The following is a 576716-nucleotide window of genomic DNA, read 5'->3' on the forward strand; positions in this document are numbered from 1 at the left end:
ATTTTATACAGAGAAATTAACAACGTATCGCGTAACAGGAAAAACTAATTTTTTTCAGTGTATATTTCACAATTTGTTTATTAAACAATTATTTTTAGATAAAATCCTACCCCGACGCTCAGCATCTAAGAATATTTTTATACAAAGATATTGACGACATACCTTTTAAGATGAATTATCAATTTAACGCAGTTTATTTTTTAAAATTTATTGCTACAATTAATATTACCAGACAGAAGCTTACCCCGACGTTGACTTCCTGAAAATTTTTTATACTGAGATATTAATGACATTGTAACATCGGTGTATCCACATTAATATTTTTTCCTCTTGCTTCAAATCTTTCAGTGCTGATTTTAAAATACAAAACTCAGGGGCAAATGTGCATCTGCAAAGAGGTGAATAACCTACAAGAATGCTCTTAGCTAAGGTACTACGACCATGCATGACTCACTTACATGCACGCTGGCCCACGCTGACCGGAAATGCAAAATAAAATATTTTTCTACAACCATAGATACAAAAGTTTAACTGGAAACAGTTAAACTGAAATATTAAATTCAGATATAATGCTAGATAAACATAAGGTTGAACATTAGGATAGCTTAGAATTAATTCATAGAAATAAGCGAAAATATTAGTACAAGCCAGATTCATCACAAACAACCAGTACGTACTACACTACTAGCAAACAACTACATTACATATTAACTATAACAAATTTGGTACACAACTTTAGTAACATTCATAGAACTATTCGATTTTTACCATTCAAGTTAGCAAACTCATAATTTACAGAGTAACCATTTTGTTCATCGAATTAATAATTTCATAAACGTACTGCAATAGTCTAATTTGTAATCTAGTTGATTGCTAACACCTTTTCCCGAATGTAAAGGAAAAACGGAAAATAACCCTTCCCTTTTTCTTGACTCGAAGAGAGAGTCCGTATGCCTGCCTCCAATAGGGGTAACATAGTCCTGATTCCCCAGGGTACCACGAGACGACTCCCTCTCCAACTACTAGCAGCAGAAAAACATGTTTACCAAAATTATACCCATATTCCGCATTATTTTCGTAACATTGTAAACGTTCAAACTACCGGTGAAACAAATTATGTTAACTCACAACAAGCAAAGCACTAGTATTCTAACAACTGCTATTCTTATTATCATCATTGTGATTATTATTATTATTATTATTATTTTTTTTTTATTATTATTATTATTATTATTATTATTATTATTATTGTTATTACTCTTATTATAAATACCACCGCTAATTATAAGTTAGTACGGCCGCAGCCACCGTTTTGGCGCTTAAGTAGTAGTATTAACTAACAACTCACCAATCGTTTGTTCACCCTAGCATCAACCGAATTGTTAAGCGATTTTCACCTTTCTTTTTGCAATGAACTTAGCTAAACGAACAACCAATGTGTAGCATTAGTAAATATTAACAATACCTGGTCGTAATGTTAAGATTTAAATATATTGAAATTCTGTCAACTTTTGATGTAAAAGAGAAAGGAAGGGCATGAGTAAGTGAATCACCTTGCCTTCTCTTGACGCACAGAGGAGAACAAGCCGGATGTGGGATGTGCCAATTCCTGAGGGGCTAAACTAGAGCAGTTCTAGCCAATTAGATTTTCGGCTATTGTCTTGTCTTCAAAATTTTTCCCCGGCAAGTTTTCCTGCGTTTTTGAGCCAGCGCGTGACCGAGGTCCGCTTCTCGCAATGAAAATGCCCGTAGGCCCAGAGGAAAATTAGTTTGCAGTTCGTAGTTCAGAGTTTGACTCAACTCAACTTGGCTCGAAGATAGCCCTTCAAAGTGGACTGAGTAGTAAGAGTTCGCCTCTGCTACAACCCAGTCTACTGCGAAGCGAGGACACAGTCGAATTTCGCTACCACCCTCGAACGATCAACTGGTTGCCAGAGTCCATCTCTACTGCCACTTGATCTTCTTTGAGAGCGACTTACATCCACGCTGGTTCAATGTCTGTATAGCAACTTTAACGTTTAAATAAAAGTAAGTGACCACATATCATATTCTTTTTTTTGACCAAGTGTTTCCTTTTGCGCGAATACCATTATTCGCCCTAGTATTGGTACCCGTGGATCACCGGGAAGTGTAAAGTGTTTTCGTTTGCGCGAACGCCATATTAATACCCGCGGATCACCGGGAAGTATAAAGTGTTTTTGTTTGTGCGAACGCCATTACTCGCCCTAGTATTGGCACCCGTGGATCACCAGGAAGTATAAAGTGTTTGTTTGCGCGAATGCCATATTAATACCCGCGGATCACCGGGAAGTATAAAGTGTTTCCGCGAACGCCACTACTCGCCACAGTATTGGCACCCTTCGGTCACTGGTAATAGCAAATTAATCTCCAGTATAAAGTGTTTTTCGCGAACGCCATTACTCGCCACAGTATTGGCATCCTCCAGTCACCGGTAATAGCAAACTAGCCACAGACAATCCGTTGCCTTCCGTGGTAATAATACTATTAGAATAACAACGAACGGTCGAGTTAAGGCAAATGTCTACCGTGATATTAGTGTGTCAAGGTCAAATGACACAAGATATCCTTACTTGTGACGGTGTTAACTGTTTTTAGATCGTAAACGAGGTATACACAGCTCTTGACAAAAGAAAACCACAGGCAAGTGCATCGGAATATAGTCAGTCTTAATCGCGTGAAAGCAATTGTACCCCTTTTTGAGTAACGCGTCTTGAAACTGAATTACTTTTTTAACCCCGCGTCCCACCTACGCGCCCAGTGTGAATCCCGAGCTATTGAGCGAAAGCTTAGGCTCAAATAATACGTTGCGCCGACGTAACAACAAACTTTGTAAGAGACATGATCAATATTTTTGTACTATATACTTTACAATTTTTTTAATCAAACAAATTTTCTCAGATAGAATTCTACCCTGCCGTTTACTATCTGGGAATATTTTGCACGAAGACTTTAACGACATACTTTGTTAGAGAAATGATTAATTTTTTGCAGCATATTGTTCGGAATTTTTTTATTGACTAAATATTTCAAAATGGAATCCTACCCCAACACTGACTACGTGGGACTTTTTCATACGAAGATGTTGACAACATGTCTTTTGAAAGAAGTAATTAATTTATTGCAGTACATTTTACACGATATCTTTATTAAATAAATATATTCTCCAATAAAATTCTCCCTTGACGTTCACTTCCTGGGAATATTTTATACTGAAACATTAACAACGTACCTTGTAAGAGAAATTATTAATTTTTTCATTGTATACTTAAAAATTTCTTAATTGAATAAGCGATATTAAAAAAAATCCTACCCTAACGATGACTACAAGGGACTTTTTCATGCGGAGATATTGACGACATACCTTTTTTGAGGAGGAAACTTTTTTTGTAGTATAGACCTTACAATTTCTTCATCGAATGGATATTTTTAGATCGAATCTCATCCTGACGTTAACTACCTGAAAATATTTTAAAACTTAGATGCTAAAGACATATCATTCAAGGAAAATAATTACATTTTTGCAGTATATTTCTTACCATTCTTTAACTAAATAAATATTTCCAGACAAAGTTCTACCTAAAAAGTAACTGCCTAGGAATATTTTATCCGAAGACATTAACGACATACTTTGTAAGAAGAATAATTAACTTTTTTGCAGTATATACTTCATAATTTTTCTATTAAATTAACATTTTCTGATAATATCATACCCTGACGTTAATTACCTGAAGACATTTTATACGGAGCATTAACGACATAGCTTCTGAGGAAATTTATTCATTTTTTGTAGTTTATACTTCACAATTTTTTTATTAAATAAATATTTTCAGATAAAATTCTACCTCGACGTTCACTATCTGGGAATATATTATACAGAGACATCAACGACATATCATGTAAAACGAATAATCAGTTTTTTGTAGTATATACTTAACAATTTTTTTTAATTAATAAATATTTTCAGACAGAATTTTTCTCCGACGTTCACTATGTGGGACTATTTTAAACGGAGATATTGACAACATGCCTTTCAAAAAAAGTAATTACTTTTCTGCAGTACATTTTTTACGATTTCTTCATAAATAAATAAATCTAGATAAAATCCTTCCCTGACGACGTACATTTCATAATAAAAAACTTTTTCCTTGTGGTATAGAGTTTACAATTTTTTTATTTTATAGACATTTTTTAATATAATCCTACCCTGACGTTGACTACCTGGAAATTTTTTGTACGGAGCCTTGACGATATACCTTCTAATGAAAATAATTAAATTTTTGTAGTATATACCTTAAGATTTCTACATTAAATAAACATTTTCAGATAGAATTCTACTTCGACGTTAACTATCTTAAAATATTTCATACGAAGAAATTGAAAACTTACCATGTAAGAGAAATGATTATTATTTAGCAATATATTCTTTTTATTTTCTTTATTAATTTAATATTTTTCAATAAAATATTATCCTGACGTTGACTACCTAGGAACATTTTATACGCAGACATTGACGACATACCTTATAAGAAAAATAATTACATTTTCACAGTAAATTTTTCACAATATCTTAATTAAATAGATATTTCCAAATAAAATTCTGCCCTAAAAATAACTACCTAGAAATATTTTATACGAAGACAATTACGACATACCATGTAAGAGGAATACTTTATTTTTTGCAGTATATTCTTAACAATTTATTGAATAAATCAATAAGGTAAATGTCCCTATCAAGGAATATTGTCCTTATGTTGGAACGATTTCTTATTTTTTGTACCAAAATTTTTATTGCTTATTTATAAGTTTACAAAAATTACGATAAATAGCTTAAAATATCTTTAAAACTTTTTTAAAAATTTTATCTGAATTCATTGATATAAGAAGTAAATAAAAAATAATTTAAGAACGTGCTTTTTCTGCATCTAAAATTTATGAGGATAAGTGACACTTACTATGAAGAGAGAGGATTTCTTTACCCATGCTGTAATAACTATAAAGCAGTATATGAGTTCGGAGTTAAATTTTTTTGCATGTATTGAAGCTATACTTTCGATTTATATGTATAGTTTGATGAAAAACTGAAAATTTTTATTTATTTTCGCATGTTCCGTTCCATGTTCATTGTCGGTCAAAATGTACATTAAAAGGAACAGCCAAAATAACGCGTTCCTCATTACCTGCGTAAACAAGACATCTTGTCCCCATCGTGAAGCGCACTTTACTGGTCGTTATTATAACGTATTAAACAATTTCGCAGTGTTGAAAGTACTATTTGTTTGTTTAATAAGATCAGATTTGTCATTGCTCATCTTAAATTAATTGGTAAGTAATGTAACATCACAATAACTTGGAAACATAAAACTTAACCTTAAAACTCTATTCAACATAAAGTATCACTTATTTATTTTAGATTTAAGTATACAAAAATGGCAAACATGGGTGTCAAAAGAACAAAAAAAAAATAAGCAGATCCTTTAAATTTAAACTCTCCTGAGATACAGTTGCATTTCGACGCCTCGTACAAAGACTAGCACAGTTTAGATTTTGCAATGTTATTTTAAACGAGAAAATCTGAACTGTACTGATCTTCGTGCAAGGCTTCAATATAATATTGCACCTTAACTTGGTATTTTAGACCCCTACAAATTATTTTGAATTATCACACAAGAATTTCAAAAAATATCTTTTTCTCTGTTTCTCTTACTTTGTTTCAAACACTTCAAAATAATCCAACATACACGAAAGCAATAAATCTTTGGAAATGCTTAACAACATTTTTACACTGCCTGAAAAGTGTTTGCCAAAAAAAAAGGAATAAATTAAAGGAAAAGTAAAATTTGTCACTGCATGCAAATCTGATCCGTGGTATAACATCCATAAACAAAAGGAAGATAAGGAAGCTGAATAAAAAAGATGCAAGAAAAGAAGAATAATTTAGTTGTTAAAGATGACATATAGAAATCAAAAAAATCGAAATCAAAATATTACAAAAAACAGGTGATGGGAAAAAAAATTGCAAGAAGAAAAAAAGTCTTAGAATGATACAAAGAAAGAGTTAGACTTGCAAATTAAAGCTGTTTTATCAAATATAAAACAAGAAAAACCGTAGATAGTTTATTATAAATCATTTAAATCTAAGATTTAATATTAAAATGTACTCAAACTGAAAAAATTTTGATAAAAAAAAATTTAACTAATGTAAAAAGAAAAAAAGAATAAACAATAATTTTAAGTAACAAAAAAAAATAAATACGAAATTTATAAAATAAAAAGTAAATCATATATTTTTTACCTTGTCTTACCCCCTCTCATTTATTATGACCTTTAAATTACTCATAATTAATTTGAAATTTTTATGTTTATTGATTTCAAGTCATGTTCCACGATAGGGACAATGACTGCGGAACAGTGCTGCCTAACTACTGCAGACGTTCCGTTTAATGTACATTTTAATCACCTTCTTATTTATCACATAAATTTTTTAATTCTGCTTAAATTTAAATATAAAACAGCAACTTACGTTCAAAAACAGATGACCCACCATTAATAATCGAAATTTCATGATCAAACATTAAAAAAAATTTTTTATCTGTAATAAATGTAAATCGGCACCCAAATTCGTTCCGTGGTAGGGACATTTACCTTATTTCGACATGAAACCCTACCCTGACGTTGACTTTCTAGGACGATCTTATACAGAGACATCGACGACATACCTTGTAAGAGAAATGATCTATTTTTGCAGTATATTTCTCACAATTTTTATTTTAAATTAATATTATCGAAAAGAATCTTATCCTGACATTGACTACCTAAAAATATTTTATACAGAAACATTAACGTCATACTTTGTAAGAGGAATGATTAATTTTTTGTATCTTATACTTCACAATTTTCTAAATTAAATAAATATTTCGAGAAAAAATTGTACCCTCTCGTTTACATTTGAGTAATATTTTATACGGATATATTGACAACATACCTTTTAAGATAAGTAATAATTTTTTTGCAGTATGTTCTTTTCAATTCATTTATTTAATGAATATTTTTCAATTGAATATTATTCTGACGTTAACTACCTGGAAACATTGTATACAAAGACATTGTCGACATACTGTATAAAAGGAGGAAAATATTTTATGTAGTATATACTTTACAATTTTTTCATTATAAAATTTTTTTAGATAGAATCCTAGCTCCACGTTCACTAACTAGGTATATTTTATACGAAGACATTGACAACATACCTTGTAAGAGAAATGATCAATTCATTGCAATACATTCTTCACAATTTTTTTATTAAATAAATATTATTAAATAGAATCTTATCATGCCGTTGATAACCTGGAAAAGTCTTATACGGAGACATTGATGACATACCTTGCTAGAAAAATAAATAATTTTTTCATACATATACGCTACAATTTCTTTATTAAATAAATATTTTAAAATAGAATTCTACTCTAACGTTGACTATCTGGGAAAATTTTATACGAAGGCAATGACAACACACATATAAATAGTAGAGTGGTTAATTTTTTGTAGTATATACTTGACAATTTCTTTATTAAATAAACATTTCTAGACAAAATCCAACCCTGACGTTCACTTTTGGGAAATATTTCATATAGAGATATTAACGACGTACCTTGTAAGAAAAATATTATTTTTTTGCCGTATATTCTTCACAATTTTTTCATCAAATAAATATTTTCCAATAGAATCTTACTGTGACGTTGATTACCTAATAATGTTTTATATGGATATATTGACGCCGAACGTTTTAAGAGAAATGATTCATTTTTTGCAGTATATTTTTTACAATTTTTTTATCAAGTAGTATCTTCAAATAGAATCCTACTATGACGTTGACTTTTTGAGATTATTTTATACGGAGACATTTACGACGTACCTTGTAAAAAAAATGTTAAATTTCTTGCTCTGTATTCTTAACAATTTTCTTATCAAATAAATTATTTTTAATAAAATCTTACTTCGACGTTGACTACCTGGAAATATTTTATATGAGTATATTAATGCTATACCTTTTAAAAGAAAAGAAAAATTTTTTGCAGTATATTCTTTACAATTTTTTTATTTAATAGTATTTTCAGAAGAAATCGTACTATGACGTTGACTTCTTGGAATTATTTTATACGGAGAAATTAAAGACATACCTTGTTAAACGAATGATTAATTTCTTGTAGTATGTACTTTATGATTTTTTTATTTCATAAATATTTTCGAATGAAAACCTTGCTCGACGTTGACTTCCTAGGAATATCTAATATAGAGACAACGATGACATATCTTTTAAGAAAAGTCATTAATTTTTTGCAGTGTATACTTTAAAACTTCGTAATTATAAAAGTTATTCTAGAGAGAATTCTACTCCGACGTTGACTTCCTGGAAAAATTTCGTTTTTCAGACATTGACGACATACCTTGCGAGAAAAATGACCAATTTTTTACAACATATTCTTTACAATTTTTTTATGAAATAGTATTTCCAGATAAATCCTACTATGACGTTGACTTTCTGGGATTATTGTATACGGAGACATTGATGACATACCTTGTGAGAAAAATGATTAATTTTTTGTAGTATGGACTTTACAATTTCTTAATTTCATAAATATTTTTAAATACCACCCTAGCTTGACGTTGACCCTCTAGGAATATTTAATATGGAGACATTGACGACATACCTTTTAAGAGGAGTCATTGAATTTTTTTAGTATATATCTTACGATTTCATTATCACATAAATATTCTTAGATAAAATCCTACCCTGACGTTGACTACCTAGAAACATTTTATACGAAAGTATTGACGACATACCTTAAAAAAGAAATTATGAATTGATTGCAGTATTTACTTTTAAATTTCTTTATTCAATAATTATTTCCCGAAAAAATCCCACCCTGACGTTGATTACCTAGAAATATTTTATACGGAGACATCAACGACATACTTTGTAAGAGGAATAATTTATTTCTTGTAGCTTGTACTTCACAATTTTTTTAATTAAACAAATATTTTTAGAAAAAAGTCTACCCTGACGTTTACTATCGGGTAATATTTTATACAGATATATTTACAACATACCTTTTAAGCAGAGTTATTATTTTTTTGCAGTATATTCTTTACGATTTGTTTATTTAATAAAGATTTTTATATAGAACTTAATTCTAACGTTAACCACCTTAAAACATTGCATGCAAAGACATTGACGACAAACATTATAATAGGAATAAAATATTTTATGTAGTATTTTTTACAATTCTTTTAATAATTAAATGTTTTTAGAGAGCATCATAGCTCGACAATAACTAAATAGGTATATTGAATACAAAGACGTTGACGACATACCTTGCAAGAGGAATAAATAATTTTTTGTAGTATGTACTTCACAGATTCTTTATTAAATAAATATTTTCAAATAGAATTTTACCCTGACAATAACTACCTGAAAAAATTTTATCCAAAGACATTGACGACATACTTAGTAAGAGTAATAATTAATTTTTTGTAGTAAATAATTTACAGTTTTTTTATTAAATAAACATTTTCGACAGAATCCTACCCCACGTTTACTTTCTGAAAATATTCAATACGAAGACATTGACGACGTACCTTGTAAGAAAAATATTAATTTTTTGCAGTATATTCTGTACAGTTTTTTTATTCAATAAATATTTTCAAATAGAATCTTACTCAGACATTGACTACCTGGGAAAATTTTAAACGGATACATTAACGCCATGCCTCATAAACGGAATGATTAATTTTTGGCAGTATATTCCTTACAATCTTTTTATTAAATAGTATTTCTAGATAGAATTCTGCTATGACGGTATTTTTCTGGGATCATTCCTTATGAAGACATCGATGACATACCTTGTAAGAGAAATAATAAATTTTTTGTAGTATATACTTCACAATTTCTTTATTTTATAAATATTTCCAAATAAAAACCTAGCGCGACGTTGACTACCTAGGGATATTTTATATGAAGACATTAACAACATACATTTTAAAAGGAGTCATCAATTTTTTGCTGGGTATACTTCAAAACTTCCTAATCAAATAAGTTATTTCACATAGAATTTTACCCCGACGTTAACTTCCTGGGAAAATTTTGTTTTTTAGACATTGACGACATACCTCACAAGAGAAATGATTTATTTTTTACAAAAAATTTTTCACAATTTCTTTAATAAATTAATAGTTTAAAATAGAATCTTACCCTGACGTTGACGACCTGGAAAAATTGTATATTTAGACATAGACGACATGCCTTGTTAGGGAAATGATTGATTTTTTGAAATACATACTACACAGTTTTTTTATTAAATAAATATTTTATAATAGAATTTTACCCTGACGTTAACTACCTGAAAAAATTTCATGGGAAGACAATGACGACATACCTTGTAAGAGAAAAAATTAATTTTTAGTAGTATATACATCACAATTTCTTTATTGAATAAAAATTTTCCGACAGATTTTTACCCTGACGTTCACTTTTTGAAAATATCTTATACGAAGACATTGATGACGTGGCTTGTTAAGAGAATGTAAAATTTTTTGCAGTATATTTTTTAGAATTTTATTATTAAATAAATATTTTTAAACAAAATCTTACTTTAACGATGACTACCTCGGAATATTTTTTACGAATATATTGACGCCATACCTTCTAAGAGGAATAATCAATAATTTGTAGTTTATAATTCACAAATTTTTTTTTATTATTTTCAGATAGAATTATCATTTTCAGATAGTATTCTACCCTGACGTTAACTCCCTGTGAAGATTTTATACAGAGATATTGATGATATAGCTTTAAAGCAAAATAATTTTTTTTTTGCAGTATATTCTTCACAACTTTTAATTTTACTAAATATTTACAAATAGAATCCTACCACGACGTTGACTACCTGAAAATGTCTTATACTATGACTCTGACGACATACCTTCTTAGATAAATCATAAAATCTGTGCAGTATATATTTTAAAATTCCTTCATAAAATAAGAATTTGCAGATAAAATTCTTCTGTGACGTTGACAACCTAAAAACAATTCATACGGAAACATTGACGACTTGCCGTGTTAAAGAAATAATTAATTTTTACACAATTTTCTTGTTAAGTTTTTATCTCTAAATAAGAATATACCTCAACGTTGACTACCTTAGAACATTTTAAACCAAGGCATTGACGACATACCTTATAAAAGAAATAATCAATTTTTTGTATCATATATTTCACAATTTTTTTAATTAAATAAATATTTTTAGACAAAATTTTACCCCAACGTTTACCATCTAGTAATATTATGTACAAAGACATCGACAACATACCTCGTGAAAAGAATGATCAATATTTTGCAGTACATTTTATACGATTGCTTCATGAAATAAGCATTTCCAAATAAAATTTTGTCCTGACGTTAACGACCTGAGAGTATTTTAAACGAAGACATCGACGACTAACGATGTAAGAGAAATTATCAATTTTTGTGTAGTATAAAATTTACAATTTTTTTATTTAAATTAATATTTACAGACAGAATCCTACCCCGACGTTCGCTATCTGGAAATATTTTATACAAAGACCTTGACGACATACCTTGTAAAAGAAATGATTATATTTTTGAAATTTAAAATTTGCAATTTCTTAATTAAATAAATATTTCTGGATAAAATTTCACCCTGACGATTACTACCTGGAAATACTTTATACAGAGTCATAAACGACATATCTTGTAAGAGAAATGATCAATTCATTACAGTATATATATCACAATTCTCTTATTAAATAAATATTTTCAGATCAAATTCTACCTCGACGTTAACTAACAGGAAATATTTTATACGGAAAAATTAACTTACTTACCTTTTAAAAAAAATAATCAATTTTTCGCAGTAAATTTTTCACAATTTCTTTGATAAATAAATATTTTTAGATAGAATCCTTCTTTGACGTTGACTACCCGTGAATATTTTATACGAAGACATTGACGATATACCTTAGAAAAAAACTGATCAATTTTCTGCAGTTTATTTTCTACAATTTCTTTATAAAATTAATATTTTCAAGTGAAACCGTTTTCGACGTTGACTGCCTAGGACTTTTCTATACGGACGTATTGACAACATACCTTTTAAAATGAATAATTCTTTGCAGTATATTCTTCATTATTTCTTTATTATAAAAATATTTTTAGATAGAACGCTACTCCGACGTTCACTATCCGTGAATATTATGTACGAAAACATTGACGACATCTTTTAAGAGGAATAATCAATACCTTGCAGTACATTCTTTACAATTTCGTTATTAAATAAATATTTCCTGATAGAATCCTATTTCGACGTTTACTACTCGGGAATATTTTATTCAGAGATATTGACGACATACTTTGTAACAGGAAAGATCAATTTTTTGTAGTATACACTTTACTCTTTGTTAACATAATAGTTATTTACTTATAGAATCCTACCCTGACGTTGACTTACTGCAAATATTTTATACGAGGATATCGACGACATACCTTCTCAAAGGAATCATTAATTTATCGCATCATAGTTTTAATAATTTATTTATTAAATAAATATTTCCAGATAGAATCCTTACTCGAAGTTGAATAACTGAAAATATTTTATACGGAACGATGACGACATAGCTTGTTGAAGAAAAAAGTAATTTATTGCTGTACATTTCTTACAATTTCTTTATTAAATAAATATTAAAAATAAGAAACCTTCCCTGACGTTGACAACCTAGAAATATTTTATTCAAAGACATTGACGACGTCCCTTGTAAAAGAAATAATAAATTTTTTACAATGTATTCATTACAATTTTTTTAGTAAATAAATTCTTTTAAATTGAATCCTTCCCCGACGTTGACTACCTGAGACTCTTATACCGAAATACTAAAGACAAACCTTTTAAAAAAAGTAATCAATTTTGGCAGTAAATTTCTTACAATTTTTTTATCAAATAAATATTTTTAGATCGAAGTCTACCCCAACTATGGAACCTAAAAACATTTTATTCGACAACATTGACGACATACCTTGTAAGAGAAATGAATAATTATTTGTAGTATATACTTTACAATTTTTTTACTATAGAAATATTTTTAGATAGTATCCTTTGCCGACGTTGACTACGTAGGAATTTTGTATACGGGAACATTGATGCCCTACTTTGTAGGAGAAATGATCAATTTTTTGTAGTACATACTTCACACTTTCTTGATTGAATAATTATCTACAGATAGAATCCTACACCAACGTTGACTTACTGGAAAAATTTTACACAAAGGTATTGACGACATCCCTTTCCATAGGAATGATCAATTTTTTGCAGAGCATTTATGACAATTTTTTTATTAAATTAATATTTGCAGATAGAATCTTTCCCCGACGTTGACTTCCCAAATATATTTTACACGAAGACACTGACGACATAGCTTGTAAGAGAAATAAATAATTAATGGTGGGACAATTTTTTCAACTTTTTTATTAAATAAATATTGCCAATTAAAAACCTACCCTGATGTTGTCAAACTGGGAATACTTTATAGAAATTCATTGACGACATACCTTGTAAGAGGAATGATCAATTTTTCGTAGTGTATTCTTAACAGCTTCTTTATTGAATAATTACTTCTACATAGAATCCTACTCTAACGTTAACTACCTGAGTATATTTCATTCGGAGATATTGACGACATACCTTTAAAAAGAAAAGATCAATTTTATGCAGTATATTTTTTAAAAATTCTCATTTGAATAAATATTTTCAGATAGAATTCTAACCTGACGTTGATTTTCTATAGATATTTTTACGGTAACATTAGAGAAAAACCTTGTAAGACAAATTATCAATCTTTTGCAGTATAAATTTCACAATTTCTTTATTTAATAGGTTGTTTTCAGATCGAATTCTACCTGGATGATGACTACCTGAGACTCTTCTATGCGGACATATTGACGACATACCTTTTGAGAGGGGTAATTCATTTTTTGCAGTATATTCTTCACTATTTCTTTATTACGTAAGTATTTTGGGATAGAATCCTACCCTAACAATGATCATCTGGGAATATTTTATACGGAGACATTGACGACATACCTTGTAAAAGGAATAATAAATTTTTTGCAGTGAATACTTTACAATTTACTTATTTTGAATACATCCAGATAGAATTCTACTTTAAAGTTGACTAACTGGAAATATTTTATACGGACATATTGACGACATACCTTTTAAGAGAAATGACTAATTTTTTGCACTATATTCTTAACAGTTTTTTTATTAAAGAAATTTTTTCAGAGAGAATCTTATCTCGTCGTCTGTTACCTGGGAATATTTTATACAGAGACCTGGCCGACGAACCTTGTAAGAAAAATGATCAATTTTGTAAAGTATATACTTCATAATTTCGTTATTAAATTAATAATTTTAAATAAAATCCTGCAACGACATTGACAACCTGGAAGTATTTTATACGGATACATTGACGACATCCCTAGAAAAAGTAATGATTAATTTTTTGCAGAATTTTTTTTATAATTTTTTTATTAAATAAATAGTCTATGATAGAATCCTACTTTGATGTTGACTTCCTGAAAATATTTTATACGGTTACATTAACGAGAAACCATGTAAGACAAATAATCAATCTTCTGCAGTATATATTTTACAATTTTCTTATTGAATAAATAGTTGCAGATAGAATTCTATTCCAACGTTGACTACCTGGAAATATTTTATACGGAGACATGGACGACATCTCTTGTAAGAAGAATGATCAATTTATTGCCTTATATATTTAACATTTCTTGTATTAAATAAATATTGCCAAATAGAATTCTACCTCGACGTTAATTACCTGGAAAAATTTTATATGAACACATTGACGACATACCTTGTTAGAGAAATGATGAATTTGTTACAGTATGTACTTCACAATTTCTTGATTAAATAAATATATTTAGATAAAATCGTACTTAGTCGTTGGGTATCTGGAAATATTTTATACAGAGATATTGACGACACACTTTGAAAGAAAACTATTGAATTTTTTTAGTATATACTTCACAATTTTCTATTATAATCAGTATTTCCAGATAGAATTAGACCCCAGCGTTGACAACCTTGGAATATTTCATTCAAATACATTGACGACATACTTCGAAAGAATAATAATCAATTTTTTGCAGTATAGTTTTTACAATTATTTTATTCAATGAATATTTTCAAGTTAAACCTTCTCTGACGTTGACTGCCTAGGACTTTTTTATACGGACATATTGACGACATACCTTTTAAAAGGAGTAATCAATTTTTTGCAGTATATTCTTTACGATTTCTTTATCACATAAATAATTTTAAATAGAATCCTACCCCGACGTTCACTACCCGGAAATGTCATGTACGAAGCCATTGACGACATATCTTGTGAAAGAGATCATTAATATATTGCAGTACATTCTTAACAATTCCTTTATTAAATAAATATTTTCACATATAATTCTTTCTTGAAGTTTACTACCCGGAAATATTTTATTCAGAGACATTGACAACATACTTTGTAAGTGGAGAGGATAATTTATTGTTGTACATACTTTATTCTTTGTTTACAAAATAATTATTCACTAATAAAATCCTAGCCTGACGTTGACTTACTGAGAACATTTTATACAGAGATATTGATGACATACCTTATAAGAGGAATAATCAATTTTTCGCAAAGTATTTATGACAATTCCTTAAATAAATAAATATTTTCAGATAGAATCCTCACTTGACGTTGACTATCCGAAAGTATTTTATACCGAGACGGTGATGACTTAGCTTATTAGAGAAATGATTTATAAATTGCAGTACATTTTTCACAAATTCTTTATTAAATAAAAATTACCAATTAGAAACCTTCTACGACATTGACTACCTAGAAATATTTTATTCAAAAACATAACGACGTCTCTAGTAAAAAAAAAATGAATTTTCCACAGTATATTTATTACAATTTTTTTAATTAATTAATATTTTGAGATTGAATCCGACCCTAAAATTGACTACCTGGGACTTTTTTATACAAAGATATTGACGACATACCTTTAAAGAAAAGTAATCACTTTTTGCAGTATATTTTTTACAATTTTTTCTGTACATAAATATTTTTGGATAGAATCCTTTCCCAACGTTGACTTCGTAGAGATTTTTTATATGGAGACATTGACGACATATTTTGTAGGAAAAATAATCAATTTTTCGTAGTATATACTTTACACTTTCTTGTATAAATAGTTATTTACATATAGAATCCTACCCGAACGTTGACTTACTGGAAAAATTTGATACGGAGATATTGACGATGTACCTTTGAATAGGAATGATTAATTTTTCGCAGAATATTTTTGACAATTTTTTAATTGAAAAAATATTTTTAGATAGAATCGTTCCCCGACGTTGACTCCCCGAAAATATTCTATACGAAGACATTGATGACATAGCTTGTTAATAAAATAATTAATTTATTGCAGTACATTTTTTACAATTTCTTTATTAAATAAATAGTGCCGATCAAAAACCTACCTGAATGTTGTCGACCTGGGAATACTTTGTACGAAGATATTGACGACATACCTTGTAAGAGAAATTATCATTTTTTCGTAGTGTATGTTTAACAGTTTTTTAATTGAATAATTACTTCTACATCGACCCCTACTCTGCCGTTGACTACCTGGGTACATTTTATTCGAAGATATTAACGACATACCTTTAAAAAGGAAAGATCAAATTTATGCAGGATATTTTTTTAATTTTCTTTATTAAATAAATATTTTCAGATAGAATCCTACCCCGACGTTGACTTTCTGGGAAAATTTTTGACAGTTAAATTGACGACAAACATTGTTAGACAAATGATCAATCTTTTGCATTATATTATTTACAATTTTCTTATTAACTAAATATTTGCTGATAAAATTCTACCCCGACGTTGACTACCTGGAAATATTTTATACGGAGACATGGACAACATACCTGGTAAAAGAAATGATAAATTATTTGTAGTATATACTTCAAAATTTATTATTTAAATAAGTTGTTTCAAGATAGAATTCTACTTCGACGATGACTACCTGAGACTTCTTTATACGGACATATTGACGACATACCTTATAAGAGAGGTAATTAATTTTTTGCAGTATATTTTTCACGATTTCTTTATTACATTAATATTTTTGGATAGAATCCTTTCCTAAAAACGATCACCTGGGAATATTTCATACAAAGACATTGACGACATACCTTATAAAAGGAATGATAAGTTTTTTGCAGTTAATACTTTCTATTTAATAAATATATCCATATAAAATGCTACTTTGATGTTGACTAACTGGAAATATTCTAAACGGAGACATTGACGACATACCTTGTAAGAAAAATGATAAATTTTTTGCTGCATTTTTTTTAGAATTTCTTCATAAGATAAATATTGCTAATTAGAAACCTACCTCGACGTTGACGATCTAGAAATACTTTATACAAAGATATTAAAGACATATCTTGTTAGAGAAATGTTAATGATTTTGTCCTGTATACTTTACAGTTTTTTTTATTAAGTTATTACTTCCAGATAGAATCCTACTTTGACGTCGGCTTTCTAGGAATATTTCATACTTAGACATTGACGACATACCTTGTAAGAGAAATGATTACTTTTTTGCAGTATATTTTCAACAATTTTTTTATTAAATAAATATTGCCAGTAGGAATCTTACCCCGACGTTAATGACTTAGAAATACTCTATGCAAAGACATTGACGACATACCTTGTGAGAGAAATGATTATGTTTTCGTTGTATGTACTTTACAATTTCCGTATAAAATAAATATTTTCAGATAAAATTCTACCCCGACGTTGACCATCCTAGAAATATTTCATTCAGAGACATTGACAACGTACCTTGTAAAAAAAATTATTAATTTTTTACAACATATTCTTTACAACTTAATTATTAAATAAATATTTTTAGATTGAATTCTACCCTGACGTTGACTACCTGGGACTATTTTATACAGAGATATTGATGACATACCTTTTACAAGGAATGATCAATTTTTTGCAGGACAAAATTGGTAATTTTTTTTATGAAATAAACGCTCTCAGATAGAATCCTTTCCTAACGTTGACTACTTAGAAGCATTTTCCACGGAGACACTGACGACATACCTTATAAGAAAAATAATAAATTTATTGCAGTATATATTTTACAATATATTCTTAACAATTTCGTTATTAAACAAATTTTTTCAGAGAGAATCTTATCTCGTCGTCTATTACCTAGGAATATTTTATACGAAGACCTTGCTGACGAACCTTGTAAGAAGAATAATCAATTTCTTAAAGTACATATTCTACAATTTAGTTATTAAATTTATATTTTTAAATCAAATCCTACAACGACATTGACAACCTAGGAGTATTTTATACGGATACATTGACGACATCTCTAGAAAAAGGAATGATCAATTTTTTGTAGTATTTTTTTTACAATTTCTTTGTTAAACAAATATTTTATGATAAAATCCTACCCTAATGTTGACTTCCTGAGAATATTTTATCAGTATTATTGACGACAAACCTTGTAAGACAAATAATCAATCTTCTGCAGTATATATTTTACAATTTTCTTATTGAATAAATATTTGCATATAGAATTCTATTCCGACGTTGACTACCTGGGAATATTTTACACGGGGACATAAACGACGTTTCTTGTAAGGAAAATGATCAATTTATTGCCGTTTATATTTTACATTTTTTGTATTAAATGAATATTTGCAGATAGAATTTTACCTCGACGTTGGCTACTTAGAATATTTTATACGAAGACATGGATGACACATCTTGTAAAAGGAATGATTGATTTTTTGTAGTATATACTTTACAATCCTTTATTGAATTTTTATTCACAGATATAATTTTACCCTAACGTTGACTACCTGGAAGTATTTTATACGGAGATATTAACGACAAACCTTGAAAGAGGAATGATTAATTCTACGCAGTATGTCCTTCACAATTTTTTTTGGAAATAAATATTCTTAGATAGAATCCTATCCTAAAGTCGACTCCCTGGGAATATCTTATACGGTAACATTGACGATATACCTTTTAAAAGAAATGATCAATTTTAGCAGTATATATTTCACAATTTTCTTATTAAATCAATATTTTCAGATAGAATTCTACCACGACGTTGACTACCTAGGAAGATTTTATACGGGGACATAGTTAACATATCTTGTAAGAGCAATGATTAATTTTTTGTAGTATTTACTTCACAATTTCTATATTATATACATATTACTAGATGAAAACATTCCCCGACATTGACTACCTGACTACCTAGAAAAATTTTATACAGAGATATTGACAACAAACTTTGTAAAAGGAATGATCAATTTTTTGTACTATACACTTTACAATTTCTTTATTAAATAAGTTTTCTCCGGATAGAATTCCACCCGGACAATGGATACCCAGGGCTTTCTTATAAGGAGATATTGACGACATACCTTTTAAGAGAAGTAATCATTTTTTCGCAGTATATTCTTCATGACTGCTTTATTACAGAAATATTTTCAGATAGAATCCTACTTTAACGTTGATTACCTGAAAATATTTTTAACGAAGACATTGACGTCATACCTTGTGAGAAGAATAATAAATTTTTCGCAGTATATACTTTACAGTTTCTTTATAAAATAAATTTATCTAGATAAAATCCTAATTCGACGTTGACTACCTGGGAATATTTCATACGGACATATTGACGAAATACTACTTAAGAGGAATGATTAATTTGCAGCATATTCTGAACAATTTTTTTATCAATTAAATATTCTTAGAAGGAATTTTACATCATCGTCTGTTTCCTGAAAATATTTTATAGGGAGCTATTGACGACATACCTTATTAGAGGAATTATTATCTTTTTGCAGTATATTCTTTACAATTTTTCTATTAAAAAAATTTAATTAGATAGACTTCTTCCTCGACGTTTACTACCTGGGAATATTTTATACGGAGACGGTGACGACGAACTTTGTAAGAGAAATTTGTAGTATACATTTTACAATTTATTCATTAAATTCATATTCTTAAATAGAATCCTGCTACGATGTTGACTATCTAGAAGTATTTTCTACGGATGCATTGACAATATCCTTAGAAAGCATAATGATCAATTTTTTGGTGTATTTTTTTTTACATTTCCTTTATTAAATAAATATTTCTACATAGAATCCTACCCCCATGTTAACTTCCTAGGAATATTTTACACGGGAACATTGACGACAAACCTTGTAAGAGGAATGATCAATCTTTGCAGTATATATTCTACAATTATCTTATTAAATAAATATTTGGAGATAGAATTGTACCCTGACGTTGACTACCTGGGAATATTTTATAGGGAGACATTGACGACATACGTAGTAAGAGGAATGATTAATTTTTTGCAGTATATTCTACACAATTTTTATATTAAATAAATAGTTTCAAATACAATTCTACCCTGACGTTGACTACCAGGGAATATTTTATATGGAGACATTGACGACATACCTTCCTAGAGAAATAAATAATTTATTAGCTTAATTTATTTAATATATTCATTCTTTAAAATTTATATCTATATAATGAATTGATATATTCTAATTTTTTATTAATTCTTAACAGTTTTATAAATAAAATTTAAAATTATTGTTTTTATTATTATTATTAATAAATTAATTTTATAATTTATCAATTAGTTTTAAGAATTAAATTTTAGTTATTTTGATGGATCTGAATAAATGTGCTATTTAAATAATTTATTAAAAATCTGATTTCATGTCTGTCATACGTTAAATAGTATATTTATATACATTTATAAATCAATCGATAATAATATTTTTATTTATTGAGAATATACATAGAAGTTCATATGAATATCTTAAAAATTTAAACTAACAACGATTAAATATCTATTTAAAAAAAAAAAATTGAATATAAAATACTGGTAATAAATAAAAATCTTTAATTTTATATACATATTTCTATTGTATATTAATTTATTAATTAAAAATTAAAAGATTTATAATTAATTTTATCATTATTATTACTATTATTATGAATACACACTTACACATACGCACACACACACACACACACACACACACACACACACACATATATATATATATATATATATATATATATATATATATATATATATTAATGTTTTCATCTATTTTTTTTTACGTAGATGAATTTGGAGTTTATATGTGTAAAGAACTCTTTATTATTAGGGTTTTTTTGATCATTGATGGCAAAAGATTGGTCTTCTTTTGTTTTAAGGATTATAAGTTCCAGAGGTTATGTTCTTATTATGATGTACCTACAAATATTATTTTTCTTCTTTGCTGTCAAGGCGAAGATTACGTCATCCATCTTAAACGAATATAAAATTTTTCTCGTGGGTTTTTCCATATTTTCTTATTGGTAAGTGATACCTTTAAATTAAACGTCGTAGAGTTTGAAGTTGCAAGAGGATCTTTGTAGTACATCCCAATAGGTGTAGCTACTGTCTTGGTTTCTACAGTTCCCAGCACTAAAAGGGAACTGAACTTCAAAGAGTAGAATTAATTTTTTTTAAGCAAATTTATGCGAGCATGAAACTCTTGTAATTTTACTTGGAGGGCTTAGCCTACGGTGACATCACTTAGTGACACTGTTTTGATCTATGCAGCGTGCTTTGCTGCATTTTCCTTCAGAGTTTACAGAACCTGCTAAGGTTACAGCATTGTTAATCTGTTGACTAAAACACTATTTACGATTAGAAGTTCACGCTAATATTTACCAGTATTGTACATTTGCATGCATTCATCACGATAAATATTATCAAAAAAATTGTCTTGACCTTTATGCACTATAGAGCTGTGTGAGTGCATGCCACAATAATTGATGGTTCATTGGATTGTTACATTGCATTGAACAACGTGTGTTACAGCAAAGTTATTTAGTTGTAACAATTGGATAAAACGTAAGGTTATATGAACGGTATCTAAAGAAATTTAGCAAGGCTTGACTTCTAGTAGCTGTAAGGTTGTAACGTTCACGCTTTAAGCTCCGCAATTAAAGCCCACTACGGTGTAAGCTACACGGGCTTTTATTAAATGTGATAAGCCAAAGATCATTATTTTAAAGATCTGAAATCATACGGTATGATATAAGTAAGAAAATAAAAAAAAGCAAGTATTAGTCGGAGGGTGGGTGATTCTTATACGTAAGAAATTAGCCCTTACTTGGTGATTTATTTATTGCTTGACTCACTAGAGTCCGCATTAATTTTCCTTTTGTTGGGAGTAAGCGTCTTAGATACTCTTAACCTATTTGCGGGAACTATTTTGTGCTCAGTTCCTACTTGTATTGTAACATTATATTTGTTTAATATTTCTAGAAAATTATAAGGCCCAGTGTAATAATCTCCAAATTTACCCTTTTTAACTTTTTTTAATAGGTAGACGTATTCGCCAACCCTAAAAAATTTTTCATTTCTATTTTTATCATAATATTCCTTAGATTTAATTTGCATTTTAACTGAGTTCTCATACGCTCATTTTTTAATATAATCAAGCTTGGTTACTAAATTAATAACGTAATCTTAATACATAAGCAGATACTCCTCATTCATCGATGGTACAGATGATGGTAACCTGGCACGTCTTCCAAACACAAATTAATATAGCGTATGTTTTGTGATTTTTTGTATGCAGGTATTGTAGTTAAGAATAGCCAGCTCTATCCATTTATCCCAATCACTTTTTCTGTCAACGTATTGCTTAAGGATATTCGCCCAGTGCATGGTGTGATCTCTTTAGTAATCCGTTTGATTGGAAGTAACAAGCTGTTGTTTTTATATTCTCAATTTTAAAGCATTTTGCAACAGTTTTTATTAGGTCGCTTAAAAATTGCTCCTTTGATTTGTCAAAATGACCTTGGGTGCTCCAAAAATGCAGATAAAACGTCGTATAAACGCGTGGGCAATCCTGGAAGATAATGCATCTTTTAACGGTACTACAATGCAAAACTCTAACAACTGATTTTGCATCAATAAGATATACTCATTTCCTTCTTTAGTTTCAGGTACACGTCCGACAATATCAAGTGCAACCTTCTTAAATACGGTACCAGGCGTGTCTGTTATTAGCATCGGCTGCTTAATTTTTAATCTTAATAATTCTTTTAATTGGCATTCTAGACACATCTTGACAATGGTGAATACTCCATTGTATATAATTCTTTGGTCCTTACCAGTAGTACCCTTGATGTATGTGGCCGAGAGTTTTAGAGAGACCTCTGTGTCCTTGATTTATGGAGGACATAAAAAATGTTATTTCTATCTTTATCTTCTACATATTTAAGGGAATTTTTACATACTATGATATTGAAAATACAATTATTAAATGTACCTTTGATATGCATTCTATATATTTCGGCCGAATCTATATTACATATGTTAATACTTTTAGATATACTTATGGTAGTTAAATTCATCTCTATCAAAAAAAGTCTCAATTTTTAGAGAGAATCTTGCATCTGGTTCCTTAATATAAATTGCGATACTTGCTCTTTATCTGTAATACTGAGAGCTAATTTATATTGTTTATTTAATAATTTCTTGATTTTAATGTTTCATACTTCTAATTATGACTAGCTCGTATTTAATGAGTTTAAAATAATCTACGTGCACCCTCGTTTAGCAGGGTGCCTGTCGTGTTGAAAAAATATATTACATTATTTAATCTATGCTCCAATAAATTCTTTGTTTCGACGATACTGTTAACACCATGTTTGGTGTTGCTTATTTCGTCAGCAGTGGAAGTAGAGTCCTTTATAGGTAGTGGCTTATCATCGTCAAGGTTAAGATCTTCAGCTTCACTTTCTCGATGGATATTATTGTTAGATGATTCTGAATCCATGGGATTGTTCAATTTTTTCTTGACTTTTTGAGGTGATCTTGCTGCTCGATATTGTGTGTTTTTACAAGCGGCTTGGGTCTTGCGTCTTGGGTAACTTTGCTTTCTTCTAAGAATTTTTTTTCAAGATTTTGCGAAGCTTTTTGTCCTCTGGTTAATACATTTACCTGCTTCGTCATTATTGGATTACGTTATAAAGAGTCTGCAGGCAGATTCAATGTACCTGGGCGGTAAATTATTTCGTAATCGTATTTGGATAATTTGAATCGCCATTACTGCACTCATATATCATGGTCCGCAGATTGAAACCATACAAGTGGTTGGTGATCCGTGACTACGGTCAACCTTCGGCAGTATATGTATGGGCAAAAAGCTTGCACAGAGTGTAAAATCGCTGGCGTTTCCTTCTCATATATGTCATTTCAAAGCTCGGGTCCTCTCAATACATGAGAACTATACGCAATGGGTAAGTCGTTTCCAATTTTCCCTTGCAATAGAACACCCCTTATAGCGTAGCCTGAGGCATCTGTTGTTATAATAAATGGCTGACTTATGTCGGGAAATTGTAAGAGCACTGCTGTGTACAATGCTTCTTTCTTTAGCTCCTGAAAGGCCGTTTCTTGATTATTTGTTAAATAAAAATTTTTATCACCCTGGAGCAATTTGATTAAGGGTTTAGCATTTTTTAGCAAAATCTTTAATAAAACACCGGTAATATCCTGCGAATCCTAGAAATTGCCGAAAATTTTTTATATTTTTTGGACAAGGGTGAATTGGGTTATTGGACGTGGGTAAATAACTTTACTACTTTATTTTTTTGCATCACGACTTAGCCTATTTTCGGTTATAAGATACCCTAAATAATTGACCTCTCATTGCACCAGTTTGCTTTTACTAAGAGTTCATGACATAGCCGACTGATATTCGACAGCGGCATTTCTGAAGCCAAAAGGCATTCTGACAAATTAATTATGTCCGTTTGGGGTAGAAAACGCTGTCTTATGTACGTCGTCAGGGTGTACTAAGATATGATGGGAGCCTAATTTGCAATCTATGACTGCGTTATATTTAGAGTTCTCTACTTGATCTAATATATCGGTTATGTTGGTAAGTGGAAAACTCATTTGTATGATTTTTGTATTCAAGGGCCTAAAATTAGAAACTACACACCATTAAGGCTGTTCATCAGAACTTTTCTTTGGAACGATCCAAAGAGCTGTATTATAGCCGGATCACGACCGTTGTATAATACCATTTTCAGGCAGTTCCTCTAATTGGCCCTTGAATTCGTCCTTCAAGGCATGAGGAAGCTGGTATTGCTTGGTAGTTACAGAAAGGTCATACATCGTTGGTATTCGATGTGTAGCTACATTAGTGGCCATGAGCTTGTCTCCTTCTAAGCAAAATCTTTTATTGTGTCGCTTAAGCAATTTATAGGGTTGTTCTCTTTCTAGTTCACTTAGGTTACTTAAATTCACTATTTTTTTTTAGTTGAGCTGTTTTTACCCCAGGTATGGTGTGTGCAGGTTTGCTATTATCTTCTCGTATAAAACACAAATTTACTGATTTGATTGGTATTTCGAGCTCATTAACGTTTCATCTATTAAGTTTATGTATGTCTCCCTTTAACCAAGATTTCAAAATTCGTTGACTATAGCTCCTTTACTGTAAAGGTCTTTAATATTATCGTCTTCTAGCTCTGAGAGCGATCCTGCTTGTGATTTGCACGTATCAATCTCATCACTCGTTGGCTCGCTCGAATCGCTGCATCCAAGCTCGTATGTTTGTTAGCTTTTTAATTCTACATGTGCGTCTCCTACAAAAAGGGGAATTTTTTCTTTATTTATTACCATTATTTTATTGAAAAAGTTAAGACTAGTCTTAAATTTAGTGAGGATATCTGCACCAAAAATCCCTTTGAACGGTAGGTTGGAGTCGTCATTGATTGTCGTCTAGTCGTTTTTTTATCATGCAGATTTCCAATCCGGTTTCTACTAATAGGTCTTCTTGATCTATATATATTAAAGTATAAAAATTCCTTACAAGTCTCATTAATATTCGAATGACATGTAGAGGTTGGAGTACACCTAAAATTTTGTTTAGAACAGTGTGATCTGTGTTTTTGCAATACGCGCGCACCTTACAGGTAGCGGCAGTGTGACCATTTTTATTGCAGAGTTGACAATGCAGCAAATTCTTTGCTTGCATTTTAAGTTGCGTGCAATTTCCAGCTACGTGGCTGGGTGTGTCACACATTTGACAAATTATTTTAGAAGATATTTGTTATCTTTATTATGCCCTTGCTTACTGTGAATATTGCAAAATAACGGTGTTCTAGCTATATTGGTGCAAATTTTGGCAGTATGATTTACGTTATTACACAATTGGCATACAGTTTGGGTGTTCTGAGTATCGGTTCTGAAACAATCTCTTGCCGTACGACCTACCTTCCTGCATATTTGACACTTTAATTGTTTGAATCTACATTGTTTTTCAATGTGATTATAACGTCGACAAATTCTGCACTTTTTGGTGGTATCTTGAAAAACTGCGTTTTACTTGTCTGTCGTATGGCCTCTCTTTTAACTCAATTGACAGATAATTTTCTAATATACAGTCGTCTCCGGCATGTTTGCCTGATTAGCATAGGTTGCAATGAAGAGTTTATCGTTTTTTCTCAATGCGAGGTTCTTGTTTTACTTCTTGATTGCGTAAAGCTCGTTATACTTAAAGTATCTTTCCGCTCTAACGTGTTTCTCCAACTAACTTGCTTCTCAACAGCATACTCAAATTGGCTTCGCCTGTGATGCTTACTATTTATTTTGGTTTGCCACAGCCTTCAAGAAATACACTCAATGGTATATTTTCTCCGTTGAATTCATGTACCATCTTTAAGGCGTCCTCCAATGTGACATTTCGAGCTGCCATATGTTTTTCTAAAGGATTTGCAGGTCTAGGTACAGAAGGCTCGACCGGTGGGGATGAGATCCATTTTTTTTTACTTTGATAGCAGTATTATCAAGAGTATCTTCACTGTCTTCTCTAGTGGTAGAGTGCTAAATATTCGCTTCACGTATTGTTTTATGTGACGCTTCACGTATTGTTGTCTAACTTACCGTTATCAATGTCCAATGATTAGAGGCTTGAACTTCGATCAAAAAGTAAATCTGAATTATTTAATGATTCGCTTTCGCTGGTATGTAAATTCAGGTAACAAAGCTGATATTGTGCAAAATTTATCGACTTTGCCTTGGAGTTTTTTTCTTTGCAAAGCTTGTTGCCGTATAACACGTTCGACGCTTATTACTTTACATGGTGATAAGAGTGCGTTAAGTGTAGCGTATTTCTAGCCTTAATTTTTTTTCCCAAGATGTTTCCAGCTTTTCTATACGAATATCAACTTTCCTAAATAAGGAAGTTAGATTGACAGTGAGCGTATGGCAATCCCAAAGTAGTTCGGTGTATTTTTGCAATAAATTGTTTTTAAAAAAGTAACATGGATTTCTATATAATGTTTCACGTTTACTCGCTATAAAGTCTGAAACAACCCAAGCAAAGATATAATAGCCAGAATACAGGTTGAATCAAAGATAATCATTATTGCTTAATAGTGATGCAGCGATTTTTAAATTATATTTAATATTTATGAGCAAGTCGCAGAAAGTGACCAGAATAACACTGGTCGCGTTAATTTTGTAATATTCCATAATGCGCTCTTTGTATGGAATGGTTTTCAAAATTCCTGATCTACATCCGTTTTTGTGGTAAAAATATACTCTCACGTCATACCCTATAATGTTAAATGCTTTCACTAAATTGATGGTTGCTAAATAGTGGTAACTGAAAGTGGCCTTCCCAAGTACTGTAAGGCTGGTGTTTATCCATGACATAATTCAGATACTGAGTGCTATTTACTCTATGTGCAGTTGTGCAAATAAATCACTCAAATCGTTGGAATCGGTATCTTTTTTATCACTTAGATTTTTCGCTCATACTCGGTGTAAGGTTTTAAAATAATTTTGCAGAGCTTTTACTGAATCACACAGTGAAGCGACAGTACCCAGCAGTATGTGCCAAAGGTGCTTAAAATGTTTATTTTTTTTCGAACTCGATAAGAATAATAATATATAAGTAATATAATATAAAAATAAAAATAATATATAAGTAATAATAATAAAAAAAAATCCATCATCTCAAAAAAGAGGTAATATTAGTCTTCATACTTGAATCTTAGAAATTTTTAATGAGGGTGAGGTGCTATTTGGATCGTACAAGTTTCCAACTTAAACTCCTGAGGGAGAGGTTGCGTAGAGTCAGCCAGCCCGTGCAATTGAATGCACAGGGACTTCGCTTACTTAATACGTCTGTGCGCAAATAAATGCACTAGAGTCGTGTCACTTCAGAGTCAAATCTAGTAGCTTGCTTGCACCGCTGATAGAAAGGAAAACAAAAATACGTTTTCGTTAAGCTCGTTGTTGTTAATTTTTTCTTTAATTTTTTTTTTTTTTTTTTTTTTCTTTTTTTATTATAAAAATGCACTTATGCGCTTCATTTATTTCTAACAGTTTTTTTGAGAGGACTTTTTACTGACAATTATAATTTTTTTTTAACTAAACTTGAATCACTTTGCAGGTTTGTTTTCACTTTGGTTAGTTTTTTTTATTATTTCTTACTTGCACTTGCACTTGTACTCAAGCTCACAGGGAGTTTTATTTATTTGTGAATGGGTACTGGCTTATATATCAGCTGCTGAAGATGGTCAGGTAGAGATGTTGGCTGATGTTGTGTCGCTACTTTTTGGCGATCAGCAGCTGTGACTTTCTCTGGATGGTCATGGTCGTGAGCGTTGGGATCGTGTGGCATCTCCGTTGACGATGCTGGATATATTGCTTTTATATGCAATGTTATGAGTAAAATAACGTCGCTGATAATTTTTGGCCAAGAAAGTCGTTCATTACGGCGACTATAACTCACCGCAACACTCTGTTTCTTTGGCCAAAGCAGCACCAGCAAACCCGAGTTCCTCTCGGATGGTTCCCGTGGTTTTCCTCTCTTTTAGTAGGCTCCGAGTAAGTTCCCCTTCCATTTATTAAGGTTCCACCTTTGCTGCTTCTTTATATAACGTATTAATCTTTTCTTATCTGCTTTTAACGGTGCCTGTTCAGTCCATCTTTTAGCAGCTTCATTAAGTTGAAGGCTCCCTTAATGAAGAAGAACAGAGAGAGAAAAATAAATTCGAATTCACATACATATAAACAATATTAAAATAGGTCAACTAATTAATTCTCTTTCGCCCTAATCCTTCATACAGATTTAAAAAAAAAAAAAAATTTTTTAGAAATTTTTTACTTGCTTTGTTGCATAAGTGCTCTACGTTATCGCCACTGTGACCATAAAACCATTAATCCCTCCGGAGCCTCCAAAAAATATTCTCTGTTCCATCAAAAACAGCATAAGAGTAATTTTTACATTTAGGCCTTAGCTTTTGGTCGATAGCCTGGGGACTTGACAGATAAAATTGAAGACGGAGCACTGGGGCGAGAACAGGGGAGATAATTGTGGAAAGGTTGGCTAGCTACTTGGCTATCAGCATTTACACCAACGGTACGTGACTGACCATTTATTTCGAAATGGTAACTTAATTTTCTTTTAAGGGGGCTACAGTCGTCTATGGACTATAGTTTCTAGCATTTTCACAAGTAACACACGACACATAGCTTTCAAAATTCGGTTTGATAACTAAGAGTAAGCTACTTGGCCATTTATACCAACTGGCACAAAACCTAGTAGTATTTAATTTTTTTAACTAAAGCCTAGTTGTCTAGCCATCAGCATTAACAACAACTAGCACACAACTAAGCGTTGTTTGATTTTGCATAAAGGCTTGTTGCCTGAACATTGGCATTTTTACTGACCGGTACACAACGTAGCAATACTTGCCACTGGAAAAAAGTTGGTCGCCGTGCGCCACCAAATACAGTCACGCCATGTACTCACTTTCTTGGTCGCGCCGCATGCCTGTTTTGGGCGTGCGGCACACCCAAAGTACCTGGCGCACGGGAAAACTAAAATTTAGATGCGTGGCAGCACCAGCTACACGTTCGGCAGTACGCCCAATGTTTAGGACTGCTGTCTGCCTGTTTTGTTTTAAAAGAGGTGATGTGGCTTAAATGCTGTGCAGTTAACTTTTGTTTATAATTTAATGTAGTTGTAAAAATTAGTGGCAGTGTTTTTGTTGTAAGTGTATGTGTATATCTCCCAGGTAATATACCAGTGTACCTCACGTATACGCGCTTTTTTCATTTACAAAAAAAATTAATATCGAATAATTGAACAGTCAGAGATACCTTACATATCGCCTTGTACTTAAAATACTAGATCTAACGGAGACTTGTTAGTTGTCGCTCCATATTATTTGTAATTAAGTTAGATTATAATTAAATTTATGTGATTGTAATGTACATAACTAAAGAATATTACTTATACTCTACTTACTTGACACTTATTATTTAAAGTAAATTCCTCATTTCATCGAAGCATACCTACTCCAGAGAAAACATTTTACTTAACTAACTATACGTTACGTCATTTGTAATTAATAAAACATTAAAAAACACATTTTAAATAGCAAGCAAACTGCAATCATTATATAATTATGGTAATACAAAACCGTATTACATAATTAAAAATACGTCTTACTAATAAAAAAAATTGTTTAATAATTTACTGTACGAATTAGAAAAGTGCTTAATGCTAGAAATTAATTTTATTAACATTATTACTAATCACGCAAGTGATTTTTCACAATGCTAAACTACACAAGCTAATAGCATTATATATTCATAAAACAGGCAGACAGCAGTCCTAAACATTGGGCGTACTGCCGAACGTGTAGCTGGTGCTGCTGCACATCTAAATTTTAGTTGTCCCGCGCGCCAGGTACTTTGGATGCGCCGCGCACCCAAAACAGGCATGCGGCGCGACCAACAAAGTGAGTACACGGCGTGACTGTATTCGGTGGCACAGGGCGACCAACTTCATATAAATATGAAGGCTAGTTGCCTGGCCATCGGCATTTACACCAACCGGCACACAACGTAGCGTTACTTAATAAAGGCTAGTTGCCTGGCCATTGGCGTTAACACCAACCAGCAGACAACTTAGCATTGCTTTATCTTAAATAAAGGCTAGTTGCTTGGCCACCGACATTAACACTAACTGGCACACAACTTAGCGTTTTTTGATTAAAATATATTTTCTTCATAAATTGATATTTTTCTTACACCACCTGCTTGGCCATGAATATTTGGATTAAACAACCCGTAATTATGCATTTCACGCAAAAAAAAACTATAGGGGATGTGTAAGAAATAACTTTGAAAGTATTTTTACTTACTTTTACTGTCTTAAAAAAAGGGAATTCAAAGTGGCTATCGAGGTAGAATCTGGGTGGCTGGAGATATTTGCAGTTCAAATAATGGACCAAATTTTCCAGGTCACAAATAGACTTCAACCGGATTCTCCAGGTCGTGTATACTAGTCTGGCTACTGCTCTGGGTATATTATTAAGCTGGCCTAACCATCAAATGTATCAGCCAGGTTCTCCAGGTTATACGTCTACAGTATAGCTACTGCTTTAGATGTACACCCAAGCTGGCCTGAGCATTGAACAAATTTTTTGGACTAAGCTGCTTGTGAAGGAGGCCATGGGCTTATGTAGCTGAAAATCTTCCCTTCTTATTATTGCCACTATGACCAGAGACGAGGAGACGTACATAGGTTATTAGAGTCTGCATTATCTCGTGGCAAAAAGAGAGAACGATTTTTTACATGATTTTTGTCTTCCTTGACATGTGCTGTTTTGGTTTTGGGGTTATGCTTACTTGCCAAAGAATATTGTATGTCAACGATACTGGTCTCAGTGTTCGCTTATCGAAAAATAGGTCGCATGACAGTTCACGTGATTTTTGGCTTGGTGGCCTTGAAGATTGTGAGTATTAAGGAAAAAAACTGTTAGAAGTGTAGCATGGTGTTGTCAAGTCTCGTTGCATGAACGCTGGCCAATGTATGAATATCAACATCCTGGCTTGTGCGGCCGCTTATTGACGAATGGTTAAGACATAGAAAAAAAAAGATAGAAAACAGTTATTGACTGTTATCGGACGATGCAAATAAGTCTGTCGGAGCATAAGGAGAGAAGAATATAAAGACTAGTTCTTGGGTCTTTCTTTTACTAATCCAGTAAATGAGCCCAAAAGGGTAGAAAAATCGGAAAACAACTGATTTAAATAGGACCTTCTGCATTATGTTTCTGGAACCTTTAGGAACATTTATTACCCTTTACCTATTCTGTCAAATAAAAAAAAAAGAGTTTTATAAAAATTTATAACGTAGACAGTTAAAACTTGTTACTTAGAAGTTTTTTTAGTAAATGAACACAAATTTAAGGTCCAAATTCTGAAGTCCCATCATGTACACTTATTTCTCTTCAAATTATTTCAAATGTTTTTAATTTTTTTTAATTTTGTGTTTGTGATTTTACAAAATAAATAAATTTGATGTTTCTTAACCAATCACGTATCGTTAAATTTAAAATTTCTTAAATATTTAATTTATTTAAGGGCAACGGGCTTACCTTTTTTTTACGTTTATGAATGATACCACTTTCCATAAAAATTGCGCGATAAAGACAAGTTATAATAGGAGACATTATTCACGTTCAATTTAGTTACTTTTTGAAGTACATAATAATTTTGAAAATTTTATTATTCTTTTAATAATAAGACATGGAATGTAGTTTATAATTTTGTGCGCTTTTATGAGGGTGCGCTTGCTAGACATTATCAACATCTTCTCTTGGAGTTTTATGGAAAAACGTAATTTTAACAGTTGAGACTTGTAACTCAGCGATTTTAAGGGTCGCTGAACCCGAGTATAAGGTCAAAATACAAAATTTTTTGTCCTTGTATTTATTATGAGACAGTTTTTTGTTAAAAATGCTCATATTCTGGGGTAGAATCGAATAATTAATGTTTTGCTGTGAAAATGGTATCTACGGAGTTTTTTTGGATCAAATGGAAAAATTTGTTACTGCAAAAAAACTTTGACAACTTTTAAAAGAAATTTTTAATAAAAATTTTAGAAAAACATGTAAGTAAAAGCTTTTTAATCTCTACAAAAAATAAAAAGTTATTAACAATATTTATGAAGTATTTAAATATATTACTGAATAATTAAATTAACACTTATCATAGTCTGATTAATGTTCTAGCACTGCCAACGGATATTCGAAACTATCTTTAGTCTAAAAATCAGAGCTATGTGCCAGTATTTTATAAAAATAAGTTTTTATACAGCAATCGCAGCTTCTGAAATATTTGGAAATAGTTACGTTTCATACATCTTAGATATACTTTAACTCTTTAAGTACAAAATAATCTGGCTAAAATTATTTATATTTCCTGGTTAGCATTCAAAGTTGGTTCTCTTTGAAGCTGCAGCAAGCCGATACTCTCAAAAGCGCACAAAATTATGAACTTCATTTTAAGTTTTATTGATGCAAGAATAATGAAATTAAGAAGTAGTATTATTTGCGACCGTAAAAAAACCATGAGCTCATTGCCCTCAAAATTTATTAGATCTTTTTAAAATAAAAATTTTTCGATACGTTATTGGTTAAAAAACGTATGATTTATTTATTTTGTAAAATTACAAACACCAAATTAAAAAATTCAAAAACATTTCAAATAATTTAAAGAACAATAAGTAAACATGATAGAACTTCGAAATTGTGACCTCATATTCACGTTTATTGACCCAAAAAACCCCCGAGTAACAATTTTCAACTGTCTACGAAATAAATTTTCATAAAACTCCAAGAGATGACGTTAAGCCCTTCCACCCTAGGCACCAGATACCTCAGAGATTATAGCCGTCGTCATAATCGTGTTCAGCGACGCTCAAAATCACCGAGTAACAAGTTTCAACTGTCTACGTTACGAATTTCTATAAAACTCTAAGAGATGGCGTTGATACTCTCCACTTATGGGGTAAGGTCCACAATGCCCAGGTAGACTCTGGGACTAGGACGGGCTCCCATAAGACCAGAAGTTTCGTCAAAAAGGAGAAATCAAGGAGCCAGTGAGTGACTAAATCAAAAGAAGCTTCATTGACGGAGCGACTTGTAAGGCGACTGCTGTGGCCAGCAGTCGTACAAAGAAGAAGGAATGTAGTGAGTGGGTAGGCCACTACAATGAAGAAGCGCTGCAATCGCAAGCAAGCGTGGAGGGTGGAGTCGGTACTGCAGAGCTCTGAGTACCTACACACCCTTGGCACCAGGTACCTCAAAGAGTATCGCCATCATCATAGTCATGATCAGTGACCCAAAAAACCTCTGAGAGATCATTTTGGAGGCTGGATATTAATTTAACGAAATTTTTTACCTCGTCACTTTTTTGGGGTGCCTATAGGGGGTGGAATCTATCCTAGTTTTTTAAATGTATATTGGCCAAAATAGGTTAAGGGTGCGTTTTCGTATTTTTCTACATATTACAGTTTTTTGCAGCTTATTTAATGGATTATACTCGGTCTCTCTTCATACGTGTGTCACGAAGAATAAGCTAGAGTGCTTGGTATATGTGTAAGTATGCAGCTGTAAGACTATATTAGCTTTTGTTCGTTGCTCTAAGAATTAAAGAATTATATCGCAGTGTCTATCAAATCTTAAGATGCAAATAGATCGTTATCAAATTATTATATTTATATTCTTGTGTGTAAAGTTATGGCAGACTTCTTAGACCTCAAGAAATTGTTTATACGTACAACAGATGCATTAGCCTACACTATAGAAGGGGAACTCTCACAAGGAAAAATGGAGAAAAATAAATACCATCGCCTTTATATTTTACTTCTTGACCAAAAGTAAAAGCAATGACTTCACCTTTTCCTAGCATAAGCTTTAATGTATTGTATAAAGTAACTAAACGTTGCCCCATATAGAAGAAAATTTAGTTGCTGATCCTTGGCCTCTTCTGTGACTAGACGACGGATACGTACTTCTCAAGTTTCGACGTTATTTGTACTTTGAGTACAGAGTAGATTTTAACTTTTTAAACTTATTTGGTTAGGAAATATTTAAAGTAATACTTTTGTAGGCGTGTAATGTGCCAAGCTAAATCAACGATTTGAGATTTTGACCTTGAGAAAAAGTAAGACGAAAGTAAATTTTGCTTGAGTTTCTCCCCTTTCCTCGTCCCCCGTGACATACTTCTGGCCTTCTGTACACCACATGACGCCATATAATATAACCACACCACACAATTTTGATTTTATCACTTTTTCTTTGACCAACTCTTAAAAAAAAAAAAAACAACCATTTTCTCAGAGACTTTAACCTCTGAATTTTTGCACACTAGTCAAGGCCTTTACGCACTCTGTTGCGAATAGTCTCAATATGGTGAATATGATTCCTGCATGTTATGGTGTAGTTTGTAACTTACTTCTTATGTTAATTATTATTTATTGTATATTCATTTATTTTGTTTGATTGAAAATTTAATTAATAAAGAATTCACTTAATAGAATAATTTTTTTCTTTAATATTTGTTTAAAAAATTCGGGAATTAGTATATTTTTGCAGAACACCTTTTTAATTTACTATTAAATATTTATTTGCATATACTTTATTTATTACTTTTATAGTAAATAAATAATTGTCGACACAACTTTTTATGTTTTGTCAAAATTTTCCAAAATTAAAAGAAAATTTTTTTTTCTGTGCAATTACAACAACTAATTTTTATTGTGTTTTATTTTTTTACAATCTTTTTGTTCGTAATGAAAGCGCTTTTTTTACTGAAAGACGTTCTTCATATACTTAGTGGGGAAAAACTTCAGAGAGGGGAGAGAACGCTAATGTGTGCAGTAAAGCTAGCAATTGTTTTTCTCATGTGGATGTACCCACATGCATGCATTTACGCAGATCTCATCCCCTTTTTCTAAATTCATTAAAAAACTAATGGGATTTATTTGAAAATTTGACAGATTTATCTAAAAGAAGTCTTTTGTACCCAGAAAAAGGGAGGTTCCTACGAATCATACAAATACCATTCAACGCGATTTTTTTATAAGCTTACATGTTAAATATGAAATTTTTTAAATGTAATAAATATAAAATACTGGTACAATCGAACGAGCTAAAATTTTTGTGAATATTTTTTATGCTATTTCAATACACATTTGGCGTTTGAATATTATTTGTCAAAAAAATCTATGTGTAATTAAAGTCTTGACGGGTCATTCACTAATATATTATAATACCCTGAGAAAGTGATACTGCGAAATGGTTTTTCTTAATTTAATGGATACAGTTATACTTTGAGTGTCAAATATGGACTAGAAATAAGTATGGGATCGTATATAATAGATTTGAGCGTGAAGTTATAGATGTAATAAGTGTATAGGCAGTAGGAATTTGTTTTGGAACCATCAGAAGATTCAACGAAAGTTCAGTCTTGTACTGTCCAGCCTAAATATTATTTTTATTGTATTTTGCCATAACACATTTTTTTTAATTGTCAACTTATTAAATATAAATTGAAATCATATTCAATTAACGTCAGTATACTTATTCCTACGATAATTGCACCACCTGCATATAAAATATTGTTCCAAACAAGGTATTTTTATACTTAAATTACATTGTTTGCCATATAATTTTATAAAAGTATAACTTTATACTTAGGTCCCTAAGCACTTACTGTCCTACCGTTTTGTTACGTTCTAAGTCAGAAGTTAAATTATTGATACGGTTTTATTTTACGATATCCTTAGTTCTTAAGTAGCATACGCAATGAAGCATACATCGTTAGGCACTGCACCTATTCTACAGCGTTATAAACATGAGAAACATATGCTTATATAACGATGTATGTATTTCATTTATAAGTAGAAAGCGATGTTCGTCACAAAAAATTATACAAATATATTTTTAAATGTAATGAGTTGCATTGGTTAAGTATTTAAAATGTTGTAACATAATTTTAAAAAACTTGTTGACACGTACAAAACATAATAAACTTATATATAAATTTATTGACAGATATATAGTCTCGTGAGAAGTGGTTCAAAGTTACGTACAAAGACTGAAGCCTAGCCTGATTAAAAAAAAATTTTCTAGGATCCAAACAACAAAAATACGTTGGAAAAATATGCAGAGTACTAAGAGTAATAATTTCTTGTTGTTAAAAATATTAATACTGTTTCTCTTTTAATAGTATTGGGCTCAAAGAGAAGTGAAAAAAAAAAAAACAGAGATAGATGCAACGTCCTTGAGTATTAAAGAAATCTTGCGGTCCTACCGTCCCAGATTTTCCAAAAACTCACTGGATTCGACCTTGTTGTGTGTAGACACGAAATGTCCTTAAGCCCTTTAAAATGTAAAGTGATCGGTTTAATAAATCTTAACGGTGTCTAATGAATTTTTTTTTCTTTTTTTTCTTTATTTTACTATCGATGCTAAAACTTACTTTTCAAGGAGCTACTTGAATTTTTTTAAATACATTTTTATATTTGTTTGAGTATAAATGATTTAAAACAATTTACACCTCTTTTAGGCAGATCGATGGTAATTTTTAAAGAAGGATAATGTTCCATGTAAGCGGAACCAGTGGCTATGGCGCAAGCTTAGACTACCCACAACACAACCAACAGACTCAACAGCAGCAACAGCATACGCCACAACTTCAAGCTCCCGTGTACGTACCTTCATCAAGGCCAATTGTGTCATCATCGTCATCAACCACTTCTACGCAGTACCACTCCTTTTCTAATACAGTGACTCAGGTTTGGTAAGCATGTACGAGTTACTTCAAACAAATTTGAACAGTATAATTAGTTACATTTTAGTAAGATCATTAACACAGACAAATAGATAATGTAATAGTCCAGCTTTTAAAACAAAGGTTTTTGTGTTCTGTACAATATTATAATTTAGTTTAAGATATTTCCATGAAAAGTTAACTACATGACTATATTTGTTACATTTTTTGAAGAATAACTTAAGAAACTTGTGTGCCACATCATGGCATACTTATAAGTGCAGCATATAAATTGTACAGAAGTACACAAATAATTTTAAATACCTATATATAATTCTTTTTCGTTCTTATATTAGTAAACAATTCCAAAACAATAGAATAATTCATTTACATTTACCTGCATAAGTAATAATTTGGTTCTAATGGAATAAAATTTTCCTTTAGAAAATACTTAAACATAACATATAATTACTTGTTAAATATTCTACAGCATAAAGTAAAAGCCAAAAAAACGAAGTTATTTATCAAAACTCTTTAAAAAAATTTTTTTTTAAGTACAAATCATTAAAATAAAAAAAACAGAGAAAAAAATTTTCTTGAAGCGATAGAAGTCACAAGATTTGTACAAACTATTAAAGTAATTTTTTTGATCTAGTTGAGTATGTAACTGTGCCTTTTAATATACATACTCACCCATATTCAATGCTTGTAAGAATTAACCAAAAGAATCCTAAGATGTGACTTATTGTATACATGGATACACATCTGTAATCGTACGTTGTCATGGTATGATACCGTGAGACTACTTCCAGTAATAGAGGTCAGTAGGGCGAAAAGGAAATTTTGTTAAGAAAACTAGTATAAAGGTGTAAGGGAAAAGAGGACAAAACAAGAAAAGGCCGAAAGAGCTTTAGATTAGCGTGGGACTGCAAGCGTGCGTGAGACTTTCATTTTTACGGCAAAAAACTTTTTTTTTTCCTTGATGTTCTCTGGCGTTTGCGCGACACACGTGTTTAAGCGGTGTTTTTTCTGGGGGTTAAAAAAGAGACCCGTGAGCTGCCTTGTCTATGAAGAGAGTCCAGTAAGAGGCAAGGGATCCGTTAATCCAAGGTCAACAAGCTCCAAGGGAAACGACGGCCTCAGAACATGGTCAGTGGAGACTCCTACTATTTTAAGGTCTAGGCCCTTTAACGATCCATGGAAATACGTGAGGACTGTGGCGTACAGTAAGTAATGGTCTCCAGATGACCGTTTTATTGTAAGGGGCAGTGGCCCTTGATTAGCCCACATGAGTCGTCCTGTGCCATGATTTTGCGTCGCGAGCTCATCCAGCAATTATGCTCGACGTGCGGTTATACCCCCTCCCACACACATACACACCTACATCTGCGAGTACTTCCATTGTATCTTGTATTTCTGTTTGAATTCCTTGTTTCATTTCAAAATACTACTCGTGAGTGCTAATTTCTTGGTGCGCCCTATCCCCTTTGTGTGCCATGTTAAAAGTAGAAGCAAGGAGCGACGACGACACTGGTCACCATGATACGTAGCCCCAGTGGTGTTTTAGTGTACAAGACTCATGCATATCATTTACAGGGATTGTCGCCCAGGATACCCGGGCCACAGAGGCTCGGTCAAAGTGAAGTGATTTTACCTTGTTTTTCCGCATCGTGCGCACACCCCGAAACACATAAGAACGGGCAGCTTTATAAGAGTGACGTTTATTGTTGTTGTGTAAAATAGTAATCAGTTGTTGTTTTTTAAAAAGGTTAATTAAATAAATAGACTTTGTGAAAAAAAGCGATCTTTTCTTTATAGAAAAATATATTTATTTAGTTGACCTGACATAGATCTTTATTAAATAAAGAAAAATAGGAACACTTTTTGTTAGACAACATACGTTTCATACATATTGTAACGTGGCAAACCAACGTCACGGTAAGAGTATGGGCTTAGCAATGAAAGACAGAAAAGGGGTGGTACAATGCATACGATCCCTACCCAATCTAGGGCTCCTGTACCTGAACCTATCCCTACTATGAGCAGCACAGCCAACACTCAACCATATATGAAGATTGATGTGTGTGTGTGTGTGCTAAGACATGCAGGTTGTTAGAACACCGAGGCAGCAGGAATTGGCAGACTGACAGGACAATCACTCTCGCTCTTGTCTGCTCACGGTCGTGACGCGCAATTCGAAGGCGACGTAATACTTAGTTGGCGTACGTTCATTTTTTCGTGTGTGCAGGAAGAAAATAAGGTGTATAGCACCAACTGTCAGCAGAAGACGCAGCAACAGCTATCTGCTGACGACCCAGACTGCTACGACAGCCTACACACTCAAGCTGCCAAGGACTAGTGTGCCCAAGTGCCGACGCCTGCCCATTGGATCTCCTGATGCCCGCAGCTAGTGCTATAGCGAATATCCCTACAGTGGTGAGAACGGTAGGCCCATTTTCTTGTATCCCGTCCCTACTGCGTAATCATCGTGCTGAGCAGCAACTGCCAAAGCGACACCGGCAGAGCTAAGACTACATTCATTAGGCTAGGTTGGATAGTTAGACAGTGCAAGTATTCATCTATTAATTGCAATGAGTTGATGAAAAATGTAAATAGTGACTGTATACGAAAACATTGGTGTCTTTCATTAGTATACATTCGAGCGCCAACCATTCATCCCATCCCTTCCATCCTATAGAAAACTAATTATATGCCAGGTCTTGCTGCTAACTGCAAAGCGAGAAAAGCATGACGTGTTACATGGCACTCGACAGTTGTACAGGCAGTTGCTTGGCACGGTGCGCTTAAGTGGCTATTTTTGTGTGCGTACCATGTGCTTTGGCAGGTAGGTTCCCTTACGCTGACTGCCTAGCCACTTCAATTACACATTTTAATATATATGAATTGGTTGCCTCTATCGTCCTGTTTTGCTTATTTTCGTAACTGCTAATATTTTGCACACATAAATATGACAGTCTCATCGATAAACTTATACTTTTTCTTCAGTGCGATCGCGACAGAGGAAGATACACTTCAAGCGTTAAGTTACGAAACGATAACAAGAGTGATCGCGTAAGCAGTTATGCAATACACAGATGGGGAAATACTCTAATATTTGATATTGTTGGGATTAAGAAGTAATAAGACCATTCCCAAAGCCAAGGATCAGTTGCAACGCTTCTTTAACAGAAAATATATCAAAACAACAGCTAGTGTATAAAATAAAGAAGCTAATGAAGTCACGCAATTAGAAAAAAAAAATTTAGCTATGGAGCTTTCAGACGTAAAATTGAGGCTGAAACACCGCAAATTCCAGTTCATACAAAATAAATCGTCAGAAACGAACATTAGCACCACAAGGGTGGATCGTGCCAACACCTCGTCACCCACAACTCAACAATACCTTGAGGTTGTGAGAGGGCAAGTGCGTCACGATCTCGACAATGTTGGGATGCTTTACAACCAAATAGAAATGTCATCGGTAGTTCACGATGCTCAAGAGATGCTAACGTACAGGTACTAGACTTCACAAACCTACAGGAGGACGTATAAGTGGCCATCATAGAAGATAATACGAGATCCTCCTTATAGACTGTCCAAAGTGTTAGCGGAAGGTCCTGTATGTAAATCAGTGGAAAACTTGGCAACCACACCAGAAGCAAGTAGGGCTGCCGCAGAAAACGTATGGACAGAGCACAGAGAACAAGAAGCAGGTATGAAGATAACTCAAGGGGCAAATCTGGCACTCAATGACAATAGCCACTGAATAGATTTGAGAGCTGAAAATGGGATACAAATGATGCAAACGGACGTTGGATAACATGGTCAGACGAAAACCTGATCGATTATCGCTGAGAAGTCTCGGCAGCTTGTGTACAGCATTATGACGCACAGTCGGGGTAGGGTAGTACAATTCGTCATGCAGATGGCAAGGTTGAATATACCTCCACGTTTACATCCTAAGCGCTCAACGTACCCCATCATACGTCGAGTAAACGCCAAGCGCACTCTACCATTCATTCGTACGATTCTGGCACAACACTGTGAGAGGCTCACGATATAACCCATTTACAAACCAAAAATGTAACCCGGCAATTACTAAGATATCCCACGAATATACAGTTACCGTTAACTGATATTATCAACCAACTGAAGGTGGATATACACAACTATAACTAGTGTAAATAAAGGTTATTACCTTTTGGTTCTGAATGGCGATTTCAGGCAAAGGGGTAAAGGTGGTTTTCGTACGGACGCTATGCATGGACCACTGGGTTCGTTAGTAAATGATTTGAAAATGTCATCACACCGATGAGAATCCCAGATAAGGTATGAGAGACACACGGTAAATATTTAAGCTCACTAGAACGTTCCATTTCTTAAGTGAGCTAAAGATGACCCGGAAGATTTTTTGCGTGGTTGTGGAAATGAGTGAAAACATACAACCTGTTATTAAAGGGATTGTTAAGAGTGTTACTGGCAGTGTTTGACTCGAAACCTAACAACTAGTTACGATGAGAAAAATACTACTGGCAATCTATAGGTGACTTTATCACTGCTTTCCAGTTGCAGTATGGGATTTACTATCTACAGGGTAGGGATAATAAGGTAGCTGAAAACTGCACACAAGCACCGCATTAGAAATTGCAAGTTATCCATCTTATCTGTGAATTCCATTGAATAAAATTTACTCTCCCCAGCAACTATACAAACAGATTAATCGGTCATTTAAAAATTCTCATCCTTATTATCACAGTGGAATTTCAAGGGTGGAGATTGACCATTTCAATCGTTTTCTGCTATTAGGCAAAAGTGTAGAATTAACCTAGCAACAGGATAAAGACTACTGCCCACCTCCACAACCCAAGGACTGTCTGTTTTTGTTGACATTTTTTATTCTCCAAAAGCAGACGGCATCAAGGAAAGTTGTGGCAGTATCAAGTATCCTCACCCCTAGCGTTAAAGATATAAAAGCATTGAATGCGACAGCTTATACTACACTGGTAAAAGAGGATAAAGCGGCAGAAAAACCAAAAAGTTCACAGTAGCAATTAGAGGAACTGCTAGCTCCATTAAGAGATATAATGCCAGGAAAACAAAAGGCCGCTGAATGACGTCAGGATGTACAAGCGTCGGATTCTAAGAAGATTGAGTCAACTGGACATAACAGAAAAAGTCCTAGTGATAACGTCTTTACGTAAAACAAGGACCGATGGTGCTTCTTTTTTTGCAACGGCGGACACTGGTGTAATAGTTTTCCCCACCGTAAGTACTGTATGAAGTGCAGTAAGATAGGGGACAAACGCTTTAAGTGCCCTTAGTGTAATATGAAGAAACCAGAAAACTCTAGAGGAGAGGGGCAGTAGGAGTCAATGCCACCTCATCGAAGCAGGTCAAGACTCCCAAAAAACCAAAGGTAACAGTAATTAATGTAGATGACAATAAGGAATAACAGGAAAGCTTAGAAATTTGCGATAAAACTTGTGGTACTGACAGTTTAATCATGGCTAGTAGGAAAACTATGCGATGTATAGAAAGCACCCACCAGATTTATGGGAAAAAGAATTATTGAAAAACTATGGATGGCAACGGCAAAAAATATTGCTGGACCAAAATGTCCATCGAAGAATGGACACCGATACCTATTGATTATTCAGGATCTATTCACTAAATACGTGAAGATAAAGGCACTCTAAAAGACAGACGGAAAAAGGATCCAGAAAATGTTAGAGGAAATAGTATTTAACAGATTAAAAAAACCGAAATCTTTTCTATCTGATAATGGCACGAAGTTTGTCTATCATAAATTGTGAGATGCACACTTGCAAGAGATTGCACTAGCATTGTACGCGATGGAGCAAGCATCCATGAAGCTAACTCCGGCTTTGCTAAACTTTGGCTAAAATTTGCCGCCAGTGGTATTTCCCAACCGTGACATCCTAGCTACGTCTTTAGACCTGACAAAGACTTCCTTGTCAGCCAGAAAGGTAAGCCACTTAGAAATTATATGGAAATTGTTTGTTAAATATCTTGAGTCAGCGCGAAAGAAGCAGGTAAAATACTATGGTCAAGGGTGAAGGGTAAAATCGTTGGCGTTACGGGGTAGTATAATGCTAAGAAACCATGTGTTATCCTTAGCAGTTCAAGGATTTACAGTGAAACTTAGCCCAAATTTTAAGGCTCCTATACTGCAACCCAGTTGCTTTCATATGTAGTAGTCAAAGTCAGTGACAACACAACAGGAAACTTAATAAAAACTCATATTAATGACCTCAAGCGATACACGAAACACACTGACAGTAAACGTAAAGTGAGCTATATTCCTACAGATTCCAACCAAGGAAATGTGAAGAATTACGCATAAACCAACTGGGCACGAGACTTGGGCAGCCTCGTCAAGATGAGTATGCGATCCCTTACTTGATGACCTGTACCTCAATCCAAGCGAGGCAGAACTGAGAGGATCTGGCGTAGTCGCCTACCTAGTACAGTAAGCTATCCAACAAATTCTAAAGGAAAAATCACTCTGGGACCTGTGAGCCACCTACGCGGGTAAGAAAATCTAGTTTTGTTCCCCTACCACGGTACTGCTTACCACCGCTGATCTCTACCAAGGCACCCACAAGTATTTTGCAACAGATTCACTCAGATCCTAAACTAGAAAGCCCGCGGGACCTTAAGACGTCGGACCAGCTATTGGGGATCGCCAGTACCCCAGTTAAAGGATGACGAGGAGAGGCTCTGGATGGTACTTCACTAGGTTTAACTGTCGCAAAGACGACACGTACCAGGGATGGAATCAGCGTTGTCGTGCCCACTACGTCAAGCTGTACCACTATCCCTACAGGTGCTAACAGAAATGGCAGAAATTTGGCGGCTCATGGACCTGGAGGTATCAGGGCCAAAGAGGCATTTCTGGGCCTCCATCACTTATTTCAGACGCTGATCTCCTAGAAGAGGAGCCAATTTAAATCCCAGAAGCCATTTCAGCTCTGAATCAGGGTTACTGGGAGTGGGGGGATCTAGATCACCGTTATGTGCTGTGGTTCAGTGGCAACCCAAGAAAGAAGTTTTGCCACAAGTTTGGCAAACAAAAGGTCAGTATCACAAACTGCCCACATTGTTGTAAATTGTGGGTGGCAGAGAAGCGGGTCTTTTTAACCAGAAAAGGGGGCAAGAATACATGCCACGCTGAGAAGTCATGCCTGATGAGACAACGGTGACCATTCCTACGGTTAGAGAAATAATTTTTTTTCTCCCTTTCTCTTCTTCTCTCCTCTCTAATTAAGAATTAACTTCGTTTTTCTATTTAATTTTGTCATTTCTTAAAACGTATATTCTTTTTATTTTATATAATGTATACTGGTATTGTAGTCTTTTGAAATATAGTCCTTCAATTTAACAATAAATGCTTCACAGTTTATTAACCTTCATTTGAAGCAAAAAAAAAAAAAGGAAGATCGAGTAAATGAGCAACTCAACCATTTTCTTAACGTAAATTGTAACGATATTTCTGGAAAAAAAAAAAAGCGTTACGTCAGGCAATAAATTTATAAATTTTTATTACAGTAGACGACGGCGTACGGTACGAACATATTTTACCCATACTCCTAAAGCATTTTTTAAATTTCCTTTCATTATGTTCCTTCAGTTTTTGCTGCAGCTTAGTCAAGAATTTCCTTTTTTCTCTCTTTTCTCCCTCTTTTATAGTGTTACCAGCCAAGACATTCACTAAATTTAAGCATGGGGAGGTAACGAGGGGCAGGTTAACAAAAGTGTATAGTATAAACAGCCCTAAGGTACCAGCAGTACGAGCAGGAAAGAGCCATTAGGGCTTTGATCAATCAAAAAGGACATAGTCATTTTTTTTTCGTTTTGTTAATTTAAATTTTCTTTATTTATTTATTATTAAGTTGTATCTACAGAAAGTCACAAAAAAATAATCCTACCCTTACTGGACAGGCCTTTCTAATTTTTTGTTGTTTTTTTTTTAATTGTGCATTATAACTGCGTCCTTATTTTTTTGTTTCTCTAAAAAAAAAAAGTAGTTTTTTTTGCAATTTTTTTTTATTTTTGCAAATCAGTTTTCCAATCAATCAAATCATTTTTTTCTAATCTAATAGTAAGACATTCAATGATACTGGTTATTATACATTACTCTTAAGTTACGGTTGTTAGCACAATCTAGGGTACCTGCATCATACTATCCAACAGAAGTGAGATACTAATAACTAGTATTCTACACTCACATAAAAATACACCGATAGTCACACTGACAAGGCTGCCAACTTGGGCCGACGAGTATTTTCCGCCGACTCCTAAAGAAGTAGATAGTCTGCAACACTAAACACAAACAGATACTCTAGAGAACCCTACACACTCCTTCTTATAGGGTATTTAACTAGAATTAAACGCTCACTTTCTAGGACATGCAAAAAAAAGTGCGGGTAAAGCCAAGATTTACGGGAAAGGATTTGTGACGTGAAAATCCAATGTTACGGTAATAGCATAAATTTAGCAATAGCAGACAAGAGAAGAGGCAACGTAATGCATACGAATCCTACCTGTATGTATCCGTACTGTACCTGTACCTATCCTTACTATAGGCAACATGGTCAACACTCAATCATGCACAGAGGTTGATGTGTGTGCGTAAGACATACAGATAGCTAGGGCACTGAGGCAGCACAAATCGGCGGACCGACAGTACGAGCACTCTTGCTCTTGTCTACTCACAGTTGTGACATGTGATTCTAAGGCGAAATAATACCAAGTAAGCGTACGTGCGTTTTCTCTTGTGTGCACAAAAAAAGGGGTATAGCACCAAGCGACAGCAGTAGATGCAGCAACGGCTACCTGCTGATGACTCAGACTGCTACGACAGCCTACACTCACGAGCTACCACTAACTAGTGTGCCCAAGTGCAGATGCCTGCCAATCGGATATGTTGGTGCCCGCATCTAGTGCTACAGTGAATCTTCCGACAGTAGTAAAAATGGTAGGCCTGTTTTCTTGTATTTTGTCCCTACAGCTTGAGCATTGTGTTTAGCAGCAACTGACGAACCTGCACCAGCAGGGCTAAGGCTTTACTGATTAGGCCAGATCAGATAGTTAGGCAGTATAGTTCTTTGTATAGTGATTACACTTGATTGTTCAAAATAAAGACAGTGACTGTATCTGAAAATGTTGGTGTCCTCCATTCATGTCTGTTTGAGTGCCAACTATCCGTCCCATTTTTTCAGTCTTATAAAACAATAATTATATGCCGTGTCTTGCTGTTGACTGCAAAGTAAGCAGGGCACGGCGCGTTACAATATACATATGAATTGTAATACACTATAAATTAAAAGACAATTTTCACATAATTACCACATTATCCTAATAAATTTTTTTATTTTACTAATGTATAAAACTAAGTTACTAAGACCGTTGTTACCGCTATTCAAGAAAACTACTAAACCAATAATGGTGTTAAAATTTTGCATACTTATTCTTGATGATTCCGAGATGGTTTTCGCATGGTTTTTTTCTTGAAAATGGTACTTACAATAGCAATAAACAATCTTAAAGTTTTGCTAAAATCAGCTATCCTTGTGGTGTAGTTTAGTAGGATCTGCTAGGTAGCGTCGAGATAAGTATAAAGCTACCCACAATTAAGGATATTAAATAGTGGTTAAAAGATGCCCCATCAAGTCATTGATAGTAGTCGTTCATCAGCAGTATACCAAGAACAGAGTTGTTAGTCGTGCATCTGGGCATTCTGGCTACTGATAACTCTCTTCTTTCATGGGTAAGCGAAATAAATCGGTTTTTATCCCATATCGGCCAGATAACTAAGTGCCACAAAAAAAAGGCGTTCGTAACATCAACGTCTCCAGGAAAAATACCAGGAGACGTGTCTGGCCAGAGCTCAACCTGCTTCATAACTTTAAAGTTTTGAAGTTGCTCAACCATCCATCCTGGTGCCGTCAGAGAAATTTCTACTTCAAATGCAACCTAGGTAAGATAGCCCTGAGAAGTACGGTCAGCCACAACTGTCTCCTTCTTAGTGGTCATCCCAACATTGTACCTACAGAGAAGGTATTCTCCAGACCCACTTTACCGACTAACAATGAGCGTTTGGTTATCTGGGTAACGACCAGAAGACGAGATATTTTCTGGTCAGTGGCGTACCTCTCTCCTGTACGGTCTTCGTTTACAGAGACTTAAAGGATAAGAGTTAAGATACTACCCGCAGCTAGCTCTCCATAATAAAGAATAATAATAAGGAATAACTGGAAATTTTACCACTAGCCTTTCTGGACCATGTGAAGTATTTACGTTCGCTACTTAACCATCAACCTTTTTGGTTCTTCTAAGGGCCACCTAAGTTCAAACTACTTTGCCAACAAATACATTTTTACTACCATTTCCGGAAACGATTCGTCAACTGAAAGACTACGTAAAGCCGGCCACTATTAAACTAAGTCAGTTATTCACTGATAGACGTCACGAGAGGAGTTGTTCGTCGCAAGGCTGGGAGTTTGCTTAACCAATGACTGTATATAACCCTCTTGACTCTGAGCATTGAACCAGGAATTGCGGATTTTCTCCTAGGTCTATGCTGGGACAACCGAACAGCTATGAAGAAAAAATAAACTTGAGCCAACAATCATGCACCATGAACTTATTTCCTAACCTAAGATCATCAAAACAACTAAGTCTGTAAAAAAATGATGCTTTGGACACCAACGTCTCTAACTTCGTACCAGGAGACGTTAGAAAAGAGCTCTCCAACTAGCTTCAAAGCTTCAAACGTTGTAGCTTCTCTTTCGATCAGTGTGATGCTATAATAATAGGGCAGAGAAGATCTTCCTGAGGTATAGATTCAATCACGTTTGCTGGAAACTTCACTCAAGAAACAGTTTACTTAAGAGGCTCGCTGGTCCTTTTCAGGGTCATTGGACTTCGGGCTACGTAGCCAACAAACATATATTACAACCTAATGAAGTTGAAAAAAATAGCCTTTAGGGCTCACAAAAGTCTTTACTATGCCAAAAGCCGCAAGAATTTGAATTGGACGGAAAACTTTGAATGCATCGAATGAATACAATTTTAGGCGTCAAGAAAATGACGCTAAACATTTATCGAGATTGAAACAGCAGCATCAAAATTGATGAATAAAAAATTAATCAGGTGAGAGGTAAGCTATCAACTATAACCCTCATAGTAATTACTTAAATCTTCCAGAATTTTAAATAGGTAGAATATTTATTTGTATTCTTGTAGCGGTAAAAAATTTAGAGATTATATGGAAAAAACTGCAAATCAATGGAATTTTAGGGCCAACGATTATTTTGAAACATAAGGAATGCACAGTCATTTTCAGCACAATTATTTTTTTTCACTTTTTACAGCTTCTTACTCACCCAAATAAACTGTATGGATTCGGAACAAATATGTTTTTAATAAGAAGATTTTGTTCTGAGAAGCGTCAGAAATAGTTGTAAAATTTCTAACTGAAAACGTTTCACATTACATGTTAACACACTACGGTGTTACATTTAGTGATTCTCGGGCGATGCCGAGATAGGGAGCTGCTAGTTTATTACACAAATATAAAAAAGCAAAAACATTGCTTTGAATAGATAATTTTACTTCAAAACAAACAGTCTTTGTGGAATAAGTTCTATAAAAAAATTCTTCTTTTGTTACATCATAAGCCTGAGTAACGAGAGTTTATGTATCACCTTATCTTACTACAAAACTAAGTGCTAAAGAATGAATAACATTGTTCAAGTTAATATTATATTAAATTAAGGAGGATCTTATGACAATTAAATGATATAACTTGAAATACAATTTGATAAGAAACATTTATAAGGCAGAGACTGACGTTTTTGCATAAGCAGTACCAATATAACTAGGTTGGTATTTAAAAATACATTTTTGCTACTTATTTCTGCTCTAAAATCATTCTGAAGTGCATTATTCAACAAAAATGAGTATTTAAGTGCAATGGTAGTTAATCTTAATTTAATGATAGTACCAAAAAACAACCAACCTCACACCTTTTCTTTCGATTGAACTTTTTTATTAGTTCATTTTGTTATAATTCTTTGTTGACAATTTTGTTTTATATATTTTCTCAAACTGCTAAAAATTATATAAGAATATTCAAATTGTTTCAATGTTACCAACTTTGTTTGTTTATACATGGAGGGACATAGTAAGCATGGAAACGAAAACAGCGTCAAACAGTAAAAAATTACTGGACAAAGACAGTTTCTCTAATAAGCAGTCTACTACCAGTAGAGACATGCCTCTTTTAAGTATGATTTGGTACAAGGAATTATCATACAAATAAGGACGCTTGTCCTATAGTGTGCGCTTACAACGTAATCAGTTGTGTAGGTGCATAGGTACAGCACTACTTGTATCAATCACATTTTCAATGAATATAATTATAAAAGTAATAAACATGGAACATTTTATAATTTTTTCCTACTATTTATTGGATTTTAAGCCCAAAAGTTTACCTTTTTTGTCTCTTAAAAATTAAAAAAACTCTTATGTCCACTAATTTTCATATGGTAACAACATACAGACTTTTCTGACTTTTTCTTTATCCACACTATCATGCTCAGCCAGTCTGGTTTTTAACTTACGTGATATTTTGCCTTTATAAGCATCACTGTAACTGTTACATTTTCTGTAAAAAATTAAGTAAGGATTTATTTAACATCCAGAAGATTTTTCCTCAGTTTAATAACTGATTAATGTTTCTCTTGGTAACTGTAAACTGACTAAAATTGGTATGATTGTTTCACTGATTAAGCATTATGTTTGATTACCTTAATACTACCAAAATATTGTCAACGTATCGCTTCTGCAACAAAACACTATTACTTAATTCCAGCAAAATTTTGCTTACCATCTATTCCAGCAGAACAATAAAAAATAGTAGGCTAATACATCTAAGGAATTTTATGTCTTGCTTGTAAGATTTCTTTCAAAACTAAGAACAGGCAGATTTTAAAAATATGGAAATGTTTTACCTGAATTAGTTTTCAGACATCCTGAGATAGTGATTGTCTAAGAATAAATGTACTTAGGACGGGGAAGCCCAACAGAGAAAGTATCCTCTAGATAATTATTGAAGGTTTTATATTCGTTATTATGTAAAATACAACAATTGTAGCAATGAGTCTGTAGGCCTTCTTTTACTAAGTATTTATTTAAACTGTTGGACGTTACTTATTTTTGATGCTAATTATGTGCACCTGTGTGCAAACAAACATAGTTGGTTGTCTTGATTTAAGGTTTTTGTTGCAAAGTAACAGGTATTCAGTGTAGTATTTATGATTTTTAAAATACAATATCTGCTAAAAGAATAAGATTGTCCTTGCAGAACAAAGTTTGAGTTCAAAGTAACGCAGGCCCCTAAAACGTCAGTGGACAGGAAATCTCAGAATAATGTTTACATTAATTATCGAATTATAAAAAATTTATTATTTTGCAAAATAAAAGTCCTGAATTTTTTTATTTATCAAATCTATAATTTAATTTGATGTTATTAACAATTATATTAATTTCTAACGTAATACCTACGAATTATTTTTTCTTGGCTAGAACGTCTAATTTTAACAAACTTTTGCTTTTATGCCCAAAAAATAGCCCTTACAAAACACGTTCCTAGGAATTCATGTAGCATGTCGTTTATTAAAGAAATGCACTTTGTATTAAAAATTAACAATTATAATTTGTGTTTATTATCAGCATTTGTAAATAACTAATACTTTAAAATCGATGACAACAGTGGAAAGTGTTGCATAAAATTCCTAATTAATCTAAAACTACATAAGTAAGAAGTATCCTGGGATTTGGATAACGGTTATCACTTCGATGATTTTATTTCTTCCCTGTTTGACGCAAAACGATGTGTTTTTTTTTAATTTTGTGCCTTTTAAAAATTTTATTTATAAATCATTTTTTTTTATAACTTCATAATTTTTATTATAATTTATTTAAAAAAAATCATAGTTGTATGAATAAAAATGCTATGAAAGTCAGAACAAAATCAAATTCAAAGCTTACAAACTTAGTTGGATTTCTTTACTACATTTATAGGAAAAGCTCGACATTAGGTAGTAAAAAAGGTTTTAAGTTTAAAATAACGCAAGGAAAAAAAACCAGTAATTCTACAATGTTGTACTGACACTTACGATAAAAAAGGTTTTAATAAAGATCCTGGTTTCAACGCCAAGATAATCGTATGCTAGGATCTTTTTAACTTACTTCTAATGATGTAGCTTATGTAATTTGAAAACTTATAAAAACAGTTCACATCTATCACTTTATATAAGGGAATTTTGTGGAGGTTTTTTAAATCTTTTTTTCTTAAATAACTATTACTGTTATTTAACCGTACCTTCAGTTTTGAACTGAATATTGTGGAATGTAGTCTCATGCTCTTTTACAGGCTGCAGGACCAGCAGACCAACCATCTATTTGTTTGTTTCGTGTTTGAAAAAGATATAAGAAAAAGGAAGAGAGAGACAATATGTGTGTGTAAGTATTGAGGAACATTAAATCGATTTACATTATTTTTTTTCTGCTTGTAGATTATGTCCCTCTTTAATACATTTATTTAAACTTTAATTTTTGTATGTACCTTTATTCAGACTTCACTGCAAATACTATTGGCCTACGTATAATGAGCTGGTTAGTGGTACCTCTGACAAAAAAACTAAAGACAATAATTTTATGTCAAAAGTATGACTTTCTTAATTATCTTAAAAATTTTTACTTTTTGTCCTCTTTTTCCTAATTATCTTATCTTTATCTAAAAAAGTTTACTGGTTATAATCTTAAATATTTATGTATGAGTAATTATACGAAATAATACAATAATTTTTTTCTGTTTTTTTTTTTGTTACATTAAATTATTACTGAAAAAAACAACAGATTGATATACACTCTCATAAGTGGTAGTTATTAAAAAAAACTGTAACAGTTTTTTGGGAATGTGCAAATTGGAAGGATAATAAGACTAATCATAATAAGCTATGGTTAATGTCTTTTCTTTTCTTTTTGTTCCTTGGGTTTTCTTTTGTTAATGAGAGATTTTGTAAGGGCATTAAGGTTCACTGTAACTCCTGTCCCAAGACATAGCTTGTAGTGCCAGTCATATTTAACTCGGCTGACATCTTCTAAACATGGGGGCAAGTCTTTTTTAAGATTTATTTACGTACTTTAACTCCCACAACGTAAATGTGTTATGGTGTGATGGTTTTTCTGACTATCCTTGTATCAATATTTTTTTACATACATTGAAAGTCTTTTGAGGGCTTTTGCTGACAATTCTTCGTTACAATAAGAAACGAAACTAAGACATAATTATCGTCCATTATCGAGCACGGCATCCAGCGGGTAATTCTTTATATGCCTTAGAGGGCTAAATGTCGTTAACAACCGGGTATACTTATCTTAATTCATTATGACTGACACCTTAGAAACTACTTTTTACTAAAATAGATCAAGTTCTTAAAAAAATTATCTCTATCGGTTGTGTTTTTGTTTTTCATATTTTCCTTTAATACATTTTTTGGCTCCTGGGTTATACAATATACTATTATGCGGCGTATGTCTTCTACCCACTCAGTGGTCTTATAAATTTTACGATTAAAAATAATATCTTCCCGTGTTTGTCATATAGTTAAAAAATAAGTATTTTTTAGTGCATACTTGTGTTGAAAAAAGTCGAAAATATAGTTGGTATTTCAGAGTTTTTATGTATGGACGCTTATTTCAGTTCCAGTACGAATCACTATCACAAGTCGTAATGTTGAAGCAGTTTTATCTTCATTATCATTTTTAGGAGTTTCTACTGTTATAGTTAGTTTTATAATCTTATTTAGCACCTGAACTCTGATATTATTTGAAACATGCTTTTTTTTACTGATGATCGATTTGCCGCTTCTACTTCGATGATTGGTACTGCAGTTAGGGTTGCTGCTATAACTGCTGCATCACATAAATAGTAGTATTTAGCATCATACTTGGTGTATGGTGCAATGCACAACTGTTTTTTTTTTAAGATAGCGTAGCATTAATCTAATTTAGGAATACCTTTATTCGATGTTTATCAATCAGCACTTTAATCATTTTGTACAACCAACGTCAATTCTCCGACTTATTATGGATCTTGATTAATTTTTTATTTATGAGAAACGTGGATGCCATTGATGCTGCTTGATTCCTTACGTTATCCGGTTAATGAGGTAGTTAATCAAATAGTTTCTGTAGTATTGGTGCTGCCTCTAAACTATTAGCCGCAACTTCTTCCCCCAGTGGTGAGCGAAACCTGATAAGTTGAATAACCCATAGCACAAGGTTTCCGTTATATAGACTGTACTATTCTAAAATTATTGAGTATTTTTTTTAGTGTAAGTCAACAACAATTTCCCTGTAATAGTATGTTAAGTCAGGGTCCACCAGTCGTTGCTTCAACGATTTAGGGGCTTCGTTTGTATATTGTAAATGTAGTTGTCTTACATGTATTTGATTAGGTATGTGTATATGTATATGTTGATATGCAAGATTATGCCGTTTAAGTTTCGATCGTACATGCATGTTGGTGTACAAAAATCATGCTTGCGTTAGTGCATAGAAGTACATTTTTTTGTGTGAAAAATTTCGTATCTTGTCTACTATAAACTTTACTTTAGCTTATTAATTTACATATTCAAAGTAATTTTGACAAAATGATTACTTTAAAATATTATAAATCTATTTATATAATCTTGAAATTTTTTTTTAATGCATGTACATTTCCAATAATTGTTCTAAACATAAATTCGCTCATTGTTCTTATAAGTCCTCATTAAATCTCAAAACTAAGTGAAGCATTCTCTCAACGTATGATGCAGCTCGTTAAATATAAGGGATTTATCATTATGTTCGTTTTCTCCTACTGTTTATTTTCTCTCGTAAATCGATTATTTTAATAAAGGTCGGTCTTATTTCTAAATTTTGTATACAACGTTATCTTCTGCATATTATGACATATATTGGATATGTCATGAACTCAACTTTTTTTTGACATAAAGGGTTAGTCAATTTCGGGCTCATTTTGTGTTATGCACTCTTTTTGATAAGTTTGGTGCACCTCGTGCAATACTTTGGCTCATCGTTCTGCAACGCTAGAATATCACATTGAGGATTAATACATTTTTCATATATGTATTTTACATGTAAATACAAAAACTTATTTCCTTTTTTGTTTCTCCTGTATTCTACTTTAGAAGACACATAAATATTTTTGGATCAAATTTTAGTACATCTTTGTCACTTTTTTACATTGTTGGTGTACAAATCTTTTCTGTTTGACAGATAGCAGATTTCGTCTTAAAGGTAAAAAGTGTCTGAACTTCTTTTTCTATATTTGGTGTTTCATCAAGTTTTTTAGTAAATATGTCACTCTTGTAAATGGCAATTATAGTTTAACATGTATAACCACGTAAATCTAAAAGTTCATGCATTTTCTTGATGTTTTCTTTATTTTCTAATTGCTTAACAATTTCATGCAAAAGATTATCCATCTTGTCTTTAGTCCTTATTGTTATTTGATAGACAAAATTAATCGTGAGCCCTAAAAGAAAAATAGTGTCAAATTACTATTTATTTATGAGTCTATTTTGAACTTTTAAAGTGTATGGTGTGGGAGTATTGAACTCTGTATTTTTCTTATGGCTCTTGCTTTGGATGATTTAAGTACTTTCTGTTTCTCTTTATTTTTAACATAAAGTTTAGTTGGTTCGTGCTCTTTTGGTTTTTGTTTCTCGAGTTTCTGTGTTCAGTGGATTTATGTTATGTTTTATGAGTTTTTCAAAGACACTATGTTTTATAGTTCTCTTCAAACAATTTTTTTGCTTTGCTGATAAGTATTACTATTATAATTATAATTATTAGAGCTTTAACGACATTACGTATTTAAATCTAGATAGAAATATGTTACTCCTCTAACTTACAGCTTCGTATTTTCTAAATTCAATTTATTATACTTCGTACATTTAATTCTTCATCTGCTCATGATTGTTCATAAATTTTTCGTTCCCAAATCAATCTTATAGCGTCAAAAAAGGCATTGGTATCATTTAAGGGCTTATTTCATGAAGTTAAGTTTATGCTCACTTTTACTTGATAGGTATATTGTATCTGAGTGATCATTTTATGTTTACTAGTTAAAGTAAGTTTGTGGGTTTTGCCGTACATCCATTATTCATTTGATAAGACCTATACGTTTTACTCTTTTATTTTGATTCATTTAATTAGGGCAGATAAATCGTGCAAAATGTTAGTCAGATCTTCATGGGAAAAAATAATATGATCTAACGTAGCGTCAATGCTTCTACGGTAAATTAAAATATGTATCAGGTACCTGATGAGCGTAAAACCTTGTCTTGAAATCCATATATCAGCAACTTGTTTTAGAATATGCTCATGGCATTTCAAAGTGTTATATAGCTCTTTGAATGCAGCTGCAAAAATATGGCTGCTTTGTCAATATAATTTAATATTTTTCTTTTGATCAGCATGCAAATTGTTAATGTTAGTGTTCAAAACGTTAATATTATTTGCTGTGACTGAGCCAAAAAATCTTCTAGTAAAGCTTCGAATAGTTCTAAAAGGTGTCAGTCTCTTTGTTTGTATGCTAGTGCGTTTAGTAACGTAATTATCCGCATGGGTTCCTACACTACTAATTATGGTTAATAATGTTGCGTACAGACTTTTCAATCACATTATCTTTGAATTTAAGAGGTCTATTTTTTATAAAAGTTAGTGCAATTAGAATAGACAAACTGTATAATGCAACATCCAAAGATTATATTTAATCTTTGAAAAGGTGTGTGTACCAATATGAGTTCATTAATATCAAGCTGTATCACTATCTTCCATTAAGGTCTTTCAAATTTTGTATTACTAATTCATTTATAGTATATTCCAGGGTTCATTTTAAAGGTAATCATGCTATAAATGCCATGATTACGATCGCTTAAATCTGTACAAATTTGAAACACTATTGTCATTAAGATGGCCAATGTAATAAGCAGCGTTTTTTTCTGGAGGACACGTGAGATTAAATTTTTACAAAGACATTATCATTAGCAAACTAGTTGTAATTTATTTGTGTGTTTTCGTTTCATTCCACCATCATTTTTTCCTAAATTATTCTTCTAATAATTCTTCTTTTAAACTGTATTTACTTTTAGTTTTATTATAATAGCAAATAAATGTATGGGAACGAACTGCTTTTTTACCCAAACGTAATCTTCTGGTGTACATTTATAGTTCTTAATTTTTTATCGTTTTTTGTATTTACTTTTATTTTTATTCTTATTTGTTAATTTTCTGCCATAATTTTTATTTTTTAAAGCCGCTTAATAAAATTCCGTAGATATAATGAATGGGTTCATAACCTTTAATCTTTAGGTATCTTTAAATGCAACCTTGATACTCTTACAAATACTAGTGCCTAGGGCATAAAATTTGTTGCTGTATGTACACTCGTGTTATACGTATAAAGTACAAATTTGAACCAATTTGTTCAGTCATCGTAAGTTTTAGAGTAAGTTTTTATTTCGTAAAAAAGTCAGCTAAGGCAGCATGACTTTGCTTTAGTTATCCGTTTGTTTGAGAATGATATGCTGATATCGTTAGATGATAGGTCTTTAGGCTTCTTATAAACTGCTGTTTATATTAATTATTTAAATTATTTTTTAAATTACTGCGAGGTTGTCCTTATTATCGTTTGTCCACGATTATAACATAATCTTATTTGACCCTCATATCTCTACGCACAATTCAAAACGTTGTCTAGAGAAGCAGGTTCTTTAACATTGATCTGCTGGCTTATCATACGTACTAGTCCTCTTGTCAACATGCCTAACATCATGTCTGTTATAGGGCTCATTCTATGCCCGTTGTACGTATTGCCCTTATCTTTTGTCAAAGCCTTTTCAACACCACTCAGCAGTAGGTGGACATAATCATTATTTTTACCAACCGATTGACCTTATCGTTGACGCATTTTTAGCAACTACATTTGATAGTGAGCATTGGTTTTTCTGTTGCATATTTTCTTTCATCTATATCATAAATGCCTGAAGGGTATGAATACATTCACCATTTACGTTTATACTTGTGGCTGGTCACAAAACTTGTAACACTGTCTTTATGTACAGATCCTTTTTATCTTCTTTAACCCAACTTTCGCTGTTTTTAACATCTTGAATATAGTCTTTGAGCGAAATATTTTTCTCACTTAATATAGGAATAAATTTGATCCCATATTAAAACGAGAAATTGGCATTAAGAGATTTTAATTCCATCTTTGTTAAGTTTTCAAGTAACTTCGGCATTCGCATGAACTAATGTATACTACCAGGGCACGATCAAATTCAAGCCCTAAAAAAAGGCTAGTTTCATACATGTCTTTTTAACATTTTTTCTTGATGTTGTTTTCAAACTCACGATTCATCGTAGCTGTTTCTAACTTTACGCCATTTTATGCTAGTTGTAGCTTCTAATAATAACAGTTTTACTGGATGTCATCACAAATCCATGATTCTTACTAATTTCTAGCACTAATTAAGCATTTTTAAATCTTTTATTTAGTTGTCTCAATGATCTAGGCATAACCCAAAAAGTCAGTTCCACAATTAACCCACACTGTTGTGAAGTAGGGTGGCATAGAGGCAGGCCTTTTTGACCCGGCAAGTGGACAATAGTACACGCCACGCTAAAAAGCGACACCTGATAAGACAACCGTGATCATCCCTACAGTTAGGAAAATATCTTTTTTTTCTTTTCTCTTTTCCTTTCCCCCTCTCTAAAAGAAGATGTACTTTATTTTTCTACCTGATTCCATCGTTTTTTAAAATTTATTTTATCTTTATTTTTGATAACGTAAAAAAAAAACAGCAGCACGTCAGGCAATGAATTCATATATTTTAATTACAGCGGATGGCGTACGGTATGAACGTTTTTTACTTGTGTCCCTAAAGTGTTTTTTAAAGTTTATTTAAGTGCGTGCCACGCCATATAGGTAGCTATGGCACCGAGGCAGCACGAATCGGTGGGCCGACAGAAGAAGCACTCTTGCTCTTTTCTGCTTATGGTCGTGACGTGCGATTTAAATGTGACTTAATGCCTAGTTGGCGTACGTGCGTTTTTTTGTGCGTGCAGAGAGAAATGAGGGGTATAGGGTATAGCACCGAGCGATAGCAGAAGACGCTGCAACGGCTACCTTTTGACAACCCGGACTGCTACGACAGTCTACACACACGAGCTGCCAAAGACTAGTGTGCCTCAGTGCCGATGCTCGACAATCGGATCTCCCAGTGCCCAAATTTTGTGCTACAGCGAATATCCTGACAGTAGTGAAAACGGTAGACCTGTTACCTTGTATCCTATCCTTACGGCATAAGCATTGTGCCGAGCAGCAGTTCTTATAGTTCTTTGTATAGTGATGACACTAGATTGTTTGAAATAAAGACAAAAACTGAATGTGAAAATATTGGTGTCTCCCATTAATATATGTTTGAGGGACACCTTTCCGTCCTATCCCTTTAGTCTATAGAGAAGTAATTATATGCCGTGTCTTGCTGCTGACTGCAAAGCGAGTGAGGCACGACATGTTACAAGGTGTATGTCTGCCAATAAAACAATAAGTATACTATTTGTAATGTCCAAAAACTAAAGTAAGAGAATGTAATTAAGCACGCATCTATGGTACATTCTGCTTTAAGCTAAGAAGAGAGTATGCGGTGCAGGGATTTTTAACGTAGCATGTGCGACTTTATATCTTAATTGCTACGTGAGCATCGTCTAGTATGCGATGTATGATTAAAGGCTTCATCTGCACAGAGAGAGAGAGAGAGAGAGAGAGAGAGAGAAAGAGAAAAAAAAGAAAGAGAAAAAGAGAGAAAGAGAGAGTATCCGACTTATAACTTGACATTTTTTCTGCTTTACATTAGGAGGGAGCATGATTGTTAACGCCTGATCACTGTATTAATAAATTTCACGTATATCTTTGTTTATAAGTAATCTTCTGCCTATAAGTTTATACGTTTTTCAGGACCTCCCAGAAACTTTCTTTTCATGAAAACAGTTACTTTATCTAATCGTGTATAAAGTTGAATTTCAAAAGTATTGCATATCTGTTCAACGTTAATTTCTGAATTGTAAGAATTATTTTTCTGACACATAAATATTACTTGTACTTCGGTCTTATTGTTTTCTGTTAGGTACGTAATGATAGTAATGATGTAATTGGTTATGAATAGAATCTTATTTTTTTTTAAGAAAATATTTCTCTGCTAACAGTTTTTGTAAGTAAAGGTTTTCGCTACTACTATTGTTTTTGTATTATCCGTCCACGTTAGAGAATTAATGTTCTGTTATAAATTGTACTTTAAATCTTTATTTACATACCTTTCTTATACACTTACTACTTTATTGTGTTTCTGTGAATTAAAAAAAACTCACTCCAGTAAGTAGCTTCTGGATAAGGATTATCCACTATTAAAGTAGGACTAAGGACTACACATCTCATAAACCTCTCGTTGATGTTATGTTTATACCAAGAGCAATAAGTTAAAGCTTCTGCAAACCTTTTATTTTTCAAGAGCTGTCTATACGCTGAGAAGAACAGGAAAGCACCCTAACGGACAAACAGTTAAGTGGCAAAGACACAGCAGCGCCAGTGAAAAAGGACAAGAATAATTCCAACGCAACTACCAGGACACACAGCAGCTGCTATGTCAAGAATGACTGCAAGGGAAAATACGTGACAGCAGCAGCGGGTGGTGGTGGCCATTTCTAAGCGAGAGATCGCAAGTTAGTCTCAAGGAGTGTCTTGAGCTGTGCACCTATGTGCAAGCAACGAGAGTTTCCGCGACTTGCGGATTTTTATGGTGAGAGAAGAGTGTGAAATAGAGAGGGAGAGTTTTGAGAGTTTTTGAGAAGGTGCGTAGGGTGTTAAGAGAAGAAAGGTGTGCGCGTGAGTCTAGCAGCTGCTGTGTTTTTCTAGAATGATGAGGTCTCCAGAACAAGGACTACGGAGACCGCTGAGACAAGAAGCGGGTAAGAGAGAGAGAGATAGAGAAAAGAAAAAGAGTAAAACCATAGGACATACGACCTGCTGGAGGACCCTGGACAACATTGCCCTGGGTTAGACTCACGGACGTTTGATCAGAAGCGAAGGCTAGAGAAAGAAAGGGGAAGTGTCGCATAGATAGTAAGAAAGAGAGAGAAAGAGCTGTAGTGTGTAGGTTGATGACACAAAGTGTACGAGAAACTGTGAGGTGTATACTCAGAAGTGCCACCATTGTTCGTGCGTTTCGCCAAGTGTGCAAGAATACGAGTGTTGAGAGAGAGAGAGAGAGAGAGAAAGAGAGACGTCGGGATGACGAGAGTTAAGTCGAGGACGAGATGGAGAGAGAAAGAGAGAGATGAAGCGAAAGCAGCTTCTTTGTTTTCAAGTCAAGGAGCAGTGTTACATGAGCTGATTCAGGTTAGAAAAAGATAGACCGCATTATTTAGCAGATATGATATTAAGGTGTGTATCTGTATATGTAGTAAAGGGGATCACTAATTTATGATTTTTCTACCATTTTTTAATGCACAATCTTATTTTGTTTTCTTATGCTTATGACGGTAAACTTTTTTTTTTTATTTTGTCATATATTCATTAATGTATTAAAATTTTTAGTATTTATTTATTTGCTATTTTGAATATAATAAGACAACATAAACTATGCTCTCCACTAAGGCACAGCATACACACCTCCACGCGTACTGGACTATATAGGGTGTTGCCCGTCATTCAGTAACATGCTTCTTTAAACGGCGCTTATTGTTTCTTTAAAAATAGTAATAAAAAAAAGTATGATAAGCAAAAAATAGTTCGAGACTTAACTACACTCTGATACCACTTTTTTAAATAACTATAACTGTCATTGAATCTTACCCTCAGTTAAGAACTAAAGATTGTTAAATGTAGCCTTACACTCCCTTACAGGCTGTCAGACCAGCAGATAGACCTACAATTTGTTTGCTTAGTATTAAAGAAAGATATAAGAGACAGAAAAAGAAGAACGATGTGTATGTGTGTGTCAGTATCGGAAAGTATCAAATTTATTTACCTTATTTTGTTTTTTGGCTTATAAATTATGTACCTATTTAATGACATATAAAAAAATTTTATTTAGATATAGATTTGTTTATTTCGATTTTACTGCAAACCCTTTTAGGCCACGTATAATAAACTGGTTGGTGACACCTCTGACAAAAAACTAAAGAAAACAGTGTGTCCACACTCAATGAGTGGCGGAAAGCTACTAACTGAAACGCCACACAAATAAATACACCTTGCGTAGAGCTTTAGTTAAAACCTTTTTTCTCTTACATCGTATGGGGTTAGTATCTGCTGACGTTATGTGTTGGGGCTTAGTGGCTCACTTCAGTTGTCACTTGACACCTCCAAGAGCCACGAAGTACACAGTCAGCTCTTTTAGGTAACGAGTTTTGTTAAGTATGACTGTTTTAAGAGTATTAAAGTTTTATCATTGAGAGAGTGAATAAATTTAGTATAAAATAGATTAAAATTAGAAATTTATCTATTTGCGCAAGAGATTACTTAACATTCCTCATTCAAACACCTAATTAGACTTCAAAAAGTCATTTGCACATATAAATATTTACTCTTTGCGAGCAATGTTACCACCTTAGTTTTATCTTATAACTAGTAAGTCCTTATAAGTCAAAAGAATAAAATTATTAATTTTTAGATATTATAGTTAAGTCCAACAGTAACCTTATTATAGATAAAACTTAGATCATTGATTTGAGGCTTGCAATTTTTAATAAAACTATATATTAGATACAGTTAGCTTACGGACAAAAATTCCTTGAACTTGAAATTTTTGGCAAATGAGAAAGAAAGATATTGCTGGCATTATGAGCCAAAAAATCACGGGTCTCTCAGAGATATGGAGCTCGTCCTCAATAAAAAAAGTCATAAGTATTTAAAAAATAAGAATTGTAAGAAAGTCAAGAAATACTATCTGTTTAAGAAAAATCAAAAGGTAATGTCGTGTTTGGAAGGCTGCATTTTAGTTTTGGAAAATGGTCAGTCTTAAACAAAATCTATAGACTTTTTTTGAAGAATATCCTTACGCTAAATAAGCAGTTTATGAAACACAGCATCGTCATAATTTTTTTTGTATTTACATTCTGTCAACAAAGACTACGATAATAAGTGTCATCTGGCTTCAAAGAGTATCATATCGTCTAAAATTTTTAGAAATAGCTAATGATAAGATTAAAATCTGGAGAATTCTGAAAAGAATTTTTCTAAAGAGGTACAAATTTCAATTATATAAGTCAAGATTAATTAAATTATATGTTTTGTAAGAGTCCACTCCCAATTTTTTTTCTTCAATGACGAAGAGAAGGGTTGAGTCTTGAAAGTTATAATTTATGGTTAAACTCTGAACTTTTTTAGGAAAATCTCAAAATTTTAAAAGCAGTTTGAAACCAAGAAGCTTAGATAAAGATAAAAAACTAGCAGTCTGCTTGAATCTTAGTAAAAGTTAAACGTGCTTTATTTAAAATGTAGTTAAATTGCACCACTGGGCCAGTGTTCTAGTAGCCCTACATTGGTACGTAGTTAAAAAAAAAAAAATTTGTAAAACCTTGAAAATTTTATTCTAGTTTCGGAGCACCTTTAATATTGTACTAATTAGGTATGTTTATTAATTTCCAAGACAATTATTGACTTAAAAAAATACATTGGTTTAAATAATATTTAACAGATTATCTTTTTAGACGAAGTGCAGTATCAGTACAGAAATTAGTTTTTTTGAATTATTTGTTAGAGTATTTTTTTGGCAACTACTGTTGCCTTTCTAGTTGTATTTATTCTAATTATTAAATTGTTTCATTTTTTAAAGTTATCTTACAAGCAAACCTACCCAAGTGCCAGTCACCGATTTTGATAGAACTTTGCATTGTGGTAGAGAGTCAAAAAATAAATGACACGTGTTTTTTTTATCGGCGGAAGATGGTTCTTATGGGGTAAAATCTAACCTTAAGTTTTCACCCTCAAAACAAAATTTCTGTTATATTTTCTTTTCAACTCAATACTTTAAAAAAAAGTTGTATGAAGATTGTTTCCCTTAAAAAGTACTTATAATCAAAAAAAATTTTACAGTCAGGTTTGCATCCCCAATGTTTTAGGAATTAAAGCTGTCTTGTACAGTAAGTTTTTTTCTGAAAATTCTGAAATTCATTGAAAATTAACCAAAAACTTGTTTTTGCATGTTACATCACGTGCACAGCAACCGAATATTTGTATTTTTTTTTCAACCAACCACTTTGGGGGGGGGGGTAAACTACTTCTATTAAAAATAAATTACTTGAGCCGTTTAGGACAACAAGTTAAGCATAAAAATTAATATACGGGAGTTTTTCGGGTCACTGATTTCGTATTCATTGTCAGACTTTGGAAATTAAAATTTTTTAAATCTAATATGGCAGAACAAATATAAGAATTTTACACATCAAGGACAGCAAGGGATTGGAAATTGAAATTTTTTACTGATAATTTTTACTTTAACGAACAATAAGTGAGGGATTAGCAAAAATAAGTATACGTATTGTATAACAATAGAAATATGTGATTTCTTTAGTTACCAGTGATGATTTCTTATCATTTCTTATACTGATTACAACAATGAGGTAGATATTTATTCACTTCTACTGCAAAGAAGTGCTGTATGCACAATGATACAGTACACCACAAGCATGTTATGATCGCGATTTCATCATACCACACACAGTTTGTACCAGTGTTTAAAAAAAAAAAAAACGAAATTAGTGTTTCAAAAGGACCAGACTTATCTGAAATGCAACCGCTTATTCACCATGCATATTTGAAGATGTTTATAAATCGAGGAGAAAAGAACTGATTGTGGATAAGCGACTGAATTTTCAAAATATTGTTCTTCAAGTGCAAGTCAATATTGTAATTATACAAAAGGATGAGATCTGCAAAAAACTTTATAAAGTTTTTCCAGGATCCGAAGGTTTACACATCAAGTGGTTATATAGAACCAGTTGTTCCAGCCGGTATAGTAAGAACTTTTATTTTTTTATCGTTTTTTTCAATGTTCATAAATATCTTCTCTTTTTGACCCCTCCAAGAGTCTAAACACATAACCGATCTCTTACTGGCTGTCACTATGAATATCTTTCTGAACCACTCCATCACTAGATCAGAGGTTCATTTTCCTGATTTAGAGGGGTTAATGACTATATTTTCAGATACATACATGTTTTTCTCGACCATTGGTCTGAACATACCATTTGTCTCTTGCAGAACAATGAGTAAAGGTGATTTCAACTTACCATCTGCATTTATTAAAGGTTGGATTGTTTAACTGTGTGTTAAAAACGTTAAAGATTATGCGACACATTTAATCTTTAAAGATCCTTTTACTAAAAAAAGTACCACCTGCATGGATTTCTAAATTAAAACCTGATTGATCAGTGTTGAACATATTTGCTGCTCCAACTCACGATATATCCAATTTCACATGTCCTACAAATTCATTAGCACTTTCTCGAAGTTTCGCTTTATTTGATAGTTGTTTTTGTGTCATAACTTAATTAATTTTTCTTGATACGATTTAATGGTACATTTTAAATTCATGCAACCATTTACATTATGCTTTAAATAAATCAGCAGATAACTAAACATCTTCTCTGGCTATCAAAGCCCATCGTCTTAAATCGATAACACGTTGAGTGACAGATTTATCAGATATTAAACTTTTTCAAAACATAGTCTGATACATGATATAATTCATCGATTCTTTCACCACCCTCGTAAAATTCTTTTTCCGATCCATAGTGTTCTCTAATTCAAAACTTTCTTAAATTTTCATTGTACTAACTTAAAACTTCTCGTCTTTCTTTTTCCTGAATGCCAAAATTTTATTGATTTTTTTAAAACTTGAGATTAATCTGTTCATCAGGTTTTCCGTTATAGGTCATGCAATCATTAACAGACTACTTGTCTTCATTATCTTTAACTTTAATAGTTTCAGGTACTGCACTACAATCGTTGCAGCATAAACCAGAGTAAGTATCAACAAATACTTGTTAATTGACCGCATCTTTTATCAAATTTTCTAGGTAAAGAGCAAATGATATTTCTTATTTTTTTGTAACGGATTTTACATCAAAAGTTGGGTCCTTAAGGTTTTGATTTAGTACTTACAAAAGATTTCTCGGATTCATGAACATAATATAAGTAGCTGTGAATTTAAAATTTGCAACTTGATTTAATATTGTTTAATTAATTGAACCATAATAAGGTAGATGTATACGAATATTTTTCTTGATTTTTTCAAACACATATAACTGTATGACAGGTAAGTTTAATCAAACCAAAAAAAAAGAACACTTAACATGAAATATGAGACAGAGGCTCTAAAGAACTCGTATTTATTCACAATTACTTAAGTGTATATAGAGGTACATCTTCATAAATTGAAAATAAATAAGTACAGAACGGTAATATAATAATTTATGAACGATACTATTTAATAGATAGCTACTAAAACCTTGGCACATGAATACATATGCATGCTATTATCGTGGTGTCAGTTTAGGTACATGGTTGTAGGAAAAGTAGTTTTTTTCAACACTAAAAATTATTTTCATCTAGTAAGTTTTGACAGTGCTAAATTGAATGTTATTATTTAATCTGTTGATGGCATCTAATAAAAGTATAAAAGTGATTATGAAAAAACGAAATTAATTTTTGTATGAACCATGTACCAAAACTAACGCCACGTTAATAGCATATATTTTAATCTATAAGCCAAGGTCGAATTGGTGGACAAAAGATCTTCCCAAAACTTTAAGTGTTACTATGTACATAGACAAATAATTTTTTGTATTCACCAACAGAATTTATACATAAATTATTGAAATGCATGAATATCAGATTAAAACTATAATTTATAATTCCTCACTGTCATTCATGAGTTAAATTTTTATCTTCGTGCCACCGTATTGGACTTACAATTTTTAATTTCCAAAATCTAACAACGAGTACACAATAAGTGACCCGGAGAACCCCCGTATATTCAATTTTACGCTTAACTTGTTGTCTTTAGCTGCTCAAATAATTTAGTTTTAATAGGGATATTTTAGTACGGGTTGTTTTAAGAAAAATATTGGCAATAAATATTGGCTTATAACACATATTATGTAACATGCAAAAACATTTTTTTGGTTAATTTTCAATAAATTTCAGAATTTTCAGAAAAAAAACTTACATAGTTTAAACCTTTAAAACATAGGGGATGCAACCCTGACTATCAAATTTTTCTTTGATTATAAGTACTTTTTAATGGGAACAATCTTCATATAACTTTTTTTTAAAGTATTTAGTTTAAAAAAAAATGTTACAGAAATTGTGTTTCAAGGGTGAAAACTTAAGGCTAGATTTCACCCCGTAAGAACCATCTTCTGCCGATAAAAAAAACACGTGCCATTTCTTTTTTGATTCCCTACCACTATGCGAAGTTTTATCAAAATCGGTGCGTGATACTTAGGTAAGTTTACTTTTAGTCCTTTATATCTTAATTTACTAAGTTACAACCGTTCTTCCAGTCATTACAATCAATACGCTTATAATTAGTATTTCAACTGCTATTATTTCTTTTATAATAAGATTTATCATAACATCTTGCCTGAAATTCTAAAGTCTGATGTATCGCTTATAGCAGTGTCACTTGCTATACGTTCTTTTGTATGAGGTAGTTTTAAATTATTTAGTTATGAAGTAAAGTCTATTACCTGTACATTCTGAAGTAAGACCGTCAAGCTTGAGATGCACGTGAACAAACATTTGAAAAAAGTAACATTAATCGTAATTTGTTATCTTACATGTATATTTATATAACTTTTAGCTGTCTAAATATCATTCCAGAAGCCAAATAATAAAACATGTATTATGTATGGTTATTCATTGAAATTTAGAAAAAAAAATTCTAATCAGTTAAAAACTTTGGTAAGACAGATGTGTAATAACTTTTAAAGGGATAAACCATCATCGTGGCAGCATGGAGTTGACACCTATGCTCACCATGCTTTGGCTGGACATACGGGTAGCTCACCAAGTGGTATGGGTCCACATGGAAGCCATGTGCATCCACATTCTAGTAATTCTCACATAACTCATTCTCATACTAACTTTGCTGGTGCAGCCTCTCCATTCTATGCTCAAAACGTTGCAATGATGTCTTCTTGGCGAACCTACGATAGCACTGGATTTCAGCGTGCTCCTCCATACGGTGAGTCAATGTATTATACGGCTTTTCATTTGGGATTAATATTTAACAAATCATCACATCACATTCAAATAACTATTGGATCAATATTAGTATCAAGTTTTTTTTTTCATTAAAGAAATGAGAAGTAAAATTATTAGAAAATTGAGTAACAAAAAGTATATATGATTACAAAAGTGCAGACTCATCATGTATAAGTAACCTTGTTAGAAATTGGGATGTAGAGCTTATTGCATAAGTAAAAAAGTTCTTTTTTTAAATTTTAATCAAAAATGGCACTTCTCTGCAAGAATTCAAAGAATACGAAAACATTTTCTAAAGACTTACTTTTACAAGGCATCTATAAAAAGGTATAATATCCTTCTTATTCATATATATCGTTACAGTGGCAAAAACCAATCTCACACTCTTCAGGCCATAGCTTGTTCTTTATAGCCAGAATTCTAAATAGGCAAAGGTGCTAAAATATACAATCATGATTGCTACACTGATTAGAAAGATAGGTATTAACGTGAATTTTTTTAAAGCACAACTAGTCTTATTATTTTATATAAATATATAATTATAATCATTCTTGTACTTTATGTGTTGTTTTGTGAGAAAACTTATTAATTATTTTGAATTCTCACTAGGGTATTTTTTTTTTTTAGTGCAATGACTTTTACTACCTCATTGTTACACAATTGTCATACATCTCATTAAAAATACTTATTTACCAAAGTCTTAGAAGCAATATTTTTTTTCTTTAATATTCAAGGTCTGGTAGGCCATCACTTATAAATTTTAAATATTTTGATATGTTCCTCAAAAGTGATTCTTACTATTTATTGACTAAGAGTACATCTCAGGTGGTGCTACCACTGCCAGAGCTAAGTACTGAACTCTCTAGTTTGAAAGTATTGGATTTTATCGGGACGTTTATATTTTTATTAAATGAAATTCTATTTTTACGTAGTAATTCATGGAATTCGTACTTCCTACACGATATTAGTATACAGTATCAAATTCAAATTATTTTGAAGTGATTACTACACTCTCTTTGTTTCATAGTCAAAATCAACTCCATGCTAGCAAGGCAAAGCTAGTTAGCTCACGAAATGTGTTATATAAATAGGTATAGATAATACGTGGTTCACGTCTCCACCTTATTTCGGCAACCTGGAGAGCCTTGAAAATTTCACGGCCTGTGGTATGGAATCAGGTGGCATTATCACTTTAGATCTCTGAGGGCCGATCACGCCTAACGCAGAATCTGGTAAAAGCCCCGACAAAAGACTCGGTAGAGAGATTGCAAACAAGCTCGAGAGGCACTACCTTGGTGGTCGTACAGACAAAGATCGTAACATAGCCCTTGCTTCTGTACATGCCTTAACCCTTAGCAGACAAAATGTTGAACAGGCTGGCGTAGTCAACTTTAGTGCAAGAGAAAGTACAAGCAAAAATGACCCGAGCGTCCAGTAAAAATGCCATGTGTTGAGTGGCAGACCACGCCTGCAGTCGTGCACAAACAACGCATCCCTGATAAACGCTTTTAATTTGCCGCCACTTACCAATAAACCAGGCCTTGCGATCTATATAGGCACTGGTGAGTTCGACTTCTCCGTGGAGAGTACGATCATGAGCCTATTGGATGATGAGCCAAGCATGGCTGCATCAACTGTCAAGGATGGGTGAATGCTTCTCGTCAAAGGCAAGGGCAGAATGTTGGAGACGACTGCTAACTCAAAGGATATCATCGGAGAAAATCGCGTCTGAAGGCAGCAGTGGACTGTTTGCAGGAACACGGCCGTTCTTTTGCAAGCTCGTAAGGTCTAGCTCCAAGAATTATTGCTGGCTAAGGTGGACACAGGCAAGGTTGGCATTACGCAGCTCTATCGTCGTAAGAGGGGTGAAAGGTGGGGGGGGGTGGAATCATGACACAGCCAAGACAACCAACAATGGATCCAGAGACGCAATCGAGCAAGGAAGCAAAGGAGAAGTCCGAGGTCTGAGAACTTCTCTGGCATATTTGGCGCAGTGCATTAAACAGCGTGGCAAAATTGTAGGGCGCCGTCAGTGACCAGGTAACCGAAGCTTCGCAACTTTGCGTTCTTGGATAGCCATAAATCAAGAGGGCCTGCGAGCCAGGAGAGGACTTTTTACCAAGCGAGCATTTGTCGAAACATGGACAGATTTGTGCCCTGGAAAGCCAAATCCGCTGGATAAGAGGCCGTCGGAACATATCTTCAAACATGGAATGGCAGAAGCTCCCGAATGTGAGCCACGTCATTATATACCAACGAGTTGTTTGTTGGTTCTGACGATCGGAGCCAGTGAAAAACGATCTGAGAAGCGCTTTAGGTGTGATAGTGCTCAATGCTTGGAACGTATTCCTTAGTGACCGTGCGTAGCAGCTTTGCCACGAGCAGTACCGCTCGTAGATTCAATCTAGAGATCGACATGCGTGTGGGACTAGTGGTATCTGGTTGCAAGCTCTTGACAAGGCTTAACTTGGTCCTGGACTTCAAGATACGCACGCAGATACCGTTGGCTGATCCCTCAGTGAGCAAATACACTATAGCAGCCATCGATTGTTGGCTCGCGTCTGCGAATGCGTGGAGTTGCAGACCAGTAAAGAGACTGCAGCCAATCCAGCGAAGAATGGCAATGTCGGAGAAATTCTGCAGTTATCCTAGGAATCTGCTCCAGCGTTGGGCCATGGCTGCAGGCATGGGCTCATTTTTTTTGAGTCATGCTCGCCATAGATCCTGAATTATCAATTTTGCAGTTAAAATGATGGGTGCGATTTATCCACAAGGATCGAATAGTTGTGCTAGAGTGGCAAGCATTGTACGCTTATCGACTGTTACTGTAAGGGAGGTGGCATAAGGTGTGAGTGATCATCAATCGGGTCTTAGCTTACACCAAGTTTGCTGACTAGACCGTCTACGCTGAGCTGCCGCCAGGTCGGCCTTAATCAGGCATCTGAAGAGAGGTCACTCAACAGCTTCAGATCATTAGATACCTTTTTCCTCTGAGGGAAGCCTCCGCTGACCAGCTAGTCACGGTGAATTCAAGCCATCTCAACGTTGTCAGCACCAGAGAGAATGTCATCAACATACCGATCTTGTTTGACAATAGGCACGGCTTCGGGCTGGGCATGGCCTTCATCGTCGCAAAACTGTGAAATTGTTCGTAGATTAGATTAGATTCGATTAGATTTATCTATTTAACAGGCTAAGGACTCCAGGACGTGCTGAGTGGTCCTGTATAGCCTAAGCCGTATATACATTAAAACATTAGAAAGAGGCTTCTGAATATCAGCGCCCAAGAATACTATCGCAATTAATACATTATTAAAATAAAATAATAAAGAAAACAAAAAGAAAAAAAACGAATAAAACAATAAAATAAATAAAAATGTTGTAAACAAGAAATAAAATCAGTAACAGTAGTAATGGAAAGCGTAATTAAATAAATAGTACAACACAATAAAATTTTGTTACAATTAACAATTACTGCGAGTTCTTAAACACAAGTTGGTAGTATTTATAAAATTTACTATTGAAACCCGGGTGCTGGTATAATTCACGTATAGCAACTGGCAAACCATTCCACACACTAGTGCTACCAACGAAGAGAGAGGTAGAGAGTACTAGCTTTGCTGTAAGTCACAGTGAGCAACTCATAGCGATTTAATAAGCTAGAGTCATCAGAGCTCCACAATATGTGCTTGAGGTCCACGTCATGATTGTCGATCCATTTCTGCCAAAACATTATTTTAATATCCACATAGAAGGCGATCCGATGCCTTTTTCAGTGGAGCATGACAGTCGGCAACTGGGATTAAAGCTTCGGTCCAGTGTGCAGGACATTGTTGAGGCTATAGCCAGTTGATGTTAATCACGAATCGTTAAATACGAAACACAGTTTCTTCCAGTGGTCGCATGCTTGCCAGATCCCATGGTGCAGGGCTTAATGTATGGGGACTGACGACGCTAAGAGCTTCGCGTTGATCAGTAACTGCATGAGCCCATACTTCAGATACTTGTCCATGAGTCATGCATATCCAGTTCCCATCTCCAGGCACCCCGCAATTTACGCTGAAGCAAATAAAGGGGTGCTCTGGCACCAGGTAAGCTCTTTCTAAGTCAGGTGATGGATGACACTGCACCATCAACCATCCGATAATGATTGGCAAAGATGACCTAGCATTTGATGTCATCAGGGGATCAACAAATTCCCTGTAGCAAGTTCTCTGATTCCCAAAATCATTGAATAAGTACGACTAGCTGATCGTGCCAAAGTGGAGCTAAGATTTATTGTGTTATCCTGCCAGTGGCTGGCCAGGACAATTTCGCTTAGCCCGATATGTGACCGGTGGCAGCGAGCCTCCAGCAAGCAACAGTGAGCTGTCTGGCAAGATCTCCATCAAGTAATTGCCCTCGCAGTAGTAGATGGGGGTACACGTTGGCTCGAAGAAGGACGTCAACGCCACCCATCATTCTAAAGAGGTTGGATCCAAGAGGTCTGAAAAACACTCCAGAGTTCGATGGCGGATGAGTATAACGGTCCAGAGGGGGTGCGGAGTCCCAGTTGGCGCAAGCAGTGCACTTTTAGTTGTAACGTCTACCTTGAGTTTTGGATTTGGAACTGCAAGCTTCAATCGTCGAAGAGTGCACAAAGACATCGCCTTCGACACCAGAGATGTTCGTAAAGGCTAGCTGGGATCTTTTGAGCCAGTGCAGTGAACAATTTAAATCTTCGAGCAAGCGTTGATGAGTGCTCTTGCTGTGACCTTCCGCACCCAGGGGCCCTTAAACAGAACCTTGAGCGTGGGCTGGACAGCTAGTCATGATAAAAGGTAGCCACCGCGTAAATGCCTCCCTTGGCGTACGAGATAAAGAGGAACTGCTTTACCTCAGCTGGTACTGGGTCACACTCCTTAAAGGCAGACAGTCACCATATGGCCCGGCTTCAGGCAGAGAAAGCACAGCTTGTGCTGAGTGGTGAAACCTTTTCGCCCAAACATATTCAGTTCTCGAAATGTACTGCAGTGGTGAAAGTCGTGTGGCGCGTGGCACGCAGGGCAGTCAATATCAATTGCGTGGGTTGCTAGAGATTGGTGTTTGCGGTTATGTAGTGTCGGCACTGGAGGGTGACTGTCAATCGAGCTTACAGGATCATTCGTCAATAAGCCTGGGCGCGAAGCTTTCATCGATGTTAATGAGCTGCCACGCCTCCACAGAAAGCTGGGTAAGGTGGCAAAAGTGGATACTTCCCCCTGTGCCCAGCTAGCTGCCACCAACTTCTCAAGCTTGTTTTCTCAGGCTCTTTGAGTCAAGGAGTTCATTGCAGTCAAGACAAACGAGATCATCCACTTGAGCATACACAGTTGATCACGGGGCTTCTCTAAGGTATTGAGCAAGCCTTGCGGACTAGCAGCTGACTCCTCGTGCAGAGGCTTAAGTGTTAGGAGTGCCTTGAGTGGAGTTATCCTGCACAAACAGGTGGCGGTGCTTGAACCGCAAGACAAAAAGGCTCTAGGCCTTGGAATAACAAGAGCCAACGAGCTGCAAGGTATTCAGAACTGCATTTTTCTCACTTTTCACGTTTGCTTTTAGGTAATAAAGTGTTTTAACTTTGGTAAGTCAGGGGTCTTAGCAAATGAGCTTCTGGAAAAGGTCACGGAATGACTGCCAATCCTCGTGACGGCCAGACAAGTGTGGGATATTGATGCTTGGAGGGCGGGGCCCAAGTGTGGTACGAAACGGGCTAGTAAGTCAACACCTTCTGGCATGGTCAAAAATACCGACTCCTAGTAGACCCTTCTGCAGAACTGTATAGGTCTCTCAAGTAGGCGACTTTGTCCACAGGTGAGCCCAGAATCAGATCTTTATGATTTGCTTAAAAGTCATCTCAATAGTTGACAAACAGCTCCAACCTAGCATCGACGAGGCCCATGTTCCATACTTCGACAGTCTTGGTGGACTTAGAGAAGTCCGCAAGAACCTCTAGCACGGCTCGCTGCGTTTTCAGAAATAGAAATAACGCCTGCGGTTTAACTATATGGTAGCCTGCAATTAAACAAAATACGTCAAGTGAGAAGCCCTTAAAAAGACTTGGTTGTCAATTTTTATGAAACGTTGATCCAACCAATGTCTATACCAATACTAAAAATAATTTTAAAGGGTTTTTCAAAATTTTAATTTTTATTGTTAATACGTATGATTTAATATCTTAACCACTTTTCATTAAAAAATTGTTTATTTGGACACTTTTTAATATAACTTCATGAAAATTTGATGAGAGTGACTTGAAACTTAGTATTTTTAAGTAAAATAGAAAAAAAATCGAAATTTGTTTTATTACCCCTTTATTAAAAAAATTTAATAAACAGTTCAATTTTCAACAACGTTCTCATGTTACAATTTTTCTGATTTTTGGCTCAAAATGTTCCTTGGACATTCAGTTTTAAATTTATATAAATTCATCTCCCTGACATTTTTTGTTATTCAATATCAACTTTTTTCGATTCAAATTTACTGTACGCTTGAGCTCCTGAGCAATTCTACAAACATCGAGAAATAAATGTACGTCTTTTTAGTTACACGGGTGATTGTAACTTTTTTATCTTCAGAATATATTTTAGAAGTTATATTACCTGAATCTTCAGGATAATAACTGTAAAACTGTCACGTATTCTTGACAATTTCAGCATCTGAAAAACGTTGGGCTTATCATCTTACATTTAAATCATGATCTGACTGTGAACAAAAGCTGAAGCTTACTTTTTTGATAAAATTACCAGCCTATTCGTATATTATTCTCACGTTCATTATGTGTCTGTCATTGACACGTTGCAAGTTCGCTTGAAACGCATGTCTTTTCACGCTTCCGCCCACACCATCGAACGCACCTTTACCGTGTGACGTTGACAATTGGTTCTATTCTGCATGAACTCCACAATCACTACTGTGTCAAATCAGATCTATGAGATTTTACTTATTTTTATATTGTGATCCTGCTCCGTCAGAAAAATAATATAGTTTCTTAACATTTTCTGCTTGATACTGTTTTTTTTTAAATTTAACTACCTTTGTATTAAATAAATAAATTGAACTACCATTGTGTGTAATTTTTTTCGATACTAAAACATGATTCATATGCTGTACTTTATCATCTTTATGAAAGTATGTCACATACGGATGCAAAGTTACTTAGTTGCTTGCCCAGTGGTATGGTTGTATTGCATGTTGTACGTAGCACGTATAGTTTTTAGAAAAATTTAAACAAACTACGATTTCACTATTACGTACAGATTTTTTTTTCTTGTTAAAATAAGCAGCTTGTGACTTGTCTAAGACATCAAGCTTCAACAAATTTGAACAATCTGTTTTGAAAGATTCAAAAAATTCGTTATTACTTACAACTTGTTTGGTTATGTCACATCTGAAACAAAAATTTCATCGTGATACATAAAAAATTCGAGAAACTGACATCAAACCAGCAGGAAATTAAGTGTTGTTTACCTGTCAGTTCTAGTTCACTAGGTGTAGGGAGTTGCCTGGATGTCTTAATTATTTAGTTGTTTTTTATCTAATCAATAATAACTTGTTTACCTGAACAAAAGCAACAAGTCGATAAAAGACACGCAGGTGTCAAAACTTCAAATACTGAATCTTTCATCAAATCATCACTATTTTCAACGAAAACAGTATAATGCTTTTTAAATTATTTTTTTAATCCGAATAACTTTAGTCTAATATTCTGATATATTTAACAAACACAGACGTTGTGACGACCACTTTGACTGGCTGCGATACATTCAGGTGGCTTAAGTTTTTGAAATCTTGTGAGACCTATCATAGCCTCTGAAAGTTTTTCTAGATATTGCTCAGAGATCTTTCAGATTAAATAATAACAATCTTTTTTGAACTCGAATTTTTTAGCAATCTTTGACAACGCAAATACAATCTTTCATGCCAAGCATAACGTGACAAGTATCGTCTAAAAGATAATAATTCACCACGCTTTCTCGCGTTGATACTAAAAATTTTTTTCTATTTTTCTTTGGAGGTTCTGAAGCAAATTCAGAATTTGCTGCCAAAGCCTTAGCTCGAGGCACCATACGACTTAAAATATTAAATTTTTACTCCTATCAGCTAGAAGAGTGGTAAGCATTCTAATTTTTTCAGATAGAGTTTCTTCTTTAAAAAGAGCTTCCTATACAGTGATTACAAAGGCCTAACTCAGATCTCCAGAAGCAGCAGTATTTTCTTGATCTGCGTGAAGTTCTTTTGTTCATTCTCAACTTCATAGTTCAGATCAAGAACTTCATCATGAGCGTTTGGAAATGTATCAAAATCGCTTAAAATCTCATTATCACAAAAAGCCATAATATGGTTTTTAGATTCTTTCATTTCTACTTTTTCTTTGGATATTAAACTTACTTTAATTTTACTGAGCTTATACACAACTTATTCACACGGCTTACACATGTAAAAATTGATGAATTTCTACAACTTAGCGTTTTCCTACTTCTGTATAAATATTAAATTCGATCTCACATAATTGTGCTTAGTTTTTTTAGCGACGTACAGCGAGCGGCAAGTTGCGTTTTAATGCGGCAGAAGTCTAGAAACTTTTCTTATCTATGTTTGTAAGCAAACGAGTGTCGGGGAGTTAAATTTCTTCTTTATATACACAGTGTATTAAAAATAAGTAAGAAAAACTATACTACGCGATAAATCTCGTCAAGACTAATAGAAAAGCTCTTTACAAACTTTTAATTTGATGCGCATTCTACAAGGTATTAAAAAATTAACATTTATAATTTCGGCCAATCACAAAGCGCTTAGCGTCGGGGGGCGGGTTCTCATTGCCGGGAGTGTGATCAACTCTTGATGAAGGGTGCGGTGGCGGTGGTGGGGAGGTGACTAGGGAAAAAGAAGGTTGCTACGCAGCGTGTAGCTTTATCGACTGCAGAAAATTAATGAGTCTTCGAACCAGGGGGTAATGCCAACACTGCCAAAATAAATAAGGATGTAGCAGTAATAAAAGGGATGATAAAAGAATGCTCTTGGTAGTAAAAATCTAAATTACCAATTGGTTTTTCTTCAAATTTTTAGCACATCACTAAAAATAAACTCTACAGGAAAAAAAAAAGAGACATTAAAGGACGCTGGCAAAGCGGTATAAACACTTCACTCAAATTGCCAGTCCTCAAGTATGGAGAGCCCAAATAATAATTTCTCACCTTTAAGCACACTCACTGGTGAGAGATCAGTAAACTCCAAAAACTAAGACTAACCAACAAGTTGGCTTATTACAAATCTGAAAGCCAATCAATGTATAGATTGGAGCCAGCGCATAACATTCAAGTGTTAGATAATGGTTCCACTAAGAGGAGCAGTCCATTTTATAACTTCTCTCTTCCTCACATACTCACTGGTAAAACATAAGTGAGATAACTCAACTAAGGCCAACTGACCAGTTAATCCATACATAAATTCTAAGTCCACAGAATGTTCTTGGTACTGGTGCTCTTAGTCGACAAATTCTAAGATATACATTCTCCTAATTTACAGGACATCTCTTAAAGTAATCTGTACTGAACGTAAAATATAATTAGATGCAGAGAGTAAAAAAGTACACTGACACAACTAGTATGAACACGTTACTGGAGTTGTCAGTCCTTGAGTATGAAGAGCCAAAATAAAAATTTCTCACCTTCGAGCACCCTTACTGGTAATAGCTCAGTAAACTCCAAAAATTAGGACTAACTGACCACTTGGCTTATGGCAAATCTGAATACCAATCAATGTATAAATTGGATCAAGCGCAAAATCTTCAAGTGTCAGATGATGGTTTTACTAAGAGGATCAGTCCATTTTATGACTTTCCACTTTCTCGCATACTCACAGGTGGAACATAAGTAAGATTACTCAACTAAGACCAACTGGCCAGTCAATCCATTCATAAATTCCAAGTCCACAGGATGTTCTTGGTACTGGTGCTCTTAGTCGACAAATCTACTTTCTCTAAATTCATAGGACATTTCTAAAAGTCATGTGTATAGAACGTAAAACATAATGATATGCAGAGAGTTAAAAAGTACACTGAAACAACCAGTGTGAACTCTTTACTGAAGTTGCCAGTCCTTGAGTATAAAGACCCAAAATAATAATTTATCAACTTTGAGCACACTCACTGGTGACAGGTCAATAAACTTAAAAAATTAAGACTAACTGACCATTTGGCTTATTGCAATTCTGATAACCAATTAATGTTTGGATTGGAGCAAGCGCATAATTTTTAAGTGCCAGATGATGGTTCCACTAAGAGGAGCAGTCCATTCTATGACTTTCCACTTTTTCGCATACTCACTGGTAAAACATAAGTAAGATTGATCAACTGAGACCAACTGACCATTTAATTCACTACACAACTAAAAACAAAGATAATTAGAGTTAATGCTGGGGCAAATACAAAAACTTTGAGTGTAACTGTAAGTTTTAATACTAATCCACTGGAAGGCTGTTTGATCTTTTACTGTTTTTTACTCCGTATACTAGCACAACTGTAACCTTTTTGCCAGTTAGTTCAGTGCATAACTAAAAAAAAATATAGGATTTCAAGCTAGAGCATGAACAAAAAGGACAAGGGTTGCAGAATGCTTTTGCAACCAGCAAAAGTGTACTTAGCGCAGGTGCTCTGCACTGTCAAACTAGAATACCTGGGGAGAATCACGTCAACTGTCCCAACGCTGCGGTGGACGGCCCGCGCGGGCGTCAAACACGACGTTTTCAACTCGTCGTTTTGGTGTCAAAACTTTGATAAAAAAATTATCTGAAAACATATTCTAACGTATTTTTTTCTCAGCTTTCCAGTTGTGGCATCAGTTTTCTGAAAATTTGCTCCCATAATCTCGGAAAATGCACTTGTTTGAAAAACACGTTTTATCTCCATGATCTTCAACTTTTGGAATTTTTTTAATAGTCTAGATCGGAAGATGAGACATTTTACGTAGATATTGACAATAAAAAAAGAGGGGTTTTTCGTTTTTATGACGTATTTAAACGACAAACGAGACGATGCAAGCCGCAGCAAAAGGAGAAATTTTTATCATCTAACGATAAGCGAGAGAGAATCACGTTTCTCACCCTCGCCCCGAAATTTTGGAACCGAAGAGAGCTTATGAAAGAATTTAGTTGCACAGATAGAGAAGCTAGGCAAGCTTTAAATTTAGTTGCAGAACGTGGCATACTCTCATGGCCCGATAAAAAAAAGAAAAGTTTTATCTGCTGATGTCGAGGTCTGCGTCAAAATTTTTTACGAGCGTGACAGTGTCAGCCGCTTGATGCCTAGATTAAAAGATTAGGTTTCTGTGAAACAGGATAATGGTCAACGTGTTTATGTACAAAAACGATTATTACTTGGAAATTTAAACGAACTATTTATTTTATATAAAGAAGAGCATGAAAATGTCAAAGTGGGTCTCACGAAATTCGTACAGCTCAGACCTCCTCACTGTATCTTAGCCGGAAGTAGTGGCACGCATAACGTTTGCGTATGCGTGCATCACGAAAACGTAAAACTGATGCTAGATGCACTTAATTTAGAAGAATTAACGAAACCCAAGGCAAGACCTCTTAAAAATTCCACGGACTGTTTGAACACCATTGTTTGCGATAATCCTACTAAAAATTGTTTTTTAGGAAAATGTTTGGATTGTCCTAATTTCGGGAAACTTCAAAGATTATTATTAGATTCGCTAGAAGCTGAAGGAATTTTAATACTTAATCAATATTAATAATTATTTATTTCTTTATTATAAAATTGTTGTATATGTAAATAAATTTTATCAAAACATTTATTATATATCCATTGTAAGCCCTGGTTAACTAAATTGTTGTTTACATCGCCACTACTACATTATATATATTATATAGCCAAACAGACTCAACGTAGCTGACGACACACGGCGGACGCGCTGCTGCCGTGCGTGGCCTGGCCGCCGCGGCTCGCATCGTCTCGTTCGTCGTTTAAATACGTTATAAAAAAGAAAAACCTCTCTTTCTTTATTGTCGATATCTACATAAAAATGTCTCATCTTTCGATCTAGACTATCAAAAAAATTACAAAAGTTGAAGATCATGGAGATAAAACGTGTTTTTCAAACAAGTGCATTTTTCGAGGTTATGGGAGCAAATTTTCGAAAAAATGATGCCACCACTGGAAAGCTGAAAAAAAATACGTAAGAATATGTTTTTAGATAATTTTTTTATCAAAGTTTTGACACCAAAACGACGAGTTGAAAACGTCGTGTTTGACGCCCGCGCGGACCGTCCACCACGGCGCTGGGACAGTTGACGTGATTCTCCCCACCTCTTTTTTTACAGAACATGTCTTAAAATTAACGTTTTAGGTTAACCACAAATACACAAAACTGTGAGCCAGGTATTGTTTAGGTAAAAATACTGTATTGCATATGCAGCATAATCTGAAATGAAGAAAACTACAAAGAACCACGCATTTTAAAAAATTAATGTAAATGTATGGGTATATGTTGTATACGTATCTGACGTCGCAAGATTTACATAAACGATGTTCGGTACCAAAACACATTACTTTTGATGATCAGCCCACATCATCACTTGCAGGCGTAAGCTGCTGTGACAGCGTAGCCGGTGTCTGGGTAGGTATCAGGCTTTTTTGGAGTCTCATCTTTGTTTACACGTCAAGCGTGCGCAAATTTTTTGAGATGCAAGGGGATATTCATTTAGAAAAAAAATTTCAGGCAGTTACAGCAGATACTTGTAGCTGCTTTTGTTTATAATTACAGTTAATGCATAGTACTGAAGTGCAATAGAACCCTAGCATTTTTTTTAGCCCTAAAAAAGGCTGATTGTTTAAGTTTCTAATTACAGGAGTTGCTCAATGTGTCCTTCGTTGACTCTAAGATCGAGGTTGGCATGACGAATGATGTTGTTTACAGCTCGTTGCACCATACTCCGTTTTCGCACAATGTTAAATGCATTGATGATTCTCTCACGACAGTCTCCTTACCCGAGAGTTTCAGTTTTGTATGTGATCTTTTATACGCAGCCCCACAAGAAGTTGTCAAGTGGGGTCAGATCTGGCGATCGTGTTGGCCATTTAATGGGACCACCTTGTCCAATCCATTGGTCAGGATAGCGCTTATCCAAGAGCCTCCTGACGTTGGTGGAAAAGTGTGCTGGAGCTCCGTCATGCTGGTAGATCATAGCAAAACGAATGTTCAGCAGGATATCTTCTAGCAAGGGTGGTTGTGTATCCCTCAGAAAATGCAAATAAGCTGCTGCGTTCAGTCTGGGTAGCAAGAATACTGGTTTAATCTGTGTTTAAATTGAACAAGTATTAAATTGGTTGTGCTAAAAACTAAGATTTTCAATTATTGACGTGTGGACTATACTTTGAGGCTCGATATGTTAAAATAATAATTATAAACTTACTACTTGATCACCGATGATTCCAGCCCAAACATTCACATTTCAACAGTATTGAAATATTGTAGGTCGTGTAGGCCATAGATTTTCTTTAGCCCAATAATGGTCATTATGCTGGTTCATCATACCATTTCTCGTAAACGTGCACTCGACACTCCAAAAATGTAGTTCACAAACTCAGCATTGACGCGCACCTAAGCTTACAAACCCGTACAAAAGTTGTCTCGCGGTTGCCAATCACGCTCTAGCAGTTCCTGCACACGACGGTAATAATAAGGATGCTTACCACTATCAGCCATTACCGCTTGGACTCGTCTTCGGAAAACTCCCATATGACCAGCAACTACACGTATCGATGACGTTTGGTCATCATCAAAAGCATCCAGGATCGCCTTTTCCATGTCAGGATTAGGAATCTCACGGGGGCGACCTCAACCAGCATCGTCACGAACAGATAAAACACTTCCTACTTCAAGGAATTTGCGATGAACAGCTCCAATGTTTCGAGCATCTGGATGCCGACGATTTCTCCAACGACCTCAATACAAACGAGCAGCTTTATCTAGGTTTCCCTGCGCCAGGTAATAGAAGTGCAACATTTGCGTGTAGTCCAAATTGTATAAAACTGTAGCACAATACTTTATAGAAAGTGATCGCAAACAAGTCAAATAGTTAGCAGACAAAATTCCAAAAAAAAACGAGTACAAAAAAAAATAAAAATACTACTACTGTAACTTCCTGAAGTAAAATGTGTATTAGCCGATTTGTGGTTCTACTTTTTTTTTAAAATTAATGTTCCTTGCATCTCTAAAAATTTGAATAAGTAGAGGTACATCGTCAGTGCTTTGTCGTCTGATCCTTTACCGTCGTGTTCGTGTTCATACTGGTTGTGTCAGTGTACTTTTTGACTCTCTGCATGTAATTATGTTTTACGTTCTGTACAGATTACTTTTAGAAATGTCCTGTTAATTAAGAGAAAGTAGATTTGGCGACTAAGAGCACCAGTACCAAGAACATCCTGTGGACTTTAAAATTATGTATGGATTGACTGGTTAGTTGGTCTCAGTTGATCAATCTTACTTATGTTTTACCAGTGAGTATGCAAGGAAGTGGAAAGTCATAAAAGAGACTGCTCCTCATAGTGGAACCATCATCTGGCACTTGAAAATTATGCGCTGGCTCCAATCCATACATTGATTGGCTTACAGATTGGAAATAAGCCAACTGGTCAGTTAGTCTTAATTTTTTGAGTTTACTGAGCTGTTACCAGTGAGTGTGCTCATAGGTTAGAAATTATTATTTTGGCTCTCCATACTCAAGGACTCGCAATTTGAGTAAAGTGTTTATACTGCTTTGCCAGTGTCCTTTTATGACTCCTTTTTCTTTCTGTAGAGTTTATTTACAGAGATGTGCTTAAAATTTAGAGAAAAGCGAGTTGGTTATTGAGATCATTACTACCAAGAGCATTCTTTTAGTATCTCTTTTATTATTGCTACATCCTTATTCATTTCAGCAGTGTTTGCATTACCCCGGGTTCGACGACTCATTGATTCTCTGCAGTCGATAAAGCTACACTCTGCGTACCAATTTCCTTTTCCCCTTGGCACCTCTCTACCACTGCATCCTTCATAAAGATTTGAGAACACTACCGGCACTGAGAGCCCGCCCCCCGACGCTAAACGCTCTGTGATTGGCCGAAATAATTAATGTTAATTTGTCAATACCTCGGAGAATGCGCATCAAATCAAAACTTTTTAAAGAGCTTTTCTTTTAGTCTTGACGAGCTTTATTGTGTAGTATAGTTTTTTTTACTAATTTTTGATACACGGTGTATATAGCTGAAGGTCCGAGGAACATTTTAAGTCAAAAATCAGAAAAATTAATGCATGGGAACATTGTTGAAAATTAAATTGTTTATTAAACCGTTATAAATAATTGGGTAATTAAATTAGTGTTCAGATTTTGTTTATTTTATTTGGAAACATTATGTTTTAAGTAACTTTCTTTAAATTCTTATAACATTTCATTAAAAAGGGTCAAAGTAATTAATTTTTATTTAAAAAAGAATAAAATATTAAAACATTTATATGAACAATAAGAACTGAGGTTTCGCAAAATCCTTTGGAAGTATCTGTAGGATTGGTATAGACATTTGTTTGATCAACGTTTTATAAAAACTGATGACCAACTGTTTTTTAGGGGTTCTCAATCTGCAACTCATACTTACTCGATAGCCTCACTCTCTGAGTAATCTTTATCGCTCACGAGGTTCACGACGTGGACACGGCAGTCATTGTTAATGTGTCTGAGCGTCTTTTACCTGTAACATCGCCTTAAGACTTTTATGACCTCACATCGCTCTGCCACGTGGCACGGCTCTGCATGATTGCATCACTTGCAACAGAGGCCTCAATGTCTTGATATCTTCTTAGCCGTAGAGAATGTCTTATCGCATGCTCACATCTTACATTTTCCTACTTTCATTATTTCTTCAAATAACGTCATGGGCCTAGCTGTCCTGGGCCCGATAAGATTCTGGTGGTTGTCTGTCCTGGTCACGCAATCCAGCTCGAAGGTCCAATGTTTGAACTACTTTGTACTATATTGGAGATGAAAATCGGCAGATCTGCGAGTACACATATTTGTGTAGGAAGTACAGTGACGTGGAAGTTCGATTCGTTAGTCTTTCAGCCAGAACGCAGCCTCACTTGGATCACACGTTTGTGGTCGTCGATAGTGTCTTCCTTTTTAGGCAGTAGCAGTGGTTAAGCCAGCCACAGCTCTCTCTCTCTCTCTTTGCAGTGTAGTAAGAGGAAGGGGGATGACATAAGCAACCAAGATAAATCTTACATAACTAATTTATGAGAAATCTACTTGTTTCGTAAAAGATCCTTATATCTGTCAAACTTGTTTCAAATTTTATAATATTTTCATGTTAGATACTTGATGTTTTTAAAAAGCCCTTTTTATTGACCACATACACGCACTGATCAAAAGTAACGGCTCCAATACTTTTTGGTATATTATAGCTTCTATTACTTTATTTCTGTACCATCAAGACCCTACATATAGTTTATGATTTTGTTGTCAAATTTAGGTTGACTGGTGCTTTTCTTGACACTGATGCAATGACTATCTGATGAAAAAATTGGAAACAATACTTAAATTACGAAATTAACTATTTTACAAAACCTATACAAGACCTTCAATAATCGAATATTATTATTAATTTTTAAGTTTTAACAACTTTTTTCTGTTAATTAAAAACATTGTTTTGAATTTTTATGTTTGTAATGGGCACACGAGGAATATTTGCATGACCATTTTACTTAGCAAATGACAGCAGTAGATAGACCATACATTGATATTCTGGTCTTGTATTGACTGGAATAAAAATAAAATGTTTGGTGAAATTAGTAATAAAATATTAAAAGCACTTAACAAAAAACTTACTAGATGTTTGCATGAATCTAATGTTTTTTTTGTATGTATTGGCATATTAGGACGATCTGATCTTTAATCTATCTCTTTAAATTGCGCAAAATATTTTCAATATTGCAACAAATTGCAAGAAGCATTAACATAATCTAGTAAGTTAAGGAACGTTAAATAAGTTGCTATTCCATAAGTGACTATAGTTTCTTCTGATAAAAACTTTAAGAAATACAATCAGATTGTTTTATTTAATTAAAATGCCTAAGTCTTATGTATTCGATAACACGTATTATTATGTGTTAGGCTAATCAGTGAGAGCTATATGTACTTTAACTTTTTTCTAGTTTTGTACAAAGTTTAGATCAATTCTTAGGCAAATTAGTGCCAGCATTGAAAAGCACAACTTTTTTTTGTATTACAATGAAATTAATTTTAGGCAACTAAGCGACAAGAATAAGTAACGCTACTGCTATCTATATTTGTACGTTGATTTAATTAATTTTGAATTTAAAACTTGTAATAGACAAGTAATATAACTATTTTTCACTTTTGCACGATGATTAAATTAATGATAAGATCAGCAAATATTGGTAGTGAGGATTAAACTATTTATTTTGTTACATGTAATTATTAAAACTTTCTTGAGTATGCAAGCAGAGATTTGGAGGAATACTGCTGACTGCAATGCTACGGAGAGTGTCCACGTTTTTTCACTGATTCAAGCACTTCGTCGTGGTCAAGCGGCCAAATAAGGTGCGCATTTTTTTGCTTAAAAAGTATGGTAGGGATATATAACGGTACTAACAAGAAGAAGAGTGGATTCGCGTGAAAAAGTGCACATAGAAGCCCATTTTGTAGACGTGTGTAAGGAGTATACCAATTGTGCGCTCCCAACGAAAGGAATAAGAATGTCAACTGTAACTGTATAGTTGAGCTCATAATGAAAGCAAGCAGTGACGACTGCAATGAGAATTTCTTGCGACTTTTACTTTAACTATATTAGTTTAAGTATACTGTGCTATTCGACTGGTTTTCTTTAATCTGATCATTAAACGTTTTAAAAATAAAGAGGGCATAGAAGATAAATACAAAGTTTCATTAGATGATTACAGAAGAAATAAATTTTTTTGTTCCAAAATTTTTTAAATCGTATGAAAATCAATGCTAGACTAGCCACATTTTTCCTGAAAATTAAGTCGTGAAATTAAATACTTATAACAATACGTACACGCTTTTAAGACTTCAAATGGTATACCCTGTGTCCTTGTGATAGCTAAAATGGTTAAGGCTTATGCCACTTTTCTAGCTATAGCACAATTTTTGGTTGATTTCACATCTTGGTATTTTTTTTTTTTTTTATCAACATTTTTATTTTTATTTTTATTTTTTTTACTAATTATTCGTTCAAAAACATATGTATCATAAGCATTTTTTTTGGATTCATTAAGATGAATGTATTTTTAATACTAATTCTATCAACTTACTTGTGACTTTAATATGTCTTGTCAGCCAAAACATTCCATGATTTAATAATACTAAAATAACTTAAATAGTACCAATGACTGTGTTTGTTTCCAGCTGCAAATCAACCTCTGGCGTTGGGATGGTTCAACAGGTGTAAGCTACTAACAAGCTTAGCGTATTACGAGTAAAAAATATTGGACCATGAACGAGTATTTCTTATTCGCGGATATTCTTTTTACCACTCGTCAACATTGAGGCGTCTCAGCGGAAATTTTTTTTTAAGAACAGACATATCGAGTTGTTGGGAAAAATTGTATACTCTTTCATTACAAACAGTGGACCACAAGTCCTTCTTCCATTTAACTGACCAACGTAGGCTTGCTGAACGCAGTACCTTGCCGAGTAATAAAGCTATTACTTCTCACCTACACAGATGCATGAGCCCTGACCGAGGGCTTTTTGTTTCTTATTTAGGGTTAAAAAATCAGCGCAATGCTTCCTATTCCCGAGTATAGGTATATCGGGGGAAGCGTGTGGTGGCTCAGTCGGCTAGGTCGTGGATTGGCACGCGGGAGACCGTAGATCAATTCCCGGCCAGTGCGACTTTTTCGGGCAAGTACCTCTGTGATTTTTCACATGTGCTTTTTCACCACGCAATGCTCCTCGAGGAGGGTTTTGGTGACCTCCTCGCAGCAATAATTGCCTAATTTCCCTCTACCCACCTCCCAGTAATGGGAAGCCTCCCATCCCTCTTCCCTTCCTTCTCCCAAGTGCTAAGTGCCCATAGTAGTGCCCTTATTAAAGGAGCCGGACGTAGAGCACTCTAATATAAAAAAAAAAAGGTATATCGGGTGATGCAAGATGTCGGAGAAAACATGTATACTATTCTATTACCAAAGCCGATTACGGATCTCTTTTAATTGCTTAACGCTTTCTGACTCATTTTTGACACAGTATATTGCCAACGAATGTATCTACAATTTCTTATCTAGATGCATGCATTACGTGAAATTGACAATTTATAGCTTCTTTCCTAAGCGTTTCGTGTACTCGAGCAATACTTTTTCTTCTTGAGAGTAGGCACATTGAGTGATGTGAGTTTCTAGTAAGAACATGTATCCTTTTTCATTACCGTAATCACATTCTAACGTTGCTTGACTTACTCGTCCTCAACGCAGTACCTCACTACCGAATAGAGCCAATTAATACAGTAAAGTTATTTTAATTAGTTTAATGATAAGGAGGTGTGAAGTCAGAAAATTAACATAGATTTATAAAAACTAATTTATTACATACGTATCATGTATTAGGTGTGCATAGAGTAAGGATTATCGTTTTGTCGTTGCTTTTCTTTTAAAATACATGTTTCTAAAGCTGTAGCATTTTTCACAGCACATTGAGCTGAATATAATTGGTAATGCAAATTATTTAAATCATTGAACCAGCGCAATATTTTTTTTTTTTTGTAAAGCAGATGCATCAAGTAATGCAAGTTACCAGAGAAAACATCTATACTATTCTATTACCAAAGGAGATCACGTCTCCCTTTAAACTGATCAAAGCTTTCTTACTCATTTTTGAATCAGTAACTTGCCAATAAGTGTAGCTTTGATTTCCTATCAATATGCATGTATAAGTAGAGACTGATGATTCTCCGCATCTTACTCAGGCATGTAATGTACCAGAATAATTTTTTCTCTTCTTAAAAGCAACCGTTTTGAGTGATATAAGTTTTCAAAGAAAACATGTAGACAATTTGATTAGTAAAAGCGTTTCTCAACGTTGCTTGGCTCACTCGTCTTCAATGCAGTATCTCACCAACGAATGAAGCCAGTTAATGCAACAGAGTAATTTAAATTAGTGCAATTATAAGGAGGCACGAGGTCAAAAAGTCAACATAGATACGTGAAGAACTAATTTATTGCGTTTACAAATATTGTCTTATCGTTGCTGCTCTTTAAGAATTAATTTAATTAAATCTGTAACATTTTTAACAGCACAGTGGGCTGAATAAAAGTGGTGGTTTGCGTATTCGATATCATCTATACTTAATGTTTAAAAGATTGGCATTGCTTCATATCATAAATGTACTTATAAACTATAGTATGCAAATATTAGGTAAAGCGTATGAATTATATTAAGCACAATATACCTATTAAATATCAAACGGCGCAACCATTTGATTTTTAAGACCTCTTACGTAAATTATATCGTCTTAAATCATAACTGAAAAAGTTGCAACTAGATCCTCGTAGCCACACGCACTACGTCATTATCTTCTAGATGTGCCTTAATAACCACATAAAATGAAGAAACATTGTTCAAATTAAAGTCAATTTTTGAAACAGCGTCCTGTTCATTAATAAGTGTCGTTACCAAAAAGTACGACGTATGACATCAATATTTTAAGTGCATGCAGACATCATGAAATTAAGGTGTATGTAAAGGTTATCTTGCGTGCGTACATCGATACTCTCGATGTTACAACACATACGCTAAGGTTTTTAGTGATCGCTCCAGCATACACCAAAATGTTCATATTACGTTGAAGCGTACACTGAAGTTGTCAGTGTACATTTTAGTGTACATCTAAAATTTCGAGGTACGGTAAAGCGAGCACTGTATTAACGTTGATAACGAGTTGCAGCATTTACTACACTTAACACATACGTGCTACAGGTTATAATTTCATAAGAAGCCAAAAAAAATAAAGTCATAAGTATACAATGCCTCTTTATGTAGGTTTTTATTTTTAAAACTTAGCCTTCTCAGATACAAAAAAATGATTAAAAAATTGACTTTTTGCCTAACCAAACCATAATTAGTTCAGTAAAATGTGTCACACCAGAGTTTACAAAATATTTTATTGCATCCTCACGCTTAACGTTTGCAGAGAATGAAGGTATATAAAAAAAAGAAGAAAATTTTCTATAATACATACTTATACACTAAACTTGTTAGAATATGAGTAAATTTGAAATTACAAACGCAACACGGGGATGCTGAGGCATTAAGCATGCGTAGAAGCTCTCGAGTTCTGTGATAGATATATATTCGATGATGATTCGTGTGTTTTGTACAGGTAACTGTTGCTGAGGAAACATGCCTCATGTAATACATGGAGTAATAATATTAATAGATTCAAGTCTATTATAGAACATGTTGTAAAATATCTAATCCCCCAGGCTCATTTATTTTTGACATGGTAGCAGTTCATGGTTTGAGTTGCCTATTTCATTTTTTCTTTGATTTTTCACATGTCTCTTTGAAAGCACGTGACAATCACTTATAAGTGAAAGTATAAAATCAAAAATAGATAAAATATGTGAAGTATCAAGAAGATTATTATTAAATGTGTGCAGTTATATGTTCCACATGTATTTCAGAAAAAAATTCATTGAGATGCAAAAGGATTGATAAGCGTAATCAGAGAGATCTTAAAAGAGATGAACAGTGCAAATTTTAAGTTCAAAAAGAAAGACAAAGACTACGTGAGAAAGAGTTTTCTTGAAACATTGAAAAACGTGCTATAATTATTAAAAGTAGTTGAAAGCGAAAAATAAAAAGACAAGATGGTGGATGATATTAAATTTATGTTACCAATTTTTGATGGTAGTAACTATAGTTTGTGAAAAAAATAAAATATCGATGTATTTAAGAGTGAGAAATTGTGAAGATGTTATTAATTAAGAAGCAAAAAAGAAAATCAAATAGAATCAGCTTGGAAAGAAAAAGATTTAAAAGCGATGAATTACATACGTAGTACATTAACTGTAAGAATTTTTGAATTCATACATGAGAAAACAAACTCGTATAAGATCATTAAAAAATGAGATAAGTTATACTTAAGAGAATCAACAGCTTTGCAGATATAATTGAGAAATAAATTAAATGAAATTAAGTTGAGTGATTTTAAAAAATCAGGCAATTTTTTTAGTGAATTTAAAAAGATAATAATAAAATTAAAATATACTGGAAAAATGGTTAGTAAAAAGAAAAAGGGTAATTATTTGTTAGAGCATTACTTCCCGCATCAGAACATATTGGGGATTAAATAGACGTTTTGAAAGAAGAGGAGCAAACAGTTAAATATGTTACAAAACAAAATTATATTATTCGAGATAAAAGATCAAACCTATGAAAATAAGTATAATAGTGAAAATTTGAGTATGTTCAAAGTGGAAAAGGCAAAAAAATAAGAACTGTTATAACTGTAGTAAGTCAGGATGTACTCAAAATCAATGTTATTAAAACAACCATAATCAACGACAAAACATATCAAGAAAATTGTGGATTGATTTTTAAATTTAAATAGAGAAAGAAGTAACTAACAGTAAGAAGGTAGACAAGGTTAGTTTGGCAACCAACAGCAGTAAAACTTACACATCAATAACAGTGGCCATGGCAGAATACAGCGTGATCGTGGTAGATATCAACAGTGGCATAATCGACATTGGCAATAACAACATTATCAAGATAACAGTGACAGTTATAGTAGAAGCGATAGCGAAAATCTAAATTTTAACAAAAACTTATTTTGTACGATTTAAGACAACAATGTCAGTATTAAGAAGAATTGAAATCTTGCAAATTGCGAAGCAAAGAATTGTTGTGAAAAAATGCAATAGATTTTAAATAGTGGTTGTACTGATCATATGATTAATAACTAAAATTTTTTTTTCGAATGTATAAAGCTACAAAATTCAATCAATATTAAAGTAGGCGATGGAAAAACTTTAAAGCTACAAGAATGGGAAATATAAATTTATTATTTTAACTAAGATAAGGTTAAAGAAGTCCATATGGAAAACGTTTACTATGTTAAAAAATTTATAAGAATTTAATGAGTGTTGGTAAAATAACAAATTATACTAAAATTATTATGAAAAATGATACTGCAAAAATATTTGATAAGAAAAATGAGTTTTTCACAACAGCATATATTATTTTAAGTAATGTATAAAAGATTCGCAGCATAGTAGATAAGGAGCTAACATACGATGTAACATGTAATATGAGTTAAAAAAAAATATCATAGAATGCTAGGCCATGTTGATTTTGATTATTTAAATATTTTGTGTGAAGAAAAGTTAGTTAAACGTCTGCCTACTAATTAAAAAAACGGTTTCTTAAAATGTGGCACTTGTATTTAAAATAAAATGCATAATATAAAATTTCATAACGATAGACGTGCAGCAAATTATATCTTAGAAATCTTACATATGGATCTTAATAGGCCTCATAGAGATGGTTAGGATGAAGATAAACAATTTTTTTATTATTATTGGCTGTAACAGTTTATTATTGAAGCAAAATCAGATATACAATTTTGGCCAGAAGTAGTAAAAACAGCAGTTTACTTAAAAAAGCAGAACAGTAGCAAATACTTTTGAAAGGAAAACTCCATATAAAATTATGATGGGAGTTCAGCCAAACTTGAATAATATAAAACTGTATGAAAGTAAAATATTCGTAAGAGTGCCAGAGTTTGAATGAAATAATAAATGGGATAAAAAGGCAGAAGTAGAAATATTAGTAGAACATAGAGATTTCATTAATAATAAAATTATAATTGCTAGATATGTTGATATTGTAGAGGATGTTAAATAAGTAGGTTCGGATGGTAAATAACATGAAAAATTTTACAGTAAGGAAAATGACAATAATGATAGTAGCGGTAATGGTTCGGTTTTTGATGAAAATATTAAAACTGTAAAAAGTCATGAAACTACAAATTAAAATAATAGTATAATAAGAATGTCTAGTAGAATGCGTAAAGAGCTAGAAAGGTACAACTAGAAAATTATGCAATATGTATTTACGTAATTTATGTTAGTTCGAACACTCCACAAAATTGTAATAAATCAATAAGCGATGAAGAGTGTATAAATTGGAAGGAAGCTATGGACAAGGAAATAAATTGCATCATCAAAAATGAAACTTCTGAATTAGTAGGTAGACCATAAAACAAGAAAGTTATCGATTTAAAATGGGTTTATACCGAGAAATCAGACAGTGTATATAAAGCTAGATTAGTGGTAAGAGGTTTTGAATAAAAAGAAAAAATTGATGACATATATTCACCTGTAGAAAAAACTCAAACTTTCGAAATTTCATTGGCCTATTGCTTAGAAAATCATCTTATTGTTAATTAAATGGATGTGGAATCAGCTTTTTTTAATAAAAATGTAAGATCTGTAGTGTACATTAAACAACCACAAGGTTATAATGATGAAACAGGCAGAGTATGCAGGTTAAAAAAGGCATTATATGGTTTGAGAGAGAGAACCCTAAATCGTAGTATGAGTGTCTGGATGAATATTAAAAAAGCTCAAATTTTGAAAGAAGCGAGGATGATTATTATTTGTCTTATGTACATTATGCATACAATTCTATTTTCCTAATTATCTTTGTGGATAATTTATTAATATGTCGTAAAAGTCAAAATAAATTAACAAAATTAAAAGGGTACCAACAAATAAATTTGATATGAAACACATAGGTGATATTAATGCATATCTTATTATAAATATTAATAACGATTGTAAAAGTAGTATCATGATATTAGATCAGGAAAAATATATTGAATTTCAAGCAGAAAAGTATGGTGTAGTAAACGCAAAATTATATGATCTCGAATGGAACAAAACTTAAAATCTGAGCCTGTACATTTAGCATCTGAATTTAAAAACTACAGAAATTTGATAAGAGCACTTTTATTTATAAGCTCAAGGACAAGACTAGATATCAGTTATAGCATAAACTATTAAAGCAGATCTTAAAACTATTCAAATCAAACTCATTAGAAATATGCAAAAAGAATCTGAAAATATTAATATTTAACAAACGATATGAGATTAACGTATGAAAGAATGTTTAAGAGTAGATTTCTTGACTTGTTCTGTGGACACAAACTAGGCAGGTGATGCAGTTGACAGGGAATCAACTACTTGTTACGTTATAAAGCTGTTTAATAATTTAATGTATTCGAAATCTATGAAACAAGAATGTGTAACAAAATCTTTATCAGCAAACTATATGGGGTTCTCTGAAAACGTAAGCAAAATCTTATGGATTAGAGAATTATTGATGGATTTCTTAATTATCCTTCAATAAACTAATAAATAATTTTTAAGATAACTCTGGTGCAATTTGTATTGCTAAATTTTGTAACTGTACGTAAAACTTGGAATATATCGAAACATATTTTCACTTGTAAACGAGAATTATTCAAGTGGTATATTGAATATAATTAAAGTAACCTCAGAAGATAATAAAGCAGACATTTTCACTAAGGCATTAGGGAAAAAAATTTATTAAGTTTAAAAAGGGTTTAAGATTGATTTGAAGTCAAAACGTATTTATTTGAAATTTGTAACATGATAAAATTTCAATTTTAAGGGCGCATGTTAGAATACGAATAAATTTGAAATTACGCACGCGATGCTGTGATGCTAAGGCATTAAGCATGCTTAGAAGCTCTCGAGTTTTGTGATTGATATATACTTGATGATGATACGTGTATTTTTTATGGATAACCGTTGCTGAGGAAAGATGCATTACGTTATACATGGAGTAATAATAATAATAAATTCAAGTCTATTATGAAAGATATTATAAAGTATTTATTTTTCCAAGATCATTTATTTTTAACTTTACTTATACAATATACATTCGCTGGATTACATGAATTAGAAGCAATATTGTACACTATTTAGTTTTAAAGGTGGAATGGGAAGGCAGTATAAATAATATTATCCTCGTATTTTATCTTCGTGCTTTCGAGGCTTTTTTTGATTAATAAAAATACTATTACATTTTTGTACACAAACGAAGGCAAAAAAAATGCATTAAGATACTACATACATAAACGTACGACTATTACACGGGCCACACAACCTGTAATATATTAGCTTATAAATACCCTACATAGAACCTTAGGTTCAACTACATTTTTGATGCATGCCGCGTCGTATATCAAAAATCTTAGAATATGCTACGTCGTACTTTAAGAACACAGCCCCACAAAAAAAAGGTTTCAGACCTGGGGGTCGTACAAGGCTTACTATATGTTTTCGGGGTCACTGAATCTGAATATAAGGTTTGTATAGCTCTATCGGGTCTAAGATTGGCCATAACCTCAAAAAATAAGCCTTAAAACCCCCGAAAACGTAAAATATGTAATATTTAAACATTTCAACCCAGGTAAGCATGTATACTCATAACCCAATCACTTCTTTAACCCATGAATACTAAAAATTCACAACCTATTAACACCAATAACTCAAACCAGATTAACAACAAAGATTGGTGTTTCTAAAGCAAGGAAGACATTTAAAAAAAAATCTCTGAATTCAGAGTTTTACTAGGCATACTATATATTTTTGGGGTCGCTGAATCCGAATTTGAGGTTTATATATCTCCATCGGCCTTAGATCTAGACATAACCTTAAAAATAGCTTGAAAGTTCTGCTGAAGTATGCCAGCTCCCCAAGCAAACAAAAGCAACGCATTAAGGGCCTCAAAATCCAGAATGACCTTGTTTGCTATTCATACATAGATCTACGCAACATGTAGATGCAATCCTTCTTCATGTGTTTGCTATCCAGGGCACCTCCACGTGGTTGACGGTGGGCAACGGAGTTATTCCGTGATCCAGCAGAGACCTTGGATAACGGCGCCTGAGCTGTCATGGCAAACACACGAAGTAAGATTACGATGCAGGGATTCGGTAACCCAGTGTCAGTGGCTGATCAGGGTGAGAAAGCGGGCCCACAGGCGTCATCATCATGCTACCGCAGCTTTGCAATAGTGGGTGACTTGGCTATTGCAGAGTATAATGCTACAAGAAAGAAGCAAAACAGACCATCCAATACTCATTTGTGTTAAAGCAATTGGAATTGTTTTTGTTAAATATGCAGTAAATTTGAAATTGTTTCTATGTGGAAAGAGATTGATGAGGACACAAAGAAATTATATGAGGAAGTATTCAGTTTGCCTATGGTTCAACGTATTAAGTGGGTCCCAACCATTATATGTAATGCTTGCAGAATAATTTTAAACAGGTGAAAAAAGACAAAAATACAGACTTTATAAAGTTTATCATTCCTGCAGAATGGAATGAACCTTCTCACAAAGAAGATTGTTATTTCTGTTGAAATCAAATAACAGGTTTTACTTCAAAGACTAAGACAAAAATAATTTATACAACCGTTAACTCCTTGACTCTTCCTGTATTACGTGACAGAAATAAGCAAAAAGTGGAGGAGACATCGATTGATATTACAATGATGGAAATGGAAGATTTTAGTGATGAAAAAAGTAGCATCACAAAAGATTACAGTGAAAGCGACAGTGAATACTCTCCTTCAAAGAAAAATACAGTCCCAACATTAGTTACACAACTAAAACTGAATGACCTTATTCGTGATTTAGGTCTGCCAAAAGATGGTGCAGAGTATTTTGCTTCTTACTTTAAGGAGAACAAACTTTTAGCGTCTGGTACCAAAGTTTCTACATATCGAAATCGAGATTTTTCTTTTCGCAAATTTTTTTTAACAGAAGATGATATCGTATTTTGTAATAAGGTAGAAGAACTCATCAATGAATTAAAACCTTATTTTAATAGAGCTGAAAACTAGAGACTTTTTATAGATTCTTTCAAAAGAAGTCTCAAGGCAGTAATACTTCATAATACTAACATTTACGCTCCTGTCCCTATCGCTCATTCAACTGTTTTGCAAGAAAAGTATAACAATATGCAAGTCCTTCTAAAAAAATAAGTTACAAGGATCATTGATGGCAAGTATGAGGAGATCTAAGAATCATTTCAATGTTAATGGTTTGCTAGTATATATCAGTGCCCTCCGGTGAATTTGGAAATTCAAAGTGATCAGTGATCCGTTGGGGGCGAAATGTAAGAAAATAAATAAATACAAGTAAAGTGTATTTAAATTTTCTGCGTTAATTTATTGATGCGCAACGTTTCGCTGACAATATGCGTCAGCCTCATCAGGCTACAAAATTAAAATTAAAAACACACAATGAGTGATCTGGAAGGCTCAAACACAAAAATTCAATAAATTTTTTTGTAAATTGTTACCGCAGGTACGCGAGAATTCGTAAGTTTGGTTGACTTACTCGTCACCTGTCGTGCTGTCGACTGACAATAAATTATTGACCAAATCTTAAATATTTTTAATTCATATCATCCCAAACTACAATTTACATATGAAATGGAGATTGACAAGAAACTTAACTTTTTAGACTTGACGATAATAAGAAATTCTAATTATTTTAATTTTGACTGGTTTGAAAAACCTACTTCTTCCGGACAAATCTTAAATTATTTTTCTGGTCATCCAGTTAGCTATAAGAGAAATATTGTATTTAATTTGGTTGATAGGGCGATCTTACTTGCCAGTACACGTTTTCACGGTGTGAATATTGCTAGGGTGAAAAACCTGTTGATAAAAAACAATTACCCTTTTAACTTAATTGATAAAAACATAAAGGTCAGATTAAAAAGACACAAATATAGTAATCATAACAGAAGCACTACAAACACCTACCCTTTCTGCAAAATTGGCATACCATATATTGACAATAATTTTGAAAAAATTTCAACCATGTTAAAACCCTACAATATTCACACTTACCCTCTTATAAACAATAAACTGCAGCATATCGTCCGCTTAGGAAAAGATACAACGAATAAACATAAACAGACAAATGTAGTATATAAGTTTTATTGTAAAAATTGTCCTGCGTCATATGTGGGTGAAACAAAGCGAGCGGCGGAGGTCCGCATCAGTAAACATATGAAAAGTAAAAACTCCGATTCCGTTGTTTGTGCACACCAAATCAATTTTGACCATGAATTCGATTGGGATAACTTTAAAATCCTTGACAAAGAATCCAATTATAAAAAAAGAATTATTTCTGAAATGCTTTATATAAAACTTGACAAACACAACATCAATAGAAAGGAGGATGTGCTTTCCTTTAATAGAGCATACCTTCCTTTACTACGAAAGTTTAAATGTCCCGATCGAGTTCATCGCCCTTTACCGTCTACCTTTGTGGCTCCGCCTATATAAGCGCTGGCTTGTGGTTGTAATTTATTGTCAGTCGACAGCACGACAGGTGAGGAGTAAGTCAACCAAACTTACGAATTCTCGCGTACCTGCGGTAACAATTTACAAAAAAATTTATTGTATTTTTGTGTTTGAGCCTTCCAGATCACTCATTGTGTGTTTTTAATTTCAATTTTGTAGCCTGATGAGGCTGACGCATATTGTCAGCGAAACGTTGCGCATCAATAAATCAACGCAGAAAATTCAAATACACTTTACTTGTATTTATTTATTTTCTTACATTTCTCCCCCAACGGATCACTGATCACTTTGAATTTCCATTTCAATGTTACTTGGGCAGCAGTCAGGATTCACTAAGTACTATTGTTATTTATGTTTAGGTGATAGTAGAGATCAACAGAGACATTATAAGGTAAATAAATGGCCAGTAAGAATGACATTATCGCCTGACTCATGTAATATTATCAATAATTCCCTTGTGGATCCATCAAAAATCCTTATTCCTCCACTTCATATTAAACTTGGTCTGATGAAGCAGTTTATCAGAGCTCTAGATAAAAATTGCCAGTGCTTCCAGTATTTGCAACAGAAACTCCCTAAGCTTTCAGAGGCTAAAATAAAAGAGGGAGTGTTCGATAGACCTCAAAATAGAAAAATGATCAAGGATAGTCTCTTCACCAGTCATATGAATGCATTAGAAAAAGCAGCATGGCTAAGTTTTCATTCAGTAGTACAAAATTTCCTTGGAAATAGAAAAAGTACAGCCTATAAAGTTATTGTTGCTAATTTAATAAGAAATTATAAAAAACTGGGCTGATTGATGAACTAAAAGCTTTTAGACTACCATATAGATGAATTCCCTAATAAGCTGGGACATTTCAGCGAGGAACAGGAAGAACGCTTCCATCAAGACCTTAAAACAGTGGAAACTCGTTATCAGGGTCGATGGGATGCGAACATGCAAAATTTCCATCTTAACCGAAAAACCACATGACTAGAGGCATATTTTTTATCTTTACACATACTTGACAAACCCGATTATTTTGAAATTTGATGCTACTCTTTAACTCTTTTGATGAAGATTTTTGTACCAGCTTATCCGTATCCTTAAGTTTTAGGAAATCTGTTTTATGAAACCACGTCGATCTGACCGCTTCATGACCGCATTTCCATTTGTCACGCAGTTCACCAGATTCATATGTGAGGGTACTCAAAACCATTTTGCTAAAGCTGTGAGATTATATATCTCACCAATCCTGTGAGCCACAAACGTTTGTTTTGAGTGAGGTCCTGTCTTCGTCTATCTCAGAAATCCTTGCAAGTCTGACCACAGGTATCACTTTTCGCATTTGAGTTCTAGCTTCTGTTTGACTAATTTTAGGAAACGTGCTGCCAGTAAATTAGCTTGCAGTTTGAAGCGTGGCATGGATAAAGGATTTGTTGGAGCAACCCTAGATTTTCTCATCACAAGGGACACGTGTACTGGAGAATTAGGTTCGGGTTACATGCAGCGGAAATAGCTGGTAAAAGGTCGTAGCATCTGAGACAAAAGTTTCCCTACCACCCGCTTTGTTAGTTACGCCATTGCGTTTTTTTACTGTAGAAAGGGTGCATCGTGCACATGGAGTGAAACATAAAGGCCACGTGATAACATAATCCAATAAGGGCATAGATTTCTAGCGGCAAATGTTCTATGTTATGCATTTAATATAAATTATTAACTCTTAACTTTGATACATTACGATAAAAACATCACTATCATAGCTATAAACATCCTCAGTCATCTAAAAGTTCTTAAATAAATCAAAGAAAAATGATTTATCGTTACTTAGTTCACTTCTGCTGTTATGTTTCATGTGCACAATGCAACCTTCCTACAGCAGAAAAACGCAATGGCGTAACAAATAGTTTTTATCTCTGGTGTTATAACGTACTGATGGCCATTTTTGCCAGATGTAGCCGCAGCCTTAGCGATGTCAAAACGTACGTACAATGCAGCCACGTACTCTTTAAGACGAGCGTTGCAGCATTCCGGAACGAGCGAGGATTAGACATCGTGCTACCCAAATGCCGTTTATCTTACGCAGTTTTTCAGCCACGCCAACAATATATTTAATACGCTTCTTGTTACGCAAAAGCTATTTCCGTTTAACACTGCTTCTCCACACGTCCTGCATGATGAGCTTTGTTTCGAGCTTGAAAGGACAAAATAGTCCTAGAGGATCGAACACGGACATCATAAGTTTAAAAATTCATGCTTTTAGTGGCGTGAGAGTTTTATTAGATACTTCTTAAGCTACACATTTCAGTCCCACGTTAAGCCCAAGGGTGACTGCCTCCACGTCCCGATATAACTCTAACGCTTGTTCTCGCTCTCTGTCGTAGAGAGATAAGCTCTCGATCATGCTCAGCTTGTTGGCGATAACCTCCTTAACGGCACACGCATCGTTGCTGGCCCAACTATACAGTGTTAAATGAGCCCGTGAATTGATTTCTACAACTTCCTTGATTAATTTTTTGTCTCTGACAAGCTAAGAAGTCATCTGCATACAAATTGTGCACAATGGCTCTTGCTGCGTCTGGTTTGATCGCGGCAAATGAGGCCAATATTTAACAAAGAGCACACTACATAGAAGAACTTAGCACCGAAAACGAGACAAGTCATTTCGTACGTGGATGAATGCTTCTTTTGACTAGTGCCTTGCCACATAAGTTGTTACGCTCCACGGTTTTCTTCATAGATGCAAACACGCATATTAATGTCCTTTATATTGCCCTTATAGGTCACTGCAAACTAAGGGGAGCAAATCAAAATTCATGGGAGAAACTGCAATGAGTCTGAACTCAAATTGAGTTAGTCATTTAGACTGAATCTTGATGACTTGGCTGCTGCATCGATGACTAACCTAAGTTTTCCTGGTGTATTAACCTTGCGTATGCTAAAGTCTAGCAATCACCACATTCTAATTTTTATGGCATAGCCGTTCCTAATAAGTCAGTTAATCTCGCTGTAGTACAAGATTGCATAATTTACATCTTTATCTTATTTTTTTCTAAGTGTCATTAATCGTTTTAATGCTGTCCGTTTAATAGATACCTCTAGAAGTTTGTGGCTCTTCCATAGAAGACCAGTTTCCTAAAATGCAACGGGGGACTTACAAGTGTCTTTAATAATTTTCAAGGCATGTTTATGTTGCAAATCAGGATGAACTACTTTGCAAGCCCCAAGGCTTTAGATTTAAACATAATGGTGCATGATTTTGTCAAGGGTGCTAATTTTGCAGCAATGACAGTTACCTTCCACGTCAACTAGATTTCATATACGATGCATGCGTATAGTAAATGCCCTTCTTGTGTTCATGCTACTCATGACAAGATGCACGGTACAGCTAATCTAAGCCAATTATTGCTACGTCAGTACCTTCTACTTCCCTCGAATTCTCTCAAAATGAGCAACCTTCAATTGTCTTGCCCAATAAAAATCTTGGCCCTCATATTGATATACGGTTAAACAAAGATACTGTGATGTTTTACTATGTGTCAAACTGATTCTCGAGATAATGTTTGAGACTTGAACTACTGAGGACTGCCTATTCAACTAAGCTTTTAATGAAGTGTTTGTTTTCAGTACCAGATAGCTTAAGATTAAATTTACCACAGAATGTGCCCGTTTCTACTTTTGAGCAAATCTCTGCAATGCTTATCGAGACAGGTTGTTTGCTCATTTCTAATCTCGTAGCTAAGTTTGTAGTAATTAAAGTTATAGTTAAAGCATTATCCTGCAGAGCGTGTGTATGGATATAGCAGTCTATGTCAGAGACAAACACTGACACTGTTTTCAGTAATGTGACGCTATCATTTAGTCAGGTGCTACTATCATGCGTAAGCGTCGAGTGAGCGCTTACATTGACAGACTCTCGTGCATCTCTCCACAGTATCGTTGGCTCACTTCGTTGATGCTTTATATTATGCTATAGTACATGATGCTTTGCAGGTCTCTTGAAAATTTCCAAGCTCGAGACACTTACAGAACAAACGAAAACGTTTCGCGTAAGATCAACGCCTCTCTAACGACTCACGCACAAAAGAGCTGCATGTAGTTAGAGTATGGTTGTTGCAATGGCATATAATAAACTAATTTTTGCACCCCTTCTGTTCACAATTTTTACCAACATTTCTCATCGTGTTATGTACAAGCAACGTTCTAGCAGTAGACGTCAGTCAGACTTAAGACACTGTCTTTAAATTAATAGTCAAAAAATTTGCGTTGAAAATCCCACCTGCTACTGCAAATTTAGCCTCACGAGATAAAAAGTTAGCTAATTTTTTTAAGTCAGTCTTTTCTCGCACATATACAGTCACGTATTAATTGAAGACATATTGCACTGCCCCTCGCATCTTGTTGCCAACGCATTAAACTATTTCTCGGCTGTGTAAATGACGAAATTACTTGAGAAATCTTAACACAGAGACCACATTTTTTAAACTTTGATTTAAATTACATGAGAATAATCTTACAGGAGTCTATCGATGACGGTGACATTATATCATTAACGAGTCTACGCATAAACACATTTTTGTTCCTTTAGTAGAGTTCCAATATTATTCCAATCTTATCCAATAAGTATCGTCTCGGCATCTTTACCTGCAGCCAGCAATCTACTAGCCACCTCTTGCGCTTCTCACTGAAAACTATATAGTCGCTCATTATTTTCTGCGTTGCTATCCCAATCACCTTAAGATGACAAATCATATGCGTTTTTAAAATGTTAGTATACTAACGGATTTCCCTAAATCGTCAGTGGTTCCGTTTTTGGATTTTTAACTGATTTAACTGCATGCTAAAGGGTCAGTCAAGAAAATTAACAAAAGAATTTTTATAAACACCTAATAATTCTTGATGGAAGATACCCGACTGTTCAATTTTTTATTGCCAAATACCATCAGCGACCCACCCTATCCAGCGCCTCTCCTTATGACCTGATTGGCTATAGCCCAAACCTTACCTTCTATCAGCGCTGGCTGCCTGGTCAGCCTCTTTCCCCACCACCGCCTTTCTTCCACCCACAGTTTGACTGTAGATAGAGCCTGTCTCCCTACCACCATTTTAGGAATGAGCTTGGAAAGGAGCTAGTACCTTAATGGTTTACCTACGGAGATACATACATGGAGTGAGAGAGAAAAAAGAACCATGAAAACATTAAATATGATTATTACTGGTAAAGTTCAACCTACATCTAACTATATGTGAATACTTGTCTACTCACGTATATTATATTGTTTTGATTATATTTACATATTTTATTATAAGCTTAAGGTTATAACATTAAAAATGTACTACACTATACACTTACACAAATGTTAACACAATTTCTGTAGTCTTTACAAATAATGTATATTTTAGGTTAGTGATTTTCATATACCGTGAATAAAATTTTTTTCCAATACAAAGAACTTTCAATCACTTATGCTTTAAAGTATCAATAAAAAAAAAGTTGTATTATAAAAAAATATCCTACACATTCTAATCTTGAACACGTTATTAATTAATTAATTTTTTTTTTTTGAAACAACAAACTGTTTCTAGCAAAAAAATCTCTATTTTATCGTGAAACAATAATGATTTTCTAATCAAATAAAACGTTTTCGAGCTATACAGTACAGATTTACAAAATACTGTTGAACAAGAATCACCGCTTCCAATAGCAGTTGGAGACAGAATTTTTTTTGGAGGCTGCAAGGTTTAAGTTAGTAGTATCTTTTATCTTGGATTCCAGCTCCCAAGTCCAAACCGGTAAAAAAAAAGCTAGTGCAAATTTAATAGAAGGGAGTCGCAGTATTTAGAAATTTATGGATAAATTTGTAAATTGTGAATATATGTATGTATTCCCCTATTTAATTAAAATACTTTAATCAAAAAAATTGTTTTATTATTTATAAGCTTACTGTTGTAGTATAAAACCACTATGTTGTCTCAAGTTACTATAATAGTAGTAAAAATAATAATAACAATGACCATAGAATCATCATCTATAACAATGATTATAATAATAATAATAGTGATGATAATAATAATAATAATAATAATAATAATAATAATAATAATAATAATAAATAGTTCTAATAATAATAATAATAATACTAACCTTATAAGTAGGAAGAGTAGTATAACAGTAACGATAACATCAAAAATAATATGATTGATATTATTAATCATTAAACTTATAAAGAGTAGCAATGCCTAAAAAGTAATTATCAATTTTTTCATACTTTTAATGTTGAAACTCAGATTAAAAAATGTAACTTTCTATAAAACTACATCCAAAAAACAATAAGATCACTGTGTGTGTAAAAACAATTTTTTTGTCAATTTTTAAACTTTTTCTCTCTTATTATAATAACTCTTACGCAAATTTAGCTAGAAAATAAATAAACATGGATTTGTCAGTGAATTTTTTCTTTATTTACGTATCTCGATAAAGTTATTCTACCAAAAGATTTAGTTCTGTTACCCTATACATAATTTCCTACACACAAAAAAATGTTTGCATTTATTTATTAAAATTTTTTTGCATTTAAAAAAGAAATCATAATATTACAACGACAACTATGCTAAGAATGCTATTAGGCTTTGTCTATTTTGTAACAATCATAATTTGCTGCGCCACATTTTTGTGGTACGTATTTTAATTTTTTACTTATTTATGCAAGTAACTTTGACCGTCTTATTTCTCGTTCTTAAGCAATGTTACTTAAAACTTTCTTTAAAAAAATGCATGCTACAAACACTACTAGAGATATATCTCAGTTCTTTCTGCAGTATAACGGCGTTACGTTTTTTCTGTGCTTACAGTAATGAGCGCGATTATATTGTTGGACGTAAAGAAGTAGCAAACTCGAATTTAGGTGATGAAATGTGTGTGTGTTATTACCGCTGTTACCAAATATTATTTAGTTATAGTCATTGTTCATAATAACTTTACTGTTTCTGCAAGCGTTGTCTCTGAAACTGTGACTGTTTTCATGTAAATAGGTTGGGTCTTATGGTTCAGGTCAGTAAGTGTTGTCTTAATAAATATGTAACAAAACTTATTTTTAAGCACTTCATCTTTTGCAAAATAAATAGTTAAGCATCTCAAGAATATCTAAACCACTTTGTTGCTCTTACATTTATGTTGACAGTTTTTTTTGCATTTAAACAGCGTCCTACATTTTCTGCTGGTATAGCAGTCCAATAAGTGCAAGTAATACAATGGCAATAGTACAAAAATTACTAGTAGTAGGGGTCGTAGTAGTGGAAGTAGTTGTAGGAAAAGTGAAAATGGTAATATAAATATACACAGTAAAGAAGTGCCAGTTAACACCAAGAAAAAGGTTGCTAAATACTCTAGTTCACGGAAAACGATTTGAAATTGAAACAGCCAAGGTGATGGAAGTATTTGAGTTAAGCCATTTCTTTTAGGTATAACAGTCCTGAGCTAAACTTCTTACTAGCAGAAGATTACACTGTATGCGTTCAATATAGCATTGAACACCGACGTATCGATCGTTAGCACCACTAACCTCTTACGGTAGGCTCTCTACAGTTTAGTGGTAGCACTTAACGTTTGGAAGCCAAAGAGGGGGACCGCCTGAGCTCAAGTCATGGGACCATTTCGAAACATTTGAAGGGCTCGGCTTCTTTGTAAACATATATATATATATACTAGCGGTTCCCCGTCTCAGCTTTGCCTGAGACTTACTAAATAGAACACCGAAATGTGTTGACATGTTATGTGAAATGTTTTTAGTTAAACATTTTACATATACCCCTGACACTTATCAGAACAAAAATTTTCTTTTTAAAAACATGTTTGTTTAGAATCAATACAGTTCATTTGGTAAAATAATAAACTGTAAAAATTAAAAAAGATGTAATTATGCTAAAAAGTACAGTGCGCTCCTTATGCCATAAAATAGTTGTTGGCCATAAAGAGCCGTTGATTTGTAGTTCCTCCCGTAAAATTTACCAAAAGGGCTACTTTTTACAGCTGTTAAGATTTTAATCTCCCTAAAAATATATATTAAACAAAATTTTTTTTTCTTTTGTCTCACAACTTTATTGCCAGAGCAACAAAGTCCTGGAGCTCAAATTTTACATTTTTTATTGCCTCAAAAACACAAATATATTTTCTACTTATTTAAAAAACTTAATTAAGATCTTTAAACATTTGAAAAATTACTGTCAGGGTACAATAAGTAGCTGATCTCTTACGTAATAGATTCTTTATATGTCGATTTTATTGCTGCTGTTTTCATCTCGATAAATTTTCTGCGTCAGTTTCTTGACGCCTTAATAAAAATGTATTTATTAGATACTTTTAAAGTTTTTCTTTCAATTCACTCTCTTGTAACTTTTGGCATGCTTTAGACTTGTGACCCCTAAAGGTTGTTTTCTGTCAACTTTGTTAAGTTCCTAATTAAAACTTCCAATGTATTTGTTGGCAAGCCCTAGACTGATCAGAAAAAAAATTACAAAGTCCGAAGCTTTAGAGCTAGCTGTAGAGATCTTTCTCAACGTCTCCCGGTATAACGTTGAAGACGTTGGTGTCTAAAGCACCTTTTTTTTGCAGACTTAGTTGTTTTGGGTAATTTAAGATGGGGAGATTGGTTCTTGATGCTTGCCCGTTGGAGGCTGTCCCGTTGGCTTCAGTTTTTTTTTCTTCATAGCTGTTATAGGATTGCCCAACGCAGACCTTAAAGAGGATCAGTGATTCCTGGTTGAATGTTTAGACTCAAAAGGGTAATATAGGGTCATCGGTCACCAGGTTTTCCAGCCTTGTGAAGAACAACTCCACAAGTGACGTCTGATAGTGACTGGCTGACTTGGTTTAATAGTGGCCGTCTTTAGTTGATATAGTCTTTTAGTCGACGAATCGCTTCCAGAAATAATAGTAAGAATGTATTTGTTGGCGAGGTAGTTTACACTTAGGTGGCCCCTAAAAAAACCGATGAAATTGATAGGTTAAGTAGAGAACGTAAATACGTATAATTGCCCTAAAAAATGCCAGTGGTGAAACTTCCAGGCTATTCTTTATTATTATTCCTGATGATAAAGAGCTGGCTATGGGTAGCTTAACTCTTACCCTTAAAGTCTCTATGTATGGAAACTGTGATGAAGGGAGGTACGCCGCTGACTAAAGATATCTCGTCTTGGGGTCGTTCCCCGGATAACCAACCGTTTATCGTTAGTGGGGTAAAAGTGGGTATGCCATTGGGGATACGATCACTGAGAAGGGAGCCGTTGTGGCTGCTTGTGCTCCCCAGGGCTGTCTTCCCTGGTTTACATTTGTAGCCAAAAATTCTCTGACGGTACCAGGTGGGATGGTGGTACGAACACATAACTTTAAAGTGTTCGAGCAGGTTATTTTCTAACTAGGTACGTCTCCTGGTATTCCGCCGGAGACTTTATTGGGTAGAATATTTTTTTGTTGGTCACACTCGTTAATCCTGAAGATTTAGGGTGGAAGTAGACCTGGGCCACTTGCCCTTCAGAGAAGAGTGTCATCGGCAACCAAGTTTTCCAGCTGCACGACTATCATCTACATTTTTGATGCAGCTCGATGAACTGCCAGTAGACAACTGCAGAAGTTTTGAAGACTCCCCGGCGTATTATAACCACACTTGTTTAATTTTGTTGCAGGCAGCCTCGATTTTATGTCGACGCCACCTAGCAGATCCTACTAAACTGAAATAAACAGCTGGCGTATTTTTGCAAAACTTTGAGCTTATTAATTGCTATCGTTATCAAATTTTTAAAGATAAAAACTATACTTAAACCATCTGGGAAGTGTCATGAATCAGTGTGCAAAATTTCAGCAAAATTGGTTCAGTAGCTCTCGTGGTTAGCGATTACAACGGTTTGAGCGACTTTGCTTTATGTATTAGTAATATATATATATACACTAGTGGGGCTCACGCCCCCCTGCACGCACTGCGCGCCAACCTCCCAACTTCCAAATTAAATACTGAAAATACATCATCATTTTCTCTTATTTTATATAGAAAACAATTCCCATTAGTTTGTAGCATTTGCTATGACTATAAATAAGTCTCAAGGTCAAAGTTTTGATAATGTGGGATTATACTTAAAAAAACCTCTATTTTCTCATGGTCAATTATACGTAGCTTTATCAAGATGCAAAAATAAAAATGAAATTTTTGTTCAAGTCGATAGAAAAAACAGTTTAGAGATTGAAAATATAGTTTGGAAAGAAATTTTTGAATATAAGAATGTATCTTATATTTAGACCATGATTTGATTATTATTGTTTTATGTATAGGTAAAATTTATTAATTAATGATACATATAATGAATGTTTATTGTGTTCATCTATTGTACCAATTTCAGCATTAATTTAAAACAAAATAAAGATGGACGTAAGTCTCCGTGGTTTCATAAGGCTTTTTAATATGACTTATTAAGTGATGCGAAACTTTTATTGTTTATATTAATGATACTCTAAATTTAACTTAAGTTTATGTACGTAAAAAGAAGAATTGTGTCATAAAGGACTATATAAGTGATAATAATATAATAATTATGTGCACCAATATATGTGTATATATTTTTTAATTTCAAAATATTGTTAACTCCATATAAATTGGTTATTAAACGTACTTAGTTGTATAAATAATGATGTTTTGAGCAACAACCCCCTATGAATCAATTTATGACTTTTAATTTTTTCTTGACAATGAAATAAATCATGGCAATAAGACAGTTTTGTTCAAAGATAGGTAAAGACGGTATGATCACGGTCAGGCTCCAAAAAAGTGGGAGGGGAGGCAGTGGGGGCGATGAAAAAATTCATGGGGGTCAGTGGGAGGGTCATAGGGGGTAGGTGGGGGAAAGTTGGATGTTTTGAGAAAAAATACTGTTCAATGTTTTTATGTAATTTGGTAGGAATGTGGTAATAGACTTTAACACATTGACAGGGCTGGCAAAATGCAACGTTACAAAATGCTAATAAAAAAAGTCAGCCCACCAAAAACTTTATGCTTACAAAGAAACCAAGGGATCCACTAATTAAAAATACAATTGATTGTATTTAAGTTTAGCTGATTATAGTGTTGTGCAGTAATCTGTAACTATTTAATTAAATATTAAAACATACATTGTTATTATCCCATAAAGCCATACATGGTTGATTCCCCATGCTTGAATAAAGACTTATACCAAACTTCTATACTATCGGGGGCAGTGCGGGGGCGTTGGGAGGCCATAATAAATGTGTGAAGGGTCGGTGGGGGGCTGTAGGGGTTGTTGGGGGGCTGGGGGGGTTTTGAAAAAAACTACAATATGTCAAAATAAGCAAGAAAATAACGGATTTTTATCTCATTTTGTGGGGGGTTGGTGAAGGGGCAGTGGGGGGAAAATGGGAGGCGGTGAGCAGGCGGTGGGGGGTTTGTGTAAAATGCCCTTTTGAGTTACCTATATAATATAGGAAGATATATTTAAATATATATATATCTTCTTATATTATATAGATAACTCAGTGTAGCATTCCACACAAGACCCCCACCGCCCCCCATTTGCCCCTCACCTCCCCCCCATCAACCCCCCACAAAATGAGGAAAAAATTTGTCATTTTCTTGCTTATTTTGACATTTTGTAGTTTTTCTCAAAACCCCCCACAGCCCCTCACCAATCCCCCACGCATTTTTTCATGGCCTTCCACCACTCTCCACAAAATATTGTATGTATAGAATAGAAGTATTCTATAAGTCTTTAGTTAACCCAGAGGGTTTAATCACGTATGGCTTCATAGTATATTAATAATGTATGCTTTACTATTTAATCAAATAGTAACAGATCAGTGCCCAATACTATAATCAGCTAAATTTAAATACGATTAATCATATTTCAACTTACTGGATGCCTTGGTTTTTTTGTAAGCATAAAGTGTTTGGTGGGCTGACTTTTTTTGTTAGCATTTTGTGACGTTGCATTTTGCTAGCCCTGTCAATCCGTTAAAGTCTATGACCACATTCCTACCAAATCACTCAGAAATATTGTATAATATTTTTTTTCACAACATCCCACATTCCCTCACCTACCCCCTACGGCCTTCCCACAGACCCCTATTAATTTTTTCATGGCATAGTTATTATATCATCATTACTTGTATAGTCCTTTGATACACAATTCTTTTTTTTACATACATAAACTAAAGTTAAATTTAGAGTATCATTAATATAAACAATGAAAGTTTTGCATCACTTTATGAGTCATCTTATGAAGCCTGATTAAACTGCGACGACTTACGTCCATTTCTATTTTGTTTTAGATTAATGCTAAAATTGGTACAATAGATAAACACGATATACATTTATGATATGTATAATTAATGAATAAATTTTACCGATACATAAAAGAATAATAATTAAATCATGTTACGAATATGAGATACATTATTATATTCAAGAATTTTTCTACAAACTATATTTTCAATCTCTAAACTGTTTTCTCTATCGACTTTAACAAAAATTCTATTTTTATTTTTGCATCTTGATAAAGCCACGTATAATTAACCATAAAAAAATAAAGGTTTTTTTTAAGTATAATCCCACAATATAAAAACTTTGACCTTGAGACTTATTAATAGTCATAGCAAATGCTACAACTAATTGTAATTGTTTTCTATATAAAATAAGAGAAAATGATGATGTATTTCCAGTATTTAATGTAATTCTTGGAATAAGAACTTTATTACCAATTTTTTCTCCCATTTCTATTTTGACTTCTATGTTATACTTTAGTGATTTAGTAATTCGCAATCGTGTTCCGTTACATAATCCATCTGATATACTTAAATTTCGAATTAACATTACTATTGTGTCTATTTTTTATCTATGTTCATGAGCTGGCAAGCCTTCACGAATGTTGTTGAACGTTTCTACAGAAAAATTTATATAAATATTATCATCTGATTTATCAACACCTTTATATGTTGCAGTATCGATGCTGTAATAAGTTTTAGTTTCCCCATGTCATTTACTTAAAATCTAATCGATTAAAAAAAAAGTATATTCATTATGTGGAGTTAGTATCACGTTATTGTTCAAGCAGTTGCTTTAATTACCAAATATTTTGGTACTGACATCGTCTGTTATTCAGGATTTAGGAATGTTAAATGTTTCTATGTCCCCTTTACCAATTCTTAACAATCATTTTAAATATTCGTTATTACTTAAACGGATTTTATTTTGTAATCTTAAAATTTTGAAGAAGTACCATAAAAATGATGATTTAATGATTTCTTCTATTATTATAGTTCTATAAACGTTTTTTATAACTGGAAGGATTTGTCGAAAATCTCCTTCTAATACTATTAATTTATTACCAAAGCAAAGTTTTGTATTACACAAGTCTCTCAACAATTTATTAACGATTTCTAGAGCTTTTCTTGAAATCATAGAAGCCTTGTCCCATATTATTAAATCAACTTCCTTTATTTTTTTTTTTTTTAGTTTTGAAGTTTTAAATTCCAAGAATACACTTTTAATATTATCTAAGTCTAGAGTTAAATGAAAAGTTCTATGACTGGCCATACCTTTTGGTAGTAATACCGATGCAATTCCTGTCCAAGCCATTGACAAAATATTTTTACCTTGAGAAATAAAATAATAAATTAGTGTCTCACATAAGTAGGTTTTTCCGGATTAACCAGGACCATCTATGAAATATACTTTTTCATCTTGTTCACAAAAAGTTTAAAAAATTTTTTTTTGATCTTCATTTAAATTTTTGTACATTATATCAAACATTTTTTTACTGAAAGATATTTCCTCAATATTGCAATTATGTTTATAGTTGCTAATGGTTGGTGTCGGTAAACTAAAAAACTCACATGATTTACCTTCCGATACCAAAATTCGATTAACATGTAGAAGAGCACAATTATTATTATCATTATCGAAGTCTTTCGTAAAATATTTTCTATATTAATATCATATTTTATCTCCTTCAATGTTTTCTGAAATCAAAAACCAAGCAAAAAATTGTTTTAACTGGTATGGAAACATAATTGTTATGGCCTCTTAAAAATTATTATCGATTTCGAAAGCATGTTCTATGAAACCCATTGCAATAGCAGTATCCCTGAAATTTTTATATGTGTTTCCATTATGTTTTTTAACGTCTTTAAACGATGTAGCCCCATGTAATTTATTTAAAATAAGTTTTTAAAATTTGAAAAATAAAAAAGTTAAGAACAAATAAGAATAAATACACAGAAATTGTAAAAATTTTTTTCTTATAAAATATTCAAAAGTTGGGTGATTGGCGCGCAGTGCGCGCAGAGGGGCGTGAGCCCCACTAGTATATATATAGGTATACTTTGAACTCAAGATCATATACCGTTTTTTCTATACCTATAGAGCTAGTTGTTGGCTCAGTTTGTTAGAGTGCTAGTCATTGAGACAACAAAGATTATAATAAGGGGTCGTGCGTTTGATTTCCAGTCGGGGCACTTAAATTTCTTCTGATCGTTTTAGTTGGGTACAGAAAAGGGCTTGATATTCTGAGGACTGGCACCTTTGTCTAGCACTTTTTTGTAGGCTGCTGTCTTACCTTTATTCCTAGATCACTACTGGCGGTCTACTCTGGGCCTCGCGCCTCTTACGCGGCAGCTCTTTTCTCTTTTTTCTTACGTCGAATGACAGTTCCGACGAAGCCATTAACTGCCCTCCATCCCTCTTCGGTGCATAGCATTTTAGAGATGATGATTTTAGGGGTAGGTGACACGCCAAGCCTGTAAATTAGCTGCTCGTGCTTACGGAGCCATCTCTCGCACACGAAAATCGTATGTTAGACGGTATCATCTAACGCAGGGCAGTTAGTGCATCCGGGGGATCCTATCACCGTCATGCGATGGAGATAGGCATTAAACTGACCATGCCTGGAGAGAAACTAGACGAAATAGTAATTAATTTCTCCGTGTCCTCTGTCCACTCATGGCCGCAGGTGCGGTATCAACTGGTAAGTCCACCTACCCACACCAGACTAACTCCAGTCCTGTTGCCACCTCGTCAACGTTTTCTCCCGCATGTCACTATCACTTTCGTCGCTGGAGCCCAGGAACTTCCTTCACCACTCCAGCACAAGCAACACAACGGGAATTGTTCGTGCTATCACCATAGCAGCAGTAGAGGATACTGTGCGGTAGGCCCACACAATCCTCAGCAATTCGATGCGCTGCAACGAGTTGAGGCGCTCCTGAATATTCCTTCTCACAAGCGCGTCCGCCCACACCTCCGCGCCGTACAGAAAGATCGAGTTAGAGACTGACGCATAAAGCCGTCTTTTGGCTTCTCACGGACCCCCAACGTTTGGCATTAACAGTGAAAGCGCCCCGGAAACCCTATAGTACTGCAGTGAGCTGTTTACTGGGCCATACACTCGTGGAGTGTTGTGCATGTAGAGATGCATCAACGTCAATGAATGTATATACGATTCACCAGACTATGTACATGTAATTTTCTGACCTTCATACTATTATTTTATGTATAATCAAGCATTACAAAAGGGATAAAGCGTGTTTAATAAAAATTAAAATTATTATATCTAATACAGCCTTAATTTTAAAGATTATTTTAAAAACATTTATTTAGGAAAAAATATGTAAATTAGTTATAGTTTATTGTAGATGTTCATTTTAATTTAACATTAGATAACTCAACTTTCTTATCTCAACTTTAGAGTAGTGTTGCAAAGTTGGCATAGGCATCGTCTTCAAAGGGAGAGCTTGCGTACTTTCAAAGATATGAGTTATTGTCGATGGGTCGATCAATATTAAATTTTGTCCTGATTGAGAGAACATAGCCCTACTATTAAATGCATTATAGTTTACTACAGATAATAACTATGGTGATAATACACCAGAAGTGCCAAGTCCTCGTTGTATCGTGGGTGGGACTTGTGTGTGCAAAGTTTGCCTAATTTAAGATATTGTATTTTGCGAATCTGAAGTTATCTGTGATAAAATTATGTAAAATAATTTTAAAAAACAAAAATAAAATTCAAGTGTGGGTATAAACAGTAAGTATCTATGTAAAATTAAACAAAAGTCAATTTTCCAAATGTCTAAATTTGTGATGTTAAATGTCAGTAATGTATTTAGTGTCATCCCTGAAAAGCTTTTTTAATACACTCGTTACTGTTGGCTTTAAAAATGATGATATTCTTTTTCAAAATGTGAATTTTACGATTTTGTTACTTTTTATAAAATGCTAAGAAACATAGTAAAATTACAAAACTAATTATTTACATTGCATCCAAAGCAAATACATCAGAAGTATGTAAAGCCTTATACGAAGAGGTGTAATAATTTTATGAGTTCAAAACGACCAGATATTTATAAACAGTAGACAATTTTTTAACACACACACATACATATATAAAACTAGTAAAATTTTATGAAATTACTTTCCACACTTACACAATCACAGAATACAATTTTATAAAGCAAACTTCAAGATTAGTCAAACTTAAAATTCAAATAAGCGGTGTTTTACCGCCAAAACTAATTTTTCCTCCCAACTATAATTTGTTTTCAAAACTGTCGTATTTATTTAGATAATAATAGAACAAGCAACTTTTCTTTCTTGGGTTTTTTACCAGAAAGCTTAGAAAAAAAGTTATGATGAAAACTCACTGTTTGCTTTGAATGTTTTGCTTCGACCAAAGTATACAAGTTCATGATTCAGATGTAACTTATTTCTTAGGCTTTTGTCAGACAAATCACATGAAATCAAAACTTTTCGCACAGTAGTTTTGGCAAAGAATATATATTTTCACTATTTCATATGATGTACAATAATAAATGCAATACTAGTTAATATAATAGCTTAATAAGTATAACTACAATTGATTACACTTGAATGTTTATTCATCAATACTAGTTTTCCTTCAAGACAAGTATACATGTACTACAGATGAATCTGTTCACCTACCATGGAAGAATTGTATTTAAGTTAGCATACTCAAAGCATGGCAATAGGAATGTAACGTATAATTTTATAAATACTGTTTTATACATGAGATTAAATGTTTTTCCCAATAATTCATTGAGATTTCTTACTAAACTTTAAACTTTAAATGAATCAGATTAACCACATATAAGCAAAGTCATCCACACTTGTTTTAAAAAAGAATATTAACTTTTTAAACTTCACATAAAACATAGTGAAGGTATAAGTACTATTTTTATGCAATTTTTCAACTGCACAAGAAAAGACTGAATTTGGCATATGACATTAAAGACATGGCTTCAAAAATATACTATTAAAAACATTGAATTAGACAAAAAAATTTTGTTATAAAATACATCTTAAGACACACTCAATCATATTTTGTACATCAACAACAAAGGCAATTTAAGTAAAGTTATGTGCATGTGTCACCAAATGCAAAAGCTACATCATATTTCATTAGTCATTCTCAATTTTTACAATATTTTAGTCTGCTTATCTTTTAAAGTTTCAATAATTCGAAGCCTGCTAAATAGACACACCAGATAACATTACATTTAGAAGTTTTTCAAGAAAGATGTTTGATTCAAAGACTCTTGCATTTTTGTATACAAATCACTCGTACATATTATAGGTTTTTATATATATATATATATATATATATATATGTAATTTGCGTAGGCATAAGTAAGTGGTGGTTTGTACCGTCCACTGTGAGGGTTAATACACCGCGCATGGTCATAAGGCTGATGCGACCGACCACTCGTGAGAGAGATTCTGGACTACGGTGGTCTTAAATTCGTACACATAAACTGTGGCCCTTACAGAAAGCCATAATTGGTGCTCAGTGCAATCCACACATTCATAGAGCGCGTTCGCTACCATTTGTGGTTGCTCCAACTGACCAAATTTTTTTCAGTGATGCTATCGAACTACGTTTTAGTGGAGAGATGCGCCAGCCACTCGTGGTCGAAATTCAGGACAACAGTGGTTAAATTCTTATACAACTGACTGTGGTGTCTGCTATACAACATCCGTGGCGCCACAAGTTAGCCATGTGTGAGAGAAAAAGCGAACGTTAAAAGTATGGTAGCTCTGACTGACCAAATTTTTTTCAGTGTAGTGGCTTTGTCAGCTGCTCTCCTGATGTGCTCCCAGAAGGTAAGTCGTAAATCGATTCCCGCTCCTAGGTAGCGCACCACCGGACTCGCGCAGATAACCTCACCCGCAACGTTCAGGCGGAAGTTCCCCCCAAACCATCTCTGCCTGGTAAGAACAGCCATCTCTGTCTTTTTAATTGCAAGTTTAAAACCGTGATCCCGCAGCCACTCCAACACTATCGCTACTGCCCACAGTGTCTTGCGCTCGACCTTTTCCCGGGATCTTGCTGTGATGTGCAGTGCTATGTCATTAGCGAAGCCTGTCAGCTTAATCCCCAGAGGCATTTTTAAGCGCAAAAGTTCGTCATAGACCAGATTTCAGAGGTTGGGTCCAAGGGCAGATCCCTGTGTGACTCCCAAGGTCAGACGCTTCTCTCTTGGTTCATATTTTGTGTCGTACCAGAGTACTCGGTCCTGGAGATAACTGTCCAAGATCTTTCTTTGGTAGTCTGGTACATTCTGGTGCCTAAGGCCGTCATTATGACGGACCATTTCGCCGAGTGAAAGGCATTTTTGACGTCAAGAGTTGCCTGGACACAGACGCTTCTCGTCTTATGAGAGGGTTTCCATGCCTCCTTAACCGACTAAAGAACCTTGGCTACAGCCATAACCGTTGAGCGCCCCTTTCGACACCCGTACTAATTTTCCGAGAGGCTGACTTTTCCTCTTAAGCGAGTTCTTATCAGCCTCTCGAGCATTTTTCCGCAACTGTCCAACATACCTAAGGGTGCGAACGACGACGGAACCAGGGAGGGTGGTTTGCCCTTGTACAAAAGAACAAGCCTTTGGATCTTCCAATGATCGCTGAACAGTCCAGCGCGTAGGCACGCATTGAACATGTCCAGAAAAATGTTTAGTTTCTCTACAGCTATGACCTTAAGGACTTCGGACGGCACCCCGTCCGGGCCAGGGGCCTTTTGCCCCAGCGTCTCCAATGCCACCAACCTCAATTCATCAAGGGAACAGAGAGGCACTTGGTCTGCACTTATGTCCTCCCGCCTCCTAACAGGATGGTCCCAGAAAAGGCAGGAGACCACCCATTCTGAAAAGGAAGGTTCCATCAATGGCGTCGGGTCCGACCCGCGCAGTCTTTTAAACGCGATCCAGTAGCCCAGGTCTCAAGTATCTTTATCTATCTCAGCAATGAGTTTGCGCCAGCATCGGTTCTTGCCCACCTGGATCGCCCTCACCAAGGCCTTTTTTGCGTTCTTGTACACGGCAACAGCTACCTCAGGGTCTTCGCGAGTTCTGTGTCTCTGTGCAAGTAGTCCGGGTCGTAATCTGGAATTCGTGGGAGAAATTATTTGGATAGGATTTTTTTGCATGATCTTATGCAAAATGATCACCTAAAAACGAATTTGCATGTTGCCAGGCTTCAAAGTTATAGGAAAAATGTTTAAACAAATTTTTTAAACAAATTAAAAATATTGTTTATTTTGCCCTGAAAAAAATTTTTCAAGCTTTTTTGGACAATTTAAAAAAAAAAAGATATCCTGCAAATTTTCTCTAAAATCAATACTTTTCGAGATATTAATTGTACAAAGTTTAAAAAACCGTGAAAATCGCCACTTTCAAGTATGAAAAACAGCAATAAAAATTAAAAATTTTAATGCTGCCAAAGTTGTCAAATATTCTTCGAACATCCCTTGACAAAATCCTAAGGCGTTTCCAGATGTTATTTTATTGCAAACCCGTCATTTTTAATTTACAATCAAGCGTATGCATCGTTACGTCGGCCACTGCTGGCCGCGGCTCTCATGCTCCGTCTCTCTCCCACTCACGAGGAGTACACGGAATTTACTGGCACTTATATTTGATTATAATGGTAAGTACATTATTCTTCCATAGTAATTATGGGAATAAAAATAATTATAAAATCTTTCATATTGACAAAAAATGAGGTTAACCTACCTGTTGCTATATAAACATACATGAATTTAAATAAAAAAAATTATTTTAAGTTAAGCCTCAGTTTGAACGGAATATGGTAACAGAATTTTATACCTTTACGTATACTAACTTTATTATTCTTCTTTGAAAAATTGTGTAAAACTAAAGCATGCCACTGTAAAATAAAGATTTGAATTGTATCGCTCTGTGCGGTTGTGATTTAAATGTTGGCGAAAATAAATGTGTCGTATGTGTAGAAGAAGATTGTTGATGAAGCGTTGTAACTTTTTGTCATTTGAATTCTTATTTTTTAAATAAAGAATTAAATAAATTACGTGATTTTGTTTTAAAAATCAAATTCAAACCTAATCCTGATCCTTGTACTTTTCAGCAATTCAATTTATTTTATCTGGCTAAAAAAAATCGGCATGGCACGACGCATGATACATTTTCAAGTTGAATTGGATTTTTGTAATTAAAAAAACATAACTGGATTTTTATTCCCACAATTACTATAGAAAAATAATGTACTTACCATTAAAATCAAATATGAGCGCCAGTAAATTCCATGTACTCCTCGTGAGTGAGAAAGAGACGGAACATGAGAGCCGCGGCCAGCAGCAGCCGACCGTAACGATGCACACGCTTGATTGTAAATTAAAAATGAAGGGTTTGCAATAAAATAACATCCGGAAACGCCTTAGGATTTTGTCAAGGGATGTTTGAAGAATATTTGAGAACTCTGGCAACATCAAAATTTTCAATTTTTATTGTTGTTTTTCATACTTGAAAGTGGCGATTTTCACGGTTTTTTAAACTTTGTACAATTAATATCTCGAAAAGTATTGATTTTAGAGAAAATGTGCAGGATATATTTTTTGTTCAAAATTGTCCAAAAAAGCTAAAAAATTTTTTTTCAGGGCAAAATAAAAAATATTTTTCATTTGTTTAAAAAATTTTGTTTAAACATTTTTCCTACAACTTTGAAGCCTGGCAACATGCAAATTCGTTTTTAGGTGATCATTTTGCGTAAGATCATGCAAAAAAATCCTATCCAAATAATTTCTTTCACGAATTCAAGATTACGACCCGGACTAAAGACGCCGAAGATGCTGCGCCTTCCAGTGCAAGTTTGCACTATCTCCAGTCCACCAGTAGCATGACCCTTGACCTTTTCTGGCACACCTTTTCGGCATACACGCATTGCACTATTTATTGACACGTCTCATAGAGCCAATCCCAAGTGCCTCAACCTCCGCTGCATTTGTGATCTTGTTCAAATCAACAGGAGGGTGCGCACTTACCATGGCTTTCCGCAACAGATCTTGATTAAGTTTTGCCACATTCCTCCCCGACATAATCCTTGTTTAACACGAAGCTGACATACTGGTGATAACTAGCCATGTAGTCCTCCAGGACTTGTCAGTCGGTCACCCACGCCGCCATTTGTGACAACACTAGTGTAAAGTCGATGATTGTGCCCCAGTTTCCAGGCTGCCTGAACGTTGCTGAACCACCTGAGTTCATGACGATGAGATCTAGTCTTGCGGCCATCTCTAGCACCACCCGTCCTCTGGGGTCAGTTCTCGGCTCCCCCCAAGCGATGGACTTGGAGTTGAAGCCGCTGGCCAGGACTATGGCACCATTTTCCCCACACACACGAACAGTATCTTTGAGATCGGCAAGTCATCCTCTAAAGACACCAATCGGGATGTTAGGGGATATGTAGCAACTTATAAAGGTCACGCGGTCACATCTGACCCATATGAATCCATATCCACCTCCAGTGTCAGACACTGAGAACTTGTCTTTGTGTATCAGGATGGACGCTCACCCAGTCCAGTCGCTGAACCAGCCACGCCCCGGTAGCATGCGGGATGGCTCGTTCAGGAAGAGCAAGCCCACACTCTGAGTACGTGCAAGCTGGTCCAGCAGATCGTAAGCGAGCACGGTCCTATCGAGGTTTACCTGCAGGATCAGCGCCATTTTTGCTGAGCTACCCATGCAGACGCCCGCAGCGCTTGACACCTGACGGTTCCAGTGACGTGTTTAGTATCTGGCGCCGTCGGGATCACGCTCTCGTACAGATAGCAGCTCAATTCTTTCTTTGAGCAGCTGCATGCTACGTGACCCCTTTTTCAACAAAACTCCCCAGCTTGACTAAAATCTGGTGCAAGTGGGTGAAGAGGGCCTCATTACTCAGGTTCTTCACTCCCACAGCATTGTAGTGGCCTCCATTCGTCTCACTGACCGTTATCCTCCTAAAAACCCTTTTTTTATTCGACTTCATTATTAATCCCACGAGAAGCTAGGGAAGTGAAGGTCCACCGGCACAAAGCCCTGCGTGTGTCGGTAAGGCTCGATACTCGTGGAGGTCGCCCGATATCCATAAGGCACCATTTGAGACCGCCAGTACCCCGATGGCCGACTAACCTGTCAGCACGGTGCGCTTGATACCTTCAGTTTAGGGGGTAGAAATTATCTGTCAAGGAAGCCACTATAACGAGACAAAAGGCTGATTCTTAGTGGCTGTGGACGGGGGATCGGCCCCTGCCAGCTCTCCAAGCCGACTGGACTTCATCCGGCGATCAAGATAACTCCCTTCAAGCTCCAATCCCTACACGCATAGAAACATTTATACTCTCAGACACTGTTTTAAGTTCCCCCTTTTTTGTTTTTTCTTTCGTTATCGGGGGAGCCCAGCCTCTCACACATTTAGACAGATGATCACTGCAATAACCGATAACCTATTTCTTTAGAGTCTACCCCATCCACTGCCAAGCACCCCCACCAACGACAAGATCTTGCATCCCCTAGAGGGTGAGAAGTAGTTGAAGTAGTAGTAGTAGTAGTAGTTTTTTTTGTGGAGGGAGGGGAAATGCATTGAGGCACACCGCAGGGACAGCGGTAGTGTGAGACTCGGTGAATTTTTTTCATTAGACCATCCATACCCACTAAAACCCCCCATGCCGCGTGGCTTTTGAACCACCCCAGAACCACGTTAGCATGACTTCAGGGTTGAGCCACCAGGGAGACCATCGCGTCTCACAGCATTAACTAGCTCACTCGCCACCAATTACTAGAGGTGCTGATGCTCTCAAGTCCTGAAAAGGACTCGGGGTCCCTGAGGACCAGCACCCTTCCTAGCACTCCATAGTAGGCTGCTAACCTAGCAAGCACCATCATAAGCTTAATGCTTTCCCTTGCTGATAGGTAAAAAGTCCCCAGTGCAGTGTGGGTCCACATTAGCCTGCCTTTCAATTCAAAGCCTTTTTGCCATATTTCCGTCCTGCTTAGGCCTTACCCCTGGCCTCTTCTAGCGCTTTTTTTAATAAAGGGCAGCTCCCACTGCCTGCTCCGTGCTTGTTGTCTGTCGTTAGGCAAATGAAGCACCGTGCTGGGCCTGGACACTCTTCCTTCCAGTAGTTTGAGCTTCCACACCGGAAGCAAAGCTTTGATCTGTCTTCTTTTCTACAGTTGCTTGAGACGTGTCCATATCCCAGGCATTTGTGCCTCTTGAAGGTGTTTAAGCGCGGCTTTTAGCCTATTCTGAACAGCGTTAGCTGTGTTGCCGTACTTATTGTTGATTAATTGTAGCGTCTCTGTAATATCTTTCGTTGCTGATTGGATTTTATCAGCCACTTGCTGTCGCTTTAATCTGAGCTTAGCACCATCTTCTTCCACGCTCTTCCTGGGTCTGGTGGCTAAATACCGACACGTTGCTGTCCTCGGTGTCGTTAGTGCCTATGCTCGACAGACTTCCTCTTCGTCCTTTGTCCGTTAGAAAGGGCCATGGAACATTAAGCAGTTCCTAATAGCCATGAGACACTTCTATGTGCTCCCCCCCCCCAGAATACGTGGGGCCTGCGACAGTCACCCGCGCTTTCACCGGATCGGAACTGCCAGCGGATTTCCTCGAAGAGGTTCCCGCCTGGGGTACAAGTTTAGCATCAACGTTTTTTATATTGGCATCTTTTTTAATGTCGTACTGACCCACAAAGGCTAGCACTACCCTTTTTTCTAGAAATGAGTATTTAGAAAGGGTTAAAACCAGGGCAGCAGCCCTCTCTGTTACCAGAGAGAACTGATACTTGCTCGGGCTGGCTGGGAGCCACTCTCCCTCAGTCCCACCCACGGAGACTGCCCTGGAGTTCAGTAACAAGTCTAAAAATGGTGTTCGTGTGTAATGTATGTATATGTTGGTATACAACGGTCATCCTAGCGGGACGAGTGGCAGGTGTACAGTCCCACGACCGTGCAGATAACTTAAAAAAACGGGCTGGTGTAAGGCACTAAGGTGCCGCCATATCGCCTTCTCAGTGGTAGTAAGCGTAGATTAGTCGGCCCACCACGTCTTTCTTGTTTATGAGGAGTACAGCCATATCAGATGTGGTTACCTAGACTTACCTGGGCCTCATCGCCCGGCTTCATCCACCACTAGGCCTCCAACGGAAGCCCAGGAAAGGACCCATCACACACAACCCGGAACAATCTGTAAGTATCCCTGTGTTTGTTTAGTGAGAGTGTGGTACATGTATCTTAGAAGAAGGTTTTAATCGCCGCTTGCCTCTATACACGACGGAAGCTAGTTTTTGTTGGCCTGCATTAAGCAATGGAGTGACACCTACGGCAGCAGCAGAAAGCAAAGAACAAGGAGCCCAAGCAGAGCTAGCCCATGCATCTACACCGATGAAGACATGGGGCACTAGTCCCCCATCCACACCGCTGCAGATACACATGCCAACGCCACACACGCCTCCCAATCTACGCCCCCGACCACCACCACTGAGAGCCACCCCAGTTGCCCATCGTCACCTCATATTTTAAATGGATGCCCCTATCCGTGACCCGGGGAAGCGCCCGGTATGGAGAAACTATCGAAAACCTCAGCCAGGAGTAGAAGTAGTAGTAGTAGTAGTAGTAGTAGTAGTAGTAGAAGTAGTAGTAGTAGTAGTAGTAGTTTTTTTTTTTTTTTTAAAGAACGAAGTTCTTTATGTCGCGTTACTCGGAGGGCTGGAATTTTAAAACCGACAGATTTTTTTTTTTTTGAATCTGAAATTTCTTCCTCTCAAGTTTTTCCCCTCACCCCGTCACCCTCACCAAGTGTTCTCTACACACTTCCCCTCTCCTCACTATATATGTATATCTGTCAACAGTGCCGTGTTACTCTTCTGCACCACACCTTTACCCACCATTCCCCCTCACACTTCCAAGCAATTAATTTTGTAACAAATTTTAATTTTATTTCCCCACAGTAATTTTTCTTTGACTATGAACTTTTTTTTCTTTTACAATTCTGAAAAAAAAAAAAAAAAAATAAAAAAAAAAAACATTTTCCAATAAAGAGACTTTAACCCTCGACCTTCTGCATGTGAGTCCTGTACCTTACCCACTCTGCTACGAGCGCTGCCGGCTATAGAAACTCGGTTTCTTGTACTTATCGTGTGGTTCGTAACTATAACATTCCATTTTTAAATGTATTCACTGATAATACATTTAATTATGAATTTGTTTTATAAATTGTGTATTTGTTTTCTAAATAATTCATCTATATAAAAAAAAAATTTAATTAGCATAAATATGGTTATGTAGATTAAATATAATAAGGCGCGTTATTACGCATTAAATATTTGTATTTTATGCATTTGATGCATAAAATACCGACTGATTGTCATTAAACCTTAGGTTTTTTTGGCATTACAGTAATGCTAATAATTACTGTTATAAATGAAAAAAAGTAATGAAATTAAATATGAAAAAAAAAGGAACGAAATATAAAAAAAAGAAATATGAAAAAAAAAAATAATGAAATTAAATAAAATTTGAACAAATAAAATAATATATTAAAAAATAATAAAATGAAATATGAAAAAAGAAATGAAATAAAGGAAATACAAAAAAATGAATACAAATAGAAGAACATAAAAAAAAAAAATAAAGGAAATACAAAAGAATGAAAAAAAAGTAATGAAATTAAATATGAAAAAAAATAATGATAAAAAAAAAAAGGGAATGAAAAAAAAAAGATTAAAGATGAAAATAAAAAAGAAATTAAATAAAGGAAATACAAAAAAATAAAAAAAATGTAATAAAATGAAATATGAAAAAAAATAAAACAAGAAATAAAAAAAAAATTAAAAAAACAAGAAATAAAGAAAAAAAATCAAAACAAAAAACAAGAAAAAAAAATAATACAAGAAGAAATAAAGAAAAAAAAAAAAAACAACAAACCAGGGGGGATGAATGGGTCCCATGACCCATTTATCCCTCCTGGTTTGTTGTTTTTTTTTTTTTTTTTGTGGAGGGAGGGTAAATGCATTGAGGCACACCGCAGGGATAGCGGTAGTGTGGAACTTGGTGGATTTTTTTTATTAGACCACCCATACCCACTAAAACCCCCCCCCATGCCACGTGGCTTTTGATCCACCCCGGAACCGCGTTAGCATTACTTCATGGTGGAGCCACCAGGGAGACCATCGCGTCTCACAGCAGTAACGAGCAAGCTCGCCACCAGTTGCTAGAGGTGCCAGTCCTCTCGAGTCCTGAAAAAGACTCGGGGTCCCTGAGGACCGGCACCCATCTTCTAGCGCTTTAATGATGCTTCAACCCACTGTTGAGTATAAATACTCATCGCAGCCTAAGTCCGAATCCTTTACTCAGGGGCCCCCGCTACCTGCACGGTGGCTCTCTCCTCTTCTTTTTTCTGCCGGAGGACTGACCCGACGAAGCTATCCACTGCCATCTACCCCTCTTCGCTGCTGAGCATCTTAGAGATGATGGTTTCGGGAGCGGGTGCCACGCCAATCTTGTCCACCAGCCGCTGGCGCTCACGGTGCCATCTCTCACACACGAAAAACGTATGTTCGACGGTATCATCCAACGCAGGGCAGTAAGAACATCTAGGAAATGCCTTCACCGCCATGCGGTGGAGATAGGCATCGAACTGACCATGCCCGAAGAGAAACTGGGTAAGGTGGTAGTTTACCTCTCCATGCCCTCTCCCCACCCATGGCCGCAGGTCCGGAATCAGGCGGTACGTCCATCCACCCACTACAGCCCGATCCTACTCCTGTTGCCACGTCGTCAACGTTTCCTCCCGTCTGTCGCTATCGCTTTGGTCGCTGGAGCCCAGGAATTTTCTTCGCCGCTTCCGCGCAAGCAACACAACGGGTATCGTTCGTGCTATCACCATAGCGGCAGCGGAGGAGACCGTGCGGTAGACACACGCGATTCTTAAGGATTCGATGCGCTGCACCGAGGTTAGGCGCTCTCGGAGATCCTTCCTTGCAAGTGCGTCCGCCCGCACCTCCGCACCGTACAGCAGGATCGAGTTGGAGACCGACGCAAGGAGCCGTCTTTTGGCTTTCCGCGGGCCCCCAACGTTCGGCATTATCCGTGAAAGCGCCCCAGATACCCCAGCGGCTTTATCGGCTGCTCTTCTGATGTGCTCCCCGAAGGTGAGTCGTGAATTGATCCAGACTCCCAGGTAGCGCACCACCGGGCTCGCGCCGATAACCTCACCCGCAACGCTCAGGCGAAAGTCACCCCCGAACCACCTTTACCTGGTGAGGACGACCATCTCCGTTTTTCCTACAGCTAGCTCAAAACCGTGATCCCGGAGCCACTCCGACACTATCGCGACCGCCCACCGTATTTTGCGCTCGGCCTCCTCTCGCGATCTCGCTGTGACGTGCAATGCTATGTCGTTAGCAAAGCCCGTCAGCTTGACCCCCGGAGGCATTTCAAGACGCAAAAGTTCGTCGTAGACCAGGTTCCACAGATCAGAGCCAAGGGCAGATCCCTAAGCGACTCCCGACGTCAGACGCCTCTCTTTTGGTCCATTCTTCGTGTCGTACCGGAGTACTCGATCCTGGAGGTAACTGTCCAGGATCTTTTTCAGGTAGTCCGGTACATTCTGGAGCTTCAAGGCCCTCATTATGTTGGACCATTTTGCCGAGTTAAAGGCATTCCTCACGTCAAGAGTCGCCAGGACACTGACGCTCCTCGTCTTATAAGAGGGTTTCCATGCCTCCTCGACCGACCCGAGGACCTCGGCCACAGCCATAACCGTCGATCGCCCCTTACAGAACCCATACTGATTTTCTGAGAGGCTAACTTCTTCTCTCAAGCGAGTTCTGATCAGCCTCTCTAGCATTTTTCCAGCATTGTTTAACATACCTCAGGGTCGGAATGACGACGGGACCAGGGGGGGTGATTTGCCCTTGTCCAGAAGAACGAGCCTTTGGATCTTCCAACGCCTGCTGAACAGTCCAACGCGCAGGCACGCATTGAACATGTCCAACAAGACGTGTGGCTTTTCCGCAGCTATTATCTTGAGGACTTTGGACGGCACCCCGTCCGGACCAGGGGCCTCTCGCCCTGGCGTCTCCGATGCCACCGACCTCAATTCTTCGAGAGTGAAGAGAGGTACCTGTCCTACACTTATGTCCTCCCCCCTCCTAGCGGGATGCTCGGGAAAGAGGCAAGAGACCACTCTCTCCAAGAAAGAAGGTTCCATCGGCGGCGCTGGGTCCGAACCGCGAAGTCTTTTTAACGCAATCTGGTAGCCCAGGCCCCACGTGTCCTTGTCCACGTCGGCGATGAGCTCGCACCAGCATTGGTTCTTGCTCACCTTGATCGCCCTCACCAGCGCTTTTTTTGCTTCCTTGTACGCGGCAGCAGCTGCCCCGGCGCCTTCGCAAGTTCTGTGTCGCTGTGCAAGACGCCGTAGATGCTGCGCCTCTCTGCGCAAGTCAGCAATGTCCTCTGTCCACCAGTAGCACGAACGTCGACCCCTCCCGGCAGACCTTTTGGGCATACACGCGTCGCACCATTCCTTGACCCGTCTCGTAGTGCCACTCACGAGTGCCTCAGCCTCCGCTTGATTATTGATCTTGTTTAAATCGGCTGGAGGCGGCGGGCCAACCATGGCTTTCAGTAGCAGATCTCGGTTGAGTTTTGCAACGTTCCACCCGTTAACGCGCCTTCGGCTTACATCTCGCGAAGTTGCACCACGATCCTCGTGTATCACAAAGCTGACGTACTGGTGATAACTGGCCGTGTAGTCCTCCAGGACTTGCCAGTCGGAGACCCGTGCCGCCATTTCTGACGACACCAGCGTGAGATCAATGATCGTTCCCCGGTTGCCAGTTCGCCTGAACGTTGCTAAACCACCAGAGTTCATGACGATGAGATCCAGCCTTGCAGCCATCTCTAACACCGCCCGTCCTCTGGGGTTGGTTCTCGGCTCCCCCCAAGCGATGGCCTTGGAGTTAAAGTCGCCGGCCAGGACTACATCACCACTTTCCCTGCACACTCGAACGGTATCGTCGAGTTCGGCAAGCCGATCTCTAAAGACACCATTTGAAATGTTAGGGGATGTGTAGCAACTCACATAGAAAGCACTCCCACACCTGATTCACACGAACCCGTCTCCACCTCCAGTGTCGGATACGGAGAACTTCTCGCTGCGAATCAGGATGGCTGCGCATTTTGTCCTGTCACAGTACCAGCCCCGGCCTGGTAGCGTGCAGGATGGCTCACTTATGAAGAGCATATCCACACCCCGGGCACGGGAAAACTGGTCCAGCAAATCGTGCGCGAGTACGGTCCTATCAAGATTCACCTGCAGGATCAGCGCCATTTCCTCGAAGCTATTTCTACAGCCGCCCGTAGGGCTCCACACCTGGCAGACCCAGCGACATGTCTGGTATCCGGCCTCGGGTTCACGTTCTCGCACAGGTAGCAGCTCGCTTCTTTTTGCGAGCAGCTCCTTGCCACGTGACCCTTTTTGCCACACCTGAAGCATGCCCCGGTTCTGTCAGGCCCGCCACACTGGTGAGAGATGTGGCCGTACCCAAGGCACCTGTAGCAACGCTCGGCCCTAGTCTTGGGCCAAATCCTGCAGTTGACCCAGCCAAGCCGCAGGTGGTCCATTTTGTGGAGGACCACCGCTGCAGACGCAGAGGCCTCAATATAGGCGACCCTGTTTTCTCTGGTCGTTCTCGACGAAAGCCGCACGACCATCTCTGGTAGAGCAGCCCCGTCGAGACGACCCTTCATCGCCGCCGTAACCTTCTCTTCGGTCACCGTCGGGTCCACATCTCGGATTTCCCAGACGAGACGCGGGACGAGGGTGCAAACGCTGCCAGCATCCGCCACAGCACTTTTTAACGCTGCCGCGAACGCATCGCGACGCTCGGCGTTGGCCTTTTGCAGTTCGACGAGGACTCCACCTGTCCTCGTCTCTCTGACCGATGCCACCCCCACCCCAAGCTCGTCCAGGCTCACCTTTTTCATCTGGGCCAGGACCTCGGCGTACTTTTTACCCTCAGCTGGCTTGATGAGGATTGCCTCTGGCCTGGCCCTCCAATGCGGCTTCCCAGCGTTGCCAGGAGGCAGGCACCTCTCCGAAATTTTTTTCGGATTAGCGCCCTCCTCTTTCTCCATCTCCTTCTTTTTTTTCTTTCATTTTTTGAAGACGATCTTCTACTTCTTTTAATCAGAAGGATCACCGTCTCCATTTCCTTCCTTTGCAGGCGGGATCCGTTCCTTCTCATCCGGACTGGACTCCAACCGCCACGTCTTTTTTTTCGGCAGTCGCGCCGGGAAAGTGGGACTCGGAGAGCTCCCTACATCCTTTCTCTTTTTCTTCCCTGAAGGAGTCGAAAACAAAGATGGGGACCCCGATCCCCCCTCCCCAGCCGCTACATTAGCCAACTTCCTTTGAAGGCTCTGAGCCGTGGACAGGGCATCCTCTACTCCAATTATTATGTCCCTCTGGGTGGTCCCGTATTTTTTAACAAGACCACCCAGCTTGACCAAAACCTGCAGCAAGTTGTAGAACATAGCCTCTTCTTGGTACTCCTCTCCCACTGCGTTGCCGTGGCCTTCACCACCCTCACGTATCGAACCCTTCCCCAAAACCCTTAAAATATTCACCTTCATTTTGTTCTCACGAGTAGCTAGGGAAATAAAAGTCCACCGATACAGAGCCCCGCGTGTGCCGGTAAGGCTAAGTACTCGTGGAGGTCGCCAGGTATCCACGAGGCACCGTTTGAGACCGCCAGTACCCCGGCGGCCAACTAACCTTTCGGCACGGTACGCATGACACCTTCGGCTTAGTGAGAGAAGCAGTCTGAGAATGGTGTTCGTGTGTTATGTATGTATTTGTTGGTACACAATGGTCATCCCAGCAAGACAAGCGGCAGGCGTAGAGTCCCGAGACCACGCAGACAACCCAACAAAACGGGCTGGCGTAAGGCACTAAGGTGCCGCCATATAGCCTCCTCAGTGGTAGTAAGCCTAGATTAGTCGGCCCACCACGTCTTTTTTATTTATGAGGCATACAGCCATATCAGATGTGGTTACCCAGACTTACCCGGGCCTCATCATCCGGCTTCACCCGTCGCCAGGCTCCCAACGCAAGCCCGGTAAAAGACCCGCCACACGCAACCCGGAACAATCCGTGAGTGTCTCTGTGTTTGTTTAGTAAGAGTGTGTGATGCATGTATCTGAGAAAAATGTTTTAGCCACCGCTTACTTCTATACACGACGGGTGCTAGTTTTTGTTGGCCCGCATCAAGCAATGGAGTGCCACCCACGGAAGCAGCAAAAAGCGAAGAACAAGGAGCCCAAGCAGAGCCGGCCCATGCATCCACACCGATGGAGGCATGGTGCACCAGTCTCCCGTCTACATCGCCGCAGATATACGCGCCAACGCCACACACGCCCCCTGATCCATGCCCCCGACCACCACCACAGAGAGCCACCCCAGCTGCCCATCGTCACCTCTTATTTTAAGAGGATGCCCCTATCCGCCACCCAGGGAAGCGCCCGGTATGGAGAAACTAGCGAAAACCCCACCCGGGAGTAGTAGTAGTAGTAGTAGTAGTAGTAGTAGTAGTAGTAGTAGTAGTAGTAGTAGTAGTAGTAGTAGTAGTAGTAGTAGTAGTAGTAGTAGTAGTAGTAGTAGTTTTTTTTTTTTTTTTTTTTTTTTTTGTGGAGGGAGGGGAAATGCATTGAGGCACACTGCAGGGACAGCGGTAGTGTGGGACTCGATGGATTTTTTTTATTAGACCACCCATACCCACTAAAAACCCCCCATGCCGCGTGGCTTTTGATCCACCCCGGAACCGCGTCAGCATTACTTCAGGGTGGAGCCACCAGGGAGACCATCGCGTCTCACAGCATTAACGAGCTAACTCGCCACCATTTGCTAGAGGTGCTGATGCTCTCGAGTCCTGAAAAGGACTCGGGGTCCCTGAGGACCAGCACCTTGTCTAGCGCTTTATAGCAGGCCGCTCACTCAGCCAGCACCACTACAAGCTTAATGCTTTTCCTTGCTGATAGGTAGAAAGTACCGAGCGCAGCGTGGGTCCACAAAGCCTGTCTTTCAACTCAAGGCCTTTTTGCCTTATTTTATTTCTGCTTGGGCCTTATCGCTAGCCTCTTTCAGGGCTCTTCTGAATAAAGGGCAGCTTCCGCTGCCTGCTTCGTGCTTGTTGTCCGTTGTTGGGCAAAGGAAGCACCGTGCTGGGCCTGTACACTCTTTCTTCCGGTGGTTTGAGCTTCCACACCGAAAGCACAGCTTGTATCTGTTTTCGTTCTCACAGTTGCCCGAGACGTGTCCATATCCTAGGCATTTAAAACATCTTGTTACTTCGATTCTTCTTCGTATTCGGCAGCTTACGAAGCCAACTCGTAACCTGCCTTCCTCTTCTACTTGTCTGGCAGTTGTTTCGTCCACCTTGATTAAAGCCAGCCTCTGTCCTCTGGCATTTGTCTTCAAGAGAGTAACTTCTGGCTCCTGGCTCTTAAGTCCAAAGGTCTTAGCGAAAGCCTTTTTGACCTCGTCTTCCTCAACAATGGCATCCAGGTCTCGGACCTCTAAAGTCAGTTTTCTGCTGCTTATTTTGACAGTACCTTGTCCGGCTACCGACTTTTCAATTTGCTGTGAGAATGCAGTAGCATTCTCTACACCTTTGGCCTTAATAAGTATGTCTCCTTTTTTTGTAGTGACAACACTTTGGATTGACACGTCAGTCTTATCGGGGTCAAAATTCGCCTTCATCGTCTTCAGCACCGTTGCAAACGTTTGTCCTTCAGCCATCTTTACTACTACTGTTGTTGTGGCGTCTTTTTTTTTCTTCTGGCTTGTTTTGTCATTCAGGGGAATTTCTTCTTGTTTGCCACTAACTGTTTTCTTTTTTTTTTAAGACATAATATGCTGGCGTTTCTCAGGGCTGTCCGATGGGCTCCTGTTTCTTTTACTACGTTCTATTTGTTTTAGGGCAGTGTTCAAGGTCTTTTTTTGAACATGCCGTCGAAAATTAACTCGCCTTTTTTCCCTCCACTGCAGCGATTCAAATGACGACTTCCAAGCGTGAACGTACGTTTCTTCTTCGTAAAAAAAGCCTTTTCTCAGCACCTCTGCCTCTTGGAGGTGTTCTAGCGCGGCTTTTAGCCCGTTCTAAACAGCGTTCGCTGTGTTGCCGTACTTATCGTTAATTAATTGTAGCGTTTCTGTTATATCTTTCGTTGCTGATTGAACTTTATCAGCCACTTGCTGTCGTTTAACTCTTAGCTTAGCACCATCTTCTTCAAAAGAGGCAAGCTCCTCCCTTGTCTGGTTGCTAAATACTGACATGTTGCTGTCCTCGGTGTCGTTAGTGCCTATACTCGACAGGCTTCCTCTTCGTCCTTTGTCCGTTAGAAAAGGCCATGGAACATTTAGCAGTCCCTGTTGGCCATGAGACACGTCTTTGTGGCCCCCCCCAGAATCCGTGGGGCCTGCGTCAGTCACCCGGGCTTTCACCGGATCGGAACTGACGGCGGATTCCCTCAGAGAGGTTACCGCCTGGGGTACCTGTTTTACATTGACGTTCTTCATTTTGGCATCTTTTTGGTTTCGTACTGACCCGCGAAGGCCAGCACTACCCTTTTTTTTCTAGAAATAAGCATTTAGAAAGGGTTAAAACCAGGGCAGCAGCCCTCTCTGTTACCAGAGAGAGATGCTACTTGCTCGGGCCGGCCGGGAGTCGCCACTCTCCCTCAGTCCCACCCGCGAAGACTGCCCTGGCGTTGAGTAACAAGTATAAGAAGAGTGTTCGTGTGTAATGTATGTATTTGTTTGTACACAACGGTCATCCCAGGGAGACGAGCGGCAGGCGTACAGTCCCGAGACCACGCAGACAACCCAACAAAACGGGCTGGCGTAAGGCACTAAGGTGCCGCCATATAGCCTCCTCAGTGGTAGTAAGCCTAGATTAGTCGGCCCACCACGTCTTTTTTGTTCATGAGGCGTACAGCCATATCAGATGTGGTTACCCAGACTTACTCGGGCCTCATCATCCGGCTTCACCCGTGGCCGGGCCCCCAACGCAAACTCGGAAAAGGACCCGCCACACGCAACCCAGAACAATCCGTTAGTGTTCCTATGTTTGTTTAGTAAGAGTGTGTGATGCATGTATCTGAGAAGAATGTTTTAACCGCCGCTTACTTCTATACACGACGGGTGCTAGTTTTTGTTGGCCCGCATCAAGCAATGAAGTGCCACCCACGGAAGCAGCAAAAAGCGAAGAACACGGAGCACAAGTAGAGCCGGCCCATACATCCACACCGATAGAAGCATGGGGCACTAGTCCCCCGTCCACATCGCCGCAGATACACACGCCAGGGCCACACACGCCCCCCGGTCCACGCCCCCGACAACCACCATAGAGAGCCACCCCAGCTGCCCATCGTCACCTCTTATTTCAAGAGGATGCCCCTATCCGCCACCCGGGGAAGCGCCCGGTATGGAGAAACTAGCGAAAACCCCACCCGGGAGTAGTAGTAGTAGTAGTAGTAGTAGTAGTAGTAGAAGTAGTAGAAGTTTTTTTTTTTTTTTTTTTTTTTTTGTGGAGGGAGGGGAAATGCATTGAGGCACACCGCAGGGACAGCGGTAGTGTGGGACTCGGTGGATTTTTTTTCTTATTAGACCACCCATACCCACTAAAACCCCCCCCATGCCGCGTGGCTTTTGATCCAACCCGGAACCACGTTAGCATTACTTCGGGGTGAAGCCACCAGGGAGACCATCGCGTCTCACAGCATTAACGAGCTAACTCGCCACCATTTGCTAGAGGTGCTGATGCTCTCGAGTCCTGAAAAGGACTCGGGGTCCCTGAGGACCAGCATCTTGTCTAGCGCTCCATAGTAGGCCGCCTACTCATCTAGCACCACTATTAGCTTAATGCTTTCCCTTGCTGATAGGTAAGAAGTACCCAGTGCAGCGTGGGTCCACATAAGCCTGTCTTTCAACTTAAGGCCTTTCTGCCTTATTTTGATCCTGCTTGGGCCTTACCCCTGGCCTCTTTCAGGGCTCTTCTGAATAAAGGGCAGCTTCCGCTGCCTGCTTCGTGCTTGTTGTCCGTTGTTGGGCAAAGGAAGCACCGTGCTGGGCCTGTACACTCTTTCTTTCGATGGTTTGAGCTTCCACACCGAAAGCAAAGCTTGGATCTGTTTTCGTTCTCACAGTTGCCCGAGACGTGTCCATATCCCAGGCACTTAAAACATCTTGTTACTTCAATTCTTCTTCGTATTCGGCAGCTTGCGAAGCCAACTCGTAACCTGCCTTCCTCTTCTACTTGTCTGGCAGTTGTTTCGTCCACCTTGATTAAAGCCAGCCTCTGTCCTCTGGCATTTGGCTTCAAGAGAGTAACTTCTGGCTCCTGGCTCTTAAGTCCAAAAGTCTTAGCGAAAGCCTTTTTGACCTCGTCTTCCTTAACAATGGCATCCAGGTCTCGGACCTCTAAAGTCACTTTTCTGCTGCTTATTTTGACAGTACCTTGTCCGGCTACCGACTTTTCAATTTGCTGTGAGAATGCAGTAGCATTCTCTACACCTTTGGCCTTCATAAGTATGTCTCCTTTTTTTGTAGTGACAACACTTTGGATTGACACGTCAGTCTTATCGGGGTCAAAATTCGCTTTCATCGTCTTCAGCACCGTTGCAAAGGTTTGTCCTCCAGCCATCTTCACTACTACTGTTGTTGTGGCGTCTACTTTTTTCTTCTGGCTTGTTTTGTCATTCAGTGGAATTTCTTCTTGTTTGCCACTAACTATTTTCTTTTTTTTTAAAGACATAATATGCTGGCGTTTCTCAGGGCTGTCCAATGGGCTCCTGTTTCTTTTACTACGTTCTATTTGTTTTAGGGCAGTGTTCAAGGTCTTCTTCTGAACATGCCGTCGAAAATTATCTCGCCTTTTTTCCCTCCACTGCAGCGATTTAAATGACGACTTCCAAGCGTTTACGTACGTTTCTTCTTCGTAAAGAAAGCCTTTTCTTAGCACCTCTGCCTCTTGAAGGTGTTCTAGCGCGGCTTTCAGCTCATTCTTAACAGCGTTCGCTGTGTTGCCGTACTTATCGTTAATTAATTGAAGCGTCTTTGTTATATCTTTCGTTGCTGATTGAACTCTATCAGCCCATTGCTGTCGCTTAACTCTAAGCTTAGCACCATCTTCTTTAAAAGAGGCAAGCTCCTCCCTTGTCTGGTTGCTGAATACTGACACGTTGCTGTCCTCGGTGTCGTTAGTGCCTATACTCGACAGGCTTCCTCTTCGTCCTTTGTCAGTTAGAAAAGGCCATGGAACATTTAGCAGTCCCTGTTGGCCATGAGACACGTCTTTGTGGCCCCCCCCAGAATCCGTGGGGCCTGCGTCAGTCACCCGGGTTTTCACCGGATCGGAACTGACGGCGGATTCCCTCAGAGAGGTTACCGCCTGGGGTACCTGTTTTACATTGACGTTCTTCATTTTGGCATCTTTTTAGTTTCGTACTGACCCGCGAAGGCCAGCACTACCCTTTTTTTCCTAGAAATAAGCATTTAGAAAGGGTTAAAACCAGGGCAGCAGCCCTCTCTGTTACCAGAGAGAGATGCTACTTGCTCGGGCCGGCCGGGAGTCGCCACTCTCCCTCAGTCCCACCCGCGGAGACTGCCCTGGCGTTGAGTAACAAGTGTAAGAAGGGTGTTCGTGTGTAATGTATGTATTTGTTGGTGCACAACGGTCATCCCAGAGAGACGAGCGGCAGGCGTACAGTCCCGAGACCACGCAGACAACCCAACAAAACGGGCTGGCGTAAGGCACTAAGGTGCCGCCATATAGCCTCCTCAGTGGTAGTAAGCCTAGATTAGTCGGCCCACCACGTCTTTTTTGTTCATGAGGCGTACAGCCATATCAGATGTGGTTACCCAGACTTACCCGGGCCTCATCATCCGGCTTCACCCGTGGCCGGGCCCCCAACGCAAACTCGGAAAAGGACCCGCCACACGCAACCCAGAACAATCCGTTAGTGTCCCTATGTTTGTTTAGTAAGAGTGTGTGATGCATGTATCTGAGAAGAATGTTTTAACCGCCGCTTACTTCTATACACGACGGGTGCTAGTTTTTGTTGGCCCGCATCAAGCAATGAAGTGCCACCCACGGAAGCAGCAAAAAGCGAAGAACACGGAGCACAAGTAGAGCCGGCCCATACATCCACACCGATAGAAGCATGGGGCACTAGTCCCCCGTCCACATCGCCGCAGATACACACGCCAGCGCCACACACGCCCCCCGGTCCACGCCCCCGACAACCACCATAGAGAGCCACCCCAGCTGCCCATCGTCACCTCTTATTTCAAGAGGATGCCCCTATCCGCCACCCGGGGAAGCGCCCGGTATGGAGAAACTAGCGAAAACCCCACCCGGGAGTAGTAGTAGTAGTAGTAGTAGTAGTAGTAGTAGTAGTAGTAGAAGTTTTTTTTTTTTTTTTTTTTTTTTGTGGAGGGAGGGGAAATGCATTGAGGCACACCGCAGGGACAGCGGTAGTGTGGGACTCGGTGGATTTTTTTTTTTATTAGACCACCCATACCCACTAAAACCCCCCCCATGCCGCGTGGCTTTTGATCCAACCCGGAACCGCGTTAGCATTACTTCGGGGTGAAGCCACCAGGGAGACCATCGCGTCTCACAGCATTAACGAGCTAACTTGCCACCATTTGCTAGAGGTGCTGATGCTCTCGAGTCCTGAAAAGGACTCGGGGCCCCTGAGGACCAGCACCTTGTCTAGCGCTCCATAGTAGGCCGCCTACTCAGCCAGCACCACTATTAGCTTAATGCTTTCCCTTGCTGATAGGTAAGAAGTACCCAGTGCAGCGTGGGTCCACATAAGCCTGTCTTTCAACTTAAGGCCTTTCTGCCTTATTTTGATCCTGCTTGGGCCTTACCCCTGGCCTCTTTCAGGGCTTTTCTGAATAAAGGGCAGCTTCCGCTGCCTGCTTCGTGCTTGTTGTCCGTTGTTGGGCAAAGGAAGCACCGTGCTGGGCCTGTACACTCTTTCTTTCGGTGGTTTGAGCTTCCACACCGAAAGCACAGCTTGGATCTGTTTTCGTTCTTACAGTTGCCCGAGACGTGTCCATATCCCAGGCACTTAAAACATCTTGTTACTTCGATTCTTCTTCGTATTCGGCAGCTTGCGAAGCCAACTCGTAACCTGCCTTCCACTTCTACTTGTCTGGCAGTTGTTTCGTCCACCTTGATTAAAGCCAGCCTCTGTCCTCTGGCATTTGGCTTCAAGAGAGTAACTTCTGGCTCCTGGCTCTTAAGTCCAAAAGTCTTAGCGAAAGCCTTTTTGACCTCGTCTTCCTCAACAATGGCATCCAGGTCTCGGACCTCTAAAGTCACTTTTCTGCTGCTTATTTTGACAGTACCTTGTCCGGCTACCGACTTTTCAATTTGCTGTGAGAATGCAGTAGCATTCTCTACACCTTTGGCCTTAATAAGTATGTCTCCTTTTTTTGTAGTGACAACACTCTGGATTGACACGTCAGTCTTATCGGGGTCAAAATTCGCTTTCATCGTCTTCAGCACCGTTGCAAAGGTTTGTCCTCCAGCCATCTTCACTACTACTGTTGTTGTGGCGTCTACTTTTTTCTTCTGGCTTGTTTTGTCATTCAGTGGAATTTCTTCTTGTTTGCCACTAACTATTTTCTTTTTTTTTAAAGACATAATATGCTGGCGTTTCTCAGGGCTGTCCAATGGGCTCCTGTTTCTTTTACTACGTTTTATTTGTTTTAGGGCAGTGTTCAAGGTCTTCTTCTGAACATGCCGTCGAAAATTATCTCGCCTTTTTTCCCTCCACTGCAGCGATTTAAATGACGACTTCCAAGCGTTTACGTACGCTTCTTCTTCGTAAAGAAAGCCTTTTCTTAGCACCTCTGCCTCTTGAAGGTGTTCTAGCGCGGCTTTCAGCTCATTCTTAACAGCGTTCGCTGTGTTGCCGTACTTATCGTTAATTAATTGTAGCGTCTCTGTTATATCTTTCGTTGCTGATTGAACTCTATCAGCCCATTGCTGTTGCTTAACTCTAAGCTTAGCACCATCTTCTTTAAAAGAGGCAAGCTTCTCCCTTGTCTGGTTGCTGAATACTGACACGTTGCTGTCCTCGGTGTCGTTAGTGCCTATACTCGACAGGCTTCCTCTTCGTCCTTTGTCCGTTAGAAAAGGCCATGGAACATTTAGCAGTCCCTGTTGGCCATGAGACACGTCTTTGTGGCCCCCCCCAGAATCCGTGGGGCCTGCGTCAGTCACCCGGGTTTTCACCGGATCGAAACTGACGGCAGATTCCCTCAGAGAGGTTACCGCCTGGGGTACCTGTTTTACATTGACGTTCTTCATTTTGGCATCTTTTTAGTTTCGTACTGACCCGCGAAGGCCAGCACTACCCTTTTTTTCCTAGAAATAAGCATTTGGAAAGGGTTAAAACCAGGGCAGCAGCCCTCTCTGTTACCAGAGAGAGATGCTACTTGCTCGGGCCGGCCGGGAGTCGCCACTCTCCCTCAGTCCCACCCGCGGAGACTGCCCTGGCGTTGAGTAACAAGTGTAAGAAGGGTGTTCGTGTGTAATGTATGTATTTGTTGGTGCACAACGGTCATCCCAGAGAGACGAGCGGCAGGCGTACAGTCCCGAGACCACGCAGACAACCCAACAAAACGGGCTGGCGTAAGGCACTAAGGTGCCGCCATATAGCCTCCTCAGTGGTAGTAAGCCTAGATTAGTCGGCCCACCACGTCTTTTTTATTCATGAGGCGTACAGCCATATCAGATGTGGTTACCCAGACTTACCCGGGCCTCATCATCCGGCTTCACCCGCGGCCGGGCCCCCAACGCAAGCCCGGAAACGGACCCGCCACACGCAACCCAGAACAATCCGTAAGTGTCTCTGTGTTTGTTTAGTAAGAGTGTGTGATGCATGTATCTAAAAAGAATTTTTTAACCGCCGCTTACTTCTATACACGACGGGTGCTAGTTTTTGTTGGCCCGCATCAAGCAATGGAGTGCCACCCACGGAAGCAGCAAAAAGCAAAGAACAAGGAGCACAAGCAGAGCCGGCCTATACATCCACACCGATGGAGGCATGGGGCACTAGTCCCCCGCCCACACCGCCGCAGATACACACGCCAGCGCCACACACGCCCCCCGATCCACGCTCCCGACCACCACCATAGAGAGCCACCCCAGCTGCCCATCGTCACCTCTTATTTCAAGAGGATGCCCCTATCCGCCACCCGGGGAAGCGCCCGGTATGGAGAAACTAGCGAAAACCCCACCCGGGAGTAGTAGTAGAAGTAGTAGTAGTAGTAGTAGTAGTAGTAGTAGTAGTAGTTTTTTTTTTTTTTTTTTTTTTTTTTTTTTTTTTGTGGAGGGAGGGGAAATGCATTGAGGCACACCGCAGGGACAGCGGTAGTGTGGGACTCGGTGGATTTTTTTTATTAGACCACCCATACCCACTAAAACCCCCCCCATGCCGCGTGGCTTTTGATCCACCCCGGAACCGCGTTAGCATTACTTCGGGGTGGAGCCACCAGGGAGACCATCGCGTCTCACAGCATTAACGAGCTAACTCGCCACCATTTGCTAGAGGTGCTGATGCTCTCGAGTCCTGAAAAGGACTCGGGGTCCCTGAGGACCAGCACCCTGTCTAGCGCTTCATAGTAGGCCGCCTACTCAGCCAGCACCACTATAAGCTTAATGCTTTCCCTTGCTGATAGGTAAAAAGTACCCAGCGCAACGTGGGTCCACATAAGCCTGTCTTTCCACTGAAGGCCTTTCTGCCTTATTTTGACTCTGCTTGGGCCTTATCCCTGGCCTCTTTCAGGGCTCTTCTAAATAAAGGGCAGCTTCCACTGCCTGCTTCGTGCTTGTTGTCCGTTGTTGGGCAAAGGAAGCACCGTGCTGGACCTAGGCACTCTTTCTTTCGGTGGTTTGAGCTTCCACACCGGAAGCAAAGCTTGGATCTGTTTTCTTCCCTACAGTTGCCCGAGACGTGTCCATATCCCAGGCATTTAAAACATCTTGTTACTTCGATTCTTCTTCGAATTTGGCAGCTTACAAAGCCAACTCGTAACCTGCCTTCCTTTTCTACTTGTCTGGCAGTTGTTTCGTCCACCTCGATTAAAGCCAGCCTCTGTCCTCTGGCATTTGGCTTTAAGAGAGCAACTTCTAGCTCCTGGCTCTGATGTCCAAAAGTCCTAGCGAAAGCCTCTTTGACCTCATCTTCCTCTACAATGGCATCCAGGTCTCGGACCTCTAATGTCACTTTTCTGTTGCTCATTTTCACGGTACCCTGTCCGGCTACCGACTTTTCAATTTGCTGTGAGAATGCAGTAGCATTCTCTACACCTTTGGCTTTAATAAGTATGTCTCCTTTTTTTGTAGTGACAACACTTTGGACTGCCACTTTAGCCTTATCGGGGTCAAAGTTCGCCTTCATAGTCTTCAGCACCGTTGCAAAGGTCTGCCCTTCAGCCATCTTTACTACTACTGTTGTTGTGGGGTCCACTTTTTTCTTCTGGCTTGTTTTGTCATTCAGGGGAATTTCCTCTTGTTTGCCACTATCTGTCTTCTTTTTCTTTAAAGACTTAGTATGCTGGCGTTTTTCAGGGCTGGCCGATGGGCTCCTGTTTCTCTTACTTCGTTCTATTTCCTTTAAGGCAATGTTTAGGGTTCGTTTCTGTACATGCCGACGGAAATTATCTCGCCTTTTTTCCCTCCACTGCAGGGATTCAAATGACGACTTCCAAGCGTTCATGTACAAATCTTCTTCAGTAAGACAGCGTTCTCTTAGCACCTCTGCCTCTTGAAGATGCTTAAGCGCCGCTTTGAGCCCATTTTTAACAGCGTTCGCTGTGTTGCCGTACTTATCATTAATCAGTTTTAGCGTCTCTGTAATGTCATTCGTTGCTGATTGGACTTTATCAGCAACTTGCTGTCGCTTTTTTCCGAGCCTAGTGGCACTTTCTTCTAAAGAGGCAAGCTCTTCCTGGGTCTGGTTGCTAAATACCGACACCTTGCTAACCTCGGTGTCGTTAGTGCCTATACTCGACAGGCTTCCTCGTCGTCCTTTGTCTGAAAAGAAAGGCCATGGAACATTTAGCAGTCCCTGTTGGCCATAAGACACGTCTTTGTGGCCCCCCCCAGAATCCGTGGGGCCCGCGTCAGTCACCCGGGCTTTCACCGGATCGGAACTGACGGCGGATTCCCTCAGAGAGGTTACCGCCTGGGGTACCTGTTTTACATCGACGTTTTTCATTTTGGCATCTTTTTAGTTTCGTACTGACCTGCGAAGGCCAGCACTACCCTTTTTTTCCTAAAAATAAGCATTTGGAAAGGATTAAAAACCAGGGCAGCAGCCCTCTCTGTTACCAGAGAGAGATGCTACTTGCTCGGGCCGGCCGGGAGTCGCCACTCTCCCTCAGTCCCACCCGTGGAGACTGCCCTGGCGTTGAGTAACCAGTGTAAGAAGGGTGTTCGTGTGTAATGTATGTATTTGTTGGTACACAACGATCATCCCAGCGAGACGAGCGGCAGGCGTACAGTCCCGAGACCACGCAGACAACCCAACAAAACGGGCTGGCGTAAGGCACTAAGGTGCCGCCATATAGCCTCCTCAGTGGTAGTAAGCCTAGATTAGTCGGCCCACCACGTCTTTTTTGTTCATGAGGCGTACAGCCATATCAGATGTGGTTACCCAGACTTACCCGGGCCTCATCATCCGGCTTCACCCGTGGCCGGGCCCCCAACGCAAGCCCGGAAAAGGACCCGCCACACGCAACCCAGAACAATCCGTAAGTGTCCCTGTGTTTGTTTAGTAAGAGTGTGTGATGCATGTATCTGAGAAGAATGTTTTAACCGCCGCTTACTTCTATACACGACGGGTGCTAGTTTTCGTTGGCCCGCATCAAGCAATGGAGTGCCACCCACGAAAGCAGCAAAAAGCGAAGAACAAGGAGCACAAGCAGAGCCGGCCCATACATCCACACCGATGGAGGCATGGGGCACTAGTCCCCCGCCCACACCGCCGCAGATACACACGCCAGCGCCACACACGCCCCCCGATCCACGCCCCCGACCACCACCATAGAGAGCCACCCCAGCTGCCCATCGTTACCTCTTATTTCAAGAGGATGCCCCTATCCGCCACCCGGGGAAGCGCCCGGTATGGAGAAACTAGCGAAAACCCCACCCGGGAGTAGTAGTAGTAGTAGAAGTAGTAGTAGTAGTAGTAGTAGTAGTAGTAGTAGTAGTAGTAGTAGTAGTAGTAGTAGTAGTAGTAGTAGTAGTAGTAGTAGTAGTAGTAGTAGTAGTAGTAGTAGTAGTAGTAGTAGTAGTTTTTTTTTTTTATTTTTTTTTTTTGTGGAGGGAGGGGAAATGCATTGAGGCACACCGCAGGGACAGCGGTAGTGTGGGACTCGGTGGATTTTTTTATTAGACCACCCATACCCACTAAAACCCCCTCCATGCCGCGTGGCTTTTGATCCACCCCGGAACCGCGTTAGCATTACTTCGGGGTGGAGCCACCAGGGAGACCATCGCGTCTCACAGCATTAACGAGCTAACTCGCCACCATTTGCTAGAGGTGCTGATGCTCTCGAGTCCTGAAAAGGACTCGGGGTTCCTGAGGACCAGCACCTTGTCTAGCGCTTCATAGTAGGCCGCCTACTCAGCCAGCTCCACTATTAGCTTAATGCTTTCCCTTGCTGATAGGTAAGAAGTACCCAGTGCAGCGTGGGTCCACATAAGCCTGTCTTTCAACTTAAGGCCTTTCTGCCTTATTTTGATCCTGCTTGGGCCTTATCCCTGGCCTCTTTCAGGGCTCTTCTGAATAAAGGGCAGCTTCCGCTGCCTGCTTCGTGCTTGTTGTCCGTTGTTGGGCAAAGGAAGCACCGTGCTGGGCCTGTACACTCTTTCTTCCGGTGGTTTGAGCTTCCACACCGAAAGCACAGCTTGGATCTGTTTTCGTTCTCACAGTTGCCCGAGACGTGTCCATATCCCAGGCATTTGTAACATCTTATTACTTCAATTCTTCTTCGTATTCGGCAGCTTACGAAGCCAACTCGTAACCTGCCTTCCTCTTCTACTTGTCTGGCAGTTGTTTCGTCCACCTTGATTAAAGCCAGCCTCTGTCCTCTGGCATTTGGCTTTAAGAGAGTAACTTCTGGCTCCTGGCTCTTAAGTCCAAAAGTCTTAGCGAAAGCCTTTTTGACCTCGTCTTCCTCACCAATGGCATCCAGGTCTCGGACCTCTAAAGTCACTTTTCTGCTGCTTATTTTGACAGTACCTTGTCCGGCTACCGACTTTTCAATTTGCTGTGAGAATGCAGTAGCATTCTCTACACCTTTGGCCTTAATAAGTATGTCTCCTTTTTTTTGTAGTGACAACACTTTGGATTGACACGTCAGTCTTATCGGGGTCAAAATTCGCATTCATCGTCTTCAGCACCGTTGCAAAGGTTTGTCCTCCAGCCATCTTCACTACTACTGTTGTTGTGGCGTCTACTTTTTTTTTCTGGTTTGTTTTGTCATTCAGGGGAATTTTTTCTTGTTTGCCACTAACTGTTTTCTTTTTTTTTAAAGACATAATATGCTGGCGTTTCTCAGGGCTGTCCGATGGGCTCCTGTTTCTTTTACTACGTTCTATTTGTTTTAGGGCAGTGTTCAAGGACTTTTTCTGAACATGCCGTCGAAAATTATCTCGCCTATTTTCCCTCCACTGCAGCGATTTAAATGACGACTTCCAAGCGTTAACGTACGTTTCTTCTTCGTAAAGAAAGCCTTTTCTTAGCACCTCTGCCTCTTGGAGGTGTTCTAGCGCGGCTTTTAGCCCGTTCTTAACAGCGTTCGCTGTGTTGCCGTACTTATCGTTAATTAATTGTAGCGTCTCTGTTATATCTTTTGTTGCTGTTTGAACTTTATCAGCCACCTGCTGTCGCTTAACTCTTAGCTCAGCACCATCTTCTTCAAAAGAAGCAAGCTCCTCCCTTGTCTGGTTGCTGAATACTGACACGTTGCTGTCCTCGGTGTCGTTAGTGCCTATACTCGACAGGCTTCCTCTTCGTCCTTTGTCCGTTAAGAAAGGCCATGGAACATTTAGCAGTCCCTGTTGGCCATGAGACACGTCTTTGTGGCCCCCCCCAGAATCCGTGGGGCCTGCGTCAGTCACCCGGGTTTTCACCGGATCGGAACTGACGGCAGATTCCCTCAGAGAGGTTACCGCCTGGGGTACCTGTTTTACATTGACGTTCTTCATTTTGGCATCTTTTTAGTTTCGTACTGACCCGCGAAGGCCAGCACTACCCTTTTTTTCCTAGAAATAAGCATTTGGAAAGGGTTAAAACCAGGGCAGCAGCCCTCTCTGTTACCAGAGAGAGATGCTACTTGCTCGGGCCGGCCGGGAGTCGCCACTCTCCCTCAGTCCCACCCGCGGAGACTGCCCTGGCGTTGAGTAACAAGTGTAAGAAGGGTGTTCGTGTGTAATGTATGTATTTGTTGGTGCACAACGGTCATCCCAGAGAGACGAGCGGCAGGCGTACAGTCCCGAGACCACGCAGACAACCCAACAAAACGGGCTGGCGTAAGGCACTAAGGTGCCGCCATATAGCCTCCTCAGTGGTAGTAAGCCTAGATTAGTCGGCCCACCACGTCTTTTTTGTTCATGAGGCGTACAGCCATATCAGATGTGGTTACCCAGACTTACCCGGGCCTCATCATCCGGCTTCACCCGCGGCCGGGCCCCCAACGCAAGCCCGGAAACGGACCCGCCACACGCAACCCAGAACAATCCGTAAGTGTCTCTGTGTTTGTTTAGTAAGAGTGTGTGATGCATGTATCTAAAAAGAATTTTTTAACCGCCGCTTACTTCTATACACGACGGGTGCTAGTTTTTGTTGGCCCGCATCAAGCAATGGAGTGCCACCCACGGAAGCAGCAAAAAGCAAAGAACAAGGAGCACAAGCAGAGCCGGCCTATACATCCACACCGATGGAGGCATGGGGCACTAGTCCCCCGCCCACACCGCCGCAGATACACACGCCAGCGCCACACACGCCCCCCGATCCACGCTCCCGACCACCACCATAGAGAGCCACCCCAGCTGCCCATCGTCACCTCTTATTTCAAGAGGATGCCCCTATCCGCCACCCGGGGAAGCGCCCGGTATGGAGAAACTAGCGAAAACCCCACCCGGGAGTAGTAGTAGAAGTAGTAGTAGTAGTAGTAGTAGTAGTAGTAGTAGTAGTTTTTTTTTTTTTTTTTTTTTTTTTTTTTTTTTTGTGGAGGGAGGGGAAATGCATTGAGGCACACCGCAGGGACAGCGGTAGTGTGGGACTCGGTGGATTTTTTTTATTAGACCACCCATACCCACTAAAACCCCCCCCATGCCGCGTGGCTTTTGATCCACCCCGGAACCGCGTTAGCATTACTTCGGGGTGGAGCCACCAGGGAGACCATCGCGTCTCACAGCATTAACGAGCTAACTCGCCACCATTTGCTAGAGGTGCTGATGCTCTCGAGTCCTGAAAAGGACTCGGGGTCCCTGAGGACCAGCACCCTGTCTAGCGCTTCATAGTAGGCCGCCTACTCAGCCAGCACCACTATAAGCTTAATGCTTTCCCTTGCTGATAGGTAAAAAGTACCCAGCGCAACGTGGGTCCACATAAGCCTGTCTTTCCACTGAAGGCCTTTCTGCCTTATTTTGACTCTGCTTGGGCCTTATCCCTGGCCTCTTTCAGGGCTCTTCTAAATAAAGGGCAGCTTCCACTGCCTGCTTCGTGCTTGTTGTCCGTTGTTGGGCAAAGGAAGCACCGTGCTGGACCTAGGCACTCTTTCTTTCGGTGGTTTGAGCTTCCACACCGGAAGCAAAGCTTGGATCTGTTTTCTTCCCTACAGTTGCCCGAGACGTGTCCATATCCCAGGCATTTAAAACATCTTGTTACTTCGATTCTTCTTCGAATTTGGCAGCTTACAAAGCCAACTCGTAACCTGCCTTCCTTTTCTACTTGTCTGGCAGTTGTTTCGTCCACCTCGATTAAAGCCAGCCTCTGTCCTCTGGCATTTGGCTTTAAGAGAGCAACTTCTAGCTCCTGGCTCTGATGTCCAAAAGTCCTAGCGAAAGCCTCTTTGACCTCATCTTCCTCTACAATGGCATCCAGGTCTCGGACCTCTAATGTCACTTTTCTGTTGCTCATTTTCACGGTACCCTGTCCGGCTACCGACTTTTCAATTTGCTGTGAGAATGCAGTAGCATTCTCTACACCTTTGGCTTTAATAAGTATGTCTCCTTTTTTTGTAGTGACAACACTTTGGACTGCCACTTTAGCCTTATCGGGGTCAAAGTTCGCCTTCATAGTCTTCAGCACCGTTGCAAAGGTCTGCCCTTCAGCCATCTTTACTACTACTGTTGTTGTGGGGTCCACTTTTTTCTTCTGGCTTGTTTTGTCATTCAGGGGAATTTCCTCTTGTTTGCCACTATCTGTCTTCTTTTTCTTTAAAGACTTAGTATGCTGGCGTTTTTCAGGGCTGGCCGATGGGCTCCTGTTTCTCTTACTTCGTTCTATTTCCTTTAAGGCAATGTTTAGGGTTCGTTTCTGTACATGCCGACGGAAATTATCTCGCCTTTTTTCCCTCCACTGCAGGGATTCAAATGACGACTTCCAAGCGTTCATGTACAAATCTTCTTCAGTAAGACAGCGTTCTCTTAGCACCTCTGCCTCTTGAAGATGCTTAAGCGCCGCTTTGAGCCCATTTTTAACAGCGTTCGCTGTGTTGCCGTACTTATCATTAATCAGTTTTAGCGTCTCTGTAATGTCATTCGTTGCTGATTGGACTTTATCAGCAACTTGCTGTCGCTTTTTTCCGAGCCTAGTGGCACTTTCTTCTAAAGAGGCAAGCTCTTCCTGGGTCTGGTTGCTAAATACCGACACCTTGCTAACCTCGGTGTCGTTAGTGCCTATACTCGACAGGCTTCCTCGTCGTCCTTTGTCTGAAAAGAAAGGCCATGGAACATTTAGCAGTCCCTGTTGGCCATAAGACACGTCTTTGTGGCCCCCCCCAGAATCCGTGGGGCCCGCGTCAGTCACCCGGGCTTTCACCGGATCGGAACTGACGGCGGATTCCCTCAGAGAGGTTACCGCCTGGGGTACCTGTTTTACATCGACGTTTTTCATTTTGGCATCTTTTTAGTTTCGTACTGACCTGCGAAGGCCAGCACTACCCTTTTTTTCCTAAAAATAAGCATTTGGAAAGGATTAAAAACCAGGGCAGCAGCCCTCTCTGTTACCAGAGAGAGATGCTACTTGCTCGGGCCGGCCGGGAGTCGCCACTCTCCCTCAGTCCCACCCGTGGAGACTGCCCTGGCGTTGAGTAACCAGTGTAAGAAGGGTGTTCGTGTGTAATGTATGTATTTGTTGGTACACAACGATCATCCCAGCGAGACGAGCGGCAGGCGTACAGTCCCGAGACCACGCAGACAACCCAACAAAACGGGCTGGCGTAAGGCACTAAGGTGCCGCCATATAGCCTCCTCAGTGGTAGTAAGCCTAGATTAGTCGGCCCACCACGTCTTTTTTGTTCATGAGGCGTACAGCCATATCAGATGTGGTTACCCAGACTTACCCGGGCCTCATCATCCGGCTTCACCCGTGGCCGGGCCCCCAACGCAAGCCCGGAAAAGGACCCGCCACACGCAACCCAGAACAATCCGTAAGTGTCCCTGTGTTTGTTTAGTAAGAGTGTGTGATGCATGTATCTGAGAAGAATGTTTTAACCGCCGCTTACTTCTATACACGACGGGTGCTAGTTTTCGTTGGCCCGCATCAAGCAATGGAGTGCCACCCACGAAAGCAGCAAAAAGCGAAGAACAAGGAGCACAAGCAGAGCCGGCCCATACATCCACACCGATGGAGGCATGGGGCACTAGTCCCCCGCCCACACCGCCGCAGATACACACGCCAGCGCCACACACGCCCCCCGATCCACGCCCCCGACCACCACCATAGAGAGCCACCCCAGCTGCCCATCGTTACCTCTTATTTCAAGAGGATGCCCCTATCCGCCACCCGGGGAAGCGCCCGGTATGGAGAAACTAGCGAAAACCCCACCCGGGAGTAGTAGTAGTAGTAGAAGTAGTAGTAGTAGTAGTAGTAGTAGTAGTAGTAGTAGTAGTAGTAGTAGTAGTAGTAGTAGTAGTAGTAGTAGTAGTAGTAGTAGTAGTAGTAGTAGTAGTAGTAGTAGTAGTAGTAGTAGTTTTTTTTTTTTATTTTTTTTTTTTGTGGAGGGAGGGGAAATGCATTGAGGCACACCGCAGGGACAGCGGTAGTGTGGGACTCGGTGGATTTTTTTATTAGACCACCCATACCCACTAAAACCCCCTCCATGCCGCGTGGCTTTTGATCCACCCCGGAACCGCGTTAGCATTACTTCGGGGTGGAGCCACCAGGGAGACCATCGCGTCTCACAGCATTAACGAGCTAACTCGCCACCATTTGCTAGAGGTGCTGATGCTCTCGAGTCCTGAAAAGGACTCGGGGTTCCTGAGGACCAGCACCTTGTCTAGCGCTTCATAGTAGGCCGCCTACTCAGCCAGCTCCACTATTAGCTTAATGCTTTCCCTTGCTGATAGGTAAGAAGTACCCAGTGCAGCGTGGGTCCACATAAGCCTGTCTTTCAACTTAAGGCCTTTCTGCCTTATTTTGATCCTGCTTGGGCCTTATCCCTGGCCTCTTTCAGGGCTCTTCTGAATAAAGGGCAGCTTCCGCTGCCTGCTTCGTGCTTGTTGTCCGTTGTTGGGCAAAGGAAGCACCGTGCTGGGCCTGTACACTCTTTCTTCCGGTGGTTTGAGCTTCCACACCGAAAGCACAGCTTGGATCTGTTTTCGTTCTCACAGTTGCCCGAGACGTGTCCATATCCCAGGCATTTGTAACATCTTATTACTTCAATTCTTCTTCGTATTCGGCAGCTTACGAAGCCAACTCGTAACCTGCCTTCCTCTTCTACTTGTCTGGCAGTTGTTTCGTCCACCTTGATTAAAGCCAGCCTCTGTCCTCTGGCATTTGGCTTTAAGAGAGTAACTTCTGGCTCCTGGCTCTTAAGTCCAAAAGTCTTAGCGAAAGCCTTTTTGACCTCGTCTTCCTCACCAATGGCATCCAGGTCTCGGACCTCTAAAGTCACTTTTCTGCTGCTTATTTTGACAGTACCTTGTCCGGCTACCGACTTTTCAATTTGCTGTGAGAATGCAGTAGCATTCTCTACACCTTTGGCCTTAATAAGTATGTCTCCTTTTTTTTGTAGTGACAACACTTTGGATTGACACGTCAGTCTTATCGGGGTCAAAATTCGCATTCATCGTCTTCAGCACCGTTGCAAAGGTTTGTCCTCCAGCCATCTTCACTACTACTGTTGTTGTGGCGTCTACTTTTTTTTTCTGGTTTGTTTTGTCATTCAGGGGAATTTTTTCTTGTTTGCCACTAACTGTTTTCTTTTTTTTTAAAGACATAATATGCTGGCGTTTCTCAGGGCTGTCCGATGGGCTCCTGTTTCTTTTACTACGTTCTATTTGTTTTAGGGCAGTGTTCAAGGACTTTTTCTGAACATGCCGTCGAAAATTATCTCGCCTATTTTCCCTCCACTGCAGCGATTTAAATGACGACTTCCAAGCGTTAACGTACGTTTCTTCTTCGTAAAGAAAGCCTTTTCTTAGCACCTCTGCCTCTTGGAGGTGTTCTAGCGCGGCTTTAAGCCCGTTCTTAACAGCGTTCGCTGTGTTGCCGTACTTATCGTTAATTAATTGTAGCGTCTCTGTTATATCTTTTGTTGCTGTTTGAACTTTATCAGCCACCTGCTGTCGCTTAACTCTTAGCTCAGCACCATCTTCTTCAAAAGAAGCAAGCTCCTCCCTTGTCTGGTTGCTGAATACTGACACGTTGCTGTCCTCGGTGTCGTTAGTGCCTATACTCGACAGGCTTCCTCTTCGTCCTTTGTCCGTTAAGAAAGGCCATGGAACATTTAGCAGTCCCTGTTGGCCATGAGACACGTCTTTGTGGCCCCCCTCAGAATCCGTGGGGCCTGCGTCAGTCACCCGGGCTTTTACCGGATCGGAACTGACGGCAGATTCCCTCAGAGAGGTTACCGACTGGGGTACCTGTTTTACATTGACGTTCTTCATTTTGGCATCTTTTTAGTTTCGTACTGACCCGCGAAGGCCAGCACTACCCTTTTTTTATAGAAATAAGCATTTGGAAAGGGTTAAAACCAGGGCAGCAGCCCTCTCTGTTATCAGAGAGAGATGCTACTTGCTCGGGCCGGCCGGGACTCGCCACTCTCCCACAGTCCCATCCGCGGAGACTGCCCTGGCGTTGAGTAACAAGTGTAAGAAGGGTGTTCGTGTGTAATGTATGTATTTGTTGGTACACAACGGTCATCCCAGGGAGACGAGCGGCAGGCGTACAGTCCCGAGACCACGCAGACAACCCAACAAAACGGGCTGGCGTAAGGCACTAAGGTGCCGCCATATAGCCTCCTCAGTGGTAGTAAGCCTAGATTAGTCGGCCCACCACGTCTTTTTTGTTTATGAGGCGTACAGCCATATCAGATGTGGTTACCCAGACTTACCCGGGCCTCATCATCCGGCTTTACCCGTGGCCGGGCCCCCAACGCAAGCTCGGAAAAGGACCCGCCACACGCAACCCAGAACAATCCGTAAGTGTCCCTGTGTTTGTTTAGTAAGAGTGTGTGATGCATGTATCTGAGAAGAATGTTTCAACCGCCGCTTACTTCTATACACGACGGGTGCTAGTTGTTGTTGGCCCGCATCAAGCAATGGAGTGCCACCCACGGAAGCAGCAAAAAGCGAAGAACACGGAGCACAAGTAGAGCCGGCCCATACATCCAAACCGATAGAGTCATGGGGCACTAGTCCCCCGTCCACATCGCCGCAGATACACACGCCAGCGCCACACACGCCCCCCGATCCACGCCCCCGACAACCACCATAGAGAGCCACCCCAGCTGCCCATCGTCACCTCTTATTTCAAGAGGATGCCCCTATCCGCCACCCGGGGAAGCGCCCGGTATGGAGAAACTAGCGAAAACCCCACCCGGGAGTAGTAGTAGTAGTAGTAGTAGTAGTACTAGTAGTAGTAGTAGTAGTAGTAGTAGTAGTAGTAGTAGTAGTAGTAGTAGTAGTAGTAGTAGTAGTAGTAGTAGTAGTAGTAGTAGTAGTAGTAGTAGTAGTAGTAGTAGTAATAGTAGTAAAAATGTGTTGGTCTCTTGACTTAGGGTTTCCTAGGTACAGATGAAATTGTTTGCCATTTTTTTTTAACAACCGCATACTAATTAGGGTTGTACTGAAAGGAATAAAGGTCGTAAGATATAGTGTTAAATGGAATAGGAGACTATATAATCAAAGTTGGGGCACAATTCACTTAACTATGATATTGTGTGATGAAAAATATATGTTGTAAAGAAACAATGCTTAAATGTTGTCACTAAACTGAAACACAATCGCGTTCATAGATTTTAAGAAAAAAAAGCTTATGAAGTTTCCCTTTTTCGTCATTTTTAACATGGGTTTAAATTTTACTTGTCCAAGAAAGTTGTATAAAAATACGTATTCCATTTGACATAGCTGTCAAAATGTTTTAAGAAACTGATTTATTAGTTGTTACAACTTTATTGATACACTTGCAAAGTTTCAACAAAATCGCATCTGCAGTTATGAAGATATTAGTACAACCGTAAATGAATTTGATTTCAGCTCGTATGCTACATAGATGCGGGAGACAAGGACGCACTGGGTACACTGTCTGCTATCAGCTTAATTTCTTACATAGCACGATGGCTTTTTACAAAATCACTTCTAGAAGACATTCTATTTTTAACTATGAACTCAAACTTGATATAGGCCTTAATGCCTATAGGCCTTAATATTAATGAGAGTTTGTACTTTAATGCTATTCGATTAAAGTCTCTTATTTTAAAAGTTAGTGGCATACTTTTGTTGATAGAAAATCAGATTAATTATGCCGTTTCCTCTTTATTTCTTGTCTCTCATACAAAAAGTACTTATGCTGTTGAATGTATATTATACGAAACAAGATAACTTAAAGTTTATTTAGTAATTTTTTTAAAGTGTATTTTTAGACATTAACGCATACTTGCGAGCTTACCACAAATGCATTTTCCGTAATCGAGAGAGCAGACTTTTTTGGGCTGGATGTAAACAAATTGTCAGTTATTTCACCTTTTATAAATACTCTAAATATTTTTATATTTTTATTTTCTATGTATTTTGCTCATCCTGCAAAACACGAGAAAAGATCTTCGAGGGTTATTTATTTTTTTTTTTTGTTTCTTTAGTAATCTAGCAGAAAACTAATTTGTTTTTATCAGTGATCGACATTACATCACCAACTTGTGGTTGTGTTTCATACAATTCAATTTTAAAATATAGTCATAACCTCGTAACAATTAATTGTTAATAGAATTAAGTATTAGGTTAGCTGTAATGCTGTATTTTGTGTAGGTTAAACATTTTTGTGTACACGATATTTGGAGATGATACATTTTTGTTCTCATCAAAAATTTTATTTAAAAGCTTTTTTGACTAGTAACTAGATCATCGCATTAAAAATTGTATAACTGATCCAAAATTTTAAATACGGCTGTGGGTTGAGTAGACCAATTACCTTGATAATACTGATACGTATTAGGTGACTGGATAGCCTCAGCAAAGGGTACCCCCTCCCCCCCCTATAAGAACGGTAAAATGCCACACTCTTTTTTAAAAATTTTTTCACACAATAAATGTGTTTATGGGGCCCATTATAAAATACAGACTAATTTTTAGCTTCAAAACAATTTTCGTCTCAGCTAGGTATGTCTGAAATCTGACAAAATTTATGAGTACTCTCAATATAATTAGTGTCACGTAAAATTTTTTTTTAAGTCATTTAGTACCATAAGAATCTCTGAAAATTTTTGGAACATTAAAAACCCCACAATTTTTAATTGAAAAAAGCTTTAGGCTTGAATTTGTAATATTGTGAATTCTGAAATTATTTTTATAAAGTTTTTCCAGAGTTTTTTTAATGGTACACTGTGCCCCAACATGCGAAACCCGGATTTTTCGGCCGTAAGTCGACTTTAAATCGTTGTTTTGTAATACTTCAATTTTTTTTCTCTTGTATTTGAGGCTCTATTATTATTCAAAGAAAGTAATGTACTTTTAAAAATTACCGATCTATGTTCATGACTTGTTCTTTTTATTTCATGTGAAAATAATGTGAAAAAAATATTATTACATATTTTCTTTTAATACAGGTTTTTATGAAAATTTGAAAAAGGCTTGATTCAGAAACTAGGAGATTTATGCAAGAATATACAATAATTAGTTTTTACAAACAAACTTTCAAAACTTTTTTTTATCTAGTATATAGCAGAAAAAACTGTCTTACGATTTTCTTGCAATTATCTACAAGTTTCGAGCCCTTAGGTTTTTTACAACAATACGGGAAAAAAGTTTAATAAAGTTATGTATGAAATTGTTTTTATTGAGTTCAGTCTAATCTCTCTCTTCACTGTTTTCTTTAATAGTTGGATAGACTACTTTAAAGTTCATTATTTGTGTTAATATCTCGGATGATCGAATAATTTTTGACGAGTATCTTGTATAATTTAAGAGATAAATAATTCAAGCCCCATGAGAACAGCATTTAACCGTTCAATTTTTGTGGGCACAGCTGTAACTGTAACCTTTAATACCACTCAACAAAATGAGAGTACCACATGTAGTGCATGCAAATTTTAAATGTCTTTGGGAACCTATACAAAGTAATTCAAGCGCTGTTTAACATAATGTATTACTAAGTATAGAAATCATAAGCAAGCGTAGCATTGATAACTTCTTGTCCAGATGTAGCAGGTATCAATGTTAACAGTAAGATGATGAAAATTATGCCACTTAATTTGTTATTTACCTCACAGACTCGCTATGGATCTCTAAGAGATGTAAGACAATCTAAGACTAATATAAAAATAACACACAGTTGAAAGCATTATTTTTAAATAGCTGCTACCTTGATATAGGAAAAAATAAAACTTAGGATCACTATTACTTTACAGAATTTTAGGTATCAGTAGTCTTATGTTAAATTATTTTGAGACAAGTACTTAAAAATTTTTTTTTTTTTTTTTTTTAAAGATATATGATAGATAGGATCTGTTCGTTGTAAAAATAGAAATAATGACCTCACAATCACACCAATCATGTCATTTATTCTCAGCAGAAATAAAGCATAACTATTCACATATAATTAGTCAAATATATATACACTAGTGGGGCTTCACCACTTTGCGCGCTCTGCACACCACCCCCGCCCCGTTTTAAATAAGGATGCATAGACTCTAACAAAACCCCTGGAGTTTTCCCTCAGGGTTGATTCGTTAAAGTCTATTATGACTTATTTTTTAGATTTTTATTATCATTATAATTGATTACGTCAATTATGACTCTTTACGTGTATGTATATTGTACGTTACGATTTTTACCACGCAGTATAAAGAAAGGCTATTTATATAGATATATAGAGCCAGAGCTGCTGTGGTGCACTTTCGTATGCGTGAGCAAAAAAAAAAGGACAAGCATAAATAGCAGCATGCATATATACATGCATACACACACACACACATACACACACACGCATATGCTATGTTATACGGTATTCATTTCGTGGCAGTGCAGTGGAAAGGTGAGGGAGAACAATGTTGTTGTTGTCCATTGGACGTTGTCGTTCTCCTTAGTATCACTAGCCTATTTGTTCACGATGGCTTTCTCTGCATTATCATGTACGTAGGGCAAATGTCAAAAGCTTTTTTAACAAAATTTCTAATGTTTTAATTAGAACACTACTCGATTATTTGTGAAAAATAAAAAAATCTGCTGTAAATTATAAAGTGTTTGTGCTTCTTTTTAAATCAAAAGTATATCTCAATTTTTGTAAAATTCTGGTAAAAACTTCGAACATTAAGAAATGTATCATTTTCTAAGAATTTTAGTGGAAAATTTTGACATTCGGCAAATTTCCATGGTTAAAATTATTAATATTATTATGTAAGTTTTTAGATACTGCATTTATTTTTATTATATCATAAAAGAATATGTTTCAAACATTAAAAATTACATATTACTAAAACAATACGAACAAACGAAAATTATAACGTGGCCTACACCTTACACTTATTGAATATATACTTTTAAGTCTTACAGTTCGTAAATGTGAATATATTTGTACGTATTCTACGTGTATGTATTTAATTTAATAAGTTGAGATAATTCATACGTTCAATTATAACTGATATAATTTGTTGCATACATATTTTTTAAGTGTAAAGTGTGTCTATTTGCCTTATGAGTGACCTGGAAACATATACTGATAATGATGCGTGGCACGTTATGAAGATCTTGAGGGGGCATTGGGGGACTGAAAATAGGACTACCGCATTTTTCTGCTTCGTCAAAATTTCGTCAAAAACGAACAACTTTAATCTTGTTTTGTGGGGGACCATTTGTAATAAACTCTTTTTTTTATGGGAGGACTGTGACAATTCATGTATTATATTAATAAGTATATATATACTCATAAAAATTCATGTTTCTTTTTTAAGTACAATCAATGACTCTGATTGATATTATTTATTTATTAGATAAGAAGTCTAGAAGGTAATTTGTTTGGATGTCCTTTTTAAGAGATCATTTATTAGTTATTATTTTAAACTCCTCAGTAATTTAATCATAAGTTTATTTATAAAATCATAAATTATTTAAATATTATATTCTGTTAACAAGTCTCCTGCTTTGACCCGATAAGTGATACAAGTTGAATTACGTTATTACAATGCTTAGAACAATCAGGTGCATGAATTTTATTCTTATCGTTGGTATGTAAAAATAGTATGGGGCTGTGGGGAGGCTGAAAAAACATGTGAGGGGCGTGGGGAGCTGAATACCGTGCTAGTACATTTTTAATTATTTAAAAATCACGTATAAACTGATCAAATTCTACCTTATTTTGTAAAGGGGGCTATTTATAACAAACTTTTTTTGTTGGAAGGCTGGGGGGGGGCCGTGGAAGGGCTTGGGGAGGAGAGAACTGCAAAGAAAACTATTTTATTCAAATAATAATAACATTTACTTAATGTTCTTTGACGTTAACAATTTAAATGGCTAGACAATGACACGATACATATCCCACATCGGATTCAAGAGGTTCAACAATATTGACACATTGCCACAAGATTCTTACAACGTGTCAGATGATTGTGAACAGGGATGCATCCTTAAAGTTACCTTACAGTATTTTAAATCACTGAACAATTAGCACAAGGACTTAAGATTCCTTCTTAAGCATTCAACACTTCCAGATTTTAAATAGCAGCAGCTGTTAATTATCCTTTATGATAAGGAAAAATACGTCATCAACTACAGAACTGTTAAACAAGCTTTGGAGCATGGTCTGAAGTTGACCAAAATACATTTGGCGCTCTAATTAAACGACAAATTGTAGCTTTAAATCTACAATAACTTAAACAGTATGAAACGCAAAACTGCTAAGAACGAGTTAAAGAAAATGCTGTACAGACTCTTCAATAACGTCATACATGGGTAAATAATAAAGAATAAAAGAAAACACGTTCAGGTTAAGATCAAGGACTACTATAATAGTTGTTGTAGTATTAGAGCTCTGATTATTCGTCCACCATATTTTCATACTTAAAATATTATAAATGAGTCAAGACAAAAAATGGCGCAAGACAAAAATGACAATTGTGAATCTCATTAGAGACAAATCCAATAATGACATAATGCTCAAGTTTACTAGACTTCAGAACAAGATATACAGCAGATAGATTTGTCCAAATCAGTAAGCCTTTAGAGAAAAAGAAGGTGTAAAAAACTCACGTGGAAAGGCAATCAAGTTCTTAGAAAACTATTGTGAAGTAAAACCATAGTTGTAAGTTTTGTGTTACCATCTATCACCCCGTTATGTTATTACGTTAAGTGAGTGCACCTAAAATGTACTCTTGTGTACACACGTACAATTTCAGTCTTACTGCCAATTGTCAGCATAGACGGTTGTGCTAATAAAGATAAGCTCGTATAGTAACGTGTATTGTTTTATTAATATAACGCCCTCACCCTAGAGCAATGTAACATGGCGTCAGGAAAAGATTGACTTTTAATCACTCAAGATGATGGGAAATGCTCCAAGCCCAGCAGCGCAGAATGATGTAGGGCTGGGAGTAAGGCCGCCAAATAATCTGACCACATTTACTGACAAAACAAAATGGAAGAAATTGTTTCAGCTGTAAGAGTGGTATGCAACTGCCATGCAGTTTATCAAGAAGCTCGCAGAGGTACAAGTAGTAACGTATATGTTGGCATTGGATCCTGAGGTGATCAAAATATATACAACAACTTTAATCTTACGGAGAAAGAGACAAAATATCTTAAAATAATAGAGGAAAAATTCCAAGCTTATTTCATTCCTAGAGTGAATGTGTCGTTTGAGAGATATCGTTTCTTCGAGATCATACAAAAAGTGGATGAACTGTTTGGCAAGTTCCTCTGCAGAATCAAAATAAGTGCTAGCACGTGCGAGTTTGGGGTACTCAACGATACGATGCTTACAAATTAAATTGTGTAGGGGGTCTGGTCAAGTCAAATTTACAAAGAACTTTTGACTGAGACCAACCTTACGTTAACGAAAGTAACAAGAATTTGCCAAGCCAGTGAGCAAGTAACAAATCAATTAGGCGAGTTCGAAACCAAAAAAAAGGAAAATGTGCACGTTATCAAAAACAAAAATAAAAACAAAAAATCAATGCAAGAAGCAGACAAGAAACAGTTTGACTGCAAGATATTTGGCACAAAGCACGAAAGCTGCCAGTGTCCAGCATACATGAAAGAATGCCAAAAGTGTCACAGGACTGGACATTTTACGGCTAAAAGCATCAAAGAAAAAAAGAAAGTAAGCACACTGACAAACAACAGCTCAGAGGAGTAAAGTGATCTCGATGTGTGCGCTGTAAGAAAAAGTGAGATGATGCTAAAAATCAACTCAGTAAAAGAGGACTGGTATAAAACCACTGAAGCTGGAAGCACAAAATTCCAGGTGAAGTGAGATACAGGTTCCCAGTGCAACGTACTTCCATGCAGCTTAGCTAAACAAACAGAAGCTCGTATGCAAAACTCAAGTACCAAGTATTTAATTAGTTATACTGTAGACGAAATAAAGATTATAGGTAAAATAAACCTCCAGTGCAAAGTAAAAAAGAAGACGACAAGCGCTTTATTCAAGGTAGTTGAAGAAAGAGTGATACTCTTGCTTGGTCGAAAATCATGCGAAAAGCTTGGTCTGAGTTCCAGAGTTAAAAGTTTGAAAGAAGTAAAGAAACACTCAAAAATATTTGAAGGGTTAGGATATCTAGAGGACTATAAATATGACATTGACTTAGTTGACAACCCTAAATCAAAAATACACTCAGCAAGGAAAGTGCCGTATACCAATAGGGATAAGGTGAAGCAAAAGCTTGAGAGAATATAAAACCAAGACATCATACGACCCATCACCGAGCCTACACTGGTAGTCAACCCAATGGTAGTTAGCATTAAAGATGGTAAAACAAGGATTGTATGGACTTAACTGATGTAAGTCAAAATATACTGAGGCATTATTATCTGCTCAGCACTGTTGAAGAAATTACAGCAGAGATGTCAGGGTCTTGTAATTTTACGGTGCTGGACTGTGTAAAATGATTCTGGCAGATCAAAGTGAGCAAAAGAACACAAAAATATCTCACCTTCGTGACGCTATGGGGAAGATTCGCATACAAGCGACTACCCTTTGGGATCCCCTAGGCACCTCAAGTGTTTCTGGAAATCACGTTTTTAAAACTTAGTCGAGTAAAAGATGCTCAAAGTCGTTATGGACGATACCTTCTGACATGCCAAAACGCTGGAAGAATTGAAACAGACGACAGATACAATCATTAGAATTATTAAAGAATCAGAATTCAAACTCAACAAAGAGAAATGTGCTTTTAATCAAACAAAGGTCAAGTTTCTAGGACATTTCGTATCCGCTAAGGGCGTAGAAGTTGATCCAACTAAGGTCACAGCAATAAAAGCGCTTAAGACTGCGACAAACAAGGAAAAGTTGCAGTGATTGCTGGGTATGGTGATCTATTTAGGAAAATTCACATTAAACTTTTCAGAGCTGACCAACCCGCTCAGCGAGCTCATAAAAAACAACATTACCTTCAGATGGAAAGCTCAAACTACAAAATGTTTTGAGAAAATAACACCAGTACTCTCCTCACCACTAGTATTGGCCTTGTACGACATTAGCAGGCTGGTGACTTTATCAGTGAATGCAAGCAACAGGAACCTTAGAGAAGCCCTCTTGCAGGATGGACAACCAGTGGTGTATAATTCAAGAGCACTTACTAAAGCAGACTTGAATTATCCGCAGATCGAGAAGAAAGCTCTTGTGGTACTCTTTGGGTACTAGAAGTTCCACGAGTTTGTCAATGGTAAGGAACTATATGCAGAATTGGATTAGAAGCCGTTGGAGACGATCTTCAAGAAAAACTTACAGTCTCTACCAGTCAAGCTCCGCAGTATCCTACTTGAATTACTCCAGTATTTACTTATAGTGACGTACAAGCCAGGTAAACGTTTACTGTTAGCAGATATATTTAGTCGTGACTGCGCCTAAGGAGAGAATAAGAAGGAGCCAAATAAACTACAGGTGTTAGTGGTCCTTCTTATAAGCAAAGGACGACCTGGTGATAGCCACAAAGACTGACTAAGAACTACACAAATTAAGCCAACTAATTAAACCTGGATTTCTTAACAAAACCAAAAACATGCCTGTTGAACTTAAACATTACTTCAGTTTCAAAGAAGAGCTTATCTACTGTAAACGACTAATTTTTAAATAAGATAAGGTAGTTGTACCAAGGTTCCAGATTCCAAGCATGCTTAAGTGCATACACCAGGGACCATTGGGTATAAAAAGCTGTGCTCGTAGAGCCAGAGAAGTTCTCTACTGGAAAGGACAATATCAAGACATAACCAATATGATCTCTAGCTGCACGATCTGTAAACAAACACACAAAGCTAATATAATAAGCAAAGTAGTCAGATGAAGCACCCAAGTTCCCGTGGCAGATAGTAGGATCAAACCTATTTAAATTCAAAGGTAAGCCCTACTTTCTCATATACGACAGCTATTCCGGTTATTTACACTTCAAGCTGCTAAAAGGTCAAATATCTCTGAAAGTCATAACCTACCTGAAGGAATGGTTTACCACCCACGGCATACCCGAGACGTTTGCAACTGATACTGGAATGCAGTAAATGTCTAGAGAGCTCAAGACATTTCAAAGAGTTTGGGGCTTCGAGCATGTCACTTCCAGCCCACACTATCACCAAGAAAATGGTCTAGCTGAGAGGGCAGTTCAAACAGCCAAAAATATCATGAAGAAATGTGACTTGGATCAATCAGATGTCCAATTGGCTTTACTTAACTGGAGCAACACTCCAAGAGACGGTTAACTAATTTCAGCTAACCAACGTCTATTTAACAGAAATACAAGGTCTCCAGTACCAATAGCTGAGTCTAAGCTATACCCCCAAGTAATCAAGAACGTGACGGCTGAGCTTCAAAATCTCAGGAAAAAACAAGCTGAATACAGCAATCGCAGCGCTCGAGATCCAAAATGCTTGAAAGCCAGCGAACAGGTTTGCTTACAAGTAGGACATCGACAATCAAGAGGAACAAAAGTGGTTGAAAAATACTCTCCAAGATCAGTAATCGTTAAAACTATAGATAACCAGCTCCTGAAAAGTAATATTGAGCGCCTCCATCCAAGAAGTGGCAACCTATCGCTTTCCTATCGCGCAGTATTGCCAAACGTCTAGCCCAACGACTAACCATGAGCTGATAACAGAGTACTAGCCACCCCAGCAACTTCTGAGATGGCCACTCACTCTACCACTAAGCCTAGTGCAGCCAACGCAAAACCAATCGAGCAGAGATCACCACAAGTAGATCAACTATCTACAGATACTGGATAACGAACGAAAGCAGGAAGACACATTGTTCCACCCTTTATAATAAATCCGTAGCAGAGCCAACAGGACCATCAACTTCATTTTTAATCAAGATTTTAGGATTGACTTTTGATTAATCAATGATATAGAAATTATGTAAGGTTGTATTTTATTGTTTTAAAAAGAAGAGAGATGTAAAGTTGAATCATAGTTGTAAGTATTTTATTGCTATCCATCGGCACCGTTATGTTATTACGTTATGTGCTCCATTTGTGACTTTGGCATAAACAGGCCTTATACCAATAGTCTGATGCTTCTAGGTATTACAAGCTGCAGTTTTATCAATTAAAATATTAAACAACGTATTATTTCAATGGAGACAGAACTTTCTCAGTATTCTGATTTTCAAGATACGACTAAATCCTTACCATGCGAATGTATTTAAGTTGCTTGAAGGAAAGAGACTGATCTTTAATATCCTAATAATGTCTCAAATATTTTCCTCATACGTTTCTTTACTTTTGCTGGTACGTATATTTTTTAATACTTGCCCATCTCAACTTTTTACTCTTACCCTCCACATATCCTATACACAAACAATCTCACATTGGTGCCACATAGAAATACCTCTCCCACACTGTCCCGCTAGTCGCTAACTTTACCTTGCATACGCTAAAATATCTCCAGACAATTCATATCCAGGATAGATATTGGCGTTATGTCTTCGTTGTGTCATCCAGTGCCCTCGAGCTTCTTGTAACTGCCCATTCTTTATCCAGAATGCAGATGATGCCTGTTGTAAGTCACCATGAGCTGGTAAGTGGACAAAAAATATATGACATCTTTATAGAGCACACAGTCTACATCTTTTCATCTTCAAGAATTTCTCTCAGTTTCGTTGCTCGTGACCTACTGTGTCAAAACTCACCGCATCTTTTCTTTTTCCTTACTTCTTTTACGCCACTTAGCTCGCACATGGCCCATGTTTCTCCCAACAACACGCATATACACACACATACTCCTTATTTTCGGCGCAACATAATGTACGAGAAAAGACACTGTAAAATATATGAATAATTTTGATTATCGCTATGGATTAATAACATTTGTATCCCTACTTTCCTACCGAATTACATTTAAATATACATTTATACTTGCATGCACATTTATAATACTGTCACTTGGAGTCCTTTACCCCCTCCCTCTCTCACTCTTTTCTCTCCTTGTATGGGTGAATGTATGTCTCCATTTTTTTCTCCTTTTTTTTACATAAAACATTATAAAGGGCAAACACGCGTACGTGGGCAGTAAGAACGGTCCTCATACATTAAAATTTGCATTGAGTCAAGTTTTGGTGTTTTTTGGCTCATGATAAGAAATGACCGCGTTATACTCCACATTTTGCAAGAATTCGAACAAACAACTTGAAATAAAATGAAACAAGGAGTCATGGTTGTGGTCCGTCTTGTGAAGCTAGAAATAAAGGCCAATAAAATAGAACTTACAAAAAAATAACAGATGTTCATATATAAGTATGATACATATTTTGTTTTCTACATTAATTATACTTGTTAAGTAAATATTTTGCTTATAATTTAAATAAGCTCGCAAATTTTAAGATGTATTTATTCTCTAAGAAAATTTTTTTCAATTAAGCAATTAAATTTTATAGTAGTTGAACATAACAAAACTTTTAGGAACACAGAAGGTGAATGATTTTGGTCACAGTTAGTACAACTCGTTTAAACTATGCTCAGAGGCGGTATATTATGAAAGTCTGCACACAACTGCTCCATTCCACAGGAAACGAAAGTTAACCTTCATTATTTAAATAGTCATTTTTAAAAACTGAAATATACAAACAAAAAATTCAATTTCAAAAATTTTCATAAAAGTACATACGCGATTTTGTAAGGTTTGTTATCTCGGCCCTTGGTATTAAACAATCTTAAATTACACATTATGTAATCATAGTCTACAGGTACGGAAAATTTTCAGTAAAAATTTTAAATTCTTAGTATTATTAAATTTAAAAGTTAAATTGACTGAATTGTATTATCTCTTTGCAATCGTAAATAAGAAAAATAATGTAAATGAAGTAAGATCAACTTATTATTCGCAAACGTAAAAAACCTTGTAGGTGATTTATCAGTTTTGCTGTTGATGATAATACTGGAGAACATAGTTGTATATTGTTATTAATTTTTTAAATCTTATTACTTTGTACGTCTTATTTGAATATCAAACTCCTCCAATGTGTATTTATGTAGTTGTTTTTTTATTAAATTTTTATGTAAGGCGTTAGGTTTTATAAGCCCCTTGTATAACATTTATTCTTCAAAAATATGGCTTTTTCATAGGCAATATTAATCTTTGACTACAGACTGTATCCTTGAACTGTTGGTATTAATGACAAACATTTTGTCAAGGATGATAAAACAAAATTTCTCTACAAAAATTGTGCTTAAAGACTAAAATTATGACCATTATTAAGTAATTGATAGAACCTGAAGCTGTACAACAAACACCTTGAGAAATTCGTCAACTGTGTTGAAGGGATTATGAAGCAGACCATCTTCTAGCTGTCAGGCCAAAATCGGAAAAATTTGTATAAAGCAGATATGCCTAAGGAAGGAATAAAAATTAATGGTGAAAAACAGCAAAAATTAAGGTAGTAGTATACCTTTAGGAATGCATGTAGAACAATGTCAGCAAAAACAATAAAACATTTATTGTTACAAAAAAATTCAATGATACGTTGCATCCTTTTAAAAAAGTAATTTTTCCCGATGTTAGTGGATTTTAAACTAGAATATTGGTTAATATTATTAAATAGACCAGAATAAAAATAGTAGCATGAAAGAAATAATAACCAATGAAGTTGAGCAAATGAAAAGGTATGCATGCATGAAAAGATATCCTACTAGAAATGTGTGAATAGAAAAAAACGTTTTGAATATGAAAGTTGCTTAGCCCTATGTGAACAGTTAACAAGATCTCTCCAGTGCTGGTTAACATTACTGTAAAAAAAATTAGAGTTTTTGATAAAACTAGAAAAATCTCTGATAGCAAAATGTTATCTTTAAACAATGTATTGATTTCAAAAATTCAGAGTGAACAGAAACTATTACGAATTTAATGAAAAACACAGATTTCAGTGAATCGTGATAACCTTTCATATAAATGCAATTTGAGCTAAAAGAAGGACAAGAAATTACACTTGACAAGCAAAATTTATGTTGATTAATGTTTTATTATTCAGCATCAGGGTACAATAAATTAATTAAATGAGAGATAAGATTAGCTGGGAAATTTACTGTTAGAAGTAAGACAGCCCAATGATGTGTCAAGTCAGGTTTGAACGATAATGTTTACAAGAAAAGTAATCTAAATTCAAGTAATTAACCACTAAATTAGCATTTTTTCGTACTGAAATTTGATGAGATGAGCATAAAGAGTATGAAAAAATATTCTACAATATAATATGAAATTATAGGTCTTAAAAATATCGGGAGCTGTCCTTTTCCGGTATCCAGGAGCTACCCTCCTGATAACATGCGTTGATGTTGTAAAAGCTGATCCATTTGTTGTGAATCAAAAGCTGATCGTTTTGGTTTTGAGTAGAGCTGTCCCCCTGAAAGTCTGCGTAACACATAAATTAGTAGGGTTGAAGGAGCTTTTCTTCAACTGTTCCCAAACAGAGGCTATTACCGTAAGAACCATTAAGGCATTTGTATCAAAATCATGCTACTCCTGCAAATCTGATGCCATTTTGGTGAGCGAACCAAGGCTAGTTATGCGCTTGGTGACAAGGCATTGCTGTTCTTGAAGCCACCTAGAGCTTTCCGCATGCATAGAGCATCTGCTAATTTTTTCGTAAGCATGATACTATACTTAACCTCTGCTCAACAGGTGCTACTCGATTAAGGCCCACGTTCGCATTTTCCTTTAAACGTGCATTTCTTACTATAAAAGAAGACTGATTTATTGTTTACTGCATCTACCACTATTTATTAAGGTACAGTAGAATGCAGTTCTTCGTATGTTTAACTATATTGATAAATTTTATGTAAGTCATAGTATTCACATACTACCCAATTTATTATCCTAAACACTCTGACCCATCTAAGCTTACAACTGTAACTCAACGTGGATTGTAAAATTTTGGTGCCTCCGATAAGAAACTGAGTCCTTTAGGACAAGCTGACTAATTAGGGTGTACTGGAAGCTGGCGCGTGCAATGGCATTTTACATTAACGACCTACGTTTACTGAAACAATGAAGCTCACTTTTTTCTTCCCCTGTCTAGACTACGCAACTTAAATTAAAGCTCAGTGCAAGACCAATAGTTGTCACGTTAAGCCATAATTAAAATATTCCCAGGACAATCCCCGATATTGACTTAATGGCGCCTTTCTTATCCTAAAGGCTGCTCGTACTACAGGACAAGGCAGTTGATCAAGCGTCATATAACAAAAGTATGATCTCTATGTGAGTTATGATCCTTGAGCGTATGTGAAACGAAGCTTGGTCAGCCTATGGGGACATTCATTCACGCCGACGTAGAATCAGACTCGCTTATCGTTGACAAGGTGCTCGCGTATCTGCAAATTTTGTATGAAGAGTTCCCCGACGACCTCTGGATCAAACGAACTGAGCTGGTAGCAGCTGAAGCTCATGTCCATCCTCCACTAAATAATTCATATGTATCAGTCAACATAGAGTACCAATTAGCAAAACGGCCCAAGTTAGCTTTCCAGGAAAACCCGATGATTGGGACAGTTTTTTGGGACTGCTTGTCATCTGTGTAACTAATGTTTCTTCTATACCTGATGTAAATCGACTTAGACGGCTTTGCAGAAACGATATTGTAACTATTACCTAACCATAAAAAATCTGTCAAATGCCTTATTTGCACTGTCACATTCGACTCATGAGTCTGCCACCAGCCCTTGTTTCTTCGTCAACGAAGCAAATGCACTGTAAGAGCATTGGAAAATTTAAAAGTGCCAGTCAAGCAATAGAATGTACTGTTAGTCCACCTTATTTCTAGTTGGTTAGATCAAGTTACGCGTTAAGCTTGAGGTCTAGAACCAGGCATCATGGACGAACTAAAGGGGTCTAGAAAAATTGGTAATTTGACAGTGGTCAACAATATAAGCAGATTTTCTACGTTCGCCAAGTTCATTGGTGTTGTGGAAAATAGAGCCCAAGGGCTGTTCGTGTTGAAACTGGAGTCAGGTCTACTTACGTAAAGTGAGCATCACTCAAAAGACAATCTAAAATTAAAGCTCAAATCGCCCTGTCTTCTCAAGCACTCACCAAATTTAAAAATGTTCCAAGTTCAAGGCAAAAATAGTCTACGAGCGGAAAAATTGCACCCGTCAACATGGTCTGTGCTTTAATTGTTTAGAAAATCATTGCTCCAAAGCACGTAAGTCTCTATTCAACTGCTTAACCTATAAAATAATGCATAATATTATTCTCTGCAAGGACCTGCGTTATAACTTTGACTCTAATCGATCACTACATAAAAGCAAGTATCTCAGTCTTGTCTCAGGTGCTTCCCGATTTAAGAGTAATTACCTTCAAGGTAAGACTACCAAGGTAGAATTCTCTTGTGATCCTTGCAACACATAAGGTCATTGTAATCAGTTCCTTAAGACATAGCTTGAGAGCTAGAGCCTTATTAGATCAAGAAGCTGAGAGCACTTTCATTTTGGAGTCCTTAGCTTAGTTGCTAAACTTATGGAAAACTCAGATTAAAGTTGCACTACAAGAGTTTGGATCCTCTTGAGCTGCAGTGGCTGAATTGCTAGTGACAATCAAGGTGAAGTTTACCTCTTTTTCCAGTTTTCAGATTGGGACCATAGCCTTCATCTTTTCTCACCCTTACTCTTATCTCCCAGAACGAGATCTTCCTGAACTTCCCCCACAGAGTTGGATCGGGCTGGATCAGGTGGACCCGGATTTAATGCATAGACAACCAACAAATCTTATTCTTAAAGCTCATGCCTACGGCCATTTGCTCGGATTGAATTTGAAGAGGCCCCTGCTCATAAATCTGGCAGCACAGAATACCGTTCTAGGATCGATTATTTTTGGACCTTTTAGTCTGAGTTGGCAAGGGGGGTGATATCCTCCACTTCTTTTCACACCTAAGCATTACAAGCCACTTTTAATGATTACCTTAAGGATCTGCTACAAAATTTCTTAAAAGTTAAAGGGATTGCAGAAACCTTATTCTTTTTGAAACCCGAGAACGAAGTGTGTGAATACCAATTACAAGCCACACATTCTCGAGACTGTGCTGATCGTTATGTAGTTAAAATACCGTTTTGGAAAGGAATTTTCATCCTTGGCAGGGTGACAAGGCAATCAGCGATTGCTGTCCTGGAATATACGTCGTCAACTGGCAAGAAACCTATGTTTGCTTACCAAATACAAGAAATTTATGGAATGCTACAAAGCCCGGGGTCATATGGCTCACCTACTACTTTCCGAGATCAACAGCTTAAAATCCTAATATCTATTTTACTAGGCTGGCACAAATGACAATCCAAAGGTTATGGTAGTATCTAATGCGTCAAGAAGGACACAAACCGACTGTCTGAATAATTTCTTTTTTACCAGGCCCCCTCTTCAAGCCAACTTCCTGCATTTGCTTCTCAAGTGACGGAAGTATCAATTTTTTTTTACAAACGATATAGTCAATATGTTCCAGCAAATCGGGGTAAAATAGTGTGTACACTAGGATTAGCAACGAATTGTGTAGTACTCTTATCCACGTACCCATTTTATCGACTACTTACTGATCACAGTAACGTACCTTATAAACTGTGCCCCGTTCCTGGTAATTTGCACGCTTCTCCAGCTTGCTGATGACAAAGACCACCAGGATTTCCTTAGAGCTCAGATCTCAGCATCATATGTAGAGAAAAAGAAGGTATGAAGAAAAGAAAAGGAGTTCTACATGAAAAATTAAGATTTATAAAATGCATTTTAACTGGATCTTTTCAGAGCCATCAATGTTTAAACGTAAGCTACATTGACACATTTAAAAATAAAAAAAAACCTTTCGAACATTAATATAGTGATAATCATCGACAAGACAGTGCGCAATTATCTTTTAACAATTTTTATTATTTAAAATTTACTTCGGTATTTATGCTTATAAAATTGAAAAAGATTCATAAACGCGTGCCTACTAAAATCTGATGGTTCAGATTAGGACAGTTGTATCAAGGTATTTAATCTAGTGAGGTCTTGTACCATAATAGGTATGAGAGAGCCTAATATTGTTTTCTCTAGATGAAACAAAAGCATGGGGTGAGCCAGAACCATTGCCTAATAGCACGAGGTGGGCTCTAAAGCTTTTTTTATAGCACGAAGTGAGCCAGAAGTTCTTTACGCAATAGCATGAGTTAAATCATTTGTGCAATAGCATGGGGTGACTTTGAAAACTTGCCCACTAGCCCGATAGGCCAGAATCATTATTCAATAACACGGGGTCTGCCACTGGTACTCATTAAATAAGATACAACTTGTCCAATGGCATGAGGTAAGCTAGAATGGCTACTCATCAACTAAAAATAAATGACATCTAGCGAGTAACCAGCTGCCAGAGAATACTTCTAATAAATAATTAATTTAATTAGTTAATGGTTTCTTCTTTAAACAGACTTTCGATAAACAAACTCGTGTTAGAAGGAAGACAAGAAGTGTAATAAAAAAGGCAATAAAAGCATAAAAAGCTTACAAGTAATTGAAATACTTTGCCAAAGCTTCACTATAGATCTTAAAACAAGTTAAATGCCAAGATTTAAGTGCAAATAAAGTTGCAAGTCAGTATAATGTACCTTAGAGAATCATAATTAAAAAGATACGTGAAAGTCAGTTCATTGTAAACAAAACAAGTTTAAGGCTTGCATTATCAGATACGGAGAAGAACAAGGTCAAACAACGAATTTCAGACAAAATTATAATTTCTTAAAAAGTAAAGTTAATAATGTCTTAGATGACGATTCTAGATAAAATCTGTTGAGAAATAACTTAACTGAAGAAAAGTAGCTTAAGCAATTTTTTAAGTAGCATCTTCAAATTATAAAGGAAAAAAAAAATATTGTCAATAAGCAAAGCTGTTGTTATCACAAATTAGATCACGCAACTTTTTACTAATTTACATATTTAGTTTACCAAATTTGATCAATAAAAGACTCTTAAGGTTTTAGATGATCCTTTTTGTGTATAGGGACACTTAAAATTTCTTTAATAGTGGCAACAAGCGTGTACAACAACATACTTGAAATGCAAACGCGTGAAAAAGATGTTTTTTGGTCATTTGTGTTCATCAAACGCTAAGTACCTGCTAAATTTTTGTCAAGTTCTTGCCAAGTATCCACCAAATTAACACTGAGTGCACATCAAGTGCCTGTCGAGTACCTGCTAAATCTATGTTAAAAGTCTGCTAAATAACTGCTGATACACCATTATGTACCTGGTAAGTATCCACTGATTACTTGATGAAAACCCATCAAGTGCTTGCAAAGTATCAGGCAAGTCTCTGGTTAGTTCCCGTCAAGCACCCACAAAATTTCTGCCAAGCTCCCTATAAATACCTGATAAGTACCCAATAAGTACCTCTCAAGTACTTGCCAAGTGCCCATCAAGTGTCGGTGAAATACCTAGCAAGTACGCGTCACGTGCTTGTTAAATTTAAACTAATTATCAAGGTAATATTTGCAACAGTTTTAGTAATGAATAATACACAGTTGCATAAGTTCAAGTGAGTTGAACATAACTGCTGGTGTGAATGGCTTATGCCCGCAGAAGATATGACTCTTAACGCTGGAGCCTGCTTTATAGCATTACTTTACTAAAACTTCTCTCTTTTAATATCAGGTTGTCTTGGTCTCATTACACAACGAATCGAAATCTATAACTAAAACACAACAATAAGACAAAATACTTAACTTATTAACAGTTAAAACACAAGTAATAAAAAAATCATAAATACAATTCAAGCAAATGTTGACATAAGGAAACTTATACACAAAATCTTACGGTAATTATTTTATTACTAAGTAAGACTCTCGAATGAAGTCTTCAACTTCTCAGAAGTGAGTGTTACCAAATGTTTTTTTAAATTAAATTATTATAAACTCTGTATTGGTTAAAGACTAATAATCTTATGTTATGTCAGTAGTATAAAATAACAAATACATTTTTTCCACACTCAATCATCTACTAGTTACTTGTACCTGAATATCAATAATGATTTATGTACATGCACACTGGTCTATGCTGACTGAAATTGAAAAACAAACAAAATGTTTTCGATCCATAAAAATGAAATAACTGAAAGTACGAAAGTTTAACTGAGAACAGTGTTAAACTGAGAGGTAATATTAAATCCGAATATTATTTTAGATTAGGATTAAAAGACATAAAGCCTAATGATTTCTTGAGGTTTTGTGCATAAGCACACGATCAGTAAGAGCTAATTTAGGAGTGAGAATAAAAACTCCAAAGTCAGGTGTTAGTTTGAGCAACGTTTCGTTGGTCTTAACGCCAACCTCATCAGGCTCAGTCTATATCGTTAAGACGATCGTTACAGTCTGTAACGATCGTCTTAACGATACAGACTGAGCCTGATGAGGTTGGCGTTAAGACCAACGAAACGTTGCTCAAACTAACACCTGACTTTGGAGTTTTTATTCTCACTCCTAAATTAGCTCTTACTGATCGTGTGCTTATGCACAAAACCTCAAGAAATCATGGAAACAATTGGGAGCAGAACGGCACGTTCAACAAACACCGTCATAAAGCCTAATATTAGAATAACTTTGAGTTAATACATGTAAATAAACGAAAATGATAGAAAATGCCAAAATTGTCACATATAATTAGAAACAACTCATACACACTATACTGGTAACAAGCAACAACACTAGATCTTAACTACGAAAAACTTAGTAAAGCTACATTGTTAACTTTTAAAGAACTATCCACTTTTTGCCATTTATGTTCCCAGGCTCATAAATTAGCAAATAAACCTTTTGTATCACATTAAAAGTTTTATAAACATACTGCAATAGTCTCATATGTAATTAAGTCAAATTCTATCACTTTTTTAAATGTAAAGAAGAACGGAAAAGTCAACGCTTTCCCCGTTCAGGACTCAGAGATGTCGAGAGAGAGTCAATATTTCTGCTCCCAATAGGGGTAACGGATTTTCCGATTCCCCAGGGTACCACAATATTACTACTTCTTCAACAACTAGCAGTGAAAAACATGTTAAATAACATTCTGACAAAGTTTTGTATGATTTTTGCGACATTGTTAATAGTCAAAAACTACCTGCAAATCTAATTATGTTAACTTGTGACGGGTAAAGTACTATTATTCTCATCATCAACCTTACTACTACAATCATCATTATTACTATTACTATTGTTAGTACTATTACTATTACTTTTACTATTACTTATTATTATTATTATAATTATTGTGATTATTATTATAATAATTATTATTATTTCTACTATTATTATTACTATTGTTAAAACTACTACCACTAAAAATATAATAATAAGTTATTATGGCAACAGCCACCGTTAGTACTGTTTAAGTATTAGCGTTAAATAATGTATCGTAATACATCGGTCACTTATTCATCCAAGCATTAATTGAATCGTTAAGCGATTTTCACAGCTCTTGCAACGAGCTTTTTTGCAACGAGTTCAGTTGAACAAACGAACGGTGTTTAACATTAGTAAAAAGCAGTTCTAGCCAATTGAATTTTCGGCTATTGTCATTTCTGCAAACTTTCCCCAACCCCCCCGGCAAGTTTTTCTGCGTCGGTATTGAATCAGCGTGAGATCAAGATCCACTACTCCTTGTGAAAAGGCCTGGAGGCCCGAAAAAATCAATTAATTTTTGTTTTCATTATCGAAGGGTCGACTGAATGGTGAGAGTCTAACTATACTATCACTCATCACTCGGTCTTTCACAACCACGGTATATTTTAATTCAGATGTCACTCAACTTTACTCACACTGGTTCACCGTGTTTTGATTTTAAAAACAAAGTAAGTGTTTAAGGTTTATACAACTATTTCCCCTTTTTTTTCTCTTTTTAGGCGCGTGCATAAAAACAAACGTTAACACCATTACTCGCCACAGAAGTGGTGCTTAGGGAATACTGGGTAGTAATTAAACAAGCGAGCACACCATTATTCGCAATAGTATTCGTACTCTAGAACACGCAGAAATTGAATAACATGTTGAAGTGTGCGTAAAAACTAGAACAAATAATATTACTCGTGGCGGTATTGGTAGATTTTAGTAGGGTCATGAGTTAAAATACCATCGGCTCCTTTTACGTAACCCCTATAAACGATACTTTTACCTGCAACGATGCTGGTAGCTTCTAGGTCACAAACACGACACCGTATGGTACACTGCCCCGTGCAAAGTTGACAAACCTTAGGCGTGCTGCAAGTAAGTGCATTGGGATACTGCACAGCAGTCACTTCGGATCGTGTTAAAACAGTCGTAGCCCCTTTGCAAGTATCGTATCGTTTGATTCAACTATCCTTACGCCCTGGGTCCCACTTGCGCGCCCAGCATGTGTCCCAAGTCGTTAAGCGAAAGCTTAGACTTAATTAAATCGTTGCACTGACGTAACATTAAACTACTTATTAAACAATAAGAAAATAAGTTTAATAGATTTGTTGTTGATACTATAAAAAGGGTTATTGGGTAATAGTTTTCTTATAAAAAAACATTCTAAGATAATGTTGAAAACAATTATTACAAGAAGTCATACGTTTAAAGAAATTAAAAAGTTATTTATGCCATTACACTAAAAAAATAGACTGAATATACATTTTTTTTTTTTAAACATCAACTTAAAGGAACATGATAGTTGCTGTCGTAATTTTTCCCAACAGTTGAGCTAAGATTGTAATAATACTGAAGTTATTATATTTATAAGATACTATTATATTTGACTAACAGCGTGTTTAATCAATTTTAAATGAACCTAGTTTTCTAATCATACATGTTACTTATAAGTCAAGACTTATATTAGGAAAAATACTATAATTTAATAAGAAACAAAAAAAACTTATAATTTGACTATTAACAAAATATTCTTAGAACATATTCATCTAAGAGATAATATAAAGAAGAATCAATAAGAAAAGACGTGCTAACTATTCTAAAATCCATGCTTATTTATTGAGGAATTTTATTTTATTTTTTATTATGTTTTTAATTTTATCTTATACTTTGGAAAATACTAATAATTAATGCTTCGATTTAGATTCTAAGTATCTTATTATGAGGTTAATTTTTGACATATTATGAAATGTTTGAGTAAAGAACAGTTACATAATAAAAAAAGCAAATTACCAAAAATTGAATGTGTATGTTAAAAGAGTGAGCATAAAATATTAGTTTACCCTTAACAACATGTGTTAATGGTGGCTGAAATTACAAATTTTCATTAATGCACGCTTTTTTAATTGTCTTCAGATACTAAGGCTGTTGTAGCTTTTTACATAGACAGAACTACGAGAAGAACAAACTTAAAATTCCACGAGCAAATGCACGGTAAAAATCCGTTTTCGTTAAACCCTGTGACAGCTGTAAAGAAAGAAAGAGGTGCAGACGCACAAACTCACATACATAGACACATGCTACATAAATGAAGTGCTTCAAATTTCTTTACTTGTGTATGTTTGTTCTTGTTGTAACTTTTTTTTTCTTGAGATTTTTCTCTTTGGAGTTTCCACCCTTAAGCCGTCACCTACATTTTCCTTGTGGCTCCTGAACTGTATGAATTTTCATTAATCTATCTTATTTTATCTTACTGTAAGTAAAGCAAGGGCTGCCAAAAAATTAATTGAATTCAGAACGGTTAAAGTAACTCCTTAATTTATTTATCGGTTGAACTGTTCTTCTTTCAAAATCAATAACGTATTATTGTGCTCACTTTCACGTATTTTCTTTTATTTTGCATCGTGATTCCCTTTTCTCCCGTAATTAATTAGTTTGCTCTGCCACTTGAAGACACAAAGCAATATGACAGAGAGCTTGTTTTGACATGCTAAGCAAAGTTAAGCCTTACAGGGATTAGCAGGTTAGCAGGCCAAAAGCATAAGGGGCATTTATCATTGTTTTATGTTTATCTTCTTATACTACGTATTTGCATCACGTAGGGCTGTCAGCTTTCAAGTCTATGCTTTCTGTCTGCTTTCCCACCTTACTCACGTTTGCTCACACTAACGAAAAGAATGACACAAATACTTGTATCAGTTATTTATACTCCACACTAGGAAAACTTTAAATGACATAATATCTGGTCGTCTAGCTTATAACTATGAAATTAATTTCTTTAGTTAGTAATTAAGTATAGTATTAATATTAGGTTATTAATTCATCAAATTTTTATAACCAATAAAAAAGTTTCAACAAACATATGACTTCTTGTTCTACTTGGAGACAGGAAGCAATGTGACAGAGAGCTTGTTTTGACATGCTAAGCAAAGTTAAGCCTTGCAGGGATTAGTAGGTTAGCAGGCCAAAAGCACAAGGGGCATTTACTACTGTTTTATGTTTATCTTCTTATACAACGTATTTGCATCACGTAGGGCTGTCAGCTTTCAAGTCTATGCTTTCTGTCTGCTTTCCCACCTTACTCACGTTTGCTCACACTAACGAAAAAAATGACACAAATACTTGTATCAGTTATTTATACTCAACACTAGGAAAACTTTAAATGACATAATATCTAGTCGTCTAGCTTATAACTATAAAATTAATTTTTTTAGTTAGTAATTAAGTATAGTATTAATATTAATTTATTTATTCATCAAATTTTTATAACCAATAAAAAAGTTTTAACAAACATAGGACTTCTTGTTCTTTCAGGATTTTATCAAATTTTTTTTTTTAAGTTATACTTTTATTGCCACGTTCTGTTAACGTACTTCTGGTCACCCTACACCACCCAACATCATCGCACCACACCACACACTTTCAATTTTACTTTTTCTTTTAACCAATTTTAACCGATAAACAGAAAAAAAAGAACTTCCCAAAGAGGATTTGAGCTCTGGACCTCTCGCACGTTGGGTGAACCCCTTACCTACTTTGCTATAAGTGGGCCCGACAATGGAAAACTGATTACCTAATTTTATCTTACAGTTCCTAACTTATTTTGAATGTAAATTTTAATTGATTGTGTATTTATACATTAAGTCTCATTTTACATTAAATAAATAAGTTATTTGATAAAATACATTTTTTTGTTACATGTTTTTTTTGAAAATTTAGAAATAAGTATATATATAATCAGAGCAGCTTGCATGTGTTTTATTAAGAATGCAACTATTGAGTACTTTTAAAATAAATAAATTGTTGTTCATACCGTTTTCTCATATTTTTTTCAGAATTATTATTTAAAAAAAAAGTTTGGTACTGTATAAATACAATAATTGATTAAAATTACGTTTTCTTCTTTCACAATTTTTACTTTGTGATTGAGAACAAAATTCAGAGAAGCGGGAGGAGCGCAACTATATGCAACAACGCTGGGGATGATTTTTGTCATACAGATGAACTTACACATAAGCTTTAATGCATACTTGACCCCTTGTTTTTTGTGTCATTGAAAGAAATAAAATGCAAAATTATAGATTTGTTTGGAAATAAAACACGTTTATCTAAAAATAATATTTTATATAAAAAAAAATTACGGGGCTTATACATATCTTATATTTGCAATTTCAAGTGATTTTTCCGTAAGGTTACATGTTGAACTAGAAATTTTTTAAATTAAACATGTAAAAGAGGGTACAATAAAATGAGCTGCGACCTTTGTTGAATTTTTTTTAATGGTATTATTAGAGTACTTTTGGTGCTTGAATAATATCTGTTAAAAAAACCTCTGTGGGATGAACGTCCTGAAGGGACATTCACTGGCATGTACTAGTGTGCTATTGAAAAATGTTATAAATATGTGATGAACGTTAGTGTTGGCGACGGACGCACATAGTGGAAGCGGCACCCGAGTGACCATGTACGTACGACGCGAAGTCGAGCCTTGAGCGTAGGAGAAGACTCGAGGGCTAGTGTTGTAAAGGGAGAAACGCTGAACAAGCCGTCGCGCGGGGGAGCAGGACTCACTCTGACACAAGAGTCACTTTTGTGGTCGACAAGCTAATGTTGTCATAGACCTCGTGGAGCCCGCTCCTATAGTGAGGGTCGCCAGAGAGCCCGGGCCTATGTTAGAGGTCCCGAGCCGTCAGGCTGCGAGACTGCTCCTAGTTGGCGCGCGGGCGCGGATGTGTAGTGTTTCTGCCTACATCGAGTTATTGTGTATGGAACCAAACATGTCATGTACGCGAGACCACGTTTGGTACGAGAGAGACTTCAAAGAGAAATTCATTGTTATTATCCAAATGCCGTGAATGTCAGCTATAGTGTCAATTGAAATCTCCCTCGTGACGAACTGATCTCCAATTAGTATGTAGAGTGAAATAAGCGGGATGCTCTGGAAGAGTCGCGACATGCACGGAGACATCTTTTGTACGCAACTAGAACTTAGAAAGTAGAAGGGGAAACCGGAACCGTAAGCACAGGGGGTGCGACGGCGTAGAGGCAGTTGCGAACCGACTATTGAGCAATAAGGTGCGTAGACGTCAATCTTAGCGAGAAGTACTTTGTAACCCTTTAAAACAGAATACAACCATTAATCTCAATCTCGTCTTTGTTTTCTTATCCTTTTATTGTCCCTTTCAATGGTGCTGAAACCCGGGATATCCTTCGGGAAGAAAGGAGAACGACCAGATGACGGGAACGAAGCGAGACAACAGGGTGCTTGGCGACGAAAGCGGCGGTGGCAAGAAGCCACGCGAGTCGAGCGACACGAGCCGTGATCGAGCGGGAGGAAGTAACCTCAACACCCATCATGAGGAGGGCGACGACCTCGACAGGCCGTTTCAGGGATTTTCACCGAATCCCGCAGCATCGTCTACGAGAAACAACGACTTACAGCAGGCTCCAGGTAACCTGGATGCGACATTTGCGCGACTGGCGAGTGTGTTTGAATCGTCCTTGCGTGCGGTGCAAAACACGTCTAGCAACGGCAGTGATTCGCGATTGTTATCCCGTCTGATCACCGCCAAAACTTTACCCGTGTTTACTGGCAATCCGTTAGACTGACGCCATTACAAGCAGTCATACGAAATGATCTCCGCGGCCGGTGAATACAACGACCGAAAAAATGTGGCCCGATTATACACAGCGGTGCAAGGAGAAGCGCGACGAACCGTAAACACTTTGCTCGCGACAGGCCGAGACGCAAACGCCATCATACGTACCCTCGAGCTTCATTACGGGAGTGCTCAGATCATTGCACGCGAACTGATTAATGAAATCCATGACTTTCCTCAATTCTCCTCCGGCAAAATTACTTTGACGCGCTTTGCATTAAATCTTAAGAACACGGTGTTAGCGTTTTATTCCATGAAAATGGCAGGATATTTACATAGTCCCGATTTGTTGCTAAGCGTAGAAGGCAAATTGCCGATGGCCCTGTAGTATGAATACAACCGATACGCGGCCACTGCCCGCGATGAAAAAACCGAGCTCGAGAGATTGGCGGATTTTTTGTATCGAGAAGCAGAGTTAGCTGTAAATAGCGGTATTTTTGAGTTGGACGTGGCGTCTGCGGGAGAGCAGCGTATCGCTGGGGGTGGAGAAGGAAAGCCCCCTCGTGCCACGAAGCAACACCGCGTGCTCGTGACGACTCGTGACGAAGATGACCCTCCTTGGCATAGCCTCTCTCCACTTAGCGCGTGCGCCGTATGTCAGCGCGACAACCACGCCATGGCAAATTGTCACGAGTTAGCGTGGGAGCCTATCAATAGGCGTTGGTTCTTCGTTAAGCGATTTAAGCGATGTTTCAAGTGTCTAGAAGAAGGACATTTACAAACGCAATGCATCGCGCCAAACTGCACTCACTGCTCCGGGCCCCATCATGTCATCTTGCACCGAACTGAGCGCTCTCGCACAGGTGGATATGCACCTAGAAAAGACGTGAATGCCGACAACGCCCAGAGCCAGCGGGCGAATCCTTCTAGAGAAGAGAGCCCGTGCTTGTGACTATCCAACCATTGTACGTTGTTAAAAATACTCCCAGTACAGGTTAAGGGACCAGCGGGTTCCCTTGATACTTACGCCTTATTAGATGATGGTTTAACCATCACGCTTATCGACGTTGGGTTAGCTACGAGTATCGGGTTACAGGGGGAAGAGATGCATGTGGGTATCCAGGGTATCCGAGATGGCGCAAGCATGTGCACCCCAAGTCGTAAAGTGAGCTTCAGCGTAGAGAGTAATGATGGCACATACAACGTACATAACGCTTTAGCAGTAGCAGGACTATCGCTTTCTCATCAAACTCTGCCCAACGAGGTAGTAAGGGAGATAGCCAGATCGGCGAGCGTAATTTTACAACCTTATTGCAACGTGAGCCCCAAAGTCTTAGTCGGGCAAGACAACTGGAGGCTGTAAGTCGGGCGAAAAACGCGACACGTAACTTCAGTAGACTTGGCCCTAACCAACACTTCCTTGGGGTGGGTCCCGCACGGGTTGTTTTACGGCGTCCGACGGCAACACAACAAACGTGTCAATTCGCGAGAAGTGGTGCTGACCTCTCGTGCGTCGTGTGACTGTTGTGTTACGGAAATGGGCCATCTGGACCGTGAGATTAGAGATTTCTTTTTGATAGAGAGTTCAGGCGTGCGAGAAACAACTAGAGTCAACCCGGCCCACGAGAGGGCAGAGACCCTTCTTCGCACTACTAGCCAGCTACGAGGATCGATTTGGGAGACTGGTTTGCTGTGGAAAAGTGATTTAGCACCCCCCGTTGACAGCCGGGCGATGGCGCTGAAGCGGTAACTCTCCCTTGAGAGGAAACTCGAAAGAGACACAGAATATGCTAAAACATACCGTGCAGAAATGCGCAGATTCATTAAACAAGGGTATGCTTCTCGCGTCAACGAAGAAAATGACTGAACCCGGGTATGGTACTTGCCGCACTTTGGCGTCGTTAGTGCCGCAAAACCCAGCCAGGTGCGACTTGTTTTCGATGCAGCGGCGAAAATTAACGGAATCAGTCTTAACGATCAGCTAGACACAGGGCCTAATCTGTTGCAATCGCTTCTTGGAGTTCTTATAAGATTCCGTCAGTTTGCTGTTGCTTTTAAGTCCGATAACAAAGACATGTCCCTGCACGTCAGCATGAGAGAACAAGATCGAGGTGCGTTACGGTTTTTCTGGCGCGGCTCTTCCAAAGCTAAACATCCCGACCTATACAAAATGACTCGCTTGGTTTTTGGCGCAAAGTCATCCCCTTGCAGCGCGCTGTACATTAAAGACACTAACGCAAAATCGTTTTTGAAGATCGAACCCGACGCGGCGCGTAGTGTAGTTTACAACTCTTATGTTGATGACTACCTGGTGAGCCGACCCACCGTAGATGAAATGATTCCACTCCTCCGCGATGTAGTAGCCATCAACCGACAAGCTAATTTTGAGATGCATGGGTGGGCGAGCAATGAGCCACAGGCTATTCGAGAGATGATGGGAGGGGGAAGTAGCGTCAAGGGAGTAACGAAATTGCATGACTCCGCATCAGAGCACGTGCTCGGTTTATTTTGGGACTCAGTCAAGGATACGCTGGAATTTAACGTCGGGATAAAACGGGTTTTGGATGAGTGGCTGTCTGGCACCGTTGTACTGACCAAGCGACAATACCTACAAATTATGATGTCCGTGTACGACCCGTTGGGCTTACTCGGGCCATACACGTTAAAGTCTAAGTCAATCTTGCAGGCGATTTGGCGTTGCAAGATCGGCTGGGATGACCCGTTGCGTGACGAGGAGAGTGACGAATGGCTAGAGTGTCTGAGCAGCTTACCGAAGCTGGAAACGCTGCGCGTGCCAAGATGTCTCACTCCTAAGGCAAGAAAAATAACGAATATGCAATTTCACGCGTTCTGCGACGTGAGTACAAAGGCGTATGCCATGTGCGTCTATCTTCGTTGCGTCTGCGATGAAGGAGACGCTCACGTAGCACTCATCGCTGCAAAGTCTAGAGTGATACTGGAAAAGCCGCTCTCAATCCCACGGTTGGAGTTGCAGGCAGCCGTGTTAGCTGCTCGCCTACTTGACACGGTAGCTCAAGAGTCCGATATACAAGCACAAGTCACTACGTACGGACAGACTCGCGAACGGTACTGCATTGGCTGAACAAGGACCCACGCACGCGACACCCGTTCGTGTTCCACCGATCAAGAGAGATAAGCGAGCATACACGGGACATGACGTGGAACTGGGTACCCACTAAATAAAACCCCGCAGATATTGCTACTCGTGGGACTCCAGGAGAGCCGGACTCTCAGAACGCATGGTTCACGGGGCCAGAGTTTTTAAAAAAAACGAAGAAGCGTGGCCAGTGCGAACACTGCTATCGTCGAATGAGGAACGCACAATAGACAGCTTAGAGAAACAATCCGAGCGAGTATGCGCAACAACTTTGAAGGTGTTTGATGTGCCTTTGACCGCCAGATGTTTGGGTTGGCACGGCCTATTGACTGTCGCTCGACGACTCCGAAAATGCTTATATCGATGATCCAAACGACCTTCAGCCGTAGAACCACTCGCCGAAAAGCATCTGGCGGAAGAGTATGTCATTCGCGTGACGCAAGCCGATAGCTTCGGGGAAGAGATAGAGGCCATCTGAGCCGAGAGGAAGTTGCGTCGTGACAGTAGACTAGGGCCTTTCTCACCATTTCTAGACGAGCAGGAAATGCTTTGGCTTCAGGGGCAAGTCACTAAGATCCGTGGTGCGGAGTACAATTTTATCCCAATCGTCCTCGATGGTAGGCACCCAATGATTCGGTTATTAATTCGTGACTATCACCAGCGATATCACCACGATAATCACGAGACGGTAGTCAACAAGCTCTTACAAAAATATCACATCCTAGGCGTGCGTCCCGCATTAAAGGCCATCTAAAGCCAGTGCCTTACGTGTAAAATCTGACGAGTGCAACCTAAAACACCCTTGATGTCTTCTTTGCCCGAAGCGCGCTTAGCCTTTCATAAGCGACCCTTCACCCATTGTGGTGTCGACTACTTTGGGCCGTTATACGTCAAAATAGGACGAAGTCGAGTCAAAAGATGGGGCGTGTTATTCACATGTCTCACCACGCGGGCAGTGCATCTTCAAGTCGCCCATAACTTAACGGCCGGGTCCACTATCATGGCGTTGCAACGCCTAGCGGCCCGCCGCGCCGCACTATGGGTCAAATGGTTTTTTTTTGTTTAAAACCTAATAACTTGAGAAGGAAAAAAGATTAATCAAAACTTGTTCTTGGAGCTTCAAGCTAAGATAATAGAAAATAGAGGAAAACTATAGAGAATGTCTCGTCGTTGAAACCTAACATCAAAATTAATGAGAAAACTCGAAAAAACAGTATTTTTAGCCGAAAAATCACTCAAATCACTTTATAACAACACTGTCACTTTTTTTCTTCAAACAATTCTAACTTTTATCACTAGAGTTTGAGTTTTATACTTCCAACATAACCTTAAAATTCGAGATTGCAGGTAACAGTGTCAGAAACCTGATATTATGTTAAGAATAAGGAATACTTCGAAAATTCTATTTAGAGCTTTTAAATAAAGTAATAGAGAATAGAGAAGTAGTATTAAAAAATATTATATTGTTGAACCCTAACCTCTTATTTAATTAAAATACAAGAAAAAAATATTCTGAGCCAATAAATCTTAAAAATGACTTAATTTTAACTTAATAACATTATTATTTTGAATGATCGTAACTACTATCATGAGATTTTAATTTTTGTACTTTTAATATAACTTTAATATTGGAGATTACAGGCTTGTAGTGTTAGAAATCTGACGTTATGAGGAGGAAAAAGAATAATTGGAGAATTATTTTTTGAGCTCCGAGATGAAACGATAAAGAATAGAAAAGAAATATTGAGAATCTCAGATCGTTAAGTACTATTCTTAAAAAAAAAATCTAAATAACGTTCTTACACGGAGAGAACTCTGACACTACGATAGTATAGAACTCTGTGTACTACATAAGTATTCATCAGCGCGCACTGCAGTAGACTCGTACTGCACTACTATAGCATCTTGCCGTGCTGCGTTTGCTCGAGATTCATACCAATTTGGTATGAATCCCGAGCAAACATAGCACGGCAAGATGCAACATGAGTACAGTATGAGCCTACTACAGTATGCGCTGCTGTATACGAACGCGGTACGCAGAATCCTATACTAATGTAGTGTCAGAGTTCTCTCCGTGTACTAAAAAATTTTCAGAATGACTTGATCAACTCTTTTTTTTTTTTTCAAACATTAATAGCTATTTCCACGGAATGTTCAATCGACTTCCCCTAACATTATCTTATATTATAAGATTTTGGGTTTGATGTTTCAGAAACCTAATATCTAAAGAAGGAAAAGAAATAATTCCAAAATACGTAAAAAGTATTAAGCTAAGATGATGGAAAATAGAGGAAAACTGTGTCGAAGATTCAAGTTGGAAATCTTACTCTCAGACTGGATGAAAAAGGTTGAAAGAACACAAAAATTAACAAATAAACATTGTTTTTATTATTTAAACAAGGTATTGCCCTGGGGGGAATAAAATAAGAAACACAAATAATATTTAAAAAAAATAAATCGTATAAAATTTCACTGAAATCTAAGAATGAATCGAATAAGCTTTTTTAATAGTCTATGGTTCAACTTCGTTTGTTTAACTTCTGTTAAACAACAAATAAATACTTAGCAAACCACGTCATGATTGCCTATGGCTTTGTTGTGCAATAAATTATGAGCTTATGTAGATATATTGACATCTACATAATGTTCATTACAAGTAACTGATGTCTCTGAATTTACGTTATTGAAATAACTTATAGTGAGTGTGTTTAATACTAAAACTTAATAAAAATGTTTGAAAAGCAGGATAAACATTTTATAGGTACACCAACGTAATCACAGATGTCTCTTGTTCGATAAACTAATGAAAAATGGTTGAATTTTTGTGAACATTCATTTTGCCACTATTCTTTATCACTACCACTAATTTGAGTTTTTGTTAACTCTCTGAAAGTATATACAATAATTTTAATTGTTAAATCACAAATAAATTTAAAAAACTAATGCTCTTTTCTAACCCGGACTTTAAAAATCGTTTAATTTCTGGAGCAATTTCTTTTTTTTTGTAAATTGCCATCCTTCTATCTAAATAAACAGTTGACAATACTGGATCTGACAGATAGACCGCTCTATTGAAAGTATCTAGAATAGTGTTATCACGACTGTTCCTCCTTGAATGCTCTCTAACAGTCTCTCTGTGAATTTTGTGCATGCTTTCTAGAGCGTCTTCAGCATAGTAAGCGATAGGAAGGGGGAATTGTCGTACAATAGCAGGACCGTGCTTCAAAAGCTTGTGCATTGAAGGATTCATACGTACCCATGGGTACTTTTGATAATGGAGCTTGTACGTTTTTTCACTTAACTGCTCAAGTTCGTCTAATTAAAGCTGTAATCCGGATCTGTAAACTTTCAAAATAGTTGCGAGATTGATAACTAAATTTTCACCCATTCCTAAGGCCCTCGCAAACTTCTCAGGTTCCTGAAGATATTTCCGAGCAAGATTACCAGTATTAGATGTTCCTTTTTCCTGAATAACTTGATCTGGTCTTACTTTAAACGTTTTATATATTCGATTTTGTACTTGCTTGGTGTGTAAATCAACTGATTCTGAAATTTGTAATACAGACATTAGTACTTAAGGTACATAGTTTTATACCTCCATAACCTAAAACCTCAGTAAAAAAAGGACTTAATAACCTTCTAGCCTAATAAGTTAACACTTCAAACAGTAGCCAAACAGTCTAAATTAATAGTTGCCAAATATGTTTATTTTATAATAAATATACGAAATAAGAGAAAAAAAGTAATGAATATAGAAAGATACCCTTCATATCTTTAGTTACATCCCATTCTCTTTTATCAATTTTGTAACCTATATGTAGTAAATGATCAAATGTTTTTATCTCGCAGTGTAAGAGACCCAATCTATGAGATAACGAGCCTTCGATAGGAGTGAAGCTTAAGTTTTCGTTGTTGAAATTGTGGGCTGTTACAAAACATACAGGGCACCTTTGGGTTGCTCTGTTGCCTAAAAAAGCATTAACACTTTTTCCGTCAAAAAGAGTTCTTGCAACTGAAAATTTGACGCTGACCTCATTTCCATTGTGCATGGTGAAGTTAAACGACTTGAGATGATTTATCTTGGCACTCAAGCGGTTGTATTCTCTAAGAGAAACTTCTTCATTCTCTTTTTCATGTGAAATCCTCAGAGGTCTCAAATATCTATCACTCTGAGGCAATGGATTATTCCATAAATATCTAGGATTAGACTGACTCAAAAGTTGTATAATTAGGGTACCAGATACAAAGAGTGATTGTTGTGGGCTTCGATCATCATTATCATCGTTGTCAAATTTTTGTTGAGGGTTAGCGTAACCAGAGGCACCATCAAATCCATTACATCAGATTTCTGACACTACACGCCTATAATCTCCAATTTTAAAGTTACGTTAGAAGTACAAAAATTGAATTCTAGTGATAGTAGTTAGGATCACGTGAAATAGAAATGTTATAGAGTTGAAATGAAATCATTTCAATGTTTTTTAGGCTCAGAAAATTTTTTTTATGTTTTCTAAATAATTCAGTGGTTAGGGTTTAACAATATAATATTTTTTATACTATCCCTTTATTCTCTATTACTTTAGTTTGAAGCTCTAAATGTGGTTCTTGAATTATTCCTCATTCTCATTATAATATTAAGTTTCTTACACGGTAAACTGTAATCTCGACTTTTGAGGTTATGTTAGGAGTACAAAAATATAATTCTAATAATAGTATTTACTATCCATGAAAGTAATAATGTTATAAAGTGAAAATTAAGTCATTTTTACGATTTTTTGACTCAGAATATTTTTTTCTTGTATTTTAATTAAATAAGAGGTTAGGGTCTAACAATATGATATTTTTTCATGCTACTTATTTATTCTCTATTACTTTATTTAAAAGCTCTAAATGGAATTTTCGAAGTATTCCTTATTCTTAACATAATATCAGGTTTCTGACACTGTTACATGCAATCCCAAATTTTAAGGTTATGTTGGAAGTATAAAACTCAAACTCTAGTAATAAAAGTTAGAATTGTTTGAAGAATAAAAGTGACAGTGTTGTTATTAAGTGATTTGAGTGATTTTTCGGCTAAAAATACTGTTTTTTCGAGTTTTCTCATTAATTTTGAGGTGAGGTTTCAACGACGAGACATTCTCTATAGTTTTTCTCTTTTTTCTATTATCTCAGTTTGAAGCTCCAAAAAAAAGTTTTGATTAATCTTTTTTCCTTCTCAAGTTAATAGGTTTTAAACAAAAAAAAACCATTTGACCCATAGTGCGCCGCGGGGCACCGTCATTCCTATATAGCGATAATGGTACGAATTTCCATGGGTCATGTTCTGAACTAACGAAAGAAGTGTCCCAAGACGACAAGACAAAACAACATGCCTACGCAATAGCGAACGGAATCACTTCGACATTTAACCCTCCAGATGCACCCCATATGGGCGGCGCTTGGGAAAGGCTCGTGCGATCCGCGAAAGCCGCCTTAGAAGCGATACTAGGCACAGAAGTTACGTCTGACGAGGTATTGTACACAGCGTTGACCGAGGCTGAGCACGTAATCAACTCGCGACCACTTACGCATGTTTTGGTTAATTCAAACGACTGCGAAGCTCTCACTTCCAACCATTTTCTTATCGGCTCGTCGTCCGGTGGAATGCTGCTTGGCATGCTCGACTCACAACAACTCTGCTCAAGGCGGGATTAGGAGCGCTCGCAGATTTTGGCCAATAATTTCTGGCAACGATGGTTACAAGAGTATGGACAGATTACACAGTGTCCATACGAGTTGGTGACGTAGTCATGATCGCGGATGCGCAAGCAGCTCGAAACTCCTGACGCCGCGGAACCGTAGTGGAAACCTTTTAAGGAAAGGACGACATAATCCGAGCCGCCTCAGTACGAACGAGCATGGGCGAGTACATGCGAGCGGTGCACAAATTGATTCCTTTGTATCGAGATGAAGTAAAAAATTAAGCGAATTTTGTACTGGGGGGGAGAGTTGTTGGCGACGGACGCGCATAGCGGATGCGGCACCCGAGTGACCATGTACGTACGACGTGAAGTCGAGCCTTGAGCGTAGGAGAAGACTTGAGGGCTAGTGTTGTAAAGGGAAAAACGCTGAACAAGCCGTCGCGCGGGGGAGCAGGACTCACTCTGACACAAGAGTCACTTTTGTGGTCGACAAGCCAATGTTGTCATAGACCTCGTGGAGCCCGCTCCTATAGTGAGGGTCGCCAGAGAGCCCGGGCCTATGTTGGAGGTCCCGAGCCGTCAGGCTGCAAAACTGCTCCTAGTTGGCGCGCGGGCGCGGATGTGTAGTGTTTCTGCCTACATCGAGTTATTGTGTATGGAACCAAACATGTCATGTACGCGAGACCACGTTTGGTACGAGAGAGACTTCAAAGAGAAATTCATTGTTACTATCCAAATGCCGTGAATGTCGGCTATAGTGTCAATTGAAATCTCCCTCGTGACGAACTGATCTCTAATTAGTATGTAGAGTGAAATAAGCGGGATGCTCTGGAAGAGTCGCGACATGCACGGAGACATCTATTGTACGCAACTAGAACTTAGAAAGTAGAAGGGGAAACCGGAACCGTAAGCACAGGGGGTGCGATGGCGTAGAGGCAGTTGCGAACCGACTATTGAGCAATAAGGTGCGTAGACGTCAATCTTAGCGATAAGTACTTTGTAACCCTTTAAAATAGAATACAACCATTATTCTCAATCTCGTCTTTGTTTTCTTATCCTTTCATTGTCCTTTTCAATGTGGTCCTTCGAGCCGGATCTGAACCAGCGACCTATGGATGTCTGCCCCATCTCGAACCAACTACAGTCCACCGCTCTACCAACTGAGCTATCGAAGGCGTGATGTCACGGATATAATCAGCGTAGGCATGAGGAAGTTGTTTTGAAACTATCGAAAGATTCGATGAAACTGCAGAGTCTTGTACTGGCCAGTCTCCATATCGTTTGTATTGTATTGTGTTATTATATATGTATTGTTCATAATTGTTTTGTTATTAAATATTAGAATATTTATTGAAAAAACACTTAACTAACGTAGATGTACTTATGCCAACAATAATTGCACCACCTTTGTACACAGTATTGTTTTATAGAAGGTATATTTATACGTATAACTATATTATCTGTCATATAGTTTTAGACAAGTATGACTACTCACCTGGGTACCTGAGCACTAACTGTCAACTAGTTTTTCTCATGTTTCTAATAGTAACATAACAAATAAATTGTCAACAAAAAATAAAAAAATACCTAATTTTGTTACCAAAAATAATAGTCGATGAGTCATTAATTTCATTATTTGTTTGGTAAAGACACTTTTATTGTTTTTTTTCACAACTGGTAGAATTTGAAAAAAATAATCTTCTAAAACTATAATTTTATTTCATTCAACTTGTTTCTCATTCATCAAATCCAAGTCCCATTCAAAGAGAAGACCTATATTATGTGAACCACTTCTCGACAGTCAAGCTGGCAATCTCTGCCTGGTGCCTGGCATAGGAACCACTAATCCCTTACTTTAGACAAAACACTGTTTTCCATTTACCCACTTTTTATTGGTGTAAGAATAATTATAAATATGGCTTTTGACGATAAATTTTGTCAGCTTTTCTATTAATATATTATTAATGCTTGAAAACTACAGCGAAACACTTATAAGCGCGTTGTTATCAAAAAATAGATTTTTCACCACTTACCTTAACTCTTTCTTTAAATAGACCCTACCATTTATTCTAGCGTCAAATTTTCCATAAATAACTGCAAAAAAAGGTTCTTTAAAAGTAAGGAAAATCGATTATTCTAATATTGCTTATAACAATTAATGTGATGATTTTCGGACTTTGGACCAACAAATGAAGATTCAGGAGACACAAATATTTCGAAACTGAAATAGGCAAATTTCTGTACAAACCAGTACCATGCAGTAGCGGTTGTGTAAGACGCGATCAAAAACTGTGAAAAAACACATTTTTTCAAACTTCAGGAATTTTTTACGCAAAATCAATGGGGTTTAGGTATATATATCTGCATTGGGTTTTTGTTTACAATGTGCTAACGATTCAGATTTTATTTTTTTTTTGTCAATAAACAACTTATTTTGTTATTGTCGATGTAGACTTTTTACAACAAAAAAACGGGCCATTTGTCGGACTTCAGACCAAAAAATTTACATTCAGGAGGGAAAAATATATCGGAATAGTTTTACAAAATTCGTGGACATACTTAAGGTTACGGGATAGACGCAGCCCTCTAATTACATCCACTCTTGCTTTAAATTGTGTCAATTTAAGTCCGAAAATGCTACACACTGACATTGCTCCTTTGATGTACGTGAATATGTACTGGCGTATTCATAAAACTTTTATGATTTTCACATTGCTTTTAATGTGTTTAGATACTCATGTACACGTATATTTACATTATGTATTGACGGATAAGGAAACGTACACCGATACAATAATAAAAACAGAACAAGGATAAACAACGAAAATCCTTCGACGTCAACAAGAAGAGCTAATTTTTCAGGTTGCTCTTCCTCTTGCTTTGACAGCACGTCCTGCACGTCTAACCTGCACGCTGATTTAAGTGTTAAAATATGCGTGCGTACACCACCACTCAGGTCTGTTACTTAATATACAAGTGCTATAGATAGGTTAACTTGTAACATATCAATATACGTGTAAATTTGTCTACGTCCATTTGAGTAGCATTATTCGGGTAGTTCATCGATAAATAAAAATACATAGGAAACTGACTCATGATATTTTTATTTTCAATAAAATAAAAACCGTGGTGATAAACATTTGGTGGAGGTGGAAAGAAAAAACTAAACGTACTACGGCCAGAAAATGGAGCTACTATTCATCGCACATTACCGGCCCTACCTTTGATTCAGCTGATAATATAGTACAGTCAGTTATTGCCCTACTTTCTGGCCTAGCTATGATATAGACTATTTTAATTGGAATTTATTTTAAATGTGCATAATATCAGATCATTTTTGTAATCACATCATTAGTGTTGTATATACATTCGGGTGCGTACGTGTGTGAGTGTATGTAGGTATGAGTGAATGTGTAATTACGATAACGTGGCTAGCATATTTTCTTGAGAACAGTAGGAGAGAAAATTAACGCACAAGGAGTTGCAAAGTGTTTCAAAATTGTAAAGATGATACCTATGCAGAGGTTGATAAGATGTTGAAATTCAAGATCCTGGAAGCCTCCACTTGCAGATAGGCTAGAACAGCAATGATTTATTTTGCAGAGAATGAACAGCAACGATTCATTAGAAGGATGGGACTTTTTTGGTCCATGTAGGTTATTGAAAAGGAAACCTTCATAGGCTACTAGGTCTACCCATTGTTTTACGTGGGCGTAATCCACGCAAGTTAAGGCGAGCTTAGGATATAAATCATTAACTAAAGCCGCTTCCATTACCAAATCCCTTGTTTGATAAGCCTAAATAGATAAAATCCTTTATACTTTACGGTATAAGTTTGATTTAGTTAACCCATTTATTAATCAGTATAACAAAATCATTTAGCTTCTATCAGTGGCTCATAAATTACGTTATTTGTCTAGAATTTAAGGTTACTTACCAAAAAATGTAAATACTTTAAGTATAAATAAAACTTTTAGAAATTACAAGTAAATGTCAACTGAATTATTTCAAAAAATTTTAGACAATATTAGTACGCAATTATTTCAAAACGAATAAATTGAAAAATTAATACTTAATATGCTTTCTTATTGAAGGCCATTTAATCTTATCAGATAAATAAGAATTAAATTATGAGCTTTTCAATGATATTAAAAAAAAATGTTGGCTTGCCTGGCAATATAAGATATCTTATCACTTAGGAGATTGTTTCTAAAAAGATATAGGTTACTGGAATTTTGGCCACTTCATCACCCGACAGTTTTTAGTGTGTTAGTCAATTGTTGTTACTGAGAAACCCAAGAAATACTCTAAGTGGCTGAAATATCGGCTAAGAATACAAAATGCCAAACCTTTCCTAAAACACGAAAAAAAGATTTCTGTGAAACTGAGATTAAATCCTAAGGTATGTTTGTTAAGGTTAATGGTCTTCACCTAGACTCCGAGATGATAAAACCGTTTGTGAAAGATTGGGCTCCAACAACTCTCAAGTAGTTACAATGATTTGTTGTGTAGAAAACATTTTATATGACTACTTAAGATTTGTAAAGCAAATCAATTAATTGTTAAAAAAGTATTAAACCATTAATATGACAAAACGATCAATGAATCTTATTTTACCTTACTGTCCAAAATTTTTTTAATGTCGTACGTTAATGTAAATGATAACTCTTGTAGCAATATACGTTAAAAAGTATTGAAAAAGCTTTTACCATAAAATTGAGGAAAAATGAGGCCTCCTTTTGTGATCTCTAGAGTAATAATAATTTATGTAATCGTACTTTCTTAATGATTAATTCGTTTATATGCTACGAGTGTAAATCATCAACTGCTTCGTAAGCAGAATCAAAGTTAAGTTCTGTTTAATTCGAAAGTTTAAGGTTAGTTCTTCCCTCAAACTTATTTTGCTCAAATACTAGTGTACGTAGCACCCCGTAAAAAATAAAAAAAAAAAAACAAAATGTAACTTTTTGCAAGCTTGAAAATTCATGTTTACGTGTCTGAGGGTATGAAAATAAGAAGTGAGACTTCATATGATAGTGTCAAGTAAGCAAATAAATAAAAAACTATAAGAATATTGTTCAATCGTAAGTACATTTTTTAATACTATATAATGTGTACATAAAGGTAATAAGATGTTCCATGAATCTACTGGTAGGATTAAAAAAAAGAACCTTGGGATTTCAATTTTGCGGGGTACGCCAAAAAATCGTTTTATGTAAACTTTTACTAAATGTTGCACTAATACTTTGATACAATTATGCCATACTGACTAAGTATCTTCTTAAATAAAAATAAACAATTTTTGTACATAAAGTAATAGTTTAAACATTAACATTAGTCACAGAATCTTCTAGTTCTATGTTAATAATCTTCCAAGTACTTTTGATTTCTTTTCAGATTCGACGATGGACTTTCAATTTAGTGAGGGTCGTGAGTGTGTAAATTGTGGAGCTATTTCTACTCCTTTATGGCGTCGAGATGGTACTGGTCATTATCTTTGTAATGCTTGTGGACTCTACCACAAAATTAATGGCATGAATCGACCTCTTATTAAGCCAACTAAGCGATTGGTAAGTTTAATATCTTACTTTCTATAAATTAGCTCATTCTTTTGACTAAGTAAAATGGACTTATTTATATACTAATCTTTGGAAATACTTAATTAAGTTTTTTTATTTAATTTGAGCAAGCCATAACTCACTACTTAAAAGATACGTTTGATTGATTCTCAAGATATAAATATTAATTCTCAAGATATAAAAATTCACCGTTGCATTAAAACAACTCCCAAGGAGGTTCACTAAAAATGTATCAAGGCTCTGGAAATGCTGTATAATGTGCTCTTCTGCTCACGTGACGTTATTATGAGTTTTGAAAATTTTTTTTCTGGGCAAACTGTCTTTTAAACCTCCTAGTAAATTGCATTATTAAATGTAGACTCTTATAAAAGAGAAACTTCTCACATGAATAACTCTTACAGAGTGAGTGTGTAAAGAAATTTGCCTAATATTAGAGTAACATTCTTTGAGTACTAAGAAAAATACTTGTACCAAGAGTTAACAAAAAAAATGATGTAAGAAGAAATATAGTAGCAAGACGATGTCATATCTAAGAACACGTGAAAGAGTCAAAGGATTCTGGCTGTTCATACATCTTCTTACAAAATATGAGACTAGCAAAATTTCTATTAGTACTAGTAAAACTGAAAATCATGATTTAAAATTTATCACATCTTCTCTAAAGATCTCCAACTTTGTCACTATGTACTGATTCTTAATTCTTAATGGTTCGTGAATACTTTTCTTTGCATAAGTTTAAATTTCTTAACTATAGTATTTTATAAAATTTTATAATTAATATTTTAAGTCTAAGAAGGGAGAACAAATGATAATCGTCTGCAATCAAGAAAGCGCTAATCCTTATTTTAATTTTTTATTAGAAATACGTGTAAGTAAATGGAACAGTTATCTGAATTTCAGACGGCGACACGGCGACTTGGGCTTTGCTGCACGAATTGTGGCACACGTACTACAACTCTTTGGAGACGTAACAATGAGGGTGAAACTGTCTGTAATGCCTGTGGTCTCTACTTTAAGCTGCACGGGGTGAATCGACCATTAGCAATGCGAAAAGATGGCATACAAACGCGCAAACGCAAACCTAAAAAGATTATTGAATTGAATGCTAAACCTTCGTCGTCAGAGCATGATAAATGTATTCAAACCACATCATCTTCTTCTAACGGTATTTAATTTTATTTTATTAATGGACATAACAAGAAAATTCTTACTAAATATCTTTTTAAGATCAGCAAAAGCAAGATAATGAGATAACTTACAATTTTTGAAAAATATGGAAGTCTAATAATCTTTGCATACGTGAAACACTCGTTTCAATCTACCTTTAGGTTGTGCCAAGCATATTAAAATTTTGTTGAGATTATACTAAAAAACAATTAATTTTAAGTAATAGGATTATATAATTGAGAGAGGTGTAACTAAATTTTATGTAGGAGTTAGAATATTTTTCTGTACAAGTAATGAACACAGTTTTGAAAACAACTAACAATTTTTCGTATCTGCAGCCTACGTTTAGGTCGTACTGCCTATAACTGCTTATATCTTTCGTCAACTTTTTTTTTAACGTTTCCGTTCATCTATGACTGTACCGTCACTAAAAGCTATTTTGTATAACGACATGTGTCACAACAAAACTCCAGCAATGGTGCTTACTATCTCTTCCTAACTTTTTCTTCATGCAAAGTAGGAGAACAGAAGGTGTTAGATATCTCTGCTTTAAATTTAATAATAAGTATTCTAAAGTTAACTATTAAGGCCTGAAAGTAAAACATAAGGCCTATAAAAGTAGAAGATACAAGAATACAGAGAATCTATAAATATGTTACGTGGGCACCAAGTTAAAACATTCAACGGTTATAGAAGTGTGACCTTAAAAAATATGTTTGAAAGTAATTTTTCTGTTTATATCACTCTCCAGCTACCTCACCTCGCTCCACTACACCAAGCCATGCCACGCGCCACTTCACCACCATAGCTTACATGTTAAGAAATGTTATTTAAAATTGAATGTCTTTTTCTTTTATCAATTGTGCTAAGAAAAAAAAAAAAAAAAAAAAAAAAAAAAAAAAAAAAAAAAAGGAATGGAACCGATGACCTACACACTAGCTAAGAGCCTTATGTCAGTTCTATTGTAAGTTTTCATAACTTAGATAAATTTCTCCGTTTGTCTTATAGGATGGTTAGTAACTTATTTTTAATTTAAATATTTATATACTTTTTCTTTTTTTTCATAATTTGGTTACGTAATATTTTGCAATACTCCACGATTTATTTAATTCAATAATTTTTAAAAAACATTCTGAATCATTCTTTTAAGTAGCTGCTACTTTAACATTAATAAATGCTTTTACTCATTCATTTATTCCTAGAATAAATAAGCCACAGACATAGATACAAATTCAAAAACAAAAGTATGTTGCCAAGTACAGCGCGTACAACAATTCTTACGAAGTTAAAGGCTCAAATTATTTATGGATAAACTAAGATAAAAGGTGATAAAACCTTGCACTTATCTTTAGGAACGAATAATCTGCTGTTAGAGCACCAAAAGTGCATATTTAAGAGATCGGACTAAAGAAATAGAGAATCTAAGTTTTAAGAAATACGCTTCAAATTTTTCATGTCATCCACGTAGATAAGACAAGATAATTTAGTTAATAATGCTGAAGAAAAGCTGTTTATGACCTATGTATATAACAGAAAACTAATGTGCAAGCCCTGTAGTACTTCAGAGTCGGCTACAAGGTCATTCAACAAGGTAACAAGAGGACTAACTCTTAAAGTTCTGCCTTTAAGAAACGTTAACTAGATGATCAAGTAGTTCTCGTATGGGACTCGGCATAACGATAGATCTTTAGTTATTAGCCAGATTTGGAGATAGAGAAAATAAACATACAAATATATCTCCCTATATTATGTAGTCATTTGTTTGGGACATTCCACATATCCCCCCACAGCCACCCACAACAGCCCCTCCCCCAACAGCCCCACCACATATAAGCTAAAATTTGACCATGTTTACTTTTAATTTAACATTTTTATTTTTTTCTGGACCCCCCCCCCTCCCACAGCCCCTTCACAGCCCCCAACGTCATTTTTTTTGTCCCCCCATAGTTCACCACACCATTTTTCTTGGAAAAAGTAATAACAATAGTTTTTATCTATTTTTTCAAACTACCAAGGAGGAAAATAGATGGACTTTATACATATTGATGATAAATATAACTCATGCTTAATAATGTAGTAATATTAATAAATAATATACTGTAATATAATAATTATGAAATAAGTTTATTTCATTAATAAGTATAATGTTGTCGGTGCATTAGTTTTTTTTTGTGTTACTATTGTTTTAGAACAACGTAACGTTCATTATTTCTTACATGGGGTGTTTCACGTGAAACGTCCCAGGCCTATCCTAAAAAACTGTTGCAAATATCATTTTTGATATATTTTTTAGTCAGCTTTTTAATTGTGTGGTTAGTTTTTCAAAGAATCTTTATTTTCACAAAAAGAAACACAACATATGCTATATCTCAAAAAAAGCATGAATTGTAAAGTACCTGGTAATAATTCTACTTTATCAAATTGAGATTTGAGTTTAATTTTACAATTTTCATACGACTCTTTACTAAAATAAAAAACTTTTGTTTCCTTGCAATTGTATGATGATGTAAGTTATCGGAAATAACAGCAATACTTTTAAGTTTAAGCTCATTTTTTTCATTTATAGTAAATTACAACTGTAAAAATAGAAGCTTGGTTATTGTTCCAATGAAAAGATTGAGTTAAGTTCTGTATAAAAAACGCATAGTTTTCCGAAAAATAACAAGTTAAAATAAATTCTCCACTTTTGAATTTTTTTTCCAATTAATTAATTAAAAAGTGATAGTTTCGTAGCAAAATCATGAGTTTTGAGTTTTTGAAATTTTTCTTCTAGTAAGTCAACGAAATCATGAGAATTCAAAGTTTGTGTAGCAATGGTACATCTGTCTGTTTAAGATCACGATTCATATTTGATTTCAAGAATCTTATATTTTTCATTTTCCTGCTTCACAGATGTAAAATCATTCATACCTGGCATTAATCGACTTATATCGTCTGTTTCATGAAAATTCTTAACTGAAACTATCAGTTCTTCTAAAAGACAGTTGCCTTCTCGTTAAGGTGGTATTTTTTTCTCCTAATATTCTCGTTGCTCGAGCTACTGCAACCAAACTCTCTCATCAAATTATTATGTCTCCAAAAATCAAGATCAAGAGTGAGTAGCCGCATTCTCTCTTGCTTCTATGTAAACTCTGTAAACTTTTTTTTCATTTTTTCAAAGATTACAACTGCTTCTTTGTTATAATTATTCCCAAATTCAAATTTTAAATTTTTTCCATCATTATTACCTGAACCAGATTTCCATTTATAAACTAAACGACGATATTTTACGTAAATCTTTTTAGTTTTCTAACACAAATGGATAAATATTCATCATAGAGTTCGGGAAAAAATCCAAATCTTTAGAAGATAAATGATTAATAAGTTTTAAAGGATTTGTACATCTTTAAGACATTGTGAATAAATGATTGTTACAGTCACTTAAAGTGTTAGATTGACCTTTTCAAAACAATCAAGTATGAATGCCTTTGTACGATGGCTTATTGAAGAAATCCTGCTTTCCAAGTTAAGAGTGAGTTTATGATTTTGTTTAGTACGTCATCTACAGCAAGTTGAATAAATTAAAGTATGTAAGGCAGTTCTAATGAATTAAGAACTAAAATACGCTTCATGCTCAGACGAATCTTTCAATTCTACCGGAAAATCATATAAAAAATCAAAGATTCTATTTTAATTATACAGTACCATATTAAGTTATAACGTAGAAGCATACTTTATTGTTAAATAAATAATTAAATGTTACAAAACTAATAATATTAGCTAACTTGAGCACGGCTAGGCCGCCCACTTGGCCTCAGCGCGCGTTCAGACGGCCGAACGTCCACTCTTTGGTATTTTTTTATTCGAGTTTTTCAGTGAGAGCACACTGTGAAAAAAGACGTTTTTGAAGTAAAAAAACCTCAACTTTCGATCTAGCCTATCAAAAAAGATATTAAAAATGCCTTTTTCGAGATAAAGCATATTATATGTTTCTTTTCAGTGAACATGCATTTTTTCTGAAAAACTAACCACACCATCGGAAAGCTGACTAAAAAATACATTAAAGGTTCTTTTTACAACATGTTTTTAGGATAGGAATAAGGCGGAGGAAATAAGATGAAAAAAGTGACTTTTATCACTCGCGCGGCGAGCCTGAGAGGTTTTGCGTGAATAGCCTCACATGTACATGTATGACATGATACAAATACATATACAATCTAAAACGTGACATAATTATTAAATAATAATAACTGTAAAAGTATCACCTTATTTGCAGAGCTTAAGTTAATAAATTATTGAATTCAGCCATATCATAACCACGAAGAAACAGAACTTCTGGTACCCAATTTCAAATTAGGAAAACAACTGACAATAATTATAAATTGATACATTTTTTAAATAAATATTCATTGTAATAAATGAGGATTTTTTCATTACATATTTACAAAGCTTTTACATTACGATAAATTTTGTTAAAAAATTATAGATTCCTTATTCTGAAAAATTAAAGATCAAACTTTTTTAACAAAAAACTATCATCATTAAAGAAGAATGCACTACGTCATGTATTATTGTTTAACGATAAAATATTTACAAATATAATAACTTTTTATTTATTGCCATACAGGACCTATATGTTATAGTTTATTATTTTGTAAACAAAAGTTACCATAGGCACAAGACCCAAAAATGGACAGTTTTAGAGAAAATAATTATTTGAGTCGCTAATTTTCAAAAAGGTTAGTTTGACAGATAATGCAGTTCAGTACAGATAATGAATATAGCTCACTCGAAGTACAAAGATATAATCGGAAAGGAATATGTCGAGTGCATCTACCATTCTTGACTATCAATGGACGCGACATAATATTTTTGCAGTTAAGTCAGTAGTAGCGTAGCTCATTGGCATGGTTGTCATGTATGGTAGATCTATATCTAGGTAACAAAAAAAACTGTAGTATGAGAAAGTGCTTATCGTAGGTAACTGATAAATAACTGGCTTTGTAATTTTTTAAGTACAGATAGCTGAAAAAATCATCAGGTTTATTAATATAAGCTGTCATCACAATTATCTATATTTAAATAGATAAACTTGGCGTACTTTGACATAGGCTTATAGCTAAACTTATCGAAGATATTAGCTGGGCACTGATGGAAATCTTATAAGACTGTTTTCTCGCAAAGAAAAAGTTTATCAATTAATTCCTGTTGTGTCAACTTTGATGTTGGTCCAAAAGTTAAGCCTACAGTTGATATTAGCTGAGCACTGCTGAAATACGTGATACAGTTTTCTAACCGTGTTTTTTCAAAGGAATACGCGATTGAAGAATCACAAACGGGAAACTTCGACGATAACCCTCGAGTGAAGCTTATGGAAGATTAAGTTGGGTACTGCTGAAAACATTATCAGACAGTGTTTTTTGCAAAAAAAAAAAAAAAAAAAAAAAAATATGCTATCAAAGATCACCGCGCTAAAAACTTGGACTTTAAACCACGAGTAGATCTTATCAGAGATGTAAGGTAGTTTTTTTTTTTTTTTTTTTTTTAGGCTTTATTGTAAACAAGTACATGTAACCTTGGTACAGTAAGGCGCATTGTTACATAATATTGTTACACATACAATATTTGATTACATGTTACAAATATCAGTTACATTTTAAAATTGTTGGATATTACAGTTGTGGATCATTGGTATGGTGATGATGTCCCTTAGACCACCTTGAGAGCAAAGGATTTAAGTGGTAGGCCATTATTGCTGTGAGCAGGTCACCCATCTCTTCACGAGGAGCATTGCGTGGTGAAAAAGCACATGTGAAAATTCACAGAGGTTCTTGCTCGGAAGTGTCGCACTGGCCAGGAATCGAACCCGCAGTCTCCCGCATGCCGTCCCACAAACTAGTCGACCAAGCTACCACGCGATCTATTTGATAGTTAATTCTGGAACTTATTCTATTTAGCAGTGATTATTTCAAAGTAAAACGTTATCAAATATCCTATTACATGAAACTTTGACGGTAGGCCTCGAGTGAAGCTTGTAAAATATATTAGGTAGACACAGCTAAAAATCTGCAAAAACTAGTTTAATTATACAGTAATTATCGCACGAAGTATGGTTTCTATCAGCCTAGCATGTGGCTGAATTTACGGATAAATGTATGGCCAAAATTATGGCTAAATGTCATTCAATAGTAAAAAATATGTAAATAAACACGATGCTGGACCCCAGACTTCAAACTTTGCCATTTTTTCTTTTTTTGTACAGGTTAAGAAACAGTTTTGTACAGTTGAATTGTATATAATGACGATATATGTATTTTTCGTAACCAAAAAAGACTTTCCATGCTGATTCACGTAAGTTTTCAGGCACTAAAAGCTGTCTCCGTGCGGAAACTTTGACTTTTAACAAAGAGTCAAACATACAGGGGTGTAGGCTAGATACTGCTGAGAATCAGCAAGAACTGGTTTTTATAAGACAGTGATTGTTGCGAAGAAAATATACTATCGAAGATATCTACGTGAAAAACTTTGACAATAGTCCTTGAGCTCTGCTGATGAAACAGATATTATCTGAAAATTTTTCCTGCAAAGAAGAAAAAATTTGAAAAGTTATTAAACGTTGCTGCACAGGAAACTTTTACGTTGGTCTTTGAGAAGAGCATATCGGAGACATAAGCTGTAGCTCTCCAAAAACTTTTCATGAAATAGAGTCGTCTTACTCTTATTGAAGATTACTGCATAGGAAACTTTGACTTTAAAACAGGAGTCAATCTTATGGGATATATTAGGTAGGTACTGCTAAAAATCTACAAGAAATAATTTTATTTAGCAGTGATTATTTGAAAGTAAAACGTTACTAAATATCCCCTTACTTAAAACTTTGGCGATGGGCCTCGAGTGAAGGTTATTAAATATATTAGGTAGACACATGGCTAAAAATCAGCAAGAACTGGTTCAACCAGACAGTTAATATTGCAAAGAAACACTTTATCGAATATCTTTGAGCGGAAAACTTTGACAATAGGCCTTGAGCTAAGCTTATAGAAGATATCAGCTTCCCAATTGAAGAACTCCACACCAGAGACTTTGACGATGAGCCTCGAGTAAAGCTTATCGGAGATATAAGCTATGCACTGTTGACAATTATATCAGACATCGCTTCTTGCTAAAAAACACGCTATCAAATATACTAGAGTGGGAAATTGTGATGATGGGAATTTTGTAAAGTTAGACGTAAAAAGCTTGGAGATATCGTCGGTTGATCTTGAGTTACCACAATGAGATTCCCACATTAAAATCAGAGACGTGTGCATACACTTTGGGTCTAAAATCTAGTCAAAAAGTAGTATACTGCTTATCACATTTGGAAAAAAAGACCAAGGGGCTAATGGTACCATGACTAGCAGGTGTACTAAAGCTTATATTAAGAGTTACTCAATCATAATGCTTAACACAATTGACACGCTCAAATATGTATGAAAGTTAAAAAATAAAATTGAATCATGAGCTACTAACATAAATTAAAGTTAATTAATGGGTTTAAGAATCAAACTGTAGGTCTTATTACATTATTATTTATTAAACCAAAGCAGTTGTTTTACTTGTGAATCTCAACAATGTTCTTGTAACATAAAGGTAACATATTTTCATTATTCTTTTAAAAATGAGTTGTAAGGATAAAGGTATTATGTGTCGCAAGAAATGAATATTTATCTTAAAAGAACTTGATCTTTTGTCTAGGAATCAGCAGTTATTGCCACAGGTAAAGGTTCTTGATAACGGAGAATCAACAAATAGTAGGTCTTGGAGACTGGACAAGGAAGTAATGGTAGAGTCGAGTTCCAAGTTCACTGTATCAGTAATCAATATCGTAAATAAAATGGAGTTTTGTAATATTAGTATAACATTATCATCGAACAACTATAGATATTAGAAAAAACGTAGAAACATACATCATTTAATATCCAATTTTTTGGAATGTTGAGAGATTTTATTTTCCTTTTTCTAATTTCTAACAATAATTTTAATAATTCTTTATCTTTAGGAGTAATACCGATTTCTAGTCTTAAAGTTTAAAATGAGGTCTGTAAGAAAAAACATTTAATAGTTTGTTCAATTATCACTTTTCTGTAACCATTTTTCATCACTGGGAGAATCTTAAAAAAATCACCTCCTAAAATAATTAATTTATTTTTAAAGTATTTTTCAGTATAACATAAATCTTTTAACGTTTTATCTACTATTTCCAATGCTTTTTTTGGAATCATTGAAGCCTCATCCCACATAATTAGATCAACTTGTCTTTTTTTTTTTTATCAGACTCTAATTCGAAAAAGGCACTTTCTATATTATTAAGATCTAGATTTAGCTGGGGTGTCTATGAAGATTTTCTCCTCCTTGCTTCATCAAACAAAAAAAACAACAGAAAGTCTTGAAGTTATATGGCTTGTCATCCCCTTTAAAAGCAAAATTAATGCTATGCAACTTCATGCCATAAACAGAATCTTTTTATTTTGAGAAATAAAAAAATTAATTAACGTTTGTTAGCAGTATATATGTGTGGGTATGTGATCGGGCAATAAAATGTACAACACTGTCACTTTTATTATAAAACACGGACACGTTTATTCTCATGTTCTTTAGTGTATGCTATCTTTAGTCTTTACAATCAAGGATACAATCGTAAGCTTAACTGAAATAAAGCAAGATCAAATCAAAAGGAAAATACGAAAAGCAGGAAGTGCGAATCGACAGACTGACTGACCGCCCGAGAGTGAGTAAACTATAGGTATTATAGTCGGCCACGGTAGCGCAGTGGTAAAGGCTGTAGTTCTTGTAACTCGTGGGCTTGGTAACACATGCTCACGAGTTTGAGACTCGGCCTTTACTCACTTGGCTCGCACTTCAGAGAAACTTATTTCTTAAGTGAGTATTACCAACTGTGGCCAAATGGTTCGGAAACCATGTAAAATAAGGTCCCCTTTGCTGTGTAAGTGATTGATGTAACAATTAAATCTGAGGTGGTTTTTTACTATGCCAATAATGATAGCATGTAAATGCATAGTAACACAGCATTGCAGAGCCTATAGGGCATAGTTCTCAAAAAATGGCTGTAAAATGTTTATAAAAAAAAACTCTAGGTATTAGATGCTGAAGTGTAGCGTCATGGCATCTCGTCTTCTTGCTATTGCGCATGAGTCAGAATTCAGTTACGAGCGCCAAATATACATGTAACAACGTTTAGTATAAACAAGTTTTTTCTGACCCTACAGGACTATCTATAAAAAAAATATTATTTTTTCGTCCGCAAATAATATGAAATATTTTTTTTGGTCATTATTTAAGCTTTTATGCATCAAGTTGAGCATTTGTTTACTGAAACGTATTTCTTTGTTCATGTCTTCTTTTTTATTCTGCATTCTTTTTGGTATACGTAAATCAAAGCATTTACATAGTTTACCTTTTGATTCCAAAATTTGTTCGATATGTCAAAAAGCTGTATTTTCTGTATTATCAGGCAAATTCTTCGTAAAAAGAACTATGTATTTATTCCATATTCTATCACCTTGAATTTTTTCAAACATTAAAAACCAAGCATTAAAAGCAAAACATTGTCTCAATTGATTGGGAGACACAACAGTGGTTGCTTGTTTAAAAATGCCATTTATTTTTCATCGTTGTCTATTAAATCGATTGAAATTGCAGTATCTTTAAATGTTTTATATGTTATTCCCTTATATGTTCTCATATCTTTGAACAATGTTGAACCAGTTAATTTATTTAATATAAATTAAAAAAAAATCGTACACGATCTTTTGGAGATACAATATTTAATCTACCTATTGCAGTATTTTTTATGATATTTTTTTTCCAAATTTTTAATTTAGTGTTAATAATGTACTATTCTGAAATGTTTACATACTCAATGGATTTCGCAAAGTGATCATGTTTATTTTATTTGAACCAAGCTGTTAACTGTGTTTTGTAGTTTTTTAAAACAGTTTCAATATTATATTCTTTGAATACAAGTTTTTGTTGGTTTTCAAGGTAAACAGCTCAATTCAAAACTGACACCAATTTTAAGTAAAATAGTCTAACAGTTATGTTTGGAATGTTATTTGGTGTTGTATTTTTAGGAAATTTGGATAAAATTAACTAAAATTTTTGCTATTCAGAATAACATGTAACTGTTACGAATAAGTCTGGTATACCACATTTTCTCATAACAGACACTGCATCTTGATAATGTATCTGCATACAATTTGGACTCCTGATGTATGTAGATGGAAGTCAAATAAGATTTCTAATTTTTTCCTTTGTCTGAAAATTTTTAGAAATGTTGAATGTGCTATTAACAATTTTGTCTACTAAACCTTGGTAACATTTCATTCTTAAGTTTTTTTGATTATATCTCAAATAATTTAAACGGTTTAACTCAATCATGATGTAAGAATAAATAAAAAATTGTTGTGTCAGCTGTCCCCCATATAATAATGGATTTAAATGTCATTCGTTTGGTCTGTAAGACATTTTGTAAGAATAATGTTGTAACATAGTTAGTTTTCCACTCTTATTCAAGTAATTTTCAAAATAACCAGTACTCTATCCGAAATCTCCTAAGGGAAAAAATAATGAAAACACCATGTGATTGATGAAATGAGTTAATTAAAAAAAGTTTCCTTAGGATAATTATCGGGTAATTCTTTTGGCTATACATAAACATCAAAACTGTCTGTAAGTCTAGAGTTTGAAGCATTATAGCACCACATTCAGCAGTTAATGGCTTATTGTATGTATGTTTTTGCTGGCTGGATCTCAAAAAAATAAATTTTATAATTTAGCAGTTTTTCTACGTTTGTGATTTGATGAGAATCTTTGTATTTTTTTGCGGTTGGATTTTCCTTTAGAATTTTTTGAAAGTTTCGATATGTTTTTTAATAATATTACTATTACTCAAAGATTTTTATTTTAGATCAATAGCAGTTTTACCATCATTATATGTATACAGTTAAAAATTTTTTGGTTTTTCATTAGGATAAGAATTTAAGGGGTTTTGCGGAACATGACACATTTGTCGTTAAATATTAAATATTTTCTTCACCTTTTCGTTTTTGTTCTATTTTTTTACTTATCAAAAATGCAAAACTTAACACATTATGGTAGTACCTGATAACTATTCTAAAATTGTCATTATAAACTAAAAGTTCTATCAATTTAAAACAATATTAACTCAACGGACTGAGACAAAGTTTCCCCTATGACAACACGTTGAATTTTTTCTTTCTTCTGGCCAAAAAACTGCTGAAAAATACATATATTCATAAATTATTTCACCATAAAATGCAGGATTTACTTATAAGTCATTTTTTTCATTTATAGTACTCTTTAAAATTTTATTTAAAAATTTCTTTGTTATTTGTATTGTTCTTTTTTTTGTATTTCATTTTTTTTTTTAAATTGAATAACTATAAGATTTTGTAGTTCTCTTTGAATACCAGTATTTTTATAGCACAATAACTTAATTATACCTGAATCCATAGGTCCTGAGAATGAACTATTCAATTTTGAATCATTTGAAAAATTACCGAAATATAACAAGTTCGTAGAATTTTAAACAATAATTGTAATATGTTAATTTATTACATCTAGAAAACTTTGTATTTTAACTGACGTACCATAAATTCTTGAGTTTAGCATTATTTCAGAATAATTATCGGAATTTTTGATATTTTTAGAATATGCATTTCGAACAATGAAATCGACATAAAAGTTTTTTTTTTACTATATTTTAAATTACCATTTATTTTGTTCTTATAAAAAAATGGTCTTTATTATAAAAAAAAAAAAGATTAATTTTTAACAATCCATTCCTATCTGTTTGATATTAACTATTACAATCTAGTAAATTTTTGAATGTTCAGTATGATAAACTATTGAGTTATCACGAAGCTTTCTTTTTTGTCTTGTGCTTGACGTTTTACTTATTGAATTGTTATCTTTAGTTAAAATATCATTTTTATTTTCTAAGAATTTGATTTTATTTTTTTTAAAAAGATTTTTTCCTTAATAGTGAACATTTACTGTATTACATCATTCATCAGAAGTTTAAACATCAAACTCGTGTCTGTAAAATGTAATATTTTTGAGCAACAAGTTTAAATTATTTTTTTATCAATACTTTGATTATTATATCGACAAATTTGTTTTCGTTTTTGCAATAATTTTGATAAACTATCGTCAATAAAATTTTTGCTAGATTTTTAAAATCTTATACATCATAATTACCAGAATCAATGTTTTCATGAAAAAAAAATTCAGTTTAAGAAAATATATAAATTTCCAAATGTTTAAATATCGTTATTTGAGAAATAAACTATAACGTGAGCATCAAATAAATCAAAGAAGCTTTTGACTTGAATACTTATTTTATAAGTATCATTTTTTGACATAATGTTAATATACTAATAATGACTTTTCACATTTTAATAATAATCGTTTCCTACTTTATATTTATAATAATTTTGCAATCTTTTCTACAAGATTATTTATCATTGAAAGCCAAGCTGTCTTGTGCAAATGATGTTTAGGGGGTTAGTGCGCAGAGTGCGCAGGGGGGCGAAGCCCTGCACACACATGTGTATATATATATATATCTTACCATATTATATAGTTATATTAACAAAAGTTAGTCTCAGCTCCCTCTCACTCCCTTTCAGCTCCCCCTCAGCTTCCCCACAGCTGCCCCTCGATTCACATAGTTATTTGCTTGTTTTAAAGTTATTTTTGATTAAATTATATTTAAGTCACCTCCCCTCTTTTCCCCCCACTCCTTTTTCACCTCTCCCTCTACCACCCCCCCAAAAGAAATTATTTATTTAATGTTTTTTTTAAAAAACGAATGTCGTTTAGTACCCAAAGTCATACCTCGTTTTAAGGGTTTTCTAAGTCACTGATCATAGATCTCCATCTGTCTATTTGCTACCCCTTACTTACTATATGTCTCTGGAGTACCGTACATATATATATAATAGTTGTTGTGAGTCTCAGCTTGACCCCACTCTCCCTCAGCTACTCCTCAGCTTCCCCAAAGCTGCCCTCGATTCAAATAGTTATTTGCTTGTTTTAGTGTTTTTCTTGATTTAATTATAATTGAGTAACCTCCTTTCCGCTCCCCCTTGCTCCCCTTCCACCTCTTTTTCTACCTTTCCCCCCAAAAAATACTTATTTATTTAATGTTTTATCATTAATGTTAGAAAATATATGTTATTTACCACCCAAGTCATACCTCGTTTTTAAGGTTTTCCAAGTCACTGATCATAGGTCTCCCTCTGTCTGTTCGCTTCTCCTTACTTACCATATGTCTCTGAAGTACCATTATTTGTTTAACTTAATTAAACTTTTACATTTTAAATCTTTTTCTGGTCCATGTGTTCTTTACCTAAATATAAAATTTTTAAATACCTGAGGACTTTATTTACAAAAAGACAGAACTCAAGACAAGGTATAACTAAATAGACAAACACAATTAAGCTTTTAAAACAATAATTTATTATGTTAGCCTAATTTTGTGACATTTAATGTGTCGTTTTAACCCATCTGTTCTTTTAAAACCCTTTCCACATTTCTTACATATTTGTTTTTCATGATTTTTATGAATTAACGTACGTCTGTTTAAATGCAACGATCTTCGAAGTTACATAATTTTGAATTACTGAAAAATTTCTTGCTAAACAATATTCTTAATTTCTGATAAATTCTTGGATTTAATCTGAATGAAAATTATTTTTATATTCTTACATCTTAATAGAGCAACGTATAATTTTCCGTAAGAGTATAAAAGTTTTTTAATATACAATCCTAAGGAATCAAAACTTAATTTTTCTGATTTGTTGATAAACATAGAACATGCTAATACAAAGGGAAACTTTATTCTAAAGAAGACAACAGGTAATGATGATGAAGTGTCAGTATTCAATGTTATTCTAGGAATGTAAGCTTTGCTTTCTTTTTTTCTCTCGTTAATATTTCTGCTTTTATATCAAACTTAAATAATTTTGTTATTTTTAATCTTGTGCCTTTACAGAGACCGTCTGATAAACTAAGAGTTCTTATTAACACTACTATAGAATTTACTTTTAATTTTAATTCGTGTAGTGGAAGACCTTCTCTGATATTATTTAAAAATTCTATTGAAAAATTAATACTTACGTTTTCATATGTTTTATTAACTCTTTTGTAAGTCACGTATTCTTCTGTTGTAAACCAATTATCAGCCTGCATTGATAAATACACGAGTAATGTCGGTATTTTGTCTACTCAATCTGTTAGTGGGGGTTTGGCGCGTGGAACACGCAGGAGGGCGTTAGATTCACGAGTAAACAAAGTGACCATTTTCATGTTGCCCTCCCCTTTAAAATTTTTGTTTATTGACGAAACAAGTTGTTGGACGCATCTAGTTGGTAAAAATTTACGAGGATTCTCGTGGTGTTATCATAATTAGGATGAGTTTCCTCGTTTTAGAGGTAAATTTTCAATTTCAACTAAAAAAAATTATAGGTTAGATTTGATGACATAATCGTAATCATTACTTTTTACGTTGATTAGTACTATCTCTCGATGAATTTATAATTACTTCATTAAGATAACTGTAATTGAAATTACTTATAATTCGAAAAGTACTCGAGTACTTGGACTTGGCGTTCTTTAATCTCAGTTGCCAACTTCGCTCGAAGATGTAGAACAATGTGTTTTCAGTATGTTTGTATGGGTATTTCTAAGGTTATGCCTTCTCCACAATTGCTTGCATTGTCGCCGCGTATAATTAATTTTAATATTAAGTTGAACTGTTAAAATAAAAAGAATTAAAAATGCAATTGCTTTTTTCAAGGCTTTGAGGGGGGTGCGAGAGAGAGAGGTGCGATGTTTTACGTTGTGTACACGTGGTATGTGCGCACACCCTACCTTTTTACATTGCGGTCTTAATTACTCTAGCAAACATTTATTAACATTCTTTTTCACAGTGAACCAGCTGACTTAAACTTTTTATATTACGATTCCTAAGTTACTATTTTATGATTGGTTCGAATTTCATTAAACATTGTCTGTTCATTCTAGTTAAGTTTTCAATTGTAAGAGTGATTTTTGACAATTCTCCGTAAGAGCTCATATTAAAGTACGAGAATTCGTTTTGTTTATAACTTATCTCTGAACCAACAAAAGGTCTTATATAAATTATGCTAATGCATTCGTAGAATTATACTTAATTTAATCAAAAACTGACTATTTATTCCTTATGGTAGTTAATATCTTACTAGGCATCTTAGTCGTGGAGAAAATTATCAAATTTTAAGAAAGGTACTCATCGGGAAATTTTCTTCCCGCTCTGCGTTTATTAAAAATAATGTTTTGTTTAATTCCTAGTGAACCCTTGTGGTTTATCTAGGAATAATTAATTAGATGTTCAACTACTTGAAAATTACAAGACAATTTACCGTAGGTCATATTACAGTTATGATTACTACTTATTAATCAGCATAATATATTGACACTAATTCTCTTTGAAATAATTAATATGAGAAGTAAAAAATAAAATAAATAAATGTTAGGTTAACCTTAATTTTATTCGTTGATAAAATCTTGACACAAATAAAAATTCGCATTTATCTTACAAATCTAAGTGTTGAACGTACGATCACTAATATCCTTTTTTTTTAACATATTGAGATGTCGAAAATAATTAAGGTGCAGATTAATAAGAATAAAGAGTAAATTTTTACCTGCAAGGACAAATGAATGATAATTGTGAGGATTAAGGTCCATTGCACAATTACTGATTGACCCTGTTGGGCTGATGCGTGTTACATTTGCATGTGCGAGCAAATGTCAATATCGTGTAGATTAGTGATTAATCTCAAATGTATAATGACCCTAATGGGTAAAAAATAGCCTCCTGACGGATTTTTCCTGACTAATGACATATGTCCCTGATTCAAATAATCCTTTATGATAGCTGTATATTCGTCGCAACAAACAGAGTCCATCTTAAATTTTCGTTTCAAAGCCTTAAAGCGTTGAAATGCCTGGGACTGGGAATTACCAAGATCCGTTTTTGGTTGTATGAATGGCAGTTTAACCACGTACCGTCCCTCGTTGTAACATCAAACATTTGCAACATAGTGTGCTTCACAGTCTATTTCTTTCTAAGATTTAATTTTTTTTTTACCCAATTTCCTCTAACTCCCAAAATTTAGTTAACTGCCCATTCAGATCCAATGAATTGCACGTTGCTGATTTCTGTACATTAGAATTAATGCCACAGTAGGTAAACCATGGCGGTTCTGGCACCCCCCCCAGCTCCCCCCCTGAGGTAGTGGTGGAGGGAGAGGCTCTAGCTATAGCTGTGGGTGAAGAAGAGGCGGTGGAGGAGAGGCGGTAGTGGGGGCTGATCGGGCGGTGGGAGGAGGGGCACGGGCGGTGGGTGGTGCGGACTACTCGGATGGTAACGTCAGGGGAAGGGGGCCTCTTCCAGATGCTGTGATGTCAAATGGTATTGACAGCTCCCTTCCTTTCCGACCACGAATCAAGCTCCGACGTCATCAGGATGGGTCCGAAAGGTGTAGGTGTGACAAGCCCAACGTACAGCGCGAGAGGAAGATGATCAAGCATGAACGTGTATTTCTTATCAGTGGATGTAGCAGATCGCGTATCCCGTTCAGCTGCGACCAACGTTGGCTTACTCAACGCAGTACCTTGCCAAGTAATGAAGCTATTATTTCTTATCTATACGGATGTGTTGGCCGTGGCCGATGACTTTTCGCTTCTTATTTATAGGCGTATAATGTTCCAGTGTAATATTTTTTTCTTAGCAAGAGCGGGTGCAACGAGTTATGCTAGGATACACGTATGTGTAAGCCGTGGCCGATAACTCTTCGATTTTTATTTAGGCGTATAATGTACCAGCATCATATTTTTTTCTCAAGAGCGGGCGTATCGAGTGATGCGTGTTGCCAGAGAACATGTATACCATTTCATAACCGAAAGCGTATCCCAACATTGCTTGGCTTACTCCTTTTCACCGCAGTACCTCACCAACAAATAGAGTCAGTTAATACGATAAAGTAATTTTAATCGGCGCAGTAATAAGGAGACGTAAATGAAACAAATCGCCATAGATTCATGAAGAACTTATCTATTGCATAAGTATTGTGTATCAGGTGTACATTGATTAAAAATATCGTTTTGTCGTTGCTGCTCTTTTTGAAACCATTTTTTAAAGCTGTAGCATTCTTCACAGTACAATGAGCTGAATCAAATTGGTGATTCATGCATTCCATATCATCCATACTAAATTATAGCAAGAGTGTTGCTGCTCTGTTGGCTGCGTCTATTTTGACGAAGTCAACTTATTTGTTACTTAACATTCAGAAGGGATCATGGCACAAAAAACTACGCAATTTACAAATGATCAATTAAAATCCTCCTCAAAAAAAAAAATTTTGCTGAATTTATCGGAACGGAGGATGGAAATAAACTATAGATGAAATAAATTCGAAATGCACTGATCATGAGCCACGAACAAAGATATACTTCGTGGCTCAAGGGAAAAACTCCAAACAGAAAAACCCAAGAGAAGAAAAATTAATAAAAAATACCAACGAGTGAGGTTGACATTAAATTTAAGATAAACTTTCTGCAATCAAGAAAGTGTACTTGTGTATTGCGTGTAGAAAACGTATACGTGCGCGTCCGCACGTGTCTCAAAAAACTCACGAATTAACAAACGTCGCACGGTCCGTGAAGCGGATTTTCACCGTGCTTTATTCGCAGCACGCCAAGCTTCTCGAAGATGATGCAGATGACGATAATGATAGAAAAAAAATAGCGTGAGAAAAATTAACCCCACGAAGGTGACTCCCAGATACACGTGTGCATGATGATGATAAGGAAAGATGTAGAAACCAGTAGGACGAATATAATACCCAACTATGCCAGATACTCGAAATCGCAGTTGACAACTATAGACCGCTTTGTATAGACAGATAGTTCGGAACTGACCCAGCGCGCCCACCCAAAGTAGTCGCAAGACCCCCCTTCCCTTTTGAATTCTCATACCCACTGCAGTCGTCAGGACCCATCAATCCCTTACACCTTATGTGAAAAGCCGGGAAAAGAGAGAGAGAGAATGATGTAAGCAATTAAGAGAGGGGGAGAGAGCTATGACCCGTGGACACTTAATGGGAGCAAAGAAAATGGAGATGTAGATGCATGATAGAGAAAGAGAGAAATGTTTAGCTAATGAAAGTATAGAGAGAGACTTAATGAGTTGGCGCGAGAGCGATTAATTGTACCAACTGACACAAAAGGAGAATAAGGGAAAAAGTAAGAAAGAAATTGACCGGCGCTTGCATATGTGAATATGTGATGAATTTTGTGTGAACTCGGTGTGTTGCCACCTTCAGCGTGCTGCGAGGTTGATCCTTTATCGCTCACGAAGTGGTCTACGAATTTTTGTCATTTCGACTGAACATGCTCCCCCCGTTGCGAGAAAAGGCGAGCAAATCAAAAACATCATATGTGTAGCGTATTCGAAAAAGTGCTTACTGTGCGAATCGTACGATGGTGCGAGAGTGTAGTGGTGTGTAAGAGTGTTTACAATTCAAACGATGTTAACACAAATTGGTTTAATATGAGACAGACAACACGATCGAAAATTGAGTCTTCTTGTGACGATGAGATCGGAAGTGGACACAACGATGTGACGTTGCGTTTGAAGCTCCCTTGCTCAGTTTTAACAATGACAACTCGTACAATGCCATCAGCGCCCGGGTGGATCTCGATAACAACCCCCAGCTGCCATTGCATGCAGGGTTGATTTCTATCGATAAGGAGGACGACGGAATCGATACCGATCTCATGATTAGACTTGCTCCACTTTTGTCAACGTTGAAGTTTGTGCAAATATTCCAGGTGCCATCGCTTCCAAAAATCTTGTCGTGCTCTCGTGATGGAACGCCATGCTGATAATCGGTTACCTGGATTACAAAAAAGGTCAGCTTCCGGAAAAAATTTCAACGGTCTTCCGATTAATAAATGTGCCGGCGTGATGGCCGCTATATCATTAGGATCACTCGATATACTATAAAGTGGTCTAGAATTAAGAATGGCTTCGATTTCGATAACAAGGGTATTAAGTACTTCAAAGGTTGAAAGTTGTTCGCTGATTACTCGCTTAAGATGGTGTTAAAACGATTTTACTGCCGACTCCCAAATCCCACCAAAGTGTGGTGAAAGCGGCGGATTGAAATGTCAGATGATGTTTCTCTGGACTGCGAAATGATCAACATCGTCACGAAACTGGTCGGAGTTAAACAAAGCAAAAATTTCTTGTAATTCATTACTTGCTCCGACGAAATTCGTGCCGTTGTCCGAAAACACGTGTTTGGGAATGCCGCGTCAGCAGCAAAAACGCTTAAACGCGCCTAAAAATCCTTCGGTGGTTAAATCGCTCACTATTTCGATATGCACTGCTTTCGATGCCATACATACAAACACACAACCATAAACCTTCACGCGATTACGATTCCGCAGTTTCTTCTCTTTGATGTACATCGGCCCAAAAAAATCTATTCCCACGTGAGTGAACGCGCCTGACTCGGTAACGCTTGCTGATGGCAAATTTCCCATTTTACTATGAATCGGATTAGAGCGATAACGCACCCAATCTACGCATTTTCGTATGATTTTTTGAACTTGTTATTTTCCGTCGAACAACCAAAAACGCTGTCTTATAGAGTGTAATGTAGTTTGGATTCCCGCATGCAAAGTACGATAGTGCGCATCTCGGATTATTAAATCGATACATGATGGTGCGATGGTAATAAAATTTGATACCTTTGATCAAAGGAAATTTTCGCGTTTCTTAAGCGTTCGCCAACTCGTAAAATATTATGCTTATCAACAAATAGATTACACGCTGCTAACCGTGCACTTTTTTTCTTTTTAGATGCAGATAAATGCGCAATTTCTTGAACCAATTGCTCTGCTTGAATTAATTTCAACACTCGACGCTCCGCTTCAAGATTTTCTTCAACGCTGATTGATTTCTCTTTGAACTTATTTGAACGACGCATACGAAGACAATACGCAATCACCTTAACTAACTTGGAATATGAGGATAATCGCAAAAAAAATTCTACCCCTGAATTAACTAAAAGACACGTTTTGCTCTTAAGACCTGGTAATTCACTTGGTGACGTTAACGCCATTCTCGACCACTCGCTTTCGAATTTTTCCAACCACTCAGGTTCATTCAGCCACATTCGATTTTTTTAAAACTCGGTAGATAATTGACCTCGGGACAGTGCATCAGCCGGATTATCTTTCGTTCGCACATGCATCCATTCGTGATCGACGTCCAGCGCTTGAATTTTGCTAACTCTGTTTGCTTCGAAAACTTTAAGAGTTTCCGGTGATTTTCTACGCCAATGCAATACGATTGTTGAATCCGACGAGAGTACTACTTTATGAATTTCAAATTCTAAAGATGGACGCATTTCACTGTACAATCCCACGAGGAGCAGGGCACTGCATAGTTCCAGTTGCGGGATCGTTTTCGACTTTACCAGAGCTACTCGAGACTTCGCACATACCAGACGCGCAACGCAATTTCCATACCGATCTACTGAACGCAAATAAAAACATGCACCATAACCTAATAGACTCGCATCGCAAAATCCATGTAACTCGATCTTCGTAGGCCTATCGTAAAGGATTTTCTGGTCTACTGCTAAATTGCGGATGAGAGACAGCTGGTTCGCAAACTCCACCCATCGCGAATACAACTCCTGCGGTACCGATTCGTCCCAATCACACTTTTGTTTCCAACACTCCTGAATAATTAATTTCGCGTACAGAACTATCGGCCCCCTTCCCGATAAACCCGGTGGATCAAAAATCTTTGCAATCTCGGAAAGTATATGGCGCTTCGTGATTTTATTTTGAATTGTAATTTCTTTGATGGTATAAATAAACGCATCTGCTCGGAAATCCTAAGTTACCCTGAGTGTTTTCGAAACTGCTTCCGTCTTTACCGCACAATCACTCTCAAAAATTTTCCGATCCAGCGTATCGAACGCGTTTTTATCGTTGGATGCTCATTGGCGAATATTGGATTTTCCATGCCCCAAGATACCGATAATTTTGTCGCAAAGTATCGCGAGTTCTTCGATCGAATTTGCACCTGTTAACAGGTCATCAACGTATCAGTCGCGTTACAAAATTTTTGCTGCTCGCAGAAAATCGCGCCCCTCATCATCCGCAAACTAGTGAAGCGTTCGTATCATGAGATAGGGAGCAAAGGCGACTCTAAACGTAAACGTGTTTAGCTTGTTTACCGCGATCTCTTTCCCATGATTCCAAAAAATACGCTGATATTGCCTGTCGTCGGGATGCACTAAGACCTGCCGATACATTTTTTTATGTCTGCGGTTAAGACGAATGCATAAGATCGAAATCGCATTATATGTTCGAAAAGTTTCGGTTGAATGGTGGGGCGTACAAGTAGTTTTTGATTCAACGAGACGCCTCTGTCAGTTTTCGTGGACGCGTCGAATACTACACGCACCTTTGTCGTACTGCTCGACGATTTTACGACCACATGATGTGGCATGTAGTATCCGTCTGGTGTTTCGTTTTGCAACAACGTCATATGTCCGAGTGCTATGTATTCGTCAAGTACCTTCGTATATTAACGATTGAGTTTATCGTCTGCTTGCACTTTCCGGCGCATCGCATGAAACCGACGAAGGGCTTGCGCGCGAGAGTTTCCTAAATCCGCTACTTAGTCGTTAACTGGAAGACGCGCAATATACCACCCGGTTCGATCGCGTGTTGTACTTTTTACATAATGCCGTTCGCATAGAGACTCCGGATCTGATACGCCCACTACGTTTTTAACCTCTTCGATTTCCCAAAATTTCGCTAATTGTTCGGTTACAGCACTTAAGTTACACGTCACTGCTGATTTTTCAAGGTTGTCATTCGCACAACCGCCCGCAATCACCCAACCTAGTTATGTTTTTTGCAACGTTAAATCGCTCCCGTTCGAAACGCGTATTTGACCGACTGATAGAAGTGATAACGTGGCTCTGGAGCCGATAAGCATATTCTCTGGACTCGGAATATGAAAACGAGGATCGGCAAGTTTCAAATTTGGTGGGATCGCTATTGACGACCGCGGAAAAGGCTCATCGGGTACGAAATTTGCTATTTTAAGGATGGTGAGAAAAGTTAAATTTTTCGCGAAATTGCTTGTACGTGACCGGAAATTAATCTTGACCTGATACTTTGTAGTCGTTTTTAATGCGTTAATCGCGTCCACAGGGATAGAACACGCATTTAACGGAAGTTTTAATTCACGCGCGAATTTGTTGCTTATAAAATGGGCCGTAGCACATGTGTCAAGAAGCGCGCGTGCTTTGACGAAATTACCCTGCGCATTTTTGACTCGAATAACTGCACTCATCATTAGCTGTGACTGTGCGGCTCGGGTGATCGTCTCTAGCTCGCCCACTACAAGTCACGCGCTTGGTTTCGCATTTTTCAAGTCGCAATGGAGAGACGTGTGATGCCGCTCGCCGCATGTTTTACAGGACCCTGCTTTACAGTGCTCTAAGTGTACTCCTTTGCAATTTTGGCACAATTTTTTCAGTTGAATAACTTTCCATCGCTCTTCGACGCTTAACTTGTTGTATTCCGGGCAAGAGTAGACGCGGTGTACCTCTCCACAGCTCAAACATTTAAATGCATTCGAATTAGTGACCATCGCAGTCGCCTGTCCCGTGCTATTCACCCTTTTGGCAGCTGTCTCAAATTCTCGGTCCTCTTGACGCTTTGCTCCCTTTTCCTGATTCACCCGCCTGATTTCGTCCTCCATCGTAGACGAATGGAAAGTTGTCGTGTGGATGAATTTGAAAAACTGGTCAAGCGTTGGAAGAACATTTAAATCCAACGACTCGTCCCATTTGTGTCTGATGGGGATTGGAATGGCCAGCGAGTGTCGATTTGTGCAAGCGAGAAATTCAGTGCGAACATCCAATTCGAATTTTGAGAATTTTTAGACAAATCAAGATTCGCAATTCTAATCTTTATCAGACACAAATGGGACGAGTCGTTAGATTTAAATGTTCTTCCAACGCTTGACCAGTTTTTCAAATTCATCCACACGACAACTTTCCATTCGTCTACGATGGAGGACGAAATCAGGCGGGTGAATCAGGAAAAGGGAGCAAAGCGTCAAGAGGACCGAGAATTTGAGACAGCTGCCAAAAGGGTGAATAGCACGGGACAGGCGACTGCGATGGTCACTAATTCGAATGCATTTAAATGTTTGAGCTGTGGAGAGGTACACCGCGTCTACTCTTGCCCGGAATACAACAAGTTAAGCGTCGAAGAGCGATGGAAAGTTATTCAACTGAAAAAATTGTGCCAAAATTGCAAAGGAGTACACTTAGAGCACTGTAAAGCAGGGTCCTGTAAAACATGCGGCGAGCGGCATCACACGTCTCTCCATTGCGACTTGAAAAATGCGAAACCAAGCGCGTGACTTGTAGTGGGCGAGCTAGAGACGATCACCCGAGCCGCACAGTCACAGCTAATGATGAGTGCAGTTATTCGAGTCAAAAATGCGCAGGGTAATTTCGTCAAAGCACGCGCGCTTCTTGACACATGTGCTACGGCCCATTTTATAAGCAACAAATTCGCGCGTGAATTAAAACTTCCGTTAAATGCGTGTTCTATCCCTGTGGACGCGATTAACGCATTAAAAACGACTACAAAGTATCAGGTCAAGATTAATTTCCGGTCACGTACAAGCAATTTCGCGAAAAATTTAACTTTTCTCACCATCCCTAAAATAGCAAATTTCGTACCCGATGAGCCTTTTCCGCGGTCGTCAATAGCGATCCCACCAAATTTGAAACTTGCCGATCCTCGTTTTCATATTCCGAGTCCAGTAGATATGCTTATCAGCTCCAGAGCCACGTTATCACTTCTATCAGTCGGTCAAATACGCGTTTCGAACGGGAGCGATTTAACGTTGCAAAAAACATAACTAGGTTGGGTGATTGCGGGCGGTTGTGCGAATGACAACCTTGAAAAATCAGCAGTGACGTGTAACTTAAGTGCTTTAACCGAACAATTAGCGAAATTTTGGGAAATCGAAGAGGCTAAAAACGTAGTGGGCGTATCAGATCCGGAGTCTCTATGCGAACGGCATTATGTAAAAAGTACAACACGCGATCGAACCGGGTGGTATATTGCGCGTCTTCCAGTTAACGACTGAGTAGCGGATTTAGGAAACTCTCGCGCGCAAGCCCTTCGTCGGTTTCATGCGATGCGCCGGAAAGTGCAAGCAGACGATGAACTCAATCGTTAATATACGAAGGTACTTGACGAATACATAGCACTCGGACGAATGACGTTGTTACAAAACGAAACACCAGACGGATACAACATGCCACATCATGCGGTCGTAAAATCTTCGAGCAGTACGACAAAGGTGCGTGTAGTATTCGACGCGTCCACGAAAACTGACAGAGGCGTCTCGTTGAATCAAAAACTACTTGTACGCCCCACCATTCAACCGAAACTTTTCGAACATATAATGTGATTTCGATCTTATGCATTCGTCTTAACCGCAGACATAAAAAAATGTATCGGCAGGTCTTAGTGCATCCCGACGACAGGCAATATCAGCGTATTTTTTGGAATTATGGGAAAGAGATCGCGGTATACAAGCTGAACACGTTTACGTTTAGAGTCGCCTTTGCTCCCTATCTCATGATACGAACGCTTCACTAGTTTGCGGATGATGAGGGGCGCGATTTTCTGCGAGCAGCAAAAATTTTGTAACGCGACTGATACGTTGATGACCTGTTAACAGGTGCAAATTCGATCGAAGAACTCGCGATACTTCGCGACAAAATTATTGGTATCTTGGGGCATGGAAAATCCAATATTCGCCAATGGGCATCCAACGATAAAAACGCGTTCGATACGCTGGATCGGAAAATTTTTGAGAGTGATTGTGCGGTAAAGACGGTAGCAGTTTCGAAAACACTCGGGGTAACTTAGGATTCGCGAGCATGATGCGTTTATTTATACCATCAAAGAAATATTAATTCAAAATAAAATCACGAAGCGCCATATACTTTCCGAGATTGCAAAGATTTTTGATCCACCGGGTTTATTGGGGCCGATAGTTCTGTACGCGAAATTAATTATTCAGGAGTGTTGGAAACAAAAGTGTGATTGGGACGAATTGGTACCGCAGGAGTTGTATTCGCGATGGGTGGAGTTTGCGAACCAGCTGTCTCTCATCCGCAATTTAGCAGTAGACCGGAAAATCCTTTACGATAGGCCTACGAAGATCGAGTTACATGAATTTTGCGATGCGAGTCTATTAGGTTATGGTGCATGTTTTTATTTGCGTTCAGTAGATCGGTATGGAAATTGCGTTGTGCGTCTGATATGTGCGAAGTCTTGAGTAGCTCTGGTAAAGTCGAAAACGATCCCACAACTGGAACTATGCAGTGCCCTGCTCCTCGTGGGATTGTACAGTGAAATGCGTCCATCTTTAGAATTTGAAATTCATAAAGTAGTACTCTCGTCGGATTCAACAATCGTATTGCATTGGCGTAGAAAATCACCGGAAACTCTTAAAGTTTTCGAAGCAAACAGAGTTAGCAAAATTCAAGCGCTGGACGTCGTTCACGAATGGATGCATGTGCGAACGAAAGATAATCCTATTGAAACAGTATGTATACGTGTAAAAGAAACTATACATTAGATGCCTGCATGTAATAATAATGCGAGTCGGCAAGCAGGGAGAGCGTTGGTGGCGCTGTAGTCACGCTATGATGTATGGGGTGGTTGCAAAAAGCGACTAAGAAGCAGTCGGTCTGACTCTCTTGTGACGACCGCATGCGATCTCCTTTTTCGATTTGCTTTATCGACTTATTCTTTGCATACGTGTTATTCCGTCAAGTGTATTTTACAATTGTCACTAATAAAGAGTTCAACATCATTCACCCGGGCATCTGCATATTCTTTTCCTTACCGAATAAGAATAATACTCTATTGATATTTTCAATAGGTTATGGGCCCAGACCACGTGTTGCGAGTGTTGTTGGGAAAATTCTTTTGTGTTTAGTGTTGTGTGAATGGCAAGTCAAGTCGAGATGGAATCAAATTCCAAAATCGAAAAATTAAGAGATCAGGACAATTGGAATCGGTGGCTCTTTGTGGTGCGTACGTATCTCGAAGATGATGACGACCAATTGGCGGTTTGTGAAGGGAGCTTGGTTATGCCTGCAGCTCTTACCCCGGAGGCCACTGCTACTCAGCAAACAACATATGAGGCTGCTGTAGCGAGATTCAAGAAAGCCGACAAAGCCGCGCGAAAGTTGATCGTTTCAACCGTTGAAAAGAAACCGATGGATCTTCTCATGAATTGTACAACTGCTCGTGAAATGTGGGCCAAGCTTAGTGCAGTATACGATATGAAGTCGGATGAGAATTTGTCCTTAGTACAAAAGCAATTTTTTGAGTTTCAATGGGATCAAAGCGAAGGCGTCGTGGCGAATTTGTCGAAATTAGAAAATTTCGCAGTTAAGATGAAAAATTTAGGCAGTGAAATCTCTGAATCAATGGTGCTATCCCGGATTTTGTGTAGTCTTCCAAAAGCATATGATCACTTTCATAGTGCGTGGGACTCCGAAGTTAGTGAGAAAAAGACTCTTGAAAATTTAACTGCACGTTTAATGAAAGAAGAGTCGAGGATACACCGCCATGAGAGTGATTCAGAGAGCCGTGCGATTGCCTTAGTTACCAAGAAATTTGAAAATTTGAATTCAACAAATGAGAATAAGAAAAAGGGAAACGAGAAGAAAAACAAAACTCAGAATTCAAGAAGAGGCAAATGTTATAAATGCCATTCTCCAGATCACTATATACGTGACTGTCCGAAGCGAGTTCTCGGAAGTAACGTAGAGACGAAATTGACAACAAACAACAGTGAGCAGAAAGTGGCGCTCGCTGGAATCAAGCTCGTGCAGAAAATGGCGCTTGCTGGTTTCACGTTGGAGCAGAAACAGACGGACGTGTGGATACTTGACTCTGGCTGCACGGACCACATGACTTGGCGTCGGGAGTATTTTCTGGGCTACACTGAGTTTGAAGAGCCGGTGTCTGTGATTTTTGGAGATGGGAGCATGAAGCCTGCGTATGGATTCGGTAATTTAGATGTAGAAACTATTGTTGCGAATAAGCGTATTAGTTGCATGCTTTACGATGTTTTGTTTGTGCCCGGACTTCATGTAAATTTGTTTTCTCTTAAAGCTAGTGCGAAAAAAGGTATCGATATTAGAGTCGAGGATAAAGGAAAATCTTGCACTTTGCTGAAAAATAACATTGTTATTGCGAACTGTTCTGAGCTAGGGAATTTGTATAAAGTAGATTTAGAGGTTATTGTACCTGGAAAAGCGAGTCTTTCGGCGAATAAAGTAAGTAGCATACAGCTTTGGCATGAGAGAATGTGTCATCAAAACAAACAGCATGTACGTAATGTTTTGAAGTCTGTAGGTACGAATTTCAGTTTAGACGACCAGTTTTGCGATGGTTGCGCACTCGGCAAGCAACATAGAAACTCTTTTCATAGTAGAATTGATCGTGCTAAAGAGCCGAGAGAAATTGTACACGCTGATTTATGCGGGCCGATGGAAGTAAATTCACTTGGTAAGAATCGATACTTTCTCCTTCTAAAAGATGATTTTTCTAGTTTTCGAATAATTTATTTGTTGCGTCAAAAATCAGAAACCTCAGAATGTTTACAAAAATTTTGTAATGAAGTTGAAAATCAATTTGATAGCAATGTGAAAGAGATTGTAAGTGACGGTGGCGGGGAGTTCGTCAACGAGAAAAACAAGAAGTTTTTCGAAAATAAAGGTATAAAACATACAACGACGATCCCGTATACACCGCAACAGAACGGTATTGTAGAACGCGAAAACCGAACGATTGTAGAAGCTATTCGATCTATGCTGTATTCGAATACAGAGGTGCCGCGTTTTCTGTGGGCAGAGGCCGCTAATACTGCCGTTTACGTTTTAAATAAAACGGGTCCGACTAAAGTACAGGGTAAAACTCCGTTTGAGTTGTGGACGGGTGAATCGGCAGATATTAATCATTTGAAAATTTTTGGCACGGAATGCTTCGTTCACATTCCTAAGGAAAAAAGGAAAAAGTTAGATAGTAAATCTTTGAAAGGTATTCTTGTAGGATATGTTGAGAAATACAGGGGTTACCGCGTGTATGTACCAGAGCTACGCGATGTTATCGTTAGCCGTGATGTTTTATTTAAACCAGAAAAATTAGCTTGTACGAACGTGGAGCTCGAAAACGCTAAAGCTCGAGACGACGAACAAGTATCTTCCAAAGCAGACGAAAGTAGCTCCGAGGATCGTGACGATCGGCGTGTTGATACGGATAAAGTCGATTTAGCTGAAGAAGCCGAAGCTCCGCCGGAGAATAACGTAAACAAAGACATTGTTGATGTTTCGAGTAACGTGCGGGAGAAACGCGTACGGCGACGAACAGATTTTTACGGGTGCGTGTTATCTCACTTTTCCAAAACTGTTCCTAAAAATTACCATGAGGCAGTAAATTCGATCGATAGCGACGAATGGAAACTCGCGATGAAAGACGAAATGCAGTCTGTTCTCGAGCATGGTACTTGGGTTTTAGCAGAAAAACCCGCGAACGCAAAAGTTGTAGGATGTAAATGGGTCTATTCACATAAACAGAACGACGACGGAAGCGTGCGTTTTAAAGCTCGTCTCGTCGGTCAAGGTTATTCGCAGATAGCCGGGGTAGACTATAACGAGATTTTTAGTCCTGTAGCCCGTTTTGACTCGTTTCGAATTCTCATCGCCAATGCTGCGCATGAGAATCTATGTCTCGGTCAATTCGATGTGAAAACTGCTCACTTGCACGGCGAATTAAAAGAAAATATCTATATGAAGCAGCCGGACGGCTTCAGTGATGGTACTAACCGTGTGTGTAAGCTGATAAAAAGTATATACGGGTTAAAACAAGCAGCTCGGTGCTGGTCTGATCTTTTCGATCAATTTCTCTTAGATTACGGTTTTAAGAAAAGCGTAGTTGACCCTTGTTTTTATACGTACATTCGAGGAGAGGAAAGGTTATTCTTGTTGCTATATGTTGACGATGGACTCCTCGCTGCTTCACACGAGTACTTAATAGATGTATTCTTTGTAAAATTAAATAAAAAATTTAAAGTAAAATTCACTAAAGATGTGAAGAAATTTCTGGGAGTGGATATTTTTAGATTTAATGACGGCTCAATGTTCATAAGCCAGGAGAGTTATGTAAAAAGGATTATAAGCGAACTCAATATGTCAAACGCGAATCCTGTAAGTACGCCAATCGAGACTAGTTGGCAGTCGAATGATTTTAGTAAGAAAACTTCGAACATACCATATCGCGAAGCTGTTGGTAAGCTCATATTTTTAAAGGTTAGCAGACCAGATATCTCGTTTGCTACGAGTATTGTATCGCGTTATTTAGAAAACCCTAGCGAAGGTCACTGGCTACTGGTAAAGAGAATAATACGCTATTTAAAAGGAACAGCTGACTATGGTTTGTGTTACAGAAAGGAAGGTAGCTTTATAGCTTACAGTGATGCAGATTTCGGTAGCGACAAAGAAACGCGAAAATCAATTTCGGGTACTGTCTGTTTATATGCCGGAGCTGCTATAGTATGGAAAAGCAAACGTCAGCCATGCGTTTCTCTGTCGACTACAGAATCTGAGTATATCAGTGCGGCTAGCGCAGCAAAAGATATCGTATGGATCAGGAGATTCTTGCGTGAGTGTAATGCTACTGTTTTATCAAATGTAACTAATGAGAAACACTCTGAATGTAAAAATAGCGAAACTACATTATTGGTAGATAATCAGAGCGCGATGAGATTGATAAAAAATCCAGAGTTCCACGAGAGAACGAAACACATAGACATTAAGTATCACTATGTACGAGATCTGTATAGAGATAATATAATCGATGTAAAATATGTAACTACAGATGAACAAATTGCCGATGTTCTTACGAAGGCCTTGGCAAAGCCAAAATTTATGTATTTAATGTCTAAGCTTGGTCTTGCATCAAAAGATGTTTTGATGAAACAAAATATAGATTAAACAAAAAGATATATATAGTTTCTTTAGGGAGAGTATTGAAACAGTATGTATACGTGTAAAAGAAACTATACATTAGATGCCTGCATGTAATAATAATGCGAGTCGGCAAGCAGGGAGAGCGTTGGTGGCGCTGTAGTCACGCTATGATGTATGGGGTGGTTGCAAAAAGCGACTAAGAAGCAGTCGGTCTGACTCTCTTGTGACGACCGCATGCGATCTCCTTTTTCGATTTGCTTTATCGACTTATTCTTTGCATACGTGTTATTCCGTCAAGTGTATTTTACAATTGTCACTAATAAAGAGTTCAACATCATTCACCCGGGCATCTGCATATTCTTTTCCTTACCGAATAAGAATAATACTCTATTGATATTTTCAATAAATCCGGCTGATGCACTGTCCCGAGGTCATTTATCTACCGAGTTTTAAAAAAATCGAATGTGGCTGAATGAACCTGAGTGGTTGGAAAAATTCGAAAGCGAGTGGTCGAGAATGGCGTTAACGTCACCAAGTGAATTACCAGGTCTTAAGAGCAAAACGTGTCTTTTAGTAAATTCAGGGGTAGAATTTTTTTTGCGATTATCCTCATATTCCAAGTTAGTTAACGTAATTGCGTATTGTCTTCGTATGCGTCGTTCAAATAAGTTCAAAGAGAAATCAATCAGCGTTGAAGAAAATCTTGAAGCGGAGCGTCGAGTGTTGAAATTAATTCAAGCAGAGCAATTGGTTCAAGAAATTGCGCATTTATCTGCATCTAAAAAGGTAAAAAGTGCACGGTTAGCAGCGTTCAATCTATTTGCTGATAAGCATAATATTTTACGAGTTGGCGAACGCTTAAGAAACGCGAAAATTTCCTTTGATCAAAGGTATCAAATTTTATTACCATCGCACCATCATGTATCGATTTAATAATCCGAGATGCGCACTATCGTACTTTGCATGCGGGAATCCAAACTACATTACACACTATAAGACAGCGTTTTTGGTTGTTCGACGGAAAATAACAAGTTCGAAAAATCGTACGAAAATGCGTAGATTGGGTGCGTTATTGCTCTAATCCGATTCATAGTAAAATGGGAAATTTGCCATCAGCAAGCGTTACCGAGTCAGGCGCGTTCACTCACGTGGGAATAGATTTTTTTGGGCCGATGTACATCAAAGAGAAGAAACTGCGGAATCGTAATCGCGTGAAGGTTTATGGTTGTGTGTTTGTATGTATGGCATCGAAAGCAGTGCATATCGAAATAGTGAGCGATTTAACCACCGAAGGATTTTTAGGCGCGTTTAAGCGTTTTTGCTGCTGACGCGGCATTCCCAAACACGTGTTTTCGGACAACGGCACGAATTTTGTCGGAGCAAGTAATGAATTACAAGAAATTTTTGCTTTGTTTAACTCCGACCAGTTTCGTGACGATGTTGATCATTTTGCAGTCCAGAGAAACATCATCTGACAATTCAATCCGCCGCTTTCACCACACTTTGGTGGGATTTGGGAGTCGGCAGTAAAATCGTTTTAACACCATCTTAAGCGAGTGATCAGCGAACAACTTTCAACCTTTGAAGTACTTAATACCCTTGTTATCGAAATCGAAGCCATTCTTAATTCTAGACCACTTTATAGTATATCGAGTGATCCTAATGATATAGCGGCCATCACGCCGGCACATTTATTAATCGGAAGACCGTTGAAATTTTTTCCGGAAGCTGACCTTTTTTGTAATCCAGGTAACCGATTGTCAGCATGGCGTTCCATCACGAGAGCACGACAAGATTTTTGGAAGCGATGGCACCTGGAATATTAGCACAAACTTTAACGTTGACAAAAGTGGAGCAAGTCTAATCATGAGATCGGTATCGATTCCGTCGTCCTCCTCATTGATAGAAATCAACCCTGCATGCAATGGCAGCTGGGGGTTGTTATCGAGATCCACCCGGGCGCTGATGGCATTGTACGAGTCGTCATTGTTAAAACTGAGCAAGGGAGCTTCAAACGCAATGTCACATCGTTGTGTCCACTTCCGATCTCATCGTCACAAGAAGACTAAATTTTCGATCGCGTTGTCTGTCTTATATTAAACCGATTTCTGTAAACATCGCTTGAATTGTAAACACACTTACACACCACTACACTCTCACACCATCGTACGATTCGCACAGTAATCACTTTTTCGAATACGCTACACATATGATGTTTTCGATTTGCTCGCCTTCTCTCGCAACGGGGGGAGCATGTTCAGTCGAAATGACAAAAATTCGTAGACCACTTCGTGAGCGATAAAGGATCAACCTCGCAGCACGCTGAAGGTGGCAACACACCGAGTTCACACAAAATTCATCTTATATTTACATATGCAAGCGCCGGTCAATTTCTTTCTTACTTTGTTCCTTTTTCTCCTTTTGTGTCAGTTAGTACAATTAATCGCTCTCGCGCCAACTCATTAAGTCTCTCTCTATACTCTTATTAGCTAAACATTTCTCTCTTTCTCTATCATGCATCTACATCTCCATCTCCTTTGCTTCCATTAAGTGTCCACGGGTCATAGGTCTCTCCCCCTCTCTTAATTGCTTACATCATTCTCTCTCTCTCTTTTCCCGGCTTTTCACATAAGGTGTAAGGGATTGATGGGTCCTGACGACTGCAGTGGGTATGAGAATTCAAAAGGGAAGGGGGGTCTTGCGACTACTTTGGGTGGGCGCGCTGGGTCAGTTTCGAACTATCTGTCTATACAAAGTGGTCTACAGTTGTCAACTGCGATCTCGAGTATCTGGCATAGTTGGGTATTTTATTCGTCCTACTGGTTTCTACATCTTTCCTCATCATCATAACGCCTTTACCCCCACCATTACCTCAAGGGGGGAGCTGGGGGGATGCCATAACTGCCATGGTTTACCTACTTGCCACCTGCGATTACCCACCCCTAATAATGTCTTCTACAAATATAGATCGCAATTTTCTATCGTCAAATTAATTTGACCTATTGAGAACAAGGATAAGGTAGTACCAGAGGCAATTAATAGATCTATGGGGCCTGGGCTGTGAAAAACGGGATCGGTTAACTAATCTTTGGGCAGATATGTAAGGTTTCACTTGGAAAAATCTCTTTTGGGACCCTGTCTGCGATGACATTGACCACCAACAAGGTTAGAACCCTTTGAAATTCATTAATCCTAGATTGCAGGGTTAATTTGATACTCCCCCTCAATTTCACTTGTACTCCTCCGATTGCGCTAATTGACATTTCGTGGCTTTTTATTGCTAAGCCGAGGCGCTGCACCAAGTTTTCTGTAACGAAGTTGGCAGTGGCGCAAGTATCTAATAACGCGAAAATAATATAAATAATTTCGTCAAAAACTGACTATTTATTTCTTATGGTAGTCAACATCTTAATAGGCATCTTAGTCTCGGAGAAAATTATGAAATTTCAAAAAAGGTACTCTACTTTTCTTTCCGCTCTGCGTTTAGGTATTTTCCATGCATATGCAGTTTGTAGCTGATTTACTTGACGGAATAAAGCAGCTCAGCACGCAATGAGCCTTGGGCTGGCGTGACAAAAAAGGTACTCGTCGGAAAATTCACTTCCTGCTCTAAACTTAGTTATTATCTACGCACAAAAAATAAAAATTTTTCTTAATGTAGGCCGCATTTCAAACTTATATTTAATCTTAAGATACGACTTATAATTATTCTTTATATTAGCTGGAACATAAGTCTCAAAAACGATGTTAAAATTGAATTGCATGTCTAAATTGCACAGCTTGGCGCGCTAGGACGCTCGGGCAGGCGTGACAAAAAAAGGTACTCTTAGACGATTAATATACATGAACTGCGTGGAGGCATTTTCCATAAGAACAGTGCGCATGCGAGATAAAAACTACGAAAAATGACATATCAAACTTCGAACAAGTCACAGAATAAATATAGAAGTCAGATTTAAATAAGTTGCAAAAATAAGTATTAAAATTATTTTTAATGTTAGTTACATTTCAAACTTCTATTAAATATAAGGATACGTCTAATAATTATAATTTAAAATAGCTGGAGCACAAGTCTTAAAAACGATGTTAAAATTGCATTGGATGTCAAAATTGCGCGGCTTGGCGCGCTAGGACCCTCGGGCAGGCGTGACAAAAAAGGTACTCTTAGACAAATTATATACAATAACTGCGCGTAGGCATTTTCCATGAAATCAGTGCGCATGCGAGATAAAAATTACGAAAAATAACATATTAAACTCAGAACAGGTCACGGAATAAGTACAGAAGTCAGCCTAAAAATAAGTTGCAAAAATAAGTATTAAACTTATTCTCAATGTCAGTCACATTTCAAACTAATATTTTGTCTCGAAATACGTCTTACAATTAGTCTCTAAATGAGTCGCAACACAAGTCTCAAAATCGACGTTAAAATTGCTCTGGAATTTAAAATTCCGCAGCTAATTATACTTTCTTACTTTGCTTATCGAGGCTGCATGGGATGCTTGATTAGGCATGTTTATATTTTTTTAAATGAAAAATTATTCTCAAAAGGCTACCTATGATTGCTTACTTTGATTTGTTTATTTGTCTTCATTTATAAATTAAGCAATCACAATCAATTTCACACTTTATACATTCACTAAGAAAAAGAGAAAAGAATAAAAAAAAAGATAAATTTTTTTCTAATTAACTGAAACCGAAAGAAAAGATTTATTTTTTAATATTTTTTAAAACGTTCATATTATATTTATGTATACTTCAAATAACTTGTATCTTCCTAGAGCTTATTGTACGATAATAATGTAGGAGGCTGATCCATTCTTATTCGGCAGACGGGATACACATACAAACATGCTGGTAGCTCCCAACACTCCTAATGACAAAAATCCTCTATATGTAGAACTTTTTGAGGTTCCTAAAAAAACAATACATATAATTACAATTAAACAACTTCACACACACACACACACACACACACACACACACACACATTAACACACACACATACACACACGTACAAAATTTGGTATACTACACTGATGCACGTACAATTTCACAAATACAATTACACATTCGTACAAGTATTTATACTTACTTAAGTGCAGTTACACAAGGATAGAGAGACAAACAGTAGGGACGTATCACCGCAAGTGGTGAAACTATAGAGACAGCTGTTGCAGGCACTTTCTAACTGACAAATCTTGAAATTCAAGTTGAAAATGAAAATTGTTTGATAATTGATAATACGACATTAAATAGCATAAAATGATAGTAAACTAAATTACAATTCACAAAACTGTTTTACAATAAGATATTCGTTGGGGATCAAATTTTTTTCTTATTACAGATAAATTCTCATTATAGATGATTTTTTTTTTGGTTTTATAATCATGAACATGATATAGTAAGTTTTTACACAATTTTTTGTTAGGCAATTAAAAAAATGAAGATGACAAATTCTATTGACTTTGGAATTTGCTTGTATCATAACATACCCAATGGGGATAAAAGTTTTTTTTTTGTATGGATTCATTTTCGTAGTACATGATTTTTGTTTTGTTTCTATCTACATGTAGATATTTGAATAAGGTCTTACACAAATTTTTTTTTACGTACTTTAAAAACATGCTAGTGACGAATTCTATTCAGTTAAAAAGAGCAACATTTATGATTTAGTTCTGTTACTGTACTTGTAATTTGTACAATACATATTCTTATTTAAATATTGTATTGGCTAAAATGTTTTACAACGTTGCTAAGGTAGTATGAAATAGCGGAGAGTAATGTAAGTCAGATATTTGTGAACATTGTCCACAGTTAACTGTTAAGTTGACAAAATCACACAAACAAAATTGAGTTTGTTTATTAGAGCTTAGTATATTTTAAAACTCATGCTCACAGAGGTAAGAAACTCCTATGTTTATACTGTGAGCTATTTATTTCATGATTTACAATGAACTATGCCATTTATTCATAAATGTGCATTCATTAATTTTGTTTTATTTTGTTTCACAATTTTTTGAGGGCTTACTTAAAACAGCTAATAAATTGTATGAAAGACAAAAAAAATAGCAACACCCTTCCACTACATTAAAAATATTTTGCAAGAACGTTACATTTTCACTTTCTTGCAGTGTACGAAATGGTTTCTCGTAGCTTTCAGAAAAGCCTCCCATGTGTGGAGACTCTCACTAGGTGGAATTGTTCCAAAAATAAAAGCCTTAGATTTGTGGTAAAATCGTGGACTACGTTGCGGAAATGGTGTTAAAAAGTGAAATTAAAGAAAAAAATCTAATATTTTATATTACTTTCGATGAAATAAATATGAAAAAATAGACTTTCTGCTGCACAAATTTAGGAGAGTGGAAAGGATTACTTCATTTGGGAGGCTAGCTCGGAGAAGTTAACAGCAACGATGAGAGAGAACAAGCAAGTAAAGCTCAGATTTTTATGCTTGTTAGTATCAATGGAAGCTCTAAAGTGCCTGTAGCTTATTATTTCACAAATTCTTTATTTGGAACAGATAAACGCGTCCTTTCAAAGGACTTGTTAGTAACATTTTATGATTAAAGCATAACAGTTGTTATTTAAAAATTTGATGGTGACGACTTGAATCAAAAAGCTTATTTACTTATGGGTGTGAATTTAAATATTTCGGATGAGAAAAATTTTAAATCATTTTTTTCACACCCATACAGTAAAGATAACGTGTACTTTTTCTTTGATCCATGTCATGATAAAATGAATACGCAATCACTTTGCATTAAGAGGTCTCATTACACAGCCATATAAAAAAAAATATGATTTGGGGGTCTCACTATGTTGACTATGTGTTTTTGGGGTCACTGAGTCAAAATCCAAAGTCCATTTAAATGTATTGGGTCTAGGTTTGGTAGGTTTGGCCATAACCTTAAAAAATTTACTACTATAGGGTCATCGTCATTAAATCACATCTACTATATATTTTTAGAGGCACTGAATTTGAGCTCGAAGTCCACTTGGCTTAATCAGTTAATCATAAACTCTTAAAACCCCCTTTCAGAGTCATCAACACTAAAGAAGGTTTTTTTTAGGTCTGGAGATAAAATTTCAGCAACTACAAGTTTTGTGGATGGCTGCATTAGAATTTAAAATTCATATAGCTTTGTCTATATCTTTTTAAAACCTCAAGAACTCACTATTAGAGGCTTGTTAGTGCTTTTAAATAAGTGTTTTTGGTATAGGAATTTCACTACGTTTACAGTTTTTGCAGAACCCATGCAGTTAATCAAATAAATTTAGATTCGTTTTCGGTGCCGACACGCTTGTGATCTAACCATCTCCATGGCATATAAGTTTATATTTTTGATCGAGAGGAAGAAATCCCTCATCCCCTTAAACAAAAAAGCAAAATTGTTATGTAGTACAGAGTATGAGAGGCAATGGTATAAGCCACTTTTGAGAAAAGGAAGCTTTATCATCCATATGTTTGACAGCTTTGGCTTCATTTCAGGTGTCAACCCATACATGAAAGAAAAAGCCGTTTCTTACGTAAGTCCGCATCCATGGCACCTCCTCGTGGTAACAGTGGGCAGTGAAGCTGTCCATTATTTGGCTGAGTCCCTAGATTGTGGCTTTTATACCATCATGGCAGGAAAACGTAAAAAGCGTTTTACGAGACAGGGATTAAGAAACCTAGAATTGGTAGTTAGTCAGGATAAAGAAGTGGGCCCACAGGCGTCGTCATCATGCGACCACAGCTCTGTTTTGATTGGTGACTCGGCTGCTGCAGAGTACAAAACTACAAGAAAAGATTACAATAGTCCTTCCAGAACTTATTTCTGTGAGAAAAATCGTGATAGTTTTTGTTACATATGTACCAAATTTGTACCAAAAACCGTACGGAGAAAAGTTTGGTCATGTTAGTGATAAATAAACAAACTAAGTTTTAACCATAATATGTAATTCATGCAGAATAACGTAATACCGATAAAAAACAGACATAAAGGAAGACTTGATTAAATTCAGTATTTTAGTAAAATGGAACGAGCCTCTTGAAAATAAATAATGCTATTCTTGTTCAAATGATAGGATAAGTGGTTGCAATTTAAGAGTCAAAAATAAAATTGTTTTTGCCACTATTATGTCCGTTACGCCTCTCATCTCAGCCGAAATAAGTGAACAAAAAATCCATAAATCATTTTTAGATAGGGTGATGAAAAGTACAGATGAATATGCAAATGATGAAGAGAATACTTACAGTGACAAAGAAACAACAAACAGTGAAAACGAAAGCAACTGTAAAAGCGACTGTGAAAACGACTGTGAAAATGACAGTGATTACTCTTCTACCAAGAATAATTAAAGTCCATCATTGGTCACAGATCCAGAACCAAGTGCTGTCATTCTTTATTTATATTGCCAAAAGAAAGTGCAGAGTATTTGGCTTCTTTCTTGAAACAAAAATACCTTTTAGCACCTGGTTCAAAAGCTTCTGCACATTGTGACTGAGATTCAATTTTTTAGCAATTTTTTACATCAGAAAATAATCTTGTATATTGTACTAATGTAAAAGAATTCATGAATTAATTAAAAGCAAATTGTTACACAGCAAAAAACTGCACACTCTTTATAGATTCCCGCAAGAGAAGTATTAAGGCAGTTTTGATCCATAATACAAATGTTTACGATCCAGTTCTTGTTGCTGATTTAACTATCATGCATAAAAATTATAATTATATTCAGACCCTTCTAAAAAAATCTATTTCGCAGGTCAGTAATGGCAAATATAAAGAGATTTAAGAATCATTACAATGTTACTTGGGCAGTAGTCAAGATACACCAAGTAACCATGTTACTAATGATTGTAGGATAGGACAGATCGGCAAAATCATTATAAAGTGAAAGACTGGCTAATTAGAATAACTCTTAACCCAGGGTCATGTAACATGATTCATGATTTACTTGTAGATCGATCAAATATTGTCATTCCTCCTTTTCACATTAAGCTTGGTCTAATGAAGCAGGTAATCAAGGCACTTGATAAAAATGTCCAATGTTTTCAATATTTACAAACGAAATTTCAAGAAAGTATTTTTGATGAACCACAAATTGGAGAAATATTGAGAGACAAAGAATTTACTAAGAAAATGAATGAACTTTAAAAAGCAGCATTTCTGAGTTTTCAATAGGTAGTTAAAAATATTTCAAAATATCGGAGAAGTTTGGATTAAAAAAGTACTGTTGCTAAGATGGTATAAGATTTTTAAAAATAAGGTTGTTTGAGAAGCTTGAAACTTTATTTTCAAGACTCTCATATAAATGAATTTTCCAACAGTCTTGGTTACTTTAGTGAATGACAAGGGGAACGTTTCCATTAAGATCTGAAAGTAATGGAAACTCGATGTCAGGGTCGATGCGATGTAAACATGGTAACAGATTTATGTTGGATGCTCCAAAGAAAAACGTGGATGAAGAGGTGTATGAAAAAACCCTTGTATCGCTCGTTTGAAGAAAAAAGAGCACGTTACAGCTTAAAAAAAGAAAATATGTAGAATAGCTTATTACCCAGAAATAAATATTAGCTCAAATCATATCAAACAGCCTCTAAGGGCTATATGATGTACAAATTTCGATCGCGCAACCTCCTTGTGGAGTATATTGGGCAGCGTAATGACGTTGGTATAACTTTTATTTTGAAAATAAATAGAGTGCTAAGAGATCTTACATTATTCAGTTTTTTTAAAGGTCATGGCTGAGGGCTGCTGTTAATTAACTCAACAGATCTCTTACTTGATTTCAGTCATATAGTAAGTGTGGTTTTACGACTAGACTAGAAAAAAGCTCTGTCTAGTTCTGACTACCCAATGCAAGTAATTTTTTGAGGTTATAGATAAACCTAAGCCCGATAAAGCTTAATAAACATATCATTTGGATTCAGTGCCCCCAAAAATAAACAGTTGATGTGATTTAATGACCAAATCTGAAAAAGAACTTTGTCAGTGCTAATGACCCTGAAAAAGTGGTTTTTTGTGGTAATGATCAACTGATGAAGTTGAGTGAACTTAAGATTCTGATTTAGCGACCCCAAAAACATATAGCAGATGTGGTTTTATGACCAGATCACGGAAAAAGATTACTGGGTAAGTCAACACTGAATATGTCTAAACTAATAAATTTTAAAAACAGAGGTGGTTTGACTGTTGTATCATATGATGTTTATACGCTTTGCCGATGCACTAAGAAAATTTAAGGACGTCAAAAACAAAAATTGTTGCGTAAAAGTATTAGTTTTTCTTAGTGTAAGTGAAGTACGTAAGACTGTACTGACTAATTCCTTTGAACATTGATAATAATTATTTAAAACAGGAACCACTTAGCAACAAGCTACGGCAGCTAATTTATATGATTATTCAAAATTACGTGGATGAAAGATTATAACATGAAAGTGCAAGACTCTGCAATATAAAATTTCGCATACAAATGCAGTATAATAAACTTACGATTTTCAAAGGTCAGTAACTAGATAAATATTATGTATTTGTCCAGTAATTAGCGTAAAAATATATGTATTATATGCTCTTAATCATGTTAACTTATTTTTCAAATTTTAAACCTGTATGAGTCGATTTCTGTGGATTTTTTTTGTAACATTTGAAGGTTAGTCGTATTAAACATTTATTTAACTATATCAAAACATCAGTTTCATGTCTTTATTCCTGTGTACTTTTGTATTTTTCATAAACTTATAATTTTAATACGCAAGTAACTAAAATATAATTTATTGTTTCATTGTAAGATCTACGATGTCAACTGCAAGCTAGATTAAGACTTTTTTTTCAATGAAATTTTTTTTACTGATACTGCAAAAATTACTACAATATGATTTTTAATTTGGTTGTTAATAATTGTAGCTTAAAAAAAATGCTGCCTTTAACTTTTCAGCTTATACACCGTTTCAAGAATCATTTAGAATAAGATAACGTAATTCTTGAAAAAACATAAAACTATCTTATTTAACTAGATTAGTTCTGAGAAAGAATATCAAAATAGAGAAAATATATTTAAAAATTACAATTAACTGATACACCAAGTGAGGATTTGAATCCAGATCAGAACCAAAATCTCATCATGAGTAGCTCCTATAAGATACCCTTATTTGGATTAGAAAATAGTATAAGTAAACCGTATGGCATTGTTTAAATATAAGTAAGGAGTTAAATTACTAGGACCTAGTAATTATAAAAGTGATACATAAAATCTCAAATTTTTAAATAAGAATGTTAATAGAAAAGTCATTACAATTGTGTAGGTTTAACAAGCCTTAATGACACGCAGAGAAATATAATAGTTTTATAACTGAAATTACTTTTAAATTTTGTTTGTACAAAAAAACAATAATACCGAAAGACTTTCTGTAAAAAAGTCTTTAAAAAATACGAAAAAAAGACATTTTAAATTAGTTTTTGGATACAAATCATGAGCACTTTGAGTTAAGACAATTTAGCAGTGGTAAAAAATTTAAAATATAACAAGTATCAATGGTACAGAAAAAAAAAATAAGATACAAAAACTATGGTATAAAACTATAGTACACATACATTTGAAAAAAACGTTTATTATGTACTTTAATTATGTACTTTCTATTTTTTATTTGAAGTCATCATTTTTTAATAAATATTATTTTATTTTAACATAGAGAAAAAAGTACTGTAGGTATAAAAATACACAAAAAAATAATTTTAAATAGTCTATTGAAGAACTATACCTTTTTAAAGACAATCACTATCAAAAATAAAAAACTTGAACCTAAAAAATATGAAATTAACAGTTTAAGTATATTATACATAGTAGACACATAAAAAAACAAAAAAAAACAATAGCGTAACACTTTGAAAGAGAAAAGTAAGTTAAAAGATGAAGATGTTAAAAAGAGCAATTATTATATGGAAAACGGCTCATGCAGTGGGTGGCTTTAAACGTGCTGGGAGAGCTGAAAATGGTTTGAATACTCTTAAGGAGTATACAAAAGAATAATTTCATGGTAGTTTGACCCATGCTACTGAATAGGTATCCTCTCAGTTTTGTATGCAGCTGGCACAAAACTGTTATAAAATCTTGAAGGGTGGGTGGTTACGTACATAGATCAAAGTGCTTCATAAATTGGACTAGACTGACGAGCCAAGTAGTGTACCTGTTGATACAAAGTATGGTAGCTTACCATTCTGGTATTTTTCTTCGACAAAAGATTATTCAACAACTGACACGTTTTTTTTTTCTATGCAATAGGCATTGTGACCCTACAGCAGTTGGGCTAGGAATTCTTTGATAGGAGCATTATGAGAGTAGCGTAATTAGTAAAACATTCTGACCAACTGTAAGTTCTACTAGGTGTATAAGTGCCCATGTAGATGTAGATAAATATCTTTGTTAATTTTCTAATGCAGACATTCTGTTGCGATTTCTTACATGCAGTAGATAGGTACTCCGTTGCGGAACTTCTTATGCTTTATATGCACAAGCGTCTGATGGTTGTACTGCATGATAAATTGTCGATTATTATCTGTAAAGATAGAACTGGAACTACCTCACTGCGAGACATCCTTATGTTTAATAACTTTTGTAAGCAATATTGTCTTTAATGAGCCTATAAAAAAAGTATTGATTTATTGGTTGAAGCGATCGGTGTTAACGAGTTGGAAGCTTTTTCCACTTAAGCTCTTAGAAAACTGGCCTGTCAATTGGGCAGCTATAATTTTTCAGAGCCATCTGAGCTTGTATGAGCTCAGAGTACCCCCTAGAGCAATGATGCACTTTTAATAAGCACAAAATACATAGTCTCTGATGTAGCATCTTTTTTTAAATTTTATTCCAGCCTCGTTATATTAGAGTTTTGAGTGATTTGGGACTTATTTTGTTGTAAAATGCCCAGCGTTATAGGAGCTATAATACTCACATAGTACACGGGGTATTACTACTTAGGATACATAGACCTTCCAGAATAGTCTTACTAGATCACTTTATGATTAATGTCACCGTAAACAAGAAATTGTACTTCTCATTAAGTAAAATCTACATATTCTGCTGAAGCTTGCAGTATTTCCTGGCTAAGCTCAAGATCATTTTAGTGTTGAAGCCAAGCGCCCAAGTCTCATTGAGCAGATGTGGTATGTCAGTGCTGCAATAGATGAGTGTGGATAGTGTTATATAAGGGCTTATAAGTATAAGTATCTGTTCTGCTACTTATTTGACCACATTGGATAAGATAAGGACAGCTAGTTGATTCTCCTGACTTGTGCAATTCTGAATGACGAAGTTGCATTTTTGGAATAGAGAGGACTATCACTTTAGTTTGTCTTGTGTTTTCTTAGCAGTTTGCAGCCATGTAAGTCTACTGTTCAAGGTATGTAAAGTACAAGGTTGATACTCTAAATGAACTCAACATTTTTCAATGGCTCAGATAATAACTAAGTACTCTTCTCCATTACCGTAATGATTGGAATAAACTTAGTATTAGCGTCTATGACGTACTGCACTGCTCGTTTGTACACAAGCACCTGAGCTTAACCTACCAAGCCACTAGAAAAGATATCTATTTATTCAGATAAATTCATACAGCTAGCCAGCCTGACTGTCAACAATAACCGCATATATCATACGCTAGAGTAACTAAAGGTGAACATTTATGATCACGAGTGGCAATAATACACAGCATCGTTGGTAGATATAATAGGTAAATTTACTTGTGTTCTTACATTTCTGTCTTTAATCTTACCTAAAGACTAAGTAGTACAACCAAACAAGTCATACAATAAATAATATCAGTAATAAGTAACTTTAGTAATAAAATATTACAGATAGCAATTTAACGACAAAAAAAAAAATTTATAAGACAGTTGCTCCTTTTGTAAGCTTCTGATATCATTTGCAATTTTTTATAATACGAAGATTACAAGTATAACTGAGTTTCAAGTTAAGTTTTTTGTAAAGTTTGATACAAAAAAGTTAATTTGGCTCAGTGTAGTTTAATCACTTGTGATAGGTACGCAGCTCATAAAGGGTACGACTGGGTAGAAAGTTTTAGCAGCTTCTTATAGAGGTTTAGCTAAATAAATCATTTTCATTGATTTTTCATTCATCAACCTGCCAGCTAGTTACCAACAAGTGCACCATGGTCGGTTTTTACACCCTGAAAAGAATTGACATATCTTACGTACGTAAAAAACAGCACTTTTTGATAGAACTATTACTGATTTCAGTTTTCCTTCAGTAAAAGCCAAGAGTACAACAGAGAACACAGGTTTTACAGCTCTCTAAAGAGGTCTAGCTGTTTAGAGATTGTTACTTCTTCTCTTCTTATTCAGCTGTCAGCTGTTTACTTGACAGTGCACAACATTTGATGTGTGAACCATGCGGAAAATTCCTTTGATACAAGATAACCGAGAGTCTATCAAGTGTGTGTTAGAATAACTGCTAATTATATTCTTCTCTATCGTTAGCCTTTATTTTAAATACCTGGCGTGATGTAATGCAACTGCTTTTTGAGCCGTGAAAGAATGTAAGTACATGGAAACGTTTTTGAGCAACTGTGAGATTACCAATAGTTATTTGTGTTGTGACCTTCATTTAAAATTTATTAAAGAACTGCTGTTGTATATTCTATTTTCCCATTTATAGACCTGGCATATTCAATACAAAGTAAATTTCAGTTTATTTAATAATATGTTCTATCTGCTTCAGCATCTAAACATTTTTGCCACAATGTACGGTTCTTGTTTAATTTCAAAAAAAACTGTTTGAGGTGTGGTTATGAATTTTTTGCTTTACAGATTTGTAACCGTGTTTTTATTATTTTTTTTGTATACATTTTTTTATAATATTTATCAGTTTATTTATCTGTTATCTGATAGATGGCGTTGGAGCGTAAAATTAAAATTCTAAAAACATAAGAACTGTAATTAAGATATAAACCTACTGTTTTCCAATTATACTGAGAATAATGATTTCTGAAAGCATAAAAAAAAAATGCCCTGTCACAGATTCAAGATCAGTTTTTTATAAATTTAACCCTGTTTCTCACGGTACTCACGCATAAATGAATTACAACCTTAAGTTTTTTTAACAAAAAATCTGATTGCTAATCATTATAAACACTAACATAAAGTTTTATATAAAAGAAATTTAATAAATACGAAGTGGTTTTTGCACAACACAACATTTAATTGAAACAAACGTTAAATAAATCACTTACAGTGAAGTGTAGTGCTATATATTTGTGCAAGCAGAACAATTGCACACAACATTCCTGTTACAGTTTTAAAATAAACTGCCTTTATCTGCAGCTGATGACGTCTAAAAGGAATTATCTTTTTTACAGCTTTATCTAGATTGCAATTTTAAATGCGTCTTATAAATTAAAATTATTGTTAGAGTAACATTATGCTTATTACTCCGTAACTATTGAATATATTACCACAATTAAGTTGTGGGACATTAACTGAAAATTCTATTATTAGACTTAGGTTAAACGTTTTAACAAAGACAGATAAATTTCGCAATTAAAAGTTCTGTTAATTTTTAGAACAGAAGCCCTACTTCACTTCTTTTATGGATAAAGTTAAAGCTCGTTGACAGTGTAATTTTTATGTTTGTCTAATTATACTTTTTGTTTGGTTCAAACAACAAAATATTTTTTATTAATCCTCTAGTGGTTTTTCATTAAAAATAAATAAATATACATCTTCGTACAAATACAGACTTCTTCGATTCACTGAGTGACACATTACTAATTATTGCCCCTCGTGCTGTACAAAAAGAAATGTTTTAAGGTTTCGGTTAGAGATTTATCAATAAAATATAAATTATTACTTCAAAGTTTGTTTGGGCGTGATCTTACAAAGCTATTACACTTCCTGGATTCTTTTAAGTAGAATATTCTACTAAGAAAATTAATTTCAACTGAGGTGCGGCTTGTTTCCTGCTACTAATGTCAAAGAATAAACGTTTATGATAAAGCATTTTGAATACTACAAACTAATTAAAATTTCTGCTTAGATGTTAAGATAGCAGTTTATAATTTTTAGTTCTAATAAGATATAGACTTCGTCAGTCTCGAATAAAAAAGTCACAAAATCAATTGAGTTAGTTAAATACCCATTTTTTGTTAAGTATTCTTTTAGTAAAGTATTTTTCAGTTTTTTGTCAGACATGTAAGTACAAACTTGTTTTTTTTTCCCTGTAGAATCCTCATTTTACGTTTTAAGGCAGCCTGTCATATAAAAGTTAGAGTAACAGATGAATAATGCAAAAAAGCAAGAAATATACATACAATACTAAAAATGGAGTCACAGTCACACATTTATGAAGCAAAAAGTTTATTATAAAACTTATTAGCCAAGTTGAAATAAAAAAAGTTAAGTTAAAAAGCTCTCACGAAGTAGATAAATTTTTCATTCACTTTAAAGATAAAAATAGAAGACTGAAAGCTGCTGGCAGCAAAATAACCAAAATGTATAAAAAAAAGATATTAAAAGTGCTGAATACAAACTGCAGTTATGTTATTGTACAGTTTTGATTTTATAGATAAAATTCTTTATTGACTGACAGGTGAATTCGTAGGAATAAAAATTAAAATAAAAAAAAAGTAAGCAAAGACAAGTATACAAATTAAAAGTTGGAATTGTTCTAGTTCATTTTGTACCAAAATAAAAGTGACAGTGTTATAAAAGCCAAAAATAAAAAATATGCAACAATGCAAGGAACTGTATGCAAGGTTAATGGACTTACCAACAGTACACACAAGCTAGATACTTACAACAATAATACAGCACAGATCAGTATAGAAGTCGCAGACAAAGCAGGGCCTATTCATAAACATCAGCAGAGGCAGAGGCCAATACACAGACAACAGCAAAGGCCAAGATAATAGCACAAGTAACGGTCACAGAGAAAACAAGGAGATTCAATAATAATGACAACATTAATAGCAATAACAAGGAGAGTCATCAGTTCAGAATTTGCAAATCAAGCACAAAAAGCAGTGTCTTACTGCGTAACTTGTAAACAAGTTATTTGTAGAGTACTGATTATATAATGAATACGAAAGAACTCTCCAGCATCAACACAACTTCGAAAAAACCTTGAGAAGTAACTGTTCTAAAGTGTTAAAAATGAGATGATTGAAGATAGGTCTTTTAAATTCTTATTTAATAAATTTTTTATATTAACTAAAATAAAAATTTACTAATATCTATTTTTTACTTAGAAATAAGATAAACATTTAAAGTTTTTAAAAAAATAGCAATAATAAGTAAAATCACAGGAGTCCATAGTGTAACAAAAATATATACAAATATTAACACACGTCCACAAATAAAGTGGTCTATGCTGATGGTTTGACAACACTTTTTTATCTTTTTATTTGGCTGAACATGACTCTTCACACGATTCTACAATAAAGAAAGGGGCTTTTTAACTAATTTTTGAATAGACTTGAAAAAAACTTTTTCGGAGTCTGGCACCACTTTTCTGACTGTTTTGCTAAACATTAATCTAAAATACGAAATATAGTTTCTCACCTAATTTTTTAGAAAACGTAGAAAAACCAGAAAAATTCCTATTTAACAGATAAGCTGCCACAAATCTCCATACCTAATTGTGCTCAGGGTTTAATTATTCTTTCTTAATTTCTTTACATCTGCGAAGCCTTAACTGTTTAGTAAACTTTTTTTTTTTGTTTTTTGCTTCAGATAATAAAGAAACCTGAAAAACAAATTTTTTAGATTAAAAAAAAGTTCCTTGCATTTTTTTCCTTCAATTTAAAAAAAGCTGGTAAATTTTTATTTCTGACATTTTAACTAAAAAAGAATTAAGCATGTTTGCCTTGTGTCTAACTTTTTTTTTTCTAAGCAATTTTTTTATTTGATTTGTATGATATTTTACAGTAACTCGTCAACATAGGTGAAATGGGGAAATAGTCTAATCAGCCTACGAAATCAAAGGAAAAGTTTTTATGAAAAAACAAAAAATGCCTTCACGTAGAAGAAAATAATCCAAGAAATGTATCGTCTCGTTTTAACAGCAAATCAATGTCTATGCTCACTGGAAAGGATTGAAAGTATCTAATGAAATTAAAAGTATAGCGTGTTTCAGAGGTCGACAATTATTACGATGACATCGGGAATGAAAAAAAAAAAAGGTTATCTTGCACCAGATGGTTGTTAAACGAATTGTTCTTCTAATTTGTGCTGTAAGTTTGATAAGTAATTTTTTCAAACCCACTGAAAAAATGGCAAGAAACCCAATTAAAAAAGACTTTTTTCGGTGGCTGATTTTGCGATAATAAATGAAAAAATTTCACTTTCAAAAAGTAATATGATAGCGAAAGAGCAGATAAAAAAATTAGGTTCTTAAAAATTTTCTTACGACAATTTTTTGATTAAAAGAAAAGTTCTTATGAAAAGTACTTTTCTTTAAAAAAATGTGATATTCCAAAACTTCTTTTTTTTTTTTTTTTTTTTTTTTTGCACAAGAGTTACTAAAGATTTGTTAACACGTTATTATATTTGTACTATATATTATCTTAAAATCAGTAAAGAAAAAAAGTTTCAATAAGTTAAAAACTAACAAATTTTGTTAATATTTTAAAATTTTCAAGCGCTAACTCATTTGAATTGAGTTTACCGGACGCAAATCAACATATTTCTTTTTAATTTGTAGACTTTACGATTATTTTTCTTGCATTAGAGATTAACTTTCTTTTATTGCAAAGAATCCTTTTTTTTTTCTTTTTTCAATTCATTCAGACATTGATTTACTATTGAAGTAAATTACTTTGTTTCTTTAATTATTATTTTTTTAACATTAACGTGTTTTTTTTCCCTGATAACAATTATGTACAATATAACATTAGGCCGTGTAGGCTGATTGGAGTAAGAGAGGTCATTGTTTGGAGATACAGTGTTAATGGATGAAAATCCAAGAATTCGTGAAGATATTGCTTATCGTCTGAATTATCTATGTTTATAAATGCTCGTGTTTATTTTCTATTTGGATGCTTTTGAACAAAAGTAAAGGCCTTTTAAGTACGGTTTTTTTTATCTTGTTCGACTTCTTTTCAAGCTAAATAATTTTGTAACGATTAAAAATTATAGCAGTATAAGTTTTCACATTTAATTTTATTAATGAATACAAAAAAATCTTCTCAAAATGCAGTGCAGGTTCTGGATCAACTTGAGGTAGTAACATATCTTATCTTTAAGAAAGACATTGCTTAAGAACTAAACAAAGTTCTGCATATAATTTACGTACTCTTATTTTATTTCTGGATTATTTTTACGTAATGTAGCAAACTTCTAATTAACTAATAACTTGCTTGTAAATTTTAACAACTGAGATCTCTTTTTATAAGTATATAACTTTTTTTTTTTAACTTAATAAACTTCACATTACGGCCAATTTAAAAATGTCCTTCTAAAAAAAAAGACAACTATTTGAAAAATTGAAAATTTTTTCCTATTTTATGATACAATGAAGAATTTCGTTCATGTAATATTAAAATCAAATATTTCTTACTCTCTAGAAAAAGGAAAAATACTATCTCAAGTTTGGAGGAATCAAGGTGATAAGTGAACAAAAAATAAGCAGACTTGCCTCCTGCACCTCACTTTTTTTTCTATGTCTTTACCAAAGTCAAGCAAATATAATCTTTACACATAATACTATTTTCTTGTAATAAATAGAAAAAAAATGTTTTTTATGTATTATTTTAAAATTAGTAAGATCGTATGAATAAAAAATTTAACTTTGAATTTGTAGTATTTGTGTCTACGAATTGCTTTTGGTATTGCTAATGCCAAGAAGATTTCTATTTTATCCTAATTTTTCCATGACTAACCCCTGGAAGATCATAAAACACATAAATAATGCATGAGGACCATCTTCTATGTATCATAGGATTTTTTTAAATGTTTAATATAATTATTTTACTGATATAAATAAACAGTCGAATCAAAAGCTTTTATAATATTATTATTCTTATATCCAACATTTTACGATCAACACATAGATATTGATCCATATTTCGGTAGCATACTGCAACAAGGCCAAGGCAGTTTAGGACCGAAAGGTGACGACTACCTTTTCTTCTAACTGCAAAACATCAGCTTTGACGTCAGGATGGCTCCAGAGCTGTACGCTACTGACAAGCTTAGCGTATTGCGAGAGGAAAACAATCAAGCATAAAGGCGAGTTTCTCATCAACGAACATTGATTCTTAATTTTATTATTAAGTCATCTTAGCGTAATCTATTCTTTCTTTTCAAATGTGGACGTTTAAGTTGTTGGAAAGGAGATGCTATGCTAAGCGTATGCTATTTAATTATGAAAAGTGGACCTTATATCTTTATGGGATACCTTTTAACTGACTATCGTTGACTTACTAAATGCAGTACATTGCTAAGTAATAAAACTATTAATTAATATTTACATGGGTGCGTTATTTGTGTCTTATGACTGTTCACTTCTTATTTCGACGCATAATGTACCTGCGTTATTTTTTTCCTTCTTTAGAGCGGGTGGATCAAGTAATGCAAGTTGTCAGAGAAAATATGTATGCTATTTTTTTACTTAAGTTACAATATATCGCGTATTACTTTGAATAGATAAGCGCTAGCTTACTCATTTTCCATGTAGTACTTTGCCAATGAATATGGGTATCATTTTTAATCTATATGCGTGCGTTAGTCATGACCGATTGCTTACCGTTTTTTACTTACGCGTTTAATGTACAAGTTATATGTTTTTTTCTCCTCGAAAGCAGGTGTATTAAATAGTGCGAATTGACAGAAACGACGTGTATACCATTTTATTACCAAAAAGGTATCCGAACCTTGCTTGGCTTAATCGTCTTCGATGCAGTACCTCGCCAACGGATGCAGTCAGTTAATGCAATTAAGTTATTCTAATTAATTCAATAATAAGAAGGCAAAAAGTCAAAAAATCTATATAAACATTTAAAAAACTAATTTATTGCATAAGTATTATGTATCAGGTGTACATTTAATGAAGAATGTCGTTTTGTCATTACTGCTCTTTTACAATTAATTTTTTTAAAGCTGTAGCACTTTTCATAGCCGAATGGAGTGTATTAAATAAGTGATTGATGCAATTAATACTATCCACACTCATTTTATAGATTAACATTGCTCCAAATAATCGATGAACACATACAAATCATTCTATTATGCAAACATGTGGTTAATCGTGTAAATCATACTATTATTATTATATCTATTGAATAGCTCACGGCAAAACCATCTGTTTTTTAAAGACTTTTTGCAATAATAAAAGTATCTTTTTTATAATGTCTAGAAAGGTTGTAGCTGAATCCTCGTTGATAACTTTTCTTGAGCTCCAACGAAAGCTATAGTACTGAAGCTGCATCCATTCTCAGATTTCTCTTTAGTCGAGAGCTGTCACCAAGAATACAGGGATTTAAAAATAAAAACTAACGGTGTAGCATTTTCTTGTATAGGAGTAGCAGCGATTTGTTCAAAAATAAATTTTCCATTTCTAGTTTCGAAGCTCTGAACATCAACCACATACTTTGTCATTTTGGCACTGTAAAGATTATTAGGCAACTAACCCCTTTATTGATTTCTTATCTCTTTATATACAACTACTTAACACATCTAATTATCATTTATATCACTTTCGCAGAAGAAAACCAGAATAAAAGAAAATTTGAAGCAGTGTGCCATTTATTTGAGAACGTTAACACAAGTTGTTAGCATGATGATATTAAGAAACAAGATCTTATTGATAACAGTAAAAAAGTGCTTCAAAATATTTCCGATCGTGAGCTGTCTGCAAAATTATCATCGCAAGTAAAAAGAAATTTGTCAAATCTTGAGTGTCTTTTATCAACGCTTGCAGTAGCATTTCATAAAAAGTTAGAAGTATGGCGGTTGGAGCTTGATGAAACGTTAGACAATTAGTACGTTGAGTCTGAGATATTGAAAGATCTTGATACTGCTCTTTAAAGTCGTATAAGAACTACTGATGTTGCAAGTAATAGGCATTTAAGTACTGTTAAATTCCCTAATTCTGCGGGAAAAATATCTGCAGGGACTGCTGACCCTAAATATGTTAATACTAAGGCTGATTATTTTTTGCTTACAACAGACCTACATGAATGATTCGAAACAAGTGTTAAGAAGCCCGTTTTCACAGATATAAAAGAGTTTCAGACGCACCATTCCAGATGGACTCTACGCTGAGTTTCAAATTTAAAGTAAATATAAATTGATAACATGCAATAAGTGGTAGCTATTACATAGGACTGTACTAGTTTTAAGAAAAAAAAAAAAAGCCGAACGTGAGGAATGCAGATAAGCAATGCTTTGAATAGGTCATTTTGTAATACTATATCCTTAATACGCAAATGCAAAACATTAATTAAATCATACATTATGAAAAAACAGTTATAATTTTATGGTGGTCATGTTCCTAGTTCTGCCATAGCTAGTTCAGAAATTAAAAAAAGAGAATAATGTGTCTGTTGATGAATATTTTTTTAGAAAAGAGAAAATAGAAAATTATTAATTTTTCATCTGACAGCTAAAAAAATGAGTAGGTAGAGTAACATAAATTTGCTGCTTATACAAAATGATTATATTGAAACGCATTGAGAAGAAAAATCAAAGAATCAAAAAAATGTTGACAAGGAACATGTTCATTTCCTTAATGTTGAGGCAATGGATAAGGATGAGGGAGAAGGACATAGAGAATATTTTCTTAATGCTAAAACAATGGACATAAATCAGGTGATAGGCAAAGATGAAGTAAAAAAAGATAGAGCAGTAAGCCAAGATGGTAATAATAGTACTAATTGTTAAAATATTAACTACCACTACGTATAGGTTGAGGACTTATAGAGATTGGTGAGCAGTTCTTTAACAAAACATTAACTGATTTATGAGATAACAACCCATGATATTTATAAAACGATGAAATCAGGCATTAAAGAATAAAGCACATTTAGTCATCCAGAAAATGATTTTTTTATGATGCCGTTAAAAAATAAGAAAATCGTCAGGCTCATAAAATCTGAGTGCAATGGAAATGTTATATCGAAATTTTTTAGGCTCAGAAGAAATATGATTGGTATTTTTCTTAAAAATAAAAATGTGATGAACAAGGCAAAGGATTTTAACAGTAACATTATAAAAGCAACAACTCATTTTAATAAGTATTCTGAACGCTTACGTAACCAAATTATAAATATTAATTTAGAGCAAATTCATATATGATCACGTCATCTTAAGCTCTTCGGTAAGAGGCGAAAAACAATTGCCATAAGTTCTCGAGATAATAAACGTAACATTTTATCAAGCAGTACAGGTGCGCTACCTTGGGGCCATTAAGAATTTAACTTAATATAAAAACAGCTTGAAAGTGTGAAGAAGATCATAGCTGACTAGCAGCGCATAAAAGGGTAGCTAATGTAAAAGAAAAATTTTCCCAGTAGTGGGAGAGTCTCTATATCGTCAGCAGCATTAACCATCATAGCTGAGTCAAAGCTATAGTGAGTAGCTAAAAGTATTGACTACTTTATCATATAAATCAAGCAGCTCAGATCAACAACAAGCTCTAGATAGATTAGGTATGGAGTTAAATAATTTCTACAGAAATCAACAGATTTGTTTGGCACAGCAAAGCTCAGATATTAAAGTTCGTGATGTGATTTCTCATTCATATGTATTTTCACTATTTTCAAAACTCACAAGATTTACTTGCTTTTCAGATAATCAATTTAGCAGCACTTCATTCACCAGCATGCAAAAGATTTCTTTCAAAAAAGAAAATAAAGAAAATCAACGAAATGTTCAAAGGGCAAAATCATGTGATGACGAAGCTGAGAAAAAATTGACACTAAAAATTGACTGAACTAGATGACTACTTTCAGATGTTTTTATATATTCTGATTTTCCATCCGGTACTTTCTAATTAACAGTAGATGGTGTGCAGCATTAGAAGCTCTCTTTCTTTTAATATTACCTTATCACTAGGTTATGATACAAATACACTACTGGTGCTATATGCATATACCAAGGCATCGGATATGCAGTTAATAGGGAGAAACAACGATGCCTCAGAAAAAGGGGGTGGTGGATATGACTTTCCTAGTAAAGCCGTCCCCTTAATAATCAATAACACAAATAATGAAATATTTGTGGCGAATCAAAGTCAAATGTGTATGTATGCACTGATTCTCATGTAAAATGTACCCAGCCATTTAAACAACGATAGACAAAATGTGGTGTTGCTAAGGTAGGATACCTACTTGGTGGCAAATTTCAAGTATCAATGAAAATTTAAGTATCTAGAATACTACAATATGCTCCTATCCTAACTCTGAATTTCGTGTGCCTTAAACATGAACACCCTAATTAATTTCAGTATCTAAATGAAAATTTGAGATAAATACATTCATAAGCAGCAACAAACTTTATTTTTTTTGAGTATACTTTTTTTAGCTCCTTAAAATAAATTTTGTAACAGAGCTGTTACAATATCAACAGAATCTGACCGATAAGATAGGAAACTCTAGATGTTTCTCAGAGTTCAGTGAAAAACAAGCCATAAACCTAAGCCTTGTTTAACTCAGTGTTTTGGGTGGTTAATAATCAATTTTCTAAGAAGCAGTAAGATAAAAAGTCATTGAATGAAGACAATTGTTTTAGTAACTTACATATGACTTTTACGATTTTCATATACATTTTCGTTAAAAATAATGTTCTTATTGTAAAAATTCCGTAGGTATCAAATACCTGTAATTTAAAATATTTAGATTAATTTTATACATAAAATAGACATAAGATAAAAGCTAGTTGAATTAATGATAAATTTAGGATGTTGTATGTGTATGATTACTAAGTCTTTTATCAAAAAATTTTGTTGAAAGAAATAATTAAATTTATGTCGTCAGCTGAAAGTAAAATTGCTAAAAATTATATGATAAAGTAGTTTAATAAAAGAAAAAAAAACCATCTTAGATAAAAATCCTGAAACAGTATTTTTTTAAACAACTTATTAAGTTTAGTGAATTTACGAACTGTTTGTACAGATTCCCCTCTGCCTTTATATGTACATTTAAAATATTTTTTAATGAGCAACTTTAAGTAGAAATTTAGTGGGAACGTCGTAAAACACTATAACTGTGTTGTAGGGACTTTATTTCTATGCAGTACTTTCTTACATGATGAAAAGTTATGACATCCCCTTAAGAATATCTTCTAACAAAACAAAAATGTTACGTAAGTTTGGTGTGTTGAGTTTATACTTTGCAAGAAATTAAAATCAAAATACAAAAAACAGTAAAGTTTTTTTTTTTGGGTGCAGCATACATTTTGTATGACATTTTGTTGTATTATACTGTTAAGTATCCGTACTTCGCAAAAATTAAAGAAAGTTATATTGACTTTTGACTGGTACTTCATGCAAACCTCACATCAAATACGTTCATGCCTTGCCATGTCAAAAGTACGTAAAAATAATAAGGCAAAAGTCAATATTACTTCGTTTGAATTTTTAAAGTACGAGTACTAAACAGTATTATACAACAAATGTCATAAAAATTGTGCACTGCACCAAAAATTAAAAAATAAGACTTTACCTTTTTCATACTTCGATTTTAGATCTTTTTAAAACTACAGATTTATAAGGAAAAAAACTATTTTAAAGTATTTAACTACTATTTTTAACATTTGAGTTTTGTTAAAAGATATGTTTAAGGGGGCTATGTTTAAGTCCAACAGCTTCTTCAGCTTTTTAAATTCGTCAAAGAACGTCTTTTACTTTACTAAAAATGTCCATGTTGTCCACTTAATGGCTTAGAAGAGATTAATTTATATTTAATAAGGATAAGTAATGTTTATAAATAATAACTTAAATTGTCTCTTATACCTCAAACTATCAGCTCTCTTTCTTTGTCTATTACAATTAATCCAATAAATACATGTTTCCTAATTCCCCAACTATTTACTCACAATTTTCTAAATTCAATTTACGTAATGTCAGTAAGAACATAATCATTAAGGTTGTGCATTAAATTAATATCATCTAGTCAGAATATCACAAAGAGGTTTAAATTACTTTTGTCTAACTACTTTGGAACTTGAGCATAGGATTGATGTACATAGAAGTCATATTACCTACAGAATGTTACCTATTGTTACCAATTGTCAACCTATTGTTATGTTACCTACAGAAAAAAAATTCACTTTATAATTTTTTTTTCAGGAAATGTTGTCTTATATTATCATGGAGTAAAGTAGTGCATTATTAAGAGATGTGATTTATTCGTAATTGCTAACTGAAAATTTTTTTACACTACATATGGCCTTAAAAGTCGCTATAGAATAGACAACAATGAACAGCTGTTATCATACTGGGTAGCAAATTACCATGGTGATAATCCTTTTGGTTCACTTGATAATTTCATCGAAGTTTATGACAGGAAGTTGGGAGATAACTTTACATTTTTGTTTTGCTTTGTCTTCGCACCTTTAGGCTAGATAAGAGAGACTTAAGTGGAGGTCATTGCTATGGGCGTGTCCTGTTGCTGCGAAATGATGCACGGTTAAGGAGTTGGAAAAATAAGTTCCCACTGCCACCACGGAAATAGAGGGGCTCGAGCGCTGAAAGCAGGAAAAGTGGAGAGGGCTCTGAAAGGCAAATGGAGTGGGCAGAGTTTAGCAGGAACTACTCCAGACAACAAACCCGACGGGACTTAAAGAGAGCGAGTGAGTACTTTCCCTATAGTCCTTCGTGGTGGCCCTCGTTTACAAGGGAAAGAGGGAAAGAGTGACCAAAGGCGTTAGCCCTTTTCTCATTATACGATTGAATTGGCAGACCTTGACTCGACCCCGCAAAGTTATTGGGAGTAAATTATCCAAAGTTTGAGCTTGTCTGATTCCCCTGCGTGTTTGTGATACTAATACTCGTATTTCTCTCCTTGGCCCCGAGGATACCCCTGTTTCCTTGGATCAGAGAATTGCATGCTGTCCCCACCGTTCACTTACTTTTAATATCTGATGTAATCGCATTTCGTGTAATAAAGTTGAACATCGTAGAATATCCCGAATTGAAGCGAATCTTGACGGAGTTTGAGACCTATATTTGTCTAATAATCAATAGGATAGGCATCTCCAAGACTGCTTTATACATCGGTGGCTCATTAAATTTACTTTTTGTCTGGATTAATTCAAAGCGTTTTTCTTGTTTTCTTACCTTATGATAAGTGGATACATTATTCAATGCTCTGAGCAAGTGGTAAATGGTATACAGAGTTCTTTTTTTTATTTCGTGATTAAGCTTGTCAATTAGTAGTTAAGAAGTTGAGTTTTTTATCAGCGTTAATTCAAATAAGCAGTGCCACTGCTCTAAAGCAGTTATAAAACTTTTGCTTTGTTTTATAGATATGTGATTGTGATAGAAAATAAAGAGAGTCCTTTTTTTTCATTTGTTATTAATCTTTAATTTAAGAAAAAAGAATAATCGTTTATTCATTAAATCATCGCACTGTAAAATATTCTTTATTTTAATGATCAATCTATTTAAATTCAATGAATATTTGAGTAAACACATTGAGACTTGATTTAACACGATATATTAAATCATACATAGTTTAAGTTGCATTGACACGCTAAAGTAATATTTCAAATATCTTTGGCTTGTCTTTTCACGACTCTTGTGACCCCAAAAAGTTCTTTACTGTTAACTTTGTTAAGTTCTAATATATTTGTTAGCAAGGTAGTTTGACGTCCAATGACCCTAAAAAAGATTCGTGAGCTTCTTAAGTAAGCGCTTTCTCGACTGAAGTTAACAGCAATTGTGACTGCCTGGATACCTCAGGGTGATGTTCTCTGGCCTGCTGTTAAAGTCCAGACTGATCGGAAGAAAAATTACAAAGCCCGAAGCTTTAAAGCTAGTTGTAGTGCTCTTTCCCTACGTCTTCTGGTATAACGTTGAAGACGTTGTTGTCTAAAGCACCTTTTTTTCGCAGACTCAGTTGTTTTGATGATTTAAGGTCGAGAGATTGGTTCGTGATGCTTGCCCGTTAGAGACTCCCGTTAACTCAAGTTCTTTTTCCTTCATAGCTGTAAGGTTCGCCCAGCGCAGATCTTGGAGAGGATCGGTAATTCCTGGTTACATGCTTAGAGTCAAGGGGGTAATATAGAGTCGTCGGTGGCCGGGGTTCCCAGGCTTGCAACGAACAAATCCGCTCATGACGTCTGCCAGTAAATAACTGACTTTGTTTAATAGTGGCCATCTTTGCATAGTCTTTCAATTGACAAATAACGCTTCCGGAAATGGTAGTAAAAATGTATTTTTTGGGAAGGTAGTTTAACTTAGGTGGCCCTTAAAAGAACCAATGAGATTGATGGTTAAGTAAGGAACGTAAATACTTTTACTGGTCCTGGAAAGGCCAGTAATAAAATTTTCAGTTATTCATTATTATTATTCTTGATAATCGAGAGCCAGCTGCAGGTAGCTTGACTCTTACCCTTGGAGTCTCTGTGTATGGAGACCGTACGTGAGGGAGGTATGCCGCTGACCAAGAAATATCTCGTCTTCAGGTCGTTCCCCAGATAACTAACTGCTCATAGTTAGTCGGGAGAGGAGGCCTGGAGAATACCTTCTCTGTAGGTATGCCATTGGAACGACCACTAAGAAGTTGGCCGTTGTGGCTGCCCGTACTCTTCAGGACTGTCTTCCCTGGCTTACATTTGTAGTGAAGTTCTCTGATTGCACCAGGCCAGATTGTGGTACGGCCTCATAACTCTTAGGTGTTGGAGCAGACTGTGCTCTGGCTATCCACGTCTCCTGGTGTTCCACTGGAGATAATATTGGTTAAAATAAATTTTTTATTGGTGGCACTCGTCAATCCTGGAAGTTCAGAAAGAAAGTAAACCTAGGTTACTTGCCTATTCAAGTAGAGCGTCATCAGTAACCAGGATACCCAGCTCCACGACTGTCACCTTTATTTTCGATGCAGCTCCATGACGTACCAGTAAACGACGGCAGAAGTTTCCGAGACGCTTTGGCCTATTATAACCATACTAATTTAATTCTGTTGCAGGTAGCTTTCATTTTATGTCACCGCCACCTAGTGGATCCTACTGAACTATCGTAAAAAGCTGAAGTATTCTTGCAAAACTTTGAGCTCACTCATTGCTACTGTTATTTAATTTTTAAGATAAAAACTATATTAAAACCATCTAGGAAGTGTCAAGGATCAATACGCAAAATTTTAGCAAAATCCGTTCAGTAGTTATCGTGGTTAGCGATTACAACGGTTTTGGCAACTTTGCTTTATATATTAGTAAGATGCCTATATTTTTCTCAGCTTCTTTATCGTCATACTTTCTAATCTTGTTTTTCAGTATGTTTGAATGTGTGACAAAAAGTAAAATATTCTGTTTTCCGGAGCTTGTATTGATTGCATGCTGAAATACAAAGCTACCAATAGTACTTTACTTGTAATTTTGAGCTCGTTCGTCGTTAAGCACTTAGAAAGCAATTATCATTTATCGTCATAAGAAGTGTAGAATTCTTAACACACTTATGAATAAACTACCTACAGAAATGCACGTACAAGCATATCAATGTTGTGGACTGTGCACTAAACTAGCCAAGAGATTAGCTCGTCAAGAACTGGGCACGATAGAGCCTATTTTTGAAATCCAGAAAAAATTGCAGCACAGAAGATGGCTGACAAACTTCTTCTCACTGAAAAGGTGTGGCAAAGTTTCAAACCCAAAGGTACTAGTTTAGAAGAAAAATTTCGCTGCATCACCAGGAACATAAAATAAAAATTTAAACTTAGCAAGGGATTATTCACCATCACAAATTGTAGTTTATTAAATGAAAAAACAATTAAGCCTACAAAAAATACTAAAAGGAGCTCAATTCAAAGTGCCACAAAGACTCCTGTTAATAGGGATCGAAAAGTTTCAAGTTTGACGTTGAAGAAAGCGCTGCAAGTTATAAAAAAACTAGTGGCACTTAAAATACTGTTATGCCTCAAGTATTGCTAGTATTACAGAAAACTCGAAGATTTTTAATATAACTTATTCTTAGATTTAGTGGTTCAAGTGGTATTGGCATAATCACTAAAGGTGTAACTGAGGTTGTCAAAACTAATAATGATGATAAAAATGCTTGAAAATAGCTAGTAGAGTAAGAGGCACAAAAAATAAGTACAAGTACAACTCTAATGAAGAAGGCTATATTTACCATATAAAAATGGATTATCCTTACACTTAAAACCTGGATGAAAAAAAACTTTCAATATAATACTACCTTATTAAGGTCTTACACACCAGGCCCTCATCAAATATGCACTTATTTTAAAAATACTGCTTTTCCATGAAGTTTTCATAAAAAAAGTCTTTTGCAGCCGATAGCCCACGTTGTTCCAAACCAGTGATTGTCAATCTAGATGATAAGGATGGCCCTGGTACTTGCTGGGTTGACTTAAAAAAGCGAGGCAATAACATTGGATATTTCAATAGTTTTAGTGACCTATCGCCATCAATTTTTAGACTGCTTTATTCTAGAGTTAGTTTTGTCAATTACAATGATGAAAGTTTTCAAGACTTTGATACATAAAACTGTGGCTATCTTTGCTTAAGCTTTCTCCGTCAAAAAGATCATTATCAGTCTACATAAATATATGCTCTCGTAGAACAATGTTTTACTCCTAATAAGTTGTTACTAGCACCTAACTGCATTTTTGATCTAGTAGAACAATAAACATTTTATTTAATTCTCAATACGGATAAGGGTAATACTTAATTTAACGTGGACGATCATCTGACTTTTTTATCAACCAGCAGCTACAAAACTGAAGATATTTAGTCATTTTCGATCAACGTACTGCAACCCAATGATACAGCTATTATCATCAAACTAAAAAATAATACTCTTTACAGTGTTATGACATGCAGTCATACTGTTGACTTTAGCCCAAAAGATTTTATAGACCATCTTCTAAGCTCTACTGAATGAGTTCTTAGAGATACTAGTACTAACGATTATTGTTACCTAATTATATTCTTAAGTTTAATACATTAATATCTAAGTGTAGTTATCCAAGTACTGCCCATCTAAACGTAGAAGAAGCTTATGCCATTCACGAAATCTCTCGCGCTTTATACCATCGGAAAACAAGATTGCTTAAGTTCTAAAGCAAATAATTTTTAACCTGTTGCTGTTTAAACTATAGATCACTCTTTAGTATGCATTATGAATCAGGAAGGTAACTTAATTAATTTTCTTATAACACCATACTACGCTGACATGTCAAAACTTACAATTCTTAAGAAATCTAGACCAAAAAGCAAGACCTCTTGGTAGTAAATAACTTAAGGACGCTTGGGTGGTCAGTAGTGAGGACGACGGGGACGACTCAAGCGGTAACGTCACGAGGTTCACGTCATGATGACGTAGAATGAGACAGTAAGCAGACATATTTTTTGGAAAATTTTCTCGTGCCTTAATATCCAAGCTCATGATAACTGGGGCGCTTTTTAAAACCTGATTTTGCTTAGAGTAGTGAATCACAATAAAAGGCATGTGATAAAATCGGTTTTATTCAACATCGGTTCTGGCTTTTTCCTGTATGCTAATGCTTTAAAATTTTCATACGAATCAAATAATAAAAAAGCGATTTCTATTTATATCAAAATTAAAATTTTCATAAGGATGGTACAATAAATTTAAAAAAAGATTTATGTTGCTGATAGTACTATGATCAAAGAGACTGACATTAAAATCAAAGTAATTTTTTGCTTTTTTTAGAGGCCAAAAATAACAAAACAACTATTTCCTAACTGATTAAAAGTTTTAGTAATCCACACATGTCTAGAAGTTTTTGGCAGTTTAGGATAATGTAGTTATGTAAGGCATAATCCACTCAACCGATGTCAATGCAAGCTTACACTTTTTTAAATTTTAGTCGTTAACTCTTTATGTGGTTGTACTTACATCATTTCTTGATCTCGTATAAATTAATTTATGTTTTGCATAAATCGCTGCTTTGTAATCGTCCTTAGTGAAACCAAGTATCATACTTAAAGGTGTTGATAGTTTTAAATAAGAATGACCCTTAGTAATCGATATCTTCTTTTTAATGTCTATCTAATCAGCATTTTTGAGTATTCAACTACTTACTGCGAAGAAAGAATATTCATCCTATTTCTTAAGTTGTCCATCCAACATTTTTACGCTTGTCAATTTTTATACCATTTAGTTCATATCGTATTTTTTTAAATAGATGGAAGAAGGCGTGAGCAACTAGTTCTGTTTTTTTAAGAGCATCATTATCTACAGTAGTTTTACGTCTGTAAATACGTAAGGAACTTTAAAAAAGTATGAGACATAATCCTTCGTATTGATGTAAAGAAAAGCACTACATTAGTATTATCGCTTTCCTTAACCATTTGAATTTGCCGCCTAAACCACAGAGTTTTATAGACGTCAAAAGGGACAGTGACATCTTCAGGACGGTCACTGTCATGGAGTGTCAATTCGTTAAAATAGCGGGAATGTGAGGTTATGTGGCATATGTCAAATAGAAGATTGAAAAGAGTTGATTTCCACTAAAATAAATATTCAGACCTGAGTAAAGGCTTTAAATGTTGTTTTTTTGTCTTTACAGGTTTGTAATTTCAGTAATAATTATATTATAATAAGGTAATGACTGTACATAGTTTGTTATTAATAAAATTTTTGTCTTTACAGAAAAACGCAATTTAGTCTTTATTTCACTCATTAGACTAGAATACTATTATAAAACAACATTTTCTGCAATATTATCAAGAAATATGGAGAAGTTGAGGTTTGATTTCACTGTGAAAACTTCGCCAGATGGAAAATCAAACATTATTTGCATAACCTCAATAGGTACGACTGATGAACAAAATTTTGATATACCGGTCGAATATCAACCTGCAAGTTTACATCAAGCAATTACAAAAACTCCTTACTATGCCAAGGTGAGGAAAACATTAATTAAAATTCATCAAACAAGGAAAATATGGATAACATTAACGGAGGACATAGCAAAAATATATTTGGACGAAGAACAAAATTTACAATCCAATGATATCTACCTAGAAGAGATTACGGAAAATACAAATGATTATAAAACTTCACCCAGTGAATCAAATCAAAATTTTGAAAAACTACTGGAAAATTTACTCGAAGAAAAACAGGTTAAATCTGAAACTCAGAATTTAGGGAAAATTTCAAAGGATTTTATGATCGAGAAATTCTCTGGTAGAAATGCAAATGCTCACCAATGGATCAAGGAATTCAACAAGGAGTGTCAACGTTTCCATATTGATGATGACAAAAAGAAAATTGAGATTTTAAAAAATTTCTTAGAATACTCCAGTTTAGATTGGTACAGCTGTATGATATTAAAATTTACAATTGAATCAGAGTGGAATAAATGGGAGAAAAATTTCTGTGATACATTTGGAAACAAAGGTTGGTCACCTATCAGATATGCGCTTGCTTTCAAATATCAAACAGGCTCGCTGCTTGAGTATGCACTAAAAAAAGAAAAATTATTATTAGAAGTGAGGAAGTCAATAGATACTGGAACACTTATAGACCTCATAGCATCAGGCCTACCTAATTATCTGACCGATAAGATTGACCGAGAAACATTACAAGAAACAGAAGATCTCTACAATGAGTTAGGAAAGTTGGAACATCTTGTTGTGAAGAATAAATATGAAAGAAAAACCTACACACATTCTGATACAAAGAACAAAAAAATTGAAGAAAAAAAACCATGCCAAATCTGTATGACAGAGAAAAAAGGGAAACGCTTCCATTCTGAGGAAAATTGCTGGTTTAAAGATAAAAATCAAAAAGCTGTAGTGAGAAGTATTAATAACTCTGAATTAGAAGTTGAATTAAATAATGAGAATCCAAAAAACTTGAAGTAGCACCATTAATACAAGTAAGATTGCTATTAAATGATACTTTACAAGTTTCTGGAATTTATGATTCAGGATCAAATGTGTCATTAATTAATGCAAAATTATTAAAAATCCAAGAAAAAGAGAAAATAAATGAGAAACAAACAGCAAAATTGAAAACTATAAATGGTGCGAAAAAAACAAAAGGTATGGTAACCCTAAAAATAAAAATATTTAATATTGAAAGAATGATGGATGTTTTCATTGTTGACAATGAGAATTTTCATTATGATTTTCTGATTGGCTTAGATTTAATTAAAAAATTCAAACTAATGCAGAATAAAGAATTGGAGATCCAACAATGTCACAATGCAGAAGAAGAGAAGTCCCTAAATGGTGACAAGAGAGAGAAATATGTTTCATCAAATAATTTTAACACATGTGAAGTGAACTTCAATGAACATATAAATTTAGATGAATTTGAAATAAAAAAAAACCACCTGGACAATGAACAAAGAATGGAAATAGATAAACTAATAGAAAAATACAACCCAGTTTTTGCTAAGGATAAATACGACGTCGGCACAGTACGAGACTATGAAGCCCACATAGACTTGATGGTGGATAAATATTGTTACAAACGTCCATACAGGTGTTCCGCTGAGGATAGAAAAGAAATAGAAAATCAGGTATCAAAATTATTGAAGAAAAATTTGATTGAAGAATCCTATAGCCCATTCGCTGCTCCGGTTACCCTGGCATATAAGAAGGAAGACGAGAGAAAAACAAGACTTTGTATCGATTTCAGAGAGTTGAACAAAATTGTTATACCACAATCGCAGCCATTTCCCTTAATTAAGGATTTAATGGTGAAAACTGTCAACTGCAAATACTTTTCTACATTTGATGTAAACTCAGCATTCTGGTCAATTCCTTTGAAAATTCAAGATAGGTGTAAAACTGCATTTGTTACACAGGAAGGACATTTTCAGTGGACTTGCCTTCCATTTGGCTTAAAGACAGCACCAGCTATCTTTCAAAGAATTTTGAGTAATATAATAAGAAAGTACAAACTCTCAGAATTTGCAGTAAATTTTATAGATGACATCCTGATTTTTTCCAGAACTTTTGATGAACACATGCAACATCTATCCAGACTGCTTGAAGCTATACTAATAGAAGGGTTTAGAATGAAATTTACGAAATGTATTTTTGCAAAGAATTACGCCAAATATTTAGGACACGTAATAGAAAATAATTCAGTTCGACCTCTCAAAGATTATTTAACAGCTGTTAAAGACTTCCCAGTTCCAGAAACAAGAAAAAACATACGCCAGTTCTTGGGAAAAGTCAACTTTCACCATAAGTTTGTACCACACAGTGCAATTATATTAGACCCGTTACACAACTTATTACGGAAAGATGTAAAGTTTACATGGTCCACAGAATGTCAAGAATCATTTAAGAAAATAAAAGAATTACTATGTTCGAAACCAATTCTAAGAATATTTGACCCTGAACAACCGATTTTAATCTACACAGACGCTAGTATTAAAGGAGTAGGAGCTGTCTTGAAACAAAAAGATAATAACGGAGTCTGTAAACCTGTAGCTTATTTCTCTAAAAAGTTGACAGAAACTCAAAAGAAAAAGAAGGCCATATACCTAGAATGTCTGGCGATAAAAGAAGCCGTGAAATACTGGCAACACTGGCTTATGGAAAAAAAATTTGTGGTATATTCAGATCATAAACCATTAGAAAATATGAACATCAAGGCTAGAACTGATGAAGAACTTGGCGATCTGACGTATTACTTATCCCAATACAATTTTAAGATAAAATATAATCCAGGACAATCGAATCAAGAAGCAGACTGCTTAAGCAGAAATCCAGTCCTAGAATCTGGTGATAATATGGATGATTTTTTAAAAGTTGTGAATCTAATATACCTAGAAGATATCAAAAATGACCAACACTCAAATTTAGATGTACAAAATGAAAAATCCAAATACCTACTGGAGAATGGAGTTTACTACAAAAAGAATAAGAAAAGAAATAAAATCATATTATCAGAAGAACTTAGCAAAACATTAATTAAGGATGTCCATGACACGTATAGTCATATTGGAAGAACCCAAATAATAAACAAAATTACACCATTCTACACAGCAAAGAATATCATCAAAAATATTAAGCAAATATGTGATGCATGTGAAATTTGTATAAAAAACAAATCAAGAAGAAAACCGAAGTTTGGCTTGATGTCACAATTGGGTCCAGCAACACGCCCATTTGAAATTATATCAATTGACACCATTGGAGGCTTTGGAGGTACCCGGTCAACAAAAAAATACTTGCATCTTCTGGTTGATCATTTCACAAGATATGCTTACATTCTGACATCAAGAAATCAAAGCTCAAATGACTTTATTAAGCTAGTAAAGAATGTTACACAGAGCTATGATATTGACATGATATTATCAGATTAATACCCTGGCATAAATTCCAAGGAATTTAAAGAATTTCTAAAACAGAATAACATTACAATAGTCTTCACAGCTGTGGATGCACCTTTTTCAAACGGACTTAATGAAAGGCTAAATCAAACATTAGTCAACAGGATAAGATGTAAAATAAATGAAGGAGACAAGAAGATAGCATGGACAACAGCTGCACAAAGATGTGTAGAAAAATATAACGAGACTGAACATACAGTTACAAAGTTTACTCCAAAATACCTTTTAGAAGGTGAATCCATGGATATTCTGCCACCTGAATTGAAATCAAGATGCACAAACGTGGATTTGGAACGAGATAGAAAATTAGCCCTCGAAAATTCAATAAAGTCACACAAATATAATAAAACAATTTATGATCAACATAGGGAGGAATATAAATTCAAAGTCGGAGATAGTGTTTATGTCAAAAATGGAAATCGATTAAATCGGAAGAAAATGGATGAACTAAGGATTGGACCGTATAAAATCTTAAAGAGGATTTCCACTTCAATTTATGAAGTTGAGGCCGGACACAAAAAGGCAGAATCTAATCTCTACCATGTCACGAAGCTATCTCCCGTATCTCCGAGTGTTAATGTATAATCGAACAACAGCTTGCAATTGTTCTCTCCAACGGTGGGAGATGTAAAGAAAAGCACAACATTAGTATTATCGCTTTCCTTAACCATTTGAATTTGCCGCCTAAACCACAGAGTTTTATAGACGTCAAAAGGGACAGTGACATCTTCAGGACGGTCACTGTCATGGAGTGTCAATTCGTTAAAATAGCGGGAATGTGAGGTTATGTGGCATATGTCAAATAGAAGATTGAAAAGAGTTGATTTCCACTAAAATAAATATTCAGACCTGAGTAAAGGCTTTAAATGTTGTTTTTTTGTCTTTACAGGTTTGTAATTTCAGTAATAATTATATTATAATAAGGTAATGACTGTACATAGTTTGTTATTAATAAAATTTTTGTCTTTACAGAAAAACGCAATTTAGTCTTTATTTCACTCATTAGAGTAGAATACTATTATATTGATATTAGATGCAAATGTCATTACTGCTATAAAAGTCTGATACAACAGCAGGTTGATTCGCATTAATTTTGAGGTGAGTAACCAACTTGTCAAATATAAGACCTAACTAAATCTCAATAATCTCTTTCATCATGACTTGACTGATCAGCCTCCGAATACATGTTCATTTTAAATTAAGATGTAATACGTTGTTTATAATTGTTTAGTTAGTAAGTATTTAAATATTTATTAAAACTACACCCAACTAACGTAGGTGTACTCATTTCAACGATAATTGGAGCACCATTGTACACAATATTGTTTTAAAAGAGGTAAGTTTATAATTATATTATCTGCCATACAATTATATAAAAGTATAATGTTCCAATTGAATACCCAATCACCCAGTGTCAACTGATTTTTTTTTTTTTACAGCTACTGTTTACATATGTTTATGAAAATAAATTTGAGCTTACAAAAACTGCATTGACAATTAATTTTTTCACATGGTGTGTAGATGACTGTGTTTCAAAAAGATTTTCGTATTGCTGTTTTTATACAATTCTTCAAAAATGTCTTTTAATACTATTTTATGATTAATTAATTAAGTCTTAAAGTTTAAACTGTAAGAAATAAATTAACTGTCTGACTGACGTGCTATCCTAGCACCCATACGGTTATTCCAATAATACAGATATTATTATCTATGTTATGAAATAAGGGATTTTGATTTTATAATACATCGCTCTTATGCTTTTCAGTGTATATATAACAAACGCCCACCCCCCATCCTGGTTTTACCAAAACTTGCTAGACAGAATAGCTTAGTGTATTAATATGTTATGCAAAACGTTTTTAGCTTAAAATTTTACATCTATTCCGAACACTTTTCAAAACAAAATTTTTCTTATTAAGAACATCCTTGTTTGGAATCCATACATTTTGTTTGGTAAAATCATAAGCTGTAAAAAGTAAGGAAAATATAATTATGCTAAAAAGTAACGTGCGTTCCTTATGCCATACAATAATCGTTGGCCCCAAAGAGCCGTTGATTCACAGGTTCGCCCCTGTCATCTACAAAAAGGCTTTTTTTAAGCTGTAAATATTTAAATTTTAAAAAATATTTATAGTTGAAAATTTTTTTTTTATCTGACAACTTCACTATCAGAGCAATAAAGTCCTGGAACTGAATTTCTACATTCTTTATTGCCGCAAAAATGAAATTACATATTTTTCCTACTTAAAAGTTTAAATAATTTGGGAAATTACTGTGAGGGTTTTAATGAAAAGCCGATCTCTTACCTAATAAATTATTTATTAGTCGATTTAGATGCTGCTGCTTTAATTTTGACAGGCATTCTCCGTCAGTTTTTTGAAGCCAAAAATTGTATACATTGTGACGTGGCGAGTTTGATGTACATCCAAACACGTCACGGAATCCTCGTCACCGATAATAAATGGTGAGAGTCTTAGAGGTAGCTCTTTCCCTCTGGCATGTGGCTTGCTGTAGCGGACGGAATTCCGGTATCAGGCCCGTATGCCGTAGCATTGAAACTGACTATAGGGCTCGGTCTGACTCTCCTTCCATCACCCTATACCAGTACCTTGGAGATGTGTGCGTGCACTACTGACGAAATGAATATGCGAATGGCAGCTATCGGTGTGTTGGTGTTCCGGAAGCAGGAATGTAATAGAGGTGGCCTATGTGTAGTGCGTTGTTGGCTGATAGTGTGTTCTGGGCCGCATAGCATACGGTGCGCCTGCGTGGCGAGACAAGGACAGACACTTGAGCTCGTTGCGAGGTTAGCACCCGAGCAGCTTGGTACGGCATCCGCAGACTCTCGCCTACTGAATTGCCGTGACGTTGCACAGCCGAGACCTCAGCGCCACACACTTACACACGAGCCAGCCCTCACACCGTCATCCCGGTGCCTTCGACGCTCATAGCATCGCCAGGAGCATCGTTAAGTGCTTCTCTGGAGCAGTAGTCCGGTAGGTAAATGTATACTGTGTAGGTGTAGTGCATTGAGTGCGTGAGAGTAGTCGTCCCTCATTACCCTTCTCTTGTATAATATTATAGAGTCAGCCTGAATCTCCTATCGCGAGTACTAGGTGAACGACACCTTGTTTACGAATCTGTGACGACAGTAAGCCACAGCATCGGAATCGTCGCCGTTGTGGTGTGCCGTGTGCTACAAGTGTAAATTCAATAACAGTTAAGATTCAATTATAATAAACGAGCATTTAGTCACTAAGTGAGATTTATTGTAGTGTCTCGGCTTAGGCAGCGTCAAGTGCAGCCATGATAGCGTCGTGCCCCAGTGTCAAGGTAGTGAGTGTTCACGATTAAAAAAAAGCTATTCAATCACGATAGCTGCACTGCACTACTCATTGCTGCACACAATTCTGCACAAGACTGGCAATATCCAGTTCCTCCCGAATCCCCTTTTATAAATCCCCGATAAAGTTATAAATTAAAATAAACACACGTTAGTCGTAATCCCCGGCTAACGTGTTACAACATCACGTTAAGCACAAATGCATTCGGAGTATTCCTTTTAATTTGACCTCTTAGGACGTTTATCATGGTTGATACTTTTGTAAGCCGTAAAGACTGTTTTTTTTTAGCTTTATTGAGTTCTTATTAATTTGTTGGCAAAGTAGTTTGACATTCATTTGCGTTTCAAAGAACAAGAAGTTTTTAAGGTAAACTCTTTCTTGACTAAGGTTTCGAGAACTCCATACTTCAGGGCAATTTTTTCTGGCATGTTTTTGTAGCACCAGATTAATCAGAAAAAAAACTCCAAGGTCTAAAGCGTTGGACCTAGTTGTAAAGCTGTTTACCAACGTCTCCTGGTATTATGCTAGAGTTGTTGGTGTCTAAGCACCTTTTTTTTGGTGGACTCAGTTGTCTTGGTGATTTAAGATGGGTTCGTGATGCTTGCTTATTAGAGACTGTCCCGTTTACTACAGTTATTTTTTTCTTTATAGTTGTAAGGTTGTAGCGAACGTTCATACTTATAATGTCCATAGAAAGAGCCAGTGGTAAGACTTATAGCTATTCTTTATTATTATTCTTGATGATGGAGAACTGGCTGTGGATAGGTTGACTTTTACCATCAGATTCTCTATGTACTAAGACCATGCTAAAGGTAGGGATGCTGCTGAAAAAAGGATACCTCGTCTTTGGGTTGTTTCTGAAATAACCCACCACTCATCATCGGAAAATAAGTTCAAGAGAATACCTTCTCTGTGGGTATGCCGTTAAGACGACCACTGATAATAAGGCCGTTATGGCTGCCCAAATATCTTAGGGTTGTTTTTCTTGCCTGGTTGTTAAAGTAAAATCTGCTTTGATAGCCCAAGGACAGTTGGAAGAATTGTTATTAAACCCCTATATGCAAGAGTAAATTATGATCTGGCTAGACACGTCTCCTAGTACTTCACTGGGGACATTAGCATTAGGAACAACTTTTTATTGGTGGCACTCGTTAATCTTGGTGGATCGGGATGGAGTTCGATATAAGTCACTTGTCTATTAGAGAGTAGCGTTGCTGGTAGCTGAGATACCAAGCTGCACGACTCCCAACTCTATGTTTTATGCACTACCAATAATTGGCTGTGGGTTTCGGTATTTTGCTTGGTGAGATAACAACTAGACTTAATTAATTCTTTTGTAGATAGCTTTAATTTTACTCTTACATCACCTGAAAAATTCTACTGAACTAAAGTTAAAAACAAGGGTATTTCTTCGAAACTTTGAGCTCACCTATTGGTATTGTTAATAATTTTTAGAACGAAGTTCTTTGTCACGTACTCGGGGGGCTGGAATTTTAAAACCGACAGATTTTTTGAAACGGAAGTGGTTTACCCGAAATCTCTTCCTCTCAAGTTTCCCCCGTCCCCCTCACCTACTGTTCTCTACACACCTTCCCTCCCCCCACTATATATGTATATCTGCCAACCGTGCCATGTTACTCTTCTGCACACCTTTGCCCACCATTCCCCCTCACACTCCCAAGCAATTAATTTTTAAACAAATTTTAATTTTATTTTCTCACAATAATTTTTCTTTAGCTTAAAAATTTTTTTTTTTACAATTCTTAAAAAAAAAAAAAAAATAAAAACACTTTTTACATCAGAAATTTGAGCCCTCGACCTCCTGCATATGAGTCTTGTACCTTACCTACTCTGCTACAAGCGCTGCCGACTATAGAAACTCGGTTTATTGTACTTATTGTGTGGTTCGTAACTATAATATTTCATTTTTATATGCATTTACTGATTAAACGTTTAATTTATGATAAATTATCTATTTATGTATTATGTATTTGTAAAAAAAAAGAAACATAAGATGAAAAAAAAATAACTATGAAATGAAATGAAATATAAACAAATAAAATGTAATATTAAAAAATAATGAAATGAAATATAAAAAAAATAATGAAAAATGACAAAAACAAAAAACGGAAATGAAAAATATAAGATTCAATAAGAAAATAAACAAAGAAATGAAATAAAGGAATTACAAAAGAATAAAAATAAATAGAAAAATGAGAAAAAAAAGTATTAAAATTAAATATGAACAAAAAAGAAATAAAATATGAGCAAAAAAAATGAAAAAAAAGTAAATTAAATGAAATAAAAGTAAAAAAGGAATAAAAACAAAAAATTAAATAAATTAAAAAAATATAAAGGCAATTAAAACAAAAAACCAGGAGCGATAAATGGGTCATGGGACCCATGGTAAGAACGAAGTTCTTTAAACATGACATGAGTATAAAAACACAATTTCTCAGGTAACAAGGGGGTCACCAGACCCGTAGGAAAAACGAAGCTCTTTAAAGGTTGGTACTGCATTCATGTAGTTCACTAATCAAAAACTTGAAGAGCGAGTAAAAAAAAAAAATAAAAAAAAAAGTAAAAAGACCAGCTTAGAATAATATTGCATGTGAAGATTCATAATAAAATATAAGGATAATGGCAAAAAAAGTGTAATGTGTCCCTGAAAGGAGAAGGTAATTGTGCAGCTAACGTAGTAATAATAACGTTTAGTTAAAGCTCAATGTAAAAAATGTTGATTTAGTAATTTTTAAGGCATTAATGAGAAAATTAGCTGAGAACAATATAGCGTATGAAGATTTATTTAAAAATTATAATGACAAAGGTGACAAAAATGTTAATGTGTACGTAAAAGGTGAAGTCAATAGTAAAGAAAACGTAATAATTATGATGTTTAATTCAAACTTCATACAAAAGTGAAATATTGATTTAGTTCTTAGATAGTTAAGAACTCCTCATTGTGCCAAATTATTATTTACATGTTATGACTAAAAGTTTTGTCAAATGTTAACATAATTCTTCAGTAGCAACTTTTCTGTTAATTCGTATAAGATGTGTCGAATAATTTTTATTCTTTGTTATTAAACAATCTTCTTCTGCTTGAAACAAAATTCTTATAGTTTTGTGCATCCATCTATTTCACAATATATCTGCAAACACTAAATCGTTTACAGTTCAAATTTGATAAGCATTAGTCATGCTCATAGAAGAACTTTGGTTACACGTTACGATTAAGAGTTAATTTGGAAGCAGTATTTTTGTATTCCGCAAAAAACTGCGTAGCAAACAATGCTCTACTTGAACTTTGTCATTTTATAATTGCTAAACTGCATGGTAATAAAATTTGAAAAGTTTTTACCTTTTTTATCTATCTTTTCATTCTTACTTTATTAAAATGGAGTAAATTCACAAAAAAGTTATATAGTTGTTTATGTAAAGAAGGAAATAATCGCATAACTAATTTTGCTTTCATATTGAAGTCAAAGCACAGTTTTGACTTACAGTATAGGTAAGACTTATAGATTAGTTAAAAAGGATTAGGATTGATAATATTTAAGAAAATTTAAATAATATTAATTGCAAACATAACTTTTTATAAAACTACGAAAATGCTTGCAGGATTCTAAACTGACATGCACTGTGCTTGAGCAACAGACGACAGAAAGAGTGCAACGCGTTATTTTACTCATTTTACTTTGTCATTATCACTCATAACATTACTGTTGTTGCAAATACTTGTATCAAATACAGGTACATCAACTTTTTATCTCTCAATCTACATTTTTCACTTATGTTACAGGTCAAAATAACACCAAGTTTTAAGATCTAGGCAAAAAAAGTTGATTTTGTTTCAGTATTGCTAATCGTCAAGTAAGATACATTGAACATTCTCAGAATGGCACTGATTTCTAATTTCTCAAGAGCAGAAAGTGAGTTTTATTAATCTTTAATACGATGCATTTGTAAGTTTATCCAATAATAAACTGTAATAGCAGACCACATTATTTGAGACCTATTTAAAGGTGGTTATAATGTCATCATGACAAGTTGTTGTTACTATGTTATGTCTTTTGGCGTAACCATGTGATACAGCTGCAACTCTTGATTAACGTTTTTATAGTTGTTTTGGATGCACCTTACGAATTTTTGGTTAATTTTGCCATTGCTGCATTATTTTCCTTAATTCATATAATTGTATAAGTTACATTTATAACGAGAGTAAAAACATTTTAAGCAACAGTTGGATGCAACATAAACTGCAACAGGTTCTCCGATGTTTGGTGTTTTTTTAATTGCATTTGTAATGGCAGAGCTGTTTTCTGACACAAAACAGTCTGATAAGTGCTTGATACGTTGCGGGCTAGTAATCATTGTTAGTTTAAATTTCTCTAAATGTCAAAGTTACGGTATATTATTGAATTATGCTGTAGTCCACGTAAACTGCATGCTATTTTACTTCCATACTCGATTAGTAACTCATCGTACTTTTTTGTAATGTGTACACTATAACTCTGAATACTTGGTAGAATTTGACATCGTGATATATCATTCTCTGATAATTGACCCGTAGATTTCATATTGTGACTCATTTTAATAAGGTTATGACTCTTCGCAGCATTTAATCATGAAAACGTTTGGACGTCATTTGTGTAGCTCTTAATTAAAATAAGTTTCTCACTCATAGCGCATGTTCAGTTGTCAGATGTATCTGTGTCAACTTCAGTTGGTGCTCCCCTCCCATAAAACGTCATCTAATTTATCATCGAAGACATCATTTGACATTTCAGCTAATATTTTAGGTCAGTATATCATGTGTCACATTACTGGAAACATTAAAATTGATATTAATCTGTTGAACTGTGCAACTTATGACTCTCAAATGTACAAATACAGCTTTAACTTCTAAATGGTGCATTGAAAAAAATACATTTAAATTCTTTTAAAATTTTATTTTTATTACTTAACATTCTAAGAACAATTGTAGATGACGCGTCAGGTGATATGAAAGTTAGCTTATACTCGTATATCAGGTGGCAAATGTCACTTGATATGTTTTCTGAACTTTCTTCAAAATGTTTAATAATAAAAATTAGAAGTTTATGCTTTGATAGGTGAGTTTTTCAATGCATCGTGTAAATGATAACGCCATATTTGCACCCTAGAAGGTCATAGGTTGCATAATTTACCAGTTTATCATAAATTACAAAGGTTTCAGTTAAGTTACAGATGACGTATCTACATGGCGTAGTAGCTAATATGTCAGATGACCTCTCAGATGACATTTTAGCTAAACTTTATTAGGAGTGTCTGGCAACGCAAACGTTATGTTTGTTTATATTGGCGTTAATTTTTTTAATGTAGTCACCTGCGAGCAAATTTTTTTCATACTTAAAGAAGGAGGACTCTTACTTAAAGAATTATTTTTACTTTTTCTAAGCATATCAATGACTTCTTGCTTATTTTTATGTTTTATTTCTAAATGGCTTTTGAAAATGAGTTAGTCTTTTATACCGGATAGGAGGTAGTGGTTTGACCTCACTTGTTCTCCGTTTTTTATTTTTTTTTTTAATATAATATTCTTATAATCAGGTGCTTGTACCTTTCCACAGTTTTCTTTTGCACATTGATCAAATATATGAGGCGCCTTTGATTCTTGTTTAATGTTAGTCGTATTAACTTTCTGAGGCTGACTCTTGGTGAAACAAAAAAAATTAAGTGAGTCAGGAAGTTTCCAGTAGAAATGAAGTTGTGGAGGTAAGTAATATCATTATATTTTCATCAAGATATACACAAAACAAAGAGAATTAGGCCCCTCTTATAACATTGACCAGTGCCCTAATATTTGTACCCATTTAATGTTGACTTTTATAACTTTTAAGCGTATCTTTTCCAAAAGTCATTTTGGAAGAGTTAGGAGTCTGTCTTTTCCAAGTACCTAATATAAAATGTGTTTCTATACTATATTTTTAGCATCTTCCATATCATAATATATTTTAAATCTTCAAGTTATACGACAAAGTTTAAATATGTATTTACATTACTATTCACATCAGAATTAGTGACTTCTTTTGTCGTGATTTAAATTCTTATTATGGCTGTTACAAAATTTTTTCCATTGACTATTCAGAACAGATTTTTGTAGTTGCAGGATATGTTCTTTTAAGAACAAAGTGATTACGTATTTAAAGAACCCAAAATGTTGTGTATTCCGTTACATTTGAAAATTTTCAATTAGTAGATAGAAAAAATATATGCTCATATAAAGCAAGTAAGACAAAGATCTTAGATATATAACAAATAAAAATTCAAATGAAACAAAGTATTTAACTTACAAAATTTTCATGAAGTTGTAGAACTTGTATAATGAAGTTTGCTTATGTAAACAAGGACATTTTGTTTATTTTTTCATTTTTAGGTATTTTCAAAAAAAAGATATCTCTGCATGATAAAAGTTACACTGATTTGATTTCTGTAAAAATAACAATAAGTATACTATCTGTAGTTGCTGTAATAAAAATGCATGACATCTTTATTGTTACAAATCTGTTTTTTAAGTTTAACATTATAAAACTTGTTTTAATGAATTTAAGAAATTGAAATTCAGAAGTTTTTTCGTGCATGTCTCTTAACCTTGTAAAAATTGTAAAAAAGTCAATGGAGTTTGCAGTAGATAAACTACACACAAAAAATTTGTACCGTGAGAGTATAGGGATTCAGCTTGAAAAAGTATAAACACGCATTAAACGCATTCAGTACAGCTGTCTGCTTGCATTTATCCCAACTTTAGACTCGTACAGTTCAAAGCAACGCTGTAGTGTAGAAATGTAGGGAGGGGGCAGTTTGAGCTAGCGCTTGGAACGTCTACGTTCCGACCTCCAAGCTTGAGCTGTAACTGCCCAATGTATGGTTACGGTATATATTTATATATATATTTATATATATATATACATATGTATGGAACATTCCACGTCAACGCGAGCGCTCAGAAAATAGATTTTGCTTTTATTAATTTATAAATTGCCATTTTCAAGTTTAAAATCAAAATTTCGAGAAGTATGCCATAATTTTTTTTATTTTTTATTTTTCATTTTTTAACTTTTTTGATCCCCTTTCAACTCGTCAAAGTCGCATAATGAGCATCTACCGTTAACTTGCCCAAAACAAAGGTTGAGGGCAAAACTCCATGAATTTACCATTATATCTTGTTGCATAACACAAAAATAATCGAGTTTGGTATGTATTTCTACGTTTTTGAGGTCGCTGATTACGAATTAAGGGTTAAGTTTTCAAAAAACAAAATGGCGGATCCAATATCATGGCTAATTTTTGTAAAATTCAAAAATTTTAAAATTTTAAAAATACTACTGTAATCAACATCAAATTCTTCGTAAAAAATGTATTTTTAATATTTTTTATTAAAGTCGCCATTACAGAGAAAAAAATTTATTAAATTTTCTTTAATAATAGTTAATGTATTCATGATTTACGATTTTGGTAATTTGTTCATGACAAGTAAGGATTCATTTTTATGACCGAATATTAACTTTGTCATTTTTGACACTAATTGCAAATTTAAAGTTTAATTTTTAAACCAAAAAATATCAGACTCTACATTCAAGCCATCTGTATTCTAAAATTTATTTAATATAATGTGGGTTTGTTTCGAAAATATATTTGTTGTATGTGTGCAAGAAAAATAAATGAGGAATGGTTAAATAAAAAATTAAAGATGTTTATTCTTTGTTTTATTCTTTTATTTCTTATTTACTAGTAATTGAAGATTTTTTTATTGTAGAATTAAACAAAAAAAAACTTAAGTGGCATCTTATAAGAAAAATTTGATCAACATTTTTATTTTGAATCACAAATAAAAAATGGTATTTCTTAAACCAAAAAACAAACTCAACAAAACTACAAAATTTTAAAATCTTCATAATGGCCTGACTCAGAGTGTGGTTTTGCACGCACGTTACCATTTTCTAAAACAATAAGACAGTGTTTTTTTTGGAGAGATTTAATCCTACAATTATTTGAAAATCTTTTGTTTAGTTTTTTTTTTATTTCATCGTAAACTTTTGAGTCTAAGAATTTCAAATGAAGATTTGGCAATCTGTTGTATTTTTTGTAGGAACACATGTATCTACTTTTTATGATGGAATTAATTTGTAAAGCCGTTTCCTCACTGATTGACTCCTGCCTTATGAAATGGTATTTCTAAATTCTCTAGTATTATTAAAGATTCAATTGACCGGTAATAATTTATGAATTATAAAAATAAAATTCTTATTAATTTTTTTCTCTGTAACGGCGACTTTAATAAAAAATATTTAAAATACATTCTTTATGTACAATTTGATGTAAATTACAGTAGTGTTTTAAGAATTTAAGAATTTTTGAATTTTACAAAAATTAGCCACCATATAAGATCCACCATTTTGTTTTTTGAAAATTTAACCCTTGATTCGTAATCAACGACCCTAAAAACGTAGGAATACATACCAAACTCAATTATTTTTGTGTTATGCAACAAGATATAATGGTAAATTCATGGAGTTTTGCCCTAAACCTTTGTTTTGGGCAAGTGAACGGGTGATGCCCATTATGCGACTTTGACGAGTTGAAAGGGGATCAAAAAAGTTAAAAAATAAAAAAAAATAAAAAAAAATAAAAAAAAATCATGGTATACTTTTCGAAATTTCGATTTTAAACTTGAAAATTGCAATTTAGGGGTGTAAACCAGCCCCAAACATTTTTTCAATATTTTTATCCTAATCTCCGCAAAAAAATATATTGAAAACCACCCCTATATTGTACTTTTTTTTGTTAATTTTCCAAAGAAAAAATAATGATTTTCGGTCTAGAGAGAAAAACTCCGATTTTGTGATCGTCACTGATGGTCATGAGGTGGGTCAATAAATCTGAAAAAATTAGGGGATTGTTTTCTTGATGAGTACTATCGATTGGGCAAGATAAAAGCAAAATCTATTTTTTAAGCGTTTGCGTTTACGTGGAATGTCCCATATATATATATATATATACATATATCTATACAGTGATTACAGACGTGCTGTCTGGCAGACATATGTACATATAGCAGGAGCTGACTATATACACCGTAACTATAATGCGGTAGTTACAGCTCGAGCTTCGTGTTTGAAACGTATACGTTCTAAGCGCTGGCTCAGACAGCCCCCTCCCTAGACCTCTACAGTATAGCGTTGCGTTGCTCTGAACTGTATGAGTCTAAAGTTGGGATAGCTGCGAGCAGACAGCTGTACTGTATGCGTTTAATACGTGTTTATACTCTCATCAGCTGGACCCCTGTACTCTCACGGTACACATTTTTTTTGCGTGTATATTAAGTTTCTAAACAACATTTGTAAAGGCTTATCACCAAAAAAGCTTAATTAATTAGTGGGAGCAATCGTTGTGTTGATACAGAATTAAAGTTAAGTTGATGGCTTATGTATCGTTCCAAGATTAAAAACTACAAAATTACTTAAATACAATATTATGGGGTTGTCGTGGTACAATACGCTCTAAAAATTTATTGCATCAAGATCCAAGCTGATTGTACAACCTTTGTTTTCCGTAACAATGAATTCTTGTAAGTAAATGTACTCGCGCTTGCGCAGTTAAAGTCTAGTTATCTGTTTGCTTCGTTTTCACTAAACTTTTCGCAAAATTTGCTACTTCACATTACAACATCTCATAAGCTACAGAGCTTGGCCTTCTGCAATTTGGGACAATGCTTCTTAACATAGTCAATTTCAGCATATAAGTTTTTTTTAGAAAATCTACAGAAAATTAAACGAGTTATACAAGAATAAGCATCTTTGGCAGTGATCTCACAATGACCTCTTCATGAGAGCCCGTGTATAACAGAAAAACTTTGAGATTTTTTTTTTCAAAAACTACAATGCTAGTTCCTTTAAAATTTTAATATGATATGTGTAGTGATAAAACAAGTGTCTCATAATTTTTTTTAAAAATTAAAAAAAAAATGAAATATTACGATAACCCCCTTAATGCAAAAATTACAACAGAAGAAAAATTGAAAAGAAAGTTTTTGTACCAAAAACAACTTATAATATAGAAAATACATCATTATAATCTTTTTATTTCATACATAAAATAATTTTCTTTTGTCTTAGAGTTTTTAATGACTGTCAACTAATCTCAAGGTCGTAATTCTTATAGTATTAGATAATATTTGAAAGAACCACTGTTTTTGCACGGTCAGTTATACGTCGCGTTATCAAGATGCAAAAAAAATGAGAGTTGTATTAAAAAAAAACGTGACAATAGTTTAGAAATAAAAAATATTGTTTAAAAATAAGTTTTTGACATTTATTTATGTAAAGTAAATAAAAAAAAATTTCTTTACATTAGCATGGTCATGAAGTTGCACGTAATATTTCTGCGTAGTGTACTCAAAAAATAAATAAACGTATTTAATAAGCAAAATTATTATTTAATTATTGTTTCATCACAATGGGCATTATTTAAAATATTTTAATAAATATGATTTTTATCTTTTTGGAGTAAATAGGGCTACAAACAAGATCTTAGGAAGTTAAAGAAAAAACAAAATCAGCGTGTCATAGTACTACCTGAAAGGTGGTGTAAAAATGTGCTAATGTGCTAGAAATTAGGGGCTTTCTTAACACTGTATGGATAGCTGAGACAAAAGATGCAAATAGTCATATAACTAGAAATGACATAAAAACCAATATAATCTTACCTCATTTTAAGATGCGGCTGAAAGATGACTATAGAAAGTTCTTTAAAATTGTGTTGAATTATATAGTTTTAAGGTTATAAAGTTATAAGGTGTGGGGGGATAGGATAGAAAAGGACTGAACAAACATATAACCCGACGAAAATAAGGTAAAAACTAACGATATGGAAATTTGCTGACAAATTTTAGTACAGCTGAAATAATTATCATAAATAAATTAGAAGTACGAATGAAAAAAAATTTTTTTTCAACTTTTAGGTAATGAATTATATTGAAACAAATTTTATAGATAAATCATTTCTTTTACCATTTATTTCTTTAAGAAACAAAAATATTCATTTTCATGTAATTCTTACAAAATTAAAATCTTATACAATAGTCAGACGTACTCTTTTTTTCTTCTTTTTTTTATTAATACCACTCTTTTTTTTTTTTTTGTTGACGGTTGTCGAGTTTTGAAGTTCAATTAGTAACGGCGGCATGTTGTCCTGCTGACTAAGGTTTTTAGTTGATAAATATAGAGGCTGCAATACCTCACTATTCGAGCCAACTATTGGTAATGTTACATCAGATATCACCGATTTTTCGACTGGTAAACTTTTAAAATTTATTATGGGTGGTGATGCAGGTGGCGGTGATGGTATCCAATAACTATTATGATGATCGCCGAACCTCTCCGTAAACAAAGAAGTGGGGTTTAATGGCAACATCAATAAAAGAGTCGTATTGGGTAATACAGGACCTACTTTTGATGACGTTGCTGTTGATACCGCTGGATGTTTAACCGATGACCACGTAAGGTTAATTATGGGTGACGATGCAGTAGATAGTGGTAATGGCTATCGTCTACTTATTTCATGCTGCTCGTTAAACTCGTCTGTAAACAAAGAAGTAATATTTAATGGTATTAGCGCTGAAAAAGATCCACCCAATAATTATTCCTAACAACTAAAGGTCCATAAATTTGGCACACCAAAGGTAAGAGTGCCTTTATCATCAAATCATAAAAATCTTTTTCTATTTTTGTCTTACAAAGTTGACCAAATCGGTATTTCTAAAGTAATTGCTACTTTTTCTCATACTCACTCGACTTAAACTATTTTTCTAAAAAGCTTTTCGTGTAAAATTTTTTTTTCTTTCTTATATTCGCTTGACTAAGACTATCTTTCTACAAACTTATGGTATTAAAATTATTCCTACTTGTTCTCATACTTGCTCGACTGAAACAATTCTCCTAAAAATACTTTTCGTATAAAAATATTTTTTTATTTTTGCTGGACGCATTTTACGTTGAAAACTAAAATTATCTTTTATCAAACTAAGAATTTTTTTCTTATTGTTAATTATATCTGTCTATATACGTTTGATACAAATTGCCCTTTATAAGTTATTTCTACTTTTCCTTACACGCTCTTGACTAAAACTATCATTCTGAAAAATTTCCCGGGTCAAAATATTTTTCCTTATAACATTTACCATCCACTTATATTTATTCTCAAACTACAAATTCTTATTCTCTAACGTCATTTATTCAATCTACTACATATACTCAATTCACATTGCCTTTCAAAATTTTTTTTTTCATTTTTGAAGACTTAGACCATTTTTTTCGTTCCTGCTTGACCAAAATTCTGATACCTGTAACAGCATTTAGAAAGACAGTAAGTTGGATTATTAGATTATTAAGATTAATTGCCACGACAATAAGCCACAGCAAGAAGTGTGCACTGAAAAAACTATGGTGCGTGAAAACTAAGTCGGGTGCACACGCTTCCTACATTGACGTAGTCATCTGAGAGTTCTACAGTGAGGGGCCCGTAGCACATCACGTAGCTAACTATAGTCGTCAACTAATGTAGAGTTTTGCAACTGACTACCGTGGGGCCAAATCACCCCCACACATAATTCGATTGTACGTGCAACATGAGGTTGTATGTATTAGTGACTACCATAGAGTCTGATCACGTTCATGCGTGACCGGTCTTATGACCACTAAATGTAATGTAAGGCAGACGCCACGTGTAGCTTATTAGTATCATATTTACATGTGGATATGTGCCTGATGCGCTGTGAGAGCGAAAGTTAATCCTACGAAAATATTTATGTTTGTTTGTGTGTGTGTGTGTGTCAGTATTCATATAAATCTGTGTAAACACACATGCACATATACATACAGTGATAGTATTGATAAAGACTTATGTTAGTAATTTATTTTAACATTTTTCATGTACAAGACACCTCACATTTAATGCAACCTAGTTATTACTATATATTAATTAAATCAACAGAAAAAATCACATTTACAAAGTCATTATAAACGTTCAGAATTCATTTCAAAATTATGGTAAGACAGCGTAACTTTATAAGAAAGGTCTCAGTTGACATTACAACATAACCTCAAATAAGTTATGAAATTGCAATATCCTTATCATTTTACTGTATAATATTTCGTACACATTCATAATATATTTAGAAAACTGTAATACATATTTAGAATGGATTCAGACAAAGTTACACGGAAACATAACTTCAAAAAATATTTAAAAACATAATATTTTAAGGAAAAAGCCAGATAGACCCTGTATAGCAATTTGTACTTGTCTCTAAAAAGTAATCAAATTTTGAAATTATAAGGATATTGTTTAACATTTTGGTATAACCTAGAAATAATTGAATTATTGTTAAATAAATACGAAATCAAAGTGAAAAATTGCCAAAGAAACCATAATACATTCAAAAAATAACTAGGCTTGCTTAGAATTGATTAAAAAAATACTATATAACGACATTGCCTAAAAAAATACAAAAAACGCAATATATCAAGGGAAAATGGGTAGAAAAACTATTGACGTACACAGATAAGTTTTGGTTGACATTGCAACATAACCTACAATTAGTTATTGTTAAATAAAAAAGGATTTGTATTTTTAATATTTTAATCTTTAAATTATGTAGATCAATATTTAACCCATTATTCAATATGTAATAAGCATTGTTTGGAATTCGAACTACATGGCATGCACATAAGAATTGTGGATTATTTCTATCCGTAAGTTTTTGTGTAACTTTTAATGAAAACTAAAAACAATGTGAAGAACATTGGTTCATACTGTCTTATTTGTGTGCTGGTTTCTTAAATGTATATTAAGCTATTAATTTTTTCAAATATAATTCATCTATGGTCTTATTATTAATATTAATATGTTATTAATATGATTATTAATAACAAGTTTAATCATAATAATAATAACAATCTGTTATTAATAATAATATGTAATTAATAATAATATTTTAGTATTAATATTGAAGCCAGAATTACAAATCATATCAGGCAAAAGTTAAATATTTCAATTATTCCATATTTAGTACGATTGTTGTTCCGTTTAAGAATTTGTTACAAAGTATTGGTATGGACTTGTAACTTCTAGAAATAATACTCTCCTTTATTTGGGGACTTATTTCTAAATTTCAACATTTGCATTTTTTTGCAACAGGACCTAGTTCATAATCTACAGAAACACTAACAACGAATTCTTTGGTATAACATAACTCAATCTAATTTCAAATACTGATTGTCATTAGTAGGTTCTTGGAAAATTTAGTGACTACAGCAACTTCTTTAAGATTACAATTTTTTCTCTTGTGAGGCAATCCCTAAAATTAAACAAGAGGTCTATTCCATGAGGAGATTTTGGGACGTTGTGTAACGAAGTGAAATCAAGTTCTAAGTTTTTTGTACAATTGTACGTACAAAAAATGATGTTTAGTGATAGTTTCTTTTAGAATGTAAGATTTACTTTTAACGATTCTTGGCGAAGTCGCAATACCAACAATTACCAAAATTATGCTGAAAGAGTAAGCCACTAAACCTTATAGTATGACGTACATTGTATCAACGCACTGCTTATGAGCTATCTTAAAGTTGAGAATTCTGCTGAATACACACTCCTCTACAACAGGTGTATCATTCATACGCCGTACTTCTCGTTTGTAGCTGTATTTATTTTGAATCTCACTCACTACTTTAGTTGTAAATATCTGACAACATTTTAAAGAGGCCGTACACAAGTGACAAAAGAAATTGGCCTTAAGTCTCTTGGAAAATTGACAAGTCTCGTTAATCCCTAAATTATTGCCAAGGATTAGAACGCACTCAAATTTAAGGAATTAAAAAGTTTTATTAACACAAATCTCTATGCTCCGTGTAAATAGAAAATAAAAGTCATCAACAACTTTGTGAAAAAATGAAAAATTTTTAAATATACTTCTATCTTTTGAATGAAAAATGGTTAACAAAAAAATGTGACAGACTTTTGATGCTATGTGTGGTGGAAAAAAGGGAGAAGCCACGTACCCCTCTCAAAACTTTTGGTCTCCTACAGGAGAACCTAGTGCGTTTTCACATTTAAAGTCATAAGAAAAAAAAAAAAAAAAAAAATGAAGTGGCCAGATATAATTGTCTAAAAATTTATTGTATTTTAACTTTCATAGAGTACCCTGCGTATTTTAAAAAATAATTTGATCTTCTTTTATAGTTAGAATAAATAATCTTTTATAACCTTAAACACTCCTAGAATTTCAAAAGTTTTTAAGGCATGAGATAATCTGATATAAGTAGCAAAAACTGTTTTTAGAGATGCTTGAGCGATGCTATTTTGCCTTATCATCACAGCAGCAGCTGAAACTTTCGTCTATTCAGGAAAAAGTACAACTGTAATGAAAAAAAGTTTAATAATGTGCATAACTTTTGTAATTTCTTAAGCATAGTAAGAATACATGTAAGAAAGTGACTAATATGAGGAAAAATAAGGTTTTTTTATTTTTATAACAAGTCTTTTACTTTGTCACAATGTAAAACTCATTTCTAGGTAAGAAAAACCTTTTATTTGCCTTACCCCACACACACACATGCACATACAAACATACACTGACGGGTGCATAGTTTTTCTGTATGGATGCGTCTCATCCTAATCGAAATTCAATCACGACTACCAAGCTCGCAAGATTCAGCCAAGGTAGACTGCCATATTCAGACCAACATTAAATTTTGAAAATATGTATACATATGTACGATCATAAGCATACCAAATATAAGTATATGACTGGTCACGGTGACGCAGTTCTTTTGATCTCCGAGATTAATCAACACCTGTTGTGGTGAGTATTTGGATAGGTGACCGTTTGAGTCTCACCGTTTTGGTTGTGCTAATGTGCTGTTAATTATTTTCAAGGGTCGGATATTAATAAAAGCCGAGCTTCAAAGTAAGTTACCTCAGCTGCAAGATAGGCCCAAGCTACCACCAAGCTTACATTTCTGATCGGAATTAATATTAAAGAGATCCTTACTCTTCTCTAGATCTCCAGTCAACTTTTTCTTACTCTCTTTTATACGTGCACACCCAATACGCGAGCGCACACATTTATCCCATCTACTATTTAAATTTGCTGTTTCAATGAACTTTGAAAATATTTAAGGAAGCTCACGTCAATAAAGCAGCTCATTTTAAACGACTCCTTTAATTTCTAAGCTTCCTTCTCGTGCAAGTCATGGCTACTGTACAGCATTTCTAGGATTTAGCAACCTGCCTATGGCAATTATACCAACAAGTTATTAAAAGTCAAGTGAATGCTGCCCAAATTCAAAAATTTCTGAGTTGCAGTCTCGTAATACTGAAAGATGCTCAAACTTTCAGTAAGGGATGTAAATTACCAACGTCTGAAAAACAAAAATTTTAGTCAGCTGTGGCTCTACTTAAAACTACCGTACAATTTCTTCATAATCATTTGGAAGTAGTAAAGGCAGAAAAAATATTAGTACAGCAGTTGAGAAATTCGAAAATAAACCTACAATTCTGACATCAGAAACTAAGCAAAAACCATGCCCTGCAACAAGCGTCCAAGAAGAGACAAAAGTGATAGCAGCTGAAGTTCCTCTAAATAAATAATCAATCACTTTCAATGACGTTAATAGTGCACTTAAAAATTGTATTAAAACATGCCAAGGACTGTTTTCCCGAGCTCCACCTCACAGATCCGTGTCCCCCCGACCTCATCGCTAAGCTTGTACTGATTACAAATAAAGATCTTCAATCAACAAACTAAGGGGATATAAACTATGAAAGATTGGTAGCTCTGTGTGGCAACTCTCTTTTTAACCTTCTCTCTACAAATATTGCCTTCACCCCTTGGTGCTATTACTTAACTATTGTCTAGCTATCGAGAAAAACAGACAAATCCTCTGGCAATGGATTTCCCTTGACAGCTGTGAGTCACTGCTCAACCACGTACCAGTGGCACCAGCTCCAACGGTAGTATCGGAATCTAGCAGAAGCACTGCCTGACCACACCTATAGAGCGTCTAATCCAACGTTCTCACCGTTGATTGATCTCTACAGCCAGTTCAACATCCTTGGAGAGGATTCTCACCCACCCCAACTACTTTTCTCTTTTCAAAGCTACTAACCCCAATAGGTCGCATTTAACAATTTGTGTGAATTTCCTTAATAATGTCCTAGCTTCGAGTTTAATTCAAGCCCGTATGATAAAATTTGTGTTTGTACATCACTTTGGTTTTATATTCTATTGCGCTATGAGATGGCATGAGCTTAATCGTTTTTAGTTTTTTAATATTATTCTAATTTCAAAATTTTTTTTTGTTTTTTACAACAAAACAATAGAACAACAACAAGTATATAACGAATAATATGTGTGATTATATCATGAAGTTTCTTATAATTTTTTCGTAATTAACAAAATTTGTATAGTATGTTGGCATAAAATGCTCATTGGCAAAATATGCGTCAAGTAATGAACTGTGTACCATGATGTAGGCAACGTAGTACGAAAGTTATGTTTTCTTTAGCTTTTTGTTCTTTTATTATAATGCAAAACTATAAGCTCTTTAAAAAATTTAAATGAATTCGCATTGTTGACTGTTCACATTGATGCTAGAAATAATTGCTTACAGTAACTGACCGTGTTTAGAAGATGCAATGTAAATTCTGATTAAAAATGAAACCAAAGTATTTAAAATATTATTTTATATAAATTCTATATTCTCTAATGTTATTAAATAAGTGAGCGTTCTTTTATTGTTCCATTCTAATATGATTACTCGACAACCAATTAAGTACTTAATTAAAGTAAATATCTGAATTCTTTTTAAAGTGCTTTGCCCGTAAAAGATGGCCCATCTAGCAGAATAGTTTCGTAGACGCTACTTTTATGATAAAGCAATTTAATCCATGTTAATCTCAGCAAGTGTAAAATGAAAACTCATTAGGATATATTTTTAATATAAAAGACTGCACATTTCAAGTATATTATCTAGGGGTTCTACCAAAAAAAATTTGTTGGCTCTCTACTCATATAAACAGGGTTCTACTAGATAATACTATCTCATATGATATATGAATGTTCTAGTTTTCATATAAGTTTTAGAGAATAGTTAAAGTTATAAGATTATAAAATTTTATGGCACTGGTGATTAAAATTGTTTGGACTATAAAGTAAGCATTAATAATGAATACCCTTTACAGTGGTCGATAAGAAGCATATGTTGAAGAGTTCATGAGCTGGACTTTGAGAACGTTTATCACAGTTAACGAAAAAAAACAAGAAAGTGGTAAGGGAGGAATGAGCATGCGGCAGCACCAGTAACTGTTTTGCATGAACAAGTATACTTATATAAATGCATCAAAATCCATTTTTTATTTTGTCGCAAAAAAAACTTATCCATCTCTGTAAATATTTAATCAAATATTATTTTCATGGTAGTTTACCATGCAAAATGAAATCTTACAAATTTTACAAATCATTTTCAAATAAATTTAATTTTAATGTCCGTGTTATTATTTAGTTGCATATTAAATTAAAGTTTTTTAGTATTTAATACCCAAAATACAGTGTCCCGTAACAAAATTTCTGCTCTATATCGTGGAAGATGTCCATCAAGATATCTCACAAGATTAACGACACGAAACTTTGTAGGATGTTGTAGGGAATTTAATGCACAATTTTTTGCATAATATCCTACATAATATCAAGCAACTTTTTTTTGTAACTAACATATGGATATGTTAAACTTTTGACCCACTGAATTTAAACCTTATCTCTGCCCAAAAGGTGTTACAAATGTTAATAGTAAAAACAATAAGTATTCCAAACATCCATACATCAACAAAGAGAATTTGTACATGCTCTGGAAGATCTCTGATCGAGTGTTCTACCCACTTAGCCAGAGCAAATTGAACACTCAAGAAAGAATTTACGTCCTTATAAAGTATATATAAAACTTATCCTAAATATTTTATTTAATGTGTATTATTCACCACCTTGCAAACCGGATTGGTTAGCTAACAGTTTTTAAATGTACATTTAACATTGTTGCGTGTCAGCGAATACGTTTGTCAGTGATAAATTAAGTAATTGATGTCACAGCTAATTTTTGTTTCAAAATCGATACGTACACTTTACATTAAATTTTTATTCTAAGAAAAAATAACTTGTTTCTGAAGGTTTTGAAAATATATTTTAATAACTATAACTAAGTTAATGACAACCTTTTTCGCTTGAACACTTTAATGAGGATATCAAATAACAGCCGGAAAAAGAAAGTCTTACTTATTTATACACTATTCCAAAAAGATGAATAAATTCTCAATACATCAGTTTATACGCATGGTTAAGTTTTGAAAAAACTACTCAATTAAAATAAAAATTGACAAAATCTTTTACTAACTTGTATCAGAGACTGTAAAAAGCGTCAACTTAAGGACATAATAACAGAATTAAATGTTATTCTATGAAGTGTTATTAAGTTAATTGTTTTTTTTACTATTTAAGGAATAATTAGTTTTTCATCGCTCAGTGAAAGTTACAAATCTCTGATTATAGTGGACACGCATCAAAACTGTTGTACATATATTGTTATGAATGCAATTAAATGAAAGTAGTAAGACAAAATAAATTTTGAAATAACTATTCGAACTTTATTTAGTTCTTTACTTTAAACGTATAATGTTACTTTTACAAAAAAATTACGTGCAACAAATTATACTACTTAATAATTTGTTACATTTCAATTATATAGGATGTCTTACATGAGTATCTAACACGTTATGGCATTAAAATTTTTGTTATTCTACTACACAAAGTATATACGTGCATATAATTACTAAATTTTGAATAGATTTCTTATGCAGGTTCAAGAATCATGAGAGGGACAATAATACTTTTCACGAAGCATCAGAGACTTTTGAATTCCTTAAAATTTATTGAATTTATTCAAAGATAGTTTAAACGTCACTTGTATGCTTTAAAAATGTAGTTAATATTGCTTGTAATATGAATAGAAATAAATATTTTAGTTTCCTTATACTTCTACATTCTTAAAAAGGTAATACTTCGATCTTATTGGAAACAACCGTACATAGAATAAAATATTGGCAGTTTGTCATATAAAATATTTTAAGAAATAGAAATGAACAATCAAATGAGTTAATTGATCAGAAGAAAAAAACGATTGTGAGTATATCTGTGTTCTAACTCTAACAAATTCGGGTCTACAATCAATGTTCTAGCTGACGGTGCTTCTGGCAGATTTTTATCTTATTGAAAGCATCAAAATTTCCGTATACTCTCCACATTTATGAATTATGTTATGCTATACATTTAAACTTGCAAAGAAAAGTATCATATTATAGGTAAAATTAACGCTTTTATTTAAGAAACATTACTTTAATATACAACAATTTAATCGTTAATGCACTAACAGAAAGAGTGTTAAAAAAAGTATCTTATGTAAAAAAAAAAATTTTCATGCTTTTTAAAAAAGCTGACACACACTTACTTTATAACAAAAATAACCACGCTCACAGTATTCATTATTATATTTTAAATTATTGTTAATACGTAGCAGCTCTACAAAAATTATTAAACAGCATAATCAAAGTTACTATGCTTAACATAATAAAAACCGTGATTCTATAATTTTTACTATACAACATATCACATGTTATTGTAATCGTTTTAAAATTCTTCGTATGTTTAAGTAGCATTTACCATGTAACATAGTTGTGTTACGTCGGGGTGATGAATTATTTGAGTCTGAGCTTGCACTTTATAACTTAGGAATCACATTGAGAGCGTAAGTGGGACGTGTGGCTAGAGAATAGTTGAGAAACGTGGTAGGGTATTCGGAAAGGAAGTACAAATGTTTCCAAGTAAAGAAAATCAATTTGCAATAATAGCAAAAGTGAACTCAAGCTACTCAGTCGCTTGGTCAAGGGTAAAAACGAGAACTAAGTATTTTTAGGGCCTCCTGGCCTATTTCACCAGACTATCAGACCTTGGCACGTGATGGCTGGAAAATGACGCAGAAAAACTTGCTGGGGAAAAATTAATTGTCAGTAAAACTTTTGCGTCTATTGGTTCTTATACTTATTTCTTTTCTCTGCATTAAAAAGTATTTCGTTTGTTTTTCATTTCCAGTCAGCATAAGCCAACGTGCACGTGCATAACTCAGAGTGGTCAGTGTGCTGCAGCTTCGAGCAAGCTTGCAGGTAATTCACTTCTTTCCAGATGAAAGTTGGCCCCTACTTTATTTATTCCTAAATCAGCACTGAAAATTCTGGAGGAATGAGCAGGAAAAAAGATCGTCAGTAATTCAAGTTTATCAACGTTACAGCTAAATTTTTAATTCCACTGCGTTGCTATTTAGTATGGTAAAATGACACAGAAAAACTTCCTGGGGAAAATTGTGAAGAAGTGACAATAGCTTAAATCTAGTTGGCTAGAGCTGAATTACTTTAGCTACTTAGGAATTGGCACTTTTCTTATCCGGCTCATTCTCCTCGGTGGGTTGAGAGAAGGGGAAGTGATCCACTTACTTAAGCCCTTCCTTTTCCCTTACGTAAAAATGTTACAGATTATTATCATAGCTTAATATTAACATTAGGATATTGTTTAATTATATTGTACTAATGCTTAATACTGTTCATTTATTTAATTAAACTTTTCACAAAAAGAAAAGTTAAAATCACTTTATATTTTGTTTGAGTTTTGATTGAACAACTGTTCGATGCGTTGTGGTATTAACAAAAGTTTTTTTAACTAAAATAGTTGCTAGATTGACCGTAATTAGACAAACTAATCAGAAAAATTAATATTAATATTCAAGTCTGAATATTGTTCGAGTATATTTAGGAACATAATTTTTATTGAAACAAAGTAGAGTTTCCCAATATGTTGACAAAATTATAGGTGCCATAGGTGTTCATGATGCTTCTTATCTTAGCATCTACACGATTCCTAATCCTGAAGAGGCTGTCAGCAAGACAGCAAAATATTTATGGATGTAAATAAATTATTAATGAATATGTAATAGTCTCGATCGTCACTTGATAAAGTTTCAAATTAATTTCAAACTGAATAAAGAACAAGTTTATAACTCAATTGTCACAATTTATACACTAATACGGATATTACAATTGTTTTGGTACACTGTACCTACCTCAGACATGGAGGTTTATAAACTGAACTACATTTGGCTTAACAAAAAATACCTATACACATTAGCAAATTGTCAAGTTATTCATACTCTATACAAACATACTTTTATTTCAAATTCAATATAGGTAAGTCAATTAAATCCAGCTGACAGTTAAGCAAATGTTCAGTGTCCCTCAAACTATTAATCTTAGCCACTTTCAAAGAACTTAAACATTCACCCTAATTAGCTATATGTAAAGCTTTGAATTCATAACTAAAATCGTAATTACATTTTAATGGATGAGATGCACAATTTGACCTTTTTGTACCATTAACAAAGGCCTTAACATGTTTTTTTAAGCGTTTAGCAAAAGTTCTACCAGTTTGTCCAATGTACTCTTTGTCACATAACCCATATTGCAAGGTGCATACGCCCAACTTGTCAGACAGTGCTGCTTTACTTTTATTATTCTTTATTAATGCTTTTAGACTTTTTTGCATTTTAAATTAAATGTTTTGTTCATACGACCTCAACTTTTTTTTCTAAAAATCAGATATCTTACCGAAGAATGTACAAACATGAAATAAATTTTTATCTTTGTTTATTATTGGGTGAACATTCTGTATTGCAACTTTATGTTGTACTTTAATAATGATTCCATCTATCAAATTTTCATCATACCCATTTTTTTAGCTAATTGTTTAATAGTACTTAATTTTTTTGTATAACTATTATGTGACATTAAAACTAAAAGCAATCTACGTACATAGCTATAAAATGCAGCTATTTTGTGCAAATACGGATAAAATCATTTATTATGAGTAAGAATGTCTGTGTGTATCAGTTTATAAAAAATACTTAACTCTAAGTGGCTATTAACTCTATTAATTTTAAAATCTAAAAAATTTATTAAACTTTTTTCTCTATCGCTATTGTGAATTAAATATTTTTGTTTAATTTATTAAGAAAATCAACAAATAACTACAATTGTCTCTGTGATCTTTAAAACACAAAGTACATTATCTACGTATCTGTACCGACATACAAGATTTACACTTAGCGGACTCGACATAATTAAATTTTCCAAATGATTCATAAAAATCTCGGCTAGTAAAGGGGTCAGTGAACTACTTATTATCAGCCCATCGTTGACCATATATGTATAAATTTTTGTTCAATTCAAAATAGTTCTAATTCAAGCAACACTTTAAAGTATTTCTTAATATTATATATTATATTGTTATCTATTTCCTTCTGCAGCATCAGATTTTCTACAATCTCCAGCAGTTCGTTGACAGGCATACATAGAAAAAAGTTCCTGACATCAAATGACACCATTCTATGATTGTTATGTACCTCTAAGTTATTAATTTTTAATGGTACATAATTAAACAAAGCCACTGGTCTAATAGGGCAGTAATTTTCTTTATGTAATTTTAAAAAAGAATATGATCAAGGGAGTTAAGAGCTCATGGAAACTACTGAACAATATTTTCGGTTACTAAAAATCAAGCTATATTCATGCACATTAATAATTTCTCTTTGATACTTTGTCGTTGGATCTCTTGGTAGCAGCATAAAATTATCTGTATTTCGAAATTCCAATATTTATGATATACATAACCAGTTGACTATGGCTGTTACCGTTCGTCCTTTATCTTTAGCTCTAGTTATGATTATATTGTTTGTTTTCATTTATTTTTTAATATCATAAGTTGTTCTCTTAGAAAACTCGAATTATGCATCTCATCCATTAAAATGTAATCACGATTTTAATGATGAATTTAAAGTCTTAGATATAGCTAATAAAAGCGAATTTTTAGATTTTTTTAAAGCGGCTGATATTAATAGTTTGAGGGACACTAAACGTTTAATTAACTGTCAGCTGGATTTTAATGACTCACCTACGTTAAATTTGAAAGAAAAGTATGTTTGTATATAGTATAAATAAGTTGACAATTTTCTGATGTGTATAGGTATAATATGTGAAGCCAAATGTAGTTCAGTTTATAAACCTCAGGGTCTGAGGAAGGTACAGTGTACCGAAACAATTATAACACCCGTATTCATTAATAAATTGTGAAGATTGACTTACAAACTTGCACTTTATTTAGTTCAATACTAATGAATAGTCATGCCATAATACAACCAAGTTAGATTATTAATATTATTTAATTCAAAGGAGCTAGTGCAAGAAGTTTATAGATGGACAGACAAATTAATAATCGTGAAAGATAAATCACCAACAGAGATGTCTCTGATTGAAACACATTATCTACAGGAACCGTAGTGGGGTGCTTGTTACAAGTGATTGATTACTAACTTATTTAGATTTACTAGTAATTTCAATTCATTGTTAGTTGAAAATAAACTTTAACATGTTAGTAGTATTTGGTCAACTTGTTTTTGCTGCTAGTAGTTGGAGAGTAAGTTGGCTAGTGATGCTCTGGGAAATTGGAAATTCCGTTACCTGTGTTAGAGGCAAAAGTGCAAACTTTCTCTTGATATCTCTGAGTCAGGAAAAGTAAAAAGGGCTATGAATTTTTCATTTTCCTTTACAATTAAAAAAATGATAAAATGTTACTAGATTATAAATTAAGCTATTGCAGATAATGTATGATATTGTTGAAGCGATAAAAAAGGGTTACTCGGTAAATTATGCACCTGCAAACATAAACGGTAAAAATCGGACGGTTCCTTGAAAGTTGATGAAGTTTTTTTGCTAGGATTTCCTTAGCTAACACTTCTATTGATTATGTTACGCTGTTGCTCTCGACCAGTTTATCATGTATGGGTTATTTGGTGTTTTAACTATATGTTGAAATTTTAGCATTGAGTATTACTTTGCTTGATATTAATCTACATGCATTAACCCTTAGATATTTTAGTATATAGTATAATGTCTTTTAATCTTTATCCACATGTATTAAAGTCATTCAACAACTTAATATAACGTCTTACTGCAGCTGTCCCCAGTTAAACTTTTGCATCTTTTGATTTTTACACTTATTTTATTTCTCTGCATTAAAAAGTACTTTGTTTGCTTTTTATTTCTAGTTAGCATAAGCCAACGTGCATGTGCATGAAGCATAGTTGGTCACTTTGCTGCAGATACGAGGAAACTGGCACGTTGGCCACTACTTGGCTTTTTTTTAAATTGAAATGAAAAATTTTAAAGGAGTGAGTGGGAAAAAAAGTATTCGTAATTTTAGTTTGCTAATATTATACTCCTCTCCTAAAATTGGTACTAAGGCCTTTGACGAATAGATCTGGCAACAGTTTGCTGAGTGTCAATAACTTATTCATCCAGTTTACAAAATGATCAATTGAATTTAATTACAATGGTTAGTAAATTTTTATTTATTTATGATTTATGTTTATTCATTAGCCTGCATTGACCCAGAGTGCCTTAAGGTATGGTAGAAAAAACAATGTGGGACTCTGTGGTGACGAAAAAACAGGTATTAAATTCTTTACTAAGACTAATTATCTAATAAGGGTTAGTAACGATTGTACATGTGATTGTGAAAAGGAAAAAACCAAGTACAAGTAATTTTCCGGGAGTGCAGGCAGAAGTGAAAACTTGAACTTATGGCGCGTTGGGCACTTTTTTGGGTGAGCATTTTTAGGTGCGCTCGCAACATGAGAAATTGTACATAAAAAAATAAAGTTAAAAAACTCTCAATCTCGTCTGTCGCGAGGGCACGAACGAATGCCCATGCAAAGACTGCGTATCAGCGTTGGTCTGAGCATTATTCCACGCTCACAGTTCATGCTTGATCGCACATAGCGCCGCTGACTGGATCCCACCGAGAACTACTTCGCGTGAGAATTTGAATTCAAAATCGTATGATTTTTTCAACAGACAGTAGGCGCAGAAATTCCAATTCGAAGGAATTCTTGGTATACTATTTATGTATGTTATCATGTGGCGTCTCACATCTCTTGCGCTTCAGGCTCTACTCGCCAGGTGGTCAAGCCCCTGATATTCGCTCCCGTCAAGCGGCGAAATTCTCGCACGATTTATATATAAGCGCGATCGAGTCACTCTAAGCCCACACCTCTTCTGTGTCTAAGGCAGGGAGTACGTCATCAGCCTTACGGATGAGTCCTGGCGTGCTCTCGGGACGAAATACGTTTTTTTCTCTCTTATAGACGACCTCTTGATCTCTATAATCATACAACATTATCCAATATTTTTAGGCATTAATTAGCCAATAAATACAAAGATTTTCTTCGAATTTGAATTTCTGTGCCTACTGTCTGCTGAAAAAATCATACGATTTTGAATTTGAATCCTCGCGCCAAGTAGTTCGCGGTGAGATCCAGGCAGCGGCGCTATGTGCGATCAAACATGAACTGTGAGTGTGGAATAATGCGCAGACCAAGAGACCAACACTGCTGCCTATAGCATGCAGCGCTCTCGCATACCTATACACTCTGAGTATACATATAGGTATGTAATCTTGTTTGTCGCGAGAGCACGAACGAATGCCCATGCAAAGAGCACGTATAGTATACACATGTATTATAAGAATACACGCGGAGTATATCTGTGTAAAATCTCGTCTGTCGCAAGAACGGCTGAAAATGCTCACCCACAAAAGTGCCCAACGCGCCATGAAAAGTTTTCACTTCAAAAATTTTTTGCCTTTGCGTATGTATGGGGTTATACTCTGCCTGTTATCACTCTGCTAAAACTGATGCTAGAATTTTTGACGAAAGGTCCTGGGAGCAGCTCACTGAGTACCTGTTCTGAAGAGAAGTGGAACATTGGGTTGAGCACTATGATTGTATGTGTTTATATAAAATGGCAGAAAGTGGGCCCTTTTTTAAGTTGATGTGTTAGGTTTGATAAGTAGTTGGGTACTTTTTAGGCTAATCCTGTCCCACGAAAAGCAACAGTTTAGTTAGTGTGTGCCAGAGTGCGCCAAGCATGCGTACTGACCACTCGTAGATTTCATGCAGAAAGTAGCTGTTGATTAACCCTTCTGCTATTATTTTACTTACATGAATCATGAGATAGATATCTGAAAATCTTGCGCTAATGCTACCAAAAGAAATGAGTTTTCTCTACACACGCTTCCAAGCATAATCAGCTAATTCCTACAGTGATGCTTTATTAAGGAGCCTGAAATTGGAGCTTTGATGGTCGATTGCTGGTTGTCTATGCATATTTTGGGCAATATTATTATGGAGTGCTAGCTACTGGATTAGGAACATTATTCGATTTTTCAGCCTCTTAAAATCACTTGGGGTATATATGCTGCTTGTTGTCAGGTTAGACGGTTCAGCACTGTGCCATGTGTTGTTTGTAATTGGTTTTAAAACTTTAGGGGTTTTAACCTGTGTTAGGCTGTGCAGTACTTGTTACCATCTGCTATTTATCCTGTATAGTGAAGGAAATAAGGGATTGCATGCGAATCATGTTTTGTACTTCTTCAGTACTATCGGTTTAGGTGGTAAGAGCATGGTAGTAACATTACTTTTTACTAGTGGTTCAGCGTAGCAGTCTTTTACTTTCACTAAAGTCACTTCTACGGGTATACACACTATGTAGTCAGATCCTTTCATTATAGTGTATGTGAACTGGTGCAGGGATGTGTTAGCTATGGCAAGAGTTTTCTCGCATGTCATGAGCTAAACTCTGCAGCGCTGCGCTTTAATATCACGGTAAAATGATTTTACTTGTGCTCTGACATGTCTTTCAACTAAAACAAATTTTGAGTTCATGTATACGAAGTAATCTCTATTTTAAGAATTTCTTGATCCTTTTAAGACAAAAGTACATCCTTTTTGTGTCTCAAATATAAGGATTTCAGGATACTTGGTCCAAAGCACGCTGTAACCGCAACATTAGTCGATTTTTTTCTCTGCTAAAACAAACATTGTACCCTCTGATTCGAAAGAGTTGATAACTTTGCCTTGTGGATTGACAAGGTCCACCAGGTGTACCAGAATTTAATATTATTTTATCGTTGAGTTAGTGGACTCTAGTATAATACTTTTGGACCTTTACTTGGGGTGGACCATATACTATTACATTACTCAAAAAGCCAGTGCAGTGGACTATTCTCCAGATTTTTACTCAAAATCTATTACCTCGAGAACAAAGATGAGTAAAAATTTCGTTTTTTTTTAATTATTTGGACTTACATACAGAATTAGATAAAAATATTAGATGGTGAAAAAAATTATAATATAATCTACAAATTCTACTTAAACCTTGAAATTTGTAATATCTTGAAAACGCAAACAGATAACAGGTCAATATCTTTCGTAACTTTTTTTTTATAAACAGAATGAAAGATTAATATTAAATAGGCCACGAATCGAAAACTTAACCTATGAGCTTTACGAAATCTTAAATTTTTATCTATCTTGAGACATTAGGCAATTACAAAGTAGATTTCCTTTGTAATTTTTTAACCTATTTTGACTTAAACTAAAATTTTTGAATATCTAAAAAACGCAAGCAGATAAAAGGTTAATTTTTTCTGTACTCTATTCGTTTTGTTAACAGAATTAAGGAAAAATAGTAACTAGACCATAAAATGAAAACCTCACTTATAAATTTAACCTTACCATGAATTTAATGTTATCTTGTGATCTTAAGCAGTTACAAAGTTAGATCTTTTTGTGTTTCTTTTTTTTTTTTTTTAAAATTGAAAAAAGAAAGCTCATTGTGCTGTAGAATGAAAACCTAACCTAAAAATTTTACCTAACCTTGAATTTTAAAATATTTTGAGAACGCAAGCACGTTAAAGGTTGATCATTTTTGTAATCTTTTTTTTTTGTAAAAAAAATTAAGACTTAATATTCACCATGGCAAGAAACGAAAACTTTGCCTGTAAATTTGATTTAACCTGTTATTTCAAATTATCTTGACACATTAAGTAGTAACAAAGTTAAATTTTTTTGTATTTTCATTTCATTCCAGAAATAAAGTGAGAAAAGATAACTTCTTATGCTGAAAAATGAGAACCCAACCTAAAAAATTTACCTAACCTTGAATTTTAAAATATCTGAAAAACGCAAGTAGATAAGAAGTGAACTTTTTCTATAATTTTTTTTTTTTTTTTGTTAACAGAACTAAGAAAAAATGTTAATCAGGCTAAAAAGTAAAGACCTTACCTGTCAATTAAACCAGACCTTAAATTTCTAATTATCTCGAGATGCTTCGCAGTAACGAAGTTAGATTTTTTTTTACTATTTTTTTTTTTTTTGTAACAGAATCAGAAAACATAAGTAATCATGATCAGAAGGGAAATCTAATGTATAAATTTTACTTAATCTTAAATTTCTGAATATTTTCAAAATGCAAGCACATTAAAGGTTGATTTTTTTTGTAATCTTTACATTTAGTAGAAAGAATTAAAAAATTAAAAATTGAATAGTAGTAGGAATCGAAACTCTTCCCATAATTTTATCCTGACTTGAAATTCTAAATAGTCTTGAGACCTTACGCAGTTACTAAGTCTCATTCCTCTGTATTTTCTTTTGATTTGAGAAACAGAATAAGGAAATATAAGTTATTATGCTAAAAAATGGAAACCTAAAATATAAGTTTCGGTTAACCTGAAATGTGTGAATAAATTAAATACTCAAGCAGGTGTTACGTACGATAGCATATAGCTATGCGTGCGTGCGCCTCTGCTGGCTTGGGCCTGAAAGGTAGGGGAATAGAGAAAAGAGGTGATAGGAAAGGTAAAGAGAAGGGACAGGGAGATCAGCTAGAGACGCGAGAGGGTAAAGACAAAGTTTGCGAAACGATAATACATGCACAACTTTCCTCAATGATAAGTAATTCTAATAAAGCATAAGTAACAACAAGTCACGCTTCTATTTATTTCCGCAACGAGAATCCCACGTAACAGCTGGTGTCAGAAGTGGGATACAGATAAAATTTTTTACGGTCTGTCGCGTGTGCAGAAATTACTTAGTCTCGCGGAACAAAAAAAAAAAAAAATTTTTTTAATTAATTTTTTCTTGTCTTAATTAACGTTATAAATAAAAACAAGAAGAATAATATATCTCTTGCCGCAAAGAAAAAAGTGTCAAAAGTGCCAGACGCCAAATTCAGTGTGTCAAGTGCCACAATATAAGGAAATTGGAAAATTAAAGGAGAACAGGAATATATAATCGTGAAAATCTTAGATACTGCAAGGATACCAGACAAGGAAAAACTGCATATCAAGCCAGTGGACCAACATACCAGGACACTAGAGGTAGCTACCATTCACTCAACCCGGAAACATACAGACAAAGAGAAGAAAGCACGGTACGCCAAGCCCAGACTACAGCCACAGAACACGGGATACACGGCACAGGAGAAGGGAACAACGAGCGAAGGCAGAAGCTGAGCAACTCCAGGAAGGATCAAAGAAGGAACCCATAAGTATGCACGGGATCATCGTCATGCTGACCATCGTCACGGCGATCTGGTAAGTAAATTTTTGTTACTTGTATATACTATACTCATAACCCCCGAGGGAAATACGCACCTAAAAGAAAAAACTCAAATATCGATATTATTTCTAAATCGCAATATCCTCAGACCTCAGCGGCAACCCATAATTGCATGCACAAGCATATAACCGATACAAACGACAAACACTCCATACAAAATTTTTTAAATTAGTTAATAAATACAAGGAGCCATTTGAAAACAAAAACGAAAAAAAAGACTATCAACTAACACTCGATAGAGCGCCCGTATCTATCAGGTTAACACAAAGTACACAGAAACGACAGCGTTTTACGATTAGAAAAATATAAATACGAATTACAAAAGCACAAGACAAACTACAAAAAAAAAGACTTAAGAGCAACAATATGAGTGACGTAGAAGCAAATGATACACTGGGAAGGGGAGTACAAGAAGCCGTGAGGTGCACAGATACACACGAAACAGGACCAATTGACACAGATGACGAAGTAATACAGATTAATTTAGAAGATGATCCGGAAACATGGACAGAGTGGCAGAAGGCCAGCAAAAAACAGAGGCTTTTTATGATGAAAATGTTAAGGAAACTAACGCAAAGCATCAAACGCGGACAGTTATCTTATAGACAGGACATAAGCGATAACGAAACTGATGCGCCATCCCACACAGAAACACATAGACCCCCCGTATTTGAAAATTTAACTTCATTTACCGAACGTGAAAACGCGACAACTGACATGAATCGACGAGTCACTAATCCACATATAGCAATAAAACAGAAGCCAAACACGACACTAATTTACACGATATAATAAGAGAAGCAGCGGCACAAGCGGTGCAACAATATACATATCGAATACCTACACCTACACAACCAAAACATCAATCATCACAACAGACGTACGGAGAAGTTACACGGCGTCAAACACAAGTACGAACCCCAGTAGCTCAAGGTGAGCCAGAAATCGGGAACTACGGCATCACCCACAATACAAACCACGACAATAATTATTATAGACAAAACACAGCGGCACCACTTTATCCTGCAGGAAAGGACGAGTTAGGTTGGGCAAATAGAAATTACTTAAACGCCCAAGACCGATTTACAGTACCCCCACATTACACAGGAAATCCTAATTACGAACGCCCAATTCAGAACACTCTGTCGTCACTAAGTCACCTAGCAGCAAACATACCAATATTTGACGGCGATTCCGTTAAACTACCCCTTTTCGAACAAATGGTAAGAGTGGTATCGTGGACGGTAAGCCCCGTATATGAAAAATTTTTTATAGGCTCACTAGCGAATAAGCTAAAAGAAGCAGCCGCCGAATTTATACCGCGCCTGGCACAGTTCTCATCTGTAGATGAATTTTTGGTAGAATTGAAAAATAGGTACAGCAGCATCGGAAGCGTTGACACGTTATTAGCAAAATTAAAAGTAGTGAAACAATACAGAGGAGAATTAGTAGAGGAATACAGCAGGCGCGTTCAAAAATTATACGATAGAATAATAACTTCATACGATTCGGACACGACACTATCACCCAGGCAACGACACGCATTAAAGGAGAGCGCTGAAAAAGAAGCTATAAAGCAATATACGTACGGGATACAATCACCTTACAACTACAGGGTAACATGCCTTAACCCGAAAACGTTAGGCGAAGCTATAGTAGCCGCGCTGAGAATGGAAAGCAACTTAAGCCTACGAGAAATAATGCCAACATGAATCGAAGCCCAAATATACCAAGCGAGAGCAGGAACAAGAGATACGGACGATCGTGCGAACAGCCACGAGCAGGCAGAAATACGCGACACAACAGATAAAAATAAAATAACAGGGGACTATCAATATTGCTCATATTGCAATGAATACGGGGAGCATGCTACAAAAGTATGTATGAAATTAGTAGCAGACGCATCGAATAAGAGAATTCAAAACCCAGACATAAAAACAAATGATCCACCAGTGCAAGTATCACAGAATGAACAAAACGTAAGAGATAAAAATTGCGCTTACTGCAAACGCAGGGGGCACTATACAAGCAAATGCTGCACACTAGTAAGAGACGCAGAGAATGGGAGAATAAATCGGAGCGACGGACGCGAACAATTTAACAATAATAACAGGAACAATACGGAAGGAAATTTTAACTACCAGAATAATTATAATTACCCCCCTAACACGTATAGCCAAAACTATAACAACGATTATAAAAGGAACCCCTTTACGAATACAGGCTACAACAGATATAATAACTACAACAGAAACGCTGATTACTCAAGGAATAATAATAACAATTACAACAACCAGTACGGTAACAACAATAATTATAGAGGAAATTATAATTATAACAGAAATTATAATAAGGATGAAAATTATCACGACAGAGGACCTCCGAATGGAACAAATGATGCACCTGATGAAAAAATATCCACGCGTAGCACGGAACATTTAAACTCGCAGGACGCTCGTCGTGCTCCCCAAGCGCCGAGCGGGCCCCGAGAATAGAGAAGGAGATAGAGTATGAAAATAAAACGGAGTCAGCTGAAGGAGAGGAGCAAACAGAGTCAAATAAAATACACATCAGAGGGAAAGATAGCGAGACATCACGCAATGAAAAGTATATAAAAAATCAAACAATTAAAGTATCGTTAGAAACAGACTCCGAACAGGCTCCTCAAAAGGCAGAGAATTCTCACAAAGAAGAAATCCATGAAAACATGAACCTACCTCTCCGCAGGGTCAATATATCGAATACTGGAAGCACACCACCATCAGTAATATTAAACAGCAATTAGCTGCAATATTATAGCACAAAATTTTACGCGGAAACTGGTGCCGAAGTATCAATTATAAAAGAATGCTGTCTCACTACAGACACGCATATAGAGAGCAGAGAAAAAGTCCTAATAACTGGCGTCACACACGGAGCACACTGCACGTTAGGGACGACTAAAATACCTCATAACGGTATAATAATGAATCTGCACGTAGTCCCTGATACCTTTCCGATAGAAATGGAAGGCATTATTGGCTGGGACGCTTTTAAGTTGTATAATGGCCTCATAAGTGACAAAGAAAATTATTTAGAATTAAAAGGCATTAGAATCCCATTACTAAAACCGGAATATTTTAAAATCCCCGTAAAATCGAGGAAAATAATGTTTGCGCGTATAAAAGATGAGAGCAGCCACGTACAAGTCGGCTGGGTCCCTCTACAAAATATAAAGGAGGGAATCTTATTCGGAAATTTTATAGGAGAAAATAAAAATTTAAATATATATGCGGAAATTATAAACATATTAGACAAATAAATTGACGTGCCAGTACCAGAAGTAAATGTTTTCGAATGTGAAACCAGACAAGGGGCGGAACCATTCAGCATCGCTGGGGACGACGCTGAAGGGTTAAACGAAGCCATGATTGGGCTTTTTAACGCTAAGAATTCAGACGGAAAGATAAAAAATAGGGAAATTATAAAAGAAAGAAGTGCCGTAAGCGGTTAAAATAATAAAGATATAAAAAACAACAGCGAAAATTTCAAAGATATTAAGAAATCGGATATAGCGGCTCGAGTAAGCAAAATAATGGAAATCGTCGATACATTCGTATTTAGCCTCGACGGCGAGCCACTAAAAGCTACAAACTTACTTAAGCATCGAATAACAACGGCAACAGAAAAGCCAATAGTCGCCAAAAGGGTACGCTATCCAATAAAACTAAAAGAACAGTTGCAAGTAGAAATAGATAAACTACTGCAGCAACAAATAATTGAGCCATCGACATCCCCATATAACTCAAATATATTGATTGTCCCGAAAAACGTGAGACCAAACGAAGAAAAACGCTGGAGGGTCGTAACAGATTTCCGGCTATTGAACGAAATAGCAGTTGGTACGTGCTATCCACTGCCATTCCAGAATGAAATTTTGGAAAATTTAGCGGCTGCAAAATATATAACCGTGGTAGATCTGAAGAACGGGTTTTTCCAAGTAGAGATTCACGAGGAGGACGCTCATAAAACTGCGTTCTCAGGACCAAACGGACATTACCAATATAAACGAATGCCGATGGGATGCATAGACTCGCCAAGTACATTCATGCGAGTAATAACACTGGCACTAGCAGGCTTACAAGGACGAAAGATAGAGGTATATATGGATGACATCATGGTATTCGCAGAAAACTTGGAACAACACGAGATAAGATTCAAAAAGCTCTTTAAACGGCTAGCCGATGCAAACCTCACAATAGAGCCAAGAAAATGCCAATTCCTTAAAAAAGAAGCGAAAGTGCTCGGTCATCAAAACAAATCCGGAAAAAATTAAAGCAGTAAAAAGTTTTCCTAAACCAACAAATGCGAGGAAAATGAAACAATTTCTTGGGTTGGCAAGGTACTATCGACGCTTCATCAAGGATTACGCAAAAATAGCCCAACCTTTCTCAAAGCTTACAAGAAAAACAGCCGAATTTAAATGGGAAGAGGAACAAGAACATGCATTTACAAAACTTAAGAACGCTCTGTGCAGTGAGCCAGTGCTGAGAGCTCCAGACATAAACGAACCCTTTATCGTAACAACCGACGCATCCGACTACGCTATTGAAGCAATTTTAAGCCAGGGAGAGATAGGCAAAGATCACCCTTGCGAATATGCATCCAGATGCTTGAAGGGCGGTGAATTACGATATCCGACATACGACAAGGAATTATTGGCGATAGTGTACGCCAAGGAGCAATTCAGGCCATATTTGTTCGGTCGTAAATTTACAGTCATAACTGACCATGAACCACTCAAACATTTCCACACATCAAAGAAACCGGACTTAAGATTCACAAGATTAAAGGCAGAACTCCGTGGATATGAGTTCGATATTGTTTATAGACCTGGACAGAAAAATAAAGCACCGGATGCTCTTTCTCGCAATCCAGTACTCAAAGAAGGGGAAGAAAACCCAGAACTACCACGCCGGGAGCTGTATGAGCTTGCGGAAAAACAGGAAAGGGACAATAACGAAGACATAAATGCACCACCAGCACGAATATACAAAATGCGTACAAAGAGACAGAGGAATCTAATACGAAAGAACAGGAAAGTAAAAATTGAAACGTCTGACTCAGACGAGTCAGACAAGAAGGCAATTAAAAAGAAGCCCAAGAAACTTAGAGAAAGCGAACAGGTATCAAGTACCCACAACTACAGTAGTACAGACACAGGATCAGAACGGGAAAGGACGGAAAAACTAAAAGATAAGGCAGATAAAAAACACCCTTACAGCGGTAAACGATGAAGAAAAAATTGTCGCAAGGATCAGCGGACGATAAACTGGCATACATGTGCAAAGAAAAAAATATGGAAAAAGGGGTAAAAACAACGAGCACACCATTTATCAACAAGAGTGTAACAGAGAAAACACAACACAGAACCCGTAAACGACAGTTAGTCACTCTACATAGGAAAATCGCAGATTTTTCTATCACCGCCGAGCAACCGCAGAATTAAAAGGAAATTATTATCGCACATTGTGATACACCGGCAACAACGCAGAGGAATTACGAGCAAGAAAAACATTGGGGTTACCAACTAGCGCGGAATAGTGAGGCAGCAGAAAGAGCGGTGAAAGAGAGAGAGAGCGGAAAGCTAGGAAAGCAATAGGGGAAGCAGCAAAAACACCTGACAGAGACAAAGAAAGCGAAGGAAAATCGGAAAATAAAGGAGAGGTACATGACCATAGAGATAGTAGAGCCAAAGGTAGACAGCAAGTAGATGAGCGGGGGACGGAAATGACCGAACGAAGCCGAACGGCACCGAACGAATACGAGAGCCAACAACCACCATATACACAGGTACCCAACGGCGGAAACGATAAGGATAATAATAACAAAGGTCAAATTACCAATTTAAGGTCAATATTTAATGAATCAACCAATCGATTCCGAGCAAAGGTCTCAATCGACGTTGAGAAGAAAGACATCAAAGGTAAAGAGGGCATAAGAATCGATGTATGGGAAAGCGATAGCACACCAACCGCAATAAACGAAGAAGAGGATGCGAAGATCCGAGTATCGGGGACCCAATGCGCAGAACCTTACAGACAGCTAATAATGATCGATGTCCCTAGAGACGGAAGTTGTTTGTTATATTGCCTCAAACTTCTATACGGATTGACAGAATCAACATACGAGCTCAGAAAAATTCTACGCGGGTCAGAATGGATAAATAAATGTAAGGACCCAAAAGGAACCAAACAAATATTAAACAGCAGCCATGAATTCGGCGACGGAGAATGTGCTTTTATATTTTCACAAGAATATGAAGCAAACATATGTATACACCTACAAGTATCACCCGATAAGATAGTATACCAACAATTCAGGGGGGGGAAAGACAAAGGATTTAAACACATGCATCTCAGAAACAAGCACTATCAAGCCCTCGTGGAAGGAACTAGCGGCGATCACTCACCCAAATATAATAATGAGAATCAAAACGACGATTCCGATACTCAGGAACCTCGAGATAACATAGAGGGAAATTTTGAAGGAGATAGCAACGACCACGCCGTAAACGAATAAGACGAAGAGAACGATAAAAAGGGTGTATGGAATACAGAGAGCGAGGAAAAGAGTGAGAGGGAGCAAGAAGGAGTGTGGGAGCCCAACGAAAAGCGCACAAGGCCCCCACCTGAACCACCACCCCCACCAGACCTTAAAGCGACTGTGAGCCATTAACTAAAGAGAATACAACGACGATAGTTATAACAATATCAATAATTTTAATAATAATAATAGTAATACAATAATTATAATAATGTCAGAAGCAATACTGAGTATAAGAGTAATAAAGATAGTATACCGATATAGTATATTGTATAGGAAGACAGGATACACAGAAACGTACATGTATAAATATATATAGGGAAACGCGTTGCTTTTCATTTATTCGCGGCCCTCGGACGAGCCGCAAAAGAAAGCAACAAATTATATGAAGAGAAAATATAAAATAACTAATAGCTACGTAACCAACGGACATTCAGACAATTAACACTCCCCTTATTTAAAGGAATAATATCGATAAAATACAAAGAAAAAAAAACTTTTTCTCGTTATGACCTTCGGATGGACGCGCAAAATAAAGGCGAAGAGAAAAAAAATGAAGAAAGAGAAGAGTATACTTATGTAAAATTTTTTTGGCTGTACAACATCCAACTTACAGAAAAATGAGTAATAGGATAAAAGATAGATTTATTGTATTTTTCAACCCTTAAAAAGAACAGGCATTGTCAAAAAAAAAACCAATATGAAATATTGTTTATAATAAAAATATTATATGTTTATACTCGAAACCATAGAAAAAAATATAATAAGAATAATAATGGATAGGTAAATAATATTAATTATCATCGTTTTCTATAAGAAAAAAAAAACAATCAAAAGTAAAACATTGTTAACAATACAAAAAAAAAAAAGGGATTTAATAACAAAGTAATTACAAGTGCAATTACGATTACATGTGACGCACTTTAAAACAGTGTTATAAGTAGATTTGAAAAAACGTGAGACATGCAAAGTTTAAAAAAAAAAAAAAAAAAAAAAAAAAAAAAAAAAAAAAAAAAAAAGATCTTATTTTCAAATGATTTTGATTTTAATTATTAAGAAATACAACAACTACTGGAAATTCTGAATATTTGGTTACATAACAAGGCTAAAATATAACTGAACAAGGGAAATAGTCACACACATTAAGTTGGAAGCAAGATAAGATAAGATTTTCGCCACTGTATAAGGGATCAAAATCACAATTTAATCTGAAACAGCATTTCACCATGACAATAACAGTGGCATCTACATGCATGGTCATACAACATAGCAGAGCCTACAGGGGATAGTTCTCAACAAAATAACAAAAAAAAAAAACAAATACGTACATTACATATGTATATACATACGTGTTACATGGGAAAAATCCTATAATACAAGTCATCAGTCTCATAAACGAAGCCAGAACATTCTAAGCGGACACCTGTGATGAAAATTCCTCAAAACACACAGTAAACATAAAACATAAATTGCCAGAACAATGGAGCAACCGTGCTACAGAAACACAACACAATACTATTAGTGAAGGCTAGTACTACCAGGGCAGAAGAGATATACACCAGAGAAAAAACAACTCGACTATGACAACGTAAAGGGAAGTCAAAAACCCTCGTATTGTCTGACCCAGACACATGTATCCAGAGAAAAAAAAAACCAAACATTCGCGAATCATACGAAAATAAAAAAAATAAAAAACCAACTAATTACCGCCAAAATACCAACGAGATTCCTATAAATTTCCCTTCCAACAACGTACATGGTCACCAATCAAAGAAAGAAACAAACATGTTTTATAGCTGAGAAATATGTTAAATTGACATTAGACGAAAAAAAAAAAACACATTTCATATATGATTGAATCGCGTATGCAATTAACACATCCTTCAGAGTCCACTAATGTAAGCGAAAAAAAAAAAAAAAAAAAAAACAATGTTATATTTTATAAGGAAATTATAATAAGCATTTGTAACGAAAAACATAAAAATAAGAATTTAACATGAGGCCAGAGAAATATAATGTGTAAAAGGGGCGATAAACAAATAAGTACCTAATAGCAAAATCTATTAGCATATAATAAATAATAAACAAATCGTTTTTATCCTGTTACGTTAGATGCAAAGATTCAGCATATTGACTCGGCTTGCCTTCTCTTTCTTATAGCAATAGTCGAATTTAAGTGCCATTCCCCCGAGAGGCCCCGCTATTTACTTGTTATAGAATGATTTTAGGTAACAAGCGAAAGAACACTAGTCAGAGAGCCAACGAAACGTCACTGGACAATAGTTTGGCATTGAAACCAGCAATAATTTTACAGGAAGGTATCAAGACAAACCTAAGTGTCATACTGATACAAGGGCAATAATTGTCCAAGCAACCAAAACGAAGAAAAAAATGTATTAATAATAAAATTAATGAACGCAGTAAGACCTTGACCCTCGACGTCCTTGACACAAAAAAAAAAAAAAAAAAAAAAAAAAAAAAATGTATATAAAACTGACAATTATATAAATTTTTATCCAATGCGAGAATACTGTTTAATAACCCTGTATGGTACATATGTACATAAATATTTAGCAAGGAAGCTGTAATTAAGCGATTATATAATATAAGTAACTAAGCGAATTCTAGAATAAATTTTTTGTACAAGGGAAGCGTGCAAACAATAAACAAAAAAATGTATACACATAAAATACAGCGAATGAAACCAATAGAGGAAAAAGGGATAGAGCGCTTCAAACCACTCTATTTCCTCTAACCGGAAAATGCTATACAACACAAACAACACAACACAGACATACACATCGAAAAGAAAAATTTCCGCCGAGGACGTCGGCGTCGCGGCCTTGGACGTGTTACGTACGATAGCATATAGCTATGCGTGCGTGCGCCTCTGCTGGCTTGGGCCTGAAAGGTAAGGGAATAGAGAAGAGAGGTGATAGGAAAGGTTAAGAGAAGGGACAGGGAGATCAGCTAGAGACGCGAGAGGGTAAGGACGAAGTCCGCGAAACGATAATACATGCACAACTTCCCTCAATGATAAGTAATTCTGATAAAGCATAAGTAACAACAAGTCACGCTTCTATTTATTCCCGCACCGAGAATCCCACGTAACACAGGCAAGAGTTTGATTTTTTCTTCTTTATTTTGTAAATGGAATTAAGAAAGAACAACAATCAGGCCTAAAAATGTAGACCTTATCTATAAATTTGACTTTACCATGAATTATGAATTATCACGAGACCTTTAGCAGTCTTGCATTTAGATTTTATTGTATTTTCTTTTTTTTTTTTTTTTAGAAACAAAATCAGAAACTATAACTCAGATAAAAAGTGGAAATCTAACCTATCAACTTCAATTAACCTCGAATTTTTTAATATTTTGAAAACGCTAGCAGATGCAAAGTTTTTTATTTATACCTTATTTCTTAGTTAAAATCAGGCTCAAAAATTTATGGGGTCAAGAAGTAAAGACCTAACTTTTAAATGTTACTTAACCTTACATCTTTAAATATCTTGAAAACTCAGGCACGTACAATGTTAGTTTTTCTTGTAATGCCTTCGTTTTTCTTACATATAAAATATTATGAGATCACAAGCAGATAAAATTGTTGTATCTTCTTCGGTCTTTTTTATTTAAGAAAACTATTATTTATTCTTATTTTTTACTTATGTATAGTGTTAGAATAACATTACTTAAGCTGATCTAGATGTAATTGCAATACTTCCAGTGAAGCATGGCACAGACTACTCAGACTAAACATAATATCTCATGCACGGTAGAACAGCAGATCACAAAGGTTTACATATGTTTTTGATTGAGCTGTATATTTCAGTGCTCCACAACTATCACCATTCAATATTGATAAACGCAGAAGAAGAGAGAATTGTAAAAAATTAGTCACTTAAGGAATTGAAAGACTACTCAAAGTGAAGTGAAAAGATACTTGTATTCTGGAAACTATTTCGCAAAATTACCTAAATCCCTTATTAAAATACTTTATATGTGTTAATCATATTAACAGTTAGTCTCATGCAGTCTCTGAAATAAAAGGTCAAACAGTTAGTTCATTAAAATTTATCTATAAAATACAAAACTCAAACTAAGGTAGTTGAGTAGAAATTCATTTATAACATTTATTAAGAAGCTTGTAATGTTTGGACATAAGTTATTTAGAAGGCTTTACAATGTTTATATATGAGCAAATGTGTATATGAGAAAAAAGTAAAATTTTTTTTCATACTGTGAGTAATAATGTCCATTAATATCTGACATCAATTATCATAGTTGTACTCATTTCAATACTTAATATCATAGAAAATCCCAAAACTACAGTTTTATGAAACATCCTTAGATACAGTATCAATTTCCGAAGACTTTTTATGATTTCTCTCAGTTTACACTTTAAGTTATCAGGAAAAGTTCAAGCCACATAGTTTTTTCAGTGTAGAGGTTCGTTTGGTACTTTAACAGGTAAGTTCATGCATGATATATTCTACAATCTTCCAGTTTACGCTGTTATCCTAACACTGTGGATAAGTGGAATAATGATAAGTTTCTATCAAACACAAAAGCCCACAAAAAATAAAACCATCTCATGTGCTCGCGATCTTAAAGATTTTGAAAAAAAACAAAAAAAAAAAACAAAAAAAACAAATGCAATGTAAGAAAAACCAACTTTGTACGTGTCTGAATTTTTGAGATGGTTCAAGATGTTAGGTTACGTAACATTTGCAGGTTAGGTTCTTATTTTTTGGCCTAATTAATATCTTAAGATGTTTTTAATGAGAAAATAAGTTATAAGAAAATTTCGCACCTGCTTACATTTTTAAGATTTAAAAAAATTTAAGGTTAAGTGAAATTTATAGGTTACGTCTTTATTTTTCAGCATAGTGAGTCATCTTTTTTGATTCTATTTCCAAAAAGAAAAAAATATACAGAAGACACTGACTTTGTTACTGCTTCAGGTCTCAAAACAGTTTAAAATTTAAGATTAGGTTAAATTTATAGTTAAGAATTCTATTTCTTAGCCTTATTTATAATTATTTTCAGTTCTGTTTATAAAAAGGAAAGATTTCAAAAGAATTTAACGTTTTATCTGCTTGCGTTTTCGAGATTTTCAAAAATTTGAAGCCTAAGTAAAATTTGTAGGTTATGTTATAATTTTCCACCTTCCTAATAAATATTTTTCCTTAATTCTGTTTTAAAAACCAAACGTGAAAAAAAGGAGACTTCTGTCTGTCTTTGTTCTCGAAATATTAGGTTTTTAGTAAAAATCTGAAAAAATGTTCAATATGATAGACGTAGCGATCTGCATAACAGCCTTCCTAGCAGCATCCATTAGACATAAGCGATTCTGTAGAGGTGGCTTATGTACTAGTAGTTTTGTTTATTTTAACTCCTTGCATGGCTAATAGATTTTTCTTGTACAGCTCTGAGTTGTGTATTCTCATGCACGTCTTTCTATTCTTTATGAATTTTGCATCTCCATTATGCACTGTGGAGCTATAAAAATGCAACACGATGACGAATGTAGAGTTTAATAACTACTTTATATTTCGTGCTATGTGTCTGCACGTAATAATTAATTATTAACAAGTGTATGGTACGCTTCATCAATATAACTGTGTCTGTTAAGATATCGAAAACGTCAGCTTCAGCAATTTTAGGGTTGTCACATTTATGGTTTGTGCGCTACAGTCGTATCCTACTTATTTAAATGCTACCAGAGCAATGAGGAATATCAATATACAGAGTAGCCTTATTTTTTTAGGCTGTAAGCAATGAAAGGTATGTTTACGTAATATTGAGGTTCATCAGATAAAAAAAAGAGAGATAGAGAGAGAGAGAGAGTAAGAGAGTAGAGTAGAGTAGAGTAGAGTAGAGTAGTTTTATTAGGCTAAGGACCAACGGTCGAAAGTAGACTTGCAATGTATACATAGCTGTTTCAGACAGCTTACAGAGGTTTAATAAGAAGCGAGTCCTATTACATTGTGTTCGCAAGTAATATCACATACAAATGAGTAAGTTGTTAGTTAGACAATAAATAATAATATTAATGGTACTTAATAATAAGATAAATATAATGCAAACCCTATGTCGTAAATGCTGAATTAATACTGAATATTAAAATTAGAGCTAGGCTTATAAATAATTGATGTGGATAAATTAAAACTAAAAGAAAGATAGTTAAGAATTCAAGTGGCTGTCATGTTCTTTAAGGAAAAGAGAGACAGAGAGAGAAATAAGAGAAAGAAAAATATGTAAGCTTCAGAGGTAAGCCCTTCCGTGCTCACTAACTCGCTGACTCAGAGCTCTCGCTATTGGATTTACTGGATTTATTGCATTTAGAGTCTATTTTGACAGTCATAATCGATTTGCATGCACTATTCTCTCTTAATTACCAAGAAAGATTCTTACATTTTGCTAACATAATATTTCTAAAACTTTGTGAGGGGCTCAAAAAGTAGTCTCCTACTTCACCAATTTTTATTTCTTTTAAAAAAAAAAAATTATTGTTTCCTTTTAATGTTTTTCATATACATTACTGTCTAAATATTTTTTAGATTAAAGTTTCAAGTTTACTAGTTTTCGTATACTACTTTTCTTATACTAGTTAACTTAGTTACTAAATTTATAATACAATCGTTATATGGTGGGAAGCCATCCTCTTCTTTGAACACTGTAGACGATAGTAGTCTAGCTAATCTTCCAAACATCACTTCGTTAGGAGTATGCTTAGTACTTTTCTGTTTGCAAATATTGTAATTAAGGATGGCTACATGTGCCTATTGATCCTAATTGTTGTCGCTATCGGTATTTTGCTTGAGAAATTCGCCAAGCGCGTGATGCAACTTTTTCAGAGATCCATTGAACAATGGGTAAAAAGCCGTAGTTCTTACCTTTTAAACTTTTAAGCGTTTGGCGACTTTTTGCATCAAATTACTCAGGAAGTTTTCCCCCAATCTTAGGCGTGCCAAGAGTGCAGATAAAATGTTTCACAAAGGCATCGGCAATTATTGCTGAACTAACATACTTTAACGGTAGTGCCAGGCAAAAATTTAAAAGTTAGTCTTGCATTGTCAGTATGAATTTAATTCCGTCTTTGATTTTGGGTAACCGGCCAACAACGTCTAGAGCTACTTTATCGAATACATTTCCAGATGTATTAGTTATCAACATAGGTAGTTTTATTTTTACCCGTGCAAATTTTTCTTTTAGTTGACATTCGAAACACTACTAGATGCGCCTCTAAATGTCTGGGAAACACCTCTGTAGCCGTTAATAGAGGACTTGTGAGATTCGTAAATTATTGTTTCTGTATCGTTGTTGTCTGCATACATCGAAGTATTTTTTTAAATTTGAAATTCAATGCCACTATCTGAGAATCGGCCCTTTAATGAGTTGACTACTGCCGATTAATCTAAGTTGCATATGGTCTGGCTCTTGGCTAAGATGCTCGTGCTTATATAATTTTTGCCTAATTTTGTCTTGAGAATGTCGTATAGCATTTTTAGTCTGCTTTTAGTTAACAACTGTGATTCTTCTTTCACTTTCGTGAGGCAGAGTGTGATTTGATATCTGTTGTTAGTTGTTTTTCTCGTAGTGATGATTCCTAATTCTGCAAGTAAAGTGAGGCAATCTTGTTGGCTTTGATTAGCCTATCTGCACCCTTATTAAAAGGTTGACCTGCCGCGTCTAAAAAATACACCACATTATCATGTCGACATCGTAAAAGTTCCTTTGTTTCAACGAAACGGCAATGCTGTAGGCTAATGGTTGGTTCTTGATTCAGGTCAGTATTCCTGTTTAACATAGATGTTTTATTACTATTTAACAGGTAAGTGTCAGCCTCATTTTCCGACTGTGTCTGCTGTGTCTTCTCTAGATAAAGGATCACTCAAGTCAGGCTTTGAAATAGTTGGGATCTTTTTGGAGTGCCCTCGTTTATTCTTTATCTTACCTTGTTTGATTGTTTGTTGATCTAAGGTGTTTACTTGCTCACTAAAGATTTTTTGTGGCATTTGCGGTCTTCCTAGGGTGCTCTAGTTTTCTAAGAGATTCATCTGCAAACTTCATTCTAATCGGGTAGTATGAGTGGCTTAAAGTCATCAGCTGACATGGAACTGTTCTTATTGTTATGTTGGGCCACTTGTTGCCTAGTCACAACGTTAACGTGAGCGAGAGATGCTAAGTTTATTGATGACGCATCAGTGGGTACACTTAACACACTGGGGTGATGAATTATTATACAATCATACTCAGAGAGCTTGAACCTTCACTTTTGCACTCTTGTCTTAAGATTTACGGCTCAGAAATATACTAAGAGCTGATGATCCGTTACTACTATGAATCTGTGGCAGTACACATAGGGACATAAGGAAGCTTTAGCAGTGTTACATCAGTGCAAACCATTTTTATAAGTGCCGTACCAGTGTTCTGGGCCGCGTAAGACATGTAGAGTATAAGCAATTAGTTGGTTACTATCGAGTTTTCCTTGCGAAAGGATACCACCTATGGTGTAACCAGACGTGTTGTAAGTTTCTTCTGGAATATCGAAATAGGGAGCAGTGCATAAAACGTTCTTAAGTCCTTGGAAAATGCTTTCTTTTTCGTCATTACAATGAGAGCTTTTATTGCTTTAAAGAATTTTGCTTAGTAGCTTGGTTTTCCTCGGAAAATTTTAAATAAAGCATCTATAATATCCCGTGAATCCTGAAAATTGTTTTATGTTCTTGAGATTTTTTGAGAGGGTATGATTTAACTGCTTCTGTTTTCATAGGGTCAGCATTTAGTCTTTCATTACTTTATATGTGTTCTTAGTAAACTTTTTTGATTTAAATTAATTTGTACATCTGGATTCTAATTTTTTATTAGCTTCACTTAGTCTTTCCACTATTTCGTCAAAGGAACGTTTGTGATCTTTAAGGGTTCTTGCGTAAATAACTATATCATCCGTGTGCACCAATAAACCATTGCCAGTAAATCCAACAAGAGTTCTTGTTATAGTGGCTTGGTACTCTACTGCGGCGTTATGGAGGCCAAAGTATATCTGGGTGAATTTGCAATGCCCGTTAAAAGTTAAGAACGTGATTTTGTAGGCGTCTATAGGGCGCAGCAGGATTCGGTGACAGCCTGATTTAGAATCGATTACTATACAAGGTTTAGTTCCTGACCTAATCAAATACGTCCATTTTATTAATAAGAGAGAAATTCATCGGTAAGGTTTTTAATTAAGTGATTTTAAATTAAGGACTTCTTTATATATAGGGGCGCCAACTGTGCTCTTTCTAGGTATGACCCATAGGACCATACTATAATCTCATCAAGATCATCTAACTATAGCATTTTCAAGTAATTCTTGCACGTGACACTATATTTCTGCCTTTAATACATAACGTAGTCTATATTGCTTCGTAATCACCAGTATATCACCAAATATATGGATACGGTGGGTTGCAATGTTGGTTGCCATCAGTTTAAATCCTTAATGATATTGCCACTCTATGAAACTTTTAGCTAACACCATTTTTCCGGCTTTTAGTGATCTCAAATCTATAAGACCTTCTACCAGTTCAATCTTGGACTAAAAATTGTTGGTGTTACTAAAAGTAGTTTCTTAAAAAAAGGAGATAGTGCCTAAGTTGTCATCCATGTTTGGAATATCTGATTCACGGTGTAGTTCGTTAGTTGATTTGAGGAATATCTCTTTTTCTTCAAAGTTCCAAAATTTGTCGTGTAGAATTTCGAAACTGAAGAAGCTGTCAGTTTCCTGCTCGTCAGGCACTGCATCGTCTATGATTGTTTTGCTGTTTGTGACTGGTTGCATCTTTTCATATCTTACACTAAGGGAAATCTTGACTTAGTAAAGTCAATAGTTTGTTGATAAATATTTTAAGCATTTGGTGGCTACGTGGCCTAATTTTCTGCATACTTGAAAAATGATAAGGGTTTTTTTTGGCTGCTAATTAGAAGGGTTGAGAATAGTCCTACTGCGGAGTGTTGTAAGAGGTAGTTTACATTTATTAGCAGTGTGGCCTATCTGCTTACATAACTGGCAAATGGTTCAAGATTTGCAGTCAGCATCTATGTGATTATTAGATTGGATATTATTACTTATAACTGGCAGTATAGGCTGTAGTTTTGCTTTTTCAGTTGTGAGTGCTTGCCTCATTTGTAGCTTTTTCTACTTTAATGGCTCTTTTAATTATGTCATTCAGGGTTTAACTGCCTGTAGTATTTAATTTGACCTTGATTTCAAGGTTAAGCCTATTTTTGAAGCACTATATTGCCCATAATTGTAAAGACGTGATTTATGTGGCTGGAACAGCTTTATTGTCTTTCAGCCTTTAAAACCGACTGGTTTCGGTGGTCAAGAAAAAAGAAATTCAAGGAGGCGAAGTTAAAGTTTTAAATATTTATTAATACAGAGGGTAAACAATAAAGCTCGTCTCTCAAGAGAATGAATTAAACAAAACTTCCGCTCGCTTCCTAGTCTTTGCTATTCCCGAATTTTATAACAAAATTCGTTGCCAAGGGCAACCGCGTTCGTTGTAAAAGAGAGAGGAAACCAGCCGTGTTCTTTTTTCCCTCTCTCTCCTTGTCCCACATTCAACTATTTTACCCGCGTGCGAACGTCTCTTGATCACGTCTGTGAGGGGCAAAATACCTCCTACCCCCTTTCCTCCCCTCACCCCGTGTTTTCGACATAAGAGTCGATACGCAGCCTTGACGGCACCACCTCTTCTCGCCGTCAAGCGTACGAACATCGTCACAACCATGTACAATATATGTTGTGTTGAGACGTCCCCACGTACCTCCTTTTCTGTAAAAACATACTTAAACGGAGCATGAACGGAAGACGAGCGTTTACAAAATACTAAGCACTATCGTCGCGAACAGCCTTTTTACTTCCAGTATTTGCTGTTGTAGATTACATACGTTGACATAGTTAAGCACTGCTTCCTCAGTCCTTTCAGTTTATTACTCATTTTACCAAGGGTTTAATGTATTATTTTGGTATACATAGCCTTGATGTAATTATTAAGTTCTTTGATGTTTCCAAAGGTTACACTCCGTATGGTAATTTGTACTTTTCCTATTAATTTCTACTTAATTAGCTTCATAAGTTTGACCTCGTCTGCTACATTTATCCTATTCTTCATTTCATAGCAGCTTTCCAACAACGTACTTTATGATATGTTGTTGCCACTTAACTCAGGGACTACTTTCAGAGCGTCCTTTAAGGGGATTGCTTGCACCATAACTGCTGGTTCATTTGTAGATAAGTTGCGCCGTCAATTTTATACATCATATTGATTTTGGTCACCTGCACCAGGAATGAAGGACCTAGGTTGGAGTGGCTTAACTAGGTCTTTCTGCTCATGTGTGTTTTCTAAAGCAATATTTATTGTATTGTTTGTACTGGCCGCAGTGGCATCTTCGGGTTCTGTGGGTTGTTCAAGGACGGCTTATTGTCAGGAGGGTGCTCTACTTAATTCTCCACCACGTTCTAAGCACTATCTCCTTGGTCTTCTTCGATTTTTACTGGTGTTCTTGGGAGATTACGTCGTGATGAGAAGAGATTGAGTAATTTTTAATGTTTGGGGGGCATTCTGAAACATTGTAAGGCTGCATGCCAGTCGACTTCCTCTCGTAACTTATTGCTGGACTGAGCCAGTTGGCAAGTAATGAGCCAATTGCTCATGGGGTGAACAAATTGTATCATTTAATCGCGCAAATTTAAGGTTGCAAGCTGTAAAGCCAACTCCTCTTCACGAACTTTATTTTCAACTCAAAGACGCTCGATGACTGTGTACAAAGTAGCGATGTAAGTACGAAGGCTATGAATTTTATCGTACAGTGACATGACTTTTGTCAAGTAATCTTTGAGAGACAGCGCCAGAGAATGAAGCCTATCGTTGATGTTATGGAATCTTACGGTGTGTTAATTAGGTATAGCTACATTATGTTGCATTTTGGCTTCGACTTGCTCTATGCCTAGTTCTACCTCATGGTTCGACCACTTCAAGCATGGTTATACTTGGTATGTTTGAGTGTGTTACTACTTTGTTTACCAACGCAGCTTCAAGGATTTAACCGTTCTCCGACTACCTTGGAAAAATTTGTTTATTAAAACCAAAAACATAACATTTATATAGTTGCACCTCATATTCTTGCCAAGTTCACGATTTGGAGCTTGACAATATCACTTCTGATTAATTTGTTTCAAATTAAGATAATAATGATGCTGCTCTCAACCGTTTTCTAAGCATTTTGGAAATGGTTTCGAAAGTTACCCGGGTAATACAGCCACAATCAAGTTTAAAGAACTGTAATGTTTAGCCGTGAAATAATATCAATGAATCTTTTTGTTCTATTAGATTCCCTATGCCAGAAATATCCTTTGGTACTGTTAAATTGTATTTCCAATGTTTGTGAAATTCGACTGGCGCGTGAAGTGTACATTTAGCATGATCTTTTCAAACTCATTAAATTGTAGCAGCAGCTTAATAAATCGGCTTTTTTCTTGCTTAAGGTTTTTAACTTGTGTCTGATATTTGCCAGTTTCTCGGTTATAGCGGGTTTCTCTGTGTTATATAAGGCTATGGTGAGAGTGGCCAGAGTGAGTCTTACTGGCTTCACTGCTACGTGGGCGGGTAGCAGAAATTTGCTGATGATGCAGGGTCTTGTCAGTAGCTTCTTGGTCGCTGTTGAAGCACATTTTGATTCTATGGTGTGATGGAGGTCCATGCTTCGGTGTCAAACACCAATTACAACTCTGTCTCTATGGTATCAAGTGTTTCTCTATGAGCTCGTCTTGCTTTGCTCTGTGCTCTTTGTTTACCACGTTTCACCAGACCTAAAGAAAAACAAAAAAAGTAGCTTAAAACTTTACTCACCAGCTGAAGGTCCAGAAGGAAGTAAAACTTGTAGCTACATTGCTTAGTTCCTCAAAGTAAAGGCCACGAATTATCTAAGAGCAGAGTCAAAGTGCTCTACTCTAGTTCTCTGACAACTGCTAAGCTCGTCGGTAAGGGTGACAGCTTTGTCCCTGGCTACCACTACTATGGGCTCTAAGTCATCCGTAAGGTCTATAAACAGTGATTTTTTGATGGGGACCACTGTTGTTTTTGTAGGTTGGACTACTTTGATAGGCCATTTGGGTGGTTTAAAATATTTCGAATAGCCCTTGCCCTTCTGTGCTTTTGAATTTCCTCAGCCCGATGACCTGCCACTGAAAAGCAAAAACAAGTAAAATAAAAAATAATTAGATATAGGAAATGACACTCAGTTACTTGACTATTCAGTTAACCCTCAACAAGATGATGCGCTAACAAGGGCACTGTGAAGCGCTCCAACGCACGTATTTAGCCAAAGCTGCCTAAATATAGTTATGTGTACCGTTTCCTATGGCAACATTGGATTCGAAAAAGGAAAAACTGATATAAATGTATCTACGTCACGCAGAAATCCATCGATATCTTGTGAATCCGTTACATTGAAGCACACGTCAGAACGTGTATATCACAATTGTAGTTGTTCGTTTGATATTTACACAATATTTTGGCAAGCTTAGCTCCGCGGGCCCTAAGACAAGAAGTTTCATGTTAACATTGTCAGTCATATCCGCATTGAATACCAAACCAGTAGAAATTAGACGAGAATCATATAATAACATTAAATGACACCATTTAAAGACTAAAATTATCAGAATATATGTAGGTATTTGCACCTGACATATGTTATAAGACCTTATATAACGAGAATACACCAAAATACTAAGAAAAAAATAAAATACATGAAGTTAAATGTATATGATACTATATAGTTTATGCATAGTTATTTGCTTGTAAGATATGATACAAATGTATAAAGAATTTTCTTGTACAAACTTATCAGAAGTGTATGAAGAAAAACCTATGTCATAAAGTTTGCGTCATTAAATAGGGATATGTTATTCTGGACGGGTAATACAAACAAGCTAAGAAATTGTAAATAAACATCAAGGTTAGCCATACGCAACCATCAGAAAATAACCTATATAAAATAATATGTACAACTATTTTGTTAATTATCATATGTATTTGCTATCCACATATAGGTATATTTCGTTCCAAATCATGGTAAATATTTTTACATCATATACACTGATACATTGGAAAGATAAAAAATTTACTGATAAAATATTATACCTCGCTATTTTATGTCCGGTATACTAAAACAAATTTATATGAGGTTTTATCATGTCGTACCGGAACCATTTAACAGGGTGAGGACCGAGAGGGTTTTAGGGTGGTCAAAAACTTAAACCAGCTGCAACTCTCACCACAACTGAAAAACTTTATGATTTTTAGAGATCCAAAAAACTTTTGTATTATTTCGTTCTAGTTAAGAACTACGTAGGTATTTCAGTTGCTTGATATGCTCAGTTCTATAAACCAGCTACAACTCAGAACAACGGATAGAGAATGAGAATGTATTTTTAACAGACGCCTCTGAAGGCAAGATTAGGAATCATCTTTTACCCAAAAATCGACCTTAAAAATAACATTACTCTTTCTATACACGAAACAGACTCCCTGTTATGCAGTTGAATTGTTTTTTACAACAATTAAATAAAAAAACCAAACTTGCGTCCATTTTTAAATTTAATAAAGAAGAGACATACATGACCTTCCCACTTGAGTTTGACGAACTTGAGTTTCAAAATTTTTTCTCTATGAAAGGTGTTAAAATAGCTTGTACACCCAAGGAACTTTATATTTGTTGGAACGATGAAAAATTACCTGTTAAGAAACAGTATGTCTTTGTTGTAATATAGGGTATAGAACATTATTGACCGTATGTAGACTAATGGTTCTGAAAGATATAAAGTGCCTTGCATGTACATTCAGGAAAATTAGAAAAAGCATCCCTTAACTTTATTAAAGGGATTTGACCAGAGCGGATTTGACGATTAGGAAAGAATTTACGTGCTTATAGGGTATGTCTTAAGCTAACTTTTGTTTTTTTATTTTGTGTATAACATTTTACTCATGTACCTATAACATTATTTTGTGACAGTTAATACGTTTATCAACAATAAATCTAGTCATTAACTTTATATTTAAACTTTGCTTACAGTTTTTTACTTCATCTTTAAATTTTTTTATTGTAAAGAAAAAAGAATTTATTTTAAAATGTGTAATATATTTTTCGTAATTACGAGAGCATTGTTAAGGAATTCCTACTCTTCTAAATTACTTTAATATGGGTATTGAGTACTATCAGAAAATAAAGTTTCTTCCTTAATCATACAGTACTCAAAAAAAATTACATGAATTTTCAAAACATAAGCTTATACGTACAATAAAGTTTATAAAAAATCTGAAGAATTAAAATAAAAATTAGAATAAGCACCTCTCTACTAGTATGAGACACTGAAAAACACAATAACTTAAAAATATAAAGACATAATGAAATGTTATTTCTTATAGTTTTGCTTTGTTTTGTTTGAATTTTCATTTCAAATTGTATGAAAGATTCAAATTAATCGTCTTTTGACTATTACTGAAGTCTTCAAAAAGCTTCTCTCGACGATTTCAAAGCTTTATTAAATGTTATTTTATGTCAAATTTAATTGCGGTTATAATATAATTTTTAAGTTAAACAATAATAATAATTCCATACACCTGGCTTTTTAAAAATAAATAATGATGATTAAGAAAAACGATCATGTTCATTCTGTTTAACGTTTTTATAAATGGAGATCAAGGTTGAGCAGTTTAACAAAAAAATTGTCTAAAAATCATTCAATCTGTATAGGATACTACAGTTTTGCTGCAATAAAAAGGGCCAACACTTCACAGCCTTAGTACTATCGACCCAATTTCAATGCGTTAAAAAAGGCCAATTTTACCAATAATACGATTTGGTGACCACAAAAGATAAAGAATTAGCACGAAATAATTTATAAATATGAAAACTACTTAAAACTTTTCATGCTTTCGCTAATATTAAAAGTCTTTTACTAGCAGCGTTGGCTAGACTATATAGGTTTTAGATCGAGATTTGTCAGGATTAAAACAGATACGCTAACAATCGTTTTTTTACTAATTGAATTTTTTAATTATTATTTTTTGTTCTTTTAAATCATTTTGTACATGAATAACAGACTGCAAATTGACTAAGTAACGTTTGATGGTAAAATAAGCATAGTCATGATTAAAATATTATTTTACTGCTTTTTTAAGGAAAATTCGTAAATGTACGATTTTTTAAATGAGACAGGAATTCTATTTCCTTGATGAAAAAAAAAGTAAAAACGTAATTTCATTTAAGTTTTTATTATTATAACAATTAGTTTTAACAACATCTCAAGAGAGCACCCCAATTAAAAATGTCTAATAAAAACTGAAAAAATTTTTTTCGTCTGTTTCTATTCAGTTTTTGCACTAGGAAAACCACATAAAAAATAATAACGTTCGAAGGTTAATTTTTGTCATACCTATTGTTTTACTACGATAAGGTTAAACATAAGTTAATTGTTTGATTCAGTCGTACCATCCAGATGGCAACACCAAAACAGGGAGTTCAAGTATTTTACATGGAATCTTAAAAAAAGTAAGAAAAAAACTTTTTATACGAAGAATTAATAAACTCCAAGGGCTTACTGTTCAGTCTTTTATTCAGTTGACAACGTTTCGACTGCACTTAAGGCAGTCCTTTTGAATTATTTATATTATATTGAGACAGCTTAAATTTATATTTTAATTTATTTATTAAATATTTTATACATTAATTATATATTTTAATAAAGAAATATATATATTATATTAAGACAGCTTAAAAGCCAGTCGGTTATATTAGAGCTGATATAGATATTATTTAATATTAAGTGGACGTTGCTCTACATAATTTAGACTTGAAAAGGACTGCCTTAAGTGCAGTCAAAACGTTGTCAACTGAATAAAAGACTGAACAGTAAGCCCTTGGAACTTATTAATTCTTCGTATTATTTTCACTGTTCTTGGAGTCCTCTTATTAAAAAAAACTTTTTATTACAATTCCACGTAAAACACATGAACCCCCCTGTTACGGTGTTGCCATCCAGATGGTAGTTCTTGATTATTCAATTTGCTTCTATTCAATCTTGTGCTGGTAAGAAAATAGATTTGAGAAGAATTAACTTTTGAACGTTATCGTTTTTTATGTGGTTTTCTTAGTGCAAAAACCGAATATAAACAGACAAACAAACATTTTATCAGTTCTTATTAGACATTTTCAATTGGGACTTGTCTGTTCAAATGATTTTTAATAAGTTCAAACGTCTCTAATGCTTCTTGAACAGTATTGTTGTCTCTGTAATGATTCTTAAATCTCTATGAAAAGTACTTTTAAAGTTGTCAAGTAATTGGATGTATGCATCTACTATGTATGGTAGCATTAAACAACACTTAAAACCTTTACATTTTAAATATTTACGTGAGTCATCTTACATAATTTAAATGATACAAGTCAGAAATTAGTCAAGACATTGCTCACACCAATGCTACCATGTAAGATGACTTTTTAGCACTGATCAGGGTGACCCACCACGGCCGGCCATCAAACCATGTGCGTATTTTTCGAGAGTGTAAGACTTGTACCGAAAAGCGTTCACCTACGAGAAAAAAAGTGAATTTGCGTGGAAATGAGCGTATAGACACACATTTTAAAAGAACATAAAAGGGGTGTGCCAAATGTGTGCCTACAAAAAGAGGAGTAAGAATGTTGACTAAGGCTACCAAGCTGAGTGCATAGCCAAAGCAAGTGACGACACAGGTTTTTCTGTGTTTTGACTGTAACCAAGGGTATGCAATATATTAAACTGACTCTTGCTCTCCCGCTTGCTTCAACGTTATGTATTAATCTTATTTAATAAGATCATTGAACTAAATGTTCGTAATTTTAAACACAGACTTTTAGTTTGTAAACATTTCTTTTTTAACTTTTCCCGTACGTTAACACTTATTGTAAAATCCAGTATTACTTGGAAAAAATATTTAGACTTTTCTTTAAGGAGGGCAGTTCAGCTATAACCATTAATTTATTATTTTTCCTTATTGTAATAGTTAAAAATTATTGGACAGGATCCAGAGATTATCAATAAATATATGTTACTTCAAGATCTATCTTGTCCAAAGTTCCGATCAATAAGAAAGTTAAAGTTTACGTTTCTGCTCCAATTGCTTTGCAATCTTTGAATCGATTACAACTATTGTAAGATTTTCTTTTTAAAGTTATACTTTTAAAAACGTGCTCTGCTTTACTGAGTAAATCAACGAGCTTAGGTTGGTGACCTTGAGAAAAAGTGTAATGGAAGTAGATTTTGTTTGATTTTCTCTCTTTACACTGCTCCCCTTGACGTACTTCCAGTTCCCTTACATAACCCAACATCATCATCCCACCACACTACACAACATCGTCGCACCACACTACAACAAACAATTTAAATATTACTTTTTTTTCTTTAAACCAATTTCTAAAATTAAAAAGAAAAGAACAGTTTTAAAAAAGATTAAGGCATACGTCCTCTTAAATGCTAGGCAAACCCTTTACCTACTCTGCTGTAAGTGAGTCTGACATAGAAAAACCAGTTACTTCATTTTATCGTACAGTTTGTAACTAAGTTTTTATGTAAATCTTAATTTATTGTAGATTTATTTATTCATTTGGTTTGATTTTACCTTAAATAAATGAGTTATTTAAAACAATACATTTTTTGGAACATGTTTTTTTCAAAAACTTAGAACACTTATTTATTTATCATTAATTTGTTACTTTTTAAATAAATAAGTTTATTGTTTAAACAACTTTCTTACATTTCTTAAGACCTTTTATGATGAAAAAAGAGCATTTCCGTACTGTATAAATAAAATAGTTTGTTTTTATTGCGTTTTCCTCTTTTACAATTTTTCCTTTGTAACTGAGAACAAAATTCAGAGAGGTGTGAGGAGAGTAAGAATATGCTGCAACTCTGGAAATTATTTTTCTCATGAGGATGAACTTACATACATGGTTTTACGCATACTTAGCACCCTTTTTTTCGTATTCATGAAAAAAAAGAAGAAAAAATGAAAGATTTACTTAGAAATGAAACAGGTTGATCTGATAGTAATTTTTCATATAAACCAAAAATGGGACCTTTATATGGATCTTATAAATCCGATTCAAAGTGATTTTTCTATAAGGTTACATTTTAAATTGAAAACTCTTTAAATTTAACATGTAAAAAAGGGGAAAACTAAACCATTTGCTGTTTCACAAGGGTATTTCTTATATTTTTATTACGAATTTTTTTTGGAACCATTGGAAGATTCAATAAAAGAGCACAGTCTTATACTGGCCAGCTGTCATATTGTTTATATTGTATTTTGCCATAAAATATTATTTATTATTGTTTTGTTAGTAAATGTAATAAAAATTTATTGAAACTACACCCATCTAACGTAGGTATACTTATTTCAACGATAATTTTACCACCTTTGTAGATAATATTGTTTTATACGATGTATACTTAGATTTATAATCAAATTATTTGCCATATAATTTTAAAGAAGTAAAACTTCTTACATGGGTACCCAAGCACCCACTTTTCACTGGTTTTTCCATGCAGTTCGTTGCTCTGGTTTGGGTTTTTTCGTTGATGTTTTAATTAGATTTTTAAATAATGTCGCAAGCATTCTTTTTCCGATGCGTTGAAATGAATATATTTTTAATACTAATTCCATTAAATGATTTAATAAGTTGTAACTTGTTGTTAGCAAGGTCACTTTCTAATTTAATAATAATAAAATATTATCTCAAGATATAAGTATAATTTTTACATTCAAAAACTTTCTAGAAATTAAAAAAATCTTATGTAAGAGAGGAAAAATCCGAAGGCACAAGAAAACTTTGGAAAACCTCTCAAAATCTTCATTTTCTTTTTTTTTGTTGTAAAAAATTTTTCAGATACAGTAGCTTTATGTACTGTATTAATGAAGTGTTCGATTTTGGCTTAAGTTATTAAGTGCTAATTCTAGAACGAAGTTTTAATTAGCGTAGAGATGAAAATTTGATACATTAGAAAATGAATACGATTTCAATGGACAACTTGAGAGAATGTCTATAATTTAAAGATTATGATGATTGTATTGTTAAATAAAAACATTATTTATCATAGCAGCTTAATCGTCAACAAAAAAAACACATGCAAACACTTTAAATTAATAGAAAACTATGTAGAAGCTTTAAACTAACAACAAAAGACGGAAAATAAACGTTTTGAAAGTTTTTGGTAAGTCTTCTGGTGCCTATATTAGATTTTTTTTCTCTTAGATTCAACGTTCATAATTTTTTAATAAAGAAGTAAAGAAATTATGTGATTATTGCGAAATTACGGAATGGCCTTGCAAACGAGAAAAAGTAACTAACCAGAATATTTAATAAAATTAGTATTAAGAATATGTTTAATTCAACGTATCGATAGAAAGTGTTTGCAGCATTATTTATACATTAGAATAAAACATAATTATAAAAATTTAAGCTATAATGATGAATTGCGTTAAAACTGAAAAATCTGCTAATTTTAGCAGTAGTATAAGCTTCAACCATTTTTGCTATCAGAACTTCGGACAAGATAGATCTTGAAGTCACATACGTTCATTGATAACCTCTAGAGCTTTTCCTACAGTTCATAATAATCATGGTAAAAATAATAAATAAATGAGTGGTTATAGTTGAACTGCCAACCATAAAAAAATATTAATATTTTTTAAAAATAATATTGGATTTTAAAATATGTATTAACGTAAGGGAAGAATAAAAAAAATGTTCTGAAATCAAATGCACATAATTCTGAGCATTTAGTTCCACGATTCATTTAAACACCATAAATAGATAACCTTGAAGCAAGAGTGAGTGCCAGAGTCAGTTAAATCTATAGCATATACTTGGTTATAGTCAAAAGAGAGACAAACTTGTGATACCACTTGCTTTGGCTGTGCGCTCAGCGATGTAGCCATGCTTAAAATTTTCACTGTTCTCCTTGTAGACACACATCCGGTACATCCCGTCTATGTGTCTCCAAAATGTGCGCTTGTATGATCAATTTCATGAGAATTTACTCCTCGCCTCGTAAGCCAACGTTTTTTGATACGAGTCTCGCACTTTAAAAAAATGTGCACCCAGTTTAACGGCTGGCTGTGATGGGTCGCTCTGATCAGTGCCAAAATGTCGTCTCACATCATAGCAGTGGCATTAGTTATCTCTTACACAAATAATTGAGAAGCCTTACTTGTTGACAGTATGGTTATTTAAACAGTTAATTAAATCGAGTGTAATACTTTTTTACTATATTTAACGATTGGTTTTTTCCACTTAGTAATAAAACCAGTGGACAGTGGGTGTTTGGGTATCCAAGTAGAAAGTTATACTTCTATCAAATTATATGGCAAATAATATAATTATAAATATAAGTATACCTCCTATAAACCGATATTATGTACAAAAGTGGTGCAATTACCGTTTTAATGTGTTCACCAGGGAAGGGGTTTTATGCTGCTCCCAATCCAGTTCAGTCGTGTAGAGGTGGAAGTGGTTTACGGCGGAAAATAAATGTAACGCAAATGTGCAATAAAAATTTATACAATATATTTACAGTGCTTAAATTATGAAAATGTGCTCAAGTGAAGGCAAGTGGAGAGAAGCTTTCTCTGCCGCTACGGCGCGCTAACTAACTTACTATGCTCGCAGAGCAATATTTATAGAGACAAAAGTTAAAGTAGAATCTTCTAGTACATTGATAAATAAAGGTACAAGAGTAAAGGTAAAACGGTCTCTTGGGCATTGCAAATGTACGCGATGATAAAGGCGTTTGATCGGAAAATTACTTCAACTTTAATATAAGGATAACGAACGTGACGCAATTTGAATTTAGAAAAGGTTTGTCGGCGAATATTCAGGTACAAAACTGAACAAATGAGTACACCTACGTAAGTTGGGTGGAGTTTCAATAAATTTTCTAATATTTAATAACAGAACAATTGTAAACAATATTTTATGGCACACTACAATACAAACAATATGGCAGCTGGCTGGTACAAGACTGAGCTCTTTCATCAAATCTTCCAATGGCTCTCAAACAACTTTCTAAGAAAATAAGAAATACCCTTGTAAAATAGCAGATCCTTTAACTGAACCCTTTTTCGAATGTTTAACTTCCATAATTTTCAATTCAAAATGTAACCTTATGGAAAAACTACTTTGAATTGGATTTATAAGATCCGTACAAGGCTCTTACTTTTGTGTTTTTAAGGAAGATTACTATTCACTCAACTTATTATATTTTCAAATAGATCCATAATTTCTTTCTTTCTTCTTTTTTTTTTTTTTTATCAATAACACAAAAAAAGGGGCCAAGTATGCGTAAAAGAGTGTATGTAAGTTTATCCTAATGAGAAAAATAGTTTCTAGCGTTGCAGCATATATTTGCGCTTCTCCAATCTCCCTAAATTTTGTTCTCCATTACAATGGAAGAATTGTGTAAGAAAAAAACGTAATAAAAATTAATTATCGTGTTCATATAGTACACAAATTATTTTTTCTTAATTTATGAAAGTTCTAAAAAAATGTAAGAAATTGTATAAACAATAATTTATTTATTTTGAAGCTATTAGGCTAATAATAATTAAAATCGATGTTTTAAATTTTTGAAAAAGTCATGTACCAAGAAAATTTATTTTATTGAATAACTTATTTATTTAATATAAAATAAGACAAAGTAAATAAATGAATCTACAATAAATGAAAATTAGCATCAAATATCAGTTACAAACTATACGATAATATGAAGTAACTGATTTTTCCATGTCGGGCTTGCTCATAGCAGAGCGGATAAACGGCTTGCCCAGCGTGCAAGAGAATGGGGTCCTAAATCTCTTTGAACACTGTTTTTTTTTTATTTTTTATTTTTATTTTTAGAAATTGGTTGAAAGATACAATAAGAAATATTAAAAATGTGTGGTCTGGTGTGGTGGAACAATGTTGTGTGGTGTGGTGCTATGACGTTGTGTGGTACAGTACTGGGGACTGAAAGTACATCAAAAGGGGTGGGTCGAAGAAGGGGAGAATCAAAGCAAAATCCATTTCCGTTAAACTTTTTCTCAAGATCACCAATTAAAAATCGTTGATTTACTACGTAAGGCAGAAGGCACCTATAGAAGTAAAACTTCAAAAATACTTACTTTCTAACTAAAAGAAATACAGTAAATTCAACAAATTTCATAAAATTATACGTAATAATGTCATTATTACTTTAAGTAACTGCTTTTTGCAGTCTGCAATAGTAGTTAAGGAGAGTTTTTTTAAACTTTTACTAACTTGAAATAGTGTCTGATTTAAACCTGAGTCTGTGTATGAACTTATGTTTTAAAAATTTATTAAAATTTTCTGAGTACTACATATATAACAGTGAAATTTGTTTCTTGCTAGTACTTGGTACTTATATTTTAGTATTAAAAAAGACAAGGTATGCATTAATATTGTTATCTTAATTACAATAGATTTATTGTTTTTTGAACAGGTACTTTTAGTTTCATAGAATAGGGAGTTAAATTGAAAAATATTGCGTTATCAACAAACAAAATTAAACATTTTTGTTTTCGTTAGTTACTACATATAGACAACAATTATTTTAACTTCTTAAAAATTTTAACTTTTTATTATATGCATCAAAACATTCATACCATAGTCTTGGACTTTCTTTTAAGCTATACAAGCCCTCATTTGATTTTGAAACTTTCTTGGTTTTTTCTTCACAACCTCTAGGTTGTTAAACATAAATCTCAGATTTTACTTTACCATCAAAAAAAGTCACTTATTTTTACAACAGTATATAAATAAAATCTTGAAAGTTTGCATTTTAGCCACGTGTGAATATATATCTTCAACTATTTTAGTTCGTTAAAATCTCCTAACAACTAACCTTGCTTTATAAACTTTATTATTTATTTTATATAGACCCCTTTCAAGCTTAAAACTTTCTTACTTGTCAATTTTTTAACTAATCTTCAAGTTTCATTTTTAATTAAACAAGATATTTCTCTGTCTATTGCATTTTTCTAACTTTTAAAATCATACGAATTAATCGCATCATCAAAAGTTACTGGACCTTTCGCATTAACATAGTAAACATAAACAATACCAATAAGAACAAAATCTTTATCTTTACATTTTGTAGGTTTTTTTACATTTCTTTTTGAACGTTTCAACTAAATATTTTTATTATTATTTCAATTCTGTCCATTTTCAGACTCTTGCTTATTTTTATTGTCATTATTTTTAATTTTACTTTCGAATCCATCGGCATAATTAAATTTATTGTTTTTATTGTTGTTCATTTTAAATCCAAACAATTTAATATCTTCCTCAACAATGTCAACATATCTAGCCACTTTCACATTGACATTTAATAAAACTCTGTTTCCCACTTTTTCGTAACCTAATAAGATTCCTACTACAGCTTTATTATCCTATTTAGATTGTCTCTTTTATTTTGGTATTCTTACATAAATCTTACTTTCATATAAACGTAAATTTTAAATACAAGGTTTCTCCTCAAACATTATTTTGTAAGGAGTTTTATTTTTTCTACTGAATCTGAAATGATCCTATTTTTCAAATATGCAACCGTTTCAATTACTTTGGACCAATTCATTCTTAGTACATTAGCGTCCACTAGCAGACATCATGATATGTTCATAATATCCCTGTTACATTTTTCTGCCATCCCATTTGACTTACGAACATACGGTAGGCCTGGTTTAATCACAGTTTCTTTTTCTCTCGTAAAATTATAAATATCTTCATTTACATATTCTTTACCATTATCGCACCTTAATGTTTTAACTCTATTTGCAGGCATATTTTCCGTTGTACTAATGTAATCAAGAAAACATTTATAAGCTATACTCTTTGATTTAATTAAAAAAAACTTTAATAATCTTGCTATAGTCATCAATAAAACTCAAAAAATATTTCTCTCCGTCATAACTTGTTGTACTATGAGGCCAAATCAAATCAGTATGAATTACTTCCAAAAATTTCTTTTGCCCTTTTTCTATTATCCTTAAAAGGCAAATTATGCAGTTAACTTTCAGTACAAATTTTACATTTAAAAAAGTCAGACTCACTATTTTCTGGTAATGCATCTAGTAGTTTTTTACCAGACATTGTTTCTAAATAATTAAAATTGACATGGTCCAATTTTCTGTAAGAATTTTCTTTTTCTGTGATTAATTTTTCAAACTTACTTTTCATATTTAATTCTTCTTCTATAACAGAACTATCTAAAAAATAAATATCGTTTTTCTTATATGTAGCTGTAATAAAATCTCCAAATTTATTATAAATTTAAGACTGCCAGCTGTTAAAAAAAGTTTATTATTCTTTGTCACTTTACCATAGCTTATCAAATTGCTTTTTATTTCTTTAATATATAAAACATTTTTTAACTTTATTTCTTGATTTACATCATGAAAAATTACAAAGATACTTTCTACTTTTGTTGCTTTCAAAAATTGATCATTCCTACTTTTACACTAACCGGTACTTTTAAATCAATACATTCATTAAAAACTTATCATTACTTACTGTGTCAGCGGAGCAATCGCTGTCTAGTAGCCATTCAATACTATTATCGAAAATGTTGTTGACTTCAATATTTAAATTTTTTTTGAAATTTTTTATTACTTAAGTACGAAAACTATTTTGCTGACCATAACCTGTATTTTTGTTGCGCTGATCCTGGCCTTAATGCCAGGGTCACTATCCCGATACTATTGCAACATAACAGTTATCGGCCGAGCTGGTATCTTTTTAATTTTTAAAAATAAAACATTATTTACAACTGCGTTTTTCAATCTAATAAATCATGAATGCCTTAACGTTGTTTTAATTAGACAATCTTGTTAATGTTTACTTTAAAGTAGTGGTATGGACAAAGGCCGGCGACTTTCCAAACAAAGCAAACTTATACCTCTTACGGAACGCCTGAAAGGGTCTTACGCTAACACGTATCGAGTCCGTCTTGTTTCAGAAAGAGTTCTTATCCGTTGTGCATGTACGCACCAGTATTGCCACGTGTGTGACCTCTTCCTTCAACGTTAACAAACGCTTAAATTCAAATCAAGCTTTTGTCTTTGCCCACTCCTTGGTCAACAGTTGGTTGGCGCGCATCTTATGAAGCATGGCAAGCTTCGCTAGAGTCGGAAATTTTCTCGTAGCAACGAGTATCAATATTAGTTTAAGGCCTTTTTGAAATCATTTTATCTCGCCTCATCTGAGTTTACCTGTATCTGTCTAGCCGCACAGAAAGTTCATAAGTATCATTTCGATTATATTTTCTTTAAGGTGGTTCTTTCATGACTCCTGAGTCAAATGTGCGACTAAAAGGTTGATACTTACTAATACTGTATATTGATAAACATACATATTTTAGAATGGTATTGTGTTAAGTATTGCGTAAGCTGGATTGTGTCTGTCTTTTTACTTAATTATGTTTAGTGAATAAATAAGTAGGCTACAACTTTCAATAAAGAAATGCTAAGTTGCCATAAAAGCGCATGTTTAGAACTAACTTTTTATTTATTATGTTCTTGCATTTATATTTGTTTGCCTACTCCAAAACTTTGAGGATTAGTGTATTGAACCTTGATAAATAATTTTTTGAAGTTTTTTGTTCATAATTATCTCATAAACGAACCACTTTAATTTTAGAAGTACACTCATCAAGCAAATTGAATTGTATATTCTGCGGTACAAAAGAGTACTACCTCGTTTTTGGTTCACGTTTGTTTGTTTTTTTTTTTTTTTTTTTCTTTTCTTATCGCCAATTGAATTATTATCGTGTCACAATTCTTCTTCGGGGAAGCAACTCATCTAATTGTGCGACTCTTCAACTGAGACAATCATTTATTTTGTTGATCAGAATAGTCATTGGAATGCTCTTTTATTTTGTTATTATTGTCTGAAAATTGTAAGAAAAAATCTTGTTGAACTTCCATGACGTCGATATATGGCAAACACAAGGGTATACATGCTTCCAAAGATGATTCAAGCCTTGGTTAGCTCCAGAGTCTCAGCTGATCGGAAAAATCATAGCAATACTAAAACTTAAGTTTTTTTAAAATAATTATGTAGTAAACTTCAACGCTCAGAAATTTGTACTGGAAAAAACGTTCAATGATATATTTATAAGATTAAAGAAAATCAGCATTGTATATGCAGAAACGCAAAGTCCTAGTAAAATGTTTCAAGTTATTATTAATGTAGTGCAGACTAAAAAGTATCATGTACCATTATTCATACGTAACATAACCAAATTTAAACATACGAATAAGAGAGTGCCACTGATATTTTGTAGATAGTTATTAGGAGCTAAAAGTATCTCTTTAACTAATCTTAAACTAAAAACGATATTGAGTCACCTACAGGGAACAGTTATATACATCTCTAATGATAAAGAAATTATCTTTATTGCTTTGAAACCCAATTTCTTTTTTATGCACAGCTTATATCATAACTGCCTACTGCTTTTTTGGGTACAACAGCGTTTGTAAAACATGACTGAATTTCAAGTATGCACATTCTGCTTAAAAGTCTGTTTCTATTGAAACATAGAAATTAAAGCTGATGAAGAACTGTTTGTTTTCATATTAAAGATTTTTTTCGTGATAACAATGAGCATTGTGAGTAGCAGACGTGTAAGCTTTTTTCAATACAAACTATTTCGAAAGCTGTTTTTATGTATTGCTTGGACTTCAATTTTTTTTAAACTACTTTTGTCTTGTTAAGTTTATTAATTAATAAAAGAACATAATTGTGTATGTTCTTAGTTTTTAAACATATTTTAGTTATATCAACACTTTCTTGTACATGATAAAATAAAATAATAATTTTTGTTATACAAGATTTGGATGATATTTGTAATTATTATTGAAGATGATTAATAAGTTGTTCAGATTTTGAGTTAGCGTATTTAGAACTTTCTAGAAATAATTTTTTTTTATAATGCGTTATTTATTAAAGGTATTATTCATAATTTAAATACATTTAACTATATAAAATGTCGAGTAACCTTGATCTCTTGTTTACCTTTATTATTTCTAATTTTAAATCACATACATACATACGTACTTATATATATATATATATATATACATTACACAGTTTCTGTGTAGATCACACCACATATCCTCCCCACAGTGCCTCTACAGTCCCTTACATCCCCCTTACGGACCCTTCACAGCCTTCACATAAATAAGCTGAAATTTGACCGTTTTCACCATTAAATTGACATTTCTCGTTTTTATTTCGGTGTTTGTTGAACGTGCCGTTCTGCTCACAATTGTTTCCATGATTTCTTGAGGTTTTGTGCATAAGCACACGATCAGTAAGAGCTAATTTAGAATAAAAACTCCAAAGTCAGGTGTTAGTTTGAGCAACGTTTCGTTGGTCTTAACGCCAACCTCATCAGGCTCAGTCTATATCGTTAAGACGATCGTTACAGACTATGGTCGAGCCTGATGAGGTTGGCGTTAAGACCAACGAAACGTTGCTCAAACTAACACCTGACTAGAGAGTTTTTATTTCTCGTTTTTTCCTAAGACCCCCCACAGCCCCCGACAGGTCCTCAACAGAATTATTCTTCCCCCTCACTAACCCCCACACCATTTTTCTTTTCCTCCTACAGCTTTTTCACACTACTTTTCTTGTCTTCTTACAGCCTTTTTATAAGGTATAAATAACCTCAATAAACCACATATTTCATTAAACTTAGTTTTGAAAATGATCATATTCATTTATTTTTTCACACTACCAAGAAGACAAATAGATAGACTTTATACGTAATAATATAATAAAGAATTTTTGTTTAATTTTTTAATAATAATGATAAATGATAAACTAAAAATTGTAATATAATGACCATGAAATTGTTGTAATTCACTTATAAGTATAAAGTTCTCGGTGCATTCAACTTTCTTTGTGTTATAATTTTTTTAAAACATTGTAACATTCATTATTTCTTACGTGTATATGTTTAATGTGATACAACTTCATACATGATCTCAAGTGTTACATAATTATTAAATAATAATAACCACGGAAGTATTGACTACTTTAAAAAAGTTGCGTTAACAACTGATTAAATTCACCTAGACAATAACCACAAAGAGACAAAACTTCCCATGGCTAATTTTAAGTCGGGATAGTATTCATAATATATTTATATATATATATGTATGTATGTTTTATGTATATAATACATGTATTCACTTCCGTAGTACATCAATAGTTTATGGGTATATTTAAATATAATATCTCGTTTTAGGAAACTGGTCTGTCTCTTATCTATCCCTTTAACATGTATGTGTTATAAAGTAATTATCCTTGTTTTTTTTAATTTTGTACATCAGACAATCAAAATTTAATTTCATAACTACAGTTAAAAATTGTAATGATGATGAAATTAATTAAATTTGTTAAAAACAGCTATTATAATTCTTTCATAACATGTTTACTAAGCTTTTATAGAACAATAAACTTTTTTTTAACTGAAGATTTTGCATTCTGAAAAATTTCAAACTTAAATTTTTTAACAAAAAAGTGTTATAAAAAAATGCATCATGTCATGAATACTTGTTAAATGATAGAGTTATAATAAATATAATAACTTTTAATTTATGTCCATTATTATTGCCAATTTGTCTATAAAAAATATTGAGTTAAGTCATTCATGTGAATATCCCTTTTCAAAAAATATTTTCTGTTTCTGTACTTTCTCCTCTTTCTACTTAAGTAAATAAATGATTTTTATTTTTGCATCTTAATGAAGCCTTGTATAATTGACCATCAAAAAAAAAGTTTTTTTAAATACAAACTTACAGTAAAAAAACTTTTACCTTGCGATTTGTTTATTGTTATAGCAAATACCACAACAATTAGAAATTGCGTACGATACAAAATGTGTATGTTTTTGCTGGCCAGTTTTTATTGAAAAAAAAAAAAAAGAATTTTATAATTTAATAATTTTTATACATTTGCGATTTAATGTTAATGTTTTTACTTTTTTGCTATTGGATTTCCTTTTATAATTTTCGTCAAAGTTTTGATGAGTTTTAAGGAAATCTTTATATTATTGATGGATTTCTACCTTCGATTAACATAAATTAAATTAGCGTCATATACACTTATAGTTAACTTATTTTTGGTTTCTTATTAGGATTATAATTGAATGTGTTTTGCGCAACATAAAAAATTGGTCCTTAAATTTTAATATTTTGTGTACTTTTTCTTTTCTGTTCTATTTCTTTACTTATCAAAAATACAAAACTAAGCACATTATTGTTAGACCTACTTTATTCTCTAATACATTTATTATAAAGTCAAAGTTCTTTCAATTCTAAATTTCAGTCACTCAACGTTCTAAGACGAACTTTTTCCTTACGATAACGCATTGAATTTTTTCTTTCTTCTGGTCAAAGTACTGCTGAACCATACATATATCATTGATTTCAATGTGTGTATCCCTTATTTTACCATGAAGCGCAGAATTTACTATTAATTTCTTATTTTCATTTAAAGTACTGTTTAAAATTTGATATATGTTTTGATTATCAAATGTATCATTTATTTTTTCTATATTCGTATTTTTTTCTCTTTATAGATTAAACATATACGAAATTTTATGGTATTATTCTAATATTACTTTTTTATTAACACAGTTACATAAGCATACCTAAGTCGATGGTTTCTGAGGATTGAATATTCAATTTAAAATCGTTTGAACAATCACCAAAATCTAACACGTTCATAAAATTTTGAGCAACAATTTGTAATGTGTAGATTAATTATATCCCCTAAACTTTGTATTTCAATTGATGCACTATGAGTTACTGAGTTATTCTTTATTTTTAAATAGTTTTTAGAATCTTAACATTCGTAAAATATTTATTCCCAACAATAAAATCGAGATAAAAGTCTTATTATTTTACGATATCTTTATCTATCATTAATCTTGTTCTACAATGAAAATAGTTTTTACTATCCAAAACAAAAGAATGATTTTTAATAATCCATTTACCTCTTTTTGATATAAACTTTAATCTTATAAGTTTTAGAATTGTTTAGGTTTCACATGATCAACTATTAAGTTATTATGAGGTCTTCTTTTTGTTAAATGTTTAACGTATTACTTATCAAATTGTCGACTTCTGTTAGAATATTGTTTTTATTTTTTCAGGATTTGAATTTTTATATTTCAAGAAAGATGGTTTTGTTAATAATAATCATTGATTATTTGTATTACATGATTTATTAAAAGTTTTTTTTAGAATTAATACGTGTCTTTGAAATGTAGTGTTGCTGAGCAATTAGCTCAAATTTTTTTTTTTATCCATACTTTTATCATTATTACAACAAACATCTTTTTGTTAATTAATTAATTTTTGTAAGTTATCATTAATTGAATTTTTCGTTAGATTTTCAGAATCTTATGTTTCATAATAACCAACAATACAACAAAAAATCAACAATAACGTGAACATCAAACAAATCTGAAAAGCTTTTCATTTTAATACTTGTCTCATAAGTCCGATTTCTCAAAATTACGTTGATGTGATTTATCTTAGAATGTTGATTGAAGTGTATTTTGAACAAAAATAATACTATGTGTGGATTTTACGAGATTTTATAAAATATATCAATAAAAATATAGTTAGTACGTAAGAATTTCTAATATTTGTTTTCATACACTTGTGTATATATATATATATATATATACATATATGTGTGTGTGTGTGTGTGTGTGTGTGTGTGTGTGTGTATTCTAGTGGGGCTTTACCCACCACGCACGCTCGACGTGCTAACCCATGCAATAACACCTCCGATAAAAACAAAATTTTGCAATGAGATTTTTGTGAAATGATCATGTCAGACAACTGTCATTATTTGCGTTACAAAAAAAAAAATAATAACACAGAGAAAAATGAAAATGTTTAAAATGTGATGGTTGTTTTAAAAGAAATAATCCACTACAAAGACGTATGAAGTATCATAAAAAAAGGTCTTAAAAAAAAAATTTGTCGAAATTGTGGTAAAGGTTTTGTACGAGCTGGACATCTTAAAAAACACTTAAAATTATATAACGAAAATAAAAAATAATGTTTATTTACATTTTTTTAATTTGAGAATAAAAACTGTTGGTTTTTTTTTTATTTCGTTTTATTTATGTGATAATAAGATTATTGAAAATAAAAAGAATTGTTGACTTTCAAAAAAGATGCAACTTTGCTGGTGTGTTACAAGGATAAACGTGACTGTTAAATAAAACACACTTAATAATAACCATAATAGTCCTCTATTATCCTAAGTAGGGTGAAGCGGAAGGAGTAAAACCTATGGCATAGAAAAATTTCGAGAGTTGATAGGAGTCTCAAAAGAGTGGGGAGAGGAGGTAGGGGGGGAGTCTGATGAGAAGTTGGGGAGAGCTGGTGAAAAGCGAGGAGGAGTGGGAAGGATCAGGGAGAAGTGGGGGGTGGGTTACAGGAATTCTGATAAGGTCAAATTTTACGATGAAAATAAAAGAAAAACTATGTTATTCGGGAGAGCTGGGGAAAAGCGGGTGAGAAGCAGGGTGGAGCGGGGTGGAGCGGGGAGAAGCGGGGTGGAGTGGGGAGGAGCTGGTACTCGCTCAAAACCATAAAACTAATTAAAATAGAAACACACACATATACATATCTATGTATACATCTTTTCCTTGCATTTGTGGGAGAGCTTTTCCTTTTAATATTTAAAGCAAAGTCGCAAAAACCATGGTAATCTCTAACCGTAAGAATTGAGAAACCTATTTTGCTGAAATCTTGCATTTTGATCCTTAACTCTTCCTACAGGATTGTTCAAACGTTTTAGCATCATTAATTTTGAAAACAATATTAATCAATAAGCTAGAAAATTTAAAAAATGCACTATTTTCTTACTTTTTTTAGTATGATCCGCAAGGTGGCATAGAAGTAAAATCAAAGCTTCCTGCAATGAAAGAAAAATTAACTAATTAAATTAAGGAGGGACTTCATATTTTCTGGAATATAACTAGAAAGGAGAAAAAGTGTGAACACAGGTCCATTTTAATAAAAGAAGCAAGAAACTAGCGTATCGTTGAAGTCAAATTTACTGCGTTAAAATATAAAATGCATGTTACTAAGTGCGTGCTGATAAGTACTGAGAAACTACACAAAACTGTAATCTTGTACCAGGCTTAAAGTTATTTAACATAGAAGATTTATCTTTGTTTTACATGCAGAAAAAGAGAAAAAGCAACGTGCATAAGAAAAACAAGTAATAACACTGTTTAATGGCTTGCTCACAATAACTAGTGAACCAATTATGAATATATGAGCTTCTCGCGCATGTATAATGCAAATTACTTTTCTACACTGGATTAGTAAAAATCTGTCAAAGTTCCACCTTATCGGCAATAGATTATAACTTTGTACATTTTATTGGTGGTTTTCGGTACATACTTAGTAAAATGCATTTCATTATAAAACGCAGTAAATTCAATTCTTACAATATACTGATTTTCTGCTTCTTTGTTAAAATACAACTGCCTACACACATCTCTCCCCTTCTTATTAGAGTCTTAAACATTTGCTGTCACAACTCAATCTAATATCACAGTCGTTCACCAGCAGTGCATCAAATATAGGGTTTTCAATCGTACAGCTGGGTATCCCAGTTACAAATAACACTTTTCTTTAACAGACAAGTGACTAACATCGAATTCCATTATGATCTACCAAGATGCACAAGTGCCACAAATAAAAGGCGTCCTGAACGCCAACGTCTCAAAAGCCCAATCTGCTGTAACTATTTGGGGTTGTGTGGCCGTTCTTCCAACCAACCTAGTACTAACAGAGCAGATTCTTCTACATTATTAAACAGGGAAATTAACCCTGAGAAGCTCAGGCAGCCACCGCCGTATTAGCTAGAAATTTTCTTATCCTCCTCCTCAGAAATTCATTCTAACATCATACATATCCACAGAGGAGGCTTATTCTCTACGCCCACTTCTCTGACCAATGGTAAACAGTTAGTTATCTGGCTCATGGCGCACCTCTCTTCAGCACGATTTCCATACAGAGAGAATCCGATGGTAAGAGTCATGCTACCCACAGCCAGCTTTCTATTATAGAGCGGAATAAGGAATGACTAAAAGTATTACCACTGGCCCTTTTCAGGGCTATTATCAATATTTACATTTTTTTATTAACCATCAATCTTATAGGTTCTATTTAGGGCCATATGACGTTAATTAACCTTACTAATGAAAACATTTTAATACTTTTTCCAGCCACTATTAAACCAAGTCAGTCATTTACTGGCAGATGACACGAGCAAAGTCCTTCGCTGCAAGACTAAATACTCCAACTACTGACAACCCAGAACTACTCTCTTCACTTTAAGCATTCAACTAGGAATCGCTGATCCTCTTTGAAGTCTGCTCTAGATAAGCCTAACAGTGAAGATATAGAGATTTTTAATGAGAATTTTAAAGAGAAGAAAAATTTTTAATGAAATAGATTTTATATTACTCATCAACACAATAAGGTGTTAAATTCAGTGAGTCTAGGGTGAAGCCAAGACAGGGGGCTGCTAGTAAAACATTTTTCTGAACATAGTAGGATACTTAATTTTGTAAAATATAGACAAGTAGCAAAATAACCTTTATGAAAAAAAACCATACTAGTTGAAAGTATCCCAAATAAGCTTGTGAAAAATCTTCCTATCAACTTCTAGTAGGCGGTGGCACTCATAAAATCAGATAAAAACAGACAAGTATATGCTAATTTCCTTTTTTTTATTACCAGGACATGATAAAAAGTAAGGTTAACAAAAATGTAGGTCCTATCATTCAGATGACAACACCACCCAGATAGGACTATTTTAGAGTATGTTACTTGCAATTAAAAAAAACTTAGTTAATAATTTTTATTAAAAATTTGTCGAAATTACTTTAGTCCCCCATGATTCACTGTTACTATCTCGATAGTAAGACCGAAATTTGTTGTCTCATATTTGTTTCGTCATGCCTGGTTATAATAAAAAAAATTTAACACTTTTTGTCAAATGTTATCAGTTTTTATGCATGCAAACGCCTATGAGATATAAATAAAAATGACTTTTACTGGTTTCTCTTGGACACCTCCAATAGAGATGATAGACAGCTGTAGCTTAGCTATATTATTACATAAAGTGTTGTATATCTTACTTACATCTTAATTCGCTAAGAATAACGTATTAAAAGTAATACTATTTCAAAGTTTTTATCGATAACATGTTGTTCCTGTTTTTATTTAGTGTAAGAGTACATCAAAATCGTGAGTGGATTTTCTATGAACAGCCGTTTTTCCTCTAGAATGAAGTAAATTTAATCATAAAACGACGTTTCTTCTTCATTTACCTTTATCTTTCGTTTTCCTTACGGAATCCGTGCGCATCATGCTGGCTAAACAAGCAGCCACTTGGCTCCCGGATACCAAGATACTCCAGGAGCTGCTCTACTCCAGTTCTTCTGAAAAAGTATCGAAAGCACGACATAACTTTCCCATGGGAAATCTTGTACAGACAAAGAAAACGGTTTCTAAGTAACGATGACTTTTTCACAATACTAGAAAGCACTTGGCGAAGATGGCGCTTTGTGCATGCAGAGTAGTGGTTATATCACCTTTTAACACATTTATATACGGTAACCATCTAAGAAAAGGCTCCACCCGAAGGCCTCAAGTTCTCACAAGGCTGCTGCAACACTGTCATAAGCTATCACTCTGCCACCACAAGTATTCTCCGCCTCTGGGTCATCTTAAACCTAACAGGATAGGAATACATACAGGTCTCGCAGAAAACTGATGACTCCTGTGGTAGTAAGTCTCCAAGACTCAGAACAAGATTAAGAACAAGATTGAATGAGGGTTGGTCAGGGGTGCTTTTCCTCTCCTCAGCAACTCAGGGAGTTGATAAGATGAGGAAAGCCATGGAATGTACAGGCATTAAAGGTTGAGCACAGACGTTCAGTCGAGATGCATCTCTTCTTTTTCTTTTGAATTAATTGAAAAGCGTCGTTGCCAAGGCAACGACATGACTCTTTTGGTTATTGTTCTTCTTTCGCTGTTTAAGAGCGAACGTCAGTTTCTGGCAGCAAGCTTTCTGTCAAGACGCAATCAATAAATTGGTTGATAAATCGTTTTCCTTGAAATCCATGCTTTTTTATCATAAGCAGTGGATATTAATTTTTGTTTATTCACTGGAAAGGTTCCAAGTTTCTATTCTTGCTCTTGTAATCTCGTAATCATGAAAATAAGTTTCAGCCCACTCCAAGGCTGACCACCAGCAAACTATTCTCGTCTCAACTAAGATCAAGAACCTCTGATCCAACCTCCAACGGATATTGAAAAGCCTCTGTGGCGTCCTTTTAATTTCTTACGATGTCCTTGCAAGGGCAATCCAGATGCTAATGGTACTCTTCTAGAGATAGCGAGCTTATAACGTCACGGCCCAGAAGAAGAAGAAAGAAAGTTGGAGCTTGAAATTTCTCTAGCAGCTCGTGATCAAGGTCGTGCTGCCCATCCACCAGCCCCAGAGATTGCGCCTAAAGTTTCCGTAGAAGCTAGCAACCACGTGCTACCTCGTCAACGTCGTGCTGCCACTCCACCAGATCCAGAGATTGCGCTTTCAGTTTTCGTGGAAGTTTGCAACCACGCACCCTTTATCAACGCCATGCTGCTATCCCGCAGCTCCAGAGCTTGAACTTGCAGTTCCCGTGGAAGATCATAACCAAGAGCCATCTCATCAACGTCGTGCTGCTATCCCACCAGCTTCAGAGTTTATGCCTGCAGTTTCCATGGTAGTTGTTATCTGCATGCTACCTTTTCAATGTCGTGCTGCCACTTTGCCAGCCCTGGAGTGCGCCTGCAGTTACCGTGAAAGCTCACAACTGCACACCATCTCGTCAACGTCATGCTACCACTTCGCTATCTCCAGAGATTGTACCCATGATCCCTGTGGAAGCTCACCTTCCAGTTCTTTGACAACATAAGCTTTTAAAAGAAGAGGATCTCTAATACTGGTTTTTGGAGGAAGAACTTAACAATAACGAAGAAGTGTCTTCCATTAATTCAGGTAGCAAATCAAGTAATACTGTCAAACAATATTTAAACCATTAATTACACAGTACGCGTAAAGCACCTGAATCAAGAGATTTCATTTTGAGATTAACAAATACGATTGAAAGCATTTTACATGCTATAAGAGAGGTTAGTTTGACTTTCAACAATTGGACGTTTATGAATAAAATGCCGTTAAAATTCTTACCTTTTTTTTCTGGAGATCCACTTAATTGGATAAAGTTTAACAAAGCTTATTTATTATCAACAGTACGAGGTCATTATAGTGATCAAAGAAATGTAATCAGGCTTTTAAAATCTTTACAGGGTGACGCTCGAGAAAACAAGTAGTACACTTTGTTGCCGGATTAAGTGCTAATGAAATGATAAGAACATTAAAGATGAGATTCAGAAATACTTAATTGATTTAAAGCTTAATTCTAAACATTATTCGAGATTTACCAAGAATTGATTCACGCAAAAGTAATTTAGTAGAATTTGCTACCCGTTTAAAAAATTTGGTGTCTGCAATCAAATCTCTCAACAATGTTGGTTACTTGCATAGTCTAGAATTATCATCTGATATGATTAAAAAAATGCCTGAATCCGTTTTTTAAGATAATGAAATGACTAAATTAAAAAAAATAGCTGGCTTCTTATTTGAAGAGGCATAAATAACTCTATCAGTGGGAGTACTTACGTTTCCTTTTAATAAGTCTTTAAAAACATCGCGTTAAAATTGTAGTAATAAAAACAAAAAAATGTGTTTTTGGCAAACTTTACTAAAAACAATGAAGAAACTAAGATAAAAAGTATGCAAGGCAATATATTGTGTTGGCAATTGTAAAAATAATGGTCATATCATTAATGATTGTAAATAATTTCATAAATTATCAATTGCTAAGCATTGGAACCCGGCTAAATCAAAAAGGTTTTAAAAAAAAGAGAAAATGACTAGATTCAAAAAGTTTAAATACTATTCTTCAAGAACGAAGTTCTTACTCCCAAGTTTTTCTCAAGGTAATTCCATTGACTATCAAAGGTACAAAAAAATCGAAAAGAATAATAGTTTTGTTGGATGATGGCCCTTAAACTTTTATTCTTTGGTCAGATACAATAGACAAAATTGTAGAGAAGGCCTCGGAAATGAGTTTAACTATAAATGATCTCGGTGGTTTTACTTTAATAAATAAAAAGGGTAATCTTGTTTTAAAAATTGTTGATAATATCCCTTTATAATCTGAAATCATAAGCGAGCACGTTATACGATTATGTGAAAAAACGACTGGGATCTTCTTAAAACCGCTCAATAAATTTCCTGCGATGCTTATTGGGCAAGATCACATGGACCTTATTCTACTGCGAGAAATCCAAGAATTACAAAGCAATACTCTTTTTCTGACTTAATGTTTACTTTGTTGGACGATTTATGATTATTATAATCCTGATTCCATAGGAAACAGTAAGAAATCTCAAGTGATTGTTGTTCAAATTTTACAGGATGGCGATTGTTCTTGCAAAATTAAAGAGCTTAATAAACTTATGAGATTTCACTTTGGTTTAGACTCTTTCGGGGCGAGCGATGATTGATCGATTTGAATCAAGGATGGAAGAGCTTTAAATATTTTGAATAAAACAATTTGATATGTAAATGGCTCTTAGAAGGTTGGTTTACTTTAAACAACAGACCAAGAAATTTGTTTATCTGGTAAACAAACTGCACTTTATAGACTGGCTTGACTGGAAACAAAATTTGGCAAACATGTAACTAACTCAAATTTATATTATAAAGAAATAGCCCGACATTTTAAAAGTAATTATTAAATTAAAGCTAATAAATATTCTTTTTAATAATAAGATTCGTTATTTACCTTATTTTGGAGTTTAGCATCTCACTAACCACAACTTAAACACGAACTGGGAAATGCACAGTTTGTCAAGTAATGATTTATCTTTGTTAACTGTTATAAAAAAAATTTAAAACTATTGTATGCTTTTAAAAATTGATTTCCCAGAAAATGGTGGAGAAAGAATTTTAGGCTTACAATGGTCGTTTAAGTCAGATAAACTTGGTTTGAACGTAAACCTTAATAAAATCGACAAAAAATTGATTAATCAAACTAAAATACCAACAAAAAGAGAATTTTTAAGCGAGATGATGTCAATTTTTTAACTTTCAGGCTTTCTTACTACTTTCACGATCTATCTTGGAATCTTGATGCAAAGTGTTCATTCAAGTGGCGTTAAGTTGGATGAAAAGATACGCGATTAGGAATTTTCTCAATGAAAGGAATGGCTAAATGTGATTTTGACTCAGAGATAATTTATTACACACTAGTATTATTGCAGTTAAAATGTATGTAGCAACAACTAAAACAACTATGATTTCACGTTTAGAACTTCAATCTGCTCTTTTGGCCACCCAACTCGTGAAATTTATTGTAAAGGAACACGATTACAAAAAATCACGATGTGTACTTTAATCAGATGCAGCTACGGTACTGACTTAGATTAAAAAAGAGCCAAGAGATCTTAAAATATTTGTAGCACTTCGCTTAATTAAGATTTGAGAAAATTCAAAAGAAAGCTAATGGTGCTGGGTCTCTTCCAAGGATAATCTCGTGGATAATGGAACTTGCTTTCCATATGAAACCTTTAATAAATGTAGTGGTTGGTTTACAGGTCCGTCATTTTTAAGAGAAAAAGAATCACAATGGCTGGCACAAAATATTGAAAATTACAGAAAAGTAAAATACAGTGACGAATCAAAAAAGAAAATTTTTTATTTCAGTGTCGTTCAGAATAGTGTGATTGATTTCAGTTGATTTTCGGAATTTCTTCGCCTTATTACTTGCATTAGTTTAAGTATATATGACTGTACATAAATGGAAAAAGAGAAAAAATTCCTCATTTATTTTTAGATTTAAAGCAGAAGAATATTGCATTTAAAACTCAACAAATATCTTTTTTTAATAAATACACTACTTCAACTAACAAAAAAGAGATTTCAAAAAAATGGTCACTTTGGAATATATAACCCTTGATTGATAACAATGGATTGACGAGAATTAATGGGAGATTAGTAAATTGTATAACAATTGAGAATGAATCTCCTTATCAATTAGTTATTTTAGATGCTGAAAAAACTTTTGTCAAACTCGTAATTAAATATAACCTTTAAAAATATTTTCATACCAGCAGTAACACTGTTCTGAATGAGCTAAAGCAGACTTTTTTGATATCAGGACTCAGACACACATTAAAAAGTTTAGTTTTTAATTGCGTGAAATTCAAATTACTTAAAGCAAAGCCAGTAAATCTGAAAATGGTCCCTCTTCCACCTGTTGGATTTAAGTATAAAATGAGGCCATTTCTACATAGTGAAGTAGATTATTTTGGCCCACTTCTAGTTAAGATCGGTTGACGACGTGAGAAAAGGTAGGAGGGTGTTAGTAAATTGATGACTTACATATCATCAAGAGCCATATATATAAAAGTTGCGCATAGTTTAGATGCTGATTCAACTATTTTAGCTTTAAAAAGATTAATTGCCTAAAGAGGTACTCCATTAGTTATTCATTCAAATAATGGAACTAATTTTATAGGTATGTGTAATGAACTAAGGAAAACTATCAAAAGTTTGAGCACAAATTGTAAAAAATTCAAAGAATTCGCAGTGCATGGTAAAATTTATTGGAGTTTCAATTCTCCTTCTGCTTCTCACATAGAAGGAGCATGTAAACGTTTCATAAAATCCGTAAAAGTCACGATTTCTGCATCACTGCAAGAGCAAGTTTCGAGAAACGAAACTTTATTCACAATTCTCGCTGAAATTAAACATTCAGTGAGCTCTTACCCTTTAACTCACGTATCCTTGGATTTTTGGGACAATGAAGCCTTGATCCGAAATGATTTTTTTAATTAGAACGTCATCTGGTGTTACAAAATTTGATTCGTATAATGTGTGACGAGGATTTTTCGGCCGAAAAACAGCCGTCCCGTATCCCCTCACAAAATTCTCACTTACGTCACTTACCGTATCCCTACTCACTGGATACCTCTCCTCCAGGAGGTCGGCCACAGGTGTCCGGCTCGGGAACGCTGGACACTCCCTAAAGGAAATTAAAAAGGGGAAAACTGAGGACACGAATTATTGACACTAACACTGATATATCTTTCACAGCGCGCGCGCGCTATTTATTCCTCCTCAATGCTCTCACACTATGCCCGCTCTCTCTCTCTCTCTCTCTCTCTCTTTTTCTATATCGAATTATGGTGCACTGCTCCCGTCGTGGATGTCTTGGTACAGACGCCTCCCGATCGTCCTCCGCTGGTCTTCACCTTGACCTTGGTGCGGACGCCTCCCGATCGTCCCCCGCTGGCCTTCACCTTGACCTCGCTGACGGTGGCCCGTACTCCGACCTCTCACCCATGCGCCTACACACACACACTCTCAAGCACGCCTTGCCTCTTATACACGATACTCACACGACCTCAGCCCTTGAGCCTCTACCCGCTCCTTTACCCGCGCCACTAACACAGGTTATTCTCCTACACTCACTCACTCTCGAATCGCCCTGATTCTCTGCCTAGTCTACCACCCGGTGCCCTAATACTATAACTTTACCTCCTGATTATCCTCGCTGTTGACTCAGCTGGTATCTCCCGGTCGACGGCTCCTCTGCTCTTCGCGGGTATTGTTCTCACCTCTCTCTGTCTCTTACTCGGCTAATCGCGGTGGAATTCCCTCGATAACGGTGCCTCGATCGGCTCCCTCAGCTCCTCCGTGCAATCTACTTCCTGGACCTGTCACTTTCCTATCCCTTGAAAACCCTTGCTCTCCGCTATCCTCTCTCTATGCTCATCCGTGCCGTACTGACTCGTTATGGCGGTGCACTTCGACAGATGCGCGCGCCCCTCCCGTCTATGCGAAAAATCTTCAACACGCCTAAAAACCGGTAAATTTTTGGAGGTTTCCAAAACTAGGGAATTGACGCGGCCGCTCGGTGCTCACACCTCTCTCTCGTATCGCGAGCCCTCGCCTCTCTCTCCTTCTCTACCTTGCACACATGCTCACCCAATCATACCTCACACACTTTCAATCCCTTCTCTGATCTTCGGTCCTTCTCTCTCCTCTGGCTCGTAGTCCGCGGCACCGAGAACACATATTAAGAATGTGTTGTAAAACGATACATATGTAAAATATATACTGTATCATAGGACTCGGTAGCTGCCAATGACTCGCCCAAAAATATAGGTATATAGTGACGTGATAGCTTCAGCTACCACGTCACAAACCCCCCTCCTAGGCTAGACATTCCTCCGAATGTCTAAAGCCGTCTATCATTGGCGACTACCTTATATGGTTAATGGAAAAATAAACGCTTACCTGGGGGTTTCTCCCCCGATGGTTCCTTAACTCGCCTCTCGTGGGTTCCTTGGTGTGCCTGAAACAAATAATCATTAGCCTGGCCCAGGGTTTCCTCTATTTATTATCTTTACTCCCTTTCTTCCTTTCCTGATCTTAGTTCCTGAAAAATAAAAATCCCTCTCCCTCACTCGCTTTCTATCCATACCGACTCTGTCCCTATGAACTCTCCCTTCTCTTTCTTTCTTGATCTTCCCTTTCTCTCTTGATATTCTCTTTCTCTCTTGATCTTCTCTTTCTCTCTTGATATTCCCCTCTCTCACCTGCCCTCGCGCCTCCGGTTATCTATCTCTCTACGGCGATGAGGACGACTTTCGGAAGGTACCATCCAATACCCGTTGTCTAGTGGAGGACGGTAAATCGTCGATGCGTTCGACTAGCTGTAGGGCCGCTTCTAATCGACCACTACGGGAATGGACGTCCCGCCTCCCCGAACGGGATCGGTGACTTCGATGGGTAGAGAATGCGTCCCTTCTTGACCCCGAAGAGTGAGATTCATTCTCCCGCCGCGATTGTCGTCGAGACCGCCTCGCGTCGCGTCGATCTTGTCTTTCCCTTTTCCTTCTTTCCTCATTCGCCTTTTCCTCTTTCTTACGACGCAGCTCTCGATCCCGGTCCTTCCTCATTTTGATATCTTCCAACCGCGTCTCCTCAATCCTTTGTTTTAGTTTCCTCTGATATTCTTCTACCTGTCTCAGTTCTTCGCACCGTTTCCTCTCTTCCTCCTTCCTTTTCTTCTTCTCTATCTCCTCCTGAGCCTTCCTCTCGTCCTCTTTTCTCCGGGTCTGTTCAGCCATGTGTTGATTCCATCGCTCCGTCCACCCTCCTTCCTGGCTCCCCCGTTTTCTCCTTTCCTTCGTTTCATCCGATTCCCTCGACATATTCCTTGGTTCCAGCCGCCTCTTCTCTCGTTCAACTACTTCTCCCTTCCTCCTTCTCTGTTCTTCTTCTCTCCTCTTCCGATCTTCTCTCCGTCTTCTCTCTTGCTCTTCTCTTTCTTTCTTCTCTCGTCTTTGCTCTTCTTCTTCTTTCATCTTTCTTTCATATTCCATCTGTCTTCGTTCTTGCTCTTCTCTTTCTTTCTTCTCTCTTCTTCGCTTTTCTTCTTCCCTCATCTTCCTTCCATATTCCATCTGTCTTCTTTCTTGCTCTTCTCTTTCTTTCTTCTCTCTTCTTTGCTTCTCTTCTTCCTTCATCTTTCTTTCATATTCCATCTGTCTTCTTTCTTGCTCTTCTCTTTCTTTCTTCTCTCTTCTTCGCTTTTCTTCTTGTTCTTCTCTCTCCTTTCGGCCACGCTCTTCCCTTCGCTCTGGCTCTCCTGGGAGGCCCCGACCACATACCTCCATTCTTCCTTTCTTGGCCCCTAGCTCATCCAATCGTTTTCGCAAATCCGGAAGTTGAAAGATCCGCCTTCCCTCTATTTCTTGGGTCTTCGCCTCCTCCCGTTCCCCTCTATTCACTCCGGCCTCTTTCGCCAAATACTTCCGACAGTGGTCTTGAAATCGGTGGGGGTACTCGCCCTGATGTAGGGGTGGTCTAGGCCTTCCTTCCCGGGTCAAGTCCAAACGGGCAGCTAGATCAGCGACCTCGCCCGGGTCCGTGGTGACCTCCTCTACTCTCCTCTTCCGTTCAAACCGTCGACGCTTCTCTTCTGGTCCACATCGAGGGCAATTGACTACGTCCACCTCCCGACGTCCACAATTACGGCAATGCTGGATGGGTGGCCGGGGACACTGGAGTGCGATGTGTCCAGGCTGCCAGCAGTGGAAACATCGGAACGGTGGAGGATCCCGAGTGGGGTCAGTTGGGATGGGCAGCAAGTTACCAAAGATGGTGCCCATGGTCTTGACCCTTGGAGGTCCACTCGACGGTTCCGTGACTGCTCGATTCGGAGGCGGGAATATTTGGGTCCTCTTGATAACGGGTCCCTTCCTCACTGGGGTTTCCTCGGGAATGGTCTCTAGTTTTCCCAGCCCTTTCGGCTTCGGGTGGACCGGGAAAGCTACATCCCAACTCTCTTCTTCCTTGGTAGGCCTTCGTTCGTGGGGTTGGATGGGGACGTATGTCCGAAAGGTTTCCGCCTTCGCCTCAGTCATAGTGGCGTCGTCGGGGCCCTGGGGATTATCCCTTACGCCTGCGATCTTCTGGGGAAACTCGTCGGTGTGTGGGAATTGAGAGTTGTCCCCCTGGTCATCCAGACTGGATCCTCCTTCTGGGGATTGGGTCGGGGCAACGTCTTTGCTTCCCTGGAAGCCTTGAGAGGGGGGCCACCAATATCTACCGTGGGTCCCCGAGGAGACTAACCATCCACACGAGGGCTTCGACACCGTAGTGGTCGAGGTGGTGTGAGTTGTCCACGTCCCCATCTGGCTCACCAAATTGTCAAACTCCCTTTCCGGGACCGGGGATCGTGAGGGCTGTTGGTGGAATTCCGGGGGAACCAGGAAAGTGGAGTGGGTTTCGGGATCGGAGTCCTCTTCTCCTTCACATGAGTCGGGAAGGGGTCTGTCCCGAGCTTCTTGTAAGATGGACCCTTCTTCGCCACCTTCCAAGGACCTGCCCAATTCCTCTTCAAGTCCCTCATCAAACAGCTCCACCAACCCATAATCCTCATCCTCCCACGCATCTTCTCGCCCCGTCTTTCCCTGCCTTCGTTCTTCCTTCGTTCCTGCCTCCTCCCTCTCCGGTTCTTTTTCCTCTTCTCTCTTCTCTTTTTTCTCTTCTCTCTTCCCTATCACTCTGGTGGTTCCCCCTTCTCCCTCCTGATTGGAGTTCAACAACTCTTTCTCCCTCTCCTCACTTATCTCTTGGGGGTCCCCTACTGGACCTGGAGACGAAAACTCTCTACGCTCCATGGCTTCAACTTCCTCGGGCTCGCTAGCTCCTGTCAATATCTCCCTGTACAAAAAAAAATTCAGAAGGTCTGATTAACCTATCCTCATCGCCCCTTCCATACTTTGGCCTCTCGGTGGCACGTATCTTTTAAGTTCCGACACGTGAGCTTCCTTGAGGCGGCGACTTTTTCCCTCCCCCTCTCCTAACACATAGACCGTCGGCGACTTAACCTCGATTATCTCATAGGGCCCTTCGAATTTAGGTGCGAGTTTCGCCACGAACTTTTTTGACGCGTCCGACAAGGGGTGGGTCCTACGCAGTACTAAAGTCCCTACCGGAAATCTAACATCTTTCTTGTTCTTATTAAATCGTTTCGCTTGGGTCTCCCTTGCCGTATCTATGTGCTTCGCTACCAGATCCCGCAACGCATCTAACCTCCTTACCCTATCTACCCATACCTCCGGTCCTGTCTTCCCAATCGCCTCCATGGCCTCTACGTCTCTCCGCAAACTCTTCACTGGTCGAGGGTGTCGGCCATAGTTTAAATACGCGGGTGACACCTTTGTGGTAGCTTGGGTTGCCGTATTTATAGCATGCCTAATTTCATGAAGATATTGATCCCAATTCCTATGATCCTGTCCCACGAAAATGGCAATGATAGTTTTTATCGTCCTATTACTGCGTTCCACCGGGTCCGCTTGTGGATGATACGGTGGCGTAAAAACGTGTTTGACCCCATACTTATCCAGCGTTTTTCGCATCAACTGATTATCGAATTCCTTCCCGTTGTCGGTGAGGAAGAAATCCGGAGTTTCCCACCTAAATAACACCAATTCTTCGAATGCTCTCGCTACCGACTTCCCGTCCGCCTTCCGTAGAGGTTTCACCTCAATCCATCTAGTAAAAAGATCTTGGAAAACCACCAAGTATTTATGTCCACTCTTGCTGGGTGGAAATTCCATAAGATCGGCCGCCACCACGGCCCAAGGCCTCTCCACTATTCGCTTCCCCATTAGACCCTGAGTACCGGTCTGGGGCACCTTATACATCTGACACTCGGGACACGCTCTGATAAAACTCCTCACGTCGTAATACATCCCTCTCCAATAATACTCTCGGGCTATACGGTCGTACGTTTTCTCTATTCCCAAATGTCCACTGGAGGGGAGGCAATGTGCCTCGTAAATCACCTTCTCCCGGAGCTCGGCTGGCACCACTAGTCTCCAGTTTTCTTCTGGGAATGCGATAGGGTCCAATAAGGGATCGTAACGGTGCCTATAAAGCCTATCCTCTTCCACTCGCCACCCTTGGAACTTGTGGGGGGCCTCCCCTATTTCCTTAACCAACCTTAAATACTCTGGGTCCACTATCTCCTCAAACGTACCAATCGCCATCTCCTCCTCTTCATATAGTCTGGATAGAGCGTCTGGTACATAATTAAGCGCCCCCTTTCGATGTATAATTTCGAAACTCCACTGCTGCATTTCAATAGCCCACCTAGCTAGTCTTCCCGTCGGTTCTCGCAAATTCCTTAACCACTTGAGAGCCGCATGATCGGTGATAACGGTGAAGTTGTATCCTTCTAAGTAGGGACGTAACTTCTTAACGGCCCAGATCACTGCTAAACACTCTTTCTCCGTGGTACTATAGTTCTTCTCCGCAGGTGACAGGACTCGACTCACATATATGATGGGGTGTTCCCCGTCCTCCCCCATTTGAGTGAGTACGGCCCCCAGGGCATATCCGCTAGCGTCTGTTTGTAGAACGAACGGCTTCGAGAAATCGGGCCTCGCCAACACGGGAGCGGTAGTGAGGGCCCTTTTTAATCCCTCAAAGGCTTCCTGTTGGTCTTGTTCCCAAACCCACTGTTGTCTCTTTCGAAGTAGCTTAACCAAGGGTACTTTGAGCTCTGAATCCCCCTCTATAAACCTCGAGTACCATCCCACCATTCCCAAAAATCGCCGCAATTGTTTGACATTTGTTGGTTCTGGATAATTAAGGACCGGCTCCACCTTCTCCTGATTTGGTCTTAACCCTTCGCTATCCAAAATAAATCCTAGATATGTCAACTGAGGCATACAAAACTCACACTTCTCTCGCTTCACTTGTAATTCCGCCTCTGCTAATCTCTCCAAAACTAACTTCACATAATACTTGTGTTTCTCGAACGTATCGGTAGCCACAATTATGTCATCCAGATATCCGAACACATGGGGTCGCAACTCCTCTCCAAATAATATATCTATCAGACGCTGGAAGGTCATAGGCGCATTACTTAGTCCGAAAGGCATTCGCTTGTATTGCCAAAGTCCAGACCCTTGCACTGCAAAAGCCGTAAACCTTCAACTAGTCCTTGCCATTGGTACCTGGTGATATGCCTGCTTTAAGTCCACTTTCGACAAATATCGAGCATCCCGTAACCTATCCAAAATAGTATCCATGCTGGGCATAGGGTATGCGTCCCGCTTGGTTACTTTATTCAGATCCCTAAAGTCGATACAGAACCGATATGTATCATCTGGCTTCTTGTGTAATACGGGAGCCTGGCAATAATCGCTTGCGGACCTCTCTATTATTCCTTCTCGGAACAACCGCTCCACCTCCTCGACGGCCACTTCGTGCATTTTTGGGGACATCCGTCGATACGCATGGCGTATGGGTTTGTCGACCGTAACTTCAATCACATGTTCTGTGAGAGGGGTCTTCCCCAGAGGTTTCTCGGTTGACCCTAAGATTTCCTCTACCATTCGTTCGATCTCTTCGCGCTCCTCTGTCGAAATTTCACTAATACCAGCGCATTCAGCATGAAGGGTGCCCTTGGGTGCGTCCCCCATATTTTTGAACGAGTGCCAGTCTCCTTCGAACACCCGAAATATCCCTCGACCCAATCGCAGATCCATATCAAACCTGTCCTGGAAATCCCGTCCCAAGATCATGTCTTGGTTGATATCGGTGAGTGCCCGGGCCTGTATCTCTCGTACATGACCGTCAATCTCACAGCTAATTTTCAAAGTCCCCAAGACTCGTGACAATGTGGCGTTCACACTAACAATGGTCGCATTAGTAGGCTCCAACCTATTACGGAATCGTTCAGCTAGTTTGGATCCCACCAGCGACGTTTGAGCCCCAGTGTCAAGGAGGGCACTATACTCCTGGCCCCCTAACATTACTGACAGATAAGGTCTATTTTCGCTATTGATACCCGCCACATCCTCTCGCTGGATCTCTTGGTTGTTATTTTCTCCATCCTGGTTCCTCTTGGAATGCTCGCCACTAACCTCGGGAAGGGTAGTCCGACTGCAGCCCGACGCTCCGTCCTTCTCCCGAAAAACTGCCTCTGAACTCGTTACCCGAAAATGTCGGTCCTCCAACTGGTCTCCAAAAGCCTTGTCGAAGAAGTCCTGGAGGTCTTCGACATCAATTTGTTGCGGTTCCCCTTCATCTCGGCCCAACACCAATCGCTCTCCCCTCTCTTGTCTCTTGATTTCCCAATCGGTCGTCGTCCGGACATTTTCAGAGTTCGGTTCGATGACTTCCTCGCTGTAACGAATTCTCTCGGTTTTCAAGTCTCGTTCCCTCTCGAAATTGTCCACAATAACGTCAAAGTCTTTGTCAGGACCTGACACTTCCTTGGTATACCAAATCGACTCACTTTTCTCATTCACTTTCCGCTTCCACTCTCTTTCCCGTGACTGCCATCTCGGATCATCATCTTTCCACGTTTGATTAACACTCTTTTCTCTTAGCCTTTCAAGGCTTTCACGAGAGAATTCGGCCGCGTCTTGAACGTTGGTAGCCACTTGCCCGCGCGCATCCTTTGACGGTGCCTTGGACCGTTTATCCTTACTCTTACTCGATGGTTCTTGGAGAGTCCTTCTAGGGACCAAGGCTAATTGGCCATCCCCTCCAATGATCCACGTTTTATCACTATCGATTCTCTTCCCTTCACTTTCCTTAAATGTCACGGAATCTCTTAACTCATTCTCAACCTCTCCTCTATGTCTCGTCTCAATTCTATTTTTCTCTAACTCTATCCTCGGGCGGAACGCGGGGGTTGCAGAAGTTAACTCGTTTAACTCTGGCCCCCGCACGCCCCGTTTCCCATCGTTTTCCGCCACAACGCACATTTGGGGCAGGACGAGAAGACTGCTCCTGGAGTACCGCAAACCTGACACTCGACTGTTGGCTTAGGCTTGGGATCCACTAGGGGCTTCCTTAGCAGGCAATTTCGGGCCAGATGTCCCTTGGTCCCACACGCGTAGCAGAGCACCTCTGGGCATTGCGCTGAGCAATGACCCACAGCCCGGCAGGTATAACACGTGGTATAAAACCCGTTTCCCCCTCCAGCTTCATCCTGGCCAGCTGTCCGCTTAGGGATGATCCCTGGTTGAACCCCGGTCACCGTGGTGCTGATCGGCTGACCCCCCTCCTTGACGTTAGTCAGGGTTTGGAAGGCCACCTGATTGTTCCAAGGCATCGGTCTCCCGTACTGGGCCCATGGTGGACGGTTTTGAGCTTGGTTGAAGCTCGCAATCAATTCCGAGGAAAGGTCAAAGAACGGAGATCCGCCCCCTTCTTTACCCACCGTCCCCTTTCTAACCTTACTATCTCCGCCATCTAGCTTATTTCCCTCTTTACCCTTCTTCTTTCCCTTGTTTCCTTCTTTATGGATAGAGGAATTCTCCTCCTTGAATTCCTCTTTATCACTTACTTCCGTTACGCTCGCAATCTTTGCCTTGACCGCTTAAGTTCCGGAAAATCCTGCCCCCGGCACGTGCATCTTGTCCGCGGGTGGTGGCGGGACATAGCGGCTATCCAGCTCCCTCTGCCTTTCCCACCACAAACCATAGGTCTCGATATCATCCAGACTCATGACCAATTTATCGGACATCGCCCGGCGATACTCTGGCAGCAAGTTCCGTCGTGCCAGTTCTACTATCGATCTCATAGAGGGCGGCACCGTGAATCTTGAAACGATGTATTTGAATTTCGATAAATACACCGCGATTTTCTCGGTTTTGGCTTGCGTGCGCCGGCGCAAGTCATCCCAGAGATCTTCCTCATCATATTCTCCGATATACTGTCTCTTAAAGGACACCTTAAATCCCTCCCAATCTCCTAACTCTCTCTCAATTGTACGGAACCAGCGGCTAGCCCCCTTTGACAAAACGCAAGGTAGCGCGTTTAGGAGCTCGCGGTCGCTGAATTCCGCACTTCCTCGACAATCCTCCAGTTGTTCTAAAAACTCTTCAGCATCCTCACCTCTATCCTCACCCGAAAACTTCACTCCCCAACCCTTGAGAAGTTTGACCGCCTGAGATCGGGGACCGTTTGTCCTATAACCTTCCGTGGGGCTGCTTCGCTCGCTTGGAGTCTCCTCGGCCCTGAGGCTTGGCCTGCGCTGTCCCTGCCCTTCGTTACGCCACTCATTTCCTCTGGGTTCGTGCCGATCCTCACGTTTCCCCTCGGGGGAGTTTACTCGTCTCCTCTGGTGAGCCTGTTGTTCGGGCCAAGATCTGGCGTTTCGGTGATCTGGGTGCTCCTTTCCCCCGAGAGAAATTGTGTCACCGGAGGTCCTCTCTGAACGCCTGTTCCTTCCCTTCTTGGGTTTTCTCGGCGCCAGTTTCTTTTGGGCGAGTGGTCATCCTCTGAACAGAGTTTCCTCCGTGCCTGACTCTTCGCTCGTAGATTTTCCACTCGGATTCTCACTGGGCCTAAAATACTCGCGCTTATTGGGGAAACCCTTCTTCAACTCTTCCTTACATCTCTTCTCTAAATCTCTTCTAATCTTCGCACATACTAACCTGTACTCTTCCTCTGCTTGTTGGCTCAGACCGTTAGCTTTCCCCTCACTATCGTAGCCGTCCTCCTCTGAATTTAAATCATCCGCGTCTACTATCGGTTCCGGGGTGAAATATTCACTTCGGTTTGTTTGATTCCGTAAGGAAAAATCCCGCGCGGGTTTCTTCATAACCGACGGTTGAGCTATTAATTTAATTTTCGGGGTCCTCCCATTTCCCTTAAGGGGTACCTGAGTATCAGTTAAGGCTGCCGGATTTGATTCTTCGATCCCTCTATTGCCCCCTATTTGACCCTGATTATGTCCTAACTTGGCCTGATGGGCCCTTTGGTGTCCCTGTGCCTCCAAGAGAGACCTATCCTCTGGCATCGACCTTGAAGAATTTGTCGCGAGATATTCTAACACCTCCTGGGATAACCCCTGCGGAGCGGAGGGGCATCCGCCAAGGGTGTAGGTAGTCGCACTAAAAGTCTGTTCTCTTTGAAGGCCTGCCATCAGAAACCTCTGCAGGCTAGGATCAATAGTGATGGTTCGCGTCTGTCCCTTCCCTGCTTTGGGTCTATTCTCTCCCCCTACTACTGACGTGGTGACCGGCGTCGTATACGTCGTAGTGTATGTTGTTGTCGTCACCGTTGGTACCCGAGAGTCCGTTAATGGCCTATACCCGTTAGCATCGCTTTCACTCAATCGCCGTGGTCCCGTCTCTATTCTGGACTCGCTCCCTTTCACATTTCCGCTCTCCAATCTCCATGACCCTGGCACGGGTGTCTCCCTCGTAGAACCCGTAGTAGTTGGCTCAGGCGGAGGTGCCAGACTCTCGCCCCTCTCGGAATTTGACCTATCCCCCCGTGATAACTCCTTATGTATTAACTCGCCAGCGGTACTGAGTTGGATCATCAGTGGAGTACTGTGCTCTAATTGCCCCTCCTCCGCTCTCGCCAGCACGTCTTCCCTGTACCACGGTACCCTTTCATTGTCCGGCTCCATCTCTAGCATCAACACTCGAAGAAACCTATCCCTCACGGTAGTTTCTGTTCCCTCTACGCTAAATCCTCTCAGAACTAATTCTCTCCGTAGCACCTCTAGCGGCATTCGCATGGTACTACGCCTGAGGGCACGCAGCTCTCGCGTATTTACCAGCGCCTGCATGGTATCCTCATGTGACGCCATTTTGCTGTCCCACGCTACAATACAAGAAAGCACTAGAAACACTAAACGACTCTACCTAACGAGGATACACTGTTTGTGTATCGTCGCCTACCCGCACTTGTCGCCGACGGTTTCACCCCCAAATCGCCAAAAAAAATATAATTAACTTATTTCTATAACCATATATATATATATGTACATATAAACAATGAAAACTTTTATCAATAAGAAATAATTTCTTAACTCTATTAATATTCCCTCAGATCCGGCAATCGCTCTCAATCCACACGTACTTTCACTCAAACACTGAAAATTTTATGCCCCGGTGGTCCCTTCCTAATTCTGTGACGTGCTCCCCACAAGGGATGCCATTTGTGACGAGGATTTTTCGGCCGAAAAACAGCCGTCCCGTATCCCCTCACAAAATTCTCACTTACGTCACTTACCGTATCCCTACTCACTGGATACCTCTCCTCCAGGAGGTCGGCCACAGGTGTCCGGCTCGGGAACGCTGGACACTCCCTAAAGGAAATTAAAAAGGGGAAAACTGAGGACACGAATTATTGACACTAACACTGATATATCTTTCACAGCGCGCGCGCGCTATTTATTCCTCCTCAATGCTCTCACACTATGCCCGCTCTCTCTCTCTCTCTCTCTCTCTCTCTTCTTCTATATCGAATTATGGTGCACTGCTCCCGTCGTGGATGTCTTGGTACAGACGCCTCCCGATCGTCCTCCGCTGGTCTTCACCTTGACCTTGGTGCGGACGCCTCCCGATCGTTCCCCGCTGGCCTTCACCTTGACCTCGCTGACGGTGGCCCGTACTCCGACCTCTCACCCATGCGCCTACACACACACACTCTCAAGCACGCCTTGCCTCTTATACACGATACTCACACGACCTCAGCCCTTGAGCCTCTACCCGCTCCTTTACCCGCGCCACTAACACAGGTTATTCTCCTACACTCACTCACTCTCGAATCGCCCTGATTCTCTGCCCAGTCTACCACCCGGTGCCCTAATACTATAACTTTACCTCCTGATTATCCTCGCTGTTGACTCAGCTGGTATCTCCCGGTCGACGGCTCCTCTGCTCTTCGCGGGTATTGTTCTCACCTCTCTCTGTCTCTTACTCGGCTAATCGCGGTGGAATTCCCTCGATAACGGTGCCTCGATCGGCTCCCTCAGCTCCTCCGTGCAATCTACTTCCTGGACCTGTCACTTTCCTATCCCTTGAAAACCCTTGCTCTCCGCTATCCTCTCTCTATGCTCATCCGTGCCGTACTGACTCGTTATGGCGGTGCACTTCGACAGATGCGCGCGCCCCTCCCGTCTATGCGAAAAATCTTCAACACGCCTAAAAACCGGTAAATTTTTGGAGGTTTCCAAAACTAGGGAATTGACGCGGCCGCTCGGTGCTCACACCTCTCTCTCGTATCGCGAGCCCTCGCCTCTCTCTCCTTCTCTACCTTGCACACATGCTCACCCAATCATACCTCACACACTTTCAATCCCTTCTCTGATCTTCGGTCCTTCTCTCTCCTCTGGCTCGTAGTCCGCGGCACCGAGAACACATATTAAGAATGTGTTGTAAAACGATACATATGTAAAATATATACTGTATCATAGGACTCGGTAGCTGCCAATGACTCGCCCAAAAATATAGGTATATAGTGACGTGATAGCTTCAGCTACCACGTCACAAATGTGCTAAATTTTTGTTCAAGAAAGCAATAAAAAATTTGTAAAATGACAACTGAATTGTTTTGGAGGAGATGGCTACGTGAGCACCTTCCTTTATTGATTTTAAGAAAGAAATGAAATGAAGAAGAAACCTCTTTAAAGAATGAAGATTTTGTCATAATTGCATGTAATAAAAAAGAACAAAATCAATGGGGAAAGGGGCTTATTACGTGAGTTTTACCTGTATCTAAAGTAAAAGGCGTATTATTACACAGGATACATAGAAAGTCTGTGTAAAAACTGCCTCATGGCTGATCAAATAAGGTTGATCAGGGGTACTTTTTCTCTCCTCAGTAACTTAGGGAGTTGATAAGATGAGGGGAGCCATGGAGTGTACAGGCATTAAGGTTTGTCCACAGACGTTCGATCAAGATGCGTCTCTTCTTTTTCTTTTGAAATTATTGAAAAGCGTCGTTGCGAAGGCAATGACGTGACTTTTTTTAAATATCGTTTTTCTTTTGCTGTTTTACAATGAACGTCAGTTTCTGGCAGCGAGCTTTCTGTCAAGATGCAATTAATAAATTGGTTAATAAGTCGTTTTCCTTAAAACCTTTTTTTTTTCATAAGGAAATGATAACAAACAGGAACAAGACAACCTACTCGGCTCAGACTTCTTCTCCCACCAGCTCCCTACCTGCACACCAAGATAGACGTAACACACAAGTATCGTGTGACAACCTCAAATAGTCATTATCAACGTTAACGTTGAAAAAGTCGAACGACGAAAGTTGAATAATCTATCGAAATACATAAGCCTACTTTGGCTATTAGGTCTGTTAAGTTATAAGGTAACTAATAAACTCGTTGCGTAACACGTTTGTCAATAACAGGATGGCTTATCAATATCCATATAGTGTTTGACTTTCATTGCACGACATCTATTCAATGTGAACGTTTATGATGACAACTTTAGTTTCTCGTGTGACAGTTGCTTGTCACGTCTTTGTAAAGAGCTTTGATGTTTAAAATAGAAAAATTATTTTTGGGCAAAAAAAATTATTCTAGTAGGACTCTAAAAAAAAGGAACATGGAAGCGTGCATGCATGGATAAGTTCTAGTATTTTGTTTAGCAAATCTGTAACAAAAAAATATCAATGGGATCACATTTTAGCATAAGCACCTGAACTTATAAATGTTAAAGATGATCTTATATAATAAAACTAAACGAATAGTATCATAGAAACTTTCATAAACTGAAAGTCTTATAAATGTACTGTACAAAATATACATCACAATCTTTGTAGAACCTAGTTTGTGTGCAAAATAAGACTTATGAGTGCTTATTTTATGGTTGGCATAAGCTTTTAGCAGGAATTATTATAATAAAATATAGTTTTTGAGTATATATTTTGCAACTTTATAATTAATAACAAGTTTATTGAGTATTAAAAAAAATTCAGTTTTGTACTAAAAAAATTTAAATTTATATTTTATCAATCAATGGTAATGAAAAGAATTACATACAAAAAAAAGTTTTTTCGTCTTTCTTGAAAACAGTTTGTTATCTTTTCGATGAATATGACTGTTTACATAAAAGTTACGAAAAATTGTGTTTATGTTTCTATAAAATTTATTAGTTTTATATTTTTTTTTTTACTTGTTTTTATTTTATTTATTTATTTTTTTTTTTCATTCATAATAGGTAAAACAGGCATGTACCTTCAAGTCTACGATACTTTTTCTTTTAGTATTTTTTTGTTTAAAGTGTCAGCAAGATAATAAGGATGAAAAGGTTCATTACAAGACCAGTAGACAGTGAGAGCTTAGGTACCCGAGTATATGGTAGACATTTCTACGAAATTCTATGGTAAACAATTTATAAATGTCAACATACTTTCTATAACACAATGTTGTGTACGGAGGTGGTGCAATGATCATTAAGATAAGTATATATACATTAGTTGGGTGTGATTTTCATAAATGTTTTTACATTTGTTAATTAATAAAAGTAAAAAAAACTATTTAAAACAGTGTAACGTAGGTAAAAAACATACCGAGTATAATTATGGCATGTACTCGCTTTCGTCGAATCTTCTGATTATTTGGAAACAAAAGTTTTCTGAGAATATCTTTTAAATACCGTGCTTGCATCTGTCACATACGCTTACTGACGCGTTCATTCTTAGAATTATTTACGAATACGACACCCACAAAAGTAATAGAAAGTAAGACTTTAAAAAAATTTTTAAACCAGTTTTATTTAACATTTTTATTGAGTTCAAAGTTTTATGCAATGAATTTTCAAAACTTTGTCGTTACAATATATTACAAACATCAAAATACTAGTAGGTTAACTATGCAGGTCCAAGCACGGGCAGTGCTTGTATCTATGTGGGAAGAGACATAATCCTATCCCTCCTGCATGTGCTCTTTCCTACGTGACTATGAGCACTGCTGTGCTCATGGCTTCCATAAGCACCCATGTCTTCTTATGCCCATAGCACCCATGGTTGCCGTAAGCGCCCCTCTCTTGTACGGGTGACAGCTAGATAAGTGCCAGTAGATAAACTGTGGCAGTTCTGGCACCCCCTGGGTTGGTGGTGAGAAAAAAGGCTCAGGCTGTGGGTAAAGAAAAGGCAATGGTGAGGGGAGAGGATCATGCTGTAGGTGAACTAAGAGCAATTTTATTTAGCCACTGAGTGTAAAGATTATAATGAAGTGATCTTATAATTATTTTCTCCTGATTGATGTTTATAATTTGTTCACGTCAGCATTTAGTGAAGCCACTGAAATTAATAGTTACATTTACGACGATACTATTAATACTTATCACTTTTTCAATCACATTTTTATTTTCAACGAGAATACTATACATCTTGCATTTCAGCCTAACAAGTTCCAGTATAATATTGCCATTGCTCTCGTCTTTCACGAGCTCAATGATTTTTGTATCTTTTAACGGCATCATAATATTATCATTCTCTGAATAATCTGGTGTGTCGAATTTAATAATACAAGATTTTATCATTATATGAATATTATAGTTTGTCATCTCATATATTAGACTGTCAGTATCACGGATGGCATTAAAATAATTAAAAACGCTTGAAAAAAAAATTAGATTAAGATGCAAATTACGTGATCTTATAATATATCAAGATTATCTTACTTATTAGGATTAACTATGCCATCTTGTTCCTCTCAGTAGTCTTTATTTACTCTCATCAGTTTGCAGTGGCCAATAAGATAGATATAAAGGACACGTACATGCATGTCTGCATCTGTGGAAAAGATCGTGGAGCGTAACAACTTCTGTGGCAAGGCGTGAGTCAAAAGAAGCGTCCGTCTACTTACAAAATGACTTAATGATGCAAAGTTCTCACTATGTAGTGCGTTTTTCGTCAAAGATTAGTCACATTTGCCGTAATCAAACCAGACGTAGTGAGAAGCATTGTGCAGAATACGTATGTGGATGACTTCTTGGCTAGCAGGCCCACAGTATAGGAAAAATAATATTTGATCAGAGATGTCGTGGAAATAAATTAAAAGGCTTATTTTACACTGTAAGATTAGGTCAGTAACGGTGCGTGCCCCGTTGAGGAGGTTATCGCCAACGAGCCGAGCGGGAACAGGGGTCTACCTTTCTGTAACAGAGAGCGAGAACAAGCGTTGAAACTATGTTGGGACACGAACACAGTCACCCTTGGGCTCAACGTGAGACTAAAATGTATAACTGAAGAATAAAAAAATAAAACTTGCACGCCAACAAGGCATATATTTTTTAAACTTATGATATCCACTCAAATGCAAGATGTATAGTATTCTCGTTGAACATAAAAATGTGATTAAAAAAGCGATGAGTATTTATAGTAAAGTCGTAAATGTAACTATTAATTTCAGTGACTACACTAAACGCTTACGTGAACAAATTATGAACATCAATCAGGAACAAATAATTATAAGATCACGTCATCATAAGCTTTACACTAAGTGGCAAAATAAAATTGCTCTTAGTTTTCGAGATGATAAACAATACCTTTTATCAAACACTCCAGATACACTACTTTAGGGCCTTCAAAGAATTAAAATAATAGAAAAATAAAAAGCTATAGTATGTATGAAAAATCATAGCAGACTAGCAAAAAATGAGAAAGTAGCCAATGTAGAGGAAGACCTTTCTCCAGTAGTGAGAGAAAGCTATATCAAGAGTAGCATCAACTAGCAGAGCTTAGTCAGAACTGTAGTGGGCAGATAAAAGTGTTGACGACTTTATCATTCAACGCAGTCAGCGCAGGTCAACAATAAGCTTTTAAAAGAACAGGTTTTGAGTTGAAAAATTTCTACAAAAATAAGCAGATTTGTATTAGACAGCAAATCTTAGATATAAGGATTAGTGATGTGCTTTCTTATTCATAATTTTTTTTTTTACGAATTAAGAGCTCATGTAAATTTCTCATGTTGGAGATGGCTGAGTTTGCAGCACTCAATCAACTGGCCTGTTAAAGATTTCCTTCAATAAAGAAAATCAACGGAATGGTTGAGGGGCAAAGTCATATAGTCACAAAGCTGAGACAAGCTAACACTAAATTCGGCACAAAAGCTATAGCCAAACTAGAAGACCACTTCTAGATATTTTTACCTAATCAAGTATCAGAGTATCTTGTTAGTGATGATCAACAATTGAGTAGTTTGTTGGAATCTAGCCATTAAAAGAAGCTGCCAGTTCGCTATAACAGTGATAGCGTTGAGTTTTTTCAACCTATAAACATTTAATCATACAAATACGAGAAAAACTTTCTCTATTAAACTAGTTCTACGTGAGAAGAATAAATGATACAATCCATTACATGTTTCGAGTTTTTATTTATCTCAATGAACCTTGTGTAAGATATAACATTTGCACGTATAGTAAAAAAAATTTCAGTTGCACACGTACTGGATAACATTAAAAGATTGTAACAAGTTTTAAACAATTCTTTTACAACTACGTGATTTTGAAAACTTAACAGTACGTATTATTTTAATTCTTTGTTATCATCAATTTACCTGTTATGGTTACTATGGAAGCAAAGCCACCTAACGAATATTTGATTTTCTTGTTGACAAAGAATGTTTTTAACAAGATAAATATCAGGATACTTGGTTTTTTGCAGTTTTTCCAGAAACTGGCGGATTTTGATAGTTCTTTACATTTTGGGCGTATATCTTGCATAAGAACAAATGTGAAAATCGATGATTGGACTTTAAGTACCACGATCTTTGCTGGAGCTCGGGAGATGTTTTCAACGAGGGTCTAGTTAGAACCTTTCGAGTCATTAATTAAGAAAATGGTGTTATTTACGTCAATGGTCTCAATACGCCCGCTCTCGAGACGAAAAAAGTATGACTCTGGTACATTATATGCCTAAATAAAAAGTAAAAAGTCATTGGTCACGACTAACACATCTGTGTAGATAAGAAATAACAGCTCCAATACTTGGCAAGGTACTCCATAAAGTAAGTCAGCGTTGGTTAGTTGAAAGGGCGTCTGCTATTCCCAATGTAAGAGTTTACGTTTTATCTCAAACAACTTGATACGCCCGCTTTAAAAAAAAAAATATTGCATCACTCGATGCCCCTGCTCTCGAGAAAAAAAAGTTTTGCGCTTTTACAGTATACGCGTAAGTAAGAAGCTGTGAGCCATCGATCACAGCTGATGCGTATATGTAGATAAGAAATCCTAGCTACATTCGTTGACAAAATACAGTTTCAAAAATGAGTGAGCATGCGTTAAGCAATTAAAAGGGATTTGCGATCTGCTTTGGTAATAGAATAGTATACAAGAGTTCTTTGACACCTCACATCACTTGATTCGCCGATACTTGAGAATGAAAGATATTGGACTAATTAATTAATTGCCTAAATAGCAAGCAAAAAGCCATCGGTTACAGCTAACGTATCCATGTGAATAAAAAATAATAGCTCTTTATGTACTGCATCGAGCGAACAAGCATTAGTCAGTTAAAAGAGCGTCTGTTTTTTCCAACCAAAGAGTATACACTCTCTCATAACTTGATACGCCTGCTTTCAAGACGAAAAGATTTTTCTGAGACACCTTAAAGAATTAGCGAAAGAAAGAAAAAAAAAACATCCGCTGATAAGATATACTCGTTTAAACTTGATCATCTTTTTCTCGTTATACGCTAAGCTTCTTAGTAGCCTTTTTAACCATCTCAATGCCAGACGTCGATTTGCAGATAGAAACAAAGGCAGTTTTTGATACTATCTAACGTCACCGCTAGCAGAATCCAGATCATAAGACCCTACGTTACCACCCAAGTAATCCTCACCACCCACCACCTTGTCGGTACCATCCAACGTCACAAGTTACCAGTATCCAGTTCACAAGGCCCAACATTAATACCGTCCGAGTAATCCTCGCCACCGGATGGTTCAATCTCCCCCACTACGAAGTGTCCCAATCCCACCCCACCCACTACCTCTTCCCTCGAGCTGGTCGTGCTATAGCTCAAACCTCTCATCCTCCCACCACTACCCCTCCTCCACCTACAGCATGATCCTCTTCCCTCACTACTGCCTCTTCTTTACCCACAGCCTGAGCCTTTCCACCACCACCAACAAAGGGGGGAGCTTGGGGGGGTGCCAGAACCACCACAATTTACCTACTAGTGCCTATAGCTGCTGGATTAGTGTCCGTTTTACTTTTTTTAATTCAGAGCATTTGAATAAGTGCGCGTTTAAAAATGTAGTTTATAATTTTTTTTCTGAGATTCTTATCAGCGTGGATAGTCAGAGAAATAAATTTTAAAATAAAATTGTTTAGCCCTCACTCGAATCTAAATTTCGGTATCCAGAGTAATAGATAGAAACGCTACCGACTGTGATATCAGAGAGGTGGAAAGCACCTGTACTAATAGAGATATGTCCCGAAGATGGTATCATTGTACTGCTCTATTTTATGGACATAAAGCTCAAATTTTTTGAGGATGTGTTAAATATGTCTGTATTCTTACGTAGATAACTTGAGAATAACTTAAAAAATGTCCAAAATAATTTCAAAATGTATTAAAGTTATCTCAGAGATATCTTTAGAAAATTCAAACATAACTCTTTTACTTTATACCGATAAGATGACTGAAAGAAATTTGTTAGTCCTCACCATCCAGTTGACTTGACTCTGCGCTCTTCCTAAGCTTATATTCACTGTCACCTTTGCTCATAGTACACTGTGCTCATAGCACCTCTTAACTTGTAACACTTTTCTCTCTATTTCTTCATACTCTGTGCTTGTAGCGCCTGAGGCTGCCGATCCACCTGTGTGCTCGTCCCACCGTGACAATGGTGGAAATAAGAAAAACGGAGAATACAGAAAGTATGTACTGTAAAGCTCAGTCTACGACAGATTAGTAAAGTGATCGGACCTCTGAATCATAGTACAGTAGCTTAAGTGCCTGCCCTGCTGTGTGCGTTTCGTGACAACCTTGAACGATCTTCATAGTCGCCTTTGTTGCTCACAGTTCACGTATGTGCTAAAGCGTTTTGACTCCGTAGCTTTTTTACTATTAGTACCATGGGCTTTTATGAAGTATTCATCATACAGCTGTACAGTTGTACAAAAGTACACATTTTTATCGTTCTTGTGTTTGTTGATACAATAGAAGTGTTGTAAGCAAAGACTTAGAAAACTCATGAGTCACATGAAACATCTCGCTGACACTTCTCTATCGTCATCATTTGCCTCTTAGTCGTCAACATTCACTACTACAAAGTCTGAGAAAGAAGATTGTACTGCTCCTGCAATACACCTAGCTCTAATTTGTATCAAAAATGATCTTTTGTTGATATCATCAAGTGAAAGCTTACCCAAAAAGAAAAATCATACAGAAACTGAGAAGGCAGTAGCTGCATTGAAATCAGAGTTGATTTCAGAACAATCTGATAGTGTTAAAAAACATTACAGTATCCTCGTTTTCTTAGGTCTAACAAACCAAGATATTTTGTCATTAGTTAAAGACTCAAATACAAAGTGTGCAGAGAAAGAATCAACAGATCACATAACTTATCAAACATTAGTTAATACTGATATTCAAAAATCTGTCAGTGCAGCTAATAAACAGTCTGTCAATACAGCGTTTTAAGAATCTATAAGTGCAGCTTATAAAAAATATGTCAGTACAGCTAACGAAAAGCCCACTGTTTGTAATACAAAACAAAAATAACCATTAATTATGTACGATTGATCTAACAGTAATCTACAAATGTGATACTATCGGTACTAAAGTACTATATCTTGGTAATAACGGTCAGCATTATATTATATTTCAGGTGATTTTATTATTTTTTATTATTTTGATTAACAAAATACTTTATAAATAGATAATATTAGAAAAATAGTGAATTTCAGAAATAATGGTAAGACTTTTAACAACAACAACAGCAGGTAACAAATGTGGCACATCAAGCAGTCAAATCAGCAAATTCATCAGAGACAATTTAGTCCAGTTCAGATGTCTTAAGACAACTACTCATGCTAAAGAAGCCAGTGGGTGAGATTATTGTTGAAAGTAAAACACTTTCTAAATATATTATACCATCTACGAATACAATTTAACTATTTTTTCGGTGGAACGTTACTTTAAAGATCCATGTTCTAAGGAGCTTAAGCTACCATTATTTTTATATGAGGTAATGATTTATTTTTAATATTAATTTTAACAAGGTCATCAAATATTTTTTTGTATTTAATTCTAAAGTTTCTTATGTGAATTGTCAGTAGAAAAAACAGAGTCTAATACTAGAGCAGCACCAGGCAGAAGCAAATCAGAATAAGTTTGCTCTAAAAATTTAAAACTATGGTTTTCATGATGAGAATGGTAACTTTTTTCTTTCAAAATTAATTTGAAGCATGCTACGACTCATTTATGCTTCATAAAAACTTATGGTACAGCATCAAAAACAGGATAAAGCCATACTGATGCAAGAAAGAGTATCAGGTCAACAAAAAGATATGTTACGCACCAAGAGAATTATGCTACTGTATTACGTAAAAAGCGTAGCCCTTCTAAAAAAATCACAAATGTTAGTTTTTGCTACTACAATAGATTAATTTTAATAAAGAATTTGTTGTAAATTAGATATTTTCATTTTAGGTTGAAAAAAAACTGTTCCTGTGTCAGTTCCAAAAAAGCTGTTACTGTGGCAGTTCCAAAAAAACGATTATGATAAGGGAACTGCTATTAGATCTACGTGTTCACCAAGTCACGTACAAGAAGTTTTCATTTAGGATTGGTTTCTATAAAAAACAAAAGTTACGATTTCTTACAACTTTTACTTTTCCTGTTAATTATGATTCCATATGTTTTATATTCTTTAGTAATGTTTTAACGTCAAGCTATAGCTATTTCTTTTATAGTATATCGTTTAAAACTTTGTAATTGCATATTTCTATCATATTTTATAAAATTACATTCCAATACGCTTATATGAATCATAAATATGATCTTTTAAGTAGAGATTGTTGCGTTTTTATGACGTGATTTTATTTCAGTCAAAAAAAACCTTATTAATTTATAGAAGCCTTAGTTAATACTACGTTAAATTAATAATTATGAGATTACTTGTACTTGTTATTAATAAAATTATGTAAGAAAATAATTATTGGAAAGTTATTAATGACTTAAGAAATACATATTTTTCAATTTTAATTCCATTATTTTAAGAATCAGAGCTTCGTCATCCATATTTTTGTTAAATAAAAATGAGTCACATAATTATAATTGTTTGTTAATTGTATGATTCTTTCAAAAACTATGAGGTTGAAAATCCATACTTGTAGATAACAAATTAAACTTCACTTAATTTTATGTATATTATACACACCTTTAATATTAAAATTTTCCGCAAAACAAGTGCTAAAATAAGTGTAAAATAACGTATTTCAATAAAAACTTAGAAGTGGTAAAAAAAGTGCCACACACTTGTTTGACTACCTTCAAATAAATATTCTGAAATATTCTATGCATTTTATTAGATATGTGCATTATTATCAAATAGAAAGGGGTTTTCCCTGCCCCTACTAGTGAGAAATAACAGTGTATTTTCTCCTTTTATTGTTTTTTTTTATTTTTTTTTACTTTAATATTAAATTCATATCAATACATTTATGCTACGAATCATCATTAGAATCAAGTGTATTTTCATCGACTACATCTAGTCTGTCCCTTGTGGTAAATAGCCAGTCCTTTAGAGCAGAAGCATTTTTAATGGTACCAACAGGTATTGCACGTAATACATGTGTGAAACATGACTTATACATTTTATTTATCTCACTTATGGTGGGACATACTAAGTCTTCAGGTCTTCAGCATTGTAAATGTGACTGAAACATAACAAGCAACATAAAAATTAATTTTATGTATAAATTAATTATTCATATTTATAACACTTGCTAATAGACAGTTTTTACTTCAACAATTTTTTTTCACACCTTCAACTTTAAGAACATTGGCATTCTTTAAAAAATACTACATCATTAAAATTTTTTTAGAATAAGATATCCTCCACGAACTCCAAGGTATACCATGGAAAAAAAGGTCAAAGATAGCCAAAACATGTTTTTCGCATCCAGCCAAAAACCGAATAATTATATGTCAAAATTGTTTGTTCAAAAAATCTGAAATTTTAAAACTAACAAAATTAGCTACATTAGGTTCAAATGAATTCAGCCGTTTTTTTTTTAAATCGCAAAAAACCGCCATTCTTTGCAATTGAATAACTCACATTCTATAAAATATTTAGAGCTAAGATTTTAATAAAAAATTAATGTCATAGCCTTTATCATGTACATAAAACTTCAGCTTGATCAGTTTTAAACTTTTTGGGAACCACAGCAAAAACTGAAAAAAGGTCCTCTCGAAAAATGGCCATAAAACAGTTGTTAGCCGACATAGATACATTTTTCAAACGTATTTAGCTTTGTCTATAATTACTCTTCAACTACCTGAAACAACATTCATTTTGACCAATTAAAAGTATCTTAAAAATTAATTACAAAAAACACCTGTTTGCTATCTGGTCAGTGGAACCGGTGGCTCGACTAGCCGCCACTGACTCGCCGACTTTCCACATGCATGTTTTCTTCAAGCGCGATTAAAATTTTATGTGCTGTTTTTGCAATAGATTTTTAAGATACTTCTAATTAGTAAAAATAAATGGAATTTTTGGTCCTTGTAGAGTAAATATAGATGAAGCAAAATACGGTTGAAAAATGTACCTATTATGGCTAACAACTCTTTTATGGTCATTTTTCGAGAGGACCTATTTTTGGTCTTTGCTGCTGTTACATCCCTAGTTGATACGATTTATATTATAACTAAAAGATATTCATCCATAAAATTTAGATAAGACGTATTGTGAATATGAAGCAAGCTCATATGACAAGAGGAGCTCGTACGTCGTTTATGTGTGCGCGTGTGTGTATTAGCTTTAAGGTAAATGCTTCATAATATGCTGACATAGAATACGGTCAGCCTTGTTGTAAAAATGCATGTATGTATGAATGAATAAATCGTATGGTATGTATGAATGAATAGTTACTTGCTCATTAATTGTTCAATTCTGGTAATTTATACTAATTTAAAATTTTGTAATTCACACATTCCTTCATTATATTCAAAATTGATTGTAAAATCCTCAGAAGGATTAATTTCAAAATTTGTAAGCTTACTATCACAATTGAATTTGTATTTGGCGTTCTTATATTGCTGATGTGAGCTTTCATCATCACTGACCCAAAAACTCAATTGCACTTGTCAGAAAAATGCGATTGGTACTGTTGTATTGTTGTTTTCTAATAATTGAAATCATGACGTGTAAAATCGTCGTGCAAGCCTCATGTTTTACTATCAATGTAGTCTGCAAAAACATCGCTCACTGGTTGACCTAATTCAATTAAAGGACGATTTTACTCGCTCTAATGCTATAAAAATGCACCATCAAGATGAAAAATCGCTCTCTTTACGCCTGTCACCTTTCCTCTAAAGTTTTCGTCAACTCTTGTCTCTCACGACTCATGAGTATCTTATACATGTAAGGCATAACGTGTTGGCTGAGGCAACTTGAGTGCGTACCGAGAACATTAATAGTATCGGACTACACTAAGAAGCAAGGTACACCAAAGGAGGCCCACTGAAGTAGTGAATTAACCAACAAAAAAATAAAGACGATTATTAGTTGTGTGACAGATGTTTACATTTTTTCTACAGTGAAGATAGGCTCAAGACACATGAACTTGATTGTGCTAACATTATTAGGTGTTATTTAAAGTTACCATGTGAAGAAAATGACATTTTCAAGTTTAATAACTTTAATTCAGTAAAAAAGTACCTTACGTCATCTATGTTAACTTTAAGTGTATACTTAAGCCTATGGAAAATGATGAACGTGGATTTCAGAAGCATCAAACCTGCAGTATAGGCCATTTAGTCAAATGTAGCTTTGACAACAACCAATCAGTTTAAAAGAGTTACCAAAGAAAAGATGATGATATAAAGACTTCAGGAGAGTGGCTTACTTAAGAAATGAGAACTATCGCAGAATTTAAGATTCATGCCAGTGATATCTCACAATCTTTCTGGCTACTACTCGCACTTTATTATTAAAGAGTTAACCAGCAGTAAAGACTTCGAAGGACGTATTAGTCTTAAGGCTGAAAACAAAAAGTAGTACATTTCATTCATAAAGTACATAAAGGGCAGTGACATAAACCTTTGTTTTATCGATTCATTTGAACTGATGCCCTCCTCTTTGGAAAAAATGAACATTACGCCTGGATAAGTGTAATATCACTAGCAGTGAATTTTAACAGTGAGGAACATACGATACTTTTGCTGAGACACAGTGTACTTCCTTACGAATATGTTACTTTTCTGGAAAAACTAAGAGAAAAAGTACTGCCATCGAAAGTGAAATGTTACAGCAAGTTGAACGGTAGTAAAATTTCTGATGCAGTCTATAAGCGTGCACAGAATGTTTGAAGAAAATTCTAAATTCAAAAACTGTCTTTGAGGACTTCCACTCAACATGCATGGTAGCATACAAGTTGGATCCTGTAAATCATACTATCCCACACCTGGTCTTACGTGGGATGCCATGATTAAGCTCACTCAAGTCAAATTAGATCTTCTTGCAGACCTAGATATGCTATTGTTTGTAGAAAAAGGCATCAGAGGAGGTGTGAGCCGGTGCTGCAACCGGTATGCCAGGGCTAACAATAAGTTAATAAAGGATTATAATCTCGTGGACGTAGACGAGTATTTTGTGTAATTTTATGTGAACAACTGTTATGGATAGGCATTACCGAGAGGATACTTTCAATGGGTCAACTACATTGCAGACTTAAATTTTTCCGATGAATCAGAAGATGGAGATATTTGATTGTAATGGCTATAAAATGAAAGTAGATCTGGATCATCTAGTAGCTATCCATGATAAATACAAAGATTTGTCTCTCTGTCCACAGCATATGGCTCCACCTTGCTTTAAGCATCAGATGCTAATGATGACTTTGTATGATAAAGAGCACTACGTCAAACATGACAAGGCATTAAAGTAGGCTCCCACACATGGACTAGTGCTCAAACAAGTTCATAGCGTCTTATGCATCAGAGAAAGTCCATACCTTAAGGCATATATTGATCTCAATACAGAGGAAATAAAGCAGAGTAAAAATAAGTTTGTAAAGGTTTTTTTAAACTCATTATTAACTTTGTGTATGGTGAGACCATGGAGAACGATCAAAAGCTAGTAAATGTTAAGCTCATAAATAAATCAGAAGGATGCTATAGCGCAGAACCACTTATAGTGACACCAAACTTTTATAGTCGCTTCATTTTTGCAAAAAAGCTTGTGGCTATTTAGCTGACACGTATAAATATCAGAGTAAGAAAACCAACATGTGTTGGTTTGAGGGTATTAGATGTATCAAAGATGCTCATATTTGATTTTCATAATTAGTACACAAAGGAGCAATTTAGCAAGTTTAAACTACTGTTTACCGATACTAACAGCTTGATATATAAGATCTCTGGTGAAAAGACCTACGAAATCATAAAAGAAGATATTGAAAGATTTGACACATCAAATGATACACCAAACAATCAGTTTGATCTGCCTCTGGTAAACAAGAAAGTTATTTGGCTGATAATCAATAAGTGTTGTGGTAACATTATGACTGAATTTACTGGACTACTGAGCAAGATGTATTGCATTTGAGTACGAAACGAGAAACTTATAGAAAAAGCTAAAGGTGTCAAAACAGCAGTAGTGATAACCAGAGTCAGCTTTGATGACTACTAGAACTACCTCTTCAACAACTCTACAGCCATGTGCCAGCAAAACAATATCTAATCCAGACTACGATCAGTCTGTTCAGAGTAATAGAGAAAAGCAGTCTGCTCAGTCCACAAGACAACAAACGTCAGTTACTTCCGGACAATACAGATATACTACCACGGAGCTACATCACTGCCGATAACGATGATCTCTAGCTACTAGATGATGAGGCATTAATATTAGAAGTAGTGGAGGGGTAAGTGGTGGAGAAAGAGTTGAAAAAAGAGCTTTATTTATTATCAGAGCTCATTCTGTCACTTGACGAGCTAAAGAGCTTACTCACTCCTGGAAAGTATACACCGCGAAGCAAGAAAGCTAGCATTTTAGATTCTAAAGATTAATTTAATGTTTTACTTTACATACTTCAAGCAACAAAAGTATGTTAACCATTTTTATATTTCAGGAAAATAAGCTTTGCTGCATTGTACCAAATTGCTAACAATAAATACCCCCCCCCATGTGTTTATCGCAGCTGGAAAAGGAGCCAAAATACATTGTGACCAAGCTGAGACTTATCAAATCACAGCCATTAAACATAAGCCACTGAACCACGATTTTTCAAAACTTGTTTCACCAGATGCATGTCTGGATACTTAGATTCTCAAAGCTGTTGTTCGTAAAAGCTACTTAAGATAGACTGATTTTTATAATCTTTCAAATGATTAGTAACGGAATTGGTTTTCAACCCCTTATGAACAGTAAATATCTCAGTTGGTCAGTTTATCATGTAGCCTTTTTCAAAGACATCGTTAGCTACACTCACTCGCACTTTATCATTAATTTAAAATTTTAGCCTTTTTATCATTTCATAATTAATCACATGTTTTGGTATTTGACCATCTCGTAATAACTTCATTACTGCTGTAACATCTTTTTTAATCTTTTTCTTTACAGGTACAGCCCATGCATACTTTGAAAATACATCTATTACAGTAAGCATGTACCCATAATCTTTATTCTCTCTAGCATAGAGTATCATTTCTACAAGATCAGCGTGCCATTTCTTATCTAAACCTAGAATATCACACTTTTGACGTGGATAGGTACGACAAGCTGGTTTATGGACCTCTTCCACAACTACTTCTTTTTTATGATACATTCTGATTGATAGCTAATGAGCAAATGAGACCCAAATTTTTAAATTATTGGTCTTACGTATTAGGTTTGATTATTTCCTGAAGTACGACCTCTTTTACTGTATTTATTTCCTGCTTCAAGCTTGCAATTTTTTTAATTAACACATACTTCAGTGTAAGTACTTAGCTTTATACATTGCTTATCTCTAATCAGTTTTATTTTTTTCTGTTAAGCATTAGGATTCGCTTTATTATTTTGGTGGACAGCTGCTGCAACATTAGATAGACTTTTACGTTACATATCATTTTATGCATCTGTAGTAAGTTAATTGCAAACACCTGAAGGATAAGGACGACCACGGCTATCACCTTCACACTTATGTCCGCACTCGTTGATTTTTGTGTTGCTACTCACGTGCTCACCAGCCTTAGTATATACAGCCTGCCTTACACAACTCTTTGATAATCGATTTTATTTCAGTGTCATGGCTAAGATTTCCTGGAGATCTTTCTGCTATTAGTAATTGAAGACAGTTGACCAGCTAATTAAGATCGTTCCAGTTTAAATAATTCACTTACTGCTGCATTGTTTTAGCAATTTTGTAATGAGGTAATAATGATCCTTCCCTTCCTGCTTAAAATAAGACCAAAAATTGGAACTCGAATAGCCTCATTCTTGTCAAACCACTTTAATGCCCACTTGAAGTTTGCAAAAGTAAATAATATTTTTTTAAATTATGTCCAGTTGGGTGAGTTGTATTAAGATATTTCATTACCAATAGCTCTATTGGTCCAACGCTTATAGGAAACTTAAATTCGTTCATTCTAATCTTATTATTGTCAAAATATATAGGCAAATTGTCAAATTTGTACATTTCACTCGTTTTTTGAAACCCATACACCAAATCCAGTTTTTTTTGTTTATTTTGATCAACTATTTGCAAATCTTTTTTTTTTTTTTAAGGATTCTTGTCAGTTCGATTGTAAATGGTAACATTAAGTTTATCATTACTTTGACTAACAGCAGATTCAAACATTAATTTTTTTTTTTATTTCGTTTATTTAATTGGTAGCAGCTTAGGCACATATAATTTATTATAATAATTATGAGTGACCAAATAGTTTTTTTGTTTGTGTTACCTCGTTTCTGTAACGACTTGCCAAAGAGGACCAGTAATTGGTTTGACAGTATCACTAAGTACTCTTTCAACCTTATCTTTTTGAAATTTTAGTAATTGACACTTCTTTTTGATGACTTTTCTGGCATTTACTATTGGATGATGTAGGGTTTTTTCTTATTTTTACATGTTGACGCTTTAACGTCTTAAAGTACACTGAATACAGTACACTATGTGTGACCTACATTAACAGTAAAATTGTTGAAACTTTTGTAGTTTCAACCACTGTATAACTGTCTATCCTCATTAATTACAACGAATCCATAATGATTATCATTTCAACAGGATGAGCAGAGATCCCTGAACTAAGTAAACAGCATGTGAGAGTTCTTGTGATCATCAGACACATGTTTCAAATTTAGCTATCTTGAAAAAAAAGTGCTGAATGATTAATGTTGTTTATTAGAAGATGTTTCGGAACTTGTGCGTATGACTGGCATAGATGGATAAAGTCCTTATTTCTATGCCTTTTCATTGAGTAGAAAGCTCTTACATTATCCTACTATTTACAAGCTATGTTATCAAAAATCATGATAGAGTTAAGTAGTGCATTATCTAAAGATACTACTGCTTCACGTTTACTGAATGTAAAAAATTGTACGTCATCTATGGGCTCCAACAGCTATTTCAAAACCTTTTACTTTGGCTGATTAAACGGCTTTAAGTTCAAACAAAGGTCTTCTCATCTGAGCACATTGGGGTCTTTAATAAGTGATAGTACACTGTTTATTTTACCACAGTTAGACGGGCCACCGAATATGGTTCGAATACTCTCTAGAAGTAATTTACGATGTCGATTCAAACGCTTTACCAGTTTACCTATTACACTTTGCTTTTTAAACTGCATATCTGCATAGTATAATGGCTGGATAATGATTAATGTGATAATTAGATGCACAGTGCTTTTCTACTCTATAAATACAATGCCTCTAGACGCAGGTAACCAGTCGTGGTTCAACCACTGAAGAGTGGGCTCATTTATAGCACAATAGGACGGGGTCTTCTAAATAGAAATACAAATACTTTACCTATGAAATCACACATATTAGGGTACTAGTACGACGGTCGTGGCACTAAACTTGTGAAACGTCTGGCTAGAGGTGATAAAGGAATACATCTATTAGACACAGTGTGCAAGGAACACAATGTACCCTATTCTCAGAATCGATATCTCACAATATCTTTTACCTTTCGAGTTATTATCTTAACATTATTAGGTTTTTGGCTTAGTAAAATTCCTTATATCAAATTCGATTCCAAATTTTGACGGAAGAAGTATTAAATTTTACGTGGCTAATCAATCGGTTATTTTCAACAGGTAGCTATGAAATTCGTAACATCAAGTCATTTTTTCTAGACGTATTACAGTCTAACGGTATATACGTGAACATTGATATCAAACCTTACAATAATACACTAGGTTGTGTAATCACTTGTAGTCATATAATTAATTTTAAAGTAGAAGGTTCTATAGGCCATCTCTTACGTTTCACTGAGCATGTTCTTGAAGATAGCACTACCCACCGAAGAAAACCATACCATTCACAAATTTTTTCCAGCTTTACCATCAGATTATAGAATCATCGTAGTACTATTACAAATTGTCCACTTTTCAATAATTAGACGCATCATTGATACATACAACTACGCATTGTTGATCAGGATGGTAATTTAGTCAATTATCCTAGAGAAGTCATAATCGTGAGGTTATACATAAAACCTTTGTTATGATGGGTATTTTTTACAACACTAAAAACGATATAAGTAGTTAAATATGCGCTTCAGCAGCTAGTCCACAACAAACAGTCAAACTGTCAACTTGTTACAGAAAACTTACACATCATAATATTCAGTTTCTTAAGAGCTTACGATAAAAAATTAAAGGCTGCAGTAAAAATCACATCCTCTTATTTTGTTGTACAAAAAATGGTACAAAATTCTAAGCATTTGGTATCCTGTTTACTTTGATGAGTCCATAGCGCACTATGAGATTAATGCTTATTAGCCATACGCATTTGCAACTTACTGTTACAGCGATGAAATCTATACATTAATTTTTCATCAGGACCTATGCCTGCTACCATATCGCATATCGTTATACATTTATGGAAAATTAGTTAAAGCTGATGAGAATGCAGCAACTATGAATACCCAGCTAATGTTTAACTCCATCTCTCCCCTATTTGAAGAAATTAGGTATGAGATGAACGCTGTTGAAGTAGGTTGGTGTTAAAATGTGGGTCTAACAACCTTCATTAGAAATTGGTTAATCTTTAGTCTTCATCAAGACATATTAAATCAGAATACAGGTTGGGAGGGATCTCATGATTTAAGTCTAACGTAGAGTAGTTGCACTGATGTCCTGATTCCTTTCAGCATGATGTTAGGGTTTAGTGAAGATTATCGAAAAATTGTGGTCAATGGAAAACACGAACTCATATTCGCTTGATCAAAAAATTATTGAAATTCCGTTGTTCAAAGTGCTAGTCCAACTATAAATGCTAATAAGCCATAAACTTAGGAAGAGTATGAAATAGTGATACTGAAGCTCAATGGCTTATACTGTATGTAGTGATGTCAGCTTCTCGTAAGATTTATTTGCTCAATTATTTGCAAAAGGACCAACTAAAATCTATGATTTTTCGTAACTGGAAGCTCTATGGATATTCTCTCTAGCCCATAATATCGAAATATATCTGAATAGTCAAGATGTCCAATCAGTTGGAAAAGCCACATTACGTTATACTGGCTTTTAAAACCCACCGTAAAAATGAGATAGCTACTAAGTTACTAGTGCTAGTAAGTTAGATTCTTGTAACATAAGGAATTTAAAAATCTATTTAAATTTACAATATTATTATTATGATAATCTCAATCTCGATATTAAGGCCAATCAGTATGCATTGTTGTACGATATGTAATATGCTTATTTTCAGAATTTATACTATAGGAAAGATGCCATACCTTTTCTAAGCAGATATGATTCTCTGAACGTCATGCCTTTGACTGTGATTTATTCCTTCAAGCAAAATAAGTCATTGAAAAATGCTCCAGTAGATGTACGTTTTGAGTTTAAATCCCATGCTATTTTTCTTGCCAATACATCAGCTTCCTGCTCTATTCTATTCGATCGGATTGTTTATTACAGTCCATTGAGTGAAAATGTTAGGAATCTTATGTTAAATTATACAAGCCAAGCGCATAGCTCTACCAACATTATTCATCTTTTAACTGTCTTAAAAAAAACTCAAAGCGGCAGCTTGGGCAGACAAGAGAATGAGCGGAGCAGGAAAAGTGCGATAAAAAATTTGGAAACAAATCTGAGTGGGTGGAAGCAAAGGAATCTGTTGAAAAAAGTCTATCTGGAAAGATAAAAAATACTGTCGTATTTCTTAATAATTATGTCACATAAGCTGACTGAAAGCAAATTTACCAGGGTCGTAATGTATCAAAAACTTTTTGCCAAGGATGATGACGAAAGAAGAGTCTTTGTTCAAGAATTAACGGAAAAGTTTTAAACTAACATTATCGGTATCTTTACGTAATGGTTATGAGCGATTGTAAATAACAGACTACATAATTTATTTCATAGTAATAGGGGGCAAAGCTATAAAGGCTAATTCATAATTTTGCTCATTTCGTTAATCTACTAAGCATCATGGGACCAGGTGAGAGTGTAGAGAAGGATGAGTGCGATAAACGATACAAAGAGTGTGAGAAGTTCATTTACAAGTTTGTCAAGTGGACTAAGAAGAAGAAAAAGCAATAAATAAGGAAGTAAAAAAGTTACAAACAATTAATTGATTTCAAAGTTAATGAGCTAGACTTTTAACAGCCTGTAAACGATTCAGTTACAAAGGAATTAGCTATATTACCACTCCATTCTCATATTAAGCCTATATTATCTCTTTTTTCCCATGGCAACAACTCTCAGACAAATACAGATTAAAAACTCATCGTTGAAATGCTGTTTTCAAGGCATACCGTGGGAGTCAGAAAATTTTCCATATACTACTGTAGGAAAAATTCTTCAAGAACGATAACACAATGCGATGAAAGTGCGCTGACGAACGACAATGCAACAAAGTATTTGGGTCACTGAGAAAACAATAGTTAAAAAGATTTCAATCTAAAATTCACGATATTACTAATTCCCCCTATCTTTTGACTAATAAGATAAAAGTGGCCACTGTTTACCCTCATTATGATGAGGCGTATAGAGCTAACTGTGCCTATCATAACGTTTATTTTTTGAGCAACAAGCAACCCTCCATAATATATAGATACTAGCAGCCCCCCGTCTCGGCTTCGCCCGAGACTTACTAAATAAAACACCGTAGTGTGTTGACATGTAATGTGAAACATTTTCAGTTAGAAATTTTACACGTATTCCTGATACATCTAAAAACAAAAATCTTTTTATTAAAAACATATTTTTTCAGAATGAATATAGTTTATTTGGTTAAATTATGAGGTGTAAAAATTCAAAAAAATTATTATGCTGAAAAGTACCGTGCGTTCTTTATGCCATAATATAATCAGTGGCCATAAGAAGCCGTTGATTTACAGCTTCTCTCGTGTAATTTACGAAAATGGCTATTTTTTAAAGCTGTTAAGATTTTAAACCCCCAAAAAATTTATTTGAAAAAAAAAAATTTTTTTTTCTCATATCTCACAACTTTATTACCAGAGCAACAGTCCTGGACCTTAAACCCTACATTTTTATTGCCACAAAAACACAAAAACGTTTTCTCCTTATTTAAAAATCTGAAGTAGGATCTTTAAAGATTTCAGAGATTGCTGTGAGGGTACAATGAAAAGCTGATCTTTAACGTTATGGACTCTTTAGTTGTTAATTTTGACGCTGCTGCTTCAATCTCGATAAATTTTCTGCGTTAGTTTCTTGACGCCTAAGTCAAATTTTATTTATTAGATACATTCAAAGTTCTTCTTCCGATTCACCCTCTTGCGACTTTTGGCATGCTTAAAATTTGTGTGACCCCTAAAGTGTGTTTTCTGTCAACTTTGTTAAGTTCTAATATATTTGTTGGCAAGGTAGTTCGACGTCCGATGGCCCTAAAAAAGATTGGTGAGCTTTTCAAGTTAACTCTTTTTTGACTGCAGTTAACAGCAATTGTGACGTGGATACCTCAGGGTGATCTTTTCTGGCTTGCTGTTAAAGATACAGACTAATTGGGAGAAAAATTACAAAGTATGAAGCTTTGGGGCTAGTTGTAGTGCTCTTTCCCAACGTCTCCCGGTATAACGTCGAAGACGTTGTTGTCTAAAAAACCTTTTTTATTTGTAGATTCAGTTGTTTTAGTGATCTTAGATGGGGAGATTGGTTAGTAATACTTGTCCAGTGGAGGCTGTCCCGTTGGCTCAAGTTTTTTTTCCTTCATAGCTGTTATAGGTTTGCCCAACGCAGACTTTAAAGAGGATCAGTGATTCCTGGTTAAATGCTTGGAGTCGAGAGGGTAGTATAGGATCGTCGGTCACCGGGTTTTCCAGCCTTGCGAAGAATAACTCCGCAGGTGACGTCTGCTAGTGAATGGCTGACTTGGTTTAATAGTGCCCGTCTTTAGTTAATATAGTCTTTTAGTCGGCGAATCGCTTCCGGAAATGGTAATAAAAATGTATTTGTTGGCAAGGTAGTTTACACTTAGGTGGATGCTAAGAAGAACCGATGAAATTGATGGTTAAGTAGGGAACGTAAATACTTATAATGGCCCTAAAAAGTGCCAGTGGTGAAACTTCCAGGCTATTCTTTATTATTATTCCTGATGATGAAGAGCTGGCTACGGTTGCTTGATTCTTACCCTAGGAGTCTCGATATACGGAGACTGTGATAAAGGGAGATACGCTGCTGACCAAAGAATATCTCGTCTCGGGTCGTTCCCCGGATAACCAACCACTCATCGTTAGACGGGAACATGTGGGTAAGCGCATTGGGGACGCGACGACTCAAGAAGGTGGCCGTTGTGGCTGCCCATGCCCCTTAGAGCTCAGAGCTGTTTTTTTCCCTTGCTTATATTTGTAGCCACAAATTCTGTATCTGCACCAAGTGGGATGGTGGAACTCCCTCACAACTCTGATGAGTTGGAGCAGATTGTGCTCTGGCTAGATATGTCACCTGGTATTGTGGCAGAGACGGCCTCGGTTGGGATTAATTTCTTTTTTTTTTGGATCGCACTCGTCGAGATTCAGGGTGAATGGACACTTAGGTCCCTTCCCCCTTAGAGAAGAGTGACGTCCGTAACCGGGATACCCAGCTGCAGGACTATCATCAGCATTCTCAATACAGCTCGTTGAGTTGCCGAAGATCGACTACAACACTGTGGAGACGCTCCAGCCTATTATAACCACACTTATTCAATTATGTTGCAGGTAGCTTCAATTTTATGTCGACGCCACCTAGCGGATTTTACTGAACTAAAGTGAAAAGCTGGCGTATTTTTGCAAAACTTTGAGCTCATTTATTGCTATTGTTATTAAATTTTTTAAGATAAAAACTATACTAAAACCATCTAGGAAGTATCATGAATCAGTGTGCAAAATTTCAACAAAATCGGTTCAGTAGTTTTCGCGGTTAGCGATTACAACGGTTTTAGCGCTTCTGCTTTATATATTAGTAAGATATAACCAATTTGAATTTAAGCTGATGCCCCTTAATACCGACTATCCTGCTTACTAGAATGTGAACAGCTTGAGATTATTAATGTGATTGCATTTGTAATATGGCTATATTACCTATTTTACATACTACTCTGGTTAAACGGGCGACGAAGAGGCTATAACAGTCTTTTTAGTTTCTCAACTACCAGCGACTTCTCTCTTGCATTCCTTGGGTAAAGAAGAGATCTCTGGTTCAATGTAGAACTATCCTCTAGGTAAGATAGCTAGTAAACTGGCGGATCTTCAGGGTAGTACAAACTGGAGCGACCCATGGCATTGGCAACTTGCCACACCTGACAGTAGCATAAACGAGTCCGTACATCAATACGCAGTCATATTATTGACCTCAAGACATTGTGTACCAGGAGTCAGGTGCGTTACGAATCTGACTACGTTCCTGCACACTCCCATCAAGGTATCTCGTAGTACGTGTTGGGGGAAATACGTGGGAACGAAGACAGGCGAGAGGGTGGGGTTTGTACTTTACCTATAGTTTATTTACCATCATGTATACATAATTAACGGTTTTGAATAAAGAAATAAAAATTTTTAAAAAAGGCTTACGTTATCGGCAAGGCTTGCAACCTTTTTATAACATTTATTCTAGTTATACCCTAAAAATAAAATCATTATTTTTAACAGCTCAAGTAAGTAATATAAACTTTGGATATGAACCTAAAAAAAAGTATCCTGACCCCTGCTTGATATTTGATCGTATGATGTAAGATGCTTATGAATGTAGCTTAAAACCTAGTTTGTTTATGAATGAAACAATTTTAATATAATAAGACGTTATTAAAATTAAATTTTTCATATTTAAATTCATTTTTTTTCATATTTTATTTTGTTGTTTTTTTATCTTTAACTCATACTTTATTTTATTTCATTTCATTACTTTTTTATATTTTATTTTATTAGTTTTTTTTAAATTTTTTTGTATAACTTTTATTTTGTTTCTTTTTTTATTTTTTTATTAAATTTTTTTTTTGCATGCCATTTTATTTCATTTTTTTTTTTCATTTTATTTTTCTTTAAATGTGTTTTTATCTTTATTTCTTGTTGTTTTTTTAATGCGTTTTTGTTTAAAATACGTTTTCATGTATTTAATATTTCGATAATATAACTATGCATAAGTGACAATATAAGTAATAACATGAATATAAGAAGAAAATAGAAATTAAAATTATTTTTGTAGCTCTTTATTTATTTTAACCATCACTACTACAATAACATTTTCAAAGTTATTGTTAAAAAGCAGAACTGTAAGCTCTTTAATAATAAATGCTTTTTTTTCAACGTTTTTACAAATTTTTGCAAAAAAATATTTTCAAGTGGAATGAGTCTTTTAGTGGCTGAACAAGTGCCACCATGCCACCACGATGATGTCATAATCTCAATTATTTTGCAGTTAATATTTACAGTACTTTTGCAGCATTTTATGCAATAAGACTTTATTGTATCGTAAAGTTACTTCAGACAAACTACAGTGCGATTGAGAAATTTAAGTACGTTGGCTAACAACTTTTTTTATAGCTGCATTACGGAAGTATTTTTTTTTGGTTTTTGCTCCGATTTGTAAAAAGCTTATTTATAATTAAGCTGAAATTAGGTGTAAGTGTTCCAAGCTGCAATACCTACCTTTAGTACAAATTTCTTCTCTTAATATTAATCAGAACGCAACTTATCAAATTTTAAAAATATGACAAATAAACAGGTTTTTCTGCGATTAGCGCAAAAACTACCGGACCGATCGAGATTGGAAAAAAAGCATTTTTTCGTCTTTTCATTGTGGTTTTCAATTGAGAAACAGTTTTTTCTGTCCGATTTTTTTCTCTGTCTTCTTGCTCTGTCAATTGCGACAAACCGTTTTTGACATGTTTTGACATTTTTTTACAGCCACGCTGACGCTTTAAATTTGTAGAAATTCAATATGTTATTACTAATGCAATTATCTAAAGAAATAAATTTTTGAACTACTGGTATCAATTTTTGGTTAGCACTATGCAAACATTAAATTATATACTGGCTATGAATACATATATAACGGAATCCCAAGGTGAACGGTAAAACTCTTATTGGATTACTTACTTACTTTTTTTAGCAAACCGATTCTCCTGGCACCTAATGTACTGATGCCTTTATTAATCTATCTATACATCGACGCAGCCCTGGTAGCACAGTCACTGTATTTCTTACGCAATTTCCTGCGTAAGGTTTCGGTCATAAGAAAAAGTGTGTAAGACGATGAGGTGGTCTGCTTTCGGAATGTTACGTAGTTCGGCTGCACGGCCAGAGCGTTGGACACTTGCACAAAAAGTGCACAAATCCTGAATAATATCAAGTGCATTATTTAGTTGAATTTTACAAATTTCCACTTGCAGCAAAAGAGCAAAAGACTTGCAGAAGGGCCGTTACATAAGACATCTTTCACAAGTCTTATGCGAATCTTATGATGCATCCTAATGACATATTTTTTGCAGGAGAAGTACAATCCCCAAATAAATTAAATTTTCCTATTAATTATAATCCAGCAAAAAGCATTGATTGCAAGATTTGCGTAAGACTTATGCAAGACGTCTTACGTAATGGACTTACTGCAAGTCTTGTGCACCCCTACTGCAAATGGAAATGCGTTACATCCAACTAAATAATGTACTTAACCTCACACAAAGATTTGTGCACTTTTTTGCAAGTATTTGACGCATTTGCCACGCAGCAGAATTACGTAAGATCCTGAAAGCGGACTGAGTATTGTATTTACGCACTGCTAGTGGGTAAGGCTGTGTTACCAAGGAGTTTTCTGCATATATATGAATCGTTTACTACCAATTTAAATAGGGCTATATTTACAGTTAAGCTAGTAATGCTATAGGAAATGAAGTAAATAGTGTACTTGGGCGCCATAGCAGACTTATAAAACTGGCCATTTGGTAATTCGGCTTTTATTTTTCAAACTCTCATTGCTCGATTGTTTCTCTTTTGATAAGGAACTTATTTTTGCATACTGCATAGCTTTTTTAAAAGAAATTTTTTTCTAAGATGGAAGATTACTAGGAATAATTGGTTGATAACATTGCACAGATGCATAATAATTTACTTTCTACTAGACTTTCTTATGATGAAAATAAAGTTTAGTTATTAAGACTTTGGATCAAATTAAAGTGTAAGAGCTTGGTTCTAATTTTTCTTAATTATTTAAGTTTTTTAAGTAAAAAAAAAAATTTGAGAATCATAAGATGAGCTGAGTCTCTAGGTTGAACTCTTTATAACTCTCTAACAATGTCTTTATTAGCTTTAGTAATGAACTTCACTACTTTAAGATATAATGTCAGCCTATCTATAAAGTACACTCTAACTTTGCAGCATCAAATACGAGATAAGTGTATTATGATTAAGTTTAGTTATATATTATTATAGACCTAGTTATATCCAGACATTTTTTTTTATAAAACATGCTAAGAACTGTACTTTCGTTGACGCATCAATATTCATTCGTAAAATTTTAAAATTATACATTTTCAGAACTCAAAAGTAGCAATCAACAGCATCATCTAATGCATCATCTTCATGCTGGCAAGTCATCGATCGTCAGTGCAACGTTTTCACCTTCAGAACGCTCAGTTTATCTGGGTCATACATCCCTTTTGCCAAGTTCTAATACCTTAAGTGCAACGACCAGCGGACCAACGGTAAAAGTAGAGCCCCATAGCTGTGATGGCAGTGTTCTAAGTCAGCCGTATACAGCTTATTATCAACATCAACAGCAGCTTGCAGCATCAACGAGTGAGCATGAGCAGAACAACTATTATACTGCTCAAGATGCATCGTGTCACCATCAGCACCATGTCACCGTAGCAGCAAAATTACTTGCTTCGACCTAAATGGTTATTTTATTATTATGTTCTTTATCTTGTTGCTCTATTTTTTATCCATGTATTTATACATTCTGTGTTTTTATTGCTACCTGGTAACAAATACTACAATACTTGGAATCTGACGAAATTGTCAAAGATAAATGACTGAGTTTTGTTTTGTACTTTAGCTTTTAAAACTTTTTGTTTACAACTGAAACAAAAAACTCTAGATCATTTTCTATAGGTAAAATAATTACTTCGTCGTTTGTTATGCGTCTGCTTATTGTCATTGTAGGGTCATAAGGTACTTGTACAAGAAAGATCGACTCAGCACTGGATTGTATCATAATTTATTTTTAGTTAACGTAATTTTTAATGTAAGTATTGAAGTAAAAAAGCTAATGAATATTTTAACTAATGTAATAGTTAAAATCAGCGTTTACTTAACATGCACGTGTTTGCAATAGTTATAATAAAATAACACGCCAGCAAGTTTAAAAAAAAATGTAAATATATAAAACATAACTACCGTTCTAGAAGAAGTACTTATAAGCATTTTTAATTCATACGAAAATATTAAAATGAACCAGCGTAATTTTTGTTTGATTTACATATTTTAACAACTATAACTCGTAGTTAACTTAGAAAAGTACTTAAAAAACGTAAAGAATGAGAGAGCAAGATGAAATTTGATATAAATAGTGATAAGTGCAATAAACACAATTTTATTTAGGTAACTCACATTAAATGGAAACATTAAGCTTTTTGTCAAAAAATTGCAAAAGTATAACTTGTGTAATACTTGTAACGAGAATGGTAATGCTCTATTATCTTTCATCATTTTTTTTATGATTGATGGGTACATTTCGGCAGCAAAAAACGTAATAATAAGTTACAAATATTTGGCGTTCATCATTTTTAATATTGGCAATACATTTTTCTACATAAGTGTATAACTACAGTCAAGACAGAATAACAAAATGTATGTAACTGTTTTGTTGTAGTTCAGATTCTTGCAATTTTTAAGCCAACTTTTACTACGTCTAATTATTAATAAACATTATTTGAATTGTATGATTACAAATCACTTAACGCTGATAAACTTCTTCTTCAAGAAATAACCACACTTTAATTGTGGTACAATGTTATGTCAATCTGCTTTCTGTCATAAAAACCAGTTGCAAACCTGCCATGAGACATTATTGTTATGATTAAAAAACATTATGAAAGAAGAAATCAGAAGAATATTTCTTAAACATAAAATGAAAAAAGTAAGTCTTGAATAAATGCTGTATAGTAACCCAAATATCTTTCAAGTAGAAATTTTGTAGATATCCTCTTCGAAAATACTATAGCAAAAAATGTATTCAGTAGGAGTAAATGACCCCATTATGGTGCGCTAAAATTTTCAACTGTGCTAAATTTCTCATTTCTCAATGTTTTTTGATAATAATTAGAGCAGTTTTACTTAATCTTTTTCAACAAGTTATGCGATTACAACGACAAACATTTTTCTGATATGTTATTTTTTTTTTTTAAACCATTCTTGTAGTGCTGAAATAACTTGCTGGTATTACTTCGCACGGTTATAAAATTGGCACCAGTCACTGCGGCTCCAACTACTGTGCGGGTACCTCCCGCAAGGTTCTCATGCTGAAGCCCCAGACCTAATTGCTGCGCACCGATTACTACGCGCGACTACAAAGTTTTGTAGGTTAGATTCGCTTAGAGTCACTCAGTGAAACGATTATAAATGTCATGATGTAAAGTATGATACTGGATTGAACGTTATTAATGTCCGTACGTCTAACAATATCTAAGCACCTGAATTTTCTAGTCTGTTCTTCGTATACTCTATTAACGTCAAGTGCGCAGTAATTTGTGCCTGCGCAGTAATAGGGTCATTTACCGCTAGATTTTGATAAAAAAACTTGTTTTCGAAAGATGTTAGGAAGCCAGATTTTATTAAAAATATGCAAAAAAAAGTTTTAGATGACTCTTGATTAAGTTTCTTAGAACAAAATTATGTTTAAATAATCATATGGAAACAAGCACAATGCATTTAATACCAAGCATTGAATGCAGATAACTAATTTGCACTGATTTTAAATGAGTAATAAAACATTTATTAAGGTGGCTCACATGGGATGATAGCTAACACCTTTTTAATAGCTAATACCAAAATATTATCTGGTGCACCCAAATTTTTTCGATATCATTGAGAAGCTCATGATTTCTACTTTCAATTTCTAATTTTATACAAAGGGTCAAGGTACGTTTTGATAGATACCGTAACATTTTTAATTAATATTGTATGGCCTTCCATAAAAGCCGATGTAAAACATAAATTTTTAAGACTATTGTTTTAAAAAAATAGCGTGGCAACACAGCTTAAAATTTTTAAAGGTGATTCGGTTTGTATTCAAGTAAAATGCCCTTAAGTTTCGTTAATACTTAAGGTATTTTAATTTCAGAATGAGCCACGTTAACAGGTTAACAAAGAAATACTAATTAAACTTAAAATTTGTGTTACCACTAGGAGACTATTGAAGCAAACGCAGTTAATATTTGGATCAAATAAATGTGTTTTAAAATGGCTTTAATAGTTTTAATGTTAATAAATACCCATAAAACCTCAAAAATTTTATCATTTTACTATAAATTTTAAATTAATTGTGTTAACCCTGTGTATTACCTGACACGTTTTTCCTTATGGTTTGTCAATGAGAAATTTTTTTTATACAAATTTAAAACTGAAGAACATAATATCTTGTAATCTTTTGGCAAAAAAAAAGTAAATTTATCTATTACGTACAAAATTAATACATTAGTTTTTTGTTTTTTCTAATTTTGAAAATTTATTCAATTTCATAAGATTGATTTCATTCAGAAGTAACTGCTAGGTCATACGTAACAAATAGTTGGCCGAAAGACCTCGTAGCTTATGTCAAAGAGATGAAAAAAATTATCATCTAAAACTGCTGTATTAGTTAGTCAATTGTTTTTAAGTAAGAAAACCAGTGAAACATCAATCAAAATCTAATAGTGTGCTCAAAATTAAACAAAAGTCTGGTAAAAATTATTATTCGGAGTTGTAACGGAATCCACGAAGTTTGTAGACATTTTATATGAATAAAAATAGTGATAGCAGGAAAAAGTTTTTAAAAGAAATTTATTTGTAACAATGAAATTCTCTTGTTTAATGATAGAGGAGTAAACAGGCTAACCTAACTTATTACGATTTCACAATCCAATGTATGTAAGACATTATTTTGTATTAGAATAAAATGTATTTTTAAAATATCATTATTTATCGCAATTTTGACTAACGTTTCATGTTACTACCATATTCCTATCATATTATAAGAAAAGCAAATAAAACTCATAGTTCTTATTGATAGGCCCATATATTACACGTCTGTAAATATAAAAACTACACTGAGCATTACCAGTTGTCCCGTAGTAGGATAAGATTCGAAATAAAGAAAAGAAGTACGTACTCTATCTTGTAGCATTAAAGTCCATGAACAGGATTTCTATAGAAAAGGATGTTCATTTAATTTGTACTTAATATAAAAGAGTGCAATTTGGTAGTCTATTGTAATCATCAGATTATCTTTCATAGCATTTTGAAATTAAAGGCGATTTTGTCAAACAAAATATGCTTGAAATAGTCTTGAGCAAAGAGCATGACATTTTAAATATGTTAATTGTGTTATAGATAACTTAAAACTTAGATCTTTTCAAAGCAAGCTGCAACTGCCCTTAGAAAGTTTCATTAATTTGTACTTAAAATTATACACTTATTTATATTCTAAGAAGGTTAACAGGTTATTTAGACAAAACTTTTAAATTATTATTTAATCAAATAAATACAGGGAATAATAACAGCCTACACTTTTTAATAGAGATTTTTTTATTTTAGCTTATGTTTTTGCTTTCCCGTACCTTTTTACTTTTTAAATTAAATGGTAATCGTTGTAATTAAATATCTTAATTCTACAGTCTTAGAATAATTCAATAGGGATCTTTATACCTCACTTTATTATTTAGTAATTTTGTGCAGAACTAAAGCAATACTTTTCTCATCTCATGACTTCACAACTCTCTCCACCTTTTCTGGATACACATATCAAACAAAAATTATAGGGTTATTTGGAAACCTTAAAACAAGTAACGAACTTGAATGACACGTGCTTAGAGATTCTGTGGAACCCAGGTGCTTTATTCACCGCAGTTTTCATATTTGTGATACCAATATATTTCGTACTAAAGGATGAATATGTAAAAAAGCTTTAGAGACAAGCGTATAGGAAGAGGTGCTGATTTTCTTGTATGTAACGATGCTTATATGATTCAAAATATTTTTAGTATTGTAAATAAAACTGTTTGTGAATCTTTAGTACATACATTTATTATATAAAAAATAATACTCTGCACAGCAGGATTAACATTTAATTATATGCCTTCAACAAAGTCAAGAAAATGAAAAAGGGAGAAATTATGAAAACGTCGTCTATTTCACTACTTTTGAAAGGTTAAAAAATATTGGGTGTTACTTATTTGACTTATGAATAAATTATGTAAGACTTGAAAATGAATGATGAATGTATAAAAATTTTTGTGCAAGTATATATAATTTAAAAATAATGTGCATCAAGCCCTAACTTGAAAATGTAATAATTTTTAAAATCATAAGACTGAAAATCATCTTTACACGGGATTCCATGCATTGTCGTCCAAAAAAAATTATGTAACATATAATATTAAAGATATCTTTGAGAATAAGATTAATACACACATTTCAATAAGAATAATTTAAAATATGCACTAAAGCCTATTACCCGAGTCATGCACTCACTGTTTTAAAAATTTTTTTTTTTTATTATTTAATGAATCAAAAGGCTGTTCTTAAACAACCATTGTTTTTTTTTAAATGACATATTATAATGTAGTTATTTTATAACTATTAACGCAAGGGCTGCAAAAAGGAGCGAGCACATAGATTATGTATACATCTTGTACATTCGTGACAGCAATTTCCTAATTTTTCTTTAGACTACGATCACAGTGACAAAATTTTCTGGCAACCGCAAATACTATGGAACCCTTGAACGCTAAGTAACCCTAGCACTGTCTAGTGGGATCACAAGTGTTTAAGAAATCCCTAACAACTTAAGTCAGCTATGCATATTCAAAATCAGTGACTATCTGCAGCCTCGGTAATCTTGTCTAGCGTTGGGTCCCATCATAAAAACAAGTTTATTATAGTTTACCTTGGGTTTGCCCAGAAGACTATGATATAGTAAACAATTCCTATTATTTAACTTTCTAAAGAATTAAGAATTTAAACTTGCTTAACCTGCGTATGTGCTCATGACGAACCTTACTTCTTATCAGGATAGTATGTTCTTACAACATTAAGCATATGAATACGCTACCGTAGCTTTTTTAATTAAAATCTCCTAATTATGCTTACATTTGGTGTGTTTTAGTACCGTCTGACGTACTCTTGTCTCTATGCTATGCGTACCGACGATGTCTCAGTGCCACCCATTATCCGTATACAATCTTTAATTCCAGCATAGCCTAGCCACCTTTGGTGATTACTTACTTGTCAGACATTCTCCAGTGGCATACAACTTTCCCGATGCATGGCCCCACGAATCAGACATACCTCAGCATAACTGAAAATATTTTCCAGTTATTCCAAGCATGTACAATGTTTAAGGAAGTAGCAACTAATTTTTTATTTTTAAATGCAGCCACCTTCAGGTTAGACAAGCCCTAAGGCTTCCTAATAAATCCCTGAGAGTTTGGCAGATTATAGCATCACCTGCAATGGTCTTTATACGTCCTTACGCATTTACTGTGCTTGAGTGCAACCTAGTTTGTCCCTCACAGAAATTTGTGAGTGTCATGCAAGACCTGGTAACAGTGTTTTCTACTATAAGACCTTTTACGCTCTGAAGCCAGCCGGACAGCTATCAGGTGTCTCTCACACTCCCGCGAATGCATCTAATGAATACTAGTGAACACAAACAATTGTTGTGGTATGCTAACTTACACAAGTTTGTCTAAGGAACACTAGCGTACGCCATAATATCTAAACAAGGCTGAGAAATACTAGCATGTAAAAGTGCACGTGAGTGCATCAAAGAAGAACTTAGTTACACGAGCATATCCAAAGAATACTAGCGTACGCAAGTGTGTCTTAGAAACACTTGCAGATGCGAGCGTACGCAAACGCATCCAAAAAAGTGTAGCGTACACAAGAGCACCCGAAGATACTTTAGCAATCTGAAAGCATTATAGTGCGTCCAAGGTCATGCAGGCACAATCAAACGAGCGCTGACGCAACTAAGAGCCCGCTGGTACTACCAGAAGCGCGCTGGCGCATCTAATAGGCACATGAAAATATCCAAAGATACGAAAGTGTTTGTAAATATGTGCTAACTAAAGAAAAATTGAGCTTGATTTTCTGTAAGATCTATACTTAGTGCGCGCCTTGTAAACGTGTACTATTTAGTTTTAGTTTTTGCTTTTAATGCCTTTACAATAGGCTGAACCGTGTTATATATATATATATATACATATGGGTTTACATACACATTTCCCACGCCCTCCTACAACCCCTCCCCTGCAGCTGCTCCACAGTCTCCCCACAAATCAAGGGAACATTTTCAACATTTTTCTGTAAATTAATGTGTGGAAGCCTCACACCCTCCACTACTTCTTTATAACCCCTTATAAAGGCGAACTCAGTTACCCCCGCACATCCTTCTTACGACCACACCCCCACAAAAACTTAAGGTATTTTCAGAAAACGCTATAATTATCTTGTTTTAACAAAAAAATGTTATAGAACTGTACATATGGGGTATTTTTCTACCTCACAGCCCTCCCCCAGATCCCCCTACAAAAACATCGAATGAATTGTAAGTGAGCGCATGGTGGTTCAGTCGGCTAGGTCATGGATCAGCACGTGAGACATCATGGTTTAAGTCCCAGCCAGTGAGACATTTTCAGGCCAGTAATTCTGTGAATATTGAAATCTGATTTGTCACCATGCGATACTATTTGAGGAGGAGCCACGCTGTGCTTACAAGTAGGACCCCTACTATAAGCTGGATGTATAGAACTATTATTAAAAAATGAATTAAAAAAAAAATATTTCAAGGATACTTTGTGGTAAAGTCAATATAGGTAACTCACCACAACAGCCCCTCTAACCCCACTCCCTTTAATTCACTTATAATTTTGTGATATTTCTTTAGGATAGGGATAAATGAGGCTAATTTTGCTACCCCCTTCATCATAAAATTGGAATATTTCTTAGATACCTACTACTTTCATACTTGTTGGTACCTTTTTTTGAAGAGGCAATAACGTTAATTGTGTATCTTTGGATTTACCTGTTTCTATTCAAATAACAATAAATTTTATAACAAATAATAACTTTTCAAACAACGGTTGCTTGTGAGGTTAATAATCTCAATGGTATATTGAATTACATTACGCTTAAATATTGCTGTATTTTATAATTATTTTCGTGGGTACGTCTACTTCTTATAAAAGTCTGTTTTTTCCAGAAATTTTACCGCAAATACTTTTTTTTAATTATTCGTTTGTATAGAACAAATAACGAATGTTTATCATTTTATAATAAATACGTATCTCTTAACCTTATAAAATAACTTTTTGTAACTTTTTTGGATACTGCTCTGTAATATTTATTTCATAATCAATAAGTATAAAGCATTTTGTATCTACTGTCTCGAATTTTTTATTGATTTTGATGGCATGCAGAGCACACAAAGACCAAAATACAATAAATAATAAATTTGTCAAAAGCATTGCAAAAATATTGAAAATTATTGTGCTTTGATATTCTACCTTTAAATTGAAGGTGTTAATATTTTAAATGAGATAAGGTTTTGATACAAAATTGTAAAAAAAAAAAAAAAAAAAAAAAACTTTTATTTTTAATACTCAATTTTAGACTTTAAAAAGGGGGTTGGCTCGCGGAGCTTATGAGGTGCAAAGTCCCACTAGTATACATACCAGTGGACCTCTACCCCCGGCACCCTTCGTGCGCTAGATCTCATGAATAAATTATAATCCTGTACATAGTCTATGAGGTAAGAGGATTTTTAATAATAAATAAAAAAATTTCTTGACATGAAAAGATAAACTGTATAAGTTTTAACAGTAATAACATAATAGGATATAATAAATACTTTTTACCTTAGTAAATAAGCGTTGTTTTCAATAAACCAGCTTCAGTTGTAATGTATTAGGCAGTTAAGAAAGGTTTATAATAAATGTAAATGGAACATCATTATTTATCGTTATGAAATAAAATCTAGAATGTACTTGAGATATTTCTACAATTAATATTCTAATTTATTAGTTTTACTATCTAATTTATTTTTTTTTTTTGAAATTAATTTTAATACATTAATTAATATGCATTAACACTTTATGTTCCCTCAAAAATAATTCAACCTGGATTCTGAAAAAAGTAAGAGAATTGCACATTAAACATTTCTACAATGGTTGATACTTACCCAATTGCTCGTGAAAAAAGAAACCTTCGTTTTCGAATAGTCAATTTTTTGTAGAATAATTAAGATGCAATAATAAAAAAGAGATATTTATTCGATTAGAAAGAAAGAATGTGTAAGCTATGACGAACATAGTTTGAAGAAACATTTTTGATAAATGTTTACCTCTGTTATACAATTCTTCTTAAATATGTTTAACTTTCTGATATATGTATACTTTAATTATTTTTTCATAACTATGAAAATGAGACACAGATAAGTAGACTAAAGGTTAAAGAAATAATATTTTAAATTTTTACTTTTTTCCTATACTATTTTTGTAATTGTACAAAGGGTACTAAAAAATAATTTCTTATGATGTTACAGAGCTGTACAACATAGTTTGCACAAGTAAGTCATATTTATAGGGTAAAACTTCTATAGTTTCTATCATTTGATAACTGCGAAAAATGCAGGCACACTATAATATTAGGTTATCAACAAAAAAAAAGATTAACGCACCAAGAACATTATACTTGCTAATAAAATTTTTCAACATTTTTTCATAAGACTTACTATATAAACAGTTATTAGAAGTAAAACTTCATATATTTCTATATATGTTATAAGTATATATAAGGTCCATCTATTTACCTACTGATTGGTGTGGAAAAATAGATGAACAAGTTTCTTATTTCGAAAGAACTTTTTTTAACTTAATAAAAAATATATATTAAAAACAAACTTTACTTTAAAAAGTATGTGAAAGTATTTTCTGAATAAATTTTTTTATGGCTTAAAATATAATATTTAACCATATTATGATATTCTTGTTATGTAAATTTATCCATGCTCTAGTAAAAATGTCACAATATTCATTATTTTAGCATGAAACAAACTTATACGCCATTATTTCTCACGTGTTTTGGTTTTCTTTTAAATCTATAACAATATTACGTGCAATTTTTTTTGTATTCTGAGGCATATCTTGCATCTATCAATAGACATACAACAGTGTTGTAGGATTTTTGTTATTCACAAACTTTACATACTTGTGACATGAAATAAAATTTTTAGCGGAGAAACTGTAGGAGCACATATTAATCGTTACTTCATTTGTCTTGTAGTATTTTAAGCATAGAGAATTGTAACATACAGTTAGTTTGTGTCATATGCACATTTGACAAGAACAGGGTTCATCGGTAATATTTATACATTTGTGATATATCAGCTTCTGTAAAAATTCAAGAGCTGAAAATGAATACTTAGATTTGATATCTAATTAAAAATCTGTAGCATGAGGTAAAACTCCCAAACAAAGTCTGCGTTGCAAAAAAGTTTTAAAGTATATCAACAAATAACCTCTTAAAAACTACTTTCACTCAGCATTCCACTTACAAAAAATATGAAAATGAATTAATTTGCTTTTCAATTAATAAAATTGATTATCAAATTTATCTGAAGCTATAGCTTCTTTGTGCTTTGGTCAGTGAAAGGTCATGAATTCATACAATTTTTTAACTGTATCATACAAAACTAAAATTGTAGTTGGTGTATAAGTCCTTACATGACTGTATTAAGCTTGTTTATAGGCAATAATTGTCTCTATATGATAAAATTTTAATTTTTAAACATACAATAAGACTTTAAGTTATTATGATGATATAGTTCTGTAACCTTAATGCTTGTCGGTAAATTAGAAATTCATACGACCAATAGTATACAAGTGAATGTTGATACATCTTAATTATAGTATCAAGAGGTGCATATGCATAGATGGCGGCACTTTCAATACAAGCACTCTATATCCTCCATACATGCCTTTTTTAAATATCCAATATACTTAAGACTCATATTAGTAAGCCACAAAGTTTCTTTTTCAAGAAAATTTTCTTAAGAAATAAATAAGATTGAGAAAAGTTTTCTCCCTGGGTGGGGATTGAAAACACAACCTAAAGTTAACTAGAGAGTCACCCTACCACTTGAGCTACCAAGGAGCTGTACATTAACTTGCAGCATAAGTTTAGATAAGTTTTCTCATTCTTAATTTTTAGAGCTGTCTTTCACCTAAGAAACTTTGCGGTTTAGTATTATGAGTCTTAAGTATATTGGATGTTGAAAAAAGGGCATGTTTAAAGGACATAGAGTGCTTGTATTGAAAGTGCTGCTATCTATGGATATAAACCTCTTAATACAATGATTTAGATGTATCAAAATTTGCTTGTATTCTATTGGTCGTATCGATTTCTAATTTACTGACAAGCATTAGAAATACATAACTACTTTATTAAGCTTAGGTGAAAGACAGCTCTGAAAATTAAGAATGAGAGACTTATCTAAACTTATGGCATGAGTGAATGTACGGCTCCTCGGTAGCTTAAGTGGTAAAGCAACTGTCTGGTAAACAGAAGGCTGTGTGTTCGATCCGCACCCGGGGAGAAAATTTTTCTCATTCTTATTTATTTTTAAAAAAAATTTTCTTGAAAAAGAAGCTTTGTGGCTTAGTATTATGAGTCTTAAGTATATTGGATATTAAAAAAAGGCATGTATGGAGGATATAGAGTGCTTGTATTGAAAGTGCCGCCATCTATGCATATGCACCTCTTGATATAATGACTCAGATGTATCAACATTCGCTTGTATACTATTGGTCGAATGAATGTCTTTTTATGATAATGGTGTATTTATCAACCATTTCCTCACATTTTTGAAATCCGTATGTTTATTACCACAGTATAATGGATTACTTCGAATTCGTCAATTACGAAAATACCCCATCTATATCGTCTTCACAACTTAATGTAAGTAACAATGAAGTTCTGAGTTCATTTGTAACGGATAGTTAGAAACTTTTGACAGATTTTCCCATTTGAATAACTGTATAAGTATCAATCGTCAAGTAGAAATTTGGTTTTAAAGTAAGTCATTCGCATTGAGATCTCAAATTTATTGACTATAGACAAACTACCAATAACAAGTTTTTGAATTATTACAAAATTGTGACATAAGTTATGACGCTTACATAAAGACTGTATTTCATATTTTACATCTTGTGTAATCAGATTCTGGGTCTATTTTCTTTTATCATAATAATATACGACTCAGATCGGCAATAACTAAAGATTTGTTTGAGAAAAAGTTTTCTTCAAAAATAGGTGTTTTTCAGTAAATCATATGATGTCTGACTAAATTAATATTTATCACATTGTTACAAAAGTTGCCGATGCCTTAACTGCAGTCTGTATGTCATTTAAATAGGAAGCTTTATAATTATTTTGTTGATTGTAGATGCATCTGATATTGATTCAAAGTCATGTACAAGTCAACGTGCTGCCGTTGAAGTATTTAACGTACCTTATTTTACTGATTATCCCTGGACTAGCATGTTCCCATCATTGGCTTTGGAAACCATTTCGATTAATCCTAAAAGGTTAGTCTTTAAAAGAACAAATTAAATTAATGCTGTGTTTTAAAATATGTATAATTACTTGAACTTTAACATAAATCGTAAATGATCAGAACGTTGCTGATGGTTTACTCAGCAAAAGTCTCTTTTCAAGTTTCCTAAAGTCCTGAAGAAAATTCTGTTTATCAACTTTTAGGAGATTATTGAGTTGGAGAATTTTTACTGCAGTACTATAATGTTAAGAGAGTGTATAAAAATCAAGAAGCTTGAAAGGTATGTTATATGCTTTTTTTTTAATACTTTCTTTTTATTTCATCGCTCTAAAAGTTTTTGTAAATGTTGCGTATGCGACGGTTTTAAACTCTGAAGTTTCTAAAAAAAGTAAGGCATTAAAAAATGATGAAATAAAATAATTGTGTGTATTTGCGTCACAAAGAGAGTAAGACCCCAGGGGCCAGGCGTCGCTCTCTTAATTGTCACTTACGTAATTAAAGTTCAAAAAACGCTTACGGCTATCGAGTCAATGAAAAACAGCGTGGACAGGAAAAAGCCTTTTGGCAAAAGAACCTGGCTTACTTGAGTAAAAGAAATTACATTACGATTATAAATAATAATAGTGATAAACTTTAATAGTATGCGATAAAAGAAAATAAGTAAAATGATGCGTAAGTTAGTAAAAATACCTTTTGGTTGGGTTGTAGACCAAATTCTTTTCCAAAGGGGAAGGTCGATCAAGGCGAGCCGTTGCTCTAAGTTGTAGATTTGCGGGCCAGGCAGATCCACGTTTTCGTCGTCACGAAAATGTTGTGTCTTTAGATAGACGTTTTTGAGGCGCCGTGGGCAACCAGAAAATCGACAAAATGTAAAGGTTACAAAAACCGAGCTTTTTGTGGGATAAAAGGGACAGATATGTCAGCTTGAACGTCTCAAAAAAAAGTGAATGAGATTGCACATACAAATTTTTAACTAACCTTTTTTTACAGTCTCCATGTAGTTTGTAACAAAAATCAATGCGTCCGACAAACTCAACTGTTTATACTGATCCACAAAACATATTATTTTACGTACACTTTCTTTCAACATCAATTTTCGTGAATCAATTCATACAGGCGTTCTGATTTAAAGCCCAGAAAACTATACCACGTGATTGGGCTCATCAAAAGCTCTCAAAAACCTTCTTACAAAATTTGGATTTGATGAATAATTAACGAGACATTAATAATTTAAACATCAACCGATCCCTCTATTTACAGAGCACATAGCCTCAGGGGGCGGGGCCCAAGCATCGTGCAGGGACAACTATGCATAGCTAGACTCTCTGTGGAGAAGATGGTAATAGGTATGCCAGAAAACAAGATTTCTGACTGCAAAGATCTGATAAGTTACCATACCAGCACAAAATTCAAAAAGCAAGGCCGAAGTATTATAACCCAAAATCTGAATTTAAGTATATTTTTTTTTCTCAGTAAATTTCATAAACAAACGATTTAATTCAATTTTTTTGAACATGCATCGCTTATTAAAAAAACTAGAATGTGACAGAGTCTCATGCGTTGAGATCGAATACTCAGTGAAACTCTTTATCTTTGATCATTTAAGTACTTAAAAATAGAATTTGAATTTCTTAGATACTAGAGTAACATACAAAAAAATTAAAAAAAAAAAAAAAAGGATTGTGCATTAAGCACGTCCATTCAACTCATCCCCTACATTTTAAGGTAATCAAACATTGAATTTGTATTATTTATGAAGTCCGAAGGAGTCATACTGATTTTAGTCAAAAAAAATAATATGGTAGCGCATGGAAAAAGTGTTGAATCAGCACATACCCTTTCTATCTATTTTTTTTGCTTTTAATACGTATAAGAATGAAAACTGAAATGAACTTGAAATAATGCCTTCATTCAGCAAAATCCTAAATATTTATGAAACTTACATTGACCTCAACAAAATTAATAATTTTTTTTCTCAGAAACTTTTTCTTCGAATTAAGAAAACAAAGGAAAAAAAAGATTAATAAAAAAAAACAAAATTAAGCACATCGAGTGTGATTACGTATCACTGGTATCAAGTATAAAAAAAACACCAACGTTTAATTGTGTTAAAAGGTTTCGCACTCTTGTCGCGATCACTCAGCGCCAAGTATCATGCTTTCTCTTACAGATGCAAGCTGATAGGTATTTATTGTCTTGGCACATGAAGAACCACATAACGAATTTAAAAATTAGACTGAGGAAATTTTGCGCTTTGAGCTTGTTAACTTATCGAAAAGCTCTTGTAATTGAAGTATGTTTATTTAATATTTGAATATAATTTCTCTTAACCCCTACAACGTCATAAATAATAAAAGTTGAAGTAGGCAAAAAGGTCTAGCATAAAAAGCGTGTATGATCAGCGAAAGTCCAAATTTTATCTTTTTTTACAATTTTTTTTATCAACTATAGAGAAAAAAAATAAAATTTTAAAACTGTTTTAAGAATCAAAAACAAAAAATGAATAAAAAAGAAGTAATGTGCATTACACGCATTTGCTTGCTGAAATTCCTTAATCTTGTTAAATTTGTCTGTCTGATATTTAAATACTTAAAAAAAAAAAAGATAAATTCATAAAAACGAAATTCAGCTTGACATATGCTTTTATGCAGCACAGCTCTATAAAGCTGTAGATTTTACGTAAACGGCTTTGTTTTACATTCATAAGAAAACTATACTACCTGAAAAAAAAATCCAACATTTAATCATGCGAGAAAGTCTAGCGCTCTAAGCGCAATTACTTCGTGCTAATTACGTTCACTCCTCTAAGAGTTCTTTAAATAAGTGCTCAATAGTTTTCTTAGCACTCTTTGAGTCCTCTCTGTCCTCTCGAGTCCGCATTTATGCACTTCAGTTGTGGTCACAATACATAATATATACAGATTGCCAGAGAACTAAAGAGAGTACCAACAGGACTTAAAGGAAACCAAGACTACCTCAGTGAGAATTTAAGAGGACCAAAGTAAATTGGAAAAAGCTACGATAACGATATGAATCGTAAAAGTGAGGTTACAAAGTAGATTAGTTACATAACAGTTTTCCAGTGGATTAATTAATAAAATAATCTCTTTGGTAAGCAAAAATCATCAATAAACACCCAACAGATTTTTAGTAAATTTAAATTCAAACTAACTTTTTTGGCCAGTAAGCTTTGGTGATTAGAAACCTAACAAATTTTTATAAAATTTATTTATGAAATAGAATTGTCGGCGAGTCAGCTTCTGCAAATAGAAACCGAACAAATTTTAAGCAGATTTATAATTCAAACAATTTCTTTGGCGAGTGAACTTGAGCAATTAAAAACCCAACAGACTTTTAGTAAATTTATAATTGAAACAATTTTTTTGGCCAGTAAGCTTTGGTGATTAAAAACCCAACAGATTTTTCGTAGATGTTTAATTCAAATAATTACTTTGGCGAGTAAGCCTCAGCGATTACAAACCTAACAGATTTTTATTAAATTTGTTAATAAAATAAGATCGTCAGCAAGAATGCTTCGGCGATTAAAAACCCAACAAATTTTTAGAAGATTTATCTTTTAAATAATTGTCTTTGGCAAATAAACTTCAGCGATGAGGAACCAAACAGATTTTTAGGGAATTTATAATTAAAATTATTTCTTTGGGGAGTAAGCTTCGGCGATCACAAGCCCAACAAATTTTCAGTAGATTTATATGTCATATAATTTCTTTGGCGAGTAAGCTTCAACGATTAGAAACCCAACATTTTATGTATAATTTCAAGTGGATTCAATAATTAAATAAAATCAATGGTGAGTAAGCTTCTGCAATTAAAAACCTAAAAAATTATTAACAAATTCATTAATGAAATAGAATCGTTGGTAAGTAAGATTCGGCGATGAGAAACTCAACAGATGGAAAGAAAAGTAAATTATAAAATAAACTCATAAGCAAATAAGCTTTGGCCATGTAAAACGGAACAGATTTTTAGCGCATTTATAGATAAAATCCTCTTTCTAGCAGTTTATTAATAAATATACTAAAAAATTGTAGGTTTTCTTATCACCGATGCCTAATCACTAAAAATATTATTTTATTAACAAATTTTCTGAATAGCTATTGGGTTTATTATTGCCAATGCTAAATCACCAGAAAGATTATCTTACTAATGTATAAAGCAAAGTTGCTAAAACCGTTGTAATCGCTAACCGCGAAAACTACTGAACCAATTTTGATGAAATTTTGCATTCCGATTCTTGACACTTCCTAGATGGTTTTAGTATCGTTTTCATCTTAAAAAATTCAATAACAATAGCAATAAATAAGTTAAAAGTTTTGCAAAAATATGCCAGCTTTTCACTTTAGTTTAGTACGATTCGCTAGGTGGCGTTGACTTAAAATCGAGGCTACCTGCAACAGAATTGAATAACTGTGGTTATAATAGGCCAGAGTGTCTCAATAACTTGTGTAGTCGTATGTCGGCAGTTCATCAAACTGCATGGAGAATTTAGATGATAGTTGTGCAGCTAGGTATCCCGGTTACCAATAACACTCTTCTCATATGGGCCAGTGACCTAGGTCATCTTAAATCCTGAACCTCCAGGATTCGTGAGTGCCACTAATACAAAATCATTCTAATCGATACCGTCTTTGGTGGAATACCAGAAGACGTACCTAGCCAAAGCACAACCTGCTCCAACACATCAAAGTTATGTGACCGTCACCATCCGGCTTGGTGCCGTCAGAGAATGTTATACTTCAAATGCAAGCCAGGGAAGACAGCCCCAAGGAGCACTGGCAGCCTTAACGGCTTTCATCTCAGTAGTCATCCCAACGGCACACCAACAGGGAAGGTATTCTCTAGACCCACCTTTCCGACTAACAATGGGCGGTTGGTTATCCGGGGAACGACCCGAAGACGATATAATCTTTAGTCAGCGGTGTACTTTTCTCCATCACGGTCTCTATACATAGAGACTTCAAGGGTTAGAGTCAAGCTACCCACGGCCAGTTCTTCATCATCAAGAATAATAAGGAATATATGGAACTTTTACCACTGACCCTTTTCAAGGCCCTTACAAGGATTTACCTTCCCTACTTAACCATCAATCTCATCGGTTTTTTTAAGGGCCACGTAAGTTTAGACTACCTTGCCAACAAATACATTTTTACTACGGTTTTCGGAAGCGATTTGTCAACTAAAAGATTATGACTCAAGACGGCTACTATTAAACCAAGTCAGTCATTTACTGGCAGTCGTCACGTGTGGAGTTGTTCTTCGCAAGACTGGGAACCCCAGTGACAGTCGACCCATATTACCCTCTCTAAGCACTCAACCAGGAATCACCGATTCTCTCTAAGGTCTGTGCTAGGCAAGCCTTACCACTATGAAGGAAAAAAAACTTGAGCCAACGGGACAATCTCCAACAGGCAAGCATTACGAACGAATCTCCTCATCTTAGATTACCAAAACAACTAAGTCTTCAAATAAAAAAGTGCTTTAGACACCAATGTCTTCAACGTTATACCAAGAGACGTTGGAAGAGATCGCTACAACTAGCTTCAAAGCTTTGGACTTTGTAATTTTTCTCCCAATCCATCTGGAGCTTTAATAGCAGGCCAGAGAAGATCATCCTGAGGTATCCAGGCAGTCACAATTGCCGAAAAGTTCAGTTAAAAAAGAGTTTACTTAAGAAGCTCCCCGGTCTTTGTTAGGGCCGTCAGACGTTAAACTACTTTACCAAAAATATATTAAAACTTAACAAAGTTGACAGAAATGTAGAAGTCACAAAAGTCTCAAGCATTCCAAAAGTCACAAGAGGGTAAATTGGAAGTAAAATTTTTAATGTGGCTAGTAAATACAATTTTAGGCGTCAAAAAACTGATATAGAAAATTTATGGAGGTTGGGACAGCAGCGTCAAAATCGACAAGAAGAGGATCCATTACGTGAAACATCAGCTTTTAATTGTACCCTTACAGTTCTCTTAAATATTTCAGCTTTTTTAATAAGTAGAAAATGTAATTGTATTTTTTTTGGCGATAAGAAATATAGAGATTTAGCTCCAGGACTTTGTTGTTCTGGATCTTAGTTTGTAAGATGAAGAAAGAAACAAGTTTTTTTCATAATTGATATTCTTCAGGGAAATTTAAATATCAAAAGCTTAACAAAAAGCTCTTTTTGTAAATTATACGGGAGAAGCTGCAAATCAACGGCCCCTTATGGCCAACGAATATTAAATGGCATAAATAACGCATGGTACTTTGCATCATAGTTGTATTTTTTATTTTTATTTTTAAAGCTTATTATTTGACCAAATAAATTGTATAAATTCCGGATGATATTTTTTCAATACAAAGATCTTTGTTTTTAGAAGTATCAGTAATAGATGTAAAGTTTCTAATTCAAAACGTTATAAATTACATGTGAACACACTATAGTGTTTAATTTAGTTAAGCCTCGGGTGAAGCCGAGACGGGGGGCAGCTAGTTGTAATAATGTATTCACTGATAAACTATAAGGTTTCTTATTAACGATGCATACCAACCAGAGAGATTAATATACTAATACATGCACTGATAAACTATAAGGTTTTTTATCGCCAATGCCCACTCACCAAAGATATAATTTTATTATACAATTTTCTGAAAAACTGTTGGGTTTCTAATCACCGATGCTAATTTGCCAAAAAGACTATTATATGAGTATATCCACTGATAAACTATTGGGCTTCTTTTCGATGATACCTAATCGCCAAAGAGATAACTTCATTATAAAATTTCCTGAAAAACTGTTGGGTTTTTTACCGCACATGCATGCTCACCGAAGAGATTATTTTATTATTTTATTTACTAAATATCTGTTGAGTTTTTCTAATTGCTGATAATATTTCGCAAAAATGACTATTTCAATAATGTGTCCATTATCAACGATAAGGTTTCCTATCACCAATGCCCGCACGCCAAAGATATTATTTTGTTATTAAATTTTGTAAAAAACTGTTGGAACTCTAATCACCAACACTAATTTGCCAAATAGATTAGTTTATTAATATATCGACTCATAATCTATTGGGTTTCTTATCGACGATGCCTACTCGCCAAAAAGATTATTTGATTAGTATATCCACTAATAAAACATTAGGCGTCTTATCACCGATGCCTACTGGACAAAGAAATTATTTTTTTATACAATTTCCTGAGAACCTGAAAGGTGTCTAATCACCAATGCCTACTCATCGAATAAATTATTTTATTTTGTGATTTTCTGAGAATCTGTTGGGTTTTTAAGCACTGATGCACATTCACCAAGAAAATGGATTAGTTAATATAACCACTGATACACTATTGGGTTTCTTATCAACGATGCCTACTCGCCAAACAGATTATCTTATTAGTACATCCACTTATAAACTGTGAGGTTTCTTATTAGCGATGCTTACTTGCCAAAGGAATGATTTTTATGTCAAATTTCCTGAAAAAGAGTTGGGTTTCTGAATCTCAATCCTACTCGATAATGAGATTATTTTATTATTTAATTTGCTGAAAAGTGGTTGGGTTTAAAATCACGGATGCTAATTTGCCAAAAACATTATTTTATTGATACATCTACTGGGAAACTATGGGGTTTCTTATCGACGATGCGTACTTGCCGAAAAGATTTTTTTATTGTCATATCCAGTGATAAACAATTAGGTTTTTTATTTACGATGCCTACTCTCTAAGAAGATGATTCTTTATAAAATTCCCTATGTTGAGTTTTTAATTGTCAATGCCTAGTCACCAAAGAGATTATCTTATTATTTTATTTCCTAGAAAGCTGTTAGGTATCTAATCACTTATGCTAATTTTCCAAAAAAAGTATTTTATTATTATATCCACTAATAAACTATTGGATTTCTTATCAACGATTCCAAAGAGATTAATTTATTATTTCATTTCCTAAATATTTGATAGGTTTCTAATTGCTAATGTTATTTCGCCAAAAAGACTATTTCAATAATATGTCCATTAATAAACTATAAGGTTTCTTATCACCAATGCCTACACACCAAAGATATTATTTTATTATAAAATTTTCTAAGAAACTGTTGGGACTCTAATCGCCTATGCTTATTTGCCAAAAAGATTATTTTATCAATTTATCCACTGATAAACTATTGGGTTTCTTGTCGACGATGCCTACTCGCCAAGAAGATTATTTATTAGTATATCCACTGATGGAATATTGGGTGTGTAATTGCCGATACCTACTTGCCAAAAAAATTTTTTTTTTATAAAATTTCGTGAGAATCTGTTATGTTTCTAATCGCCCATGCCTACTTACCTAATAAATTATTTTACTTTTTTTTTTTGCTGAAAAGCTGTTAGGTTCCTAATCACCTATGCTTATTTGCCACGAAAGAAAGTTTATTATTATATGGACTAATGAACTATTGGGTTTCTTATCAAAAATACCTACTCGCCAAAAAGATTATTTTATTATCATATCCACTCATAACCTGTTGGGTTTTTTTTTTCACGATGCCTATTTACCAAAGAGATAATTTTATCATAAAATTTTTTTAAATACGATTGGGTTTCTAGTTGCTGATGCTAATTCACCAAAAAAATCATTTTATTAGTATATATTTACTGATAAACTGTTAAGTTTCTGGTTAACCATGCCTATTTGCCAAAAAGATTATTTAAATAGTTTGTATACTGATAAACTTTTAGGTTTCTCATTGACAATGCCTACTCACAAAAAAGATACTTTTATTATGAAGTTTCCTAAAAAACTGTTGAAATTCTGATCATTGATGCCAGTTCGTCAGAAAATTAATCTTAATAATATTTCCACTCATAAACTATTGAGCTTTTTATTACCGATGCCCACTCGTTACAGATATTATTGTATTATAAAATATTCTAAACAATTATTCAGTCTCTTACCGCCTATACTAATTTGCCAAAGACATTATTAAATTGGTATATTCACTGATAAACTATTGGGCTTCTCTTTGCTGATGCCAACTTGCCAAAAACATGATTTCATTTCCTTATTTTATGAAAAGCTGTTGGGTTTCTAATTGCTGAAGCTAATACGCCAAGAAAAAATATTTTACTTATATATTGACTGAGAAACTATAAGGTTTCTTATCGAAAATGCCTACTCACCATAGACATTATTTTATTTGTATATTTACTGATAAAGTATTGGGTTTCTTATCGACGATGCCAACTTGCCTAAAAGATAATTTTATTATAAAATTTCCTAAAAAACTGTTCCTCAAATAATTTTACTCATTAATCCACTGATAAACTATTGGGTTTTTCATCGATGACGCCTACTTGCTAAAGAGATTCTTTGATTATCACGTCCACTGATGAGCCATTGGGTTTCTTATTGTTGATGGACAGTTGCCAAAGATATTGATTTATTATGAATTTTTATGAAAAACTGTCAGGTTTCTAATCACCGATGCTTATTTGCCCAAATGTTTATCATATTAATTTGTATCCACTTATAAACCATTGGATTTTTTATTAACGATACCTGGTCACCAAAAAGAATAATTTATTAGCATATTGACTGATAATACATTGAGTTTATTATAGACAATGCCTACTCGGGAAAGAGATAATCATATCATAAAATTATCTGTAAAAATGTTGGGTTTCCGTTCACTAATACTAATTCGTTTAAGAAGTTATCTTCTATATATTCATCCTCTTATAAACTATAAGGTTTATTATCGCTGATGCCTTCTTGCCAAAAATATTATTTAATACAAAATTTTCTGAAAAACTGTTGGGTTCTGAATTGCTAATGCTTATTCACCAAAGAGATTTTTTTTAGTATTGAAATTGCTGAAAAGCGGTTGGGTTTGTAATCACGGATGCTAATTTGCCAAAAAAATTATTATTTTAATACAACATCTACTAATAAACTATGGGGTCGTTTATCAACGATGCCTACTCGCCAAAGAAATTATTTTATTAGTATATTTTCTGAAAAACTGTTGGGTTTGTAATCGTCAATGCCTACGTGCCAAAAAGGTTATTTTATTATTTAATTTTATGAATAGCATTTGGGCTTCTTATCGCTGATGCTTATTAGCCAAAAAGATTATTTTATTAATACACACACTGATAGACTAGAAGGCTTTTTATTAAAGATACCTACTCGCCAAAGCGATTATGTTATTGTTATATCCACAGATAAACTTTTGGGTTTCTTAGCTATGATGTTTACTCGTCAAACCAATTATTTTATTATTTAATTTCCTGGAAAAGCATTGGGTTCCTATCGCTGATGGCTACGAGCCGAAGAGATTAGTCTATTATCGAATTTCTCGAAAATTTTTTGGGTTTTAAATCGCCGTTGCTAATTCGCGAAAAGGATTATTTTATTAATACATCCACTCATAAACTATTAGGTTACTTAGCGACGATGCTTACTTGTGAAAGAGATTATTGTATTATAAAATTTTCTTAAAAAGTATTGAGTTTCTTATCGCTGATGCCTCCTCTTCAAAGAGATTATTTTATTATAAAATTTTCTGAAAAACTGTAGGGATTCTAATGGCTAATGCGAATTCGCAAAGAAAATTATTTCATTAATATAGCCACTGATTAACTATTAGGTTTTTATTGCCAATGCCCACTCGCCAAAAATATGATTTTATTATAAAATTTTCTAAAAAACTGTTAGATTTTCAATCGCTAATGCTAATTTGTCACAGAGATTAGGTTATCAGTACATTTACTGATAAAATATCGGGTTTTTTATCGACGATGCCTACTTGCCAAAAAAATTCTTTATTATAAAATTTCCTGGAACACTGTTAGGTCTCTAATCGCTGATTTCTACTCGCTTATAAGATTATTTTATTGTTTAATTTTCTGAAAAGCTGTTGGGTTTCTAATTGCCAATGCTGATTTGCCAAAAAATTTATTTTATTAATATATCTACTGATAAACTATAGGGTTTTCTTATCGACGATGCCCCCTTGCTGAAGAGATTATTTTATTATCATGTCCACTGATAAACTATTGGGTTTTATATCACCGATGTCAAGTCGTTAAAAGTATTATTCCATTATTACATTAACTGATAAACCAATAGGTTTCTTTGTTGCTGTTTCATATTTATGTAAGAGATTGTTAGTCTTTACACTAGTACTCTCAGTCCTCCAGAGTCCCCACACTTGTAGGGACACTCATATAATTATACTTAAACCATAGGAGCTTTGCGATGAATAAATAAGCTTGACACGCATAATTTTTTTGATTTAATTCTTAAATTCGTAATGTGGCACTACAGTTACCAAGATGCTTAATACCTATCGATATGTAGTTGTAAGAAAATTTATAATGATTTGTGATGAGTAATTTCGCTTAGTGCGCGATACTTTCTCGCATGGTTAAATTTTGGATTTTTCTTACGAGTCGTATAATTTTTTTATGAATGTAAAACAAATCTGTTTCAGTAAAATCTTTAGCTCTGTAGAGCTGTGCTTCATAAGCGTACACGTTGTGCAGAATTCCGTTTGTATGAATTGATTTTTCTTACTTAATGTTGGTTAATCAGACAAGTTAATTTAACAAGATAAAGAAATTTTACTAAGCAAATGCGTGTACAGTGCGTTATTTTTTTTTGACATTTTTTCTTATTCTGTAAACAGTTTCCGAATTTAATTCTTTTTTTTTTACAGTTGACGAGAAAAAGTTAAAAAAAACTAGTAAAATAATCAAAACTTGGTCTTTCGCTGATCATACAGGCTTTCCATGCTTGACCTTTTTACCTGCTTTAACTTTTATTTTTTATGACGTTGTAGGAGTTAAGAATAATTATGTGTTAAGATTAGATAATGATGCTGTAATCATAAAAACTTTTGCGATAAGAGCTTTGGCGCTAAGTAATCACGCTGAGAGTGCAAGAACTTCTCACACAATTAAATGTTGGTGTTTTTTTGTGGGTAATAGCGATGCTACGAAATCGTACTTAATTCGCTTAATCTTGTGTTTTCGTGTTATTTTTTTTTTCCTTTATTTTTTTAATTCAACGAAAAAGTTTCTGGGAAAAAAAATTAATAAACTTGTTGTGTTGGATGTAACTGTGAAGACACTCAGAATTTCGCTAAATGAACGCATTATTTCTAGTTTCATTGTAATTTTATTTTTATACGAATTAATAACAAAAGAAAAGTAAAATAAAAAGAAGGGTTTGTGCTTATTCGATGCTTTTTCCATGTGCAACCATATTACCTTTTTTAACTATCATCGTTATGGCTCTTTAGAAGTTCATAAAAAATACAAATTCGATGATTGATTACCGTTCTTAGTATGTAGGGGATGTGTTGAATAAAAGTGCTTCAAGCGCAAGCTTTTTTACTTTTTTGAATAATTTTTTTGTATGTTACTCCATTATCTAAAAAATTCAAATTCTATCTTTAAGTACTAAAGCTGTAAAAGATTTAGAGTTTCACTGAGTATTCAAGCTCAACGCATGAGACCCTTTGACATTCTGATTTTTTTTAATGGGTAAGGGTTTCAAAAATCGAAAGAGAAGGAGAAAAGGACAAGGAGAGGCAGCGATCACGATCAGCCAGCCGTACCCGACCTTGCGCCCGACGACTGAGGAATCATCACCGTCGTCATTAGTTGTCAACTGTGAGGTCAAGGTTACCAGCCGATTCAGTCACTGAAGAAGAGAGTGAGATAATAACCCCGAGGTAAAGTAGCGTGTAGTGTTGTCGCGAGAAGTAATGCGGGGGAGCGTGTATGAGTGTGTATCGGCCACATGTAGCCAGGGTGAGCCGCGGGAGCCGGCCCCTGGGATCGTGCATTGAAGAGATCGTCAGAGCGAGAGCGTGTGAGAAAGAAGGGTGATTGACGGAATTTGTGCCGTGGCATAGCTCCAGATCGCGATGACATTTTCCGGGCCTAGACGCCTGCGTAATTGTAGTAACGAATAAACTTAATAATCTGAGAAATCCATCCTTCGTGTCGTTATTTGCAGGCCATTGCCAGACAGCATTTTCTTTCAGGTCGTGGGACTCGTTTCTCTCTAGGAGAGTAGCTTGCTTTCCGACGGACTATCCCTGGTGTACCTTTTGCTATTGTGCTTCTAACTTTTATTCCCGCAAGTTAAACAACAAATTGTTCTAGTTTACCTAGATCAGGTGAGAGTCTTCAGGAGCCAAGCTGAGTTTGGCCGAGCCACGAGCATCGTCAAGCAGTGGTATTTTTCGTTTTTCAGGTGCAGTGACATCCACGTCGTTTTCAGTGCAGCCATCTGTGAGAATTTGAGTGTGTTTGTGCGTTGCTTCGGGACCGCCCTGGCCATGACAACCAACGTGTCCCAAAGTGAGAAAACGCAACGTTACAGGACCTCTATTGAAAAAAAAGTTTGGGTGCATTTTTTATGAAAAACTAAAATTTTTGAAACTTTAAGATCGTACCTCTTCTTGCGTGATCCTCTTGCTTACGCTCTTGTTATGATTATTATACATATGCGTATTAAAAAAAAAGTAAAATGTGTTCTTTTTTCTAAACAAGATACCGTTCATTGTTGTGTAGCTGATTTTAAATTTGCCTTTAATATTTTATTGCAAAACACAATTAAAAATGGCAAGAAAATTTTCAAATTAATTGTTTAACATGCCCAAAGACGAATTATGGATCTGCTTCTTCTCTAACTTATCCCAAAATCTTTGGTTTTGGACAATGAAGGTTCGTACAACATATGTTCTGTAGAAATTTCTTCATAAATCATCAAAAAATGTTGTCTTCTTGCACTTCCGTATCTCATTTTCTAACAGTCTTGCTCAAGCACTTGTACTAAACGCACGCTTTCTGCGCACGGGCCTTTTTAGGGCTCCCTCTATTCTCTTTCAGTGAATGTGACTTAATCACGCCTCGCAACTGTGTTTCCACTGAATCCTACACCCGCATAAATGCTACCCTCAGGGGTGGCCCACATAGCTCGCCCTTCTCTAGGGCACATAACACAGTGGCAAATCCACTACTTATGGTCATTATGATCAATTCATTCAAAGAGCTGTTATCAGAAACAGACTTATCATCTTCCGAGATGCTCGTGATAAGTGCCAGTGTTAGTGCAAATAATAGTGAAAGTATCATTAGTGTTTTCCACTTTCCTTCGATGTCCAGCATTTTAGATGGCCGGCTCTTAGGCTCCCGAGCTCTCAAACCAAACAGCCAAGATCCTTGCATCACCTAAATTGACGATCAACGGAACTGTACCCCACGCTTTCGAGACGAAACACTAACCAAAATCGCCACTGAGCTTGCCAAACTTCGGCAACGGAACAAGTTTTTGGAACAAGTTTCCCAACCCCCACCTAGTTTTTTTCAAAAAGTAAAAGCGCTTTCGACGATTATCTTGAGGGCCAAAATCAACATGACACGGAGAAAGCTAGCAGCATGCCCAAAAAGAAAGCACTCCCACCGATCACAATCTTGGACCAGAAATTACGACCCAAGATTAACAAAATCCTCATCGTGGAGAATAATTCTGTCCACCGCATCATTACGACCTCTGAAGGAACACCCGTGTACCTCGACAACGTCAACAACTTTTGACGAATCGTCCACGACCTTGACGAAAAAAAGGTTGAGTTCACCACCCATCAGCTTGAGGATGACCGTGAAATAATAATCATCATCCGTGGAGTTAATATTGGCTACACGGAACTAGAAATCCTGATCATAATTCAGGGAAAATCACCTTCAGCCAATCATGTCTATCGCATGATGAAGGGTGATTGGACCTGCTCCCTGGTCACCAAATACCTTGATGCGTCAGATGCTGAATCTCACGACATTTACAACCACAGGTCCCTTAGTGGCACTTGTGTCCGAGTAAAACAGAAGCAAAAATCGAACGACATTCCACAATATTGCCATTGCCAAAAATTTAATCACACGGCAGCCTACTGACACGCTGCTTTTGTTTGTAGTTCTTGTAGCTTAAACCACGCCATTATAACCTGTCCAAAAAAGGACGAGGACCAAGTCACCCCTTGTTGTGGAAATTACAGTGGCGAGCACCACGCATTTTACCAGGGATATCCAAAAATCCCCCAAAAAGGAGCTCATGCTCCGAAGAAAGTAACTGCCCCTTCTCCCCTTTATGTGAAATCTACCCTTCGGACAACAGCCCAAGGCTCGAAAACTATTCACCCGGGGATGGCATGCGGAAATGTGGCATCCTCTCAACATCACCAATCAGGGGCTCAGCCCCTGACTTCTTTGCTCAACACACTCCCCACCACCGACACAATCCTCCACTATTAATGACCTTGCTGACTCGCCTCGACAAAAAAAGTGTCTGGTCTCAAGAACAACAGAACAGCAGTATGCTAAACAGAGACTTCACGCTACTCAACTAGAATGCGAACAGCATCAGACACAAAACGACTGAACTTATACACATACTCCAGACAAAAGACATTGACACTGCATGCATTACAGAAATACCCCTAGACAATACAAAAACACTCTACATACCAAATTATACCCTTCATCAAACACTTGCGTAACATTAACATCAACATTGAGGGTCTGAGTAAAATGACCCACTATCCTAGCTCACCAGACCAAGACCAAGACATCTTAGACATATTCCTGACACAAAACTTGACCATCCCAACGGAACCACGAACATTCCTTAACCTTCCTTGCAACCATTATCCAGTCTATATAAAGATTCCTATATCCCTCCTCACCATACCTATTATCACCAGCCACGTAGACAGGATCCACCTCACGTATAACCTCGAATCCTCCCCACTTAAATGTTGTCCCATCAGGTCCCAAACGAAACTTAACATAGCAGGTGACGAATTTACAGACAAACTCAACAGGTGCACACAAGACGCCACCACGACAACATCAGAAACTCTCACCAAAGCAGAGAACCCCTGAACTCAAAATACACCTTAACTTCCTCAAAAAAGAAGTCAAATTCCAAGTCTTCAAATTCCATGACAAGAAATTTAACAAATTCATAGCTGAGGCAGAAACCCACTCAAGAAATGCTAGGAAGGTAGTTAAAAAACTTCGTAACAAACGGACATCTTTCCACCATCCCCTTTAACACGAGAACAAACTCTACTTGCTAGATTTAGACAAAGAGAAGATGTTTGCAGGTTCGTTGCAAGATCAATTCTCCCTAAACCTTAGTCCTAAAAAACTAGCGCACAAACACGCGAAAATTAACCACGCGGTGCAACAACAGGTCCTTGAAAATCTAGAGTTTAAACACAGCACACCCTTTAAAATCAGAAGCATAACCCGCTTCTTAAGAACTCAAAAAGCCCTTGGCAGAGACGCTATTTTCAATAGCGTCCTGGAAATCCTCCTTCAAAAATTTATCCCAGCAATTTGCACCATCACCAACGCCATGATGCGCTTTTGTTACTTCCCCATTGCGTGGAAGGTGGAACTAGTCATCTGCCTCCCGAAACACGAAGACCCCTCAGAAGTCCCTCAAGCCACAGACCCATTAGCTCACTGTTGGTGCCTAGTAAAATCACCGAAAGCGTCATTTTTACCCTTCTCCTGGGTCCTGGGTATTCCATGGTACATCAGGAATTTCCAAATTATCAAAAAGCTAAACATCGTCCCTTCAATTCAAGCAGACGCTGTTCTTACGTCAAAAACTCGTGCCTCCATTATGGACCACCTAAACCCCACCATCGCCACACTCACGAACCTCAAACCCAGGCACTTCGACCTTATGATCTCTCTTCCAGGAGAGGAGACAGTTGACCCCAGGCCAACAGATAGATGATTGTATCACCCAGGGATATGCAGTAGTCACCTCCATAGAATTCCAACCAAGAAAGGCTACTCGGGACGTGGCTAATTCCCTGAAGACTTTTTTTAAGGTATAACCCTACCTTCCACCGGTCACACCAGGAGTGATCCCACTCAGAGGGTACGGACCACCCCTTTGAAGCCAAGCACCTTTGTTCCCTGACAGCCACCTCCACCCAGTACACCCTCTCCTGCTATGAGCCCAGAGGTGGTGGAGGCTCCCAAGCCACTCATCTGGAGTGTAGTCCAAGTATTACCCCTACTTCAAGTCTCCGAGACCTCTCGACATAGAGAAGATCACCAAGGCGAGACCAAGAGACCCCGGTGAGAGTAGGAGAGATGGTGTCTCTGACCTCTTCCAACCGTATTCCCTACTCAAGGTCGTCCAACCCTAACGGCCACTTTTAACAATTTGGCGCTTGACATAAACAGCGACCTCTATCCGGGTGAGCCTAGGTAGAGGTGGTGTAGTTTTGAGTCAGTCAGTTGTGCTTGTGAACCGAAGTATTTGAAGAGTTCGTTGACCTGGGTGGATAATGGCCTCTGCCTATTTCTTAAGGATGACCGTGCCCTTTGTCGACTCTCTGCTTCTTGAGAAAAGAAGTTGCCTTTCAACCTAAGTTGGGCCCGAGAGACTTCAGTGGCAATGTTACCACTGATTGCAAAGGCTGATACCCGTTTTCCATTTTCTACGGAGGCTCGTTGCAAGATGTAAGAACCTGCTGTGTAACTGGTGCTCACGGGTTTCTAAGTTGGTTGGTCCTTCAGGTCCATATCCTTCCCATGCTTGATTCTGGGGTTGTAGGTTAGGTGTGTCAAGCGCCACTAGGTGTTTCTCCCCACATAGAAGGAGTGTTGTTGGTTGATGATAGGCGTGTGTCAGTTGGCGGTGAAGATTAACTCTGAGGCAGATTCTTCCCTGCAGCAGCCGAAAATTCCTTAGAGGAGGCCCCACGTCAAGCGCCAAATTGTTAAAAGTGGCCGTTGGGGTTGGACGACCTTGAGTAGGAAAGTGCAGTTGGAAGAGGTCAGAGTCACTCTCGAATGACTCGATCTGTCCCTTCAAGTTAAACAACGATGGTGGCACTGCTTCCGAGGTTGTTGGCGTTGTGGCTCCGTTTGATTCCTCGGAATCCAGCTCCTCGGAGAGGTCTGGTGATTTAGCAGTAATTCGTAGAGGCCTTGACGAGTTGGTCGCCAGGTCGACCAGTGGGTGTTTGTTTTATTTGTTTGTTTGTTTGTTTTTTTTTTTTTTTTTTTTTTTATATTAAAAATTGACAATATTGCAAGACACCCTCTCTCCTACTCTCGCCGGGGTCTCTTGGTCTCGCCTTGGTGATCTTCTCTATGTCGAGAGGTGTCGGGGACTTAGAGTGGGGGTAATACTTGGACTACACTCCGGATGAGTGGCTTGGGAGCCTCCACCACCTCTGGGCTCATAGCAGGAGAGGGTGTACTGGGTGGAGGTGGCAGTCAGGGAACAAAGGTGCTTGGCTTCAAAGGGGTGGTCCGTACCCTCTGAGTGGGATCACTTCTGGTGTGACCGGTGAAAGGTAGGGTTATACCTTCAAAAAAGTCTTCAGGGAATTAGCCACGTCCCGAGTAGCATTTCTTGATTGTAATTCTATGGAGGTGACTACTGCATATCCCTGAGTGATACAATGGGATTAATCAGGGGGGGAGGTTATGAGCACCCAGAATCGAAGATAGGACTTAGGAAGAGGCTTGAGGAAAAAGAAACTATAGACAAGTGTCTTATATTGGTACAGTGATATTTATTGAATATGTACTTTTCTACTATTACTATTTCGTATATTTTGATTATACAAAGTTAGTGATTCATGCATTGCACGTATATGCATGATCTGAGGCGATCACGATGGTCGTCACGCAGTCCTTCTTATAAACTTCACGTTGCCTTTTTACTTGCGATGTTCACTAAAGACCAGTAGTTACCACCTGGCGAGCGGTAGACGGTACTATTAAGTGCAAAGTTTGAAGTCGGAGCTGTGCGTGATATTTCAAAACTCAAATTCATGTAAAATGGTCGAATTTAAAGAAAACTGGTTATTTAAATATATAATCATCATTAAAATAATACCCCAGACGAAAACATACGTAAGTACCCTTCTTTTATCCCTTTGAGATCGAGCTGGCCTCTAAAATTTTCCGTTATTTTTCTTCTTCCTTTTCATTTTATGCCCTTTTTTCTTTTAGAGGAATTGCTCTCACGGACCTTTCTCACGTGGGGAAGTTAGTTCTTAGCTGGTAGGCACACCAGGTGAATCCAATATTACCACCAGATTAGCTGGGGCGTCTATGAAGGTTTTCTTTATGCCACTCCATCAAACAAATAAAAAAACAAAAAAAAAGTTGTTAATTAAATCCCAAAATAGACAGCCAGATCACGGGCAAAAAAAGTTGGGACCCCAGTAAGGCATATACAGTCAAGTGTTTCGTACATCATATAAAGGTTATTATTACCTTAGGTTATTTATGTACGATTGTTTCCTTACTCGAACTGATTTTAATTTTTCATATACTCGTATTATGTACCCATATTAAAGTTGCAAGTGCATCGTACGTCTAGTAAATTTTTAAAGCTCGATTATAACGTGTTTGAAGCTTTTATAAACTTAGAAAATGCAAGCACTAATGCGCATCTTGAGGATACATCTTACTACATAGAGAAATAATAACGCACTTTTTTCATTTCAGGGCATTTAAAACGTATACGATTATCTGAAATAGTCAAGTATTGGAAATATGCCTGTATGACGTGACATGGCGAAATATATATATGATTGACAATAGGAGAAACAGTAGTACAGGCCTTATAAAAGAAATTCGGTTTTCATTTTTCTCCATGGTGAAAAAGGTGTTGAACACAAAAAGTTATTGCACTACATATTTTTTATTTGTTTTAGTTCGGTTCTAATTTTTTTTATATTATTAAATCGTTTATTAAGGCCAAAAACATTTTCTTAGAGGTAGGAAGTACACTTCAATCTTACATCAAGCTTCTTGTTTACCTCTGAGCAGGCACGACTGCGACAGCAGCAGCAGCAGAAACGAGTAGCTCAATGTAGGGAAAACTGTTCTTTGTACCTTTAAAACGCTGTTAACGTCCTTAACAAACCATTTCATTGTATAAAAAAAATAACAACCTAACTCTCATAATGTTCAAAATATGTTATTTAATGACTTATCTTGTTCAACACCTTTTCCACTACGAAAAATAATAAAAACTTAATTTCTCCCATAGAGCCTGTACTACTTTTCCTTTAGAAATATATATATATATATATATATATATATATATATATATATATATATATATCTATGTCACGTGGTACAGGCATTTTCCCAAAAGAGATTTTATCTTTTTATGCTGAGTCCTTACGAACATTTTTATATCCTTATGTTGTTTTGCAAGGTGAACGTCTGACGACAAATAAATACGCTTACGTTGTATTGCATAATGTCATGTATCAAATTGCATTCGTGACCGATGCTATAAACATATGTTTTGCAACAGGTACAGTTCTGAGATGTTCAATTCAATAATTGATAATTATGCGTGGATTCTGATTTAAAAAATTGTTTTTGAAATAAACGTGCCTGATAAAAATTTTACTGTTACAGCATTGCGTCAAGAGTTGACAGATTTGAAATGTGTTAAAAAGAAAAAGAAAAAATAAATAAAAAGCAAATTTTTTATTTAATTTAATTAAAGCTGTAATTATGTATTTTTTGTGAAATGGAACAAAGTTCTTTAAATATTTTACTGTACCGTTGCAATCATTAAAATAGAAAGATTTGTATGTAATCATAGTGATTAAAATAGAATATACATCAATCATCTTCTAATGTAGGTGCCACTATGGCCAGGTTGAAGTGAAAGCTTAGGCATCGTTTTTTAGTTCTTATCATTTTAATACTAACACTAAATTTTGAATAAAGTAAGAATCTCATAAATATGAACAGCACTTGTGCATATTTATCAATCTGATGATTGTCAAAAAACAATGATCTAATACGGCTTGTGCTTTTAGGAGGGGTCTGGAATATTGACAGTGCATTTAATTTCTTAGTAAACTTATAAATGTTTAATTAAGTGATATTCATTTTGACGACAGCAGTAGTTCAGGGCGACAACTATTTATTATCTTGACAGTCAATCACAAGGCAGTTCACTTTGACTTTTTGTCTATACTGCTCCATAATTGGCTGTCGAAATAATGAACAGTCGAAATACACGTCGCTGACGGAAACATCCATAGTTTTACTATAAAACTAAATTTTGTAAAATTAAATTATTGCATAATTATAAGCTTATAATTTTATTTTGAAGAAAATGCTGTAGCAATATTAGTGGAACCTTGAGCGGCTTGAAAGCAAATCGTTAATAATTATACGAACTATGATTGGATGTTTGAAACAAAATTATTTTTCATTGTTTTACTGCAATGTATTTTTAATCACTCCTGTAGCTGTTATTTTACTTGATGAAATATCACCATTGTTGTCATCCATGGTCAACGCAATATTAATTATGTAGCAAATGTAACAAGTACGTGCACAAATAAGACAGTTGTACCTATATGAATCACTATGTAGAGTTATACTCGAACCTGTAGGTCGAGTGTTGACACTATCAACATATCGACTGTCGATGGCTGCACTGCACTACATACTTGCATGTATACACACACATATACACACTTTTGCTCTCTTTCTCTGCTTCAAGATTTTTAAATGCCCAAATGGTAAGTCCAAATCTCGTGTAAAATGTTTTCTCATTAAAAAATTTGATTATGGCGAAGTGGAATTAAAAAATAAGCCTCAAGTAATTCATCTTGTAGATAACAATTAGGTTTAAAAAAAATAAAAATTAAACACTTTGCTTCTAAATTCCTTGGCTTAGTTACATATTTGACATTAAAAATAGGTGCTCTTATTCCAGCAAAAACCGAGCATTGCAAGTCCTATATTTATTTCAAACGAATTGTTGCTTTTTTGACGTCTCCCTCTTCGTTGAAAGGCTCATTAGAAATGGCTATAATACAAATTATAAAACATAACAATTTGTTTTAAAAGTTATATTGAATACTTTTTCCGAAAATACATTTATTATTGCATTAGGCAACAATAATGTTTATTAATAGTCTGCCAGTACATTACTCCACAACGGAGTTTATGAGACACTAATTGAAGTTTGGCTATGCTTGGGAACTCAAAAATAACAATGTCACCGAAACTTTATTCGGTACTATTTATCTGTACGACTTTTTACACCATATTATTCCTGATGTAGCAAAAAAAGTATTCGTCACAACATTAAAGATGATTTATTTGTGGCCAACCGTTAAAGCAAGATACTACTTTGATGTTTAATATTTCTGATTTCTGTCTGAATTTTAAAAACATAAAAAACATTTTTCAATGCAACAATCAAACTTATCTTAACTCTTTTAAACTAAAAATCTATTATTTTGATACTTAAGTTTTACCAAGAATCCTATTCTTACTTATGTCAGTGATATTTACCGGACTTCTTCCTGCTCACAAGTGACTAAAGATTACAGATAATTAATTGCAGTTTTATTTGACTTATAACAATCATTTTTTTAACATTATATAAATTACGATTCTCTTTATAATAAAAATATTTATAAATAATTAAAAAAATTTGCAAATAGAGAAATAAACTGTTAAATTCATTAAAACTTATAACATAATTTTCATATTCTATTATGAGAAGAGTTACATTTTAGCGTCGAAAACATTTTGAAAAAAATCAGGCATAAAAAAAAAACTTACTCTAGCAATTCTAAAAGAATTAAAAACTAATAACTAATAAAGCAAAAAAAACCAATAACTCTAACAGTAGTGGGGGCCTTTTTGGAATCGTAAGGATATATTTTGAGAAAGGAATTAATTTAACGTGTAAGTAGGGCAATCAAAGCCTTCAAAAGCAGATGGACTTATAATGCTTCTAAACCAATAACTCTAACAGTAGTGGGGGCCTTTTTGGAATCTTAAGGATATATTTTAAGAAAGGAATTATTTTAACGTGTAAGTAGGGCAATCAAAGCCTTTCAAAGAAGATGGACTTATAACGCTTCTACAGAAAGAAAAATAAGACTCAAACGTGTCACCCTTGAAACAAAGTCCCTTCTGTATACACACAGGGTTGGTATGATTGCTCATTAACGTGCCAGGCTCTCATTCTCTCTACACAGAGAGAAAAATCATGCATAACTCTCATGATGCATGTGCAAATAAACTACGATAATAGGACACTTGCGTTGAAGGCATCAAGCTATATGCTCTTATGTCAATGCAATCTATGATCCGTTTGCATGGACTGAAACCATGGATTACGGTCATAAAACTGATGATACGTTCTCATATTAGCTACAGCCCGTATCCATAATGTACTGTATCTCGAGCGCATGGACAGTAGCTGAGGATAAAACGCACAAGCCGGCAGGGTAAACTTACATGTTATGTACAGCCTTACTACATAACAGTCGATTCTCTAAACGCATAAGCTGCAACCATGGAGAAATCTTTTAAAGGCATGGGTTTTTTTTATGGCTCTCTTGCGTTTTGTAGCACTTTCTCTGTGTCTATATGTATATAGCATGATATGTAACGGTGGCATTTCCCGAGAACCACGTGTAGAGCGATTGTTTCTGATGCAAACCCCGATGGAATTAATTTTTTAGGGCAAATAGCTTTTAAATAAGAGCTAATTAAAAATACGTTCCAAACAACCCCTAAATGGGGTTGAAAAGCTATAACGCGCCCGCATAAACTCGCGACGTTGCCACATTGTTATTGGAGCTTAGTCGGTAAACAGTGTGAACTATATCCCTGTGCGCATGCAAGGGCGTCAGCAACTGCTGGTAACTTAAAGGTTGGATGTAAGAATTTTTACCTTATGGTAAATATTGTCTGCTCCTTATGTTGTCCGTTGTTTATCCATCACGCGCTTACTGTTTTTCTCACTCTCATGTTGAACAAAAACATCTTTAAATTTTTATACTTAAGTAATGTTACCTCGAATGAAAGTAAGTACCATATCAGTAGAGATTTTTCCACTCTACACGATAGTATTTTTGCAAAAATAGTTGAGCTCTCGGCCAAAAATATTGTTGTTGAGTATGTCTTGCTAACGTTCCCGGGTATGTCGTCTGTACACGATTAAGAACAAGTCCATTCATAAATTGCAATAATCTAGTACTTGGGAAGTACCCGAGAAGTACACTAGCGTCGAAACGGGTCTCAAAAGAAAAATGTCATAATTTCTAATAAGACTTATTAAGGCCTGAGTCTGTCCGCTATTTAATTCATGTGTAAGAAATTAAAGTCGAGATGTAGAGCTGAAAAGAGAACAAAGAACGTTGAGAGATGCAGAACCGTGTGTACATATATTTTAAAATTGTGATGTCTGAATATACTTACATAATTATGATATAGTGACATATTTGTAATTGCCACGCCTGTTGTGGTATGCCAAGTGTTGCTTGAATCAACGCCAAGTGTTCCTATGCCTGTATTTGTATGTGTCTAAATATGTGTAAGTGGACTCGTTGATGAAGTGTGCATATCGATGTAGTATCACGATACGCAAGGCCACACTAATTGTTAAGCCTGACGTATCACTTCTACAGAAGCCCACATGCAAATCAGAGCTTTTAAGTGACTCACTGTTAGCCGTAAGAGAGAAAGTAAGAAGAAAGACAGAAAAAAAGGCCGTTCGTATGACCTTTTTGTCAATTCGTTTCTGACCTCATGGCCACCATCGCGTTCCAGATCATCACCTGCGTCAGCCAGTGCCAGGACTCTGATCTACCAGCCATCCCATTGTGAGACGAGGACGTTCTAAAAGAGGAAGGCTCACCTTCAAAAAGGTCACTATCATTAAGGCTTGCCAAGAGATCGCACCAAGGCATCGAGGAAATATGGTGAATACTGAGGTAAAGTAGCTGAGTAGTATCGCAGTAAAAATTGTGTTACCAGGGTAAGCCACGAGAGTCAGCCCCAGAGATTATGAAAGTGAGAGAGCGAAAGAAGGAGAGAGGTATGATTGTTGCATGCCCTATTGCGTGCGTAGCACCATATCAGACTAAGATTTCTTGTCCTAAACGCCCGCGTAGATGTTTGTTGTGCCAAATAATAGTAATTTTCGTTAACTTAAATAATTCTGCCTTCTTCATGCGTGTTATTATATGCATGTCGCTCTTCAGACAGCGTCATTTTCAGGTTGAGTGCACCGTTTCTCCTGAAAAGAGTAGCTTGTTCCTGGTGGGCTATCACCGATGGGTTCTCCTGTGGGTGAGAGTCTTCAGCAGCCAAGCAGTAAGCGTCGCCAGCGATGGGGGGCGAGGGACTTGTTTCGCATTGAATGTGCAGTGTGAGCATCAGTAAGTTTATATAAGTGTTTATGTGCATTGCTTCGGGACCATCCTGGCCGTGACACCTTAAGTGTCTCGGGGTGAAAAGACGAAACGTTACATTCTACACAAAACACATCGACTCATACGGTCACACTGTGAATTTTAGATGTTTACAGTGTAAGATGAGTTGGAGTGAGTATACGATGTGATGCTAGCTTATAGCGTATAACCTTCATAGGTGTTGCTTGCAGAGTCTACGCGCAAAATATTTTTCGTGTACCCTTTTTGATTTTCTCTTCAAGCCATACTTGACAGATACAGACTTTTGGAATCCTACATGATTTGCCTCGTTAGAATTCTGAGTAATCTTGCAAAGTATATAATTTCAGTTTTAAAGTACCACCATCTTTAAGTTTGTTCGGCACTTTTTAAATAAGTAGAATATTGTCAACTTGCGATACTAAAAATAAGAAGATCAAAAGAAAAGTACCAAAAAAAATCGATAAAAAGAACTGAAAAAAAATTATAGCATAATTAGTGAATTACTGCATGGATTTGAAACTATTTTTAAGTAGCTTTGTGATAACATAAATTTTAAGACTAGAAAACGTTTTATCTGAAAGAAAAGGCAAGATCGCTAAAAAAAAAAAATTTGTTGTTCAAAGCTATCAAAACGATCACCAACATTATTTTTTGACATTGCAGATTAAAACAATTTTTTTAATACAAATCAATAAATTTTTCTACATACAAAATAAATAAATTCATTAGCATAGTTATTAATTGAAATAATAAGCAAAATTAGAGAGAAAGGTGGGTAGAAGGAGGAAAGAGTCATGCATATTTCTCATGGCCCATGTGCAAATAAACCAAGATAGTAGAACACTTGCGTTGAAGGCATCAAGCTGTATGCTCTTATATCAATTCAATCTATGATCCGATTTCATGGACTGAACCGTGGATTACGGTCATAAAACTGATGGTACGTTTTTATGTTAGCCACAGCCCATATCCATAGTGTACCGTATCTCGAGAAGATGAAACGCATGAACCAGCAGGGTACACTCACATGTTATATACAGCCTTACTACATAATAGTCGATTCTGTAAGCGCATGAGCTGCAACCAGAGAAAAATCTTATAAAGGCATGGGTTTTTTTCATCGCTCTCTTGCGTTTTGTCACGCTCTTCCTGTGTCTGTATATATTTATATGACTGAGTATGCTGCAATTTATTGTTTAAACGACGTCACCAGCCCTGATACACGTACTGAGGTTTAATGTATAAATGCCAAGATCATTATTTATGTAAAAAAGTACGTTATTTCTGTTAAAATCATAAAAACCAACGTTTGTAGTTGGTTTAAAAGTCACATTCGCAAAAAAAAGTTAAAAATGTCCTTTGCATGCACAGTCACTTTTTCTATTTTTTCGGTTTAATCGATAAAAAGATTTATACTTAACATTAAAATAACTGTTACCTGATCTTTTAACAAAAAAACATGTTTTACCAATTTGACTACCAAAACAACTATAAACGTTTTTTATAATATCAACTAAACGAAAGTAACTTGTCACATACATAATGACCTTGACATCAATACATTTAACCTCAGTACGTGCATCAGGAATGGGTAGGTCGATTAAACAGTAAGTTTTAGTATAGTCAGTCATATACAGCATGATATGTAACGGTGGCATTTCCCAAGAACCGCATGGAGAGCAATTTTTTTTAAGCAAACCCCGTAATCCACGGTTCAGTCCATGCAATCGGATCATAGATTGAATTGATATAAGAGCATACAGCTTGATGCCTTCAACGCAAGTGTTTTACTATCTTGGTTTATTTGCACATGGGCCATGAGAAATATGCATGACTCTTTCCTCCTTCTACCCACCTTTCTCTCTAATTTTGCTTATTATTTCAATTAATAACTATGCGAATGAATTTATTTATTTTGTATGTAGAAAAATTTATTGATTTGTATTAAAAAAATTGTTTTAATCTGCAATGTCAAAAAATAATGTTGGTGATCGTTTTGATAGCTTTGAACAACAAATTTTTTTTTTTAGCGATCTTGCCTTTTCTTTCAGATAAAACGTTTTCTAGTCTTAAAATTTATGTTATCACAAAGCTACTTAAAAATAGTTTCAAATCCATGCAGTAATTCACTAATTATGCTATAATTTTTTTTCAGTTCTTTTTATCGATTTTTTTTGGTACTTTTCTTTTGATCTTCTTATTTTTAGTATCGCAAGTTGACAATATTCTACTTATTTAAAAAGTGCCGAACAAACTTAAAAATGGTGGTACTTTAAAACTGAAATTATATACTTTGCAAGATTACTCAGAATTCTAACGAGGCAAATCATGTAGGATTCCTCAAAAGTCTGTATCTGTCAAGTATGGCTTGAAGAGAAAATCAAAAAGGGTACACGAAAAATATTTTGCGCGTAGACTCTGCAAGCAACACCTATGAAGATTATACGCTATAAGCTAGCATCACATCGTATACTCACTCCAACTCATCTTACACTGTAAACATCTAAAATTCACAGTGTGACCGTATGAGTCGATGTGTTTTGTGTAGAATGTAACGTTTCGTCTTTTCACCCCGAGACACTTAAGGTGTCACGGCCAGGGTGGTCCCGAAGCAATGCACATAAACATTTATATAAACTTACTGATGCGCACACTGCACATTCAATGTGAAACAAGTCCCTCGCCCCCCATCGCTGGCGACGCTTACTGCTAGGCTGCTGAAGACTCTCACCCACAGGAGGTCCCATCGGTGATAGCCCACCAGGAACAAGCTACTCTTTTCAGGAGAAATGGTGCACTCAACCTGAAAATGACGCTGTCTGAAGAGCGACATGCATATGATAACACGCATGAAGGAGGCAGAATTATTTAAGTTAACGAAAATTACTTTTATTTGGCACAACAAACATCTACGCGGGCGTTTAGGACAAGAAATCTTAGTCTGATATGGTGCTACGCACGCAATAGGGCATGCAACAATCATACTCCTCTCCTTCTTTCGCTCTCTCACTTTCATAATCTCTGGGGCTGACTCTCGTGGCTTACCCTGGTAACACAATTTTTACTGCGATACTACTCAGCTTCTTTATCAGCTACTGATCAGAGTCCTGGCACTGGCTGACGCAGGTGATGATCTGGAACGCGATGGTGGCCATGAGGTCAGAAACGAATTGACAAAAAGGTCATACGAACGGCCTTTTTTTCTGTCTTTCTTCTTACTTTCTCTCTTACGGCTAACAGTGAGTCACTCAGAAGCTCTGATTTGCATGTGGGCTTCTGTAGAAGTGATACGTCAGGCTTAACAATTAGTGTGGCCTTGCGTTTCGTAATACTACATCGATATGCACACTTCATCAACGAGTCTACTTACACATATTTAGACACATACAAATACAGGCATAGGAACACTTGGCGTTGATTCAAGCATCACTTGGCATACCACAACAGGCGTGGCAATTACAAATATGTCACTATACAATAATTATGTAAGTATATTCAGACGTCACAATTTTATAATATATGTACACACGGTTCTGCATCTCTCAACGTTCTTTGGTCTCTTTTCAGCTCTACATCTCCACTCCAATTTCTCACACATGAATTAAATAGCGGACAGACTCAGGCCTTAATAAGTCTTATTAGAAATTACGACATTTTTTTTTTTGAGACTCGTTTTGACGCTAGTGGCTGAGAGAAAAGAAAAAAGGACTTCGTGATAAGGATTTAACGCATACAATTAAATTATAAATGGTGTTCATGCTATATTTTTTGATTCTTTTTTTGTGTAGGGTAAACTTAAGGCACATTGTTCAAATCACGAGTTTATAACTACTAATAAATTATTTTATAAATTCATGAGCTGTTTGGAGTTAATTTTTTAAATTTCTTATTGTGAAGAAAAAAATACTAACAAAACGAAAAAAAAGCATTAAATCCTGTGTAAGCTTGTATTCCTCGGATGCACTCAGATGCAATTGCATACGCTAGTATTTCTCAGCTGTGTTGACGTACTCTTGCCTACACTAATGTTCCTTGGACACGCTTGTGAACACTCGCATACCCTCATAACTGTTCATGTACACTAGTATTCGTTGGATGCGCTTGGAGAATTGTAAAAGATACCTGATAGTTGTCTGGCTGGCTTTAAAGCACATAAGGTATTACGGTAAAAGATACTCTCACCATGTTTTGCTTGACATTTGCATTCTACTGTGAGAGACAAATTAAGTTGCACTTAAGCACAGTTAATACGTAAGGAAGTGTAGGAACAATTTAATGTGATGCTGTGACGTGCTCAAGACCCCAAGACGTGTTAGGTAGCTCTAGAGTTTGTCTAACATGAAAGCGGCCACACTGAACAAAAATAGATCCGTTAGTACTACCTCAACCTATGCACTCGTGAGAAATATTCGAAAGTATATTTTCTATATTGGGTGCCATCGAACAATATCTGACAAGTAAATAATGACCAAGAGTACCTAAATAATGCTGGAATCACTGGTCATACGCAAAAGAATGGTAGCGCTAAGACGTGCTCAGTACGCATAGTCTTTACACAGGGGCTTATAAGAGGTATCGAAAACACACTAGATGTGTGTATAATTTCGGAATTCAAATTCAAGGGGCTACGATAGCAAAATTGTAGGCTTAATGTAGCTAGAATGTACTATCTTAACAAGGAATTAAGTCGCCTACAAATATATACACAAGTTAAGCAAGGCATTGCCATAGGTTTACATCTTATAATCGAGCTACTTTTGGGGCTAACAGAAGGTCCGTTGACATATCCGTCTTGGTTGTATGGTTTTATCCAGGTGGTGATCGAGATGGTATGGGCGTAACCCAAGGATGAAAGAGTGTAACTTCTTAATCCTCGAGAAAATTAAATAATATGAATTGTCTACTTAATAGTAGTTTGCTGTGCAAAGCTACGATGTTGACCAATGCTTTTGCTTTCACGGTGGGATCTCATGCTAGTCAAAGATAGCTGAGGCTGCAAATAGTCACTGATTTTAAATATGCTTAGCTACCTAGAGTTTTAGGAATTTCCTTAATACATGAAATCACGGTGATCAGTGCTAGGACCAGATGGTGTTTAAGAGTACCAGTAGTCTCAGCTACCAGAAAATTTTGTAACAGTGAAAGCAGCTTCACTGATACATAGTTAAAAATGGTAACATGTCTTCTAATACAGGACTTGCGCTGCCTTGGTTACAGCAAGGGAATAATTTCACAGTTAGTGCTTGATGTCTCCCTCTGTGTCTATCGTTGAATAGGGGTAAGAAAGGGTACCAGGTGATTTTTTCTGAGTGGCTAGTTTTAAACGTTTATCTAAGAAATTCGTTTTGTCAAATCGTTGTAATTTTTTTTTTGTTTTTATTAATATTGAACTTGAAAACTACAAAATTCTACTTTTAGAAATGTATGAACGCATAAATGTTGATTGAAAAACAAATTTAAAAGTTTAGTTGCCAATGCTGGTATTATAGCGGGCCTGTATGTTTTATTGTAAACGTAGTATAAGGTCAATTTTAGTGATAAATCAACGGGGTATCCACAACAATACCATTATAGTCAAAGAGTTATTTGTGCACTTTTTATTGCAGACGTGATACTTTACTATGCAAATCTGAAGTTTTAATCGCTATTTTAAAGTTGAAGCCCAAATTATTAGATACTCTATAACTGGACTTAATAATTTGAAGTGTTTTCTCACTTTAACTTGTCAGTTCAATTAAAATATACGCATTATTTGAGAGTTCCATTACAATTGGAGCAACAGAAAGAATACCTTCTCCTACCACTAGTGTATTGGTGGTATCAAGACCAAAATTAAATTTTCTTGCTTTTTCTTATTTAGGCTATTCCTATGTCTGGGTGTACTTAATGTACATATTATTATCTTCTATTTTAAAACATTTTCTTTGACTTGTTTGATGCCTTTCAAACTAGAGTATTATAAGTCAAGACACTTCTTTTGGCTAATTTGTTGGTATTTTCAAGAATTTATAGCAATAAATTTTAGATTAATTGTTTTTTTTTTTTTTTTTTTTTTTTCCTATTGACTTTAAAACTTTGCAAATTTTCTTATGTTATAAAAGACTTTTACTTGACAAGAAAAGTTTTTAACTGATTCAGAATCTATTGAAAAATATCAATTTATGTTGTTGACATTTATAGAACAGTATAATTAGAAAGATATTACTTTAGTTAGATTACGAGATAATTTAGCAATTTTAGAAAAATTCTGTTTTTCTAGAATAGTACAGCATGGTAATTAAATTATACTACATAAAAATTCATAAGTTATAATGTATACAATTCCAATAAGTAAAGGGACAGTAAGTCATTTGTAATAAATGACACATACCCATACAAAATCTTACACCCTTATTTACACGTGCTTATGTGGGTGCTTCTGCAGTAACTGACTGAAAATGGCTTAAAAAAATGGGTTTAAAGTAGTTACCAAAAAATCTTTTACATAGTATTTTTAAATAATTAAACAGTTCTGCTTATAGCTAAATGATGGAGTGTAGTATACAAAATTGAATTATAATATGGTGGCATCGCCTGATTTATGATCGTTGTCAAATCCTAGTGTTCGATGCATTTTTTTGAACTTACCCTCCTGATAAATCTCACCCGAGATCTCATCTGATATCTCATGTGATCTCTTACCTGAGATCTCCAGTGAGATCTCATGCCCAATTCTAATCTGAGATCTCAAGTGAGATTTCTAAAAGAAAAATAAATAAATAAATTTTGTGCAACGATTATGATTTATGCATTAGTGAAATGATTACCTAAAATATCTACAGTTGCAGGAAAAAAAAAAATTCAGCAAACATCAGACACGAACTCGAGCCCCCCGTTTATCAGGCAAGCATCTTATTGCTTGGCCAGAGTGTATGAGATATTATCCCGCCAATTTACATCTATATAAAGTAAAAGTACCATGTGTTGTTATTTTTCTTATTTACTACTGAATCATACAATTATCAATTGATATAATTTTTCTCAATTTTAATTCTAATAGTTAACTAACTAGATAATATTTAGGAACATTATTATCTTCACAGACAATATTTTCTCTCTTACAGTTACTCTTGAGGGAGCTTTATATCAAAGTAAGGCAAAAGTTTTGAATTTTTATTATACATTTTTATTTAAATGTTCTGATAAAGAAAAACTACAATGTAAAACAGGGGAACTTGATGTGTTGTGAATAAATTATTTTAAAAAATCCAAATTGCTTGGGTGTATATTATCTTATTTTGAAAAAACACTTATAAAAATATGAATTTTTAAAGCTATTCATGTTATTCCAACTTTTCAAATGAATGACAGCGTATATGAGGAAATCTACAAAAAAAAACTTTATGTTTGTTCTCCATTTTGATAAAAATCAGAGTGTGGGACTTGGAGTCCCCCGATAAGAACGAAGGTCTAGTATGTATGGAGAAATTACATGTTTACTGTAAAATATAACGTTTGTAAATATATGTGAGCTCAATATGTATTTTTTTTCGTGGGTTACCGTGGTATGTTTATGTCTTCCCTGTCCATTTATCATGTATGAAGGGCTTGGAAACTTTTTAAAATAACTTTTGAGGCTTCTGTTGGGCATAAAACGAGAAATATATTCTACGTGTTCGTAATAATTTTGCAAATACGTTATAATTCTTTCACAAATTTTCCACTTTGATTTTATAGAAAAATATTATAAATACTAATGTTGAAGTTTATGTCTTCACATTACTTAACACCTTTTTTTTGTGTTCCACGATGTTTTTTACCCTGTAGGAAACCTGTAAAGCTTGCTATTTTTTCTGTATTCTGCTTTTTTTTAAAGATATAACATATTTTTTAATATTTGAAAGTTATGAGCACGCATGACCATGGAAAACCATTTTTGCATTATTATTACTTTGTACTAAGCGTAGAAGAGCTTTTTCCGTAATTTTTCCTCTTCATTCCGTAAAGGTACATCGAAAACATCAAATATTAAGATAATGTGTATTAAAAACTCAATACCTCTGTTTTTGTGTGTCACAATATATTTATCCACCTTAAAAAACCCGTGAAACTCGTTATTTTTGCTTTACCTTGTTCCCTTGTAAAGATATGGCGTATTTTGTAATATTTGGAGGTTATACCGAAGTATACAGGTTTAATTAATACTGGCTACTTGCATCAATCTGCCAAACATACAAAAGTAATTTGTTAATGTACTTTATTAAAATAATAATATTAACTAGAGTCTATAGTCTTAATATTGTTTATTTTATTAATTTTAATATTCCAATTTTCCACCAATTTCCTACTAGTTATGTGATTGTGGCACCTGAGATTAGATGGGTGTGAGAGTCGTGTGTGAGCTTGTCGACTAAAAAAGTGCTCTCATAAATATCATCTGTTTGCAAAAATTCTTGTTGCAATCGATTCATTAGCGAATTCTCTTCAATTTATTTATTTTTTTTTTTTTAACGAGTGAAAATAGGAGTGCACGCTTTTTTCTTACGTTTTCTGGCTGATGGGTCTCTGTGCTGGCTGGTTCTCTCCTTCTCCCTCACTCGCTACTACTACTTTTTCTTTCCCCTCCCTGCAAGTGCACGCTTTTTTTACACTGAATGGCTGATGGGCCCCCTTCCCAACCTTCCTCATGCATGGGAAATACACGAGGAGTATACTTACATCCCATCGTAACCCACGATAAAGAACTTAGTTTCTAAAATTTTTTCTAGGCATATCCTTGAAACCGAGCACATTTTACTTTTAGTGTAGGAAAATTCTTAACAGAAGTATTAGTAAAGGTGACACCCTTTTTCCGAGATTTACATGTTAAAATTATATCTACGTATATGATAGCTATAGATATGGTTTTAACAAGTTGATTATGAAAAAATGGTGTCATCCTCTTTCAGTCTCAAGCTCAAAATTTTTCTCTCGTAGTACATGAAATTACAAGCAAATCGAACCCTCTCTCGAAGGTGTGCCTCAAAATTTTTAGAACGAAGTTCTTTATGTCGCGTTACTTGGGGGGCTGGAATTTTAAAACCAACAGATTTTTTTTTTTTAATCAGAAATCTCTTCCTCTCCAGTTTCCCCCCTTACCCCGTCCCCCTCACCAACTGTTCACTACACACTTCCCCTCTCCTCACTATATATGTATATCTGTCAACCATGCCGTGTTACACTTCTGCACACCTTAACCCACCAATTCCCCTCACACTCCCAAGCAATTAATTTTTAAACAAATTTTAATTTTATTTTCATTTCACTTTAAATTTTTTTCTTTTACAATCCTAAAAAAAAAAAAAAAAAAAAAAAAAAAAAAAAAAAAAAAAAAAAAACATTTTCCAACAAAGAGATTTGAACCCTCGACCTTCTGCATGTGAGTCCTGTACCTTACCCACTCTGCTACGAGCGCTGCCGACTATAGAAATTCGGTTTCTTGTACTTATCCTGTGGTTCGTAACTATAACATTCCATTTTTAAATGTATTCACTGATAATACATTCAATTATGAATTCGTTTTATAAATTGTGTATTTGTTTTCTAAATAAAACATTAAATAATACAAAAAAAAATTTTAATTAGCATAAATATGGTTATGTAGATTAAATATAATAAGGCACGTTATTACGCATTAAATATTTGTATTTTATGCATTTGATGCATAAAATAGCAACCGATTTTCATTAAACCTGAGGTTTTTTTGGCATTTCAGGAATGCTAATAATTACTGTTATAAATGGAAAAAAGTAATAAAATTAAATTTAAAAAAAAAGAAACGAAATATGAAGAAATAAAATATGAAAAAAAATAATAATGAAATTAAATGAAATTTGAACAAATAAAACAATATATTAAAAAATAATGAAATGAAATATGAAAAAAGAAATGAAATAAAGGAAATACAAAAGAATAAAAAAAAATTAATGAAATTAAATATGAAAAAAAAGAATGATATATGAAAAAAAGGGAATGAAAAAAAAAAGATTAAATATGAAAATGAGAAAGAAATTAAATAAAGGAAATACAAAAAAATGAAAAAAATGTAATAAAATGAAATATGAAAAAAAAAAACAAGAAATAAAAATAATAAATAAAACAAGAAATAAAGAGAAAAAAAAAAAAACAACAAACCAGGGGGGATGAATGGGTCATGGGACCCACGGTAAAAACGAAGTTCTTTAAACATGACATGAGTGTAAAGCACAATTTCTCAGGTAAGAAGGGGGTCACCAGACCCGTAGAAAGAACGAAGCTCTATAAACGTTAGTACTGCATTCATTTAGTTCACCAAAGAAAAACTTGAAAAACGAATACAAAATAAAGATAAAAAAAATAGTTCAGTACTCACGATGGTTAAACTTCGTGAGTACTGTATTTATGCACGACGTTCTCACGAAGTTGAACCATCGTGAGTACTGAACTATTTTTTTTATTTTTTTTTTGTATTCGTTTTTCAAGTTTTTCTTTAGTGAACTACATGAATGCAGTACTAACGTTTATAGAGCTTCGTTCTTTCTACGGGTCTGGTGACCCCCTTGTTACCTGAGAAATTGTGCTTTACACTCATGTCATGTTTAAAGAACTTCGTTCTTACCGTGGGTCCCATGACCCATTCATCCCCCCTTGTATGTTTTTTTTTTTTTTTTTCTTTATTTCTTGTTTTATTAATTTTTTTTTTTTTTTATCGAAATGAGAGTCATAAAGGGGATATTTCTTGTGGATTTTTTTATACTTACAAATCACCCATATACATGTGGCACTATTTAGAGGTCAAAGCTTAACTTAAGCTTAACGCCACAAGCAGTATCTGATGCCAAGAGCGCAGTAATAGCGAGCTGTGTCGGGGACTTCCATTTGCCAGAGCGAGCCCCCGCTTACTTTGGTAGTGCTCATATTAAGGTGGCGTGAGCTACTTCTGACTGGTCTTGTATTTTGACCAACGAATACGAGTGACAGCACGAGTCTTGTTATGGTGGTACGAAACCAAGCACTTTTATATTATTCGCATGCAATAAATAGTTATTTTACTGTAAGGGATCGGCCTCTTTTTTCAGATACCCAGCCTATAACCTTTACATCCTCTAGCACTTGGAATTCGCTCACACGTGACATTACTTGATGCGGCGATCCTGCCAGGATATATCTATCTGTTTCGATATAATTAGTGCCAGTATAATGATGACCTTAAACAAAAAGCCACGGTGGCACCATACATAACTGGGCCACCCCTCTCTTTTTCTTGGGTCCTCATCGTCCTGTTGTCCACCACGTCCTTGACATCAGAGATGAAGAGTCATACGCAGGATACTTTTGCAGCATAAAAAAGACATGTGGCCACCAACCACGTGCTCACCACCTTTATTACTTAACAGGAGCCACGAGAGTGCTCAATTGACAGAGCTTTACTCTTTGTTTTCGCCACTATTAATAAAGCCATCGTCGCTATAAGTTGGCTATCCTAGCTCATGAAATACCACGGTAGATTTTTTGGCTCTCTTGTTTACATAAACGCACAGTGCAATAACGTTTCTCTAATTATTCTTTTTATGAGCGATTCACTGAGCTGAGGTAAGAGCCATAGCTAACACAGCCACCAAAAATAAAATTTTTTTTTACTTTAACGTGCATCCGTGCCCGTGCTGAAGGCAGCACGCAAGCTGACAGTGCACCTTTCTTCCTCTACCGTGTTATCTGTTACCAAGTGATACGTAGCTTGCAAAATAGGTGGTTCTGCGTTCACAACTCAGAAGCACTCTGACGAGAAGAAGGTATCAACGCGTGATGAGCATGCCCAACGTTGACAGCAGCAGAGAGAACAGGCCAAGCTATATCAAGTTTCTGCCACCGTGCAACAACAAGAACGGAAAGATAAAACAAAGGCACAAGCATTGTCAGCAACAGCCCTGGAGGCCCCCTCGTAACTGGACGTTATCAGCAGCGTTATGAGACCGTAATAGCTAATCCAGAAATTCCTTGCTTCTAGTTCGATGCACCTGCTGCTTGGATCACCCAAGAAGAGGTAGTTCTCGAAGCTTCTAATGTCACTGATGACTAGCAGTGATACATGATGCTGATCAGCCTTCTTACTAGAGATGTGGTTATGACGGAGTCATTTTTCTCTGACCCTATAGCATTAAGTGCCAAAATGCGTCATTAAGGTGGAGTCTATTTGTGTTTATAAAGAGCTAATAAAGGTCCGAGTCTGTGTGTTTCATGTACTAAGTGAATATAATCAGATACAAGAGTAGTGCCAAGGAGAGAGAAAGAGGACAAGAGAATTGCGGAAACACATGCATCAAGAGTTACGGTGTACAAAAACATACACTAACGTACTTAGTCAGTAAGGATTCATAATACCCCACCACTTATGTGTATATACTTATAATCACCGCGCCGCGTATATGTACCAAAGGTATCGCCATCTATTGTTATAAACAGCGCCGCGTCCAAGAGTATGTGTATGAGCGAAAGTACATGTATAGGCGTAGGAGTCGCTAGTATGACTGTCGATACCTATGTACAGAGATAAAGGGTGGTAATACGCGAGGCTGTACTAATTGGTGGGACTATTGCGTCACTCTTGTAGTAGCATTCGAGCGAACCAGAGCTTCCGAGTTTTTCGCGTCTTTTGTAGTAATTGAGAAAGAGAATCGAGAAAGAAAGAGAGATGGACAAGGGGAGCCAGCGACCACGATCAGCCAGCCGTACCCGACCTTGTGCCCAACGACCCAGGAACGACTACCACCGTCATCCGAGCACTATGAGGTCAAGGTCACTAGCTGAGGAGCCGTGGAAGCAGAGAGTACTATGGTAAACCCCGAGGTAAAGTAGCGTGTAGTGTCGTCGCGTGAAGTAGTGCGTGGGATCAAGTGTGGGCGTGTTTCGGCCGCGTGTAGCTAGGGCGAGCCGCAAGAACCGGCCCCCGGGTTAGAGATCGCAGAGCAAGCGCGGTTGAGAGAGAAGCGTGATTGCGGTATTCGTGCCGTTGCGTAGCGCCAGATCGTGACGAGATTTTCCGGGCCTAGACACTTACGTAATGTAATAACGAATAAATTGACTTAATAATCCGAGAAATCCGCATTTTGTGTCGTTATTTGAAGGCCATTGCCAGACAGCGTTCTTCTACAGGTCGGGGGACTCGTTTCTCCTTAGGAGAGTAGCAATTATATGGTTCACCCTTCATCAAGTTTGTATTGTTTTTTTGTATTTAATTAAATTAGCTGTTCACGTCAATACTATATTTTGTTGTTTGAAGTTTGTGCAATCATGAGTTGCTTCATTGTCAAAAACTGTTTAGTTTCCGTTTATTTTTAATAAACTGTGTTTTTTATGCTCAAAAGCTTTTTCACACAATTTAGTGTTTTATTCATAAATCTTCTTTTTTATAAATTTTATAACTACGAGATCTTGACACATTGACAAGGTTTTGGTTGAACATATAACTTTTTACTCGGTTACCCCAGCGCTTTCTGTTTACTGATTTTCACGCTGAATAAATAAGGAAGCTATCAAACAAAAAGAACAAAATAACTTATGCTTTAACGTAAAAAGTTGTTAAAACACAAATTTGACTTCATATTTTTAGATCCCTTCAGATTCTTCAGACAATGCTTCTTACCTTAACAGTTTTTAAAAACAAATAGATTCTATGGTTATTACTCCCATTCATATCAGCAGTTGAAAATTTACAAACTTACTACATCAGTGTTTCAAAGAAAAAATGAAAGTAAGCTGAAGTCACAATTTTTCCTGTGACTCCTACGACTACTTTAGGTCTAAAATAGGCTCTTAACCAAAGATTTTAAGGCCTTGCGCTCTGTCTCAATAGTATCTTTTGAAACTCATTGATGATGAATCAAGGCAATGAAAACCTTAAGCTGTTAGAGTATAGTTAGAATAAGGAGACAATTCATTTATTAAGTGAATTTAAATAAAATAGTTATGTAATTATTTTACTTACTCTTATGGTAGTAATTAATTATACCGTAAACTTGTTTTTTTTTAAATTTTTTTTACCTAATCATATTATACTTTTGACGTTAACAGCATTTTGACGCTCAAATTTTTATACCAACAATTCGCAGTTACTTTAGAGGCAAACGTACTTTGAACCCTAACTGATACAGATCTATTTACCGAAAGATTTTGTTTTGAAATACATACTTTTAAAATAGTAAATGGAATGTAAATAAACGCTTGAGGAAATTTTGAGTTATTAGGAGTTCAAATGCTTGATTTTTAAATATATGCCATATTCCATTTGGCTTTTGGACATTGGACGCATATTCAACTATTTCAGTGTCTTGCCAAATCGATCAAAAGATTAGAGTTTCTCTTATTGCAAATGACCTTTCAAATATTTTTTTTATTAATAGTTGCCAACATGAATCTTTTAATTTGATAATTATTTGTTAATAATAATATCAGTATAAACAACAGTAATAACCTGACCAATAAAATTTATTGCAATAAAATAAGAGGAAGAGAAAAAAACAACAACATTAATAGCAGAACGACCACAACTGTAACTTTAGCTATACCTACACTAATAATATCGAGAAAAATGCGAGTACAAAAAATCTTCTTTCGTAAAATTTATTCAACACAGACAATATTATTAGAGTTTTTCGATCAAACACACAAATATTAATTTATTAACTTAATTGATACACCATACAGACCCTTACTCAAACAGGGTAAAGTTCAAATACTACTAATCATTGATAATATTAAGAAATTATGTAACAGTTATTATCTGAAAGTAAAAACACAATAACAGTCACTATGATACAGATAATTACTGAGCACAGCTATAGTTATTTTTAGTGGTTATGCTTCTTATTTATTATTAAATACATAAAGCACTCAAATTTTGTGGTGTCTGAATTATGTTACGTCTAGTGTCCGTGGTCTATTGTATAATTTTACGTTGTTAAGCTCCATATGCTTAAACAGTGCGCCAAATACAAGGTTATTAAGAGCTAAGCACCACGTTTAAGATTTATACGCATCTACTGTGTTTTATAAAGTATTATAACTATAACTAAAACTGATATATTTATAAGGGAAGCTAAGACACATTCACAGTATTATAAAAATTACTATGCTACATAGTAAAACCAGATAACAAAAATTTGTTATTCAAAATAGTAATTTTGAGCTTGTTCTAAAATAATTTTTATATTTGAAAAAAGAGTAATAAATATTGATATTTTTTGTGCACAATAAATACATAACTTACAGAAGTTAAAGATATGGTTTTTATTTGTACGGATACTTTCTTTTCCTTAAGGTTATAGATATATATGCATTTTTAAAATACTTTTATTTTAGAACAGATCTGCACTAACTGGGAGTGAAACCTCCGTCCTTTGGCTTTCAAATTAGGCTCCGTAACCACTAGATCACGGTATATTATGTCTGTTCTAGCAATGATAAAGTATATGTGGTACATAAAGTATATGTGGATAAATGTTTGCTGTTCATAATATACACAATAAAGTTAAGATTCAAAAGGTGTCTTGTAGAACATGAAGTTGACCATAAATACTGAGTCAATTCGCAATTATTTGTCTGCACGTATTAATTTTTAATCCTTATGAGGCTCTTTTACAGTCAAGCTTGAATCAGATGGCGCCAGGGCACGTCACGGCTGTCATGGCCTTCGCACTTACACACCGTCAAATTTACAGTTGTGTATTGTGTCCGTGAGCCTATCTGTGTGATGATTAGAGCAGAAGACATAACCTATGTAAATGATTGCTGTTGTTTGCAGACAATTTTCGTTTGCATTTACGTTTAAAGATAGTAGGAAAAATGAAGTGCAGAGTAATATCCTGCGATAAGAAAGTGAAATTTAAATTTCCTTCTGATAGTGTGATAAAAAAAAAGTGGCTCGAAGCAATTGGGAGACCAATCATTAGTAAACAAATACATAAATAGCCTTGTAAATGTAACCTAAAATGTACACTTACCTGTCCACGAGTTCTGCTTTTCTTCCACTGACTCTTCCTCCTTTCCCTTTTAAAAGCTTTTTTAATTCTGAAACTTTTAAGCTCCCATAATATTCTTTCTTGTCTTCCTTATTCATTTCAAAATTTTAAATATTGCGCTTTACCACTACACTTTAATTTTCTGTATACATACAATACTGAAAAGTAATGTTGTGAGACGGCCATGACAGCCGCGACGTACGCTGGCACCATCTGATTCAAGCTTGACTGTAAAAGAGCCTCATAAATAAAAAAATGTGTTCATTGTAATAATTATATAAGTTTAACCTCAAATTTAAAGCTCAATAGGTGTGTTTACCTCTTAACGTCATATAAAATTACTTTTAAACATAGTTTTTCTTTACTGAATAGCAATGCAGAGGGATTAGGAACTTTATTGTGTTACATGGTGAGTTATACTTTAGAATGTGGAACATTTAAAAATGATTGTAATAAAACTAACTATGTTGCACGTGATACTGTACGCCACAATAGTAAAAATCATACTGTCATGATTTTTACTATTATAGATATAGTAATTTCTTTTATGCTGTGTAATTATTTTTGTGAGACTGCTGCATAATAATAATAATAATTATTTAAAATATAATACAAAATTACAATAAACGTCATGATTTGCGTCAGTAGTTGAGTATGCCCCAGCTTTTCTTAAAATATAGTAGTGTTAAGTATAGTAATAATACTTTTTTTAACACTACTTTTTTTGCTGTAGTACTAAACTCTACTGGCATGGCAAAACAGTAAACCAACAATAGTAAAACCTTGAGTCGTGAGGAAAATTCATTTATACGTAACTGTGGTACATGTTATTTGTTGTGTGATTGTGTACTGACACATTTTTTAGTCACAAAAATGTGTTCAATGGATATCGTAGTCAACATAATTATACGGTAGCAACTAAATTTTGAGACCTTCTGCGAATAATCAATAACTAAAACTTAAAACAAGACAGTAGCAGAATTATGGTTTTGGGCTGCACAATACAATTTCTTTTTTGTGTTGACAATATGAGATCCATAGGAAGAACGAAGCTTTATAAGAATATGTACTGCATTTATGTGGCTCAGTAAAACAAAAACTTGAAAAATGAATAACAAAAAAAATGCAGTACTTGTTCGTATAGAGCTGCGTTCTTCTTACAGATCTCACGACCCCCTTGTTACCTGAGCAATTGTGTTTCTTTATACTCATCTCATGTCCAAGGAACTTCGTTGTTATCGTTGGTCCCACGACCCATTTATATCCCTTGGTTGGTTTCTTTTCATTTTTCTCATTTTTAAAAATTTTCTTTATTTCTTTTTCTTCTTCTGGCATTTTTGAGAGGCTAGTATGCCCAGCATTAATAGGAAACATAGGATTTGCCACATAAGTGCCATCGTACTACAGCTTATTTACGTAGAGGGTACCCACAGTTATTAAAGTGCTATTTTCGAATTTATGAAAATCACAACGAATTCTTTGATGTGTTTGAAATAACTCACAAAGTAATTTGTTATTCATACTCGACATATTCAAGCTATGTAACCTCAAATGAACTGTTCATGAACTTTCTCTGCACTTTTTTTCTCATTTCGAATGTTAGAAATGTGAGGGCTGTAAAAAAACTAGTTTTAGACTTAAGACGAACGTATCATTAAGAGGTTACACAATTACTAAAGTAAGTAGTACGAATTAAGCACTAATATAATATGTATTCTTTTTTTTGACACTAACTTAATTCTAATACACTCCTGTATATAGAATGTATACGGTAACAGAGATAATATAGTAATTAATTATTTTAATTGAAGTGTTTTATTGTAATTTTAACTTCCTTTTAAACATTGATAATCAAATTCCCCTAACTTAATGCATGTTATCAACAAATCACGTCTACGAATACCTATACAATACATTACTTACATTTTTACATTGATACATTTAATGAACGAACAAAGCAGAAAATTTGAATTTCTAATTGCTACTCAATAAAATAATTGATGTTTTTTTTTTATTCATTGCAGTTGTAGTTACCTCCTTAACCTTACTTTGGACTTGTTGACTTTTACTATAATCAATCTTAAAGAGAAATTATTGTTGATAGACAAACATTTGTTAACTTTTCATACTTTATGATGTTAATCACATCATTTAAATATCTTACTATAACATGTAGCTTACATGAGATACGTTACTTATGATTTTGGAACTTTAATCATGAGTTCTTAGTCACAAATAAACTTATTTCTAATATTCATGGCATGAAATAATCTTTAAAGAATATACTTTATAAACACTCGTGAAGACACATCAATTTAAAAATTTTTTTTTTATTACGCACTTTAAAGCAATTTTATTAAAAAATCTGTTTGTTGGATCACTCTTTAATTAATTTTTTTTTTTTTTTTTCCAGTGTGCTGTTTTCACCACCTGTTTGGGCCCATGACAACGGTATGGCTAATAATGGATTTTGTAAACGTAGGCCATGCACCACTCATAGCATCTAGAAAAAATAGTTATTTATGATGCTATGAACAAGCGATTGACAGTCCATTTTAGCTTCACGCCTTATCATTACCATTTTTTGTAATTTTTCATTTTCAAAAAAAGACGTGCACTATAATTAAAACTTTCAAATAGTGTGCTAACAAAAGTTTCCTGCAATATTTTGCAAAAAAGCATCCATGTCACGATAAAATGAAACTTGACTTACCAAGTAACTGCTCATATATTTATATTTCTTACTAAAGCATTTTTTTTTGCTCTGGTCCAAGAATATTTTTAGTAAACAAGCTTATCATTAAAAACATGTCTGAATTCATTTCAAGTTAAGTCATTTTCACTATTGCCATCAAGCTTAATGATCATTTGGTTCTGTAAAATAAGGTGTGTATAAAGAATGAAGGATAAATTTTGCGTATTGTTTATTCATCGTAATATACAATTCTTACAAATTCAACTTCTGCCTAAATATTATCTTTAAGTAAGTGGCTTAGATGATCAGGTTCTCTGACTGTTTGTACTGGTAGCTTAGGCAAAATAGATTTCGTTTCATTAGCTGGTAACTAGTCTCTTGATAACACTATATTACTCATCGTAACCAAAACAGTATTCAATTTTCTCTTAATGTTTTTTTAGTTAATATCGTTGAAATGCTTTTTTGCTTAGATACACTGAAAGTATATTAAAACTAAAAGCTTTTATCAAAGTCCCTTGTTATAATACATTACTAAGTTCAATTCCACACAAAAAAAAAAACTTTACGTGTCTTATTTTATACTTTAACTTAATAAAATTTTGGTCCATGCCATAAGCTTTTGCTTTAAAGAAACAGTTCAGCTCAAATTCCATGCAACCCGTTTGCGAAGTAAAAGCGAAAAGTTACATCTAATGATTATGAAAGAGTGTCTTTTGATTGACCTACTCAACATGTGCCGATTCATACATAGGTTTTATTAGTGCCGTTCGAAGTAAAAATTAATTTCTGAACTCAAGAATTGTAAAACTATGAGAATAGTTGCGTTTGCCTTTTCACTTTGGAAGCCCTATGAAAATTTCAAGTAATTGAACACATTTCTTTTTGAAAAAACTTACGTTTCACATAATGCACACTTGAACACTCTTTTATCATCACAATCATAAGATGAATTTCTTTGTATGGAAAAATCGATAAAGAAGAAATATTATATGATATACTAAATGCGTGTACTTTGAATTCAATCGTTTTAACACAACACACTCATATATAAATATACGTATGAATAGTACTAGTAATATTTAGTATGCTTTTGGTTGAATGTACGTTAAAACAACCGAATAAATTGTAGATAGTACTTACATCTTTAACACCTTGAATTTTATTAAGAAAATCTTTTTTTATAAATATCAGGTGGTTGGTGTTCAGAGCGCAACATATGTTTCCCCACAAATAGAGTTAAATCAATATTTCTTTTATTTCTAAGGCTGTAAAATTAAAAAAAAAACTTGGACCAAAGAAGAAATTTTGGCTAATTTGTTAACAAAAATTTTTCAAACAATACTTGACCACATTTTGGTCTAGCAATATGCACTTCTAGGTAGGTTAAATGGCACATTTTAAGCAAGATGGCATAAAAATTTAATCAAAACTATTCTGCCCAATAAATGTCTGATCTGCCCCATACTATTAGGTCTATGCACGTTATTAGATTATTCAGTTACTACATCGTTCCTGCCATTCTTCATTGAACTGACACTTGAGCCTGTATAACTGTATTTGCTCCACGTTACACCTTTAACATAAGATCCAAGAGACGCATTATTTAAAATGCGATATGCATTTTTTATATAACAATTATAAAAAACTACATTCTGTACTTTGGTGAAATTTAGATTATTCTTAATTATCTCCGTTTGCAGTTTATACTTTTACATTAAATACTATTTTCGGCGTTTTTTTCCTTATCTACTTTTTCGTTGTTATTTTTAGATACAGGAATATCGTAACCAAAAAAAAAAAAAAATTGCAAAATAAGAATAACTTGTAATTACAAGAACGTAAAGGAATTAAAAAACTATCTTTTTAAATTTGCTGACTTGAAATGAAATAATTAACTTTTGTATGCAGACTACACATTATTTATTTTGTTCATAACATTTAAGGATCATTTTTAACAAAGCATAGATTGGCTCTTTTGGTTTTAACACTCGAAATGTCTAATGTATATTTATTCCATGTATTACAAAAGAAACTCGCCAATCAAACCACTCTTGATGTATGTTTAGAGCATTTTTAACCCATATTATATTACGATGTATACTGGCACTTTCTGCTTATGTCCTTCTAATGTTCTTTATGTAACAATAGTAATACGTAGTATTCATTTTCATGCATAAATAAGCAGGCTTTAGTCCTTATTTTATACGCAGAAAATATTTTTATATCTGATAACTTATTTACTTTACTGTCATTAAAAAAAATTAAACCTGTAGGATAGTTCTTCAGTTTCTTCTTTCCTACACTGGAAAAAAGTTGGTCGCCCTGTGCCACCGAATACAGTCACGCCATGCACTCACTTTCTTGGTCACGCTGCATGCCTGTTTTGGGCGCGCGGCGCACCCAAAGTACCTGGCGCGCGATTATGGTTGCATTTTTTCTACCTATACCTTTAATAATCACAATACTTTCACCATTTGAAACACAGCAGTTACCCAGCGCTTAATAGATCAATGTAAAATTCTTGTACACTTATTTTTTGTGAAAATTATAATATCCAAGTGGTAAAATTTTATTGATACGTCCTGGCAACTTCAGTACATTTGTGTCATTGCTAATTTTTTTTTTTTAGCTGCAATTTTTTAGCTATCCTTTGATAAATTTGTTGCAAATGATTTTCGTTTATTTTTACTATTTTTTTACCAAAATTGCATGTAGTTTTTCAATTCTAAAGAACTTATGTTGTCTAAGGGCCCATACATATCTGCATCGTTAGATACGTAGACATCGTGGACATTATATGTCATAAAATCCTTCCCATAATCATTTTTAAATTGACGTACAAAGTATTTTAATGGATCTGAAGCGTACATCTTGCATTTCTTACAATAATGTAAGTAACATAAAAGCCTAATAACGAAGCTTAAACAATTACAATGCAACAATTAATCGTTAGATAAAATACTATTAGGAACAAGAGGCCCTACATACATCAAAAAAATTTGTAAACTATTGGCCTTTCGTCTTTTAAAAGTTTCTAGAGATTCAATTTTTTGATTAAACACCAAAGGTTTGTACTTCTCTAGATCACATAGTTTTTCCATCAAATATTCAGTGTCTTGAAATGATTATCGAGGTGAGTACTTGAGCCATAAAGTAATCATTGTCTTTGTAATGGCTAAGCAGATGAAATGTTGGTAATCAAGAGAAAACTTTTTTATCATATCTATTAACAACGGTTCAAAAGAAAGTGTTTTAATATGATGTACCAAATGTTTCATCAATTCTCAAGATAGCATTTTCAGTAAGGAAAACTATTTAACCTAAATAGCTTTTTTCTTCGGAACATTTGTTATACCCAAAATAGTCTTTTAGCTGCTTAGTGCTGGTACAAAAACTTTGGGCCAAAGAATCACGTACAAAACATTTAAAAAAAACCTTATGAGCTGTATCATTACAAAAAACATTGTTAATTTAATTACAAATACTCTATTCAAAATAGCGTTTTATGTTCTGTGACAGATTTTGATTTAGCAGATCCACGTAAAATTCCTGTACAAAAGGATCAGTACTATGATTATTAACGATTTGTCCTTGTATGGGCAAGAGGCATCTATTAGTTGATCTTATCTTTGGCAACCCATCAATAATTATGTCAATAACAGTGTTATTATCATTTTTTTTATTTTTAATACATCTATTAAATTTTTTTTTCGTGAAAGTAGTCTCAGGATCCACAATTAACCACAATAGTTTGTCTTGATGTTTTAAGTAGTGAACGACAATTGGATGATAGTTCAGAACGACCTTTTTGCTAAAGAATTTTTGGTAAGGTAAAGGCACTAGTTACTGGCCGCGACCAGTACCTGGCCACTTTAAAAATAATTTTAAAAAAGTGGTGGCCTAGTACTAGAGCACTTGTACATAAAATGTGTACATAACCTCACTTCTGCGAGCACTAGTAGCCGACCACCTAGATTTATGTACATTAAGCATGGGGTGGCCAGTTACTGGCTCTTAAATTTGGGCCACTAAAGCAACCTTTTTTTTTCAGTGGCCATGTACTAAAGCATCTGACATACTCAGATTATCAAAAATTATTATTGTCTACGGTCGGATATACGACTTATATTTATCGTATAGTTTAAAATACATTCATAGCTTTCAAATGATACCTAACAGAAGTTGAAGTTTAAAAAGATGTTTAAAATATATGATGTTATTTTGATAACAGCTACTAGTACTTTAGGCCAGTAACTAGTACCTTTACCTTAGTTTAGTCACCGAGCAACGCATTACAGTTCCACAGTCTATGTGCCACTCTCTCAAAGCTTTTCGTGGAATATTTTTGACATCTTTAGTGTTTGTTGATCTACATCCAATGTTATTACCCTCGTATTTTCCTTGTAACTAATATACGTCTAAAGAATTATAACCTCCATCTGTAAAATTATTATGTAAATTTTTTTAAATTTAGGTTAGTAGAAATTCATTATGTGTTGACTTATTATTAAATATACATTTATTTTCTACTTTAGGGATAAGAGTTGGTTAGAAAGCACTTTTGTTCGTTGCAACGGTATTTAGAGGAATATCAGGGGCATTATTCTCACATTTGTCAGTATCTAACGCAGTTTCTAATGTAAATGTTGTTTCTTTTTAAGTATTAACTTCTAAAATAATTGATGAATTTTTTTTATTCACCAATAACATTGGTTATCGATTCACTGTTGTAAATACACTTATACTTATAGTGACATTCATACTCTCTGCCAGTCACTCATAGTTATGTAAATCATCCCTTCAATAGTATCATGTCTATTTCAGTAACTTCTTAATTTTGTCTTTTTTTTGTTTTTACGATAACTCTTTTAATGGCTATAATGTTCTATCTGCAATATATTTATGACAGTAGATTTCTTCGCTATTCATTGACAGCACAGTAAATGAAATAGTATACTACGCACTAAGACAGCGAAGTATGACATTTCTTCTAAAGCTGTTGCGGATAGAGACATGTAAATAGCAAGGACTAGCGTGAGCGAGCACTAGAAACGAGTGCTCATGTGTCATGCGTCACCTGCGTGGAACAAACTGAAGGGCTCGAAGCTTTAGTCCGTGAATATTTTAAAATCGAAAGCATGGGAGTGCGCGAAGTTGAACGCGTCGATCCCACACACTGGCCTACTGTGGAGGAGTAATACTGCCCCAACCCTTAACAGTCGCGCTACAGCCTTGAAGCGACTGCATAGCATCGAGAGGCGATTAGACCGCGACCAAGAGTACGCTCGCTTGTATTATCCTGAAATGGAGTGACTCATTGCACAGGGCTGTGGTATCTTCCCCATTTTAGATGGTAAACGCAGCTAAGCCGGGCAAAATTCGGATAGTTTTTGACGCCACAGCCGCAATGAAAGGCGTGAGTCTTAATGATCAGTTAGATGCAGGCCCCAACCTCCTGCAGTCGCTTCCCAGAGTGTTACTGAGATTTCGGCAATATGCGGTCGCGTGTAAGTCAGACATACGCGATATGTTCATGCGGGTATACATTTGGCCCGAGGATAGGAGTGCGTTGAGATTTTTGTGGAGAGGAGCATTGCAAGGTAAGAACCCTCACTCTTACGAAATGACTCGATTAGTGTTTGGCACTAAGTCATCTCCGTGTAGCGCACACTTCGTGAAAGACACAAACGCGCAGCGCTTCGAGACGAGCAAGCCAGAGGTGGCGAGTAGCATTATAAAAAACTCTTACAATGACGACTTCCTCGTGAGTAGACCGAGTGTAGAACAACTAGAAGCGCTTGTCGAGGACGTAGTGGGAATTAACCAGCAAGCTAATTTTAAAATGCACGGCTGGGCATGCAACAGGGTGATGAGGATAGGTGGGCCGCTGGGAACAACGTCGGCGCAACAGGAGCGAGCCATCGTATTGTGCAATAAAGCCGCGGAACGCGTACTCGGTATGTACTGGGAGCCGAAAGCAGACACGTTAGGGTTTAACGTAGGACTGACACATGTTCCTGCAAGTATTCTACAGGGATGTGTCCGACCTACGAAACGCGAATATCTTCGTTTTATGATGTTGGTGTACGACCCACTCGGTCTGCTTGGACCGTACACCATTAGTTCAAAATTAATCCTGCAAGCAATCTGGCGTAGTGGGACAGGATGGGATGAACCCCTTCGCGACGAAGAGGATGAGGCGTGGCGTGAGTGGCTAGACACGGTGAAAAAGTTAAACTCTTTGCGCGTATCAAGGTGTATAACCCCCAAGGGGCGAGATATTAAAGAAGCGCAGATACACGTGTTCTGCGACGCTAGCACGCGCGCTTTCGCGGCATGTGCTTATCTCTGATGCGAGACGATGAGAGGATGCATAAGTGTTACATTATTTATGGCAAAGTCCCGCGTCGCGCCGGACAAACCACATTCAGTGCCAAAGTTAGAGTTGCAGGCCGCAGTGCTGGCGTCACGGCTCTTAAACACTGTGAGTTCCGAGATAGAAATTCCCTATTCTTGTGCGTACCTCTGGTCCGACTCGCCTACGGTGCTGCACTGGATCCAGAGGGATCCACGGGTTAGACAGGCTTTCGTGGCTCATTGTTTAGGCGAAATCTCCGAAAGAACCGCCAACGCGAAGTGGAAGTGGGTACCTACTAGGGAAAACCCGGCAGACGCAGTTACGCGCGGGAAGCAGTTAAGTGAGAGCAAAGAGAAGCGATGGTTCCGAGGACCCGACTTTTTGGTACTACCTGAAACTCAGTGGCCGACCGCGCGAGAATTGACGCATAAAGAAAGGGAGGTATTAGAAGGGGCAGAGCGATGACCGGAGAGAGTTGCGCTAGTGGTAGGTAGTTTGAATTATGTGCCTTTTGTAGCTTGCGTTTTTGGCTGGGAGGGGCATTTACTCGCGACGCAAAGAGTGTGTAGGGCGTACATGCATTGGAAACAATTAAAGGCAGTGCGCGTAGCTTGAAACAAAGGACAAGAGCTATTGCAGCAAAGCAATCTCAGATGGAAAATCAAGATCTAGCGCGACAGTTAGACGAGGAGTACGTCCTACGAGCAGCACAAGGAGATAGTTTCGCACGGGAACGTCAGGCGCTTACAAAGGGGCAAAAGATTCCAGCTGGAAGTAAATTAATCCCATTTTTGCCGTTTTTAGATGACCGTGGTTTAATTAGAATCAAGGGTCGTGTGACTTGCGTGGCGGGCGCCGAGTTTAATCATACTCGAATAGTGTTGGATGGAAAGCAGAATACCGTTAGGACTATCGTGCGGAAGCTGCATTGCCACTGGCAACATGGTCATCACGAAACAGTCGTGAACGAGCTGTTGCAACGGTACGTCGTCTTCGGAGCAAGGCCCGCGCTGAGAGCCGTCTGCAACCAGTGTTTGATTTGCAAGGTGCGACGTGGTCGTCCACAGCTGCCACTAATGGCTGCTTTGCCTGAAGGAAGGCTGGCGTATCAGCAGCGCCCGTTCACTCACTGTGGGGTGAATTATTTTGGTCCCATGTTGGTAAAGATAGGACGCAGCCACATCAAACGCTGGGGAGTCCTTTTCACGTGTTTGACGACACGAGCGGTGCACTTGGAAATTGCGTGCAGTTTAGCCACAAGCTCGATGATTATGGCGTTACAGCAAATGGCAGCGCGGCGAGGCTGTCCGGCAGTGATTTATAGCAACAACGGGACCAACTTCCGTGGCGCGTGCACGGAGCTTCAGACGGAAGTAGCTCGCTTAGACAGACAGCGACAAAAGAAGTATGCGTTAAAAACGGCATACGCTGGGTCTTCAACCCACCCGAAGCGCCCCATATGGGCGGCTCCTGGGAAAGATTGGTTAGATCGGTGAAAGTTGCGCTTCACGCGACGCTTAAGGACGAGGTGCCTTCCGAGGAAGTTCTGTGCATGGTGCTCGCTGAAGTGGAACATGTAGTGAACTCGCGCCCTCTTACGCACGTGTCAGTGCATCCCGGGGACGAGGAAGCGCTTACTCCCAATCACTTCCTCATAAAAACAGCGAGCGGTTCGGTAAATTTGGCCGCCTATAGTTTACCTCATCAATGTACGCGTAAGGATTGGAAGTACGCGCGTGCCCTCGCAGACTTATACTGGCAGCGGTGGCTGCGTGAATACGCACACACCTTGTAAGCACAGCCAAAATGGCAAAATGTAACTGATACGGTCGCATGTGGCGACTTAGTGATGATTATCAATGAACAAGTGCCAAGAAATACGTAGCGAAAAGGCACCGTTGTCGAGATTCACCCCGGTAAGGATGGCACTGTGCGTGCGGCAAAGGTTTGGTCGAATGGAAGCGAGTATGTTCGCGCGACGCATAAACTCATTGTACTATTTCTAGAGAAAGTACAAGCAGGTGCGACTGCTTGTACGGTGGGGAGTGTTGCGCCGCTGTTCTGATGTGAGGAGTGGGAGATGCAGGCATGTGTCTGGTCCGATACGAAAAGAACTTAGTTTGTGACCACTGGATGTTCTGGTGTATTTTATTTACTATAGGTAAGCGACTGATTAGGACCGTTCGAGTGACCGTATGAGGTCGGTAATTATTTCACGGTGGCGGAGACACGGAGATCAGGGGCGGAGCTGTATCTCCGCTTGCCTTCACGCCCAAATTTGTAACCATGAGATCTCTGGGAGTTAATGAGATGTGGATCGAACTTTCAGGGAGGTAGTTAATGTGATCTACCTTAGACCTTCAGGCGAAAGGTACTCTGCCCCAGAATATACGGATTGACGAGTAGAGGATGTCAAGACTAAAACAGTCACAGTCGGTAGCTGACCGTCGCGAAATATTGCTCACGCGGCCTCGTTCATACTTATAAATTATATCGCTAAAATGTACAAATATATTTAAGCTTCATGTAAGCTGGATGTCAGTAATTGGCGCGCGCAGGTCGTCTAGTTTAAAGCGTAGAAAGGGCAGCGGGGAAGGGGAAGGATAGTGGAGGAGAGACGAGACAAACCGTCGTAGGATAAGGCAGTAGCCTTTGGAAAGCGATTGGCGTAGGTAATCGCTGGCGTCCGGCCATCATACACAGCTGTTTATTTGAAATAAGCTCATTTTTATTAACCTAATTCTATCTTTTCTTTTATGTATTCCTCGTTCATCTGACACACGGATTTTGTTGTCAGCAAGAGTGATTAAACAGGAGTTTGGCTGAAGATGCACTTCTGAAGTAAAGTAATAGTAGTTATTGCACTTGCAAAGGTGAAGTGTCACTAATTAGTAGTATCACTCCAAGTAGTAACTAATGGTATCCTATATCTCATTTATCTTCTTCGTCTTTTTTGCCATATAATACTATACATACGTTTTCACGGTTGTCACTGCCTCAACACACTGCTCCTTTAAAATAATGCTTATATTTCTCTTACCTTCCATTTATTTTTTACTTCTTAGTCGCACCTATAGTTAACGAGACAGAGCAGTATATACAGTAATGTACTTTTGCATGAGGCTGACGACGTAAAGACGAATTCACATGCATATTGTGCTTCTGCGTAGCAAAATGAGTTAATAAAGTGACTTATTTTGCTCCCCAAAACCAAAAAAACAAAACAAATTTTTAGTAGGGTTATGGAGAAAAGTTAATTTTTATAAGATGCTTGATAAAGACTTTAGTAGATCTACTTCATGTTTTTTAATAAAAAATCAATAAAAGAGCATGTGTAAGTAGACTCTGAGTTACTATAAATTCTAGCTGTGATATATATGGGCAATTCTGCCGTTAGTTGCGCAAAATGCCTTGAAAAATCGTTTAGAAAGAAATTGGTTAAAAATATTATTTCTTGTAGTACTTCTACCTTAAATGCCATCCACAACAAAGGTTTAAGCCGATTATACTAAAAAGTTTTTGGTCAAAAAGTTCACGTGATTTCGTGTAAGTCAATTTTAGTCAATTTTCGAAAAAATACGTCTGCTTTTGATACGTGTAGTTAAGCTGCGTGTAAAGTTCAAGTGTTCTAAGCCAATTAAAATAAAAGCTAGAATTAAACTATACTGATAGAAAAAATTTTGTTTTATTTAGTGCCAGCAATCAAAAGTTAAAGCTGTTTGAAGAGAAAGTATAAATATCACTAAAAATTAGATTTCGTAGATTTTTGCCAAAAATTTGTAATTTTCTAGAAAATCACTATGACTCTCGATTGGTGTTGAACAAAATTCAACAAATGTTTATTTTAATCAATAAAGCATTGTTTTAGCAAAACATTTAAGCCTATTTTGAATTACCTAAAATAGTGCACCCCTTCGCTGTTAGCGTTAGACGTGGAATTAAAATCCATCGATGTATTTTGCGGAAGAAGCCAATTAAACCAAACGCCAAAATATGTTTTGCCTGTTTTATTTAAACATTACAGGAGAAAAAGAGTTATCAAGTGATGCATAAAAGCTACAAAAAAAAAACACTTTTACCACTTAGGGAAACGGAACTGACATTTCAAGCTTTGAAGTATTATGGTGGTTCGTAGACTTATTATAACAAATTTCTGCTTATAAAATATATCGTTGATAAACAGTACAAGAAAAAAAAGTTTTACGTATATCTGTTCGTAACAGAGTGCTAGGGCCTGTAGTTGACTTAAGTGACCTAAGTTTCAATTAAAAAGTCATGTACGTTTGTCTTGTTATGATGTGAAATTAGAATAAACACCATTACAAAGTATCACGAAATACAGCAGAGTGATTTTTAAAGCAATTTCTCCTATCACTAACATTTTAATTCAAATCGTGGGACATTTGGTATTTGACAAAAACTTTTGCTTATAGATTAAAAGTGTATGTTATTGTGGTATAAATGTAACCTATGACATTCGTACTTAACAATGTATGTGCAAGCATATGGCAAAAAAGCTAAGTTTTTTCCAAGAAGAAGCTTTTAAATGTGAAATTGAGAATAAGATAAAAAACAGAAGTGATATTTTAACTGTAATTCTTTGATTATCTTATTGAGGAGTCAAGATATCAGCTTTAAGTTTCTTTCTACGAAAGACTAACACTTTTATCATAACTTTATATGATTTAAATATTTAGTTTCAGTTTCCAGGGCGCATATCCTACACACCATTTTTCTTGTCACCCCACAGACCCCCGACAATATGTTTCTTGTCTCCCAAGGCCGTTCCACACCAAGTTTTTGTCCCATAACATTTTTTTTTATTAGGTATAAGTTACCCCCTATTAACAAAGAATATAAATTTTACTTTGTTTTGAAAATAATTATTTTCATCTATTTGTCCACAATGCTGAGAAGGCGAATAGGTAGACCTTATACATATAGAGAAAACATAAAACCCATGTTTAATTAGGTAAAAGTGTTAATAAATAGTTTAATAAAAATCGTAATACAATAATTATTAAATTGTTAAAATTCATTGATAAGTATAAATTTCTCGGTGTATTCAACTTTTCTCGGATTACGTATATTTTAAACAGTATAACATTTATTATTTCTTATACGTACATACATGACATAAAACAACTACATATACAAATAAGAACGTTCTATAATTATTAAATGATAATAACCGTAGAAGTATCACCCGATTAAAAAAGGTTAAGAAAATGAGCTATTAAATTAAGCTCTATCATAACCACAAAGAGACAGAACTCTCTGCAGTCAGCCGTAGATTTGGATATTTATAATGATACACATGTATACTTGTTTCATGTTTACCTAAATTTAAACATGTTTTAAATAAATCAATGTTAAATACTTATATTTACATACATTATCTAAATTTAGACAACCCGACTGCCTCTTACCTATTGCTTCAACGTATACGTAACATAAATTAATTATTGTTCTATTTTACTTTTGTAAATCAATAAATAAAAATTTGACTGTATAACTACCTTTTAAGATGTTACCTGTAATCAAATTAAATAAATAGTTTAAAAACAACTATAACAATTTTCTTACAACATGTATACAAAAGGATTATATTGTTATAAATTTTGTTAAAAAAATAAGAGATTTTTTATGCTAAAAAATTCAAAATTAAATTCTTTTAACAAAAACTATCATCGTTAAAAAAAAAAATCATGTCATGTATACCTGTTTAATAAACAAGTATTGATAAATAACTTTTAATTTATTGCCATCAATACTGTCAGTTTATCTATAAAAATCATTAGGTAAAATTAATGAAGTATGTAAAAATCTCTTTCAAAATAATATTTTCTTTTTTTTGTATTTTTTGCCTTTCTATTTAAATAAAAAAAATTTTTTTTATACGTGTATCTTGATAAAGCCACATACAATTAACCATAAGACAATAAGAATTTATTTAAATACAAACCTACGTTATCGAAAGTTTGACCTTGGGATTCATTTGTTGACATAGCAAATGCCACAACGATTAAAAATAGTTTACCATACAAAATAAAAGGTTATGTTCAAAAGTTTCCTGTGTCTAAAACTATTCTTAAAATAAAGACTTTATTTCCAATTTTCTCTCCAGTTATTGTTTCTCCTTCTATATTATACTATAATAATTTTGTAATTCGTAAACGTGTTCCATTACAGAGTCCATCAGTTACAGAGCTCTCAGTAACATTACTATCATACCAATATTTAGATTTAGTTTATGGAGTGGTAATCCTTCACGAATATTGTTCAACATTTCCAGCAAAAATTTTCAATAACTATTAACGTCCGATTTATCAACCCCTTTATAAGTTGCATTATTCTGTCCTGTAGTAAGCTTTCATTTCTCCAGTTAATTTTTTTAGAGATGTTTTATTAAAATAAAAGGTATACTCGTTATGGGATGTAAGTATAACACTACTCATCAAACAAATGTAGATATAAGAAAGTATCTTAGAACATACATCATTCAAGATCCAATTTTTAGGAATGTTGAGAGTTTTTATTACCCTTTTTCCAATTTCGAATAATAATTTTAAAAATTCTTCATGGTTATAGCAAATATTAATTAAAATTTTTTAATTTGGAATGAGAGCCATAAAAATAAATATTCAATGGTTTGTGTAGTTGTAATATATCTATAACCATGTTTAATACTGGGAGAATCGAACAAAAATTACCTCATAAAACAATTGATTTATTTACAATATATTTTTCAGTATTATATAAATCTTTTATTGTTCCATCTACTATCTTACATGCTTTTTTTGGAATTATTAAAGCCTTATTCCAAGTAACTAAATCAACTTTTCCTACTTTTTTTTTATTCGAGTTAAATTCTCACAATGCACTCTCTATGTTATTAAAATCTAAAAGAAGTCTGAATGTTCTATGTTTGGTCATCCCCCTTCGAAAGCAAAATTAATGCTATGCTAGTCTATGCCATTGACATGATTTTTTTCATTCTTAAAAGTAAAAAAAGTCAATTCACGTTTTATAAGAATAAGTTTTTCTCGGCACTCCAGGACCATCTATAGAGAAAATGTTTTTTTTTGTTTGCAAATAATATGACTTACATTTTTCTGGTCATTATTTAAACTTTTATACATTGAGTTAAACATTTCTTTACTAAAACGTATTTCATCATCTATATCTTCTTTTTTACCCTTAGTTTTTTTCTGATGTAAGTTAATTAAAGCATTAATGTAATCGATTATTTGATTCTAAAATTTGGTTTATATGTAGTAAAGCTAAATTATCTTTCTTGTAAGGCAAACACTCTGTAAACAAATCTTTGTATTTATTTCATATTATATCACCCGGAACCTTTTCTAAAATTATAAACCAAGCAAAAAATGGTCTTAACTGATATAGAAACATAACAGCAATCACTTTTTTTTAAAATATCATTGACTTCTCTATCATTGTCTATTTAACTCATTGCAGTGGCAGTATCTTTAAAAGTTTAAATAGTTTTTTCTTTGTATGTTCTCATATTTGTAGACGATGTCAAACCAGATGATTTATTTAATGCAAGTTTTAAAAGAATCTATTGTGATCTTGTAAGCACACAATGTTCAGTTTACCTATTGCAATATTTGTTATTACATTTTTTCTCCTTCGCCAAAATTTCAATTAATGATTAAAAATGAAGTATTTTTGAATGCTTTCATACTTCTTGGATTTTGCAAAGTCGTTACATTTATTTATTTTTAGCAAAGCTGTTTACTGTTACGCGTAGTTTTTATTACAGTTTTACTATCATTTCCTTTAAATACCAGTTTTTGTTTGTTTTGGTGAGCAGTTAAATATACATCTGTATGACTTCTACCGCAAATAAAAAGCTCTTGTAATCTTCATGCTGCTTCTACTAGACCTACATATCTAGTATCAATGAACAATTAGTTTTATTGAATATTTTTTTATCTTGGTTTTTTAAAGTTTGAGTAATGTATGCTCTGTCACTACCTTCATATATATTGTCATTTACATATTTTATGGTTCGAATAGATGCACAGAACTCAACGTTTATATGACATTTCTAATTTATTATCAAAAGCTTACTATACGGTGCGACCATTGAATCATCTACTAAATTTTTTTATTTTCTTCAAATTTTATAACACATGTTGTTTAAAAGAATTTTTTCTTTTTCTATATTCAGGGTTACCATTTGTTGAGATTAAAGTTACGTCTGCAAGAGATTTGTAGAAATTTTTGTACATTTTTTATTAATTATACAAGGACTTTGTTCTGTATGAGGTCCATGAAGCATGTGTTCAATCACTAGTTTTTTTATCTTCGTATTACCAGAAGGAATTACAGATAAAATAATTGGATTAATTCTTACAAGTAAAACAATTTTTTTATCAGGATGCAAAGGTATTAAAATGTGTGCATGAGGTAGACCACGTTCTTGAAATTCGATAGTATAGATGTATGCTAATATTTTACTGAATACATCGTTTTTAATGATGTCATCCAAAAGTAACATTAGTTTCAAGTGAAATAGTCTAACAGTTGATTTCGGAAAGCATTTTGGTGTTGTATTTTTAGGAAATTTTGATAAAACTAACTTTAATTATTTCTATTTACGATTGCATGTTCTTGTTATAAATAAATCTGGTCTACCACATTACCTCATTGTAGACATTGCATTTTGATAATGTTTCTGCACATATCTTGAATGTTCAATGTATGTGGATGGTGGTATGAAAAGATTTTTAATTTCTTCCTTGTCTCGAAATTTTAAGAAATGTTGGATGCACTATTAACATGGTGTCTAAGAAACCTTAATTATGTTATATTCTGAAATATTTTTGATTATATCTCAAATAATTTCAACGGTTACATTTAATCATTATGTAAAAGTGCACAGAAAATTATTGTGTCAGCCGTCCCCCGTATAATAATAGATTAAAACTTATTTCATTTAGTCTGTAAGACAGCCTGTATGAATAATAGTTTAACATAGTTAGATTTTGCTCCTCTTTAAGTCATCTTAAAAATAACCGGTACTCCATCCTAAATCTTTCAAAGGAAAACATAATAAACATACTGGAGAATTGATAAAATATGACAGTTTATTTAAAAACATTTCTTTAGGATAATAATTGGATTATTCTTTCGGATGTACACTAAGATCGAGATTTTCTGGTTCTCTAGAGTCTAAAACTATAATAGCAGGGCATTCTGCTGTCAATGATTTATTGTATGTATGTTTTTGCTGGCCGGTTTTTCTTAAAAACATCATTTTATAATTTAGTAGGTTTTCTACATTTATGATTTGATGTAAATGTTTGTAATTTTTTTCTATTGGATTTTTTAAAATAATTTTTGACAAAGTGATAGTATATTTTTTTTTAATTTTAGTATCATTTATAAATTTTCACCTTAGATCACAATAATGTGTTTAGTTTTGCACCTTTGATAACTATGGAAAAAGAAAAAAAAGGAAGAGGTACATATAGAATTAAAATTTAACGACAAAATTTTTTTGTTGCAAAAAACTCATTGAATTCTGATTTTAATAAAAAACCAAAAAAAAGTCAGCTATATGGGGAGAATTTTCTCAACTGCCCCAGTGCCACCGCAGACAAGCCGCATGAACGCAAAAGACAACCTATTAATCTAGTCGTTGAGGCCTGAGAAAAGTGTTTTAAAAATTACAAAAGCATTAATTTCCATGCATTTTTTTCTCAGATTTCTGATAGTGCTATCAGTTTTTACAAATTTTCACTCTTTAATCTATAAAAGTGCAAATGTTGGTAGAAACGCGTCAAATCTCATGATGTACAGTTTTTAGAATTTTCTTGACCATCTAGATCGAAAAATAAGACAATTTTTCTAAAGTATAGTCAATTAAAAGTGAAGAATTTTTTAATATTTCTATGTATTAGACCGATGAATTTATAGATGTGAGTCACCGCATGGCACGGGCGGCTGCTACGTGCCCGTCGCTGCTCTTAACGCTGCCACACACTGCAAGATACTTTTATTTATTTATTTTGTAATGAAATAAATAAAAAATTATAAATATCGATAGAAATTTAGTAATTTATAGACATGTAAGTCACAACATGATATTCTATTATTAATAATCTGGAAAGAATGAGTTTACATTATTAAAAATAAGATTCAACCTTGTTTTCTGTACTTTTCAGCATATTAACCTTATTTCTTTTTTTTTTATCGACAGTAGTCATTTTCAAAGCCATCTTAAAAGCGTGATAGTTTCAACTTCCTTAAATTATTTTTGCGTTTGAAATTCGATGTTTTACTGTTTTGGCAGTTTCTTTGTAGTCAGTTTTACTACTGAAAAAACCGTCATTTCTTTGCAATATCTTTGAGCCCAGTTAAATAAATCTTCTACCATCAAAATATAATTTCCTGCCGGGAGCTGCAAACTCAATCATCGAGCACCACGTTTCAGATTTGCTCCTATTCCATCACGTGCTCCATTTCTATGGGCTGTGGCGTGAAAATGCCACTCTGCTGAAATGTTGAAATCATTTTCATGAGTTGAAAGAAGATGAAAATTCGATTCATTTTTGAAGTGTTGTGCTGTGCCGTTACTAACGTAGTAAATTTTTTTTGGATTAAAGCGTTTTTTCCAATAATCAATTATAGTCTTTTAATTGACGTGCACAGCTATCACATCATGGGATAAATTATCTGATATTATTGCCAAGTATTAACAAATTCTCAATGAATTTAAAGTTATTGTGCATCAGTCAGTTTGAGTCCATGTTGAATAATTTACCTCAAAAATATCTTCAGCTTCTAAGCTCTCTAGCAACATTGATCTAAGTCCTCTACAGTTTGGATGATCTAAACAGTTTCTTTAAAAAACAATTTTCAGAAGGATCGTGACTACATATTGATTCAGACAGTTTCAGTAAGTTTTAAGAGGTTATACTGTGTGTGTGTTTTAAGAGGAATACTGTGTGTTCTATCAATTCTTCTGATTTTATTGCATCCTATATGAGTTTGACTGTCTCATGGTGCACGCACACACAAAAATTGTAAGTACCGCCACTGCCTGCTAAAATGCAATGCGGTGGTCTTAGTTAAACAATCTTTGTAAGGCTTACTTCATTCCTTTCATTTTCATCTTTCAACAAAATGAGTAACTTGTTCAAGTTGCCAAGTAAAAGTCTTTTTTGAATGCTTATCGATCACCATTATCTTGCTTTAATGAAATGCAATATTTTAGACTTGGCATTAGATGACTTACGTTATATTGTTCGTAAAAATTTTGTATACGATTCTCACTATCGGCTGAAAATACCTTCCCTTTTTTTTTTATTAGGTGACGATAAAATTTCATACTTTGGAACTCAATCCAAGATTTTTCTAGCTTCTCTTTCGGTGTACCCAAATTCTTTTATCAGATCACGTCGATTCAAAAATTTTAGGGCAAGTGAGAGCAGCATGATTCTTTTCTTCTGATCATTTGACAATGCAAACTTTTCTTTGATTTGCTTTACACTGCGATACCTGCTTTAAGGTATTTATAGTCGTGGCGTTTTTCTTCATTTTTAAGTTGAGGAGCCGAAATTTTGCACTGTAAGCATATCATAGCCCTATCTTAAACGAATGGAAATTTTTTTTTAGCGATTGCGAAAGTTTCACTATACTTTTGTTAACGTGATGATTTTCTTCATTCAAGGAAGTACCGCAGACAAACATCTTAAATACTTATTGTAAAAAGTAACAATATAAAAATATAACAATCAAATAGCTGACTTTCAAGGATGCATTACCATAGCTCTGTTTCAGATCACTCTAATGATAATACGTATTATAGACAAATAACTTTCTGAAAAGACGGAATTAAACAAAAAGTGCAACTTACGACAAAAAATAAAAATGTCCTGATAATTATAATTAAAGAGTATCATCAAAATAAAAAGACAAAAATTTTCTGTAGCAATATTTAGAGTAGGCGCACTTGTTTACAATCAGAATGAATGAAACATAATGCCTCACGGTGTGTAGCAGCGTTAGGAGCGGCGGCGGGCGCGTAGCAGCAGTTCGTGCCACGCAGTGACTAGCACCTATACACTCATCGGTCCAATACATGAAAATATTTAAAAACCCTTTTTTTTTGTTGACTACACCTTAGTAAAATTGTCTCATCTTTCGATCTAGATGATTAAAAAAAATTTTTTTAATTGTATATCATGAGATTTACCGCACTTTTACTAACATTTGCATGTTAATAGGTTATAAAGTAAAAATTTGTAAAAACTGATAGCGCTATCAAAAAACTGAGAAAAAGCGCATAGTGATTGGTGCGTTTGTGATTTTTAGAGCATTTTTCTCAAGCCCCAACGACGAGATGAAAAAGTCGTCTTTTGCGCTCACATGGCCTGTTCGGGGTGGCACTGGGGAAGTTAAGAAAATTCTCCCCATACATATATGATGATGATAAAATTATTATTGATCCAAGGTTAAAATCTATTAATAATAATAAGATTCTTAAAAAACATATCGAAACTATGACAAAAACTAGGAATAATAATCAAATAGCAAAAAAATTACAGACATTTACATTAAATCACCAATGTAGAAAAACTACCAAATCATAAAATAATTTTTTTAAGAAAAACCAGCCATCAAAAACATACAACAAATCAGTAAAAGCAGAGTGCGGTGCTATTATAGTTTCAAAATACGGACTACCAAATAATTGGTTAATGTTACAACATTATTTATATAGACTGTCTTACAGACTAAATGAAATAAGTTTTACTCAATTATTAAACAAAAGACGGCTGACACAACAATTTTTTATTCATTTTTGCCTTATGATTAAATATAACCGTTTGAATCATGATATAATCAAAAAAATTTAAAAACAAAATGTTATCAAGGTTTATTAGAAGCAAATGTTAATAGTGCATCCAACATTCCTAAAAATTTTGAGACAAAGGAAAAACTATAAATCTTTTTATACTACCATCTACATACGTTGGAAGTCTAAGATACATGCAGGAAAATTATCAAGATGCAATGACTGTAATAAATAAATGTAAAAGACCAGATTTATTTATAACAGTAACGTGCAATTATGATGGAAAAAATTAAAGTTTATTTTATCCAAATTTCCTAAAAAATATAACACAAAAAATACTCCAAAACTAACTGTTAGACTATTTCACTTAAAATTAATGTCTGTTTTGGATGACATCATTAAAAACGATATATTTAATAAAGTATTAGCAAACGTCTTTACCATTGGAACATATTTTGATAACTTTACATCCTAATAAAAATATTATTTGACCTGAACAAATTGATGCAATTATTTTAGCTAAAATTTCTTCTGGTAATACAAAGCTAAAAAATTAGTGATTAAACACATGCTTCGTGGACCTTATACAAAACAAAATCTTTGCATGATTGTTAAAAAATGTACAAAAATTTCTCCAAATCTCTTGCAGACGTAACTTTAATCTCAACAAATGGTAACCCTGAATATAGAAAAAGAAAATACTTTTAAACAACATGTTTATAGAATTTGGAGGTAAGATAAAATTTTAGAAGATAAATCGATGGTCATATCATATAATAAATTTTTGTCAATGAATGATAAATGTCATATTAACGTCAAGTTCTGTGCATCAGTTTGAAGCATGAAATAAATTTATGACTATATACATAAAGGTAGTGACAGGGCAAACATCAAAATTAAAAAACTAAAAGACTAAGATAAAAAGATATTCAATAAAACTAATTGTTCATTGATACTAGATAAGTAGGTCTAGTAGAAGCAGCATGAAGATCACAAGAACTTCTTCTTTGCGGTAGAAGTCATACAGATGTATATTTAACTGCTCACCAAAACAAACAAAATCTGGTATTTAAAGGAAATGATAGTAAAACTGTAATAAAAAACTACGCGTAACAGTAAACAGCTTTGTTAAAAATAAATAAATGTAATGACTATACAAAATCCAAAAAGTATGTAAGCATTCAAGAATACTTCATTTTTAATAATTAATTGAAATTTTGGCAAAGGAGAAAAAATGTAATAACAAATATTGCAATAGGTGAACTAAGCATTGTGTCTTCACAAGATCACAATAGATTCTTTTAAAACTTAAATTAAACAAATCATCTGGTTTGACATCGTCTAAAGATATTAGAACATATAAGAAAAAAACTATTTAAACTTTTAAAGATACTGCAACTGCAATAAACTTTATAGACAATGACCTTTTAGACTTCTTTTGGACTCATTTTAGATTTTAATAACATAGAGAGTGCATTATGAAAATTTGACTCAGATAAAAAAAAATTTGAAAAAGTTGATTTAGTTACTTGAGATGAGGCTTTAATAATTCCAAAAAAAGCATTCAAGATAGTAGAAGGAACAATAAGAGATTTATGTAATACTGAAAAATATTTTGTAAATAAATCAATTGTTTTATGAGGTAATTTTCGTCAGATTCTCCCAGTAATAAACTCGGTTATAGATATATTATAATCAAACAAACCATTAAACTTTTATTTTCATGGCTTTCATTCTAAATTTTAACATTAGAAATTAATATATAACCATAGAGAATTTTTAAATTATTATTTGAAATTGGAAAAAGGGAAATAAAAACTTTTAATATTCCTAAAAATTGGTTCTTAAATGATGTATGTTCTTAAATACTTTCTAATATCTACATTCGTTTTATAAGTAGTGGTATACTTACATTTCATAATGAGAATACCTTTTATTTTAATAAAACATCTTTAAAAAATTAAATAGAGAAATTAAAACTTACTATAGTATAGAATAACGCAACTTATAAAGGGGTTGATAAATCGAACGTTAATATTTATTTAAATTTTTTTCTGAAAATGTTGAACAATATTTGTAAAGGATAACTACTCTATGAACTAAATCTAAAAATTAGTAAAATAGTAATGTTACTGAGAATTTTAAGTTTATTAGATGAACTCTGTAATGGAACACGTTGTTGAATTACACAATTGTTACAGTATAAAATAAGAGGAGAAATAAAAACTGGAAGAAAATTGGTAATAGAGTCTTTATTTCAAAAATATGTTTAGACACAGGAAATACCTTAACATTACCTTTTATTTAGTATGGGAAACAATTTTCAATCATTGTGGCATTTACTATGTCAATTAACAAATCCCAAGGTCAGAGTTTCAAGAATGAAGGTTCGTATTAAAAAAAATTCTTATTTTTTTATAGTCAATTATGTGTGGCTTTATTGAAATACAAAGATCAAAATAATTTTTTTTACTTACGTAAAGAGGCGAAAAAATACAAAAAAAGGAAAATACTGTTTGAGAAGAGATTTTTACATAATTCAATGATTTTACTTGATGATTTGTACAGATAAATCGGCAACATTTATAGCAATACATAAAAAATTGGTTATGAGAATTTCGAGAATTGGACTCAGATAAAAAAAAAATTAAAAAAAGTTAATTTAGTTACTTAAAATGAGGCTTTAATAATTACAATAAAAGCATTTAAGATAAGATATGGAACAATAAAAGATTTATGTAATACTGAAAATAATTTTGTGAATAAATCAATTGTTCTATGGGGTGATTTTCGTCAGATTATCCCAGTAATAAACACGGTTATAAATATATTATTTTTAAACAAACCATTAAAATTTCATTTTTATGGCTCTCATTCCAAATTTTAAAGTTAGATATGAATATATAACCATAAAGAATTTTTAAATTATTATTTAAAATTGGAAAAAGGGAAATAAAAACTTTTAATATTTTTAAAAATTAGATCTTAAATGATGTATATTCTTAAATACTTTCTAATATCTACATTTGTTTAATAAGTAGTATTATACCAACATCCCATAACAAGTGTACCTTTTATTTTAATAAAACATTTCTAAAAAAATAACTAGACAAATTAAAACTTACTATAGTATGAAATAACGCAACTAATAAAGGGGTTGATAAATCGAACGTTAATATTGATTTAAATTTTTAACTGAAAATGTTGAACAATACTTGTAAAGGATTACTACTCTCTGAACTAAATCTAAAAATTGGTAAAATAGTAATGTTACTGAAAATTTTAAGTTTATTAGATATACTCTGTATTGGAACACGTTTACAAATTACACAATTATTACAGTATAAAATACAAGGCGAAATAGTAACTGGAAAAAAATTGAAAATAAAATCTTTAATTCAAGAATAATTTTAGACACAGAAATTTCCTCAGCATTACCTTTTATTAAGTATGGAAAACAATTTCCATTTGTTGTGGCATTTTCTATGTCGATTAACAAATCCCAAGGTCAAAGTTCTATGAATGTACGTTCATATTAAAAAAATCCTCATTTTTTTATGGTCAATTATATGTGGCTTTAGTAAAATACAAAGATTGAAATAATTTTTTTACTGAAGTAAAAAGGCAAAAAAATACAAAAAAAAGGTAAATTTTGTTTGAAAACAGATTTTTACATAATTCAATGATTTTACTTGATGATTTATGTAGATAAATCAGCAATATTTATGGCAATAAATTGAAAGTTAATTGTAAGTATTGTGAGAATTCGACTCAGATAAAAAAAATTTTAAAAAGTTGATTTAGTAACTTGAGATGAGGCTTCAATAATTCCGAAAAAAGCATTTAAGATAGTTGACGAAACAATAAAAGATTTATGTAATACTGAAAAAAATTTTGTAAATCAATCAATCGTTTTATGAGGTAATTTTCGTCAGATTCTCCTAGTAATGAACACGGTTATAGATGTATTGTAATTAAACAAATCATTGAATTTTTATTTTAATGGCTCTTATTCTAAATTAAAAAATTGTAAATTAATATGTAACCATAAAGAATTTTTAAAATTGCTATTCGAAATGGGAAAAAGGGGAACAATACGCTTTTAATATTTCCAAAAATTGGATCTTAAATGTTGTATGTTCTTAACTACTTTTTAATATCTACATTTGTTTGATGAGTAGTGTTATACTTACATTTCGTAACGAGTATACCTTTTATTTTAATAAAACAATTCTAACAAATTAACTAGAGAAATTAAAACTTACTATAGTGTTGAATGCCGCAACTTATGAAAAGGGTTATAAATCGAACGTGAATATTTATTTAAATTTTTTTCTGAAAATGTTGTACAATATTTGTAAAGGATTACCTTTTCATGAACTTAATCTAAAAATTGGTAAAATAGTTATGTTACTGAGAATCTTAAGTTCATTAGATGAACTCTGTAATGGAACACGTTTTCGAATTACACAATTATTACAGTATAAAATTAAAGGAGAAATAATAACTGAAAGAAAACTGGAAATCAAATCTTTATTTTAAGAATAATCTTAGACACAGAAAATTCCTTAACATTACTTTTTATTTAGTATGGGAAACAATTTCCAATCATGGTGGCATTTGCTATGTCGATTAACAAATCCTAAGGTCAAAGCTTCGAGAATGTAGGTTCATATTAAAAAAAATCCTCATTTTTTTATGGTTTATTATATGGGGCTTTATGAAAATACAAAGATTAAAATAATTTTTTTACTGAAGTAAAAAGGCAAAAAAATACAAAAAAAAAAATGTTGTTAAAAAAGAGATTTTTACATAATTCAATGATTTATATATAGATAAATCGGCAATCTTTATGGCAATAAATTAAAAGTTAATTATAAGTATTTTATTATTGAACAGGCGTACATGACATAATATATATATTTCCTTAATGATGATAATTTTTGTTAAAAAAATTTAGTTTTGAATTTTTTGGCAAAAAAAATCTCTAATTTTAAACAAAATTTTTTTAAACATAATATCTTAGTGTACATTTTATAAGAAAATAATTTTAGCTTTTTCAAAACTATTTGTTCAATTTCATATCTAGTTATATTTTAGTAACTTATATCACGTAAACGTTGGAGCAATTAGTAAGAGACAGTCGGGTTATCTTAATTTAGATAATATATATAAATATACGTTTAAATTATAGATTTATCTAAAACATGTATGAATTTATAATATACATAAAACAAGTATACATGCGTATCATTATAAAACTATTCGAATCTACGACTGGTAGCGGAGGGTTCTGTCTCTTCATGGTTATGATAGAGCCTAATTCAATAGGTTATTCACTTAATCTTTAATAATTAGGCAATACTTCCACGGTTATTATTGTTCAATTCATTTTGTAACGTTCTAATTTGTATATGTAGTTGTATGAGAAATAATGAATTTTTTTTTATATGTATTACTTCTTAACATTAAGAAATGTTGTATTATTATAAAATTTTAGTAACACAAAAAAGTTGAATGCACCAAGAACTTTATACTTAACAATGAATTTCAACATTTTAATAAACATGATATTACGATTTCTAATAAATCATTTTGTAACGTTATTACATAATTTATTAGTGATTATATGTTTTATCTATACGTAGTAAGTTCATCTATTTGTTCTCTTGGCTGTGTGAAAAAAATACATGAAAATAATTATTTTTGAAACTAAGTCAAATATTAATTGTTAATAGGGGTAATCTATACTTAATAGAAATAGTTGTAAGAGGCAAGAATAATGGTGTGAAAAGGCTTTGGGAGACAAGAAAAATAGCGTGGGGGGTCTGTGGGAAGTCTATGGGGGGACAAGAAAAATGTGTGGGGGCTGTGGTGAGGCTGCGGGGGGTTTTAATAAGAAATGAGAAATCTCGATTTAAAGGTGAAAACTGTCAAATTTTTAGCTTATTTGTGGGGGGTATGTGGAGGGGATGTGGAGGGGCTGTCGTAGAGATATGTGGAATGCCCAACACAAATAACCATATAATATAGGAAAATACATATAGGTGAGCATTACATTAAAATGGAAGGAAAAACAAAAATAATAAAAGTTAATAAGCTAATAAATTTATTAAGTTCATACATGTATCCATATGAAGTATCACAAAAGTATTTACAACACATTTTCTGTAAGATCTTAAGTTTGGAAGCTTTACCACAAGAATTTTATTTCTTTTAATGAATGCAAAATTGGATAGGTCTGTTAAATCGTTGATATGATTCTTTTAACTATCATAAATTTTTTATTTTATTTTATTATTTTAATGATCATTACATAAAATGATTTTTATATACTACGTTAACACAAGAGTGTGAAGAAATGATACGCGTGAGACATACATATGTCCCACACTCAAGCGCAAAAATTAGTGCGTTAAGAGGTTAATCAGTCATTTGGTTTAAGGTGCTTGGCGCCGATCTGTACATTTTTTTTTTTTAAATTGAACATTGACAAGTAACAATACATGAAGAAAATAATTATTTTAACAGATTATCTGAAGAAAATACACGAGGAAATGACAGAATCAAGGTTCCACATGAAAGCAGTAGCGTTTTTATGCCAACATGACCTTAAATATTGTTACAGTCACATCTAAAAAATATGCTTGTAGAAATTTCACTTTATGTTTTCAAGCGTTTGTATCGTTAATGCTGTCGTGTTACATGTAGATGCAAAATTGAGCATTAATAGAGCCGAACATTTTCTAGGATAATATTTTTCATCGATTTAAATACCGACAAATATAAGTTCGTGTTTCTAAGCACGGAAATTGCTCACAATGTTGCGTGACATATATGTGAATAATGTAAAGGATCCATAGAACCACACATTTTTGTAGAATTTTAAGGATTGATATGATAATGAAAAAATCGCGGGTTTTTCTGTGTACATAGTTTTTTTTCAGAACGATTCAAGGATTTTTTTCGGCCCATGATAGATGCAGAGCAGTGTTAGGTCTATAGGTAGAGATTAGCAAATCCAATGTGCCATTCAGGGATCACGTGCCTCACCAGCGAGAAGTGGTTCCTGAAATTTGAAGCTTCTCCGGACACGCTAGTTAGCTTGCATCTAATTCTTTGGCAGAGAACACTGGCTTAACCAGTGAAAACTAGACATTCCAAACATGGAGTTTTTTCTGGGAAAGGCTACACAGTGGTGAGAAGATCTGATGCATCATTGCTGCAGAACTGCCAGCTAAGGTATTTTCCTGGAGATATTCCCACTGTTCCCATAGTATGATAAGTATGATATCACATTAAGGCGTTGATAAATAAGTGCCGCAATTCATTCCTATACATTGGTAGTAAACGGATGGACATGGTACCGAGGCTGCTTAGCTGTTGTGGTAGCCAAAAAAAAAAAAAAAATAGCGATTATAATACTAATAATCATAAGAAAAATAATAATAGAAATGACAGAATCACAATAACAATTAATGTTTTTCTTGCTAACAAATTAGTAATGCAATTTGCAATCAGCATGCAAACTGAGCATCAGTGATTAGCAATCTAACTTCTTTTTAGTATTATATAATAGATATGTGGGCCTTTAAGCGAGTAAACATCCTTGATTAAAAGCCTTACTGATTTCTAGTATCGATTGTTAAGAAAATTTTTTTTTAGTCAAGCAAGCATCAACGATTAGCGACCCAACAGTTTTTTTAACTATTTATTAGTAAAACAAGCCCTTAGGTGTGCAAGTATTGATAATTGATGACCTGACTGCTTTTTAGTATAATTAGTAAGAAAAATAAATCTTTGGGCAAGGAAACGTCACTAATTAGCAGCTAAACTGTTTTTTAGTATAGTTAGTTAAGAAAATATATCGTCTAGCAAACAAGCATACGCAGTTAGCTACCTGTATATTGTCAATTACTTTACAGAATCATAGTAAGATTACTGGTTGCCGTCACTTCCTTGATTAAGGGCACATTTTTTTGATAACTGAAACACAATTTTCGTGGGCTTCTAATCACTGATGCCTGCTCGTCTTAGGACACATTGTATCATTCAATAACACTAAAAAACAGTTAGCTTGTTAAAGACCAATGCTTGCTCGTCAAAAAACGAATTTTAACAGTTAATAATACTGAAAAATAGTTAGTTTCCTAATTATCAATGTTTACTTGCCTAAGAGCACACTTTGTTAACATAGAACAGTAATAAGCAATTGGACTTCTTATCGCCGATACTTAATCGCTTAAGGGCATATTTTAACAATAAATAATATGGAAAACGTCTTGGTTTGCTCATTACCAATGTTTACTCGACAAGAGGAGCATTTTATTATGAAGAAACATTCAAAGTTCGTTGGGTTTCTTAACGCTGACGCTACCTCACGAGAAGGCACATTAAATCAATAAATAATACTTTAAGAATTTTCAGGTGCTACTCGCCAATACTTGTATGACATCCTATATTAAATAATTAATATTCATTACTTTTAAACGCATACTTTGATTCAGAAATTATGAAAAGCAAATTCTCGGTGATCTCCAAACATTGAACTGTATAACTGTTTCTACAACTGTATTGCAAATAAGTTACTTCTTTTAAAACAAACTACCTTCGCAAATCTTGAACTAAGCGTGTAACCTCTAACTGATCTTATAAAGTGCTTATCTGACAACATCAATTATAACGTATATTTCTTCTTCCTCATGATGACTTACCGCTGGAGAGGAAATACCGTGATAGTTCACTCTCGTACGTCTTTACTCGATGATTTGGACTCTCAACTCTCCCTTCACTAGATCTATCTGAAAAGGGAATTCATAATTACTAGCAGCCTAATAAAAAGTAGCAGCCTAATTATTGTCATGACCGCGAGTACTCTCGTATGGAGTTAGAATCATCATTTTGGTCAATCTTGCACTGAGAGAAGGATTTGTAAGTAACTAACTATTTGTTAGTAACTATTATGTTAACCATTATCTTACGTATAATATGTACCGCACACGGTGCCATCTAATGTGGCGCAGGTTCAACGTAAAATATGGCATGTGTACCGTTGACATGCCGTCTGTATCAGTTAAAACTTAAAAAGTTATAAAGAACATGTAAGCTAATTTTCTGTTAACATACATGTATGTTGTCAGTAAACAAATCCTTTTTTCAGTGCGTATGATTTTCTTTTGATTTGCTTGGATTTGAATTGCCAACAAAAAATTCAATAAATAACGTACGACATAAATCCTTACAAGAACGTGAGATAAGAAGTTAAATAAATTATGCTAGTACAGCATTACATTAAATATGAATTTACACAGTAGGTCAACGCCAGCTTAGCGTACGACACACCAATTTCACTTCACACATCTTATTCGATGTTTTCCATCATTTAGTCAGACAATAACATGTCATTTACATCTGTCATAAATGTAATTTATATTGTGCATTATAATACAAAACGTATTTTTAATTTACTACAACTTTTCTTTTAATTGCGTGCATTGTATTAGTTATTTTATTTTTATTGTGCTGTAATAATATTTTGTGAAGTTAATTTATTCATGAGAAATTAATGCAAAAAAAGTTTCTTTAATCCTTTACTCTTTATAGCCTCGTTCGTGTTCTGTATACTCATAGCAGGAACAGGTAAAAAATAGGATCTGTATTTATTACAGAACACTTGTCATTTGTGTTATTTATCTCGTGAATATCACTAACAAATTTAAAATAGTTGAATAACTCAATTACACTATAAACAAAGATAACAAGCCTTCGCACTTAATTATATAAGTAACAAAGTATTAATTGATCTCTAAAATTCTCAAAAATTAACGAAATGACGTAAAAACGATTTTTATTCCTTAGTATGTTACAGTTGAATGCAAGTTGAAACTTCGTTTGATTTCGGAACCTTTTTACTCACTATAACTGTTATTATTACAATTATTATTTATTTTTTAATTTATTTATAATTTCTTTGTTGAATAATTTCTCATTTATAGATTAACTTCACAAAGTATTATTACAGTACGATAAAAATAAAATAACTATAATACAATGCAAGTAATTAAAAGAAAAGTTGTAGTAAATTAAAAATACGTGTTGTATTATAATGCACAATATTAATTACATTTATGACAGACATAAATGACACGTTATTGTCTGACTAAATGATGGAAAACACCAAATAGGATGTGTGAAGTGGTGTTGGTGTGTCATACGCTATGCTGGCGTTGACCTACTGTGTGAATTTATATCTTATGTAATGCTGTTGTAGCATAATTTATTCTTGTATCAAAAAAATCAAATCTAAACAAATCAAAAGAAAATCACACACTTTTAAAGAAGAATTTGTTTACTGACAACGTACAAGTATAATAACAGAAAATTAGCTTACATGTTCCTTATAACTTTTTAAGTTTTAACTGATACAGATGGCATGTTAATATTACACATGCCATATTTAACGTTTAACCTGCGCCACATTAGATGCCACGACGTGGGGTACATATTATACGTAAGTTAATGGTAAACATAATAAAGGTGCTTTTATAGTAGATGGAATTCAAAGGAAATGCTCGATACCTTGGCTCTAGCTGATGTAGTCTTAAATAATCTCTAGTAAGCGCCAGCGATACTAGTGCTACCTAGGGCAGTGCGTCCATATAGCATCTGCCAGCATATGCCAGCGACTGGTGACTTCTGACATGCCTCAGATCAATTCATCTAGTGATATGACGACAAATTTTATGTAAATAGTAGCAGCAATTAAAAATTTTACCAGCACAGACCTTTTTTTCACTTTTATACGCTGTTGGCGTGAGTACTGTTGGCACATGTAGTGTATACATGCTCACTGAGTATAACGCTTTGAAACTCGTTCAATCACATGTATACCAACGACCGGCTTCATTACGACGTGTAAGTCAAACATGCACTGTTAAAAACAAGTATGCCACCACGTGACCTGGTATCACTCCTCAAATATCTGTAGTAACACCTTAATTGCCTGATTTGGCTCAATACATGACGAGTTTGCCCTGAAATACGACGACCATGTCTCCGAAAACTTTCGTAGCGCTGGGTGTGCCATCTAACATGCAAGAGTTCGTTCCCGTTTTCTATTATATTTTTGACTAATGAGTCTTGCTCTCACAACTTGTTGTCTTGGGCAAGAGTATCTTACCCGCGTTTACCCGCGTTTACCCGCGTTTACCCGCGTTCACCCGCGTTTATTCACGTTATCCCGCGTTCACCAGTGTTCCCCCACATTCACTCGCGTTAACCGGGTTAACCCTCCCAATGGCACGTTAACACGCGTAAAGCTGTGTGCTGCTATACGTTACCGCTGTACACCGTGCCTCTACCCGCGCTCCCACGTCTTGCCACTCCCCTACCTGCGCTGCCCCACTGTATAACCTATACAGCAGCTACAAAGCCGTTTAGAGCCAGACAAAAAAAAAGCGAGTCACGGCCCTGTACATCGGCACACGTGCTTCGGGCTACAAGCTTTTTCGCGCCAGGAATTTTTTTTTCAACACTAATCTCATCGTTAACACACGATCTGGTAAGTTATCAGTTATTATTAAAGCCTGTCTACTTCAGGATAATTAAAAGAATTTATATTTATTTTGACATAGTTCAACGTGTTAATGACTATCTCAAAAAAATAATGCTGAAGTTTAGAAAGTGTTCCGGGAACAAAATTCAAAAATTGGTACGACTTCTTTAAGAGCATCTCAGTATGCTGAAAAATACCTGAAGATAGTATTGATAACTGCTAATAACACAATTAAGATGTAAACACGGTAATTATAACTGTCTAATCCCCCCACCCTTTAATTTCCATATGCGCATATGCTGCTTTTATAAAAATCAGTATAAATAAATCGTCTACTGTCAAGGCACTGCAAAAAAATACTGTACATTGTTTATTATGATATAAACAATGATTCAAAATAAAAAGAAGAAAGAAAAAACGAAGGAGTGGGTGCACTTTCCCCAAAAAATGAGATAGTTTTACAGTTTTTTTGTTGTTTTTATCGGCTGTGTTTGCATTAAGCTCAGCGCCGCAGGTGGCCAAGAGATGAAACGCTATAGGACAAACATAACTGATCTCTGTGCAGAATGCAATGTAATAGTAGTATTTTTATTATTTGTATCACAAGTAATTACATAGCGCACTACTGGATCAAGAAAATTATTTTTCTGCCCTCGGGTGGTTTTGGGAGGCTGGTACTTCCTCGGACGAAAAAGCAGTTTTCCGGAACTCGTTCGAAAAGTCTCCTTTACGAACCTCGTAACGTCCCTCACCTTTGGCTTGGGCCGCAAACCTCTCGGTTCGCAAACAGAGACTTTTCAAACTTGTAGGAAAATTACTGTTTTCGCCCTTGGATGGTTTTGGGAGGCTGGTACTTCCTCGGGCAAAAAAGCAGTTTTCTGATACTCGTTCGAAAAGTATCCTTTACGAACCTCGTTACAGACCTCGCCTTCAGCTTGGGCCAACCTCTTGGTTCGCTAACAGAAAATACGTGTTTTACGCGCTGATATTAGTGCGGAAAAGCGATTTTCACACATAGTGTGAGGAAAATATTTTCTGCATACTGTGCAGAAAAACCTTTGCCGCACACCGTTTCCTCACATTGTGCGGAAAATATTTTCTGCACACTATGTGTGAAAATCGGTGTTCCACACTAATATCAGTGCAGAAAACACGTATTTTTCGCACACTATTGCGAAATAGTAGTTTTCCTACAAGTTTAAAAAGTCTTTGTTTGCGAACCGAGAGGTTTGCGGCCCGAGCCGAAGGCGAGGTCCGTAACGAGGTTCGTAAAGGAGACTTTTCGAACGAGTATCGGAAAACTGCTGTTTTGCCTGAGGAAGTACCAGCCTCCCGAAACCAGCCGAGGGTGGAAAAATAATTTAATTGATCCAGTAGTGCGCAATGTAATTACTTGTGATACAAATAATAAAAATACTACTATTACACTGCATTCTACATAGCGATCAGTTGTGTTTGTCCAGCCTACAGCGTTTCGTCTCTTGGCCACGTGCGGCGTTGAGATTAATGCGAACATAGCCGATAACAACAACAAAAAAACTGTAAAACTATTTTATTTTTTAGGAAAAGTACACCCACTCCTTCGTTCTTTCTTTGTTCTTTTTATTTTGAATACTCGTGCTACGCACTCGTGTGCTCAACTGGCACTCGTTTCCGTTAACTCCAGCCACTCGTGCGAGTCAATCACGACTCGTGCGGGAAATTACAGATTGCCAGAGAACTAAAGAGAGTACCAAGAGGACTTAAGGTGGCTCCAGCGCCTGGTGCCGTATCAAAATGGGGAGACTAAAAATTAATCATTATTTTCTTCAAAATATGGTATAAAATTATCGTAGAGAGTGTTGTAAGCCATATTCTACATTTTATCTGTTACTTTAGTGAGTAAATATAAAAAAACAAAAAAGTTTTATGGTGCCCTAATTGATGAACTGTTACGGTACGCTTCTAAGTTCAAGAATGTGGCAACATTGCTCAGCTGTAGTCATACCTATATATATGTACTCTGCAGAATGCAGACAGTTGAGAGCTGACTTGCACATGCAACTGTATGCTTAGTCTCCGATTATTTAAAGATTTAGTTTGATAACAAGACACTTTTCTCATGTCATCGAAAGTATGTAATAATATATACAAGATAGTATATTTTTTACACCTTACGGGTTATTTATATAAGTGCAGCAGTAGGTTGTAAAAACTACGATTTTGTAAGCATTATTTCTTACAATTTTCATCGTCAACCTTAATTTTTTTTTTATACGAATAGAAAGATGGGAATTCAAAGAATATAATTCAATTTTATTAACCTCGGTTGGGTTATTTATAATTTTAACATTGAGGCTACTGAAGCCACCTTAAAGAGAACTATGAGTACCACAGTGAGAATTCAAGAGGACCAAAGTAAATTAGAGAAAACTGCGACAACGATATGAATCGTGAAAGTAAGGTTACGAAGTAGATTAGTGACTAAACATTTTTTCCATGGATTAATTGATAAAATAATCTCTTTGGTAAGCAAACATCATTAATAAAAACCTGACAAATTTTTAGTAAATTTGAATTAATATAACTTCTTTGGCGAGTAAGCTTCGGTGATTAGAAATCCAACAGATTTTTAGTGGATTTATAATTCAAATAATTTCTTTGGCGTGTAAGCTTCGGCGAGTAAAAATCAAACATATTTTCATTAAATTAACGCTTAAAAAAGAATTGTTGGCGAGTAAGCATCGGTGATTAGAAACCCAACAGATTTTTAGAACATTTGTAAATAAAATCATCCCTTAATATAATAAAAAATTATTGGTTTTCTTATCACCCATGCTTACTCACCATAGAGATTATTTTATTATTAAATTTCCTGGAAAGCTATTGGGTTTCTCATCGTCAATTTTCACTCGTTTAAGAAACTATCTTATAAATAAATTCATTGGAAACTATTAGGTATTGAATGGCCCATGCTTACTCGGCTAAAACCAGATTTTATTAATACATTCACTGATAAACTATTGGGTTGCTTATATCCGTTGCTTATTCTTCTAAGAGACTATCCTCACACTAGTCCTCTCAGTACTTCCAGAGTCCTCTATACACTTTTGATGAGAGTACTGGAGAGCATTGATAGACGTAAATGATAAATACTTTGCTGATAAATCTGTAGTTGTTTAGTTTTTGGCTGCTTATTTTTTTTTAATAATTATGTGTAAGTGTTATAATACTTGAATTTTGAGTCGTGTTAGTTAATAATGATTGTGTTATTGTTTTTGTAGTTGACTACGAGGCGTTAAAATAAATTCATTTGACTCGTTTCATTAATTATAAAAAAAACTCTTGTACTATTAAAAAAAATATACTAAAAACATACTCATATATACATTATTTCAATATCAGACATTTTTAAATACACTTACTGTGAAAAAAATAATTTACATTTTTAGTTAATGGGTTGTTAGTGTAAGGAGAAAAAAAGGAAGGGATCACGTATACAGGATCAAATTTTTGTTTTTCAGCTTACGGGCACCACTTGAGATTTTTGCAAGGTCCAAAATCACGCGTAATTATACAGAAGAAAGTCACCAATGGACAAGTTTTTTTTTCGTTTTCCGTTATTGTCTTAAATTTTTAACTGTTTTCATCAATAAAAATAAAAACTAAAAATACATAAGCATTTATTGTAAAAATAAAAAATTTAGCGCTTTTTAGAAATATAGCATTGCAAAAATAGAGTTTTTTTATAACCAAAAAAGACCTTCATCGATAGGACACTTTCTTACGAATAATTTTGCTTCCACAGTTTGTTTAATCAATATGAAAGAGGATAAAAGCTAAAATGTAAGAAAAATAGTTTTTATTTACAGTTTGTTTAAGGAGGTTTTGGAGACAAGTTGAAAATGTTGAATCATGCTAAAAAAATTAATGTTATATTTCAGCATAATAGAAGTACACAAACGTTTTTTCAGATTTTTACCAGGGACATTTTTGGTAAAAAAATTATTAAATATTGACAGCTTAACACGTTCTCTGATGATAGAACAAGGCTAGGTTGTCTTTTAATTGACATTAAGGTAAATTATAAATGTGTTAGAATAAAAAAACAAATTCTTATAAATAACTTAATACAAAAGGAAGATTTTTGACAAATAAATCAAGTTGTTTCAATCAACATTTTTCGTAAATATAATTGATTAGAGTCGTACAGTTTCAAGTTTGTTGGATGCAAGAGGGGGTGTGCCGTATGTAAATGGGGTGCATCGACGCGGGCCGGGAGAACTTCCCGTTCCTCATCTCTCTGAATGATACTCCCAAACCTTTTAAACAACTATTGATGCTGACGCCCTAATTGGACACAACTATTTTTCCTAATAATTAGAGTGAATTTTCAAGCAATTGAAATAATTTCGGTTTCGATGGCAAAAATTCCATTATTTATCATTTTTTGTGTTTCAACTACTGGTTGTTTCCAGTAGAATGGAAATTCGCTGAAAAATTACCCACTCCTTCGTTCATTCTTGGTCATTTTTATTCTGACACATTGTTTGTATGATAATAAAAAATAATAAAAAATGTGTATCATTTTCAGTGCAACCCTTACAGTACATTAGAATTTATTTATACTGATTTTTCTAAAAGCTAGTATATGCGCGTACGAGAATTGAAGGGGGGGGGGTGTAAACATTGTTCATTATTGTTGAAGAATGAGTCAAATGACAGTGAATAAAATGTAATACAAAAAGCGTCTGCACACAGACCATATAAAGTAGTGATCTCAGGCAATCGCAACTCCCTTCGAAATTTTGTCTTTTTAATTAGGTATATTTTGTATTGTAGATTATAGAGACTTGCATTCCAAATATTAACGGGAGGATATCATGTCTGAACTTGAGGACGACGTCATCATTTTAAAGTCTGATGACGTGTTGTCATCGAATCTGAAGTTTCGCGATTGGTTCAAGATGTTAACGAAAATATTGATTCCGTATTGCGTAAAATACGAAGTTGTCAAGCTAACGAAATGAACAAGGATAGAAAGGATAACGAATATGCACATTTATTTCCTCTACTGAAAAAAAACTAAGACAAATTTAAGCAATATTTAAGGATGAGTGGAAACTTTTCAATACATACTATCGAAAACGGAAAGTCACTTGACTAAAAATTGGTGCAATTTAATCTCTCAACCGATTCTCCCAGAGAAAAGACTAGTTTTAACGCTGAGGTAAGTATCGAAACTAAAAAATAATACTACTACGTAATTTATATTTACAGACATATTTTTTGCTAATTTATAAATAAAAAAAAAAAGTTTCATAGTTTCTAATATGATCAGTAAAAAAACGAATAAACTGTTATAAAACTTAAAAAATTGAAAAGCACCTTCGTAGGGAATCAGGTGTGTCGTAGAAAAATTTTTTTTTCAGCATAGAAACACTGAATTGATGAGAATCTTCTAGATTTAAGTAATTTTTGTAGTCACATATTTTGGGCTGGAAACCTTCTTTTCGTACGATGCATTTTTGTGTACGAAATGTGTGTGCAATTATGTACGAAAGATTTTTATGCAATGTAAGAAAATTTATTTTTTTTTAGATTTTTAATAATTTATGATATAATTTCTGGTAACTTATACGCATGTACAATGCATATATCACATTACTGACACATACCTGGAAGCAATAATGAAGTCTTAGAGTATCCATCCATCCAACATTGCAAAAAATCCTATGTGTCTACAATACGAAGTAACACATGCACATACATAGTGTTTTTAGTTTATACTTTCAATAAAATGTGTCCTAGATTTCTTGCAACTGGATCGTCGTACAGTAATTTAGCCTTCTCTTTTTGCATGGGAGTGGCAACTGTCAGTCAAATTGTCAACGAATGCATGAACGTTATCTGGATTGTTTTTGAACATGTGCACATGCCTATACCCAATGTGCATAAGTTTTTGGAAATTTCCCAGCAGTTTTTTGAGAAGTGGCAATTTCCTCATTGCTTGGGAGCTCTTAATGGTCAACAAGTGAGAATAAAAAAATCTGCTCACTCAGCGTCATTATACTATAATTATAACAAATTTTTTTCAATTGTTCTGCAGGCCGTTGTAGATGCTAAGTACAATTACATTTTCATTGATGTTGGAAATTACGGCCATCAAACTGACCCTGGTACTTTAAGAGCATTGAATTTGTACAGAGCTCTTATTTAAGGAAAATTAGAAATCCCCCCTGAAAGTCCTCTTCCTAATTCAAATATAATATCACCTTTTTTTTTGTCAGCGATGGTGCTTACGCTTTAATGCCTAACGTGATGAAGCCATATCCTGGTCAAAACTTGTCTAGAAAACAAATTTTGTTTAACTAAAGACTGTCACGAGCTCGAGTAGTTGTAGAGAATGCTTTTGGACATACGTGCCAAAAGTGCAAATATTTTATACTACTATTCAGCAATCGCCAGATGTTGCATCTCTGATCGTCAAGTGCACTTGCTTACTAAGTACACAACATTTTAATCCATGTAGAAAAAGAAAATTTTTTGAATGAATTATCATCGAGTAATCATGGGTTTGTTCATACTAGTACTACAGAAAATGAATCTGTTCAAGGATCTGCAGCTAAAGTGCGCAAAAATTTGAAAAATTATTTGGCTACATGTTAAGTAAATGCTAAGTTTTGTACAGCCATATAGATATATATTGTATTTGTGCATTATTCTTGTACGTGTATGCGCCATTCCACAAAATATGGAGCATTGTAAAAGCTAGAATATACAAACGCTTAAAATAGGCATTTATTTGTTATTTTCTTTTTATTGGCAAGATTATCGTTTTAAAGCTGAAAGATTGGCTTTTTTCAGTCAGAAAAATCGGAGAAAATTATTTATTTGTATTTAAAATTTTAGGAATACTTTTCGGTGATCTCAATTTTGTCATACCTTGAGCATAGAATGACTTTGATTATACATAGTATATTATCAGATCTAATTTCACGATAATATAATTGACAGGAATATGAAATAGACTATTTTCGGTGGAATGACCCATAGAAATATATATTTATCGTGCATGTACAGAATTAATTCTTACAAAAATGTATTGCTGATTCACAAGTACTGAGGTTTGTCTTTATTTTATCGAACTAGTCAATTAAAAATTAGATAGAACTAACATTTTTGAATTGTAGCATGGACAATCATGTAATAAAGTTTAAAAGTAGCTTCTAAAATTTAGTTTAAGACGTTTCTACTGTTGCTAAACATTCTGGGCATAAGAAATGTGCAATGATAAACAAAGGTACAATGAAGATGTTACAAATATGTTACAGTAAGCTCCAGTAAACACAGTACTTGACCAAAAAAGGCTAAAACGAGGGCTTATCACTCTAGTCATGATCATCCAATGACCCGGGGCGCTTACTGGCTACTCTATAAACTGATAAAATATTCATTGATAACACGAGCGCCTAACACCCAATGAACCGGGGCGCTTACTGGACACTTTATCAAATAATATAATGTTAATATTCTATTAGTTAATAGGTAAGCACCCCGGATCATTGGGTGATAGGTGCTTATGTTTTTATATAATATTTTACAATATTACAATGTGGGCAGTATGGGCCAGTAATGGGGCAGCGTAGCAACAACTTTTTATTAAAACGTATGTAGTCATGATTAAAGAATGTTTTTACTAATCAAAAGCAATACATTAAGGAATTGAAAAATATTAAGTAGGTTACAATCATTGTACTCGTACATAAAAGTGGTACTTATTAAAATTGGATTTCGTTAAATTCTTAAAAAAAGTTTGATAGCGAAAAGCAGCGATACTTTACCATGATTTTTTTTATCAATACAAATTTTTTTACAAATGTAACGTACAAGTTCATAATAGTAATGCAGGGCTTAAGTTCTACTTTAATTTACATAGCTGACATTGTTATAATAACTGCACAAATTAACAAAATATTTAACATTACAATAGATGTGCTAATATTAATAAATATTTTTATCATTTTCATTAAACTCTCCTTTTTCATTAAGAAAATCGTACCATAGTATTAACTTAACAGTAACAAGTACAGACTATATTAAAAATTAAACTTAAACTGTTTCATTGGACCTCTATACGTAAAATGATAAAAGTAAAAGTCAAATTTCAAAAAGAAGTTTTTTTTACTGAAATTGTCATTAGGAGTTTTACATATTTTACGTTGAAAACTAAATGACAAAGTAGTTAATACAAAAAGTAGCACTTTTAAAGTAGTTCTCATAACTAAAAAAACGTATCTGTAGTTGCCCTTCTACAAAACTCAGTTCTAATGCAAAGTTATGAAAAGAAAACAATGGTAAAACGAGCAAAGTTTCAAGATTTTCTTAAAAAACGCAACGCTCAAGAAATTTCAAGGAACTTTATAAAAACAAAACTTACGATGGTAAAAAAAGACTTAGGTCGTTGGACGTTATTAATATGTTTAACAATTCTTTTTAAATCTAAATCCAAATTGCACGTCAAAGTTTTAAGTCATGAATAATTAGAAAAACGTCAAAATAATGAGAAGTAAGGTATTTTTTATGAAAATCTTTAAAAGCTGTCTGTTTTTCCGAAAGTTTGGATGGATGGAGAAGAATCTTTCAGTACGCTTGCATTTGCATCTTCAAGGGACTCGTTCCTTGTAGATAAACTTTGTATCGGAATCAAGGATTGATCTTGAGATCTCGACTGTTCAGGCAGAATCGTATCCATAGAACTGTTTTTGCAAGAAGTTGTGGGGATATTAACTGTAGCGGAATTGTTTAACAGTCGTGATGGTGGTACAACTCTCAAAGAAGATCCAAAACTTGGTGGAGCCGCACAGTTAACATCTTGTTGAATAATATTCCCGTTGGGATGATTACTCATGCTTTCTGTTTGTGAGTCGTATGATACTCTTATATCACCTGTTTGATAAGTAGGTACTATCTGATCAGAATATTGACCAGTGGCCGAGTGTGAGTTTGAGCAGTTTGAGCAGAGTACACCAGCATGTTTTGATTTTGTTGGTACAGCTGTGGATTGTATTGTGGAATCTCATTTTGCTCAATACGCTGAAAATTAGACTGGTTGCTTGGCAATTCTATTTGTGTACCACCAGGTGAGGGTCCCAGTGGAGTGGCGTGGAACGGGTTTGACGCAACACTTGGCTGAATCGGTAGTTGAGGTTTTACTGAAACAAAAACATAAATGAAAGCCATAGTAAAATGTTACCGAACAACTAAATATCGTATCACTCCACCCAATGCAGAAGAAGCATGTAAATATTGAGACAATGAAAAAAAATTTACTATCGATGTAGTTTTGATTGTAAACGGGATTTGATTAATTTCCTATGTTCCAGTTAGATTCGGTCTTAACTGTCGTTTTATTAGCTTGTGAGCGTATAAGTTTGACGTCAATAACAAGAAAGTCTGGAACAAATAAAATGAATTGCACTGCAAATGTGCAGGAACAAAATGCATCAAAAGAGAAGCTTACCATCATCGTCAACTTTTTTTTTTCGTCTGGGAGGAGCACAATTTTCTGGTGCACGTGATGATGAAACGTTTCCTTCAATCCTGTCAGGAAGAGCATAATGCATGACGAGATCAGTCACCTAATTCCTAAAGATAAGAAGCTTATCTTCCAGTATTTTGTTCAAATAATGTAAGAATGTTGAGAAAAACGTCGTGTGAGCTGCGTCATCGTTTGGTGGAGAAATGATTGCTTGCCGTGACTTGTTTTCAGACATCGTGAAGGTAGAGTTACAGAAACTAAATGGTATGTGTGGTACAGTCTCGACTTTAATTGAGTTGGATGCCAACGGAGTTGAGGCTAAGTTGGAACAAAGATTTTCAACCAAGCTGACTTTTGGTTGGTAAGTTGTGGTTGCTCCTTGAAACAATTTGTCAAGGTTCCCAGTTGACTTTTTAGCTGTAACTTTATCGCCCAAAAAATGTAATAATTTGAAGTAACTCCACTTAGAAGAATAAGAGCTATCTAGCCCATCTCCAGACTTCGTTCCAATTTCCAAATTATACTCTTGTCTATACTTGGCCACAAAACTTTTCCATTTATTGTAGACAACGTTTTCTATTGAAAAACCAGAATTAAGTTATATATTTTTCTCAAATATATTAATAATTATGAGTATATAAAATGGAGCTTTAAAGTGGATCTTATGAAGGTGGTATATAGAAACTATGAAATATAAAAACCAATAATTTTAAAATGAAAATAAGATATGGATTCTCAAAACTCAAGATTAATGTTTTAATGACCAACTAACTCACCAGTAATGTAAGGACTAATTTGAAACTGTATTTTCAAAACTTAATATAGTATAACAGTAGTTATAGCACATTTTAGTTTCAAGACGTCAGGCTGCTTAAAACTATCAAAAGTGTTGACAAAAAAATAGAATGATGAATTTTCCTCTGAGAGAATAAGAAAACAGCTAACATGGTTTCATTCGTAATACTTAATAAGTAACAGAAAAAAGAAAATAAGTAGAATATTCAATGTTTCAATGTCAAGGGCTGATTGATGAACATGAACTTTTTGTCCAAAAATTTATAATTATCTATTGGCCTTTATCAATGTAAAAAAAAGAACAAAAAAAAAAAAAACAAAAAAAAACCTACAACTGTTAATGGTATGCATTTAAATAAGCAATTAACAAAAGTACAATTACCAAAGTTTGTCTACTTCACACTCATCCCAATTACAGTTTTGAAAGCTATCCATTATTTTTGTGAACACCGATATATAAGACTTAACAAAAGTTTTACTCTAACTCTTGAATAAATATATTTTAATAAGAAACTTGTGTGTAGTAAAAAAACGTGCTTGCTCTCTTTCTTCAGCTTTCCTGCAACAGCGTCCCACTGCTTTGCTTTTAGCCCTGAATTCAAATATTGGGGATGAGATTTGTCCCACAGAATTGGTCTTGCTTGTACTTCTTGAATAAGCTGCTCTTCTGTCGATTGATCCATTAGATTAACCCTAATATACGGTTTAACGATCAGAGAGGACAGGAAGGAAATACATTTACATCACTGGAAAACGCATATTCACACTTATTATATGATACAATAACATTGAATTAACAAATAAGTTTTAATCATGTGTTTGAAGCATCTATTCACATGAGAATAAATATAAGCCTGCGTACATCGTGCGCCATAAAAACTGTCCATGTACTCCTCGAAGAGCCTCAAGCTTTACAGTAATTTTATGTTCTGTTTGTATTCAATTAGAAATTAGCAACTACGCATATACGAACGTTAAATACTCGGGTTTCCGCGTAAATAGACCTATACTTATATTTAATAATAACTAATAACTTACAAGATCGTGTGTTAAAGATGAGTTAAGTGTTGAAAAAAGAATTCCTGGCGCGAAAAAGCTTGTAGCCCGAAGCACGAGTGCCGATGTACAGGGCCGTGACTCGCTTTTCTTTTCGCCTGGCTTTAAACGGCTTTGTAGCTGATGTATAGGTAATACAGCGGGGCAGCGCAGGTAGGGGAGTGGAAAAAAGTAGGAGCGTGGGGAGAGGCACGCTGGACACGAAGAAACTCCTTACCTCACGTTCTTGTAAGAATTTTTGTCGTTTGTTATAAATTGAATTTTTTGTCGGTAATTAACTTATTTATCGAATAAAAAACTATGTTTCTATCAGATGTAATTTAAAATCTTGAAATTCTTGTATCAAAAAAAAAAAATCTAAGCAAATCAAAAGAAAATCATACACACTGAAAAAAGGATTTGTTTACTGACAACATACAAGTATGTTAACAGAAAATTAGCTAACATGTTCTTTATAACTTTTTAAGTTTTAACTGATACAGAAGGCATGTTGATAGTTCTCACTCCCATATATTATGTTGAACCTGCGCCACTTTAGATGGTACCACGTGGGGTACATATTATGCGTAAGTTAAAGGTTAATATAATAGTTAGTTACTAATAGTTAATTACTAACAAATCCTTCTCTCAGTGCAAGATTGACCGCAACGATGATTCTAACTCCATACGAGAGTACTTGCGGTAATGACAATAATTAGGCTGCTACTTTTTTTTTGGCTGCTAGTAATTATGAATTCCCTTTTCAGATAGATCTAGTAAAGGAGAGTTAAGAGCACGAATCATCGAGTAAAGACGTACGAGAGTGAACTATCACGGTATTTCCTCTCCAGCGGTAAGTCTTCTTGAGGAAGAAAAAATATACGTTATTATTGATGTTGTCAGATGAGCGCTTTATAAGATTAGTTGGAGGTTACACGCGTAGTTCAAGTTTTGCGAAGATAGTTTGTTTTAAAAGAAGTAACTTATTTACAACGCAGTTGCAAAAACAGTTACAATGTTCGATGTTTGGAGATCGCTGAGAATTTGCTTTTCATCATTTTTGAATCAAAGTATTTGTTTAAAAGTAATTAATAATAATTATAAAATATAGAATGTCATAAAAGTATTGGTGAATAGCACCTGAACATTTTTTTAGTATTATTTGGAATAATAATTTATATATGTTAAGAATCTCTTTATTTATCGTTACATGAGCAAACGGTGTGCAGACACAAAAATAAATTTGGTGACACTGCACCATCTCACCACCGATCTCACTATAAATATATGTTTTCTGGCCGATAGGGTTAAGTGACGTGAATCAATTATAAAGGCTTTTTGCTTGTGGTTACATTTACAATCAAGTTATGTATACGACAACAGAAATGCCAAATGAAGTAAGAAATGTGAAAAACGGTGATTTTCAAAGAAGGAGCAATTAAAAATGTTGAAGCTTATTAAACTATGACAGAAACGAAGAAAAAAAAAGTCTAAGAGTCGGTGAAAGAAAAAAGTATCTTGATTTTAAGGGCATACGCATAATAGTTTTAGCAAGAAATGTAAAATGTTCCAAGTATCAAGGTATTTTAAGTTTACAGAGCATCCTTGCGAAATAGTTTATTTGAATCCAATCTGTGTTAACAATCGAATGTACGAAATGTGAAAACATTACAACAGTGCACACTACAAAATTGGCTAGTACCATTCCAAACATTATTACGTCATTGGTTCTTGGTAGCTTTTAAAATTAATTATTGTTCTAAATTAATATTAATACTAAGTTGGTAGACAATAAACATTAACGTTTTTTATGATTTTCCACACATTTATTTTAGGGGCTGTGCATTCAAGCATTAGTCGGACAGCTCTAAATAAAATTTTGGCTCGTTCAGAATGTCTAGTTGTAATTAATGATTTATATAAACACGAAAGTATCGTTATAAAGCTGTAGAAAAACGAGCTGAAAATTCCTGTAAAAGAGCAGTAATAAAAGAACGTAAGCTGGTAATATCTGAGATGAAGGAATTCTGTGAAGATTTTTTTCTTTATACGTTTTTTTTAATGCTGACTTTTTTGGTATTACTTTAATTTTATTTCATTGACAAGTGAGGATAGCTAATGAATTTCATTGTCACATGCATATTGCTTATTATATGAGCTGCAGTTATAATTGTTATTTCCAACTCAATTTTGTAAACCTATATACGATTATGTAATTCGTATTTTAATCCTGCTTGTAAAAATGAAATTCATATAATGTACTTAAAAATTTCCAGTCTCAATACGAAAAAAAATTGTTTATTATGACAGTATCTAAAATAAATCTCTTTCAAATTTTCCAGGCATTCTGAAATTTTTGTTATCATCTAGCCAAGCATGAACCTCCTTGATATCTCCTTATCTTTAAAGAGTGGGCCAAACCCAAAGAGTTGTCCTTTTAATTTAGCTTTGTCAAACATAATAAATATCATCAGTAGGTAAACCATGACGATTCTGGCACCCCCCAGCTCCCCCCCTGAGTCAGTAGTGGAGGAAGAGGCTCAAGCTAGAGCTGTGGGTGTAGAAGAGGCATTGGAAGAGAGGCGGTGGTGGGGGAGAGGCTGATCGGGCGGTGGGAGGAGGGGCATGGGCGGTATAGGTAGTAGGGCCGGTGGGTGGTGCGGACTGCTCGGATGGTAACGTCATGGAAAGAGGGCCTCTTCGGGATGCTGTGACGTTGGATGGTACTGACAGCTCTCTTCCTTTCCGACCGCAAATCAAGCTCCGACGTCATCAGGATGGGTCCGAAAGGTGTAGGTGACAAGCCCAACGTACAGCGCGAGAGGAAGATGATCAAGTACGAAAGTGTATTTCTTATCAGTGGATGTAGCGGATCACGTATCCCGTTTAGCTGCGACCAACGTTGGCTTACTCGAGGCAGTACCTTGCCAAGTGATGGAGCTATTATTTCTTATCCCTACGGATGTGTTAGCCATGGCCAATGACTTTTTGCTCCTTATTTAGGCGTATAATGTATTAGCATCATATTTTTTTCTCAAGAGCAGGCGTATTGAGTGATGCGTGTTGCCAGAGAACATGTATACCATTTCATAACCGAAAGCGTATTCCAACATTGCTTGGCTTACTTCTCTTCACAGCAGTACCTCGCCAACGAATAGAGTCAGTAAATACGATGAAGTAATTTTAATTGGCGCAGTAATAAGGAGGCGTGAATGAAAAAAATCGACATAGATTCATCAAGAACTAATTTATTGCATAAGTATTGTGTATCAGGTGAACATTGATTAAAAAATATCGTTTTGTCGTTGCTGCTCTTTTAAAATCCATTTTTTAAAGCTGTAGCATTCTTCACAGCAAAATGAGCTGAATTAAATTGGTGATTCATGCATTCGATATCATCCATACTAATTATTTTTAAAGCTGGGCATTGCTTTATATCATTAATGTATCTACAAAAATAATTATATTATGCAAATATTTAGTAAAACGTATAATCATACTATGAGTAATATACCTATTAAATGGCACACGGCGCAACCATTCAATTTTTTGAAGACCTCTTACGTAAATAACATCATCTTCTTTAATAATGACTCGAAAGGTTGTAGCTAGATCCTCGTAGGGAACTTCTCCTGAGCTTCAACGAAGACCGTGGTAATTAAACTCTAACCATCGATTTTTACATTTGTTCTTAGGTAAGAGCTGTGCCCAAGAATATGGGGGCTTAAAGACAAAAACTGACGGTGTAGCATTTTCTTGTAGAGGTATAATAGCGACCTCTTTAAAAATAAATTCGTTGTGCATGGTTTTAAAGCCTTGAACATCAACCACGTACTTCGTCATCTTAACGTTGTGACGATTATTAGTTAACTAACCCTTCTATCGATGTGTCAACTCGTATCGCTTTCGAAGAGGAAAATCAGTATAAAAGAAAAGTTTAAGCAGCTTGTCATTTATTTGAGTACGTTAACGCGAGCTGTAAGTATAATGGAGCAACTCCGCGAGAACTTTCGTAAAGCCAACGCCGTGGAGCGTTACGTGATTTTCTGTGAAATAGTGCGAATAGAATATCAACGCTTGCTGCATAGTGATAATTTGACCGAGATACGAGATTTTATTGATAATAGTGAAATAGTGCTTAAAAGTATTTCCGACTTTAAGCTGTCTAAAAAATTGTCATCGCCAGTGGAAAATAAGTTGTTAAATATTTAGTGTCTTTTATCAACGTTTTTAGCAGCATTTTATAAAATTCTAGAAGTGCAAGGGTCAGGGTTCGATGAAAAATTAGACAATCAAGATGATTATAATTTTGTGATATGGAAAGATCTTTATAGTGTTTTTAAAAATCGCATAAGAACGGCTACTTTAACAAATAGTAGGCATTGAAATATAATGAAATTTCTTAAGTCTGCGGAAATAGTATTCATTTTAAAAGTGCGAGAAATTGTCGACGAGCAAAATGCTTTAAAAATTAATACAGTTTTAGCAGCAGAGTTTTTGACAGTAAAAAATGATACAGAGACTGTTCAAGTTAAATATTTTAATACTAAATCTGATTCCATTTTTGATACGACAGACCTACATGCATGGTTTAAAACAAAAGTCCAGAAGCCTATTTCTACAGATATAGAAGAGTTTCAGGAGCGCGATTCTGGATGGACTTTACGCTCAATTTTAAATTTAGTAGTAAATGTAAATGAGTGCAGTGCAATGAGTGGTAGTTCTTACATAGAACTTTCTACTACTATCGAGAAAAAAAAAGCTTGCGTGAATTTACAGAACACAGATCAGCAATGCTTCAAATGGGCCATTTTGTCAGCTTTACATCCAGTGAATAAAAATGCACAACGAGTGTCAAATTATACTCAATACAAAAACAGTTATAGTTTCGAGGGGATCACCTTTCTAGTGCAGCCTAGGCAAGTTACAAAATTTAAAAAACAGAATAATGAGTTTATTAACGTGTATTTTTTGGAGAAAAGTAAAAATAGTTATAAAACTTTACCCCTTCACTTGACAGCAGAAAAAAGGATAAACACATTAATTTGCTGCTTATACAAATTTTTTATATTGATACGTAGAGTGAGGGAAAATCAAACAAACAAAAAAATATTGACGGAGAACGTGATGATCTCGTTAATGCTGAGGCAATGGATGAAGATGAGGTAGAAGAAGATAGAGAAGGTTTTTTTAATGCTGAGACAATGGACGAAGATAAGGTAGAAGAAAATAGAACAGAATATTAAGAAGCAATCCAAGATGGTGATAATAGTGCTAATAATGATATGAAATACCACTACGTATATATTAAAGACTTATCTAGGTTGGTTAGAAGTTCTTTAACAAAACATCAACATCAAATATATATTTGCGACCGCTGTCTTCATTACTTTACAACTGATGTAATGTTAAAAACACATACGGTGGAGTACGTTAAAGTGAATAAGTGTAAAATAAGCTTGCCGAGGTATGATAATAAAATTTTAAAATTTTAAAATCACATAAATAAAAATCGTGTACCATTTATAGTATACGCAGACTTTGAGTGTTTATTAAAACCTGTGCATAGTAGTGAGCGAGCAATACAACACCATGAAGCATTAAGTGTTGGGTATTATATAAAGTGCAGTTTTGATAACGCGAAATAACGATACATTTTCTACAGAAAAAAAACTGCAAGCAGTGAGAATACAGGTACCTGGTTTGTGAAAAAAATGCAAGATCTTGCCTTAGATTAACATAGAATGTACAACAATTCAGTGCCAATGAGATCATTAACTGAAGAAGAGGACTTTGATTTTTTCAATGCTGATATATGTCACATATGTGAAAAGTCTATTTAAAATGATGAAAAAGTTTACGATCATTGCCATTTTACTGGAGAGTAAGTATTATATTTATGAGTTTGTAATTGAGAGAATTTTTCCCTTTAAACTAAAATTCGCTTTTTTTTACTCAGACATCGAGGCCCAGCGCACAATGTATGTAATCTCAAGTATCATTAGGACTCGCGAGCAGTACCAATAATTTTTCATAATCTCAGCAATTATGATGCCCACTTATTTATACAAGAACTTGTAACTTGCTTTTCCGGAAGAGTACAAGTTATCCCTCAAACTAAAGAAAAAAACATTTCTTTTACGAAGTATATTAAAGGGACACGCATAAACTTACGCTTCATTAACTCGTATAGATTTTTGCCGTCGTCGCTTGATAAGTTGGGATCTTACTTAGAGCAGTATGATACTCTAGAAAAGGTTTTCAGTCAAGATGATAAATACTCTTTCGAGCAAATCAATATGCTGAAGAGGAAGGGTGTATTCCCATACAATTATACAGCATTATTCGAAAAACTTGAAGAAATCGGGCTCCCATCTAAAGATGATTTTTATAGTAAATTATATAATGCATACATAAGTAGTGAAGATTAAATACATGCTGAAACAGTATGGAAAACTCTTGATATTATAACTCTTGGACAGTATTCAGATCTTTACCTTAAAACTGATGTACATCTGTTAACAAAAGTATTTGAAAACTTTAGAAATAATTGCCTCAAGGTTTATAATATAGATCCTGCTCACTATTTCTTTACTCCAGGCTTTACTTGGGATGCCATGTTGAAAAAAAACAAAAGTAAGTATTTCGAATAAGAATATAATGTAAATTGTGCTTTAGTTATAAATTGAGAATTTTTTTCAGATTTCACTAGAACTCATTACTGATATAGATATGTTTATGTTCATTGAAAAAGGCATACGAAGTGGAATAAGCCAGTGCTGTAACAGATATGCAGAAGCTAATAATCACTATATGGAAAATTATAAAAAAGATGAAACTGAAAGATATATAGTATTATTTGTATGGTTGGGCAATGACTAAAAGACTTTCTTATGGCGGATTTCAGTGGGTCAAAAATGTTGAGCAACAGCCTCATGATTTTTATAATATTGGAAATGAAAGTGCTTACGGATATATTTTAGAAGTGGATTTGGAGTATCCAGAGGAGCTCCATGATTCTCATAAAGATTTGCCATTTCGTTCTAAACACATTTCATCACCAGGCTCGAAGCAGCTTAAATTAATGACAACATTAAGTAACAAGCATGAATATGTACTTCATTATGAAGCCCTCAAGCAAGCCACAAATCGTGGATTACGACTGACAAAAATATATCGAGCCTTAAAATTCTGGCAAAGTGCATGGCTTAAAGAATATATTGATCTCAATAGCATTAAGAGTAAAAAGGCTAAGAATGAGTTTAAAAAAATGCTTTTCAAACTGTTCAATAATGATATTTTTGGAAAAACGACGGAAAATTAGAGAAAGCGTATTGATGTCAAACTTCTCAACCATTAGAATGGACGCTATGGTGCATGCGTATATTGCAAAGCCAAATTTTCACAGCTGTGATATTTTTGATGAGAATTTTGTAGCCATACAGCTACAACGTGCAGAAGTGATGATGAAAAAGCCAATATACATTGGGCTTAGTGTCTTAGATTTATCTAAGACACTTGTGTATCATTTTCACTACGATTATATGCTCTCCAAACTGAAAAATAAAACTCTTATACACTGATACAGACAGTCTGATATATAAGGTAACACACCACAATATTTATAAAATGATGAAATTGGATATTAATGGATTTGACACATCAGATCATCCAAAAATAATCAATTTACGATGACGTTGAAAAATAAAAAAATTGTTGGGCTCATGAAAGATGAGTGCAATGAAAATATTATATTGAAATTTGTTCGGCTCAGAAGTAAGATGTATAGTATTCTTCTTGAAAATAAAAATGTGATTAAAAAGTAAAGGGTGTTAAGGTCGTAAAAGCAACGATCGATTTTAACGACTATACTGAGTACCTACGTGACCAAATTATAAACATTATTCGAGAGCAAACTAATATAAGATCACGTCATCATAAGCTCTACACTGAAAGGCAAAATAAAATTGCTCTTAGTTCCCGAGATGATAAATGATATATTTTATCAAACACTACAGATACGCTGCCTTGGGGCCATTAAAGGATAAAGGAACAAAGAGCTGGAGAGTGTGTAGAAAATCATAGCAGACCAGCAGCCAATAAAAAAGCAGCCAATATAGAGGGGGAGATTTTTCCAGTAGTGGGAGAGTTCCTATATCATCGGCAGCATCAACAAGCAGAGCTAAGTCAGAGCTGTAGTGAGCAAATAAAAGTATCGACTGCTTCATCATCCAACGCAAGCAGCTTAGGTCAACAACAAGCTCTCAAAAAAACAGGTTTGGAGTTGAAAAATTTCTACAGAGATAAGCAGATCTGTTTGGAACAGCAAAGCTCAGAAATAAAGGTTTGTAACGTTATTTCTTATTTATATATTTTTTTTTTACTATTTATAAAACTCATATAATTTTCTTATGTTTTAGATAACTGATTTAGCAGCACTTAGTTGGCTGGCCTGTGGAAGATTTCTTCCAACAGAGAAGATCAACGAAATGGTCAAGGGGCAAAGTCATGTAGTGTCGAAGCTGAGAAAAGCTAACACTTAATTCGGCACGAAAGCTATCGCTGAACTAGACGATCACTTCTAAATATTTTTACCTAATCAAGTATCTGAGTATCTTGTAAGTAACGAACTATTATTTAATAGTTTGTTGGAATCTATTGATAAAAAGAAGCTGTCAGCTCGCTTTAATGGTAATAGTGTTGAATTTTTTAACCAATACATGATTAATTATACAAATACAAGAAAAAGAAAGTTATTTTTGTGAAACTAGTTTAACGTGAAAAAAATAAAAATAATACAATCTATTACATGTTTAGAGTTTTTATTTATCTCGATAAATCTTATGTAAGATATAACATTACCATGTATGGTAAAAAAATTTCATTTGCAAACATAATTGATAACATTAAAAGACCACAACAAGTTTCATACAAATTTTTTTACAACTTCTGAATTTTAATAATTTTTTAAAAGTACATATCACTTTTATTCTTTGTTATTATCAATCCAACTGTTATGGGTATTGTCAAAGCCCAACCACTTGACGAATATTTGATTTCCTCATCGACGAAGAATTTTTTCAACAAGATAAGTATCAGGATACTTTGTTTTCTGCAGTTCCTGCTCGTAGAAGCCTCCAGAAATTGGCTGATTTTGGTAATCTTTCGAATGGTAAGTTGGTGGTAAATGGTAAGCTACTCGTGTTATAGTGAATACCTCAGTCGACCAGTTAGGTGTGTATCCTTTTTCAAATACTTGCTTAGCATTACTTATTGGCACTTTATCTCCCACTTTAAATTTTGGTTGTTTTCTCATTCCCATTGTTCTTGATGAAATTTTTTTCAAAATTTCATTTTCAGTAGCAGCTGACACATCCTTTGGTTTCATAGCTATTGTCCGATGTTTCCGATTATTATAGGCCGTCAGTAACTTAGGTAAGATGTCAATCCACTTACATCTGCCACGCAAGCTGAAATTTTTCCACATATCATGCTTTAGTGTACGATTAAATCGCTCACATATAGATGCTTTAAGGTTACTATAAGTTGAGTATAAGTTAATTTTGTTCTTTTGCATGAGACTTTAAAAATTCACATTGTAAAACCCTTTGCCATGATCTGTTTGCAAATTAGTGGGAACTCTTCCCTCTGTTAATATCGACTTTATAGCTTAAGTCACATCTTTACCGGTTTTATTTTTTACGGGCACAGCCCATGCATACTTGGAAAATACATCTATAACTGTAAGCAAATACCTATAACCTTTATTTTCATTAGCATAAGGTATCATCTCTACAAGATAAGCTTGCCATGTTTCATCCAAGCCTCAAATATCAAACGTTTGGCGACGGTAGTTGCGTATCGCAGATTTATGAAGCTCTTTCTCTACTGCTTCTATCTCTCTTAACTGTCTTCTGGAATTATACTTGATATATGTGCAACAATTTCCTTAAGTGTATTCATTTCACGTTGCAAATTTAGTATTGTTTCTGAGGATACATCACTTAAATTGCTCAATAGTAGATTTATTTTCTTTTGTTCATCCAAAATGAAACTTTTTTCTTTCTGTAAGATAGCAAGATTTACAGCATCGTAAGGTTAAATAGCTGGTGCAACATTGCACAACCTTTTATTTTCCAAGTCAAATTAACCATCCGTGGTGAGATTATATCCAATTCCTCGAGGACCTCGACTATCACCTTTCGACTTAGCTGATCCACGTCCGAACACGTCGATGCTCATTTTTACACTGAAGTACAATTGATAACGATGCTCAATATATGATATTAGCTTCACAAAGCTCCTCAACGATTGAATTCATTTCATTAGTGTGACTAGGATTACCGGCTGATTTTACTGCCACTAGTAATCTTAGCTGATTGACCAGCTCGTCAGGATCCTCCCAGTAAACGTAGTCCATTTGCATGTTCAGCCTAGTAATTTAAAATGAATGTATGGACCCACCTATCTTCTTAATTTGAGTAAGGTTAAATAATGGGGCAATAACATTATTGAATTTATTACTATTGTGTGGACAAATCGTCTCATTTTTGTCAAATTTTCTTTTATGCGCACTTGACGTTTTCAAGATTTGTATGTATTTAACTAAATTATCTGGTGTGATGTGCTTTTTATCAGGATGCTTTTTTATAAGTAACTCCATTAATCCATCAGTCATTGGATATCTCAGATCCTTTATTTGAATTTGATTATTCTTGAAATATATAGGCGAATCACCAAGTATAAGTTGTCCGTTTTTTTTCTTTCTTATCCCATAAATTCGATTCAGTTCTGACTCCTTTCTATCAAGTATTTGTAAGTATGGATTTATAGGTTCATTTTTATCGATGTCATGCGCTAAATCATCATCGTCACTTTTTTCAACAACGGTATCATAGTCTTCGATAGCATCATTCGACGAAAAAGTATCTTCTTCATCATCACTGTTACTATTAGCTGATTGGAACATTGATGCGTTGGTGTTATTAATTTTTGACTTAAAAGGCTTGAAGCGTTTTTTAAGTAAAGATTCAGAGCTAAGTGGCACGTTTTTGACTTTATTTGTGTCATCGATGATTTTAAAAAGTGGATCAGTAATAGGCTTAAAAGTCTCTCCAATCTGCTTTTCAAAATTTTCTCTTCCTGACTTTAACAATCGATGCTTATGTCGAACAGCTTTTCTAGCTGTTTCAACTTGCCGAAAAACGTTTTTTTCCTCATGAAAAGTGTCCATGTTGATCGCTTGATGGTTAACAAGAGACTAATACGTACTTAATAAGCATGAGTAATATTTATAGCAAGAGAATCAAATCCTTTCTTATATCTACCATTATCAACATCTCCTTCCTCGTCCATTACGACAAATCCATGTTTTCTAACTCTCCAACAGTTAACACATAAGTTTTTTAAATTTATTTTACGTCATATTAGTATTAACATGATCATTATAGATGTGCTTCAAAGTCATGTCATCTTGTCGAAATATTACTAAAAGGTTTAAATTATCTCTGACTAAGTGCTTTGGAACTTGAGCATAGGATTGGCATAGATAGAAGCATTCAACGCTTTTGTGACGTCCCATGCTGAAAAAGGCTTTCACATTATCTTGTTTTTCACAGGCAATGTCGTCAAATATCATTATGGAGTTGGGTAGTGCCTTATCCGGAGATATGACTGATTCATGATCGCTGCATGAAAAATATTTTACACTATCTATGGGCTTCAACAGTTGTTCTAGAAACTTATACTTTGGCTGATTCAGCAACTTTGAGTATAGATAAACATTCTCAAATCTCAATTCGTTGGAGTGAGTAATTAAAGCCAGCAAGCTGTTTATTTCCTCACAGTTTGACGGACCACAAAGAACAGCTCTAATCGTATCGGGTAGCAAATCACCATGGCGTTGGATTTTCTTATCTTGCTTAACGATTCCGTCGAAATTCACGACAGGAAGTTTTTTATTCTGATCTACGAAGCTTATGTTTACTACATGCTGACTTAACTGAGACTGAAACATGATAGTGTAAATGGTTTGCCTATATATTTTGAAACTCATCTGTCATCGAATTTCCTAATCTTGCTTATCAGTTTGTTGAAATTTATGACAGGAAGTTAAATATTCTGTTCCTCGGAGCCGGTGGTGACTGTATGCCGAAATATGAGACTATAAATAGTGTTCTACATATATTTTCGAGCTCATTTATCGTTTAGCACTTGGAAAGTAACGATCATTCATCATTTCAAAGGCTGTGGAATTATAAACAAACTTATCAATAAACTGCCTATAGAGCTGCACGTACCAGGATATCAATATTGTGGGCCAGGCACTAAACTAGCCAAGAGATAAGCTCGCGAAGATCCGGGTATCTATTCATTGGATCAGGCGTGCAAGCAACACGATATAGCCTATTCTCAGGATCGAAAAAATATTACAGAAAGAAACACCGCTGACAAAGTTCTCGCTGAAAAGGCATGGCAAAGATTCAAAGCCACAGACGCTAGTTTAGGGGAAAAAGCTGCTGCTTTTACTATTACCAGTGCCATAAAATTGAAATCCAAACTCGGCATAGGATAATTCCCTAGTACGAATTCTAGTAAAGAAAGTAAGAACAAAATGAAGCCGAAGAAAACTACTTTGAAAAGCTTGATTCGAAGTGCTTCAAAGTCCTTGATTCCTAATCGTTGTGCTCGAAAAGCTATAAGTTCGGCGTTAAAGGGAGCTCAGGATGCTGTGAAAAAGCTGGTGGTAGGAAAAATATTGTCATACCTCGAGTATTACCTATCCCGCAGAAAACTGGAGGATTCCTACCATACCTTATTCCTGCATTTGCTGGCCTAAGTGCTATAGGCACTATCACTAATGGTGTAACTGGAGTTGTCAAGGCTATTAATAATGCTTAAGTTGCTCAAAAAAAGCTAGAGGAGAGTGAGAGGCTGATTTTAAAACCATATAAGAACGGCTCAAGTCTACATTTAAGGCTCGGAAAAGGCTTAAAAGATGAAAAAAAAAAATTTCTACGTAAAACTGCCTTACCGAGCTCTCACAGACTATGACCTCATCAAGTATGCAAAAATTTTGAAAATACCGCATTTCTATGGAGTTTTCATGAGAAATGCTTTGCCAGCCAATGGACCAAGTTTTTCCGAATCAGCAATAGTTAATCTCGATGATAAGGATGGTCCTGGTACTCACTGGGTTGCCTATAGAAAGTGAGGAAATAACGTGACGTATTTCGACAGTTTTGGTGACCTACAGCCACCGATTGATCTACTGCTATATCTTGGTTTTAGATGTGTCAAATATAATTATAAAAGGTTCTAAGATTTTGGTACATACAACTGCGGGTATCTTTGCTTAAGCTTTCTTTGTAAAAAGCTCCATTATTAGCCAATATAAATGCATCCTAATACTCAAGTAACATTAGTCATTGACAAACTGTCATGGAAGAATCGTTGACATTAAATTTATCAGGAACATCATCTATTCTTACAGCACAATATTTTTCACCTATCTAGTTGTTACCAGCACATAACTACGTTATTGGTCTAGTAGAACTCCTAACTTTCAATTCAATTCCAAATATCGACGAAGGTAATAATAAATTTTACGTAGGCGATTAAGTGGTTGTTTTTCCAACTGGCAGCTACGAAATTCAAGATATTGAGTCATTTTTGATCGACGTGTTACAACCCAAAGATATAGCTATGAGCATCAAACCAAATAATAATACTCTTTGCAGTGTGATAACGTGTAGTCATACTATTGACTTCAGGCCAAAAGATTCTATAGGCCGTCTTTTAGGCTTTACTGAACGAATTCTTAGAGGTACCAGTACTCACATCTCAGATTTACCTGTTGCTATTCTCAAGGTTAACACATTGAGAGTTGAGTGTAATATCACTCGTGGAGCCTATATAAACGGAGAAAAAGTTCATACCATCCACGAGTTTTTCCCTGCTGTACCACCGGGATACAAGATTGTCGAAGTTCCATCGCAAATCATTCATTTACCCGTTGCTGTTAAAATTATAGATCATCTTCAAGTACGCATTGTTGATCAGGAAGGTAACTTTAAAAATTTTCGTGGAAAAGTTATAAATACAAGACTACACTTGAAACAACTCAACTGAAATGGGCATAGTGTACAACAATAGTAAAGTTGGACAAGGCTATGAAAACAAATTAACGAGGGTGACGACGAATAGTCATCCACGAGACAACAAAATTGGACGAAGCTATAAGAATGGACCAAAATGGATGAGACGGATCAGTCGTCGACGAACGCTCAAAGCGTTAACACGTCGCAATGTGCAGTTCTTAAAAAACCTAGGCCTTAAAGTAAGAGCTCTTGGTAGCAAATAACTTGTGCTTTTTTTTGCTGCCTGCGAACGAGAAAAAGTTGTGATGAAAGAGATTCTTGGGATTCAGTCAGGTGTCGTGTTTGATGAGTCAGTTGCACACTACGAAATTAATGCACATTGACCCCACATTGCATCAGCATTTAATAGCAGTGATGAAATTCGCATCTTAATTTAACATCAAGATTTATGTCTTTTACCCTCTTAAAGTTCCCTACGTATTTCTGAACGTATAATAACTGGAGATGATAAACCTCTTGAGAACACAAAACTAGTTAATAACGCCATCTGCCATCTGTTTGAAGAAATACGATATGAACTAAATGGTATAGAAATTGACAGGTGTAAGAATGTTGGATTAACAACTTTAACGGAAGGATGGATATCTTTCTCTCCCAGTCAGAGTTTAATGCTTGAAAATGGTGATTGGATAAACGTTGAAGAGAAAAAATTTATTATTAATGATCATTCTTATTTTGAAATGTCAATACCTTTAAGTATGATATTTGGTTTCGCTGAGGACTATTGCAAAGTTGTGGTTAATGCAAAACATGAATTAATTCTCACAAGATGAAGAGACGATGTTAGCGCCTTTATACAAGTACTTGAAAATCAAATTTTCGAAAAGTATAAGCTTAAATTCACTCAGATTGAGTGGCTTGCACCTTACATTACTGCATCAGACAGACGAAAAATTCGTTTGCTTGATGTTATTGCAAAAGACAAGCCTATTTCTATGAGATTCCGCAATTGGGAGTTGTATGAGTATCCTCTTTTGCCAAAAACTTATAGGCATGTGTGGACTGTCAAAACTTTAAATCAGTTGGAAAAGCCTCGTTTTGTTATTTTGGGCTTTCAGAATAAGCGAAAAAATGATCCTGCTTTAAAAGCCAGTCTCTTTGACCACTGTAATATCAGCAATGTAAAGCTTTTTTTAAACTCACAGTACTATCCTTATGGAAATCTTAATCTTGATATTAATAAAAATCAGTTTTTACCATTATATAATATGCATCAGAATTTTTAAGCCACCTATTACGGGAAAGAGCCAGAACCTATGCTGAATAAAAAAGATTTTATCACACACATTTCTCTTATTGTAATTGACTACTCTAAGCAGAATGAAGCCTTGAAAAGCGCGCCAGTGGACGTGCGCTTGGAGTTTGAAGCACGAGAGAATTTCCCGAAAAATGTATCTGCTTACTGTCTTATTCTACACAATCGCATCGTAGACTACAATCCCATTAGTGGTGACGTGAGAAAACTCGTTTAAGCACGTATATAAAATTAAAAAAAAAATACTAGCAGTGAAGTCAGTCTTTATCATGATGGAGTACATGGTGGACATGCAAGACTTTAAGAAGCCTGGCAACGATTATGTGCTTAAAGAGTTGGCGATTCTTTCACTCCATGGAGATGATGAGCCTCAAGTATTTCTCTTCAAGCCGCCATTTCCTTGGCGCAAACTAAATAATAAATACAAACGTGAAAATTCATGGCTTGAGCTATCCTATCATGTATTAGATTGGCAATCAGGTGTTATCGACTACACAGAAATTAGTAATGTTCTTTGGGAGAATCTCAAAGATGCTAAGAAGACTTATGTGATTGGTGAAGTGAAGAAAAGGTAGCTCGAAAGGTTTAATTTTTAAGTAAATGATATGGTTGATTACCCAGAGTTTGAACTCCCAATATTAGCTACTGCATGTCCTCACCATAATGGTGCGTATATATCTATGTGTGCCACCCACAATGTTAAACGAATGAAAAAATTCTACTTTTATATGGAATGGGAAGATGTTACTGATTCTGAAGAAAATGTATAATAAAAAAAACTCAATGAAACTGTATTTTTTTTGAAATAATGTCATAAATAAATGTATTGAATTATATTGTTGTTATTATTTATGTAGCCTTTTCCTCAAAACTAGTTTAAGATTAAAATATTAAGAACCAATGCTTCATTCTGATAAAACACACACTTGCACAGTGCCTACACTAACGTTTATATAAACTTATTTTGGTGCAGAGTGCTGCTTAGTTCATCACGCAGCATCAAACGCGACGGATACGCGTGTATATTGCAGTTAGTACGACGCTTTTGAGCTGCAAAATAAAGATGGAGTTATACGAGGGTAATGTTATTGCAATTAGAGGTTTTCTGGACGCTTCTCGACAGTTTTCACCAAAAGAAGTGGCTGTGGTGTCACTTATGAGACCAGCGATCAGTCATTGGATTGTGCAGCCCCCGTGTAATTTTTCCACCTTACCTATGGATGTGCGCCAAAACAACGACTTTCAGTCGAAGCGAGTGCATTTACTTCGCTGGTTTAAGGGTGATTGTTCCATTAGAAAGTTACAGCAACATTTGTACTCAGTAGCAAAAAATGCCCATCGAATTTACGTTTATGGAGATAATACAGCCACTTATTTGGAATCGACCATGGGGTGTACTGTGATTAACATTCAGAAGTATATGGTGCCATCGTGTCACATTCTTAATATGGGATATTTAACAAAGGCGTTAATGTGTGGTACTTATGATGTACAAAAAAGTCTACGTAGAAAGCAATATTGCGCACTTAGTAAAGCTCATCAAATAAAATTGTGGCTTTGCTCTTTGGTGGAAAGTAGCATTGAACCAGACTCAGAATATTTTTTAGACGCGCTTAATAGTTATAAGAAGAAATTTTCTAAAACGCTTCCAAGTTGGGATACTGTTGATGGAATTTATGCTAATGATACTAAAACTAATAGTGACTCTGAAACTGATACTCATGTTGGTGTCAAAAACGATGACCGTGTGTAGGAAAAAAAAAAAGAGTAAAGTAAGCATAAAATTAGAGCTCGAAAAATTAAAGCACATCTTGCCGTGTGGTAGTGCAGAGAAATTAGTGCCGTCTTATAAGCTGATGAGAATTTGCGTATTGCTTCAGTTATCCTGTGACGATTTATCAGGCAACATCAACAACATGGGTCCAATCATTAGCAAACCAAAATATGAGAGCCTCAGTAAGAAGGAGCAGGAGGAGGAAGATAAAAATAGCTGAAAACCTCTTTTAGAAAAGCACGTTGAGGCATCTCAACCAAAAGTGAAGGGAAATTATCATTTCGAAAAAATTCGCTCTTATCCAAATAAAGATGGATATGTTATATTAAAAAACAAATCAATAACCATGAAATTCTTGTGTAATTTTTTTTAAGCTACCAAAAATATATGTGTATTAAATTGAAAGTTTTGTTATTATTCAAACCCATTTACATACTATCCTAAAAATGTCAAACTTAAATTCATAAGCTGGCTGAATTCTTTGGCAAGGTACTGCGTCGAATAAGCCAACGTTGGTCGTAGCTAAACGGGATACGCGATCCGCTACATCCACTGATAAGAAATACACGTTCATGCTTGATCATCTTCCTCTTGCGCTGTACGTTGGACTTGTCACCTACACCTTTTGGACCTATCCTGATGACGTCGGAGCTCGATTCACGGTCGGAAAGGAAGGGAGCCGTCAGTACCATCCAACGTCACAGCATCTAGAAGAGGCCGCCTTCCCCTGACGTTACCATCTGAATAGTCCGCCTCAATCACAACCCCTACTACCTATACCGCCCGTCCCCCTCCTCCCACCGCCCGATCAGCCGCTCCCCCACCATCGCCTCTCCTCTACCGTGCGATCAGCCTCTCCCCCCACCATCGCCTCTCCTCCATCGCCTCTTCTTCACCCACAGCTATAGCTAGAGCCTCTCCCCCCACCACTACCTCAGGGGGGGGGAGCTGGGGGTTCCAGAACCTCCATAGTTTACCTAGTATCATCTTTTCTTATGATATTGCTATACCATTATCATTGGATTTCTTTCTGAAAAAACACTTGACTATGCTACAATGCTACAAGGAATAAAAAATGCATCCAATTTTAAAAACGCCACCAGAAGAGTACACACAGTTGTTACGTCAATTTTCAAAGTAGTGCCAAAGCCATAAAATCGGATGCTGGAGTGCAACCAACAAACCATAGTAAGATTTTACATGATGCTGGTCTGCAAGTTCAAGTCATCATTGGCAATGAAAATAGCTTGACGACAGGAACTGTAAAAAAAAGACGATCCAAACATAACATTCTATACACTCGCAAATTAAAATCATTTGTCCAAAAAATTTTAGTAACGAGTTACATAAAATTGGCAATTGATTTAGTCAATTAAACAGAAATAGAACTATACAAGTAGTTATTGCGATACAGTAGCCTGTCACAACATACATTTACAACCTGTTAAGAGTTTTCGAACGGGCAACTCTGCCGTCCAACGGATAAAAAGGTTTTCGTGACATTTTTGTCGAAAATGAGTTATTTATACTAATCGATTATTCAGAGAATTCTGCGTCTAATAGCATATCTACAAATTAAATATCTTATAACGTGATTTAGTAATTACTTAACAAAAACTTGAAAAATTGCTAACAGTCTTCGTCAGCAATCAAATAAAAAAGGTAAGGGACACAAAATGTGGAAATCGTACCAGGCAGACATGGAAAGTGTACTTACCCTTTTTTTACGTTGTAAAGTCGATGAGCACTGCCGTGGATGCTCAAGTAAAAAAAGGGTAGGCCCCATGGAATAAGTTGTATTTTTGCACTTACTCTTTTTTACGAGGAAAGTGCGTCAAGTTCTAAGGGTAAGAACAGTTTTTTATAGTTCCCATCAAAAAATGGTTTTTTTTTGGGGAGAATAGAATATTTGTATCATATTTATATAAAAAACAGTTTTTTCGCGGTCCAATATGTGATTTGGTCCATACTTCGATTTAGATACACTGGGTGTTATATCGATTAAAGCAACGGACGATGATAGGTGCGCGATGAAAATACTAGATCATACTTACAACTATAAAACTGGTGTCTGGACAGTCGGTTTATTATGAAAAGACGAAAACAAGCGCTACTCTGACAGACAAGGAATAGCACCATCTAGATAATATCTTTTAGAAAAAAAGCTTGATCGAGATTTAAATTACGTGTCAAAGTTGATTCGGGAAGTTAAAAGACTGTTTGAAAATGAATTTACTGAAAAAACAAGAGAATTTAAAAATAATTAAAGACTGTGATACTTATCTAAGTTTAAGGTTCAAAATAATTATAAGCCGGGAAAAGTGCGACGAATATTCGATGATACTGCAAAAACGTCGAGAAAATGTTTCAGCAACTTTTTTCTCACGGGTCCTGATTTATTAAGACCATTACTTAGTATTTTAATGCATTTTAGGCAGTACTACTCCACGATAAAAGCAGATTTACGGAATGTTTCTAAGAATCAAAATGAGAAAGGAACATCAAGATGCTCAAATGGTATTGTGGCCTGGGAAAAATAGATCGGGTAAACAAATAGAGTATGTAGTGACGTCGTTACTATTCGGAGCTAAATCATCTACTTACACAGCTTTATACGTAGAGAATAGAAACGTCAATGAATTGGTATTTAAATATCTGGATGCGGCTTATAGTACAATCAAAAATTACTGCATGAATGATTATTAGATAGTTGTACTTCCCAAGAAGAAGCATCACATCAGATTTCACAAGTAATAGGAATTAACACACACGCAAATTGCGTCATGCATGGATAGGTGAGTAATTATCCCCCTTTTCTACAAGGGTTGAAATCAAATACAAATAATCACTTAATTGCAACGGATAAAGAAATATTAGGCTTACATTAGCTAATTTGCACACGCAAGCGTTGAACCTCTATTGACAGATTTGTAGCACTATTCTTCTCTCAAACGTCTTTTATCCGTAGTAACTAGTGTTCTTAATGCTATACATTATCTGCAATAGTCTCAGCTACCTGTTTTACTATTTCGAGTTAAGACAAGGAATCGTCGTATAAAGTTAAGTCAATACATTTCATTTAATAAAAAAATTAGTACGTTGAAACAAAAAGTTCTGATATCAAAAAAAAGACAATCTTAATTTTTATCTTGTATCTCGATCAAAAAGGTATTTTGTGCGCAGATGGCTGTTTAGAAAACTTATCAAAATTTAATATTTAATTAAATCCAACAATTTTAGATGCAAAAGAACAATTGACTCATTTATTAATTGAATCTGACCATGAAAAATATTTTCATGCAAATCACGCGATTAATGAATTATGACAAAAATTTGGGATCGTCAACTTACGTCAGAGCTTACAAAGCCTAGTTGACAGCTGTATAAAGTGCAAAATACTACACGGAAAACCAGCAAATTCTTGGATGGTCAAATTACCGTCTACGCTATTAGGTACATGATGACAATTGTTCACTCATTGCTAAATATATTATTTCGGTTCGATACACGTAAAAGTAGAGAGACGTCAAAAAAAATGCCATGGGGTACTTTTTACTTGTATGACCACTCAAGCAATGCATATTGAGGTCACATATTTTTTGAGTAATGATTAAACCTTTCCAGGATCAGATACTCAAGTTTAAGTTTCTTAAGTACATACAATAAGCGGTGATTTCATCAGACCAACGCAAAAGCTTATTAAATTGGCAGAATAACAAAAGTCAGCATGTTCTTCGGTAAAAGAGAATGTTACCGATGGTCGAGTCTTAAAATTATACAGGAGAGTGTCCCGCCACAGTATGAAAAAGATATAATCACTGAGAGGTCATCGTGCACGGTGATATAGAGTGAGAAGGTTCAATATCGTCCGAGGCTGGAAGCTACCAGAAAGATTAAATACGAAGCGGGAAAAAAATACTTTTTTCACTGACGGTATGTCACAGAGACACTTGCGTGACAAAAAAAAACGTGGTCATGGTGACAGCAGCAAAAAAATTATGTTAAAATGAAAAAAGAAAACGAGGTCGCTTGTTCAGACCGAATCTATTCGTTGTCAACATCACACGTGCTAATTTTCTAATTAAAAATAAAAACTCTAAAAAGTCATACCTTTCTGTTTTACTCCTGCTTATAGTTAAAGCAAGCGCTTGCTCATTTACAAAATCGTTAAGTTTGCCACTTGATGATAATACACGTTATTACGTGAAAGAGATAATTGAAAAATATTTAAGCACACAAAAAAAGTCAAACCAAAATATTTCTAACTGCGAAGCATAAAATTGCGTAGAAAACAAAAAAATTTAACGAAAAATAAAGAAAAAGCAGAGGGTATTATGCACAAAATTAGATGTGGTCTTGCTACTCCTATCAAAACAATCTATGCTAGCAGAAAAGTCGGAAAATTATTTCGAAACGGCTGTGATATTATCTACTTTGATCTTGAAATGACTGGTTTACAAGGCAATGCGTTTATTTTTGCAAGTTGCTGCAAACGGCAAAAATAGTTTATTTAACGTCTACGTTCAATTATAACAAGAAATTTGTTCTTGTGCTTCCACGGCTACTGGTTTTCTTCACAGAAATAATGGTTTATGTTTATAAAATCAACGTCTTGAAACTGTGAAAATTAACAAGGCGTTGAGTTAATTTAGAGATTTTTTATTCTCGTAATCTCCCAACGTTAATGTCTTATCAGTAGCCCACAATGCGAGCTTTGATTCTCTTCGATTGCCAAGAGCTATTTACAATAACAATATGATTGCTAATTTTAAAATAATTCAAGGATTTTCTGACACACTAAAGTTACTCAAAAAAAGATTTCCTAAAAGAAAAGGGACAAGCCAATTCACTTTGGAGAAGTTAGCCAAGGATTTTTTTACAAGTAAAAGATGTCACCAATTTTTACGACGATACTTGTGATGTTACAGTATTGCAAGATCTCATGATTAAACTTGACAGTAAAAATCAATTGTTTGATAATTTAAAAACGATAAGAATGTGCCAGAACAAATTATTAAAATCTTATACAATTAATGACAATTTGCGGTACGCGTCTGCATTAAATAATGTGATTTCCACAGTAATGCTCAGAAAACTTGCGCTACGCAAAACTAGTTGAATATTTTTATTACAAGTTTACAGAAAAAAAGTAAATAAAAGAATAATCATTACTTTTTCTGAAATTCATGGCATTTAAAAAGTTAAAGTTACTAAAGATAAAAAAAATTATTAAGGGAGCCTGTAATTTTTTCGGAAAATCTGTGCAACTAATGTTCATTAGTAAGACTTTCTTGTACTCATAGAAATATTTATAATCGTATGTTAAGTCTCAGTTATTTGAATTTTCTTAACATTCACGCATAAATACAATGCTTAAACACATTATATGAAATAGTTTGTTTCTATCATCTTTGTTTTCCATTTTATTATTGAAAAGTCAAATAATTTTACCAAAATAATTTTAATAAATCTATCACATAAATGCTGTTTAACTAAATTATTTTATTTATTAAAAAAAAGAAAAAAATTATGTATACACAAATAAATTTACCAGATAAGTCGATGTCCACTACAAAGAAAATACGAACATGATTTTTTTGCCGTACAATTAATTATTTATTATCATATGTTTATTTACTTACTTATTTAGTTATAGAAGAGAATTTTCTCACGCGAATTTAAGTTAGGTTTTTTTTCGTGACTATTTTCTAACGGTTCTGTACTCAGTAAGTAAGAGGATGTCTAACTGTGGCCTAGTTACATGGGGCGTCTGCTTCTCTCTTGGTAGAGGCCAGATGAGAGGTTATTAAAATTATTGTTACTCAATAATTAATGTATAATGAGCTCTAAGACTTTCGTTTACTTTTTCCTTAGAAATTTGTTTACTACATAAAATACTACGACATAATTTTTAGGGAAAATACTACAACTCATTGAGTTATGCTCAAAAGTGTGCACTTTTTTTACCAAGGTATAGCTACAGATATACTGCACTGTCAAATTGACAATCCTTAAAACTGAGTATTTAACAGTTTAGTATGGAAACGCCTATTGAATTTTTGCACACGAGTGAATAACACTTTAATTCCACACATATTTCAATTTCAGAAAATTCTTGCGAAAAATACAAGACCCAAAGATCGTCCTTAAGTGTATACACGTACATATATCTTAGAAGTTTGGGACTGTACATCGTAAATCAATAATGTAGTCTGCTGATACAAGATGATGTTGAATAAATCAAATGAGAATTGAAGAATTTAGTAACATGCATAAATTGTGCACAAAATAATTAGTAGAAAAATATACAATATAAAGCTTGACGTCATTAAAATCAATTGCAATTTACTACATAGTCCAAATAAACTACAATTAAGTTCACGTGTACACTGAAAAAGATTTAGCGTGCTGGCTATACTCTTATATAAGTGACAGCAGCGCCCCTCTTTATGAGTGGATAATCCGCTGAAACGGAGTTACCGAGGCGCTTTTTACGCGTAGCGCTACTGTGTCGACAACTATGCATAATTACGATACGTATGATCGGAGTAGAGGCTACTCCGATTTGGAGTAATAGTTAGGCTGTTTTACACATGCTAAGGGTGCAGAACAGCGCCTGCTAAAGTATAAGAAACCGTGAGAGAGAAAGAGAGAGAGAGAGACAGAGGTCTGCCGAAAAGCAATTTTACAGACCTCTTTCTCACTCCCACGGTCTCTTATGCATTCGGCAGGCCTTATTCTGCACCATGTACTTAATTTAATTTTAATTTTTTTTTAACCTCACCAATAAATTGAAACAATATAATAACGGTAAAGTAGGCAGGTATATTTTTTTTATATGGATGTGAGTTGGTTAATAATTCAAGCGAAATAAAGATTTGATACCATTTTTAGTATGATTGCGATTAAATTTAATTTTTGACTCATTTTCAAGAACATTAAACACCTCGCACATTTTTAAAACTTGTTTTAATGCCATAGTTTGTAACAAATTTTTTTTGAACTAGTAGAGATTGCATTAGCTTTTAGTTCTCTATGTCTCGATTCAAATCGCATACTCCAAAAATGTATACAAGGACCAAAATATTCTAGAATTGAGATATAGTAAGTTAAAAAGTGAAATTTCGGTTTTAATTTACCATAAAACTTTTTATAAAGTGAATTTAATTCTTTCACGAAACTCTTGGAAATATGAAATCATATTTGAGAAAGAACGCATCGATTGTCAAATTAATTACAAAACTAAAAAACTAACAATGAACTAAAGTAATAAGTTCTCATGTTCATGATGGATGCCGAACAAAAAGAGTAACGGCTACTCAGTTGCAAGCATACTCAACAAACCCAATTGACTAATGTGGTCGATACACTTAGTCAGAGCGTAAATTACGTCGATCAGAGTAGCTGGTACTCCGATGAAAAGTATAGGTGCTGCCAGGTAAAATATAAGTAGCCTCTAAACTTGAAAAGTAGGGGGGGCGCCGAATCTTTTTCAGCCTAAAAGCTGATCTAAATTTTAATATTTTTCTTTGTTCGTAAATAATTCTGAATAAATACTTATCCAAGTAAATGAGTTCTTCATTATATAGTTATTGAGAATTAAATACGCCAAAAACTCAAAATTTATTTCTGAACCTAAAATATACCCATCAATAAGCTTAAAATAGAAACAACGAACTAACTTATGGTTCATCTGAATAATTAATGACTTCAAATTCTATAAACTCTCAAATTTTTCAAATAGTGAACACTTTTAGTTACTTAATAGGAGCTCGCTGTAAGTAAAACAGCCTAAATATCTTACGAACCTTAGAGAATATATACATGGAGGAAGCATTGTATGCTCCGGCCGCGAGACGAGATGAGAGAGACAAAAGACAAATAGCAGTACAACCTTTCTCTCTCTTACACGCCTCTGATTGGTTGGCCCCCTTCCGTATATATAGGTATAGTCGTATCCATGAGTGACGGTCATGGGGGAACAGAGCAGATATATGTAACCTAAACTCTGATGAAAAAGAACTTATACATTACCAGAGAATATAGAATATATCCTCTTTAAGTATAGAAGGCCAAAGCGGAATTTCAAGCAATACACACTAAAACAATAATCTTCCATTACAACATAATAAAAACAACAAAATTTAAATAAAAATTTTCAATTTTAATTGAAGCCCTCATACCTGGTCAAACAGTTCATGTGTGGCTAATGACTCAGTTGGAATGTTTGTCTTCGATAGCTGAGCGGTCAAGAATGCTCGATTAGCTTTTGCGCTCTGGGCTTCGAATCTGACCTATGGTTTTTTTTTTTTTTTTTTTTTTTTTTCAGGTAAACATTTTCATAATACTTGTTTTATTACGTTTCGTTTGTTTATAATTTTTATGTATTTTTATAAATAAATTTATTTTATAAGATTTCACACTTTAATAATAAGATTTAAAAAACTACTCTTGGCTAATTCCAGTAAAATACTAATGCAAAAATGGGTAAATACTTTTTGTATATTATTATTATTACAAGTGTAAATATTATTTGTTTAATTACTTACTGCATTGATCGATACGGATTTATTGGGGTTCTAATATCTAATATGCCCTTTATCCTGCATGTATCCTATCCTAATAAAACATACTGCCACCTTCCCGTTGGTTTCCATTGAGTAATGCCAATAAAAAATAAATCATACGACGTATTGTAATAGTATAATATTGAATTTATGCTCGCATTAGTATTTTGTTGGCATTAGCCAAGAGTAGTTTTTTAAATCTTATTATTTAAGTGTGAAATCTTATAAAATAAATTTATTTATAAAAATATATAAAAATTATAAACAAACGAAATGTAATAAAACAAGTATTATGAAAATGTATACGTGAAAAAAAAAAAAAAAATCATTGGTCAGATTCGAAGCCCAGAGCGCAAAAGCTAATCGAGCATTCTTGACCGCTCAGCTATCGAAGACAAACATTCCAACTGAGTTATTAGCCATACATGAACTGTTTAACCAGGTATGAGGGCTTCAATTAAAATTGGAAATTTTTATTCAAATTTTGTTGTTTTAATGATGTTTTAATGAAAGATTATTGTTTTAGTGTGTATTGCTCGGAATTCCGCTTTGGCCTTCTATACTTAAAGAGGATATATTCTATATTCTCTGGTAATGTATAAGTTCTTTTTCATCAGAGCTTAGGTTACATATATCTGCTCTGTTCCCCCATGACCGTCACTCATGGATACGACTATACTTATATATACGGAAGGGGGCCAACCAATCAGAGGCGTGTAAGAGAGAGAAAGGTTGTACTGCTATTTGTCTTTTGTCTCTCTCATCTCGTCTCGCGGCTGGAGCATACAATGCTTTCTCCATGTATATATTCTCTAAGTTACGAACTATAAGGAACTTACGAAAGACTAGTTTTTAAGTTATACAAAGTGACAATTTAACATTTTACACCCCTTTAAAACCTGTGATGAGGCATAAATCATACTAAAATTGGTACCTAGTAGGAAAAATTTAGCGGGGAATCTTTTGGTACTATCAGAACTTACGGATGATTAACAATATATAAGATAAGAATCAAATACCGAAGAAAAATAAATTGTTGGTTAGAATTAGTTGGGTATTCGAATTCCTCGATGCTTAAACGTATTAATCCACAATATTAGGTGAGTTATATTAGGATTACTTTTAATAAACTCATGTCTAAAATAGTAAATTATTGAATCTATCGGATTAACATTTCGAATCAGTGACACGGCATTCCATGACCACGGAAGCTAACTTCAGTCATGTAAATGGAATACCATGTATCCATACAGCTCTGTATGTCAAATCAGGTAAATACAACAGCCAGCCAATAATATAACAGAATGTAAAAAATGCATTTAATTTGTGAAATCTTCATAATTTCATTGGAAAGAAGCAACATCATTATAAACAGTGCTTTATCAGTCCCAACGATATGCCCCCAAAAGCTTGTTTCGGGCACTACGTAAATCCTATAGGCAAAGTGACTCTAACTAATGCAAAAATTCAACAGAACGACAATTAATATATTATAAAATTACGTCTTCCAACATTTGACGACAGACAATCGTTTGAAAGTCATTTTCTCGGTACAAACACTGGCAAATAAGAGTTTCGCCAATACCCTGCCAATATCTCTGGTAAGATTAACTCGTTGGCCAAGATCGAAGTTTTCCGCGCGGGAAACGTTGATAAGCTGCTTCTTTGTGAGAAATACCGCCTAATAATATGAGTTTCACCAGAGCATGGATAATATCTCTGGTATGCTTGACTTGTGGGCCAAGAGCGAGGTTTCCCGTGCGGGAAACGTTGATAAACTGCTCCATTGTGAGAGGTACTGCCGAATAATATGAGTTTCACCAGTGCATAGCTGATATCTTTGGTAAGCTCAACTTGTAGGCCAAGATCGAAGCTTCCCGCACGGAAAACGTTAATAAACTGCTCCTTTGTGAGTAATACTAACAAATAGTATAAGTTTCACTAGTGCATAGCTGATATCTGTAGTAAGCTTGACTCGTGGGCCAAGATCAAAGTTTCCTGCGCAGGAAACATTGATAACTGCTTAGTCTGTAAAGACCATGGTAACGTGACTAGTTGATGTGGAAATCGATTAGAACGGCTGCTAGTATAATCAATCGTAAAAGCTTGGTTTGAGGTAAAATGCCAAAACTTTCTGACCAGCAGCTACCGAGCTGATGTCAAAGTTTCTCGTGCAGGAATCTTAGATGATACCTCGTTTTTTTCTGTTTATTTGCAAGAAACACTGCAAGGCGACACTAGTTGTGTCATAAAGTTATCAAATCGGCAGGTGATACCTCGAAAAGCTCATTAAATCTCGACATGAGGGTTTTGCCACAATTTGACAAATGGAAGTTGCTCGATTGACTATTTTAATAGAAATAACACTGACAAAAAAGAGTTTCGCCAGTGCCCTGCCGGTATCTCTGGTAAGTTTAATTTGTAGGTTAAAGTTCCCCGTGTGGTAATCTTTAATAACATTTTACTTTTTATGGTACTTGGTTGGTGTATCTTATTTGGTAAGGTTTTTTTCAATCTCCACTTTTATAATTTACGGACGAGCAATCAATCAATATTTATCAGGAATAACATGTTTACAATATCTAATATTTTCGAGAAATATATTTTGCATAGACATTTTTTGCAATTAACCATTATTGTGTTGTCGCATATTTTAAATTTCTCACGATTTTGTATTGTATTGGTGTAGAATGTCATCATATCTTGCAGCTGTCTGTTACGTCAGTTTTTTTAAAAACAATGGCCTATCGGCAGAGGGGGCAGGCCGATGTTGCACCTATCTTATTTATTTATACAATGTCATGTTGTCATGTCATGTTGATCGTCGTTTGTTTAAAAAAAAAAGTTTGATCAGCAACGGGATCGGCCCAAAGTTGCATCTTACTGTTGTCACTTCTCGAGAAGCAGTAAGGCGAAACGATCTAGAGCTTTAACCCCCTTGCTTGCAATCTTTTAATACGATCTTGCGTGTTTGTAATCAGCGTGCTGTCATCAAAACTTTCTAGTCTTTGTAACAAAGTTTTATTTGTCTCTCTTGATCTAATACGTGGTTAGTTATTCGTTTAGAAATAGTTAATTCTGAGGTGACTTGGCTTGGGCTTTGCTCAGGATGGAACGCAGGAAAGTTAATCAAGCTACGACGTCACTCAATTAAGCGTGGTCGATCCATTGATATTTGGAACAGTGATACAGAAAGGGGGAGACAAGTCATGCGGTTAGCGTATGAAAAGTCAATTGCCCAGGTTAAAGGCGCTGGCGCATTAGCCTTGACTACTTTTAAAACTGTCGTCACACAGAATTTCGCTGACATTATTGTTGTAGCATTAGACCATTCGAATGCAAATATTCTGGCCTTAGCGTGGAGTTTTGCGTGAGTATAGTGTATAAGTAACGTATCAACTACATTATAAAGTAATTTAGATATAAGAAGTGCATAAGTGTCATCGCCACCCTTTTTGCTTCGCGGCTTAAGGGTCTGTAGGCTATAATCGGTTGGATGGCTCATATAAATCGAATAGTAATTTTTCTACCAAAAACATTACACGTTGAATGGATATTAAAGTACTTTTCGTTAAATAGTGATTTTTAAAATATTTTAGTGTTGTATTGCCAACTATACCGTTGTCATCGTGTGTAAATCCTAACCAGCATACGTCAGCAAAAATTTCCAACATTTTGTATGGCGTTGGAGAGCACCGGATACCCACCAATGAGGTGGAATGCATTCAAAAGCTGAGCTCTGTCAGCAATGAAAAAATTAAAGCTGTGAGACGATTGCTGATAGTTGCCAAGAAAAACAAGCAAATAGTCCTGAAATACGTTACAAAATATTATAAAGATGCTTCTAAAGAATGGAAAGAGAATGAAACTCGTCGATTAAAAAACATAATGTAAGTGTGCAGCTTCTGATTAAAATATCTTTTTTATATTATTTTGATGTGTATTGATTTTCCACATAGAAGAATACGCCCTCAGTGGTCGTTATATTGTTTCGTTATTTATGCGCTTTTTTGCCTTTTTATATTATTACTATTATTTTTATATTTTTACTATCATATTTTAGTGGATATGACGTCGAGCAAGGTGCAGATATTGAGAACATACCAGCTCCACGTATGACAGAAGGCCGTCAAGGAAGTGCACGTAATAGTTCAGAAATAAAAGTATCTGAAACGGACGATAGTTTAGACGAAGGAGAGTTATCAGAAAAAGAAAAATTAGAAAAGCTGGAAAATATCCCAGCGAAGGGCATTGCTGAAATACGGACAAGATGTTGTAGATGTGGATCATTGTGCCAGTCGTATAATTAAATAAAATGCTTAAATAACAAAGTGCAAACTTCAGGCTTTTCTCGACAATCGCACTAACGCACGCTGACCCGCTTCGACGACCAGGTGCCTCTAATTCGACCAGCCAGTCGCCAACACCAGCAAGCCAGTCCCATAGATCACCCACCTCCTCTGGCTCGTCTCGGAGATCACCAACACCCGCCGGCCCGTCTCGACGATCACGTGCCGCCTCTGGCTCGTCTCGAGGATCATCAATTCCCGCCGGGCCCTCTCTACGACCATGTGCCTCCTCTGGCTCGTCCCGAGGATCACCTTCACCCACCGGCCCGTCTCGACGATCATGCGCCACCTCTGACTCGTCCCGAGGATCACCTTCACCCACCGGCTCGTCTCAACGATCACGCGCTGCCTCTGACTCGTCTCGAGGGTTACAAGAACCCGTTGGCCCCACTCGACGATCACGCGCCTCCTCTTTCTCATCTCGGGGGTAACGAAAGCGCGCTGTCCCGTCACGCCCATCACACACTTTCATGTTGCCTCATGCATCAGTTTTCCGACCTGTCATGTCCCGTGCTAAATCTTGGCGTTTTCAATTTAGCACGGGTTCCTATGTTATGGCTACAAATGGAATATTTGCTTTTTGGCCGGCTATTATTACCCACGTATCAAAGAAATGTATCAAAGCGCGAGTTTTTCCTCTCAAAGAAAACGATGCCGGATTTGTGACAAAAGCTAAGAAGAACGTTCAAATTTATAACAATTGCAGCAAGTATGATTATTTAAAAAATGTTAAGCCTAAATATACGAAAAAGTTCATGCAGGCCTGTAATGCCTTTGAAAAACATAAAAAACTAATTACAAAATAACTTGTTAGAAAAATTGACCCGTTGTTGTAATTTGATAATGTTGAATTAAGAAAAAGTTATTTTCAAGCTTTTATTATTGTGGAATTAATAGAGTGAAATTAAATTTTCTCTATATTTTTTATAATTTATACTTCAAATTTCAGCTCTTAGACAAGCAAGCTTTGGTTGAAAAGGACCCAGCTGACTCAATTTTTAATTTATTTGTAAGAGTCGACTTTTAGTGAGCCCTTGCATTAACCGAACGAGCTCACAAAAATATTTTTATTTATTTTACAAGAGTACGCTCTTCGGCAAGCGAGTATCGGTGCTTAAGGACCTAGCTGTCTGGATTTTGTAAATTCGTCTTCAAAGATTACGTTTGTTGACGACGAAATTTAAACTTTCTTACGTTTATTTGAAGAAAGAGCTCACTTTTTGGCAAGCAAACTTTGACGCTGAAGGAGAAAGCTCGCCAAACGTCAAAATTATTCAGAGTAATATTCAAATACGCGGGAATCATTGATAACGTGTTTATTTACATCCATTTACATTTTCCTAGAGATTAGTTAAGTTTTAAAATAAGGGCCAACCACCAAATTGCTCGTAGAGGTAAATATAATTGCTGGGGAGTGGGTTCGGTTTGAATGCATCATTTGCCAATGAAGTTTAGGTCTTTATTTTATATGCGAGCATTGATTTGGCATAGGTACTTATAACAAAATGACCTTAGTAAGTATACTTTGAAAGCGTCAACTAATAAAAAAAAGGGGCGCTTTTTTTTATTTAAAAATAAGAATGTCAAAAACTAAAATACCGACCAGCAGTAGTTTAATACACGTGATAATAACCAAATTATCTGTACTGGTTTTTTTCCTTGTGAGTTGGTTTAAAACAAAAGTGCCAACTATAATAGCAAGCAGGGCAATTTTTTTTTATTATTTTTTTTTTATTTCTTTTATTAGGCAGGTAAAAAAATTAATTCTTCCACATTTGAAACAAACAAACAATGAACTTTTTTTATTACTGTTTTTTTATAACGTATTTACAAAAAATATGGCCAAAATTCATGAAAGTTTCTCGAAATTAAAGCCATCAACTTCAATTAAACAATCTAACCGTGGTACAATGGATCGCCGAGCATTTCTAATTCCTCGAGGAGTGATGGCAGCACATTCTCGTTCGATTCTCAACGTCATATTTTCTCTCGTGGTGGGAGGATCTCGGTAACACCTCTCCTTGAGCACACCCCATAACCAATAATCCAGAGGTGTTAGATCTGGTGATCGTGGTGGCCATAACCTGGGTCCTCGAGTACCTATCCAATTTTGGCCAAAAAACAGTCGGAGACATGCAGTGGCAGCAGCGCTGTTGTGTAGAGGTGCACCATCTTGCTGCCACCACATGTTTTGAAGATGTACTGGATTATCTCGTAATAATCGTGGCAAAACTCTTCTTAAAAATCCAGCATATGTTGCTCCGTCAAGGGTCCTTTTAAAAAATACTGAGCCAACAATCCTGTCGCCTACTATTCCGACCCACACGTTCACCTTCCAGCGACGTTGGCCTTCAACCTCGTGGATCATACGTGGATTCTCTCCTCGCCTGGACCAACTTCTTTTATTCTGGCTATTGAAGGTTCCTTTTTGCGTAAACGTTGATTCATCAGTAAAACATATTCGTCGTGTAAAATTTTCGTCGTTTCTGAGCCGTCTTCTTAACCATCTACCGTAGCGCAGTCTTCGTTCTCCATTGCCATCTTGTAGTTTTTGCACCTTTCTAAATTTGTACGGATATCGCGTCTCTTTCGCGATCTGCCTCACTGTCTCCTGATTACCTCCTGAGTATTGGAAATTAAATTATAGGCTGCATTGATAATTGCAAATAGAGATTTTTTTTTAGAACAATCGATACATAAATTTAGTAAATTTTTAAAAATGAAAATATTTACCCAATTGCCGTGCAAGAGCTCTTATACTCTGAACAGGATTCTCCTCGAGATTTCGCTCAACTTCCTCTCTTAAAGGGCCATCTCTAACAGGCCGTTGCCTCAACGCATTGGGCCTGTTTACCACGCCATGCTCTTGGTACGTAAGGAACGTACTTGCATGATAATTAATTTAAGGTGTTGATTGATTAAACAATAAATTAAAATTATCTTCGATTCCTATTAAAATACCCACAAAATCAAATACAAGCTCTAGTTAGCAAGTGGTTCTTACATCTATTGTTTTTACAGAAACAACATGTAAATTTTTTTTATATGTGTGAGAGCGCACGTTGGTTACATCGAGTAAGTTGAGGGTCAGTATACGAAATCCCGCGGCTTTAATTTTTGGAAAGGGCAAAGTTTTTTCGAAAAAATGCCTCTGTTAAATAAATTGATTAAATATGTGCATTATTACCGAGCAATATTCCTCGTAAAGGGGTTGGAAGACCTTCTTGAAACAAAATTACCTACTCACCCCTACCCTCTCCCTTCAAATGGTACGGCTAATTCTATAACTTCTAAGCCTATGTACTCATTTCAGCTTTTGTAGCTATAATTTGCCATTCGGGCAAATTGCCCTTGGCACTAATAAATTAGTTAAAATCAAATCCCTCTCCCAACGGCTCAATGCCCAGAAAAGAGCCCTTACTAGGAATCGGTCGTATAGGAAAAAAATAATATTTAAAAAGAATGTAGTTTTTAGGAAAATAGTGTAATAATGTATACTCCAAAATGTACATATTAATATACATTACTTCATAAACGTTTGGCGAGTCAGGCCACACTCGTTCGGAAACCTTGCTTGATACAATCTGACGGCTGCCATATAATTGCTTACGCCGTTTTCTCGGCTTTTAAAAATGCACTCCAACATTTGATTACGTCTTCGGTCTCGTTCCAGTCTCCGTGCATTCTCCATCTTATCCTCAACGTCTCAGCACAGAAGATAATCAATTTAACAAGACAAAATTAGTATCATGTTTGTGTGATGTTAAATTCGATAGGCTCATAGCTGGTAAAATGATAAATTAAATAAAAATGAAAAATCAGTTTAATACTAATATTAAAAGATACAAATGTAAAAATTAATTTACGAACCAAACAAATAAAATTAGACAAAGAAAAGTAAGAATTAATAATGACAAAAAGGTACGAGAAAAAAAATAAAGCATATTAGTAAATAATGTTCAAAGAGCTGTGATACTTACCACAATCAATTCTTGGCTCTAGTGGCACAATAAAAGGCTCTATGCTTGGTACGTGAGGTTGGGGAACGAGAAGTAGCACTATATGAAAAAAAGTAGTCTTTGATGCCAAGTGCTCGGGCATCAAACGAAGACTGCAATATCCCGTCAACACGCGTAATAACTCAAGAAAGACAAATCAAACTACGCTAACAACAGTTATAAACTTAACAATTCAAACTTTATAGGAAAGAGGAGAAAGGTTAAATGATGGCACGCTGATTACAAACACGCGAGATCGTATTAAAAAATTACAAGTAAGGGGGTTGAAGCTCTAGATCGTTTCGCCTTACTGCTTCTCGAGAAGTGACAACAGTAAGATGCAAATTTGGGCCGATCCCGTTGCTGATCAAACTTTTTTTTTTAAACAAACGACGATCAACATGACATGACAACATGACATTGTATAAATGAATGAGAAAGGTGCAACATCGGCCTGCCCCCTCTGCCGATACTCCATTATTTTGAAAAAACTGACGTAACAGACAGCTGCAAGATACAATGACATTCCACACCAATACAATACAAAATCGTGGGAAATTTAAAATATGCGACAAAAAAATAATGGTTGATTGCAAAAAATGTCAATGCAAAGTATATTTCTCGAAAATATAAGATATTGTAAACATGTTATTCTTAATAAATATCGATTGATTGCTCGTCCGTAAATTATAAAAGTGGAGATTGAAAAAAACCTCACCAAATAAGATACATCTACCAAGTACCATAAAAAGTAAAATGTTATTAAAGATTACCACACGGGGAACTTAAACCTACAAATTAAGCTTACCAGAGATACCGGCAGGGCACTTGCGAAACTCTTTTTTATCACTGTTATTTCTATCAAAATGGTCAATTGACCAACTTCCGTTTGTCCAAATGTGGCGAAACCCTAGAGTCAAGCTTTAATAAGCTTTTCGAGGTACCACCTGCCCATTTGATAACATTATGCAACAACTACTGTCGCCTTGCAGTGTTTCTTGCAAATAAACGAAAAAAAAAGAGTTATCCAAAATTCCCACACGGGAAAAATTGACATCGGCTCGGTAGTTAATATTACGGGAGATATCGGCAGGGCACTGCTAATACTACTTTTTAGCAGTATTTCTCACATAGAGAATCACTACCAAACGATTGCTGGTCGAAAATTTTTAGCATTTCACCTCAAATCAAGCTTTTACGATTAATAATACGAGCAGATATTCTAATCGATTTCCACATCAACTAGTCACGTCATCATAGTCTTCACAGACTTAGCAGTTATCAAAGTTTCCAGCGCGGGAGACTTCGGTCTTGGCCCGCAAGTCAGGCTTACAACAGATATCAGCTGGGCGCTGGTGAAACTCATATTATTTAGCAGTATCCCTCACAAAGTTATCACAAAGCAGCTTATCAACGTTTCTCGCGCGGAAAACTCCTACTTTGCTCCACAAGATAAGCTTACCAGGGATATCACCTATGCACTGGTGGAACTCATATTATTCGGCAGTATCCCTCACAAAGGAGCAGTTTATCAACGTTTCCCGCGCGGGAATCTTCGATCTTGTCCCACGAGTCAAGCTTACCACAGATATTACCTATGCACTGGTGAAACTCATATTATTCGGCAGTATCCCTTACAAAGGAGCAGTTTATCAACGCTTCCCGCGTGGAAAACTCCAATTTTGCCCTGCGAGTCAAGCTTACCACAGATTTAGCTATGCACTGGTAAAATTCCCATTATTTAGCAGTATCCCTCTTAAAGTAGCAGATTATCAACGTTTTCCGCGCGGGAAACTTTGATCTTGGCCCACAAGTTGAGCTTACTAGAGATATCAACTATACACTGATGAAATTCATATTATTTGGCAGATTTTCCTCACAAAGAAGCAGTTATTTAACGTTTTCTTTGTGGGGAACTTTAATCTTAGCCCGCAAGTCAAGCTTACCAGAGATATCAGCTATGCACTGTTGAAACTCATATTTAAGCAATATCCCTCTCAAATAAGCTGTTTAACAATGTTTTTCACGCGGGAAACTTTGATCTTGCCCCACGAGTCACGTTTGCCACAGATGTAATCTATGCACTGTTTAAACTCATATTGTAAGGCAATATCCCTCTCAAAAAAGCAGTTTATCAACGATTCCCGCGTAAGAAACCTCGATTTCGGCCCACGAGTCCAGCTTACCAGACATATCAGCTATGCACTGGTAAAATTTATATTATTTGGCAGTATCCCTTACAAAGGAGCAGTTATTTATTGTTTCCTTCACGAGAAACTTCGATTTTGGCCCAGAATTCAAGTTTACTAGAGATATCAGATATGCAATGTTAAAACTTATATTGTGAGGCATTATCCATTTTAAAGACGCAGTTTTTCAACGTTTCTCGCGCGGAAAACCTTGATCTTGGCCCACGAGTTAAGCTTACCACAGATGTTAGCTATGCACTGGTAAAATTAACATTATTCAGCAGTATCCCTCACAAAGGAGCAGTTTATCAACGGTTCGTGTGCGGGATTCTTTAATCTTGGCCCACAAGTTGAGATTACCAGAGATATTAGCTATGCACCACTAAAATTTATATTATTTGGCAGTATCCCTCTTAAAAAAGCAGTTTATCAATGTTTCCCGAGCGGGAATCTTTTATCTTGCATCATGAGTTAAGTTTACTACAGATATCAGCTATGCACTGGTGAAACTCATATTATTTGGCAGTATCCCTCACAAAAGAGCAGTTTATCAACGCTTCCTGCGTGGGAAACTTTGACCTTGGCCCGCGAGTCAAGTTTACCAGAGATATCAGGTATGCAATGTTGGAACTTATATTGTGAGGCAGTATCCCTCTCAAAAACGCAGTTTATCAACGTTTTCCACGTGAAAAACTTTGATCTTGCCCCACGAGTCAAGCTCACCACAGATATCAGCAATGCACTGGTAAAACTCATATTGTTAGGCAGTATCACTCTCAAAGAAGCAGTTTGTCAACGTTTCTCGCGCGGAAAACCTAGATCTTGACCCGCGAGTCAAGTTACCACAGATATTAGCTATGCACTGGTAAAATCAACATTGTTCAGCAGTATTCCTTACAAAGGAGCTGTTTATCAACAGTTCGTGCGTGGAATTCTTTAATCTTAGCCCACAAGTTGAGCTTACCAGAGATATTAGCTATGCACCGGTGAAATTCATATTATTTGGCAGTTTCCCTCTTAAAGAAGCAGTTTATCAATGTTTCCCGAGCGGGAATATTTTATCTTGCATCATGAGTCAAGCTTACCACAGATATCAGCTATGCACTAGTGAAACTTATATTATTTGGCAGTATCCCTCACAAAGGAGCAGTTTATCAACGCTTCCTGCGTGGAAAACTTTGATCTTGGCCCGCGAGTCAAGCTTACCAAAGATATTGGCTATGCACTGTTTAAAGTTATATTGTTAGGCAGTATCCCTATCAAAGAAGCAGTTAATCAACGCTTCCCGCGCGGGAAACTTTGATCTTGCATCATGAGTTAAGTTTACCACAGATATTAGCTATGCACTGGTGAAACTCATATTATTCGGCAGTATCTCTCACAAAGAAGCAGTTTATCAACGCTTCCCGCGTGGGAAACTTCGATCTTGGCCTGCGAGTCAAGCTCACCACTGATATTAGCTATGCACTGGTGAAATTTACATTATTTAACAGTATTCCTCACAAAAAAACAGTTTATTAACGTTTCCCGCGCGGGAAACTTCGATCTTGGCCCACAAGTTGAGTTTACCAGAGATATCAGCTATGCACTGTTAAAACTCATATTTAAGCAGTATCCCACTTAAATAAGCAGTTGATTAATGTTTTCAACGCGGGAAACTTTGATTTTGCCCCACGAGTCACGTTTGCCAGAGATTTAATCTATGCACTGTTAAAACTCATATTGTTAGGCAGTATTACTCTTAAAAAAGCAGTTTATCAACGTTTCTCGCGTGGGAAACCTCGATTTTGGCCTACGAGTCAAGCTTACCAGACATATCAGCTATGCACTGGTGAAATTTATATTTTTTTGCAGTATTCCTTACAAAGGAGCAGTTATTAAACGCTTTCTTCGCGGAAAACTTCGATCTTGGCCCACGAGTTAAGCTTACCAGAGATATCGGTGGGGTACTGGCGAAACTCTTATTTGCTAGTGTTTTTACCGAGGAAATAAGTACTAAACGATTGTCTGTCGTCAAATTTTTGAAGACGTTATTTAATAAGATATTTATTGTCATTCTGTTGAATTTCCGCATTTGTTAGAGTCGCTTTGCCTATAGGACTTACGTGGTGCCTGAAACAAGCTGTTGGGGGCATATTGTTGGGACTGATAAAGCATTGTTTATAATAATGTTGCTTCTTTCTAATGCAATAATACAGATTTTGCAAATTGAATGCATTTTTATATTCTGTTTCAACATTCGCTGACTATTGTATCAACCTGATTTGATATATGGAGCTGTATGGATACATGGTATTCTATTTACACGACTGACATGAAGTTAGCTTTCGTGGTCATGGAATGCCGTGTCACTGATTTGAAATGTAAATCCGATGGATTCAATAATTTACTATTTTAGACATGAGTTTAAAAAAAAAAAATCCTAATATGACTTACGTAATATTGTGGATTAACATGTTTCAAGCGTTGAGGAATTTGAATACTTAACTAATTCTAACCACCAATTTATTTTTCTTCGGTATTTGATTCTTATCTTATAAATTGTTGATCATACGTAAGTTTTGATAGTACCAATAGATTCCCCGCTAAATTTTACCTACTAGGTACTAGTTTTAGTATGATTTCTGCCTCAACAGAGTCTTAAAAGGGGTGTAAAATGTCAAATTGTCACTTTGTGTTAGAATGTTTTTTAAACACTCTTGTCACAAACTGGCTCATTTAACATTAGGATTAAATACTTATTTTAAACTTTCTTAGAAAACCTTAGTACAAATGACGAGCTCTTTAAAAGTACTTTTTATTTGTCTGTACCCTCTGGGTTACGTCCCTCGGTGTCACTTCCCAGATCCAAAATAGCTGCAAAATAGCCCCAAAGACGATAGCATTTATTTAACAAAAAATTATATTTCTTACTAAGAGAAAAAGTGCAATTGCTGCTTCAGGTTGAAAATGTTTTTTTGCCTTAAGGTCAAAATACCTTGCTGCCGTAGGATCAAAAGTAATTTAATAGGCTCGAAGCATGCTCACAGGCCCAAAATTGCACGTGGTACTAGCGATTTTAAAAGCAACAACCAATGTAGTGCACGCAATTCAAAGTGGCTCTAGTAATGAAAGTAGCTTGAAGCAAATTACCTAGCACTCTTCATTGTATTCTTTCTTGTTAAACAACATAAGCATTTTTAACCCGATGATCCAAGGCGTTAACTGTCTACTTTATTAACTAATAAAAAGTTCATCAATAACACAAGTGCCTAAAACCAGATAATCCAGGGGGCTGACTGGCCACTATATTACTTAATAAAAAGTCAATCAATAACGCAAGCGCCTATAACCAGATTATCTGGGGTCCTGACTGGTTATTTTATTAGTTGATAAAATATGAGTTATTAACACAAGTCATTACAACCAAACAAGCCAGTCTACTGACTGGCCACTTTATCAGTTAATAAAAAGTTAATCCATAACAGAAGTGCCTATAACCAGATGACCCGGGGCGCTGACTGGAGACTTTATTGATAGGCACTTGTGTTATTAATAACCTTTTTCTTAACTATTAAAGTGTCTAGTAAGCACCCTGGTTCATCTGGTGATAGGCACTTGTATTATTAATAACCTTCTTATTAATTAATAAAGTCGCTAGTAATCGCCCCTGGTTATTAGGTTGTAGTCACTTGTGTTGATAATTAATATTTTATCAATTAATAAAGTCACTAGTAAGCCGTAAAGTAATTAAATTTTGCCTCTAAAGTCTGATTAATTTTTTTGCTCCACTTAAATAACAAAATTTGATTATTTAATAAATAAGTTGTAACGATTATCTTTGATAAAATACTTATTTGTCAATTATTTATAATAAGTATATAATAAGTCCTTACCTTCTTTTAAGTTGTATATTATTAATAATTAATATATAATTGGTCTGTTTGACTTTACTGTTACAGCAAAGTTCCTTATGCCAGCTAGAGTGTGAAGATCTAGCCGAGAAAAAAAGAAATGTAACAAAAAAGGTTAAAAAAAACCGTAAGAGAACGAGAGATTTAAGGAGATTGATAATTACTCCCTTTCATGCTCTGCTTCTGATCCCCCCTTAGTGAGCACTGTCGTCACTTCTCTCTCTCAACCTACTGTCCTGCTGAGTCCTACTGTCGACCTCACCCACCGCTTTACCGAGTCAGAGACGACGCGACACTGCGAACTCGCACACACACACACTTCCTACTAAATCCTACTGCTATGGACAGGCGGCCCTTCGCCAACTACCGAGGCTTAAACGACTCTGGATATGCACGCACCTTTTTCGTCTTATTGCCACGGGCAGGTAGCCTCTCACCGACTGCTGAGCTAAGATGACTCTTTGAATCCGCACACACATGCACACACACTCTTGATCCACCTCTGTAACGCGTAGTGATACAGCTTTCCACCCAGATAACCTGACACCCGTCTTCCTTTCGAATAACCTGATCCTCGCTCTAACACCCACGTTTTTCTTTCTCCTTTACTCTCACTTCCTCTCACTCTCCTAACAATCTTGACCCCTCGCTTACACTTCTCACTCTTCTCCTCAATCACGAAGAGATCAACAGTACCTTCAACCACACTCACTCATCCACACGCCCGCTTTTTATCCTTATCCTCGAAACATCCCACAGCCGAACAACCTCACCTTGGCGCCACATACTATGTCCCTCTTCCTCACTTCCCCACTCGTCGCGTAACCTTACCTAGCACTATGCAAAAGACCTCCAGACCACCATTTCCAGAATAAATTTTTTTGTCGTGTCCTGACGATGTCGCTCACTGCCATCCAGCCTCTTATAACTGTGTAGTCTCCAACCAAGCTGCAGATGATGCCTCTCGTAGGTCACCATGAACTGGTGATCAGACAGAGGTTGGACGATGTCTCGATGGCGCAAATGGTTTACATCCTTTCCTATCGAAGGCCCGTCAAGGAGTCTCCTTAGTCCCACTGCTCACGTCCTACTACCGAAACCTACTCTATCTCTTCATTTCCCCTACTTCTCTCATAGGGCCTAGCTTGCACACGTATAGTCTTTCCCCCCAACTACACGTGTATAAACACACACACACTCCTTATTCGCGGTGCATTACAATGACAATTTTACAATGTTTGTCTCTGCTAAATCTTGCTGCTCTCTTTTTTTGAATAATTACGCTTTTTTACTCCTCAGTTGGTGAAAGACAGATAGCGTTTTATTTTATTAATTATTTTTATTTATTTTTCACTCACACTCGCTTTACATGCAAAGGGCTAACGAGTAAGTTTTCATAAACATACATGGTGCTCCAAAATGCGTACTCACTCAATCGGAGAGCTTAGTAGGCCAATTAATCTACGAAGGCTGAATGTTAAATTTGACGTTAGTGTTAGCAGAAAACAAAAAATACGTTGATATAAAAGAAAATGATTTGAGAAACATAGCGTTTTTTTTTCGGTCATTTAGTGGCTGAGATAACCTAAAAAATTCGTGAAAGTCCGAAAATCACTTTTTTCGCGTTTGAAGAAAAAATTGACCTCCAATGCCGATAAGTTAAATAACAAAGTTGTAGATCTTAAAAAAATCTATCGATTGACGTGCGTTAGATATAATTTGAATATGTTCTTACTGAGGAAACTTGAAAAAACCATCGAAAATCGTCTTTTTTAAATTTGTTAATACTTTTTTTTCTTTTGAGATTTTGAAGTTGGTATTAAGTCAAATTATAATTTTTTGGTTCACAAATCTTCAGTTGTTTTTTGAGCGAAAAATATTAGAAAGTTTTTCGAAATATCGCATTTTTTCGAAAAAAAACACCTTTCGTAAAAACTTCAATAGACGTCAGGAAATAATGCTGGAGCAATTTTTCAAATCTTAATCTCTTTGTCTAGACTTATTCTATCATGCGATGTTTGTAGTACGTAAAATTTTTTAATTTTTGATGCCAAAATTGGACTCCGAAAAAATTACTTTTTTTTCTATCGGTTTTTCGCATTTTTTTACGTATTTTGATAATTGCACGTATATAACTAACTGCAATGCATCGTACTTATTTTTTTACGAATTTAAAAAAAAAAAATTTCATGATACGACCATGTGGAGCCAAGTGAGGTTTTTTTTTTTTTAAATCCCTATGCGACGGTGAAATGCGTAGAACTCTGAAACTTGCACACTTTACTAACAAATACCCATTTTGCAGTAAAGAAATTATTCACAATTGTTAACTTTAGCGGAACGATGGGTATGACAACGTTACAGTTGAGTCTTTTTGCGCGTCACGCATCGACTGCCTGCTGGTATGAGGTGTGTCTGGCTGGTTGCTCTTACTCGGGCGCTCGAACAATGCTGCTTGGGGACGTCAAGTGTTGTAAATATTACCTTTATTATGGTTACCTGACTTTATTTGTAGATGTTATCACAGATTCATTAGAAATACGTAACGGGTTAGCGAAAAAAAGCAATGTATTTTAATTCAATTTTTTTATTCAATAATACAAATTCTTTTTAAAAAAGTAAAACTAATCCATATTATCCGTTCGCACCTTCTTAAAGGGTTGCCCATTAATGTCACCAAGCACATCCATGTTTTCTTCATGATCCATGGTACATTTCAGTACTGGATCATTAAAAGCCGGTATTTGAAAAGTGCAAAACATGTCTTCATTAATCGGAAATTGTCCAATACTAACATCACCAATATCCGTATTCTTCACGAAGGACTGCTCATGTGAGATAGCATGATCTTCTTCTTAAAAACTTGTGAACTGTGAGTACTGGCAGTGAGCACATACATTGGAAACCTTAGACCATGATTGAAACAACGACAATTTTTTGTTTTGCAAGTACCTTCACACTGACATGCAATTATTTTTAATATTTCCTCCGGTACTAGGGCTTCGTTGGTATAGTTGGGTAGAATTACGTTGTTCGATAACTTCCATCCCCAAAGGGTTGGTTCTAAGCCATTTCCCAACCACTTTTGTAGTTGCAGGTAAACTCGAAATACATGCTGTTTTGCTGCACCTTCGGTGGGCGGTATACTGGGCAACTGAAACGTATTACGGGCGGTGCACTTGCTGAATTGTTGGTAGCGAAGGTCATTTAATGATACATTTGTTCGTTTATCGTATAGCAAGGCAATTATTTTACATCCATTAGAGCAAATTTGGTTCTTGTCAGCATCAGTGCGATAAAACACATCCATCATCTGGCAATGCTTAGGTGTATCGTTAAATATTTTTATTAATTTGTTTTTTCCTTTTCTGTACAGACACGATACGGTTTCACAACTAGTTATGACGTGTAAAAAAGCTACATAATTTCGCAATCTTGAGTAAATTGGACTGTCATTTGTATACCAGCAATCAGGCTTATTGCCTTGGCTCTTTTTTATAAAGTATATAGTTTTTTCAACGGGCGATTTTTAAGTAAGGAGCACCAATAAATCAATATCTTCATTAACTAAGATGACATTATTTCTACTTGCAGCTAATTGGATTGAAGAATCAACAATGAGCAAATCGGCATCTTTATCTGCTATTTTATAAGTGCATCCCGCTTGCGTGAGACTGACCGTTAAGAAATCGATCAACTGTTATTTATTTTTACAATTCGATAAAAACTTGTCTGGAGGGACTGCATTTCTGTACTAATGTACTCCAGAGACTCTCAGTCCGAAGCAGCTGCATAAGGGGAGAACATCTTTCTCTCACCACTCCGACTCCATTTCGGAGCCATATCGGAACGCCCAAGTAAGAGCAACCAGCCAGACACACCTCATACCAGCAAGCAGTCGATGCGCGACGCGCAAAAAGACTCAACTGTAACGTTATAATACCCATTGTTCCGCTAAAGTTAACAATTGAGAATAATTTTTTTAATGCAAAATGGGTATTTGTTCGTAAAGTGTGCAAGTTTCAGAGTTCTACGCTTTTCACCGCCGCATAGGGATTTTAAAAAAAAAAAAACCTAACTTGGCTCCACATGGTCATAATATAAAGATTTTTTTTTTAATCGTAAAAAAATAATCGCAATGCATTGCAGTTAGTTATATACATGCAATTATCAAAATACATAAAAAAAATGCAAAAAACCGATAGAAAAAAAAAGTAATTTTTTCGGAGTCCGATTTCGGCATCAAAAATTAAAAAATCTTACTCACTACAAACATTGCATGATAGAATAAGTCTAGACGAAAAGATTAAGCCTTGAAAAATCGCTCCAGCATTATTACCTGACGTCTATTGAAGTTTTTACGAGAGGTGTTTTTTTTCGAAAAAATGCTATAATTCGAAAAATTTTTAATATTTTTCGCAAAAAAAAAACAACTGAAGGTTTGTTAACCAATAACTCATAATTTGACTAAATACCAATCTTAGAATCTCAAAAGAAAAAAAGTTATTAACAAATTTAAAAAAGACGATTTTCGATGGTTTTTTCTAGTTTCCTCAGCAAGTACACATTCAAATTATATCTAACGCGCGTCAATCGATAGGTTTTTTTAAATCTACAACTTTTTTATTCAACTTTTCGGCATTAGAGGTCAAATTTTTTTTCAAACACGAAAAAAAGGGATTTTTGGACTTTCACGAATTTTTTAGGTTAACTCAGCCACTGAATAACCGAAAAAAAACGCTATGTTTCTGGAATCATTTTCTTTTATATTAACGTATTTTTTGTTTTCTGCTAACACTAATGTCATCTTTTTCGTAGATTAATTGGTCTATAGGTGGGCATTAGGTCTGCCTTACCTTGGCTGCTGACTTACCCTACCTGCGGCCTAGCTAGGCACAACTGGGACTTTAGCAAAATAAATTAACAGGGTAAGCTTCCTAATTTAGTATATATATATTAACTGACTATGTATATACAAGTACTACCGGCCTCCTGTCTCGGCTTCGCCCGAGACTTACTTAATGGAACACCGTGTCGTGACTTTTAATGTCAAACGTTTTCAGTTATAAATTTTACATCTATTCCTGACGCTTCTCAGAACAACAATCTTCTCTTCAAAAACATATTTGTTCGGAATTCATACAGTTTATCTGGTCAAATAATACACTGTAAGAATTGATGAAAAAAATGTAATTATGCTGAAAAGTACCAAGTGGTTCTTATGCCATAAAATAATCGTTGGTCAGAAGGGGTCGTTCATTTGCAGTTTGTCCCGCATCATTTACGAAAAGGGCTTTTTTTTTTAAGCTGTAAAGATTTAAAATTCCTAAAAAGTATATAAAAAAAAAAAAAAATTTTCTTTTTTTCATCTTACGACTTTATTTTTAAAACACAAGAGGCCTAGAGATTTATCTCTACATTTTTTTTTGACCACAAAAATACAAATACATTTTTTACTCATTTTAAAATCTGAAAGATGTAAGAGATTACTATGAGGGTATAAAGAAAAGCTGATCTCACATGCAACGGATTCATTATAAATTTGTTGGTTTGGACGCTGCTGTTCCAATCTCAATAAATTGTATTCATTAGATAAATTTAAAGTTTTCAATCTAATTCTCCCTCTTGTGACTTTTAGCATGCTTAAGACTTTTGTAACCCCTAACAGCTGTTTTTTTTTCAACTTTGTGAAGTTCTAATACATTTGTTGGCACGGTAGTTCAAAACTTTGTTTTTATTAAAACTTTCAGCAACATGATTTGTTATCTTGACTAGCTGTTGCACAGTGCCATGGCCTGCTCTAAATCCAAACTGTTCACTAACTAGATTTTGTTCGAGTATTATTTGATCAATTAGTCTGTTAAATGAATCTGCAGAAGTTTTTGAGATGCTCAGGCCTATTATAAGCACACTTATTTAATTATATTGCAGGTAGCTTCAATCTCATGTTGACGCTACCTACCAGATCCTACTGAACTAGAGTGAAAAGCTAGTGTTTATTTACAAAACTTTACGCTTTTTTATCGCTGTTATCATTAAATTTATCAAAATAAAAACTATACTAAAACGATCTAGGAAATGTCAAGAATAGGTATGCAAGATTTCAGCAAAATCGTCTTAATAGTGTTCGTGGTTAGCGATATTAACGGCTTTAGCGACTTCACTTTATATATTAGTATGATAAGATAGATAGGCCATGCTGCGCAAAGTCAGTAGGAACCCTAGGTATATACCATCCGTACGTGGCATGATAACCTTAATACAATGTGATTAATAATATGTGTTTATCAAGCCATCAAGAAAATTAAGTAAAATACTAAGAAAATTATTATAACTATTTAGGATTAATTACAAAATCATCTCATGACGACATAACCTCAAAAAAATAAAAATACGAGGTATCTCAAAAGGAATACAAGATACGTAAAAAATAACAATTTTTACGGATTTTCTTAAGGAAAACGAAATTATCAAGGCGCACAGTAAGAGGGGTCTTGGATAACGTGATCACATTAAAGAGAGGGGTACATGGTAAGAAGCAGAGCCAGGCACGTTATTAATTAATTATACCAAGAACCCTACGTACTAAAAGGACCTTGTTCTAAACACGTATCCTGCAACAATTTCCACTGATTTTTTTCTTTTCTTTTATTGTGGCACTATTAGTATTCTGAGATCTAACTGATTACGCACACTCATGCATGCTCACATTGAGTAAAAGGTAGAAAGAGAGAGAGAGAGAGAGAGAGAGAGAGAGAGAAAGAACGAGAAAAAAAACACAATCTTATAAAGTGATAAAAACAACACAATAAAATTATTGTGCACAATATAGGTTGCTTTTTCATTCGCACTGTTAGATACACTATTCTTATACTTGTCAATTGAAAAACGCAGATAGTTATTTTACAATATTTGCCAACTATCGAATTATTATTAATAAATATAAGAGAAAAAAAAATTTTAAAACGAATAGGAGCTTTACTACTATGTGAATATTATATACATCAAAAAACTTTACTGGCTTAAAAAATTTTTAAAAGGTTTTTTTGTTTCTTTGCACATAAGACAGAAAAATTGTTGACAGTCAGTTTTTATAGTTGTACCTTTAAAAACAATCTCTCGTACGTATGTAACAGTAACTTTACAACGTACGAATTAAAATTATGTTAAAATAGTTAATGGTAAATCTAAAATTTTATGATATGCTTTTGTAAATTGTAACTTTTTTTTGCGTGTTTTTTTTAATACATAGTAAGAGCTCATATTTTTACAAAACCCCTATTATTTTTAAACCCAACATTGCCATATTCAAAATAAGAGCAATGATGATTATCTTCAGATAACAAATGTAAATAAAACTTATATTTTTTAAATAAACTGTTCGAGGTATAAGTTTTTAATATACATGTGCCTCAAATATTGTCTATGTACAGCCTCTGAATTTGAAAATACTTTCTATAAAAACTGAAACAATATTCCACTTAAATTACTTCGATGACTCGTGACATGTAACATTAAACAGTTAAAAGTATTCTCGTTTTTCTAAAACAAACTTCATTACTTACTATATTTCGTTTAGTTTTTTTTTTTTTTTCAAAGTTATGGTGCACTTCTTAATAAACTTCTTTCATTTATAAAAGTGACTGTAGAGCTTAATCTTTGGAATATAAGATTATTTTTTGTGCACAATGATTGAATGTATTTCTTCCACCTAAGTAAGAGTCAGTTAAGAAAAAAGCAAATACATAATTGTTCATAGGTCATGGATGAAGTATTTCACAGTGAGTATTAGAAGTTACAAAATAATATGGTTATAGTATCAAATGCATACATACATTAGCAATAACTGACGGCAACCTAACTGATAAAAAATACTCGTTGGTTATTTTTCTCCAAAACCTCGAAATATAATTGAAAAACTATTGACTATATGTACAATTCATACTTTTACTTATTTATTTCCATATTTCTATTATTACCACATATGATTTATTTAATTTTTTGTTACGAAACGACAGCTACTTAATACGAGTTATTTCTATCAATTCCCACGTATAGATAAACCTTATGTTTCATAAATTAAAAAAAAAACTCTCTAAAAATTTTTGTATTTAAAACTGTGCAATGTTTGCAAAATATAGATGGTGTAGTTGTAAGAAGTTTTAGAAATATTCAGAATACTTAATTTTGTCAAAATAAAGATAATTCTTAACAATATTATGCTTTTTTATTTATTTCGATAAAAGAAATACTGCAATAAGGTACCTAAGACTTCTACATCAGGGGCTCCTTTCAATATGGGATCTTAAAATCAGGCGTCAGCCAACAATCAAATGTATGCAAGAGAGGTCAGCTCATTTCTTTTAATTACTTAAAGTTTTTTGTATTGTGCTAAAAATGTTTTCTTTCTTGAAAATTTATACTTCGCACCGGTTTAATAGTTTAAAATACAAAATGTAACGAACGTTTCTAAAACATCTTTCGCATTTACGATACCAAAATCATAGCTCATAATTACCCCCTAATTGTAACTTAGCTATAGTTGAAAATTGTTTCTTTTACTTCTTGTGCATTTTTATAAAATGGTAACTTACTGCTATTTCTAGGGTACCCACCATCTTTGACATTTTGATACCTTTCTTTAAGAAATGTAACTTAATGTGTAAATGCTTATTTTACTGTCTATGAATAGAATGCATGCGGTAACCTTCATTTTACATTCCTCGAGCGACAGTATGGTGTTTTATTCTAGCAGTAAGATAGATAAAAAAAAGATCTATTTAAAATTGAAAAAGAAAGTCGGTATTAGTACAAAGATTGATAAAAAAGATTGTAGTCACTGTTAGAACATCGCCAAAACAAACATGTTGAATCTTCTTATTAAATTTAAATATCAAATTTATTTGAAGCACGCAAGTACATGATAGAATCAAGCATGCAAGTACGTGAAAACATGACGTGTTGAAAAAGATGGTGCAGAAAATAAAACTCTCTTTCTTATTTCATAAATTAACAGTGAGAAGAAACAATTAGTAAAGAAAATTCATTTTTAAGACTTTTGTCTTTAACATTATTGTTTACAAAATAAAGCAGTTGTAAATAACAGTTTTTGCATAGCATAACTTATCTATTTGATCTATAGTCAACATATATATTTAAAATAGCCGTAGTCAATGACTAGTAACGTTTTTCAATATTTAGCAGATGTGCCTTTTCAGAATATGTTTCAGAAATATTATTATGAAGAAACTCATCTTTCTTGTCGTAAAAATAATGGTTTTTCGAATATATAGCCATATGCTAGCTCATAAGGTCTGTTTAATGCAGGCACAACGTATAAGTGTAAGTAATTCTGAAATAAGCAATAACCTCTCATAGCTCAGGTACACGGGTATATATTTAACGTGCGTAACATAGCGATGTGAGAGCACAGTGCTAGGCAGGTAGAAAAAAAGTCATAAAAAACGAGCAGAGAAAAAAGAGAGAGAGAGAGTTCTAAGCATTTTGCGAGAAAGCTGCTCTCAAGCTTGCACTTTTGCTCAGGCATTCACAAGATATTTTTTATCTAAAGTTTGTCTTCTCATAAGCGTGCACTGTCTTTGCTATCCGAAATAATTGAGATGTAGTTTATTATTTTTATTATTCCTTTTTTTTTTTTTTAATGAATTCAAACAGAAATCTGCGATAAATATTACGTGAGTGAGTGGCTTAACTATTGCAGAGTACGCTAATTTTCTAGTAAAATAGGAATAAGAGCTTCAGCTTTAAATGGTAGAAGAATTGTAAGATCTAGAAGTGCTTTGATGTTGCCAAATCACATTTGTGAGTTAACAAATTTATAATTAAAGTTCTTTAAACCGAAATTCTGCTTTCAGTAGAAGGAACAAATGTTTTGGTAAGCGATCTCATGGATTTTTATAGCTTAATCAGAATGTTAATTATGTTAAAATGTGTATATGTAAGTAGATTATTTATTATTCGTTTTTAAAGTCCTTGACACATTAATTTACATAATTAGCTAACTCCTACATCATTTAGTGTGTTTGTGAATGAATCAGACCGAATCTAGTCATATCTAACTGTGTATGCCAAGAAAGGTATGAATAAATATTCCAGAAAAATACACATTTCATTAGCATTGAAAATGATAAGGTTCGACTGTGTCTGTAAATTAAACATAACAATGTAATTTTGTTAATCTAAGGTATGGTTTGTTCAACTTTGTGAGTTGAAAAATTTAACGATTGAAGGCAAATTCTTTAATAATTCATGTATCTTGTTGAATTAGTTATTTTATTTAAGTTTATCTATTGTGATGGATGGTAAAGAAATAAAAAATTAAAAGGGCTAAGTAATTTATTGTTAAGAGTAATACGCCAGCGGTTCTAATGCATATGGTTTCATCACATACAGTTTTGTAGTATTGATAAGCATATTTACAGCAAACCTGTAATAGCTTACGTATTTTACCATAGGTACTTTAAAACAAAACAAAGTGGGGAAGTTTTAATTAAACGAAAGTTTTGGTTACAAAGTAAACCATAAGTACTTAAAGAGATTAGATTCTAGAACAAATTCTAAGATTAACTACTTGTATAAAATGGTTGAGAAACAATGTGTAAGAAAGTATGTTTGTTGATCCAGTAATGGCTGCACAGGACGAGCTCCATCCATACTGTCTCTAAATTTAACCTTATAATCTTATTGTTCATGGTACTCAATTAATATTTATAGTATTTAAGTATCAAAGACATTTATTTATACTCGAATAAATTTGAAAGGTATCTTATTAAAATATATGAAACAATGTTTTGGATTAAAAGAACTGATGTAAAAAATGTTTCTTTGATAGATAGTTTCTTTAATCATTTACATTTTCTCAACTTCTACAAGAAAACAGTCAATCGTATTGGCATCTCAAAATAATTTCATGTGATTCGTAAGTTATCTATTAAGCACTATCAAAGTTTGCATCTTGTTTAATACTGTTTTATATCTTTGCTATTCATTTGGATATTACTTTTTGTTCTTGTTTGTTTACTTTCGATTGTTTTGATAAACAAGCTTAAATTGTACTCTATCTGGCTGACTACAGAATAAGTGTCATAAATAAAAATTGAGTTCTTGTTCTCAAGATGTATGTGTTTTTAAAATTAATCAGTGTTTTAACCGAGTCAACAGTATGCAACGTACCTAAAAAGTATTTCCGTTTTTATAAGCCGTTTATATAAAAGATACTTAAAAGATGAGTAAAGCTTTTTATATTAGCAGTTAGCATTCACTGGTCTTACTAATGAATCAAATCAATAATACAAGAAGATGTTTTGAAATAGAAATAAGTGTTGTCACACAAATCTATCATAGTGTGTGCCTGTGGGTATGTTAAATTATTAATAAGTTTAACGACATAGTCTAGAATTTAAAAAAAAAAGAGAAAAACAAAAAAGTCGATGAGTAAACCTTTGCCCGAGTCGCTTTTTTCTCACGATGTCTCGTTATTAGAAAACGAAAACATTAAATGCAATTTTTTAAATAAAATTTAGCAATTTAATTATAAACATGATAAATCATGTTTAACAGCTAAACTGCTAATATAATTAGATTTAATAGACAGAAGACTATTATTATTTTTCTTACTTCTCCTAAAAACAATCTATAAACCTATGACTTATGTGAACCAGCGGTCTACGTATTCAAATATTATATAGTTTTTAATAATTTTCTTAGTAATACTACTTTAAATATCATTTTATAACAGTAAAAGTGACTTAAATATTGTTTTGAAGATTTTCGTACGCAGAATATAAGAACTAGTGGTAAACACAAAATAATTATCAAATAACTGTAACTTTAAACATTTAATGATGTTAACATATGTATGAGCCACGACCTTTTTTCAATGTGACTGATCGCTAACAACCTAACAATGGTTAAGTTATAAGCTATGTTTTTTCCAAAATTTTTTATAATGGAAGATAATTCAAGAAAGTAGTTAAGGGGGCTTTTTTAAAAATTTATTCCAGTATACTGTAACATTTTTTATACATATTAAAATCAACTGAAGAAAATTCTGGCAGTATTTGTATTCAATATGAATTAAAATTTAGAAATTTGGGCTTAAAGATGCAATTGCTGGAACGAGTGAGTATTAGCTCAACTTTAACAGGGGTTCATCACAAATGCCATGCACTCAACTACTCCAAACTTTAAACACATGATTTGTCAATACGACACAGTTTCTGTTCTTTTTGCGTGTCTCTCCTTTGCTTTCCCGATGATGACTTCATACCTAGAGAAAGGGCACCACATACTGCTTGTTAAGAAGTGAACAGTTGCGGTGGAAAATGTCTACGATACAAATTTTAAATAAGTACAATAAATGGTACATAGATTTGAAACTGATTTTCTGAGATTACTGGTTAACTATTTTACGTAAGATAAAACAACAGAAAATCGTTGCAACCTTCAGCACTACCTCATAATACTCACAAATACATGCATTCATACTTACATCAGGTACACTACAAGGAATGGCTATCTCCGGCCCCTTGACTTGATCGCTTAAATATCCAACCACCATTCAACACTTTCAACTTGAACTATTAGTACGTAAACTATAAAAATTCTGATCCAGTAAGGAACATCGTCCGCGTAGTCTTCTTACTGGATAAAAATCTGTATAGAGATTTTCTGGCTTGGCAGCCGTATCACTACTGCCTTTTCATCTTTTTTTTACGGACTCTGCTTAGCTAAGATTAAAGGAAAAAATTCCACCAATGGTAAAGTAGATCTACATTCCCATCGATGGCATAAGTCTACTCAGTTAAAAGTTTCACTGAGTTGAAAGTCCCTACTACCTCTTCCCCAGCACCCCACTACTTCTACATTTTACTGCACAGTAACAGCAAGAAGCATATAAATAATATAGGTGTTGTCGTGGTTGGTGGATAGCTATTTTGCTGCTAATTTTGCTGCTGGTGTTATTGGTGCCGCGTTATCGTCGTCATGGTGCTATCAAGTGCAAGCATGTTGTTATACATCTACTGATGTCATCGACACCGCTCTTAGGAGTTGACATTATTTTGGATTGCTGCTGCTGTAGTCAAAGACTTCATCACCGTCGTCATAGTGCCATCAAATGCACGCATATGGTTATACCACTTCGCCTTCGTGCCGTCATCTTTCTGTCATCCTTGTATCTACATCTTCGTGTTATGCCACTTTCAAGGATGTAAATACTGTGTTGAATTTTCCAAAAACTCTGCAAGCATCAATCGCATACGTACTTTTATACGTATTTGCTTGCAGGATTTTTAAAGTCTCGTACGCGTTTCTCTCTTAGGTTTCTCTCTCTTAATTTTCCTCTATTCCTCCCTGATGTTGCTGTCTCTCTAATATCTTGAAAATTCTGCAAGCATAATAATTTGCGTGTGATTTTGCCTATGTAATAGCTTGAAAAATTCTTGACAAATTATGCACATTTCTCTCGCTCTCTCTCTCTCTCTCTCTCTCTCTCTCTCTGCTGCTAGGTGCGTAGTCGTACTGATGTGTTCTCCTTGCTTTTGTTTTTGTCAGCTATATCATATCGATCATACCTCTGGTTCGAGTGTTTTTTGTAGGTAAGCTTTCTTTGGAATCCAATTAGGGCTCACACTACCTATGCTTCAGTGGTTGGGCTTCCTGGGCCCCGGATCAATATTTTAAGTACCACGATTGGGTAAGATAACATCGGAGTGTGTTATTGTCATCGTCTGCCTGCTGTTTCCTGCTGTGCACCCTCGCTAACATTGCTGGGGGATCCATGAGCTATCCCTACGTCTTTACCTGGCTGTTTTCTATCCTCATAAGAGTTCAACTGCTGATACCAGGCTTAATATTCGGGTTGTGGAATCAGATGCATATGGTGGAGCAGAAAAGGCCATAACATCTCTACATGTTTCAGTGCCACTGCAGCGTGACATTGTGTGGATTGTGGAGGAATTTTTTATTCTGGCTGTATCTTTATGTGAACGAGAAAAAGAATACAAGAGATCGTGATTACTGCACGCGCAATTCTAGTAATTCATCATCGCAGCAGGATGATCCAACCCGAGCTGGGCTCCATTTATCTGTGTTATAAATTAGCGCTTATGATGCATGATCAATGATAGGTTGCTGAGAATTGAGAGACTGCATGGCCATAGTGGTTATGATGAACAGGCTCAGATGTGTAATACAGTGCCTCTTCCTGTTTATATGCAGCTTCTACCTGACCGTGGTTTGCATGATTTTTTGAGGGCCCGCTTGATGCCACCAGCGTGATACATCGCAAGCCGATTGTTGCCAGAAGGACCACAAATTCATGATGAGCCAAATCCATGAGTGCGTGAGGCCTTTCGTGTGACCAATTGAGAGTGGGACCGGTTGGCACATACCTGCCAATGGAATGGGAGAATTTTCATGACAATCAGCGGTTTGCAGCAATATTCCAGGTAATGATAGACAATAAGAGAACGCTGAGCAAACTTGTGGATCAACAGTAGGTTCAGAGTAGAGAGATTACTGAACTTAGATCAAATGTTGATGACTTAAAAAAGTGAAATAATATGGTGCCCAGATCTTAGTTTAAAGTGTCAGGTATCCCATCGAACACAACACATACACATACCAATATTTCCATTAATATCTTGTTAATCTTGAATCTGCTACGCTGAAAGGACGATATTGTAGGCAAAAAACTGGGGATGCTGAGCCTGAACCTAGAACTGGTGACGAGGCTAGTAATACGACTTCGCCAACGTCTTTTGTCATTCAGTTTACATCGCCACATGTCCAAGATTATGTTTTAAAAGCAGCACGTGACCTGGGTGAGACAAAGTTTAAGTCACACTTTCCGGACTCTCCTTTGGAATACACTGTGCGGCTAATCGACTTTTTACCCGATGCTACATTTCGTTTGTTTAAGTTGGTTGAAGATAGGGCCAGGCAGCATGGTTATGAATATGTGTGGTACCAAAATTTTAAAATGTATGCATGTAAGCAGGATTGTGCTTCTGAAATCACGATTACGTTGGAGTCCGTTCTTTCCAAGATGGTTTGACAATCCCAGTCTATGGTGTGCGATCCGAATCATGTAGGGCTTAGTCAGAGTATACGCATAGTACACATGAATGAAACTCAATGATTAAAAGACTCGTGCGATCTTGTTCACCTCAGTTCAGTATCATGTGCACATTGACAAGGAGAAACTGCCACAGGTGATGGTTAGAGGTTACGAGATACCTTTTTCCAGCAGCATTAGGACGCTTGGTGTTACTGTCTGTAATGACCTCTCCTGTAATGTACATGTTTCTGGCATTTGTTCAAGGGTGCACGGGCTTCTGCATCGCTTTTGGCTAGTGCCTTGGTCTTGCCCCACCTTGAGTACTGCTGCTCAGTATACATCGAGCTCTTGGGCTATCTGGATTTAAAACTAACCAAACTCAAAAACTCTGATGTGAGTTACATTTTTCGTTTGAGGCCTGATGTGGCGCTTCAACCCTATTACGATTAGCTGGGATGGCTTGATGTGCCTGTAGGAAGAAAGTATTGTTTGGGTTTTTCTACGCATCAAAATCCTACAGATGGGTGTCCCCGAATATTTGTCTGGCTGCTTTCCAGATATTGGTGATCTGTGGCGCTCAGTAAAAAAATACCTTATTGAGAATTTTCAGACCAGTCATCCAAACGGAGGAACACCTAAAGTTCTTCACAATAAAAGCTACATACTTTTGTCTAGATATGTTTAAAAGCTATGGTAATTGTTGCTCATTGTACATGCTGATCTGTTAAGAATGTTCACTATTTAATATTATTTAATTATTCAACATAAAAACTGTGCACAAATGGTATGTGAATACCACCACCGTAACTTGTAAATTAAATTGCATTTAACTGTTTATGTATCTTATTATCCAATTGTGCTTACTATGTATTAATCTTGCTATTGAGATACTCTATCCTCAGCATAAATAAATCAAATTAATCAATCAAATCTTTCTTTGCTAGTGATGTTTTTGTGGTGCTTCCTGTTTTTGATGATGACAGAGTGCTTTCTTTGCTGCAGCTGGTGATAGTAACACTATTTTCTCTGCTACAGCTAGCGACTATGACGCTGCTCTCTCTCTCTCTCTCTGTCTCTGCTACAGCCAATGACGCTACTCTCTGTTCTTGATAATAAAGTGGTGCTCTATATTGCTAGCAATGATAATGTAGTGCTCTCTACTGCAGCTGACAACAGTGACGCTGATTTCTCTGTTTTTAACAAAAACAACTAAGAAAAAAAAGGAAAATTTAAGACAAATAATTTGTTGTCTTTTGTACGTGAAGGCATTAGTCAGAGCCCTTGCTATTTAAAGGAAAATTTTTTTTAGACATGTTGGACGATTCTGTATGGGAAAAAACTCTTGGTTTTGCGTCAGATCGCTCTCGTTTAAAAACAAGGTGATCCCTGCAGAGAGTCGTGTGTGAGCACAAGAAAATAAAGTACAGGCGAGGGGGCGGGAGGAGAGGGGGAGCCCGCTCTGTGCATTGGCCAGCGGTAGAAAAGGAAAGAGCAGCTTGGAGGCACGGTGGGGTATGGTTGTGTGGGTATGCATATGGCCTAAGTACTCTCTCCTTATCTAACGGAAGCGCTGCGCAGTGTCCATTGTGCGCGTTCAAATTTCGATTCACACCGTATATGTATGGGTTAATGGTGTACGTAACTATCAAGTCATAGGTACTCAGGTACCAAGCTACTAAAATAACTTTTAACTGTATGTAACTTCATACTATATTGGTATATAACTGTTTGCCATGTATCAATGTGCATACTGTAAACTGTGTACAGTTCATGTTACTACAGTACTAATTTATTAGTATATAGTGTGTCACATGATGGCTCTGTTGGTAGCGTGTCTGCCTACAGATCTTAATGGCCGGAGTTCAAATGCCACTTTGGACAGAAATTTTTATTAATAAATGAGGTTTTTTCCTGCAGGGAATTAAAGCATCATTAAAACTTACCGATTTTCCTACCGTTTCACACCTACCGTTAATTAACCAACGTATGGCTAAAAACACTTTAGAGTGTCAAAATAGCCATGTCTGAGCCCCTTCGAGGGCGATGATGAATATTAAAAAAAAAAAAAGTATATAGTGTATATGTGTTAGCAGTATGGGATTAGGCAGGTGACTAAGCGAATAAAATACACTCGAATTATAGAATTAAACTTGGACTCGTTTATTTACACTATCTTAAGGTTTTAATCTTAACACTTTGCTATCTTAAATACAGTAGTTAATCGAACAGAAAAGGTAGAATAAACTGTAAAGGAAATGCGGAGACAGAGTATACGTGTGTTAACAGACTGGCTGACTGTGCGAGAGTGAACAAAAACCGTGGTTACTTGACGCTGAAGTGCAGCGTCACTGCGTCTCGTCTTCTTGCTGTTGCGCATGCGTAATAATTCAGTTACGAGCGCCAAAAATACATCTAACACTCCCTCCTATTCGTATCTGAATTTATTAAAAATTAAAAGAAAAGATATATTTGAACATTAACACTGAAGATGAATTAGGTTTAATCGGCCAATGATGTGGAGCACGTGGGCTTATGGGTCACTAATTGTGGTTGGTTCCGACGAACTAAAACATACACAGAAAATACATTAATCAGCATGTCTACCATCATTATCTATCTATTATCAATTTACTAATTTTACTATTTCAAGTTCAAATTTAATTATCATGCATTTTGCGCTCAATTCATTTTGAGCTCAAACATTCAAAACTTCTTTCGTTAGTCTTTCATGCAGTTCAAACGGCAGGGGTTTTGTAAAGATATTTGCTAGTTGTTTCTTGGATGGAATCCATTTAACAATTATTTTTTCTCTGGATACACATTCCTTAACGTAGTGAGCCTTTATCTCGGTCATGTGTCTCAGTCTTTTGCCACCATCTATCTTAGAACTTGCTCCGGCAGCTTTGTTGTCACACCATAGATCCGCGCGCAATAAAGTGCGAGACAATATAATATTTATAGAGTTCTTCTGTCCAATCAATTCTTGACTTACGTCGCACATTGCTAGATATTCTGCTTCGCAGGTTGAAATAGCAACATAATTCTGCTTTCTTGTTTTCCAAGCAACTGTATCCCCATACAGCCTTAGGAGATATCCGCCTGTTGTTATTGAGCCCTTACAGTCTACCAAACTCGCTTCTGAATAGGCTTCTTATTCATCTTTATGGCCTCTGTAAGTTAGTCCTAGGGTCCTTGTGTGTTCTAAATATCTAAATACCCGTTTGACCATTTTCCAATCATCTTCATTTGATGTCTACTCAGTACATTCACCGAGTATGAAATGTCTGGTCTAATTGTGTTGGCTAAATACAGCAGGCTACCGACTGCTTCTCTGTACGGCACATTTTGTCTCGTTATCGTTGTGCTTAACTCTCCAGCATCTTCAGACTCTTCTCTATCTTTTCTTTGCAGATTCAAAACTTAATTTGTCACCATTGGTGTTTTTTGGGGTTTTGACTCGTTAAATCTAAATTTCTCTAACATTTTATGTATGTATGGTGTTTGTGTTGGTAAAATTGTGTAAAGTTTTTTATCTCTTTCCACTTTGAGGCCTAGAAATGTGCCAACCACGCCAGGATCTGACATCTCAAACTCAGATTGCAGACCAGTCTTAATTTTATTTATTTTGCCGACACAATTGCTGGCTATTATCATATCATCCACGTATGGGATCAGGACTAGAAAGTTATCAGCTTCTCTTCATGTATATAGACAGCGCTCGCTCGTATGTGACCGCAGTCCTAATATAGATGCAGTCTCGCGAAACCACTCATTTCATCTTTTTGGGCTGATCTTGAGTCCACAAAGGGCTTTTTCCAATTCACAAACCTGAGCTTTTTTGAACCTGTCACCATCAAGCAGGTCTTCAGGAATCTTCATGTATATCTCTTCTTTGATAGATCTAATTAAGAAAGCTGTCTTGACATCAAGTTGGCAAGTCTCCAGATTGTATCTATTTATTATTGATATTACTGATCTTACAAGGGCTAGCCCAGACAACGGGGCATAGGTTTCTTGCAGATCGTACTTGTTCCTATCTTTAAAGCCACAAATCACCAACCTCGCTCTGAACTTCGTGTTTCCATCTTTATTTATTTTTCTTTTTTAAACCCACCTAGAGTCGATGATGTTGGGCTTGCCACCTTCAGCGTTCATGGTTGGTCTTTCTACAAGTTTCCACACTTGGTTTTTCCACATTAATTCCAGTTCTTCATTAATTGCTTGGAGCCATTTATCGCAATCCGGAGATGCGACAGCTTTTTTGTAGTGTGCGGGATCTCTGTTCAGTCCAGCAATCAGGGCATGTGACATTTTATCTTCGACTTTTGCGATTAAACAGTCAACATCGCCCTTCGATTAAAAAAGTTTATTCAACTTGTTTGTGTCGATGGCTCCTGCAAAACTCGTATTATTTATTTTAGTGAGTTGCTTAGGGCTTTCTTGGCCAAGTTCTCCAACTTCCTAGGGCCGACCGCGCTTTCTCTTGACTACTGGTTCTCCCTCCGTTTTCAATAACTCCTAAGGGCTAGTCTTGTCAAACTTAACGAACCATTCATCTTGTTCAATATCTGTCTTGTGGTTTCCCCAGTTTGCTATTTTATCCTTTCCCCAGATATCTCTGAACACCAGTCTTTCTTGGAATTTTACGTCTCGACTCTCATAAAGTTTTCCATTTTCAGGTCTTAAGAAATAATAGCCAGTGGGGGTATAACCAACCAGCACGGCTCTTTTCTTTTGTGGACCGAATTTGGTTCCAGTATTCCGTTGTATCTTGATAAAAGCGACGCAGCCAAATCTTCTGATTTGGGTTATGTCTATCTTCAAATTGGGCGCAAACTTTCCTAAAGGAGCTATCATATTGTTAGACCAGTAAGGTGTCCGATTGTAGGCATATACTGCACTGCCCAGGGCTAAGTCCCACATGTTCTCCCTGAGCCCGGAGTCGTACACGTAGGCTCGCACCTTGTTTTGCAAGGTACGATTGATCTGTTCTGAGACTCCATTGTGCTGAGGGGTGACTGGACAGGCCAACTGAAATTCTGCTCCCACCTTCTGGAGAACTTCTACCGTTTGACCTCCTTTAAACTCCGTGCCTTGATCGGTTCGAAGATAGCATATCTTTGCATCAAAACCTAACAGGTTTCGTGCGTTTGTCACAAAATTGTCCAAACAACGTCCTGCTTCACATTTTGTCTTCACTGGGTATGCCATAGTCAATCTTGAGTAGTCATCCGTCTAGACGATTATAAATTTATATCCTTTAGGATAAGTAGCTGGGCTGATCGGTCCCATTGTATCAGCATAAACTATCTCAAGTGGTTTGGGTACCCTATCTCTTTGAGTACTAAAAGGCAATCTCTTGATTTTAGCAACTTGGCACACTTCGCATGTTGTAATGAAGCTGTCGAAGACGGCCTTATTCAAATCTTTATCGTCCGTATATTTTTTTTTGTAGCACCTTGAGATATTCTGCTGAGGCATGTCCGAATCTTACATGCCAGAGCATGGCTCTGTTATTTCTTTCAAATGTTCTGTAATTTTCTGTAAACGGGCTTTGAGCTTCTGGAATCTCACCAATCATAAGGTCATCACAATTATTGATTTTTCTATCTTTAACTATTTTCATAAACTCACTTTGATGAGAGCTGTGTGAACCAGGTCTTCCCGATTAATGAATGTAATTAATTCCCGATGAAGTAATGACTTGAGATTCCAGGGCAGCTCTTATCATTAGTGCTGACTTGCTGAACCTTCTCAGTCTTTGCTTTCAGGGGATTTTCTACCATTAAGCAGTCTATAATTTCTTTGCACTTCTCATTATTACTTGTACTCTGTTCATCTTGCAGTAGTTCTACTATCCAGTAAGGGCTCTTGTAGACACCAGAAATTATAGTTTTATTAGAACGCGGATCAAAAATATCTAGCTTTGTGTTATCAAGGTATATACTCATGCCCCTTTCAGCAAAACGGCGAAGCGACAGCAAGTTTCCAGCGAGTGCCTTAGCATATACAACTCTATCTAGGACGTAGGACTATCTTGTTTTGGTTATTTTTACCCGAAACGCACCCTTTTCCCTTCGCAATCAAGTCTGCGGAGGTATCTTTGTTTGCGCATTCAATCAACTTATTTTTACATTCATTAAAATTTTTAAAATACAGTTTAGAATTAGCAAAATGTTCTGTGGTACCTGAATCTGCTACAAACTCAATTTTCTTGTAACCGTTATCTCGTGTTTCCTTCGTGTGCGTAGAGAGCAAAGTTTCGGGGTTGACAGCAAACAAACCACTGCATGAATTAGACCTAAGTATTTCTACATTATTTTTACCTTCTTCGCCTTGTTTCTTATGCTGTTTTTTAGGTTTTCGTTTATTACTATCTTTAAAATTATTCTTATTGTCACCACCACCAGTATTGCGTTTGAAATTTCAATCGTTACTTTTGTATGTGCTCTCGCAGGTTCTGCACGAACCGTTGGTAGGTGTAGCACCACCTGAGGTTCTGCCCTTTTTTTGGTCAGTCCCTTGAGTAGTGCCCATTGTCATTGCACTCGTAGCATAGAGTTCTAGCGGTGGCCGCGTTAGCAGCAGTTACGTTGGTGGCTGGTCGAGAGCCTGCCCAACCTTGGCTTTGCCCAGCACCGCACCCGGTCCCACCTCGACTCAGTCCAGCGTTTGCCCCACCTCAGCTTGTTCCAGCACCCGTTGTTGGTTGTGAAAGTGACCCTTTCGCCTCCTGTTTCAGGATATATTGTCTTAAGTACTTAAAAGATAAGCCATCCTCGCTTTCAAACAGCCTGTTAACATTGGCTATTTTTACGTCTAGTACACCACTGATAAGCGCATGATAAAAACTATCTCTTTTCTCATCTTCGGGGAAACTGTTAGTTTTACTAATTAATTTAAAATCTCTTACCAATCCATGAAAAAATTCACAAAATTTAGTAGCACTTTGCTTTTTGGGGTCAAATCTAACGGAATGCATTTTGTTACGTATTTGATATGCGCTCATTTTTATGTCACCCCTTTTCATATCTTCAATTTTCTGTATCATTGTTGATGGATCAGTAATGAGATATACTTTGTTTCGGTAATCTAGGAACAACCTACCTAGTATTACGTTTAGGGCCTGTTCTTTATCTCCTTCCATTTTTCCTTGTGTAATATTCATAGTGGCTTCCAGTTTTGAATCAATTGTGTAAAGCAATTTTTTACTTTTTAGTTCTGACTGCAATTGTTTTAACAATAATTTTAGTTTTGTTGCATTAGTGAGAAAATAATTAAAACACCCTTGGCTATTTTTACTAATGACTTCTATCTTTAGACTATCATTAGGCGCAGCGTGTTCAAACGTCAGCGAATCATCAATGGAGTTGGAGTTAAGATAAATCAGTTGTTTACATAGTTTAGGTCCTGGAGTAGATGTAGTAAAATCATTTACCTCTTGTATTTTACTTCTGGCCAGTTCTTGCTCAAGAGCCTCCATCTTTTTTTGTTGAGTGGCTAGATGCTGCTCAAACTCAGCTCGAATCGTCTCTTGAGCCCTCCTATTTTTTCTCTTTCCTTTTCCAGGGCCTTCTTATGTTGTGAGGCAACAACCTCAAACCTCATCGACATCTAGGAGCTCTGCTGATGTCTCTCTTGTTCTATCAGCTTCCTGATCCCCTCAATGTCTTTCTTTGAGGCTTCTGTAATTTTGTTTTGTGAGTTTATCATTTCTTTAAGTTTAATATTTTGACTGGTTCTTTTCATTAGTTTATTCTTAAGTTCATGATTTGCATGCGCCATTTCTTTATGTTAGCTATCTAGCTCTTTCTTGAGGTTATTTTTTCACTTTTGCAGGTCTTTAAATTGGCTATTAATCGAATCTAAGTTTTCGCTTTTTAAATCCTCAACCTTGTCATGAGTTGAAGTATCAGTAAAATTTTTCTTTTTTTCTCTCAAATATTTATTCTTATTTTTAGATTAGGTATCAATCAAATTTATTTTTTTAGCTGTCAAGTCTTTACTCTTATCTTTAGATGAGGTATAAATCAAATTTATTTCTCTATTTTTAGGGCCTTTCCTTTAAATGCGCTGTTTATGGACGAGTCAAATTTTCCCATTACATTTTTATATGAAGTTAAACAGCTCTAACATATCTTGATTGTGATGCGCATCTCCTCCCATGTATGCAACAGTTTAATTATTTACGGAAAATATGGCCTGGTTGCTTTTACGAGTTACAATCACCTCGTCTAGTTCCCCTAGATCGTCTTCAATCTTTTTATATGCATCATTTAGCATATTGAGGGCATTTCGACCTTAAATTGACGGGGAATAAATAGGTAAAAGTGTTTTATATTATGTTAGCGTGTGCGTTAGGCTATTAATTTTCTTGTTGAAGTAACATGGAGATCAAGCGTAAGCAAATGCGAGGGAAAATGGCACTAGCATTATGTGTGACATGCATAGAGAGAGAGAACTAAGATGGCTGATTAACAGCATTTACTACAACGCGCACCACCAGCCGCAGCGTGAGAAGACGCGCACACTCGGTTCAGCCGAACGCAAGCCATAACCAAGGCGCGCGTCCCCTCCTCTTCTCGAGGCATCCCCCTTGGCAGTGACTGGCAGGTTTATCAAGAAACGCGCTTTTTTTGTCACGATGCGGGCCTCTCCCTCACATAAACAAACGCGTGCCGGCTCTCTCCAGTTCCGCGAATCCCCGTAAAAACAAAGGAAAGCCTTGTAATTAAGGGAACCCCAATCATGCAATCTTAAGTGAGCTGTCTTGCTATATCTTAAGGCCAGACACCAATCTTTTAATGGAAACTGTAAACGAACGTGACTTAACGATAACAACACTTAGCGTAATTGCCGAGTCTTCAAAACAATATCTATTTCTAGTACTTACTACTGTTCACTCTTTTCTTAATTTCGACCTTCCTTATTGCTCCGCCCGAAGCCTCGAGAGTAGGGCCGACGTCCGCACCTCGAGGTGATTCGGCTGCTGAACCTCCATCCTGACTCTGCTCTGCTGCCTCCTGGGGCTGTCCCTCTGCCGCTTCGGTGGTCGGAGTGAGAGAACAGCCAGGCTCTTCCGTCTCACAGTGCTCGCTACCCGACACAGAGCTCCCGGTTGCTTCCGCCATAACGTTTTCACGTAAAAAGGATAAGAGGAAAGCACACAGGGAACGCGCGATAAGCTCAAGCGTGGAGCGGAAAGAAGAAGAAATAGTGAAAAACAAGACCCGATTGAGCAAATTCCACACCCACACTACCATTTAGGACCCATAACCTGTTAGCAGTATAGGATTAGGCAGGTGACTTGGCGAATAAAATACAATCGAATTATAGAATGAAACTTGGACACGTTTATTTACACTATCTTAAGGTTTATCTATCTTAACACTTTGCTATCTTAAATACAGTAGTTAATCGAACAGAAAAGGTAGGATAAGCTGTAAAGAAAATGCGAAGACAGAGTGTACGTGTGTTAATAGACTGGCTGACTGCGCGAGAGTAAACAAAAACCGTAGTTACTTGACACTGAAGTGCAGCGTCACTGCGTCTCGTCTTCTTGCTGTTGCGCATGTGTAATAATTCAGTTACGAGCGCCAGCAATACATCTAACAATATGCAATAGTATCTATTACCTATGCAAGTTCAACTGCGTATAGTTGCACACGGGCGTCGTGATTTGTGGTGTATATTCCTGACTAAAAAATCACTATAAGCTGTATTACCGTACACATACGCACACACATACATTTTTGCAATTAACTGTCGTCACGTTGTCACTCTTCGTTATTAATTGAATTATGCTTTATAATATCTCACATGATACTTAAATTATTTTAACTTACAAAGATATGATTTATTATTTAACTGCAAGTTCAATATCCTTATTCTCTTATTTAAACGAATAAATTAGTAAAGATAATGTTAAATGTATTGTTGGCGCTCGTAATTGAATTGTTACGCATGCGCAACAGCAAGAAGACAAGACGCTGAGACGCTGCACTTCAGCGTCAAGTAACTTCGGTTTTTGTTCACTCTCGCGCAGTCAGCCAGTTTGTACACACACGCACTCTCTGTCTTCGCTTTTCTTTTACCTTTTCTGTTCGTTTATTCATTGTACTCAAGATAGTAAAGTGTAAAGATAGTCAAACCTCAAGATAGTATAAATAAACGTTGTTAAGTTCAATTCGATATTTGCACTGTGTTTTATTCGCCAAGTCACCCGCCTAATTCCATACTTCTAACAGGTTATGGGCCCTAATTGGTAGTGTGGGTGTGAAATCTGTTCGATCGCGTCTTGTGTTCTTCTTCTCTTTTATTTTTTTCCGCTCCGCGCTTGAGCTTGTCGCGCGTTCTCTGTGTGCTTCCTTTTTCACCTGTTTTTTACGCGGGAAACGTAATGGTGGAAGCAACCGGGAGCTCTGTATCGGGCAGCGAGCACTGCGAGATGGAAGAGCTTGGCAGTCCCCTCACCCCGACTACCACCGAAGCGGCAGAAGAACAGCCCCAGGAGGCAGCGGATCGGGATCGAGATGGAGGAACAACGGCCGAATCGCCTCGAGATACGGACGTCGCTCCTACTATCGAGGCTTCGGGCAGAGCTGTAAGAAGAGAGGAAGTTAAGAAGAGAGTGAGCAGTAGTCAAAATGCCCTCAATATGCTAAATGACGCATATAAAAAGATTGAAGACGATCTAGGGAAACTAGACGAGGTGGTAGTAACTCGTAAAAACAACCAGGCCATATTTTCCGTAAATAATAAAACCGTTGCATATCTGGGAGGAGATGCACATCGCAATCAAGATATGTTAGACCTGTTTAATTTGATAGAAAAATGTGCTGGACAAATTCGACTCGTCCACAAACAGCGTATCCAACGCAAAGGTTCTAAAGATAGAAGAATAAATTTGATTGATACCTCATCTAAAGATAAGAATAAAGACTTGAAAGATAGTAAAATAAATTTGATTGATACCTCATCTAAAGATAAGAATAATGGCCCTAACGATAGAAAAATAAATTCGAGTAATACCTCATCAAAAGATAAGAATAAAGATTTAAGAGATAGAAGAAAAAATTTTACTGATAACTCAACTCCTAACGAGGTTAAAGATTTGAAAAGCAAAAATTTAGATTCAATTGATAGCCAATTTAAAGACCTGCAAAATAGGAAAGATTATCTAAAGAAAGAAATAGATAGCTTGCATAAAGAAATGGCGCATGCAAATTATGAACTTAAGAAAAAACTAATGAAAAGAACAGGTCAAAACATCAAACATAAAGAAATTATATACTCACGAAAAAAAATTACAGAAGCCTCAAAGAAAGACATCGAGGAGATTAAGAAACTGATACAACAAGAGAGGCATCAGCAAAGCTCCTGGATGTTGATGAGGTTTGAGGTTGTTGCTTCACAACATAAAAAGGCCCTGGAAAAGGAAAGAGAGGAAAATAGGAGGGCTCAAGAGGCAATTCGAGCTGAGTTTGAGCAGCGTATAGCCACTCAACAAAGAAAGATAGAGGCTCTTAAGCGAGAACTGGCCAGGAGTCAAATACAAGAGGTAAATAAATTTACTACATCTACTCCAGGACCTAAATTAAGTAAGCAATTAATTAATTTAAACTCCGACTCCATTGATAATTCGCTGACGTTTCAACGCACTGCACCTAATGATAGTCTAAAGATAGAAGTTATTAATAAAGATAGCCTAATGTGTTTCAATTATTCCCTCACTAATGCAACAAAACTAGAATTATTCTTAAAACAATTGCAGTCGGAACTAAAAAGTAAAAAATTGCTCCACACAATTGATTCAAATATGGAAGCAACTATGAACATTACTCAAGAAAAAATATAAGAAGATAAAGAACAGGCCCTAAACGTAATACAAGGTAGGTTGTCCCTAGATTACAAAAACAAAGTATACCACATTACTGATCCATCAACAATGATACAAATAATTAAAGATATGAAAAGGGGTGACATAAAGATGAGCGCATATCAAATACATAACAAAATACATTCCATTAGATTCGACCCCAAAAAGCAAAGTGCTACTAAATTTTGTGATTTTCTTTAAGGGATTGGTAAGAGATTTTAAATTTATTAGTAAAACTAACAGTTTCCCTGAAGATGAGAAAAGAGATAGTTTCTATCATGCAATTATCGATGGAGTACCGGATGTAAAAATAGCCGATTTTAACAGGCTGTTTAAAAGCGAGGATGGCTTGTCCTTTAAGTACTTAAGACAATATATCCTGAAACAGGAATCAGAAGGATCACTTCCACGACCAACAATGGGTGGAGCAAGCCGAGGAGGGGCGAATGCAGGGCCGAGTCGAGGTGGGACCGCGACCGGTGCTGGGCCAAGCCGAGGTGGGGCAGGCTCTCGACCAGCCACCGTAGCTGCTGCTAACGTGGCCACCGCCAGCACTCTGTGCTACGAGTGCAACGACAACGGGCACTACGCAAGGGACTGCCCGAAAAAAGGGCAGAACCTAAGGTGGTGCTACACCTGCCAACGGTTTGTACAGAACCTACGAGAGCACATAGGCAATTGCAAAGGTAATACTAATAAAAATAACAATTGGGATTTTAAACGCAATACTGGTGGTGGTAACAATAAGAATAATTTTAAAGATAGTAATAAACGGAAGCATAAAAAACAGCACACAAATCATAACAACAAGAAAGCCAAGGTCGATAACAAGAAACAAGGCGAAGAAGGTAATAATAATGTAGAAATACTTAGGTCTAATGCATGCAGAGGTTTGTTTGCTGTTAACCCCGAAATATTGCTCTCTACGCGCGCGGAGAAAACACGAGATAGTGGTTGCAAGAAAATTGAGTTCGTAGCAGATTCAGGTGCCACAGAACTTTTTGCTAATTCTAAACTCTATTTTAAAAATTTTAATGGATGTAAAAATAAATTGATTAAATGCGCGAACAAAGATTTCTCCGCGGACTTGAGAGCGGAGGGAGAAGGGTGCGTTTTAGGTAAAAATAACCAAAACAAGATAATCCTAGATAGAGTTGTATGCGCTAAGGCACTAGCTGGAAACTTGCTGTCGCTTCGCCGTTTTGCTGAAAGGGGCATGAGTATATACCTTGATAACACTAAGCTAGATATATTTGATCCGCGTTCTAATAAAACTATGATTTCTGGTGTCTACAAGAGCCCTTACTGGATAGTAGAACTACTGCAAGATGGCCAGAACACAAATAATAATGAGAAGTACAAAGAAATTATAGACTACTTAATGGTAGAAAATCCCCAAAAAGCAAAGACTGAGAAGGTTCAGCAAGTCAGCACTAATGATAGGAGCTGCCCTGGAATCTCAAGTAATGAATCAGAAAGAGCTGGTCCACACAGCTCTCATCAAAGTGAGTTTAAGGAAACAATTAGAGATAAAAAAATCAACAATTGTGATGATCTTGTGATTGGTGAGATTCCAGAAGCTCAAAGCCCGTTTACAGAAAAATACAGAACATTTGAGAGAAATAACAGAGCCATGCTCTGGCATGTAAGATTCGGACATGCCTCAGCAGAATATCTCAAGGCACTACAAAGAAAATACTCGGACAATAAAGATTTGAGTAAGGCCATCTTCGACAGCTTCATTACAACATGCAAGGTGTGCCAAGTCGCTAAAATCAAGAGATTGCCTTTCAATACTAAAAGAGAAAGGGCAACCAAACCACTTGAGATAGTTCATGCTGATACAATGGGACCGATTAGCCTAGCTACTTACCCTAAAGGATATAAATTTATAATCGTCTACACAGACGACTACTCAAGATTGCCTATGGCATACCCAGTGAAGACAAAATGCGAAGCAGGACGTTGTTTGGACAATTTTGTGACAAGCGCACGAAACCTGTTAGGTTTTGATGCAAAGATATGCTATCTTCGAACCGATCAAGGCACGGAGTTCACAGGAGGCCAAACGGTAGAAGTTCTCTAGAGGTTGGGAGCAGAACTTCAGTTGGCCTGTCCAGACACTCCTCAGCATAATGGAGTTTCGGAACGAGTTAATCGTACCTTGCAAAACAAGGTGCGAGCCTACATGAACGACTCCGGGCTCAGGGAGAACATGTGGGACTTAGCCCTGGGTAGTGCAGTATATGCCTACAATCGTAAACCTCACAGGTCTGATGATATGATAGCCCCTTTAGAAAAGTTTGCGCCCAATCTGAAGATAGACATAACCCAAATCAGAAGATTTGGCTGCGTCGCTTTTATCAAGATACAAAGGAATACTGGAACCAAATTCAGTCCACAAGGGATACGAGTCGTGCTGATTAGTTATACTCCCACTGGCTATTCTTTCTTAAGACCTGAAGATGAAAAAATTTATGAGAGTCGAGACGTAAAATTCCAAGAAAGACTGGTGTTCAGAGATATCTGGGGAAAGGACAAAATAGCAAACTGGGGAAACCACAAGACAGATATTAAACAAGATGAATGGTTCATTAAGTTTGATAAGGCTAGCCCTAAAGAGTCATTGGAAACGGAGGGAGAACTAGTAGTCAAGAGAAAGCGCGGTCGGCCCAAGAAAGTTGAAGATCTTGATCGAGAAAGCCATAAGCAACTCGCTAGAATAAATGATACCAGTTTTGCAGGAGCCATCGACAGAAACAAGTTAAATGAATTGCTCCAATCGAAGGGCGATGTTGACTGTTTGATCGCAGAAGTCCAAGATGAAATGTCACATGCCCTGATTGCTGGACTAAACAAAGATCCCGCACACTACAAAAAAGCTGTCGCATCTCCGGATTGCGATAAATGGCTCCAAGCAATTAATGAAGAACTGGAATCAATGTGGAAAAACCAAGTGTGGAAACTTGTAAAAAGACCAACCATGAACGCTGGAGGTGGCAAGTCCAACATCATCGACTCTAGGTGGGTCCTAAAGAAAAAGATAGATAAAGATGGAAACACGAAGTTCAAAGCGAGGTTGGTGATTCGTGGTTTCAAAGATAGGAACAAGTACGATCTGCAAGAAACCTATGCCCTGCTGTCTGGTTTGGTCCTGGTAAGATCAGTAATATCAATAATAAATAGATACAATCTGGAGACTTGCCAACTTGATGTCAAGATAGCTTTCTTAAATGGATCTATCAAAGAAGAGATATATATGGAAATTCCTGAAGGCCTGCTTGATGGTTACAGTTTCAAGAAAGCTCAGGTTTGTGAATTGGAGAAAGCCCTTTATGGACTTAAGATCAGCTCAAAAAGATGGAATGAGCGGTCTCGCGAGACTGCATCTAAATTAAGACTACGGTCACATACGAGCGAGCCCTGTCTTTACACATGGAGAGAAGCCGATAACTTTCTAGTCCTGATCCTATACGTGGATGATATGATGATAGCCAGCAATTGTGCAGGCAAAATGAATGAAATTAAGACGGGTCTGCAATCTGAGTTTGAGATGTCAGATCTTGGCGAGGTTGGCACATTTCTAGGCATCAAAGTGGAAAGAGATAGAAAACTTAACACAATTTCACTGACACAAACACCATATATAGATAAAATGTTAGAGAAATTTGGATTCAACGAGTCAAAACTCCAAAGAACACCAATGGAGACAAATCAAGTTTTCAATCAGCAAAGAAAAGATAGAGAAGATTGTGAAGATGCTGGAGAGTTAAGCACAACGATAACGAGAGTAAATAAGCCGTACAGAGAAGCAGTCGGTAGTCTGCTGTATTTAGCCAACACAATTAGACCAGACATTTCACACTCGGTGAATGTACTGAGTAGACATCAAATCAGCCCAACTGAAGATGATTGGAAAATGGTCAAACGAGTATTTCGATATTTACAACACACAAGGACTCTAGGATTAACTTACAGAGGCCGTAAAGATGGATTAGATGCCTATTCAGATGCGAGTTTGGCAGACTGTAAAGACTCAATAACAACAGGCGGATATCTCCTAAGGCTGTATGGGGATACAGTTGCTTGGAAAACAAGAAAGCAGAATTATGTTGCTATTTCAACCTGCAAAGCAGAATATGTGGCAATGTGCGACGCAAGTCAAGAATTGATTGGATTGGAACACTCTATAAGTATTATATTGTCTCGCACCTTGTTGCCCGCGGATTTATGGTGTGACAACAAAGCTGCCGGAGCAAGTGCTAAGATAGATGGTGGCAAAAGGCTGAGACACATGACCGAGATAAAGGCTCACTACGTTAAGGAATGTGTATCCAGAGGAAAAATAATTGTTAAATGGATTCCATCCAAGGAACAACTAGCAGATATCTTTACCAAACCCCTGCCGTTTGAACTGCATGAAAGACTAACGAAAGAAATTTTGAATGTTAATTAGCGTAAAATGCATGATAATTAAATTTTGATTTGAGATAGTAAAACTAGTAAATTAATAATAGATAGACAATGATGGTAGACATGCTGATTGATGTATTTTCTGTATATGTTTTAGCTCGTCGGAATCATTCACAATGAGTGATCCAGAAGCCCACGTGCTCCGCATTATTGGCTGATCTAAAACCTACTTATATTTAGTGTTTACGTTAAAATATATCCTTTTCTTTCATTTTTAATAAATTCAGATACGAACGGGAGGGAGTGTTAAATGTATTGTTGGCGCTCGTAACTAAATTATTACGCATGCGCAACAGCAAGAAGACGAGACGCTGAGACGCTGCACTTCAGCGTCAAGTAACTTCGGTTTTTTTCCACTCTCGCGCAGTCAGCCAGTCTGTACACACACGCACTTTCTTTCTTCGCTTTTCTTTTACCTTTTCTGTTCGTTTATTCATTGTACTCAAGATAGTAAAGTGTAAAGATAGTCAAACCTCAAGATAGTATAAATAAACGTTTTTAAGTTCAATTCGATATTTGCACTGTGTTTTATTCGCCAAGTCACCCGCCTAATCCCATACTGCTAACAGATAACCAATTATTCTACTAATTATTTGATAACTATCTCAGAAAACTCAAGTATTCATGAAAAAAAATTTGTGATAAAATTTTTTTTACGTAAGTATTTAAGGTTCCTGCTAAAAAATCAATTTGATTGTCTACAAATTGCATGTCGAGGACTCCACATGAATTTCTTAAAAAATGATAATAAGCCTACATCAGACGTAAATTTCCTAAGTTCTTTTAATGAATTTTTTCTCACTTTTTAGTATCTTATGTAGTAAAATTAAAGAAGAATATTTTCATAATAAATCGCATGATTTTCAGAATTTCCAGCTTAAGGAATACCTGTATTATCGTGTAATAATTTTGTAATTTATTATTCAAAAGATGTATTTTAAAGAGATATGCATGTTATTATATGTATTATCATGACTCACATAATAATATGAATGCGCTAATTTTAGATTACTTTTTCTATAAATAGTAAATAATTGGGATAGTTACTAGTTTATTTCAGAACTTTAATAAGAATATAATTCATAGTTTTGAGTTTTTACTTCTGTTGGCAGTCCCATAACTGCCTACTTGTTTTTTTTTTTGTCTCAATATCCTAATTTTCTTTTTTACTTACTACTTACCACATTAGATTATTTATTAATTTTGTCATGAGTAAACATGACTTATAGTATTAACTTTTGTCAGATGAAGATCAACTTTCTTGAATAACATTATCTTCACTAACGGCATTAAATTTTGCAGTACATCCAATTGAAACAATATGTGCGTTCTGGTCAAATACGATTCTAGAAACTGAGCTACCATCTTAAGAAACATTAGATTTATTTGAACAGAAACTTAAGAATAGAGCCTTCGAAGCAACGGATTTATTATAATAAAAACCTACTGCAGACAAGATTCTGAATTAATTCATTAATGAAATTTTTCCGAAATCTCTGTCACCACTTCCACTTAGATCATCGGTTTCAGATTTGCTACTCACTTATTGCCATCAATTGTTTGAGAGTAAGAAATCAGAAACAATTGAAAAGAAAAATTTAACGAAAAATAAGTCCTAAGTTATTAAGTTTGTAGTTTTTAATAAAATTTTAATGTTAAAAATAATAAATCAATAAAGAAAAAAGTAAAGAAAAAATTTATAAAGTAGTTGTATAGTACGATTGTGTAACACAGAAAGGGAGTGGTGGTTAGAACTCCCTTCCACTTTTTTTCTATTTATGTTATATTTATTAATATTATAAAAGCTGAAGGTCATACAATACATACTCAATACATTTAATTTATACCTTAGAAATGTGATTTAATAAATTTATTTATTTTATGTTAGCAATTTCTAGGAGTCACGTCAACTTATTTAATGATTAATGACAGACTTGCGATACTTTCAACGGACAAAAAAATGTTGCTGCAGTCATTAGATCATAAGGATAGTATAAATATAGATAATTCAACCTTTCGTAAATGGCTGCAATCATCTTCAGAGGCATGGCTACACTAAAACAGTTCCTCACTGCATCAAAAACGACCAAAGTAAAAAGGCAACCGTGTGTAACATGTAAAAATACTGTGCAGTAAAAGAATGTTGTGTTGGCTTTGGATAAATGTGTAAAATCAAGGAGTACTATGAATCTAGCACACTTACTCAGTAAATAATTTTTAGATGACGCAAAATTTTCATACAAAGAAAGTTTTGTAGCAGCTCTTCAAGAATACAGTACATCAAAGTTGAACGCTAAGCTCTCAAATAAATATATGATACATAAAGATGATACTGAGAGTAGTAATATTTAATATTTTATTACTAAAAATGTATCAATTTGTGAATCAACAAATCTGAGTAAGAAGTTTGATTACCTTGTTAGTCAGCTATTAAATTAGCAGTTGAAAAAGTTTGAAGAAGTTTGAAGAGTTTCACGCTCATCGTTGCACTAGATTTCACATTTTGTCATTAATATTAATAAGTTTAATCCTATAAAAGGTAGTTCATATATTAAATTACTGCATATTATTCCAAATGACAGAGCCTGCGATAATATGAAAAACAATGATTGTAACTTTTTTATACAGCCGGTATCTCCCATTTATTCCGTAGGTGCACATAGTAAATGGAACAATCAGTACATGCAGTATCAAAGTGAGCTCAATTTAAGTGGTATAGTGGTATAAAGTTTCTTATACTAGTGAGAGATATTGTAAGATTTGAAAAACAAAGTCCTGTCTCTGTCAATTACTGCATTTTCCAAAATGTTGGAAATAATAACCATGCTAAATAACTTTGACAAAGAAAGAAAACCATGCCAATTCATTAACTGCTTAGAATTACAATAGTTTTAAAAATGAAAGAGAAATAAAAGAGCGTGATAAAGTTTTTGAAGCTTCAAGACTCACTATAAGTAGACAACAAAGTGATCAAGTTTAGTTACAAGGCAATTAATGAGCAATAAACGTAACTGATACATTTGTGATGGAGGTTAAAATTTCTATGAGACTTAATACGAAAAACACAAAATCATTGTGTAGCAATTAACAAGTGTGAGGTTAAACTTATAACTAATGACCAAAGTGTGCTCCGATTCGATAGTTCTAATTGTAAAAAAGAAGTTCCTTACAGTACATATGCTGACTTTAAGTGCTATTTAAAGCCAGTTGAAAATAATGATAGAAAATTAAAAAAACTCAAGCTTACAATATTACAGGATATTATATTCTTTCAGATAAACTAGACCGTATGTACAAGGAATCAAAGCCAATTAATCTTACAAATAAAGAAATGTTAAACTTTACGTGAGCCTTATTATGATATATTTGTGGGGAAAACTTCAGAAAAAAAATAAGGGATCATTACAAGTTAATAAGAAAATTAGGTGGAGTTGCTCATAATAAATCTAACATTAACTTAAAAAATTTAAGATACATACCTGTTGTATTTTACAATCTGATCATGACTCTTACTTCATAATAAAGAAGAAAAGAACAGCTTTTAATTTGAAAGATTGTTTTATCCTAGTTGCTAGAAATGAAAAAAATAACATGTCATGAACAAAATATATTGATGATAGTTATATCAACTTTAGATTCATTGACTCATTTAAATTTATGCCATCATCGTTAGGAGAGCTAGCATCTTACGTTGATCAATACGATATAACTTTATGGGCATTTTCACAAGATAGTTACACTTCAGATGAAAGTAAGTTCTTATTAAGGTAAGGGATTTTTCCGTCCTACTCTGTTAGGTCCTTTGAAAAGCTCAAAGACATACGATTTTCCATGGTGTAAGAAAGCTAGATTTTCGGCTGAAAAATCCAGACTGGGTCAAAAAAAAATTTTTCATATAGATATCGAGCCCAATAACAAATGTAACCATTGTCAGACGAAAAAAATGTCAGCAAGAGGTCCAAAAAAAATGGTTAAAAACGGCCAAATCAGGTTTTTTGCTGCTATCGGAAAAACTTTCATTCGGCCAAAACAACTTTTTTAACGAAAAAGATGCGCAATTTTAAAACAAACAAAATGATCCCTGGTTAGACCAAATTAGCCTTACTGTTTTTCTGCAAATTGCCAAAAAGTGCCAATTTTACCCTGTGTTTTGGTATTTTATAACTAGAGTTCTAACTGGTATTTTGACTTAAAATTTGAACAGAATATGGGCTTCATGATTCCTAATCAACCTACAAAATTTTAAGACGATCGGATGTAAACATTTTGCTACCCGTCAGACGAACTAAGAAAAGGTTCTACCTAAAAACGGCTCTAAAAAAGTTATTAGACCACATGGAAACATTTTTCAAAATGTTTTCTTTTAATGAGATGTTGAGCTAACACTGGTAAAGTTCTCGTAAGTACCCTAAGAATGTATCGGAAAAAAGTGTTTTTTCGTTAAGTACTAGTGGTGGCTCGCGGCAGCGCTGGATTGAGGCCACGCCCACTTCCTCGCAGCGCCGTGCCAATCCAGTATCGCTGCTGGTACTTTCCAAAAAAACACTATTTTTGATACATTTTTAGGGTACTAATGAAAACATTAGAGATATGAAAATTTAACCAAAGTTAGGTTAACATCTTATTAAGAGAGAACATTTTGAAAAATGTTTCCATGTGGTCTAACAACTTTTCTAGAGCCATTTTTCGGAAAGACCTTTTTTAGTTAATTTGATGGTTAGCAAAAAGTTTGCATCCGATCGTCTTGAAATTTTGTAGGTTAATTAGGAATGATTAAGCCCATGTTCTGTTTAAATTTGAAGTCAAAATATTAATTAGAACTCTAGTCATCAAATACCGAAAAAGAGGGTGAAATTGGCCCTTCTTGGGAATTTCGGGAAAAGTGGTAAGGCCTATTTGGGTTCACTGGGGCTCATTTTTTTCGTCTTAAAATTGCGCATTTTTTTATGTAGAATGTTATTCTCGCTGAATTACAGCTTTCCCGATACAAGCAAAAAACCTGATTTGGACATTTTTACCACTTTTTTTGGATCTTTTGCTGACATTTTTTTTGTCCGAAAGTGATTATGTATGTTTTTGGGCTTGAGATCTATACAAACAAATTTTTTTGGCCTAGTCTAGATTTTCATCAAATAGGGGTAGTTTTCATCTAGTTTTCTCCCACTACAGTAAAAAACACTTTACTAGCTAACTCACCGAAAGTGACACATTTGATGACCACTATTATTATGCTGCAAACGTATGCCACACATGTAACAGCTCCGAGATTGGCTAGCTTCGCCACCCACCTCACCATCCACTGTGTGCACCCTTATCAAGAGACGCTTGGCTTCCTTGCGAAGTTGCTGAGCTTTGGCTTCAACCTCACATTATTTGTGGTGCTCTTCCTTAATGTGCCAAGTCTCTTTAATATGCCAACGCTCCTCCTCCTTGAGCTACATCTGCGTCTCCCTCCAGGTTTGGAAGTAGGCCCGAAACTTGAACAGCTAATGATGGCCATCTTCTCAGCTTCTGCGGCCATGGCCGATGACCTGTGCTCGTGTACAAAGGTCTCAACCTCCAGGAACGCAGCGATCGCCTCCTAGTGACTCGTTACGACCCAACTGTGGACTTAGTTCAGGCATTCCTAAATGCCTTTCCACGTGGAGGCCGGGCCTTCTGGTGCCTAAGCTGTTGGGCTTCATTGGTCAGAACCCAGCATCTGTAGTTTCTCCGTGGCCTGCTTGGTTATCACGTGGAGGCTCAATAATAAATCGTGGTTCTGCCTCTGCCTGCGCGTTAGGGCCTTGTTAAATGGCGTCGATGAGTTTTTTGGCCACCTGCTCATCTGAGAAATGCTTGAGGCACCATTTCTATCTGAAATAATTTTGCCCTTTGAAAACAAAGAGAACGAAAAAAGTGGGAAAAAAATAAAAAGATGGGATTAGACATTGGCATAGATGAAGAGTGCTTACAACTCTACAATTTCGCTAACTTTCATAGTCGCCAACATTGTGCGTCATTCGGCTGCTGACCCATCGCCTGGTCACACGCCAGAAGATCGTTGCATGGTCTGCCATCAACAGTCAGTGACTTGGTAGCAGCAGATGGTTTAAACATCACAGTCGCTTTTTGAGGGAGGCCTTGTTTTGGCCTGGCTGGTCGGGCAACCTCGCTCAGATAAGGTAGGCTCACATTAGGTGGGTCGCGCTTCACCTGTTTTCCGCTTTTCAACGGTAGTTAAGGAGCATTGACCACTTTTTCTTGTACACCAAGTCGTAAGAAGGGAGGTCTTCTTCCACCGTCGCTAAGACTCTACTTATGCATGGTTTCCATTGCCTCACGTGTGAGCGCATGCCTTCTTCAGATTCCAACTCATGCGTGTTGGAATCTAATGCCCACGTGACGGTAAAGAGGCTCACATATCTTGGAGCTACTTCTGCCACCACGCCCTAAGTTGCCTAAGAAATGACGTTGTTCTCCCACCAAACCTGGTTACCCTGGTGGGCGTAAACCAAGTCATGGTGATATACATAGTAATACTGGGTAGCAATGGCCTGTGTCTTGTCGTTTTGCTGGGCTGCTTCTACGTACAGCATCGGCAAAAGCTCACTGTGTTGCCTTCAGCTCTCTAGTGCTTCTTCCTTCAGATGTTACTAGGCTTTTAAATCGATCTTAATTGGTGGTGCATCATACCTAGGGCATCAGGTTCTCAACCGCTGTTTAGCAGTGTGGGGGGGAAACCTGTTGAAGTCTGCCTCTCCATTTTCTAGGTGAACACATGCTCGTGCAACTTCTCGTCCCATGACCTATGATTGGCTTGGATAAAAGCTCGAATCATGGTCTGGATCGTGATATTCAAGCGCTCAACAGGATTTGCCTGCTGATAATGCGGCAGCGTTAGCGTGTACCGCGTGTTAGGCTCTCCGAGATTCCAACGACGTCCTTGTTCTAAAATTCAGTGCTGTTATCCGTTAACGTTGGCCCACCTAGTGAACAAGTCCTCAATCACGAGAGCGTATTTGTAGCCGTGTATCGTCTTAGATAGGGGACCCATCAAGTCAGCTGGAATTACTTGCCATAGAGCACTGATGACCTTACGCCCCATATGTCCTGAAAGTAGCCCCTGGTCTACCTTGATTTGTTGTTAAACCAAGCAGCTCCGTTTATATGGGGAAACATCCTGGTAATATTTCTTTTAGTAGTACAACTGGGATACACAAGTAAATATATTCTTTCAGCGAAAATGACTGGCACAAGGCATGTCATGACACTCCAAAATTTTTGATTACACTGGCTTTTTGGTACCACCAGCTTCGAAGCTTTGATGTCACCAAGAGTCTCCTTGACCGTAAGATCAGGGTGGTATGCCTATAGGTATCTTCTAATAATTTTTTATGGCAGATGTCATCGTTGTTCATCCCGTACCTCTTGTACGATCTCTTAAAACCAAGAATCACCAACAGGGTGTTTACATACCAGTGCTGCCACGGTGCAGCTCTCGTCATCCTTGTATATTCACGACAGGGTGTCAGGTACGCAGTATTGTGTCCCTTTCCAATGTTAAACCTCAAAGCCATGGCTTTAAAGCTCCGTGGCCCATCTTGACAGTTGCCCAGTTGGGTTGTTAATATTAACTAACCTTTGGATACTGCTCTGATCAGTCACGACCTTAGAGCGTGTCAATAACACGTAAGAAACATTGCCAAAACAACTAATAAAGAAAGAATCAGCTGAAAAAAAAAATAAATTCAATTATTGAGTGATAAAACCGATTTTTGAATATATGTTTTTTTTTTATTGTTTTTGTGAAAGAAAGCGTGATTTAAACTACCAAAATTTTTTACAAAATCATCTGAAACCCTTTTACAAAGTAGGGAGCAAGTCATACTTTTAGTACTTATTACTTACTGTCAAGTAAGCTTACTTTTTTCGTACATTCTCATCCAATCAATTTTTTTTTTCTTTTTTTCTTACATTACTTCCGCATATGCTGCAAATATCTTTTTTTTTGCAAGAAAACTCCATAAGAATGTAGTTAACAAAAAGATTTCTATTGTTTATAAGAAAGTACATGTATAAGTCAAAAAAAAATGAAAATAAAATGATATGACGTTTAATGCCTATTTTTTTTTACTTTTGTGTCTCTTAAATTATAAATTAAATATTAATGAAATGTTGTTTAATCGAATAATTAATTTTTTACATAATTGTACTTACGACGCCCAGTGCGGTGAAACGGGCTTTTTTTGTACATAAATAAAATAGCACCAGCTAATGTGGACCAATCAACATGATTTTTTTTTTAAATTGTAGGTGATATAGGCAAATGCACTAGAAATACAAGAAAAGTGGTCCTGACCCGAGAAAAAAGTGTGGAGGGGGTTGAAACTATTATTAAGGATTGAAAAAAAGGTAGAAAGAGCTCATAGTTTCGATTAAACGATTTCATTAAGACTTAAAAATGAATAAATATAAACATTCTCACATAAAAAAGCATCATCTTAACAAATTATATTGCAATGGGTTATTATAGGTCTTGTGGGAGTTAAAATAGTACAAAACTACCCCTTAAATCTCAATTTTCCTACTGTAAAAAATAAATTATTATTAATTCTGTAATTTGGTCTACAATTTATTTTATATTTTACGAATTTACCAGTTATGTTGTAAGCAAGTGCTGAAAAAAGTACCACTAAGCGTTACAAGGGTTGAAAAATTTTGAAACTTACCCCAAAATTGCAATTTTCAGTGATATTTGTGTCAAATAAATAAGACTTTTTCAACTTTGTAAAAAATTATTATAAACTTTACTGAGAAGGAGTGAACCAAAAATTCGGTATAATAACAAATGATTCATTAATATTGTGGTGTAAAGGATAAAAAATTTAACAAAACCACCCCTACAAAAGTTAATTCACGTGTTTTTTAAGTCAAGTGGAGTATGTTTCTTAAAGTTTGCAACATATTACTTCTTATATCTAATTGACCTATTATTTGTCACAAAAAGTGTGATAACACCACTGCAAGGATACACAGGGGTTGAACTAACCAAAAACTACTCTCACACTTGATATACATGCATATATTCTTTTTCGCACTATTATATTTCTGCTCAGATCATCATTAATTGTTTGTAAGATAACTGAAAACGAATTTATTAGAACCATCGTCATGCAGTTCATCATAAAATAATTGTTAAGCTGTAAACGGATTAAAATACTACAAAACTTTCCCTATCTTAAATATTGTTCCTTTTTTTTTGTTAATCTGTATTTGTTGTTAAGGGAGTGCACTTATTATAAATTAACTAGGAACTAGGTATGATAAAAAGCGAAATCGTACATTTCCAATATACAGTAAAAAAATGTCGTAAATCAACCTATAAATATGCTATTTTACCTATTATACAGGTTACATAAATACTGTTCCTCTAACTTTTTCTTACGTAACTGTCAAAAACGATTTAACCTGTCCAATGTGACATAAATTTTGCTGTGATGATTATTAAAGATAAAAATATCTGTAAAGTAAATGCATAATACATTGTCAGATGTTTATATTAAGCTATGCAGGCTTTGTAATGTCACAAAACTACTATTTGTAACGAAAAGAGCGATAACACTACTGCAAGGATACACAGGGGTTGAATTAACTAAAAACTATCCTCACAATTATTATGCATACATATGTTTTTTTCACACCATCATACTTTTGCTTAGATCATCATGAATTGTTTGCAAGATAACTGAAAACGAATTTATTAGTACTATCGTCCTGCAGTTTATCATAAAATAATTGTTGAGCTGTAAATGGGCTGAAATAATACAAAACTACCCCTAACATGCAAATTTTTGTGCTGTCAAAAATAAATCAATAACAATTCTGTGATTTAGTCTATAAATTATGTTATATTTCACGAATTCCCCAGGTATGTTGTGACCGAGTACTAAAAAAAGTACTGTTTAGCGTTACAAGGATTGAAAAATTTTGAAACTTACCCTAAAATTGCAATCATTAGTATTTTTTTTCGTCAAGTAAATAACATTTTACCGATTTTGTATAAAATTATTATAGACTTTTTTGAGAAGGAATAAACCACAAATTCGATATAACAACAAAATGATCAGATTATATTATGGTGCAGAGGGTTAACACTCAACAAAACAACCTCTAAATGGCTATTGCACGTATTATAGAGATAAAATAAATAATGCTCCTCTAAGCTTTCATGACGTTACTGTCGAAAACGATTCAGCATGCAGTTCATAACATGAATTCTAAGAAAATTGCTATAAAGCTATACATGGGTTGACATGATACACAGCTACCCCTACAATTAATATTTTCTTATAATGTGTGTTGCACCTTATACACCTTCAAGTTTGTACGTATTTGTTCTTTTGATTACTGAAAATCAATCCATAAATAAAGCAAATATATAATACATTATCAAATATTAATATTAACCTATACATGCTTTTTTATATCACAAAACCACCCCTATATTAAAATATTTCCGTATCACTTGAAATCAAAGAATAACGTTTTTATTAGTTCGTCTAAGAGTATTTTTAATTACACTTAAGACAAATCATTCAATGATTTTGTGACCACACACTGCAGAAAAGTATCATTAAGCTTAGTACGGGGGTAAAATAAGCTATACTAAAAAACTTTATTAAAACATAGAAGTTTTGCAAATAACACAAATTAAAAGTTTTTCTACGTTGCTAAAACAAGATTGTCTAGTCATTGAATCAAATGTACATAACAAATATTTTTAAAAATAATCTTATGTAAGCAAAACTCAATTGACAGTGAGCTACTTCAAATGCTTGTGATACTGTAAATAGAGACGTTAAAATTATTGTAAACAAACTTTGAGGAACCATGATAATTAGACATTTATAATATGCAAAGAGTTTGACTCAATTGTATTAGTGTTTACTTAACCTCTTTATAGTATAATAATACATCTCCTCATTTTTTTTGTCACAAAATCACTGATGTATTCATCTTTATTAACGTTGAAAATAATTATAGACATACTTCAAAGAATATTATCAATGCAAACAAAAATTTTGCATAAAAAATATTTATGCTAATTTTTGTTTTGTATTTTTTTTCCCATGTAGCACTTACAAATAATTTAAGTGACCTACTCTTCACAAAGACACTAATTAATCTGTTCTTAAAAACAAGATGATGTAATCTTAGGAAATATTGATCTTCCAATAAGAATGTTAAAAAAAACTTAAATTAAAGAAGTAATATTGTTATACTGTAACTTTTTTGTAGCTCCGTATTACTTTTCTTTTAGTATGTCGTCGATAAATTTCTAGTGAATTGGTCTTCAGTGACCTAATAAACATACATAAACCAACTTGAACATAAATTGCAAATTTATTTTTAATAATCTCTCAAATTGCAATGTTAAGAATGATTTTAGTATACTCCAACCCCCATTAGGTGTGATATTACTTGTCTGCAGTATTTCGTCACAAAATTATTGATTAATTTGTAATAAACTAAACTATAAATAATTATAGACTCACCTTAAGCAATAATATTCTTTTGTGTAAAGCGTTATGAAAACTCTTCAGTTCAGGGATAGTTTTGTGACATTACGAAGCCTGCATAGCTTAATATAAACATCTGACAATGTATTATACATTTGCTTTACTGATATATTGATCTTTAATAATCATCACAGCAAAATGTATGTCACATCGGATAGGTTAAATCGTTTTTTTTAATCACATGTCCAGTGCACAGTTTACTGAAACATTCCAATTTAGCAATTAAAATTAAAACTTGTGTAATATACAGTGATATTCAAACGGATACGAAGAAATAATGTTTGGTATGTGATTTTAAGCAAAAAAACATTGATCTTAGTTTATAATTTGCAATTTGATTACATTGCACTAACATTAAAAAAATTAACATTTTTAAATATTATGTGTAGTAGGTAATGTTGAAAGCCAACATGGATTACCAAACTAAAAAAGCCACACCTATGGGGCTTAGACATAAACTGTTAACATTAATAGTAGCTACTTACGCATCTTCACCAGGGGTAATACGTCGTGTGCCAGACCGGGAATCGCCCATATTAAGAGTAACGAATCAACTTTAAATTGATTTTTTTTTAAAAACATGATGACTTTAGAGTATAATCAAAACCTTTGTATTAAATAATAATTAGTATAGTTCAGAGTTAATTAACTATCAGCGTCCAAAGTCCAAAGTCCAACAGTTATAAGTCGTGTGACCACACGAGGTGCATTCGATTAACATCATTAGGTTTGTCCCAACCCCTTTTGGCTTGGTCTGATTCTCTTATCGAAGTAGACCTATGTATACAGAACTGGTTCTGTGTAGTTCACCTTATACAGGTATACCTATGTATACAAAACCGGTTTTGTGTAGTCCGCTTTATGCAGGTATACTTTGCTACTGTAATACTGTCTGGACAAGCATTTGGACAAACCTATTGCCATCTTAAAAGCATCGTAAGACATCGTAAGGCGTTTTTTAAACAATGAGTGTTTGTGCAGATGCTTGTCTAGATAAAAAAATTAGCTCAATACCACCACAGGACGTGTTCCAAATGATCGCACGTGGTTTGTTCAAGTATGAACGGCAGAGGGAGCTTGAGTAACGGAATCTGATATGTATAGAATAACTCGATCATAAATCGTTACCAACAAGCAATAGCGTAAGGGTGTTTGGGCGTATAATATAAGCAATAAATAAACGTCAATAATCATCAAAGGGAATAGTTCCGTAAGTAGCTTCTTAATATTTACCTTTTACGTTTTTCTCATACATTGGTATTCAATTACTTGCACGATTGGTCTCAGAATACTTAAATACAGATATTATGTTATTTATATAACTTGATTTAACCTAAAAAGTACTTTAAACAGTACACCGGTGCATCCCATGTTTAATTTTTTTCATTTACTTGAAACCTTCTAGATCAACATAGCAGTGCCGACAATACTCAGCGAATTTATGGATGTATTCGATGACAAGAGCGGTTATTGAGGAGATGGCTGATGACGTAAAGAAGGGAGTTGAGAGATACAAGTGATCCATTCATGATTGGGGATGAAAACTTCAGAAAATTATACAAAATGACTTCAAGTGTTGCAATCACACTTATCTAGTTGCCAATGCCATTTTTTTGTGATTCTTTACCTGGCATAAGACCACAATTGCAAGTGCTTGCTGTCATTCACTTTTAAACGAAAGGTGCTTATCAAAAAAGAGTTGGTATTGATTATAATTACCGAATGGCTCAACTATTATTTAGTAATTATTTGCATGATGTTATAAATGCAATAAATCAGTTGTCCGATCAATATATTGTGTTTCCAAATACACAAAAACAACTTCGTGCTGTATCCCAAAGGTGTGTCAAAGTCATAATCAATTTGCTTATCACATTTGTCTTTAGCAATAATAATAATCATTTTTTAATCATAATATTCGTTTTAATAATAATCATTTTTGCAACAGATTTACCGAGAAATTAAATTTTCCAGCTCAAATTTTGGGTGCAGTGGACTGCACTATGCCTCAAATATACACTCCAAGCGAACACGAAAATGCCTACATTAATCACTAACAGTTTTATTCATCAAAGTGCAAATGGTATAATATATTTAGCGCTATTCAGTTCTACGTTGGTATTAAAATTATCATTACTAACTTCTTTTATTCACAGATATCTGATGCTGATTGCATGATTTTGAACGTCAAAGTTTGTTCTCATTCAACTAATGACAAGTTTGTTTAGAGATGGAGTGACATAAGGGAACGATTAATAAATTACAGAGCAGATGATAATATAACAAGAACCGAAAGGGTAATACTTTGTAATTGGTAAGCAAACTTATACAGTATAATAAATAGACATCTAACTAAAACAAAATAGCCAGGAGTTGTACTGCGTCATTATTTTTGTACGTCAGCTCATGCTTGAGCATAGAGTCATAAGGTTTTTTTTAGCTCATGAATCTATGTTATAGCATAGGCTGTTATACATACAAAACTATAGTTACGCAATACAGCCCCAGTAAAGAGTGTAATAAGTATATAGATTTTACAAGATATTCTCAATACATCAAACAAAATTTTTTTAGGTGATAAGGGCTACAACCCACCTAAAATTTTGCTTATTCCAGTCCAAAGCGCTCCTCCAAACTTACCTGATTTTTGATTCAATGTGGGCTTTTGTAGGATGCTATGCGTTATCGAAAAATTATTTGGAATACTTAAACAGATATTTAGATGTCTTAACAGCGATAGGGCACTTCAGTATACTCCAAAATTTTGAGCGGATATTATTACCACGTGTGCGATTTTATATAATTTTTTACGGAGACAGGGGTTAAAAACACACTAACAAGAAAATATATTTTAATAGTTATTGAAGAGTTTTATGTTAACAGCATGCCTATGCTGGTTCCTATTGAAGAAGACAATAATGATCCAGTGCCACACAATTAAATTGATAAAGAGTATATAAAAGGATTGAGGGTAAGAACAAACATAATTCGTGAGCACTTTATGGTTGACAATAATCAATGAATACCATCATCATCAATAAATCCAACGCTTGTGACAAACTTATCGAAGAAGTGGCGTATCACCAGCATACATTTTTTATATTCTCGGTATTTTTATATTATTTCGTTTTTATTTTTTGTGTCTTATGCAAAAAGTATCATACAAACAAGAGAAATCTGTTCGTTTTATACATTTTTATGGAGTTTTATTGCGAAAAAAAAAATTTGCAGCAGATCCGGAATTAATGAAAAAAAAAATAATAATAATTCGATAAAAGTGTACTAAAAAAGAAAGCTTACTTAAGAGTAATTAATAAGCACAAATAGTATTACTTGCTCGACTATGTCCAAAATATCCAGTGTAAGCTCACGGAGTGATTAAGAGCCTAATTTTTTTGTATTTATAAATATATCCTTTGTACAACTTTGTAAGTGTAATTTTCTTTACACCTTGCTTATGTAATTCTATATACTTATTTAAGTTACTTATTTATACAACTTTTATTTTATCAAACTATGTATGCGTTGCGAAAAAAATGTTCTTTATACCTATGTAAGTTTCTACGAGTAGTTACGTGTAACTTCCATCAAGTGAATGATCATTTTCGATTTATATTTTCTGCTTAAACTCAGATCAAGTGAAACTAACTTCCTCAGTAATCTCTGTTGACTGTTACAATAAGATAATAGCATGAAAACGCAGACTGCATTATTGCAAAACTGTTCTTTCAAACTTTTTTTTTTTTTCATTTCTTTCCACATACGAACAACAAAATATTATTTAGATGATTTTGTTCTCTTACTTATATTTCAGAAACAACATAAAGATTTATTAATAGAAATGCCTAAATAAAGAAAAAAAAATATTATTATGAGTTAGAAAATTTACTTATTTATTTTTCGTCTTAATGTGCATTTTAATTAAAAAAAACATTGTTTTGACTGCCTGATCTAAGTCTGTAAGCACAAAATACTGTGTTTGTTTTAATACTTTGTATAAGTGTTTAATATAATTTTTAAATAAATTTCAATGATAAATACAACGTGTTTTGTTACAAAAACAATGAAAAAAATGAAATTAAAAAAAAACGGTTTTATTACCTACCGATTGCATTTGTTTTTTATTAAAGCCGAGTCCTACTTTATCAGTTGTTTTTGCGATGTTTCTTACGTGTTATTGACGACCAGTTTTTTTGATGTAGCGTACACGACAGTCACATCCTTCGTTGTATCGAGGTATTTATATTTTTTGGCTGTTTGATTATCTCTAACTCTATCAACATTTCGCTCAGTTTGATAGAACCCCTGCTGAAGCATTGCAAATTCTCCAGTTTTCCTAATCATACTGAGCATCAGCAGTAACTTTGTATCAAAAATCAGGAAGACTTTAGCTACTGCATTCAGTCTTATTTAACTTGCGTATAAGCACGTTGAAGGTCATTACGATACTGACCTTAATTCATCTATGACTAAACATATACCCTTTTTAGCATAACTCTCGAATACTTCATATTATCTAATGATCATAGCTTGAATTTTCTGCCAATCTTTCAGCTTAAAGTAAGAAAAGACAATTCACCAGATCATTAAGATTGTTTCAGTGTATGTCATTTACTTGCTGCTGCGTTGACTTAGTAATTTTTTAATGAGGTAACAACGGTTTTTCCTCTTTATTTTCTACAGTATTTAACGTTAAAACTGCAATTTTATTGAATTTATCTGTTGTATGCATTTAAATAGGCTAATTTTTGCCCGATGTCTTTTGATGTGCTCTTAAAAGTTTTCAGGAATAAATAATATTATCTTAATTTACTCTAAGCGATGTGAAATGTTTCAGGATAATTTTTGCAAGTACCTGCAGTATCATCCATCTAACAGACAGAGAAATTCTTGTCTTAATTATTCTAATTTTATTGCTATTTAAATATAACGGTCAATTTTTAAACATGTTCTTTTCACCTTCACCTGAGTTTGAATGGCATCATTTATATCATCATGATTGTCTTTATATTTAATGTTACTTCGATTATTAGCAGACTTAAACATTGTAACTATATCATCACTGTATCTCTGGTTTTTTTAATAGTTTAATGAGCAGCATTAGTGTTAGAGTATTATGTTAATAATAAGTAATCACAGAATTACTTTTTTTATTTTCTTTCGTTATTCATGTCACGATTGGTTGTAAAGATTTGATAATAGGTTCAAAATCTTCCATTATTACTTATTCATTCTTGTCTTTTAAAAGTTTTAATAATCTATGCTTCCTTTTGGCAACTTCTTTTCTGTCTTCGTTGGCTGATGAAAAATATCTTTTTCCTTCATGCACATGTTGACATTTTGACGTCTCAGATTTAACTGATTAGTTTGCCCTATAAACGTCTTATATTCATCGCAAAACTTTTGAAGTCGTTCGTATAGGCCATTGTTTATCCGTATATCCTTGACAATAAGAACAAAACCATATTCACCATTATTTCAAAAGCTTATGCATAGATCTTATAACTTACCATAGGACACATCAGAATTGACGCGATTATCGAACACATCTCTTAAATTGAGTTTAGCTTGATAAAATAGAGCTAGAAAATTAATGTTTACTCTTATAAAGTGCTTTAGTACATATGACTGGCAGAGATAAAAGCATGAAATATTTCGACGTTCATTCATGCAAAAACAAGCTCTCCCATTATCCTGTTTTTTACATGTAACATCATTAAAAATTATAATAGAGCTATTGTAAAGCATTATTTACAGACATGACCGCTTCATGTTTACTTGAAGGAAAGTACTGCGTTTCAGCTGATGGCTCCAAGAAATCTTTTAAAATCTTATATTTTGGTTGATTAAGCAACTTTAAGTATAAATAGATATTTTCAAATATAAGTTCGTTAGGATGTATAGTTAGTGCGAATCAGCTGTTCATCTTACTATAATTAGATAAACAGTAGAAAACAGCCTTAATACTGTGTGATGGTAAATCACCATGTTAATTTAAGTGCTTTTTTTGTTTCACGACAATTAGGAACCTACAATGTTACAGATTGCTCTTTGAATTTTATGACTGTAAATACGATGATTTCTTTCTCTAGAGTTCAGTTGCAATCTAACCTCCAAAGAGTGATGATTCTACTTAGTAAGATTATTAACACATTATCCATTGAGTTTTACATACCAGGTGATCAGGACTGCGGCCCAGACCATAAATACAATAATTTTTTTCCCTAGAGCTTAGTTATAATTTAACCTCCAAAGAGTGATGATTAGATATTATAAATGAAGAATCTTCTAAATTATTTATTACCACTTTATCCGTTGATTTTTACTCACTAGACCGTCAGTACTGCGGTTCAGAAAGTATAAATCTACTAGATAAATCGTACAAGGAGCACGATGTAGCTCACTTACAGAGTTGAGAAAACGTTGATGCTGGAAATTTGGCAAATAGAATCTTAGCCCTGAAAGCTTGACAAAGCTGGAGAACCAATATTGGGGAAAAAGCAGCCACTTCAGCTATTGCGAGTACTATGATGCTCAAAAGTAGCTTTGGTACCGGTGGAACAAGTAGCAAAAGATTATACACTGCCATAAATATAATGTTTTAGGTTGCATCACGAAAAAAAAAATATTAGTAGCAAAAATGCACATAAAATTATTACTTCGGCTGTGACGAGGGCACGTAGTGTAAGTACGTAGTGTAGGGGGCATGTAGTAAAGAAAGTAGGTGGTAAGAGAAACTTAGAAGTACCACGTACTTTATCTTTTCTTATTTAAATTATCAGTGCTATTCTTCTAATATCCTTATTTACTGGCTTTGAGTGCAATCATTGCACAAGCTAATGGTGAAACTGGAATATTAAAAAGTAGAAGTGCAAGTGAGGCTGTTAAATAATGTTAAATTAACTATCAAGGCTATCACATTTAGAAAAAATCCTAAATTATACCTATATAATACTGGAATAGTTGTCTACTTGAAAGCCATCTGCTGGAAAAGGTTAAAACAAAAAAAAGTTAATGAAACAATAACGTCTGATTGAGCTTCAACTGATATTTGTTTACTTAAATGTGCTAAATAAATCATCAATTCTTAACTTTCGTAGGATATTTATGCAACGCAACTTACCTTCAAACGAACAACAATACCTTAAAACTGCTATTGTAAATATTTACGAGAAAGATAGACCTTAAACTTATGAGCTAGCGTACCCAAAACGTAGTAATAGTGTTACTCATTTTTACAGCTTTAGTGACCTGTAGCCACGTTCAAATTTAATGCTGTACTGGAGAGTTAAAAAGATCAAGTTTAACTGTTAAAAATATCAAGACTTTAATTCTTCTAATTATGGTAATTTATGCAAGCAATTCTTGTCGGGAAGATTGTCAAAAAATACATAAGTAGACATTTAGTCTGTCTGGTACCTCTTTTGTATTAGAAACATAGTGTTTTCCGCCTATATAATTATTCGCAAAACATAAATACGTTTTTGGCTTGGTAGAACTCCTAACATTGATTTTGATTACAAACATTCACAAAGATAATGACAAATTGTACGTGGCTGATAAAGTAGTCATTTTTTCAGCAGGCAGCTACGAAACTCAAGATATCGAGTAATTCTTAGTAAGTTTTTACGGCCTGGTAATATTGCTATTAATTTAAAACCCGACAATCATACACTTCACTGTGTCGTAACGGGTAATCCTACTATTGATTTCAGCCTCAAAAATCCTACAAAAAAACTCTAAGGTCTTACTAAATGAACTTTAAAAGATAACATCACGCGTAACTCAGATTTTCCTGTGGCTATTCTCAAAGTAAACCCATTTTAAGCTTAGGATAACATCACTACTAGAGCCTATATAAACGGAAAAAAGACTTGTAAAAGTCACGAATTCTGCTTAGCAGTTCTACAAGGATATAAAATAGTTGAAATTTCTTTACAGATAATTTATTCACCGATCGTTCGGTGCACTTTTGATCACAAACTATTACGTACAGTTGACCAGGAGAGAGAATTAGTTAATTTTTGGATAGAAGCTATTACAAGAAGGTTGCACATAAAACCCTCATCATAATAAGAACCGTTTGCAACAATGAAGGTTACACAAGCAGCTTCGTATTAAAAGCTATCGCATCAAATCTACTTGTTTCTTATAAGTCTAAAATAAAAAGCCCTGATAAAAACTAACTTATACATTATTATTTTGTTGAATTAAACATGGAAATAATCCTAAGCATTAAATAACCTGTCACCTTTTATGAGTCCGTTGAACACTATGAAATTCACACTGATCGACCATACGCATCTACAACTTAGAATAATCTGTACATTGATTTGTAATTAAAACCTATGTTTGCTACCGTCACACAACTTTCTCTTCATTCATCAAAAAGTAATAACATCAGATAGTTGTGTGGCAACAGCGAGTACTTGGTTGGTAACCAATGCCATGTTTTATTCGTTAAAAAAAACGGTATGAGATAAATGCTACAGAGATAGAGAAACATAAGAAGTAGGCCTAACAACCCTAATGACAAATTGACTTACACTTACTCTTTATCAGAAAGTTATGACTGAAAATGTAAATTGATTTGGAATGCTAGATAAGACAACTCTAAATATAATAAATAACTAGTTTGATGTGTTAATTCCCCTGAATATAATTCCACTAAAAACTGTTATAAGATTGTTATTAATGTGAAACATAAACTCTTATTAACGAGATAAAGAACTTGTTTTAATGCAGTCACGTAATAACAGATGGTGGCTAATGGTGCCAGCGCATGATGAGTCTGGGAAGAATTTAAGATAAAAATATTAAAACTTGAATAGCATCTGCTCTGAGTAGCGATGTCTGATTTTTATGAAATTGAACTGCTTAATTATTTACAAAAAAATAAGCTTACATCTATAAGTTTCCAAAATTAAAAGCTCTATAAATATCCACTCTTGCCCACAACATCAAAAGATATTTTGTTCAGTTTTCAGAATGTCCGATTAGTTAGAAAAATCACGATAAAAAGTTTTAGCTATCTACCCAAACCATAAGAATTAAAGAGGAGTAAGTGCTAGCATGTTTGATCGTTGAAACTTAAAAAATGTTAAACTCTATTTTGATTCACAATATTTGTTCTACAGTGAACTCGATCTTGATACAGAAAACAGTAAGTTTGTATTTTTGTACACTATGTATGCTAATCTTCGAGTTCATATTGTGATAAAGATCATGCCTCATTGTTGAGCTAAGTTTACTTCCTATCTCATATACCTCTCATCGTTATTGATTGCTCCAAGTGAGATAAATCATTAAAAACTGCTCTAGTTGATGTACATTATAAATTTTTATACTACTATAAATTTTCTGTCAACATACTAACCTATCGCTTTATTCTACACGATTAAATCGTTTAATATAGTTTGATGAGCTGAGACAGGACATGGTGGGGGTAGATAGTGGCAGTAGAGGTGAAATTATAAAGATTCATATCGAGCTCTCTTAACATTATTTATTTATCAATAGTCATGGAGAAAGATTAGAGCATCAGCAGCTTAAGTAGAGAAGAAGAAGAAAACAATCAAAAACAAGTTAAGTGAAATAGATTTGAGAAGGATGATGATTATAATGTTATTGAAAATAGTGATATATACTTGAGGAGAATATGAAGTATTAAAAAAATAAGTTAGTGAGTAGGAGTTATTTAAATATACCGAGCACTTGTAAATATGAACTATGTTGTTCATATTCAAGACGTTAAACAGCCTGTCAACAATCTGGTTCTCAAGGAATAAGCTGTACTACCAGTTTTCTCTCATGGTGAGCCTATCGTATTTAACTTCAAATAGCCGTTTTCATGGCAACGACTGATAGACTAGTACAGATCAGAGAGCTTACGGTTGGAACTATGTTTCCATGGTAAACTGTGAGAGTTGAAAAATTTTGCGTACAATACTGTAGAAACAATTTTTAAAGATTACCTGCGCTATGATAAAAAAGTGCATATGTTTGGTGCAATCAGAAAGCTATGAAGCTAAGGTTGAACATACTACAAATTAAAGTTTACGATATTACAGACTTAAGCTATCCTCAAACTAATAAAATACAACGAGCCACTGTTTTTCCTCATTATAAAAGGGCATACAAGGCCAACTGTACACATTATAAAATAAGACTGAACAACAAGTTCTTCCTAGATTTACCTGAAGTAATGGAATACGTGGAAATGCTAATTATAAAAACCTCATTAATTTACTTTTTTCTTAAGAAAGCTTTTTATGTAAGGCCCTTGCTAGACAAAAGTACGGGAAAACGTTACATACTTTCTTGCCCCCTTCGCTTCTGTTTACCCCCCCCCACCACCACTTGCTCTCTCAAAAGCGAATAGTATGGTATAGCGTACAATACATGTATACAGTGGCCCACACACGGTCTCTTTTTCTTTCTCTTTCTCTCTCTTTCTTTTTGTCAACTACACGTATGTTGAGGGTCAGTTGGTATGTGATTTTATTAATTACAAAATTAGTTATCATTGTTAATAAACATGCAACGTTACATTTTGTTACTCAAAAATTATTCACAGGAATAACATAAATCTTTTTTTTCAATCGTTATCAATAATGTAATTGTTAGTAATGTTACATTTGATTGGTTTTTTTTAACATGTAACTTTTAATAGGTTACTGCCACAAAAAACACACCACAATATGGCAGCGAAACAGAAAAAAGATAAGTTATGCAGTCATCGTACTGGTTTATTAACCACGACTATGTTCATTATTAGTAGTTTGTTGATACATGCAATGTTAGTATTATTGACAGCTACCCTAGATAAAACAAAGTATTGATTTTTGATGCTCTTGTCTATAAATATAGCTTTTTTTACGTTTATTTTAGTTTGAAGATATTCTACAAAAATTGCTGTAAGTGGGCGTGGCCTCCCTCAGCGGCTCATAAGCGTTTGAGGCATCGGTATCTTTTAAAATACATTATTTTTCAATTATTATTAACGGCGCATTTAATTTGAATAGGATTCTGACAATTTACCAGGCTATAGAGTAACTAGAAAGTGACTCTTCTTGATGAAAAGCATCACGTTTAAAAAATTGTCCTACATAGTCTGAAAACTGGTTTGGGATCTTTTTTTGATTTTGTCTACGGCTCGCAAAAAGTTAACATCCGATTCAGCTGAAATTTCTTATGTACGTTAAGAGCTATAATATCTACCTTTAGTCTAAGGTTTTGCTCTTAAAATTAATTGGAAGCCGCGGTGTTGAATTTTGAGCATAAGACGCAAAATAGCAGTTAATTGCGATTTGCGAAAAAACGGCTGGACTGGTTTTAGCCTAATGTGGCTTATTTTTTCTTCTCTTGAAATTGAGTCTAAACTCTCAACAAAGAATTTTTCAATCTAGTTTGCTATTTCCACGATAGATGAAAGAAATCTAGTTTGTCTTCTTGACTGCAAAAATTATAGAGTGAAATTAGACTGAAGAAGCTTTAAAATCAAACGTAAGAAATCTCAATATAAAATTTTAAAAAATATCTGCAACCGTGTAACGCGTTACCCAACGACGCAAAAATTTAAAAAGTAGAAAAGTTAACCAATTCCAAATATAACAAGTGTTAATGTTGATGAGAGTTCAATAGGAGAAATTTGTCAATAGAAATGCCTTCTGCAAAAGAACAAAAAAATGATCATTGAAGTTATTTATATACCACCTAACACTTCTCTTATTAAAATCACTAAACCTATTAACGAGCAACTATTTATGTATACAGAAAAGGGCTCTGTAATACTGAAAAAAGATTATAAGGTTCCTATAGTGGTAAGCGAAAATTTCAATGTTAAATTCTCTTACAAAGCTGCTGTACTATTAATTTGATTTTTAAAAGATAAATTTGTCGTAAATATAATTTTTTTTTTTTTTTCTATATTATAGTGCTTTACGTCCAGCTCCTATAAATGGCACTACATACGGCACTTAGCAATTTGGAGAAGGAAGGGAAGAGGGATGGGAGGCCTCCCATTACTGGGAGGGGGGTAGGGGGAATTAGGCAATTTTGCTGCGAGAAGGTCGCCTAAACCTTCCTCGAGGAGCATTGCGTGGTGAAAAAGCACATGTGAAAAATCACAGAGGTACTTGCCCGAAAATGTCGCACTGGCCGGAAATCAAGCCACGGTATCCCGCGTGCCAATCCACGACCTAGCCGACTGAGCCACCGCGCGCTCCCGTAAATATAATTAACAACCCATTGTAATCCACCACTTAATATGGAACAATCATCGATGCCGTCTTTGCTCGTTATCGAGATAAAGTTAAATCGTTGATTTATATTTTTTTATTTTTCGGACCACAAACCCAGTGTGACTAATGTTGAAGGCCAAAATAAATTTTTATAGTGTCAATAGTAGAATGAAATCATAAATAAGCATTATTACATTTCTTCTTTTTCATTAAGTAAAACAATGTTAATACGCTAAAATAAAAAAAATACATAATTTAAAGATCGAGTTTCTTAATAAGAAATCTCAACTATGATTTGCTTCTTCTGTGGGTCCCATAACCCATAGTTTTTTTTTAATTTTATGCTTATGTTAAGTATAAAATTTGAATAAAAGTTCTAATTTCCTTATTTGTTAGATTTTTTTCTTATTGGTCATATGAATTAAATCTTTTTTTCTTTTTTAAACTCGGCTAAGCTGGATCGACAAAAGAAATAATAGGATAGTAGGAGTTGTTGACAATACTAAAGAGTAGCACTAACGATACCAGTAGCAAGTTCAGCCGCGAATCAGCTGGGTGCTAAATGCAACAGTACTTGCATGCTATTTTCTGCTACTGCGTAGAAATGTACGCAGCAAAGATTGGAGATAGTAGGATGCTGAGTGAGAGGTAGTAGGAACTTTCAACTCATACTGCGAGGTAACGTGCCCAATAAACAGTAAAGATAGTAAAGTAATATAACTTTTAACTCAGTAGATTAATGCCACTGATGAAAACGTAACTGTACTCCTTCAACCACGGCCAAACGAAGTCCGCAAAAGGGAGACAAAAGGGTAATAGGAGTAAGGAGAAGCAGGGGCACATCTAAAAAAACTCCAGAAAGTATTAAAATCCAGTATGGATTCTAATCCAGTGAGAAGACTAATTTACTAAGGAGACTTGTTCCTGTAGTGGATTCAAATCAATAATAGATAAAAATTTTTTTATAGTTGATCCACTACTATCTTATGTAGAATTTTTACGACCGAGAGCACGCACTATTTTATCTCTCTTTTGCTCAGACTTATTTTACCACAGAAAAATCCTGCAAAACGATATATATATATACATATATAGGCATAATATTCTACGATAACGGAAAGTCGGCCCTTTGCCAACCACTGAGAAGTGGATAAAATATATGACATGAACATACTTACTTTACAACGCTCTACAACGTCCTATCATAATGGAGAGACGATCCCTTAGTAACTGCCAAAACTCAAATAAACTGTGCACTTCAAATACACACCAGTACGTCCTACTGCAAAAAACTGACTGCTCTTCACTAAATTCTGGGACTTATACAAAACAGTACATTATCAAAACTCACTAACACAAATTATAATCGTGCCTCTGGTATTGCATGTGACATCGCTATTGCTTATAGATTGATGACGGTACTGAGACAGAGCATCGATTAACTGGTTACCAAGGCAGAATACATGCTTGTGCTACTGCAGTTCACACACCAAAGGTATTATAACATCTTCAAAAGTCTTGAAGTATTGAGGAGTAAACCGTAAGCCCCTGACATCTAGCCTGCAACTGAACTGACGTACTAGAGTGGTGAGGAGAAGTTAAAAATGCCCAGGGTTACGTGAATAATTGTATGCTTAAATGTATGCATGAACTAAAATAAGTAAAAGAGTCAAAAATTTTTTTAAATAGAGAATTTATGCACTATGCTTTGCATGCCTGTGGATATTATTTGCTTAAAGTAATTACTACCTTAAAAGAGTAGAAACGTGCTGCCAAAAGTAGGTATTTAAAACTAACTGATAGAGATCAGTTGAAAATGCATCCTGCTGAGCTAACAGAGAACGGTAATAAGTAGCAAAAGATGCCAAGCTTGTCAACAGGAATCCTGTGTAGAATAAAAATCCTGAAATCACAAGGGTGATAAATATGTCACCCTTAGTAGCTCTTTGTGAGCATAGAGCTGTCCTTAGAGAATATTATTACTGTGTCAATCAAATGAAACCCGCATGAGTGCTTGCCAGTTGAGAACCCAAAATACTTCCACATTTTCTCCCTCTCTCTATCTTTCCTTCTCTCTCTCTTATTCTCTCTCTCTTCCTCTCTATCTCTCTCTCTTCCTTTTTTTCTCTCTATCTCATTCTCTCTCTCTTACTTGCACACACATACATGCACACCTCCCACTGCATGTAAAGTTTCACTGCAAGTAAATGCATGTAAGTGGTAAGTAGCTAGACTTTTAAACTCCTCACTAGATTCTAAACACAGAAAGTGCTCCAGCTCAGAAGAGCTAACAGACCTTACTACGAATGAACACTTAAAGTTTTTCTTGGAATTAAGATTAACACTTGCCATAAAAGTCATCTTAGTACAATGTGACAAATTTCCAACTCCATATCCAACGTGAAACGTTGATCATGAGGTAACATGTTCATTCGGTACCTCATGTAACAATCTCCAGAATAAACTTTAAAAATTAGACGAGATAAAATTTTGGAACAAGTGTAAATCGTAGTTATAGTTTTTCTTGCTCTCCACATTGTAGAGATCAAATCTTAA

The 576716-nt window shown here is 35.2% G+C and overlaps 4 protein-coding genes and 1 non-coding gene across 5 annotated transcripts; 4 read left to right on the top strand and 1 right to left on the bottom strand.

The window, feature by feature from the left end:
* Positions 1 to 41162: 41162 nt before the first annotated feature.
* Positions 41163 to 380740, top strand: LOC106642712 (uncharacterized). Its single transcript, XM_089598092.1, has 5 exons — positions 41163 to 41410; positions 68054 to 68307; positions 190720 to 190892; positions 191787 to 192066; positions 380382 to 380740. The coding sequence occupies exons 1-5, from the start codon at positions 41163 to 41165 to the stop codon at positions 380738 to 380740; spliced, it is 1314 nt and encodes a 437-aa protein (XP_089454218.1).
* TRNAY-GUA (transfer RNA tyrosine (anticodon GUA)) lies at positions 186404 to 186497 on the bottom strand. The gene is made up of 2 exons: positions 186461 to 186497; positions 186404 to 186439 (listed from the first exon to the last, which is right to left on the bottom strand). It is a non-coding gene; the product is annotated as a tRNA-Tyr (tRNA).
* Positions 380741 to 441996: 61256 nt separating the features above from the next.
* Positions 441997 to 442998, top strand: LOC149375676 (uncharacterized). The gene has a single exon (XM_089598093.1). It carries the CDS (start codon positions 441997 to 441999, stop codon positions 442996 to 442998), a length of 1002 nt encoding a protein of 333 aa, XP_089454219.1.
* Positions 442999 to 443007: 9 nt separating this feature from the next.
* On the top strand, positions 443008 to 443469 carry LOC149375677 (uncharacterized). The gene has a single exon (XM_089598094.1). It carries the CDS (start codon positions 443008 to 443010, stop codon positions 443467 to 443469), a length of 462 nt encoding a protein of 153 aa, XP_089454220.1.
* A 188-nt stretch (positions 443470 to 443657) lies between these two features.
* Positions 443658 to 444500, top strand: LOC149375678 (uncharacterized). Its single transcript, XM_089598095.1, has one exon. The coding sequence runs from the start codon at positions 443658 to 443660 to the stop codon at positions 444498 to 444500; it is 843 nt and encodes a 280-aa protein (XP_089454221.1).
* Positions 444501 to 576716: the final 132216 nt, after the last annotated feature.

This window comes from Copidosoma floridanum, unplaced genomic scaffold (genome assembly GCF_036245765.1).
Source record: "Copidosoma floridanum isolate Cflo_tuat_1 unplaced genomic scaffold, Cflo_Japanese_pri ptg000005l, whole genome shotgun sequence".
In the NCBI taxonomy this organism is placed as follows: Eukaryota; Metazoa; Arthropoda; class Insecta; order Hymenoptera; family Encyrtidae; genus Copidosoma; species Copidosoma floridanum.

Coding starts and splice junctions, on each gene's coding strand:
- LOC106642712 (XM_089598092.1), top strand. CDS start 41,163: ATGGAGCTTTCAGACGTAAAATTGAGGCTGAAACACCGCAAATTCCAG. Junction 41,411..68,053: donor CAAGAGATGCTAACGTACAG/GTACTAGACTTC, acceptor TAACTTTTAAAG/GGATAAACCATCATCGTGGC. Junction 190,893..191,786: donor TTAAGCCAACTAAGCGATTG/GTAAGTTTAATA, acceptor TAAATGGAACAG/TTATCTGAATTTCAGACGGC.
- LOC149375676 (XM_089598093.1), top strand. CDS start 441,997: ATGGTAAACGCAGCTAAGCCGGGCAAAATTCGGATAGTTTTTGACGCC.
- LOC149375677 (XM_089598094.1), top strand. CDS start 443,008: ATGAGAGGATGCATAAGTGTTACATTATTTATGGCAAAGTCCCGCGTC.
- LOC149375678 (XM_089598095.1), top strand. CDS start 443,658: ATGGAAAATCAAGATCTAGCGCGACAGTTAGACGAGGAGTACGTCCTA.